At 33.7% G+C, this 576,376-nt stretch overlaps 3 protein-coding genes and 2 long non-coding RNA genes across 8 annotated transcripts; 3 read left to right on the top strand and 2 right to left on the bottom strand.

The window, feature by feature from the left end:
- The first annotated feature begins 90,174 nt into the window (after positions 1-90,174).
- Positions 90,175-108,315, top strand: LOC118202406 (U12-lycotoxin-Ls1d-like). 3 transcript variants are annotated; one of them, XM_035374585.2, is made up of 4 exons: positions 90,175-90,244; positions 95,396-95,479; positions 100,266-100,311; positions 108,079-108,315. In XM_035374585.2, the coding sequence occupies exons 2-4, from the start codon at positions 95,413-95,415 to the stop codon at positions 108,236-108,238; spliced, it is 273 nt and encodes a 90-aa protein (XP_035230476.1). In that variant the 5' UTR covers positions 90,175-90,244; positions 95,396-95,412; the 3' UTR covers positions 108,239-108,315. The 3 variants fall into 3 exon arrangements, with proteins under 3 accessions (XP_035230476.1, XP_035230494.1, XP_035230486.1); XM_035374603.2 differs by having other exon boundaries at positions 90,196-90,223; XM_035374595.2 differs by lacking the exon at positions 90,175-90,244 and adding an exon at positions 91,950-92,144.
- A 6,698-nt stretch (positions 108,316-115,013) lies between these two features.
- On the top strand, positions 115,014-275,611 carry LOC118187313 (uncharacterized). Of its 2 annotated transcripts, none has more exons than XR_015039510.1 (3): positions 115,014-115,051; positions 130,047-130,130; positions 275,154-275,611. It is a non-coding gene; the product is annotated as an uncharacterized LOC118187313 (long non-coding RNA). The 2 variants fall into 2 exon arrangements; XR_015039509.1 differs by lacking the exon at positions 275,154-275,611 and adding an exon at positions 179,027-179,425 and having other exon boundaries at positions 115,031-115,051.
- LOC118202425 (putative G protein-coupled receptor AH9.1) lies at positions 151,127-342,643 on the bottom strand. The gene is made up of 2 exons (XM_085810955.1): positions 342,480-342,643; positions 151,127-153,734 (listed from the first exon to the last, which is right to left on the bottom strand). The coding sequence occupies exon 2, from the start codon at positions 153,722-153,724 to the stop codon at positions 152,588-152,590; it is 1,137 nt and encodes a 378-aa protein (XP_085667081.1). The 5' UTR covers positions 153,725-153,734; positions 342,480-342,643; the 3' UTR covers positions 151,127-152,587.
- On the top strand, positions 214,634-220,393 carry LOC146998526 (uncharacterized). Its single transcript, XR_015039508.1, has 2 exons — positions 214,634-217,249; positions 220,252-220,393. It is a non-coding gene; the product is annotated as an uncharacterized LOC146998526 (long non-coding RNA).
- A 183,331-nt stretch (positions 342,644-525,974) lies between the features above and the next one.
- LOC118187306 (uncharacterized) lies at positions 525,975-559,429 on the bottom strand. Its single transcript, XM_085810952.1, has 2 exons — positions 559,183-559,429; positions 525,975-546,011 (listed from the first exon to the last, which is right to left on the bottom strand). Exon 2 carries the CDS (start codon positions 545,946-545,948, stop codon positions 542,598-542,600), a length of 3,351 nt encoding a protein of 1,116 aa, XP_085667078.1. The 5' UTR covers positions 545,949-546,011; positions 559,183-559,429; the 3' UTR covers positions 525,975-542,597.
- Between the last annotated feature and the right edge of the window lie 16,947 nt (positions 559,430-576,376).

Raw genomic sequence — 576,376 nt, 5'->3', positions numbered from 1 at the left:
ATAAAAATCCGTTCAGTGGTTGCTTTCCATTATTTGAAGTTCAGATTTTGAGCGTAATGTGCATTTGCCCCTCGCTCCCTATTTTAACTTCGCTAATATTTCTTTATGCTTGATCAGACAGCCTGGCTCAGTAAAAGTAGGCGGCCAGTGCAACTCTGATTAAAAATCTAGTTATAACCACATGCAGTGCTGATAAGCACCACGTGTTTCTGTGATTCCTATTTTCTTCTTTCTATGTATTTCTTTCTCCTGATGAGGAGGGACCTTTAGCTGCCCTCGAAATCGATTGAGTGTTTCATTATACCTACGCTAAATATAAGGTTGTTTTTTACGGTTTTGATCTTTTAAGTTGTTATACACATAAATGATACTTTACAAATCCATCAATAGTGAAATGCCTGTAGTTTCCTGCGATAAAGTTCATAATGGTACTGGAAATTATTTTACCGTTTCTGTGTCCCTAATCTTAATACTTGGAAAGCATCTTCATTTATGCATTTGTAGGAAATATACCGATTTCATTATCACCATCTCCAGAAAGTTTATGAAATAACGTAATTTGATTTCTTTCAAAAAGCAACTGCCGGATATTTTTTGAAATTCTGGTGTCTTATTACTCATACCTGCACCTGTAATAAACGCTGGTCGCCCATACCTTATAGTGGTTATGTCGCTGACTGCTAGAGCGAAGAGCATAAGTTCAAGCCCCGAAGAAGATATGGATATTTATTTGTAAGCAAATAGTATTTTTGCAGCAGGGGCGGGCAGTCAAAATTCGCGGCGGTGCGAAATGGTCCTCTTAAGGCTATGACGCTTCTTGAGGCTTAAGGCTTGAGGCCTCACGGCGATCCCCTTCAGTCCTTTGATGATAGAAGAGTGGTGACTTTCGAACATCCTCCAGAGTATTCTCAACCAAAATTGGTGGGGCAAGACTACACCTGTTCTACAAATGATGAAATTCTGGTGTTCCGAGCCATTTATACCTAATGTTCCTATGTTACATACGGGTGATTCAGAATTCATCATCAATATTTGGTTGGGAGGTAGGTAATAGGAAAAGAAGAGATTTCACATAGGAAAGTATGGGCGCAGACGAACACATGTTGGTGTAGAGGGCGCTATGTGTACACAACTTCCATCCATAAGCACAGATGTTTGACGTGTGTAGCCAGTCGTCATTCGACTAGGTGATGTTTCAGAAGTAACATGAACCGGTATACGTGGAATGAACTAGCAGGTATGCATGTAAATGCCAGGCATATTCCAGAAGGTCCGGTTGTCGATGCAACGCCGTTATGAGTCATGCAGTCTAGCACATGGTCAGCAGTTCGAGCACCTCTTGTAAGTCTGCAAAACCGATGCAAAGAAATGTTACATGTAAGATAATAAATGTTTTTTTCCTTACTATTTCCTTTTTATGTGTTCTTTCCATCATTGAATTCAGGGTATTCCAAAAATGACCTCTGTTCTGAGGTAAAGCTATGTTCTGAGGTAGTGACCGAAAAGTACTTCGAAAAAAGTTAGACAAGCCTAATGGCAAGAATAACTTAACTTGAACAGGAAGTGTTGAAGGAGATTGTGTCTTGGAAAGTCCATGGGCCTGGAAGTGAATAAGAAAGAAAGCAAAGAGCTTGTCATAGCACAATCCGAGGAAGAGACGACAAAAAGGTTGATGGGATTACAAACGCAGAAACAAATGGAATTTCTGCAGAGAATCCAGAAGCGTAGGAGGCTACCTCTTCAAGTGAGATAAAGGAAGTGTTGGCAATGTGGGAAAAAGTTTTGGGCTTTGTTTGAAAAGAAATACACTGGAAAGGTTGCAACTGGCCATGCAACGGAGTTGTTGAGTGACACTTGCTTAAGCCATTTCAGAAGCATTCTAAATGGGAGAAAGAAACAAAGCTAGGCAGGGCAGGTTTCTATTGAAACGCCTTGCTGATGAAAGTGACGAAAGCGTGGCAAAAAAATATAATTACTGGAAAAAGAAAGTAAAGTTAAGCAAAAATGAGGGGAAAGAAAATTTGATACATTTGGCATACGCTAATCTAATACGTATGTTTTTGTTTGTTTCTTTAAGGTATATTGTATTAAATTGTATATTGTATTAATATATTGTTTTATACTAAATATTCTTTAATGTACTCTATTGATACTGATTAAACAGGAGCTGGAATTTGTTAGCATTTATTGCACTTTCAATGCACGGAATTAAAGATTAAAATAGCCATGCAATACACAAACAGAAAAGCAATGAAGGCTTCTCAAGTGATTTACAGTGAGGAATCTGAAAAAGACTTTTACTTTCTTCTACAACATGAGCCGTGGCGTAAATATATGAACAGAGGATTATTTTGGTTAGTTTAAAGCCCGTGAGGAATATCTGATTCAAATGCGGGATGCTTTAATGAAAGAAGTTGTAAGCGAAATTCTTTCATATTCGCGTTACACAGGTGACGGAGGACGGGGACGCCTGGTGTTTAACAGAGGTAAACAGGCATATGTCCCGCGCCCTCCCCTATCTACCGGAGGTTTATTGAGATCTTAAAAGATTTATTACATTGCCATACAGGGGCAGATGAGAGATACATTGGCTATTTATATTGTATTACAGATTTAGGTTTGCAAGGTATACGTTACATAACATACTGGTTACACATTTAAGAAAAAAAAAAGAAAAGAAAAGAAAAAGAAAAAAAAATATTAACATAACACATACATGACATGACACATAAATACTATTAATAAAGAAGGTACATGCGCTTAGCAGAAGGAAGATACTGTATTTCCTTAGATGCAGAGGAGTACTTACATTCACTTAAGACCCTGAATTAGTGGGGTTGGCATAGGTCTTGCCCCAGGGCGGTTATCTGGCTGATTATTCTGCAGATGGTATTCACTGTGCCTTTGTTATTAACGATGAATCGTTTGAAGGCTATTTGGTTGTCTGCTGGCAAGTGGAGGTGATTATCCTCCGTGAGCGGGCATTCAAAGATGTAATGGTCTGGAGTTCCGAGCGACCCACAGACGCACAAGCCTGTATGAGAGATACCAAATCGCTCAAAATAGGTGGGAAAAGGCCCGTGCCCCGAGATGTAATTAGTGATGGGAGGTATGGAGTATTGGCGCTCCGTTTTCACTCTAGGCAGAAATAAATTGGTTCTGCGACCCGTATCACAGGTCTCCCATTCAGCTTGCCACTTCTGCAGACCTTTTTCCTTAAGAGTTCTCTTGAGATACGAGGGTGGCGCTGGAATAGTTACCATGTGTGCAGCTATGTTGCTTGCTGCCTCCTTTGCCAGTTGGTCAGCTGTCTCATTACCCTCGTTGTTAACGTGTGCCTTAGTCCATATTAAATTTACAGTTAGTTGAGGATGTGATTGTAGAATATTCTGGAGGTCCGCTACCAATGGGGAGGTGTGGTTATGGTTGACTAGGGCGAATAGCGTTGACATGCTATCTGTAAACAGCATTGCATCGGTGATCCCGCTGTCAATTGCATGCTGAATCGCAGTGGTAATGGCTATGACTTCAGCCTGGAATGTACTGTTTATTGGTTGAAGATGCCCCTTCCACTCGATTTCCTTGCATCCTCCGTGGTACAGGACGAAGGCACTACCTGTACCCTCGTCGAGCTTGGATCCATCTGTATAGTACTGCATTGGGTACCGTGGATCCTGTATTGTAATTTGCTCGTCACTTCTGCTGACGTGAATCCTTATATTTCTTCCCTTGTGCGCAGGGTGCGTCTCCAGGGTATTCTTTGGATGCTCATACTGAACTGGACTATAAGTGTTTCCGTAGAAGGTAGCTTCCTTCTTTAAATGGATAACAGTAGCGTAAGCAGCTTCAGTTTCTGCGCGTATGTGCAGTGGCATTAGACCAGATAATACCACTGCTGCACTAGTGGCCGTTGTTCTGTAGGCCTTACACAAGAGTAAGGCGTAAGGTCGTTGTATAATTCCCAGCTGTTTGACTTTTCTACCACTCATCGGATTGGCCCATATTGCTGAAGCGTAAAGGGCTATTTTCTCTGAGACTGTAAGATAAAGAATTTTCTGTATGTGGGGATTTTGACCCCAGTTTCGCCCCTGAAATAGGCGGGCTTTTCTTGCTATTTCGGAAGTTCGCTGTTTAATACTTTGGAGGTGGGGAATCCATGTTAATTTGTTGTCCCACAGAAGGCCAAGGTACTTTAAGGTGTTATTGATTTTAATGTTCCTCTGCATTAATTTGATGCATGGTTTGCGTCTCAGGTTGGCTCTTTGCTTCGGTATGATCAGGGCACAGGACTTTTCAGCAGATAGTTGAAGTTTAAGTTTGCCGCAGAGTTCTGCAAAGAGTGCACAAGACTCGGTGCCATTCTTCTCAAGCTCGTCGCGGGTTCTTCCTTGTACTAACAGTGCGGCATCGTCAGCGTAGGCGACGATGGACGTATGTCTTGGCCATGTGGCCTCCAGGATGGCGTTGAAAGTAATCGTCCAAAGAATCGGTCCCGCACACGAGCCTTGCGGACAGCCCCTTTCTTGGTGTTTAGTAGTAACTCCGTTGTTATGAGTTATTAGTAGACTTCTGTCCTGCAGGTAGTGGCAGAGGACGCTGTAGAGATTGATGGGGCAATGCGCTTTCCTGAGTGCCTGCTTGATTGCTGGCCACCAGAGTGTATCAAAGGCACTCTGGAGGTCCAGCGAGATGAAGGCGGTGTGCAGGTTGCCTGATCTATTCCTTTGTATTTCCTCCAAGATAGCGTGCAGAGCATGAGTGGTGGATTGTCCAACTCTAAAGCCGAATTGTCTATTACTGAGATAGCGGCTGCGATGAAGGTGAAATCTGAGTCTATTGACTATTAACTTCTCATATATCTTCCCTAGGGAGGATAGAAGGCATATTGGCCTGAAGGAGCGCGGATTTTCTGCATCTTTATTCTTTTTTAAGAAGAGGACGACTTGTCCCTCTTTAAAGACGCGAGGGAAAACTCGATGGTGCAAGAGCTGATTGAAGAATTTAGTAAAGAAGGATGGTCTTGCCTTGTAGGCTATTCTAAGGATGTTATAATCGATGCCATCGGGTCCCGCACATTATGAAAATTACGAAAGACTCAGGAAACTATCCAGTTTACTAGGCTTCGCACTCATGTCAAATTATCCGTGTTCAATGATTTTGGCGCTCTGCCTCTGATAGGTTCCGCAAATAAAATCCGCTTGTGGTCTTGCTTTTAAACATGTAAGCATTTAAATCAAGTAAGCGTTTATATATTTTTTCAAAACATATAATAACACTGATAAAATACATATAGCCTAAACTTGTAAAATGCATATAGCCTAAGTATGTTTATTTTACATATAGCCTAAATATGTAAAAATATAGTTAGGCCCCCCTACCGTACCGTGTGTTTTTACTATTTTCATTCTTCTGAATTCCCTTTACGATTTGTTGTAGTAGTAACACTCCTACTTATTTGCTGAAAGCTTCAACGTTGGATGACAAGGCGTACGTTTCGAAACTATGGTCTATGCAATATTTCCACTTTCCGCATACCATTATCTTTCGCTGTCAGGGCTAACTTGATAAAATAATCGTATTTATAAATGAAACGGAAATCTCCAGCCAACCGAGACAAAATAACCTTTAATCGTTCCAAAATCATAGTTTTTCCCCCGAAACGAGAGCAAACTAAGAAGTATTTCGACAGCCCATTTTTTCAATTCCAGAACAAAAAGATCTCATGTAAGCACCACATAACTTCCTTGCACGGAAAGTTATTAAGTTATGCAAAATTTTTGCCTCACGTCATTTAAACTTATTTTTTCGAATTTCATTAGAGATACATTTCTCATTCAATAAATTCAGTCCTCTCTTCGCAGCAAAGCGAAGATTCGCAGAAAGCAGCAAAACGAATTCCATAAAAGCTAAAAATATCTTCATTAAAATTTGTGAAAAACAGAAAAACCTAAAACGCCAAACACAGTTAAAAACAGTAAAAAAATAATTTGCGAAATTAAAATCATAGAAAGAACAAGAAATTCGACCAACGACAAGAATGACAAAATTTTGGTGCATACAAATTTATATTTTTGGTCCTACTGGGCAAAAAGACACTGGAGTTGGGGTACCAACACACTTAATTCGCTATACTACTGAGAGTTTCAAATACAAACAAATAGCCGCCATGTTAGGCCTAGTGCCACTCATACTTTTAAATTATTTATAATTCTACAACTATGCAGAACAACTAAAACCGTAACCGCAACCTAAGAATAACACAATTAAACCGCTTCAAAGCAGCGCATGTACAATTTACCAACGTATAAGAGAAAACCAGAGCTCACCGAGCCGGTAAGAGAGTGGGTATATATATATATATATACAGGGTGTCCCGTAAATGTTGCGACAAACTTCTGTGGGAGGTAGGGCACATCATAAGGATTAAGGAATTGCAGAGGAACTCATGCCCAGAAATATCATTGTACGCCGCCGGCGTACAATGATATTTCTGGGCATGAGTTCCTCTGCAATTCCTTAATCCTTATGATGGCGGGGTGCTGTACTTCCCAGAACTGTACTTCCCAAGAGAGTACTTTCCAGAACCATCATTGCAACAAGTGAGTATTGCCTCATTCGAGCGATAGTTACCATACGAAGTGTATTGAAACGCTGTACGAACCGGAAGCTTGCAGACATAATCTTAGTGTATGGAATAGGTGACGAACCACTGCACGCATTTATCGAGAACGCTTTTCCGACAGACATCAACCATATCACAGTTTGCTTCCACGTCTGCATCAAAATTTGTCCGTCCACGGGTCATTAAGAAGTGGACACATTTTGGACTGGATGTTCGTTGCCATTTGAACAGATCATTCCCGCATTGATGGATTGGGCATGGTGGACTATTTCCCTGGCCCCCACGCTCACCGGATTTATCGAGCCTTGATTTCTTGATTTCTTTTTGTAGGAAGCCATTAAAAGTGTTGTGCATCACGATCCTGTTCTGTCTGAAATGGATCTCGTGGCAAGATTCGCCTGCGCAGCTGCTACAATCAAAAAAACTCCCGGTGTGTTTGAACATGTTCGGCAATAAATGGTCGGTCGGTGTCAAGCATGTTTAAAGTCTGATGGTGTAAACTTCGAGCTTCTGTTGTAACACTCAGGCTGTCGTACACCATTTGTATTCATGTCCAATAAATGTTTCAAATTAATCACTTTTGTTTCTTTTCCCATCTTCTACCCCTGCTACCACTTACACCTGACATTTCCGGGCATGGGCTCCTATGCAAGTCTTAATCCTTATGATGTGCCCTATCTTCCCCAGAAGTTTGTCGCAAAATTTACGGGGCATCCTGTGTATATATATCGGTTGCACCAAACGTATATACATGTTTGATACTGCTGATTGCAACTAAACAGGGAGGTACACACCGATATGTTACAGGAGTCCCATATACAAAATTTAAACGTTCCACGACTAATCGTTTTTCAGGTGTGCAAAATACATACATATATCTCTACGTACATCACGAAAAAAATCCCTTCCGAACCCATTTTAAATCCATATTAAAATTCGTTTTGAAAAAAGATCCTTTATTCTGTCCGAATGTACAGATGACACGCAAATTGAATTGGTTCGAGGGTGGTCAAAATGGAATTTTTGTTAAAATATGATACCCGAAATTTTTTCGCGATTACAAAACTTCGTTTACTTCGTATAAGGAAGTAAAAAATAAGGTTTCACTGAGAAGAAAAAAATCGTTTAATAGCTCATTGCCTTAATTATTGTGTAGCCTTTTAAAGGATCAGTACCTGCTTTTGAAAATTATGTTATTCATTTGAAGATATGAAAGTTACACCTAAAACCGTAGGGGGAAGACATTAAAAATATAAATAGAAAAGCTCAAAATAAAGATGAAATTGCGGCGAAGGGATATCGCTATTGTTTTGGCATATGTTCTCTCTTAATTCTACCCAAAGCCTCCCTAGACTATCTTAAAGATTGGTTTTTTTTTTCTTTCTTTTTTTTATATTACTTTACCTCAGCAAAACGATGGTTTCTGCTTTTTTTTTTTTTAAACTGTGAAAGCCTTTTTCGTATCTTTAGCTGTCATTTATAATTTATTCGTAATTTAATTAAAAGTCATTGGGAACATTTGGCTATTAATTATTTCGCATTTTAATTTACGATTTGCGACTGGAAAGAGAAATAAAAGTAGTGTTCTGCTAGGGTATTCTTCGGATTATAAAAATTTTAGCGAGGGGTGAACTTTTGTGTTTGCCAGTAACCCAATGTTAACAAGATTTCTTTTCTTTCTATTTTTTCTCGAATGTGATGCTCATTAAGCATTGTTTTACAAGTTTTTTAATAACGGAAAAGGTGTTTGTTCTAAAATGCATGTTCATTAAGAAGTGATTCTGGATAAGGTATGCTCAGCTTTCTTAGTGAGATGATTTATGCAACCCTTTTTTTTATGTTTTACCAACTTTTTATTTTTTATTAAACATTACTTTCTTCATATTTGAGCCACATAAAATTTAAAAGCAAAATTAGTTTATTAAAAACAGAATATCTTTAGCATTCCCGATAGAAAATCAAGTTTTTTTTTGTAAATATTTTTATATGATTTCATTAAAATAAGAGATGGCGATGACATTTGGTGGCAACATTCTTTCATTTGAAAAGTGGTGTAGACAGAAGATTAGGATCAATACTAAAAGTATCTCTCGAGCTAAAAAAGGGCTACTAAAATACTCTCTCTTCCTTTATTTTTATATTAATAGAATCCGTATAACTATCAATAAGTTGTTCAGGCCTATCTCGTTTCCACAAAGTGCCCGACCTACTGCCAGTTCAGCCCAAGTTAGCCCAATTCTTCCTCGATAACATGTTTTATGGCGACAATCTGGATGAGGACCTGGAAATACATAGATCCGCTAGGCTTTAAATTCGAGAATTACTCTAATGTGCAAGATACTGAAGCTCCATCTTCCAAAGTAGAAGTTGACCGCATCATAAAGGCGCTAGCTTCTCGTAACGCACCATGCCCGAATGGAATATAAAATCAGGTGATTACAAAATCATCTTCCGAAAAATCCCAATCTTAATCTTAGCATTTTTGACCATATGCTTCCGTATCCGGGATTTCGCTTCTGAAACTAAAACGACCGAATTGGACTTTTTCTAAAGCCAGGAAAAGATTCCTTCCTACCTTCTTCATATAGACCAGTTAGTCACCTACCTGCTCTGGTTAAATTACTAGAGTGAGTTATACTTGGCAGACTTCGTGTACTTCATCGAGCCTCTTAAGGACATTTACAAGAATTGTTTCGAATTTAAAACGGGTTTATCCTCAGAGTGCGCATTGAGTCAGCTGTTAAATAAAATACAAAACAGAACAGAAAATAGGAGCACAGCAGTCATAGCCCTAGGCGTTACAGGAGCTTTCGACCTACTGTGGTGGTTCGAAAAGCGCATTCAAGACTGCCTTAATATCTTTGCCGACTGAGCGAGAGAGCATAAACGTAAACCCTCGTAACTTAAAACACAATGACTCATAAGTAGCTTAGCTCTCCTCTACCGTAGAAAAACCCTGTCTCAAACTTTTGGGCTCCTCCATTAAGTGTATAAAACAACTTAGGACCCAACTTATATTAGTGATTAGTGATAGATAATAGACGTTCCTGGCAACCTCGCATCTTCTTTCTGAAATTATGTCTTAACACACTGACCACTTCCATATGTTGCTCAACAACTTCGTTATGATGAAGTATCTGAAATCATTTGCTTAGAATATGGTAGAAAATAGTGGTGGAAAGAATGAATGCCACATATGGGAGACCAACATTTCTTCCACATGGGACTTGAATTACTCTCCTTACAGTGACATAAAATTTTTCTCATTTGAAAGGTTTATCGCACCACGTTTAAGGCAGACCTGCAAATTATCGCAAGCACGCTACCTCTAGACTTATTAGTTGAACGAGAGGCTGCAGTGGTTAACATAAGAAGACTATGAAGCACCATAAGTCTCTGGAGACAAATTCGTGTCCACACAGATTACGAGAATCCCAAAACTCACGTTTTCTACCACCAAGCTAAAAATTACCTCGTAGACTCTATTTACTTTAACAGAACAGTGGACACCAGTTTTGCAAATGATATTTCCACTGATGGTTCAAAAACGTTATGAGACACCGGAAGTGGATTCTCTATCCTTTCTGAAAGAGTAATAGAGTACGGAGTGGAAAAGACAGCTGATCTCTGAAAGCTCTGTCTTTCAGGCGGAGCTTATAACAATCAGAGCTTTTCCACATGAGGACTAATCTCACAGTGCACATTATACACACACACAGCCTCTAGCCATCTACACACACGCACAGCTTCATGCCTCACCGCAATAGCTGGAATTCGTTCTCGCAACCGTTAGAGCAACCGTTAACAGCATGAGAGACATTCTAATTTAAAGACATAATTCCCCTAACTGATTTGGGGCAAAGTGCCTTTGGATAATTGATTTGCATATGTTAAATAAAAAGATTGCTTAAAAAAAGAAAGAAAAAAAATTTACTAGTAATAAAGTATTATTTACTATTTGCAACTAAATAATAGAAGGTAATTCTGAATCAAGATAGAATTCGGCTTCGATTATCCAAACTGAATGGGAACAAGATGAGTTTAGATTTTGTTTAACCAAATGTCTATTTAAGAAAAAAATATATATTCTAGAGCGAGCATTATTTATTTATTTTAACTAAATAGAAGTTTAATACAGTTTCAATTATCCGAACTGAGTAGAAGCAACGTGGGTTCTGATGACTGGTTTTCAAAATTAACAAAATTGCTATTTCAAATATATCGTGTATTCTGGAATATCATGTATTTACTCCAACTAAACAAAAAATTATTTTCAATAAAAATACAGTGCAGCTTTGATTAACCAATATGAATGAAAATAATATGGATTCAGACAGTCAGTTTTCCTATTTAATAAATTGTGGTTTAAACGAAACCATATATTATGTAATATTAATTATTTATTTCATCTATCACGCTGCATATAGCTTTAATTTAAAATACAAAAATGTATTTTAAATTAAAGCTATAATTTAAAATACAAAAATGTATTTTAAATTAAAGCTATATGCAGCGTGAAGTTTCTGAATTGAATTAGAGAAAGCTGGGTTCAGGTTATGAATATTCATGTGTAATAACAAATGTCTGAAATAAATAATACATTCTGAAACATTATTTACTCGTTTGAACCTAACAGAAATTTATTTTGAACTATTACGTACTGCTTTATTTCGATTTTAAAATGCAATGAAACCTCGATTTATGTTTTTCACTGAAATGAAGGAAAAAAATCAGGAACACTATAACACGCTGTAAATAAAGAACTAAATTCCAAGTAAAAAGTATTTGCTACTTTCAGTAGGAATATATTACATTTAACTTTAGTTTCCTTGTTAGACTGGAGTGTTTTTGAATCTTGAATCATTTCAAGATTCATATAATTCGAAGATTCGAATATCACATTCCTGTTTAGTTATTTTTAAACTGACAAACTTCGTGCTGTTTTCGAAAACGATGTGTTCGATGCTAAGTCAGTGATAAAAACACGCCATTTAAATCTTAAATTTAAACCTCATGTATCTCTATCTTACCCAAGGCATTAATGGGATCTTCCTCCTAACACTAAATAACGTATTTCAGAAGCGTCTTTTTACTAGGGAATAAAGTCATAAAAAAAGAGAATTCAACACAATATATATCCCTCATTCGTATATCTCGTGGGGACATTTCAATTAAAGTTCTCTTTATAATCACAAAGGACTGATTTATATTTCTAATGGCTCTTTTGTATTCGTTCAACAAATTTGAGAACAGAATGAATGCTGTGGTAATTGAAATGAACAACTGGGTCGTCGTCATTGGAAAAATATTCGTTATACCTCGTGGTTATTTTAAAATGAATGAGAGACGGGAGATTGGATACAGGTTTTAATGTAATTAAGTTACCAAAATTAGATAAACTGAAATTAAATAGGGTGTTAAAAGGATTGCTAAAAGCCTGCTTAACGGAATTTGTAACAATGTTTCGAAGAAAACAAAAATTTAAATTATATATTTATTAAAAGTGAAAAGTTTTTCCTGGACGAAGGTTTAAATTTTACGTAGAAATTACAGGGATGTTTTATCTTTGCACGCAAAGCTTTTCAGATTAGGATAATTCTGCACTAGTTATCAGAATCAATTCCCTATGATTCGATATCAGATAATTTGAAATTTCAGGTAACTTAAGCAAGTCCGTAAATCCCATAAATCTCACAAAAATGCTCTGCTAATCTTAAACTTTAATATTGTTTATTAAAATATTACTATAAATTTGTTGAAATATTTGTATTTACTAGTCTTAAAGTGTTATTAGTCTTAAAATACGATTTTGTATAATCCTTTTGTGTAGTAATGCTTTGTTTCACTTTTATTCAAGTCTGTTGCCACTCGGAAATTGTAATATATTTATTTTTAGTCCAAAGGGGCTTTGTACTTGATGGACTATTGTTTTCGTTTTCCGATTTTGCGTTGAATCGCTATAAACGGCGAATCACTTTTCAAACTGTTGCCACCAAATGTTAAAGTCCTGCATTATATTTGAAGATATTATATAATGAAGAATCTGTATAAATGTATGTATATTTCTCGCATTGTAATAAAACAACGGTACGTATAGAGCTATCGAACTTTGAATGACGTAATCCTCCTACGAATATGGGCATGTGGAATACAAAATTTGAAATTTAGAATTTGTTTAATTATCGATTTCATATATTGTAAAACTTTAGCGAATTTTTGAGTAACAAACTCAACGATTTAAAAGCGAGCTATGGCAACACTCTACGGGGAGGGGGAGATCTTTTTATCTCCAGCGCGGAAATTCTAAAGATATACTGATTTTAAAATTATTTTGCGACATTGCTATTGAACTGAATTTTAAGATTTAAGTACAAAGAATATGATATTTACTGAATAAAGGTAGGACACAAAGCGTTACAAAAACGCCCCTTGGACGTAATTTAAAGTCTGAAACATTTCAGATTTTTTTTTTTCAAATTTTATGTTTATTACTGATTAACAATACTATCTAAAAGCTAGACATGCAGTTTTTAAGAATGTTCTTTTTTTTTTTTTTTTTTTTTTTTAAAAAAGAAGAGCTTTTTTTTTTTTTAAAGAAAAAAAAAAAGCTGATTGGTTCAAATAAAAACACATTTCATTCGTGATATATCTAATTAAAAACATTAAATATTTTTACAGAATTACTTTCTGTATTTTTTTCAAAATTTTCAAGAAGTGAAGAAGAATGCAGAATATACATAATGTTCCCAAGTTTGTATGAATAGGATAATGGAGCTGGTTTAAATTTAATTCAAAATAAAATTTTTAGCTGAAATAAATAAACATATTTTAGAAAATATCCTTTATTTGAAACAGCCATTTTGTTAAACATTAAATCAATTAACTGAATCCTCTTTGTTTCCATCCACTTGAAATAATCCAACCTTCTTCGTATTTTCTTTTATTTTCAGCTTTTCAAACAGCTTATTAAAATTGATGCAATTATTTATTTTTCATTTTTAGAATACATTCCAACATAACATCTAAATTTAATATTATGATCTCTAATTTTAGCTTGCAACCACCTTCATTTAAGAGGATATTTGGAAATCATTCTATGTCAGAATCTTCACTTACTTTGCGGCAGGCTCACAAATAAATCCTTCAAAGAAAGCGGAAAGAAGGGAAGGGGCATGACGGATCAACAATTTTTCAATTTCAAGTAAGAATTTGGGTTTATAAATCTCACGTGAATATCTTAATCAGTAACATGCTTTGATTTGGTAATGAAGTGCTGAGAAAACTGTTGAATTCTTTGCTGCAAATTTCCAACCGGGTGTTTTCATACCAAAGTGGTGCAAGTCATTTGGGATTAGAAAAATCACAAGCGGAGTCTTTGCGAACTTTTGGAAGTTATTTCACGTTATCACGTGTATCATCCACTCGCACTGAGAAGTATTACCACTGATTGCAAGAAACGCAAGGTGTTTACCTTCCGCGAGCTTCCCGCAAAATCGATAGTTGTCTATTCAGCAAAACATAAAGTTTCTTTATGCTTTGAATTTAATATGTTATTGCTCAATAAACTAAGTTGGATGTTTCATATTAAATGGGACAAAACGAAAGCAAACCTGTGAACGCTGTATTTATTTTATATGAATAAATAAAATTTATAGTGAAACTATAGTTATATTATACAAGTTTCTATAGATGTTTTATGTGTGCAACTCCGCTGACACGGCTAATATCTATGCGGTATTTCAAGTTCCTGCCACATTCGTGATAGAATATCCTTTGTTGATGATTTGAGTACTTCAGTTATCCGCTGCTTTAGTTGCTTGTAAGTCCTGGGAAAATGGAGGAATAAATATTTTACGTTCAACAAAATTTAAGAGGAAAAAATCATGAGGGGTTATATCTGGAGGATCTCAATGGCCGACAAATTAATGGCGTACCGTTTGACCCAGCACGACCAATCCAGCGATGTAGATACTAGGCTACATTTTTATGCCAGTGTAGGGAAGCACTGTCTGAATTATGGCAACGTGCGCCCAAGAGCAGCACCAACCTGAGACACCTATAAGTTTAACCTATGTTTTAACCTTACCTTAAACACCAGGTGTCTAAGGTAAGGTTAAACACCAGGTGTCCCCGTCCTCCGTCACCTGTCACCTGCCGAATGAAGCCGAAAACAGCTTCCTTCGACTGAAGGAACAATAACTCTGATCTCATATCTTGGTAAGCGCACCCGTTCACCAATTTTTCCACGAAATAAAAAGGACCAAAAACACAACTGTTGGAAATGCCACAGAAAACATTTATCATTGAAGAATCTTGCTCATGTTCCGTTACACCATGTGATTTTTCCAAGTCCCAAAATCGTAAACTACAGCGATTAACTTTGCCAGAAATTTGAAAAGTGGCTTCATCCGTAAACATGTCTCTTAGCGAAACCATTTACCTCTAGCTACAAGATCTTAACTTAGATATCATGCAAGGTGTCTAAATCTCAATATTTCAGCCTGGCGACTTTGCACAAGCGTGAAGTGTAATACAACAGGGAAAGGATGTCAAAAGCCTTTTTTACTTATCACCTATCTTTAACAGAAACACACGGATTTCGTGTGTACAGTATCACCGACTCCTTCCGGTGAGAAAACAATTTAACAATAAAATTCAAAAGCTAAGAGGTAGTGCTAGACTACACAATTTAATTTTATCTAACAGGCTGTCTAACCTTTTTGTTTCACCAGTTTAAATACTCTCGATCACCTACTTAATTTGCATCCTGGCAAGAAAATGCGAAAAAAACAGAGAGTTTAGAAAAAATACCAAAATTAAATAACTGGTTAGTGAACGGGAACCCTACACAATTTATCTCTCAAACAGATTTATCTCTCACAGAAAGTTTTATGCAACGGTTTATCGGGAGGTTTTAACGACTGCACTATCTTATAGGTGTATGGTCAGAATTGTAGAAGTTTCCGTAACACACGCCACACCGTTTGAGACACATTGAGTTCAGAACTCGCGGGAAGCGTTGATTTTGTAGAACTTAGTGAAAACGTTTCACAAAATTTTTCAGCCACTTCGGTTTTGGTTGCTGTTAGTCCTGGGCTGATTTTCTTTACAGACCCATATCCTGAAACTGTTTTAGCCACCTTTCGATGTTGTATTGATGCGGTGCTTCTTTACCAAATTTCGCGAGAAAATGTCTTTGAACGATGATAAACAATGAGGCTTTGAGGTATTTTGAAAGACAGTACGCTTTCCTTTACATGGGTGGCGCCATTTTGATTAACAGTGCCTTTAGCAGCGATTTCGTCACCGAAAGACTAGTAGCTGTTGCCAGATGTATAATTGTATAATTGTAGTTCAAGAATTAATTTGTTTCGGCTTGAAGAAACAGTTACAGAATTTGTACTATGCTATTCTTTTTGTCCCATTCAATATGAAACACCCTGTGTATTTAATACACATAATTTATGTAAATTAAAATACTTTTGAAGTTAGGCAAAAAAAAAAAAAAAATATCTTAGATTGGCGCGGATTTTAATTTTTTTAGGAGGAAACTTTTTTCCCTTCTGGAAACGTAGGATGAGCGACAACCATTTTTTGCATGGAACAAACTTTTTGCATGAAATCCCAAGGAACTCTAACAAAGGAGTTTAAAAGAAACCGTACCGTCATCTGTCGAGAAATATAGTCATGCAACGTTAAAAACCAAGATAATAATAGAATTTTGAAAAAGTTCAGAGAATATTGGGATTAACTAAAGATGTTATTTGAGTTTAATAATTCTCATTTATGAAAGAAAATTAATTCTTAAACCGTTATCACATCTAATATTGCTAGCCGGAACAGGCGTCGAAAGAAACATTTCTCAGAACTATTAAGAGGTGGGTGTCCATGGGTTATTTCAGATATATTGGTTTATTGCAGTTTATAAAGTTCACGAGCGGATCCATTTTGTTCATAATCACAGCATGTAAAAGTTCACTAAGTTTAAACTGTATGTGGACTTACACTTGACAGAGATCTAGGCCGTAGGAAGATAGTCGTTGCATAATTTTCTGAAACTTTGGATATTGATGTTTATCTTTAATTAAAAATCTTTGGAATGCTAGGTGGTCAGTTCTTGGGGATTTTATGTGAATAACCTCAGTTAAGGGGCATGATAAAACGTAGTGATCAGGAGTTCCCTGTTCCCTGTTGAATCAAAGGTAATGAATTTGACTTACCTAAGTAAAAGTAAGTTAGCCTAACGGCTACACAAATAGAGTAACGCGCAAATTGGCTGCGATCTAAAGTCGGCGTGACAAGCCTAATGGCGAGAATAACGCAGCACCGCAAATAATACTCTTAAGAAAATCAAATTAGTAACGTAGCCTTCAGCAGGGAGAACACGCTCTATTTCTACCTTTTAAAACCTTCCTTTAAATACTATCTCTTTTCTACCTCATTTATATACAATGCAAGCTAGAAATTTACATTCTGGCAGGAAAATTGGAAATGAGGAGCACAGGAAAGCGAATTAACACAAAATAACTGTTTAAAACCTAAACGAAGCCTTACAAGTGCCTAAACACACTTTCACTTCATACCACTTTTGAGTCGGAATCACTTTTCAAATTATTACCAGCTAACACTATCGTGGTTAGGTATTTAAAAAAATAAAATGATGAAGAACCTGTTCTTCGTATTGTCGGAAAACTAGGGCACCTAGAGACGTTTTATTTTTAATAAATGTAGTTCCCCACCTGAACATGGGCGATTAGAACACCGAATTCTGAATTTCGGGCTTTTTTTTTTTTTTTTTTTTTTGATTAATTTGAAGCGTCTCCATGTTATTGCCATTCAGCAAAATATAAGGTATTTGTCTTTCACTTTAATCCACAAATTCGGCTATTTGAACAAATGTGTTGCCACTGCCTCAAATAGAACACGTGTTATCTTCAAGCACGAGCCTATTGATATTCGGTAAAGCGATATTTAACTTTCAACTTAATCTTTCTGTTACTGAGTATAACAAATCAAAGGATGGAAAAGCAATAAACGTTATTATTAATTTTTTTAATTTGACTCATTTAAGGAAACATGCAGATAAATCATGAGATGTCTAATTAAAAATATTAAAAATTGTTACACATGTGGTATTTAAAAAGTTAATGTTAGTAGAATTAGAAATAAAATTCTTTCATTCCCCGTGCAGTGCAGCGCGTGACGAATATTAAAAGAAAGCTAAGACGGAAAATTAAAAATACAAAAGCGTGTGCATTTAACATTTAATAAATAACTATCTCTTTTTGATTTCAAGAAATTGCTAGAACAATCTCGGGCGTGATTTAAAAAGCTTATAAAAAGGAGGAAAACGTCTCAATTTGGGCTGTTGCTGTTTTATGAGTTTGTATAGAAAATTGCTCTTGTTGACTGTAGAGAATTTGGGGATTAGCTTTCTCTAGCTGTTTTGAATTAATTTCTGTTGAACGTTAAAAGATAACTACTGTGAGATATTGAAATACTGTACGAATATCTGAGGAAATTTAAGCATTTTGTTTTTATTTATTGTGATAATAATAAATTTTATTCATTTTTAATCGGTCTTGTGCATTCATTTCATAGCGAACCCGTAAGCAGGCAACAATATGTTTAAGAAATGACACTAGGTGAACTCATTAAAATCATTATATAAGTGTTTTTTTTTATGATAGCTGTTTAAGGTGGCTGGCCACTCGAGAGACAAGAAATACTATAGTGGACTTAATAAAGGCGTGTGGTGAGTCTTAATACTATAAAGTATTCTAAATATGTAGTATTTTTAAAAATTTTGTGATTTTACTGTTCAATTATACGCGGCATAATGGCGAAGAAAGCGATTCTTAATAATAAAGCTACAAAGACGAAAAAAAAATGCTTTAGCAGAAGTAAGTCGAAGAGCATACTTGTAACCTGCGAAGTTCAGCAAGAGCACAAGAGCATAAAAAAACCTTAAGAAATCCTCTGGTGTGAAGTTCAAATATAATTTTTTTTTCTTATTTTTAAAGAATTCGGGAACGAATTTTATCTCGATACGTAAGAAAATAATCTAGAAGTTAAACTTGTGGTTAAATCGAGCAACTTTGTATCTGACAGAAGTATTAGATGCGATGACGATAAAGATGTTATAATTATTTTTAACAGAGGAGTGTCTTTTATGATGGGAAAAAGAAAGTTTTTAATGGTATTATCATTGATCATAGCAGGAAATCCGCAGTAAACTTTAAATTATTTTAAATAACCGAGTTTCTGAGAAAGGTGTTCTCTCTTCCATTTGCATTAAAATGTATTTAATACAAAAAAAAAAAAAAAAAAAAATCTGAGAGGCTTCAGATTTTATAACGGGAATTTTTTTCATTTACAGGCACATTCACGTTTCGAGAGCATTTGGTCTAACGCCACGGTGGGCTAAAATTATTTAAAAGCGGAATATGTTTAGAACTTTCGTTAAACAGCCTCGCACGCTGGAGATAAAAATGTTTTATTAACACTGTTGTCACTGCTCGCTTTGAAGATGTTGAGTTTTTAAATCAATAATTCGGTAAAGTTTTACAAAATATGAAATAGACGATAAAACAACACCAATAAACACTAATAAAACGCTAATGTAGAATACTAATAAATTTTCACCAGGTTCTACCTTAAAAACCTTTACACTAGGTTATTGCAAAAGGCAAAATTGCTCTTGGAAACCATGAACATAACATAAAACTGTCTGCGAAAATACAAAATGGAAAGAAAAATGAAGAGGATGGTAATAGTCACAGCAGATGATGTCTTAGCATTTGAAAGTCGTTTTTATCTTGAATAAATGAACAGTTTAATTGTTTTACAGTTTAAACGTTATGCAGTTACACTTATAGTAACAGTTGCACAGCTATTTCTTACATAAATAACTAGACAAGGTGCACAGGCAGATCCGGTGATGTGTTTCCACTTGAAACATGTAACAGCTCCTGAGGAGAAGATAAACGATTAAATAGAGCTCAACGAAATTTTCTGTAACAGTGGCTAGTACAACAGATAAAAAGAATTCTCATTTAGCAAAGCAGTAATCACCGTGAGCAAGTTCAAAATTATAACTAATTAAAACAGAGGAAATCTCAAGTCAACTTTCTATTATAGCCTCTTATTTATACAATTGGCTCAACAGAAAAATAAAGAATAAGCAGCTGTTTCGTCTGAAAGACTTGCAGCTTTTTCTGCTCATTTAGCGGCTTTTAATTAAAAAAAAATTTTTTTTTTCTTTTTTTAATTTCCTTGGATACAAAATTTTCATATAATAGTGGTATAAATGTTACACACAAATTTTTACACTTTTTTTAAAGAATATTACACTGTTACAAAGATGTTACATTTTACAGAGATTTTTCTATAAAGTATAAAATTTTGTTATAGGTATAACATTGAAACTAAATAATGAATAATAAATTAATAAATAATAATAAAATAATATTACAAGAGTAAAACTATTATCATTAAGACTACAAGCCACTTTTGTGAGTGCTACTGTTAGAATATATATATATACTCGTATATTAATAGATAAAAGTTTTAAATAAAAATGAGAATTATACTGCTTTGAAAGTGTCGCTGTTTATAGTAAGATAGTTTATTAGAGTCTGAAGCTCCTGACGAAGAGATTTCTCCTGAGAATCTGCGGAAATCATTTACAGTCATTGTTTGTTGTAGAGCCGAAAATGTAGATCTTTTTGGTATTTGACACTGAAACAAATAGTAGTCTAATGTACCTGGTAAGCCACAAATGCAAGTGTCTGTGTTATGTTGGCCAAAACGAAATAAATAGGTCATAAAGGGTCCATGAGATGCTAGAATCGTCATTGCACTATTTGTAGAAACTAATTTACGTGAGGGAATGGACAGTGACCACATGAACACGTGTCCAATAGATAGCAAATGCACATCTTACTCACTTACTTACCACCAGCTGACTTGCTGTATCGCCTGTTATATGACTATCAGCATTTGTATTCAGTTATTCAATTAATGGAGCATTCTTTTGTCGCTAGGCCCAGCTAAAAATCTCTGTGGAATATTAAAGCTTGTAGCGGACTTTACTTCGGAAGTTTACTTCGGAAGATGGGTATTTGTGACCTTTGTTCATTAAAGAGATTCTATCAAGACGTTGAGTGTACTGAATGAGGATATTAGCAATGTTTTATGTATTGTGATTCTGAGTTTACAGAGAATGTTACTTTAGAAGTAAGTGGTATCTTGGATAGAAGAACTTATTCGGATGCATTATACTGAGCAATATCAACTGGATATATTAATGTACATCGTATGTGTCGTTCACATATTTTCAGAGTTCCTGTGTAATATTTGCTTGTCACATTCATAGTAGTCACTTGTGTTATTAACTTATCTACGGTTCACTTACAATTCACTTATATATAGTATACCTGATAACTGAAGGCGACGCTGAGAAATACAAATCAGTGTGTAGAGTTGAAAATTTATGTGTTTATTGAAAAGCATGTTCAGTTCACTTACACGCAGAGCACCATTTTATAACTTCTTGGCATTTTGTACCGTTTTCAAGGGCTTTTAAAATGCTTTTCCAAGAAATTTCTAATATAACGCTAAGTTGGCGAAAATCTGCCAACTGAAACAGGAAAGACGAAAAGGAGTATTACCCGTACCTCTGTTTCTGCTATAATTTGTACATCAGTAGACGCAGAACTGAATATTCGATAACTTATTTAATGAGATAAATGCATAATATAGTACAGCAAGTGGCAATGAATTCAAGATCAAATTCAAATAAATAAATACAAAATATACTAATTAAATAAATTAATACATAAAACCAAATGCATAACAATACAGCAATGCGCACAATCCTCAAACTACAAACAAATAAAAGCAAATACATATATATAAATAAATCCTGGCTACACCTATTTCCATATTATTGCAAAGGACTCATACCATTTAGGATCTAAAGGACTGCATTAAGCTAACTAAAGGCAAGAATACTGAGCGCGGATGGGAACGCAAATATAAATCCTAAAATTCTTTAGAATTCCGGAATTAATTGAGAAGAGGAGTTCCCGAAATGCAAGCCTCTTATAATATTTTGCACTTCTCGAGCAACGTTAATCAATGACATCGAATAATGATATAAAATACTAGGATTTTTCCTTTTTATTGATTATTTACATTCAACTGAAATTAACTCGCATAAAATAAAAAGCAACGATCCTTGCTCTTTCGACGCTCTTCTAGAATAAACTAATACTGTTCTCTCAAATAAAAGCTTTCTGAAAGGAAAAAGGAGGATTATAGACGAAAGAGTGTTTTGGACAAATTTTATCATGAAACTGTTCTTGTTTCATTTACGTAAATAAGAGATTGTCTATATAAATGATGTTTTGCATTTTCTGTCTAAGCTTATAGACAAAGAAATAATGCAGGTAGCCAGGAACATTTTGCATTGAAATGAAAAGAATTTTGAATGAGACAGATTTCGAATGAATAGTTTTGAGAAAATTAATTTCTAAAGCTAGTTTTCAGATAGAGAATCGGAATCTCAAGACAATAGATAGAATTAACTGACTTACCTCTACAGTCTTCAATGTATTTGAAAATGAGAATAGAAGCCTCTTAATTAATAAAAATGCATAAGAGACGGTTTCATTCAATTTTTCACAATTGCGATTAATTGTTTAGTAAGCAGTTTGGCAACAAAAACGTTTCATTTCTGATGAAAGACTAGAAAAGAATTTTTCCTAAACTTGAAAAGCATGTATTTTAAAAGGTATCTTTCGTATGCTGTATTTTTATGAAAAATACGTTAAATAACTCTTAAATTACTCAAGTGGAATAAAATACCCTCTAAAATTGAATTTTTAATTGCCGCAATTAATCGGGATGATTAATCATTAAAATGAAATCGCGAGATTTTTAAGAATAGTGGATTTGAAATAAAAATTACCAAAGAGAAACTGAAGCGAAATGAATGCAATTATTTATATCTTACATCAGTATTATTACTTCTCTTGTTTTCTGTAATTTTGTTCATGCCCCAACACAATTCGTATATTGGAGCCAGGGATTTTATTTTTAGCGTTGTACGGTGTAATGGAAAATAATATGATGACTTAAAAAAACAGTTATTGATTTAAACCTCTAACTATAAAATGTTTTATATATTTATACTTTTAATGTAAAAAATGTAAAAAAAAATCTGAAAGATTTTTGATTTTAACGGTTGCCCAAAAGGGTTTATTAAGGTATTTTACGCTATAGCTGAGACCGCAGTCTATCACTCCTGATCTGCAATCACTCCTGATAACCTTTCTTTTTACACTTTTTCTTTGTGTTTTTAACCGCCATGTACAATTCAGAAGCGAAAACACAAAAATTTTAAAAGCAATAGAGTAGCATTTGTTGAGAATTTCAGATGCAGTGTTAAACGTTGGCATAGTTTCCTTTTTTTTTTTTTTTTTTTTTCAGTCTTTTCTCAGTTCATCATATCAGTTTTCTTAGTACGATCGACCAGAAAATTTTTCTCATTTTATTATTAACTTTTTTTGTACATTATCACGTTTTGGGCACTTACGCCAAATAGAGTTAATTCAACAGAAAATCATAAAATATTTAAAAACGGTATATCTTTGAATTTGTAATAAACAGTTTCGCGTTCTGGATATAAAAATGTTTTATTCATTACGGTGTTGTCAATGTTCGCTTTCAAATCATTGAGTTTGTTAAACAAAACTTCGTTAAAGTTTTACAAAGTACGAAATTTTGAAAAAACTAAATTTTAATTGAGAAAAATAAAAACAAAATTAAAAAATAAATAAATCTGAAAACTTTCAATTTTCATATTACGCCCAATGGGACTTTTTTTAACGATTTGTGTGTTACCTTTATTAATTAAATATCATGTTCTTCGCACTTAAACCATAAAATTCAATTCAACAGTAATGAATAGGTGCTATAATAAACTAATTCTAAAATGAGCATATCTTTACAACAATTTCCGATACCCAGTCTCACGCGCTGGAGATATTTTTTTGGAGGGGGGTACAGTGTTGCCATTGTTTGCTTTGAAATCTCTGAGTTTGTTAATAAAAAATTCGTTAAAGTGTTACAAAATATGGAATGGATAATAAACCAAGTTCCAAACTCCAAATTAAGGCTTCCAGATGCCCATATTCGGTGGAGAATTATATTATTCAAAATTGGATGGCTCTAAGTACCGTCGTTTTACCACAATCCGAGAAACATAGATACATTCATACAGATTCTTCATTATTTAATTTCTTTAAATATAATGCAGGGCTCTAATATTTGGTGGCAACAATTTGAAAAGTGATACCCCGTTTCTAGTGATTCAACTCTTCTTGGATAACGCCCTTTCGGCTAATAATCATAAAAAAATATAACGTCATTTTAAGAAAATATTAAATATTAATAACTCTATGAATTAAATGTATTTTTATTACTTAAATTAGTCCGATTCAAAAGCAAGAAACGAAAATTCTTAAGAACTACAACTTTTGCTTTCAAATAGCTTATTTATTAACCCATATCTTATATTTTCCCGAATGGCAACAGACTCGAAAGAAAATCAAAACGAGGCATTTATAAGAATTCGACGCAAAATTCCATTTCGCGAGAAATTGGCCCTTCGATGCTAAAATAATAATAATAAAAAAAACGCCAAAATTCGGCATATAGAGTTAGGAATTTGGAAAACTATTATTTCGGATGTATTTGGTGGCATAAATATCAATGTACTGCGATGATAAAGTAAAATTTAGACAAAGACCTGTGAGAAAAGTTCTACATAAATGAAACATATTGTCTTGCTCAAAAGTATTAGGCACCCTATAATATAGAATTTATAAACAAAATTTGGGATAAATAAAACCAAATATTTTATTATTAAACACAAACAATTTTTTATTTACAGTTTTAACTCTTAATATTTCTATCCTTAACTAGTTACAGCAGCAAATCTTCTTTCCATACTAGCCGCTTGTTTACGCCATTGTTTCATATTTAAGCTATTCCAAATTTGCACAAGTGATTTAACGGTGATTTAAATGCTATTATATAGCGTCGTAGTCTTAGCTTTGAAAGGCCACTCTGATGTTCTATATTGTTAAGATTTGGGGACTGCGGCGGCCACGCTAAAACATCAATATTATTATGAAGAATCCAGTCCACTGAAGTCACTGGTATGTGACGTGTTGCACTGTCTTCAATCTGATACAATCCTTGTTTATATGACTGAATAAATTACAAAATGTTTCTGAATAATGAAAAAGCAATGACGTAAGTGTATTGCTGAATAATTTATTAAGCTATAGAGCCACATCAAGAATACTGATGCATTTTAGGCTATTTATGTGACCTTCGCAAATATACATTTTGCCTACATCACTGGCCCCATGCATCCCCAAGTGGTAATACTCTGTCTTCCATGTTTTACAGCGTAAGATACTTTCACTGTATCCTTCACTTTTCCTTCGTTTCGCATAGGATGCACTGGGTGTACCAAACATCTAAAATTCAAAGGGAATATACAGGATGGTCATTGAAAAATTTCCACAATACATAAAGCCCTAGCGCCCTTTCGCTGAACCAACCCGAAGTGGAATTTCAGATATTGTTATTTGAAGGTATGCGCTCGAGTTTGTTTTAATTGAAAACAGCACAGCTCTCGCGGTTACGGTTTCAATGAAAAAATTTCTATAATTTTGAATGGCAACACCCATTTTTTTCCGTCCTCAAATTGATAAGCGCATTGAAAAACCATAAATATTATTGGAGCGAAACATGTATGACGAAAATAGGAGGGACAAAAACTTTTATTCGAAAGTTATTAAGTTCGTATTATTATTGTTAGTGCTACGAGCAGTATAGCAAACCAACTTTTCATCAAGTTTGTATTTTTTTAACCTACTGCAAAAGATATTGAGTCAAAATTTGAGCAGTTTCATCTGACACTTCATTGAAATTTACAACTTAAATTTAACCCTCCAGAAGGAAATATCTTACGACAATCGGAACAAGTTTTACTTCACTTTTTTCATCTTTACTATTACATAATTAATGTTTTCCAAAGAACGCAAACACATTATGAGATATAAATGGCGAAATAACATTAGCAATAACTGACTCGATGTGGTTCTAGCAGATGAAAATTTTGGGTCCTGTAACTTTTTTCGAATTTAGATGTGCAGTCTGATGTTTTGAAACTGAGTTCGTGTCTTTCCCTCTATAATCAAAATGTAGTTTTCTTAGAAGCACATTACAAATAACTGTTATTTTTATTCCCATCTTTGGCTTTAAAAACACGCTTACAGCATTAACAGCACTCCTGTGCTTGGCTATTTCCACGTGGTATTAAATATCACCCTTTCCTTTAAGTGCAACAGAAAATTCTCTAGTACCTAGTGTGCATTTAAACACTGTATCATTTTTATTGTCATAACACAGTTTCAAACATTTGCATTCCTGTTGCAAGTTAACAGTAAACACAGTTTTTCCTTTGCCCGTTTCTAAATGATGAGACATAAAACGAATAGAGATAAATGATCAGAAACGTATAGAAGAGTTACACCACACACGAAAACAGCATAAACACATTATCCCTGTTGGATTGGCAAATGACTAAGAAAAATGTTGCGGTGGAAATCGACGTCAGCGATTGCCCCATAGTTGGTTGAGAGATGGATGGCCCGTAACAAAATGTTAGAAAACGCGATGTCGAACATATAGGTCTAAAATTTGAAAAAAAAAAAAAAAAAAAAAAAAAAAAAATCCTGGCCTGTCATAAAATTCTCCAACTCTGGATATTTTTGCAACCTTGGACTGCACTAAAATGCCAAGACTACCCAGGTTAATTCTGGACGTATGCTAAGCTTACCAATAACCAGTAACCTAGAGTATCACTCGTTTTTGTAACATACAGAAGTCAAGACTCTGCGAAGTATATATATAGAACTAAGCGGCTGATCGCTAGTTTCTAGTTAAGCAACTAGAAATGCATAAAGTGTAACGTAACGTATGCTGACGTAACAGCACTGTTTGCAAGATTAAAGCAATACCGTGGACAGGTATGCTGTCGTAGAATATCATCTAGTAAGGTGGCTTTCAACAGGCGGAACACGCTCTGAATAAAGCAGTCTTAAACTCTCAGCTAAAATTTGCATTCTGGCAGTAAAACGGAAAGGAAGAAGTGACAGTAAAGTTTCGGAATATAAAATAACTGGTTAATTAAAATAAATACCTTTCTAACCTTCATAAACTATTCTGCAAAGTAAGGTAAATTGCTAATTGTATTTTTTTTCGTTAATTAAATATGGATTACTACTCCTTTCCTCCTCCTCCATTAACCTCTTAAAATTAACCGCTTTTGAGACTTTACTGTGGACATCGCCCTCGGCATTAAACTGATTATTCGAAAGTTGACTGCATGATATAACATAATTTGGTATCCTTCCGTAATTAATTTGTTATAGATTTATGAATAACACTGAAGCTCTTTCTGTAATAGTTAATTTAGTTGATATCGTTTCTGCAGCAAGAGGCTAGAAGAATCCGTGTTAAACGCGGTGCTATACGAAATTGAAACAATTTAAGCGCAAGCTGAATTTCGGACCACCTGTTCTATAAACGCAAGTAAAAAATTCTAAGTAAAGCGAAAAAGCAAAAATTGCGAAAAGAAGATCGCGCAATCTAGAAATACCCAGGTGATTTAAAATGCATAAGAACACATTTAGTATGCATGAGCGGAAAGTTCAATATTCACATTACGTTCCCCCTCTACGTATTTTTTAGTCACTCTTTTCCTAAAATCATTCGATCTTTTCCTCTGGAAGATGTATCGGTGGTTTGAATCATAATAAAAAAATGATATCGAGACACTTTCAAAGCGCTGAAACGAAAAAAAAAAAAAAAAAAAAAAAAAAAAAAAAAAAAAAAAAAAAAACAGAAAAAAGTAAAGCAAAAACGTGGGAGCATATGCGTTATGAATTTTAACACAGTTTTGTAGAGGGACAGAGTACAGGTTGAAGACCAATCAGAGTAAAGCAAATTTGTGCAGATATTTTTGGTTTTTTCCCTTCTCTGCTAAATATGATTTTAAAGGCAGTAATATAAAAAAGAAATGCACTTAACATTAAAATGAAAAGAATAACTTATATCACACACGTTGTTGCTAAATGCGTTATAATATCGACGTTTGAATGTGAAAATTTGCATTTTTGACAAAATTCTGCAGATACTTAATTATCTTAACAGAACGTACGATTCTGAGCAAATTTTATTCCAGCACAAAGCATTCTCATTTTTGTCAAAACTCCACAAAATACTTTTTTTTTTGTTTTGTTTGCTTAAAATCCTGTTCTGGCAAAATAAACTCCATAGACAAGATCTTGGAAATTGACGGACGAAAAACGCAAGAATTCTAGATGTAGTCTTTGGAATATGTTACTACGTTAAGTCTGGTGCGTTCAGTCCCTTAACTTATCTTATAAGGTATTTATATCTTATAAGGTATTTATCTTATACGTATTTCTCCTGCCTTCTTAGCATGCCTTCGTAGTGTAGTGGTCAGCACGCTTGGCGCGTATTCGAAAGGCCCGTGGTTCGAGTCCCGGCGAAAGTGTCGCTCATTTATCATGTTTCCTTCTTCCAAATAACCTACTAGTCTCTACAATCTTCATATGCTTTCAAATTTATGGATTAATAAACCGAGCAATTTATAAACAACCACACACTTCCCAATTGAACATTTTTACAGTAGTTGAAAACTTATTTAATTACGAAAAATTAAAATATAATTTAAATTATAATTCAGACAATTCTCGATTAAGCGCCATTAACGCAAAATAAAAATATCGGTGAAATATGCAAGAAAGAGAAGGAAATGGTTTTTTGTAAGAACAGTCATAGCGAATGATGTCATAATATTTGAGAATTGCTTTTAATGCTTAACAGTATGTAAGTTAGTATACATTGTTAATATAACATTGGTCTGTGGAGTTTTATTTCATTTTCTACCACTTAATCTTATTTTTAGAAATAGCTTTTTCTTTACGCCCTCATTTTCCTACCCAAGCTTTGCTGCCAGATTCAGTTTTCAGTGTCATGCTTTATGCAAAGTAGGGTAGAAACTATTATTTAAGCTGAGGTCTGAGTTACTTCACACAGAGCGAGCTCTGCGGTTCGGCCACGCTGTTGCTATTAATTAACGATTGCTATTTTAATGCCTTGAATATTACTTGCTTGTTAATTTACGTCGGTGATATTAGCCAAACAGCCGACTACGCATTAAATCTCTCTGTGCAGCTTCCGCCGATTATTCAACTTGATTTAGTTTTACTTTAGTTTAGTGCTGGCTATTTGTACGCTAAAGCGGGGCCATCTGTGAATATATTTGAGTTAAAGTAAAAGGATATTTTAACCCTTCTTCTGTTGTTATTACAGACCCAACACAACTTACGGAATAGTCGCTTTACAGTTCTAGTAGATTCTAGTAGTCAAATAACCTTAATTTAGTTAGAATACTACAAGTCAAACACGAAGAACTTTGAAACTTCGCTCCACATAGAGAGAAAAAAAAAAAAAAAAAAAGAATTAATGTTTGGAAGGGCGAACTCTAACCATTGCTGAAAAATTCCCTAGATTTCAATCCTTGATTTGTTATTGATGCAATTTTAAGAGATCTTCAGACCATTTAAATTTTTAGTGCATTCCACAGGATGTTATTTCTTATAAAATTGTTTCACTCAGTATAATACAATTTACATGTTTTCTTACCTCGCTAATGCATAATTGAATTAATTCTTTTAAATAGATTAATGCTGAAAAATAACAGAAAATAAACGAACCACCAGTTTTCTTGAACTCTGGAAATTTACAAGAAGCCTCTTGTTTTAATTGTTACTGATCTCACGTGTCTGATAATAACCAAAAGAAGCGAAGAATTTATAATCGTGGCAACGAGTACAAGATTGCATCTATCGTTAGTAAGGTCCTTCGGTACCATACAGGTGTCTGTCCGACTTTATCACAGTTCCGCTCCAGTTTTGAAAGGAGAGCACCCGGGGGGGGGCGTATCCTAGAGTCAGTCCCTACTTTTCCATACCAACATCCTCTCGAGAGGACTTTCGGCTCATTGCATATTTCGAGTGTCCCCATGCACACAGGCACTATGCATTTTCAAATACCCATTTCTTCTGCGGGATTCGAACCCGGACCCTTCGGTACGGAAGTCACCTTCGCTAACCACTTTCCCGTTTTGGTGGCAACAAGAAGCCTGTTTTGATTCTTCCTGTTATCCGGCACCGCTGATACACCGCGAAAAGTCTGTTAGCGCCTTTCGGACAGGGTGTCTAGTTTTTTGAATCCGCGAAGGAACTTTGCTAGGTAAGAAAAGAAGTGTTGATGGGCTGAATAATTAATTTTGTTGATCCCCGCGTGCGTTCTGTTGTTTTTATGTGTATTCTATTTTCAGCATCAAAGATGACATTTAAAAAAAATTATCTCTTTTTTTTAGTACTTCTGAAAGAGGGGGAAAGACCCTACTGTCAGGGAGGAAAAGAAGAGGAAAATATTTTGCAGAAGAATCCGAAACAACTTCTAAGGTTTCGGTTTCCGAACATTTTGAAAAAATTAGGATTACGGGAGTTTTTTTTAGTCCAAAGGGACTTTGTCCCTGAGGGACTATTGTTTTCGTTTTGCCATTTTGCGTCGAATCGCTCTGAATGTCCATTTCAATTTTCAAACTGTTGCCACCAAATATTATCACCCTGTATTATATTTGAAGAAATTAAATAATGAAGAATCGTAAATGTATATATGTTTCTGGCATTCTGATAAAACAACGGTATCTAGTGCCATCCAATTTTATATGACGTAATCCTACTGCGAATAAGGGCATCTGGAAGCCCAAATTAGAAATTTGGAATTTGTTTTATTATCGATTTCATATTTTGTAACACTTTAACGAATTTTTCATTCACAAACTCAAGGATTTCAAAGCGAGCAATGGCAACGCTGTACAGAAAAACATTTTTATCTCCAGCGCGCAAAGACTGCGTATGGGAAATTTTAAAGATATGCACAATTTAAAATTATTTTGCGCTATTGCTCTTGAACTGAATTTTATGATTTAAGTGCGAAAAAAAACGCTCCTTTGTAAGTAATTTAAAATCTGAAACTCTTCAGATTCCCCCTCCCCCCGATTTATCGGTAAGTACTAAAGATAACCAACAAACACCCCTGTTTCTAAACTGATCTGGTTGGTAGCATTTCGGTTAAAACAGCGAGATATACAAACAGACTAGATGCTAGGTAAAGAATCCGACAAAGTATAACATTTAACAGGAAAAAATAACCGGATGTCATTCTTTGAAATAAAATTTCGAAGTAGATAGAGAATAACAAAGTTAGATCCCTTCATTATTCCTTTTCGTTTTGAGAAACTGGATTGTTTTGTTGCACAAAATTCATTAATGATCCAAGAAAATTTAACTACAATTTAAAAATTTCTGATTGTAGTCGAAAATTTCGAAAAATTTACCATTAAAAATTACAAAAAGGAGAAAATAATAATAATAATAATAATAATAATAATAATAAAAACTCAAGGTTTCAGACTTAAATTACGTCCAAAGGGGCGTTTTTTCAAAGGGCCGTTCGTTTAATGCGTTACCGTTATTTATTAAATATCATGTTCTTCGCATGTTCAAAATTCATTTCAAGAACAATATTGCAAAATAATTTTAAAATGAGCATATCTTTAGAATTTCTGATACACAGTCTCCAGCGCTGGAAATAATTTTTTTTTTCTGTACAACGTTGCCATCTCTCGCTTTGAAATCCTTGAGTTTGTTAATAAAAAATTCGTTAAAGTTTTACAAATCGATAATAAAACAAATTCCAAATTTCAGATTCGGTGTTCCAAATGCCCATATTTGCAGAAGGATTACGTTATTCAAAATTCGATGGCTCTAGGTACCGTTATTTTATCATGAGAAACATACATACATTTATGCAGATTCTTCATTATTTAATTTCTTCAAATATAATACAGGGTGATAATATTTGCTGGTAACGGTTTGAAAAGTGATACAGCCTTTTAAAGTTTTCAACGCAAAATGCCAAAACGAAATTAATAGTCCTTCAGGGAAAATTGCCCCTTTGGACTAATTAATTAACAAATATGTAAATATAAAAATTACAAACTTTAAGAGACTGCAATCTATAATCTTCCTATCCTGATTTTCAGCGACTTTACCTCTCAGGGGCTGGTCGAACCCCAAAGTGTTAAATTTTAACGTTTTATGTTTCTTCACATTACGATTCGAAAAATTTGAATGGCTTAAACTGCGCGAATATTAGAGTTTTCGAATCTCTGACATTTCGAAGATTCAAAGATTCGAATGTTCCATCCGTTTATCAAGTTTTAAGGTATGCGTGATTCGAATATTCTATTTCTGTCAACAACATTTGGTCTTCCATAGTTAGATTTTACTTTTATTAATTTAATAATTTTTTTAAAACTAAAAGTTGTTCAGTGGCAGTACAAGACCAAGTCATTATTTTATAAGGAATTACGCATTCCGCCTTGAGCTTTTCCGTAAGTAAATAGCGTACATCCGCCTGGCAAAATGGAAGATCTACTGTTGGAGTTCCAGCGACGGTGCAACTGGTTTTTACTTTACCTGCTCCAAAAAATTAATGGCCTCCAAGATTTTATTCTGAAATCAACTCTCAAACAACTCCAGGAAAAATGACTCATTAGTATTAAATAAAACTGTCTTCGGAAAATGCGAAAAGAAGAATACTTAGGATAATAACGGTGATAGCTGGGATGTCATAACAGCGTTTAAGAAGTTGTTTAACCATTAATCATAAAAAAAAAGTCAAGAATACAACCACTAATTTTCTGTGTCCCACTGATGCCTATCGAAATTCAAGAACAATAAAAATAAAATTGTCAGTTTTGTTTCGAAATATGTTCTTTTTGCTTTGAATATTGATTTTCGGGTCTAGCCTTTTTCGCCGTCTTCTTTAGCCGACTGTACAATCCGTTAGCAGCTGATTCCCCATGGACCACTTCGCCGTAAGTGGAAATAGAATACGTAATAAAAATTGATTATAATATATAACTACTTCGTTAGACATACGGGATGTAAAAAAATCACACACGCTTGGTTAGAAAACTATGTCACTATCAAATACAACGAAAATTTGTAGCTGAAGGGATTGCCGAATGATGGAATATTAAATTTTTCAAACACTGGTTTATATTGAAACTAGGCTTTAGTAGCAAATATTTTCTAGGAAATTTCTAGGAAATTTTCTAGCAAATATTTCCTAAAATCAATACACATTCTAAACAGTTTTAGTTTGTTTTTCCAACTGAATATTACAAGTATTGATTGAATATTTTAATTTATACACGAAAATAATGCATGACCATTTGTTTTTTGCATAAATCAACAATTCGCATTAACTGTTTGTAAAAATCAAGTAAAACGCTTAGCTTTATACATGTATAATTACAAAGTCCTCTTGCATTTCTGTGATATTAGCTTCTTTTTTTTTCTTTTTCATTCTCATATGATTTTTTAAACCTTTTTCATTGATTTATTTCTTTTTGTATTTTAGTAAACATTTCATCATTCAAACTATATCACTATTCACCTTTCTTTGTTGCATTTCTGTGATAATAGATTTTTTTTTCTTTTTTTACACTGTTAACCATTAGAATTGCAGCACCATGAAGGAAAGCAAATACAAAAAAGATATTTATTGTGCTTATGCAGTAGGGCATGAAGATAAAATGATTAAATTTGTAAGCATTTTGGAGTTTTACAGGGATGCGAAATTAGTAGAAACAGTTGCTAGTCGTGGCAGCTAAAACGGCCCTTATCCGGTTAAGCATGGAGTCGAACTGGGTTTGGATGACAGAAACGGGCAACTCATTCCATGCTGCTTTAAGTCTATACCCCACTTCATTGACCGTATTAACTGGAGAAAGGTAGCGGGCTAGTCTCTCAGCAACCCATAACTAGATGTTTTCAATGCGTGAAAGATCTAGAGACCGTGCAGGCCAGGGCACCAATTAAATACCTGTGTATCAAGGAAGGTCAGAACACGACGTGCAACTTGCGATCTTGCATTATCATGTTCAAAGATAATGTTTGGCCGGCCTTGAAGATAGGGCACAACCACTGGACGTAAGACGTCAGAAATGTAACAATCTGCGTTCAAATTACCGTCGATCCGAACTAGAGATGTGCGTGTCTTGTACACAATGGCTGCCCAAACCATCACACCAGGTGCAGGGCCCCTATGCCGATATCGAATGCAAGCAGGTGACGTGTGGTCTCCTTGCAGCCAGGCACGTATACGGGTATCAGAATACTGCACGCAAAACCGGGATTTGTATGAAAAGACGACATTGTGTTACTCCTGTATCCAGCTTTGTCGTTCGGAGCATCGGAGTCATCCTCTCTCTTTATGCTGCATTGTCAAGGGAAGCCGAAGTAATGGTCGCCATGCTGACAGTCCACGCTACTGTAAACGTCGACGCACCCTGCGAGCGAATAACTGGGTGTGCTTCAAACATGAACATTTCCAGACTAATAGTCCGTGATGTCGTTGTACGGTTTTGCAGGCCTGACCTCACAATACGTCTCTCCTTTCGGGCGTTAGTCATGGGAGGGCGTCGAGACCCCGCATGCCGTTCAGTATGACTCTCAGCAACCTACTGATTCCATATTCGCACGACAGTGGTTGGGTGTCGACCAGTGCGACGGGCGATATCATAGAACGATAGTCCAATAGAACGATAGCAACGATCCTGCCCCTTTCTAGTAAGAATTTCTTATTATTATTTGAAGTATAACACAATATTATGAGCAAACTCCGACCTTACAAAACACTTTCCGACTGAGAAATCTACTGCACAACTTTCCAAATAGTAATTGGTTCTAGGAAATATTTTAGTAATTCTAGAAGATGTGTTAAATAGAAAATTAAAAAATTTTATTTTAAAATTTCAGACAGCGGTACGCAATAGGTTGAAACAATTATTAAACAAAATAAATTTAATATGCATAGAATGGCAAACTATAATAAAAGCATGTAAAGAAAATATGTCTTGACGACGAATTGGCTGGACGATGAACTGGGTCAAAGGTGAAATAGGAAAATCGGCAACCTCAAAACGGCGGCGGTGAATAGTCCCATTCCCATGTAATCAACACATCCTAAAGACGAAATTGCTTATTTTTTAAAAGAGATACGTGCTTATTGTTACCATAATTTTTCTGTTATTTATAGTATGGATTATATCTCTTTCCTGTGCATTTTATTTACCCTTGAATTAACCGTGGATGTTACGTCGTGCCTAGTCTTACTCCATTTAATAGGAAATTGACTGTACTAATTCGTAAGGAAACTAACAAAATCTAAAGTGGACACCACATGACTTCCTTCTACGGCCTATTAAATTATATACATTTTTTCTTTTATTTCATTTAAATTTATTTCCTCGAATTATTCTAACTTAATCGATCCCTCGAGGAGAGTTGAAAATGGCATCAAAAACTGCAAATTTTGAAAATAAGTATCCCGGTCAGTTTTTCACGGTCAGCTTCACGTAAGTTAGCCAAACTTCTTATAGTTTAGTTTTGCTTTTATAACGAGCATAAAACTTTCCTAAATATGAGTAGAGGAACCGGGAGACTGCATGAAAAGATAGAACTCGTTATTTGTCCAAAATGAGATTTTTTAAAATTTGTCCTTGTCAAAATATGAATATTTTCAACATTTAAAATGCTTCTGCAAATGGAAGTTTATGACTACGAATAAAGGCCGGGTAAGGACTTTTAAGTCGCGTAAAACGTGGGGGAATATGTACATATACAGTGGTGCCTCACACAACGAACTTAATTCGTTCCAGGAGCAAGTTTGTTATGCAAAAAGTTCGTTATGTGAAACGCGTTTTCCCATAACAATACATGTTAACAAAATAATTCGTTCTGTAGCATAAAATATGCTAAGATGACATAAAAAAAGATAATTTTTTTGTTATTAGTCCAAAGGGATTTGAATCCCGAAGGACTATTAGTTTCGTTTTGGCATTTTGCGTCGGACTCATAAATGTCTGTTCACTTTTCAAACTGTTGCCACAAAATGTTAGAGTACTGCATTATATTTGAAGAAATTAAATAATGAAAAATCTGCATAAATGTATGTATATTTCTCGTATTGTGATAAAACAACGGTACATAGAGTCATCGAATTTTGAATAACGTAATCCTCCAACGAATATGAGCATGTGGAAGACCAAATTTGAAATTTGAAATTTGTTTTATGATCGATTTCCTATTTTTTAAAACTTTGACGAATTTTTGATTAACAAACTCAAGGATTTCAAAGCGAGCAATGGCAACGTTGTGCAGAAAAAACATTTTTATCTCCAGCGCGTGAGTCTCTGTATCGGAAATTCTAAAGATATGCTCGTTTTAAAACTATTTTGCGATATTGCTGTTGCACTGGATCTTATGGTTTAAGTGCGAGGAACATGATATTTAATAAAGAAAGGTAACACACAAAATGTTAAAAAACGCCCCTTTGGACGTAATTTAAAATCTGAAACATTTCAGATGTTTTTTTTTTAAATTTTTATTTAGATACATCTTAAAACATAATTTAAAAAAAAAAACACACATTTTTTTAAATTTTAAGACAGACTAAGTAGAATATACCGAATCTTGCACATCATCCATTTTCTGCTTTTTGGCCGATGGTTTCATGAAAACCCTGTCCAAAGTCGTTTGTGTTTCTCGTTTCTCCAACATCTGCCGGAAATAACGGACAAGAGTATCGGAGTAAAGATCGTTGATCTTGTTTGCTTCAGCTGAATCCGGATAGTGGGCATTGGTAAACTCCTGAACTGCTTTCCATTTGACCAGGATGTTCTTGATGTCAGCAGTTGGGATTGGTTGATTGTTTGATTGTTGCTCCTCGTTATTAGATGACGCTTCCCTTTGAGCATTGTCCTGTTGCTGGACCAGAAGTGCTTGGAGCTCGTCAGTTGTCAGCTCTTCTTCGTGTTCCTCAATAAGCTCCTCTACATCCTCTTCCTCTACCTCTAATTCCAACCTTTGGGCCACTGTGATGATGTCCTTCACTACTTCTGTGTCATCAACTACTGCTTCTTCCTGGGTCCACGAAGGCACAAGCATCTTCCAAGCAGAAATGAGGGTCCTTTGTGACACTTCTTCCCAGGCCTTCTGTATAAGTCGTATTGCCATAAGGACATCAAATTTCTCCTTCCAAAACTTTCGGACAGTCATATTGTCTCCACCAAACTCCACCACACCAGACGAAGTGTGTGAAACGAAGTTCATTGTATGAATCATGAAATGAAGTTCGTTGTGTGCAGCGTTCGCTGTGCGAGGCGTTCTTTATGCGAGGCACCACTGTATATTATGTATATACTTTGGTACTGCCGATTGTAATAAGAAAGGAGGTGTACAACGTCTACGGCTAATCGCTTTTCTGAGTTGTGCGAAATGCATACGTACATGCATGTAGACGTCATGAAAAAATCCATTTTACAATTCATTTTTTGAAAAGAGAAACCTTTATTCTATCCATATGTACAGACATCATGAAAAGAAAAAGCAGTCAAAAATGGGTATCTTCATTGAAATATGACACCCGAAATTTTTCACGTTTGCAATACAGTGGAACTTCAGTTATCCGAATGAATTGGGACCGGACCCTATTCGGATATTCAAAAATTCGGATAATTGGATTTTTCCCGAAGAAAGGGTCTACGTACACTCTTATGAATTACTGTATGTACTGCATGTTGAAAATGAGAGAAAGAAACTGTTTTTAAAGAAAAAGAGGTTTTAATTATTTAAAATGATAATGTAACACTTTTACGTACATGTTAGATAGCGTACTTACTGTACAGTACTTACAAGTGCTGAATATTGTTGCTTGCTGAACGTCTTGGTCAAAGTAAGCTGCTTGATGGATACCGTGCTTACATTTAAAATTTCTTAGCAAGCCGTTACATGATTTAAAGGATGACCATCCAAGCTTCTGAGCTAAGATCTTAGCTTTTTCACAAAGAATTGGACCCGAAGTTGGGTTTCCCATAAAATGTTGCTTCCAAAACCACTTGAAAATGACATCTTCTATATTTTGGTTTGTTGCTGCCTTTAGTTTTCTTGAAAAACTTCCATCTCCGTTTTCAAGCAGTAACACGAAGTTTAAAAGTGTAGATTTGCTCTTTTTAATGCCGAAATCGTTGATTGTCCAACACTACGTTTTCGTCTTAATTTTGTTTCTTAAATTCTGAAAGCAATTCGGATAATTGGAGTATTTCCTTTACTTCGTACAAGGAAGTAACAAATAAGCGTTTATCATTTCCAAATGTGCTCCAACTTTTCCTTACTCCTCAATCAGTGTGTACTTTAAATGACGGAAAAGTGGAATTCTGTTAAAACATTGTTAAACTTTATTTATTTAGTTACTTATATTTACTTTACAGTAATTCTCCGCCCCAACCAAAGAACGTACAAAATGTAGCAATGCAATTTTCATTGCTTCAGCCCACCGCATGAATTCAAAGGAAGAAGTGAGTGAAAGAATAAATAGCTTCAACCCCCCCTCCGGGAAAAAAAGGAGAGAGAGCTCTGTTCTCTCCAAAATGGGATAATTTTCAAGCTGTCTCTCCGGTTTTTGTTCCGGTAAACAAAGAAGAGTGAAACATTTGTTCTCCGCTATTGCCCCAATCGATCACCGACAGAGATACAATGTGTTCTTGGGAAAATAAATCGGCTTTATTTACTTCTTCTTTCCCGAGCATAGAGAGCCATAGACATATTTTGATCTGTTCTTATAAAGCTCCTGTATACGATGAATGACGCACCTATCAGAAACGAAATTTGTATTCTTTGCCTTCGTCCCCCCCCACTAATATCCCATTATGAAATTCCGAATGCACGTTTATGCTGTCTCCGTTTTATTCTATAATAGAAACTTGGGTACAGAATTTTATCAAAATAAGGCATGTTTGCCTAAGATTTAGAAATCTTAGTAATAATGTTTTAACGTAAAGCATATTAAAATGCAATAAAGCATGTGAAATGTACGTTTTAACATTATTACTAATTGCATTATCTTTAAAAAAGCAAAAATGACTTAAAAAATTTGCATATATATTCTTGCAAAACAATAAAATTAAAGCTGACATAATGCCTACATCATAGAACAAGGGCAATGTTCCATGGCTCCAGTGAGATCTGTAAAAGTCCCGGACAAAGCCCGAAAATATCCGAAATGAAAGATTGTACACAAAGGGCCGTGAATCTTTTTAGTTTGTTGGTGCCATCTATGTTCGGCACTTAGAAATATGTATTGTTTCTTTTGAAGTTGTTAATGAGAAATCTTTACAGACAGAAGGCACCAGGTTGATGTTCATTTCTATTCGGCCAGCGTCTACACACGATCTTGAGACCCGTAAAGGTATGGTTTGACGTTTCCAACGAATAAGCTAAAATTCACTTCAAGGTCAAACACTGAAATACTTTCCTAAGATATGCGGGAATTTTCCCAAGATTCACGTTGAAAAGATCAGTTCCGTGGAATCTCAACTGATCAGTTCGGTGGTCAAAGATCAGTTCCAAAGATCAGGAAAGTGTCAAAGATCTGTTTCGTGGAATCTCAACTGATCTTTGACAGCAAATGCTGTCAGTGCAATAGTTTGTATTCCCTATTTACGTATATACAATGCTTTGAAAGATCACAGTGCCTAGAGTTTAGCCGATTAGTCACCAAGCGTGAGTGCTAGAGAGCTACACGAATGTTTGAGCTCTAAAATCAAAAGTTTGAGCTCTAAAATCAACGGAAGCTGGAACCTGCGTATGCTAAAGATGAGATTCATAAATGCTCATGAGTTCGTTGTACCACACTAGTGTGCACGTGAGAAGGGTTTAAATGCGTAAACTTCCTTATTCAAGCTCCATAAAGAAGATCGGCATGACCATCGTGTACAAGTAAACTAAAAGTCTAAAGACTGCAGGAATTTTACGTTTAAATGATATAAATATTGTATTACTAGAGTAACCAATTAGAGCTCTTACTTCCGTGGAATCTCAACTGATTGTCTCCTCAGCGCGTGCCTAATTATTCATATCTAAAGCATTCGTCTCACCACGAAATGCTATCGCAATGCGAATATCCAATCCTACAGTTAGCACGTATTTTACGAAACTGATTATTAAATAATAATCACATTAATTACATTATTATACTAACATGTAAAATTTTTTAATTAATCTCTCTGTATATGTATATGCATATTTAGTACTACCGACTGCATATTTCCCCATATAGTATTATCATACATATTAACATATACAATGCCGCATATATGTATGTAAGAATTGGAGGCTCCCTTCAGCCTACCTGGACACGAGTGTCCCCATAGCTCAAAAGAAGGGGCCCCGTATCTCCACAAACGAGGGAAGCCAGTAACCCAGCCACCCCCAAACAACAAACAAAAATACTAAATTAAAAATAAGCACATCTAACACAAAATTACAGACCAACAAACAAACAAAAAGAATCCATAAACACAAATTCACAACATAGAACACCACAGATATCCATATAAATACAAAATTCAATTTTAACAGAAGATTCCTACCAGCGCCCTATTTTCATTGATAAACTTCATTAGAGCAATATAATATGATTTAAAAACTTTAAAATTAATGACACTTACATTAAAATCAGTAATATTAAAAATCTGTCCAATAGGGGCTGTTAAACTACAATCAACCACCAAATACCTAGCATCACCATCAACCTGACAACTATTACATAATTTATTTTCCTACAGATCAAATCGGTTGAAATAGAACAGAAACCTACCATGTCCAGTTAAAACCTGATTAACCTCAATATTGTTCATACATTTCATTTTATTTGTGATTTTAATTAGTTCCATAAATCCTTTGTTTTTAGGTAAAGAGAACCACTGTATTTTCCATTTGTTAACGTAAAAATTTTTCATTCTTCGAATAGCAATTCTCTTCGAACCTGTTACTTCAATATCCATTGCACTGACATTTGAGACCGCCTGCTTGACCAGGCTGTCGGCCCACTCATTACCAATAAAGCCTATATGGGCTTTAACCCAATATAGCTTAATATTTAAATATGAACTCAAAGTTTCTAAATGACTCTTAATTTCGACAATTAATGGATTGACAATGTATATATGTATGTATATTTAGTGCTGCCGATTTCATTAAAAAGGGAGTTGCACTACTAGATGTTATAGCAGACCCATATACAAAATTTCAACGTTCTACAGCTAATAGTTTCTGAGGTATGCGAAATATACACGTATGTATACTACGCAAGAAAAAAAATGGGTCTCCCGTTCTTCTGGGTCGATTGACGAAATCCAAATTGCCTTTTTCATGTCTCGAAAGCGCAACTTAGGATATATATATTAGATTTATATATAGCACTGTTTTAATAACATAGATATTTTGCTTATTATAGCTTAAAATAGCTTTTTTTAACATATAATTTTTTTAATATTTCGATTCTACGACTCATTATGCCTGGATATTAAATTTTGTAATTTTTGGTGAGAAATTTATAGAAAAATTTCAAAATTTATCTTGGCGCATTTTTTCCAGTTTGTGCCAAGAATAATTCACTTGACGAACTACTTAATTTAAAGCAACCTATTTTCCTTTCGCTTTTTTTTTTTTTTTTTTTTTTTGCATGTACAGGAGCGGGGAAAAATTCATCGTTCATACTCTTAAATAATTTTAACAAAATGCGCAAACCACATTTGGCATTATTCTCGCTTATAACAAATATACCAAATTTTAAAACGCACCAATATGTGAATTCACGTATATCTTAGGAATATTTGAATAAATGTTTTGTAGGTATGCTTAGAAATACATCTACTTCAAGATGATGGTAAAAATAATTCAAATTTTTTTTCGAAAAATTTATTTTAAAATAAATTATAAAAAATCGGTGAATTTTATTTGGATTTAACCTAAATTTCGATACAATAATTATATCTTTTTAAAAATAATAAAAAATAGATATTAATAAATATATACCAATGCCATTAACATGAAGGGGCTAAAATTTTCAGAGCGAATGTTTTAAAAACTAATTGTGCGAGTTTTACAAAACTTGGCAGTTATTGCGAAAGGTGGTTCTAATTCTAAATGAAGTGAAATACTTCAACAATCTACAAAAATAATCATTTTATTTACAAAGCAACTTTCGTTGCATCGAAGGTTCACTGCTAACTAACTACGTCGCAAACTAAAAACTAACATTCCTTTTCAGAAGCGAAGCACCCTCTAACGGCGATACATAAATCATTTGGGGGATTTTTCCACACTCCCCACCTGATAATTTCTGCAAAAATTATCACTATTTCAGCATACAAATAATAAAATATAAGAAAGCAACTTACATATCAAATACATTCAACTGATGTAAATATAAACTGCAAAAGGAAATTCTATAAAATAAACAAATATAGTTAACTGCATCAACTCAAATGTTACTCAATACGTAAATATTAATTCAAATTACAAACAGTAAATTATTAGTAATAACTAAACTAATTATCTAAAATTAATGTTAGTGAATATGAAATACAAGAAGTAAAATTAAAAGGTTACAAATTTAGTTCATTTTCAGTCTGATAGTTCAAGGGGGTAAATCAATTGTGCAGGTCTCTTAAAGTCCCCTTTTTTAGTTTTTACCGCACATGATCGTACAAGACCATCACGTCCTTTGAAGACTTGAATTACTCGACCTAAATCCCAGAGGAACTTAGATTTAGTTGTTCCTTCAAGTAAAACTATATCACCAATTTTAAGATTTTTCTTGGCTTCTGGTGTACCGAAGAAGTGAGCATTTCTTAACTCAAGGAGATACTGATTTTTCCATTTTTTCCAGAACTGTTTTATAAGTGTTGTCTGATATTCTTTTCGTTTTATTAGACTCTTTCTTGTTGGAGAGTTATTCAGGATCTCAGCAAAGTTGTATGGATATTCATCCTTATGTCCGATCAATAGAAAATCAGCCGGTGCAAGCGGTTCAGGTTCATGTAAATCGTTGTAAACGTAGGTCAAAGGACGTCTATTCACAATATTTTCAACCTCTGTCAACACAGTCATAAATTCTTCAAAATTCAATTGAGCTCTGCCTAATATCTTTTTCAACGGTTCCTTTATGGTTTTCATAAGGCGTTCATAAAAAGCTCCCCACCATGGAGCAAGCTCGACGATAAATTTCCAAGTCAAGCCTTCATTTGCTAGAAAATTTTGAAACTCTGTACCTTTAATTATGCTGTAAAAATACTGTAAATCTTTGGCAGCATATTTGAAAGTTTTCGCGTTATCTGAATAAAAGGTGCGACAGTTTCCTCTTCTCGAAATGAAACGTCTGAGAGCCAAAATGAATTTGTTTGCAGACATATTGGAAATGAGTTCTAGATGTAACGCTCGTGTAACAGCGCACGTAAACAATACGATGTATGATTTCTGAATGTCGTTTCCAGACCTGATGTAAACTGGACCTGTGAAATCCACGCCTGTAACATAGAAAGGTGGAGTTTCAACAATTCGATCTTTAGGTAACTGAGCTGTCATTTGTTTCGCTGGTTTTACTGCGTATTTCCGACAAATTAAACAGTTCCCTAAGACTTTTTTTACCAACTGACGGCCTTTAGGAATCCAAAATTTCTGTCTTAGTTTGGCTAAAGTTGCTGCAACTCCCGCATGCAGAACGTTATTATGTTCCCTTTTTACAATTAATTCAGTAAATTTGGTATCTTTAGGAAGAAGAACTGGATGCTTCTCGTCAACTGTATATTCGGTTTCTTCTAATCTTCCCTTAATTCGGAGAATTTTATTTTCATCAAGAAACGGTGCCAAGCTGAATATATCAGAGCTTGGAGAAATTGACTTGTTAGATTGAAGAGCCTTAATTTCAGGTGTGAAGAAATCCATATGAGATTTACGAACACAAAAAATTTCAGTGTCCTGAATTTCAGAAGCACTTAATGTTCCACTATTAGCAGGCAGTTTTCTTGCCTTAGCAACGAAACGTCTAACCCATGCCATAATTCTGAGATATTTCAGCACATTACTGAATTTTGTTATATCCAATAGTTGATCATCTCTTTTCACAACAACGTCATAAACAGATATCTTACTACGGAGTTCTAGTTGCTTATCGTTTCCCACGTCAAACTTCGGTTGAACTGGCCAGTCTATACGTTTGTTTTGCAACCATTCTGGTCCAAACCACCAAAGTGAACAATTTCTTAAATTAGCAACAGTAGTTCCTCGTGATACGAGGTCGGAGGGGTTATCTTTCCCACGGCAATAATGCCAATTATTGCTTTCAGTTAGTTTCTGAATTTCATAAACTCTGTTTTTGATGAAAGATTTAAATCTTTCGGGAGATCCCTGAATCCAAAAATACGTTATTTGAGAATCAGTCCAGTGGAAGGGGATTACTTCGTAATTAAAATATTTTGCTATTTTATCACTCAATCTAGCGGATAAAAGCGCACCCAAAAGCTCCAATCTAGGAAGTGTTAGGGATTTCAGAGGAGCAACTCTACTCTTGGAAGCAACAAAAACTGTTTGAAAAGTTCCATTGTTCAAAACTATTCTCAGATATACCACGCATCCATAAGCTTTTAAACTAGCATCAGAAAAGCTATGGAGTTCTATTTGTTTCACATCTGCATCTAATATTCCTTCTAAATAGTAGCGGGGAATTCTGAGGTGGTTCAGTTCTTCAATTTCTTCGTACCAGGCTTTCCATTTATAACTAAGATCAGGTGGAAGTTCATCGTCCCAATCAATTTTGGCAGACCAGATTTCCTGAATCAGACACTTTATTCTTATAGTGAAAGGGCCATAAAATCCGACAGGATCAAAAATACGGCCTGCGGTCTGCAATAGAAAACGTTTTGAGTTGATTGACGAGGAAATGAAATTTGTCAAGTGCTGAGTGTCAAAATAAAAATTATCATTATCCGTATCCCAATTAATTCCTAACACTTTGATCGGGACAACTTCAGGAGATTCTTGCATCGAAAATTCTTTGCGATGCCAAATATCTTTGAGTTCTTTGGAATTAGTATGCCACTTATGTAGTGACATGCTAGCTTCATTAAAAATGTTCACAATTTCTAAACTTGTTTTCAGGGCTTGTTCTAAATTTTGTTGACCACCAATAATGTCATCAACATACAGGCAGTTCTTTAAGAGTTCTACTGTTTCAGGATATATTTCTGAATATTTTTTAAGGTGATGCTTAATAGTAGCAGCTAGGAGAAAGGGACTAGATTTTACTCCAAACAAAACTCTTGTAAATCTAAAGATTTTCAAACTCTCATTGTTATCATTAGGATCATCTTTCCAAACGAATCGTGTAACGTCCCTGTCTTCTTCATTTAACTCTATCTGTAAGAATGCTTGTGTAATGTCCGCTGTAAAGGCTATCGAATTTTGTCTAAATTTTATCAATAAATCAAAAATATCAGGATATAGGTTCGGACCAGTGTATAAACAGTCATTTAGAGAGAGTGTTTTTGGTTTATGGGCTGAAGCATCATAAACTATTCTTAGTTTGCTAGTTGCTCTATCATTTCTGATGACTGCTCTATGAGGTAAATAAAATAGGGTCTTATCATTTTGATTGTCTTCTTGAACTGGTTCAATAATATGTTTTAACTCGTAATCCTTTAAAACCTCTGTGTATTGAACAAACAAAGAGTTATCAATTTTAAATTTGTTATTCAATTTATTAAATCTTTCAAGTGCTATATCCCTATTATCTTCCATTAAATGTTTTGAATTCGGTTTCCAAGGTAATTTTACTTGGTATCTGCAGTTCTTATACCTGATATCAGATTCGAAAGATTTCATAATTTCTAAATCAACAGTTTTGTCGTTTTGAGTATCACTTTCCAAACCCAAGTTTTCTAGCTTCCAAAACTGTTGTAACTGATCTGATATCAAGTTTTCATTTACAATTACTTTCATAGTTAATAATTCACTATGATCATTATTTACTTTACCCTGCAAACACCACCCAAATAAAGATTCTGTGGCTACTACATTTCTTGAAATTCTTTTAATTTTACCAGTAATTATAGAATAGTAGAAATCTACCCCTATGAGAATATCAATTTTGTCACTTTTTCTACAACAATCTGCTAATTGTAGATTTTGTAAAATTTTATTTTTCTTAGCAAAGTTAAAATCTGGAGGAGAGATAACAGTATTGGATATATTTTCGGTTTCAAGAAGCTCAATATATATATTAAGATTAGGATCGTTTACATTTTCTAGTTTTGCTCTAACAACATTAAAGGTTTTTTCTAACGCAGTTTTATCACCAAAGGAATAAACAGAAAGTGATTCTTTTCTAACAATCGGAAGTTCCATTTTAGTGGATGCATCTTTAGTTATGAAAGATCTCATTGAGCCATTATCAAAAAGAATTCTGACATTTTCAGATTTATCATTATTTCGGATCAATGCAGAAGCCGTTTATAATAATATTTTATTAGATCTATTTTCATCGGAATTATATGACGAAACAGCGGAAATAACGCTCGAATCCGACGTTTTCTTTTCAGGCTTTTCATTATCTTTTTTCTGATGGAATGAATAACAAATGGCTTTCGAGTGTTTATTAAAGCAGAAGGCACAGTTTATTTTTTGTTTACAATTTTGGATCCGGTGATACCGACCTAAACATAAAAAACACCGCGATTCACTTTTTAAGATGTCCTTTTTCTTTTCTACACTTAAAACTTCGCAATCCGCAGATTTATGATTTGTGTTCCCGCAGAACAGACACTGCGATTCGGATGACGCCGCTAATAACTCAACTGTAGACAGCTTGCTCGTTATGGCTGGAGAATGTTTATGTTTGAAGGGCAAATGCTTTTCCAATCGCGAATATTTTTCTCTAGAATTATAATTAACAGAAGCCGCGCGTTCTCTACTGAATACTTCGTTCCTCAAAAAGGCTAACAAACCTTTTAAATCCCAATTTTCGTCTTTAATTTTTCGGCTATAATCAAGAACGAATTCATTAGGAAGTAATTTCAAAATTAAAGGCGTTAAGAGATTTCCGTAGGTATCAGAGTCTATTTTTAATGCTTCAAGATTTCTTATCTGTACTTCGGCGTGATCTAAAAGTTTTCTTAATCCGTTTATATCATTAGGATTTCTAACAGGTGAAGTACTTAAGAGTTGTCCTAAATGCGAATTAATTAAGATGTTCTTTTGACCAAATCTGGAACGTAACAGTTCAAGAGCAGCTTCGTAATTATTTTCGATGAGAGTGAAACCAGAAATAGCTTTGGCGGCTGAGCCACCAAGAAAGCTTTTTAAGTAAATTAATTTTTCTATTTTTGATAAATTCGGATTTTTATCAATCGCATTTTCGAACTGACCTATGAATTCTAACCAATCCGAAAAAATTTAGAGATCGTTAATTTTGGAAGACGAGTGAATTTGTTACTTTCGTTTTGGGATTCTGTAACGGTTTCATTAGAAGTGTATCTATTTGCATTGTCCGAATTTTCCAACTTATTCAACTCTTTCAACTTTTTCTTTCCTCTAAACTGCCACACTTGTATTTTCTCTTCATATTCCAAAGCGGATGAGATTTCAAGTTCAAATTCGTCTTCTTCGACTTTTAATTCTCGTTCTATTTCAGCGTCTAAATTGCTCAAGGATTTTGATTTTTCGTTTAACTGGTCTAAAATTTCTTCTAATACATTTACATTTATACTACTATCATCTTTATTCAGTTCGGTTTCAATTTTCTTTAATATCTTGGACACTCCGGTCCTCAGTACCTTTCGTTTCGATTTCAGTTTAGCAATAAGATCTTCCATATTATATAAAAATAGAAAATACAGGCTTACCTTGGCTGTCTTCGCATAAAATGATATCCAAAATTAAAAAACACAAACTTCTAAATTGGCCAAAGGTTCCCGGCCGATGCACCATATTGCGAAAGGTGGTTCTAATTCTAAATGAAGTGAAATACTTCAACAATCTACAAAAATAATCATTTTATTTACAAAGCAACTTTCGTTGCATCGAAGGTTCACTGCTAACTAACTACGTCGCAAACTAAAAACTAACATTCCTTTTCAGAAGCGAAGCGCCCTCTAACGGCGATACATAAATCATTTGGGGGATTTTTCCACAGCAGTTTGGCATAATTTGAGTCGTAGAATTGAAATAGTGAAACAATTGTCATTTCATGAAAAGTCCGATTTTGCATCAAAATGTCTCTATTAGAACAATGCTATATGTAAATCTAATATTTATCCTAAGTCGCGCTTTCAAGACATGAAAAACACAAGTTGAATTTCGTCAATCGGTCCAGTAGAACGGGAGATATAGAACTGTGCCCCCTTTTTTTTTCACGGTGTACATAATTACACTCATATTGATATGATAAGCCGCCCAGACGGGAAAGGGGGCAGTGACTCTGACTGCCGTACTGAAATATTTGGGTTCGAATCCCGGAGAAGGCAGGGATGTAATTTGTCCGTCTCTTCATAGCAGGCGGAGGCAACAGTGGCCCATTTGTTAGGTGCCTCCATAATAAAGTGACCCCCGTTTTTGGCCTTAGTAGTGGCCAACGCCTATAAACGGCTAGAGTCTGCCATTGCTGGGGATATTTGTATTGTAATAGAATGAAATATTGTACAGAATTCAGTTAAAAGTACAAATGACCGTGTAGATAACTGCCATATGATGTTTATGTAATCATATCACGCTGATAAGCCATAACTACAGTATACGGATTTTCAATGACAATATCATGTCTCACCTATGTCTCAAAATCTTGTATGTATTGATTCTAGGTCTTTCATTCTTGGAATAAGTGAAAAAGGGTTTGTCCAATGTGATGTTCATGTAATCATAGCATTCTGATAAGGCAGTAGCTACAGCATAAGCATATTCAAGGGTAATAGCATGTCTCAAGACGAACAGGAAAAAAAGACAGGGATTCTAGGTTCTTGAACCCCGAAATTTATGCAAAATATGTTGTCTAATGTAATAATCATGTAATCATATCATTCTAATAAAGTGTAGCTATAGCACAAGTATTTTCAGTGACAAAACCATGCGCCATCTATGTCTCATGAGGAACACGAAGAAAAAAATATCGATCCGAATCTCTGATCCTTGAAATTTGTGCCAATTGTTTTGTTCAATGTAATGTTCATGGATGTTCAGTAACCCTCAGGTACCGTTGTGTGTCGTCCGCGTCATGCGGCAAAAACTCTAATGTCTGGCGAAAGCCAAGTTTCATAATGTAATGTTCATGTAATCACATCATTCTAATAAATCTGTAGCTACAACACAAGCATTTTCAATGACAATGCCATGCGTCATCTGTGTCTAAGAGGAAAACAAAGGAAAAAAAATATTGATCTTAGGTCTTTGATTCTTAAAATTTGTGCAAAATGGGTTTTCCGATTTAATGTTCATGTAATCATATTATTCTGATAAAGCAGTAGCTATAGCATAAGAATTTTCAATGACAATACCATGTCTCATCCATGCCTCAAGAGGAACAGGAAGGAAAAATATTGATCCCAAGTCTTTGATCTTTGAGGTTTCTGCAAAGGGGATTTTCCGATGTAATGTTCATGTAATCATATCATTCTCATAAAGCAGTGGCTAGAGTATAAGAATTTTCTACAGCACAATCACGACAATACCATGTCTCATCTTAGAAACATTTTTAGAGCTTGACAACAACAAATCACTTCGAACAAAGTTTTAGTGAAACAGAGACCACTGAAAGCGGAGTAATGTGATGCTAACACAATGAAAATATAGAAGATACCTCGGATATATAATTGTCTTATATTTTTACACCCGCATACTGTGCATACAAATGATATCATCTCCTCCCTTTCTCGTCTTCATCGCTTTCCACTTACGCTGTCTACTTTCTTTTGTGCGTGCACGGTAAAATTTAGTTAAGATTTTTTTTTTTTTTTTAGTCTATTTAAAGTTATGTTATCTTTATTTCATATTTTTGGCTTAAATTAAGTGATTTCAATTTTTTTGTTATGAACGTGTGCACAAAATACCCTAGTATAGTTTAAATAGGCTTTCATCCCTGATACAGGAACAGATTAATCCATATTGCGTTAATTCGTATGGAAAAAGTGGTTTTAGCTTAGGAATAATTCGGATGATGAATCGTGTTGAAGAATAAACTGCATTTATAAATTGAAGATTTAAAGTCATTTGCACTTAAGCAACGTCTCCGTTTCGTTATAAAATAAGCATTCAAGTATACCTAATTGCACAGGGTGTTCCAGAATAAATCCCTTAACCCTGTCAATGTATTCTGTAGCCGAAGGTAAGTAAAAAATTGTCCGTTGAACTTACAATGAGAAACGTACAGATTATGAGCTGCTAGGTATTAAACGATCCATGATAAGCAGCCGCGAAGTCTGAATACCAGCAGAGTGCTGCGGATCGTTTGTATGACATTTTCACTATGCTGTCATAAATTGTGGAAAATGAATCCGGGTGCCCAAAATATGCCAATGTTATTCACAAGATAGTTAATGATAAGAATTGTTTAAAATTTTAATCGAGATTTAAAATGTGTGTGAGGTCAGACACGTCCACTTTGAGCATAGACAAAAGCTTTAGCATTTTGCAGAGCTTCACAAATCTCGATGAAGCTCGGTATCATCTTTTGTTCATTTTTATCTTCCTTCATATTCTTTCTCCGTAACCTATTCCTGAGGTCTTTGGAAAGAAATAGGAATAAACTAATGGAACTCAGCATATTGCAACTTGAAGTGAAATACTATAAGAAAATTCTAATAATATATACGCGTACCTGAGGGTCACATACAAATCGTTGCCGCATTACTATGTTGCCAGATTTTTAATTCAAAAAGAAAACAACATGTAGCGAAGTGTTATAAAAATCATTTACCATTCTGATCGAACAACAAACTATTTGTTTTCAACCTTACAAAAAAAATATTTCCATCGTGAGAATCATCAACGTATATCTTCAAGTGAGGATCTTTTTCAGCGGTAGGATGTTTACGTTTCTCACTCGTTATTTAATTTAGTAGCGTAGTAACGCAAAGCTGTTACAAGTGCAGCTTAGGAACACATACATCGTTTAAGCTTTTACTGAATTTTCCATGCAATAAATGCTGGGCCAAGAATGTAATTTAAAAAGGTTAATGTGATAGATCGATGCTTTAAGGTACAATGAATGCGTAATTAAATAATTTTTATGCAGAAATTCCTTCAAGATAAGAAGGGGAGAACCATACATATAAGAAAGCGATCATCGCAGGAGAGCGTACAGGCTTTCATCCCCGATACAGGCTTTCTTCCCTGATACAGGCGTACAGGCTTTCATCCCCGATACAGGCTTTCTTCCCTGATACAGGCGTACAGGCTTTCATCCCTGTACAGTCCCTGTACAATGGATTGATAGCATATATAACTGATGTTAGCTTGATAAAACTTATTTTCCTAAAAGAAACACTTTACAGTTCTGGAATTTTTCACACAAAAATACTCATTCAAACTACTAAGTACGTTGAACATAAGGCAATTAAAATAAAAAAAAAACCCGAATACGTAAGCTCGTACAGTGATCTCTTAAGACTCTCAGTTTAACTCTGAATTAAACAAACAGAAAACTTCTGCTCTCTCTGGTTTTATGTAGATTTCACAGTCTGCCGAGAAATTTCCAATTCCTACAATTTCTTGAAACTGCTTGAAGGCATACACAGTTAGCAACAACCAGATACAATTACAGTTATATAGAATCGAACCGAAATGTCGCCAAATGGTAGCCAAGTTTGGCAACTTTGGACAATTTCTTGCCAAAATCGATGAGAAAAAGTAGTTTCCAAACCATTGCAGCTTGGCGATATCAAATCAGTTTGGCGAGATTTACCTCAATGTTAAATGGCCTTACCCGTGTAATCTTATTTTTCTGGCGATGCTTTGTTTTGCTGTTTTCTTTCATGTTACATTATACAAGAGATACATGCATGTACAGATACCACTTACGTATAAGTTTACTAAAATTATTTAAATATATCCAAAATTCGTAACAATATGTACATTCTTGAAAAACGTTTACAGTTGAAGGGGATATTCTAAAATTCGGAGATTTCTGTTTTTAGTATTATTAATTCGAACTAATGTTCACAAAGACTGCTAAATTATCGAAAGTTTTCAATAAAATCAAACTTTCAACGAGATTTACGAAAGAAGTATTAAGTTCATATTAAACTTAATAATTTTAAAAATATGACCATCGATCCTAGTGTCCATGTGTAATGTAATTAAAATTGTGTTCATCGATTTCGGAGATAAGCAACCAAATGTGAAAATACTCTTAATTTTTTAATACTAGTATATGTATGTTATTATAAAATGAAAAATCTGGGTATGAGTATGTGCATCTGTAACATTATGGAAATATGTTGTCAGATAAAGGCATCAAAGTTTGAGAAAGCATTGTCCTGAAGTGGACCTTAGTATACCTCAAATTCCTCATTTTCAGCTTCTATTTTTTTTTTTTTTTTTTTTTTTTTTTTTTTATTTATTTATTTATTTATTTTTTTTATTTTTTATTTTATACTTTGCGCGATTTTAAGGAATTTTAACCCCATTTTTAAATAATGAAGAATCTTGTATGCATATGTTTCTTTACATTGTGCAAAAACGGCAGACAAGGTCACCAAAATCTGAGTATTCATAGTCCTTCACGCAAGCATGAGCACTCCAGACTTTGAAATTTGTTTTTATTAAAACAAATATTATTAGCCCAAAGGGCGTTAGCACAGAAGGGCTATTAATTTCGTTTTGGCATTTGCCGTCGAAAACTTTAAAAGTCTGAATCTCTTTCCAAATCGTTGTCACCAAATATTATCGCTCTGTATTATATTTAAAGAAATAAAATAATGAAGAAGCTGCATAAATGTATGTAAGTTTCTTGCATTGTGATAAAACAACGGTACCTAGAGCCATCCAATTTTGAATAACATACGTTTCTACCCGAATATGGGCATCTGAAAGACCAAATTCGGAATTTGTTTTATTATTTATTTCATATTTTGTAAAACTTTAATAAATTTTTGATTAACAAACTCAAAATTTCAAACCGAGCAATGGCAACACTCTACGAAAAAAAAAACCCTCTTTATTTCTAGCGCACGAGACTGTGTATCGGAAATTCTAAAGACATGCTCATTTAAAAATTATTTTGCGATATCCCTCTTGAACTGAATTTCATGGTTTAAGTGCAAAGAACATAGTGAATAAAGGTAAGTGGTAACAGAAGTGTAATAGAGTGGTAGTATAGAAGGTAAGTGGGGCTGCCTAGAAGGAGCCTCTATAATAAAATGACTACCACTTCTGTCCTTAGTAGTGGTGGCGAAAGCCTTAAAATAGCTAGTGCCCGCCGTATATATATATATATATATATATATAAACTTAAAGCATCTAAAGTTAATCCGGAATCAAAGTAAGGCAAATGAAAATTTAATCGAACCTTTTTTCGGTTTTTGTACTCAAATGAACCAAAACATGTTTTCGAAACATATTAATTGACTTTTATGAAACTTTAATTCATTTTTCCCTGATTAGTTGTGAATTGGAGTTTCAGTAAAAGGGCATTAATTTTTATATTTTTTATAATTTTGTATATTTTTCATTTTCAGATTTTTATTTTTTGAGTTGGTTCTTCTTTTAACTTCTTATTTTAATTTTGATATGTTAAGACATTGCGTTAAACTTCTTAATACAAGATTGCAATTATTAATATTGTTGAGAAATTGTTTTACTTTGATTCCAATTTAATTTTAACTTCAAATGCTTTAAGTTTATTTTACTTCAATCCTGCAGCTATAGCTCAGGATGAGTTTAAAAATGCTTGTTTTTAATTTTTAGTCTATTATTATGTTTCTTTTTGTACATACACACATATATATATATATATAATATTCTGGGTATATTTGCGGTACATATTGCGTGTACTCATGTCAGCTCAAAATATCAACTGTTTCAGATTTTTAGTTTCTTCCTTCTCCCCCTCCCCCGGCTTTTATCGAAGAAATTGATGACAAGGGTGTAGAGACATTAGGTATATTTTTTTGAAGCAGGCAAGATGAAAAATTAGCAACACCTTCGGACGGGAATCGAACCGCAGACCTCTGGAATACGTGCAGACCACCACACTACGAAGGCATTCCAAAAAGGAAGAAGAAATACCTTATATACCCCCCTTTTTAAAGGGCGACTGGGTTCTTTTGAGGGGACTCAATCGCCAAATACGGGGTGTGGAGAATCATCATCCACCACCCTTTTAGTTAGGGCGCAACTTGTAGATACATTAGGTTATTTTTAGAAGCAGGCAAGATGAAAAATGAGCAACGCTTTCGCCGGGAATCGAACCTTGGACCTCTGGAATACGCGCCCAACGTGCAGACCACCACACCACGAACGCATGCCAAGAAGGCGAGAGAAATAACTTATAAGGGATACAATAGGTGCTCTGTTGGAATCATCATAACATTATTTCGGTAGCGTAATTTTTTTTTTTTTTTTTTTTTTTTTTTACTGTCTTGTTATGCATCCCCCGGGGGTTGACTCAGGAGAATTTCTGGAAGTATTGGCTAGGATCTGTACTTCAGCAGTCTCAACCACGGGGGTATATAATCACTCTTCACAAGACTAGAACCCGAATTTATTCTCAGGATAATTCAGGCTTGGCAGGGATCGTACTGGTGCTGTCGTGTCTGCGGCTTGGATGTAGCATTGTTACATCGCACTTCGTCGCTGGCGGGATGGCACTCAATTCCGTTTGGCAGTAGCCTTAGGTCGGAAGTTGTCCCGCTAGAAGTATTATCTTGTTATGCAATAAAATCTTTCTTAAACAGGATCAAGAAAGGATATTAATGGTAATATCATAAAATTTATAACAGAATCTATATACTAGTAAAATAAACGAATAATGAAGAACTCCAAACTTGGCTATTTGCTTAATATTTCTGGTTCCAAGCGACCCAAGGGATAAAAGCTGAGACAGGAAAGTAGTTTACAAACTATTAATACGGTGAAATAGTTTTAGGAAAAATGAACTCTACTTTGTTAATGTAGAGTTTCATTTGGGACCAAAAATGGCTTCTGATCTGTATGGAGGAAATGTTGGTTACCGAAACGGCAACAAATGAAGGAGGATGCAGAAAGGGTTTTCATTTAAATATCCAAACTCCAATTCATTCCAACTTCAAAAACGGTCTCCACAAGTCATCACTATCAAGTTCCTTCACAATAGCAGCTCACATCTTCACGCATGACTATTCAACAAACATCGAGTGCCTTTTCCCGGCTAATTTTGCAAAAAGAAAGTGTATGGTAATTCTTCTAAGGTTTCAGGAAAACATTAGTTTGCTGGAGCCTTTTAAATCCTTAAACAAACAATTTCTGCTCTCGAAGCTTAATTATGTTGGAGCGCCTAATCCTTTTTCGCATTATTTCCTAGCATTTTAATAATTAATTAAGGACATAACACCGGGATATGAACTTAAACTCACAGCTGCTACGATTCCTGAAAGATAATCCACAAAACAATTTTCAATAGTTCGGGCTTAATTAACATTGTACACTCGAGCAAATTTCCTTTACCCCCTTGAATATATTAATTCGTGGCTTATTTCTAGGTAGTGCTCGTGTATAGCGTGTAGGGAAATGCAAATGCATCAATCATTAAAAATGCAACAGAGGAATTGTTGATAATTAATAAAAGAGAAGTGCAGCTACTACTACTAGTATTTTAAAATTAGATGAAATTGAACCTTAGGTTGACGTTAATAAATAGAATGACACAATGAAAACAGAATTTCTAACCTTAGCTGTTGCATTTTTACTCCCTGGAAGTATTGTAATCACGAAAATTTCGGGTATCATATTTTAACGAAAATATCCATTTGAACGATGCTTTTGACTGACATCCATACGTACGAGCAGATCAAAACACTCTTTTCTCCCAAATAGACTGTAAAATGTATTCAGACATAGGAGGATTTTTTCGTGATGTCTGTATCTACGTATGTATGTATGTATCTCGTATAACTCAAAAATGATAGCATCGTAATAGCTGTATCGCTTACTTAGTCTTGCATAACTCAAAAACAATTAGCCGTAGAACGTTAAAATTTTGCATGCGGGGTTGTTGTAGTATCTAGTTGTGCACCTCCCTGCTTCATTGCAATCGGCAACGCCAAACATATATATATATATATGTAAGAAATATGGAAAATGCATAAATATAAATTGTAATTTAATTAACAATAGCCCTTTAATTAATTTTTTAAAACTAGTTTATTTTATCTCTCTGTTCTAAAAATAGTAGCCTTTATCTGCACTGCGTTATTTCAAGACTAGTCCATGTCATATGATTCTTATGTAACACTGGTGATATAAATGGAACTAAGTCTCAAACAACCAATAATAATTTTTCAGCAGTATTAGTTATCCAATCAAATGCATTGAGAATGGTGAATGGGAATGGAAAAAAATAAAGCGGTTTCTAACCTACGAAAAAGGACCACCAGCGGCCGAGCGGTAAAAGCCGCTGAACACTGGTAGTTCGGTCCGGGGTTCGAATCCCGGTGAACGGGTTGGCTGCATGGGCGTTTTCGTGGTTTTCCCCTATGTGTAACGTGGATACGAGCCAGTTTTCCTTATAAAGGACCACCACGGGGCGTCCCTCCCTCTCCGTGTAGTGCCTAAGGGCGGAGCATGTAATAAGTAAAAAAAACCTACGAAAAAGAAGTCTTGAACATTTCTAACAACAGGTGGACTGGCATTATTCCTTTGAAACACATTTTCAGGTATATTTCAAAGTAAGGTTACGATTTCACGCTCCATAAACTCAGTAATATAAGCGTTTGTTGATGAGTGTACTCTCAATTCTTAGTACATGAGATTGCTCATCATTGCGCCGCAGGCCATCACGATTGATGACTGTCCACTATGACTTCTCCATCGTATGCTCTCGGGTTATGCATAGTAGTTCAGGCAGCATTATGACTTCTAAGGAAATCTCTACCGCTAGCAGACATGATACAACACATTTAACTTTCTATTTCAGGCCTCCATTTATAGGGATAACAGAGGAAGATGCTTAGCCCATGCACGCGCTACCACTCTGAAATTCTACTTAGCTGCATATTATGTCATGCTTTGCATTTCCAATCAATTTCATTTATTCGGGTGACTCCTACAGCGTATAACAATTTTCACAAACAGGAGTTATTTGAGAGTTTTCTGTTTTTTCCGACATTGAATGATTTTCAACCCATTAAAAAAGATAGATTTAGATTTGACAGTTTTGAATAGAAATTTAGTTATTGGGGGATCCAAATATCCGGAATTCGAATTACTCGAATGAATCATTCTTTTGAGTTAAAGTATAATTAAATTTGCTATAAATCTATTTATCAATTTAAGATTATAAGATGAAGTTTTTTATACTATTTACTGGATAAGTAATATCTTTTCCCAAATAGCGAGGTCAACGCCGTCTTTAGGATTCGAATCCGGGCCCTCCGGTACGGCAGTCACAGTCAGTAACCACTTCCCACTTAGGTGGCGTAAGTACCACAGTAAAGTTTCCCGGGTTTGCGGGATCCGGACTTTAACCGAATAGTCTATAAAAGCCGCCCGGGTGTCCGGACCCTGCTCTTATCTATTCATATGTACAGTTTCGATGTATGATATTTTAATAAGAAAATTGTTAATTTTATTTTGAATTACTTTACTTCATTCTTAATCTAGCATTAAATATTACAAAATTTGTTGTGGAATTGATTTAAGTGGCGATGGTTACTCCTTTTACTACATAATATACTCCTTTTACTACATGGGTTATGGTAAACAATCATGAAAATTTTAATTGCAAATGTGTATATTAATGTTCTATATTCGAAAATCTTAATTTTCATGCTTGTTTAGAAACAACTAATTCTTAAGAAAGCAACTTATTTTTAAAATTAGAAGTTCTCGTATCCATTTTTCCACATAAAAAATAGGATTTCTAAAATTAAATACTTTTATTTGTGTTTATTTACTTAATGGCTTATTTCTTTAGTTTTTAATTGCTCTAACATTTTCTATGATAAGTAAATTAGAGCTTACTTATTAATTTGTGAACTCAAGTGTTTAGAATGGATGTAACAACTTATCAAGTAAAATGTATCAAGTAAAAAATAATGAAATTTCAAGAACTAAATATGAAATATTTCATGTTCATTCTCTGAAACAACGAGGTAGGAAATTTGCAAGAGAAAATAATAAAACGTTTCTTGACACTTTCCGGTGTTCATCTGCCAGTCTCAAAGACAGGTCTACAAATATAATTTTTTGTGAGTATGATTTCATATTGTTACGCATTTTGTATTTAGTCTGCTATTTTTAGTATAATTATAATTAAAACCATTTTATATCCCCATGAAATGCAGCACGAAACTTATTTTAAGACATAGCTATGTCAGAAAGATGAAAATACAGGAGCACGAGCATTTAACATTTAATAAATAGATATCTCGTAATTCTACATTTTTGCTTTCCAGAAATCTCGAGAAAACGTAAGTTACCAGAAGCTTCTCGAGATTGATTAAAAAGCTTTAAAAATCCGTAGAGAAACATCTCAGTTCAGCTTTTTACTAAGTTGTTGATACTGATTGTAGCGAATTCTCAGTGAGATCGGATTAGCTATCTCTGTGGTTTGGATTGCGTTCTATTTAACGTTTAAGTAGTTTAAAATATAACTACTTAAATTGTACGAATGTGATATTGTACGAATATCTTTGAGGAAAATCCTAGCGTTTTATTACATTTCTTGTGATGAAAATAAATTTTATTAATATTTTTATCGAACTTGTGCATTCAATCTATTACGAACCCGTACGCACGCAACACTTTTTGGTGTCAGACGTGGGATTTGAATGACAATAACAAGACCGATGGAGGAACAGTTAAGACAGCTTATTGCAGCCTTTGCTTCATTTAAAGAAGAGGTGGAGGCTGGTAAAGAATCTGTCAAAGAAGAGATGAAAGCGTTTTAAGAAAGATGGAAGCTGCTCAAGAAAATTTGGAAGCTGGTCAAATATCTGTTAAAATAGAGATGAAAGCTGTTCAGAAATCAGTTAAAGTAGAGATGAAAGCCATTCAAGCGGTTGAAAGAATCCGTTAGAGAGATGAAAGCCGTTCAAGGAAGACAAGAACAATTTGTTAAAGAAGAAATGGAAGGCGTTCGTTCAAGAAAAATTGAAGGAAGTCAAAATAAAATTAAAAAAAAAAGAAAGAAAGAAATTACCTGTGCATTAGAAAACAAATTTAAGGCTATGGAAGGCAGAGTAGACGCTGTTGAAAACAGAGTTGGTCTCATTAAAGAAAGAGTTTCTTCTGTGAAAAAAACAAATAGAAAGAAGAGTTTCTTCTGTGAAAAAACAAATAGAAAGAAGAGTTTCTGCCGTCCAACAACAAATCGAACAACAAATTTATGACAGGTTTCAGCAGTTGCGAAAGAAGTTGATACTTTACAGAAGTTCGTAGCGATGGCAGGCAGCAATTCTGATGGTTTCAAATTTTTACCCATACCTGCTCATCCCTCTCTAAAGCTATCCATGTATGATGGGAAGACCTCCTGGCAAGTATATAAGACACAATTTTCTATAGTGGCGGAAGCAAATGGATGAGATTTCCAAGCTAAGGCCTGTAATCTCGCCGCTTTTCTGATAGCAGACGCAGCGGACATTCTTCAGACGTTTCCCGAAATCAAAAGGCTAAATTTCAAAGCTCTGTCAGGCTTGTTGGAGTTGCGCTTTGGGGAGAATTTTTAAAAGACTATAGCAGGCTTAAATTAAAATTGCGTCAAGACAAGCCCAAGGAAACGCTTCAGGAACTTGCAACGGATGTAGAAAGGCTATCTCATCTCTCCTTTTCGGAATGCCCGACAAAAACAAGAGAAATCCTGTTTCTTCAATACTTCATCGACAGCCTCGGGGACACAAAAATACAGAAAGCTCTACGAATGGCTGATGTCAAGGATTTAAAAAGCGATCAGTTTACGGCATGAAATTCGAGGTAGCCCAACTCATAGAGACCGCCACCCAATCAGAGCTACTCAAATTCAGGAGCCGGTGGATCAAATCACTGTTCGCCTAGACCAGTGGTGGCGAACCTTTTTGGGTCCGAGTGCCCAAAACTTCTTTGATTAAATCTCCATCGGAGAGCAGTTTACCATGTTTTGTCAAGCACGGTGAAATTCGAAAGCTGGCCGTTGTTAGATGGTTTGTTTTAGAAAGATAATTGCAAAAACCAACTTTCTGGTAATTATATTTCCTCAATTTCTCTTCAATAAACTCCTTCCTTTCAGCTTCATCAAGTTCGGCAACAATCTCGTGGTTCATGTTAAAGGGCCGTCTGACATCAGATGTGCGACACACAACACTTTCCCTGCACAGAATGCATAAAGCTTTCCTATTGTGTTCAGTAACTCCAAATGATTCTATCCAGGTGTCTTGAAATGATCGTCTACTATCAATGTTTAATTCTGCCTTTTTTACTGGGGTCATTTACGAGAGTTCAAAACCTGGAGTATAGAAAATCTGTTTAACAATGAAAGTATCAAACCTCACCAGCAGTTTGCAATAAATTTGAATTCATTTAGTAAACATTAGCTGCTTCAACTTAAGCATATTTTTTGCCGTGCAATAGGTAATATGATTGACCCAAACAACTGAAATGTCATAAATTGGGTAAAAAATATGTATATAATTTCTACGATGATATATGAAAATCTTATATCTGGGGTTGGGCCCTATGCCAGTGGCATTATGCGATAAGTAAGTAAACGTTCAAGAACAGACTAAAACACTTATTTACATTCATGTCCATAAATTAAGGATAATGCAAAATCAGGCAAAGGAAGAGTTAGAAGCAAAACAAATTTGACTTATTTGTAAAGCTTATTTATTAAACAAAAGGTAAAGAGCAAAAAAAAGATGCTATATGTTTGATAATTATTAAAAAAATTAGCGATTTTTTCTCCATGGAGCAAATTACAAAAAAACCCTATTTACAAAAAACCAATATTACATGGTTGGTATGATTGTTAATACATTGTACGTCTCCCAGACGATGCAATACAGTCCGTACAACGCCTAGGCATGCTGACTATCAAATTATCGATCTGATCGTGGGGGATATTATACCACTCAAAAAGCAATGCTCTCCAAAGTTCCGTAGACATGTAGGAGGAGGTTGACGGGCTGCAACTCGTCGGCCAAGCATGTCCCACACGTGCTCTACTGGATTCAAGTCCGGTGAGAATGCTGGCCAGTTCATACGGGTGATATCATCCGATTAAAGGCATTCGCTTACGATGTTTGAACGGTGAGGACGGGCGTTGTCATCCATAAACACAAATTGTGCGCCCATGGCGCCATGAAACAAACGTACATGTTGTTCCAGAATGACGTCCCGATAGATTTGGCTTGTCATGGTTCCAATTTGAACATGCAGGTCAGTTCTGGAACCCAGAAAAATTCCACCCCAAATGAGCACCTCTGCACCACCGTAACGGCGTCGTTCAATGATGTCTTCTTGGTGGTAACGGGTACCTGGAGCTCTCCATATGAAAGTCCGGCGAGAATCAGACTGCAAGCTAAACCTGGAGTTGTCGGAAAACATCACACAAGTCCACTGTTGCGGTGTCCTCTCTACTCCAGGCTAACCACAGGCGACAGTGAGTTCCAGTAAGAGGAACGCATCTGACAGGTCTACGAGCATGTAGACCAATCTGCCCTAAGCATCTGTACACGATCTGCCTTGAAATTGTCGTACCAGTGGCTGAAGAGAGCTGACGAGACAGGTCTGAGGCTGTGCTCCGCCTGTTTCTTTTGGCAGTAACTGCCAAATAGCGGTCTTCATTCGGCGTTGTAACTCTGAGGCGACCTGTGCTGTAACGTCTACTCACATTACCATCATCTTGGAATCGTTGCCAAAGCCTGGTGATGACACTCTGGGCAATTCCAAGTTCGTCTGATACTTCTAGTTGGGTACGCCTACATTCCAAACGGCCGATAATTTTACCACGTAATAAATCACCCAAATGCGTCCTTTGTGTCATAACTATTCGGTTATTACACTGAAATGCTTATAAAGCGCCTGCGAACAATTTTACTTCTTTGCCTGTATTCCTTATATATCACTCTCTTACACTCTCGTCATTGTGACGTACCATCGGTGTCATCTGGATACTTCCTGAAATTTGCATATGATTCTTGAAGATGTGTGTAGTGATTTTACAGGTAATATATTTATTTTAGAGTTCGATTTCCGAGTGACTCCGAATTATCCTTAATTTATGGACATGAGTGTAAATAACATAGTATCATTTTATTGTGATTATTGATTAAGGAAGTAATACTGTAGTCGAGTGCCAGCTGATGAGGCTCTGCGAGCCGACTGTGGGACGCGTGCCATAGGTTCGGCATCACTGGCCTAGACGATTTAACCAGACAACTGAATGCCTTGAGACGAAATATTAGGGACAGGAAACCGACCCTAAATTGCTGGAACTGTGGTGCGGAAGGGCACATTCGAAGAAATTGCAGAACTCCCCAGGGTACGTAAATTAAGACTGCGCGTATCAAGAAGGAGGGAACTAGTTAGTGGCATCTCGCGGGGTGGAGCTTGTCAGATAATAAAAAGTCCCAGTTTAAGGCACTTAAGTTTTCTGCAGTGGGTGGCGGCAGTAATGGAGTTTTCCATCATGGGACATATCATTGCAGTTCCCTGCAATATGACAATCGATATAAGAGCCAGTGTTAGCATCATCCGAAATGATTTGGCTCAGTGATTGGATGGTAAACTTATCTGGACGCCGTCCTGCGTTACCCTCCAGAATGTGTCCCGCGAGAAGATCGACATCGACAAAAAATTAAACCTTCGCATCACGTTGGGAAGTACCGCCTACCACCACACGGCATATGTGGCAGATATTACAGATCCTTGCATACTCAGATTGGACTTTCTAAGGAAACATAATTTTACATTGGACTTACAAACAACGAATTGCATTCTGCCTCTGACGACATTCGCAATTAACGAAGAAGGAGTTAAATCTTTGCATCAAATCATAGCTTGAAATGATTTTACAGTACCAGAAAGAAGAGAAATTTTACTTTGGGTGTGTAGCCAAAAAGAGAAATTTTCGGCATGGTATATTGGAATATCCCGAAAACTCTAACACCGCGCGTGGAGTACCAGTTGCCTCTGCCACTCGTCGACTTATCGAAGATATCCCGATGAGAGTTGCCAATGTAATTGAGAAGGCGAGAGTTACTACGAGACAAGGAACTTAGCAGTTCAAGGTTTGCCGTTTGGACTGTGCAATGAGCCGGCAACATTCGAACGCCTCATGGAGACTGTTTTGAAAGGTTTTTCTCTGCGCTTTGGATTGTGTTCTATTTAACGTTTGAGTAGTTTAAAATATAACTACTGTGTGATATTGTACGAATATCATTGAGGAAAAACCTAGCGTTTTTTCACATTTCTTGTGATAAGAAAAAATTTTATTAATTTTTTTTTATCGGACTTGTGCATTCAATCTATTACGAACCCGTACACACGCAACAGTATATTACCTGAAAACAAAACACCCTTTAGGCGTGTTTAAAAAAGTTCATAGATAAGGTAAAGAAGTAAATAGAAGCATGAAAAATTCGGTTGTATAAGATATCCATACATTTAAAAAATTTGATGTGGACATCACATGACCTTCCTTGCACGGCCTATTAATTTATATACATTTTTTGCTGCTTTTCATTTAATCTTATTTCCTCCATCTACGCTAACTTAATTAACCGACCCTGAGGGCAAGTTAAAAATAACATAAAAAACGGAATATTTTGAAATTAAATATCCTGGACAATTTTTTTGTCACATGGGGTTAAATTTCATATACTTTTATTTTTTTGATAACGAGTATGAATCTTTCCCAAGTTTAAGTATAGGAACCGGGAGACCGCAGACGTCTTGTAGCTATACGTTTTCATAACGAGTGCAAAATCTTGCCAAATATGAGTATAAGAACCAAGAGAACGTTTTAAAAGTTAAATTTCGTTAATTCTCCAAAAGTATTATTATATTTCTTTTTAATTTGACTTTATGTCTAAACAGGAATATCTTCGTCATTTAAAACACTTCTGTTAGGGGAAGCATTTGTCAACGCTCATCATGGAAGGTATATATATATATATATATATATATATATATATGAGCTACTTTCTCTTAGAACATGTTCAAGAAAACAGTAAAAGTTTACAATTGGGTGCCCCCTGTTTTATGGCGATTCTTTTTTGACGCCAAGATCGGTGCCAGGGGGAGGCACAATTTCAAGGTGGCTGCTACACAAAACCAAAATAAGAAGTCAAAGAATTGCAAAAACTGTGTGTCCATGTACACATCGATCTGTTTTCATTTAAAAAAACATCCCAGAATTGCACAAACTAGGCATTGCACACTCCTTAAATTTGTCAATGTATACATCAATCTATTTTCATTAAAAAAAATTCAAGAAGCTAAAATAAAGTTAAAACTATCATGGTAACCAGAAATGAGGTTTCATCGCCAAAATTTAAAAAAAAGATAAAAAATTGGCGCTAATTGAAGGGGTACCCAATTCTACACTAGAGTCAAGAAAACACTTTACCCTTTTAAAAAATGTCGTGTTGCATGTTTTGTTATAAACAGGTACAAAACCCTTAAATCACACATTTACGTAGTTTCCAACTCTCATAATAGATGGCAGCACCAATCAGTAAAAAACATTTTAAATGGACGCAATCTAAAACGTATTTAACAATTAAGATTTTTTACACCTATCATTAATTATTCGTAAAGGCAAAAGAACAAATTATCTCGTTAGTTACACTTTATTTCTAATATGAAGAGTAATTAAAAATGATATATAGATACAGAAATAAGGAAACTTGTATTTTTATCACAATTGAGAAAAATCTCAAAAGCTGTTGCTTTCCCTGAATGAATTTTAGTTCGCAATATTTACAATTTAAACAGTCCCCCCTTTTATGAAACACATAAGTTTTTTTTTTTTTTTTTTTTTTAGCCTAAAAGGGCATGTCTAGAAACGGCGTATCACTTTAAATGTCTGAATCACTTCTCATATTCTTGCCACGAAATATTACCGCCCTGTAGTACTTTTAAAGAAATTAAGTAATAAAGAATATACATGAACATAGGTACGTTTCTTCTACTGAAAGGACGGAAAAAAGACGGTACCTAGGGCCATCAAATTTTGAATAGTGTAGTCTTCCACCCGAATATGGGCACCTGGAATCCCAAATTTTGAATTTCCAATTTTATGTCTCATATTTTGTAGAACTTTAATGGAATTTTAGCAAACTCAACGATTTGAAAGCGAGCATTGGCAACACTGCATGGATTTAAACATTAATATCTCCAGCACGCGAGACTGTGTATCGGAAATTCTAGATACTTAAAATATTATTAATAAAAATAGCATATCTAAAGATATGCTATTTTTAAATATTTTGCTATTCATTTTGAATTTTTAGTTGTGTAAGTGCCAAGAACATGACACTTAATTAAATTTAACATTAATAATAAAAAATACAAAAAAAAAATGTTGTGCTAGCCATCTTACTAAGAAAAGTGTACATTGATATGATAAACTAAGAAAATATCGAAAAAAGTAGAAAAATATATGCCAGCATTTAACACTTCATCGGGAATTCTAAACACATGGCGTTTTTACAATTTTTGTAATTTTGCTATTGAATTGCACCCGTAAAATTGCGAAGAAATTGATTCTTAATAATAAAGCTAAAAAATAAAAAGAAACGGGTTATCAGGAGTGAGTGTAACAGCGTACTAGTAGACTGCGAGCTCAGCGGGAGAGAAGAAAAACCGTAACAAACATTTTTAGGCGGTCGTTAACATCTGAGCCCTTTCAGATATCTATTAGCGAAAAAGGGGCTGTTAGTCTTGAAATGGGATTTTGCGTCGAATCACTAAAACCGTTGAATCAATTTTCAAATTCTTGCCACCAAACATTATTGCCGGGCATTATATTTAAAGAAAATAAATAATGAAAAATCTACATGAATGTATGTATGTTTTTCGCACCGTGGGAAAAAAAAAAAAAAAAAAAAAAAAAAAACCTTTTCCTATCGAATGCTATCGAATGTTGAATGACCCGAACCTCAACCCGAACATGGCTTGGAAGCTCAAATTTGGAATTTGTTTTATTGTCTATTTTGTAAAAAATTAACGAATTTTGGTTAACAAATTCAACGATTTAAAAGCGAGCAGTGGCAATACTGCACGGGTTTAAATAATCTCCAGCGCGTGAGACTGTCTATCGAAAATTAATAATGACATGCTGTCATTATTAATTCTAATGACATGCTGTTTTTAAATATCTGAGCATTTTGCTGTTGAATTGAATTTTATGTGGCGTACGTGTGAAAATCGTGATATATAATACCAAAGAAGGTTAACTTACAAATATTAATAAATACTTTTGCTAGCCATCTTAAGGGGTGTTGAAACCCAAAAATCTTCAAAAAATGGTGATTTGGGATTTTTGCATTTCCAAATTCTTTACACTTTTATCTTCCTAAAAATACCATACTTTAATCTGTATGAAAATTAGAACTGTAAAAAATCTTGTTTTAATTTGTCATCGAATGCTTTGATAAATGAGGATTTTTACATAAAAACGCATTTTTCTCCATACGTGATTTTTTTTATACTCGATGTACCTTTTCTCAGGAACTACTGCTCACAGGTATCTAAAATTTTTATTGCTTATTTATTAGGTTGTGAGCAGATACCTGTTTCCAAATACAGGGTGAAATGAGCTTTTCGTAAAAAACTAAGAGAAAAAAATGTCAATTTTTTTTAGTGTGTGAGAAAAGTGCTAAATTTTACTATGCCTAACAAAATATTCTGTAAGTTGCTATAAAATTCAAAATGTTTCAAAAGCTCATTTCATTATAATCAGATAGGTTATACTTTAATTACACAAAACATTTCAAGCGTGTATCGACAGCAGATTTTGAGAAAAGGTACATCGAAAATGGCCGATTTAACATTGTCGGAATAGGGGTTGCTGATGCTCCTTAATACGAAAACCGAACACTGGTATGATAAACTGAGAAAAGAGAGAAAAAATAAAAAAATATATGCCAACACTTATAACTGTTTCGGGGAATATAAGTTTTGTTAAATAAAATAGAGATTTCGTGATTCTACTGTTGAACTGTATGTGGAATAAATGTGAAGAAAATTATGCTTAATAATGAAGCTGAAAAGGCTAAACAAATGTGTTAGTATGAGTGAGTTTGAGTTTAACACTACACTACGCAGACTGCGAGCTCAGCGAGAGTGTAAAAAAAAACTTTAACAAAGCCTTTTGGGCCAGGTTAAAATCTGAAGGCACTCAGATTAATAATAAAAATCTTCAAAACTATATTTATCGGTTTTCTCTTTCCGCTGATAACCAAATAAACCAACAATTCTTTTCAGCATTAAACTCTTCTTCAGGTTGTTTTGCTAATGGAAACATTCACACTTTCCCCTGTTTCAGTCTGTTATTCTACTTTTCAAAATATACAGGGTAGCCATAAAAAAGCCTTCTCCGGTATATGAACCCCTAGCGGCCTATCCGCTGACATTGTTATTTGAAGGTATGCGCCCGAGATTGGGATGATTTAAAACAATAAAGAGCGCAAGGTTTTTGTTATAGCGAAAATTTCAAAATTTTCGGATGGCAACAGCCACTTTTTTCCTGCGCAATGGGGTTAGCACATTGAAAAACCATAAATAATGTTGCAACGATAGACGCATGACAAAAATTGCTGGAGTAAAACATTTGCAAAGAAAAATATTGTAAAGGAGCAATGATAATACAAGAGAGGAGAAGGAGGAACAATTTATTGGAATTACAAGTTCTCAGTGTATTGCAGACAATAACACATTGCATGCCGGAGATTATTGATAACAATGCCGAACGTAACATCGCAGGTGGAATCTGTATAACTATACATTTTACGACTTCTTTCACTTCTGACAACTGTCGTGGATTTGATGTAATCCCAGAACCAGAAATTCTTCGGAGTGAGGTCAGAAAATCGCAGTGGCCACGAAACAGCAAAGTTTCGGAAGATGACTTTATCTTGAAACTTTGTACATGTTCAAAACTTGTTAGTTCCAATGAAAGTCCCACCCTCCTCTGTTTTGTTGTTATTAGTCCTTTACTATGCTCTTTTTTGCAAATGTTTTAAGCCTGTAAGTTTCGTCATGCGTGTAGCGTTCCAACGCCAGCTATGGTTTCTTTCAATGTGCTGATCACATTGCTCAGAAAAAAAAGTGGGTGTTTCCGTTCGAAAATTTCGAACTGTGTTTCACTGCAACCATAAACATGAGAGCTCTATCGTTTTAAATCATCACAATCTCAAAAGCGCATACTTTCAAATAGTAATGTATGTAGTTTTATTTCGAGGGACTGAGTAGATTGGCCGCTAGGAGTTCATATATCAGAGAAGTTTTTATCACCACCCTGTACTTGTCCCTGTACTTGATCCCCTGCCCTTTTATGACCACCCTATACTTGACCCTCCTGTCTAATGTATGGCTTGCTCGATGAATTATATTTAAAAACTGGTGTATTAATAGCTGAAAGAAAACTTTTTCTGAGCTGAAATTAATGAACACTAATTTAAGGTCCTGCTTATGACTACAGTATGTTAACGTCATAAAAAATTACGCCTTACGCAAATCATCTATATTGATAACAGATTGTAAGTCAAATTGAAACATAAGGGCACCAATGAAGAATTTAAATTTCAAAGGGGAAAAAAGTCTAATTTGGCATATATTTTGAGCAAAATATATGCCCCATTTCAAGAGGGATGTGCCACGTGTTCCTCTTCAAGAGAAAAAAAGACTTCGATATTGATATCAATGTGGCAATTCACGTCAAAAACTGAATTTTGTGATGATTAAGCTTATTCATTTAATGAGATGTATATATTTTTGGAACTGGAAGCTTTTTACGTGCACAAAAAGTTATCCTCTTTGGTCGTAATCCAATTCTTTCGGAATTCTAATATTTTAGTTTTCCCATTTTATTGCTGTTATGCTCGACAGATGGTTCTAAGTTTGTTTTTATTTTGTCTTAATCATTGCTTTCGACATAAAAATTGATTGTCGGTCCTTTCACATCTATGAAAAATATTTTACGGCTAAAGAATAGTGATTTACCCCCCTTTGAGATGGATGGCAATTCATACACATTCTACGCCAGATTGAGGTAGCTTTAACTAAATAAAGGCATATAGTGGCTTAAGACATAAATTGAATTTATGCAGGGCACAAACTGTAATAATCTCACAGGGAACAGGGGTAGGTCCTCTAAAAACTACAAACTACATTTTCAAAAAGGTTTCCCGAACATTCTCGTAGTTTTATGGATCTCATACTTACACTGGAACTAACTTTAATATCTAACACACTCTCAAATACTATTTAATATAAGTACAATGCATATATAACTCATAATAGGATATACTATTTATTATATTTATAAATTATTTGTAAACTAATATTTATCTATCAAACGAAGATTTCAGCGGAAGCGTAGTTGGAGTGAATGGCTACTATCACGTACTTTTAAGATATCCTCATTTTAGGATGCAAGATATGTTTACACTATATTGTAAATGTTGTATAATTTATCTTGAAAATTAATCCATAAATACGGAATCACCTGGAACGCCAGGATTCTCGCGATTGCAACTTACAGAGACTCATACGTCTGAGTTTAGCCCAATTGTATCGCACAAATAAACGCAACTATACGCTTACAATTTGCTGGTGCTGCCATCTATAAGCAATTTTATCAACTAAACTGTTTTAGCTATAGGTTTATGTGTATTTCTATGCATAAGCAGAGAATTTTTAGCAAATATTTTGCTACTGAAGTTAGGAAATCGACTTAATTAAGGTTTTATCTGGAAGGTTTCGTGTTGGTTCATTTTTAGCAATAAAATCCTATTTCTCGGATGCATCCCCTTTAATTCAGAAATATGCAGTACTTTAGTTTCCTTTGGATCTTGATATTGATGCCTGCTTAGATAAATGCATTTATTATAAGACAAGAAAAAATTTAAACATGATAACGAAATACTGTTTATAATATTTATGAATTATTTTAAAACTTTTTTTAATGTATCAAACAGGGGTTTAAGCAGTAGCGTATTTATATAGAGACCAACCTTACCTAAATTTTAGAGGAGATGCTCTCGTTTTAAGACACAGGATGCATTTACAACACCTTAAAAATTAATTGATAATTAATAATATCAAGCGATTAATTAATTCATTAATTAGTTACTGGATTAAAGATTTGATTAATTAATTCTTGGAACAAGCGTTATCACGCAGTTACGATTTGGGATCCTATCAATACATCTCTAGATTTAGATCCTCCGTATCGCGTAGATAAGCCCGAATTGAAATTTCTTCACTAGTTTAGTACTGTATGTATGAAAAATATCATCAACCAAATTAATAACAACATTGTTGTGTTTCGAAGAAGATAAACCCAGTGGCTTCTAACACCTAAATAAATAAATAAATAAATAAAAAATAATTTTGTTTAGCAAGAAAAAAAAAAAAAAAAAAAAAAAAATTGAAATTTATTTTATAACGTTGCAAGGTCGAAAAGAATACTATTTACATACCGCTCAATAGAGAGTTAAGCATTCTTGCCAGTCCGCGCTGGTTAAATTTTGGTAAGATAGTAGGTGCGATTTGTCAACAGCCAACGTTCCTACACCTTATATTAATTTAATTTAATTTAAAGAAGTTAAATTAACATAAATTTTAACATTAAAGACTTACTTGCTGAAAATTATTCATACATTAATAAAATATGAATGTTTTATATTATTAAAGGTACATTACTATGGTTCTTTAAAAATAATAACTTTATAAGTCTCTTGGAAATTTTAATCTCACAATCCCATGCAGATCGCTTTGGAAAAGGTCTAACAAATCTACATACCTTTCTGATTTCATCACTTTGAAGTGAGACGAGTCTTCTATTGATTCAGTAACATCTTCATGCCCAACTATTTCCAGCAAATAAATTCTTTAAACTGTTCGTAACAGTGTTCCAATGTTCCGATGACGTTTTGACGCATAAAATTCTATCTTTATCGTCAAGTTCTTGGGGTGAATTCTATCACTCTAGTTAATGGTAAATATAAACTTTTTTATTATTACTCCTAATTAATACGATGTCTTCGAAATTTATCTCCTTCGAAGATAGTTTTCTTATCTCTATCCTTCAACTGGACTAAGTATTAGCTTACTATCTTCGTTGCAACTCTTCTGTGATATCCAGAGCTTCTACTAAGTCTAGATAAGGTATTCCAACTTCCTCAACATCATTCAGGGAGTCAAGGAAATCAGATTAGTTGAACTACGGAAATATCAGTTAAGTTTCGAAAGTGATGATTGCTTCACAGTCACAAAAAATTGTTCGAAGTTTTTCGAAGTACATCAACGCTTTTTAAGAACGTTTTTAATAGTTGTTTAAGAACACCTTCCATTCTGTCCCAGCACTGACGTTTTAGCAACTGTTTTGCCCCGCAGCAGGATTCTGACCATGTGGTATACGTCTGGAGGAAGTCAGTTGTTTTTATTTCTGTTACTCGATTACTGACAGGAACTATTCATCACGAAAAATCCAAGCAAGAATCGTTGTTTGGTCAGTAATCAAGGGAAGAAAGAAAGATTCTGTAGGTTTCGAGGTGAAAACTTCTGTTATTAATGTATGCAGATTGGTTTCAGTTATACTGCTAGCAGTTGTAATCTTCGTATGGTAATATTCTTCATGGGGATAATCCTCGATAAGGCTAGCAACTGTACTCCAGTCTTTGATTCATATCGTATGAATATCGTTACAGCATATGCTAGTTGACCAAAGGCACGGAAAGTTTGCAAATTTAATTTAACCTCACTGCTCCCATTAAGCATTCCAGGCACCTTTTTATTGGTTAACTATAGTAAGTCTTCCGTCCACTTCAAATATTCTTTCACATCATTATTCGCTTCATCATCCCAAGTTTTCTTTGTCTTCCAGGTATACTGCAGTAAAAGCTTAGGATATAACACTGCAAGGCAAGTAAATCCTATGAGATTAAACTATTAATAGCCAACGGGAATTTTTTCCTCAGTCACCACTTCATCTTCCGTAAATACTAGGTGTTCTGGTATTTACGGAATCTCTAGGTCTTCTCTACCACGTAAATGTCCTGAAACGTTTGATATGCTTATTTCAATAGAACTGTATTCATAACCTCTCAAACTGTGATCCTTTCATAATTTTGTTTGCTTTCGTATAAGGACATCAAGTTCTAGTTTCTCTTATATGTTAGTAATGCAATTATAAACATGAAAAATATATTTAAACTTTTCTACAATAAAAAATGATCAATTTTCGTCACCTTTTTCAATAAACTTTCTGTTTGTCAAGTGAGGATTAATAACTGCTCCTAAAAGGAATGCAATTACCTAAATTTCCTTCTATGGCAAACCACAGAAAGCGGGGGTGACCTTTCGTTTCCTTTAGACAAACCAGAAAAAAAATATTTTTCTTATGTCTGATATGACACCTGTCCTTCCACATCGAAATCTCATTAGTTGGCATGCATTCTATTAGGTTTACTACAGTTCCCAAACAATCCTTTAATGAAGGGGTTTTGGGAGACTTTGCTGATGCATTAAAAACTGATGTGATCTTAGTTGCACTATTTTCCTTCAAAACGGTTTCTTATTAGTCGATTATGGTAAAGCACACTAGGGCTATCTGCCTGTAATCATGAAGGATTTCCAAAGAGGAAATGGCTCGTATACACGTTACACGTGGGAAAACTATGAAAACGCGCATGCAGCCAGCCCGTCCGTCTGCAATCGAACCCAAGCCGGAAAAAAGAGTGTTCAGGGATTTTAGTTCTCGGCCGCTGGTTTGCCTTCTTTAAAATGTGACGATGAAAAATGAAATGTTCAAGTTGGATGCTTCTGGAATTATTTCAGTTAATACCATCTTTCAACCATTCTTTCATTACTTTCAATATTCTGAAAGTCAACCGTCTTTTTCCAGCCTTCGATGTGGAATCATGCCTTTTCAAAGCCAACTTGTAATTGTCGGATAAAGCCGAGTGAGCTTCCTTTCCATGTGAACTACATATCATCTATCGTATTTTACAGGTACGGTATCTTGAAAATGGTGCATTATATTTTGTCTAATCTCATCCTATGTCTCTGTACTTCAGGATTTGTAATACCTACAGCATTTGTATTCGATAAATCTGGAATGCTCGTTTCGGTAGCAAATATTGAAACTGCAGTCATGTTTGCAGTATGTCTTCATGCATGTTTGCAGTATGTTATTCTTATTTCAAAGAACTTTTACCTCTAATGTCCATTGCATTTAAACCTCCTTTTAGTCCTTTTCTTTCACCTGTAAAATCTTTTGCTGCCACATCTGATCTAGTTAACATTTTATTAAGAACATTTGCATATTCTCTTAAAGTTACAAGTTTCAAGTTTTTTAATCTAGGGTCCATAGTTAGTTCGAGGAATATCACCTCAATTGTTTCTTGATCTAAACCATCATTATTCCAAAGATATTTATCATCAAGACTACCTAAACAAATCTTATAAAATTTATATTTTGATTCATTTGTCACCATTCCTACCAATATTGTTGTGCAGTTTCTACTTTGATTGGTTTGTATTATAGTATATATAAGCCTGAAGACTGCGATCTAGAAACACTTTAATGCAGCAACCTTATGCTCAGTGTTATTACGTATCAGTGTTACAACCAGCGTTTGAAGAAAAACTTCAAGAGTAGAAAAAGAACTTGAATACAATGCATACGTCTTCCTTTACTGACTCGATGGCTGTAATTATCATTGGGGCTACCGGGACAGTGTTCCGGGGCCCCAAGTGAGGATGAAAGGATATTGATTTTCTTATAACGGAAATTGTATTTTGAAACACTGAAAAATTCGTTTACGGTATTTGTATTTTCATTTTTCATGTAGAATCGTTGATAGTAAATCAAGGCGCAGTTTCATCAACTTTTTTTTGAGGTATGCACAGCGTGCATCATGTACTTAATAGTTCTTGTGACTGTAGCTAAAAGTAAACGATCATTCTTAAAATCAAAATTATTAAAAAAAAAACTATTTGCGAAGCAGTATGAAACAGCAAAGGTCGCCATTTTAATTTTTCTCTTATTTCAGAATAATCGAGCCCAAAAATTTAACTTCATCAAAATAATTAATGTGTTTTCTTTCTTAACACTTAAACAAGAGAGACTTTTGATATCAAAGCATAAAAACAAAGTATATTGAATAATTTGCTAGTAAACATTTTACCTTAATTATACTGTATATGTTTATTATGCTCTGCGTGATGTAAATTACTTTCGGATATCGTAAACCTTTTCGCGTAATAGGGTTAAAGAGGAATAAAAAGCAAAATATAATAACATGCACCAAAAAGACGTTTATTGAAAATATTTCCGTTCGATTAAAATATATAAAGCTACTTTATTATCAATAAAATGATTAACCATGACTAGGAAAAAATTGGTTAAGTTGTCAATAAAGAGGAAAGGCCTGCATGTTGCTCAGAGGCTCTTAATTATCTAATTATCGCCTTGTTCGAGGGACTTGTTTTCAGAAAATGAATTATGTTTCACTTTATTGTTGCCATTATTACTTTTTCCCTATTGCTTTGGACACATTACCATAAAGTGCGTCTTTTAACATAATAAACACTTCATTGAAACTTTGGAGTTCTTTGCCTTATGTCCTATTTTCAGACAGCAACATCTTTTACCTAATGTAGTTTTCTTCTTTTGTGTCAGTGACATATTTTTAGCTTTGAAAGATTCATTATTTTTATGTTTACCATTACAAAATAAACATGCATGGCTCAAGTTCTTTAGCAACGAATAAATCAGTAGACCTAACAATTTCTTTATTTACTTTCGAATTCACCTTTACATTTTCCTTAAAATATTTATTCCCAATATTAAAACTTGTAACTACTATTGAAGTTCGTTGCTTAGATTCGACTTCATTTCTAATAAATTTTGTTAAATCATAAAATCAATCTTCCGGTGCTATGTCTCTGCTAGACTCACCACACTTCTTCTGCAATATAAAATCCGCCGAGCTGAAGCATAATAGCAATATAGGCTTCGGCCACTATATCTAAAACCTCTACTACTCTCAAATGTTAAATGAGATTCTAATGTGTGATATAAAGCTGAAGAATAAGAAGTAGAATTTATCATGGTATTTTTAATGATTAATTGCAGAAGTTCTCCGATATAAAATTCTACTAATTAATTATTTCATCAGGTTTAAATTTGAAGATTTCGAGTACTTTCGGGCAATTCTCCGCCATTCCAGGATAACTTATAAGGTATTTCTCCCACCTTGGTAACATGCCTTCGTGGTGTAATGGTCAGCACACTCGGCGTATATTCGAGAGGTCCGAGGTTCGAGTCCCGACGAGGGCATCGCATGTTTCTTCAATCTCCTGCTTTTGAAATAGCCTAATGTCTCTACAGTGGCGTTCGAACTACAAAAGGTGGTGGATGATGATTCTCCACCACTAGGATTTGGCAATTGGGTCCCCTAATGCCCAGTCGCCCTTTAAAAGGAAGGAGTGTATAAGGTATTTCTCCCGCCTTCTTAGCATGTCTTCGTGGTGTATTGGCCAGCAAACTATACGCGTATTCGAGATGTTCGCGGTTCTTGTCCCGGCGATGGCACTGCTCATTTTTCATCTCTCCTGCTTCCAAATGACCTAATGTCTCTACAACTGTCCACTACTTTAGGTTAAAATAACACACCGAAAAACCATCATTTGCATTTAGGCAGCTGATGAAAATGGTTCTATATTTAAACCACTGAAATTAGTAAATTAGCCTTGCAGAATTTACAAACACTATGTTGATTCTTGTTGTTTAACTGCTCCAATAATTGTCTCCTAGTTACACAGTACAAGAAGTAATTACTATTGATCGTATAAGATACTGAAATTTAAAAGTGAGATCAATCATATCTTTAAGAAGATATGATAGAGATTATCATATCTTCTTAAATAGTGCCGAAGGTGGTAATAATTCTCTAACGTTTCCATCAAATTTCTTTAACTCAACTCGTGACACTTTGAGAAATATTTCCACTATCAAAAGAATTAGTTACTCTGTTAACTTCTTACCTAAAATTATAAGGTATTTCTCCCGCCTTCCTAGCGTGCTTTCGCGGTGTAGTGGTTCTGCACACTAGGCCGGTATTCCAGAGGTCTGCGGTTCGATTCCCGGCGAAGGCATTCCTCATTTTTCATCTTGCCTGTGTCTAAAATATACCTAATGTCTCTTACAGTGACGCCCGAACTAAAAGGGTGTTGGATGATGATTCTCCTCACCCAAGATTTGGCGATTGGTTCCCTGAAATCCCCAGTCGTCGCCCTTTGAAAGGGGGAATATATGCGGTATTTCTCCCCCCTTTCTAGCGTGCGCTCGTGGTGTAGCGGTTCTGCACACTGGGCAGGTATTCCAGAGGTCCGCGGTTCTATTTCGGCGAAGGCGTTGCTAATTTTGTACCTTTCTTGCTTCAAAAAGTACCTAATGTCTCTACAAAATTACTAAATTCCTAAAATTATAACCTTTTGTGGGGCAACGTTTACAATCTTGATATAAATCCATATTAAAAAGCATTAAAAATATATCAGTGCTGAGTGTACGTTATGTAGAAAATAAAAGTAAAATAAATACTTTATATAACTTTTATAATATTATTATTCTTTATTACTTTTGTAGAATAACATATTTCCTCGATGTTATTGTTGGTCACACTAACAACATAACTTAAAAACGACATTTAAAGGTTCATTCGAATTTCGGTTTTGACGTGAGAAACTGTTAGAGATATTTGCATGGAATCCTAGGGTTCCGCAGAACACAGACTATTACTTTGTGCCAACCCATAGTCTGAAATGCAGATTTCAAGCCTCATGTTTTCGCAAAATATTTTTCAAAACAAAAAGTTTGCGTATTCGTAGTGTTAATGTGAAGCATACAATGTGAAATGTGATCCTGCGATTCATATACAAGGTAATGATTACTAAATACTTCACATAAAATGACATTTAGTTAAAATAAAATACGTCTTATATGTTACTTGTCACACGCAAACAAAAGCACATTTGCATACAACAAATGGTCTGTCAAAATTCTAAGAGACATTTTTGGCAGCACCAATAACAATCTTTTTTTTTATCCAGAAAATGACTCTAGTTTGAGAAATTATTCGTATGAGTAAGTCAAATTTGCATGACAAAATTTCTTTCCCTTATCCTTTAAGGCACTTTATGCAAATTATGCGCAGCAATAAATTCTGTAATAAAAGAAAAGCCAAGAGAAACATATGCCGCAGCCAACTTTATAGCGGTTTGTTATCTGATGTGCAACAAAGAATATCTAGCCTATCCAAAAAAAAAAAAAAAAAAAAAAAAAAAAAAAAAAAAAAAAAAAAACCAGAGCCTATTGAAGTGCGCTTGATAATTGAGTAAATGAGTATTTTCATCGTCTTGTGTAACCGTAGTGAACTTTCTAATGACGACGCTTTTTGAAGATGACCACCTCGGAGAGTGACCAGTAATTCTGTCTGAGATCATAAATAGCTATTGATATGGAATATTACTTTTCTAAGACACGAGGTACTCCACAGTAAACTAAAATCATGCAGTACATGATCATAGCTGATTGTTCTAGAGAGGATCAACTTCTGACTGACTGAGGGCGAATCAACCGGATTTTTGATTAACCCAGATCTATCAAAATATTTAAATTTGTTTATTGAGGAATGCAGGTTACAAAACATCAGCATAAAACAAAACAATCTTAAGAACAGTGATAGCAGATTCAAATCCAGGTGAATGGGCTGGTTGCACGAGTGGTTTCGTGCTTTCTTCCTTCTTGTAACACTAAGTACGAATAAGTTCCTCTTAAACTATCTTATAAGGTATTTCTCCCACTTTCCTAGCGTGCTTTCGTGGTGTAACGGTAGCACGCTGGGCCGGTATCCAGAGGTCCGTGGTTCGATTCCCGACGAAGACGTTTGCTATTTTTCATCTTTTCTGCCTTTAAAAATATCCTAATCACTCTACAATCCTCCAAGAAGACATCCCTTACTTTAGGAAGCTAGCGCTCTAATTTCCGTAATGTAATCTCCAGCAGATTTTAGCTGTTCTTGAATAATTCTTTTGTTATTTATAACGTGTTCCTTTTGTTTAGAAAACTGAGTTTATACATGTAAGCATATAAATTTATTCTCCAGACATATCAGCTTGGAAATATTAATATATGCATTTAATCTATTACTGCTTGTTAATATCTAAAGTATTACACTGCAGCACATAAATATTTCTTGAATTAATTACATTTGGCGTTGATTAGTAAGAACTCTCATCATAACGCTTTGGCTCTGTGCGTTATGCCTTTGTGACATTTGCTCGAGATATGCAGAGTTAGCTTTATGACTTACTATACAGCATGCTCATAATTATTCTTTATTTCCTCAAGTGGTCACAATATTTAGTTATTAAAGAATGTGTTCAGGCGATAAAAAGCAAGGAGATCAAGCAAATTAGACTTTCTGAAGGCGTTTCACATAAGTAAAAATATTTCAGTTCTAGTTAATCATACCAATTCTCATCCGTCTCTAGCCTCAATTTTTAAGACAATTATTTCATACTTGCTTTAATTTATCATTCATTTTTGGCGCCCGAAACTTGACTTCCTTCCTCTCATAGTTATCGCCTGAACACAAACTTGTCTTTCTCTGACATTCAGTTAAATTTTCGAAAACATTATCTACCTTAAAATTTACCACATCTTTCGGTTACAGTTGTTCCAAAATTTTCACTTTTACCAAATTCCTGCCTGCTCGAATTCACTAACGTGTGCCGTCTTCCAAATTCTACAGCTAATTCAAAAAGCACATAGTTTTGCCTATGGGAAATGCTCTAAGAAGTGCAGCTTTAAATAATATCAGATTACAGGTCACAGTGCGATTAAGCTCAGTTCCACCCGCAATTTTGATGGAAAGCAACCCAGGGGGACGGGTTCGACGGTCTTCCATTCCTCTACTCTTCAACCAAACTGTTAAACATAGAAAATGCCGTGGTTCCCAAAACAAATATTTATTACTGAGATATGCAGAGTAATACGCAGAGTTACATGCAAGCAGAATAATACTAAGTACAAGCAATAGCACAGATAAATAAGGACAGGCAGAATAATACTAAGCAGCGATAAGCGGTTACAGAGGTCATATATATAACTTCATAACAGATCATGGTTTAACAAATCATAAACAAGACACAATAAATAACCAATCAAAAGTAACATACAGAATGAGATTTAAGTTTCAGAATAACTCGGACCTGGCTGAAAGCTAATGAATGTTTCGGACGTGACAGAAAGCTATACTTCCTTTTAACCAGTAAGAATGCGATTACAAATATCTCAACACAAACCACACAAAAAGACTTTCGGCTCGCCGTATATTTAGAGTGCCACCATGCCGCATCGACACTATAAATTTACAAACATTCATGCCTTCTCCGGGATTCGAACCCGGGCCCTTCAGCACGGTAGTCAGCGACGCTAACCACTATACCCGGGCGACTGGTAAATCCTTAAAAGCTATAAGCGACTTATTGCTATGTTCAATATGAAACAGAAGCATAAGAAGTTCGTAAATGACTCTTCTTACGTTTATTTAATTTAAAACTAAGTAAGTTGAAGAGAAGTCATACCTGGTATAAGTTGAAGAGAAGCCAGCATTTATAACGTGAACTCGAGATACAATTTTAAATTCAAAACTAAATCTAAGTATTTATTAACCAAAGATTACGCAGAGATATTTAAGTTGGCTCTTAGGCTTAGACCGGCGTGAAAATAATATCGGGAATACTAAAGCAATGCCGATGACAAAAATGCTTATCTTAGAAATGAAAAACTATTAACGTAGTTTTCAGGAATAATACGCTCTGTCCAAACAATCTCAAACGCTCCCTTAATGAGAACTAATTTATATTCTGGCAGGAAAACGGACACAGAGAAGTGACAGTAGAGATTCAGAACATAAAATAACTGGTAAATTATCAGAAATAACCCTGAAACCACTTAAATGTAAAGCATATTCGAATATTTGTGAAACTAGATCATAAGATTTCTCTTTACCCTGTTTGCAAAATAGGTGGAATCCCCATTTAGCAAGTGGGTAGAATCGTAGTTTGCGTTAAGGCGAAAGCACAGATGATGTTTCATGTTTCTTTGCCTAAAATACCTAGTGGTGTCTACAGGGTTAGGTGCAAGACTGGCAAAAGAATACGCCAAGCACAAAATTTATTGTTAATACATCTTAAAAATTTTGCAATCATCCGCGGGTGAAATACACTGTTTAATATTCTTTACGAGATCTTTTTGCTATTACTTAAAGGCACGAAAACTTTTGCCTTTGCAAACTAATAAACTCAATTCCCAACTAACCGAGGTAACATCAGAAACCCAGCTTAAAGTTAATCCAAAATTACAATTAATCCAACAACAATTAAAACCGGCTGAGAAAAGAAGAAGAATCCATATCATAATTAACAGGAAAATACTGTTAGCAATTTACCTGCATTTTTAAGCTATATATTCTGGAGAAAGAAAGTCATTTGATTATGAGAATTAAACAAACATTTCAAAACCAAAAACAACACACTGTCAATAATGGAAGAATAAATATCATTAATAATAAGGGAGATTAAAGAACAATAATTACAAGAGAACTTAATGAATGTCCGAGTTTAAGCTTTCTCGAGAAAGTTGATTAGAATTTGTAAGGTATTTATCGATTTTAAGTAACCAGTTATCTTATATTCCGAAATCTATACTGTTACTTCTTCTTTTCCGTTTTCCCAACAAAATGCAAATTTTAGCTCGCCTGTATTTAAACGAGAGTTTGAGATTGTTTTAGTCAGAGCGTGTTTCAGCTGTTGAAGGCCACGTTATTAGTTGATATTCACGGCAGCAGTCCAGTCTACGGTGTTCGTTTAATCTTGCAAATAGTACTGCCACGCCGATGAAGATGTCCCAACTTGCTCTTTAAATATTTATGTATACCTTTGGCTAATGAAGACTTAGATTAAGTTTAAATTTGAATTCCTTATTTTTGAGTTTACGTCATAAATGTTGACTGGTTTTGCAAGCAAAAGGAGTGCCTTTTATTCAACTATTTGAGTTCTTGATAAAAGGGTCTTTTACACCATTCTTACGTTTCTGTTTGCGTTTTAAGCATCGAGATAAGTCGCTTAATTCTGCTCAGAGTACTTACTGTATGTTTCCAAAGAGAGTGAGAGTGTATAAGGTATTTCTCCCACTTCCCTAGCGTGCCTTCGTGGTGTAACGGTAGCACGCTGGGCCGGTATTTCAGAGGTCCGTGGTTCGATTCCCGGCGAAGGCGGTTGCATATTTTTCATCTCTCTGGCTTCCAAAAAATCCTAACGTCTCTACAAGTGTATCAATTTTCTGTACTCGAAGAGAGTTCTTTCAGACACCGTATGCTCTCTGTTATGTAGTACCTGAGTTGTGAGGTCACGGTATACTGGTAGTTTAGCTTGAGTTGGTAGTTAGTTTATTAGTTTAAGCCGAATGTGCTGACTGCATGTTTGGTTTTCATGTAACATGAATACGAGCCAGTTTGCCTTAAAATTTTCCCCACGAAGGAATCACTTCTTTGGCAAATAACCCTCACGTTATTTACCATAATAACATATTCTACTATTATTTATGTCTTAGATCATTATTTTTAATAAATACTAAATGATCGATGTATGGTGGGATTGCACAATGTACCATGACAGGTAAACTCTAAATCCTTCGGAAAGCTTCAGTTACTCATTTCCTCATCCTGCTTTTATAAACTCTTATAAAGCTCGTCATTTTTGTTTAATAGGTTAGTTAGTATGGGAAGGCATTACCAGTTGACCGGTGGTACATCGCTAGTGTCCCCCATACTTTTACCCCTCTTTTCTAACTCATTTTTCTTTTTCTTTCATACTTACTACAGAAAATTTTGTTTTAGGCTAATGGTCTGTGACAATAATGTTTTTATTACTCTTCGGTAAACAAACATAATATTTTTACTATACAAGAATTAATAAGCAATCTGTTAATCTATTCCGGATAATAGGATGTTGTTTATAACAAATTAAAAAAAGGTAATTAATCTACTGTACAATTAATTTTTAAGTCTCATACCATCAGTGACCCCAAGAGGTGTATGTCATTTTACATTTTAAATTATACAAAAATTTTGATTACGAATCCTTCTTTTTTCCACTGAGAAAACTACCTGCATTACATCTCTCATTTAAAATCCCGAGCAAAAACGATAACTATTCTCAACATTTATGGCCATTAGTTACATTTAGAAAAAGAAAACTTACCCTATAAAGCAAGCAAAGCAATTTATCGTGTCTCAACATTTGATTGACTTTCAACATTTTTAGAAAAGCCTTACCGGCTGTATCCTGAGAATATGGTACGGATTGTAATTAAAATTATTTTATTTTGATATATAAATACAGCCATCGTATATTCAGAAAACTTCTGAGCTCCTTCTTTACCAGAAACTATGCTTCAGCATTTTTATTTTTTAATTTAGAAAAGAGTCAACTCCCCATTAATCATCATAAAACCAGGGATCATGTTCTTAGTTAATGCAAAATCCGGAAGCAATTTGAAAAATACAGCAAAGTGTAAAGTCACTATATAATTTACAGAAACGGACTATTAACAATTCATTTTATACCTATTATTTTATTAGTCGAAAAAGGGCCTTAGTCCGGATAGACCATTAGTTTCGAAAAGGGATTTTAAACAGCGAATCACATTTCAAATTGTTGCCACCAAATACTATTACCTGCATTATCTATAAAGAAATTAAATAATAAAGAATCTGCATGTAATCTGTATGTATGTTTCTCACATTGTGAAAAAAATAACTTTATCCAGAGCCATTAAATTCTAACACCCGGAAATTCGAATTTTGAGATTCGAATTTAAATTTCGTTATTTTCTAAAACTTTACCGTATTTTTGACTCACAAACTTAACTATTTGAAAGTGAGCAGTGGCAACATTGCACGGAAAAAATATTTTCTTCTCCAGCTCACGAGATTGTCTGCCAAAAATTGTGAAGATATACTGTTTTTAAATATTTTGGGAATTGATATTCATGTGACGTAAGTGCGAAGTACGTAATATCTAATAAATAAAGTTAACATACAAAATGGTGATAATAAAAGGATAAAAACACACACAAAAAAAGTTTTGTAAGTCATCTTACTAAGATAAATGAACATTGATATGATAAACTTTAAAAAGATTGGGAAAAAAAAAAAAAAAAAAAAAGAGAGAGAAAAACTTACGCCAACACTTAACACTGCATCGAGAATTCTAAACGTATCTCCTATGCTGCTTTCAAACTCTTTGTAATTTTGCTGTTGAATCGTATATGACAAAGTGCGAAGGAAATGATGCTTAATAATCAGTCTAGCAGGAGTGTGTGCAACAGCAGACTGTAAGTTTTTTTTTTATTATTCTTGAGTGCTCCAATGTTAGGCACTACACGGAAAGGGAGGGATGCCCCGTGCAGGTCTTTTTAAGGGAAAGTGGCAAATATCCATATTATACATGGGGAAAATCACGAAAACGCCCATGCAAGCCAGCCCATTTGCCAGGACTCGAATTCCGGATCAAATTACCAGATTTCAGCGCCGCTGATGAGAAAATTCATTTGTATTTACAATCAGTTTGATCTGGAGAATACTTATCTCCATTCGGTTACCTAAATCGACATCCGAAACTGAGAGAACACGTAGTAAATAACGGAAGGTAACACTGCATTTAAACTAAATTTCTTAGTTTATCGCTTAAGTTTTGAATTTAAGCGATGACATGGATTATAAACTCGAGCAAAATATAAGTTAGAACTTTTTGATTTGTGATTTTTTATGATTGAGAAATTTGCGCGGAGCCGAAAATGATTGATTTATGTGATTAAGACAAAGCCTCGGCGGCTATCTACCTAAAGGAAGGGATACCTTCGTGTATGACTTTCTAAGGGAAACTGGGTCTTATACACCTTACACATGGAGAAAACCACGGAAACGCCCATGCAGCCAACCCGCTCGCGGGATTCGAACTTGCCCCGAACTACCAGTATTCAGCGACTTTGCCAATCGGAGAATGGTGAGCCGCGGAACCGACAAATTTGAAATGCTAATTCAGGCTTCATAAAAACAATCAGTCGACTTATCGCCCATTCTAATTCTTTTGTACAATAACACTATATCAGGAGGAGATATAAGATAAACCTTTTTATTACATCTTTAGACTGAAAATTTGCGCAGCTTATATAATAACAAAAGACTGCGCTGCTGCAAGTTTAACAAATGCAGTTAACCAAAATAAGTTAGACTCAATTTTAAGAATTATAAAACATCTAATTAAAGTACTGCGTATTTTCATAGAATGACGTTAATCATTTTATGAAAATACAGACTATTTTTAATTAGATAGATCCTGAATTAAACTCGCTTTTATATTTAAATACATCCGATTCAAAAGTAAGAACGAATGTTCTTAAGAAATGCATTTATTGCTTTCCAATAGCTTAGTTTGCATATCCGCAACAGACAGACTCAATTTAAAAGCTAAGTATCTTACATTTTGTCGAATGGCAACAGGCTCGAATGAAAAGTTGGAACGACGCATTTATAGTGATTCGTATTTCCCAAAAATCATATTTCGAGATCAATTGACCCTTTTGGGCTAGTAATTCTGCACTAAATAAATTTAACTATTAATTTAACTTTTCTACAGCAAGACTCAGTTTTCTTGGAGCTGAGTTTATCAGCTTCCAGTTAATCGGATTTGACTGTACTAATTGTGATTGAGTGCGTTTAGTAGCTGAGACGGGCAATATCGTGACGCATGATCACCGAGGGTAAAGTGGCAATCAGAAATTAAGGCAAAATTTTTCAAATTTAAGCTATGCTAGTTTTATAAATTTGGTGTACACTTTAAGCAAGATATTTTGAACAGTTCAGCTTGGTATAATTACACTAGGATTTTAAACGTGACAAAAATAATTACACAATGCTAATAATAATAATAATAACACACTTCAGCTGCTACATTTACACAGGTTCTAATTACTACAGTTGGAAAAGAAACTGTAGAAACATTACTTTACTGTACCGACGAAGCAGCTGGCCCACTTGGAAATAGGGCTTATCAGCATATTTAAGCTCTGCCAGTGATTCTAAGTTAGTTCTCACTCCCGGAGACATGTCTCCTAGAAGTTGTCTGTATAAGAAATTAGATTTACCCGCGGCTTCGGTCGCGTTGATGTCCTTAAATAACTTTCAACTCCCTGTAAATTTTAAAAATACACTCCGTTTAGGATTTCAGTAAATATTGCTCTTCTTCGATATCTATAGGCCGCGGATAATTTGTATTTAAGCCTGACCAAAGGGTTATTTTTAAAAATAAAGAATATTCGAGCGCCTTAAAAGGATAAAACAATAGGTGTTATCTCACACAGTAAAATGTAAAAAGTATAAAATATAAATGCAATTTTTCAAGCAACAATAACAGAAATATATAAAACGTATGTATAGGTCTTTAAAAAAATACGAAACAAAAGATTAAATATGTCACAAAAGTCGAAATGATGATAATAGTTTCAAGTAAGTTAATTAGAAATCTAGTTATTATTTCTTAAATGATTTTCCGCCCATAAATCCGTGAACTTTGACCTTTTCGCCAACCCAAGGTCGACCGGATATCAGCTACCTCCTTCCGTCGCTTTCGAATCGCAGCCTGTTAACAATAGCAAGCGGAGTATTATTTCATCTGCGATTAAGCTCGAAATAATTAAGCAACAAAATCTGTTACACCACCATTGTTTCTATCATTCAGAGTGCAACAAAAGTTTCTAAATTTCCAGAAATTTGGATAATTAGATCAAAATTTATAATTTTTATTACCAATTTATTGGACCCACAGGGAAGACCTAAGAAAAAAATCCCTAATGTCGCTACTGAGGCTCATTCAAATTAGCGTTTTCAGAGTTTTTAATTAATATTTCATTGGAATAAAGTCGTACAAAGATGAGAATGGTATCCATGGATTCCGACGAATTTTTGGTATCAGGGATTATTTGTCTCGAAATTCAACTAACCGCCGTTCCATAGATATTTGTGAAAGTATAAATTGGCGCGTAGCCAAATACCTTTAATAGGAAAAAACCCAACAAATAAGTGAATGTGGGGGAAACGTAGTTTTTAATTCATATCTCGGCTAAATTAAAGTCGTACGAAGACATTTTATAGCCTATAAAATGTTCTAATATATCAAAATATTTCTTGAAAATTTCATGATGATCGGTTAAGTAATTAAGGCGTGAAAGCGTAACAAACAAACAAACACACAAACTCACATTCGCATTTATAATAGCAGTAAGGATTGCAATGAAAAGTACAGTGGCTGGGGTGATGCTACCTATGCGGCTAAAAGCATTCTATTTTGATTGTTCAACCCGAAGCAAAAGTAGACAACGCTGTTCTTTTTGTTTAGAATGGAGCTGTCTTTTTCAAGCTTCCCGAAATTTTCTGTTCTTTACAGTTATATTATATACGCATCGTTACAGTTCTGTTGCAAACATATTGATGCACATCATATGCAAACAGGCGTACTTAGCAGTTAACTATTATACATGCGCAAACACTATATTACTGCAAAATTTATCCGACGTTTTACAATATAAATATTTTTTAAAAATATTATGCACTTATGGAATATTAGAACACTGGTGCACAATACAAATACATACGTATAACGATGCGAGATATTATAATACTAGTGCGATGCTATGTTGCAATGTTTTATTCTAGTACTAATGCACAGGTTTTAAAGGTCTATTGAACACATATTAATGCATTCTGTTTACCACGACGCATTTCTAGTGACCGAAAAGTCTGAAGTGCTAATTCAAGCCGTCTAAAGACAATCAGTCGACTTTTCGCCCATTCTAATTCTTTCGTATAATATGTAATCGCTTACTGCCAAAAGTTAACATGGAAATAAAGACGCACTGTGCTAGCCTAACACAGTTCTTGATAGGTCATGGACCATTCCCAGTATACCTGAACAGATTTAGACTTAGGAATACTCCTTTCTGCGAATTCGGAGAGGAAGGCGACACGAACCATTATTACTTCCACTGTGTACATACAAGAACCTGGCACTTGAAGAAACCAGCGGACTGTGCCTGGGCAATGTGGACTTCTGGGAGTATTCTTAATTGAGTGTAAAATGCTGATTTTTTTTTTTTTTTTTTTTGGTTTTGTAAGGTGTAAAATTTTTATTTCAAGACATTCGAATAAGCAGTTTAAAGCCCCGAGTCTAAAAGAAGCAGACTATAATTTAATCTCCATGTGCTATAGACGGATTATGGCCACCACGCCGAGTTGAGTTCTAATTCTCTTGAATAAAACTAAAGTAAACTTTTATTTACATTACGATTTGCGGCTACAACTAAAGTTTTACAAAACGTATTCAATACTCTTGTACGATCTTGTAATACAAAAAGCTGAAATATGCACACTACATAAATCGATTTCTCAGGTATAGAATCCATCTCAAAACTATTCACTACTCTAACATACATTAGTAAATGCCAGAAATGAAAGACAGATCTCATTTAAAATAAAAATGAAAATCTCATTTAAAATAAAATTATAAAAAATTATTATGCCTCTGTTAAAGTTGAGATCACCTCTAAGTACTTTTAGGTACCGTCAAAAATATAAAACTGTAATAGAATCAATTCAGTAAGTCAATAAAAATGTAAAAATAAATGTTACTTAAGTGGTGACACATCGTATTGCACATAAAATTATACATTTAATGTAGTATATGTTTTCTTAATGTCTGCATTGTAAGAACTCCCCTTCTAAAAAACAATCTGAGGAATTAAAGTAAGCAAGATCAAATATTCTGTATGATCTGATGAAATGAGACTTTCTTGCAAAATCAATGCCTTTCTCCTTTAAAAATATAAATAATTTTACGATTTTAAGATAATTAGACAAAGTTAATTTAACACAGACGTGCTTGTAGGCTTAACCATCACTAAAGAGGATACTGGCAATCAGGATTACATTGCAGTGTATTTTTCACATTATTCTCACAAAGCCAATGATAAAATTGTTTACATATTGCAAAAACTATTCTGATAATGGCAATAGATATTTAAAAGGAGCAGCAAAAGTCTGAAGTTTGTTGATTGATTTATTTTTTTTAAATATTTTTTTTCTAATGGCATATTGTAAACAATTACAAATGTAACCCAGTCCATTAATCTATACAGGGCCGTATGTGGTGGTCTCTTTATTATGGAAGCACTTAATAGGTGGGCCGCCATCGCCTTTCCTATGAAGGGATGGACAGTTACAAACATGCTTTCTCCGGGATTCGAACCCAGGCCCTTCAGCATCGCAGTCCGCTTCCCTGACCACTATACCGACTGAATGGCTTGTTGATTTATTTTGTACTGGCAGAAACGTGTGACATGCGTGACATCTCAGAAGATTCATAAAATATTGCGAAAATGATGGGGAAATAAAATTAGAAATTTACCCTGTTACTTGTAATTAAGCAAATTTTAGACTGGTTTATATAATTTACAGAAATCAAATAAAAACCGAGATATTTCCTATAACGACAAAATGATTAAAACATGGGCAAAAAAAAGAAAACAGTTTTGAACGAATACTTTCTTCTGAACGAAACATGGTCAGCCGCTACTAGAATTACCACGCTTGATGAACTTATTTGCCTTAAGCTATTATATGAAATGAGTAACAAGTTAGAGTCCCATAATTTAACTTTATTGCATTAATAGGGTCTAAAATCTGTTTCTCTCAAACTTCTGAAACGCCCGTGTATGCGAACTTCTGTTGTAATGAATTTCCTTCCCTCATACCAAGAAGAATGTTAGAATGTTAAGAATAACCTACTTAAGTGATTAATTACTTCTGTCTTGAAGATATTTGTGCGGTTTCACCCACTGTGTGCAGTTTTGCTTTAGGAGAGGACTGCAACTGAGAACATCAATACCCAGACGTTGACACTAAACAGAGGCACTAAACAGACGAGAAGCAAGATGTCTTCAAATGAGAGAACTAAACGAAAGAAGGATTGGCATGCCGTTTAACAACTCCTGAAAACGATGAGCCATGCAATAACGTGATAGGTAGAAGCATCAGGTAGAAAATTGACGCGGGCGTTCGGGCGACCTGCCGACGTCTGAATGCAGGAGTGATATGGGCAACTTCGGAGTGAAAGGTTAAAGAGAAACTAAATTTCGGTTTGTTATTATCTGTTAGAAATTTTAAACATCGATACTACTAGCTATAAATAAATTATACTAGAACTGCAACTTCTAATTTCTTTCTTCATTTCAGCCTAACAAATGACATTAGTAACAGTTTAAAGTCAAAGAATTTAGGGAAACCGTAGTCTCGGTCTGTTGTGATTTTTATACCTTGATCTAATCAGTCGCAAACTAAACATAGAAGAATGGCAACGTTTTATTCATTTCTTCGTCTCAAGTTAAGAAATGACTTTGGTAACAAGTTATAGAGCTTAGGAAAAAAAGGAAAAAGCGGACTTGGTTTACTATTATTTGCGTAATTTGTGAGGCTATTTGCAATTTTCTTCGTCAAAATTATCAAATGGCTTTGGTTGAAAGAAGTGAAAAAACGTGGTTCATTATTATTTGCTATGCATTCTGCATGTCATATATCGCATTTCATATTATAAGTGAAATTAAATTCACTTGCGACAGATGTTGAAAAATAACGAACTCAGAGAAAATTTTATGCTAATAGAACATATTCATCATATTTGATGATTAATATTCTTTTCGAAATATTTTTTAACAAATATGCCATCTGCTAGTTTGAGAAACATAAATGTCTTTATTATCATTTCAATAAATTTTCATATCTGCAATGACAGGTTTAATTTTTACAACGTATGTGTTCTCGTATATAAGTACCTACCCGCATGCACGCAGATATATTCTGAAGCCTTCAAAGTAAGTTTGATTCCATTTAAAGTAAGTATTTTTACTATTATTATAAGCACCAACATAGCTGTGCGATTAGTTAGTCCTGTTACTTTTGCTATGCAATTTGTCATTATTATTTCGATTACTTAACTTAAAATTTAATATTTTGATGAAATTAGTATTTAATTGCATAAAAGCAAGTAAATTTCTTTTCTCATACTACTATATTTATATGTTGCGTAGTCCTACTTTCATGAAAGATGATTTATTTGCCCCCTCAATGACAGTTTTACAATCTAAAATACTAGTTATGTGAAGGGCATTAGGTTTACTAAAGGAGAAAATGTGAAGAATCAGTTATGAATATGAATCTTTAAATGTTAGCTTAGCGTGCTAATACTTTATGCCATCACGAGAGAACGACGAGTAAATTTCAGAAAGTCACTAAATCCTCTCGCATTTAGACGGTGACTAGGAAAAGGCCCAGGACACATTCCATCAATTTCGGATTCTTGAGTATTCCATCAATGTTTTAGTTTGGGATATATGCTATTAGCCATTTCGAATCGGGAAACGTAAAACCGTCAATTGCTTTTTCGCTAGGTTTCAAATTACGAGACTTTTAAATGTTAGCTAGACACACTAACTACTTTTTCTACAATGGCATGCAGTTGGGAATCAAAAAACCCCTTAATGAAACATTAGCATTGACGGAAGCAGAATTTTATACCATTTTGTCTTCATTTTCATAATAAATAAATATTTAATTGTTACTGTCATTTTCGAAAACTCCATGGTTCATCAGCAAATGATATTCGTACAGGAGTGTACAACATTTTATGTACGTCATATGGTGTCAGCAGAAGTCAACAAAACGCTTACGTTTTTAGATTATATAAGCTGTAAATGTTACAATTATTTAGAGAGAACATGATAAAATTATAAGAAAATTTTCCAGTTCAACTAAATTAATTTTTAACATTTTTGGGGAAAATTTTCTACTATATTTTGAATGTATTCGAAAATAAAAATTCTTGAAAATTGAAAACGTGAGTGATTATTTGTTTGATATAGTGAGGTTTCCTTTAGTTTCATGTTTTTGCCCAGTAGTATATTTTTGTATATATTAATGGTTTAAAAGTTTTCGGTTTATTGATTTTTCTCATAAGAGTTTCTTGCTCCGCCTTTAAAAACTTGCTTTAGTGAAATATCTTAGTTTGCGTCTTATTATTTGTATATGAAATAACGGAAGATGAATAATTTAAAAATGAAATTTTAACATTTGCTTATTTGCAAATGTAGAAAAAGTTAGCTTTTGAAAATGCCGCAATTTTTTAATGTAAAGATGGCCACTAGTTATGCGAAAAAACATTGTAACCTGGAAAAGTTAACATGATGAGATACGAAAGGATTACCAAACACATTTTCTTGGCGATCGTTGATAGTGCGAAGATTCTAAAATAATATCTTAATAAATGACAGAACGCAAATGGTACGGATTTATTCGATATTTTAACAATATGTGAATGGTAACAATAAAAAATTATCCCAAAGATTTTGATCAACCCTTACATTTGAATCATAATAACCTTCAGGTACATTCTCTATATTTGATGATAGTAAGCATTGTGCATTTATTGAAGTCATTTCTACTTCCTCTTACGAGGTAGAGAAAGTATTTGTTTTATTATTTACGTGCTCCTTCCTTAGGTACTACACGGAAGGGAGGGATGTCTTCGTGAATGACTTTCTATGGGGAACTGGCTCGTATAAACGTTACAGACGAGGAAACCACGAAAACACCCATTCAGAGAGTCCATTCGCGGGAATCGAGTCTCTGACCGAACTACCAGTGTTCAGCGACTTAACCGCTCGGCCGCTGGTGGGCCTAGAGGAAATGCTGTAATGGCCCAAAACAATCCAGTATCCTATTTCAGGATATATATGGGTAAATATATCGACCCCTTTACCCGGCTTCAAAACCCGCACTCGGCTTTTATTTTTGCAATCACTGGTCTTAGTCACGGGCATTTTAACTACAGAAATGTTTTAAACTACGAAAATGTTCATGTTTTGGCAATGTCAAATTTAAAAAACAAAACGAAAAATGATGAAATCTAACTTTTAATGCGGTCTCCCGGCTCATATGCTAATATTTTAGAAAGTTTTATACTCATTATGAAAACAAAAATACTAGAAATGTGACGCTCTACGACGAAAATTGACCGGGATGTTTAATTTTAAAATTTGCTGTTTTTGATGTTATTTTCAACTTGCCTTGAGGGACTGTTTAACTAAGCTAGAATACTAATTCAGAAGTCAAACAACAAAAATCAGCGTTATATTTACCAAATTTTCACAGGACTAGTTTCGATGGTTTTACCGAACCACCATCTTCAGCTGCAAAACCGCGATGGTTTTACCGAACCACCATCTTCAGCTGCAAAACCGCGATGGTTTTACCGAACCACCATCTTCAGCTGCAAAACCGCAAAAATTTTTGCGGTTTTGCAGCTGAAGATGGTGGTTCGGTAAAACCATCGAAACTAGTCCTGTGAAAATTTGGTAAATATAACGCTGATTTTTGTTGTTTGACTTCTGAATTAGTATTTATTCGGCGTGTTATTGTGTCTTAATTAAGCTAGAATAATTCGAGAAAATGGGTTTAAATGAAGTGCACCAAAAGGTGTATATAATTTAATATACTGTATAAAGTTATCTGGTGTCCATATCAGATTCTTTTATATTCAAGTTACTACCTAAACTTCCATGATTTGTTTCTGTTTTTAAAGATTAGGATTTCAAATATTATTTTAAATTGAACAATTATTTTAGAGCAATAATGCATAGTACTGAGAAGTTGAACGCTACTGTAAAATGCGAGCAATCTTAAACATCTCATTTTAGAAAAAAAGATGTGCAAAATAAGGGCTAAACACGTAAAAAGTGTTATATGATATACATGATACATGATAGTTGTTCAATTCAGAATTTTCCACAATACAGATCATGAAATCTGAACAAGAAATGAGGTGTGGGGAATTTTAGAATAAATTGCTTTCCTTAATATTAACCTTGACAAATGTCTAAGGCTGATTTCAGATTAGTAGATATTGTAATAAGTGTAATAACAGTAATTTACAGGTCACTGGGTTATAAAACCACAAATCTGCCGTCAATCGAAAAAAAGACTAGAAATCGTTTTTCTAATATAATAAAGTTTAAAAAACAACTTTGAATTTAAATGCATCTTATTTTATTGTGTTCTAGAAATGTATTGAAAATTGGTTGTGAAAATTGTGCTCCCCTTTTTCATTACCTTGTAAAACAGTTTAAAGGTATTAACTGTTGTCTCTTTTTCTTTTTTCAAATCAGATATATTCAAATGTCTGGAGTTTAAATGTTAGTAGATACGTAAAATACAAATATATCTCTTTTACGGTAAGAAAATGATAAACGGCTATATTATTTGATTTATGAAGAAATGATTTTACTGCATTCATATGTCACCCATATGTCACAAAAATAACTATTTTAAGTCCTCTGAAAAGATAAGTACTGAAAATTCTTTTTCTAAGTTCCTTTTTTTTTTTCAGAAACTAATTTCCTTACAGTCTCTATTCCAGACAGATTAAAACTTTTTAAAAATGCAATTTGTCTTGGAAAACAAATCATTTTAAATGAACTGAATTTTAATTTCTTGGTTAACCTTTAATTGAGTAATGAGGCTAGCAATTTTCGGCAACATATTTATTTGAGGGGGGATCATAAAGGTAATAAACATGTAATATGATACATTGTTCAATAATTGAAAAAGAAATTATTCACAGTGTCCAAATGCTAATAAAAATCACCCAAATTAATTCATTTAAGAACTGAAAAATTGATTAATTTTTAGTTGGAATTGAAAATTAAACAAATTTATTGAGTTCTTAAATGAATTAATTGGCGAATTAATTAATTGACTGAAAATTAAACAAATTTATTTTCAACGAACTAAACTAAATTCTCAACCATGTTTTAGGATACCTTAGGTGATAGTAAAACCCTCAATACCGATATCAAGCACTAAATGGTCTTCTTAAAGTTAATGGTGTCTTACCGGAGGTCTTTTGTAAGGGAAACTGTTTGATATTCAGGAACATATGAAAACGCCAGTTCCTTTCTTCACTGAGTAACATTTACGTGTGTAATTACATTTATTAAATTAATGTTCTTTCCAAAACTTAATAAACACTGTTAAGAAAATGCATATTAACACTAATATAAGATTTCTGAATGTTTAAAGCTCATTAATTTTGTCCGTTATCGTAATTTATTGTAAGATATAACACGAATATCTCGTAATCTACCTTCGAGAGCTCTTTATGAAGGTTTGGTTTATTAGATTACGGCAAAGCACTAGAGACGGATGAGTTCGTGCCTTAAGGGAGGATGAGTTTCTGGAGAACGTTTTAAGGGAAACTGGCTCGTATACACGTTACACACGGAGAAAACCACAAAAACACCCATGCAGCCAGCCCGTTCACTGGATTCGAACCTCGGACCGAACTACCAGTGTTCAGCGACGTTACCGCTCGGCCGCTGGTGGGCTTTTATGAAGGAATACCTTCTTATGCTTTTTATCATAAATAATGAATCATTCAACCGAATTCGCCAGCCGAGCATAAAATCATTCAAAACTAGAAGTTTAATAGTTACGTTCATTAGCTTGCCAAGTTACAAAGCTACGCGTTTGAGAATTTTTACCCCCTCCCTTCCGTACAGATTCTGATACTGGATTAGGATGACACTACACAAAAGTATCTTATAAGGTATTTTCTTTTTCTTTCCAGCATGCCTTCGTGGTGTAACGGTAGCATATTCCAGAGGTTCAAGTTCGAGTTCTGGCGAGGGCATTTACCTTAAGATATTTTCTCGCTTCATGTTATAACGGTAACACACTCGGCGCGCATTCGAGAGGTCCAGCCTCGAATCCCCTTAAAAAAAACCGTGATGATTGTACAACCGTTAGCTAAACAAAAGTTTTTTTTACCACTATTTATATTTTCTAAGCATCATAAAGCATTTTGTTTTACATATTTGGCATGACGATCACTATATTCTACGCATAAAATAATGAAACATGATTTATGACTTTCAGAAGAATCAAATCGTTCTACTACTTTGATCTTAATGATATCATTTTTCTTCTTTCAGACTAGTGAAGAACCAAGATGAAATTCCTTATCGTTTTGTGCTTTTTAGCTGTGGCTTATGCAGCAAGCGTTGAAGAAAAAGAAGGTAACTGTTTTAAATTTTGTTAAAAATTAATTGACTTATGCAGTTCGTGTACCAAGTTTTAGAACTAAATTTTAAAAAAATCTGATGTGTACACCACATGACTTCCTTGCACGGAATATTAAATTATACGCATTTTTTCTTGCATTTTATTTAAACTTATTAGATTGAATTAAACCTACTTCGCCGACAGCGCATAAACCACAATAGAATAAATGCATTCTTTAAAATTCACTTTGTTTACCATAGCGACACTCTGGCACTAGGTTTACTTAGCAGTATTATATTTCATTCATATTATAACTCAGAATGCACAAAATGTATATCACTTAAAGAATTATCTAATCGTTGCCACATGTTCTATTCAAATACTATAATAAAGCTAGAACTATGTATAAAAGAAATTAAGCAAACAAAACAAAACAGTCTTATCTTTCACAGACGATTGAGTATTTCTCATTTAATTAATTCAGTTCTCACTTCGCGAGAAGGCAAAAATACATAAAAACTCAAAATATCTATATTAAAAATTACTAAGTAAATCTCAAACGCTTATTTCCTCGAAAAAATTCCAGAAAGAATTAAGCATGATTTAATTGGAAATAATAAATGAAGGCGTTATCTTTGTTGTTGCGAAGCTAAGTTTCTCTAGATTGGAAACAAATCCACTAGTCTCCTGTTTCAAATGTAAACATCAATGGCTGCCATTAAAAACAGGCTTAACGGCAATTAAACAACTTTAAAATTGCTGATAATTCTAAAATTATTGCACACAGATTTACTAAAGGCATAAAATCCTTAACCGGAAGATAAAAACGACATAATTCAATCATTTTTAAAGCAAAATGTATAATTTACAAACATATAAGAGTAAAGAAACTGAGATCACTGAGCCGGGTAATAGAGTGGATATATATATAAATATATTTATATAAGTTTGGTGCGGCCGATTGCAACCAAAATACGAGGTGCACATCTACATGTTATAGCAGTCCTATATACAAAATTTCAACTTTCTGAGGCTACTCGTTTTTGAGTTATGCGAGATACGTACGTACGCACGCACGTACGTACATACGTTCGTACAGACGCCACGAAAAATTCTCTTCAGAATTAATTTTAAAGCAGTTTTATAATTTTTTTGAAGGAAAAGACTATTTTATTCTGTCCTTACGTACAGATATGACGCAAAAACATCGTTAAATTGCATTCGATAGCGGTCAAAATGGATATTTTCGTTGAAATATGCTGCCTGAATCTTTTCGCGATTACAATACTTCCTTTTTACTTCGTAGAAGGAAGTAAAAAAGCTGAGATTTGTACAAGGAAATTTTATCATTGTTGAGCCTATTAACATGTGCTTCATTCACTGAACTTACGAATTCTTTCACAGAAGCACATTATATAAAGCAGGGTTTCTTAAACTTTTTTTCAGTCACGACCCTTTTTTATCACTGAGATTTTTTTTGCGACCCCTAGGCTCCACATTATTTACGGAAATTTAGTGAGACTTCATAAGTATTACGCAAATTCGACACACGTGTGAGTGAAACCATTAATTTTTTTCACTTGCACTGTAATATACTATTGCCGTTTTAGGTCATTAGCGTTAATGTATAATTTTAAGACATAAAACAATGTGAACATTTTAAATGAGTAACAGAAATGACAGCGTCACGTGCAAAGAAAGTAAAATGAATGTTTATATTATAAAAGGAATGCGTCGAAACGTTTCCGTTCTTTCTTTGTCTGTATTGTCTTATCTTTATCTATTTTCAGATACGTTGTGTAAAAATATTTGGTAATTGTAAAATTATTATATTATCCTTTTATTGTTGTACCATTTTCATTTAACTGTTAATTAATTGCATATCATCACATAATTCATTACAGTGTGATAGTTCTGTACTTCTGAGTTGTGTAATAAAAATTTGATGTTTATACTGAAAAACTAACGGAGGATTATTAGAAAGTGGGTACTACACTATCTGTCAGTGATTGCCACTGGCCGCTGTGGGCCTAATTTTATACTGCAGTATATATCTATATCTATATTCTAGGATCGGTGAGCTCAGTCAGTGTTCTTTAATTCTTATATATTGATAAATTGCGCATTGTTTGCTTTAAAAATGATTAAATTATGTTATTATTATCTTCCGGTTAAGGTTTTATGCCTTATTTAGTTAATTTTCATGCAATAGTTGTAGAATTATCATCAATTTAAAAGTTGTTTAAGTGCGGCTAAGCCTAATTTTTGTTTACCATAGCAGCCATATTTGTTTACATTTGAAACGTAGCAGAAGAGTATATTAAGTCAGTTTCTACACCTTGAATAATTTTTCGCCGTGTGGGACCAATAGTAAACTTTCAGTTTTGTGCACCGAAAAATCTGCCTTGTTACCTGCTGGCCGAATTCCTTTTTTTGGTAGAAACTCTAATTTTAATTTTAAAATTGTTTTTTTAATAGTTTTAACTGTGCTTGGTGTTTTATTTGCTTCTTTATTTTTCAGTTTTAATGAATATATTTTGAGGTTTTACGCATTTTTGCTTTACCGCGAAAAAAGAATGAATTAATTGAATGAGAAATCTATCTCTAATGGAATAAGTTTAAGTGAAATGCAGCAAAAAGTGCTTACATTTTAATATTCCGTAAAAGGAAGTCATATGGTGTCCGCAACAGATTTTTTACTGCTAGGTTTTTAACTTCCCCAGAATTAAAAAAATATATATATATTTATTACGCGCCCTAACTTTAGATACGAAGACGTTTGAAGGGAAACTGGTTCGTATCCACGTTTTAAACGCGGGGAAATATACGAAAATGTCCATACAGCCAACCAATTTCTTTTGCACTCGAACTTACTTAGTATAAAACACGATTCTGAATTAACCATAAACTTTCTAGCCAATATATGCTAAGTAGATAATTTTTTATCTCAGAATGGGCTTAGAGATCTTATACTGACAACTTATAAGGATGTACGAAGAGTTGATTTACATTTTTTTAAAATGATGATCATACACATGGCTTTTATATTTATAAAAATGAGGTAAAGTATTTAATGCTGCCAGGATCAAAACTGACAGTTAGATTTCTCTATAAAGGCAGTCTGCTTATAAGGTTAAACTTAATTTGACTTAAATACAAACACTACTCTATCCTTATAGACTGCTAGACGAATCATCCCTCGCGTCTTTGTTTTTCAATAACAAGCCACTAAGTAAATAGAGAATACAGTGTAAAAATAACTGAAGGATTTATTTAAACTTAAAGTTACAGTACTAAACGTATGAACAAAATTAGTTTTCGTTTCACAGCTATTACCTAAATTTATATCAAAACATTTGAATTTCGACGGGTATTGCTGTGGGAAAGTTAGAGAAATGACATAAACTTCCTTTACGAAAAACTTTAGTTTCCTTTAAAAGGTTGTTTTCTTCAAAAATAAGTTTATGTGCAAGGACGATATACTTATAATGACAAAAAATGTTTTAATTAATAATTAACTGAGGAATATACAGGATATAAGGAGAACTTATTGATGTTCTATAACCATTGCATTACTGAGAAATTCAGAAACATAAATACAAAAAGATAAACTCAGTTTTTACATTTATGCAAATATGTATGTTTAAAATTTAAATCTTATTATTAAATCGATATTAAAATATTCTAGTAGTTTTTTAAATAATTAATATTTAAATAATTTACATACAAGATGAAAGGAGAATCCATTATATTGGAGAAATAGCGAAAATATCGTTGAAAATAAATGAAGTAAATTGAAAAAGTCAAGCAAAATTGCATATTAATTAAGCATTTATAAATAATGAAAATGCAAGAAAATTCTGTTTGACTTTTATTATACACGATAAAGAACGTAGATAATTATTTACGTATTTGGCATTACAGAAAATAATGTTTTTTATAGAAATTTGTAAAGTGCTGTTCTCAGCGATATGATACAAAGCATTTAAAGTGTCATGAATATTATATTTTTGATACCGTATAAATCTTCTCATGTAATCAAAAAGACGTTTAATTAATTTTTATAAGGAAAATATTCACGTTATGGCATTTTATAATTTAAAATGTAGTATTTTATAAATTACGAAATCTAACTTAAATACTATTTATAAATCTAACTTAATACTACTTAACACGAAAGCCAACTTAAATACAATATATAATAAATTTACAATATAAATCTAATTACAGAAAAAATAAAGTAGATTTTGCAGATTAGATGACAATGTAATCTGAAGTATTTTCTGTTTATCAATTCTAATTGAACATGATAAAACATATAAGATTTATCGTCTTCAGAGGAGAGATGCCGTCATGAAAGATTTTCTAGAAGACACCAGCTTACATATCCCCTTTACACATGAAAGTAAACCTAACCAGTTTACCTTGCCAAGAACTCATATATCTTGCTAGATCTTGCTAGTCTTCCCAAGAACTCATATATCTTGCTAGGTCTTGTTAGTCTTCCCAGGAACTCATATATCTTGCTAGATCTTGCTTGTCTTCCCAAGAACTCGTATATCTTGCTAGATGATAGCACTAATGATCATGGACAAATAACATTTGTGATAACTCAGAAACTGTTGGAGAAGTAACATTATTAAAAATTATCAAACTCCTTTTCTCAGTTGCTCCTGTCTCAAATAAATTTCTAATACTTTTATAGTCATTTGGTATAATAGTACAGCTATTAATTTGAGTTTAATGGCATGTAGAATTTTATTGGAAATTCTTTGAATAGCACAATTTTATATCTTTCAGAAGCTGTAGCGAGAAGCATGGAAGAAGCCGCTCCAGAACAGGCTAGGTAAGTAGAACTATGATTCTTCTAAAATTCTAACAAAACGCAAGATTTTTGTGACAATTTGAGAAAAATAATTTTGTGCCGTTTAATAATAGACGAATGAAGAAGTTCAGTGTAAACATTAGCACAAATATGGAAAAAAAACTCAACTCAAAAATGTATTGCTGAACACGGTTTCTTTGGAGCTCAACTTAGTTCTATCAAAGCATCATTAATGTGGGATGAGGTTAGGATTAAAATAGAGGAAGGCAGTGGCATTTTAAAGGTATTTAATGATGAAAGAATAAACATGATTATGGTATGTACAGGGTGAAAGGAAGTAAGATAAAAAGTCTATTAATCATGAAACGGAATCACATCATCAATTAACATCGTCGAACGGCATAGTTCAGCTCCATCCATCGCCATGTCCATCGGAATGCAAGTCTGTCCATTTCCTCACACAGCTTGAAGAAGTATCTCTCTGCTGTAGCTGTTGCCAGATTTAGGAAAAGGCGGACGAGTTATAGGAGCGAATTACCACACGGCCATTCTGCCTGGAAGTTTCAGTTCAGGCTGGATTGGCATTTGGTGTCCAAGTTTGTATTTGCAGGCAGGTTTGCGACGTTTCTTATACTGTCGTATATGTGCTAGCTGTAAACGGAGGAGGTTCCGTTGAGCTTCAATGCATAATGCAACTTTTTCATCATCATGCTGTGTCAGCAATGTCATTGTCTTTGAAGTTCGTTTAAATTTTCTTCGTTTATACTTCCAGCCTTCCTTCTTGCGTTTCTTGGAGTGTGAAGTAGATAAAGTGTATGAAATTGTAATTTTTCTTCCAAATATTTCAGCATTCTTTTGTGCCTCAAAAGCTTCAACTGGAATGTCAGAGACAAGTAATTTCCTTCGATTATTTTCTGTTCTGTTTTCTGCACTTTTAGCAGGTATTTTCTCGGTTGCTTGATCAGCACATGCTTTTTCAAATTGATTCAGCTGATTTTTCACAGTTTCTTCAGTATTCTGCACGCTTGGATCATTATCGACATCATCATCATCATTAGCTTCATGACTGTCATCATCATCATCTTCGTTGTCATCAACATCATCTTCATTGACATTATCTTCATCAACAACAGCAACGTCATCTTGATCAACATCATTATCACCATCTTCATTAGCTTCAGGAGTGCCATCATCATCATCAGCACCATTAGCGTTATGATTGTCGTCGTCATCAATATCATGATCTTGATCCATGTCGTCGTCTGCGTCATCACCATCTTCATCAACATCATCGTCATGAGCACCATGATTGGTATCAGCATCATCTGTGTCATCGTGATCATCCAAATCCAAATTGTCATCATCTAAATCCAATTCTGAATCGTCATGTGCATCATTATTATCATTTTCCTTAACTGTTTTCTTCAACTGAATTTCATTATCTGTTATTTTCTGAAAATCTTCCATATCAGTGTTGACTTCGTGTGATTTGTGAAGAGTAATGATATGTTGAACTTCTTCGAGAATTTCCGATTGTGAGATGTGTGAAAGGTCAGGTGGAAATGTGTGATCATGAGTAACATTAGCAACATTAACAAAAATTTGATCATTATTATTGTTGCATAAATGAATACCATCTTTATCAAATGTAAATCGAGTTTGTTGCAAAAAGTCTACTCCAATAATGGTATCAAGAGGAATCATATAGTCTTTTACTCCATGGATTTTAGCAGGTAAAATAGTGTTTTGAATTTGAATGTAGTCCTGAAAGAATCCAATACTTTGAACTGTGTCTCGGCCAAGTCCTGAGAATGTAATTCTGGAAGGATGTAATGGTGGAGAACCAATTTTGCGGTATGTTTTCTCCGTAATAAGTGTTGCTTGTGAACCAGTGTCGTAGAGAGCAGTTAACCGAGTTCCTTTAAGTTGAATATCAACATGCATCGGATGTTTAGAAAAATTTTGAGTAGAAAGTGCATTTACAGTACTATCGGATGTAGAACAATTAGGAGCAGATTCCGTGGTAGAACTACCAGAACGTATAGGACAATTGGAATGAACGTGACCATAATTTTGGCAGCCATAACAGAATTTGCCATTAGATTTATTAGGATAAGTATTGCTTTTGTGGCCTTTCAAACCACAGGAATAACACAGTGGTTGAGTATCTGAGGCACGTTTAGCATGAATTTTAGCACCGGGAAAGGAATTTGTAAATTTCTTTGGGGTATTTTGCTTCGAATGTGTTGAATTGTTAAAGAGTTTTTAATAAATCTTCAGTTTTTCTTTAAATTCAGGATTGGAATTACAACCGTATAAAATTATTTTGTTGTTTGATGAATCAGGAATACCAGTGATAACATAATCAATCAAAGAAGAATCATCCATAGAACCTTTGTGTGCGAGGTCTCTCATAGCTAAAAAATATTCTTGTAAGGTTTCAGATGTTTCCATGTGACGAGATTCCATTATTTTATGTAATTGAAGGCTATTAATTTTTTCCGAAAATTCATCTAATAAATGGTGTTTTAATTGTTCCCAATTAGTAATTTTACGAATTGATCTTATTAATGTTAAAGCTGGACCTGTAAGACATTTTTTAACAAAAATTACTTGGTGTACAGGATTCGTGATCTCATAGAGATTAAAAATATCTTCTATGTCAGAAATAAAAGTTTCAACGCTGTAATTATCCCGAGAGGAAAAGGGTTTGATCAAATCAACAATGTCTTTTAAGCGAAAACATTGAAACGGAACAGTCTGTGTTTGTGAAAGCAATAAATTTCCGGGCGCGCTTTCAAGAGAGATTTTTGACTCCATTTGTTTACATAAAGATCCATCGGGAGTGTGATTAATGGCTGTTTGGGCGACGCTGCGCGTCGAGGGTGAACTTTGCACCAAAGCGTCGTCTTCAAGGTCGCTGTAGTTAGCGGAATCCGATTTTAATAATGAGACATCAGGTAGATTCGTAAGAATATTAATAGCACAGTTTTCAATATCGGTGGAAAATTCTCAATGCAGTACGCTACATATGGCAATTAAATCTGTGAGAGAAAATTCTTTGATGATTTTTTGTTTCGTATCTTCAAAGTTAAATGGTTTTGGAAAACCAGAAAAATTGCGTAACCTAGCACGATTCTGCCGATCACCATCTGAGCCAAAAAGTAAACGATGTAAAAGCTTGATGTGCTTGGTACTGGCGGTTTTTAATGACTGTGCAATGTTGGGATAATCGTTAAGTGTAGCCATTATTTATCAGTTTTGTTTTTACCAAATATGAAATTCCATAAAATATGTATGTTTCGATTTCATCAAATATTAATTTTCTGGTTTCAGAAATTAGTATACCAAAATATACTCTTAATTTTTCATATTCTTCAAAATAATATTAATTCTTCTTAGTATATTACACAATAACTATGATGGTAAAACGCTCAAAAATCATAAATGGAATTGTGAACATATGATTCAAACAAATAGTAAAATATATCGTCAAACAAATCGTCATATAAGACTACGTTAAGAATGGAAAATAGAATTTCAGTTTAAGATATGATATAAAAATTAATAACTTCAAATAATATTCTACAGTGCCTGGAAAATATAGGCATCACAAGAAATAAGAAATTTATGCATCAAATTCAAAAACGAAAGTAATTCTTCAAAGTAACTTTTTTAATACATCACAATTCTTTAAATAGTCAGTACTGTATTTCCATCAAAATCAAATACCTTTAGTTTATTCAATTAAACTTCATCAAAACTGTTTAATTAATTATCATCAACAACAAATTCGAAAACGGAAGTGTTAATTCTTCAAAGTAATAATCATTCAAAAATAAAATTAATTTTCATCAAAATCAAATGCCTTTCGCTTCTTCAAATAAACTTCATAAAAAGGCGTCATCAAATATTCATAATAACTTGAAAGAATATTACTTCCTCATTAGTATTATTTCATCAAATAAAATTAGCTCTACTTACGTGCTGATGAATCACAACTGGGATCTTGCGATATTAGTCCATAGGTTTCCAAAGTATTCCATCATGAAGAGCTATACTCGGAATGTTATATAGTAGTCTAGGGGGTTTAACCCGCGGGAAGGCGCGTGGGGTGTATCATACCCCAACCCTACATAAAAGTGGAATATTCCTAACTTGTGAGACTGAAATTCTGTGCTTTTTTCAGTAGCTGAGTTTCTAGTTGTGGTTGACTTTCAGAACCGCTTTTTCTTTGCCTGTGTGTTTCAGAAAAAGATTTATCGGTATTTTGTTGGAACTGGGGTATGACACACCCCACGCGCCTGTACGTGTAAGTGTTTTTCTGACTGAATATTTAGTTCAGAAATTTAATTCTAGAATGTAACAGTAAATATTTCTACTCGCAAGTGATTTTAAAGTACTTGACATTAAATTCTAAAAAATTTCTAACTGCATTATGGTAAAAAGAATGAGTCCCTATGAACTGGAGATGCAACGCATGCGAGATTTATTAGAAATATTTGAAATCGATGAAGATTGCATTTCGGAAACTGAAGATGAAACTAAGAATATTTTCTACAATGTTTTGGTTTCAAAAAAGATAAAACATTAATTCCTGATGTTCCTAAAAAAGGAAAAACTTCTTATGCTTTATATAACGATCATTATAACATTATAACATTATATAACGATCATACTATAGATGATACTATTGGAGAAAATAAAACGTTAGGAATTATAGGTTTTAATAATGTGACTAAAGGAGCAGTGGATATGGGGGATGAAATGTCAGCCAATTATTCAATTGCCAGAATAACGAGAAGGTGGCCAATGGTAATTTTCTTTCCTGCACTGAATGTTGCTGTAATAAATGCTTGAAATATATTACATTCAACTGCTAATCCACCTACAAGTAACAGAAGTCTGTTTTTGAAGGACTTAGCATTACAATTAATGAAAAAAAGTATTGAACAAAGATCAGAGATTAACACTTTTCCAAGAAATTGACGTACTGCATGCAAAACAAAAGCAGAAGTTTCGATGAAGAATTAAAACGAATACATGAAATTAGAAACAACTAAGTATGAAAAATGTGTTAAATTTTTTGCCCTCGCGCAAGGACAGAAGAACGTGAATGCAATGTTTAAAATGTGAAAACATTCTGTGCCAAGAATACATGAATGTATTTCGTTCAAAGTGTGAAGAAATAAAAAAGCATGGTGTATTAGAGATGCAATGAAACTTAGAGGCATGAAGTTTATTATTTTCATTTATCTTAATTTTAACTCTAAGATTATTTCGGAAATTAATTTTTTGAAACCCAATTATTATTCACTTATTTATAATACACGAGAACAACAACAACAACAACAACAACAACAAAAAAAAAAAAAAAAAAAAAAAAAACAGTTTTAAAACTAAATAATACTCTTTTTATTGTATTTTAAATATTGGGGTATGTGATACCCCACGCGCCCGTTCTAGGAACTTTTCTTGGTGCGCCTTCCGCCGGGTTAAAAAGTTGAAGAGAAGAACAGATTTTAGTTCAAGGAGTCGAAAGAGTTCGTGGGGCCGAGCCCCCATGTGGGATGAGGTTAGGATTAAAATAGAGGAAGGCAGTGGCATTTTAAAGGTATTTAATGATGAAAGAATAAACATGATTATGGTATGTACAGAGTGAAAGGAAGTAAGATAAAAATTCTATTAATCATGAAACGGAATCACATCATCAATTAACATCGTCGAACGGCATATTTCAGCTCCATCCATCGCCACGTCCATCGGAATGCAAGTCTGTCCATTTCCTCACACAGCTTGAAGAAGTATCTCTCTGCTGTAGCTGTTGCCAGATTTAGAAAAAGGCGGACGAGTTATAGGAGCGAATTACCACATTAATCATGTTGATCGTAATAGAAGTTGTAGCGGTTTATATGGAATTTGGAATGTTTGGTCGAGCGAAGAGGGGTGGGATTCAAAGCAAGTTTCCTGCGCACCTTCGGCAGGGAAAAAGTGGAACAAAGTCACAGTCTCTTGTACTTTTGTAGTTAGCTAGGACTCTAATATTTGCTAATCTGCTAGTCAAATTTCACTTCAACAAATGAAACTTCATCTTTTAGAACTAGAAGATTTTTGGATATTTAGTTTGTAACGTTGCATTGCTAATTTAACCATTTTTTATGATTTAGGTCTTTACTGTCACTTCTTTCCGTTTCTCTATCAGATTGAAAACCAAGTTAAGTACACTTAAGTTGAGGTTGTTGTATTGTAAGACAGCGTGTTTTAGCTCTCGAGGCCACGTTCCTAGATTTCGCTAACTCACATAAGATTGTAATTTTCGGCTTTTCATTATAATTGCCGACATTTAAATTGTTATCCCATAAGAAGGTTTGAGCCAACTTCGCGTTAAATCAAATGTGTAGCCGTTGGCTACTAGACTACTAGTTTTCAATCTTGAATTTGACTGTTGTTTAAGTTTCATCGCCACAAGTGGTGGTTGATTTGTAAGTACGAGTTGTGAATTTGTGTTCAAATCCTGATTTAATAAAATGTTCGATTTAAAGCTTTACTAAGACTTGTCCGTTAGACGCCGATAATTCGCTACCAGTTTGTTAGGAGTTTGGAATTAGTTTATGTTACCAATGAAAAGCCAAACTCTATAAGTTCATAGAATTGTTAAAATTAAGAACGGCTTTAGACCAGTTAAATTAAAAATTTTTGAATCAAACCAAGGGTACTAGAACAGGTATTAAAACAAGTAACCGCCGAATGAAGGTTTACGCCCTCTGTTCATGGCTTAAAAAAACTTCGCACCGTTTGATTCAACCTCATTCACCCATAGTTAAATTCCGTTAAATAAACGGCCTTTCGTTCTTAGAATATACTCTATGGGATTATGGGGGAGTGAGATAAATCCTTGGTGTGGAATTTGAGCTCTGTGCTCAATTTTCATGCTTGACAGTATACCAAATTAAATACACTCTGCTCAAAACAAAATTCAGTTCTTGTTAATTTAGGTATTTAATATGATTTTGTTTCTTGAAAATTACATGATGAGTTAAAAATATGGCTACACGTTTCTCTAAATCTAATGTATTACTGTGCATTGCAAACAGAAATGCTGCCTATTAGAACAATCGCAAGGTAATGAAAGTAAAGAGATATATTTTAAAGCAGCCTTATTGTCAAGAAATATGAGAATGTAGATAAAAAGACCAGTGCACAGATAATTCTGGTCGCAAGCAGATGATATTTTAGGGGGGGGGAAGTTGACATATTATAGTTATAAGGTATTTCTCCCTCCTTCTTGGCGTGCCTTCGTGGTGTAGTGGTTTGCACGCTCAACGAGTAATTGAGGGGTCCGCGGTTCCATTCTTGGTGAAGGCGTTGCTAATTTTTCATCTTTCTTGCTTTCAAAATTTACCTAATGTCTCTACATTGGCTCTCGAACTAAAAGGGTATTAGATGATGGTTCTCCACACCCAAGATTTAGCGATTGGGTCCCCTAAAAACCCCAGTAGCCCTTTAAAAGGGGGAGTATATAAGGTGTTTCTCCCACCTTCTTGGCGTTCCTTCGTGGTGTAGTGGTCTGCACGCTCAGCGCGTAATTGAGAAGTCCGCGGTTCGATTCCCGGCGAAGGCGTTGCTAATTTTTCATCTTGCCTGCTTTCAAACATTAGCTAATGTCTCTGTAGTAATAAATGTTTTCAGTTATCATTCTTCAAGTTTGCTTAAATTCAAAAATTTTGTAAACGCATTGTTGCATTTAAGATTAGCACACTAACCTGCCGTCTTTTGCAAAAATTTCAGAGACTGTGTTGGAACAAAGGAGATTTGTACCGAAGGCGATGACTGCAGCTGTTGTGGAGAATGGGACATGTGCGACTGCAACAATCCCAATGAACCGAACGTCTGCAGATGCAAGTACGCCATGATCTACACCAGAGTGAAGAAAATGGCGATGTGCTAGGACGGAGCTGTGAAGTTTATGTACACCCTTGCTGAATCAATAAATTGACCTCCTGGCATTTAAAATATTTCACTAAACCGCACATTCATAAACACTACTGCAGATTTCATCTAACATTCTTATACTGACGTAATTGAATTATTTTATGCTAGGAACAGACTATGAAAAAAATTATTTTTAAGTTACAGTGCTTTAGTTAAATGAACTAAGGAGGAAAAATAGCTTTAACTGAAAATAATATTCGTGATTACATATGATTTTTAATAAAGGCGATGCTTACAATCGCAGATTTTAAACCAAATTGTGAAAACTGAATTTGAACTGAGTGTAATCATTCTTATGTATCTTATCATGAAAAACCGAAAGAATGTCGACATTGAATGTCCTATGAATGTCAACACAGACCAAATACGTTGATTTATAATATACATTTGTAGACTCAATATTTGGTTACATTCTTATATATTCGGACTATCACCGTCGTATGTCGATAGACACAGATATGCTCTAGCGCAGGTGTCGAAACGAGGAAGTGAGAAGACAGATAGGGATGTGTTGTAAAAGCACGAGATGCTTGTGCAATTCAAAGTGCCATAACAGTTTAAGTTGCCGCATTATGTAAGATTATATAACATCAGTTACAAAATGAAATGAGTTCTCTTATTTGGGGTTACTTTCTTTTCTCATTCAGCATGTTTTGTTCGTTTTAATTTCAACAGTGTATTTACATCTGCTGTTACTTAAGCTTTCTTTGCTTTGACAAATGTCATAACATGTCTTAACAGTATGATTTAAAATTATAACAAAACATTTTTATTCAACATCCACCATCAAAGCAAGGTTATAGAGACATTAGGATTTTTTAAGTAGGAAACACGTCGAAAGTGAGGAATGCCCTCGTCAGGCTCGAGCCTGCACTTTTCGAATACTCGCCGAATGTGCTAACCGTTGCACCGCGAAGGCATACTTGAAAGAGGGATTAAATATATATACTTCCTAATTGAAAAGACGACTGGGGGGATTAGGGGACTCAGCCACCAAATCCTGGTGGTGAAGAATCATCATGCACCACCTTTTAGTTCGGGTGTCACTGTAGAGTCATTAGGATTTTTGAAGGAGGAGAGTAAAAAATCAGCTGTGCCCTCATCGGGACTCTAACCTGGATCTTTCGAATACGCGCCGAGTGTGTTATCCGTTATACAACGAAGGAATGCTTAAAAGAGGTAGAAAATACTTTAGAAGGTGAACGTCGCCATTTGGCGGTGTAAGTGGGAAATAAGTATATTTAGCAAACAATATTTCGGACGTACACCAAGCTACTATGTGAATATTGACATTCAGCGAAAAATGTTGACAGTTCTCCTGATTTCCGTCTTTCACAGTAACATAATCATTTTTGTAATTTTCCCTTCTATTGTTCCTCGAAATTCAATTAAGTAACAAATTACTTTTATTTTGCATTTAACTTAAAATGCATAACTTAAAAAATAGTTTATTGATATAATATTTCGTCTTTTTTTGCTCATTAGAACAAGGAGACATTAAAAATAAACAAAATCTTGGCTTATGAATTTAGAAAAATTAATCTTTCTAATCACAATGATTTCTACGTGCAAAGCGGTACCTTTCTTTCAACTAATCTTTCTAATTAGAATGATTTCTACGTACATGATATTCTCTTTCTTTTAGAGTCTTTCTGTGTGTCGGTAACGATAAAAGCCGGCATTCTATAGAATGCCTAGGCATTTTGTACAATGCCGAAAAATGGGCTGCAATGTATGAAGCATTTCCCACATTTCTTAGGCTTGTTACAGAATGCTAAATGACAAACTGCAAAGTAGGAAATACATGTTTCGAATATCGCGCGGCAAGGTCGTGAATTTTAATGCTCCCTTCAGGCTGAGAATTTTATATTTCGTTTACGGGTGTCAAAATACGCCCTGTTCGTACGTTAATTTGTTCAGCAAAAAGTTAATTCTATACTGTATTGCATGAAAATAGAAGTAGTCTCGGAGAAGGAAGGAGTTCGGAGTATTGAGATATCTCCGCGTTAGCTTTGCTCTTTAAATATTCTTTGCACCGTGTTGTGTTTAACGTTCTCAGTATTTGAAGTGTAATTATTGATTGTACTCTGTGATGCTGTCAACACCTGTAGGAGTATTTCTGTGAAAAGTTCCGGAACTCTAAAGTGTTTCTTTCGATGACATAAATTTTATAATCCTGTCATCGGACCTGTGCGCATTCAGTCTATCACGAACCTGTATTCACGCAACAATACTTAAGGGAATATTCGTAAGTATTGTCACTGAATCTTTCACTTTCTTTTCATTCTCAATCACAGAGTCTCCAGCAAAATAATTGGCATAGTCATTAAAATTTATTTAGAAGTTATTATTAGTTAGCCGACAAAAATTTACCTCCGATAAAAATGTATAAAATTTGAGGAAGGAAACAAAAAATTTCTCAAAAAATATTGGGAGCGGGATTATATATTAATACATAGGATGTTTATACATTTTTAGAATGATTTCGTTAAATAATTCAAAAACTTAAATGTTTTGAATAAAAATTTCTGGCAACAGCTTATTTTTTGAAGTGAGAAATATGCTATTAATTAAAAGTTTATTCTTCTCTTAAAAGGTCGCATGTTAACAAGGTGTGAATTGAAAGATAGTTTTTTTTTCTTTCCAAAGAGAAATATTACTATTCCACAATTCAAAAACGTTGTGAAATATATGGTATTAGTGCTAAAATAAGCAGCATTATTAATCGGCAACGGAAAAATCGTCAATCATTACTTCTAACTGGAGAGAAGACTCCAAACGAGTACCCGAAAAAATTACGTTTCTAATGTTTCTAAAGTTAAATAGTTCGTAACATCAGAAACTCCGCTGACACAGATATCAGTTGCAAACTCTTTAAATACATTTGTATCAATAATAATATAAAACAAAAGGCCAAGATTTGCAACTTAAAAAATTTTTAAAAAATTACGTTCAACAATTTTTTGTTGAGGCATGTGGCTCAGAACAATTTGTAGAACGCTGTGTGAAAGTTCCTTAGCAGGAAAGTGGAAATACATTGTGGCCCTTGCTGAAGCATGGGTTTACTTAAATGTTGCCACAAAAGAACGTAAATTTGTTCTCGAAAACGAAGTGAAGAAATGTACAAAGCTGGTTCTGCCAATGCAAAGAAGGTTTCAGTAAGGTATTTATGACTGTTGCAAGGAAATTAAAAATAAGAAGATAAGAAATGTTTAAATTAACTTAGCGTACTATCAAGAGAAAGTTTTACGTGCGATTTTTGCAGAATTCCATTTCTTTACCCCAATAAGTTTCAAAGAGTGAAACTTCATTAAGACAAAGCAACAAGTCATACCTCGAAAAATACCACTGCATTCCTTGAAAGAATAAAGACTGCAACAGATGTTGCATATATACATTTTCAACGTATTACTACGAAGTCTCCTGACATTTCATCTATGAACTACTGTGCCTTTTGTCTCTTGAAAAGAACTCTTTCTAAGCACAAACTCACCACGATTACTGTGTTTTGGAAAGAAATGAAAATCAGTATCCCTGGAAATTTAATAAAAAGCACTTATTTTATGGAAATCATTATGCAGAAAAAAAGCTATCAGATCAAACGTGCCAAAGTATTGAGACTAACCATATATTGCTAGAATGCCCTGACCGAAAGTCACAAGAAGTGAATGTTATTGAATATCCCTCTGTCGACTTTAATGTGGCATCATTTCGTTGAATACATAATAGGGTCAGTGAGGAAAGCTGCTGTTTCAAATAAATTTTTAATGACCAGATTATGATAGCTCGAAGGCTAGAAATGAGAATTTTCGAAAGAGTCGATTATTTGCGAGCTACCATTGCCATATTTGCGAACTGCCATAGTGTCTGTGATAAGTGGAAGAAAGACATATAGGTAGAAGTCTCTGAGAAGCTGACTTCCGTGATGAGATCAACAGATATTAACGTACTCTCCCGTATGATGAAGGCAAATATGTTATTGCCGGTGGCTCAGCCACAGATGAATACAATGCAAGTTCAAATACAAATGCAACTAATCACATAGTTCATCAAATTTTGTTGGATTAAGGACTCCACAGCAGACTTCCCTTCTGTTTTATGGCTACATTTCAGCGATGCACCTAAAAAGGGGTTTCAAAATGTATCTTATTGATCTCCGCCGTTGTTTAACTCCAGCGCAGTTTCAATGAGGAAGCTCACTTTGCTCGGCTAATAGTGCAGCTTATTGGCGGAGTCGCCAGCATGTAGGGCAGAGATCCGGATCTCTAAATTTATAATTTATAACCAAATTTACGTGAATGAAACTAATCATTCTGCTAGACGTTGTGATTAAGATAGACAAGATTTGTCAATAACGACACTTGCGTGTAGGGCAGAGATCCGGATATCTGCCCTACACGCTGGCGACTCCTTTCGTAAGATAAGAAACCTTTCATGAGATTCGACTAAATCTTACGAAAGGTTTTTTTTTGGGTGTACAGTACTTTAAATGAGCTTGTGCTGAGCAGACATAACAATGGGTATAAGATCTATAAGTGGGGACATTCTAATGGATCCATGAACATCTTGAAAGAACCATGCAACAATGGAAATATGTTGTTTGGTTAAATGAATCACGTCGATGATGGATTCAGTGTACTCCTTTTTCTGGCGAAAGTTTGGCAGACACATGTATACGAAAGGACAGGGGTAGATGTAATACTCTTCGGGAAACATTCTTGTGAAGATCTATAGGCCAATGGTTGTTGCAAAACACGCAATAAATGCTGAGAACTATGTGAATATCATTACGGACCAGTTATACCCTTTCATGGCTTTTGGTTTTTCTCCCCGAAGTGCCTTCCAGCAGAGCAGAGCTATTTATTGGAGCACTCCAGTGATTTATTGAATATACGGAATGTTTCCGGGTGATATACTATTATCCTAACTCTTCGAATATTGATTTTGTTGAGCATATCTGGGATATCAACTATTTCCTTTAATCAACAGCTCCTTTCATGGGACTTGCATGACCTCTAACTGTAGATTTAGCCCAGTCTTCTTCCGGATACATACCAAGAGACTTTAGAATTCACTAGCGACAAAGGCAGAAAAACATTATATTAAGCGGATGGTCAAATCATATTGTATTGGCAAATCGATCAGTAATTTTTGGAGAAGAATTCTTAGACTCCTAAAGTGTCGTCATTGTCAAATCTTGTCTATCTTAATCACAACGTCTGGCAGAATGATTAATATCATTCACGTAAACTTGGTTATAAATCATAAATTCTTCAAAAATTTTATCGAGGTAAAAAAAAGGGGCAAAATTTCGGGGGGGGGAGGGGCTCAAGAAGTTATAAAACATTTCATGGCCGAAGTGATTATCTTTAAAATAATATGTACTGGATTAAGCAATACATGATCTTCGTAAGACGACTGACTAATAAGTGATTATTAAGAATAACATTTTATATATAGAATTAGACAAAAACAAAATGCCACCAAGAGAATTGAATTCTAAAGATGCAAAATGTGGAACTTAATTTTTGAGAGGTTTTGGGTGTTAACATTTTTTACAAGGAAAGAAAATGCTACCTTTTTAATTCAATGTAAAAATGGATCTCGAGGCCACCCCTCATACGCATAAGATATATATAAATACAAGTAAAAAGCAATTCAAAACTAAATTTTTTGGACGCGGTTCATTTAAATTGAAAATAATAATTATTATTAGAGATTTAAGATTTTTTTTTGTTTATAATTTTTATGCTATAATTTAAAAAAAATTAAACTGGCTTGTATGGTTTAAAATTTACATATGTTTTTATTTTTTCATGTACTAGATTACTTACATTTGCATAGTTTGTTATTTGGCGTCGATATGCTCAAAATAATATTTTTATGCTTTTTAAATTTTGTTTATGTTCTTGATGCTATAATTTTACACTACTTGCTTTGGCTTGTAGGGGTTGGGCTGAGAAAGACACAGATTAGTTTTATTTTTTCCTGGCTAGAGAAATTAGGATATTTTGGAAGCAGGAGACATGAATAATGAGCAAAGCCTTCGCCGGAACTCGAACCACGGACCTCTCGAATACACCCCGAGTGTGCTGGCCATTACACCACGAAGGCATGCTAAGAAGGCGAGAGAAATACTTTATATACTCCCTCATTAAAAAACTTTAAAGGGTTTTTATATGTTGATCTAATCAGTCGCAAACTAAATAAATACAGAAGAATTTTTCATTCATTTTTTCATCTCAAGCTAAAAAATGACTTTGGTAACAAGTTGTAGTTCTAGAGCTTTAAAAAAAGGAAAACGGTCTTGGTTTACTTATTATTTTCTTAACTTGTGAGGCTAGTTGCAGACTTTCTTCGCGCCAAAATTATCAAATGGCTTTGGTTACAAAAAGCGCCAAAAGTGAAAAAAAATGGTTTATTATTATTTGTTATAAGTTCTGTGTGTCACATGTTGCATTTCATATACTAAGTAAAATTAAATTAACTTGCGACAGATTTTGAAAAATGAAGAACTCAGAAAAATGTATGCTTATACAACATATCCATCATATTTGAAGATTAATATTCTTTTCAAAATATTTTTTAACGAATATGCCATCTGCTGGACTGAGAAACACATATGTCTTAACGTTATTGTCATTTGAATAGTTTAATGTTTCTAATATGACAGGTAGAATTTTTACAACGTATTTCTTCGCGTATATAAATACCTACCTACATACATCCAGATATTTTCTGAGTTAGAGTAGGTTTGATTCCATTAAAAGTAAGTATTTTATTTCTATTATTATAAGCACTAAAATACTTGTACGATTAGTTAGTGCTGTTTACCTTCGTTGCGCAACGAGTTATTAATATTTCGATTAAATTTATTTAGTTGCATAAAAAAGAAATAATTTTTTCTCATACTATAATTGTACCTTTCCTGGTCCTACTGTCATAAAAGAGGATTTATTTCTACCCCCAATGAATCACTCTTGCAATCTAGAAGACTAGTTTTGTGAAGGCCATTAGGTTTATGAAAGCAGAAAATGTGAAGAATCAATAACGTTAGCTTGGCGTGCTTTTATACCTTCACGAGAGAAACGAGGAAATTTCAGAAGTCATTAGATCCTCCCGCGATTAGAGGGAGAGTGGAAAGAGACCCAAGACTCCTTCGATCAGATACAAATGGTTGAGTATTCCACCAATTTAATAGTTTGGCGATTATAGTATACACCATTAGCAATTTCAAAACAGAAAACATAAAAAAAAAAAAAAAAAAAACTATTGCTTTTTCCCTAGGTTTCAAACTATGGGCCTTTTAATTGTCATCTAGACATACTAACTACATATTCTACAACGGCATACAGTTAGCAATACGTAAAATGTTCACAATTTAATCCATTACATTTTCCCACCAAGTTAACAATTTTAACTGTAACATAAATTTATCCGATGTAGTAGTAAAAGCCACTATGCGATTACTTATTTTTTTAGCCTAAAAGGCGTTCGCCCTGAAGGATTATTAGTCCCGAAATGGTATTTTACTTCGAATCGCTATAAAAGGATTTATCACTTTTCAGATTGTTGCCGCAAATATTATCGTCCAGTATTATATTTAAAGATATAAGGTATGTCTCTCTCCTTTCTTGGCATGCCTTCGTGGCGTGGTGGTCTGTAAGCTGGACGCGTATTCCAGAGGTCCACGGTTCGATTCCAGGCCGAAGGTTTTGCTAATTTTTCATGACCTCTGCTTCCAATTAACCTAATGTCTCTACAAAGAAATTAAATAATAAAGAATCTGCATGGAAATATATATGTTTCTCGCACTTTTAAAAAGCAATGATACCTAGAGCCATCAAATTTTTGAATAACGTAGTCATCCATCCGAATATCAGCAACTGGAAGCCCGAATTGGGAATTTGTTTTATTGTCCGTTTCATATTTTGCAAAACTTTAAAGAATTTTTGATTAAAAACACTCAACAATTTCAAAGTGAGCAGTAGCAGCACCATAAGAAATAAAATATTTTTATCTCTTTGCTGTTTTTAAATATTTTTAATCCAAAGTAGCGTTAGCCCAAATGCTCTCGAAACGTGTATGTGCCTTTAAAGGAAAGAAAAGAAAACGCCCGTTTGGGCGTGATACAAAATCTGAAAGATTTAAGTTTTTTTTTGGGGGGGGGGGCTTTCTGTTTTTTAACTGTTATTTTAACTATTAATTTTCTTTTCTTTTATTTATTTATTTATTTTTTGAATCAACGTAGTTTTCGCAAAGAAGTTTATGGACAATTTTGCAAGCATTATTTCTATTATTATCGCAAAATCAGTAAGCATATTTCATCGTTACATCATAGTAGCAGCGATTTTGTTTTTAAAGATTAATTTTGTTACATAGTAAAAATCTGTTAACCAGACTTTGTTAATTTCCGAAAGTTAGACATTTTTAGTTTTGTTTTCAATCATTCTTTCCGCAGGCTAAATATTTAGATGGTTTTATATATTTTATATTCTAAAGAAGAAATTATATGAAGAATATGGCAAAATAGTAGTCTCTGAAATCTCTATTAGTGCCTCTGAAGTATCTGCCGTCACTGATGAATTATGGTAGTAGTCTTCTAATTATGTTTCGTGGAACTTCTTCGGCAAGTCAAAATCAAGATTCGTAAGAATTTTTAATATCACACACACACACACACACACAAAAAAAAAAAAAAAAAAAAAAAAAAAAAATAAAATAAAATAAAATTCTAAAATCTTCTTTTATTTCTACTGTTATTGCTATATGAAATAGCATGCAATAGGCGTGCTTTAAGAGCAAAAGTATATCGAAATAATTAAAAGTGGAATTAATTCTAATTTTTTTCTAACAATGCTTTAAAGCCTTAAAAATTTATTAGTTTCGCAAATCCTTCATATAAGAATAAAAAGACAAAAGTATAAAATAATTTTATTTGAGATTTTTTAATTAAAGAAAAATTTGAAATATGTGTGTTATTAAAAACAATTTTAAGAATACAGTTCGTAATAAACACGCGCACTCGTTAAGAAGATACACATGAAATATATACAGAGAAGACTGTAGAGTCATTGGGTTATTTTGAAGCAGAAGACATGAAAAAGTGAACAATACCCTCGCCGGGTCTCGAACCTGAACCTCTCGAATACTCGCCGAGTGTGCTACCATTACATCACGAAGGCATGCAGGAAGGAGGGGGAAAATACTTTATAAGAATAGCATGTTTTCGGAAACTTTCGAAGCCGTTTAATTGATATTTAAAGTGGAAATACTTATTATTTATATATTCGATCTAATAAAACTTTTGTGGATTGCAGTATTTTTCTATAATAAGACAATTTGCATATAATATTTAGGAGTATGCTCTCCATGCTCCGTAACTACTTTCATCAATCGTAGCTTGCGTTCAGAAAGAGAAAATTTCTAATACACTAAATTAGCAACAGTTCATACGTAAACCATTTCAATGTTTTCCAGGAATATATTAAAATGGTATACGTACAATATCCGCAGAAGTTTTCACTTTTCTTGTCAAGGAATATAGAAGTACCTTTCGAAGTATGACTGATGGCTTTACCATTGCGCAGTTTTATTCTTGAAAATATTTGGTTTGGTTTGGGTTAATGAGATTATGCGAAATCACAGTACGGGAAGGAATGCCTTCGTGCAGGTCTTTCTGAAGGAAACTGTTACACTACACGTTACACTACACGTTACGCGTGGGAAAAACCGCAGCCAGCCCGTTCGCGGGATTCGAACTTCAGACCGAACTACCAGTGTCTTGAAAATATTTGGAATGAAGAAATGAGATTCCTAGTAATAAATATTAGGCGTAATATCTTGGTTTTGATGGTTTTACCGAACCACCATCCTCAGCAGCAAAAGTGCAAATGAACGAGATAGGATATAATGATTAGATAAGATAAGAAAGCCTGGATAGAAAATAAGTTAGTGGCGCTATCTGTTAATGAAACCAGAACTAAAACATAATTTCTTTAAAGGCCAAAGGCAAAGATGGATTTAACGCTGATTTTTGTTGTTTGACTTCTGAATTAGTATATGTTAAGCGTTTTATTGTGTCTTAAATATTTAAGGGTTACAGTCATTTACGTAAATCCATGCTTCATCATGATATTCTCATATACCGCTTGCTTAAATGGTATTCACACAGGAATGCCCAATATTTTAGCCACACCTTGTCAGCAGAAATCAACGAAAAGCCTATTTTTGCAGCTTATAATAAATTGTAAATATTTACAATTATTTCAAGATAACATTATAAAATTAAAAGGAAATAATGCACTCAACTAAAGGAACTTTCATCATTTCTTGGGGAAATTTTCCTCTGTATTTGACTGTCTTCCAAATAAAGATTCTTGGAAATTGAAAAACTGAACGGTTTATATGATATTGTGAGGTTTTCATTAATTTCATATTTTTGATCAGTAGTATATTTTTGTATAGATTCATGTGTTTAAAGTAATAGGATTATTGATTATCATAACGAGTTTTCAGTTCCGTCTTTAAGAATTTACTTTAATTAAATATTTTGGTTTTTATAAATCGATTTTCTTTGGGAAATTAGTAAATTGGTATCTTTCGGAAATTTGATAAGATGTTAAAAATAATAATTACAGATGCGTATTATTTCTTCTCTGTGAATTAACTGAACATAAATAACTTGAATGAAATTTTAACTTTTGATTAAAGCAAAATGTCAAAATAATTAGCATTGCTTTTGAAAATAATGTAATTTTTTTAATGTGAAGATGACCATTGATTATGCAAAGAAAAGTTGTAACTTGGAAAAGTTAACCTAAAGAGATACCAAATGAGTACCAAACACAGCATAGTGCGAAGATTCTAAAAAAATCTTTTAATAAATGAGAAAAGGGAAATGGTATGGCTCTACTCAATTTTTTAACGATATGATAAATGGCAACAATAATTTTTTTTTTCTAAAGATTTCGACTAACCGTTACGTCTGAACTGTAGTAACTTCATTTATATTCTCTATATTTGATACTAATAAGATTTAAACATTTGTAGTCTTTTTACTTGTACATTACAGTCTTTTTTACTTCCTTACACGAGGTAAAGGAAGTACTTTATTTTTATAATTTAGGTGCTTCTACCTTAGGCACTGCACGGAAGAGACGGATGCCTTCGTGGAGAATTTTCTAAGGGAAACTGATTCGTACACGCCTTACACATGGGGAAAACCACGAAAACGCCCATGCAGCCAGCCCATTCGCGGGAAATGGATCGAACTACCCGTGTTCAGGGACTTTACCGCTCGGCCTCTGGTGGGCCTAGAGAAAGAACTGTAATTCCAAGAAAATTCTAGTATCATATTTCAAAGGCAATATCCATTTTGATCATTCCCCAATCGAGACGATTTTTTCGCTTGCCGTTGTCTGTACGTACGGACAAAGTAAAAACTCTTTTTCTTCAAAACGAATTGTAAAATGGATTTAAAATGGATTCAAAACAGAATTTTTTGTGACGTTGTAAGGATCTTAAGTTTTACTAACGTTTATTTTATTTTAAATCTTATTTACTACTATCACTTCTTATTTTCTACTTCCGGCCAGAATTAAAAGCGTTAAATTTATGCAAAATTTGTCTGGCGAACGCCAAGTACTTAAGTTGTGGCTTTTTGCCAAGCGACAGAGAGGAAGGAGTTAGACGAAGCAGGCCGCTTACCTTAGAAGTTTTACTCAGTTGCTGGTTGCCTTCCAGGCCAGAGGTTTAATCCTCTTGATAACTTTAAACGTATTGTAGTGTTCGCAGTTCTCTGTACTACATACGGCTTCCTGTTAATATAAGGCCAATCTTCCACGTTTATTATTTCAAAGTTAAGAGTTTAGTTTTATTTTTATATTTTTACGTTTAGACCACAAGTAGTGGGTCTTTGTATTCCGAAGTACGGAAGTTATTGTAAATAGAGAAAAATAAAGGGTTTTGTATACCCTTCTTGTGTATCCTGTCTACTTCCCACAGTTATTGAACATAGCTTTAGTAAGCTCTCTGTTCCGAGTCAGGTCCTTGCATGTTCCCGAAGAAAGTAAGACGGAACATTGAACCTGATAGTGGCGCCCGACGAAGAAGAATAACCATGACCGAGTTTCAAGAAGAACCTGTGCTGCCTGCAGAAGCGGCTCAGAATCCAGAAATGCCAGCTGCCGCCCTGGAAGGATTTGGTTACATCGTCCAGACCATGCGCGCTTCGATGAAACCAGAAGCAACATTTAATGGAAACTCACCAGTAACCAGTTTTTTGGAAAAATTGGATGACCACTTCATGCTCTACCCCGTGCACGAATTTCAAAAAGTTACCTTAGCTACCAGCGCTTTGAGGGGCCAAGCGCTTAATTGGTTCAAATGTATAGGCAGAAGTCTTTTGGGTCAAGCAGGAAGTCCCACCTATACTTACGAAAATTTCAAGACTGCCCTAGTAAAAGCCTTCCCTGTTGTAAGGGATCGTGCGAAATTAGAAACAGAACTTTTCAGTATATATCAGCAAAGAATCGAAAACCTCTCAAGCTTTATTTTAAGAAAAATTCACGTCTTCAAACTCCTGTATGGAAACCGTCCGGATCCTGAGATAATTCAAGTGATTTTGCCCAGGTTACTGCCCCAAGTGTAAGACTTTATTGAATTAAGAACACTGGAAAAGTTATTTGAGCTAGCAATCCAGTTTGAAAGTAGAAGAACGGCGGACATTGAAAGAAGACGCCAATATCAACAGCGAAACCAATTTGGTGCGCCAAGACTAAAGCAAACTCAAGCACACGGCTACGGAAGCAAAGCTAATCAGTGGGCAAGGAAACCCGAGCGTTCAAAAACAGCCGGCGAACGTCGACAGTTCAATAGCAATCCAGGAAAAAAGTCTCAAGGCCAGTGGAAAAAGAAGGAAAGCACGGAAATGAAAAATAATTTAAACTAAAACGGATTTCTGCTGACGGGAGGGTGCGGAAATCCGAAGGCCACGAAAACCCCTCTTCCTTCAAGTTAAATACAGTAATGGTGAAAAATTTGACTCTTCCGAAGATTGAAGTGTTGGTGAATAATATCCCAGCCACAGCACTCCTGGATACAGGCGCGCAGTGTTCCTGTGTGGCAGAAGATTTTTTTAGGAAGTATTTTCGGAAATACCGCATATATAATTCGGATAATACGACAGTGTTAGCGGCGCAAGGAGAAAAATGTAAGTGTATAGGTAAATTACCGCTGTATGTCCGTATCAAGGACGAACAAGTAAAGGTTATGTTTTTCATAGTAAAGAATCTGCAGGCACATATTATTTTAGGAATAGATTTTCTTTCAGAGGCACAAGCAACGCTGGATTTTAATGAAGCGTCCCTTAAGCTGACGATGAAACCAGTTCGTGGAGAAAAGGCTGAACCGCCGATGGTAAATCTTGACCACCTGCCTAATGACGAGCAACGAAGAATCCGACAAGTGGTAAGTGAATTTACTTCGTTATTTAGTGATATTCCAGGATTTACTCAGGTTACTAACCATAGTATTGACACCGGAGATTCAATGCCAGTTCGCCACAAAACATATTGGTATGATAAGAATAAGCAAAAAATTATAGAATGGCATATCACCGATATGCTACGTAAAAAGATCATAACGCCCATCTCAAGTAGTTATGCTAGCCCGTGGTTTTATGTAAGAAAAATTATGACTATCCTTTGACACATCCAAAAAGGTGGAGATTCGCAATTGACTACCGTAAATTAAACTCCATAACTAAATATCCGGTATATCCCTTACCTATTATTGAAGAAATTCTAAGGAACATAACATCCACCAAATATATGACGACTTTAGACTTAACGACTGGTTATTTTCAAATAGGGCTTAGGCCTGAGGACGTGCCTAAGACTGCTTTTATAACCAAGTCTGGCACTTATGCATTTTTGCGTATGCCGTTTGGCCTTTCAGGGGCACCGGCAACATTTCAGCGATGTATGGACATTGTGTTAAGGCCTGTTCTTGGAAACTCCACATTTATCTATTTAGACGATATCATTATTACTAGTGATAATCTCGACCAACATGTACAGGATTTAAGACAGGTGTTTTCTTTATTAAATGAGGCCGGTCTAAAAGTTAATGTCGAAAAGTGCAAATTTGCAGCCCCTGAATTAAAATACTTAGGTTACAAAATATCTCAGAAAGGAATCGAGACAAACGAATCAAAAATAATCGCTGTGCAAAAGTATCCGCCGCCAAATACGGCGAAGAAGCTCTCTTCTTTTCTAGGACTTTGTTCATATTATAGGTCCTTTATAAAAGACTTTGCAGCTATTGCTGAACCATTGTTAAAATTAAAAAGGAAAAAGGCAAGATTCTCGTCGACGGCCGAAGCCAATAGTGCTTTCGAAAAATTAAAACAAGCATTAACGCAAGGCCCTGTGTTGAAATTTCCTGAAAAGGATGAGAATTTAGAAATTTCAGCGGATGCTTCGGATTATGCGGTAGGAGCGGTACTTTCGCAAAATCAGCAGCCCGTGGCATTTTTTAGCCGAACTTTAAATCAAACACAAAGAAACTATTCCGCGACCGAGAGAGAGGCACTTGCAGTTCTGTTAGCAGTGCAAAAGTTCCGAGTCTATTTTGGAAAGGCGCCAATAACAGTGTACTCTGATCATGCGGCGGTAACTAGATTGTACTCAGGGAAAAACTTATCCCCAAGGTTAATAAGATGGGCACTCAAGCTACAAGAATATAATCTGGTAATCAAGCATACCCCCGGAAAGGAAAATATCGTAGCAGATGCCCTATCCAGAATTAAAATAGATGAAGAAGGTAATACCGTAAAGGTGGCAATGCTCACAGCATGTACAATAAATTCCCGAGAAACTGTAATAACCGAACTGGGTAAGGATCCTGAGTTTGGAAGCATTTATGAGTATTTAAAGGATCCTGAAAATTTTAGCCACCAAAATATTGTGGCGATACGAAATACGGCGGCCCATTACGAACTAATAGATGGTCTATTATTTTATACAAAAACTACGAATTCCAACAAGGAATTTCGACCTGTTATCCCAGCTAGTCTTAGATTAAATATCCTGCAGGAGCTCCATGACAGCCCTTTAGCTTCTCATGCTGGTATTCGAAAAACTATCCAACGCATACGCGAGGCAGTCTATTTTCCTGAACTGCAAAAGTTAACAAGGGCGTATGTCCAGTCCTGCCCAACATGTCAAGCAGTTAATTACATTAATTTCCGCCCGGCCGGGTTTCTAAATAGTATTAAATCCGAATTTCCAAATGAAATAATTGGCATCGATTTATTGGGCCCTTTCCCGAAAAGTCAGTTAAATAAAAGTCGCTATCTCCTTGTTATGGTTGATCATTTTAGTAAGTGGACCGAAATTGTTCCCTTAAAACGAGCCTCCGCGAAATTAGTTACTGATTCTATTTTAAATAAATATATTTAAAAATACGGGGTGCCCCTAAAAGTTATATCGGATAATGGTCCTCAATTTGTAAGTAATGTATTTGAAGACATGTGCAAAAAACTGGGCATACGTCATTTAAAAATGGTCCCGTATCGGCCGAAATCAAATATAGCGTAACGGGTCAATAGAAATATAGTGAAAATTATCCGTAGTTATGTTAAAAATTTTCATAAAAGCTGGGATAACTATGTCAATGAATTTGCTTTCGCCCTTAGTACCGCAAAACATGATACAACGGGCAAAACTCCTGCTGAGTTATTTTTAGGCAGAAAGATTATAACGCCGTTAGATAAATTATTTTATGTGCAACAAAGAGCCCCAGAATTTAAAATGGGTGATATAGAAAAACTAATTAAAGAAGCAAAAAAGAATACGGAAGTAGCACAGAGAAAACAAAAGCTGCATTACGACTTGAAACGACGGGGAGTAACTTATAAAGTAGGGAATGAAGTATTAAAAATTAAGCATTCACTTTCTTCAGCACCAGAAGATAAAACTGCCAGATTTTTTCCACGATTTGAAGGACCATATGTCATAGAAAAAATAACTCACGCTGTAGTAGTGTTAAAAGCCAGGAATGGGGAAACCTGCTCCGCAAACATCGATCAAATCAAACTCTACTATGATCGTAATAAAATGCAAATTTTCAAAGATCTTTTGCAGGATCCGGCACGGCAGACACCGCAGGCACAAGCTCCAGAGGTGGAACAACGACAAGTACAAGGGCAAGCCATTAAGAGGCAGGAGCAAGTGAAAAGAAAGTTTCCCCGCAGGAAAATTGAAGGTAACAAGAAAAAGAAGCCGTTCCACCGTCCAGAAAAGAGAGCTCACGAACACCCCCAGAATGAAGAAGGGAGAAGGACGACATATGCAAAGAGAGCCAGGAGAAATGACGGCAACTATAACCCGGCTCTAAAACGGAAGATCTACTCATCCGACAGGACTCTCCGCGGCAAATGTCGCCGAACTGCGGAAGGGCCACCAGCGGCGGAGGAAAAGTTACAAGGAAAATTTGAACGGCCAGCAACGAGGTCCAAGCAGGAACACGACAGAAGTTTCCCGGTTCCGACAAGACCAGCTGCCATCAAACGGCCAAGACCACAGGCAGAGGCGAAAAAGAAGGTATTCAAGGGTGACCGAACTGGAAAAAAAAGAAAGCTTCTAGAGGAAGGCACTGAAGGGCGAGCCCGCACACGAAGGAGGATAAATCAAACAAGAATCTACGCTACTTTCCAGGACTGGGCTCAGAAAAGAATGTCCGAATATCACAAAGATAAGTAAAATTTTATGTTACTTTGCAAACTTAAGTTAATCTTTCATTCTTACTGCAAGTGGCAGATTTCAAGAAGTTTTACCTCATGCGAGGTCTACCTTTATCGCCAAAAGGGCGAGAAATGAGTTGTTACCGATTTTGGTATTATGTTTTTCAATTACTCGCGCGTAAAACTAAAGTTGATGTATAATAGCGATGTGTAAATACTTATATATTGTAAAAGTTATTGTATAAATTTTATTTAAAACTTTCTGGCAAGAAAGAAGTTTTAGTCTGAAAGACTTTTTGAAATGTAGTATTTCAATGTAGAAAGAATTGGCACTTGCTTTGAAAAGAATAGAAGTTAACAATGTACTAATAATGTATGTTGTCAAATGCGTAAAATTAACGGCATGTTAATATGTTCTTATATACAATGTGAACTGTTATTTCAAATGTTAAGAAATACCGTGATATGGTAAAAGTGAAAGTAATGTTAAAAATTTGTTATTCGTGTGACTGTAAAAAGACCAAATCATGGTGAATATGTGTTAAAGGTTGAATGAATGTAGTTTGGCTCTCTGACGCTACACTTCAGAGTTAGCTACTTTCAGAATAGTACCTCAGGGTTTAGAGTTGAAGTTAGGGTGTGTTACGAGGTCTTGGTATGTTGAATTTTAACACGTTAGTGCTTTGATTGTAGGAGGAAGTGTTGAACACGTAGACATAAACACATTCTGTTTGGTGTTCTTTTACAACACATGTCAGAGAGCACGGGGAGAGATAATTAAAATAGTCATGAATGAAATAAGAATGTTAAGAGAAATATAATTATACATGTTACTTGCTATTTCATTGTGTAACATTTCATTAAACTAGTTTTCCTTCCAGATCTCTGGAAGGAACCAGATTTGAATAAAAGCTCCTGTTTAGATGCAGTACAGATGAAAAAATTGCGTGTCCTGGGAGCTGCTATTGTAAAAACAAATTTCTTTCTTTTAAATTTCTAGTTTCTAGCGGAAAATGTTTGTAAAAGATTGGCCTCGCGTTAGATTCTAGAGCTAAAAGTTTTCAACAAGGTCGTTTTAGACCTCAGTTTCAAACTAATTAACTCTGGCGGGAAGTATGTAAGGATCTTAAGTTTTACTAACGTTTATTTTATTTTAAATTTTATTTACTACTATCACTTCTTATTTTCTACTTCCGGCCAGAATTAAAAGCGTTAAATTATTTATGCAAAATTTGTTTGGCGAACGCCAAGTACTTAAGTTGTGGCTTTTTGCCAAGCGACAGAGAGGAAGGAGTTAGACGAAGCAGGCCGCTTACCTTAGAAGTTTTACTCAGTTGCTGGTTGCCTTCCAGGCCAGAGGTTTAATCCTCTTGATAACTTTAAACGTATTGTAGTGTTCGCAGGTCTCTGTACTACATACGGCTTCCTGTTAATATAAGGCCAATCTTCCACGTTTATTATTTCAAAGTTAAGAGTTTAGTTTTATTTTTATATTTTTACGTTTAGACCACAAGTAGTGGGTCTTTGTATTCCGAAGTACGGAAGTTATTGTAAATAGAGAAAAATAAAGGGTTTTGTATACCCTTCTTGTGTATCCTGTCTACTTCCCACAGTTATTGAACATAGCTTTAGTAAGCTCTCTGTTCCGAGTCAGGTCCTTGCATGTTCCCGAAGAAAGTAAGACGGAACATTGAATCTGATAACGTATGTATCTTGCATAAACGATTATCCATAGAATGTTGAAACTTTGCATATGGGAGTGTTGTAGGATACTTCATTTTATATGCTGTAGCATATTTCATCATGTATGTATTTTGTATATGGGACCTAGTTGTGTATCTCGCTGTTTTATTGCATACGTATATATATATATATTATTTACCAAACGTATATATATATATATACCCAACCCCTTACCCGGCTTAAAAGCCCTCGCTCTGCTTTTATTTTCGTAATCACTGGTCGTAATTACAGGCTTTCATTTATAGAAACTGTTCATGTTTTGGAAATGTCAAATTAAAATATAATGACCAATGATGAAATCTAACTTTTAATGCCGTCTCCGGGTTCATATGCTAATATTTTGGAAAGTTTTATACTCGTTATGAAAATATTAAAACTATAAGAAATTTGACGTCCGGCGACGAAAATTGGCGGAATATTTAATTTTAAAATTTGCAGTTTTAGATGTCATTTTCAACTTGTTTTGAGTGATCGTTTAATTAAGTTAGAATAATTCCAGGAAATAAGTTTAAATGAAGTGCAGCAAAAAATGTGTATAATTTAATACACCACACAAGGAAGTCATGTGGTGTCCAAATCACACTTTTTTTAATATTTAAATTACTAACTAGAATTTCAATATTTGTTCCAGTTTTCAAAACCTAGGTTTTTAACAATTATTTTAGAGGAATATTAGGTTTATTCTGCCTAAATTTCAGTGGTTTGTAACTGGATTAGATGCATACAACTGAGAAGATGAATGCTACTACAAAACGCGAGCAATCTCAAACATTATAATTCCAGAAACCAGATGTACATAATAAAGGCAAAAGGCATAAAAATGTCGCAAAATTTACGAATTTAAGAATCGTTTTAAAGGTATTCTTGAGTTTCTAATATATCATAGTTGCTCAATTCAGAATTTTCTGCAATACAAATCGTGAAATCTGAACAAGAAATGAGGTGTTGCAATTTTTAGAATAAATTGCTTGCATTAATATTAACCGTGACAAATATCTAAAGCAGATTTCAGATTAGTAGATATTGTAATAATAGTCATAACAGTAATTAAAATTGCAGATTACTGGGACATAAAATAACAAGTGTGCCGTCAATCGGAAAAGACTAGAAATCGTTTCTCTAATATAATAAAGTTTTGAAAAAAATCTCTGAATTGAAATTAATCTTATTTTACCGCGTCCTACGAATGTATTAATAGTTGGTAATGAAACTGTGGTTCATTTTTAACTACCTAGTAAAAAGATTAAAGATATAGACTGTTGTCTCTTTCTTTTTTCAAATCAGATATATTCAAAAGTCTGGAGTTTAAATGAAAGTAAGGTACGTAAAATATAAATATATCTCTAAGGTAAGAAAATGATAAACGACTATATTCTTTAATGATTTATGAAGAAATGGTTTTACTGTATTCACATGTCACCCATATGTCACAGTGGAGAAAGGCAAAACAGCTATTTTAAGGCTCCTGAATAGATAGTACTGACAATTCGTTCTCTAAGTTGCCTTTATCTGTGTCAGAAAACTAATTTTCCCCAATTCTCTATTCCAGCTAGATTAATACTTCTGGGAAAAGCAATATATCTCGGAAAACGAATCATTTTAAATGAACTAAAATTTAATTCCTTGGTTAATCCTAAATTGGAGTAAGTAAAATGAAGTTAGAGAGTTTCAGCGGTATATTTATTTGGGGAAATTATAAAAGCAGTAAACAATGTCATACGGTACATTGTTCAATACTTAAAAAGAAAATAAGTCACCATGTTTAAATAGCGATAAAAATCACCCAAATTAATTCATTTAAGAACTGAAAAATTGATTCATTTTCAGGTAAAATTGAAAATTAACCAAATTATCAAACAATTATGTGTTTTAGGGAATTACTTACATCATGGTAACGCCCTGAAGGATAGGAGAAACAAGCGCCAAAATGTCTCCTTAAGGTTAATGGTGCCTGAGTAGAGGACTTTTGTAACAGAAAGTGTTTGGTATTTAGGATAACATGAAAACGCTAGTTCTTTCATTCACTGAGTAATATTCATGTGTGTAATTACTGTTATTAATTTAATGCGCTCTCGGAAATTGCGCTCTACATAGCATTTAGAAATTACATATTAACACAAATATCAAGTTTCTGAATGCTAAAGCTCATTGACGTTGTCCGTTAGAATAATTTACTGTAAGATGTAACATGAATATAGGGTAATCTTCCTTTGAAATCTCTTTACGAAGGAATCTTTCCTTGTGCTTTTTCATTCAATACGATTTAATGAGTCAGCGGAGCAGATAAAATTATTAAAAACTAGAAGTTTAATCGTTAAGTACATTACCCTCCCAATTTATAAAACTAGCTGTATGAGAATTTATATAGCTCCCATCTCCCTCCGTTATAGACTTTGAAAGTGGATATTTAAGATTACACTACACAAAAGTACTTTCCATCATGCTTCCGTGGTATAACGGTAGCATATTCGGCACGCATTTGAGTTTGAAAAAAAATCTCTGGAAAAATCTCTCCAGAGAGGGCACTGCACACTTTGACATGTTTTGCTTCAAAACAAAATAGGAAACCTAATGACACTGAAGGTGGCGCCGAACCCAAACAGTTGGGGACGATTATTCGTCACCTCCAGGATTTGTCTTTTGGGTCCCCTAATTCCCAGTCACCCTTTGGAAGGGAGAGTATATAAGGTATTTTCTCTCTCTTTCAAGCATGTCGTTTTAGCCTAACGCTAGCACACTCGGCGCGTATTCGAGAGGTCCCGGTTCAAGTTCAGGAGAGGGTACTGCTCATGTTTCATGTCTCCTGCTTCAAAATAAACTAATGACTCTGCAGTGCCGCCTGATCTGACAGATGGTGGACAATAATTCGACACCACCAGGATTGCCATTTGGGTCCTCTAATCCCCAGTTGCCCTTCAGAAGGGGAAACATATTAGGTATTTTCTTCCTCCTTCCAGCATGCCTTTGTAGCGTAACCCTAGCACACTCAGCGCGTATTCGAGAGGTCCAGGTTCGAGTCCTGGTAAGGGCATTGCCCATTTTCTTTTCTTCAGCTTCAAAAATGCCTAATGACTACTACCTTCCACAAAAATGGGTTTTTTTTTTATCATTATTTATATTTTCTAAACACCACGAAGCATTCCCCCCCTACATATTTGACATGAAGGTCACTACATTCTACGTATAAAATAATAACGCCCGTTTTATAATTTTCAGAAGAATAAAAGTGTTCTTTCTATTTTGATCTCAATGAAATTTTTTTTATTCTTTTCAGACTTCTGAAGTACCAAGATGAAATTTGGTATCGTTTTGTGCTTTTTGGCTGTTGCTTATGCAGTAAGCATTGAAGAGAAAGAAGGTAACTATTTTAATTTTTTTAAATAATCATACGAAATTATTCCACATATACAGTGAATGTACAGAGTTTTAGAACTAAATTCACAAAAAACTGAGATTTGGAGAACGCAATTTTATCAATGCTGAGCCTTCTAACATGTGCTTCATTCACTGAACTTCTGAATTCTTTCACTGAAGCCGAGGTGTAAAACAATCAATCTCTCATTCCCTCGTTATGCTGAGTTACGAAATGCTATCGAAAGTTGCCGTGTAATTACTTCGTAACTAGCCTGTCTATATCCGATGTCTACAAAATACTTCATAGCGCTAAAGCTGACTATGTCTGGCATCCAAATGGCGTTTCAGAGTGACCAACACCGATTATATGCAACACTCACTAACTGTCTAACACTGGTTAGCACTGTTCCAGAAAATTCTTCAGAGTAGTTAGCACCGACTACATTCAACATTTTCCTAACTGTTTACAACTTCAAATCAGTTATCGCAAAAACATACGCAACAGCACATAATGAATTATGGAATTTAAACTGTTAAAATATAAGCACAGCTCTACAGCAGTACTTAAATGTAAACGTTGTAAACAATTTTGTAGTTCTAACTTTATTCTGATATTAAAGAATGATGCAAACAGACCATGTTTGCAAAAATTACTTGTAACGTGGGAACATCACGCTTCTTCATTATATATAATGTCCTGAATATGATGCCTGTACCCACTACAATAAATAACACCATAAAACATGCACCTGTACAACTATGTATATCATGTAATGCATTTTCCTTGAGCTAATTTAACGCTGAAAGGTTTAGGAGTGCCGTTGATGCCGCCGGTGGAGGAAGAACTTGTAGTGTTGGCTGGAGTTAAATTTCATCACGACTCGAGGACACCGGAATGTAATTGGTTTTCTAGTTAGTGTATATGGCTAATACTTACTTACTTAGGGTAAATATTAGATAGGCCTTTCACTTATACATAACATAAATGTTTAGAAGGCAAATTCCAAATATATTCGGCACTCATCAATCATATAATATTTCAGCATATAGCGAGTAATAACGGCGCAATGGCTCATTCATTAGTGGGGTACTATATCAAGTTCTATCCTTGCGAAAAGGCAATGAAATTTTGCAATGAAAAAATGTAGCCCTCATTCCAATCTTCCCAATAAGAAATGAAGAACACCATCATCAATATACAGTAATTTTATTACGTAGAGAAAAAAAGGCTAAATTCGAAAGATGATCGCTGAACTGTACTCAGGAGCTGGTTAACTTTGTATTTAATAACAAAGATTATCATCACAAAGATATTTACTTTATTATATATTTATTAATCTTTTTGTTGCTGTAGAGGAACGATCTGGCTCCAAAATATTTTAAATTCTCAATCACAAAGCTGTAAGATCTGTTACAGCAAGTACACAAAAGAAAAGAATACTCAATTCAAATTACGTAGGTCGAGAGTATAACGAGAGTATAACTAGCAGCGCCTCCTGTCGGCAGCTCTTAATCACTACTGAACATACTCCCGACCTTGAAACCTTACGGGTTTCAAAATATTATTACAATTAGTATACACTATTTTAAAGCACAATAACAAACAATTGTAAGCAATAGCAATACAATGGTTAAATTTTAAAGACACATTAAATCATAAATGCAATATAAACACTATAAAGAAACACATTACAATATACAATACATAAATCTAATTACAATTCACAGGAAGAACACAAATGTCTCTCACATTTCTTTTTAACATTTTGCCACCTGGTAATACTATGTTAATCACTCGAACTTTTTTATCTTTTCCAAAAATTATTTCTGCAATTCTACCTGTTAACCATTTTGTACTGGGCATATGCTCATCCTTGACTAACACAAGTGAACCCACCTTAACATTATCTTTAGCAAACATCCATTTACTACGTTGTTGAAGGTTATTTAAATAGTCTCTCTTCCATAACTTCCAAATTTGTTGACTATATTTCGTTATTTTTTGCCATTTTGAGAGCCTATTTTCTGGTATCTCAACAAGTTGGGGTTCAGCTATTGATGTTAAAGGCCTCCCTATGAGAAAATGCCCGGGGGACAAGGTTTCAAAATTATCAAACTCGTATGATAAGGGAGTAAGAAGTCTGGAATTTAATACGCTTTCAATTTCTAGAATTACAGTGAGAAATTCTTCAAGAAACAGATGAGCATTGCCAATAATTCGTTTCAAGTGAAACTTAAAAGATTTCACCCCGGCTTCCCAAAGACCGCCAAAGTTTGGTGATTTAGGAGGGATAAACCTCCACTCAATGTTTTCACTTAGCAGGTATTTAGTCAGTGTTTCATCTGGGTGTTTAACCAATTTATGCAATTTTCTTAGCTCAATGCTTGCACCCACATAATTCTTTGCATTGTCACTGAATAATTTCGCACATTTACCCCTGCGACTAAACAATCTTTTCAAACAAGCTATAAAGGCATCTGAAGTAAGATCAGAGACAAAATCTAAATGCATGGCTTTGGTGCTTAAGCATAAAAATATGCACACATAAACTTTGTTTAGTTTACCCTTACGCTGATTTTTAAATTTAATGTGGAATGGTCCACAAAAATCAGTTCCAACATTACTCAATGGGTAAGAAGGTGTTACTCGTTCTTTGGGCAGATCACCCATTATCTGAGTCTCAAACACAGGTTTGTTTTTAAAACAAATTATACATTGAAAAACAATTTTACGACAAACATTTCTGCCATTTAAGACCCAAAATTTACGTCGAACATGATACAATAATGCATTTGAACCAACATGCAAATATTTTAAATGATAATATCTCACAATTATTAAAGTTAATGGATGCTTATCTGGCAGAACAATTGGATTTTTCAATTGGAACAATTGGATAAATCTAAATACATAGCACATAAGATGAACAATAGTTAAATAATTATTACTCAAGGAAAGAATATCATCAACTATAGAACTATGATTTAAAACAGTGAAGGCAATAGGAGAATGATCATTAGAGTCATCAGTTTTCTTTAGTTCATCAGAAAAGTCATCTAATGAAATTAGAATGTCATTATTGTCTACCGGAACATCAGTCTTTTCTCTCAAAAATTGGGGTCCATGCCACCAAATGTCACTGTTCAATAAAATGTCAGCACTGACTCCCCTGCTGAGGAGATCAGCTGGATTTTGCTTCCCAGGGCAGTGTGCCCAGGCACTGGTATCAACTCTGTATTTCGTTAATTCTATTGGCAACAAATGATTTCCATCGTTTCGTAGATCCTTTAATCCAATAGAGAGTTATTTTTGAATCCGTCCAAAAGAACACTAAGGAGGGCTTTTTTAAATCCACTGTTTCCTTGACTTTACTCGCTAGTCGGGCGGCAAGCAAAGCACCGAGTAATTCTAGTCTCGGAAGAGTGATTTTCCTTAGTGGCGTCACTCGACTCTTGCTAACCAATAAATTCACTTCGATGTTATTATCCTTCACAACTCTTGCATAAATAGCAGCACCATAAGCCTTTTGGCTAGCGTCGCAGAAGCAGTGTAGTTCTAAGATATCGGTTGACTCTTGTAAATTGAGCACATTTCTAGGAACTCGTAACTCTGAAAGATCAGGAACTTCGGAGCACCACTGAAGCCATATTTTTTGTAGATCTACAGGTATTGCTTCATCCCAAGAAATTTTCTTCATCCATAAGACTTGTAGAATGAACTTTGCACGCATAGTAAACGGCGAAAGCAACCCAAGCGGATCAAAAATCCTTCCAATTGTACGTAGTAGGAATCGTTTGGTACTTTCGTTTTTAGACAGACTGTTCACTAGGCTCTGCTTTCCCAATATTAGACAATCTTCAGTAGGATTCCATGACAGTCCCAAAACTTTAATAGTGTTGACTTGTGGCTGTGTATCGAAACCTTCACGTGTCCAAAACTGCATCAATGTATTGTTATTCGTAGTCCATTTTCGTAGCACCATGCTAGCTTGGCTCATAATTGCTGTAGCTTGAGTGGAGATCTCAAAAGCATCCGACACATTATCAGCTCCAGAAATAAAATCATCCACATACAAACAGCGGTCTAAGCATTCTGTTGTAGTCGGGAATTCTTTAGAGTGCTTTCTCAGGTGAGTTTTCAAAGTAGCAGTCAAAAGGAATGGACTGCTCGTAACACCAAAAAGAACACGATTAAATCTATAAACTTGAATTTTACCATTTTCTTCCCAGAGAAAACGAACTGCATCTCTGTCCTTTTCGGCTAATAAAATTTGTAGGAAAGCTTTCTCTATGTCTGAAATAAAGGCGACTTTGTTTATGAAATTAACAAGAATGTCGAATATGTTCGAATTCAGGTTTGGCCCTGACCACAGGCAATCATTTAGACATAAATGCTTAAAGTTATGACTGGAACTTGCATCAAATACTATTCTCATTTTTGTAGTTGCACTTTCCTCTCTAAAAACTGGTTGATGTGGCAAATAGATCACAGGTTTATCAACAGGTTCTTTAGGACATCTAACTTTCTCTATAATATTCTTATTTTCATAGACTTTTAAAGTTTCAATATATTGCAAATGAAGATTTGGATCTTTTTGAAGTCTACGCATAAGTAAATTAAGTCGCTTTTTTGCAACGATGAAGTTCTTATTGAGCTCTCCCCAATCTCTTTTCCACGGTAATTGAACCTCATACCGGTTATCTTTAAAACGAACAGTTTTTTCAAATGTTTCTAAAGATTGATCTATCTCATTTTCAAAGGGATCATCTTTAATTCCTATAGACTCAAGTTGCCAAAATTTTTTAATTTCATTTTCTATACCACTATAATTATTAATTAATCCACAGTGAACTGCTCGCGTATTTTCAGTCTCTGAACCTAAAATGCTGCCAGTGGCTATAAAGCCAAAAACAGAATTTTGAAATCTTAGCTCTGAATTGGGCACTTCAACTTGACCGAATTTTAAGATCTGATAAAACACCTCCGCGCCTAATAATGCATCAATTTTTCCTCTTTTATAAAAGTTTGGATCAGCAAACTTAATGTTTTGAGGAAAATGTTCAGTCGGAACTTCTATATTATTTATTAGTATGGAGTCCGAGATTTTAGGCACGCACAAAAATTCTAAACTCATTTCAAAGTCAATACCGTTTGAAATAGAAGCACATACTTTAGAATTAATATTTATTCTCGTATTATTTAATCCAGAAACCGCAACAGATATTTTTTCTCTTTTAATGCCTAACGAATTAGCACATTCAACCGTTAAGAATGACGTCATCGAACCTACATCACACAAAGCGCGAACTGATTTTAATTCACCGTAGCAATCTCTTATTAAAATATTCGCAGTAGAAAGTAAAACATTTTTCGTCTGACGCATTCCGTTTACAGCTGTGCCGGCGAAATACCCTTATATGCGGTCAGGTCGTAAATTTAGAACCCCTTTTTTCACAGGGGGGCTGAAAAGTAGGGAGTAATCTTGCTCGGGGTCTTGGGGGTCGTTTAAACATCTAACTTCTCCACATTCAGTTTTATACAGAGGAAAATAGAAATTGAATTCTTCGAATGAATGCAGTTTTGTACAATGAAAATGTATTACTTAATGATAAACTGTAAGATAAATAACATCTTTTTTTAAAGCCATAGGTGTAGAAAGACAGATATTTGTTACACGAATGAATTTGTAGTAAATATTGAGTTTTTCATTTCGAATGCTATGTTCCATGTATGCGAAGTAGCTGAGTATGTGAGATAATAGTCATAACCGAATGGCTTTCAACCTTTTCACGGCTAAGGACTGTTTCTCAATTACATTGTGGTCGCTGCTTTTTGTTTAATTTTCTAATGACATATAACCAATAATTGTTTTTATTTGAGACTTATGAATAAAATAACGCAAACTAGACTGCCGAAAATTCTTAAGAAGGAAGTTAAATAATACTGAAAGATACATTATTGATGCACTTTTGTGTTTTATATGTAGTAGTATTAACTACTACTATAATCCTTAAATGAAATCCTTAAATTATATATATCTATGTATAGGTATATATAAATGGAACCATATATAGAACAAGGTATAAAATATCTTTATTATACAATGTTCATTACCATACGTATATTTACGTAATATCAATATAAATGGTTAGTTAGGTTTCGTACATATATAATTTATTTTTATATTTTGTATTTTTTGTATTAGATTCAGTATTGTATACGTATCTGAAGTTTAATTTGTTCTCTTTTTGGGTTACGACTTTAAGTGAGAAAGAATTGTTAGGGCCTTCATAGGAATTACATTATATACAATCAGTTAGGATCCTACTTTTCCTTTCTTTTAATCATTATATATATTGAAATATTACTTGATAAGTATACGTAAAATATAGCAGTTTTTAAGCTACTTATATCTATTGTTTGGTCTGGTTTCTTTGATTATAGCAAAGCATTAGACTGTTATTTGCCTAAGGGTAAGGGTGCCTCGTGGAGAACTTTCTAAGCAAAACTGACTCTTATGCACGTTACACGTAGGGAAAACCTCGAAAACGCCAATACAGCCATCCCCGTCGATCCGGATTCGAACCCCGGATCGACCTGCCAGGTTTTACAGCTCAGCCGCTAGTGAGCTACACACACACACATCCACATATATACATTAAATAGTATTTACATGTCGTTTATAAAGTATAATTGAGTGCAATTTAATCATAAAGAGAAAATATTCTACGGAATTACTTCACTTCGTAGACTTTCTGCTAAGCTTCACCATATTTCTGAAAGAGAATCTCAATGCTAGTTCCATTTCCAAGCTGTTTATGTACCTTATTTTTCATGCTTTGAATTATATTTAGAAAATTATTTCACTTGGTTATAGCTGAAAATGCAGTTTTTTTATTGAAGAATTTAAGGGTAAGAAGAGAGTTATGCCCTTTTCTAATTATTCTTGAAACATTTAAATTTTTTTTAAAAAAAAGCGCACATTAATACGGATCACTGAACTAAAGTGCTCGATACAGGACAGATTAATTAGCTACTAAATTTTGATTTTCATTGAGTAAAAATGAATTTATCTGCATTCTATAAGAAAGTAAATATTCAAAAAATGTTTTTTTTTTTTTCCTATTCTCGCAGTCATAATATTCTTCTTAAATATTCAGCTAATTCATATTCAAATATTCCAATCCATTAGAATTAATAATAAATCGATACAGTAAATAAATAATTAAAATCAATTAAATGATTTTAATTGCCATTTTCCCTCTGATAAACCCCTCTTCAGAGTTTAATAGCATCGATCAGCTTTTGTTGGGGTTCATTTTTCTTTATGGTATGCTTAAGTTATATATGTATGTATTATGCATTGCTCATACTCGTCAATTGCAGCTTTTAATATCTTTTGGAAAAAAATCAATATGAGAATCCAGAAAATGATTCTTAGTGACGCTAAAACTATTATTACTAGGCACTGTTATGCCACAGTGTTTAAAAAAAAATCCATCCCATTGTTTAAAGGTAGATTCTATGCTCATATCCTAGTCTAAAATTAAAAGCTGCGAGTCAAAATTAAGGGGGTTGCTCTTAGAAAGCCTCAATTAAAAGTAGTTATATGAAATGTTAATCAATACTTATAATCTTACGGATTAAACACTTATTCCCTATTTGATCACGTGTATGGCAAACAGATATTCGTCATTCATAAAGAAAAGAAAGGTGAATCAAAATTAGTTTTCAAGCCCTATCGCATACATTAGCAATACTTATTCTCGTAATAACAGATACGTATGTGTTATTCTCTTCGTAATTTTCAGTACATATATTTATATTTATAATTAAGAAATGAAAGCAGCGTCAAACAGCTGTGAAAATTATATTTTAAAATTATTATTTAGAAATGCGCTTATAATGGTTTTTATATTTACGAAAGATACTTCCCGTTTACTCAGGCTCACTGTATTCAAGTCGATAGGACCAATTGAATGGAAAGATCGATTAATTCATTCCCAAGTTTCAAATCGGATGAATGGACTCGCGAGTAAAATGGCACATTAAAATACGGTCACTGAACTACAGTGAGCTATGAAAATTTTAACAAAGGCTTCGTACTTTATCTTATGAAAACAAAATATCAGAATTTAATTAAATGTTTCACTTATTAGAAAAATAAAATATAAATATTTGTGAATAAAAAGAAATTATCTTTAAAAAAATAAAATTTAAATGAAAAAATAAAAGAATTACAAAATATTGCAGAAATTACATAAAATGGCGAATAAACTTATTCGGCACAAGCTCGCTAAATGTAAAACAGATTGTACAGTCAGAAAGCTCGCCTTGTCACACAAATGTACTGTTCATCGGGTTTAAAGGTTATTCAGACTAATGTGCGAAGTTTGTGAGTAACTTGTATTTTCCTTTGAATGTATAAACTAGCCAAAAAACACTTTAAAAAAAAAAATATATCTCCCCTTATGATCCCTGACACAGCCGTTTACTTTCCCCTTCCGTAATTAACGTCAGTCTCCTGCTCTTGACCGCATTTGCCACGCCACCGTGCCGGCGAAACTACTTTCTTTATTGGTAGAAGAAGAGTCATAAACAAATTTTTCAGCATTCGGATTGAGACTGACTGTCGTCTTCTCCCCCCCTACTTCCGGCTTTGAAATATGAGCACTTTCGGATTTATTTTGTTTTTCATTTTCGAAATGTAATAGCGTTGAATGCTTTCGTGAGCATTTTTGACACCGATAATTAGACGAACACGTTCGAACGGAATGGTTTTTCAAACAATTAAAACAAAGCTTATTTCTTTTCACGAATTCACACCTGCCATTGACAGAAAGATGTATAAATTCCGGACACTTATATAATGAATGGAATTCTTCACCACGGCATTTTATGCATTTCAAATTTATGTTTTTTGTATTAGAAGTGGATATCATACTCGTAAGTTTTTTAGGTGGAGAATTATTACTCGTTTTTACCTCCTTTATTTTACTATTTTGAAGCGTTCTCGCTTGGCTTTGTAAAAACGAAAGTAATTGTTCAATCGTACCAAATTCTTCCGAGTTTTTTAATTCCTTTTTCCACCAGTATCGAGTCGATTTATCAAACTTATCCACTATCAAATAGACAATCATTATTTCCGATAAGTTTTCTACTTTGTAGTTTAAAATATTTAAAGTTCGAATACATTCGTTCGTTACATCAATTAAATTTAGAATAGAACTAGATGTCTCGCTAATACTCGGCTGATTCAAAAGCTTTTTTATTATAGCATTTAAAAGCTCACGTTTATTCGAATACCTATCTTCTAAAAGTTTCCAAGCTATATCGAAATTTGTATCCGAAATAGAAATAGACTGTATTACTCTCAGAGCTTCGTCCTTACAACTAGCTTTTAAATATTGCAATCTCATTGCATTACTCGAAATAGATTTGTTTTCTATTACACTAGCTTTAAACATATCTTTAAACATTATCCAATTCTCTATTTTACCATTGAATGTTGGTACCGATAGCGTCGGTAACTTAACATCCGAAAACACATTTGAATTATTATTACTCGGCACAGGAGAAACAGAATGTTCAGAATTCATCTTATTTTTTACTACTGCTAATTTACGTTTAATCATCAATAGCAACTCATCAACAATATCATCTGTATCTTCTTTATCCTTAATAAAGTTATCCAATTCTTCGGGTTTACATGCTTCAAAAATTGAATCAAATACAGATTTGAGTTCGTTAGAAATTTCATTAGTTTTAGTTTCAAATAGCTGCAACGCAACTGAATCTGAAACATCTAATGACGAAACAACTTTATCTTTATGCCGCGTCAGTGAACTTTTTAACACTCTTTTTCTAGTTTTTAGAGCTTCCATATTTATTACAGTTATACTCTTCAAATTTAATAGAGATTAAAATGGGAGAGCTCACCTTCGATTCTCGACGGACCACTTGAACTGTACTCAGGAGCTGGTTAACTTTGTATTTAATAACAAAGATTATCATCACAAAGATATTTACTTTATTATATATTTATTAATCTTTTTGTTGCTGTAGAGGAACGATCTGGCTCCAAAATATTTTAAATTCTCAATCACAAAGCTGTAAGATCTGTTACAGCAAGTACACAAAAGAAAAGAATACTCAATTCAAATTACGTAGGTCGAGAGTATAACGCGCTAGCAGCGCCTCCTGTCGGCAGCTCTTAATCACTACTGAACAATCGCAAAGAAAGTAATAATAGTTCTTGGAACTTTTGCGTCCTGGGATTTGCATGAATAATTTCACAAGAACTTTCGAAAAATAATCCCGAGGATTTATATTAATATTTTTACTGGTGTTATTTTAGATCAAGATTACAATTATAATTGGACGCTATTTTCATACATTATCTTAGGCACACACATATATTTTCTTTATTAATTAGCATGTTTGTAAAAAAAAATAGATCTTTCATCAGCATCTAAATTTTATGTCAGCATTAACAGGTAAATGAAGGAGAGTTTATGTAACTCTTGCAAACGACATTTTCTCTTATTCCAGAAGTAAATCGAATCTTAGGGTAATTCGGAGTTCAATTTTTTAGTTTGGATTTTGGAATAAGATTACTCCGCAGAATATTTTTTCAAAACTTTCAACAGAGTGTTGCATAAAAGCTGCTGAAATGTAAAATATAATTTAGAGTAATAATTCAACGTAGTAACAATAATATTAAAAATAAAAGAAAAAATCCAATTTTGCGAATTTATTCGGCGTCTGAAAAAAATTCATCGGAATCGTAGAAGTTTGAAAAATCTAAAATTCCCGAAAATAATGATGGAAACTTGTACCAAGATAAAGTTAGTACTCAGTAACAGTTTTCTCTCTCTCTCTCTCTCTCTCTCTATATATATATATATATATATATAAAATAAACTTAATCATAGATTACAATACCATTACATAATTTTAATATGTGAATTAAAATCATAAATTCAAACTAAAATTTCCAACTTGGTATCTTTCCATATCTAATCTAGCATCTTTCCCTAACTATTGGTGCAGCATTATTAAGTGCCATAAACAGTCATCTTTGCAAGCAATTAAACAGTTACCAATTAAACAACAGATGACAATGCAATTCATTTGAAATTATTAACTAACTGAGGCAAACTACAATGTTAATATGAAATTAATTTGAAATGACAGTACAATGGACTTGACATCTTTTTAATTACTTAAATCAACGACTGATGATTCCTTAATGACTTATTAAATGATTGATTATTTAAATAACTAATAAAATTTAAATATTCAAAGCGTCTAAAATATTTGAAATGTTTCAAATTTAATTTCTTTTCTATAATAGCACTGTACTTCAGCAAATCCTTGATTAAAAACTACCTGAATAAATTTTAAAGCAGTGCCAAAACTATAAAGCAAACCTTAAATCTTCTAACGAAAACATATCGTTGCGTTCTACGGGTTCATGGATTTGGAGTGGAGTGATTGATTACAACACTTGATTAAGAATCAAAACGCAATTTATTCGTCAGTATTACACAGGACAGTTCCACAGACAGTCGTCGATAAACTACCATAAACACATTGAAACAATCAGTAACACAGCCTTCAGGCTACCAGGCTATAACGGTAAAGACAGCTTCACGGCAATGCACTAAAGTACAGCTCCCTATTCCGTCGATCTATCTTGAGCTAATCTCAGAACTCAAGACACTACTACTGAACTCAAACATACTCTCAATACTTCTCACTTTACACTACTCTGCGTACAGGCATAGTATATATAGCTTTTGGCCTACCTTCCAGAACATTCTCGAGGAAACCGCGAAGAATTCATTCTAGAATGTTCTCGGTCCGTTTATGGCATATGGCCAATTTTGTCTCAAATTGTCGCCAAATGGGAGATTTCGTGCCAAATCTGCCAACCTTGCCTTTCCTTGCCAATTTCTGGCAACCCCATCCCCCGACATTTCGTAACAATAATCTTTATAACGCCCCACTATCCTTTTATTGCTGTACCCTTTCATATTTAATTGTTAATTAATTGCATATCTTTACAGAATTAATTTCGGTGTCCTAGTTTTGTACTTCTGAATTGTGTATTCAAAATTTAATGTTTATTCTGAATAAATTGAGAATTGTTAGCAACTGAGTACTACATCTGGTGATCTAGCGGTGACGGCCTGATGTCTCCCTCATTCTATCTGTACCTATCACACACTACATAACGTAAAACAAAATATTCTAAGGAAAATACAAAAAGATTTTAAAAAAATGCATAGAATACCATAAGTGATAGCCAGTGATGTCATAGAATTTGGAAGTAGTTTTTATACACAACAGTGTGTAATTTAATTCTAGTTTAGTTTAGTTTATTATAGCAAAGCACACTAGGGTTATTTGTATAAGGGATGGATGCCTTCGTGGAAGAAATTACGAAAATGCCCTCGCAGCCAGCCACTCGCCTGGATTCGAACCTAGGTTGGAACTCCCAGTGTTCAGCGATTTAGCCTAATTCTAGAATATATATCTGTTGTACAATGGAGAGCAAACGTTTCTAGCTGACTTCTTTACGTGAGAACTCAATGATTTTGTTTACGTTCTCTCGTAAGTATTGCTCTTCAGTGTGTAGTCATTAGGTTTTTTGGAAGCTGGAGAGATGAAAAATTAGCAATCGCCTTCGTCAGAATATAACCACGGACCTCTGGAATACCTTCCCAGCGTGCTACCGTTACACCACGAAGGCACGCTAGGGAAGTGGGAGAAATACCTTATAAGTGCAGGTTAGCTTTCTATTGTTGTTGAAAATATGTTTTCGTTTTTGTTTTAAATACGGAGTTAATTTACAAAACCACATGAACTTACTTTCCAAATTAAACAGTATATAAACACGACATTTTGCAAGTAAATTCATATATTATTGTTTCCATTAATTATAATAAATATTACTCTTTTTCCTACTAGATTTTTAACTTTCCCAGGATTAAAGCTTTTTTATTTATTTATTTATTACGTGCCCATTCTTTAGGCACTAAGACTTTTTAACAGAAAGTGGTTTTTATCCACGTTAAACACGAGGAAAGATACGAAAACGCCCATGAAGCCAGCCAGTTCGTTGGAACCGAACTTTCCTAGTATTAAACATGAAAGTATTATGTTAACCATATGTGTCTTTCCTAGTTAATCAGGAGTTCACTGTATTTTTTATATATGTGTAACTTTCTAGCTAGTATACGCTAAGCAGATAATGTTTTATCGCAGAATAAGTTTAGGGATTCTACGGAGAGTTGGTTACCTTTTTTTTTAAAATGATAATCTTGTATACAGTCTTTTAGGTTTATAAAAATGAAGTAAAGAACTTCATGCTGAGAGTTTTGAAACTGAGAGTTAGTATACTCTATAAGGGTTACTTTTTTAAGGGATGGATGCCTTCGGGGAAGAAACTCTATAAGGATAGTTCCCTTATAGGGTTAAACTCTATTTGACTTAAATGCAAATACATTTTCGTTTAATTCGTTTTGACTGCTAGAGGAATTATCGTCGTGTCTTTGCTTTTCAATACCAGAACAGTAAGTAAATTAGGAGCACAGAGTAAAAACAACTGAAGGATTTGTTTGAACTTAAACTCGAAGTTGTAGAGCTTAATAAATGAGCAGAATTAATTTGCATTTTATAGTCATTGCTTAAGTTTATTCTGAGATATTTTGTATTTTGACAAGTGTTATTGGTTATGTTATGGAAAGGCTACGTAATAGTTACGGAACTGACATAAACCTGCTTTAAGAAAAAAGTTTAATTTAGTCTCTTTTAAGAAGATGTTTTAGCTGAGTTTCCTTTAAAAATACGTTTTTTTGCAAGAAAAGTATACTTATAATGAGAGAAAATGTTTTTAATGAATAATTTACTGAGGAATATACAGGCTATAAGGAGAACAATTATGTTCTACAATCATTGCATTACTAAATAATTCAGAGACATAAATACAAAAGGATAAACTTAGTATTACAGTTATGAAAATAGATTTAAAATTTAAGTCTTATTAAATCGATATTATAACCATTCTAGCAATTTTTTCATTGATTATTTAAATATTCTACATATCAGATGAAAGGAGATTCCATTACGTTTGAGAAATAGCCAAAATATTAGTGGAAATATATGAAACAGATAAAAAAATCAAGTCTATTACATATTAATGGAGCATTTACAGAAAATGAAAATGCAAAGAAATTTTGTTTGACTTTTATTGTATACGATAACAAACGTAGAGAATATTTACATATTTGGCATTACAGAACATAATGTTTTACAGAAAACTGTAAGGTGTTGTTTTCAGTGATATGATACAAAGCATTTACAATGTCTTGAATATTATATTTTTGATACCGTGTAAGCCTCATCCTATAAGCAAAAAGACATTTCTATAGTGTAATATAACTCTAATTAATAGAAAAAATAAAATAGAGTTTGCGGATTTGACATAGAATAAATAGTTATATTTTGAGATAATTTTGCCGCAAAGGATGTTTGCTAACAATTTCGAGAAAGTTTCGTGTTCAAGGATTGACATTAACATTAAAAGAACATTACAATAACGGCAAAGCCGTACTTAATGAGCATTATATTATGCAGTTTTACACTGTATCTTGCAATTATAAACGAGTCTGTGTTTGACAATGTAATATGTATTAGTTGCTTATTTACTTGATGGTAATTGAATAAGGTAAAGCACACAAGGACCATCTCCCTCAGAGGAGGAATGCCATTATGAAGTTTTCTCTGGAAGAAACCAGCTTACATATTCCTTTTACACATGAGAGTAAACGGAGCCTGTTTACCTTAGGAAGTCTTCCAAGGACTCCTATCCCTTGTTAGCTGATAGCCCTAATGATCTATGACATGAACAAATAACATTTGTGATAACTCATAAATTGTTGGTGAAGTAACAAAGGCATGTTTACTAATTTAAAAAAATGAACTGTTGATTAACGGACGCTGACCGCTTGCCTTCCGCAATTGCCACTTTTTCAGATCCCATATATCGCAGAATTTTACTCGATTTTATGGCAAAATAACAATTTGATTTTCTCACATTTTAGTGCTGCCATCTGTGAAGAATATCACGAACTAAATTATTTTATGAAATTGTGCATTACTTTATTTTGATTGGATTTGAAATTCTTTGCTTGCTTAGGTAATTGAATCTAATAAAAGAGAATTAAAATTCTAAACGTAACACATATATTACAAGTAAATATATTTAATTAAAAATTTAGTTGCCAATTTAGAATTTAAAGTATTAAATGAAGTGCAATTAGTAATATACTTAATGTGCTAAATATAGGCAAGGATAAAAAGAAAATGTGACAGATATATGCATTATATATATATATATATATATATATAGATAATGCATATTATAATTATATATATATATATATATATATAATTATATATATATAATTATATATATATATATGTTTGTGTGAATTATATATATGTATAGATATACTACAGATGGACTAGGTATTCGAGTAACTGGATAATCTAATTAAAGTTTTACCTACTGTTTAAATTCTTCAGCAGGTAATTTTTAGTGGATTCCAGTACAAAGTTTTAGAATTACGTTCGTACATATCTGAATATTGAAGAAAATAGCATTCTTATATTTTAACTTGAAAACGCAATTCTTAACCTACAGCTGCCTTCATTGTTTTCTAAAACTCATCTTTGGGAATATTGTGTGAGTCTCTGGTTTTCTAAATCTCTTCACTGCTATTAACATAACAACCACTAGCTGAGACTTCTCTTTAGGAAAGTGAAATTGGTCTTAAGGAACCAAATCTGGCGGATAAAGAGAGTGGTTGGGAATTGTGATACATTTCTTTAATAGAAACTGCTTGACGAGAACAAAATTGTTCATCCACTTCAAATCCAGTTCATCGATTTTGCACCTGCAACTACAAACATTTCAAGCAGCTAAGGCATAATTTCTAAGATCGGAATTAACTATTATTGCATTCTTGCGAGATAGTTATTTCTGGCAACTTAACACTTAGTTGGCCTTTAATAACCCGCGTTAATTCTTTCTTGTATATCAGATATTTTCAAGTTATGTGGACAATTTTTTAATATGTTGTTGGTTTCATCACAGTGTTGCTTTAGGGTGCACTACGGCGTTTGCAAAAGTTTTACCGAAGAACAAGGCTCACCAGCGGCCGAGCGGTAAAGTTGCTGAACACTAGTAGTTCCGTCTGAGGTTCGAAACCCACGAACGGGACTAGCTGCATGGGCGTTTTCGGTGTTTTCCCCATGTGTTGCGTGTGTATGAGCCAGTTTCCCTTAGAACGTCTTCCACGAAGACATCCCCCTTAGGTAGATAGCTCTCGAGGCTTTGTTCTAATCATATAATCCGAACCTTTACCACAAAGCGCTGTATTGGTATTAATAATACTCGTCTGATTCGAAAATGTGACACAACATCGATAATTGGCTGTTCCAAAGTATAATTTACACAGATGGGCTTTAATGCTTTACCCTTGCTTGACCAATCTCTTGAAACGTAAGTGTCGGTAGTACACACATCACAGCATGAGTCGTGTTTGCAACCAGTCTGAGCATTGGGAAAAGACTGGCAGCAATCGCACTGCAGAGTGCCACTGAGACTCCGCTGAGATTTGAGTTTAATGTATGCAAATATTGTAATATTGTAGGTGTATTAACTTAAAAATCTGTTTACATTTTTTAGATTTGTCGCATGTGACTAAATATGAAGATAGTTTCTTGCTCCCCCATTTCTCCATTTAGTGAGTTGTAAGTCATTTATAACACAGAAATCGGGTTTATTGAATTTATTCTGGATATCTGTAGTTTCATTATTTGATGGCAAGCTGTATATAGTTTCTTTCACTTTGCGATCTTCTGGGAGTAAAAGGGATTTTGTCGACGCCCAGAAGGCATAGGGGTTAGGGAAGCCTGACTGCGATACCGAAGGGCGTGGGTTCGAATCCCGGAGAAGGCATGGTTGTAACTGTCCGTCCCTTGATAGGAAGCGATGGTGGCCCACCTATTAAGTGGCTCCATAATAAAGAGACCACAACATCTGGCCTTGTATAGATTAATGGACTGGGTTACAGTGTAACTGTTCACAATCCGCCATTGGGGAAAAAATCTTTGACTTTTATCCTGAAATGCTTTGCATAAATCATCTTGACATCACAACGTGACAATTTTAAGTCTCTTAGCATTTTAAAGAAGTTTCTCCTGGTAACCGTTTCAGATGGAGACTGTAGAGACTAATTTTTTATGTACTAAAGCCATTTAATCAACTATTCAGTTAGAAAGAAGCAGGAAAACAAATCATCAGTTGTTGTGGTTTTGTCCATATATTTCATGGAAGAATGGTTGCCAGAGCGTCAAAAAAGATGGAATTCTAATTTCCATCCAAAATTTTGAGGGAGAGCACCCTGGGGGTGTGTGAGTTTCCCACACCTCTTCTCTACCACCAAACCACTCGAGATGATTTTCGGCTCTCCATATATTTAGAGTGTCTCCATGCCTCAAATGCACTAAACATTTACAAACATCCATGCTTTCTCAGAGATTCGAACCAGAGTCCTTCGGTACCGCAGTATACTTCCATAATCACTGTACTGACTCGGCGGCAACAGATCATCAGTGTTTGCCATTTCCTGCCCCGCATTAAGTATCATATTGTAAAACTCCACAGAAAACTAATTTTTCATTTTTATTTAAAATAGTGATTTTTTTGTGGGACATATACATCCCACCCTTCCAGGAAATGCTTAATTTTGATTTTCTATGAGAGTCACTATTTGGGATTTTGAAATCGCTCAGCGTCTTTGGGAGAGTTTCTGCAGCCTTGCGTGTGCAAAATGTCTGGTCGTCAGTTGAATATATTTTTGGAGATTTGATTCAGCTCATTTTTTATTATACAGCACTTCAGAAGTGTCTTGTTTCATCCTCCATGGAAATTAACTTACGCGCCTTAATGTTTCCTAGGTCAACTATGGGCAATTAGGTCAGCTATAGTTTTTCTAACTATCTCCTTGAGAATACAATAATACAAATAGCTTAAAAGCTCTAGAAATAATTGCAGGTAATCACAGGGACGGATGAAAAATCAGTACCGGACGACGAAAATTCAGTATCCCTCTAAAGATCTCATTCGATGATGCCCTTTCCGGAAATACTGATGGAAATTCGTTAAGGCCATGACTCAAACCTAGGCATTGACAGTGTCTAGGGAATCATAAAATCCAACAAAAAGTAAATCAAAGCTCGTTAACAAACGATACCAATTAACTCAAAATACACATGGCGCAGCAACAAGCATTTAGCTATCGTAGTCTATCTAACACACGAATGAAATTATAGCTCTGTAAATTTTAATTAACTGATAAAATTATAATTTACAGAACCCTAGGAAATCTACAGTTTTTCTATACTGGCATACTGGCGCAGATAGATTGGCATTTTGAAACTCTTCTTCGGGCATAACAAAAGGTATTTAGTTGTTCCGCATCTCACAAAAGGACCCCGTTACAAGATTCAACCGTTTGAGTGTCTCCACTCTGAGCAGGATTCTTCACGCTGAGTGAAGAGTCGATGATAAACCAATCGTCACACCCCCATTCCAGAGGACCGAAGTCTCTTACTCGCTAAGACACGACAGGTTACCTTTTTGGATTGCAGGAACCGAGCCTAAAATGCATTTTATTCTTCCAGAGTCGCGAGTGCCAGAGTGTCATACTATATTTGCAAACTTCGGGCATGTTTTTCAAAGCTCACTCCTCAATCTTCCCTTCTTTTTAAGCGAGGATGCAACCATGGAGATCGAAAGGTGTGTGCCGTGTTTTGCTGAAGCTATTGCGGCAAACACAGATCCAACCGCAAACGATGGAACTGTTAATGATATTGCTCCATTAAATTTCTCCAATTGAACAATTGAAAAGCTGGTGAATCGCACAGCTCATGAGTTAGAAGCCGGGAAAATTGGGAGTTTATTAAAAATATAATTATGTGTAAATTATCAAGAGCTAAATCAAGTGTTTTTTAAACCATAGCATCAATTAATGAATAATTTTAAGTTCTAACTAGAAAATGTAGTCGACGACTGATAAGATTTATTTAATAATGGAAAGGAGGGAAAAGAATGCGGATGAAAATGATGAGAAAGCTTGGATGATTATCATGACGTCAATGATGGTAACATGAAAATGTCTTTTTAAATTTAAAAATCAGCAATCTAGCAGTCAAAATCTGCATCATTAATGGAAGATGCATGATGTGCGGTTCCTGCATCACGGTCCGAGTCGCAATTTCGAACACATTTTTTGACGATGATCATTGTCTCTTTATGTTGTTTATTTCTTTATTTATGTTGCACTCTAAATAATAAACATGTTTTCTCACCTTGTCATTCCTATGTGATTTCCCATAGTCTAGGTGTAATTTATCTCTCTAGAAAGTTTGTCATCCTTTACCTTCCTCTCCATTGATATCCGACATAAATTCTCTTCCTTGCAAAACTCCAAACTCTAAAATTCAAATTTCATGGATCAAAGGACATAGTGACCATTTTGGAAATTATCAGACAGATGAATTAGCCAAAGAAGCAGCTATTAATCAAGATAGTACTGAAATCATCATTCTGCGGCCTGGCTCAAATTTAAGTACCAACTAAAACAACTTGCTTCAAAATCTTAGCAAGATTTGTGAAACAATGCTCCACAGGGAAGACGCACATATAACTTGATCCCCAATGTAAGCTTCACATTTCTATACTCGAATCCTTCATTAAATTACTATATAACATGACACAGACCTTTCCCCACATTTTCTACGCAAAAAATAAGGAGACCTCTGATATATGCCATATGGACATATACATCCTATGTGGGGAATAGGGAATTCCTGATCATTACACCTTCTCATGCACCTTAACTGAGGATATTCACATAAAATCCCCTCCCGAACTGATCTCCTGGCATTCCAAAGGTTTCTAATTAGAGATAAACATCAGTATATAAATTTTCAAAAAATTATTCAACGACCCTTTTCCTACGACCTAGATCTCTGTCAAGTGTAAATCCACAAACTGCATAATTTAGCTAACTTTTGCTGTGATTATGGACAAAATGACTCCACTCGTGAACTTTATTAACTGCAATAAACCTTCATATCTGAAATAACCCATGGACACCCACCTCTTAAGCATTAATATTAGAATTCATTACAGCATTGTGTTGCCAATTATAATTATCTCATTGTGTTTATCTGTTTACTAATTATGTTTATCTCCTATTTTTGTTGTACCAAAATAGATGTTCGATTTAATTTATGAATTTCAAATTGTATTCGGACTGTTTTGTAATCTACTTATGTCCTGCATCATTATTTTTAATAAATACTGAATGCGGTCGTACGGTGGGATTGCACGATGTACCATAATAGGCAAACTCTAGACCATTTGGAAAGCTTCAGTTTGTGTAAATTCTTATAAAAACTGCAATTCATCCCCTTTTTTCTTTTTTTTTTAAGAGTTAATATGGGAAGGCATTACCAATTGACCTATAGTACATTACTTTTCGTAACCTCCATACTTTTACCTGTGCCTGTACTGATACACCCTGTAGCCCGATCTCACGTTGTTTCATCTTTTGTTGTCTTTCACGTATTTAGAAGGAATGAAATCTTTCTTACTTTCAATATTAGAGAAGCATATTAACCCCAATATAAATAAGAGAATCAAGAGCTTTTGATAAGAGATTAATTTATCTCTGAAGTATCAATCATTTTACATTAATAGTTACCTGCAGATAGGAAAAAAAAAATATTTATTAGGTATTTTGGTCGAGTACCACGTGAACAAGAACAGTAACTGAAAGTATTTCTGATCTTTTTAAGATAATCGTATACATTTATTAATTCCAAAAATCATTGTCTGTTAATAAAAATGACTAACGAATAATTAAAAAATTTTATTCCATAAACACATACAAATATTTTGTAAAAATTTAAGATCTTTACAACCATCACAGAATTTAAAATGCTCTCTGGCAGAACTCTTGTTTCGACATAAAAACATAAAAAATCCTAAATTCGAATTTGTTCCATCTAATTCACTGGTGAAATACTCAGTTTAAGAATTACTAAGAAATAATCAAATTCAATACAAGCAATAAAATTAATTTCATAAATAGAGGGTCGATAATATCACAAAACACATCTAAGATGTAAGTTATTAAATATTGATGGCAGAAGAAAGCTTAAAAATGTCATAATCACAGATTGAACAATTTTGTGTATACAAAAGAACAAAATGAACTCATCAAAATGCTAGATTTTCTGAACATTTTGCGTGCTGATGCATTTCTGAAGCTCGAAGAAAATTTTGTTATTTAAATATGTATATATATAACAAAATATATCAAGTAAACTCTTATATAATCACAAAGATCTATTCCAGATGTTCATTAAGAAATCCGCTACATAGATGTTAAATATTTTCATCTAATTGACCAGTGCCTTTATCTAAAGTATGCACTTTCATAATTATAAACGGATTATACTTCATATAAATCGTGTATTTCCGCCACAATGTTTTACACACTCCACGCATTTTACTTCGGGACACAGTTAGCCGCCTTTCAAATGCCCATAAAAAGTAAGCGGAAGTAGCATTTATTATATTCACATCTGTTAGAGCATCACATAACTGTACGCTATCCTAAGAAATATACTGAAATGTATTTTCTTCTCTTCACAGGTAAGTCCTTTTGTAAGCTATCGTTCTTAAAAATTTGACACTAAGAATTTGTAATTGTTAAATCTAAACGTGATTAATTCTACTACCAGAATATCTTTTAAAGAAACTTCCAAATTAAAAAAATAACTCTGGATTTATAAATAGCAGCAATAAATGTCATGCTAAAATTGTATCCTTCATTTTAAGGAAAAAAAAAAAAAAAAAAAAAAAAAAAGTTAAGCGTCATGACTTGTTTAGATATACGAAATGGCAACATGCGAAACAAGCAAAACAAAGTATTAAACTTTAAATACTATTATATTATTTTATAAAGTCTTGAAGCGTCATCCGTTCGTTTAAAGATATTCATGATTTCCATGAGCAAAAAAACCTTTTCCTTCCAAAGTAAATTGATAGTTTTATTTTCATAGACGAAAAGAAAAAATCTGTGAATCTTTTTTCTAGCACATTACCTTCATTGCTCAATTATTCATAACTTTAAATCTTGATTCAATTATCGAGCCCTTATTATGCTCTCATTTCAATAAAGTTAAAACCCAAGTATCTCTAGTCAATTTGATATTACACTGTAGGTGTAACAAATGTATGTTACATCTTACTAAACCTAAAAACCATATGGCACAGCGTATGCTTGCTCAAATGGCTAGGATTTCCTTATTTAGTATTTATAGTTACTCTCCACTGACGGTTTACTGCTCGCAGAGCTTGCGTGAAGAGTAGGTTTTGTGCAAGTTGCTAGCGCCAAGAAAGTCCTTCGAATTTCAGAACTGCACATGCAATAGACGTAAAAGTTCATCGCGTAGTTTGATAGCTCTAAAACATTAGCAATGGCTCTGAATAACTGAAAGCCAAAGTTAAATTCTTTGTCGTCACTATTCAGTATAGTTAAAATGGCAGCTGGTGTCATGCTAATGAAAAAGAGTATCACAATACCAGCTAACAATATAATAAGTCTTTGTTCTTCTCTGTATTTTTTGTTACCATCCCTCTGCTGCTGACTGGAAGAATTGGCATTGGGCATATTCAGCATTTCTCTCCTTTTGCTGAGCGTTTTCCTAAAAGTTACTATGATGGTTGTATTCAAAACTGCTAACAGCACCACAGGGCCAAGTCGGACAATCACTTCTTTAACCATGAGATACACTTTAAAAACCGTATGCGATGCCACTGGCATGTATTCGCACGATATATATTCAGTTTTGTTGGTGAATGGCACTGCCACTGCCACAGGCTTCTTTTGAAAACAAACGGGTATGTACAAAATGAATGCAGATATATAAGCCGCTGCTATCGAGCGCTTGGCACGTTCAGTATTATGTACTTCTTTAAATCTTGTTGGCAAGCATACTGAAAAATATCTATCGATTGTTAAAGCTACAACCAAGAACACGCTGCTTGCCATGAAGGCATTCACAAGAGGCATTTCAATATGTGAATAGTATACAGCAGCCGTATACGTCCTGGGCTGCATGCCATGAAGTCTGAACATAGAACTCAAACTCACCACTAGAGACATGAGATCAGAAATGGCGAGCCATGTAAGGTAGACGAAGGTAACTCCTTTGAGATTAGGCCTGGTGAGAACGGCTAAATTGATAGAATTTCCTAGAATTCCAAGGGCTATGATGATGGAACTTACGATTCCATAAGCGATGAATTTTAACTTTTCCACACTTTCGTTAGTAGAGCTTTGAAGGGCAGCGGCAGATTCAGTGAGTAACGATATATTCCCCCAAAAAGTAGAGTTTGTTTCTGAATTTCCAAGATGGATGCCTGGAGTTGGACACTCTCCCATTACGTATTGTCTGAAACAAAGAAAGAAAACATTAACGGGAATGGAAAAAAATATATGCATCAAATGTATAACAACGCACATGTTTCTCAGAAGTAAATATTTCTGCCATAATATACATTCGTGTTTTAAATCAATAAAAGTTTGTATTTCTCTATAATATATTTTCTCTATTTTTTATTATGTTTAAAAATATTAAAGAACGTCTCATTTATTATAGTGAAATCCATTTTCAGACCTTTTATTCTAATATAATCTTAAAATGTTTCTTCCAGAAAATATACTCATATTAATAAACATTGCAATAACTTGAAAGATTCAAAAAACTCAAAAGTAGTGTATCTGCAACCCGTAATGATACAAAGAAAAGATTATTTTTGTATTAGCTTGCAAATTCACTGTATTTGGTAAAGCCATTATGTGTTGCAATAAGAGCTTATTTTCATTGTGGCATTGGATGGAATAAATTTTGAATGTGAGCTCAAGGAGTAACGTTCCATATCTTGAAACGCTATACACGTTGAAAACTTGTTGCGTTAAAGGTTTTTTTTTTGCCCCTAGCCTCTCGGGTTGTCATTGGTCCTTTACAATGCTTTTCTTTGCAAATGTTTTGAGCTGGAACTTTTCGTCATACGCGTGTCGTTCCAACGCAGTTTATAGCGCTGATCAAGTTGCGCACGAAAAAAAAATAGGTGTGGTCATTCGAAAATTTCGAAATTTTCCCTCCAACCATAAACGTGAAAGCAATTTTTGTTCTAGAGCAGTGGTGCACAAACGTTTTTCGACTGCGACCCCTTTTGTAGAGAGAAAATGGTACTTACGTATTAACGCAACCAGGCCAAAATTCGCATAAACCGCCAAATTTGGCGACCCTACTTACGGCAACCTTATGTTAATTTATTAAAGCGAGGTGTGCGTAGTTCGTATATTCGTTCGTTGCCCACATTGTGCCATTCGTAGATTTTTTTTTAATCCTATTAGATAAAAAAACTTCTAAAGAAGCTCGTAATGCTTTCTGAGGTATTGTTGTAAATTTCTTTAAATGTGCACTTTGAATTTTCAGATTTTCAGCTCGTCTTTGAAAAAAATCGGCATCTTTATTTTGAAGTTCTTTATGTTCAGTTTCCAGGTGCCTTTTTAATTTAGCTGGTTTCATGCTCTCATTTGCTAATTTTTCGTTGCAAATGACACATATTGGGCGTTCTTCATCATCAACAACACAAAATGTAAAACCATACTTAATAAATTCCTCATTATATTTTCTTATTTTTTTAGATCGGGCATTTAGTTCAGTATTTTGCGACTCCTCATCAGTATTTGTTCGTTTGTTAGCTGAAGATTTACCTGGTGTACATATTACCCATTTATTCATTATGAAGATAGGAGTTAAATTATTTAAACTAAAACAAATAATATATAAAATTTTCTTTTTTTTTTTTCGAGAAATTCTTAAATTAACAGAGATCTTTCTCTAATGATAGTACATACCTGATAACAAAGAGTAGTAAATCCCGATAAAAATATAAAAAATCATAATTACACAACGTCGCAAGATAAAACTCGAGGATAAACTAAAACAATTGCAGGCCAACTGCTACATGCTACAACTTCCTGCGAACACTTCACGTCTTCACTCTGACTATCAGATACACCGCGTACCTCGCCATCTGATTCGCTGATCACGGAAGCGAATTTTCCCCCTTTCCCTGCGGTTAACGCATGGAGGTAGGAAAGGGAGGAGGGGCCATTCCGCGCTAGAAGTGAAGCACTGCTTTGAAGCTTGGGTCACCAGACGGAGTGTTTTTTGTTTACATTCAGAAGCTCGCTTGACAAGATTCTGATAGTATTTCGACACACGACAGTTCCATAGAAATCGAAAAAGGGACACTCTCGCATGAAAGAAACATTCATAGTGTGATGGATAATAGCAATTTGTATAGTTTACTGAAATTTACGCAAAAATCACATCTTGGTTATTTTTCGATAACTAACAACAGCGATTTTGATTATGAATTTGTTTTATGAAATTCTAAGCTGTTGCACTACAAAAATGTAGATTTTAAGAAAATTGCTAAAAGAGATCTGCCAAAATTTATTTTCTAGAAGATTTGAAAAGTTTGAAACTTGATGGCTAAATGTAAATATAAAATTATGTATGTTAAAATATTTGTAATTAGGCACATAGGTCAGATTAAGTTTCTATTAAATAGAGTAACGCATGCAAGGGCTATCTGCCTAAAGAGAGAGATGCCATCGTGGAGGAATTTTGAAGAAAAACTGACCTTTGACTGGGTATTAAAAATAATACTTATAATTTTCATTCAAATTATATTCATATATATTTTTTATGTAAAACTTTCGGGTGTATGCTAAATTAGTGTAAATTACTTTACACGAAAAATATAGTGAATGCACAGAAATTAAAGATTTGCACATGCCGGAAATGATAAATAGGAAATATGTATGGGTATTTATGCATTTGCTTGCAAAAAGCATATATCTGCCTTTGACAAAATACTTAAATATTCATTAAATTATTTATAAATGTATTTGAAATGAAGAATTTATTCACTTATAAACAACTGTGAAAGTACTGTGAAGAAATCTAATGATTAAATGTATCTAATTTATAATGATTATAAATGTTATCTAAATATATAATAACCTTAATATTGAATTGTAAACATAAACTGAAATCCTGTTGACAAATACGTTATAAAACTATTTAAGCAAGAATTGTTCGTATTGGAAAGCAATCTGTTAAAAGGTATTGTAAAGCAAGTGCTATGAGATGCGCACTTAAGAACGTAATAAAGAGTTTTGGAATATGTATTGTTGAAATGAAGGGTAAAAAAAAATCTGATAAGTATAATTAAAAGAATTATTCCCTTTACATTTTATAACTCAGTTACAAGTTTTAAATAATACTTAAAAAAAAAAAAATAAAATAAAATAAAATAAAAAAAACTTATTTTATTCCCTTTCAGAAATGGTCAGAGAAAGTCAAATACTATTTAATACCTATTTAATTATTAGGAATTAGCGAAATACTTTAATTCTCTAATTTAAAATGAACCGAATAGAGCATTAATTATAAATTGACTTACATTTTTCGATTTAAAAGAAGCCAAAAAATCATGTAATATTTAAGAAAGTATTTTAGGAAGAAGCTCTATAAATAGAAAAGAAATAATGCATAATTTTAATATTAATAATACAATAAACTTTGATCTTAATTTTTGTACCTTAACCGAATAAAATAGAATTACCTTAATTTTTTTTTCCTAGTGTAATTAACGAAAACTTGTGAAAATATTTCATTCAAATTAAACCATTCTGAGAAAACTGTCCTGTGAAAAGTATAGCATTTAATTCCGTTCAGAATGATATGTTGTTTAAAAATATGTTGTTTTCACATACTTAGGACTCTGAAGTGTTGTAGAAAAAGAAAATATATACATTTATATGTATATTTGCGACGTAATTACAAAATATTTACACCCGAACGCGTCAAATCCCATACAACTCAATGGTAAATGACCCAATGTTTTGGTCACCACGTAGGGATCGCCGGTGCTTCAGAGCAGGGTACGGAGAAACTTGTTTAGGGCGACTCCATCTTACTTCCTACCTCCATGGGTTAACGTCTAGTCAAATAGGCGCTTTTCAGTAAAACTGGCGAAGTACCGCGAAGAGGGCGCTATCTACCGAAGTGAAAAACTTGCGTCTTCACACTTTACATACATTACGCATTACGGTCAAAGAAAGAGCGGACAGCATGAAATTGCAATTAAACAGTGAGTGACGGCGCTTCACTCTTTATATGTACACTGTATGGTATGCAACATGCAGGCATAATGCATTTCATAAAAATTTGGCGACCCCCCAAAAACTTCTGGCGACCCCTAGTTTGCGCACCACTGTTCTAGAGCACCGTAATCTGGAGCGTACACCTTCAAAAAACAAGATTACACCCGAAATTTCAGTTCGACTGGTTGAGCAAATAAGGCAGCTAGGATTTCATATATCGGTGAAGCTTTTTTATGACCATCTTGTATTTTAAATACTAAGGTATTTAAAATACAAGATAATACAGTATAATAGTGCGTCGCCTGCTTTAATAAATTTAAGAAATTCTGATGAAAAGGGGAAACTAAAGTGATCCTTCCACAAGAAATAAATATGCTGTTAATATAACGGATGTTAGAAGAAATAAATAATTGATTGAAAACATTTTTATCTCAAAAAGAACATAAAGCCAGCAAAAGAGACTGCTTTTCAATTTGCATATCGCTCAATATTTTTATATTGTGAAATATTTCACTCTCGAATTCTAACGTCAAGAAGAATGAGTGCATTTCGAAATGCGTCACTCTATTTAATTAATATATTTTTTACCCTTTCTGCTATTCTTTTAATTTGAGCTGTGTTTTCCTGTGCTCTTGTCAAATTTAGAGTCAAACAGCATTATTTAAATGAATATGGAGAAACATGTCTAGAATAATAAGACTGAATTCAGATGTTTCGAAATGGGTGGAAATTAGTTTGTAAGCTGTGTTGTTGTTCTTCAAGATTAGTACAGGAATATAAACCTGTACGAACCGCAAAAGTGACAAAGTTTCACCTGTTGGATACAGATTCACAGCTGGATCATTGTCATAAATAACCCATCTGCCCTATGGCAACGTTGGTCCAGTTTAATGAAAAATTATTGGTTGAAAAAAGGAGAAATAAAAAAAAATATCGGGGATTTTTTCTCATCCTTGAACCGCCAGCAACTGAGCGGTAAACTCGCTGAGCACTGATAGTTCGTTCTGGGCTGGATTCCAACCCCCGGGCTGGCTCCTTTAGCATTTTCACAGTTTCCGACATATGCTACATATATATGAGTCAATATCCTCTACGAAAGCATCCCTTTCCTTAGGCAGTTAGCACGCTAGGCTTTGTGTGCTTTTCCGTAATCAAACCAACCACTATCCTTTAGTTGTGCATTTTATGATGCATTGGAAAGAGACCTTGGTTCTAGCTGCCCAACACCCACAATAATGTTATGACCTTTTCTTACAAATATGCATTGGGCAAACACTTCGAAAAAAAAAACTCAGATATTTTTTATCTATGTAGAATGTAGATAATTATGTACTTCTCTCAGTTCTGTGACTGCATCACTCTGTTCTTCCTTGCAGCAAGCGGTAAACTCAAATCTCATTAAAAATGCAATTATGTTTTTAATGCAAGTAAATGTTATATGAATTTACATTTTATGATTAGGATTTGGCTTCGTTTAATTGAACATGGAAAAGTACGTGAGGGCTATCTGTCTAAAAGACGGATGCGTTCTTAGAGGATTTGCTTAGGAGACTAGTTACACGTGGAAAAAATCGCGAAACCGCCCATGCAGCCAGCAAGTTCGCCTGGAATTGAACTCAGATCTACCATAATTCAGCATCTTTTACCGTTCTGCCTCCGGTGAGTCTTTTGTGATTAGGAAAAACGCTGGTAAAACGACAAGTAAAATTTGCAAAGCAGACCCAGTTTTACCGTCGCGTGAAGAACTATCTCTGCAGAATCTCTAAAAATAAAATCATAGATTTCCCACGTTTACATTAATAAGTTTTCAGCTTATTCAAATATAGTTCTTTTCAGATTTACTCAGCAGAGATCTTTATTAAGGAGCATTACAAACGTCCATTATTCCCAACGCAGATCTTCAGTGAAAAAGAAGAAATCAGCGTTTTCCACAGAGTCTCGAAAATCCATTATGTGAGAAGCGAAAAGTTTCTAAGTCGTCGGCCTACGCAAGAAATGACCCAGTTAGCCACTACCAATGCAGAAATGGCTCTCGTTCTCTAGCCACATAAAGTTTCAGCCATCCATCATGCAATGAAGGAAATGTCTTCTCGATCTTAATTGCATAATATGTTCACGCAATGGAGAGACAAGCGCAACAAATGGAAAACCCTGGATTCATTAAATGATAGTCGGCTACATAATTTTACACAAGGCTTTAGGAAAAGATGGTTAATATTAATTATTTAAATACTATTGTACATTTTTCGTAAATATATTTTTTCGAATATTCGAATGTAGAATGACATTTTACGACTTACGGTTTTTTTAATTCGATTATTTTATCAACTGATTTCTGAATTGGAAGGGTAACTTGTAAGAATTAAAATAACCTCTTACTGGCTCTTGTCGAACATTTAGAAGTTTCTTTCAATCTTGGCCATATTCATTTCTGGAGCTGTAGAAGCAATTTTTTGGAAATTCCCCTTCCCCTTTAACAACGTCATATATGTTCATTTTTCTTATCATGCTGTTTTATTTTTCATATTTAATAAACCCATGGCTTTGCTCGTAATGTAGTGTTACTTATGACTGTGACCAGCATCTATCGACAACCCTTAATTTACACCGTATTTTGGAACAAAACCGGTGGTTTTCTTTGCTCTGGTGCTAACCTCTCTTTCAGCCAATTACTAGTTTCCCTGACTCTGGCTCATCACATGACCTGTCAGAGCAACACCAGCTTTTCTTAACAATTTTTGCTCCGCAAACCGGTCAAATTTACAAAAATATTTCGTGGACCGGTGGTTCCCTTCCCCACCGAAAAAAATTCACAAGGTATTAAAGAACTACTACAAAAGTTAATTGTAACATTCTTATCATCATTCTCCTACAATAAATGTAGCGATATGTAAATATTGTAATTACTGTATATAAGTAAATAAATCTTTGAGAAAATACAGAAAATTATAAAAGATAATCCCCAAAACAACGGACCAGTGACGGTCCGGTGGACAAGCGATTGAGAATACCTAATTTATCATACTGAAGCGCCACCTGTTAACCTCTTCGCGTCACTTTTTTCTTTGCTCAAGTGGCAATAGCTAATATAATCGGAATTCATAACAGCAATTGAATTTGGTTCAAAACCTTCGTTGTCATTTGCTTAACTTCTATTATCTTGTTAATAAAGTTAATTAAAGAAATTCTTTTTGTTTATTACAGTAATAATACACTTGCCATTACTCAACGGACTTAAAAGAATAAGTGATGTTTCTCCACTGAATACTAATATGTGTCGTTTAATACGAGTATTCGTTACTCGCAAATACAAGTTCGTGGCACAATGATAGGTCTCCTGATATTAATAAACGTAAATTAAGCAGATAACAACAGACACGCTGAGAAAGCTTGAGATAATGCGTTGCGCAGTATGCATGATGACATACACAGTTGCCAGATTTTAATATTTTTCTTTTGTAAACGACGGCAGATATATTGTAATGATGCTTCTGAATCTGGAAGATGCGGACCGGAGGCTGAGAATCTCTGGTCTACACCACAGGTTTTCCTCCTGATGAACGTTACTCGCTTGCTTCATCCTCATTAGACTGGTATATATTTCGTTCTTCACACGGAAGTGTTTATCACTCACTTTAGGCTACATATGTTCCTATTAATCTGAGAAATGACGAGAAAGGGTTTCGGCCAATGAAACCGTAACCGTGCATCGTGGCCTGCGACCACCTAACAGGACACATTAGTGTGTTAGAATTTACTTTACGAGAGATTTCACTGACCTGCGATACATTTCAAGTTTTAATGAGAATTTCATCTTTCATGTTTCCTCCTTGAGTTATTTTTAGCTGTTTACCTTACCTGTAGAAATTGTTATTTTTCTCAATAAAGTTTCAAGAAGTCTCTGTTCCTCTGACGTAGTTATTGAGGAAATCAGTATGAATCCATGAAGAAATTTTATTTACAGATATATGCTTCTAATATCTTTGCCTAAATATTGTAGATAATTTTACGCGAGTAGTTTCAACAATCAGTTGAAGGGTCTGTATCTATAAAAAAGCAAATTAATTAAATGAGCGTCTTGGAGAAAATTTCGAGCCAACTAAACATTCTTCATCCTCTCAAGGTAAAACAAATACAAATTTTTTCCTATTACTGAGTAGGAAAAATTCAGGCATGAACAGTTATAAACGCTATAAAGTATCATATAACTATTAAATTAAAAAACGTGATGTGGACGCCCCATGACTTCCTTGTACAGACTATTAAACTATACACAATTTTTGCTGCAATTTATTTAAACTTACTTTCTCGAATTTCATTAGAGATATATTTCTTATTCGATTAATTCAGTTATCACTTAGTGGCAAGGTAAAAATACATACAAACTCAATCTTCATTGAAAAATGCAAAATAAGGAAAAACCTAAAACACCAAATACAATTAAAAACAGTTAAAAATCAAGGTTTACAAATAAATTAGAGTTTCTAAGCAAAAACAAGCAATTCATTCAGCGGCAGGATGATAGAAGCTTTGGTGCACAAAACTGAAAGTTAACTTTCTTTCACACTGGACAAAGAGGCATTGATGTCGGTGCACCAAATGACTTAATTGACTGTTCTAGTAAGAGTTGGAAGTGTAAATAAATAGCGCTGCTTAACCTTTTAAATTGTTGATAATTCAACAATTATTACATGCACTTTAACTTAAGGAGTTAAAAACATAAGAACAACATAATTCAATCACTTTAAAATAAACAATGCACACTTTACCAACATGTAAAAATAAAAATATTCAACTCAGTGGTAACAGAGTGGCAATTTGTATGTATATATATATATACACTTTAAATAAAAATATAGGGGACTATGCAAGGTGAAAAATATGCAAATATAAAAATTATAATTTAAACTAGCAATAGCCATAATTTCCCTTCTGTATTCTGTTGAATATCTTAAAATTTAGTTATTGTATACCTTTTTAAAACTAACTTTGGCTCAACTTATGGGGCCGAACAAATTAACATAATCCAAACAAATCTAAATACATAACAATCAAAAGATCAATCGAATGAACAATCGTATATCATTTCGAACAATCAATCGTATAGTGGTATTGGGTTAGTACAAGGGCGCGTTGTGAAGCCCACTAGCGAAAAATCAATAACCCCAATTCAATAAAACTCCATATTTCTTAAAAGCCTCCGGGCTCAAACAAATGGAGGGACATGACAAACCACACAAGATTATACACAAAATTATACACAAGATAAATACACAAATACAATTAAATTTTAAACACACATTTATTAAATTCTAGAATATTATTATATTACTAAATAATGGATAACTGATCAGCAATCCTACCACATACATTTACTATGAAAAGTAACACATAATGTCGCACGCAATAGCTTACAAAAATTAAGATTAACATTATCAAATCTTACTGTATCATAAGAGTAACACTAGTATTTCTCACATTTCATCTTCTAACTTTAAGTATTTATTCTCTTTAAAAACACTGATAATTTCCACATCGATTAATTTAAGTAATTGCTCAAATTTCAACAAACATTAAAATGACGACTCTTGCTTGAGTATTAAGATAATTATTAAAGTAAAACAAATAAAAAAACAAATCACTCACGGGGTGAAGTCCATACCGCACACTCCCTTTACTCGGGAATATCTTTGTAAACTGATTAATAAGGTGATTTGACAGCTCCACAGATTGTCCAGCGTCCAAAGTTTACTCGAACACCACATTATTTCTGCTGTCCTTTATTCACAAAATCATCGTTAATGGAGATACAGATCTTGCGAATTTTAAAGATGTCTTGGTTGAAACACCACTGAAGCTGTCCTTACAATTAATAAATTCCAGAGCATGGAAGAATGGGAAAAATCGACGCAGCTGACACAGGCAGAATAAACAGCATCGCACACCTTAGACGGATCCAACACCAGTCTCTTTCATTTTGGAAGTCTCGAAACCCACCAAAAACGTAGAGCACCTTTGGAACAAAATCTAATTAGGAAGTCAAAGTCGGTAAAAACAGGAATACCGCATCAGGATCACCACGAGAATCTGCATTACAATTCTTGGAACAAGAGAATCGAAATTCTATGCTGAGTTCTACGCCTTATGTCAACGCAAATTCTCGCCAGCTATATGCCGAGAGAAAATCATATCCGCTGCTCGCTGGTTCACGCCGATAGCGATAGCAAGACCCGCGAGGGTCAAGCCCCCACTCTTTTCTCCTCTTACTGTTAGCTTGAAAATCTGAATAGGAATAATCTCTAGCCTGGTGCAAGCACCCAGGAAAACTCGGTTTCTCCGCCTCTGTGAGTTCATAGGCTTTCAAAAATCATAAAATTAAAATCACATCAATGCCGGAATTTTACGTTTTCTAAACTGAGAAAATGACACACCCATGACGAATCAAACACCAGAAATCTAACAATGCAGTCTAAAAACATCTGTACACACAACTGTCCAACAACAAGAAAAAAAAATGGACCCCCCAACTAACAAGCGGAACTAAGCTTTACGAGAATCCAATTAACTAAGCTTAGTTCAACCCCACTGTCTTGAAGTAAGCAAAACTGCAACGTTAACAAAGCGAAAACAAGACGATTTTTGTTTCACACGCCATGAGTAAAAGGCGACAAAACAACGCCCTACTGCCTCCACTGTTAGTAAAAAGGCCATAAACGAATAAGCCAGATGGCTCTTGTAACCGTTTCCTGTCGTTGTTACACAACGCTTTCAAGAACTACCAGTTAAATAAGGCTTTAACAATTTAAGAATACTTTTTTTTCCAGATTAAAATATACATGAATACAAATAAAAATATTATAATAATAACTTGAAACACATATTAATAATTAAAATTCGCGACATAACAATTCTAAAAATAGTAATAACTTTTCTAGACTACATCATTTCTAGATCAATCTATGTTACATGGCTTGCATAACACTGATGACGTAGCTAATTCAGAGCTCAAAATTTCGAGAACAAACTTTCCCTTAATAAGCAAACCGAAACCTTCTCTTAATGCGCTGCCGTATTGGATAATTTCGTACTTTTTTGCTTGAGCTCTTTTGCCGTTAAGATGCTACTTCACTGGTTCTTTTTATATCACAACAGTATCAAAATATAAATATTCTTGAATAAGATTAGAGTGTTAAGTAAATTGTGGCTGCAAAATGTCAACTGAAATAAAGCTGAATATTTAATCTTACTCGGTTGCAAGATTCCTGTTAATTATAGATCTACGTTTTACACCATCAACAACATATATATATACACATAAACACACAAGCATATTATATATATAATATATTTTATATATTTAGTTAGGTTTGGTGCAGCCCATTGCATCGAAAAAGAGAGGTGCACAACTACATGTTATAGCCGTCCCATACACAAAATTGCAATGTTCTACGGTTATTCGTTTTTGAGTTAAGAGATACGTACGCTCGTACGAAAGTGACGGAAAAAAAATCTCTTCTGAATTCCTTTTAAATCCATTTCATAACCCGTTTTGGAGAAATCCATACGTACAGACCTTTACTCTGCCCATACGTAGAGATGTCGTGAAAAAACATCGTTCAAATGGATTCGGGGTCGGTCAAAATGGATATTTTCGTAGAAATATGGTACCCGAAAGTTTTCGTAATTACAATACTTCCTCCGTTTTGTACAAGAAAGCAAAATGTATGTAAGTGAGGGTTTGATATTTTTTAGTGATTCTATGCTACGCATCTGCAGCCTGGGAATCAGCCTCTAAGGCAGAATTCCATAAACTTCAAGTAGTACGGAATATGATTTTGAGAAGAATTGTAAATGCACATTACCTCATTAAAAACAAACTGATCCATGACGACTTGAAAATCGACCCAGTACTGGACCACATTACTAAACGTAACAAGGGTTTCTTCAAAACTGGACTTGGCTGTGATGCTGGAAATTTTTCAGAAGCTCTTAATTACCAAATCATTCTCGAAGATAATTTGGTCAGACCATTTCCTATCCACACGCTTAGAGAACACAACTTCGTAGCCCAGCTTTAATTGCCAACGCTTTATTTTCTTGCTCGGCGTGACTTTTGTCTCTCGTCGCTTTTCAATAAACGGGCACACATGCTGCACAGGAGGCAATGGGTCTACCAACTTTTACCTCACTTTCTTCACCGTTCTCACCTGCTAGTCCATCAAAGTCATGTGCCCTCAGTCATGGGCTCAATTTTCTTATCTAGCTTATCGATGCCCCTTCTGGGGCCACATAAGCAATTTCATAATCAGTATGTTTTAGTCACAGCACATTTTGCTTGCTGAAGGCCATGTTTCTAGTCTTTATGCTACGATAAGCATCCATGTATACGGCATTGCTTTATTCTTGCAGATAATACTGTCACATTTAAATATCTTTTCCTAGCCGTTAGCTAATGAAGACTTAGATTTAGTTATAGTTTAAACTTCTTTTAGTTTACGCCATAAATGTTGACTGATTTATAAGTACCAAAATTGTTTTCTTCAGTTTATTGAGTTCTTAATAAACGAGTCTTGCATCTTTGACACGTCTCTGTTATACTTTCCAAGACTTAGCGATAAGTCGCTGATAGTCTTAATTAGTAGTCTTGACTTAGTCTATGTGACCATAACAAATGAGGTTCTATACAATTATTGTTAATTTTGCAAAGTTGTTATTATAATACTAAGTACTACATTAAATAAGCTCCAAGGAATCCGTCATAGTTTTGAAGACTGAAAGGCTATTTGGGTGATGGCTATGGGTTAGACAGTTCGTAACTGCAGGGACTGGAGAAGAGCCGTTATTTACATTTTTTCCCACTTTATCTCCTTGGTTTTCACTAGGTAACTCTTGAAAGGTAACAAGTCTGTGGCTTTCAAAATAATTTTAAGAAGCGCAGATAAAGGTATTTTTTAAATAACTTTTAATGCTGCGTTAATAAGCAGTTTAATATGAAAAGTAAGTGAAAGATTAAGATAAAATCACACGCCGAACAAGTATTATTTTATATAAGTCATTTTGTTGTTTGACTTATATACTTATATAAGTCAAACAACAAAAATTAGAGTTATATTTCCAAATTTTTACAGGACTAGTTTCGATGGTTTTACCGAACCATCATCTTCAGTGGGTGATGGTTCGGTAAAACCATTGAGACTAGTTCTGTGAAAATTTACAAATATAACGCTGATTTTCGTTGTTTGACTTCTAAAATAATAAGTGAAAGATCTTAGGTTTCGTCGATTGACAAACTTCCTATTTTGGAAAAACACGAAATTTGAAATTTCGTGCAGTGAAAAACGTTAACACCTAAGTTCAAATGTTAATAATTAAAAGCGGTGAAAAGGCCATGCATTGAATAAGATAGGAATGGAAGGTTAGACAGGTTGTTATGAATGTGATGGGTTTCAACAAAATCTACTTGAACAAACGAATAAAGTATTAGCTACTTACTCATTTACGAAGCAATGCTTTAAATTCCACATTAATTCAATAACAGTCATTGCCGTTTTTAAACAGTTCAAGAAATTTATTCCAATCTTTATTGAATAAGATGAACTATCAGAAAAAGGCGAAAAATGACCTAAAATTTACCTATTTTATATTGAAGTCACGTTTTCTGGTTACCTTGCAGAAAATAATGGTGGTCCTTTTAAACATTATCGATTTCGGTACACGTAACCTCTCAAGATAAATCTCGACCTTGATATCGATTTCTGAATGAAGTGACATTCCGAGCATCGTATGCTTTACCAAGCACATAATGTAATTAACAGTTATTAATTTAAAGATCATTTACACTCTGAATGACAAATTACGATCGGTAATCTTTATTTCAGCATTTTCGTCTGTTCAAATACGATGCAGGTCTGTCTGGAGACAGGAGTGCTTGTTTCAGGTCATTGCAATAAAGTGAATTTAGCAGTAAAATAAATCATCCGAATATGTTTTTGCGCATGTGTTTCCATTTAATTCAGCAGGGCAAAGTAAGTTCGAGCTGTCTGTTTAAGCCAATTTAGATTTATTAGATTACGACAAAACTCGCTAAAGCTGCCTTTCTAGAGAAAATTTGTCTTTTTTGGAGGACTTCCTATTGGGTGTTGTTTCATATTTATGCTATGTGGGAAGAAAACGATAAAATCGCCCCATGCAGCCTGTTTGCTAAGATTTGAACCTGAATCGAACAATCAGTGTTCAGCTGTCTTATCCTCTCAAAAGTTGTATGATATTTGTTTAAATGGTAACAGATCTTTGTAAGGAACTTTGTGGAAACAGACTGATATTCACAGAAGGCGTAGCGAAACAAAAACATACACTGAGCCAGTCCGTTCGTCTGCATTGGAGCTCGTATCAAAATACCAGTATTCAACAGCTTCATTCAGTCATCAACTGTAAACCAGTCTTGTGAAAGTTATGTTTACTCTCTGTAGGAGAAAAACTATAGTCTAGGGAGGAAATGAAGTTCTTATTTGTGTTATGAATTGACTGTCTGCCCAGGCGGCGATTTAAAAGAGTTTGGAGCTATAGGCGCAGGGTTTATTTCTAGGACTCCAATGCAATCATCAACATTTTATGAAGAAAGAAAGAAATAATATTTTCATATGAATAATGTTTAATAATGTTTTTTTACACACTTTTCGCGATTATAGTACTTCGCACAAGGAAGCAAAGCATAAAAACTTACTCAAGCTAATTGTAAAATAAGCAGAAGTAAACAGTAGATTACGTAACTAATTGTTGCTATGGAAACAAAAACAAAATTGCATGAGAGGAACTGGAAGCTTTATTAAAATTGCATGAGAGGAACTGGGAGCTTTATTAAGCCTATGAATATATTTTCACTTTACAATTCTAAGCATTTTTGATATAAGAAATATTGTTAGAATAATTTATCACATTTGTATAACATATCTGTAGTTTGAAGCGCTGATTTTTTTTCTTGCTGTTTTGACATACACAAGCAAGCTAAGCTAGTTAACATAAAATAAATTTGCTTAAAACTTTCATGCTTGGTGAATAGATAATTTTTCCCTCACTGTACTATATGACGATTTTATTTGAGTGGGAGATTATCTAAGGTTATGTGTAGCAGTTTGCGTTATAAAATATCAACATTGTATTTTTCTAAAATTTTATTAATCTAACAAAAGTTTCTAAGGAATTAATAAAACTTAAGATAATTTTAATTTTTAATTTCACAGAATTTTTTTTATTTACAGTTAAGAAATATTTTTAAGTTTTGAGGTAATCATAAATTAAAATTACACATAAGATTATGCTCGGTTTTTAAAAATTAACTTTGATCTTTTCTGCTATAAATGCGCCAAGTAATTTTCTCTAGAAAGATACATGTACTAAAATTTATATCAGTTACGTTAGCAATTTCAATAAGCAAAGAATGAAATTGAATGGCACAAATTAAAAAGTATTATTGAGAGTAATTTACTTTGAAAACAAAATTATTTCGAGAAATAGGAACAGCATGCATAATATAAAAGTGGCCGATAAACAATTTTTCTGTAGAAAACCGATCGGAGGATGTTGTCTTATAAAAGATAAAAACCTCCTCCGCTATCTTATTTGTATAAAAAATAATTAAAATTTTTATTTATCTAACAGGTATTAAAGGTTTCAAGCAACAAATTTAGCATTCAAATGATAACGACTGAAAATTTTTCATTAGGTCAAATAAAAAAATTAAGTAATTATTTCTTGTTTTTAATCTAAAAACAATAAAATCTGAACGCCTCCAGATTTTAAATTAGCCCAAAGGGATGTTTTCTTCACGGGTGATTCAAAACGGGATTTGAAAAGCGATACAAACGTTCGAAGTTATTCAATGCAAAATACCATTAGACATTGCAACATCTTTGCGTCGCTAAGCTAATACGACCAATACGATACCTATAAAAAATGTAAAGAAACCTCGCGCATGAAATATTCGTCCTTGAAGATGCACTCGATGTTAATGGAGCACTTTGAAATCGCCGAGTTTGTATGAATATAAAATACATAATAAACTCCGAATTCCAGCTTCCAGATGCCCATATTTGAGTGGAGGATTAGGTTATTCAAAATTTGATGTCTCTAGGTGCCTTTTTTTCCAACAGTGCGAGAAACGGTACTTTTCTATTTAGCCGGCGCAAATCTCGCCAAGCAGACTTTATTGGGGAAAACGCACAGTATACATATAAAAAAAAAGTCAACAAATTTTATTTCTAAGAAATTTTTACTTTAGAGGCATAAACATTTAAATATCGTTTAAAATTTTTCAAATGGGTCTTATTTTCTTTCTCCACATTCCGCGAGATAACTTTTCAGATGACATCATGCCGTTCTCATGTCGTTCCAGGCCACAACTGGTCTGTGACTGATTTACAGCCGACTCATTTTCACACGATTTAACTGAAGTTAATTCTTCGCTGGAACCTTAAAGAAATCTCACACACTTCAAAAAACTTAATTTCGTTGATTCAAACCATGTGCCTTTTCGGATACGTTTACTAACTCAAATGGAAAGATTGCAGCGCCACTGCATTTCGTCTGCGAAATAGAATTTCATTTCATAACTATTATCAAAAGTAATAATCTTTGGTGAAACGTTTTTCGCTTGAAAGTATTTCACATATTCTTCCTCTGTTCTGGGCAAATCCCAAATTTTCATTGGTTTTTCTTCCACTTTGAAGTATTAAGGAAAAGACGTGACTGATAAAAAAGGAGGGCGACCTGTTTTGAAAATGTGGTGGTAAAAGTTACCAGCCGAGATATACCATTTGGCATCGGTTATTATTTTTGGCGACTTTATTGCCTGCGCCGGCGAAATGCAAAAAGTACCCGAGAAATATACATATGTTCATGCAGATTATTTAATTTTTTTAAATATAATATAGGCTTGTAATATTTGGTGGCAACAATCTGAAAAGTAATTCAGACTTTTATAGTGAACCAACGCAAAAATGCGAAAACGAAATTAACAGCCCTTCTGGGTTAACCCCTTTAGGCTAATGATTATTCGTTTCTTGCTCTAAAACTCCTCTAGAAAAGCATGTTTAAATAAAAAAATGTTTCTTTTAAAATTCCTTCGCGAAATAAAATTCAAAAGAAAGGAAGCTCATTACCATGTGTAACAAATATTTATTAATCAAAGGAAGAGTGGTTTGTTTTCTGATCATTAAGTTACCCTCCCCTGCAGCTGTTTTTAAAAATATTTTCAGCCACCTTCACATGTAGTTCGAGGTTATTAAAGACATTATTTTATTTTTACGTTTGTTATAGACTTTGTTTTATTTTTAAATTACAATACTCAGAAATGAGGCAAAAAATATTGCTTTAAATTAATCAAGAAGTCGAGGTAATGTAATCCCAAATGGCCTCATTGTTAAAATCAACGAAACAACAAATGTTCTGCAAAAAGTATATTTCCAACAAAAAGCATTCAGTGATGGGTATTAGTGAAGGTACACTCTGCTTTTTCTCAAAACATGGGGAAATTGTAAACTTCATTATTTTTATCAAACACGTGTCATTTATAATAAAAATGATTTATGTCTGAAATATATAAAGATATCTACAAAATAATGAATTAAAATTAATCAACGTATAAAAATAAATAGAACATTTCAACCCATCAAAAATGAAGAGCAAAAGTAAAAGCACAGTGACGAAAATATCAGAGTAAAACGCAGTCAATAATTTTGAGAGGAATACTGTGAACTTGATAACAGTCCTGTCCTTATTTGGCTGGGAACTGACCAATGTTTACGTTATTTCAGAAGAGCCCACCAGCGGCCGAGAGGTAAAGTCGCTTAACACTGGTAGTTCGGTCCGAATCCCGCGAATGGGCTGGCTGAATGGGCGTTTTCGTAGTTTTCTGCTTGTGTAAGGTGTATACGAGTCAGGTTCCCTTTGAAAGTCCTCCACGAAAACATCCCTTCCCTTAAGCAGACAACCCTCGTGTGCTTTGCCGCTCTTAATAAACCAAACCATTTCATGAAAACATTTCGAAGTAATCATATAAACCAGACCGAACCAAATCAATTTCATCTGCGAGATATGGTCATATGGTCCACATTCGGTATCTGGTGTTTCCGTAATCTGGTCTCAAGTATCTAGTCTCAAGTTCTTCCATAAATGTGTTATGAAATTTAAGTCAGAGAACTGAGCTGGATAATTGAGAATGTGGGGCGTATCATTAAGCAAACAGACGGCCAGTATGTGTCATATGTTCGTGATCATTATCCTGTTGGAAGAAGAAGTTGTCGCACAAATGAAGCTTACGACAGCTTTATTCAAAATACTTTTAAGTATATTCAAAGTGATGACCGGTCGTCAAAATCATGGCTGGTCATTGTGCCATCAATGAGTTCTAAATTCCCGACATGCAGTCCCTCGAATCCTGGCAAACGGACAGGCCGCAGGGGTATTTTCGCTGCCTAACCTATGGAAAACGTGAATACGAGCCAGTTTCCTTTAGAAAGCTCTCCACGAAGGCCTTTTTTTCCCTTAGATAACCCTAGGGTGCTTTGATATAATCAAATAAAGGATATAACTTTGATATAATCATATAAATTCTTGTTATATCTTAAATAACGTAAGATATTAATTTAGTTGAAGGTGCTTACAATTCTTTGTATTTTGTTTATTATTTATAAAAACCGATACATCTTAGAAAAATCACACCGATTTTGCAACGCAGCACGTGCAAGAACTATTTCTTCAATAGTTCCTGCAACACAATGTCCGACGATAGAAAACCCTATGACTTTTGAAAATACCACTTCGTAAAAAAAAAACTGAAAAAAAAAAAAAAAAAAAAAAGGGGGGGGACGACTTTAGTATTAAAAGCGTGGCGCAGTAAATAGTTTGTCCTACCCAATACGGAATGACAGAAAAATCATTATAATGATGTCTAAAAGCTCAATTTATTTAAACTGTCGCTCTGTAACATAAGAAAAACTGGCTTCGACAGTCCAAGAGAAAATGACTTTGAACGAAAAAGAAGTCGATTTTAGGCGGTGAAACAAATGTGTATAAAATCTCTTTAACTTCTATTCTCTTTGAAAAGGAAAGAAATTTTAAATAAGCTTCAAAGCATGGACCATGGAGTGTGGATTCGTTTAACTAAATCTTTCACTTCTGGTCAAATTAAGTTATCTGGATACGGCAAAGTACACGACAGCTATCTGCGCAACGCCAAGGGGCTTCGAGGAGGACGTTTTGAGAAAAACTGGCTCGTGTTTGAGGTTACACATGCGGAAAACCATTCGGTCACCACACACGGTCACCATTCGGAATTCGTGGATTCAGAATTGAATGCGTGGATTCTGAATGGATCTATATATTGTTATTGAACGGTCACAAAGATTCGGTCTTTGGTAAAGGCCGTTTTCGTCGGGTATAAAAACCGTATTGTCAGGTATGGTTTTCGAATATTCGTTTGCTATTTTATGAGACAAAGTAAGCGGACGATTTCGAACACGTGGTTATAGAGATAGGAAACACGCCAATATACTGTAATGCAAAAATGAGATTAAATAGATTAACTGTAAATTTTAAATTGTTGTTGCTGACATTAATGACAGCTCACTTGTCTGACAGTAATATCACCCCAAGCCCATAAAATTCATCGTGTCAAGGAATACAAGATTGCGCCTGTCGTTGGCAACATCCTTGAGTAACATACAGGTGACAGTGCAACTTTTTTCAGTCCCCCCCCCAAAAAAAAAATGTTGACGGAGAGAACCCAGGAGGACGGGTCCGAGGGTCTCCCACCTAACCCTCTTCCCCTGCCATTAACCCAAGGTTCTTTAATATACTAAGGTTAGGCCAGGAACGGAAAAAGCGTGCCATTGGTTGCTGGTAGTGACGTCACCCGGGAGACAAGATGCATCGGCCGACGCGTCTGCTACATGATTTTGGTAATGGAAAAAATGTAAACTAAAGCAAAATGATCATTTTATATGTGGTAGATACACCGGAAATACCGGGTATATACTTTCCGATTAAGTATTTTGTTAAAGAAAATGTTTATTTTATGCACAGAATTCGTACGAATGCTGAAAATTATTGTAAACATTAAATTCTTTTCGTAAAGGAAAGCATTAGAAAATGAAAAACGATATTTAAGTTAATTAAGGGAAATAAATATTGTAAAACAAGGTATTTTTCAATATTTTTTCGTAGTATTGTTTGCACTAAATAAATCTTGTTGAAAAGAACACATGATGGCATAACTGCTAAGACCACGGTAAAAACATAATCAAAAAGTATTATTCTATTTATTTTCATTGCTCATGCACTTTAATACAAATGAACATTCCATGCAAAATATATGATCGTGTTTTTCAGTTTAAATTACATATCTCAACCAAAAATCTATATAAAAAGATTTGACTTAAATTCATATTTAAATAACATAAAATTCTACAAATTTCTTAATATCCGTCATTATACTTTTAAATAGTATACTTATCGCATTCTTTTTAAAGTCACTTCATACTGATTCACTTCAGATTTTAGCAGAATTGCATATATTTTCAGTATAATCTAAAAGTACTCTTATAATCCCTTACACTCCCAAGATTTCTATATAACATTTATCCTGACGTGATTATTTGCTATAGTAAATAATCTTCGATATTGGCATCCTATTCTTCCTTCCATACATTAAAAATGGAACAATTAAAATACATTTTCTTACACATATACGCACAATAATAATAATAATAAACATGCCCTACATCTTAGTTTCGGCCCACCAGCGGCCGAGCGGTAAAGTCGCTGAACACTGGTAGTTCGGTCCGAATCCCGCGAACGGGCTGGCTGCATGGGCGTTTTCGTGGTTTTCCTCATGCGTAACGTGTATACGAGCCAGTTTCCCTGAGAAAGTCCTCCACGAAGGCATCACACCTATTACGCAGATAGCCCTAGTGTGCTTTGCCATAATTAAATACACCACCACATCTTAATTTCAATTCAGTCTGTACACAAATTAAATATTTTTAATTACTAATGTATTTTTATCAGGTTGTTTCTTAAAAAACTTTTGTTATACTCGAAATATGTGTTCAATATTGAATTATTTTTCTTTCTCTTATAATTAAAAACAAGTTATATGGAATCAAAATTAAAACATATGCAGCAGTTAAATAACACTGAACAGAATATTTTACTTACTCTTTCGCTATTTGTATTCTAGCATTATACACAAATTTGTTTTCCTTCAGGTTCAAGCATGTGTAAGTTATATCAATTAAATTACACCACACATACCTGTATGCATCAGTTAAATAACACTGAAGGAAATATGTCACTCACTCATTCGATGTTTGCATCATAGTCTGGTCGAGAAATTGTTCTTTCCTCACGGTGAGGCATGTATCAGTTTACTTAGTTCGCAAAGCTTAACCCAGACGCTGCTTCAATACATAGAATTACGTTTGGGATGTAAAGAAAGTAATCAAAACATGTGAATGAAGTTGGATACGCGAATTTATTAACTAATCATTCAGGTACTCAGTTTTGTTAAACATGACACTGAATTTAAATATCTCACTACGATGCAAGTCTCATACACAAAATGAAGATTATGATAAAAAATGATTTAAAATGAGAAATTTTTTCAATTTAAAATAAAATAGCAGTAAAATGAAAAATAAATGTAAAATTACATCACAGTTATGTATGAAAACTACATAAATTCATTAAAAAATAGTTATTTTATCTGGTTGTAAAGAGTGTTTTCCGCCAAAAAACGTATTAACGTGTATAATTCTGACACAACGCTATAGCACAATTTGCCACTTCCGCCTAGGTATAATAGCAAATTAACAACACAAATCAAATCAAACTGTTGATGCAACGAAAGTAAACAAACGCCAAGTACTAACGCTGTCACCCACATGACGTCATGCGTATGTGGCATAACTTTCTCCCTGCACTGCGCATCGCTCTTGGGCCCCCCCCTGCCATTAACCTCTGGAGAAGGCTTTCAGCTCACCGAAGATTTAGAGTGAACAGACACTATGCATTTATAAACATCCATGCCTTCGATCCCGGGCCCTTCGGTATGGCAGTCAACATCGCTAACCGTTATCCTGGTTGGACGGCGTAAATTTTAAATAAAACTATCTATTACAAGGCTTAATTGACACAGGTCCCTTTTCTCCAACAGAGGAAGAATTTTTGAATTGACATAGTAAAAATATCAGTTAACGATTCCTGCTTTCATGAGATACGGGCCTACCAGCGGCCGAGTGATAAAGGCGCTGAACATTGGTAGTTCTGCCCGAATCACGCGAATGGGTGGACTTAGTCTCGGGTCTTAGCGGATGGCTGGCTGCATGTGTGTTTTTGCAGTTTTCCACAGTGAAATGAATACATGCAAGACTCCACCAAGAAGGCATCTCACTCCCTTAAAATTATAGCCAAATCTTCTTTACCATAATCTGGCAATCCAAATCTTGGTTGAGTCAGATTTCTTGGTAAAATTACGTATTTGATAGTTTTAGGAGTTTCAGCATTTTAGTCATTCGCTTGGTGAAAATACTCAAACTTTTAATACAAAGTTTTAATTTAAAATTATTAATTCCTTTGAAATTTTGGCACTGGAGTATATTATTCAATAAACGAAAAAACTTTCTCTCTGCCCCTCCCAGAAAGGCACGTATATACGTAGCTTCTTTTATCCGCAGAATAGGGAAAAAGGCAAAACAGGAGGCTGTGGTGAAAATGATAACATTCAGATTAAATTCGTTCAAGCTTAAAACGAAGAATAAATTTTTAGCGTAATCATTTCTTAAAGTTAAAGATATTTTAAGGGTTCCGGTACATTGCATGAAATATAAAAGCGTTCTGTGTTAGTTTAATTGAGAAAAGATTATGTACAATGCTTTAGTTCCGTGCTTACTTTAATTTGTAAGTAACTAACTCTTCTTCTGGCACAGTTGCTCGCAAGCAATATGCGTTTTCATTGGCTGTTGTAGGAGATTTGCCAGTTAATTGCCAATTAAAGGGCTGATGATGCAAGATATACGATTTGCAACAGTTACACAATTTCTATCATGTAACAAAATTTACCCTCTGCTTTGGATTTTTAATTTACCAATTCTAAACTCCTTTGGGAAGAAATTGAATCACTCATCAGACACAGAGTAGTTAACACCACTGATTAGTGGTAATTTGACCCTGGTTCAGATCCAGATTAACAAAGCGGCTTCATGAGAATTTCCATGATTTTTCGCTTCTTAAAATGAGTATAAGTCATTTTATTTTAGAAAATACTCAAGTTAGGCATCCTTTCCGTTAAAGAATAGCCTTAATGACTGTTTGGCCTTAAATATTTACCTAATATTAGAACTCAATTATACATCGTCAGTTTTATAGTAAAGCATATCTTCCTTACATAAACCTTCTTGCCAATAAAATCAGGAAATTATCATACTCTTGTTTGCCTGGAGCTTTCTAGGCAGGATCTTACTGACAATCTGCTGTTGGTTCTGAATTGCACAATGCCATGGACCTTATTTAGCTCTGCTAATCTTTGGGCATGAGGAACAACAAAACCAGGAAATCCAGTAGATTTCCTAATCTTACTATACACGAGCTATCTGCCAAGGCTGAAAGATATTTTCGTGGAGAACATTTTAACAAAAAATGGTTTATAATTAGAATACACATAGAGAAGTCTATAAATGCATCCCTGCAGATAGCACTTTCATTAGTATAAGTATTCAGGCTGAATACAGAAATAAGAGTTAGAACTAAGTTCTTAAACTAAAATTAAAACTAAAATTTGTAATAAATTTATTACGCTCATTATTATGCAGAATAAACTCACATTAATTCAGAAAATAATAAAAATTACCAGTTATGTTGAAATTAGAATTCAACACGGTACTTCAGGTAACAATTAAAATATAAAATTACAGTAGAAGCTACTATAAAATTACTATGATAAATAGATTCCTGATTTTGGGAGAATAATAATTAATGAGCTTTCCCCCTTGGTAAAGAAAAAATACATTGTCTTATTTTCATAAAGAAAGTTTCGTTTAATTGTAATAATATTGCCTTTTTAAGTAATAATATAGAAATAAAGACTTAAGTTATGCATTGCTACTTACTTAAATGTTTATTCTGTTACAAAAACATTCAAATTTAAAACTGCTGAAAATTAATCACTTCCTTTTTATAAAATTGAGAAAATATTTATTATTGGCAATGCACTAAAATCAAATCTTATGCAATTTATAATGAGTAAAATTAAATAATCTTACGAATTATTGCAACCCTTACTAAAACTCGCCAAAGTTTCAGAATGTACCAAACTAAATAACCACGTCCACAACAATTATTTGGGCAATCATGCGCATGACAAAAATTCGGTTTCCAACCTCGCCATTTTCGTATGCGTTCTTTTTGTCGTATCATGTCTATGTCTGTCTTATCACTTAGTAAGAGGAAATCGACCATTAACGGCCTTTACCAATATATTAAACTTACCAATATATTGACTTGAGGAATTAAATGCTTGAGGAATTGAGTAATTTGTATCCAATAATATGCAAGTACTTGTGCACATGCTGTGCTAGAACTCAGAGATTACTAGCGACGGAGGCTCCTGTGCCGCCGTCCGTAGAATAAGTAAACTTTGAACAAATGAGGCGTCGTGGGACGCCATCTATTAGTAGGGATGAAAAGCATTTTAGTTGGCTGGAGCTCTGGTTGCGCCATCTCTTGCAGGATGTATCGTAATGCATTTTTTAAATTTCATTAAAATTAGTCTTCTGATAAGCAATAATTGGAAAGTGAAATGATGAAAAACACAATTTGCTGTACATTGAAACGTTTCACAAGTGTAAAAACTATTTACATACAAAGTCTACCTGCTTTGGCAGGAACAAAGTCCATAGCGCATTGTAATTTGATTAGTAAATCTATAAAGAAAATGAAATCAAATTTTGGCTAAATAAGAAGAAAACGAAAGTATATACATTACCGCCGACTATTATGGTGAATAGTGCGGGGACTCTTGTGGCGTTGTTCAAATGTGAAATCATAATTTCCTAGTTTTTTGATGAAATTCTTAGAATGACTGTACATTAAAAAAGTTATGAGAAGCTTTTAGAATTTCAGAATCCGTGGCTTTAATTTTTAAGTCATTGTGAAGATTGCTGTTTTGTACGAACCAAGGAGCATTTGTAATTAATTATTCGGATGACCTTGTTTTGAATTCTTTGCATTTTTTCGCAATGAGTTCATGCAGTTGCAGGTCACGCTGGGGAAGCATACAGTAAAATCGGTCGGATAGCTTGTAGATAAATAACTCTTTTTGTAGCGAGATTAAGTTTAGAATTTCTCCCTATTTGTCGTATTTCAAGTTCTTCGGCTTTTATATAAAAATTACGGTTATATTTTTATCTCGATTTCATATTTTGTTCTTTTTGGTTTCATTAGATTACGGCAAAGCACTCGACGGCTACCTGCCTTAAGGAAGGGATGTAGCTCTTCGTGGAGGACTTTCTAAGGAAAACTGGCTCGTATACACGCTACACATGGGGAAAACCACGAAAAAGCCCATGCAGCCAGCCCATTCGCGGGATTCGAACCTCGGACCGAACTGCCAGTGTTCAGCGACGTAACCGCTTTGTTCTTGTAGGATTTTCTCATAAAGAAAGAGAGGAGAAAGTTTTGCAGGAATACATTATTTTGTAGCAAAATCGCTAAAGGAACAACGCTTCGAAATCATTTATAAAGAGATTGCTACGAAATTTCCACCACAACACAAACCAAAACCAGTTTGTAACTAGCTTCACCGATTCTCTTTTGAAATAAATATATAGTTGAAACGTAGAATATGTATGGAATAATAGGTATATATGTAATATATAAATTTTTACAATAAAGATAATTGTTCTTTTTGTGATTGCGCTAATAATACTTAATTTCCAAATTTTGGACTAAAATAGAAAACAAAAATGCTGTTAAGAGTAAAACAGAACATTTTCCCGAAATTATGATCTCATATAACACTGATTTTAACTGGCAGCAAAAATAGCACAGTTAGTGATTTTGAAATAATTAACACATTTGAGAATATTACTCCCAGTTTAGCATGAAACGGCTACGATTCTATATGGTAATTTTACAGTAATTTTATTACACAAATTGTAATTAATTGTAAGTAATATCGCATTCTATTGAGTTATATCTTCTTCTGCACAAAAAACAAGGAAATAAATGCAAAAACGTTATTAGAATTCAAACTGGATGATATTTAAAGAAAGTTTGTTTTATTCATTTTACGATAACTCACTTTTATTCAACTCCATTTATTATTTCTCCTTTACTGTTTAAAACACTGACGTTTTAGCTTTAATGAATAGCGCTTAAATCAGGTCTATACTGAAGTCTTTATGGAATGTCTATACGGAAGATGTATTATATAATCTTCTGTGGTTATGTTGAAAAATGAAGGAGTATTTAAATAGTCGTATTTGAAAGAGTATTTTAAGAGCTACAATTTAAATTATAATTTTCGAATATAATTTTAAAGTAAATAAACAATTATTCATAAAAATAGTTAAAAGTTTCATTTTAATGCATAAACGTTCAATATTTTCACTTTAAATGAAAAAAGTACAAAAAAAAATCTAGGGCTGATTTTTGTGTTCTCCGGAAACCTTGACAAAATCCTAGTTTCAGAAGGTTTTGCCCCTCTGTGGAGAACATAAAACCGTTACCTTAGGGGGGGGAATTATGCTCAATACCCTTTTGCTTACATACGCAGAAAACTGATCATTTCGAGATGTGGTTTACATGAGATGGTTTGGTTTATTTAATAAGGACGAAGAAGTCTTATCTGCCTAAGAGGAGGGAAGCTTTCGTGGAGTACTTCCTAAGGGAACTGACTCGTATACACTTTGAAAAAAAAACACGAAAACGCCCATGCAACTAACCAGTTTGCCAGGATTCGAACCTCGGGCCGAACTACCAATGTTTAGCGACTTTAGCGCTCGGTTTCCATGCGAAAGTTTATTGTGTTATCATTAGTCTGACAAGGAAAAGAGAGCCAAAAGTAATTATTTCGTTGCATACACTCTGTTGATTAAAGAAATGCATTTTATATAATTACTAACTGACAAAGATCTTAACTGAATCAACTTACCTAGATATAGCGCTAAAAGACAGTAGATAAATCACTTTAAGAAGCAATCCTCAGAAGAAATCCAGAGTTCTTCCACAAACGAAATTATCACCACAACCATTTTCAAGCAATTTCTGTTTTATGCCACAAAGTACTGAACACGTTTTCGTTGTTGTTGTTGTCAACATATATATAGAACACGATTTCAACAATTGGACTATGAGCAAATATATAGAACACGATTTCAACGATTGGACTATGAGCAAATTTTCGCACCGAGTACGGTGATGGGTCATAAATACATGTCTTGGCTTGAAATGAGGAAGTAGTAGACATGAATGAATTTATTGTGCGTTCTGCAGATGCCAAGATGGTATTTGGCGCAGGAGCTGAATTCTTTAACACAAAAAGAATGGTTTTCCTCAAGTTTCAAAATGCTAATGAATCAAAAACTCAAATTATTCCATTTCACACAAATTATGAAAGAAATGGAAGACAAATTTGTTTTTCAATATGTTTATTGATAAAAGCTAAATTTACAATAGTTTAGAAAGAAAATAAAAATAAGATTGCCCATCCGCAGATTATATTAAGAGTAAAAGTTATCACTATTTATATTGACATTATGAACAAGTTTAAATCATACCAGATTGCTTACTGCTGGGTTTTGGTCTATATTTTGATAATTTACCAAATATTTCTTTGTGTATGAAGACCTTAGTGTTTATAGATGGTAAGCTACAATCTTTTCCTTTATAGGCCAACACTTGCCTAACTATGTTCATATATATATATATATATATATATATATGTGTGTGTGTGTGTGTGTATGGAGCTATTCTAAAACATGTAGCATACTATAAAGGTGGGTAGAGAGGATGAGAATATAAGAGTTTTGTAATGGAATGTGTCCGCAGAAAGGATGCGTTCAGGGAATAGAGGCTCTGTTAAGAACAGTAGCTGGAAGCGATTTGACTGGCATTAAATCGCCATTTCCCATGCAGTTTCGAGCGCCGTGCATTGAGTTACATGATACTACGTGAAAATGAGCTCACTGATATGCACTTTATATTTCACGCGGCGGATAGAAACAGATCAACTGTTTAAAAGCTGAACAGGAAATTATTCACAACTACGCCAGTTACCTGGGGGTTACTTTTAATAGGTCAAACACCTCGTCCACTCACATAGCCAAAATGTGTAGAAAAGCATATGGAATAATGTTCAAACTTTTTCCACTGCTTAAAAACGATCAGCTGTCTATCAATTTGAAGAGAAGAATCTATATCACATCTATTAGGTCTATTATTACGTATGCGTGTCTCATCTGGACTGCTGTCAGCGAGAAAGACTACAAAAAACTTCAGATGTTGCAAAATAAAGCTCTTAGAATTATCACAGGCGCTCCGTTTTTTGTAAAAAACTTAAGCTTGCACTCAGATTTAAAAATAGATTCTATCAAAAATTTCACCACACGGATTAATGGAAGATTTTTATGAGCGAACTTTAACTCTTTCGCATCGAAGTCGCCCGTAACGCCCGTTCATTCAGGCAATGGCAAACAGCCCCAATGCCTCGTTTATTTTCTACCTAGTTCTTTCCCCTCCACGTTAGTGTATGGCTCATTGGTTTCGCGAGTTGTTAAAAGACATCTCAATCATTCTTTTGAAGCAAATAAAGGAGAAATACGGAAAGGTATTGACGTTCGCAGGTGCAATCCGGCCCTAAGGTGAAACTGCACACAATGGATGAAACCGCAGGGGAAAGGGAAAACTATTCCAAGACAAATTCGTAAACACGGGCGTTTTCGATGTTTGTTGAAAACAGGTTTGGTTGTCTCTCGAAGCGAAAGAGTTAAGAAATAACCCAGAAAATTTCGCAGAAATCTGGAAGTACGACATTCTAGAGGAAGATAAATTTTTTAGGCTCTACGCTGCTCATTTGCTGCGTATTGTACTGAACGATCAGAATGACTAATGAGAAAGTAGAATTCCATAGGGCTCCAGTTTGTTATTGTATCTTTGCAAATGTATGAATTCTGGGAGAACACTAACATAAACACCGACCGGTCTCCAAACCCCTACTCGGTCTTCAATTTTTAGAAGCAAAGCGATTCAATCTGTTCTCTCCCCGTCAGGTACTTATCTCTTTTGGAGAATATTCCTTACGATTATATCAATGTTTTATTGACAGAATTACATTGGTACAAAAACATGATTGGCCAAGAGGGAGAAAACAAAACAAGAACCTTATACAATGATATGACCTCTTCTAACAACAGTGGTTGTCATAATTCAACACCAGATTATCTAATTCGTGGAGTTAGAGTTCCCATTCTTCAAGATGAATCTTTTTCAGTTCGCCTAACGACAAGGATAGCAGGAGAACAAGTTCCTTCCGTCAGGCGAACTGAAACAGATGCAGCTTAAAGAATGGAAACACTAGGTTCGTGCAGTCAGGCGTCTCGCTAAAGTAGCCCACACATATTAAATGGGATTTAAATAAGGTGAGTAAGCTGGCCAATCCATACTTTGAATATCTTCATTCTTTAGGAGCTTCTCAACAATATGCGTTTCTGTGTAGCCGTGACTTGCCATCCATAAAATCAAAGTCGGAACGAATGGCACCTCGGAAAAGACGCATGTGGGGGAGGATAACTTCATAACGGTCATGATATCCGGTAAGTGAAAATCTGTCGAAAATGTACAGCTTCGTTTGTAATTTATCATAATGACTCCCCAAGCAAGCACACCAGGACCATCACAACGATCTCGTTTCCTAATGTTAGTGCATGAAAGCATATATCTACCTCTTTCCATATCAGCTGAAGTAGAATCGTTTTTCAGATTTAAACGACTCTCATCGGTAAAGAGGACGTGACTTTTATTGATGAGATGCCCAGCTTTTGCATTCTTATACACCCCTGTAAACGGTGCCGCCGATAAGCTGCTGCCTGTGGTATGCCGCGTTCAGGACAGCGCGAATAGACTACTTTCATAAACTCCTCTGGCCGAAATAAAGCAAGGCACCCATCGTTCGTTTGCCATGCGTAATGCTGAGCAGTGTTGCCCGATGTCTGGTTTCGATCACTTTCTCATATACAGGGCGATATATCGTTCAATATTCGCCATTGATTTCCTTGGCTGAGCACCACCATCCTTTTTTACAGGTATACCTATCATTTGGCAGGTTTTCTATGCTCGTGAAACGCCTTTTGCATGCCCTTATGTACCTCTGATGTCATCTTGCTGATATCTGCATATGTATTACTTTTCTACTGTGCTGGTGTTTCATTGTATCGATCAGAAAAGCCTTTTCAACAATTTCATCGTTGTATTTTGAAATATGAATTTGTTGCTTAAGTTTTGCATATTACTGATCTTCAGAGGACACACTACTACAAACGTGTCATTGCAAAATCTGCTTAGGTACTTTTCCTTTTTGCCGGCGCAAACGGTAAAGTCGCCAATAATGGTACAACTGATGCCAAACGGAATATCTTCTCTGGTAACATTTACGCCTCATTTTCAAAACAAGTCGCAGCCATTTCTTATCAGATTGATTGTCTTTCAATACTGGCATACAATTACATAGAATTTTTACAAGATATAGGTAAGTGCTATTCCCTAAGACCATTCGTGGTAATTAAGTCAATTATGATGCAATCAAACCGCTCACCCGCTGGCGAAAATATAGAAGAGGCAAAAATCAAGGATTAAATTCATCAGTTCTAATGAGAATATGCTAGCAAAGTAAAGCACTGCGGTTTTACATAATTTCTGAGTAAGCTATTCGTACGAATTGAAATAATTCTTACATTTAAACTTGTATTCCAAATTAAGGTTTAACTTGAAATTAATGCAGATAATTACTGAGAGAATTAGTAGTTTATGTGAGATGAGATCCCTTGGGGTCACGTGATACGAACCGGAGAATCAGGATGTTAAACCATGAAACTATAGTAAATTCTTTAATTAATGTCTTTTTACAAATTTATTTTGTCTTTATTCATTGGCTTTTTTCAAAATTTTAAACCATATTAAAATGTTTATGCCTTCAAAATGAAAAGTTCTTAAACCTAACATTTGTTAACATTTTTTATGTGTACTGTACGTTGTCGCCAACAAAGTCTGCTTGGCGAGATTTGCGCCGGTGAAACGGAAAAGTACCCCTGCTCATTTCAATCTTCCCTATCGGCTTAAAATTTAGAATCCCTTTCTATGTAACTGGTGAGTTACTATGGGTAAAAAAAGTATTTGCACACCTACATTTATGTTTGCAATTCATAAAAAGAAGCATTAAGAAATAAAAAAATGGGTATTGCGAAATCAGAATAAGTTTAATCATCCAAAACAAACAGAAAAATTACAATAATATAAATAACAATGCTTTTTTGTAACAAAATTAAAATATCTCGTATCAAAAAAGTATTTGCACACCTGCATGAATACAAAAGAAATAAAATATATAAGCAAATTTCAAATAGCTAATATTTAGTATGCATTCCTTTAGCATCTATTACTGCTTGTAATCTTGTTGGCATTGATTTAATTAAATTTTATGTAACATTAAGGTCAGTATTCGACCACTCTTCAATAAGGGCTTGTTTAAGGGCAGATTTACTTGAAATCTTCCTTTTTCTTATTTTTAAATCCAAAGAATTCCACAAATTGTCCAAAGGATTTAAGTCTGGTGATTGTGGTGGAGTGGCAAGTTTTTTGGGTACATTATAAAGCAACCACATACGTGTTATACCGGCAGTGTGCTTGAGATCATTGTCTTACTGAAAAGAGTATGAATTAGTGATACCCAATTTTATTTCACTTTGTGGCAAGTTATCTCGCAACACATCAATATAGGTTCGAGCTGTCATATTCCCATCAATGAAACACAAATTACCAACTCCTTTGCTAGCCATGCACCCCCAAATCATAACAGAACCTCCTCCATGTTTAACTGTAGGTAACACATTTTTGGTATGAAAAGCAGTACAAGGTATTCTCCAAACTAATTTCCTGCCATCTGAAGATATTGAACTTACTCTCGTTGGAGAATATGACATTTTTCCAGAAATCAGTTGGCTTATTGATATAGTCCTTAGCGAATTGAAGTCTCTTCAGTCTATTTCGTTCAGTTATGAGAGGTTTTTTCCTTGGAGATCTCCGATAAATGTGTGCATCGTGCAGGACATTTCGAACACTTTGGGCACAGATTTGAACTTCAGATGTTGAAGCGACATCATTGGCTAAAGTAATTGCACTAAAAAATGGATTTTTCGATGCGACTTTTCGCTTCATTCGCAGTGAAAGTTTCTTTGGGCGTCCAGAGCGCAAGTTCTTTGATGTAGATCCTCTTTCTTTATGACGTTTTATAACATACCGAACAGTAGAGAAGCAAAAATTTACTTTTTTACCTATTTCTCGATAACTTAGGCCATTTTCGAACGAAATGCAACGAAATCGGCTATTCAGATTTCTTAGGTGCCATTACAATTTGAAATCGATAATCAACTGATAACGTTTCGATAACACCTCCTTTTATAGTCGTCTTACTTTATTTACTGCTGGATGACTGTTAAATAATAGCATAAAAATGCAAATTTGGTAAAGTTGAGTTGAGTGTGCAAATACTTTTTTGACATAAGCTATTTTAATATTGTTGCAAAAAATGTTTTTTATTAATATTGTTGTATTTTTGTAATTAATTTAAATTAGTAAGCTTATTCTATTTTTTAAATGCCAATTTTTGTATTTCTTAATGCATTTTCTTATAAATTGTGAACAAAAATGTATGTGTGCAAATACTTTTTGTACCCACTGTATTTCAGTTAAAAAAAGAGCGAAGTCAAAACAGCTTTGCATACTTCATTAATACTATTATTGAATTTTATTGACAGAACTCACTTTGGAAACAACAGCAATGTTACAAGGGATAAAAAATGTATTAAATTAAGTGATGGCCAAAAGATAGCTTTGCCTCTGAAGTATAGGCACCTATATCGAAATTGATGTAATTTTGTACTAACTCTATATCAATCTAAGATTATTCTTTGGCTAATTTACTATTTTACATTAGAATGTTTTCTTCCAGGTATTAAGTCCTTAGAAGGTATTTATTTCGTTTTGTTTGAGTTTCACAGGCTGTCCTCAAAGGAAATCACCAAGCACAAATTGCGCACAAAAGCACAGAAATGGCAAAAATATTACAGAAAACTCAGTGGCGCAAAAGCTCTCACCCAGCCATGGCTTGCAGTGCCCTTATACCTGCTTTCTAAATCCTGGGCTCTGGGATACATAAGCATCTACCCTGAACAAGTGGTCATCTTGTCGCAGGACTAATCGGTGTTTAATCCCCAAGAGAACTTGGTACCCATTTTATCAACTCACTCAAGGGATGATCGGCTGAGTCAACCTTGCCCAGCTCGGGGATCGAACACCGGACCTGTAGTATTCATACACGAGGCGCCAGTCCCAACTCCACCGGGCACTTTATATTATGTTGTTATTGCTTTTGTTGTTTTTTGGACCATGTTACATGGAACAATGGTTGCCATAACCTACTCCGAAGAGAGGTTGGACTTCTATTTTTCACCCAGAGAAGAGCACCCCGGGAGGATCCGGGGGTCTCCTACTCCTTTCCTCACCCACCAATTTACACGAGAGGATTTTCGGCTCGCAGGATATTTAGAGGACCACTAGGTCTTTCCTAACCACTATACCATCTGGATGACTAACTTTTTATATATAATATATTTATTCATTGCATACAGTCACTCACATTACGTTTTGTATATATAGTTTCTGATTGCCTTCTTGCTTAGAAATTTTGAAATTGCTTTTAATGCGGCTTCAAAGAAGTTTTCTTGAAACATAGTTTTATATGATCGTGGCAAAGCGGACGAGGTTATCCGCCTAAGAGGAGAGATGCCTTCATGGAGGGCCTTTTTAACCCGTAACAGGGGAGGTGAAAAAGTTGAACATAGCAGGGGACGTGCGGTCTCAGAGACCGCGCATTATAATAAATTTTTAAAAATCGTCTAATTAAAATATCATCATGATAGTTCACTTAGATGTTCTTTGAACATTTTACTCTGAAAAGAAAATATGTTTTTACACTTTAAAGTGAAATTAAAGTTTTCCCAGAAAATTTCCCCATAGCCTCAAATTTTTTGATGAAAATCATATGCTGCACTAAATTCTATAAAACTAAAAATAAGAATGCATCTATTTTGAATTAACTATTTTATCTATATTAGTTAATATTCAAAGCAAATTTTAACATCAGAAAATTGTATGTAGCACAATACAGAAAAATTTTGACAGTACCTAAAATATCAGTATCTCACTGATTTTCTGATAGTAAACAATTTAGTTTTCGTCTTCTTTAGCATATTCATTGTATAACTTTTGCGTGGATTCCAAACAAACAGGGTCTTGGCAAGGTAAACATAAATATACTGTCTTTCTTTTCCTGCTTGGGGGGCACAGACGACATGTTTTCCTTGATTTTAATTTTACTTCTTTTGTGCACTGCTCCACATCCTTAGACTCAGCTTCTTTTCCTAAAATCCGCTTTATCGTCAGGCGCAATTCTCGATTTATTCTTGGATTTTTCCCTCTCGTGTGTAGTTGTGATTGGACTAATTCTCTCGCTAATTCTTTCGAAAACACCATTCTGGTCATAACAGGGTTTTGGTTATAACCTTGGTGCAAAATGTATGCGTTTATTGTACTCATGTCTACTAACCGGTAGAAAAGAGCCATAGGCCAACGCGTTGTTCTCCTACTACAGGAATGGACAGAACATTTTTCATCTAAAGCATCAACAGCACCTTTGGTTCTGTTATAAAAACCAATTATTTCAGGTTTCTGTGTTTCTGAGTCTGTTTCTATCGAATGATGCAACGATGACATCAAAACCACTGCTCGCCTTTTTTCGCAGAAATTTTCTTCGCAGTCATCTTCTTCACTAAAATCACTTCCAACTTCGTCTAGAATTTTTTTCAGTTCTTCTGCATAACCTGGATCAGAAGGATAAATGAATCTCCGCGGACCTAACTTCAGAGCCATGTGTTCACTACTGCGGAAAAATTGTAACACTGAGAGGGAGGTGAAGTCTCACAGACCGCTCTAGAAGAATTTCAACAGATACACTTGCCAAAGCATTCCGATAAAAAGGGGCCAGAAAGAAGGTCACGAAATGTGAAGCTAGGTGAAGAATCCATTCACTTGGACAAAGCATGCAATAGGGGTGATGGGAGGAATATGTGGCGCGGTCCGTCAGACCGCACGTCCCCTGTTACGGGTTAAAGTTAAATTGGCTCTTATCGACGTTACATTATACTTCACTTTATTTCCTTGACACTTGGTTATTAGCCGTAGCCATACATACAGCGTTAACAATCTATTGATGCCTATAGCGATGAAATATATTCTAGATCTCAGCTGATAGATGAAACAAGGTTTTCGAATTCCGTTGGATATTGTCGGAGAATTGCTTCCAAGCTCAAATCAAACTGTTATTCTTGACAGCTGTGTCTGAATTCTGTTAAATAAGAAGGAATATGACTTGGTTTTCTCGAACTAATTCCCGGTTCTTACCCTGATATTTTATCATGTGTTGTTCACTTTATATTTCCATTGTATATCTTCCGACACGCACAATATCTTTCCGGAAGAACTCGGGAGTTTTAGACAAATAACACGACTGAAAATAATAGATTGCTTCTACTGCCTTTGTTTGCAATCGCAGAACTCTAAAGGCAATAAAAATTAATACGAGACGGAAAAACGTCGGCTACAGTACTTTCCACAGAGAACGGGTTATTAATAAAAAAGGGAAAGAAAAGGAAGTAAGAAGGTCACAGTGCAGATATGTGCTTGTCCTAAGGGATCAGAAATTGACTTTAATATGAAAAAGAAGCCAACTCTATTCTCTCTTAACCCCCGCAATAACATTAAGAAGAAAAGAAAAGAAGTAAAAACTATAAAAAAAAAAAAAATATGCATCTATTAAAAAAAAAAAAGAAAAAAAAAAAGGACGACTTCTAGCAGGAATCAGATTTAAAAGTGGCATTTTTGAGCTATATCAGTGAGTGGCAGATAATACAACAAGTATCGATACACAAGTATCGATTTCTTTTCTCATCCACTGGCGTTGCATAAATTATGTTATGTACCACTCAATTAGATGCCGAACCCTTTGTCTGTGGACTTTTAAGAGAAATAAGAGGTAAGAAAACAAATTTTATCGATTTTTACCTTTTACAGAAGTGATCACGAATCCACCTAAATATCAATGATAATAGATTAGGTTAGGTTAATTAATTAAAGCATACCAACTCGAGAGCTATCTGCCTACGAGAAGGGATTCCTTTGCGGAGGACTGAGGGAAACTGGCTAGCATCCACGTTACGCCAGGAAAAACCACGAAAACTAATCATGTAGCCACCCTGTTCGCCGGGATTCGAACCCAGGTCGAACTGTCAGTGCTCAGCGACTTTACCGCTCGGCCGTTGTTGAGACTGCAAAAATGATGAAAATGATTTTCAGAACGAGAAAGAGCGTTCTGAAAATTGTTTCTCGGATTTTTGACTACCATTCTTAAAATATAATTCTTTATTTGTTTTTGGAAGAGCAGTTTTCCTCCTTTAAATGGCGTAAGTAATAGTTATAAAGGTACGAAATAATTATGGATTAGACGAGCTATGTAGCCTGCGCGAGGTGTTAAGAAGAATTGGTTTCTTAGTCGGCGACATGTTTTGATAGATAATCCCGAAAGGGCAATTTCCTTTCAAGTTGGGTGTTACAACATGAAGATGCCCTTAAATATGCTCGTTTCGTGAATATATCTTTTTCGGACTGGTTTGGTTTGGTTTAGTTGAGTATGGCAAAGAAAATGAGGGCTATCTGGTTAAGCGGAGGGATGCCTTCGTGAAAGACTTTCTAAAGCAAACTGGCTCCTATCTACCTAACTGATAAGAAAAACCATGAAAATGTCTATATAGCCAGCAATTTCGCTGGGATTTGAACTCTGGTTGAACTGCTAGTGTTCAGCAACTTTATCGTTCGGCCATTGATGAGTTCACCGCTTCAGAATATTAAGGTTTTTCTATAATCAAGCATATCATGCTTCCAGAGCAGTTTTCCCAGAACAGCCCGTAACAGGTCATGATTTGAGTTGAAAGGGACAGATTATCGGATGGTTGAAATGAAGCCGCTACTTACCTCATCAGTAAGTTTCAACTTACCTCATCTCGCTACTTACCTCATCAGTTACCTCATCAGTTCAAATCATTCATTTCAACCATGATCTGATTTCAATCATGATCTGATCTGATCTTTCAATCATGATCTGATTAAAATTCTGAATATACTATATTAAGAGACTTTGTCTATTTTTTCATATCATGTTAGTTTAAAAGTGACATTTTAAGTGCGTTATTGAATAACGAATTTTTCTTATCTAAAATAATGGAATTATTTACTACTGCTAAAGATTCATCAAACTTGTAAGACACAAAAACCTTTGCTCACGAAAATCTATCATTTTAAGTGAGATTTAACACTTAGCTGTTTTGAATTAAAACGAAACATTAGCATGTTAGTTACTAAAAGTACATTTCAGAGATGATATATATATATATATATATATATTAGATCTTAAGAAAACATTAAAAATAATACATGCTTTTCAGCGAAGATTGTCTTACATGGATAAGCGGTTTTACTCAACATTATATACTTACATATATAACACACAATTTCTATTTGTTATTTCATGATCAAAACGGTTGAGTGATCTCTTAATTAGATAATATATCACTTACTTAAATATGAATTTCGATAATGCCAGACCACATTTCGAAACATAGTTACTAAATTATTTCAGCAAAGCATTTGCATTATGTATATGATATATATTTCTACTAAAATCGTGAGTAATTTGGTCATGTTTAGAGTAGAACTACCTCGAAAAATTTCAGGTTTTAAATAGATTATATAGGTCCAATGAATTTGAAATGAAAGAACGAGTGTAGTTCGAAGACGACTAAAAGCTATTTGGCTCATTAGTTTTTATGGTTTCTAAAGCGTTTTTCCTAGAAATTATTGTTGATTTTTTGCTTATACAAGGAACCTTCTTTAGAATGGTTATTCAAGAATTGGATGATTTTGGTGCACTGAAGAGATGATGTTTAATAACGACATTTTATTTATGTACTTTCAGAAATACTGGTCACTTTATTGAGGTGATCGCCACGACAAGGTTTATTGTGCTTTCATTGCTCCGTTAAAGTGATATGCTGTTCGTCGGAGCGTGCATCGTTACATCACGATATAATACGATATCATAAATCATCGATAACAAATACAATACGATCGCACTAATCATCGAGATCATATGCAGGTTATCCAGGTCTTGTTTATGTAGAACATAGATAATTGTTTTCGAAAAAGATGGCTACACTAATAGTTATATAGTTTACATCCCAAGTCAAAATTGGCAAAGATAAATAAAATTGTCTTTTGATATAAACTCTTGAAATAGTGATACCTGGCCGCTTACCGGATTTTAGGGAGAATGATATAGACTCACCGTGAATGTAACGAAAGTGTTTGTGAAGTCGCAGTTAGAGTGCCAGCTCATTAACACATAGAGCAGCTCATTAACACAATGGGCTGGTCAGTTTTCTTAAGTTTTCAAGAATGCATTCTTAGGAGGCAAGTAATGGTTACTTACGCAAACTTCCTCTAGGTGCAGCTAGACAGACACACATGATCCATGGTGTGAGTAATATACTACAAGCTATACGACAGACTCTTTATCCAATCTACGAAAGCCACATTATACACCTGGCGCTGCTGTTTCTCATTTTATCTTTTGCTGTGTGGTGGTAAATTTGTAAAAAATATTGTAAGCATCATTTGCGTGTTCACTTCAACTAAGTGCACACAAGCGAATTCAATGAACCCAAGTTTTGATGACTATATGCAATAACTTGGATCTAATGTTACGAATGCAGCGTTCGATTGATTTGATTTAGTTTACTACGAAAAAGCATGCTAGGGCTATCTGCCTATGGAAAGAGGGGAGAACTTTTTAAGCAAACTGACTCGTATATACATTACACATTGGGAAAACGCTTATGCAGCCAGTCCGTTTACCGGGATTCGAATCCAGGTTGGAACTAACAGTGTTCAGCGATTTTATCGTTCTGCTGCTGGTGGGCTGCAACGACATTTATTCTTAATGTCTCAAAGGTTTGTGATTTATTCGCATACATCATTGATTTCAAATAATCAACAAAAAGTAATCTAAAATAGTTAAGTCACAAGGGGGGACAATTGACAGTTGCAATGCATGAAATTATCCTTTAACTAAACTTTTTTGCAATACGACGTTAGTGATGCGATATGTGGTATCATTTTTTTAGAACCAAATATTCTGTAAATTTGTGCACAAAATATTTGTCTGCAAGTCTCCAAATTTGGTCACAGAAAGTCGCTGTCCTCTCATTCTCAAAAGAAAAAAAAATCTGATGTGTACACCACATGACTTCCTTGTACGGAATATTAAATTATACGCATTTTATTTAAACTTATTAGATTGAATTAAACCTACTTCGCCGACAGCGCATAAACCACAATAGAATAAAGGCATTCTTTAAAATTCACTTTGTTTACCATAGCGACACTCTGGGGCTAGGTTTACTTAACAGTATTATATTTCATTCATATTATAACTCAGAATGCACAAAATGTATATCATTTAAAGAATTATCTAATCGTTGCCACATGTTCTATTCAAATACTATAATAAAGCTAGAACTATGTATAAAAGAAATTAATCAAATAAAACAAAAAAGAAACAGTTTTTCACAGACGATTGAGTATTTCTCATTTAATTAATTCAGTTCTCACTTCGCGAGAAGGCAAAAATACATAAAAACTCAAAATATCTATATTAAAAATTACGAAGTAAATCTCAAACGCTCATTTCTTCGAAAAAATTCCAGAAAGAATTAAGCATGATTTAATTGGCAATAATAAATGAATGCGTTATCTTTGTTGTTGCGAAGCTAAGTTTCTCTAGATTGGCAACAAATCCACTAGTTCCTGTTTCAAATGTAAACATCAATGGCCGCCATTAAAACAGGCTTAGCGGCAATTAAACAACTTTAAAATTGCTGATAATTCTAAAAATATTGCACACAGATTTACTAAAGGCATAAAATCCTTAACCAGAAGATAAAAACAATACAATTCAATCATTTTTAAAGAAAAAAATGTACAATTTACAAACATATAAGAGTAAAGAAACTGAGATCACTGAGCCGGGTAATAGTGTGGATATATATATAAATATATTTATATACGTTTGGTGCGGCCAATTGCAACCAAAATACGAGGTGTACATCTACATGTTATAGCAGTCGTATATACAAAATTTCAACGTTCTGAGGCTATTCGTTCTTGAGTTATGCGAGATACGTACGTACGCACGTACGTACATACGTTCGTACAGACGCCACGAAAAATTCTCTTCAGAATTAATTTTAAACAGTTTTATAATTTTTTTGAAGGAAAAGAGTATTTTATTCTGTCCTTACGTACAGATATCACGCAAAAACATCGTTAAATTGCATTTAATAGCGGTCAAAATGGATATTTTCGTTGAAATATGCTGCCTTAAACTTTTCGCGATTACAATACTTCCTTTTTACTTCGTACAAGGAAGTAAAAAAGTTCAATGTTGCCACGATGCTCTAAACCTCATCATACAGTGAGCGTTTCAGAATGCAAGGGCTTTTGTGCATGGAACGATTGTGGATTTTTTAGACATTAAAACGGAGTTTTTAAACATATACATTCAAGCAAAAATGAGCTGGATCTGAGAAGATAACTTTTTGCCCAAAACTTTGATCCATTTCAAGTTGCCCTTAATTAAAAGCAGTAAAATCACTGTGCTTGCGATGATCCAGTGGCTTTAATTCTTCGGTTAATCCTATCTTGCACGGGTGTACACACAGGTATTTTAGCAAAATAGAGCTGGTTGTTGTTCTTCTAAGACCAAATTCTTAAAAACGATAAGAAATCGATAAATTTGGAATCTGCAACATTGTCTATGACTGGAGCAATATTATCTGTCCATCTTACATTTCGACATCTTGTTGGTGTTTTTATATCTCGAAGAATAAAATTCCTTTCAAATATTTCAGCGATGTGCAAAGAAGGGCGATTATGTGAACCATAGTTTTCATGAAATGCACTTTGATTAGTTATAAAAGAATATGGTTTTTTTCCATAAAACATTTGGATAATAACTAAACATTCTTGAAGTGGGTAATTAACCATGATGAAATGCCATAGAAGATTAAACACAAATACAAATTTGTGATAGTGATAACATTTTAAACATGGTTGCCACTTCGCACTAAAGTTATAACTCTATTGTTGGAATACCCTTTAATACGAGAAAGATTTTGATGAAATTTGTAAAATTAAAGTACAGACTTTAAAGCACTTTAAAACATTTTTATCTAACAAGTATTTTTCATTCATTGGGTGGTAGTGGGCGATACTTTTGTGTCGCCAACTACCACCCAATGACTGAAATTAGTAGATAATTATTTTAAATGAAATTAATAGATAATTATTTATTAATAGATTATTGTTAATTATAATATTAATAGATTATTATTAATAATTATTATTAACTAATAAATGTATTAATATATAATTACATTTTTATGTAATTATCTATTAAACGAATATTTTGTAAACGTAATTCTGAATAAAAAGAAATTTATTACAATTTTTCTATGTACAAGGGAAATGATAATGCTGAGAGTTTAACTGTAGATACAATACGTACTCATAGCCTTTTCAGTAAGAAAATGCTCAAAACTGGGTGCATTAATTTTCTTTTGTTATTTTGTTAATTTTAATGTATCCAGTTTCTGCTGCAATTTATTCTTATTAAAATACTACTAATTACTGCTACTCTGAAATAATTTCTTCTCTGGCGTGTTATCAATGGATATTATAGTAATCTAACTATCTTTATTTTAGCTCTGAGGGGCTAATCTCGTTTGTTTTCATTACAAACGCTATTTGGAAATTCTTGTTTGGTGCAGTTTTGATTGTTCCCAGGGTATTCGTCATTTGCTTTTAGTTTCTCCCACATGAATTGTGCTTCTTCAGCCGTTTCTCTTTTCAATTTTTTCAGACAAGTCAGATGTAACTATTGAGCTGTACTATATTTTTTCTTTCCTTTTCAACCAGAATGTTGTTGCTATTGAAAATGCAATAGATATTACTTCTACAGAATAGTTCACACTCGCAGTGTGCTCAGGTGAAAAGCATTCAGTATAGCTCGATATCATTTACGAAAGCCAATTATTAAGCTATTTTTGATGTACACTATTACAACAATTTTTAGTTTTTCCTTCATTACAATTTTCTCAAGGAAGTTATGTGTGAGCGATTTGTTCACACGACAAACTATCCAGAGATACGCAGTCATTACATTGCCTTAGCATGTCCACTGTAATTTTAATGGCAAATCTACATAACATCGATAGTGCCTACAATCAACACATGATAAGATAGAATTTGTGTTGAGTCGCTGCAACGTAAAATCGATACAGCAAAATATCATCATGGTTTTACTATCGATACTAACTGACATACGAACAGCACGATAAGAAAACTAATGATAATGAGAAAATAAATGAGATGATTAATACTCATTTGTCACTTGTACACCTTACAGGCATGCGATCGACACTGTGCAGGATTAACATCGATACAATCTTACCAGTTATACCGAAGTAGGACAGACAAATGTGCAGAAGTGGGTACTTACGTATTAACGCAACCACCTTAGTAGAAGTCGCCAAATTTGTCAACCATGTGTATTACCGGCAACCCTGCTTAATAATCCTTCAGTCTAGCAACGCCGCTATTTTCCTGTGCATTCCTTTTTGTTGTGTTCCAAACTCCAACGGCTTGCGCAAACAAATCGTTATATTTTTTAAAAATATGAACTCGTGGAATTTGTAGCAGCGAGAAAAAACTGAGATTAAATTTCTGCAAGAATAAAAAATTTTTCTGAAAATTTTCTAAAGGAAACTGCAAGAAAATGTCTTTTCTTGATAGCAGCTGTTACCAACAAATGCACGAAGCCTAGTCGCCGAAATTCTGCGATTTTGCATTGAGCGAAAACAAATCGTTATGTACTTTGGAAGCAGAATAGCACAAAATTACAGAAAGAGTTAAAGATTTATTATGTAATTATTACTTAATAATTAAAATTTGTATTTGAAACTGCTAAAGTATGTTCCCTTTTCGTATGATGATAATATTTACCCGCTTACGATAAATATCGATGGTTTGGAAGTTCGTCTAAAAAAAGGCGCGAAAATCACGAACTTGAACTCGATAAGTAACTTTTAACTTTTCATTTGTAAAAAATAGGATTCCGTTAATGCATTCCTATTCGGTCTCCAGAAAGAGCACCGAACAGAATCGAAATGGTGCAAGACTAACATCGGCATGCAATATACACTGGCATAGCATATGCGAGATTTATATCAATAAGAGTATATAATTAAAAGAGAATTTGATTAAATTTTAGTTTGTTAGTGTTTGCTTAAGATCATAGTCAGTCTTTGATCCGACTCGTCGAAATTTTCCCAGTCTATCTTTCCCAGTACCGAACTTGTTCCACATTTCCTTGCAATCAAATCATTTTATGATTTTTTTTGAATGCTAGCCTTTTTATTCTGTAAAATACCCACAAACTGCTCCAAGGCGGTTGTGCTAATTCCTAAGTACCGAAAAAAGATAAAAATTTTACAGCAAAATTTGAAGGAACATTTTAAGGAGCTTTTACGAATTAGTGACTAATTAATTTTTACATTTTAACTGCAGTAAAAGACTCCAATTAGGCTACTCACAATAATTATTCAATACGTTAACATTATTATGAAGTTTATCTACAGATATTATCATCTGACTACTGCAAGACCCAAGATAACAGTAGGAGCATGAGTTTTGTTTTATGCGCATGGTTGCCATAAGTTTGCGACTTTTAAAAATCTGACGCATCCTATCCAGGTAGTTGCGATAATACCAAAGTACCACCAATTAGACATACGGAAATATAATTTTTATTTATAGATTTAAAATGTTATAAAATATAAAAAGAAATATAAAAAATTATGATGAAATAAAACACAAAGCAGGAAATAAATAAAAAAGTATACATAATAGCAAAGAACAGATTAAATCACAGTGCTGAAACAGGAAAGTGGTTAGTAACGCTTATTGACGTTACAGAAGGGCCCGAGAACCGAATCGACTCCAGAAGACCCCGGGGTCGAATCCCGGGAAAGACAAGGATATTTGTAAATGCATAGTGTCTGTGCAGCATGGAGCTACTTAAAATATACGGCAAGCAGAAAATCCTGTCGAGAGATTGGTGGTAGAGTTAAAGAGAGAGAAGACCCTCGAACCCGAGTTAAGCTTTTTCAAAAATGAGGCGGAACTGAGAGAAATGGGACTATCGCCTGCTATGTTGTTCAAAGTTTATGTCAATTAAGGATACAATCTTGTGCTACTGATTAGGGTTTGTTCTGATTAGGTCAAACAAGTGAGATAGTGGCAGCAGCAATAACAGTATTAAAATCAATAAATATTGAGAAATAAATGTAAATGTTAATTTTAGACTGCAATCACACATTTCGATGTGTTTGCTAATAAAGTTTAAAATTTTATTAGCAAACACATCGAAATGTGTGACTTCTAATACTTTTTAATTTTTTAAAAAGTATTCGAAGTCACACATTTCGATTTTAGTTTGTTAAAAAGTATTCAAAGACAAAATAATGTAAAAATTATGAACATTTAAAAAACTATTTATCAACATATAGGAACAAAAACCTAAGCTCATTAAGCCAGGAAATAGACTGGGAATATATATATATATATATATATATATAGAATGAAAAATCTAAATAAAGTAATTAAGAGTAAATTAATAAGCCCATAACTTGCGCTAAAGCTGCAAAGTAATAAACATATACTTTATCATTAAAATATATATGTTCATAAAGTATTGGTGCAGTCGATTGCAACGAAAAAGGGAGGTGCACAACCTGCATGTTATAGCACTCCCACATACAAACTTTCAGCATTCTACGGCTACTCGTTCTTAAGTTAGGTGAGCTATATGAATATATCTATACATACGTACGTGCTGACGTCAAGGGAAAAAATCTCTTCTGAATCTATTTTAAATGCATTTTACAATGCTTTTTTGGCAAAAATGGTTTTTTATTTTGTAAAGATGTCTCCTAAAAACATCGTTCAAATTGTTTGCAGAGCGGCTGAAATGGATATTTTCTCTGAAATATGATACATGAAATTTTTCGTGATTACAGTACTTCCTTTACTTCGTACAAGGAAATAAAAGCACATTTAGCCATTTGACAAATTTCTGGAAAAACATTCTGGCGAATTATAACTTCAGTGTATTTTTGCCTAGCAGGGCCAAAAGTAAACTTTAACTTTTGTGCACCAAAAAATGCTTCTACCTGTTGGCTGAATTGCTTTTTTTGTGAGTTAAAACTCTAATTTTAATTGAAAAACTGTTGTTGTAAAAATTGTTTTACAGCAAATTGTTTTACAACTGTATTTGTCGTTTTACGCTCTTCTGTATTTTATAATTTTTAATGAAGATACTATGAGTTTTTGAGTATTTGTCCCTTGCCGCGAAGTGAGAACTGAATGGGAAATATACCTCTAAAGAATTCGAGGAAATAATTTAAAAAGAAATACAGCAAAAATTGTGTAAAATGTTCGTACAAGGAAGTCATTTATAGTTCATATCAGATATTTTAAAATAATAATGATACATATTATTGCCAGTTCATTAAGCTTTTTTTGGGAGGGGGGTGGAAAAAAAACTGAAGATGATAAAGCTTCCGTTTGGAGACTTTTTCTTCTAAATGAAAAGATGATTTACTTTTTGAAACTTTCAAAGAAAACTTCTTGAAAAGATACTACTAGTGGAAAAATACTCTTTTCTGGAATGCCTGATTCAGCTTTTCTCCTTTAAAGTTAGGGCACTGACTTGTATTTTTGTCCATTTGGAAACAACAGAAGTTTTGATTAATTATTAGTTTACAAATGCATAACTAGCAAACTATGAATTACCAACAAATACTTTACTCATTAATTTAATTTTCTGCTTTTTATTTAGTAAATTTAGTTCTAAGTTCTGCTACACTTTAATAACCCGAAAACAATTAGAGGGCAATATGTTGAGTTACATTAGTAGAGTTTAATAAGGAGAAAATAAGAAATAAAACTCACAAAGTCATCGATCAGTAATGTATTTGGAAGTCAGAATCGTGTCGCCGAAAGTATGTTAATAAGCCATTAGTAATCTAAGTACTTTCTAGGTTTAGCCGAACTTCTAGTCAGGAAAATTATAAATAGAACTTTTTATTTTAGAAGAATATTTAATAAAATTTTAATTGTTCATGCAGAGAATAAATTATAAAGTTATGAACAAATCCGAAGTAGTAACTGTTATGCATGGTTAAATGGCAGTTCTATGTAGTACTAGAAAAAATTCCTCTTCATAAATTAAGACATCATTGGACAGGAAATAAAAATAATGTAGACTTCTTCAAAACGTGTATGTGTAAAAGTAAAGAGAAAAAATCTGATGTGTACACCACGACTTCCTTGTACTGAATATTAAATTATACGCATTTTTTTGGCATTTCGTTTAAACTTAGTGGATTTAATTAAATCTACTTGGCCGACAGCGCATAAACCACAATAGAATAAATGCATTCTTTAAAATTCACTTTATTTGTTTACCATAGCGACACTCTGGCCCTAGGTTCACTTAACAGTATTATATTTCGTTCACATTATAACTCAGAATGCACAAAATTTATATCATTTAAAGAATTATCTAATCGTTGCCACATGTTCTATTCAAATACTATAATAAAGCTAGAACAATGTATGAAAGAAATTAAGCAAACAAAACAAAAAAGAAACAGTTTTTCACAGACGATTGAGTATTCTCATTCAATTAATTCAGTTCTCACTTCGCGAGAAGGCAAAAATACATAAAAACTCAAAATATCTGCATTAAAAATTACTAATTATTAAAAATTAAATTATTAAAAATTAAGTAAATCTTAAAACAATTATTTCCTCGAAAAAATTCCAGAAAGGATTAAGCATGATTTAATTCGCTATAATAAATGAAGGCGTTATCTTTGTTGTTGCGAAGCTACGTTTCTCTAGATTGGCAACAAATCCACTACTCTGCTGTTTCAAATGTAAACAACAAATGGCCGCCATCAAAAAAATTATTAGGCTTAGCGGCACTTAAACAGCTTTAAAATTGTTGACAATTCTAAAAATATTGCATGCAGATTTACTAAAGGCACAAAAACCTTAACCGGAAGATAAGAACAACATAATTCAATCATTTATAAAGCAAAAAATGTACAATTTACAAACATATAAGAGTAAAGAAACTGAGATCACTGAGCCGGGTAACAGAGTGGATATATATATAAATATATTTATATACGTTTGGTGCGACCGATTGCAACCAAAATACGAGGTGCACATCTACATGTTATAGTAGTCCCATATACAAAATTTCAACGTTTTGAGGCTATTCGTTTTTGAGTTATGCGAGATACGTACGTACATACGTTCGTACAGACGCCACGAAAAATTATCTTCAAAATTCATTTTAAAGCAGTTTTATAATTTTTTTGAAGGAAAAGTGTCTTTTATTCTGTCCTTACGTACAGATATCACGCAAAAACATCGTTAAGGTGAATTCGAAAGCGGGAAAAATGGATATTTTCGTTGAAATATGCTGCCTGAAACTTTTCGCGATTCCTTTTTACTTCGTACAAGGAAGTAAAAAGAGCATGATCATGTGTAATACAAAATGAAGTTTATGCTTTAATCATATGTTGATTCTAATAGCTTGTTAGCTTTAATAATCGCTATCGTTTTTAAATACACGCATATCAGACTACAAAGGAAAAAGCGTATATATGCGACGAAATTAGATGTTTTTCAGATTTTTTCCCTCATCTATAGTAAAGAAAACAAAATATTAAAGTAATTACAAAATATTAAAGTAATTACAAAATATTAAGTAATTACAATTTATTAATATTAAGTAATTACAATTTTAATATTAAGTAATTACAATTTGTCGATAAGTACATTGATATTTAAAATCAGAAGCTATGTACTATAAGGTACGATCTATTTTTATGTAGCTTTTACAAAGTGCTATAGTTTAAATCTACTTACCGATGGCGATAAATATGCGGAAACTGTTGCATTTTTATCAAATTCCTTTTCTTTTCAGAATTCCATAATTTACTTAGACCCGTGAGAAATATTTTCTAGCATGTCTTAGAATAATTTACTTCTACCAACCAGCTGCGAGGATGACAATCGCTACTGAATGAGGCACTTTGTAGCTTCAATAAATTATTAACACTAAAAACTACCTTTAAAGAATCTTCGAAGAATTTTTCGCTCTCTTTATGTGCCGGAGGGAGAAAAGAAGGATAAAATTTGCGCAAATTGTAGTGTTATTCGTGCTTTTATAGGCTATAGTGTTTAGTATTTATGGAGCATTATGGACGCAAAATAACAAAGGAAAATTTGTGCAAAGATGAAGCAGAAAGTAAAATTGTTCGGCGGTTTATTTTTAGAATAGCTATGAAGAGAATACAGAAAGAGTGTACGCAGTTATGGGAGTTTCTTTTTAATCTAGAAATATTTCTTTTTTTTCCCCTTTCGATATTCCAAGTGCTGAAATTCTATTTATAAACCGAAGCTCACCGAATCGTGAAAAGCATTCCGAAAGTTTAGCTTCCACATTGGCAATGTTACTCCGCAAAAAAAGTTACTCTTTACTGTTATATCGAATATATTGAGTTTGTTCGGGGGGGGGAGGAAGCAAAGAGAATTAAATATATATGATAGAGGAATTTTCGAATTTAATTCAGTTCTGATGTAATTTTTGAATATTCTGTGTTCTATTCTGCATAATAATTTGTGACGTTTACTTTAATTTAATTTAACCAGTTATGTAATGTTAACTTTACTGTCAATTCTCTCTTTCCATTTCCCCGCCAGAATGTTAATTAGTCCACGTGTATCTAAGGAAAAGTTTGAGATGATTTAGACATAGCGTGTGTTACCTGGAGGCTAGGTGTACTGTCTTCTGTGCGTTAAAACTGCCGATAGTATTTTACGCTGAAATTACTCTGCGTCGTTTTTGTCTGCCATCTATTTAGATTTTTGTTTCCTTTACTACAGATGTGGGAAAGCTTTGCACTGAATTTCTTCTATTCTTGAGTTGCCGCCATAAATGCTGGCTGGTTTGTAAGCACCGGATGTGTCTTCTGTTCATCTTATATAATGTTAAAATGAATGATTTTTTACGCCCTTTCCAAGCTTCTATAGTATTTCTGAAGACACAGTGATAAAACACTTACAGTATTGTTGAGGATTAGCCACAAGTTACAATTAGTAAAAGACGATTCCATTCCTTACAAATTAAAAAAAAATGCATATAGAAAATAATTTCGTTTATATATGTGTATAGTCGCAGAAAAACTAACATAAAATGCGAAAACTGACAAAAAGTGTAAATGACTGAATTCTTTTGCAATTCTCTCAATTTATAATTTAGCAAATAATCACACAATAGTTTGGTGATTGTTTTTAAGTAAAATTAATACGAAGACATTTAATAAAGCTAAGTTTTTTTCAGTTTAAAAAGAAGATTTTTAAAAATAAAAAATTTCCTTTGTATTTTGCTGCAGAATTTTATCATTAAAACAGCATTTGGACTTTAGTTATGACTAAAAAAGAAATTTTTCGGGTTTTTGTATTCCGTTACATTACGTTATTTTGGTCTCATACGGCACCACAAAAGTTGTCATTTTCAGAAACATGAAATCTTCCACTTTGAAAAGAGATACTCTCCAAAGCTTTCCCATAGCCGACTTGACATAGGATCTTAAATTATCTTTCAACATGCAATCGTATTCATTTAAAATTGAAAAAAAATATTAATATGGACACGACATGACTTCCTTGTAAGGCCTATTAAAATCATACATATTTTTGGCTGTATTTCGTATAAACATATTTCCTCGAATTTCATTAGAGATATATTTCTCATTCAATTCATTTAGTTTTCACACCGCGGCAAGCAAAATTACATAAAAAACTTAAAAACACCTTCATTAAAAATTCAAAAATATGGAAAAACATAAAACACCAAATACAGTTAAAAAAACACTTTTACGATTAATTATAGAGTTTCTACGCAAAAAGAAGCAGTTCGGCCAACAGGCAAACTTTTCGGTACACAAAACAGAAAGTTTCCATTTGGTTCCAATCGGCAAAAAGACCCTGACGGTGCAGAAACTGACTTAATTCACTATTCTGCTAAGTTTAAAGTGGAAAAAAATGCCTGCTCCGTTAGGCTTAGTTGCACTTAAACAACTTTTAAACTTTTGATAATACTACAACTATTGCATACAGATTAATTAAAGGCATAAAAACCTTAACTGGAACAATATAATTCAATCACTTTTAAAGCATGAAAAACCTAAGTTCACCGAGTCAGGTAATTATGTGGGAAAAGATATATATCTGATAATAATTGTCTTCTGTAATTATTGTTCTTTTGGCGGAAGATGAAAACAATTCTCACGTTTAGTCATGGCCGGAAAAATTGCTGCGTAGATGACTGGGCATTATGGCGTAATGGATGATCGGATGAAATTTTAAAAGCACGACCAGCTTGATAGTTAAACATTATTTATTTTTGAATGACGAATTGATGGTTGTTGTACTACCAAGTGCTACAAAGCATTTAAGTTCGAAAGATAAATATATTGCGTTTTACTCAAAAGAAATACTTCTTTTATGTCGCGGAGGTTTATAATAAAATATGAAACAATTATGCCTTGCAGAGTGGCAGCACAAAGTTTTTAAATCGCTGAATTTATAAATTATAAATAATTACAAATTTATAAATTTGTGCGAAATTAAGTCCCTTAATTTCGCACAAAGTATGAAATAAATATATAAAAAAATCTGAAAGAGTTCAGATTTTAACAATCACACAAAAGGAATCGTTAAGGTATTTTACGCTCTCGTAGTTTAACAACCGTAGTTTATTACAGTCGTAATCGTGAGCTCGTAGTTTAACAGTCCGCTGTTGCACTCACTCCTGCTAAATTTAATATTGTTACGAAATGTACAGGCACGGTGAGATAGCTTTTCCGCAAAGCAGTTTTAGGATTGCCATAAAATGGCGAAAGAAGGCAGGGTTGCCATATTTGGCGAGAAATCGCCCATCTGGCGACATTTGGCTACAAAATTTTCAATATACCGTGGACGGATGGAGAATCTTCTGGAACGAATTCTTACCGGTTTAGGCCAGAATGTTCTTGAACACAAGCCGAAAGCAATATAAACCCTGCTGGTCCGCAGTCAGTTAGTGTCTCAGAGTGTGCCTCGTCGAGAGGGCGAGAGAGTGTGTGTGCCTCGTCTAGCGAGCTGGTAGTCAGTCATTGAGCGAGTGTTTGGAAGTCTAGCGCCGAGCTGGTCGTTGTGTGCATCGAGAGAGTCTTTTAGTGCATCGAGAAATAGTGCATCGTCGAGTTGTGTCTTAGATTGCGCTGAGTCGAGAGCTATACTCTTGAGTATCGTCGAGTGCATCGCGTGGAGAGTCTCGAGAGTACGTGGAGTTTCGAGAACGACCAAACAGAGTCGGAAGCTGTACTCTGATGCTTTGCAGTGAAGCTAACTCCACCGTTATTTCCTGACAGTGTGAAGGCTGTGTTGCTGATTGTTCCAGTGTGTTTATAGTAGATTTTCGAACACTGTAAAAAGTCTTATTGAAGCTGTCTTGATTAACATTGGCTGAATAAAGTGTGTTTCGATACTTCATCAAGTGTCGTTGTTATTCACTCCAAATCTACGAACCCCCGTACAAACGTGAGGAAAGAAAATAACGTAACAACTGGTGTCAGGAAGAGAAAAACGTAACAATATTAAGCATCATTTTTTTCGAATTTACGCCCTATACAATTCAATAGTAAAATTACAAAAAAATTTAAAAGCCGTACAGCAGCATGTGTTTAGAATTCCTAATGCAATATTAAAGTTTTGCATACGTTTCTACCTTTTTCTGTCTTTTCTCAGCTCAACATAATCAATATTCAGTTTTCTTAGTAAGACAGCTTACAAAACGTTTTTTTTTGCCTTCTTATTGTTAAAGTTTAATGTGTTACCTTTATTAATAAAATATCATGTTCTTCGCACTTACGCTATATAAAATTCAATTCAATAGCAAAATACGATATATTTAAAAAGAGCATATCTTTCAAATTTTGGGCGTACAATCTCGCGTTCTGGAGATAAAAATAATTTATTTTATACAGTGTTGCCACTACTCGCTGTCACTTTGTCAGACTTAGATCGTTGAATTTGTAATCAAAAATTTATTAAAGTTTTATGAAATATAAAATTCAAAATTCGGGCTTCCAGATGCACATATTCGGGTGGAGGACTACGATATTCAAAATTTAATGGCTCTAGATACTGCTGTTTTTTCACAATGCGAAAGAAATACATACACTCATACATGAAGATCCTTCATCGTTTAATTTCTTCAAAGCTAATACAGGGCTATAATACTTGGTGGCAAGAATTTGAAAAGTGACTCGCAATTTATATCCTGTGACACAAAATCTACTTTCGAAACTAATAGCTCTTTTGGGCTAACGCCCTTGTGGGCTAACAAAGAAAAGTCGAAATTAAAAATCTGGCTTCGAGCAGAGCCGTGCAAAGGTATTTTCTATTTTCCAGCCGAAAGACCTCTCGTGCGGTTTGGTGGAAGGGGAGAGGGGTTGGAGATCCTCGGAACCCAAAATTGGGGGCGGAACTGAGTTAAATCGGATTGCCACCTGTAAGGTGCTCAAGGCAGTTGCCAACGACAGGCTTAAACTTGAGCTCCTTGAAACGAGGAATTTCGTGGGCTTGGGCTGATGTTACTATCAGAAAAATGAGCATAAATAAGAACAACAATAACAACATTCAAATTAACTGCATCTCTATATTAATAGATTTAACTTTATAATCATAATATACACTGCGAAAATTAATACATGTAATAAATTGTACTGTTGAATGAAATAATTAAAGTGACATTTTTGATAAAGCTCAAATAGTACTAGAAAATGTTAAAAGTATTATATTAATATTCAAGCTTTTAGTAGTTTAATTTCTTTTCCTTGAACGAAGTCAAATCGGCAATAATTGTTTTAAATCTACTTGTTTATTTAATTTACAGCAGCGTGTACTGCCAGCTGTCCAAAATACTTATCGTAAAAATGAAAATACATATAAAGATTTTAATGGGGTAACCAGTTACCATCCCCACTGTAAATACTGCATAATAATAAAGATGAAGAACAGTACTTATTGCTTTTAGATGCCTCAGTTTCTTAATCAATATCAGACAGATTAAATTTCAAACAAATTTAATTATCTTCCGCTTTGTTCTATGGCAATATCCTGACAATGAAAGAGAAAAGCATTTTATTTCTGGGAATTGCAATTTCTTTTAAAGCGCTGCGTTTTCTTAATTAAATTCTCAACGACAAATATATTTCGCTTTGCCCAGTGGCATCACATTTCATTTCATTTCTTGAGTTTTCTGTTAAAATTTGAAGCATAAATATTTTACCTTTTGTGGAGAGACAGCACATTGCTTTTAAATCATTTGCTTCTTAATCAAAATTTCATTAAGCTGGGGGAAAAAAAAAAAAAAAAAAAAAAAAAAAAAACGAATTTGAAATTTAATGTGTACATTTTTGGGTGGAAGACTATGTGAGCTCGAAATGTAGTGGCTCAATACAAAACTGCTACCGTGTTTATACAGTACGAGGAAAAGACATATATATATATTAATGCATACAAATTCTTCATTATTGTGTTACAGGGATGGCCAAACTTTACTATAATAGGAGCCGCACGGTAGATTTCAAGAAGATTCAAGGGCCGCAAATCCAAATTTATATTAACATAATGAATGTTTGAAGTAAATTCATGAGAACTTCACATTTTATGCAATACCTCATCATCTCATAGTGTTTATTTGAGACGCTCATTTCGGCCTTCATTCGTGGCTTTTTATGAAGTGGGGGAAAGTTAAAATTGTCGCCCATCTGCCACAGATGATGGTAAAGCAAACCAAGAGGGAGAAAATGATCGTGAAGTGCCTATTCTAAATCAAAATCTAAGATAATCTACGCATTTAGGCCAACATTATTTCAGCGGTCATCGAAGCATCATTTGCCTTCTTTTTACAAGAATAAAACAGGATTTTGATGAATTATACAAAGCGCGTCTTTACAATTTTAGGATCAATTTTAGACGAAGTCGAAGAAAACGATATTTTTTTTTTATTGTAGCCTTTATAATAATTCTTCAACATTCCTCCTTAAAGGATGTGTAAATCTACGTAATGTTCAGCATAATGTTCATATAGCTGTCTGATTCTTTCGAAGAAGTGATCTTTCGAAATGCTTGTTTAAGAATTTGGCTACTATCTTCTGAATTACTTTAAATGACGTCTAAAATCAGATTTCAATTCAGGGAACAGAAAGTAGTACGTAGCTGCCAAGTATACAGATGGGGAACAAGGAGAGATGGTTGAGAATCATGACAGTATTCAATGCCAGAAACTGTTCGTTGGGAATGGAGCAATGCGATGGCATATTGTTGTGCTACAGAAAATAATTATTCAATTGAACCGTTTCCAGCCTATAGGGCTGAATTCAATTTAGAGGGCTGTCTATTACTCCATAAAACAAGGAGATTTACATGTTCCTCAAGATTAAATTCCTGGGGGAATTATCCTGGGAAATCCAATCACAAAATGTCACCAATTTTGTTCTTATTTAAAATTTCTGAAAACGAAATTTGATTTGTCATCTTCAAAATGTTTTCTATACCTTGTTACTGAAAGTTTATTACCTAAACGGTCAAAAATAAAAATAAATAAATAGATGAAAAGATAAAAAGTAAATGCACATTTATAAAAAAAAACGAAAAAATTAAAAGAACAGAATTTCCAGGTATATCAGGTAAGCATTTTGATAAGGCGAAGATTGGTATTAAATTCCGTAAGATACTGTCTTAGAATAGGACGAAATGTTGTCTTTACGCCAGCGCGCATTCCTTAAACCTCTAAATTTAAAACTGTGAAAAAAAGAAATTATTCTTTTTAACTAAATTGTATAACAAAATCCTTATAATTATTTTAAGTATACAACTTTGCAATGATTCGTGGATTTTATTTAGAATCAGAAATTTAAAATAAAAGAAACTGCCATGTTGTTGTATCTTCTTTTCTTTTTCTTGCCTATAGACTGTGGCTGCTTTTCAGTTACAGCAAAACTTTACGAAATAATAAAATTGATAAATTTAAAAGAGAGAAAAAGGTAAGCATGCATATTTTTTATTCTCCAGAATGTTTTTATAAATTGCAGTTCAATAATTGGTATTAATAACACAAAAAGCCGTCCATCCGGTATAGTGGTTAGCGTCGGTGACTGCCGTGCCGAAGGACCCGGATGCATATAAGCATTCTGTACCGCGCCACGCGCATAGGGAAAAATCCGTACTTGTGATTGGACATACTTTCCGATGACATCATTTTCTCTTAGCGTAAATGACGTTTAGTAACATGGTTTTTTTTTTTTTTTCGTTGAATAACGTGCATGACTCACACAGAAGCGTGAAAATTATCGTTTGTTTTCTTTGAAACGAAAACATTTAGCTGCAGCGTTCAGTAGATGGCTTACTCTTTCATGGAATAATAAAATTATAAAATCTTTCAAAGATGCTGTTAATATCAGAAGCATTCTTAAGCGCTTAAATTATATAAATAGCTGGGTTCATAAATTTAATGCAAAAACCAAAACACGAAGATCTCGATTCAACTGTAAAGGCGCTGTGTTCTAGTAAGTATATTATTATTATTATTATTATTGCAATTTTGTTGCATTCTGTTCCTTTCACATTCCAGAAAATATTTCCTTTGTAAATGTTATGTTATTTCCATGTTAATGTCCATGTCTTTCACATTTCTAATATGAAATGTGACATGCATAAGAAAAGAACCTCCCTTCTCTAACAAACACTATTTTTATGCAAAGATACAAAAGATGTTGTTACACGTTAAAAAAGGGGCACTATTCATAAAGTATTATTAATTTCAATTTAAAATACCTATTTGTATTTCTCTGTTCCAAATCTATATTAGTCTAACTTCAAAAATAAATTTTACTTCTTCAGACTGATTGCAAATATTGTGAATTTACTGTGTACTATTTTTTAGCTCCCAACATCGTTTTTGCTATTTCCAAAAACTGGCGTGTCTTATGCTTTAGGAAATTGCATCTGTAGAGAATGGATATATAATGAACATGAAAGAATGAATTAATAATCCCAACATCTTTAGTATGAAGGATTTTAAATTAAGAATACATTTAAAAAAATCTCTGCAATTAATACATATTTACGCAGCCAGCACATAAAGAAATAATACTTTTTCTTTCTAGGAAAAAAAATCGCTACATATTTTATATTTAATTCACCATAGTACAGAGTTGTAAGAACTGTAATCTCATAGCAGCAAAAACACAACGCAGGTAATAATCTTTTATTTACTCCTATCAAAATATAAACAAACTATATGGAGGTGTACCCTCGAGCCCAAGCAGTGTCAAGGCATTTCTAAGCGTAGAAGAAATGATGTCATCGGAAGCCAAATCCAATCACGAAGAGGGATTTTTCCTTTTGTGCGTGGCGCGGTATAGAATGCTTACATGCGGCCCGTATTCGAATCCGGGAGAAGGCATGGATGTTTGTAAATGTATAGTGTCGGTGCGGCAGGGCGGCACTCCAAATATGCGGTGAACCGAAAGTCCTCTCGTGTAGTTTGATGGAAGGGAAGAGGGGTGGGAGACCTTTGGACTCGTCGCTCCGAGGTGCTCTCTATCAAAATTGGGGGCGGAACTGAACTAAATCGCAGTGTCACCTGTATAGTGTTCAAGGCTGTTGCCAATGACAGGCGTAATCTTGCGCTCCTTGCCACGAGGAATTTCGTGGGCTTGGGCTGATGTTACTGTCACACAAGTGAAAATAAATAACAACAACAGTAACATAAAAAGGAAATAGTAATTTATGTTTGTTTCGCTCAAAAAAACCAGTCAGCCAATACACCGAAGAAAGCTTTTTGCAGAAATGAAATGTGCATTGAAAAATGCGAAATCACTTTTAATTGTATAGTGAAATTGCAATATGTGAAAGTGAAAAGTAAGATGTGAGAGAAACATGATTCTTAAAATGAGTTCGAATTTATGACCTTTCTAAATGCAGAAAAATTTGCTTTTTCGAAGTTTCCCGAAATTTTGTTAAAAAAATTTTACGTTAGTTTTGCAAATTATTTGAGTTGCTTGCTCATTATTTTGCCCTTTAATAGCGTTTTATTTTGCCTTTAATAGAAAATAAGCTTACACGTAAATTTACATCTTGCATAAACACCAGAAGTATTTGTAACATTAAGTATTAAACTTAGAAATGAATTCACTAATTTTTGCAAATATCAGCATTAGCTGTGTCAGAATCGATTTTTATCAGCACTAAAACAAATATTTGGCTAATTAACTGATTATACTTAATGAATAAAGCAAACAAGAGTGAATTATAATGCTAATTTGCTAATAAATTAAATGCTAATTTCTAATCATTAATATGATTTTAGAAAATATGATGTGAAGTAGTATGCCCTTTATGAAAATTCAGAATACGTAACCTGTTGATAAATGATTAGGTCCATAAGGCGCGGGAGTTTCGCCGCAATGTTTTCCGTAGTGTTTGCTCAGTTTTCGAATCTATAACAGCAGGTGTTCACTGGATCAAAAGAAACAATGAACTACATGAAAAGATTTGTCCCTAATCACAGGAAAATTTAGGAAATGCAAACTGAGATACTTTAGTAATAACCGTTTTCTATCATAATTGATAAATTTGCTTGAATGTACTTGTACTAAAAATTACGCCTAATCTTTGCAGACTCACCGTATAATTTCGAGATGCTCTAAACTCTAACAATTGTCACAATATGTGTAATAAAAGAAACAGTCTTCGCAACGTATGAGAATAACAAATACAAAAGCTTAACTTAAAATTCAAGTATCAAAACGTGAAATCCACAAGACAATGAGCATTTTGGCTCAGGCCCTCAATTATGCGAGCAATTTCGTTTAGAAGGGCTAAAGCCGATTCAAGAAATTCAGAAGCTAGGAAAAAGTAATAGGGAAATGGTCAGCGGTTGCTGTAAAAATATATCGGCATTCAGATCCGTACAGTATTTAGCGATGTTGGCTGACAAACTGATCGGCCCACATTCGAATCCTGGGAACCATAACATAGACCAACCGTACCACCATTTGGGCATATCGGTTGATTGTCCATGATGTGGGGCTACCTACTACCAGCTTCCCCAAGAGGGACCGACCCTGCCATTAATTTCGAAAATTCAGCTTTTACAATTTAGAAATTTTATATAAACAGGTTACAATTTGGAAAATTTACATAAACATATTACATATACACACAAAAATTAAAGTAAAGGCAGGAAAAGGAAGGACTATTTCATTGAATGAAAAAGGAAGGAATATTCATTTCCACCAGCTCAAGTAGGCTAACATATTACTTAAGAAACAGTGTAATGTACTTCTGTTATAGCCATTGCTTGTATACAGTGTTTAATGTATAATCTAGGCAGTACCCCCATAGCACAAAACATCCTCGGGATGTCCTATTTAAGTCGCAATATCCCGGGACATACTTAGGATGTCCTAAGGATGTTGATTCTCAGATGTCCTGAGGAGATCGTAATTTAACATCCTGAGGATGTCTTATTTAAGTCGCTATGTCCCGGGATATGACAGGATGTCCTGAAGATGTTGACTTTCAGATGTCCTGAGGAGTTCACCAATTTCACATCCTGAGGACATTCATTCTGCATTGTCCGGAGGACTTTTGAGGATATTTGTTCTCAAATTTACCAGTTTTAATTTTTTGACATTGCACATCTGAAACTTGCACATTATTTTATTTTTCATATGTATTTTACTAAGTTGTTTCTAAATGCTGTACATTAAAAATATTGATATGATTGATGATTTATTCTTGTTATTTTGTTATTAATTTTAACTGCTATTTTTTCTGACATTTTTAAAAATTTATTTAGTCATGGAAAAGATTTTTTTCAATGGATTAGCATTTTCTAGAATATTTGCAAAATTCTAAATAACATATATTTTTTTTTATAAAAAATGTATAAATTACATGTATAATAACTTACAGATTACAAATCCTACTACAAATATAGGTAAAATTAGATATAGATATATTTAATTACGGAAACGATTTTTTTTTTAAATTTGGGTATAGAGACATTAGGTATTTTTTTGGAAGCAGGAAACATGAAAAATTAGCAACTGCTTTCGCCGGGAATCGAAGAACGGACCTCTGGAATACCGGCCCAGTGTGCAGAACCACTACACCACGAAGACACGCTAGGTGTGGTGGTGGTGTATTTAATTATGGCAAAGCACACTAGGGCTATCTGCCTAAGGGGAGGGATGTCTTCGTGGAGAACTTTCTAAGGGAAACTGGCTCGTATACACGTTACACGTGGGGAAAACCACGAAAACACCCATGCAGCCAGCCCGTTCGCGCGATTCGAACCTCGGGTCGCACTACCAGGGTTCAGCGACTTTACCGCTCGGCCGCTGGTGGGCCGAAGACACGCTAGGAAAGCGGGAGAAATACCTTATATTACGTCTCTTTTTAAAGGCCGACTTTTTTTAAGGGGATCCGATCACTAAATCCTGGGTGTGGATATACCTCATCCAACACCTTTTTAGTTCGGACGCCACTGTAGAGACATTAGGATTTTTTTGGGAAGCCGTAGAGATGAAAAATTAGCAACCGCCTTCGCCGTGAATCGAACCACGGACCTCTGAAATACCAGCCCAGCGTGCAGAACTATTACACCACGAAGGCACGCTAGGAAAGCGGGAGAAATACCTCATAAGGAAAATTTTTTCCCTCTAAGTACAGGACAGAAAATGTTTTTCAATCGCGCGATCTGTTACTGATATTGAATTGCAGTCGTGCGATAATTTCGCAGTAAAGATACATCTCTGATGACTATCCAAGATTCTAGAAACTTTGGTCTTATATAGAGATGGTCGTCTTATAGAAATAATGCTTAATATCAATATTTATTTATAATCTCAGAACTATTGGTCACTTTCAGAAGTGGTCGTTTGAGAGGCGATATTCTATATATTTATTTACTGATACTCTCAGATTCCAAAATTTGTTTATATTCTCAGAAATATTGGACGGAAGGTGGTCGTCCCATACATGCAAAATTTTACATTTCATTAAAAATGAATTCGGCATTATTTAACTATTTCCCTATTAATTAATTAATTAGATAACTAAAAATTAGGAAATAGTACTGTTTATTACGGAATAATGTAAGAACTTCTACAGAACTATATTCTTTCGCGTCATTGCACATTGTATCCGGCAAACTACTAGTTCCTCGTATTCTTCCGCAAATCCGTAAACATCTGTCTGATTTGAAACGAAATCCAAAATGGCTGCGCAGTGAGGTTAACTTGTATGGATATTTTTTGTTGCATGAAAGGTAAGTTCAGTTGCAATACTTGTATGTTTACTTTTTTTGCTTTTCGAATTTATGTTATTTATGTCATTTTGACTGTTAAATGTTTCACAGCTTTATGAATTGTTACCATTCTGTCGTGAATTAGTGTATCTCATTGGCTGGCTGTCTTTTCAAATATCTAATTTGCCCTGCTATCCAAATGTTTATGACTGAATTTTTTTTAGTCTAGTTTATGCATTCAGTTTCAAAATAATATGTGTGATCAGATTGCTTATTATTTTATTGCAGCAATAAATTTATGTTAAATAGTTTGAACAATTGTATTAAAATAAGAGTTTGCATTGTTTTGTCCAAAATATGTATGGTTGAAACATTATCTTAATCTAGTTTGTAATTCAAGTTTTTTTGGGGGTATTGTTCTGTTATTGGGACCAGAATCGGAAATGTATGAACCTGTGTTCGTAAGTATGTGCATAGATGTGTATATGTAGACACACAAACATACAAATATACAAGCATACATAAATACAATTCTGAACCCGGTCCTGATAACAGAACAGTACCTTTTTTTAATCTTTTTTGAATATTTTATAAAAGGATTAAGCATTTTTCAAACTGCATATCATTTTAAGATTCGACTTGCAGGAAGACAAAATATGGTCATTCAATCAAATGCTTATGATTGCTTTTAACATTTTCTCATAAATATTGTTTGCATTTTTATTGTATTTTAGATACTTTAGTTATGTAAAGTGAACATGAGAATATTAGAAAAGCTGAAGAATATGAATAGCTACCATAATACATGTATTTTTTCATCGAGTCCATTGTTTTAGAAACCAATGCACCATTATTATATGCTGGCTTATTTTATAGTTATATGCAGTTTAATTTTATGTTCATGTTACTGTAGTATTGTCATTATAATAAAAGTATTGATAATTTTTGTTGAATCTTGCAAGTTGCCTAACATTCAGAATTATTACTACCGAATTTTACTGATAGGTTTTTTCGAGTTGACATAATCTGTCTGATAAATAAAATAAATTAGTGTTTAAATTATATGCATTTCTCTTAATGTTTCATTGAAAGTGAGATGGAAATATAAATGCTATCCAGAAAAGTGAATTCTTTTTGCCTGAAATAACAAACTGTACTAAATGATTAATGTTTATATCATTTTAGAAATGTCAATATTAAAGTTTCTCCCCCTTCTCTTCTTTGATTTTGAAATAATTTATAATAAAATAATATATGCATAAGTGTAATTAATGTAAAGTGTCATTCAATAATATAATTTATTTTTACTGATATTTTTATATTTCTTATCTGGGTTTTCTTTTGGTGTTTGAAGGAGGAAAAGACTGTAATGTTTTAATTAAAGAAATAATTAAAACATTACAGTCTTTTAAATAACACAGTTACAGTAATGTTTATTGAAGCAATCAGTACTGTGTGATTGCCAGTGATTGAATAATGTTAAAATGCATTGTTCATAAGGAAATTTGCTTATCTTTGTGTTATAGATTTTATTTTGACACAAGCTGAAATTTTAATTATTGGAAGCACTTTGAAAACCCGAATTATTTCCTGAATCATTAATCAGGCCAATATATAACATACAAATTTTCATACAAAATTACTTCTTTGAGCATATTATAAAGAGCTCATTTAATTTATTTATTTGTACAAATTTTAGACAAAAGTAGCATGTAACAGTTAAAGATTTATTAAGCCTACTTGTTACTTGTGGTAACAAAGAAGTGTGAAAGATATTGCCACATTAGCGAACATGACGATCATTGATGCTTAGTTTAGTAATTTAATAATATATTGAGAAATGCTGGGAACTTTCAGAAGTAGACGTTTCGGAAATGATGGGCTTGATAAGAAATTTACACGGTTTTATTATTTATTCTTTAGTTAAGAATGGATTTTAGATGTTCATGTGAAAGAATTCTGTTTAATTATATGTGAAAGAATTGTTAAAGTTTGGCATTTAAAAAATGAATTAATAATATGCAAATATCTTTTTATTATACATATATTACTATATATTTCTAATGTGCTATGTAAATGTCAGTGCTAAACAATTGAGATACTATTGTCAGGGCAATCTTTTCTTATACATGAAAAATTCTGATACTTTCTTATCATCTGCCCTCACAGCTTCAACTTATGCTAAAACAGCAAGAGTATGCACACGATAATAGCAAACTATGAATGTGCATACCACACACATGTATTTACATGCTTTATATTTAATCTTTATTTCTGAATAGTATTCCATTGGATGAAAAATATGTGAATATTGACCAATGTATATATTTTTGTGTGTGTGCATCCTAAAATTTCTTGTTTCTTATAAAGTGCTTTGAATTACTACTTGTAAACAGAGCAGTAGATATGAACCATAAACTAACCATTTTGCCAATTTTCACAGCTTTGCAGATAGTCAGAAAGCACCAAAATTTGTAATAATGTTAAGTTTAAATGATGTTCTATACTTTTGTGTTGATTTTTCTATTCTATTAATTCTATTACTGTGTTATCAAACTTTCTGCAGGAATTTCAACTGGTTAAGATGTTATTACCATGTGGAGAAGAATTTGGTTTTCAAGCTAGAAAAAATTGCAGCTGAAGGATTTTTGTAGAAGGTCAGTCAAACTGGTTTTAGTTAATTATAATTTAATTTTGGGTGAAGAATCCTCAAATTTATTTATCATAAGTGTCTAAAGGTCGTCTAAATTAAATTCTGCTTGTTTTTGAAATTTTTCATGACATTCATTCTTTGATTATTATTATTATTTTTTTAATTTACTAACTTATATCCAGGCACATAATGTTGCATTTAATGCCATACCTTAAATATTGTAAAATGTTAAAATAATACATTTCACTTAAAAATGTGGTTGTGACAGTAAATTTTCTGTTACATTTAATCATATCTATAAACATTGGTATACATCATTTTTCAATAATCTGTATATTATTTTGTGCATTTCTTTTACATCCAAGATCTGGCATATGACTTGCTTTTCAAACTGATAACATGGTGTAATAATGTAATCTAATGGTTAAAGTTTACTATGGAATGGGCCAAAATTAATAAATTATTCTTTGATAGAAATTTATTCATGTGTTCAGTGTGTCTCATCTCTTTAAATTGCTAAAGTAAATTTTATGTACTTGCATTTAGGAATTTTGACTGTATCAGAGTAATTTTGTTTCAGTTATTATAACATGCAAGGGAAAAAATTCATTCATAGCTCCGTATTTAAAATTAGTTAATTAAAGTCTTTAATAAAGAGGGACGTTTTGTTGTTTTTAATGTCGATAGAGTTTAATTCAAAAATATGCCACATTAAGGGTTACTTTTTAACCTAATTTAAAATTTTCATTACTTTAACATGCCCGATAATTGTTATTTTAACTCCGATATTGTAATAATATCAAAATTCCTTACTTTTGATAGGTAATCCAAATGTAAAACAAGAAAAGAAAAAATTAAAATCTAGAAGTATATTTATTTCATACCTCTAACAAATAAAAACAACACAAGCACTTTTTACTGTCTATCTGCATAGTGTGGCATGTCCCGTAAGACTGAGATTTGTATGGTCGAATCCATGTTTCAGTTAAAGGAAAATGCATGCACAGTCTTCTGATTTTCCCTTCGATTAAGGATTCTGTATATACTAGCATAAGAAATATATTAGTTAATGCAGTGTTATACATCGATATTTATAGACAATTATTGTGGCTATGTTTATTATAATTTTGTTCACTGTAATGGCTGAAGTGCCTAAACCATCATGCTGTGTAAACAAAACTCAAATCTTCATCTCTGCATACTGCTCCACTAGTGTTTAAACCACTGAAATGGTGATTATGGTAGAACATCTTTGGTAAAAATTTACTCTACTGTAACCCTTGGCGAATCGTTTGTTTTTTTTATATCAAGATCGTCACCTGAGAGGATTGGCACCAATTTCAAGGTGGCCGCTACACAAAACCAAAATAAGAAGTCAAAGACATACACAAACTCTGTGTCCATGTACACATCGACCTATTAAAACAGAGAACTGCACAAACTGGGCATTGTGCACTGCCTTAACTTTGTCCATGTACACATTGATCTATTTTCACTTTAAGAAAATCAAAAAGTTAAAAATATCATAGTTACCAGAAAAAACTCGCCACTGTCTTAACACACAGACTACCAAAAATACACAAACAGAGAGGAATAAGTTACCAAAAATACATATTTCCTAACATAAAAACATTAAATAACAAATCTTCTAACAAAAATTAACACACAGAGAGAAAAAAATTAATGAAACGTCATTTTTTTAACATACCTTTTTTTTCACATGCGTATGTTTAGGCTTCCCACCACCATCCTCCAGGTAAGCAATTCAATTAAATTTTTCGTCTCTTAGTCACCTCAGACATACTCAAACGATGGTACCCACACCAAAATAATAAATAGCATGTTCAAAATACAAGACCATACCACTTCCGTGCAACCAAACACAGCAATTGAAAAGAATGGTAAGAACCAAAAACCTGGGACCGTACAAAAGGTTTACCATTAAAAAAAGTAGCCCAAAACTAAATTTATCACAGCACGTTGGCAATATTTGCAGAAATAACTTTTTTTTATTGACAAAAAAAAAGTTTTTTTTTCCCCCAAAGGCTACTTTCGCCAACATTATCAACATTAGGGTTACCGAAAAACTTATTTGACGCAATGGGCTTCCACATTTCACAAACAACCAATACCACTTTGCGATTTTTTTTTCAGACAGAAACCAAGGTGTACCATACAGTAAAGATTAGCCACATCTTCATTTACTACTGCTACAAGTACTTCTTTGGTAAATTTCTGCGGTTAAATTCAAAAGTTTAAAATTGCATTAACATGATCAGATTCAGAGTCATAGCTAGGGTTTTCAGCGCTCAGGGACAACTGAAGATTTTGCGCCCCCTACTGCTTGCCAAGGATGGAAAACATTTAATTCTAAAATGTTCTAACATCAGTTTGACGCCCCTTGGATTCTGCACCCGGGGACAGATGCCCCCCTTGCCCCCCTCTAGCTATGCCCCTGATCAGATTTTATTTTCTGCACGTAGCTAACAATTACTTATGTGTTGTCAGATAAATGTTACCAGATGCAGTTAATTATTTTTTACTTGCCAATCTCATGAGACAAGTTTTTTTTTGCTCCTGCAAGACTTTACTTTGTGTTGCAAAATAAATTCATTCTGACTCTTTTTGGACTTGCCTACACATTAAATTTAAAATAGTTTTATGAATAGGTAAGATGTGATTATCATAATTTTGTTTCTCTCTTTATCTCGGCAACTTTATATGTTGATTCGGTATCCAGGTTACCTACCAGTGGCTGATTGATAAAACTGCTCATATGTTCAGCTGGTGGTTTGAGTTTATTTTCTGACATAAAAAATTTTAAAAGGCACCCCCATGTTTATTTTACTGTAATCGAAAAATCAAATAATTGCTACTCTGTTTATAGGTACTAAATGTTAAAATATTTTAAATGCTTCCTTTAATTTGCATTCTAATAGTCATTTGTTTAAATTTAATTATGAATTATATTCACATATAGTAATTGTGAGTGTTTTTTTATTTTAGGTGCTGTGAAAGGCAATGACAGAGATCCAATTTATCAAGAGTTCTTATATACATAAGAATACATGGATATAAGATTGTTTTTCATGAATTCAAATAAAATGTGATAAATTGGATTAATAAAAACTATTTTGAATTTTGAAAAGTGTTTTTCCTCTGTTAATCATAATATAGTGCCATAAATTTCTGAATGTGTTTATTTTTCATCCAAATAAATAGCTTTACAAAAATTTGTCATATTAATAGATATTGCATAATTTAGCATTATTATAAATATTTATTATAGCAGATTTAGCTGAACTACTTTTTTAGTCTCTTTGCAGATGAAGTCACAAAGGTTAAGTGGTTAGATATTTTTCTGTATTCCCCATTAAGTAATTTTATCTGGTAAATTATCATTACTTATATACTAAAGGTGGAAGAATAAGCTTTCCTTGAAGATACAAAAATTTGCAGATATTTCAAAAAATTGGTATACGTAAAAAAGTTCTTAAATTGCCACATATGCGAAACTGAAAATGTTATATATGAAATAGTTCAGAAATATAAATACTTTCACTATTTTTTAACTATAATTCACTGCATTTGTTATATATAATCACAGTTTAAGGTAGCAGTGCTTTTCTCACTGTGATTTCTCATGTATTTTGATTCATAAATACACGTACATAAATCCACGTATTTTGATTTCTCTTTTGAGACCGAATAAAAAATGAACTAAACATTCTCGTTGACATTGAGAGTTGAATAAAAGCTCACCTCAAAATAAAATGAATTAATAAATTTATGGAAAATTTTACATTGCATATATTGAGCAGAAAAAGTAAACTGAATATACTTAATAGAATTAATAATTGGTAGAGTTGATAGCAGAATAAAATGCCTTAATTGCATGGTAAACAGTAGATTTTTTGAAGTTTTTCTATGTTGCGTAAAATGCAGATTTAAATTTTTGATATTGATTATCATATAAATGGCAATCACTGTTTTATTTTGCTCTGAAATGAATGGTTAGTAATAAAATTCTGGATGAGACAACCTTTAACATGCGCTAGAATTTACAAAGTTTAATTTGGTGCTGATTTCAACGGGTAAATTTCATTTTACTGAATTTTGCATAAAATAATACAAATGAACCATTGCAAATTATTTTCAGAACTTTTGACTTCATATCGTCAGTCGTAAACTTGTTTCGCTTTTCATTCAAGTCTTGCCATTTGGCAAAATTTAACATATTTACTTTTAAAATCTAATATATTATTGACTAACAAGTCAAGCTATTTAAAAGCATTACACACAGTTCTTAACAATGCTTTTTTTAATTTTTAATCTGATTGATTTAAAATGCATTTAATTCATGATATATCGAATTGAAAACATTTTAATACTTCTACATAATTACATGATATATTTCTTCATTTTTCAAATATATAGAAGATATATAACTTTCTGGTGTCAGTATCTTATAAAATGTTTTGCTATTTCAACTGCCCCATCTGTATTGATAATCTATACATTCATAAGCTTTTAGCCTCTTTGAGTGACTGCTAAAATCTGAGGCCTTTCAGATTTTTTTTTTAAATTTTGTGAGCAGAAAGAATTTTAGAAGAGCTTCTTGAGTTACCTTTAGAATGATATAAAGAATTGTTAACATAATGTCAAATTTTTACAACTAAATATTAAATTTATAAAAAAGCCTGCAGCATTCTCATGTTACGAAAACATATTTATTTATTCTGAGGCTAGGAATTGATTTAGTTTTAAAATACAATTTTTTCCTTTTAACAATTTCCCAACAGTGTCATCAAAACACTATAAATTCCTTACATGTTTTAAAGAAAGATGATTCATTTATGTAAAGATTATTAAATGGGTAATTTTATTATTTACTTTTTAATACAAATTAACTGAAATTAGAAACTGATTTTGTAAAATAATTTAATTATGAATAATTCAATTTGGGGGCTATTGGATGTTTAAAAATGATCAAAAGATTTTTAATATCTTAAAAATAAAAGCAAAATTTTCAGTTTTAATATTTTGTATTAATAATTCATTTTAATTTCCTTGCTCAGTTTTAATATATTCACAAATTCAGATTTAAAAACAAAATAAGTTGTATAAATATTTTCAACATTTCTGATTTTTCCAAAGTAACCATAGGAGAACGATTTGAGACTATATGTGTAAAAAAAAGTAGGTTTTAGATCATCACACCTTCACATACTTTCACTGGAATTTTCCTCTGTATATATACTGGGATGTGACACTAAGCAGTTGAGAGTATGTATTTAAGAGGTTAAAGGGATATTGTAACTAGTGTTTCAAATCCTGATAACATCCCATACGCTGTCGGTGAGACGTAGATAGGATGTCCTAAGGATATACTGGGATGTGACATTAAGCGCTCAGGAGGATGAGTTTAGGAGGAAATTGGGATATTACAGGATGTCCTGAGGATGTAGTAAGTAGGACTTTAAATCCTAATAACATCCCATATGCTGTCGATGGGACATAGATAGGATGTTTTTAGGATATAATGGGATGTGCTTAGGAGGTTTGTGGGATATCCCGGGATGTCCTTAGGATGTAGTAAGTAGGAGTTCATATCCTAATAACATCCCGCACGCTGTCGATGGGACTTGGTTAGGATGTCCTGAGGATATCCCGGGATGTGACATTAAGCACTCAGGAGGAGGTGTTTAGGAGGTTCGCGGGATATTCCGGGATGTCCTGAGGATGTGCGCATATCCCGCGAGCAACATCCTTGGGATATCCCAAGGATGTTTTTGAGCTATGTGGGTAATGTAAATGCTGTACCTGCCCAAATCCGAATATGAAATGGGACAATTGATGCCACCGCCAACGGTGGCAGAGCTTGCGATGCAAAGAACAACAGTAGCATCTCGGCACCAGAACGGCACTGTGGGCCCCAGGAAGACTATGCTAATCTGCATAGATGTGTAAAGGAGCACATACTTAATAAGCGTAAATAAAAGGTGGCCCCTTATACTTACCTATTTAACTTAGATGTAAGGTATCTATGAGACATAAGACCATTTAAAATACTGTAAAAATGAAAGACTTTTTCAGTGGTTTGTTGGTAGGGAAAGAGGGTTGGAAAACCATCGGATTATATCCCCCCGGGATGCCGTCCATCAAAATTGGGCCAGAGCTACACTGTTGGTGAGATAGGACTACATCTGTGCAACCAATAGTATATTCTTATGTCCCGTTCCCTTTAAAATTCACTTTCTTGAACTCATACATTCACTAGTTCGCATCCTCATGAAACCAGATGGAAGTAGAAGTAACAGTAAAGACCAAAATGAAACGACACCTAGTTAAAACAATAGAAACCTAAATTGTGACTGTCATATTTTTGCCAAAATGAAAGAACTGCTTCTAGAGGTACGTTACAACAGTGGAAAAGATTCCCTGCTTTAGGATCTATAGAAGATTATTTTAGATCTATAGAAGTGGATAGGCTGACGGCGCACAGCATTTCTCCCTAATTTGGCAGAATTTGTTAAAAATGGGACGCGACTTCACTGAAGGACTGTTGAGTGATTGTACCTATGGTAGTAATCTTTTCAAAGCTATTAACATATTGCCTCCACGTTTTACCTAAAACTTGTAATTTTCGTAAATTTAAATACCCACAGCGATAACTCGGAATTAAAAGCAGTCTTTGTTAATATTAAAATACTATGAAAGGATTGTATTAATACTAACTGTTTAAAGAAGTTGGGAGTAAGTATAATTTATATTTCGATGCATTTACTACACTATTTCTTACGCAAGAATTTTAATATAAGAAAAATATTCTTATTTTTTTAGAAAACATTCTTTTTTCTAAAAAAAAATATTCTTATTTTTTTAGAAAACATTCTTTTTTCTGAGAAAGGTGACGCGAAGTATCTCCTCGAAACAATTTCTCGTGGCTCAGTTTATTAAATTTTCATATGTCGTGAAAGTTAAACGCTTGAAATGAATAATTCCCTTGTCAAAAACATCTAAGCATGCTTTACACGAACTGCATAAAAATGCCTTTTAAGATATGAATAATTGCTATTTAATTGCTCAAAACTGCGAAATTTTTAAGATTAACTGCGTTATCAACCGACTGGTAATTTATCTTACGTCTCAGAAATATTATCTAAGAGTATTTAAATTTTAAATTCTCCATCTTCCTAAAACTTTTCGAAAATTTTTTACTTCGGAGTTTTTATGTATTTTATCACTTAAATCAATACTTGTGAAAAATTAAAAGATTATTGGAACTTTCTCTGCATTAACTTAATGTTTTTACATAACTTAAATTAAAAAGAAGAAGTGATTATCACCGTTCTTTGTGCATTTTCTTCGAATGATCTTTTTTCCATATCTAAGTAGAACCAGCAGAGTAGCAAAATTGCATGATTCTGTTAGTTCGGCCTGGGTTCATATCTTGCCGAATGAGCTGGCTGTAAGAACGTTTTGGGGTTTTACTCTTGTGTAACATGAATACGAATCAGTGTCTCTTAAAAGGTGTTTAACGAAAGCATCGCTCACCTCAAGGCAGATAACCCTCAAAAGTTTACCAAATTATTATTATTTCATTTATTTATTTATTATTATTAATTTTAGCCCAGAAGCGCTATTAATTTCGTTTTGTCATTTTGCTTCGACTCACTATAAATGTCCGTATCACTTTTCAAACTGTTGCTGCCAAATATTATCACCCTGTTTTATATTTAAAGAAATTAAATAATAAAAAATCTGCATAAATGTATGTATGTTTCTCGCATTGTGATAAAAAATGGTACCTAGAGCCATCAAATTTTGAATAACGTAATTCTCCTATGAATATGGGCATCTGGAAGCCCAAATTTGGAATTTGTTTTATTATCGATTTCATATTTTTAAATCTTAAACGAAATTTTGATTAAAGAACTCAAGTATTTCAAAGCGAGAAATAGCAAAACTGTGCGTAAAAGGAAAAAAAAATTATCTCCAGCGCGCGAGACTGTGTATCGGAAATTCTAAAGATGTGCTCATTTAAAAATTATTTTTTGATATTGCTGTTGAACTGAATTTTATGGTTAATGTGCGTAAAACTTGATATTTAATAAATAAATATAACACACAAATCGTTAAAAAATCGCCCCTGTTGGGCGTAATGTAAAATTTGAAAGCGTTCAGATATTTTTTCTGTGTTTGTATGTGCGATCAGTTGGATTAAACTCTTCTCATTTTGTTTATTACACACATATAGTACACGTAAATAGTAAAGAGGTTTTCAGTCAAAGAGAATTCCGCGCTATGGACGATACTTCATAGCTTCACTGGAGGAATACGGTCAACTTGACTCCACCTGTATTGCGAAGAACACAGAAAATAGAAAACATAACAAAACATTTCATTCAAGAAAATATTAAGTAAACAAACGTCTTTTTAGTCATCCTTTTCATTTATAATAAGAAATATTACTTGACAAACTTTGTCTCCATCATTTTCGGCTGCTTATACAAAAAGAAATTGTAAAGTATGCTAATATTGATAGGGAGAGTGCAATCTTATGCCACAGCAATTAATGACAGAAAAACTTAAAGACTAATTGAACCTCTAGGGAAAGCATTCTTTTAGAGATTCTTTTGTGAGATACTGTGAGAAATTGTTCATTAGAGAAACATTTTGTTACGAATGAAGAACAAACAACTTTGTACTGTTATTGAAGAAAAAGGATTAGGAAGCGGGTATTTGAGTAAATGACATGTAATTATGTAAGACTAATAAACAACGCATTATGCAGCTGTAACATGAAGTGTATAAGAAACAAAGATATAATATATAAGAAACAAAGTTTCCTATTTCAAAGGGAATCGTTACAAGAAGTTTGGAAATTACATAAAATATGAAACCCGCTATTGATTTTCTCTAAAATAATTCAATAGCTCTTGCGTATATATTAACATCCATTCAAGAAGTTTTCACATAAGAAATATTATTTTAATACAGATAACGTTTAAGATTCCCTGTCCACCACTTACGCGTACTTGAAAAATTTGCTACAGATATTTAGAATAAGGTCAGGTTGAAGCTGATTGTGAAAAATGTGTGATCTTTCTTCAGTTTTCTTACAAATATAAGGACGAGGATAAAATTTCATTAGAAAGACGTTATTAGAAGATAATACTTACTTAGTAATAATAATAGAAAGAAATAAATTCAGCATGAAAATCCGAAATATCAGAAGAGATACCCCACCAATGGCTAAGGCTATAACATCTGACCATCGCTACCTCTTAAGTAGCTAGAGTCTTATGAACTTACCAGAGCTAATGAAGGCTTTTATAATATTCTCTATGTTGGTTCTTAAACTAATTTCATTGAGGAACTTAAACTACCAGGCAGCGCATATAACCTCAAGTGACTGCCGGGCGACTTTTCCTCCCGTACAATCTCTTAGCTGAAATGATCATAAATTAAAATCTCAGATAAAATTGGTTATTAAAATGTCTACTGGACGGTTACAGAAACTATAAGTTCAGCAGGACCAAAACTTCACTAACTTACGAGTAGACCAACAATTCACGTTGAAAGCAAGTTCAAATGAAATTGAATGCACTATATTAAGAAAGCCTGATTTACCATTAGCTTCTCGAAGAAGTCGCAATGAGCAGAAATTTTTGCCGATAACCAAATTAAAATTTGCAAGAACAAAAATTCTAAAGTAGAGTAACGGCCAGCCTAAACTGTCAAATACTCTCTGATAGTTTAAAACTATAGAATTATTTGCATTTCATATTAATTTGGTGGGTTGTTATTTTTTTAATGTAACTAAGCAACACGAAGACAATCTGCCTAAGCGATAGATGCTATCATGGAGAACTCCTAAATGAATCTGGCTCGTATTCACATTACACGAAGAGAAAACCACGAAAATCAATCATGAAAACAACCTATTTGCCTGGATTGGAATTTGAGTCGACCTAACAGCATTCAGTGGTTTTAAGCTCTCAGCCACTGATGAAGTCCGATTTGAGAAACAACTTTAGATTTTCAAATAGTGGAATGCTAGCAATTTTATGCTTTCGCCGGAATAAGCCAGCGTCACTCATTTAACAGTCTCATCATGGAGAACGTTGCACTAGCTGCACTTCAGGGAGGCGACAGATTTTATACTCTTTAGAATGAGGAAATTCAGTCTCAGTTTTGATGGAGAACAATTTAAGAACTCCTCTTTCTATACTAGCTAGCAAATGAAAAGGACTTTAGGCTCGCCATTGCTTAAACTGTCTCCATACTGTATACACACTGTACACTTACAACCCCCCAAGCCTTTTCCGGAAAACAAAGCCAAGCCCATTGAAACGGCAATCAGCAGAACTAATCACTGTATCTCTCAGAGAAATACTCGAGGAAAATATAAACTATAGAAAAGCCAAAACAATAAGATATCTGTTTAATTATAAAAAATTACAACGTCTGATAAAAGTCCTTGAAAACTGAATAAAATTATTCTTTCATAGAAAGCGACCAAACGTCCAGAATAGTGCGGCACAGTCTTGAAATTCATGAAATGTCCCCTTTTAGGACATATCGCTGAGAATTCCACGCATTTTATAAATAATCTTGAAATTTTAATTTATAAGAATTTTAGATTTTTTTATCTCCACATCTTACGATCACAAAGATGTTTTTGTGGGTGCTGTCTTATGAACATATAAATTTTCTCTGACGTAACCGAAGGCTATTATAGCATCGTTTTTTACATTCTTCATTATACTAGCATTCCATTAAAGTTAACTTCATATCCGTTATCTGTTAGCTTTGGGCATAATAAATTTCCAAAATAATAGCGGAACAAAAAGTAAATCTTTGACCGCAATCTGTAATTATATAATTTGATTATTTTGATACTTTACCAAACAATTACCGTTTTTTGGCTAAACATTACATTTCCATTAGCCAAAGTTATTCGATTAGGGTGAAGTTGCTATCAAAATTAATGAACAAGCCTTTATCATTACACTTGTCGAGTGTGACTCTAGGGATCGATATACCAATAACCATGTAAATTATTCTCACTTGTAAAATAATGATGATTAGAAACGCACTGCGCTGCATTAATACCACTTGATTTGCTGGCTGCATTGATTTGTTTCCTTTGATTACGTTTGATTTTCCATTTTGTGCACTTCCTTGATTTGTCCTAGATTTTTGCACAAGGACCAAAAAGCTGCTTTATCCTTGCCAGTTGAAATGTTACGCGTAATAAAGGGTGTTCCATAAGGAACGCAACTTTTTAAATGCCCTACATTTCTGTTCGTGTAAGCTGGCACCACTGAACGCTGCAAGGGTTTCATCTTTGGTTTTTGTGGTTAGTATCGGAGTGAACAAAAATTTCATCAAAAAAATAATGTTCAGTGATGAGGCGTAATTTATTTTGAACGGCTTCGTGAACGAACAGAATCAGAGAATTTGGAGCTCAAAAAACCTCTGGTAATTCTGGATAAGTCATTACATCCCCAATGCGTGACTGTGTGGTTCAGCATTTGAGCTGAAGGCGTATGAGCCAGTGATTGTTTGAAAATAGCACCAAAATTTCTGCAATTCTGTTTTTAAAGAAACCGTTCAACACGAAATGCGCTTTATGACTGAACTTTACTGTCTTGATGAAAATGTTATCCACTCCAAAACTAGTCATACAGACTGCAGATGAAAACCGTGCAACGTTCAGTGCTACCAACTTTCAAGAACAGAAATGAAGAGTATTTCAGAAGTTGCGTTCTTTATGGGACTCCTGCAAGAAGAAGCCACTTCTAAATCTTCATTCTCACTACCAGATTCTTTAGTTTCGTTTTAACGAATGTACAGTTTCGCTTTGACGAATATAACTAATTCTATAGGTAAATAACTAATTCTATACGTAAATTTGCTTTTAACCTTGTTTCTAAAGTTGTTATTAAGGTAGTATAATTTTCCGGTAAGCTACTTAAAATAAATACGAGTATAATCATCAAAATTCTGTTATTTTCTCATCTAGCGCTAGCAGTTGTTCAACAATAGCTCCCATTTTCGTTAGGTAATACTTCATATATTCTTTATTAATGCACTACAAGTTACACAGCTTTTCAAAAGATTTAACTTTTCGATGCATCCTTGCTGTCTCATCACGACAAATAAACTTTGCCAGGTTAATCGGATGTATTTATTAGCTCTGACATACGAAAATTATTTTTACACAGAATGTGGTACTTTGAGCAAAATGGATTTAAAACTGTAAGTGATTCACAAATGCCTTTACATTTTAATATAGTTCAATGCACAAATTCTTTAAATGGAATTCGTTCCCTGTATATTGGTTTTTGCATATTTCTTTGCTAAAAATAATATTAAATCTTTCCAAATACCGATTGCTACAGAAAACTACATGGAGTTCTTAGTTTTAACAAAAAATTATGATCTGATATGAAGGGTATTTTCAGTTTTGAAAAGAAAAATGACTTAACTCTGCTTATGAAAATAATCAAAGACTCAAGATAATTAAACTTATTTTCTGCAAAATTTCCTTTCCTCCTTTATTAAAATCACCAGAATTCCACGAAAAGCATGGCAACGGGTAGAAGCTAATGAAATGACGTGTTCGAAGCTGAATTAAATTTTAAGCGCCGGAAGAAGTGATGAAAGATCTGGCAGTCTAATTTAACAGACGTAATGTTAGAAAGCAGTTTTCTTTGTGTGATGGCTGATTTTGTTATAGCTTAAAACATGATGAAAGAAAGGCGGACGTATTACTTCCAAATGAGGAAACTAATTTATTTTCTCTCAGCATTGTAGGTTAAGCAAATAGATACGGAAATTAAATACTTCTGACAGGCAGCTTGAAAAATTTTATTTTAAATTAGAGGTGGACGATATCTAAATTTTTTTAAGTCTACGAATACTACAATATTCTCTGATTTTCCAAATCCTTATTATAAAATTAACAATAATCAAAAACTTCTTCAGCAGCAAAGCTTTTATAAAAAAATTGAAAGGTTTTAGATTTTAACATTAACCCAAAAAGATTTCAGGTTCTCGTTGAGCTCACTGTCATAAACACTAAATGTTTTTCCAGAGGCAGTGAAATATTCCCAAAATATTATGCCTCTATCCCCGTGATGTTAAATTTACTTTTCTGCAAATATAACATTGTTACAATATACAAAATTTTTCTTACCGTAGATTTGTAGCGTTCTGCTATGTTCACTTCAGATATGAAACTGATAATATATTTTGCTAAGCAATTGAAAATTTCAAAATGTAGATGATAATTCTGGTGACCTATTTCTATTTCAAATAAAAATAAATTGTAAAGAGAAGTATTTTCTACCAAAAGATTTCAACAAAGATTTGAAGTGTCCAAATTATTATGTGAAATGTCCAAATTATTATGTGAAGTGTCCGAAAATAAGTCTGAAACACTGTATGATTAAAAAATATAATGTAAAGAAAATTATTTGAAAGAATAAACGACGCACGTTTTCTTCCTCTCATGCACAATGAAGGGAAAAGTGAAATAGGTTACCATAAATTACGAATTTCGTCAAATGAATCCTTCTTGGCACAAACTAAAAAAAGTGAGCTATGATAATTTTTTTTTTTAATTTCTTCGTTACTTTCGCAGCAAACTTTATAGCAGTTGGTATTTAAATACAATCTGCTAGAATCGAAATATGGGAAACAAATTATTTGCAGTTTCAGAAAACGTTAAAATGTATATGGTAAAAGAATCCTGTATATAAATCTTACAGATATCCTAAGTCACATTTTCGAGACAGGATAAATGAAAGTTTAGTTTCATCAATTGGCCTAGCATAATTCTCTCTCTCTTTTTTAATCCTCAAGCCTTGAGGCTTTTCTTCTAAATATAATTTGACAAAAAATGTGGAAGCAACAGTTCAAATATTTTATATGTTCTAAATTTTTTTTTTAAATCTAAGTGTAGAGAAACAGATCATATTTATACATTATTATTAATTCATTTCACAAATTAATAAAAATTATTTTTAAAATTATTTTTAGACAAAGTATTTAACACTAAACACATTTTGGAAAGTCTCAAAAACCAGGAAGTCATTGGTTACATTTAGCTAAGGAAACAAGCATTCGGAATTGCATTTGATCCAGTCTATTATATATCCTTATTTCTTTCGGTTTTTATCAACTCATTTACATTAAATCTTCTTTCTGAGATTAATAGCTTGACGCTAATGTGATTTAGAATGCTTTAAAGAAAGTCTTGTCTTCAAATTCTACATTCCTGCTGAACTTCAATGAAAATATGTTCAATATTCTGAGTTAAAGTATTTAACGATTACATTTTAAAAAGAGATACGCATATATACAAATTAAAATTAAGCAAAAAGAGTTCCCTTAAATTTTCAATGAAACTCTATTGATTTTGAGTACATTCAGTCATAAATCAAAATTCTTCAATTGCCAAAAAATTTGCAAATATGTGAGAATCAATGTGTGAGGAAAATGTGAGGATATTAGCTTCCAAAATCAGTGGGCGTGCAAAATGAAAATAAGCGTAGCTCAGTAATGAAACGAGAAAAAACTGAGATATTTTAATTTTGAAAGCGACGCGAAGAACTGTATTGGAATTAATATCATTAATTAAAATGTGTGATAGGGTTAAAAAAATTTAACCAATTGCAAACTGTGAGAAATTTTCACGGAAGCAGTTGTAATAATAGTAACGTAAGAAAACGTTATTAGACAGTCTATCAGGACTTGTGTTCCTCTTAACTTGCTTTGGAAACATGAACTGTCCTGACTCGGAACAGGGAGCTTACTCAAGCTATGTTCAATAAATTGTGAAGTACACAATACACACAGGAAGGGTATACGAAACCCTTTATTTTTCTATCTTTACAGGTGTTTCCGGAACTTCGGAATACAGAGACCAACCACTTGTGGTCTGAACGTAAGAATATAAAACTACTAACTAAAACTCTAACTAAAACTAACTTTGAATTCGAATACAAGTGCCTAGCATTAAGATTGGCCTTTATTTAACAAAGTTCCGTAAGTAGTACGCCGAGCTGCTAAAACTACGATACGTTTGAAATTATCAAGAGGACTAAACCTCTGGCCTTGAAGGCAACCAGCAACCGAGTGAAAACTCGTAAAACTACTATGGCAAGCGGCTTAATAACTCCTTACTCTATCTTGCTTGGCAAAAAACCACAACTTAAGTACTTGGCGTTAGCAAGAAAAATTTGCATAAATAAGTTAAAGCGTTTAATTCTGGCCGGAAGTAGAAAATAAGAAGTGATAGTAAAGATTTAAAATAAAATAAACGTTAGTAAAACTTAGGATCCTTACATACTTCCCGCCAGAGTTAATTAGTTTGAAACTGAGGTCTAAAACGACCTTGTTGAAAACTTTTAGCTCTAAAATCTAACGCAAGGCCAATCTTTTACAAACATTTCACAGTAGAAATTATCTAATCTAGAAATTAAAAAGTTGTTTTTACATTATCAACTCCATGGACAAATAATTTTCATCTGTACTGCATCTATATACAGGAGTTTCTTAGTTGAATCTGGTTCCTTCCAGAGATCTGGAAGGAAAACTAGTTTAATGAAATGTTACACAATCAAATGGCAAGTAACATGAATACTTATATTTCTCTTTTAAAATTCTTATCTCATTCATGACGTTATTTAATTATCTCCCCGTGCTCTCTGACATGTGTTGTAAAGAAAAACACCAAACACGTGCGTGTCTATGTACAAGTGTTCAACACTACCGCCTGCAATCAAAACACTAACGTGTTAAAATTCAACATAACAAGACCTCAGAACACACCTTATATTCTTCTCTGAACCCTGAGGTACTATTCTGAAAAGTGGCTAACTCTGAAGTGTAGCGTCAGAGAGCCTAACTACATTCATTCAAACTTTAACACATATTCACATTAATTTGCTCTTTTTACAGTCATACGAATAAGTTAAAATTTTGGCATTACTCTAATATTTTCAATTTTAACATATCACAGTATTTCTTAACTTTTAAGATAACAGTTCACATTGTACATAAGGACATAGTATTAACATGCCGTTAATTTTACGCATTTTAAAACATACATTAGTAGTACATTGTTTGTTAACTTCTATTCTTTTCCAAGCAAGTGCCAATTCTTCTACATTGAAATACTAAGTCTTTCAGACTAAAACTTCTTTCTTGCCAGAATCTTTTAAATAATATTTTATACAATAATTTTTACAATTTTCTTAAGGTACCTTTCTCAAAGATTATCAATGCTTTTACAATATTCAAGTATTTACACATTCCTATTATACAATAATTTTAGTTTTACTCGCGAGTAATTGAAAAACATAATACCAAAATAGGTAACAACTCATTTCTCGCCTTTTTGGCGATAAAGGTAGGCCTCACATGAGGTAAAACTTCTTAAATTCTGCCACTTGCAGTAAGAATGAAAAATTAACTTAAAAGTTTTACTTATCTTTGTGATATTCAGACATCCTTTTTTCTGCCCAGTCCTGGAAAGTGGCGAAGACTACAGTCTGGTTGATCTTCCGTCTTGTGCGGGGTCGCCTTTCGGTTCCTTCCTCCGTGTACTTCCTTTTTCTTCCAGTTCGGCGGTCACCCTTAGAGACCTTCTTTTTAGCATCTGCTTGTGGTCTCGGCCATTTGATGGCAGCTGGTCTCGGCGGAACCGGGACAACTCTGTCTCATTGTTGCCTGGATCTCGTTGCTGGCTGTTCAAACTTTTCTTGCTTCCTTGCATCTGCGGCTGGTTTTTCTTCGTCAATTCGTCGACATTTGCTGCGTAGACTCCTATCCGATGGGTAGATCTTCCGTTTTGGAGCCGTGTTATGGTTGCTGCCATTTCTCCTGGCTCTCTTTGCATTAGTCAAACTTCTCCCTTCTTCATTCTGGGGGTGGTCGTGCCCTCTCTTTTCTGGTCGGTGAAACGGCTTCTTTTTCTTGTTACCTTCAGTTTTCCAACGGGGGAACTTTCTTTTCAATTGCTCCTGTCTACTCATGGCTTGCCCTTGTGATTGTCGTTGTTTCACCTCTGGAGATTGTGCCTGCCGTGCCGGATCCTGCAAAAGATCTTGAAATATTGGCATTTTATTACGATTATAAAATGGTTTTATCTGGTCAACGTTTACGGTGCAGGTTTCACCATTCCTGGCTCTTAACACCACTACAGCCTGAGTTACTTTTTCTATGACATATGGTCCTTCAAATCGTGGATAAAATGTGGCAGTTTTATCTTCTGGTGCTGAAGAAAGTGAATGCTTATTTTTTAACACTTCATACCCTACTTTATAAGTTACTCCCCGTCGTTTCATATCATAATACAGCTTCTGTTTTCTCTGTGCTACTTCAGTGTTCTTTTTTGCTTCTTTAATTCATTTTTCTATATCGCCCATTTTAAATTCTGGGGCTCTTTGTTGAACATAAAATAATTTATCTAACGGCGTTATAATCTTTCTGCCTAAAAAAAACTCAGCAGTAGTTTTGCCCGTCGTATCATGTTTTGCGGTACTAAGGGCGAAAGCTAATTCATTGACATAGTTATCCCAGCTTTTATGAAAATTTTTAACATAACTGCGGATAATTTTCACAGCGATTATATTTCTATTGACCCGTTCCGCTATATTTGATTGCGGCTGATACGGGACCATTTTTAAATGACGTATGCCCAGTTTTTGGCACATGTCTTCAAATATATTACTTACAAATTGAGGACCATTATCCGATATAACTTTTAGGGGCGCCCCGTATTTTTAAATATATTTATTTAAAATAGAATCAGTAACTAATTTCGCGGAGGCTCGTTTTAAGGGAACAATTTCGGTCCACTTACTAAAATGATCAACCATAACAAGGAGATACCGACTTTTATTTAACTGACTTTTCGGGAAAGGGCCCAATAAATCGATGCCAATTATTTCATTTGGAAATTTGATTTAATGCTATTTAGAAACCCAGCCGGGCGGAAATTAATATAATTAACTGCTTGATATGTTGGGCAGGACTGGACATACGCCCTTGTTAACTTTTGCAGCTCAGGAAAATAAACTGCTTCGCGTACGCGTTGGATGGTTTTTCGAATACCAGCATGAGAAGCTAAAGGGGAGTCGTGCAACTCCTGCAGTATATTTAATCTAAGACTAGCTGGGATAACAGGTCGAAATTCGTTGTTGGAATTCGTAGTTTTTGTATAAAATAATAGACCATCTATTAGTTCGTAATGGGCCGCCATATTTCTTATCGCCACAATATCTTGGTGGCTAAAATTTTCAGGATCTTTTAAATAATCATAAATATTTTTAAATTCCGGATCCTTACCCAGTTCGGTTATTACAGTTTCTCGGGAATGTATCGTACATGCTGTGAGCATTGCCACCTTTACAGTATTACCTTCTTCATCTATTTTTATTCTGGATAGGGCATCTGCTATGATATTTTCCTTTCCGGGGGTGTGCTCAATTACCAAATTATACTCTTGAGTGCCCATCTTATTAACCTTGGGGATAATTTTTTCCCTGAGTACAATCTAGTTACCGCCGCATGATCAGAATACACTGTTACTGGCGCCCTTCCAAAATAGACTCAGAACTTTTGCACTGCTAACAGAACTGGAAGTGCCTCTCTCTCAGTCGCGGAATAATTTCTTTGAGTTTCATTTAAAGTTCTACTAAAAAATGCTACGGGCTGCTGATTTTGCGAAAGTACAGCTCCTACCGCATAATCCGAAGCATCCGCTGAAATTTCTAAATTCTCGTCGTTCTCAGGAAATTTCAAAACAGGGGCTTGCGTTAAGGCTTGCTTTAATTTTTCAAAAGCACTATTGGCTTCGGCCGTCCACGAGAATCTTGCCTTTTTCCTTTTTAATTTTAACAATGGTTCAGCAATAGCTGAAAAATCTTTTATAAAGGACCTATAATATGAACAAAGTCATAGAAAAGAAGAGAGCCTCTTCGCCGTATTTGGCGGCGGATACTTTTGCACAGCGATTATTTTTGATTCGTTCGTCTCGATTCCTTTCTGAGATATTTTGTAACCTAAGTATTTTAATTCAGGGACTGCAAATTTGCACTTTTCGACATTAACTTTTAGACCGGCCTCATTTAATAATGAAAACACCTCTCTTAAATCCTGTACATGTTGGTGCAGATTATCACTAGTAATAATATCGTCTAAATAGATAAATGTGGTCTTTCCTAGAACAGGCCTTAGCACAATGTCCATACATCGCTGAAATGTTGCCGGTGCCCCTGAAAGGCCAAACGGCATATGCAAGAATGCATAAGTGCCAGACTTGGTTATAAAAGCAGTCTTAAGCACATCTTCTGGTTTAACACCTATTTGAAAATAACCAGTCCTTAAGTCTAACCTAGTCATGTATTTCGTAGAAGTTATGTTCCTTAAAATTTCTTCAATAATAGGTAACGGATATACCGAATATTTAGTCATGGAGTTTAATTTACGATAGTCAATTGCAAAACGCCACCTTTTCGGATGTGTTACTGGATAGTCATTATTTTTCTTACATAACACAACCGGGCTAGCATAACTACTTGAGATGGGCGTTATGATCTTTTTACGTAACATATCTCGAATGTGCCACTCTATAATTTTTTATTTATTCTTATCGTACCGATACGGCTTGAGGCGAACTGGCAGTGAATCTCCTGTGTCGATACTATGGTTACTAACTTGAGTAAATCCGGGAATATCACTAAATAACGAAGCAAATTGACTTACCACTTGGCGAATTTTTTGTTGCACTCCCGTAGGCAGGTGGTTGAGATTTAACGTGGGTGGTTCTCTATTTTCTTCCAGAACTGGTTTCATGGTCAGCCTAAGGGGCGCTTGGTTAAAATCCAGCGTTGCTTCTGCCAATGAAAGAAAATCTATCCCTAAAATGACATGTGCTTGTAAATTTTTTACGATAAAAAACATGATATTATCCGAATTTTATATTCTGTATCTACGGAAGTACTTCCTAAAAAAATCTTCTGCCACACAGGAACAGTGCGCGCCTGTATCCAGGAGTGCGGTGGCTGGGATATTGTTTACCAAAACTTCAATCTTTGGAAGAATCAAATTTTTCACAATAACTGTATATAACTTGAAGGAAGAGGGGTTTTCTTGGGCTTCGGATTTCCGCACCCTCCCGTCAGCAGAAATCCGTTTTAGTTTAAATCTTTCTTCCTTTCCATGCTTTCCATCTTTTTCCGATGGCCTTCAGACTTTTTTTCTGGCTTACTATTGAACCTTCAACGTTCGCCGGTTGTTTTTGGATACTCAAGTTTCCTTGCTCACTGATTCGACTTGCTTCCGTAGCCGTGTTCTTGCCTTTGCTGTGGTCTTGGCGCACCAAATTGGCTTCGTTGCTCATACTGGCGTCTTCTTTCAATGTCTGCCGCTCTTCTGCTTTCAAACTAGAATGCTAGCTCAAATAACTGTTCCAGTGTAGTCGGATTCCTTAATTCAATAAAGTCTTGTACTTGGGGAAGTAACCTAGGCAAAATTACATGGATAATCTCAGGATCCGGACGGCTTTCATACAAGAGTTTAAATACGAATTTTTCTTAAAATAAAGCTTGAGAGATTTTCAATTCGTTGCTGGTATATGCTGAAGAGTTCCGCTTCTAATTTTGAACGATTTCTTACGACAGGGAAGGAACTAACTAAGGCAGTCTTGAAATTTTCGTAAGTATAGGTGGGACTTCCCACTTGACCCAAGAGGTTTCTGCCTATACATTTGAACCAATTAAGTGCTTGGCCCCTCAAAGCGCTGGTAGCTAAGGTGACTTTCTGGAACTCATGGACTGGATACAGCATGAAGTGGTCATCCAAATTTTCCAAAAAACTTGTTACCGGTGAGTTTCCATTAAATGTTGCTTCTGGTTTCATCGATGCGCGCATTGTCTGGACGATGTACCCAAATCCTTCCAGGGCGGCAGCTGGCATTTCTGGATTCTGAGCCACTTCTGCAGGCACCACAGGTTCTTCTTGAAACTCGGCCATGGTTATTCTTCTTCGTCGGGCGCCACTATCAGGTCTTGTGTTCCTCTTGACTTGCTTTGGAAACATGAACTGTCTTGACTCGGAACAGAGAGCTTACTCGAGCTATGTTCAATAAATTGTGAAGTAGACAATACACACAGGAAGGGTATACGAAACCCTTTATTTTTCTATCTTTACAAGTATTTCCGGAACTTCGTGTGAGAACACAGAATTCTCACAGTGAACACGGTGACTGTATCGATTCTTAAATCGTTATCGCGCCCTGCCACGTGCATCGCAGTGGATAAAAACTGGAAGGACTGGTTTTGTCTCTCTCTTTCTGCCTGTCGTCGTGTTAACGAGTCTGTGGGCCTTCGGGCCACACACACACAGACACACAGCTCTCGCCATCGTCCACGGTACTCGATCTGATGTCCATTTTCAAGGATGGAGGAGCAAATATGTTCTTGTACGAAGAATATAAGAATTCAGGTAAACTTTACTGATTAGGCTGCGAGGTAAAAATTGTTCCTGTGCTATGACTCAACGTGTATAATCCTGACAATTGGATGTTTCGAAGTGACGACCATGTGCGCAAATTTCAAGCCTATCTAACAGAAATTTGATCTCTTCTATCACGAGTAATTACACTGCATACTAATTAAGCTTCTTGCAAGATGCTGATATGTAATGTGCCTGTGATGCATCAAGATTAGGAATTGCAATATACCGTAAAAAATGAACGCTATGACAGTCCCGTAGGACTAACGAGTAGCACCTGCCGAAGGGCATTCATGAATGTGTTTTTTTTTCTTATAACATATCGAATATAGGCTAATCAAGAAAAGTGTATTTTTGTGATTTATATAGGCTAATCAAGAAAAGTGTGTTTTTGTGATTTATCTAGGCTAATCAAGAAATGTGTGTTTTTGTGATTTAATAAATGTATATTTAAAAGGGAGATACTAATTCATGCATGCCTTATTGGGTAAGTCATTTGATTCTTATTATTAATAATCATGCAATGTACTAACCACTAAATTTTTAATTTAACTTTTACGCGGAATTAATTCGCATTTGATACTCTTAGTATAATTACTTTTATACGATCACGGCCAGCAACACCACATTTATGGTGCCGTAACCAGGATAATAATAATAAAGGCACCACTTTATGATTCCGCGACAAAAAAAAAAAAAAAAAAAAAAAATAAAGTTTTAACTGTTTGATTTCAGGTAGAGAACCATTTTATGCTTATGCCTAAAAATATAACTACACATGTGATTCCAGTATGAATACTATTGATAATTGCTTAAATATTTTGAATTTTGTGAATATGTCTGATATCAAATAGGTGAATATAAGTAATGATTGGATAAAATTTTAAATTTTGTGATTATCTGATATGAATTATTAAGAAAAAGTTGAAAATTGCATATGTAAAATAGAATTCCATATGACTATGTTTTCTGTTAATGTGAAGTAATTTAATGATAAAAAATAGATATGTGAAAATGGTAATATCAATTCAAAATTGGTCAGTATTTAAGAAAGTATTCCTGAATGTATATCATATTGTGTGGTAATGAGTATGTAATAACTTGTATCCATGTGAAAAATTTCGATAAGTTACAATAGTGTATTTATTAATGTACTATATATTAAGAGTAATAATAATAGTAATTTATAGTGGTACTAAAGGATAGTAAATTGATTCAGAATGGCTAAGAAAAATAATGTAATGAATATGAGTCTGGCTACTGCTCTGCCTACTTTTTCAGGGGAGCATGACGAAAATATAACATTTTTTTTAGATCAGTTATGCCAAATGGCAAATTTAGAGAACTGGAATGAGAACAGAAAAAGTTTGGTGTTAAAAATTCAATTGAGGGGTAAAGCATTAAAATTTGTAATTGATAATGAATCGTGTAAAGATATGTCATTTGATGATTTAAAAGAATTACTAAGTACAAAATTTGCAAAATCTCAGTAATTTGACACAATTCAAAACAGCTTTAACTCAATTAGACAGACATCAAATCAGTCAGTCGAGGACTTAGCGGAAAAAGTGAATACTTATGCCACAAAATATTTTGGGTGCTATCCTAGTTCGAGTGAAGTGGTACATAACCTCACTCAAAAAGCAATGCTTTCAAAATTCGTAGAAGCTCTCAGACCAGATTTAAGACTGGAGGTTAAAAAGCTAGGACCTGTTGATTTTGCTACTGCTGTTAAACAGGCAAAGAACATAGAAAAAGCATTGGAGGATTCTGGTAATAGCTCACAGACACATGAATTTTCACCTGAATTAAATACATTAATTATGCAACAAATGCAAAGTAATAGAGCTATTGAGGATTTGTCAAAAAAATTTAATGAAATTTTACCTAATGGTAGTGTAAACAATGTAACTAGACTAGAAAATAATGCTACACAAAGTAGTAATAATAGAGAATCTTGTCATATTTGCCAACAGAATCATTGGACTACAGAGTGTCCTTATTTTCCTTCAAACAATAATTTTCAATATTATAGACAGGCTAGAAACAACCACAGAAGAAATTTTTATAGGGGTAACTTTATCAATAGAAGGAATAGATATGCTTTCACGCGAGATAATAGACCACAGAACAGTAATAGAAATAGGCCACAATACAGAAGATACAATACTCGTAGAAATAATTTAAACTAATGAAGGGTACTTGCAGATCTCCCTGATACACAAAGTATTACTCAAGTGCCCAAAAAAAAAATTTGGGGGAAACAAGACAAAATTAAGAAAATAAGGAACTCAAATAGGCCAAGTACACATGAAAGATTCCGACACAAAATTAAAGAAAGTAATGAACAAAAATTGGTAGCTTCTTGCCAGACTAATAGTATCACAGAATTACCAGTAATAGAAATCAAATTTGGCGACTTTGTGGTAGAAGCATTACTCGATACAGGTGCAAATTTAAGCTTAATACAGCCAGACACCTTGCAGGTAATAAAAAATTATACAAAGATTCATTACTTAAGCAGATCTGTAAGAATACATACACTAAATAATGCTACTATCCCATATTTATCTGCTGTAAACTTAAAATTTCGTTTAGGAAGTAAATGGCTTGCCAACCAATTTTTTGTTACACAACATAATTGTAACACAAATTATCAAATGATTTTAGGGTATGATTTCATTAAAAAAAATAAGATACTTATAGATGCAGATAAAAGTCAGTTAATCATTGATAACACATATTTTGATCTTCTGGACAAAAAAAAATTGTACTAACATTAATGCAAAAAAGGTAGACAAGTATAGTAGACCAGAGGAGTCGGGTATTGTAAGAGTAGTATTGAATACCAGAATTGCGCCAAATACAGCAGAGATAGTAAAGTTAAGCATTCCAATTAATATGCAGAAAGAAAAGCAAAAAAAGAAAGAAAAGAAAGGGTGAAAAGATTGGTAAGGTATATAAAGTCGAAGAAAAAAAATTTGGAAAACCTAGAGAGCAACAAAATTTGCAGATTAACCATATAACTTTAAAAGAAATAAAAAATTAAGAAAGGAGGAACTAAGCCCAGATGATTTTGATTTAAGTCATTTAGAAGCAGAACAAAAAAATAAGATGATTGAAATGCTCATGAGAAATTCAGCTGTGTTTTCAAAATCTTACACCACTCTGGGTGAGACTGATGCTGTCGTGCCACAATTTAATTTGTTACATAACTTTCCAATTCAAACTAGACCATACACTATTCCTCGCATTGCTAAAAAATATGCCCAAGAGGAGATAGCCAAATTGTTAGAAGCAGGTATTATAGAGCCATCGACATCGAGTTACAGTTTTCCAGTAATTTTTGTCAAAAAGAAAGCACCACCTAATACTGATCCTAGCAAATTAAAATTTAGAATGGCAGTAGATTATAGATTGCTAAATTGCATAACTGAATCATATCAAATATGTCTACCTATGATTTCAGATATTTTGCATAATATAACAGGTAAAAGTTATTATTGTGTGCTAGATCTTAAGTCAGCATTTTTTCAAATAAAGTTAGATCAGAAAGATAAAGAAAAATTAGCCATTTGCACGGAACTTGGCAATTTTCAACCAACTCGGTTACCTTTTGGTGCAAAAAACTTCATCTGCTTATTTCCATACTCTAATATCAAAATGTTTAGGTGAATTGCAGGGTCCAAATTTACAATATTTTCTAGATGACATAATTGTTGCAGCTAACAGTATAAATGAACTAGTAATTATTTTAAAAAAGGTGTTTGACAAGTTAAAAAAATTTAATTTAACGCTAGACCCAGCCAAATTGCAGTTATGTAAACAAGAGATTACGTATTTAGGTTTTTCGGTTAATAAGAATGGTTTTGCTCCTTCAGAGGAAAATATTCAGAAAGTAGCCAAATTTCCTAGGCCAAGAAACGTGAAAGAGGTTCAAACATTCATAGGCATGGTAAATTATTTTCGACACTTAATTTTTAATTATGCAGAAATTGTCAAGCCAATAGTAAATTTAACAAGAAAAAATATACCATTCGTGTGGAACAAGAGATGCCAAAATGCATTAGATAAAATACAAGAATTAATTTTAGAAAAACCCACAATAAAAAACATAGAAAATGATAAACCTTTATATTTAGTAACCGATGCTTCTAGATCAGCCATTTGTGGCATATTAATGCAAAAAAATGATAATAAGTTTTTTCCCCAGTTCAATTTTACTCAAAAATTTTAACACCTGCTGAGGCTAGATATCCTTCAATTAGGAGAGAACTTTATGCAATCTTCAGATCAGTAAAGCAATTTCACGAACATCTGTATGGGAAAAAATTTATAATATTAACGGATGCTAAACCTCTGACTTTCCATATTAGTCTTGACAAACAGCCAGATATTGTAGCACGCTGGTTGTTATATTTACAGGAATTTCAATACACGATGGAACATATTCCGGGTTTAAAAAACCCAGCAGACTACTTGTCAAGAGTTTCAGAGCATGTAGTGGTAAACAATGTAAATATATTTAGGACCAATGATAATTTGTCTATTCAAAACATAATTAGTAAACAGCAAAGTGATCCAGACATAAAATCAATTTTAAAAAAATTACAGGATAACCACAAAGAAAGTGTAGAACAATATTTTATTGATAGTCATACAGATGTAGTAATGATAAAATTAAAACCTGTAAATATTAGAAAGAAAGACAGAAGTATCCAGAATAAAATTCTAATTCCTAAGGCATTAATTAAAGATGTATTACAGACAGTTCATGCGCCTCACTTTGGTATTCAAAAGACATATGAGTTTGTAAAGGTAAAGTATTATTGGAAAGGTATGTACAGCGATACGAAAAGTTTTGTAGAAAATTGTTCAGATTGCTTACAAAATAAGTCTAGACCTCACAACACTCTGCCACGTCTAATTCCTAAGAAAGATCTTGCTCCTGGAGAGATGATAGCTATAGACATAGTTGGTAAACTGCCAAGATCCATAGATAATAAGTTTTATGTACTCACTATCATTGATCATTATTCCAGATATTTGGAAACAGTTCTGTTAAACAACTGCACTTCTCAATCCATCATAAAATCTTTAAATGATTATTTTGCCAGATTTGGCATTCCAAAAATTTTGTTATCAGACAACGGTTCCTATTTTTGTTCCACAGAATTTAATCAATTTTTAAAATCGCTTAAAATAGAACACAGAAAAAGTTCAATTTATTATCCACAGTCCAATGGGTTGATTGAAAGAGTTCACAGGGTAATGAAAGAATCGATTGCAGCAATATCAAACAAAATATTTGAATGGCCACAAAAAGTACTGATGTTTAAACTGTATTATAATAATGCTAAACATTCTGTAACTCAATTTTCACCAGCAGAACTATTTTTTGGTAGAACATTAAATACTCCCATAGATAGCAATGATCCTCTTAAATTAGCAGAAGATTTCCAGGAATATTCCAAAAGACTAAAGGAACAACTGAATAGAGATAAGCAACAAGTAAAATTAAATGAGGATGAATACTTTAATTGTGCAAAAAAATACTTGAAAGGGAGAAAAATTCCAGAATTGAAATCAGGGGATAAAGTTTTTATGCAGGAATTTACTGATAGAAGGGTGTTACATCCAAAATACAAGGGGCCATATGAGATCATTAAAAAGCTACGAAATGATAATTATTTAATTCAATTAGAGAATAAAACCACTAAAGTTCACGTAAGTAAATTGTTTTTACAAAAGCCTTCAAGAATAGGTTCAACACAAAATGAGGATTAGGAGTGTAACACAAATGTAAATTGTAGATAAAAAAAAAAAAGTGTAAAGAAGTTGTGATTATGATAAGAATGTAGCAGGTGTACAAGCTAGATAATGAATGATGATCATGTGTGGTATGGGTCAATTTAGTGTAATAAAGCGCTAATTGCACGATTTTTGGTAGAGTTGGCTGGTCCAGATACCAGAAGAATTGAATTGTATTATGCAGGGTCTCATTGATTACTAGGTAGCAGATTAAAAAACAAAGAGTGTGGTGCTAATCTCCTTGTCTTACTGCTGAATCAAATTGAAGGTATGTAATTTAGTAGTGGATGTAATACAAATGTAGCTTGTAACAATGTCATGACACATTGGTATATGAAATATATATGTGAAATGAATATGATCAAATGGTAAAAGTAGCTAAGTAATGAAATAGTGCATGTGATTATAAAATGTAAAGAATGAGATAATGTAAACAAAGGTAAACAATGGTTAAGAGGAGTAACATCAAATTGATAATGCAATATCATTAGTAATTGATAAATTGATTTTATCACATGTGAGTTATAAATTATATATGTCAAAATTTCTTTTATGGAATCACATCTGTGGTGATATTTTAGGTAAGAGTAGACATGCATGAGTACGTAAAAGAATAATATGTGGCGTTCCGACAGATACTTCAACTTCTATTCATGAGATGGCGCCACGTGTAAAATCCAGTTCTTAATCGGAGCAGCAAAGCGACATCTTTACTCACTCAGACTTCTCGACACACAACTGTACGCGAAGGTAGCATGAACTGTGTTCCGAGCTCCGTGTTGATCTCTGCAATGTAATTTAAATTGTAATTTAGTATTTAATATATTTTTTTGTTATAGGAGATTGTCTACTCTTATTTTCTTTAATTATATCATGCATTAAGCACACACGACCACCAAAAGTTGTGACCTTTTGACTGAGCACGCTACTGACAATGGATTTTCAACGACCCTAAGCCACGTGCATCCAAGGCATTCTGAAGAACTGACTAAAAATAACAACGAATATGGACATTAAACGTATGCTACAACGTACCCCTTCAATTATTTCTAGAAGTATTGATATATATTGCTTGTGTTTTTTTTTTCAAAGTCGTGCATATCATCGCAAGGAGCTTCAGCAAATCATCAATGTGATCTGTTCCGTTCCGTTCCGCTGACTTCGCCAGTCGTGCAATAATTCTTCGATCATTCAACTTTTGTGACAAATGTAATACAATAGTGATTTTCGCTAAATGTGCTACATCAGTAATTTTTCTGCAACGTGCTACGGCAAAATTCTTCCCTCAGTGTTCGAAAGTAGTGAATTTCTTTCCCACGTGCTACAGGAGTGATTTCCTTTTTCCTTCGAAAGTGCCTTAGCAGTGTGAAGTGGTGATTTTGTGTGTGCGCAATACAAAATGAACGCATCATTTTTTTTCTCAAATAAGGGTTTCTTTTCAAATGCATTTCGGTAAAATATTATTTGTGTGTGTAATTGCTGACCCTGTCTTATTTGTGTGTGTATCGTTACGTAAATTTTTTCTGCATGGTTAAAATATTTATTGTTATCATGGTAAAATATCAATAGTGTATCCTCATGCTACAATATTTGTGCTGATAAGTGTTTATTATTTAAAGTGAAAATTATCTATCAGTATGCCCGACGATATTCCACCAGAGCCACAAATCACACGCGTTGCGGTGAAGCCACCGCCTTTCTGGAAAAATAATCCTTCATTGTGGTTCGCTCAGATCGAAGCACAATTTTCTATCGCTCGCATTAGTGAGGATTCTACAAAATTCAACCATGTAGTTGCAGCAATTGAGTCTGATATTCTGAATTCAGCGCATGACTTAATTCTCAAACCACCTGATTGTGATAAATACTCCAAACTGAAACAGCGGCTCATTGAAATCTATTCAGAAAGTGAATCTTCAAAAATACGTACTTTACTACAAGGACTTGAACTTGGAGATCAGCGACCTTCATACTTGCTGTCACGAATGCGTGATCTGGCAAGAAGCCATTTTAGTGACGACTTGTTGAAGTCACTATGGCTTTCGCGTCTCCCTAATAACATACAAATAATTCTTGCTGCTTCCAATGAAGATCTAACCCGTTTAGCAGCAATGGCTGACAAAATTAATGAACCTGTTACTCCAGCTTATGTCAGTGCTGCTAATGCTGCACCTTCCAGTTCATCCCTCGAACAACAAGTGGCTGAATTGACCAAAAAAGTATCTGAACTCTCTACAAGTCTTCATGCTTCACGGAGATACAATCGATCAAATCAGGGCCCACGTAATAAATTTCGTGCCCGAAGCAGGAGTCAATCTCGTCATAATACTCGAACGCAGTACAAAGAACCCACAAGTGGCATATGTTTTTATCATATGAATTTCGGCTCTCAAGCTCGCAAGTGTGCCCCTCCATGCACTTTTGTACAAGCGGGAAACTAAATGGGCGGTCTTCTGCTGGCCAACAGAATGTCCGCCACATCGACAGAATAGTACTGGCTGATCGTTCAACTCAGTTATGTTTTCTAGTAGATACTGGAGCTGACATATCAGTGCTCCCGAGAATTAAAACAAATGCTCACCAACTTAATAAACTTGTACTGTATGCAGCCAATGGTACCCAAATTGCAACCTATGGCACCAAACTATTGACACTTGATTTAAACTTGCGCCGGACTTTCAACTGGCCTTTTATTATTGCGGATGTAACTCAAGCAATTATTGGTGTCGACTTCTTGACACATTTCCACCTTCTAGTGGATGTCAAGAATAATTGCTTAATTGATGCTACAACTCAGCTGACATCACAGGGCCAAGCTTCTCACATATCGAATGTACCTACCAACATAAGTGTTTTATCGGGCAGCACACGGTTTCATCGGTTATTAGCAGAATTCCCTGACATTTTAAACCCATCCAAATCAGGGCAGCATACTCATCAGCCAGAAGTGTATCATCACATTGAAACACATGGCCCATCTGTATTTTCCAAGCCTCGTCGTCTTTCTCCAGAGATGCTAAAAGCTGCTCGCAAAGAATTTGAATTCATGCTAGCACAGGGAACCATTCGCCCATCTAATGTCCGCCATCTAAAAGTCCATGGGCCAGTCCACTTCACATGGTTAAAAGTCTAATGGTGACTGGCGGCCTTGTGGAGATTATCGTCGACTTAATGCCGTCACAGTCCCTGACAGATATCCAGTCCCACATATCCAAGACTGTACCCATCTTTTTCATGGAACAAACATATTTTCTACCCTCGATCTTGCCAGAGCATATCATCAGATCCCAGTGCATGCCGAAGATGTGCCCAAGACCGCAGTGACTACACCATTTGGTCTCTTTGAGTACTTATATATGCCATTTGGCCTTCGCAATGCTGGCCAAACATTTCAGCGTTTCATACACCAAGTACTGTCTGGCCTCGATTTCTGCATTCCATATTTTGATGATATCCTGGTTGCATCTACAGATGCGGAAGAACATTTTCAACATCTGCGTCAGATTTTCAATCGCCTTAAAGATCATGGATTAAAACTAAATCCATCCAAATGTGTACTTGGTCAACCCTCAGTTTCCTTTCTTGGATGTCTTATCACCCAGAACGGAGTTAAACCTTTACCGGAAAGAGTCAAAGCAATTAACGACCTACCTCAGCCCAAAACCATCTCTGAACTGAAGCGTTTTCTAGCAATGTTAAATTTCTACCGACGCTTTCTGCCAAATGCCGCAAAAACACAAGCCTGCCTACATGAGTTTCTGAAGAATAGCAAAAAAAAAAAAAAAAAAAGATCAACGAGCTGTCCCTTGGACTGAATCTGCATCTGCAGCATTCGTGCAAAGCAAACACGATCTGGCAAATGCAGCCACACTTTCTTATCACTCACCTAGTGATCAGCTCTCTATAATGGTAGATGCATCTGACACGGCCATAGGAGCAGTGCTTCAAGCCCATACCACTAAAGGACTTTCCCCAATGGCATTCTTTTCCAGGAAACTTACTACTGCAGAAAGGAAATACAGCACATATGACAGAGAGCTACTTGCTGTGTACTGTGCTGTTAAATACTTCCGGCACAACTTGGAAGGACACGATTTCATCAATTTCACCGATCATCGACCATTAACCTTCGCTTTTAGAAAAAACTCTGACTCATGTTCTCCTCGTCAGCTTCGACATCTGGATTTCATCGCCCAGTTTAGTACAGATATCAGATATGTCTCTGGTACTGATAATTGTGTCGCTGATGCCTTGTCTCGGGTAAACAATATCAACCTCACTACTCCAGATTTCTCTGAAATTGCAAAAGCTCAATTGCATGATGAGGAACTCAAGAACCTAATCTCAAATCCACAAACCTCCCTTCAGTTACAACCGCTGCACATTGATCCAACGCTTAAAATTTACTGTGACATAGAGAACAATAGAATACGTCCCTATATTCCTGTCAATTTTAGACGTGAAGTGTTTAATGCCTTGCACAATTTGGCACATCCTGGAATCCGTGCCACCAAAAAGCTGATCGCAGACAGATTTGTCTGGCCAGCAATGAATCAAGACATCACAGAATGGACTCGTTCATGTATTAGATGTCAACGGTGTAAAGTATCCCGTCACACTCACAGCCCCATTCAACAATTTAACCTTCCAGCAAGACGCTTTGATCATGTACACTTAGACTTGGTTGGCCCATTGCCTCCTTCAAATGGTTACACTTACCTCCTCACTTGTATTGATCGGTACACAAGATGGCCTGAAGCCATTCCTATTGAAAATATATCCGCTGAAACTGTAGCTCGAGCATTCATCTCCCAGTGGCTTTCAAGATTTGGCATGCCTACCACCATCACTACTGACCAAGGCCGACAATTTCAATGTCACTTGTTCGCATCCCTCACCTCTCTTCTTGGCATTCGCCATATTCGCACAACACCATACCATCCATCTGGAAATGGGATGGTGGAACGCTTTCACCGATCTCTCAAACAAGATCTGAAGTGCCACAGTAGCACACACTGGACAGAAGCCTTACCCCTAGTCTTCCTTGGTCTTCGCACAGCATTCAAAGAAGACATTAGTAGCACTTGTGCTGAAATGTTATATGGTGCAACCCTCCGTCTGCCAGGTGAATTCTTTCACCCAGAATCTACTCCAGTTATCGACTCTCCAACATTCCTTCAACGTTTACGTGAGACCATGAGCAATATCTCGCCAACCCCAGCATCTTCGCATAACCAGCCAAGCTATTTTGTACATCCTGCGCTTGAGACATCTTCGCACGTATTCGTGCGCAACGATGCAATTAAGCCAACTTTAACACCTTCATATGATGGTCCATTCAAAGTTGTCAAACGAACACCGAAACATTTCACCATCATCTGCAATGGTAAACAATCAGTGATTGGAATCGATCGTCTCAAACCAGCATTTCTAATGCAAGATCCAACAACTTCCTCATCAACATCACTCCCGGAAGAAAGCTTACATCCCGTTAAAGAGCAACCTAAAACTACCAGATCTGGAAGAAAGGTTAAATTTAACCCAAAGTACTTATAACGTACCGATGGTACTTGGGGGGGAGTACTGTGGCGTTCCGACAGATACTTCAACTTCTATTCATGAGATGGCGCCACGTGTAAAATCCAGTTCTTAATCGGAGCAGCAAAGCGACATCTTTACTCACTCAGACTTCTCGACACACAACTGTACGCGAAGGTAGCATGAACTGTGTTCCGAGCTCCGTGTTGATCTCTGCAATGTAATTTAAATTGTAATTTAGTATTTAATATATTTTTTTGTTATAGGAGATTGTCTACTCTTATTTTCTTTAATTATATCATGCATTAAGCACACACGACCACCAAAAATACTAATTTAAGAATGTAAAAAAATGCGTATCATAAAGTGTTTAAAGTGCTGTGTTTTTTTTCCCCAAGCAATGTGAAAAATTAATGTGAATTATGTGTGTATAGTGCATACGAGAGCTCAACTGTGTGCATGTAATGTGGAATGTTTATATAGTGCCAACGAAGTGATAAAGTGCAGTGCCTTTGCAAGTGATGTAAAGATTCATGTGAAATGTGTATGTAGTGCTGACGAAAGTTCAAGTATGTCCAGCAGAGAGGGATTGCATATGTCCAGTGATCGGACAAAAATTTTTTTCTTCGGCCGGATGGAATGTGAGAACACAGAATTCTCACAGTGAACACGGTGACTGTATCGATTCTTAAATCGTTATCGCGCCCTGCCACGTGCATCGCAGTGGATAAAAACTGGAAGGACTGGTTTTGTCTCTCTCTTTCTGCCTGTCGTCGTGTTAACGAGTCTGTGGGCCTTCGGGCCACACACACACAGACACACAGCTCTCGCCATCGTCCACGGTACTCGATCTGATGTCCATTTTCAAGGATGGAGGAGCAAATATGTTCTTGTACGAAGAATATAAGAATTCAGGTAAACTTTACTGATTAGGCTGCGAGGTAAAAATTGTTCCTGTGCTGTGACTCAACGTGTATAATCCTGACAATTGAATGTTTCGAAGTGACGACCATGTGCGCCAATTTCAAGCCTATCTAACAGAAATTTGATCTCTTCTATCACGAGTAATTACACTGCATACTAATTAAGTTTCTTGCAAGATGCTGATATGTAATGTGCCTGTGATGCATCAAGATTAGGAATTGCAATATACCGTAAAAAATGAACGCTATGACAGTGCCGTAGGACTAACGAGTAGCACATGCCGAAGGGCATTCATGAATGTGTTTTTTTTTCTTATAACATATCGAATATAGGCTAATCAAAAAAAGTGTATTTTTGTGATTTATATAGGCTAATCAAGAAAAGTGTGTTTTTGTGATTTATCTAGGCTAATCAAGAAATGTGTGTTTTTGTGATTTAATAAATGTATATTTAAAAGAGAGATACTGATTCATGCATGCCTTATTGGGTAAGTCATTTGATTCTTATTATTAATAATCATGCAATGTACTAACCACTAAATTTTTAGTTTAACTTTTACGCGGAATTAATTCGCATTTGATACTCTTAGTATAATTACTTTTATACGATCACGGCCAGCAAAACCACACTTCGGAATACAGAGACCAACCACTTGTGGTCTGAAAGTAAGAATATAAAACTACTAACTAAAACTAACTTTGAATTCGTATACAAGTGCCTAGCATTAAGATTGGCCTTTATTTAACAAAGGTCTGTAAGTAGTACGCCGAGCTGCTAAAACTACGATACGTTTGAAATTATCAAGAGGACTAAACCTCTGGCCGTGAAGGCAACCAGCAACCGAGTGAAAACTCGTAAAACTACTATGGCAAGCGGCTTGCTTCCAATAACTCCTTCCTCTATCTTGCTTGGCAAAAAACCACAACTTAAGTACTTGGCGTTAGCAAGACAAATTTGCATAAATAAGTTAAAGCGTTTAATTCTGGCCGGAAGTAGAAAATAAGAAGTGATAGTAAAGATTTAAAATAAAATAAACGTTAGTAAAACTTGTTATCCTTACAAGTCGAACAATGAATTTAACCGATAGGCTGGAAAACGACTATTTTATATTGAAGAGATACTTATCCAACGGTTTTTCAAGTTAGAGATGCCGCCCAACTTGAATAAAGGTTATCGAAGCTAACTGCCGTACCGAAGGTCCCGGGTTCGAATCCCGGAGAAGGCATGTATGTTTGCAAATGTATAATATTTGTGCGGCATAGGGGCACTCTAAATATGCGGCTAGAAGAAAGTCCTTTCGAGAGGCAGGGATTAAGGGAAGAGGGATGTTAAACCATGGACCTGTCCCTCCCAAGTATTTCACCTTCAGAATTGCGGCACAGATCTAATCAAAGTGGTACTGTCACATACATGAAACTGAAGGGTTTTTGCTAACGACATCCAACTCTTGCAAGATGAGTTTCGTGGGCTTGCTCTGATATCAGAGGCCTGATCTGATATGACTTTCGATCGGGTGGGATAAGTCACAAACGAACATATTAAAGATCGAAAGATTCGAATTTTCAAAGCTGGAAGTTTCACAAAACTTGGAGTGTTCGAGAATTTAAACATTTCATAACAATTCTGAAACAAAACTGAAAATTTAAAATTTGTTTTGCTGAATTTTTTTCTATTTCTCCTTTTCAAATGCCATGTTCGATTTAGATATGATGAGCATATCTTATTGCGATCAATATTTTATTTGACCACCTTTTGCACGGATAAAAGCTCTGATTCGTTTTGGCATGGAGTCTACATGCTTCTGGACTGTATTTTTATCCAGAAAATACCATGCATTGGCTCTGCAGCTTTTCAGATCTTGTAAATTAGATGGATGGTGCTGTCGGATGCGTCTTTACACTATATCCCACACATTTTCTATGGGGTTCAGATCCGGGCTAGGCGGTAGCCAGGGAAGGTGTTGGAAGTCAGACTGATGTTCCGCGGACCAATTTTGAACACTTCTGGCACGGTGTACTATAGTTGCATTAGCGTCGATAAAGTATCCGTCGCCATCAGTGTAAAAGTGCAACATTGCGGGTTGCACTTGATCTGACAGTATATCTTGGTATCTCATGACTGTTTGTTTACTCTCGAGGAACACCAGGGCACCACTTCTCAGCCAGCAGATCATGCTCCATATCATGATACTCCCACTAGACCCCTGCACAGTACGAGTAAGGCAAATGGCTTCATGGCTTCATGGGTGTTCTCGCCACATTTGACGCCTTCCATCAGAGCAAAATAAAGTGCAGCGTGATTCATCTGACCACATTACCCGTTTCCAATCCTCAGATGTCCAGTGTCTTCTTTCCAGCTTCAGGTCCGGATGGGCTTGATAACGGCATTCTCAGAACTATGCATAACACGCATCCGGCAATACTTTTCTCCTATTTACAGGCATGCTGGAGAATTCGCCGCTTTCCAGAAGGCACAAAAATAGCAGAAGTTGCCCTCTTCCTAAAGGGAAATAAAGATCCAAACGAGGCTGCTTCTTATAGGCCCATCTGCCTGCTCCCAGCCATGGGAAAAATCCTCGAAAGAATAATACTTCAAAGACTGAATTTTTACATTCATGCTAATAAACTCATAAATAATAGGCAATATGTCTTTATAGCAGGAAAGTCAGTGGATCACGCACTGAATCACCTACGGAACACGGTACTTAGAAACAAGCAGAATAAACTGCATACTGTTGTCATCAGTATAGACATTCAAGGTACCTTCGATTCGTTATGGTGGCATAATGTTTTAAAATGTCTCAAAGATATCAATTGTTCCAAAACTTTATTTGATTTGATCTACAGCTACCTGTGTGAATGACGAATTCAAGCTACAACGGACGGAGGCGTCCACATGCAAAAGGCGACGATCGTTCCTGCATATTTTCACATGGAGTGTCGTCGTATTTTTGCATAAAAAGAAGCAGGACTATGAGATTGCAATATATTTAGATGAAAATGTTCAGCTTAAAAATCCATCTGTCACGGTAACGTTCTAAAACATCTCAAGCAGATTATCAATAGGTGTTCGACTACAGAATGTGCATTACCAGCGGTGTGTCACCACGTGATGATATTTTATGTGTGTTAATGAATGTGAAAGTAAAAAAAAAAGATCTTGCAAGTGTACAACAAAGATGAGGGCACTCTACGAAATTAATATGAGAAAATTTCGACTGCATATATATGTGATGTAAGTGGATTTGATTTGTTAGCCTAACGCACAGTGTTCTGTATTCGTCTACTATTCCAATTTTAAGTTCCCACGTTTTGTGTTCTAAGTTATGATATTTTGATATTTTATGTGCTGTGTGATACCATAATATATTTAATCCAGAAAATTTGTTTTTGATAAAATAAATGTGAGATTAGAAAAGAAAATGTGTCTCCGCAAGTCTCATGCATGTAAGTTATTGGGTAAGTCAAATGTTTAATTATTCTTGATGCTAGGGTTTAATTCGCAATTACGATTACTAAGAATTCAAGCCAGTAAATATTGGGCACACAAGGATTTCTAGATAAATATTTGGATAGATTGTCATATCACATCGCCTCCTAGTAGTGCACACCACTACAGGTACATATTTTACTTTGTGATTGTACGCTTCTCCTTCTTATTAAAGCTGCTACCAGAGTTTAAAGTTACCAGACAATTTAAGATCTCCAAAACAATGTGACGACAGGTTTGCGACAAATATCGAGAGAGATATATTTCCAATGGTTCTCGGAAAGGCAGAAATCCTGGAGCAAATATATGTGACTTTCGATATGTGTTATTTCGGAGATGACTAAGTAATAGCATTTTTACATTTCAGGTAGAAATACCCTCTGAAGATATTCCAAGTATTCTTTAAACATAGGAAATTCAATGAAATATAATATAGCATTAAGCGTTCATGAGTATGTGCATCTTAATTAATTATAACAAAAAATGAGATCACAAAACGACTTTAGCATTAGTAAATTAACTAGTTGTAAGGGAGATGTATCGTTAGTGCATTTCCTTTTTTTGGGGTGTGTGGCTGGTGATCTTGCACAAGATTAGGTAATTTTATTGTAATGTAGCATAGCCCAGCACTTCCATTAAACAATGATTTTTTGGTAGAGATTTACTTTATATCGAGGGAGGTAAAGAGCATTAAAATGGATGCTCATAAGCTCTTTCACCAAAAACAGTCAAACAGTCAAGAGGCACTCTTGATAATTAATGTATTTAGGTCATGTTTTGTAATTTATATTAATTAACAAGTTATTTCTTATGTTATATATTTCCATAACTTCTACTTATCAGAGTTAAATGCAAGTTTAGTTTAAATAAAGAGTAAGAATCAAAATAAAATGACACTTTCTGCCAGAAGCACCGTAAATTCAAGATTGTGCTTGCCATAATGCTGTTGATTAATTCTTGTTCCCCTCGGGAAGCGTTTGGTTAGTCAGGATAATAGTTTCTAGTTTGTTATTTTACCTGTAAATCATTCAAATATTTTTGCATTATCGTACCTCATGAAGAGGATATTAAATTCCGTTGAGATTTTAGTTTCGTAACTTAAGATCGACGTACAAATAAATGCTTGAATTAATTTTATGATTGTTGTAATTACATTGTGCTCTGAATTCTATAAGTTAAATACAAGACAAAAACTGTTTCGTACTTTAGGAAAATCAAGTAATGTTTTGGATCAACTCTAAAGAAAATATAACTTCATAATTATTTAGATTAGTAACAATATAGTTATTTACTGTAACCATATAGGTATTTAGTAACTTTACAGTTTTTTAGTGTAAATTCATAGTGATTTAGTAACCTTGTAGTTTAAATATAACCTTATAGCTATTTAGTAACCTTATAGTTTAAATGTAACCGTATACTTATTTTAGCAACGTTATAGTTTAAACTTAAGCTTATAGTTATTTAATAACTTTATAGTTTAAATGTAACCTTATAGTTATATAATGACCTTATACTTTTAATGTAAGCTTATTTATTAATCACCACATACATGTATGTAACTTTATAGTTAATGAGTAATCGTATAGTTTAAATGTAACCTTTTAGTTAATTAGTGTAGCCGCCCACTTGGTATACCCTAACTGTTGTAACAACGGGTCCAGATTCGAATTACGGAGAAGGTATGGTTATAACAGCCTGTTTCTTCATAGCAGGTAACGGTGGCCACCTATTAGGTACTTCCATAACGAAATGGCTACCACTTTCGGACTCGTAGTGGCGCAAGGCTAATGGCTATAAAGTATAATGCTCTTAGAGAGTACAGTAATAGACTTTAAAAAGACTACTGAAGAACTATCTTCTAGCCTTGTGAAACAAAACGAAAGTCAGTAGAAGGGTGTATAAGACCCTTTTATTCGAACACAAAACTTAACAATTACCCAATTTGGGTTTACACAAGCAAAGCATTTCTGGCTTAACAGAAATACGTAACGATAAACAAATTCAAAATGTGGTGGATTAGCCTAACGGTTCACAGGATAATTTGACGCGCAGACAAGGCTCTGGTTTGTAGAAAACCGGCGAGACAAAGTCAGATGGCTAGAAGCACTTAATACCATTTAATCAAGTCTCTAATAATCATGGTCTGGAATAGGCACACAGGCTAGCTCTAAAACTAATTTCCGAAACTCTTGCTTAAATAGCACTCCTTTCTACTTTAATATGAATAAACGCTCGCTATCTCATTTACATTCTGGCACAAAAATCGTGGGTGAAAATAGAGTAATAGGAAAGTGCTAACTTAAAATGAACTATTAGTTAAAAATAAATATATAAACCTCACTTGGGTATTAAATAAAACGCCCGGCCATTAAAAAAGGTTAATTAGTTTAGTTTAAATGTAAACCTGTAGTTATTTAGTAACTACGCCTTTATTTGTAGACACATTAGGTTATTTAGAAGCAAGAGACATGAAAAATGAGCAGTGCCCTCTCCGGGACTCGAGCCACGGACCTCTCAAATACGCGTCGAGCGTGCTGATCACTACACCACGAAGGTATATTAAGAAGGCGGGAGAAATATCTTATAACCTTTGATTTTAAATGTAAGCTTTTAGTTATTTAGCAACCTCATAGTTTAAATGCAACTTAATAGTTATTTAATGTTTTAGGTTAAGTATAAATAAAATACAACCTTATAGTTTATATAAATTTATTCTAACAGTCCGCAAATTTTGACATTCTGTATTGAAAACTGAACGAAATGAGCAACAGTAGTTTCTGTAACCCGTTATAATTTTCCATTCTACAGGACTTTATTTGAAATTTTAAAAACTCTATAGTGGAAAACAGTTAATAAATAAATTGTATTCTTCTCGAGCCCTAATTGATCTCACTTTTCGCGAGCACTAATAGTGTTCTTGAGCGAGCACTAATGGAGTGGAAGGCGAAGGCACGATACAAAAGATCGACTGTGCGTAGAACAGATCGCCTCCCTGCCGGCACATGAATCGAGACAGCAGCTCAAAATCCAATTTATAAACTGAATCGGTATCGATTTTGCTCAGGTACAGTAAAAATAATAATTTAACAAATTCGCCTTCTCTTGATAATGCTCCATTTCTAATTAATCTTTATCTACGCTATACCAATGTTGATTGAGTAACAGTGTCGAGCTTAAAACTGTGACGAATCTATGAAAATAATAATCATATTATTCATTGCGAAATTATTTTCAAAATTTCTTTTTTTACATCTTGATGATAGGTCAGTGACAATTCTACGCTCAAAGTTTATTCAATGCAGTGTACACTGTGTTGATTTTATCCGATGCTGATAATAAGCAGCATCGATTCTAAAGTTTCAAAAATGTCAGTTCTATAAATTTAAGTCTGAAGAGAAGATATCAAAGTAATACTGATTTTACTTACAAGAACATCTTCTTTCGGATTGTTAACACTTTACAAAGAAAAGTTGAACCATTCTGTCAGAATTTAGTATTTACCGCTTGCAAAATGTAAAGAAAATCGATTGTTATTTTAGCGGGACAGCGAAGAGTTCTTAAGAGACCAGACTGTAAAAAAATCGCGACAGTTCATTGAAAAACTCTTCAATGTTATTCATGGAGGTGATACAATTCTAAAAAGGAAAGAAAAGGTAAATGGACTGGAAAGCCAAATTCTCGGGACATGTAAAAATATTTGAGTATATTACAGGAAGTTTTTGAGCTTTGGGGAGATAAACCTTAGGGATTGGTACGCTTTACCCTCCACGAAATGTACTTTATAAAATATGAAACGTGTGTTACATTTGAATAGATATCAGGTCTATGTACTTCAAAGTTCGAAGCATCTTTTAGAGAAGTTTCGACAAAAGTCTGAAATCTATTCCCCTATCATAAATATGAATGTGCGATGGTAACGCAGTGAAAAGGGCATTCAGTTTAAAATGTTTGATTCGTCAAAATATCAAGAAAATTATAATACGTATGTCTTTCAAAGGTGGAAATATCTTTAGAAGAATTTTCAGTCTGATTTGATAGTCTCGTTTTGCCAAACTATTGCAAATCTCTATAGAATAAATTTAGTTTTAATAAATTTAGCTGGGTGGTATTATAATTTTTGTAAGTAAATCATATAATCATGCAAATTATAAGCAAATATATTTTACTTCAGATGTATTTAAGACGGCAGCTCTTGCAAAAACATGTTTATTATATTTCAGAAAAAAACTATTTTCCTCTTTAAGCCTTGTTGGCCGTTGAATGGTATAAGGAATCTTAATCTAAATGACCATTTTCATAAAAAATTTCAACTATTTTTGCATTAAGAGTTTATGCAAATGCATATCTTGCACAAAAAAGGGACAGTTCTTTCTTTACCTCCAGTTCTATTGGGCCAACTGGCGAAATTTAACTGGAGTTTTTAATCTTTCGAAAGGGCAACTTATGATATATATATATGCTACTGCTCTAACATAGGTATTAGACAAAAAATTCGACTTTTTCTGAAATGACATACCAGCTTTTTCCATATTTCAATTCTAGCACTCACTTTGTGAGAAAATGCCAAGTATTATAAAAATCGCACGAATAGTTTTTAAAAAATTAGTTCTCAAAATTTTAGCTTTTCAGTGTTAATTGAATTTAGAATATATTTATCAATATATCTTTTTTATTAAACTTACTTTGTTCCTTCTTTCACAGTTGGAAATTTTGGTTCGGTACAAATAAAATTCGCAGATATTTTCTGATGCCTTTATTTTTAAAATTTACATTTTTCAGCAATTTTTATAAATTTTTCATAAAACGTTTTGTGTAATAACCTGTAAAATGTATGCCATTACCATAAAGTAGATGCATTTTTGGCATATTTGCAAAAAACTAGAGTTTTTTATTCGACATTTCCGAAGATATAAGTGAATTCATATATTGGAGCTATCTGAAATTTGGCATTTATTATAAGCAATAATAACGACAAATGTGGTTTACGAACTTTTCTAAATATTTAGTTCTCGAAAACTCGCCTTCGGGGTCTAAAGATAGCACGATTGGCGCATATTCGAGAAGTTCGAATTGCTCATTTTTCTTCTCTCCTGTTTCAAAATAACCTAACGAATCTACAAAATAAAACGCCTAGTAAGGGATATGAACTCCCTTAACTGCAGTGGTTCCGTTTGTCGATACTCAACATTAGATTAGATAATACTTCGTGGGATAAAAGTTTCCATTCTTCAAGCGGCATTTTGTTCAGTTGTCTGGTGTTCGCCGAAGGGTAACATAATACCGGCAGGCATCTCCCTAAAGAATCTCACACATGTTCAAAGGGATTCAGATCAGAGGAGCACTCTAGCCAATACATTCTGTGGATAACTTCACTTTTCAGGAGCTCTTCAATAGCTTTATTTCTGTGCAGTCGTGCATTGTCACCCACAAAATCAAAGTCGATATCAATGGCGCCTCAGGAAAGATGCGCGTTGGAGACTTCTGCAACTGAACTTCTGTAGAAAATGTTGAGATTTGTCAGCCCGTTCATCGTAATGCTTTTCCATACAAGCATGCCAGAACCACCCCAGCGATCTCTCTCCCTGATGTTAGTGGGAGGAAAGCGTGTCTCCACTTTTCTCTGGCACCTTTTTCTTTCGTTCACTCAACTAAGGCCGTCTGAAACGACTCTAATCGGCAAAGAGGATGTTAGTATAAGTAAAGAGGATAATAATCTAAGTAAAGAGGATGTTGATCCATTTATCAAGTGCCCAGTCTTTGTATTCTCTTCACCACCGAAAACGGGTTTGCCGATGTGTTGCTGTCAATATGCAACTTTCAGGATGGCGGGCGAATAGGCTACATTTATGAAATCTGTTCGTAGTACAGCAAGCGACATCTGTCGAGATCCGAGTGGCGCAGCTGCTTAGGAAGGCTGTCGAATTTCGATCTCTTTTCGCCTGCAGAGCGACATATCGGCCATCAGTCCCCGTTGGCTCCTTTGGCCAGTCACCATCACCTTTCTTACAGGTGCATTTTTCACACCATCTGTCCCATCATTCTTCTTGTAGTTGTACCTGGGATCTGGAATATTTTCCAAGCTCGTGAAACAACTTTAATCAGTTCCAAAATCTCGGGCGATACACTTCCAAAGTCTTGGTCTAAAGTCTTCCATACGTTTCTTCTCAAGCTTGCTTATCATCTAAGCCTGAGTAAAAGGCATCCTGATGTTTTCTTCTAGCCATACTGCCCGTAAAATCGCACATTTACTTGCAGAAGAATGCCTGGAAATGCCCTTTCCTTTCTTCGTTTTCAAGTTGCCTTGCACTGCACACGCTAACTCTTCACATATTGCCTTCCCTGAGCGTGCTCTCTGATATAATGATTCTGGTATTTGCATATGCATCCTCTTTCTACAGAGTTGGTTTTTTCTCATGCAGATCGCAAAAATCACTTGTTAACAATTTCATGAATGTGTTGTAGAATAATTTAGAATTCTTTCGATGTCAAGAAACTGAATAAACCGCAGTATTATTTTTGGGATTCGAACTCCGGACCTCTGGAATACACGTCAAGCGTGCTTCCAGTGACACCACGAAGGTACACGGAAAGCAAAAAGAAAATAATTTTTAGTATGTTGAAAAATAAATTTGTTGCTTAATTTTTGCACACTAGTGTATAACTTCTAATGCTGTTGTTCTAATGCATTGGACATACCTTTTTGTAATTCTCATAATGTTGAGAATTATAACACATTCTTTTAAAGATATATCAGTTCAAATTGCCTTTGCTGTCTAGTCTGTCATTCAAGTCCTAGGTTGTAGTATGGTGGATATTTTGTTTATCTTCCCTGGGATGACGCTGAAATCCCCATGCCGTGTCACCCCTGGGTGAAAAATCATCTTGGCGGTACTAAGCGCAGAGAAGATGCTAAGTAGAATTACTTAACTCCAGAAGCGTATTTCAAACGAAAACTTAAATTGTTACTGAACCAGCTATGGAGAATATGACAACATAAACCTTTTGCGTAATTATAATAAAACTGCATAAATTTTCATTCATATCAATTAACTATATTACTAAAATAAATTAATATTCAAAATAATTAAACAATGTGTTAATTGCTCTTATATCATTCCGTTAACTAATATTTTCGTAAATAATTGATGTTTCTTAAATTGATCTTATTTTTTGCTCACTGGCAGGTGAGAGGTGAAAGCAGGGTCCTGACATCGGGGCGGCTTTCGTGTATCGTCCGGATCCTGCAACTGTTCAGAAAAATAACATTGCCTAACAGGGGCTGATGTTGGATGGCCGAAAAGTGATGAAGGGCGAGATGGTGTAGGAAATAAAGTAACGATCTTATGCTACGAGCAGCTGCAACATTTGCCAAGGCGAGGAGACGATACACCAGATATTTTGAAACAACTCAGTAAAACAGGTTAATAACATCAGCTGAAAAAATGGGTACTACATTTAATTGAAATAATTTTCCAAAGTTTTATGGTCTTTGGCATTTTTTGTCAGCGTTTTGTTAATAATGGTAACATTCGCTTTATTACTTCAAAATAAAATAACATCACTACATCAAACGAATAATTATTTGAAAATAAAGAGAAAGGATGCAAAGAATGGCATTTTTTGTATTAGTTCATACGTAGCGTATTCGGAATACATTAACGATAAAGGCAAAAAATGCGTTTTCGATAAAGGATACTAGAAAACTACAATGAATATTTTACGAAAAATTATTCAATGCTTTGAATTAAGTAAATATTTTATACATACATGTAAATTCATTTAAAAAATGGAATAAAGTTTCCAGTTATAATCGGTTATCGAAAGATGTATCTTCGACCGATATATTCTACACATTTAATTTGAAGACGAAAATAAATCTGCTGCCCTTTTTTTCGGCCTAATATAAAAAAACCGAATTTATTATTTATTTCCCAAAACTGACATCTTTGCATTAGCTCTTTGATTCAATATTCATTTAATTTCGCTAAGAGCACTTTTATTAATAAATTAAAGAAACATATGATTCCTTCCAATGTATTTTGAAATATGGATTATTTTTTTTTTCAGATCTCAAAAAACAGTGAACGAGGTTTTTATTTTATTTTATTTTGTTTGTTTAAATGCTTTTTAAAAGAATGCTTAATGATAAAAATTTATGAAAAGTGCAAACATGTTAAATATTTATGCTGATTTAATTTTGTAAATCGAATAGGAAAATTGCAGTTTAAAAAATCTTTGACATAATGCTTTGAAGCTATTTACATATTCTCTGTAACTTTATTTTGCTTTATACAATATATATATATATATATATGATTTTAAAAACGTTTTATCGTTTTTATGAGTACTTTCTTTCTTGCTTCATCCCCTTTTTTTTCTTCTGTTACTTAAATGACTATTAAATTACAATATTTTTATGTGTACTGTTAAGTTAGATATAAGTATTTCTAATTACTGTTACGTATACCATTTTACTTAATCCACCTAAAGTGGTAAAATAATACACCTCAAAATTTACTGATTTTGATTAAAAGTAACAAGCTTCATCCATAGAGTTTCGTTATTCTTAGACAAAAAACATCATGCGCACAGCTTACACAGATAAAATTGATAAAAACATCATGCACACAGCTTACACAGATAAAATTGATACACAAAATGTGCACAATACTTACACGATAAAATTGTCACCTAGGCATTAGTAATGCCATCAGGTCCCTTATCAATCCCTTATTAGTTTGCTCGAAGACAAATCGTCTCGCGGAGAAGCATACTTACCTTATTTTTTTTTTTTATCTCAAAACTAAAAATGGAATAAAAATGTTTGCTGGTTTCCATCTTCTTTGGAGATATGTTAATTATTTTATTTAAATTAATTTGCATTATAATTCATTACTATATTTGCAGATATATATCATATTCATTCATATTTCATATTATATTCATTACTATATTACGTTCAACAGTTTGCTTCACAAAAGAAATGTTCATTTCCTACATTTTTATGACACTCATTATACGTCTTTTTTATTTTTGTATATTTTTACTTCCTTGTACCAAGTAAAGGAAATATTGTAATCGCGAAAAATTTCGGTCATCATATTTCGAAGAAAATATCCATTCTGACGGCCCTAGAATCGATTTTAAGGAATATTTGGGTGACATCTGAAGGCACATGCAGAATAAAGGGCTCTTTTGCAAAATGGATTTCAAAATAGATTTAAAATACATCCAGAAGGAATTTGTTTCATGACGTCTCTGCATACTTACATACTCTTTTATCTCTCATAACTCAAAAGCTCTGCATACTTACATACTGTTTTATCTCTCATAACTGAAAAGCGATTAGCCGTAGAACGTTAATACTTTGTATATGGAAGAGCTATAACATCTTCTTGCGTACTTCCCTTTCCTGTTGCAATCATCCGCACAAAATGTATATTGTGTGTATATCTATCTATCTATCTATCTGTTTGTCTACCTTACCCCTGTTTGGTGAACTCTGGTTTTTATTCTTATACGTATGTTGGTAAACTATCCATTTTTTTAAAAAAGAGATTTGGTTATGTTTTCCTTATGTTTCGATTAAGGGGACTTATACACCTTAAAACCCATAACATCTTCCAATATGTGACTGTTGCAAGAATTGGGATAACTTATTTATTTTATAAGCAATTACTTACATCTTTTTACAGCTGACTACATAATACAGCTGCTTTCTGAAATCGTATTCAGAAGTTTTGTGTTGCCACAAATATTTTTTATAATTTAATCCGCTTTATGACAAAATGTTTCGTCATGTTTTCACCTTGCGCGCACATTTTCATACAGTCTGTTGCATAATTTAATTCCATATTTAATATATAGCTTTTATAACATTTGGAAACTACTGTGAACCAAAAATTCTAAGAATTTCATGTTAAACTTTTATTTTATTTGGAGTTGAATTTAAAAAAAGTATTTTATTAAAAAAATGTGTAATGTTTTCGTGCATAAATTTTTTAATATTTAAATATTCATCAGATTTTTGGTTCTGTTAGAAAATAGTGCCCATATAAAGAATTCCATCAAATTTCAAGTTTATACTATTAGTCATTTTTATAACATCATGCGCGCAAGGCGGAAACATGACGAAGTATTTTGTCACAAAGCGGATTAAATTACAAAAATATTTGTGGCAACACAAACTTTCTGGTTACTATTTTCCAAAGCAGCTATATTACGTAGTTAGCTGTAAAAAGTTGGAAGTAATTCCTTTTAAAATAAATAAAATATCCCAATTCTTGCAACAGTCACATATTCGAAGATCATGAGGGGTTTAAGGTGTATGAGTCCCCTTAAGATTTTTATGTATCTAGTTAATCTGTATGGAATAGTTATAGAATTATCAACAATTCAAAAGTATAAGTGGTGCTAGGCCTAACGTGGAGGTTATTCGTTTATTATAGTTTGAGGTAGTTATTTGAAACTCTTTATGCACCAATTTCAGTGTCTTTCTGCCGAGTTGAATCGAAAGTTAACTTTCAGTTTTGTGCACCGAAAACTTTGTATTTCTGACCGTTGTCTGAATTGCTTGTCTTGGCAGAGAAATTCTTACTTTGATTTTAAAAATTGTTTTTCTCAACTGTTTTTAATTATATTTGTTGTTTTAGGATATTTTTTTCATTTTACAATTTGTAATAAAGATGTTATGAGTTTTTATGTATTTTTGGCTTGGCGCGTATTGAGAACTGAATTGATTATATGAGATACATATTTATAACGAAATTCAGGGAAATTGGTTTAAATGAAATGCAGCAAAATATATGTATATGTTAATAGGCTGTACAAGGAAGCCATGTGGTGTTCACATCGGGTATTTTCAGTTTGTTCAAGAATTGAATTATTTTAATAGTATTAATTGATAACAGATAAGGTCTTAAAATATCTCTCTTACTGTAATAGATTTTGTTTTCCCTTCGAATATTTTATTTCTTTTTGCTAGTTAACAAAGCTGTAGCGATTACGTACAGCTGTACGTTTTCGTAATGAACTGAATGACTCGTGCGTACGTTTTCGTAATGAACTGAATGACCACAGAACCGATGATAGCTCGATAAAATGTGTTTTACCGAAAGAAATTTTTGACAGCTCTGGAACCTTCTACAAAAAATACTCGTATATCTCTCCTCAGTGTCACAGAGCCCAATCAGTAATTACACTTCAAACTACTAAGAACGTTAAACACAAGACAATGCAAAAAGCATCTAAAGAGCGAAGCTCTAACGGAGATATCTCGCTACTCCAGAGTCGACTCTGAACTGAAAAACTGAAAGCCGATGTTCTCTTCCGGCTATATTGTTTCCTCTAAGCCACTGAAAATTCTCTAGTACCTTCCATTTATCGAAATAACTGGAAGGCATATACTGTTAAAGTTACATATAAGGATCGGGTACGGTTACATTTACATTTAGGAATCAATATCAGTTATTTATTTACAGTATCAATTACAGTACCAGTTATACAGGGAAACTGGACCTAAATGTCTTCAAATGGTAGTCAAATTTGGAGACTTTTGGTGATTTCTCGCCAAATTTCGCGAAACAAATTAGTTGTCAAAACCGTGGTCAGCTTGGCGATATCTCCCACATTAGCGAGATAGCCGCTTACTCAATGTTAAATAGGCTTGCCCCTGTAATCTTAATTTGCCGGCAGAGCTTCGTCTCTTCAGACCTTTTCCTGCTCCATTACACAAAAGATACTACAATTTCACTAAAATTATTTCCAAATATACGAAATTCTTAATACTTAGTTGTAACGGAGTATTTAAATAGGCCTAACAGCAACTAAATGGGTAAGATCAATAATCTAAATCTTTTCTGGATTCCACTCTCTAAATTGATATTATTTGACACATTGCATTATTTGAAAATAATTATAGTTTTTAATGCTACGTTTATACAACTAGCAGTTTTCTAAAAATGTTTGAAATGCATAAAAGGAATATATATTCAAAGAAAACATATTCAATTTCTAGAATGAACAAACTTCTCTTTGCGCTAGATAAGAATATATAATTATTTTGATCTTTATCTATCTTGTTTATTTACTCAAAGAAAATTATTTCATTTACTTGGCATCAGAAAATGAAACATTCGTTAAAGATTTCCATGAATATATTTAATCCAACCATTGTCTTCTGTTATTTTCATCTTTTGTAGACTTCCATTAAAAGTCTCATTTGTCAACTTACCTGTGACAAAGGGAATAATAAATATTCTTGAAATTATTTGCAATTGTTCCAAACTCTACGCTATTCTTGCTAACAGTTTAGTAAATGACAGTTACAAGTGCAATAAAATTGCTTCCAAGCTTTTGTGTTTGAGTATTGATTTGGTTTAGGACGAAATAATTGCAGAGATAAGCAAATTTCCAAAAGAGGGGGAAGCTGATACTGTATTTTCAGTGACTGAACAAAGACATTTGGTTCTAAAACTATGCTTTAAAATAAGTTCCAAATTCTGTTTTATTTTGAGTTGGTAAGGTTTATCCTAAGTTGTTAACAGTTATCGTTTTAGTTAAAGCTACTTTCCTATCGCTCCTAATTTCAGGTTAGACATTTCCTGCTAGAGTGTGTTTATAGAATCGCGGTTAAATGCAAATAAAGGAAGAGCACTACGCAGTAGCTGTAACGTTTCATTTCAGAATCCGACTTAGGTTCATTTCCGTGTTGCCTTGAAGATGTCAGAGTTTTCGTGGAGAAAATGTTTGGGTCAGACCTGAGGCTATCCGAGAGTGATGAGGAAAATTATGTTTCTTGGGATGAATCGGTGAAAGATGATTTTGCTGAGGTTGCAATCACGAATTAACAGATAGCTTCAAAAAGGAAAATGAGGAACTAGCATTTGGCAATAAAGATGAAGAAGAAACAACGCTCGAAAAACAAGCCCAGAGAAGATGAAAACATTAATTCGAAATATGAAGCTAAAAAGCAAAATGCTAAAAATGTTGAAAAATTGGATTTGAAATAACGGATCTAAAAACGAAAATGCTTAAAAAGTTTAAAAATTACGGAATATTTTTAGTCATGAAAAATTTATTATTTACCCCTGAAAAATTTCAACTCAATGGGAACGATAAAGTTCCATCTGTTCCTAAATCAAGCAAAACAAATACGGCATCTCACAATATTAAAAAACCATAGGACTGAGCCATAAAAGGGACTGCAGACATATTGGATCAGCTACGCAATAGTATGTCATGTATTAGAAAACTCGCTGAAGGCCTCTTTTTTTACGTTTTGCAGCATGATAAATATCAGTTTAATGAATGCACATGTTACATATGTGCATAATATAAAATTCAAAAAGGCATTATCAAAAAAAAAAAAAAAATGTTCGCACTAAAGCTAAGTGAAGATGTTCTTGCTCCATGGATGAAGAAGCGTTACAACGTACCGACTTCGCCTTGACCTACAAGAACAATTATAGGGGAAATGTTGAAATTTTGATTTGAACGCTGCACATCTTGAACAATCTGATATAGTGAAAAAAATGTATGCATTTTTCCAGTACAGTTTGAGTACAATGACTCCTAACTCTTGTCAAATATGTTCCAGAGTAATGCGCAGAGAACAACATGCTAGTATGTGTAAAGACTGCTTTGAGAATAAATATATGATACCTTCTTGCTAACCTAAAGTTACAGAGATCTGAAATCATCTGCAAGTAGTATTTTAATTTACTTTTAAAATAGGTTTTAAACACGATTACGCACAATTCGTCTCGGAGACGAATGGTTACCATTCCAAGAAGGTTTTAAAAGGGTAGCAATCTAGGGTTAAATATATGATACCAGAAATTATTCACAATTATACTTTTTTATCTCATATGAGTACAAGAAAGTAAATGTGGGGACCCTAATTTGTGCTTATTCACTGAAAACTCACTACCTAATTTTTGGACGGAAAACATTGCCTACCTTACCAATGTATATAGGTTGGCCGGAGGTAAATGAAGTACTGATGATTTCATTTTTACTTATTGTTTTCAATCTATAATTATTTTGAAAGATACTGTAAAGATTTCGTTTTCGATACATCATTAAATTTAAAGATTTTATTTTAGGCAAAATGTAAAACGTCATAATATGTAAGAAGATGAATTTTTAGTGAAAAATGCAAATACTTAAAATAATGCAACGACGATTGTATCTAAGCAAAACATTTAGTAGCCGAAGTTAACTTTTTAAATTTTAATTAATATTGAACTTATGTCAAAATATTTAATGTTAAATTAACAACTTAGCGGGTGAAAAGCAATAAAATAAAACAAAAACAAACAAAAAAAACTTTTATTGTGTGAATTCTCAATATTTTCGATGAGGAGAGTGAACTAAGTTAAAACATTTCAAAATTAAACTCTACTGTTTTATTTTCTTGTTTGGATATAGAAAATGTTTTACTACCTTTTGTTTCAATTTCATGCTGCTATCACGAAATGAAATTCATTTCTTTCTCTTGGAAAAGATGCTTCTTGCACAAATACAAAAAAAATGAAAGAAAGAAAATGACTTTTGTGAATTTCATCTCAGTATTTTTTCATTACCAGACAGATATTGAAACAGATATGAACCGCAGAATCTTTTAGTCTATGCCGGGTTTAATAAAATGGACACATATTTTTTTCAAGAGATTTTACGATATATTTATTCAGAAATAAGATGATATATATATATATGTATATATATATTGATTTACTCAGTACTCGATGGCCTGAAAAAATATTTATATTTTAAATTTGTAAAGTAAGAAAGTGATTAAATTAGTTTTGCCGTTTGAAGTTTTCTAAGACCGTAAGTATATTTACTTGAAATATTATTTTTTCTCTACACAGACTCGTGATATATAAAACAGTCTGCAAATTTCATATTCGTGATTCGAAAGAAAAGTGGTGGTTTACAGGATTGATTAAAAGAATGTATTGTTGCGTTTTTCTTCTGACACCAGTTGTTACGTTATTTTCTTCTTTCATGTTCGCGCGGGGTTCGTGTGGATTTGGAGTGAATAACGTCATCACTTGATGACGTATCGAAACACACTTTATTTACCAATATCAAGACGGTCCAATTGTCAAGACAGCCTCCAAAAAACTTTTACAGTCGTCGAAGATCCACTATAAACACGCTGGCACAAGCAGCGACACAGCCTTCACACTATCAGGCTATAACGGTCGAGACATCTTCACCGCAAAGGACCAGAGTAAAGCTCCTGAGACTGTTTGGTCGTTCTCGGAACTACACATACTCTCGAGACTCTCCACGCTTCGCGATGCACTCCACGACACACAAAGCACAGCTCCCGACTCTTTGGTTCAGTCGTTCCCGGAGTTTAACACACTCTCTCGACTATGCACTAATCGCGATACACTAACAGACTCTTTGATGCACTCGACGACCAACTCGGCGCTAGAATTCGAGACACTCGCTCAATGACTGACTATCAGCTCACTAGACAAGGCACACACTAACTGACTGCGGACTAGCAGGGTTTATATAGCTTTCGGCTTGTGTTCGAGAACATTCTGGGCTAAATCGGTAAAAATTCGTTCCAGAAGGTTTTCCATCCGTCCATGGTATATCGCCAATTTTGTCGCCAAATATCGCCAAATGGGCGATTTCTTGCCAAATGTGGCAACCCTGCCTTTTCTTGCCATTTTATGGCAATCCTAACCTTCTTTGCGGTGCGGGGAAGCTATCTCACCGCGCCTGTACATTTCGTAAGTGTAATGTTATCAAATCACCATTTACGCATTGATAGCCTCATAGAATTAAATCAGTAAAAATGCATCGAAAAAATACGTATTTTGCAAAAATCATTCTTTTTCTTTTTCATTTCCTGCAAAAATAAGATATCCTAGGAGTTTGATCTCCTTGTTTAGAAGAGTATTTAAAATGCATTACTTGCTTAATATTGGCCATTTTTTCGTTGTTTTCTACTTAAAATTACTCTGTTAAAGGGAGATGCAAATAATGAATGCATATGAAGCTGAAATTTATAGAAACGGGAAATAAGCTAGCACATTTAGCCACTGAAAAATTAAACTTAACTCTTCTGCAACTACATATGTACTTATTCTTAATTATTCCGAACTAGAAAATTATAAACCAATAAAAATGTATAGTTTCGCTTTTAATTATATTTAATAATAATAAGTAGTATGACATATAATAAGACGAATATGTAATAAGAAGTATATTAATGTATAACATATGCAATAATAAGTATATTAAATGTATTAATATATGTAATAATAAGTATAAGAATAAGCATATGCAATAAAATAAGGTTTAGTCTTAATTGCATTTTAAAATTATACATAAATGTAATTACGTTTAGATGCAAATAAAAAAAAAAGAAAATAAGGAAATTTTATTTTTAATTTCTAGGTTAACAATTGATCTAGAAAACATTTGATAGTATTTCATTTAATTTCTAGGGTAACAATTGAAAGTGGCCTTAATTTCTGATGCGGATCTATCATCGAATGTAAAATCCGTCTTTTTCCCAATTATACCACGAGGAATACGAAGTGCCTCTTAGAATTGATAGCATGTTAGAATTAAACATTTTTTTTTTCATTATTAATTATTTTGAAATAATAAACGTTTTCAGTCACTAAATTAAAGATGCTATTTTTGTTGATAAATCAATGTCCACTATTAAGAAATATTTTCTAGACCTGTTTTACAGTTTTATTTAATTATTTCATTTTATTAGAACCAAAGCCTTTTCTATGCCAGTGGATTCAAATTAAGGGTGTGTCTTAAAATCGACAGCGCTTTAGAATCATAGAAATGCGTATTAGAGCACTGAAGTGTGCAAATACTGTTGTAAACATAAAAAAAAAAAAAAAAAAAAAAAAAAAAAAAAAAAAAAAATTAAGAAAGTAATAATCACCATACTAATGAGTTATTTTCTGTAAATTCTTTATTAAAGAGGCGCTTAATTTCACTTGTCCGGCATCATTACAAGTTAAACAGGACTGATATTTTTATATGAGCAGAGAACCTGCTTGCGATTAAAACAAGAAATGAAATTTTTGAAAAATGTTTGTTACTTGACTCTAACGCGCTTTTTCGATGTGTGACTTAAATTAGTCCTTTTGTTGCACAGGTTTTAGCAGTAACTTAAAACTCTTTATTCCTGAAATAATTTCATTTTCTGTAACATAACATCATACGTCACCGGACCGACCAATGGCCAAGCTGCTTAAATTACTGAACTCCAGAGATTATGGCTTCAATTATGGTAATAAAGTCAGAAGGTTTCTTTTATATTAATATAAAGGCATAAACAGAGGTTAGTTTATAAAAGCTATAAGGTAAAACCAGGCTGAAAGAATGCAAATAATTAATTATGATAAAGCCATGAAGATCTCTGGGTATTCTGGGTATAATTCATGTGGAGTAATATTACTTGTCTTTCATATGCAGTTTTACGCCTGGACATCTGATAAATGATAGCAGTGTTAAGTGAGGATAAATTTTATTACATCATAAAACTATCTTATTTCGTTTGAGATTTAATATGATTAAAATTTATGTCTTCGATTTTATTTCATATCATATCAATGACCAACTTTTTTTGCATTTTATAGATTCATTTCCACACTCGGAGATTCACTTATAAAAGACTGCACATTGTATTTCATTTGTATATGTTTATGAATTTATAGCAAAATCTAAGAACTATATTTAACTGTGGAGTTTAGAAATAAGACATACATCTGAAATAAAAATACTTTAAAATGTAATAAAAATTAAGGAAAAAAAAAGGCTCGAATAGCGACAAGTGAATCCTTCTGAAACAAAATTAAATATTTCCGAAATTTGAATTTTACAGTGAACTTTTTCATTCTATCTTGGCAACGAAAGGAAAAATCAGCATTTTATTTATTTTTAAAATAATATTAAACAAGTATTTATTTATTTTTAAAATAAATAAGCAGTATTTTATTTATTTTTAAAATAAATAAAATACTGCTTTTTTTATCCATTTTTGCTTCGTTGCTTTTCCTAAAAAGTTCATTTTAATTATCCAAGCGAAAGATTTCCCTGCAGTCACATCATTTAGAAAGCAATGAAGATGAATACTTTGCATAAAGAGCAAAAAGTAATTTCCTAGAGTCATTAAAGTCTCCGAAAAATCTCGAATTTCACCCTGCTGTCCATTTCTTTTCCGGGCTTCAACCCAATTAATTTTGGGGGTAAAAGACGAGAACTGGAAATAACCGTATGCGTCCTGTTGAGATAAAAATTACATTTATTTTAACGAAACACGTTGGACTTCAATAAAAATATAACTGAAATATTTAACATTGCACCTTATTCTTTAAATCAAAATTTACATCTTAAAACGAATTAACTATCATTTCTGTTAGGTTTGGGTCTTTTAGATGCTCCTACCACAATTTGCATTTTATTATGCAGAAGGCTCTAGCAATTGTTAGTAGATTGCAGTAGTATATTATGTGCCATAAAATATTGATAACAGTTCCTCATGACTTACAGGCATATGGACATTGCACTCCCCCAGGTCGTGAAGAGTTAAACGTAAAATGACTGTGCTATTCCAGACGCCATGCAAATCAAACCGTGTTAGCTCGAGATGAATCCAGTTCGAAACTCAATTTAATTTTAAAACAAGAGTATTGGTTTCCATGTTTGTTTTTGGATCCTAAAATGGAATTCAAGAAGTAACGTTAAAATATCAGCAAAAATAGCATTACCATTCAAATGAAAAGAAAGGGAATTCTTATAAAGAATTAGAAAATGTATGCTGTTGCATTATTTTATGATTATTACAGCATATTCCGGAGTATAACGCGGATACGAAAACAACTTTGGATACAAGAAATGAGATCGAAATTTACGGCTATGACGGATATAAAAATAAAGAAGAGACGAACATACAAAAATTTGATTTCTAAGCGTATCTAGATGCTGTTACTAGCGATTCTGGCAATTTTATAGGACCCATTTTGCAACTCTGTCATCTAGGATAGGGCATTTCGTTACGCCTTTTCGCAAATCACATTCATTCTGTAGCTCATTAATTATTTTGATATCGTTTTTCTTCTACTCACGTATGTAACCGATGCCAAGCATCCCTGCTGCGACTCGATTTCCATTTCCTTTCGCAAACTGAACAACTTTGCATTTGAAATCAGCACTGTGGTTATTTCGTTTGGCAGGAGCCATACTTACTACTAAAAGGAATACTAGACAAATTGTATTTCAGCTCAATCAAATGCGATTTGCTGAAGCCTTCACGTCAAAATCACGGTTTCAAAGACTACAAAAAGAGAAAACAGCTGAGTCCTAATTTTGCGATTTCATTCGTGTCAGAAGGATACTTGCATACGAAATTATTTGCCACTTTCCTCGAAACCCTAGAATAACATCCTTGTGCACACCTCAATTGAATACAACCTACCCTCTTTGCAGAATTATTTATTCACTCAAGCATCTCCTCCATATACATACTGTTCCCCTTATCGCTTGTTAATTCAGTATACCATTGTTCGAAAACCTGAGAAAAATCTTCGAATGAACGACTTCGAAGGATAACAACCTCGCCCATGTATCTTTCAGGTTTTGTCGTAAAGCAAACAGCGCGCGTTATACAGTGAATATATCTAAAAATAAAAAAAATGTAGTTTGTAATTATAGTTTCGCGTAATAAGCCGGAATATACGGTATTAGCTTTTTTATATGATTCTGACAATAGGGCACTGGTGAGAGATAGAGATTATTCCTGCAGAGATTATACCTAACATATTCGTAGCGAATTGCGTGCCTGAAATTCACAGAATGTGCGAAAACGTAAGATGTAAATCCCGTAGCTTTAGAGAGGGGGATATATGAATCCTTATACACGAGTCCTTATACATGAATAAAGATAATGAGTCCTTTGTCTATCATAAACATAAGTAGTTATCACTATAGGGCTCTTTAGTTCAAGGACACTTTTCTTGCACTTTGGACATAATGTTAGACATAACCCATTTATCTTGAGAAAACAATCCGGGGAACAGTCATATGGACTTTATGTCAAAACTATAAGTAACGCTAAACTGCGTACTCTGGGATTCCTTCCACAATTCCCGAACTAGATACACTGAAGGAACTCCGAGAAGCAGTGACGTTGAAGCAGTGAGCTCTGCTGATTTAGCTTCCTCACAAAGTAGTTAGCCAGTTTTGAATTATGTTTTAGATTATAGAACCTATCCAGTTTCTACTCAGTTTTGAACTATCCAGTTTTGAATTCACTTTTATGTTATCCCCTTTTCAGTCCTGCGCAAATGTAAATAGAATGCTGATATCTAGCAATATATTATATATAAGTTTTTGAAAATATTTGTTTTATTTTTCATAATTTAGTTTTCATGTAGTTTTGTCTTGCGTAGTGTTTATATTTCTAACTCATTGTTACTATTTCTGTATTATTTTATCTTTCTGTTTTACGTTTTGCATGAAACTTTTATATTTCTTCAGTATACTCTAATTTTGCGTCTGTGGCCATTTCTTGTGTTTTTATGTGTTTATATCATGTTTCTTCGTTGCAGATCTTCTAATTTCAAGCCAGTTGTCATTTCAGTTGGAAAGATAGAACAGAAAATATGGCCAGAAACCCCTCAAGTATGCTTTTGTGAAAACTGTTGCAGCCCCATTTGTGAGATTTGGTAATTCCTTGCCAACTTGACGATATTTTAAAAACATTTCTGAAAAATTACTTTTCAAAACATTGGGGCCGATTTTTCTCCGAATTTCGATATATGCTTTCCATTGAAAAAATAAATAAGAGATTGCAGTTGCCATAAGTTAATTAGTTCAGTTTAGCATTTACGCTCTTGAGCGTCTTATTCAATGTTTACTGCTTCCAGCTTTGCTGTGCAAATAATTTTGATATGTGATATTCCTCACATGTTAAAGAGAACTCGTCTTGTCTCTGTTGTTTCTCTCCTTGTATTACTATTTGCCTTGCTCGTATAAGCTGATGTTTATCTAAATAAAGATTCAGATATCTCTGGCCTGTTTACTCAAAGTGATCTCCTTAAATCAACATGCGATAGAAATGCCTTTCGTCAATTATGTCAATAATGTAAACGTTAATCAAACAGTAAAAATAGAAAATTAATAATACTATGAAGTAAAAGGTGAATTTTTATCTTATGTTGGTACATAAAAATATTTCTGTTTCTCACATCTAGCGCAGAACTGCCTCACCAGTTGCCAGGTGATTAAAACCGTTTAGTGTTGGGAGTTTGACCTGTGTTTTATTCCAGACGAACGGGGAGCTGAATGGTCAGCTTTTGTTGTCCTCCCCCCCCCGTGTGACGTGAACAGAGCCAGTTACCCTTACAAAGCCCTCCACGAAAGCAGGCCTCTCCTCGACCTCCCTCCTGTGCTTTACCTTTATTCAGATAATTTAACCAAGAGCTAAGATTATCTTGTTGACTACAGAATTTACAACAGCATAGCATATTTATACAAACTACGTATTTTAAGAGCTTTAAACCGCGAGAAATGAAACCGGAATAATTATTACGAGCAAAAATATAACCGAAGTAATTTACCCGGCAACGCAAAAGGATGGCATTATAATGTATTCCCCCTTCCTTTCTGCATTCGTTCATGGTGTCACGGTAGCACATTCGGAACGTATTCGAGAGGTCTAGGTTCAAGTGCCTGCTAGTGCATTGCTCATTTTCATGTCTTCTATTTCAGAATAACATCAATGACTCTACAGTGGCGCCCGAACAAAAAGGTGGTGGACAATGATTCTTCACCACCAGGAGTTGGCGACTGTGTCCCCTAATCCCTAGTCTCCCTTTAAAAGGGGGAGTATATAAAGTATTTTTTCCATCATTTCTGCCTGCCTTTGTGGTGTAATGGTAGTACACTCGGTGCATATTGAGAGTTCCAAATTCGAGCCCCGGCGAGGGCATTTCTCATTTTTCATATCGGTTTGCTTCAAAATAACGTAATGACTCTACAGCATTTGTTATTTCCAGCATGATAACGCAGAATCGTGAATCTAGAAGTGTAATGATAAAATTGCCAGAAGGCTTTTATGTACAACATAGAGTGCAACGTAAAAACAGAGCAGTAATAAAGCTAAAATATTTGGAATTTGAAAGAATGATTTGCTGTTCGAAAAAGGTATTTCTCTTGAAAGATAAAAAATTCTGGTCGTTATCATCTCGAAATTTCTACAGGGCCAGGACTGAGAATAATCATACGTAACATGGAAAAATGAATACTGTATTAAGAAATGCAGATAAAAACATTCATTCCGATTTAGTATTCACCTACAAAAATTTTTTTCTAAATCGTTTATATTATATTCTTGCCAATTTTAAGAAAAGATTCTATCCTAAATAGAAATGAAGCGCTGTTGCTATCGTACTCAGCATTAAGACCTTTTGTTCACCTTCTGTTAAGGCAGGACGTTATGATAAAATTCTCTCGCAGAGTTTCCCGAATGAATACCTCTTTACTGTATAATACGATGATAAAATATTTGATTTTTAATTAGCTGTTTACTAAGCATAAGCAAAAGTGCAGCTCTCTATCAAAATTAGAAATATGTAAGAACTCAACGACTAAAATATCAGAGGAAAGCATGAGCTTGTGGTGATTGGTGGTTTTGGTTTCATGGGTTGGTTTTCAGAGTTCTAAATCGTGGACAACTGTACAATTAAACTGTGATATTTTTTAATGATCAATGAAAAGCTTATTAATAATTAATGACATTAAGAATAATGTCACCAACATAAATTGACAGTCATGTACTATTTATATGGAGGCAGTAAGGATATGATAGGTGGTTTTTCAAAAGTTAAACATAATTAATTGCCTTCATTATCTGAAACAGCGTTCTTATTAACAAAACAGTTTTCGCAATTGTCCTTTCTAGTACAGGATTTCAGAGCCTTCTATCTAGTATATTTTTCAAACTTAATCAGTCGGTTACGGCCGAAAACATCGCGGACGAAAACGTCGCAGTGAAAACAATGCAAGGAGAAAACCTCGTGATACAAAACATCATGGGAGAAAAGAAAGCAAAGAGAAAACATCGCAGTCCTAAAACATCGTGGTACAAAATATCGTCGTCGAAACTACAGCGGTTCAAAATCTTCGCAGTTTAAAAACATAGTCGTCGAAATTTTTGTGGTAAAAAATAAAGTACCTATAAAATCGTCACATAACGATAATATCGCACAAATGCGTTTTTCAGGTTTTAAAAGTTGTTAAATGCATATTCGCTTAAAGATTTGGAAGCGCAAGAAATGTTAACGGAACTTTAAGAATAAACGGAAACAAAACAAGACATAATTTTTGCCCCGTACAATATCAGATTAACAACATGAAAGAAAGTAATCTGATAATTAACTAAGCAATTTTTATAGAGGTAACCTCATGCAGTTATTTATCTTCCTTTTTCTAAACATTATAAGCTGTATTTTTCATGAAACGTTATGAGTAAAACTTTATAAAAAGGTTTAGTTTATTAATGACCTTTGTTAATTAACTATGTATATTGAAAATTCTACTCAATGCTATAAATTGCAATAATTTTCTACTCATTTACAATTTTTAAATGCTTAAGTTTCCTTGTTACGTTTTCAGCAAAAATTTATTAGTTCACTCAAAAATATGAAATATAAAAATAAAAATATCCAACTTTCCTTCTTGTGCTTCCAAATAATTATGCAAAAATGCATTTACAGCTTTTAAAACTTGAAAAACGCATGTGTGCGATGTTATCGCCATGCAACGATTTGTAGGTACTTTATTTTTTACCACGATATTTTCGACGACGATGTTTTTGAACCGCTTTAGTTTCGACGACGATGTTTTTGAACCGCTTTAGTTTCGACGACGATATTTTGTACCGCGATGCTTTAGAACTACGATGTTTTCTCTTTGCTTTCATTTCTCTCATGATGTTTTGTATCACGACGTTTTCTTCTTGCGTTGTGTTCTCCGGGACATTTCCGTTCGCGATGTTTTCGGCGGACACCAATCAGTCATTTCCTTTCACGTTTTTTGTAATGTTTCAAGTCCTCTAAAATCGTTGTTGATTGAACACTGTATAAGATTTGGTTTCGTTTATTTAATTATCTAAAACACTAGAGGGCTATCTGCCTAAGGAGATGGACACTTTCGTGGAGGACTTTTCAAGGGAAATTGCTCATATACACGTTACACATGGGGGGAAAACCACAAAAACACCCATTCAGCCTGCCCGTTCGCCATGATTCGAATCCCGGACCGAACTACGACTGTTCAGCGACTTTAACACTCGGACGCTAGTAGGCCGACGTTATGCGAGAAGCGACTAAGAACTGGTTAATGATCCATCTGAAATCGAGGGGTTTAGTGATAGACGTATCTGTAGATTGATGAGATTCTTGACACCTCTTGTTAAATTACGAAATTTGTAATCTCAAGTTGAGATTTGGGTGAAGTTATTACTATTGTTGCATTAGAGCATATCGTCTCCCACCTCTTAAAACGTTTCGACTGTTTAGCCCAGCTTTTACATTGCAACCAGAATAGAATACATACATAAAATTTCTAATCTTCATGCGGATCGCCATAAACTTCATATTCTGAGTAAAGAATTCTGAGTAAAGAAGTTAGAATAACGCAAAGAATAATAATAAAAGAATAATAAAATAATAAAAGAATGTTAGAATAATGCAAAATACATAAAACGAAATTTTAGTTTAATTCCGGTTGTCGATGAATTCACATTCAGTGCTTAATATTTTTTATATATTATGTAACAGAACGTAGTCCTTTCTCCAACTATATTTTTTACACAGTGAATTCCTTTACAAATCCCTTTTCCTAATATTCTTTTACAAATGTAAAAAAGGATATTCCCAAATATTTTCTGCTTCATACTTGACAACTAAAAGTGTTCCAAAGTAAACACCCAATTGAAAATGTTCATGCATAGCTGAAATATATGATGTGTTAAAGAAGTTGTATGATGAAGTTAATATGATGTGTTAAAGAAGTTGTATACAATAATTTATGTTAAAAATTTTTTAAAAATTTAACATTGAATTAATAGGAATTCTTGACACAAAAAAGGTATAAAGAGCAAACACTATGTCTCTAAATCAGAACTTTCAGACATAGTAATTAGAAAAGTTTTTTTTAAATAAAGCAAATAGTAGCAGAAACAAATCTAAAAAATATCAAATTATGACAAATCTTGTGCTCCAGAAAGTAAATGTAAAGGGAAGCATTACAAAAAATAATGTAAACTGAAGGTGATTATCATTACAAATATTGTAAACGATAGTTGGAATCTCTTGTAACGGTTTGTGTCCTTTTCTGAGGTTAGAAACGTTCGAAACACTTCTGCGCTCGCCGGGATTTAAACCATGAATTAAAACATTTGTTAGCTATACGCGCTAAACATTTACAATAAAATGTAAGCATGACAAGGCTATGGTGTAAAATTATGTTTGTGTTTACTTTTGCTGAATAAATGCATTGATTACTTTCGGGTTTTAACCGCTTCCCCGTCCTACCGAATTCGTTTGCTTTCAAAGATAAATTTCTATACCTGAAACTGAGCAGTATTTCTTCCCTGCTTTTACCAGTTGCCAAGATCATATATAAAAAACTGAATACTCATCTCCTTGCTCAAGAGAAAAATTTCTTTTGTGTTTCCTAGTTTCTTATCTGAAAATTAGCAAATACGATTCTCTAAAGCACGCGTTTAAATGAATAGTAGTTCCATTGCAGTACCAGCTGAAAGGGATCCGAAGTACATTCCCGATTTCCGTCTTTGTAAGTGAACTTACCTTTGTGCTATCTTGGCACAGGCCCACTGTCCAAATAACCCTCGCCTTTAACTGCGTTCTGAGATGTGGTGGAAAACACGAAGTAACGAGTGTCTTTTGGGATAACGATCCAGAACACATTTATCCCTGCCTGTTTATAACGTTGTAACGCTTGACGACAGTTTTTAAATCGGCGAGTTTTTAAAAACGTTGAAGTGGTCAATCATTTAGTTTTCATCTAGTCGTTGCTCGTGTAAAATTCCATCATGTTAGAAAAGCATTTCTAAATGCAAGGATTATTTTTGATACAGAGTGTGTAATTCAGGATTTAGAGTAACCATAAAAAGTATTCCAGCTTCTTACTAGAAGCAAAGCATAATTTTATCGATTCTTTGAGGAATCGGCGTAAACGTTATCAGCTTCGAGTAGAGATTACGCCTTAATTTGAATGAATAAATACATATTTAAGTCTTATTCGCTTAAAATCCATTCAGCTCGCTTGATAAATATTCACACTAATGAACGAAATTATTAAGTAGCGCGTAGATAAATATTTTGATAGATGAAGTCAGTTCTGAATCAATAATTTATGTTGAAGCTGGCTTTAATGTATATTTAAATGCTTCATTTAGGAGAAGATAACCAAACAGCTAAACTTTATGTATCTGTTGTCACAATTTAATGAATTCAATTTATAACTAAAATTATTGGCTCATATAATCTCATATGGCCCATATGGTCGAAAGCTGGTTGAGAAGGTTTGAAATTTTTTAATGATGAATATTCTTTTGGGCAAAGTATTTGGTGATCATGATTAAACTCATATAGAATGTGACTTACAATGAACATAATAGTGATTGCTAAAGAATTAATAGAACATAATAATGATTGCTGAAAGAATTAATAGAACATAACAGAGATTGCTGCTGTTGAATACAGCATAACCTGTTTGAATGCTATATAAAATTGTAATTATTACGACTATTTGGGCAGAGTAAAGCAACAGTATGACAAAGTGCGACGAAGAATTAATTCAAATCTTCCTTCAAATTCTTTCAAATCTAGAAGAATCAAATCTAGAATCATTCACTTCAAATCTAGAAAGAGTAACATGGTGGAAATAGTTTAAGTAGTTATATGCGTTATTTTATTTGTTATTATATTAAATATTATTATTTTTGATAATTATCAATTTTGCAGAAAACAAGCCTCGGTCTTTCAGAATCGACGACGAGGGTACTTAAACTGGGAACAACTGGGAACAGATATTACTTGTGGCAAAAGAATGGTAACATAACAAACAATTATATGCGCAACTGCATATGATCCAGAAATTTCCAGTAAATCTGAGATACAGGGTGACACACACACACACACACACACACACAAAAAAAAAAAAAAAAAAAAAAAAAAAAAAAAAAAACGGGAACTTTTTAACAATCTAATGAAACTAAGAGAAATGGAAGGAAAACATTTTATTCATAGTAATTGAAACCTTCAAATGTGCCATTTAAGAAATGGAATTTATCATTTTTTAAAAATAACAAAAATTACGTCCTTTAGATGGCGTGCTCCTGTACAAATGCATTCTTGAGATCTGCTGTTGAGATTCCTTATTGACTGCTGCAACATCTCATCTGGAATTTCATCATGAATTCTTTGTTTTAACTCATCCAGAGTTCTTGGTCGAGTAGTGCAAACTTTACTCTTGAGATATCCTTACAAGAAAATAGATCGTTACCGAATCTTGAGATCACCCAGTTACCAAACAATTCTCGCGCAGCTTCCATTGATAGTTGTAGAGTGGATGATGTCGCTCCATCCTTTGAAACCAGGTTTCTTGAACGTGTAGAAAATTGTTCAGTTCAGGTGTAACGAAAGATTGTAACATCTCCACGTAACGATTCGCATTGACAGTTGTGATCCCCTGTTCATTTGAAAAAAATAATGACTCATGACTTCATTAGGATTTTGTTTGATTTGTGAGTAATTAGAATTTGTGTCTGTTGCCCGTTCCACTGATCCGTGATTACTTGCTTGAGGTCACTGTCTCGCAGTACTGTCACCTGCTCATGGCTGCCACAATGCATTAGAAAAATTCCCGTCATTCTGTGCCACCTTGTATTAGAGTTAGAATATTGACACCAAATTCAGAGCACACAATCTGATATATTTGGGTTTGTATTTTGCTATTAAATTTCAATAAATATTTAACTGGAATTTAGACTAACTTTCTATCATTAAAAGAACCACTTATTCCTGTTTATATACCAGTAATATCATTTCAATACCCGGGCATGATTTAAACAAGCAGCCTTCGGATGAATAAAACTTGACAATACAGATAAAAGAAGACGAGAATGCGACGAAAAGAAGTGTCGATTAAATATATTTCTCATCAAATAGAAATTGTGTAAGAAAGAGTTCCATCGCATTGTAAGAACAAGGACGAAATTAAAGTGAAAAAAGTTGCGAAAAATGTGCATTTTGTAACCAAGGGAAATAACGTGTATACATTCTACGCAAAACATTCCTATATCGTAACGCTATATAACTATGGGATTCCTATATCGTAACGCTATATAACTATGGGAGTGGGACGTCTGCTGCGCAATCCCATATCCAACAGTGTCCGCTGAACTGTGTATTCCGAAACATTTGCACTTGGACTTGCATTGTATGGTGCTGTCAGCTGAGCCATTGTCTAGCGCCAATTTTGCTGTACCAAGGTTCCAGATCGTTCATGAGAACGTCCCGAAAAGTATAATACCGCAACCACCAGCCAGTGTATAACCTGTTGTACAGGGGGAAGCAGTTGTTAGCAACTGTATTCCTCTTATGCATGGTCCTGTCTCAATGTTCCCTGATCCACTGTAGGCGTAGCTGAGAATGACGCTTGGCCAACAGAGGCACACGAGTGAACGTCTGCTGCGCAGTCCCATATCCAACAGTGTCCGCTCAAGTGTGTTCCGAAACACTTGCACTTGGAACTGCATTGTATTGTGATGGATATCGTAATGTTAAGCATGCAGTAAAAGAAGTGGGTGGTGCTTTGAAGCAACTGTTCATTCTTTCGAATAATTGGAGAATAGAGTTTCTGAGTGCACATACATATTATAAATCAAAGTTTATACCCACTTTGAAGGATGCAAGTTTCTATCCTGCTTTGCCAGGAGTAAATGCAATAAGTAGAAAATTGAATTAAAATAGAAAAGACAATATATGCATTATTTACACTTATCACCATTTTTCATTATGGTCTGTCGTTTGTGGTCTCTTAAAACGTTGGTTCACCAAGTAGTAATAATTCCCGATGCTCTTTACAGTTTCATTATCATGTTTGTTACGCTGTTAGGATTCCTTGCCTTCTCCAGCAGCATTTAAATACCATTTCCATTTAATCACGTGCCCTCTACGTCATTCAGACGAGTTCATTGAAAAATGTGGTGATGATCATAACATTTTTGCTCGTCAGTGTATGTTTTATCAAAAGAGATTATCAATAGAGATGAAACAGGTAGGACAGCGAAACACATGGGGAAGTTATACATATTCTATACGTCTGAGAAGTTAAAATATGTAAAACTTTATTCTCTAAAAATATTTAATATTTTAATTTAGATATAGAGCATGAATGTAAGGCATTTTTGTTTAAATTATTGAGATTAAAAAGTAAAAAAATAATATTCTTACGAGCTGCATTTATCGCTTTTGAATAGATTTGTTTGTTAATCAATAACAGACAGATTCAGTTTGAAAAATAAATATCTTAACATTTTGCAAGAGGACAACAGAGTCGAATGAAATTTCAAACAACGCATTAAAATTGCGTTTTGAGACTAATAACTATTTTGGCCTAAAAAAAGGTTCGAAGACGACAACTTCATTGATCAGATAAACGGATTTAATTTAAACAGTTTGTGGAACTTAGCGTTTCCGTAAATGAGAATTTAAAACCCCTCTCATTCTGAATTAAAATATTTCTTTTAGGAATTTATATTTTCTAATTATTATACGTACCTGTCTTTACCATATTTTTATATCTCTCCTATAATTTTTAAAAAGGTAACTTAAATGTTATTGAGTAACTGTGTTCATAAAATACTTTTCCGCTTTAGTAATTTAATTTTAAGAATATGGTTTCTAATTAGGCTATTTAAAAGTTAAAATATCTTATAATTTAACTAAATTAACATTACATTATGATGTTGGGAGGCCCCAACTTGTCAGCAACAGTAGTAGTGACTGCTATGAACTGTAAAGTACACCAACTCGTAAGAAGGGTTTAATTCCCTTTAGAAATTACAGTTGCGTTCACTTGACGCTCACAAACTACGCCGACCCAGCGGTGTAACAAAAATAGAAAAGTACAACTAAAAATAAATGACAGGATGTATAAATAACGAAGTCACTACCTACGAGGCTCTATAATAGTGACTAACTTAACTGCGTTCTACGATACAGCTGAGATTCAGCAAACTTTCTGATTAAGAAGTTGAAAGATTCAACTAACTGCCGAAGTAGGCACACAGGCCGAAACGCGCGGTTCTTAAACTTTCTACCAAGCAACCTTCACGCTCGTGATTCAAGAAGCATACTTACAATCTCGTTTCCCTTCTATTTAAACTCAATTACTTCTTCTAAAATTTGAATACTCTGCGCGTTCTACTACGATTTACATACTCTGGCATTCGCAATTCTAGGGGAAAGTAAATTCTTGACAGGAAAGATAGCATAGCTTAAAATAAATGTTAGTTAAAATAAATATAAACCCTCCAACATAATCAAAGGTTTTTAAATGAAAGCTCTGCTCTATGTATCTGTATGTACAGCAGATCGTTCAAGCAAAATTTCTTAACAACCAGAAATTTCAAATTCAATTTCCTGAGTTATTTTGAAAAGGCAAAGTAACAGAATTGAAGAGAAACGTTCTCTCTTTTAAGTGGAAAGCAAATATAGTGAAAGTTTCACTTTAACTTAATCTAATAACGTTTCTTATCAGCCATGCATCGGACTAGACACATGTTCATTGGTAAATCATTCCTCGAGAAATGGTACTACTTGATTCCTTTCGCCCTTACATTTCAGTGATTTCTAAGATAAACGTAGACAGTTTCTATTGTAATTCCTTGCAAACATTACGCCAGAGGGGAAATGATCTAAGGAAAATGTCTTCTAGAGCGTTTATGACAGAAAGGTTATTCTGGGTTATTATTAATGCAATGCTGGTTGGTTACAATGCATTAGAACTACATCGCAATTGAAATGCGAGCATATATTTGTAAAATAATTTCTGAAAATAGTACGTGGTTTCAGTAGTCAGTCTTAATTCAAGAAAATAAATATTACTTATTTCTTATATAATAGGAAGGCGCGTTTCTTTATCTAGAAATCTTAGAAATTCATTTTCGATACTTCTTTAAATATTTGAATTTAATTTTCTACAAGCAAATATTTTCATAAAATATATGTTAAGATTTTTTACGCTGTGAATTGCATAATGTATCTACGTAGATATTCACTGAGAATTTTCAAACCGTAAATGACATTATTTTGAATATGTAAACAGTAACATTTTTTTTACATTACTTCCTTTTCATTAAACCTTCGTCCCCTTGTAGCTCTCTATGTTAAGAAAGATTTACATAATCGAAATTCGGTTTGGTTTGATTTATTTGATTATGGCAAAGCAGTCGAGAGCTATCTGCGTAAGAGGAAGGATGTCTTCGTAGAAGACTTTCTGACCGAAACCGGCTTGTATACACATTACACATGAAAACCACGAAAATGCCCATGCACCTTTCGCCGGGAGTCAAACACCGAACAGAATTACTAGTGCTCGGCAACTTTACCTCTAGACCTCTGGTGGGCCGCAATTCAAATTCGGCAATTTCTGTCCTACGAGAGAAAGGTTCCGTCGCATCAATGTTACCGTCGACTTCTTAAAAAGTCTATACAAAGTAATCGAGAGGAGGGGCGATTCCTAAATTTTTACGAATCCGAATCCTAAATGGTTCTCGAATCTTTCAGCAGAGGGGCGACAAAAAAGTGGATATTCATTTGACGACGATTTCCGATTTTCAGCAGCGCTTTGGTTCTTATTTTATTAAAAGATGTTGAGGGAGTTCGTGTTTTATTTGATGCGGACTGACAAAAATAATTTTCAAAGACATTAAAAAATACAAAATTTTTATTTCAATTTGGTTAAACCAAGATTTAGATATTTTCTCTCAGTTCCCTGAAAAAGGCTTTTTCCTTTAACCCTTTAACTGTCAAGTTATTTTGATGATTTGGGTACACAAATTGTCCAATTTTTTTATTGGAAAAACCAAATGTAGCCGAAATAAACATCTCCCGATATGTATTCGGGTATGACAATACGATGCACTCAAAAAAAAAAAAAAAAAAAAAAAAAAAAAAAAAAAAAAAAAAAATTACCCCGAGAAATACTCGGGCGTGACATTTTTGAACACCAGTGCTGTGCCCGAGATAACCTCGGGCATGACAGTTAAAAGGTTAAAACAATTTTTCTTTTTAGAGACTAATATTTGTTTTAGTAACTATTGAATTATTTTTAATAACTTTTGACTCCTGACGAGATTTTGAATCCTTTGGGGAAACTTTTTCGATAAGGCTTACCATACTGTTGTTCTGAGAAAATAATTACCTTCCAGAAATAACAAAGAAAATAACATTACTTAACAAGTTTCCTTGTCATGGTTTATGTATTTCTTATAGAGTATGACGGCTTATATGACAATGTATTTAAATATCATACCAACAGATTTCATGGACCTTTTGTCTTCCATACTCAAAAATGAAACAAATTATCTGGAAAAACTGTAAAAATAAAATATTTAGCAAACTGAAAATCTAAATTTTGCTGTATTATAAATAAAATCGTGAGTGCATAAACATATCTGCTTTCACATACAGAAGTGCGATCAGCATAGTTATCTATTATGATCCTGAAATTACATGTACGTCAGTATTTTATACGGTATTTTCTCCCTTCTTTCTGCATGCCTTCATGGTGTAACGGTAGCACACTCGGCGAGTATTCGAGAGGTCTAAGTTCGAGTCCCGGAGAGGATACTGCTCATTTTTCATGTATCCTGCTACAAAATAACCTAATGTCTCTTCACATTGTATTATAATCGTCAGAGAATCTCAGTATTTGCTATCATATGTACTAATGCCTGGACGGTTGGGTGAGCGTTGTGTGGAGGGCGCTTTTGGTCAGTTTGACTGTCCTCTGGATGGTCCGAGCGTTGGGCCTCGGCTTTTGGTGCTGGGCGCAAATGTGGCTCCTACACATTGGCTCTAGACAGTGGTGGGCACGGTGCAATACCGATTAACCATTATGGTAAAGGGACAGTGCCCGTGCTCCCCGTTACCTACCTACCTACACTGGCACCTGAAAAAAAAAAGATGGTGGATGATGATTCTTCACCACCAGGATTAGGTGACTGGGTCACCTAATTTCCAGTCGTCCTTTAAAAAGGGAGAGTATATAAGGTATTTTATTCCTCCTTTCTGCATGGATTCGAGATGTAACGCTAATACACTCGGCTCGTATTCGGGAAGTTCAGGTTCGAGTTCCCGCGAGGACATTGCTCATTTTTCATGTCTCTTGCTTCCAAAAAACCTAATAACTTTACAATCTTACGGATTCGAATTATGTGTTAAACGTTTTCTCTGTACCTTTAATATTCAGCAATAAACTTCACTCTGAAGTTTTGTTCAATGTTAATTTCCTTTAACAGCATTTGAATATTTTCTAAATTATTTAAAAAACAGAAAATTAGCCAAAAATCCAACAACCAGTTGTAAAGCTTTATTTTCAATAATCAGTTATTTATATAATAATTCTTTTCTGTTGTCTGTATTCTTCCGTCAGCCTTCACCAGAATGCAGATTAGAAAGAATTTGAATGAAATGTACGGCTGGGATTTAATGAGTTTGAATTGGCAACGCTTGAGCCTTGTTTACGCAAGGAAATCGATAGAGTGATTTATTGATCTGTTAAGAGCTGGTGCCAAAGAAGTGTGATTCAGCTACTACCAGGCTAAATATTTTCTAGTACGTAACCATAAAAATATCAAAATCCTTGCTTTGTTTGGAATCCTTACTTTGAAGGAAAAATTTTAAGTGCAGCAAAAAATGTGCATAATTTAATAGCAAGGAAAGTCACACAGTACAAGGAAGTCATACAGGACATTCCGTACAAGGAAGTCAAACAGTGTCCACATTAGAATGTTTTTAGTATTATTATGGAATTTTTGTAGTATTATTCTTGTACGGATACAGTCCCTCAACATAACATAATTTTTTAAATGAAATTCTTGATGCTCCTAGCTGCAATGAAGTATTTTATGTTAAAGCGGATAATTTCCGTTTATGACATTTAAATCACGATTACTGGGTTAGTTTTCTTTTTCATATTTTAATAAATTTCGTCATAAGTGTATAGCTTTCTTTATCATACTTTTATAGGTTATAAATGTTCTTCTAATAGAAAAGTAGGTTTGTTACTAAATTTCCTTCTTATGTTCGAGATAGATTAATAACCAAAACAAAAGGGGGAAAAGAGATTAGGGCAAAAAATGAAGAAAATTAATCATGCTTAAAAATTAATAAATTTTTAATATGTAAAATACAAACACAGAAAATAAATATAAATTTAGTAAGAAAATTTCTCTGCGCCACATCATTTATAAAATTTTCATCCAATTGCAACTTTACTTCGGTGACATTCACGATACGTTTTTTTCGTCAACTGAACTTTCTAAATTGCGAAAGCTGTCCTAGAGTTTCGGCAAGTGAACTCTTATAAATAATAAAAGGTGTACCAGTCACAGAGCGGTAAAGTCGCTGAACACTGGTAATTCGATATGTATTCTATTTCAGTCGAACAGGCTTTCTGCATGGGCATTTTCTTCTGTCATAACAGTACTGTTCTCCTGTGTAACTTGGATGAGAGTCAATTTCCCGTAGAAAGTCTTTCACAAATTTATCCCTTCCCTTAGGCAGATAGCCCTAATGTTCTTTGTTGAAATCAAATAAACCGAAAAACTATAACTAATGAAAACACATTTTGAGATGCAAAATTATACAAGAAATAACTTAAGATTGGAGTGGATTTTTCAAATAAATATCTGTCGAATTTAACTGCTAACTTCCAAGAACTGATAACAAAAATTTGCTTTCTAAATTAATAGAATTTTAGGTACGTTTCTGTTAATAGGGAAATCATTTGGTAGAGAACGTAAATGTTAATATGAGATATAACTAGAGATAGTAATAGCAACTTAAAAGATACATACAACTTCATGAAAAGATATGCTATTTTATTAAATACAAAATTCTGCCAAAATGAGCTAGTTCAACATCAAAAGCGTAATTGGACCGAATAATCATCGAAAAGCTGTGCACCATGATTGTTCATTTACCTCAAACTACCATCTCCGGATGTCGAGAGTTTTTTTTTTTTTTTTTTATTATTTTTTAATGCCGGACACTAGCCATTTCTAGCCAGGCTTTCCCCATTACAAAGGTCAGAAGTTGAGGTCATTATATTATGGAGGCACCTAATAGGCGGCCAATATGTTACCTCCTATTGAACACACAGACAATTTACGTCTATACATTGTCCAGAATTCGAAACCGGACTCTCCGGTATTGCAGTCGGCTCTCCTAACCACTATACCGTTTGGGCTGCCGAGAGTTGTTATTGCATAGGTAATTAATACTTGGAACAACAGATTTTCAGTTCAAATCACGCTAGTTAAGCGCAATGTAATACCTTCAAAATGTATACCAACTTACTGTATATGATTATTTTATTCTGTTTTTAACGAATTGTATCCCGTTTATATATATCAATTCATGTTATATCGGTCGACTCTGGCTTTCCGGACAAAACAGTCATCAGATGTTACCAAAATTTACCTAAACATGATATTTTATAAATAATTCTGTCTTTTACAATGAGAAATGTTATTCTCACTAATAAGTATGGAACATTTGTTACATTGCAAAAAGAATTCTGATCACCAGGCCCGGAATTACGTATAAGCTACACAAGCTATAGCTATAGCTTACCCAAAAAAATTAAAATATAGTATAAAAAGTATTAAAATATACTACAACGGACTTATAAAGGGCTTCATATCTCAAATAGCTTAGGGCATTATCAAGTCTAAATCTGGCTCTGCTGATCATTTCAATTTTAATGCTTAATTTCTCTTAGAGATCAGTTGCATAAGAATTTCTCTTAAAGAATACAAAATATTGTCCGCATGATGTCAAAACCGGAACGTGAATGAAATTAACACTAAAGTAATTGCATTAATCTCATATTATAAAACATATATGGACAAATTTTTAAAGCGAAAGAAAGGTTGTACTTTCGGCAAGAAAGTACAGAAAGTACAAATAATCCGTAAAAAAGAGCAACATCCCTGCTTTTAACATCACAAGCACATAAAGTGCACATATTCTGCGCGTATAATAAATGTTACCCCTCAGAGACAATAACGTTGTTTCAACTTGAAACATCCGTGGAGACTATCAAAATACAGCAGGAAGTTTTATTGCCGCTGTAATCATCAAAGTTGCAGAAGCGTTTATTTGGAAGAAATAAAATAGGTGAAAGGGGTATATGTGTTGTGCATATGTTCACTGAGTGGGGAAATGAAAAAGGGTCACTGCTGGCACGTTGCATCTATAAACTTTACGAAACATAAATTCATAAATATGTAAATATCGTTACTTTTCTAATAAACTATGTTCGTTTTGAAATTGTCACATCCTCAATACTTTGTTAGTGTAAGAGTCTACCTTATTTGATTTCTTTCTTAAAATGGAACCGTAGGTCTACTAATAACTTTGAGAACTAGTAGAAAATTGCTCTGCTCCTCTTCGTCCAGCAAAGACTACGCAAGGTATGAACAGCTGATGAGCTCTAGTTGCAAAATTCGTTTTTAGTGTAATGTATAATTACACTAAAAACAAAGCACTTATAGAAATAACTGAATATCTGAACAATTTTTGTGTGCTTTTCTAATCAGCTAGGGGTGCAAGGTAATTAGTGTATATGTGTCTAAATTTCTTTCTGGTAAGTCGAGCTATCCTTCACTTTGGTCTCGAACCATACCGATCTAAGCGAAAGGCTTAGTTGGGGGGGGGAGAACTTTAATAAAAAATTTTTACAGGCGGGAGAACTCTCCAGCTAAAATATTTCTCATCTTTGCGCTTAACCTTATAACTTAAAATTCTGATCAATTAACATATAAAATTACAATCTCCTACGTTCTGTATTCTTTCAGATGAGCAAAAGAGAAGGTGTACATTATCTCCCTCAAATTTTTATGCTTTTGTCAGCCTTGTAAAATATTAAAATAATATTTCTATAAAGGAATAAATTCATAAATTGAGGCTTAAATTAAATTATATTTATCAGCAGGGCATGTTAAAAATGCCTTAAAACTTTGGAGCAAAATTCAGGAACACGACAGTGAGACAGAAAATAATTTCTTCCATGTCCTGAATTTGCTGTATTTCGAGCGATATCTAAGCGTTCTGTGCCCGAGATTCGTTTCTGCTAATTAAGATAGCGGAAAAATTTGCTGTTTGTGTGAAAATGTCACGTTTGTGAAACTTACCAGCCCAAGGGATGCATCTGTGGAGCTCTTGCTTGTGCTTATGAAATTCTCTGTCTCTTTCTCATTCTGAAACTGCTCATCATTAAGAAATCAGCTCTTAAAGAGTGAATTAATTGTCAAGTATTGAAAGAACATTGATCATCAGAACTAAAAATTAGTATAAATCTTTAATATTATGGGTGGAAAATATTTTTTTACACATTCTAATGGTAACATAACAAAAGTTGCAGAATACCACTCTATCATCTTCTAAAGATATTTTCCTAAGTCTTTCGTAACAAAATACAAAAATGTATTTTTAGAATGCGTTTTGTGGGATATCTAGAAGTTGATATATCCTTAAATTTTAATTATTTTATTCCAACTTAGTTCTTGCACACAGCTGAAAAGAGTCTCTTTCCTATATTATATTCTGCACTATTTATAGCAACTGAAAGCTGACTAGCTGCTCAGTGGCTAAAACCACGAAATCTAAAAGTTCATGCCAGATTCATCGTCGTTGGTAATGGTTGCTGGTGTGCATCGTACTGGTCTAGTGACCGATCATCTCATATTGATAGTGGGGGAATCTAGTGGATATTCACATATTCTCCGCATTTAAGGCCGACAGAATAGCTGTGGGGTGCGATAGGACAATGGTGTGCAAAAATTAAGGACGAATTGGAAAAATTAGCATATCAGCTGAATGAAGAGGCAGAGCGGACAGAAAGACCAATCAGGAGATTAAGTAAGGTAATGTACGGTAGCACATGCGCAGATATGCAGGTAGACGTAATGGAGTGTCTGAGTAGTATAAAGCATGTTGTCGGTGTAAGATCAGTATTTCTGGCAAAGAGATTGCACGCCGTATAGCAGTTAAAATCACACCGAGTTGCTGCCTCAGCGAGAAATGGCGAATAATCAATCTGTTAGACGGCATCTGGATGCTTTTACCCGAGGTCGAATCATTGGGAAGTTGGAGGAAGGCCGCAGTGTGACAAGTGTGGCTGCAGAGTTCGGAATTGCTCACAGCATCGTTTCACGACTTTGGAGACAATTTCAAACTACAGGAACAGCTATCCGGGGGTTTAGTAGAGGTCGTCCACGAGGAACCACACCCGCAGATGACCGGTATATTGCTTTACAGGCCAGAAGAAACAGGCGGCAGACAGCGGGAGAAATCGCTAGACACACGACACAGGCGACGGGACGACCGATATCGCGTTTTACCGTGGCCAGAAGACTGCACGGTGGTGGTCTGTTTGCACGACGCCCTGTACGGTGTGTACCTCTAACGTCTGCCCATCGGAGAAGGCGTTCTATGTGGTGCCGGGAACACCGGAATTGGAGAGACAATGAATGTGGACGAGTACTCTTTACAGATGAGAGCAGATTCAGTCTGAGTAGCGATTCTCATCGCATACTCATCTGGAGAGAGCGGAGAAGAAGAAATCATCCCTCGAACATCATTGAAAGGGAAAGGTATGGAGGTGGCGGTGTTGTCGTTTGGGGAGGCATCATGCTTGATAGTCGTACAGACCTTCACATCTTCGACGCAAGTTCAGTCAACGGGACCCGTTATTGTAACGAGATTCTTCTTCCATATGTGCGTCTTTTTAGAGCCGCTATGGGTCCGCAGTTCCTTATCATGGAAGACAATGCACCATGTCATCGCACAGTAGCTGCCGAACAGCTCTTAGAGAGTGAGGATATTGAATGTATGGATTGTCCGGCACGATCTCCGGATCTCAATCCCATCGAGCATGTATGGGATTTTCTAGGCAGACGCTTGGCAGCTCATTCCTTACCACCAGTAAGGATTCCGGAGCTTCGATTGCCGCTGCAAGACGAATGGGCAGCAATGCCTCAACAACTCATTGACACCCTCATTCTCAGCATGGGCAGACGCTGTGAAACCTGCCTAGCAGTCAGGGGAGATCATATCCCTATTAAAGACCGGATGTTTCTTGCTGGATACCCATCACAGGGATGTTTCGGCCTTCAGTCGCATTGCGCTTCATGCTACCTTTTCAATAAAGCTTCTTTTTATCCCTCTGATTTCTCTTTTAGTAAGTGTTGCATACATTATTCATGTCCTTACGTATTGAAGATCTTACGGTATTAAATGTGTTGATTTGGAAAGTTTTTGTACAAAGTTATATTGAAAAAACCGTATCGTCCTTAATTTTTGCACACCAGGGGGATATCAACTTTTCATCTCTGAAACCGCAATCTAGCTCTTCGGTGCTCGTCCCTGTCCATCGTTTAACACATTTTGTTACCACAAACCTTCTGGATATTTTAATTCACAGCATGGAAACTAACTGTAAAGTTCGCATTTAGATCAGGGGGGACGACACACATCATTATTTCTAATAAAGATTGTGGATATGCCTTCACGTTGTTAACTACAAAATCATTCCAGTTGCGTGAAATTTTATAGCTGTTCTCTTGATTTTTCCGCCAAGGTGTTTCAGAGTGCCCACATGCTGCAAAGACACTATACATTTACAATACCTATGCCTTCTCCGTGATTCGAACACAAGCCCTTCGGTACCATAGTAGGCTCCCCTAACCACTATACTCTCTGAGTGGCGACTGAGATCTTATAAATAGTTTATTTGTTACTACTACTTGAGTAAGCAGACTTACTATTTATAATAGTTTTGCATTTGATCTGGTAATTTTGATAAATTTTTAATTTTCTAATACTTTTATCAACTGGACTAGTACTTAAGACACAATAACACGCCGAACAAATACTAATTCAGAAGTCAAACAACAAAAATCAGCGTTATATTTTCAAAATTTTCGCAGGACTAGTTTCGATGGTTTTACCGAACCATCATCCTCAGCTGCAAAACCACAAATGAACGAGATAGGAAATAATGATTAGATAAGATAAGAAAGCTTTCTTATCTTATCTGTTGTTATTTTGTTGTTTGACTTCTGAATTGGACTAGTACTCTTTTTCTTAACATGAATAGACATATGACTTTTTTATGACTATGATAATTTTAATAGAATGAAGTACAAGATATATTGAACAAGTTAGTCTGTTTTAACTGCACTCTAAATCTCTTAAATAATGTTTTCTCTTCTTTGCAATAATAAAAATTCTGATGCGTGCAGTATATAACTTCAGGAATTACCATGTGTTATATAGCTACAGATATTAAATGTAATTTTTTGTTGATCGTTTGTAAGCAAAATCTAATTTGGGGTTCCAACAAATAGGCAGCTCTGTAATACGAAATTCTGGATTATATTTTATTAGGTAGAATTACCTATAGGTAAAAATTGCTTTATATAAACTTATATCAAGTAATTAAGTGTTTGTCCCTTTATTTCTTTTTATTAAAAACTGCATTTTATTAAGCAGTTGAGTAACATATCATTTGATTGTTTTTTTATTATAATTGCGTATATATCATAATATATATATATTATAATTTTATTATAATTTATAATAATTAATTATTGTTATTTTTATTATAATATTATTTTTTATTGTAATTTAATTGGTTTTTTTATTATAATTTAACAAATTATAAGCTAATTGCTTGTAATATGTTTAAAATAAATACTTTGAAAAGAATACCTAATTTAATTTTCTTCTGTGCCATTGGTATAGTATCAATTATTTGAATTTATTTTGATATGATCATATATACCCGCTACATTTAAGTATCAGAAAACAATCCTCCTTAGTTTTCGGAAGTGCACATAAATAGTAAAATTAATCCTGTTTCCGTGTTTTCTGTCTCTGCAGTTCCCAAAATGCGTCCTCTTTCCGCGAAATCGAAGAGTTTACTACCCCTTCACATAACCATCTCCTATGAGGATGACATGATTAGTTATTAAGAAATGCTTGGCTGTTTATTTGTGAATAAGAGAGTTTGCCTCGATATTGTTAGCTGAAGAAGGTCTGACTTTAGTCTCCTTTTTGAAATCATTAGTTTCGTTGTATTTGACATTTTTAAGACATTATATGTCAGTAAATCCTCATCAGTACGTTCAACAAGCATTACATGCTCCAAGATTGGCATTTGCTGCGCATTTTTCGGTTTCCACATCATAATACGATTCTTTCACCAAGCTCATAATGCTCACCGGTATGTTGAACCGGTATCATGAACTCACACAAGATGATAGAGATAATGACTAATATCTCTATATCATCAAGATACAAGATATCACAAAAGATAATGGCTTTAGAGATGTTTTCAACAAGATGAAGCAACAGCACATACCCCGCTTTCAAACTTGTCACTAGTTCGGTGAGTGAACAATCAGAAGAGACAGTATAATCTTCTAGCCCCCACAATCGCTTAATCGCTCGTGATTTTCATCTGTGGGCAACTTAAAGGATTAGGTGCATTTAACAATCCCTACGCACCGGAAGAACTACCAGCAGAACATTAAAGGCGCTTGTTGTAGTCCCTCAGAAAAGTTGCTACGCGTGTTCCTCAGTTTGATAAATCAAATACAGCACAGAACTGGAGTCAGAAGTGGCTTTTTCCAGCATTTCCTGTAAATGCGAGTTCTCCAGTTCATAAACAAGTATAACTTTAGTTTCAGAATTATACACATTTTTCGAACCAGTTTCATTTTGCCCTTACCCAGTGGATGTTATTTCTGCTCTTTTTGCTTACTTATAAACGAAAGCAAACTGAAAAGAAAAATGTTCAGTCGAAAAAAGCAAATTTATGAAAGCTTCTTTTTCACGATATAAAATAATTTGCATAAGAATGTTGGCACCTTTATGCCGGGGCATTAAGGTTGCTGGCGTCATGATAGAGCTTTATGCAGGAGCCTTTATGACTGTGTCTGGTCACCTTTACAAATCCGTCAAAACCCGTCACTGATTTAGATAGTTGAAACCTTTGTGTAATGCTGAGAGTAATGAATCATTATAAAAATGTTTTTAGAGATTCGAATGTAAAAGTTTTAGAAAGAATGTTATTAATTAAATGCTCTTTTTAGAACAGCGATAACATTAATCGAGAAATGGTTACACTTTTCTACTCATGTCTTTATTTATAAATTAGTTTTAGAATTTAGAAATATCAGAAACAGTCTTTGAAGTCCACTAGCAACAGCTGAAGCAAGTTTTCTACGAAGTATAAATTTTTTTGCTTATGTGTCACGAAGGATGTTGGTCGTATTAAGAAGGAGAGTTTTAAAATAGTGTAAACTAGGAGTTCTCAAACTTTTTAAATTTTGTACCATATAAATATGAAACAAAAATATATGTACCACCATAAAAGCATTTCGCCATTAAAAATCAATGCATCCTAATTGGAGTGTATATAATCTAAGAGTAAAACCCTTTAAATTTATATTCTTAAATTTAATTCGTAAATTAAACTTTTACATTACAATAAAATATAAATAAGTATACCATGAGCATACTGGAGTGTCGCTACGATTCTTGGAAACTGCAACGTCGAGAAATTGTTCGAAGCTCTTGAAAATGTCGTCATTTCAACTAGAGTCGTAAAAATAAAAAATATATGTGTTTCTGAGTAATAAAGATTAAAACAAAATATAAAAAAGGAGCACAATTTTACATTTATTTTGAACGCTCATTTAACTTTTTTTCTGTAAAAATTGTACCACTAAAAGTATTGTAATATACCACCAGTGGAGCATTTAGCACAGTTCAAGAATCGGTGGTGTAAATGTAAGTAAAATATTTAGACATTTTGCGCTAAGTAAATCATTCAGTCACTTCGAAATGTTTTTTAAAATTGTATTTCTGTTATAATGTAAATCAAAAATTACACATGTTTTAGTTCATGCCACCATTTTATGTAGTCAATGAAATATGCTCATCTGTTATTTATACATTTAACATTAACTTAGCAGCAATCAACAACAGATTTCACAGTAAATCTTTTGTACCTATATTTAAACTTAAATAAACTATAATTCTGACACAATAGATGCCCAAGCATTAAATAAAAGAGAATAATGTCTTCACAACTTCCTGCAATGTCTGGGAATAAATCTTTTCTCCTCTCCCCCCCAACAAAAAAAAAAAAAGCATGTCAACTGTGAGAAGAAAAACGGAAAAGGGATGAAAGCCAGAGAATTTTATGTGACTAACTACCATTCTACCGCTTATTTTCATTACTTGTTCCTTGGTATTTTTGTTATCGCAAATATCTTATTAGAAGAATTCGAAGAAGTTGACGTTCCAGACCTTTACTGGAGTTATTAACAAGTTGATACCTTTATTGGTGACGTCTTTACTATGAAGATATCTATTGGCGTTATTAACAAGTTGATAGGAAAGGGTTACAGCAGCGGCAGTCTCTAGACGTTTAAATATAGTTTTGGCAGAAGCTATTTGCTATTTGTAAAACTTAATCAAGGATGAGGCCTTCAGTCAAAAGTTAATCATTTATCTAAATCTTTAAAGTTAATTTTTCAGAGTGTCATACTGTTATATTACACATAAGTTACGAAGTTCAAGGTACAAAAATCTTTGAAGTGGGAAAATAAGTTAATTTCAAAATTCAAGCACATTAAAATTTACTGTCTTGTGGCTTAAATCCTGGAGGTGCTACTGCTTGAAATTGTTTTGCGCAGTCTCCATGAAATACAATTAGGACGGTCAGACATAAAGACACAAATTATGATTTTCGAAATACAATAGCAAATATAATAAAAATACAGTTAAAAACACTTTCTTAACTATGCTTACGCAAGAATACATTATGAGGCTAAAGCTGTACAAATGGAGATCTCATTACAGTACTACATGGAGATAAAATCAATAAATAAGAAGCAGATATCATAATATTCACTAAACACTGAATAAAGATACCAATCAAATACACTAACAAAAAGTACTCAAGATAAACATATGAGTTAAAAATAATTACATACTAATATTAAAAAGTAAAGATAAGTGTTACAATGATGCTTCGAAACACTTCTGCTCACCAGTGGCACAGCAGTAGTTCTGAAGTAAAACACTGGTAGTTCAGTCCAGGTTCAAATCTCGGCGAACGGGCTAGCTTGCATGGACGTTTTTGTGGTTTTCCCCCGTGTGTAACATGTATACGAAAGTTTCCTTTGCACTTCTCCCCTGAATCAGAAAGCCTCGAGTGCTTTGCCATAATCAAATAAACCAAAGCAGTTGAACCACTTCGGAATATAGCAAGATGAAAAAAATCAGAAATAAGTAACAATATTTTTACTCATGAAACAATTTTGTGATAGTTCTCTAGCTCAAATGAGTCCTGAGTCTATTAGTTTTAGTGATTTGAATTTAACAAAGTTTAGCAGAAATCTGTGAAATTAAGTACGTATAATAATAATAATAATAAAGAAAATCTTAAATGTTTCACATTTTAAATTACATCAATAATTTTAAAATAAGCATATCTGTAGAATTTCCGATACAGAGACTCACGCGTTGGAGATAAAAATGTTTTTCTGTAGAACGTTGCCATAGCTCGCTTTGAAATCCTTGAGTTTGTTAATCAAAAATTCGTTAAAGTCTTACAAAACAGGAAATCGATAATAAAACAAATTTCAAATTTGGTCTTCCACATGCACATATTCGTAGGAGAATTGCTCCATTCAAAATTCGATGGCTCTATGTACCGTTGTTTTATCACAATTCGAGAAATATACATACATTTGTGCAGATGTTTCATTATTTAATTTCTTTAAATATAACACAGGACGATAACACTTTGTGGCAACATTTTGAAAAGTGATTCGCCGTTTATAGTGAATCGACGCAAAATCACAAAACGAAAACAATAGTCCTTCAGGAACAAAGCTCCTTTGGACTACTAATAATAAAAAATCTGAAAGGTTTCAGATTTTAAATTACGTCCAAAGTGGCGTTTTTTTAACGTTTTGTGTGTTACCTTTATTTATTAAATGTCATGTTCTTTTCACTTAAACCATGAAATTCAGTTCAACAGCTATGTCGCAAAATAATTTTAAAATGGGCAAGCATATCTTTAGAATTTCCTATACACAGATCCGCGCGCTGGAGATAAAAAGGTTTCCCCCCCCCCCCGCGTTATAGTGTTGCCATTTCTCGCTTTTAAATTGTTGAGTTTGTTAATAAAAAATTCGCTAAAGTTTTGCAAAATATGAAATCGATAATAAAAAAATTCCAAATTTCAAATTTGAGCTTTCAGATGCTCATATTCGCAGCAGGATTACGTCATTCAAAATTGGATAGCTCTAGGTACCGTTGATTTATCACAATGTGAGAAACATTCATACATTTATGCAGATTCTTCATTATTTATTTTCTTCAAATATAATACAGTGTTAGAACCCAGCCTCAGTTCTTATTTTTCTTTTCATAGTTTATCACTGTAAGAGTGGCAACCATCTGATCTTTGTTGTAGTTCTACGGATTATGAAAATAAATATGACGCTGTAGAATTTTATATGTAAAGTTATTTTATTTAAGTTTATTAGGAGAAAGGAGAACGGTTAGTTCTTGCAAATCTCGAACAATTTGGGTGACGACGGAAGTGATCGCGGAACAGCTTTAGTATAGCCCACCTTCAAAGTTTGGCGAATTTGGTTTGGCGCCAAAGCACATGAAATACGTTGTTTTGAAAAATGGTTGCCATCCAGATTTTCGATGAAACTCCGTGTTTCAAAAAATGGTAGCCATCTTGATTTCACCAGAAATCGTGGATAATAGAAATAAGTTTACGACTATTATACACGATTTTAAGAGAAAGAAATATTAAGAAATGATTAATAAAAATGATTAAGGTTAAAAGGATGTAATTTTAAAAACAATACCGGAAACCTTTATCTATTTCACCTTTAATAAATAATTTGGTGTGACGTCACAATGTATTCTCCATGCTACACGTAATTTGTATTTTCTCTTTAAAAAAAATAATGAATTGTTTATTATTGTAAATTAACATCAAATTCTTTAAATTTACATTTCTGAGCTTAGGTGTAACTAAAAATAAGTATAATAAATTGTTTATATTTAAAATTATCATGATACAGTAAGCGAATTCTACCAGTTATTACAACGATAAAGAACGTCGCAGTCTCTCATACTTGTATTTCATACAGCTTCCATTATTTTCAAAGATTTTTAAGCTTTAGCATTTATACAAATAAAAAAAGTTTTTTTTTTAATTAATACTCTGGAACATATCAATTTTATCATATTTACAAATTAACGTTTTGCTACGTAACAAAATAATCCCTTATATACCAGTAAGTAGACAATTTTCATTATTTTCTAAAAATTTTAAACTTCACATTAATGAAAAACAGGTTCTTAAATTTCTAAATAACATTATATTCTCTATAGGCAGGCATACTAGAATTCTACACATAAATAAACAAAAAATTTAATTTCTCGCAATGAAAGAAAATATTATAAGAAAATAAATACTACAAATTAGGAACACTAAGCAATGCTTCACATACACACACACATACAGTGTCTCACAAAAGTTATGGGACACTTGTGCTTTACAAAAGCAAACTGTAGTAAAATAAATTTAAAAAAACATGTAAAAAATTTTTGTGGGTGTGTTTCATATTTAAATTTAGTAACAATTACTACATAACATACATTTTCTCAAAATATCAATTAATATTTTTATTAATTGATATTTTGAGACAATTGTTTAGAACGGAGCAAATAATGGCTCACATAAGTGATGGGACACTTACTTTTCCATCAAATATTTATCCAAAAATTTTACTTTATAAAAGGTTTTAATAATTTATTTGATTTCCTTTTACTCTTAAAACATGATTTAATCTTCTTTGAATGGATTCGACTAATTTTTTTGCGATTTCTGGAGTGATTTTACCCCATTCTTCTTGAAGCACCGATTTTAATTGGTGTTTTGAAGAAATGGTGTGTTTGCGAAATTCTTCCCTTGGTTTTCTCCACACCAAGATTCTACCGTCAGAATCAAATATATTAAATTTACTCTCATCAGCAAATATAACTTAATTCCAGTAATCAGAATTCTTATTTATGTTGGATTTTGCGAAAGCCAGCCTGAGGTTTCTATTCTTTTCACTCACGAAGAATTTTTTCCTGGCTGCTCTACCGTGATATCCAGCAGATCAAATTACTCTTCCAATAGTCTCAGGATTAACAATTACTCCATATAATGCTTGTAAATCAGCAGCAACTTTGGAAGCACTCATTCTTGGATTTTTTTTAATATTTCGAACGATAATTCGCTTTAGTCCATTGGATAGCTTTGATGGTCGGCCAGGTCTTCTTTATCCTGAATCATATGATTCTTTTTATATCGTTTAATGATATTAAAAACTGCTGAATGACTCAGGTTAACGGTTTCAGCAGTTTCTCTAATAGAATTTCCACGTTCAATATGCAAATTAATAACTAATTTTCGAATTTCAGGCAAAGTTTCTTTTCGTTTAGCATTCATGGCTGCACAGAGATAAAAAATACAAAAATTCCAAAACAAACTGGAGAGAAATACTGCAGACGATTGCGATAAATTATTGCCAATTGCTTTTGAGTAAAAATGAAAACCCCCCAAAATATTTTTATTGCTTACTTCAGACGATTTTTGTTGCATAGTACGTAGTAGTATCTAATGGTGTCCCATCACTTATGTGAACCATTTTTTGCTCTATTCTAAACAATTGTATTTTTATTAAATTAATATTTTGAGAAAATGTATGTGATGTAATAATTGTTACTAAATTTAAGTATGAAACACACCCACAAAAATTTTTACATGTTTTTTTAATTAATTTTATTACAGTTTCCTTTTGTAAAGTACAAGTGTCCCATCACTTTTGTGAGACACTGTATTATCAAAGAACTCATATTATCAAGTGAGATTACGATTGCAAACACTACATATTATAATAATGAGGTAAACGTTACTTATAGGGTCAAAGTTTACAGTTTTGCTACTGTTGAGTAGATCGTCGGGCTATCGATATATATCGTAAGTCGGAAAGCATTATAAACATATCAAAACCAAAAAATTAAAAATACAATTTAAATGAAAAATGATGTCTTAAATATAATTCACAATTAAAATAACAATACAAATTTAAAATACACAAACGATATGTTAAACATTGCATATAAAATACGTTACATTACAGCTCGTCATCACACATTATCTCGTTTTCCTTTGTACACAACGATCCGTATTCGCCCGAAAAACATCAAAGCTCGGTATCCATGTACACATCTATATATTTCCACCTTAAAAATATCAGAGAATTGCAGAACCTCGGCATTGTGCACTACATTGGCTCTGCCCATGTACACATCGATCTATTTTGACTTAGAAAACATCCTACAATTGCACAAACTAGGCGCCGCGCACAACCTCGGCATTGCCCACTACATTGGCTTTTCCCATGTACACATCAATCTATTTTAACTTTAAAAAAAATCCTAGAATTGCACAAACTAGGCACCGCGCACAACCTCGGCATTGCGCACTACATTGGCTTTGCCCATTTACACATCGATCTATTTTCACTTAAGACATCCTAGAATTGCACAAACTAGGCACCGCGCACAACCTCGGCATTGCGCACTACATTGGCTCTGCCCATGTACACATCGATCTATTTTCACTTAAAAAACATCCTAGAACTGCACAAACTAGGCACCGAGCATAACCTCGGCATTGCGCACTACATTGGCTCTGCCCATGTACACATCGATCTATTTCCACTTAAAAAACATCCTAGAATTGCACAAACTAGGCATCGGGCACAACCTCGGCATTACGCACTATATTGGCTCTGTCCATGTAAACATCGATCTATTTTCACTTAAAAAAACATCCTAGAATTGCACAAACTAAGCACCGCGCACAACCTCGGCATTGCGCACTGCATTGGCTTTGCCCATGTATATAGCGATCTCTTTTTACTTAAAAACCGGAAATTGAATAAACTCTGCATTGCTCATATACTAAGAAATCTGCTTTCACTTAAAACAAATCGGAGAATTGCAGAAATTCGCGCATAAGCAACTCCATTGATTCGCGTTGGAAAAAAAAAAAAAAAAAAGTTTCTAGAAAAATTGAGCTTACTACAGGCGAATCAAGATCCTAGCCTAATTGATTTCTCAGCCGTACATTTCTTGCAAATACTACCATTCGATGACTTTTTCTGACTATCTAACCAGCATGGTATCTTACATTTTTCACAGAAAACGTTATTCTTCAATAATCGACAATCCATCAAAAATCCTCTAAAAAGTTCATACTCTATTGTTAATTCATACATAAAATATCTGTTTCCAAAATTTTACATTTGTTTGAAAACTCCCACCTTAAATTTTCCTTTATAATCTCTTGATATTTAATTACAACATCACTAACAGCAGTTTTAGAGCAAGCAATAACTAAACGCAAAAATATCACCTCAAGTAGCCAAAAATATATATACAAAATAGTATTCACGGTATTTGAGCGTTAAACAATCGCCAATAACAGTGTTTCGAATTGTGTATTTAGATATTAATTTTAGTAGAATTCTAATTTAAAATGTTGTATTTCCTCCTGCAACGCAGCGTGAGACAAATTTTAAGAGAAATCTGTACCGGAAAAGTAAGAATACAGGGCACGTGCATTAAACTTTGAGTAAACGGATATGTCGGTAATTTGTATTGAAATTGAATAAATGTAACTGACTACTAAATTAGCTGTAACCGTAATTCCATCCTCTTGTTTACATTTCGTTTGGCGTATAGTATGGGTTACCAGATCATATCATTTATCGCCGCTCTTGGCGATATTTTTTTTGTTTAAAATTCCAGGTGGGCTATACTAAAGCTGTGCCGTGATCGCTAATACAAGTCAAGGTAATTTTGTTGGTTTTATCGAATTTAATTCTATTTGACTTTATTAAATTTATTTTTATTGAAATGGAATCGTTAATTGAGAAATGAAAACCTGTCAGAGCGTCTTTTACGAGAACAATTAATGCAATTTTGCAAGAATTAGAAAAGGAAATTCCTGGTGCAAAATCTGTAAAAACGAAACTTGTTACTTTAGAACGTTTGTCTGTTGAACTTAATGCATTTGATACTCAAACATTAAATTCGGAATTTTCTTTAAATGATCAGTTTGAAAATGAATGGGCAAAAATTGAAGAATACAAAGAAAAGTTAGATTTAATACGAGTAGAAACGGAATTATTCTTCATTCGCCAAACGATACTATCCATAGGCAGTGTTCCGCCGAATTCGAACAAACGGAAACTGAAATTACCTAAAATTGAGTTAAAACAACTCGGTGGCGAAATTAAAGATAGGTTACCGTTTTGGGGGCAATTTCGGCGAATACATGAAGATAAAGAAATTCAAAACGAGGATAAGATGCATTATCTCGTTCAAGCGACCGTACCCGGTACGAGACCACGGGATATTGTAAACAGCTTCCCTGCAACTGCCGAAAATTATGAAAAAGTTATACAAAGCTTAAAAAATAGGTTTGGCAGGTAAGAAGTTTTGGTAGAATTCTATATTCGGGAATTATTAGGTTTGATTATTAAAAATGTCACTGATCAAAAGGGAAAATACAGTATATCAGAATTGTATGACAAGTTAGAGTCGTATTTGCGTTCGTTGGAGTCAATAGGAATGACAAGCGATAAATACGCTGCAATGCTGTTTCCGCTCGTGGAATCTTGCATTCCAGAGGAAATTTTACGAGTTTGGATTAGAAATTATGCATCAATAATTACAGCAGAAAATTCTCACTCTGATAAATTGAAACAATTATTATTGTTTTTAAAGAATGAAGTGTAAGGAGAGCAGAGAATTTCTTTGGCAAAAGCTGGATTTAAATTAATTGATTAGGGTGCAAAGAGAGAAAGTAGAAAAGATAAAAGGTACCAGAGTGAACATTTCGTGCCTACAGCAAATGATTTATTCTCAGGCCAAAATAAAGCAACGAATTATAGTGAGAAGAATTCTTGCATATTTTGTGAAAAATTTCATGAAAGTCGAGATTGTTTTGTTGCTCCGAAGATGCCTCTGAGTCAAAAGAATGATGAAATTAAGAAAAAGAAGGGATGCTTCTTCTGCCTCAAAATTGGGCACAGGGCCAAGCAATGTAAGACAAATGTACGATGCATGATATTCTCGAAAAGACATTGGGTGTCATGTGTCCGGATTTGCCCACCAATCAAAAGAGCAATGATGTTGAAAAGAATAAAGAAGAGGAAACACAAAATGTATCACTTGCGAGCACTAATTTCCTAGATGAAGTGTTTCTTCAAACACTATTAATTAATATAGACGCAAACAAAAAGCAGAAGACAGTAAGGGAACTTATCGATACAGGATCGCAACGTTCATACATATTAAAGAAGACTGCTGTAGACATAGGGTGCCACGCGATTGGATCTGAATCTTTAATCCATGCACTTTTTGGATGAGTAACAACAAAGAGAGAAATTCACAAACGCTATGAAGTGAACGTTAGGAAGCCTAAGAGGTGATTTTTCTAGACGACTAATCTTGTTGGAAGAGTCGAAGATTTGTGGACCAGTAGTCAGTTTACAACCTGGACCATGGATAGAAGAACTAAGACAGAAGAATATCCATGCATCTGATGTAGGAAAAAGGGATTTGAAAATAGAAGTTCTTATTGGAGCTGACATCGTAGGTGTTCTGTTAACCGGAAGAATTCAGAAATTAGAAAATGGGCTGACTGCTGTGGAATCACTACTTGGATGGACAATCATGGGAAAGATAAAAGATAACGTTTCAGAAAGAAACTCCTTGTCCATGTCTTCAACCATAACGTCGATGTTGACTCACAGCAGTGAGATAGAAAGCTTGTGGAAGCTAGAAGCACTGGGAATTACAGATGCCAAAGAAAGTAAAACTGACTCAGAGTTAGAACAAGCAGTGTGGGATCACTTTCACAAGACTCTGAAGAGGGTGGATGATCGCTATGAAGTCAGTTCACCTTGGATCAACGATAAAGAAGTTTTACCAAGTAACAGAGAAGTTGCTGAAAAACGATTGATCTCCACGACAAAGAAGCTTATGTTGAAAGATAAATTTGAAACATACAATGCAGTGTTCGAAGAATGGCTCGAATCTGGAGTAATAGAAGAAGAAGGAACGAGTTGACAGTCATTATCTTCCCCACAGACCGGTCTTCAAAGATAACTGTACAACAACAGTAAGGCCTGTATTTGACGCTTCGTGCAAGCAAAAAGATTTCTTGTCACTTAATGACTGTTTAGCAAAAGGTCAAAATTTAATTGAATTAATACCTAGATTGTTTCTTGAATTTAGGCAAGGAAAAATATGGATTATCTCAGATATTAAAAGAACTTTTCTTCAAATATCTGTTAAAAGATCTGATCGTGATTTCCTAAGATTCCTATGGTGGAAAAACTCGGAACAAAAGGAAATAAGAAAATTTCGCCATTGCAGAGTAGTCTTTGGACTAAAATGTAGTCCGTTTCTTTTAGGAGCAGTGATAAACTCTCATTTAGACCACTGTGAACCGTCTTTGAAGGAAGTGGCTACAAAATTGAAAAATTCCTTCTTTGACAACTGTGTCACTTCAGTGAATTCGAATGAAGAAGCAGAATACTTTATTGCAAAATCAACTCAGTTAATGGCAAGTGCTAACTTTGACTTAAGAGGGTGGGAGCAAACAGAACTAAACAGTGGAAAATCTACAATGAACGAACCATTGAAAGTACTTGGTCTTCTGTGGGATAAATATGAAGATTCTTTGTTTTGTGACATCCCTAATATCAACTTGACTGATCTCTCAGTGACAAGACGAAACGTACTATCAGTTGTACAGAGAGTTTTTGACCCAATAGGTTTCACATGCCCTTTTACTCTCCTTCCAAAGTTATACTTGCAAAAGAGCTGGGAAACTAAATTGAGCTGGGATGCAGAGCTACCTGAAGATATAAAAAGAAAATTCTTGAAGTGGGTCAAAGAATTATCCTTGTTATCCTCTGTGAAGATTCCCAGACTACTTTCATTGACAGAAGGACAATCTTTTAGTTTGCATACGTTTGCCGATGCTTCACAGGGATCTTATGCAAGTGCAGTATATTTGAGAAGTCAAAATAAAGAAGTCAAAGTGACCCTAGTGCAAGCCAAAGCACGAGTGGCTCCCTTGAAAAAAATAAGTATACCCCGACTTGAATTGCTTGCTTGTTTTATTGGGGTGCGATTAGCATCATTTATCAAGAAGAACCTTAAGGTCGAAATTTCAAAGGAATATTACTGGACCGATTCGTCAACAGCACTGTTCTGGATAAAGAACGTAGAAGCTTGGAGCACTTTTGTGAATAACAGAGTTTCAGAAATTAGAATCCTATCCGATCGTGAAAATTGACATCATGTACCAGGTGCGGAAAACCCAGCCGATATGCTATCATGAGGATGCTCTGTGAAGAAACTCATTGAATCAAGATGGTGGGAGGGCCCACCTTGTTTGGCACTGCCGGAAGAAGAATGGCCTCGTTCTATCCCAATCGATAATAAAGAAGAGGTTAATACTGAAAAACGTTAAGCAGTTATAGTTTCGTTAAGCAATGTTAGCGATATGTCTTCACAATTCTTTGGCTATTTTTCAAAGTATAAGAAAATACTTAGAATGATTGGGTGGATACACAGATTCATAGGAAATACCCGAAAGAGGAAAGAGAATCAGGAGAGTTAAAAGTTTATGAATTGATAAGGGCTGAGAAATCTATCTTGAAGATTATTCAACATGATTATTTTTCATCTGATGATATTAAGAAGTCAATAAGTGTGTTCAAAGATGACGAAGGCATTTTACGTGTCAGGTCTAGGTTGACTGAAAGGAAAGACCATGAAAATTTTATTTATCCGATGTTACTTCCGAAGAATCATAAGATTGTGGAGAAATTGATAATTGATAAACATTTATCTATGTCTCATGCAGGAATTCACGTACTGATGTCAACACTTAGAGAGACGTTTTGGATCCTGAAAAGTAGAGCTACGATTCGAAAAGCTTTATATGCATGTGTCAGGTGCAGGAGACATGGAGGTAAACGACTACAGACTGTGCCTGCTACTCTACCAGAAAACAGAGTTAGAGAGGCTCGTGTTTTCGAGATTGTCGGCGTTGATTTAGCTGGCCCATTAATTTTGAAGGATAAAAGAAAAGCTTGGATTTTACTTTTCACATGTGCTGTTTTCAGGGCTGTCCATTTGGAACTGATTTTGTCCCTTTCAACTCAAGGATTTTTACTTGGTCTTAGAAGATTTATTGCTCGTAGAGGAAGGCCATCGATAATTTATAGTGATAAGGGAAGCAATTTTGTCGGATCCAATACTCTCTTGAGATCGATTAATTGGAATACCATTGAGATAGAAGCCGCCACAAACAAGATCGACTGGAAGTTCAGTCCCCCCGCAGCACCATGGCGCGGTGGCTTTTGGGAACGACTTGTTCAAATGATTAAGAAGCTTTTGCGTCGAGTCCTAGGCCAGTCATGTCTGAATTATGAAGAATTGATGAGTGTGCTGTGCGACTGCGAAGCAACTGTGAATGCCAGACCACTCACTTATGTGTCAGAGGACTCTGATGATCTCATCCCTTTGACACCGTCCTTGTGTTTAGGTGAAATTCTAGTCTTTGGAGTTCCTGACTTGGATCATCTTGATAAAGTTGATTTCAACAAGAGACTGAGACATTTACAGAATTTACGAGAGCTCTTGAGAAAGAGATTTAGAAATGAATATCTCGGCCTGCTAGTGCAACGTCCATCTACAGTGCCGATTTCTCAACAGATAAAAATCGGGGATATAGTTCTTATCGAATGTGATGACAAACGCAAGGTGTTGTGGCCTCTAGCAAAAGTAATTGAACTATATCCCGGAAAAGACGGCAACATTCGTGTCTAAACGATGTCTGGAGAATTAGTTCGACCAATCCAGAGAGTATTCCCTCTCGAAATACCTTCATCTTTGGAGTCAGATGAGGCAAATGAAACTGAGACGCAGGGTGAAGACAGTTTAGTCTCAAAATTACCAAAGAATAATTCAGCTGCAGATTTATCAAAGGACATTAAGACTGTCGTGACTAGAAGTGGACGACAAATTAAAATTTCGTCTAGATTTCTAACTTGAACACTACTTGAGTTATTTTAGAGTAGAAATTTAAGAACTTAATTTTTTCTTTTGTTTATTATTTAGCCTTAATATTTGTGTGGACAGTATTTTTTATTATGTTTTCTTTTAATTGATTAAGTATATGTCATCAATCAAAAGGTGGGAGTATTTGTTAGAACCCAGCCTCAGTTGTTATTTTTCTTTTCATAGTTTATCACTGTAAGAGTGGCAACCATCTGATCTTTGTTGTAGTTTGTTGTAGTTCTACGGATTATGAAAATAAATATGACGCTGTAGAATTTTATATGTAAAGTTATTTTATTTTAAGTTTATTAGGAGAAAGGAGAACAGTTAGTTGTTGCAAATCTCGAACATACAGGACCATATTACTTGAAAGCAATGATTTGAAAAGTGATACGCCTTTATAGGGTTCCGACGCAAAATCGCAAAACGAAAACAATAGTCCTTTAGAAACAAAAGCCCCTTTTGACTAATAAAATCAGCAGTTCATAACTCAGCGTGCGTTGTGCCCCGAAATGATCACTAGCTCGCTATTTAAGCATAGAAATTCACTTTTCAAAAATAGAATGAAGCATTATTATATGATCCTAAATCTATTATTTTTCGACTGGATTGCAGGTGGAGACTTTTGTATACTTTTCTGAAAAATATTTCACGTACTCTGTACGTTTACACAGTGCTAATTTATTTCGTAGCAAGTTCTCTCTCTAATTATGACATATGATCCTCAGCCGGTTTCTTGACATGAAACGGAGCCGTACTGAGATAATAGAAGAGATAGTGATCCGGTCACCTACCTCTGCACAATTGCAGATCTCGTTTCCTGTCTTCTTGAAAAGTTTCAGACAGTTTAGAAGCCAGTCATGTCCCCTGAGAAATTGTGTTATGACTCCATCTGTGGTTTTTGAGAGCAGCTCCTCCTTAGATAAAACGCAGGCGTACTGCTGTCCTATTACGCTTGCCAGGTATCCAATAAAGTTTTCAAGGTGTAAGTGAATGTCTCAAGAGAACTGAAACACGCTTTTCAAAACTCACGCTTAGAAACGTACATCTATGAATTTTGCATTTGGAGGCAGTCGTGTCACTTTAGTAATTACTGCCTCTCGCTTTGCCGTCAACACTAAGGGAGGTACCCCGGTCAGAAATTTTTAGATAAGAGACGGGAAATTTAATCGGGTTAGACTAGATATTACGGTCCAGTTGCCAAATGAAGTGAAATCACGCCAAATCTGGTAACCTTTTGGCTTTTAAATAAAAATCAATGCTTTCCGATCATTTATTGCTCATTTACTGCTTATTGCAATTTCTTAAATTTCGTGATAAAACGCTTTACTCCATTTTGCTACTGTCTTAAAAATGGTATATGATATTATGAAAACTTTTAATATTGTTGATCCTATAAAATACATAGTTATTAACTTTCAAATACTTTAGGTAAAGTGCAGAATCGGCCACTTACTTGTTTGGTGTTTGCAAGAGTAAGAAGAATTGGATTTCTGTCAATTTTCTTTGACTTTTTAAGTGAAAATAGATCGATGTGTACATGGATAAAGCCAAGGGAGTGCGCAATGCCATTTTTGTGCGATTCTGGGATATTTTTTTTAAGTGAAAATCGGTCGATGTATACATAGATACCGAGTACATGCAATTCTTAAAAACGCACCAAGCAGTGGGTGATTCTGCACGTTCTCCCTTTTTCGTTGTTTTCTTGAAATCCTGTTTTAGATATTTTTGCATATTTACAGGTTGTTTAGATATTTTTGCATATTTACAGGTTGTTTAGATATTTTTGCATGTTTACATGATCTATTTTTTTGTATGTTTACAGAATTAATTCAAATTCGCAACCATCTAATATGGCGATATGATGAGTTAGCGATTGTCTAAAATTCTGAAAACAACCGATTTGGCGAATTGGCAATTTTTTGAAAACGTGCCAAACTGGACCGTAATATCCAATTTTACTTTTAATCGGAATGGGTCTGAAACATATATGTCCCGCACGTTCACTTCTTTAAATGTGTCTTAAAAAATTCGGTAAATTATGGAAATTTAAAATTTACTCTTTAATATGGAGCAGGAAGTGTAAGATCCTATTGATTTATTTTTCTGATTCTTTCTGTAAAAATAGCTGAATAAATGGCAATGGCCCTAATGCAGAAAACATTGGTTCCTATAACTCACGGGAAAAGGTTATTCTGTGCGTATCATTGATTGCTTCCTTGGCTAGTTCATTCCCTGTTTCTTTGTCATAAATGCCATCGTGAATTGGTACCCATGCTAGATTAGGCCTGTTGGTTGTTGGAATATTGAAAAGCTGCCACTTACTATGTTGGACCCTCCTCGACGGCTATGACCTTTGATTATCGCTAGACTCCAGGCAGAGTCACTAAAAATCCAGACCATTTTATATGGCATTGAAGAACTTGGTCTGGTGGCTGCTTTAATAGCCATTAATTCGTCTGTGAAAGACATAACTGCTACCTTTCAACCTCCTTTGCCACTTCCTTACAATGCTGTTATTTTCTATTCCACAAAGCGCACTTCCAGTTCTCTTATTTTTCTTTGAAGCATCGGTATTAATGTTGACTGCACCAGTTTTTAGGTATCAATGTAAGTGAAATATGCTTGTTTAGGGCAAGAGCAGCCGATTTCCGCAAGAGAGTTGCACATGCTTTTTAAAACTCCTGCTTATGAAACGTATGTCACTCAGGTTTCACTTTGATGCAGTTGTACCACTTTGGCAATTCTTGCTTCTCGCTCTACCAAGGAAGGTACCCCTGCAAGAGCTTGTAGTGCGGAGGTGGGTAAGGGCCTATACCTTTTCACATGAACAGTAGCTGGAAATACTGCATCCTCTGAAGTCTTTGCTTCATGCTGGTGGTTAGATTCTCTGCCCAAATGACTGGCGCATAGCAAACTATGTTGTCAGTAATAACTTTGTAGTAAATTTCAGGTAATGAAAAGGAGCTCCAAACTGGGTGCAGTGGTTCTCTGCATTGAAATAGTGAGAGCACCAGCTTTCTATTTAATATGCAGCATCAAGAAAGGCTTATAATCAAAGCTCACTAAATATTTTAGTTCCTCGACATTTTGTACAGTCTCAGAAGACGTAGCGAAGAATTCCTTTTCAATACCGATTTTTAGCTTATCATAAGAATTTTAGTTTTAATAGCAGATATCCTTAGTTAAGAAAAAGCCCACTTTGTGAATATGTCCAGGGCGCGTTGCGTCCGTTCTTTTAAATCTGTTCTACCTGCCGTTACCAATAGCAAGTCATCTGCAAAAGCTGTAAGCTTTGTCTGTTCCAGTACTTAAAGGCTGTGCGTATTTTAAAGTATTTAAAGGCTGTTTCTGAGTTTGCTATGAGATTCCATAGAGTTGGAGACCAATAAGAACAGATTTCTTTTTATATTATTTGTAATTTTTTTAAATTATATTTTTTTAATTGCAGTTGCATTCTTTATGAAAATTTTCCACCGGGAGGTGATACTTTTCCTCCTTCATCATAGTGGTGTCAAAACAATAGGGACACAGCAAAAGATAGTCACAGCTCTGTCCCCGTGATTCACTAAAGAACACATCTTTGTCACGCGGTAGGCTGCATTTGGCCAGCCTGGATTGCAGAATTAAGATAGACAAATTCAAATAATACTTATAATAATATTATTGCTTACAAAGTTAATTTTCAATATAATAGTCATAAGCATTCATCTTAAAAGATGTGTAGAAATAATTTTCTCTGGTTAATACCAAACCTTCAGGCAAATCTTTTCTTGCAGAATTCTTTTCACTTTACCATTAAATAATCATTTGTTACATAAAATTAAAGTGCGATAGTGTAGCAAATGTATGTGACTTGAAAATACTTACTGACCATCATTAAAGTAGAATACCACACTTCATATGATGAATACAAAAATCTACATTAACTAATTATCCCTTTTTGTTGCAGTATCTAGTATACACTTTAGGAGACTGTTTGTTAATAAACTAACAAACTTCTTATCAGTGGCGATCATACAGAGGGCCTACACTTGTATAGACATTAGGTGTTTTTTGGAAGCAGGCAAGATAAAAAATATGCAGCGACTTCGCCGGGAATCGAACCACGGATCTCCGGAATACGCGCCAAGCGTGAAGACCACCACACCACGAAGGCATGCCAAGAAGGCGAGAGAAATACCTTATATACTCCCCCTTTTAAATAGGGATTGGGGTTTTTAGCGGACAAAATCGCCAAATTCTGGGTAAGGAGACTCATCATCCAATACCCTTTTAATTCGGGCGCCACTGTAGAGACATTAAGGATTTTTTTGGAAGCAGAAAAGATCAAAAATATGCAACGACTTTGCCGGGAATCGAACCACGGACGTCTGGAATACGCACCCAGCGTGCAGACCACCACACGACGAAGGCATGCCAAGAAGATGGGAGAAATACCTTATACACTGAACGGGTTATTTTTTTCTCCTACAAATGTCACTTGTGGCAGCAAGACTGCAGGATTAGTTGAGCAGGCAGCTAAAGCAATAAGTAAACTATAAATTTCAACGGCACTGCAAAAGTTTCATGTTCAAATGCAAGCAATGTATGGCAAAATGGCAAGAATACTGGCTATTAGAATCAACAGAATGTCAAGCTTATTATCGTGTTCTAAAGATAGACACTGAATTACAGAACACCTGCACTACAGTAGCATAATTTTGAGCACAATATGTTCCCTTCGTGGTTTGTTTACATCTTTTAGATTTTAAAAATAGTATTTATAAATAAGCTGAAAATATTTTACAGCTCATAATTTCTTGAAACGATACTACACAGAACATTTTCACATGCAAAAAAAGCATTTTTCCAAATATGCTGGGTTGAAAAATAATATTTTAAAACACATTGTAGAGTCATTAGGTTTTCTTGAAGCAGCAAACTTGAAAAATGAGCAGTACCCTCGCGAAGACTCGAGACTAGACATCTCGAATACGTGCCGAGTGTACTATCGTTTCATCACGAAGGCATGCTGAAAGGAAGAAAAAAATACCTTAAGTACCCCCTTTTAAAGGGTGATTGGGGATTAGGGGACTCAAAAGCCAAATCCTGGTGATAACGAATTACTGTCCACCACCTTTTATTTCAGGCCCCTCTGTAGATTCATTAGGTTTTCTTGAAGCAGGAGACGCGAGAAATGCGAGAATGTGCAATATAAATAAATATGAACTCTTACGCAACGATTTTAAAATTTATATAGGACTTCGCGAAAATGTAATCATATGTTTATTGTAAACTTTTGTGACCTCCTCGCATACGAAACTTGTGTGCTGCGAATTAGTAGAAATCTCTTTGATAACTGCATCGAATGAATGCGAAGAAATCAATAGTTTATTAAAATCAGTCACAGTTTGCAAAACAAGAAAAACAACTACATATAGCTCGAAGAATTCTGAATTTTCAATTAGGACATGCTGCTAAAAACCAAATAGTTAAGCCATTTTGTTAATGAGTAGATGCTAGCTAGCATTAACTGTATTCAAAAGCTTGCTAGAGTATTTGCGTATTCGTATTGTTCAAGACTACTTAATTTACTCAGTAATGACGTATACACAACAAAAATTTTAAATTCACAAATTTTAAAGCTTCTATTGGAAATATTTTCAGCTAAGGTTTATACGCAGTTTATATCGAATTGTTGTAATTCAGTTTTGTTTGGTTCATACTAATTACATACATTATGTATAATCAGTTAATTACAAATACATTCATTATGTATAATCAGTTAATTAACTACAGATTCGTCTCAGTTCCAATTTAGTTAATTTAAGCTATCTGAATACGGCAAAGCGCATTAGGGCTATTTGCTTGTAGTGCTGATGTAAAATGACCGTTAGACTTGATGCTGACACTGGCAAAATAAATAAATCAGCCCTTAACTTACAAATGCTGCTATTGTTTATACAGCATATAAATTTACGTACAATTTTATTTTCTAGCCAAGAGGGAAATAATGAGTCACGAGACTCAGGAGAAAATAAAAAGTAATATGGCAATAGAAATCCCAAGACTTTAACACAATTTCAGGAAAATTAAACTTACAAGAAAGAAATTTCTTTGCATTCAGAAAGCTCGTAAATTGAATTTAGAATCAGAGTTCTGAAATATTGCAATCTCACAATACAGTTAACTGTTTCAATATTTTTAAACGCACATTCCATTTGGGGAAAATTTAGTTTTTCCCTTGCGTATAGGCCGACTGCGCTTTTTTATTGAAACAAAGTCAGATATCACTGTTTCTTTTTTATGGCATTCATATTAAATTTTGAAATGCAATTTATAAGATCATTTTAAACATTAAGAAATATCCGAAGTAAATTGTGTTTACTTTTTCTTCTCTTATTTAAATTTATAAATTTTACATAACTTTACGGATTTGTGAAACCGGCTAACAGATCGAAGCCTCTAGCTGACAAATATTGTCTTTTAAGTAATATCTGTAATTTATTAATGGATTAAAAAATTTATTGATTTCGCTAATGCACTTTTATAACGTTTCACTTATATTTTCATTTGCTTATTTAACTCAGCATCTACCCTTTTCAGCATCTACCCGAAAAACTACATTAATTAAACTATATTAACCTAAAATTATTCTAACAATAGGAATACTGAAATTCTATAGAAGGATACTAGGAATAATGAAAACATTAATGAAATAACAATAGATAAAACAATAAAGTATAAAAAATATAAAAGTGTTAATAAAGTAGGTCTAAGTAATAATAACTAAATAAATAAATCATCATAAAAATAAGAAAAATATTAATAAATTTAAAAAGTAAAATCTTTAAGAGAAAAATAAAACAAATTAATTGTGAATAAATTAATCCTCTGAGCGGCCCTGGTTTTTGGATCTGTCATGAAGACCTGTATTGAAAGAGCTTTTATTAGCTAAATATGTATGTTTACCTATTTTAGTCACTATTTTTATAAACTTATATTCATCAAAATGGCATTTATATTATTAATGAAAGTAAGAAAAAATTATCTTAAATTACAAGCTAATATATAACAAGTGACAAAAACTCTCATGGCCGGATAAAGCCGGTAATGGCTCTGAGAGGGTTTTAATAGGAACGAATATAATATTTAGGATACAAGGAAGGAATACGTTTTGATGAATGTTCTTCGCATCAAAATCAAAATTGAAGTGATTTTGACCATTTTTCCCATAAATACTTCTCTTTTTGATAAGATAACACGAAGGATTTTTCTTTCTAACCTGCTCAACTTTTGTAATTTTTCTCCTGCTCGTCAGATTGAGACATTCATTCAACATTTAGTATAAATTTTACTAACTACTAAATGAAATGCTGCAAATTTATTTTCATTTATCGATACAACTTTTGTTTTACAAATTTTTTTTATTTATCGATAAAACTTTTTTTTTACAATTTTTTTTATTTATCGATAAAAATATGTAAAATGCACTAAATAAATAAAAAATAAAATAAAAGTAATATTTAACAATAATATATAAAAATCAAAGTATAATCAAATGAGCATAAAATATTGACATAAATTTACAGTTATCGACTTAAATTTAAAATGGAGAAATGTAACGATTAAAATATGATCAAAACTGACCGTGGGTGATCTTTAAATAGCATTTTATCTTGCAAATATATTTCAGATTCAATTATCTTTTGTGCTCCCTCACGGTATCAATAAATGTGGATGAAAGCTCTGACATCTATCAAAAGAATAAATGACAGGCAGGACAGTAATGCTGATTACCACCAAACAACATTCATCTGGAAGAATAATTACTTGCTGGGACATGTAATAGAGTGGTGCTTGTCCTCTAAATAAGGGTTATGTTCCTGATCAAAAAGCGCGACATAATTACAATGAATAATTATCCCGAGTCAAGTTTCCTAAGGAATCTATTATCATTAATCCCTTATCAAAGTAGGACTGACTTTAACATTTTTTTCTAGTTCATAGGACAATTCTTCAGGTATGCGAATATTAAAGTGTCATCATTAATGATACATTACTGCCTAATAATGACTGTATTATTGCTTAGCAATAGTATATAAGCTTCTTATTTTCTTTTAGCCAATATTGTTACGGACTTTGTACATATGTAAATAATTTTAGTGAAATTATATGCGAAATTGTCGTACTTTTTCTATAATGTAACATGAAATGCTTGAAAGAAACAAATCTCTGCAGAAACAATGAGATTACAGGGGCACGTGTAATTAATATTAAGTAAATGGCTCTCTTGGTAAATTTGCGAGATATCGCCAAGCTGGCGATGGTTATGGCGACTATGTTTTGTAGCCAAATTTGGCAAGAAATCGCCAAGACATTTCTGTCTGGTTTCTGCATAACTGATTCATACTGTACTTGAATAACTGTAATCCTTGTATGTACTGTAACCATATCCGGCCCTTAAATGTAACTTTAAAAGTATATGCCTTCCAGTAATTTCGAGAAATGGAAGGAGGAAGAGATTTCTCGGCGGCGAGGTGAAAACTATATAAGACCGGGAGAGCATCTGGTCTCAGTTATTAGTTCAGAGTTGAATTCGGAGTATTGAGATACCCTTGAGAGCTTCGCCTTTCAGATGCGCTTTGCATTGTGTTGTGTTTAACATTCTTAGTAGTTTGAAGTGTAATTACTGATTATGCTTTTTCAAAATAAGAAGTACTTTTGTGGAAATTTCCAGGAATGTAAAGTGTTAATTTTTGGTAAAAATTAATTTTATCCAGCTGTCCTTGGTTTTCCGTGCATTTAATCCATTACCAAATCGTAGCCACACAACAATGTGCATCTTTAAGTACCGCCACACAAAATATCGGAAGCAACGGAATCCAGCTATAAAGTGGCAAAAGCATTTCAGAAATAAGAATTCCAAAATAAAAAAAAAATATTTTGGAATCAAGAAAGTATATATATTTTATCTAGAATAAATCATGCGCGTATCTTACACTGGTGTTTAACGTTACCAAACGTTGGAACATATGCTCGTGCTTTAAGCAATTACAGCATGTGTCCATGAGTTGTCTCCTTGTCTAAGTCGAGAGAGGAGGCCAAAGCCAGCCCCCGACCTGATTGCTCCACTAACTTTGTAAGGCAAACCAGATCTTAAATTGCGCCGGAATCCACTGGAGCCCGGCTCCGGTAATTCTCAGGTTCGCTGCCCAACCGGTATAGTGGTTAGCGTCGCTGAGTGCAATGCCGAAGGGCCCGGGTTCGAATTCCGGAGAAGGCATGGATGTTTGTAAATGTATAAGTGTCCGTGCGGAGTGTGGACACTCTAAATATGCGGCGAGCTAAAAGTCCTCTCGTGTGGTTTGGTGGAAGGGGAGAAGAGTGTGAGACCCTCGTACCCGTCCAACTGGAGTGTTCTCCATCAAAATTGGGGGCGGAGCTTAGCTAAATCTCACTGTCACCTGAATGGTGATCAAGGCTGTTGCCAACGGCAGGGGTAATCTAGCGCTCCTTGCCGCGAGGAATTTCGTGGGCTTGGGCTGATTACGTCACACAAGTGAGCATAAGCAACAACTTCTTACAGTCTGAGGCAAATCATAATTCTAGTGGAGCCCACTCGAGCGAATGAAAGGATTCCGGCACTTCTTTCATTTAAGTGAAACCCAGTTTCAGCCGACAAATTTTGTTTTAAAAACAAATGCATTTTAAAAATCTATTATAACTTCCCAATGTATGCCTATCTTTATTATGCGGAAGAACACTTTGACGGAGGTTAAAGCTCTTAAGGAAAGAAAAGCGGTATTATGCACGCTAAAGATTTAGTTTCCAGGTAGTGCGATGAATTTATGAGAACGTATAAAGTATTTTCTTCACGAAAGCGCTAAAGATGATTACCTTAGTCATGCACGTCTAACGCTACAGACCTCTCTCTACTGAGCTCTTACAGACTTGGTAGTCGAGACTGCCGAGCTCTTACAGACTTTTGAATAACGTAATCTTTCACCGAATATGGTAACCCTAATTTGGAATCTGTTTTATTATCGATTTTATATTTTGTAACGAATTTTTGATTAACACATTCAAGGATTTTAAAGCGAGCAATGGCAACGTTGTACAGAAAAATCATTTTTATCTCCAGCGCGCGAGACTGTGTATCCGAAATTCTAAAGATATGCTCATTTAAAAATTCTTTTGCGATATTGCTGTTGAACTGAATTTTATGGTTTAAGTGCGAAGAAAATGGTTATTTAATAAATAAACGAAATATACCAAACGTTAAAAAAACGCCCCTTTGTACGTAATCTGAAACCTTTCAGATTTTTTTATTTTTATTTTTATATTGAATTTTAATTTAATTGTTTAATTATTTTAATTATTAGTTATTTTATTAATTTATTTCTTCCCTTCTTCCTGGCATCATTCGATAGATCTCCTGCACTTCTTATTTTAGAAATTAAGCCCTGATGCAAACTAATACAAGTGTGCATCTATGCATCTATTGTTATAGTGGATATGCGTATATATAACGCATAACTACCAACGATTAGCCTAAGCTGAGAACACTAATATGCTGCAACGTATGAGCATGAGCCGAAGAATATAGGGCTGTCATTTCCAGCAGCTTTTATTTAGAAATTAAATAATGAAATATGGATCCTATTGAAATAAAAAGACTGCTCAGTAAAGGAAGCTTAGGGAAAAAACATTTCAGCCCTAGAATTTTATGTAAAAATGAAACAGTATACATATTAACCATTTGATAACGAACAAGAATATATCCTGTTCTAGATCTATTTTTAATTCTTTTAAGTTGTAATATTAAAGAAATATTCTATCTTTCTTCCTTTTAAGTGATCTCAAGGTTCCTATACTCATATTTGGGAAAGTTTCATACTCGTTATGAAAATACCTGACGACTTCCTTGTACGGCCTGTTATACACATCTTTTGGTGCACTTCATTTATACTTATTTTCTCTAACTTCGTTACAGATAAACTTCTGATTCAACCAATTCAACTCTCACTTCTCGACAAGGCCTTAATATACATAAAAACTAAAAATTAAAAATTATTATTAAATTCAATAAAATTGTAAAATACAGAATTAATAAATTTAATTAAAATTGTAAAATACAGAATTAAGAAAATTAATTAAAATTGTAAAATACAGAAAAACCTGAAGCACCACAGTTAGAAAGTTAAAAAGTTTTACAATTAAAATTAAGAGTTTCTATGCAAAAGCAAGTAATTCGGCCAGCTGGTAGAAAACCAAAGTTTTCGATACACAAAATTGAAAGTTAACTTTTGGTCCCACTGGGTAAAAAGACACTGAAATTGGTGCACCAGCTGACTTAATACACTATTCCACTAAGAGTTTCAAATGTAAACAAATAGCCGCTTCGTTAAGCCTAGCGCCACATAAACTTTAAATTGTTGATATTTTTACAAATACTGCATGCATATTAAATAAAGGCATAAAAACCTTAAACTGAACGTAAGAAAAACATAATTCCCTCACGTTTAAAGCAAAAAAGGCACAATTTACCGCCATATAAAAATTTTAAAAAATAAAATAAAAAAATAAAAAAAGAGAACTCATTGAGCCAGGTAAAAGGGTGGGTATACGTTTGGTGCTGTCGACTGCAAAAAAAGGCAGGTACACAACTAAATATTATAGCAATCCCATATAGGAAATTTCAACGTTCTGCAGCTAATCGTTTTTGAGTTATGAAAAATGCGCACATTCGTACTTACGTACCTACCTTATACGAACCTTATAACGAAAAATATCCCATCTGAATCCATTTTAACCCGTTATGAAAAAAAAAAAAAAAAAAAAAAATAGTTCTGTCCGTAGATACACTTATCACGCAAAAAACTCGTTCAGATGGATTAGAGAGCATACTGTCGTTGAAATATGACACTCGAAAATTTTCCCTCTTTCGATACTTCCTTCCTTTCGTATAAAGAAGTAAAAAACTTTCCATTTACTTTGTAATTTATCTTCATTCACGGTATAAACTTAGCAAGAACTACTTTTGCTATAACGTTCAAATTACTTTTATATAATTAACGAGCTTGAAAAATTACTTTTTCCTCCATTTAAATGATGTATTATTGAATATGAAAGAATGCTATATCTTTTAAGACAATTAAAATCTAACACTGCGCACATTAAAAACAACTATTCTTTATGTAACCTTTTTTGCTAAACTAATTAACATAGCGTTTCACGCAAGAACATTTTTAACTATTACAAATGACACGCTTTCTACTAGGTAAATAAATAGAACAATTACGTTATTAATTATAGATGCATATGTTTGATTACTTTAATATTCAAATAAACTCTCCTGGCTGCAATCTTTTTATGATCATTGAATGTAGAAAGAAAGAATACCGGTTTCAAAAACCATATGCATGTGTTCATTCCCACACCCTTAACGTAAAACGCATTATCTGTAGCATCGAAAATGTTTAATATTTATTTTCTTTGAATACTTTTAATAAAACATTTCTGATTAGAGTGAGTGAGTGAGAGTGAGGTTATTGGCGCAAGACCAAAGATGATTATAACGCACCAAACACGAGGTGGGATGATTAAAAGTGATGAAATTAAAATACAATAAATAAAAACAGGTGGACAAATGTACCAAATCCAGAGGAGGAAGTCATATAAAAACAAGGTAAAAGCACACATTAAAATCCAAGACACAATCTTCAAAATAAATTACATTAGGTAATAAAAGCCAGTTTGTTTTAAATAATAAAATAAACTACAATTGACCTCTCTTTCGATTAAACGGTCAAGAGGTAAGTCACAGATATTAAAATATTTCTGATGAAGCCTATTAAAACATGGACACTCAATTAAAATATAACGGACTGATAGGTAAAGGTAAAGGTAAAAGTATGGGGGACACCAGCGATGTACCATAGGTGAACTGGTAATGCCTTCCCATACTAACTCTTAAAAAAAGGGGGGAAGGGAATTGCAAGTTTTATAAGAATTTACATAGACTGAAGCTTTCCAAAAGGTCTAGAGTTTGCCTATTATGGTACATCGTGCAAACCCACAGACGCCCTGCATACAGTATTTAATTAAAATAATGATGTAGGTCATAAGTGTGCTAGCAAGCCGGCATCTATCATCAGACTATCGCTTCAAGAATCGTCATCGTTTCGTCCAAGCCCTTGGTGGCAGTTGTTGGACCGGTTTTTTTCCTCTTCGCTGCTGGGAGTTCAAGGGTGAAGGACGGGCTTCGGCCTGTCTCTTCACTGACTGTCTCTTCACCTACAACCACGTGTGACGATGCACGTTTAACTTTCCTGAAAAGTCCGATAACTGTAGTTTCTTTATTGAATATATTCATTCTATATGCAGTTGCTGAAAATTCATCCTGGGTGGAATGATGTTTTAAAACAAGAATTTTAAACGATCTCATTGTGCAATTTAAGACTCATCCATTGTCTATCGCCACGTGGTGACTGCTCCAAATTAATTCACTGGTAGAAGCTTCAAAATCAAAAGAAATTTCAAGATGAGTATACTCCTGGTCTACATATATCTTCGATTCCCATTTAATTTGTGATTTATTGAAAGTGATGCAAATGGATAGTGCTCTGTAGTGTATCGATAAACGAATGGACGCTCTGTATTTATAGTAGGACTATAGTTATGATCTGATATTTAATTTTCTTGTTTATTTGTGTGAGCTCAGCAATAAAATTTTTTGATAGGAAAGATAAATAGTAGATGAATAACTTGTATTTTCTTCTTCAACTATCACGAAGTCTGGGGTAAGTACTTTATTTTGCTATCCTCTGTGGGTCACATATTTTATCCCTGTCATTCGGGTTATTGCGGAAACAACGTGATGTACTCTTAATCACTGTCATAAGTTCATCGCTGATAAAATTGATATTCAAAATTTTGGTTATCACTTATACACCTGAATAATTATATTAAATGTTTCTCCTAGCTTACAGAAATTAACACATTTTCATTACATAAGAAATTAAAATATATAAGTATTTTTACTACTACAAATATTCTCACCACATATTGCTCTTCTTAATAATATTTTCACTACATATGGTGCCGTGACAAAAGAAATAACAAAATCATTTAGTTCAGGTTGAGAATTCAAATAAAATGTGTGACCTATAGTATATTTGCTACACATATGATTTATATTGTTGAAAATTTATGATAAATGATAAGTAATATGCCATGAAAGAGTAATTCTATTTTGGATAATTCAAAATTTCAATTTCATATGTATTGTTATATATATGTGCATATTTAAAGAACGTTTTAAGATATTTGAATCAAAAGCTGATTTCAGTAATTTCATTGGATTGTGGTATGTAATGATAAAATAATGTTCAGCAGTATTAGAATCCAGAAGTCTTAATGATCAATGTACTTATATTGCATCACTAATATGATATATACATGGTTAAAGTTACAGGAGATCCTAATTAATTACTAGATAAAAAAAAATTACCTTAACTTTGCTATCTACTCTTATATGCATGTTTGGTAAATGTATATGTAAATTATCAGAGAGAGTGCTAAGTGTTTGTGTAAAATAATGTAGATCTCAATAACATTAAAATAGAAATAGCAGATTGTAAGGTAATGCAACATAAGTAACTATATTTCTTCATCCATGTCAAAGCTTAAAGGTAGATCTAACATTGGTATGGCAACTTCCCTAGCTTCTGCTCTGCCCACATTTAGTGGCAACTTATCTGAAAATGTAAATTTCTTTCTTGATCAAATAAATAGTGTTGCTAAATTAGAAAAATGGTCAGATGAAAAGAAAATAATCATTCTGAAAATAAACTGTAGGGATAAAGCTCTAGATTTCCTAATTAATGATCCAAGAGTGGCTAAGGAAAATAAATTTGAAAATTTAGAAAAATTATTAAAGAATAAATTTGCACGAGTTGAATCCTTTCAGGACATTCTACAGCAATTCTCAAACATTTCTCAAAAGTGTAACCAATCTGTTAGGGAATTAGCTGACGAGATTACTACAACAGCGACAAAATACATAAATGAAGATTCGGTTGAGGATTCTAGTTTACATAAATTAAAAGAGAAAATGAAGCTCACTAAATTTCTTGAGGCCCTCAGAACAGACATTAGGATTGAAGTTAAGAAATTAGTCCATCTTCCTTTGATAAGGCTGTAGAATTGGCAAGTAATATAGAAAATGCATTGAATGATGAGAAAACATATTTGAACAGTATAAATGTTGAGCAAAATTTAGAGATTAATAATCTTCTCAAAGAAAGACTTGAACAGAATAAAATTATTCAGGAGCTAACAGATAAAGTAAATCAACTTTCTCAAAATAAGCCTATAAACACATCTTATACAAGAATAAATCACAATGCTTCTACATCTCAAAATTCTAGCAACTTTAATAGTGTATCTTGTCATATATGTAGCAAAAGACACTTAACAACAGATTGTTGGTATTTTCCTAGGCAAGACCAGCATAATTTAGAAACAACACATTCAGGGGACACAGACAATTTCGAAACACTTGGCGGAGGAACTATCATCCTTACAGAAATAATAGTCAATACAAAAAAGGTCAGAATAAGCATTTAAACTAGCTAAGGATTCTTGCCAGATATATTACAACAAAAATTTTAGACCCCTTGCAGGAATCCGCAGAGACTGGGGTTATAAAGAACACCTGTATAGACATCATAATCCAAAAAAGATCCAAAGTAACAGCAATAATGTCCAACACAAGTTTGCAAAAAATAAAAGATGTAATAATAGAAACTCAACCAAATTGTTGATGTCTTGTAACTCAGAAAATTCTAATTATCTGCCAATAATCAAACTTAAAATTGGTTCTCAGACTTATGAAGCTCTTCTTGATACTGGTGCAAATTTATCTTTAGTCCAACCAGATGTTATTGAGGAAATGAAACAATTCACTAAAGTTGAATTTGTTTCTCGGATGGTAAGAATAAAAACTATTGAAGATTCATGCATCCCTTACATGTCTGCAGTTAATTTAAAATTCAAAATTCAAAGTAAACGGTTTACTAATTTATTTTATGTCACCCAAAACAATTGGAATTCTACTTATCAGATAATCCTAGGTTATGACTTCATTCAAAGTAACAAAATTCTGTTAGATTCCATAAATAAGAAACTCATAGTAGATAATACTCATTTGGACTTTGAAGAAAATTATCCCAATAAAAAATTAAGCAACTCAATTAATGTAAGAAAAAAAATTGTAATTTAAATTCATTAAGAATGGTTTCTAATATAACTGTCCAGCCAGGTCAATCTCAAATCATTTCTTTAGCTGTTCCTGAAGCTTTAAAACAATTTAAAGAAATTTTGCTTTCTCCAAAGCCATCACAAAATAAGTTCCATATCAATGAATCTTTACATATAGTTGATTGTCACAACCACATTCAAACTATTGTTGAAAACAACACCAATGAGAAATTAATTTTTAGGAAGAATTCTGTTATTGGAACTGCTGTGCCATTTCACTTTGAGGATATTGTTAGTCCCAAAAATCATGAGACTTTACAAATCAACACACTAAATCTGCAAGAAGTAATTAAACTTAGAAAAGAGGAACTAAATGTATCAGACTTTAAAACTAGATCATTTAAATGAACAAGCAAAAAATGAAATGATAGAATTGCTAATGAATAACTATGCTGTGTTTTCAAAATCATATAATACTTTAGGATCTATTGATAAAGTTGTACCAGAATTTAAACTTCTTCACAATTTCCCAATTCAAACTAGACCTTACCCTATTCCTAAAATTGCAAAACAGTATGCTCAACAGGAAATTTCAAAATTATTAGAAGCAGGCATAATAGAACCCTCTTCTTCAAGTTATAGTTTTCCTGTAATATTTGTTAGGAAAAAGAATTTACCTGGTGAACATAAAAATGCACCAAAATTTCGTATGGTTGTAGATTATCGTCTATTAAACTGTATCACAGAATCATACAAAATTTGTTTACCAAAAATTTCTGAGATTTTGCATAACATTGCTGGTAGGAAATTGTATTGTGTACTATATTTGAAGTCAGCCTTTTTCCAGATCAATTTGCAGGACTCTGACAAAGAAAAGTTGGCATTTTGCACCGAACTGGGTAATTTTCATCCTTGTAGACTTCCCTTTGGAGCTCGCAATAGCACTTCTTATTTCCATACATTAATTTCAAAATGTTTAAATGACATTAAAGGTAGTAATGTTCAATTTTTTCTAGACGACATTATTATTGCAGCTGATAGTATGAGTGAGTTAAAAGTAATTCTTCAAAAAGTGTTTAACAGATTAAAATCATTTAATTTAACTCTAGATCCAGCTAAAGTGCAGCTCTGTAAATCTGAAATAACTTATTTGGGTTTCAATATTTCACAAGCAGGTTTTTCTCCTTCTGAAGAAAATATTTCAAAGGTTACGAGATTTCCTATTCCAAAGGATGTAAAACAAGTTCAGGCTTTTCTTGGCATGATGAACTATTTTAGACACTTGATCCATAATTTTGCTGAGATCACTCAGCCAATAGTACACTTAACTAAAAGACATGTTCCCTTTGTTTGGAATCAAGATTGCCAAGATGCTTTTGATAAATTACAATCAATAATGTTGGACAAACCAACTATAAGGAACATTGATGATAATCATGAGATATTTTTGATCACTGATGCTTCTAAAGTAGCTATGTGTGCTATTCTGTTACAAAAGATTGATGATAAATTCTTTCCTGTAGAATTTTATTCGAAACTTCTCACTCCTGCTGAGACTAGATACCCATCGATCAGGAGTGAGCTTTATGCTATTTTTTCTTCTGTCAAGCATTTTTATGAACATTTATATGGCAAAAAATTTACTATTTTAACGGTTACAGTCGAAAACATCGCGGCAAAAACATCGCGGACGAAAACGTCGCGGAGAAAACAACGCAAGGCAAAAACGTCGTGCTACAAAACATCGTGGGAGAAAACATCGCAAAGAGAAAACATCGCAGTCCTAAAACATCGTGGTACAAAACATCATCGACGAAAATAAAGCGGTTCAAAAACTTCGCAGTTTAAAAACATCGTCGTCGAAAATGTCATGGTAAAAAATAAAGTATCTACAAATCGTCGCATGACGATAACATCGCAGATATGCTTTTTTCAGACATGCTTTTCGCAGACATTCTTTAATAACTGTAAATTTATATTCCCATAATGTTTGTGAGCGCAAGATGGAAAGAAGGATAATTTTTACTTTCACATTTTTTTTTTATTAACTAATAAATTTTTGCTGAGAAAATAAGAAGGAAACTTAAGCATAGAAAATTAATGCAACTTATAGCACTTAATGGAATTTTAAACCGACATAGTTAACTAACAAAGGCCATTAATAAATAATTTTTGTAATGCTTTTACTGGTAATTTTTCATGAAAAGTATAAGCTATAAGTTGCATTTAATTATCTATGCTTAAGTTTCCTTCTTACTTTTTCAGCAAAAATTTATTAGTTATTTAAAAAATTGTGAAAGTAAAAATTATCCTTCTTTACATCTTGCGCTCACAAATCATTATGGGAATATCTATTTCCAATTATTAAAACCTGAAAAAAAATGTCTGCGATGTTATCGTCATGCGATGATTTGTAGATACTTCATTTTTTACCACGATATTTTCAACGACGATGTTTTAAACTGCGAAGTTTTTGAACCGCTTTATTTTCGACGACGATGTTTTGTACCACGATGTTTTAGAACTGCGATGTTTTCTCTTTGTTATGTTTTCTCCCACGATGTTTTGTAGCACGACGTTTTCTCCTTGCGTTGTTTTCTCCGCGACGTTTTCGTCTGCGATGTTTTTGCCGCGATGTTATCGGCGGACACCATTTTAACTGATACTAGACCACTCACTTTTCATATGCAGCTGGATAAGCAGCCTGACATTGTTGCCAGATGGTTGTTGTATTTACAAGATTTTGATTACTCTCTAAAACATATACCTGGTTTTTCCAATCCTGCAGATTTTCTTTCTAGAGTTCCTGAAGCATCTCATAGTGTAAACAATATCAACTTATTTCATTCAGATAATACTCAGTTAAGCATCCAAAATATAGTTAATCACCAAAGAAATGACAAAAATATTAAGGATATCTTAAGCCAAATTAACAATAATAAAGCTGATATTTGTGGAAAATATTTTATTGATAAAAAAAATGGTGTAGTAATGATAAAATTAAGACCTAGAGCGCATCATTTAAAGACAAGGCATTTAGAAAATAAAATTCTACTTCCAAATTCTTTAGTAAAACCTTGTTTAGAGATTGCTCATGCTCCGCATTTTGGTACTAGTAAAACTTATGAATTCATTAAGAAAAAGTATTTCTGGAAGGGCATGTTTTTAGATACAAAAAACTTTTGTGAAAAATGTCAACAGTGTTTGGAGAATAAACCAAGGTTATGTAAAACAATTACAAGCAATATAAAAAAATCTGATTTAGCACCTGGAGAAATGTTAGCAATTGACATTGTGGGTAAATTGCCCAGATCACATGATGGCAAATTTTTCATTCTAACTATTATTGATCATTATTCAAGATATTTAGAAGCTATTCCTCTGTCAAATATTACATCTGCTACAATAATAAGGTGTATGAATCTTTATTTTTCAAAATTTGGTATTCCAAAAGTAATTTTATCTGATAATGCTTCAAATTTTTGTTCAGCTGAATTTGAAAAATTTCTAAAAGATCTCAATATTGAACACCGAAAAAGCTCCATTTATTATCCACAGTCTAATGGAATCATAGAAAGAGTTCATCGAACTATGAAAGAAAGCATAGCTTCTTTATCCAATAAGGTAATCGAATGGTCAGATAGATTAGCTTTTTTCAAACTATATTATAACAATTCTAAACACATAGTGACAGGTTTTACTCCCGCACAGTTATTTTTTGGGCGAGAACTCAATACACCTCTAGATATAAATAATGAACCGGCAACGGTAGATAATCCTTCACAATACTTGTTACGTCAGAGAGAACACATTAAAGCAACTAGAGAATTAGTGAAACAAAACGAAGAAAAATATTTTCAGTCTCAAAATAAAGTTGTTAAAGGCAGAGAACCACCAAAATTTAATATTGGAGATAAGGTATTTTTAAAGGCTTTACAACCACCTCATGCTTTTCAGCCAAAATTCAATGGACCTTTCAAAATAATAAAAATTTTTCGAAATAAAAACTACTTAATTCAAAACATCGAAGACCACAAAACAAAAAAAATTCATTGTAGCAAATTATTTAAAAGAGTTGATCCAAGGTTCAATTTGATTAATTAAGAACATTTATTTCATCGAGCTTGTTTTTCTTGTTCACTAAGTTAGAAAAATAAATAAATAGAAAACATACACACATTTGTAAGTGTTAGGAATTTAGTGGATTTATTTCCAATAAAAGATTTTTTTTTTTTTGAGATTTCATGATTAGTTTGGGTGTCGGTTAATCACCTTCACTCGTACGTTTGGTTGGCTGCAGGCTGGTCCGGGTTGACTAATGTCATGGAATTTACAAAAAAAAAAGTATGCTGTACACTTAATGATCATTACAAGTAACGAGCTAGACATGAAAATTGTGCTACTAAAACAAGTTTGAGTAGTAATATATATATATATATATATATATATATATATATATATATATATACATATATAACAATAATAAAAAGAGGAAGAAAAAAATTAATGTGTTCAAAAAAAAATAATGAAATTGTAGAGTAATTGGTCTAGATGAACTTAGTAATTTCAAGGGCAAATTGATGTCATCCAGAAGAATTTATAGAATCTGTATAATTAGAAACTTGTCAGAAAAATGATCATTAATGCAGAGTTGTGTTTAACAGTGAAAATGTATGAATGTAAAAATAGGTATTAGCTTACAATTTCCATTTACAAAGAGAAAATTGTAACTTGACTACAGATTATAATGAAAGTGTATGCTGTAACTATATGAGTAACTTGTATGATATGTATTAGTTATTAATTTTTTTGATTGTACTGCATATGTGTAGCACTTATCCCAGACAGTGAAATTATGATAAAATAATTTTTGACTATTTTTCATTTGATTTAACTATTATACCAGATAATACTTGTAATGAGTGTTGTGCGTAAGTAAATTTATCGTGCAATGAACTGTGTTTCGGTGAAATTTATCATGCAGTGCTCAGCGTCAGTGAAGTGCATTTATCATGCAGTGTTCATGCGGTGATCTGTGCTTTTTCTTTGGCCGGAGGGAATGTGCTAGCAAGCCGGCATCTATCATCAGACTATCGCTTCAAGAATCGTCATCGTTTCGTCCAAGCCCTTGGTGGCAGTTGTTGGACCGGTGTTTTTCCTCTTCGCTGCTGGGAGTTCAAGGGTGAAGGACGGGCTTCGGCCTGTCTCTTCACTGACTGTCTCTTCACCTACAACCACGTGTGACGATGCACGTTTAACTTTCCTGAAAAGTCCGATAACTGTAGTTTCTTTATTGAATATATTCATTCTATATGCAGTTGCTGAAAATTCATCCTGGGTGGAATGATGTTTTAAAACAAGAATTTTAAACGATCTCATTGTGCAATTTAAGACTCATCCATTGTCTATCGCCACGTGGTGACTGCTCCAAATTAATTCACTGGTAGAAGCTTCAAAATCAAAAGAAATTTCAAGATGAGTATACTCCTGGTCTACATATATCTTCGATTCCCATTTAATTTGTGATTTATTGAAAGTGATGCAAATGGATAGTGCTCTGTAGTGTATCGATAAACGAATGGACGCTCTGTATTTATAGTAGGACTATAGTTATGATCTGATATTTAATTTTCTTGTTTATTTGTGTGAGCTCAGCAATAAAATTTTTTGATAGGAAAGATAAATAGTAGATGAATAACTTGTATTTTCTTCTTTAACTATCACGAAGTCTGGGGTAAGTACTTTATTTTGCTATCCTCTGTGGGTCACATATTTTATCCCTGTCATTCGGGTTATTGCGGAAACAACGTGATGTACTCTTAATCACTGTCATAAGTTCATCGCTGATAAAATTGATATTCAAAATTTTGGTTATCACTTATACACCTGAATAATTATATTAAATGTTTCTCATAGCTTACAGAAATTAACACATTTTCATTACATAAGAAATTAAAATATATAAGTATTTTTACTAGTACAAATATTCTCACCACATATAGCTCTTCTTAATATTATTTTTACTACAATAAGTAGATTACAAAATAGTCGGAATATAATTTGAGATTCACAAGATAAATTGAACATCTGATTTGGTGCAACAAAAATAGAAGATAAACATAATTAATAAACAGATAAACATAATGAGATAATTATAATTAGTACTGGCAACACAATGTTAAAATGAATTGTAATAATAATGCTAAAGAGGTGGGTGTCCATGGGTTATTTCAGATATATTGGTTTATTGCAGTTTATAAAGTTCACGAGGGGAGCCATTTTATCCATAATCACAGCATGTAAAAGTTTACTAAGCAGTATGTGGACTTACACTTGACAGAGATCTAAGGCCGTAGGAAGAGAGTCGTTGCATACTTTTCTGAAACTTTGGATACTGATGTTTATCTTTAATTAAAAACCTTTGGAATGCCAGGAAATCAGTTCTTGGGGATTTTATGTGAATATTCTCAGTTAAGGGGCATGAGAAAGTGTAATGATTAGGAGTTCCCTGTTCCCCACATATACAGATATCAGAATTTGCCAAATTTCTTGCGTAGAAATATGTGGGGAAGGGTCCATGTCCTGTTATAAAGTAACTTAGTCAAGGATTCGAGTACAGAGATGCGAAGCTTACATTGGGGATCAAGTTATATGTGCGTCTTCCCTGTGGAGCATCGTTTCACAAATCTTGCCCAGATTTTGAAGCAAGTTGTTTTAGTTGGTACTTGAAATTTAAGGGAGGCCACGTAATGATGATTTCAGTACCATCTTGATTAATAGCTGCTTCTTTGGCTAGTTTATCTGCCTGATCATTACCGAAATGGCCACTATGTACTTTAATCCATGAAATACTGATGGACTGATAGACAAACAGTACAATTCAAACAAACAGGCTCATTTTCAGCCTTCAAAAGGTAGTTATGTGTCACTCTAGTGTGACCAATTCTAAGGCGAGTCAAAAGAACTTCCTCCTTACGATTTCCAGCAAAATTCCAATGCTTAATTCTAGAATTTACATTTCTCAACCGTTGTGAACTGAACGTCTCAAATTTGCTGCCATTTTTTTCGGATCCTTCCCTTGATGACACAGCAGATGTCTCTAAAAGGGATGAGTCGATTGGACAGTTCAACAGCAGATTTTGCTGCGATATCTGCAAGCTAATTTCCCTTTATTACCGCATGTCCTGAAACCCAGCAGTACAGGACTTCATATCCTAGAATCGTTAAGTTTATATGAATCTTGAGAACATACACTACCACAGGATTCTGAGTGTTGGGAAAAGCTTCCAACGATTTAAGAGCACTATATGAGTCTGTATAAACTATGAACTTTTTGTGGCAGAACTTTGAGATGTACAAAAGACCATTTCTGATTAGTAGTAGGAATCTAAAATGTTACGATATTTTTTCATTTAAAAAGACTTTGAAGTCTCCTTAAAAGTAGGAGATAAAAATATATTTTAACTTGGCAGACGATTTAATCAACTTTTGAAGAAGCAGATGAAAAATTATTTTTCTATCTCTATCTTAGCAGCACCAAAATTCCAAAATTAACAAATATTTCTTCCGTGGGCTTGAAAAAGATTTTGAAGCATATACATACAAGGTGGTCATAAGACACCTCCTTCATATACGAACCCTTAGCAGTCCCTTCGAGTCCCGGGGAAGGCACTGCACATTTTTCACATTTCCTGCTTAAAATAACCTAATATCTGTACAGATATACTGTCAAAATTGCGTAGAGCTCTTACTGTTACACTTTACAGCGAAAATTTCGAAATTTAAGAAATCCAACACTCATTTTTTTCCTGCACAAATTGATCAGCGCATTGAAAAACTATCAATGGCGTAGAATATTTAAATTTGGTAGCGCGTGAAGAAATGCAAATTCTACCTTGAGGAGAAAAAGTTTAAATACCAAGTTTTAAAAGGAAATTTAAGGAGTTTAGGCTATTGCCGTCACCTCTGTGTAGCGTGAGCTTCTATCTTCGCAGTTATTGGTAGTTTACGTGACATAACAGCCTTTTACTTTGCTGCCACTAGTTTCAATGCGATTTTAAGTAACAGGAGTTTTATGAGCCCTGTAGCTTAGTTTCTACTTCTCGGGAATATCTTCGAATTTTTACTTGAGTTCTTGTGATTTGGGTTACCGCCAAGTAAGGCGTAGCGTGTTAACGTTAAGAAGCAAGTGGATCCTACAACTGGAATCACAAGTTTTTAAACTACGTAACGTTTCAAGATAAAGTCATTTCCCATTAAATGGCTGTTTTGTGTCGAACGCGTTCTGCCGACCTCATTCTGATGGATTTCTGATTCAGAAATGGATTCAGAAGGGATTATACCAATCCTCTTACTCGGTTCGTTAAGCTCTGTGTTTTTATTCTTGATTTAATCATGTTATCTTATATTCCGATTAAATTTTGCTTATGCCGTTATTTAATCTACATGCAATATCTGAAGAACATCAAAAATTTAAATGTATAAGTGGTTGTAGGTCTAACGTGGCGGCTATTTGTTTACGTTTGGAATTCTTAGTAGTGACTTAAGTCAGTTGATGCACCAAGTTCAGTGTCTTGTGAACCAGTCGAACCCAGTGGAGCAAAAGCTGGACAAATAATTGCTCAATAGGACCAAAAGTTAACTTTGAATTTTTGTCCAACGAAAAGTCTGCCCGTTGGTTGAATTGTTTGTTTTTGCGCATAAACTCTAATTTCAATTGCAAAAATTGTTTTCTTTAACTATATTTGATGTTTTCGGCTTCTCTACATTTTACAATTTTTATGAAGATGTTTTGAGTTTTATACATTTTTGCCTTGCCGCGAAAGGAGAACTGAATTGATTGAATGAGAAAAACATCTCTAATAAAATTCGAGGAAATGAGTTTAAATGAAGTGTACTAAAAATGTGCATAATTTATAAGCCGTACAAGGCTGTTACGTGGTATACACATCAATGTTTTTTATTATAGTGTTATTTCGCTATAGACCAAATGAATAGAATTCGCCAAATGAATAGAAGTGCTGACGTGTGGTAGTTCGAACCGGATTCAAATCCAAGAAAAGTGTTCCTGCATTAAAGTTTCTGCAGTCATCCCAAATTAAACGTGAATACGAGTTAATTTGCCTTAGAAAATTCTCCTCATTGGCAGTTAGCCTCATTGGCCAAAGTTAGTGCTTAGAATATTTTATACACAGAATTTTTTGGAGGGCTTTGCTATAATACAATTCAGTTCCTCGTTATAACAAGAATATGATATAATCATTAAACTCAAGTTATGCTTGTAGTGAAGGATTTCCTAGCATAAAATTCACCAATGGTTGCGTTGCTACACCTGCTAAACACTGGCATCTCTATGTCCGTCTTAATTCTTGGTGGTTGAACGAGTCGATAGGATGAAATTTTTCTAATGTGTAAAGCAAGTACGGAGTAGTTTCTCTTAATTAAAAATTCTAGAAAGCATCGGGAAATTCAATTATTTATGTATCGTAAGAAAATATTATGCTCTGTGCATCCATTTTTAAAAAAAGAACTTCCGAAACAATTTTTATGTACTTTAATCAATAAATTATATACGCTACCCAACAACAGAAGAAGTGCAAACTTGATAATTAATTGGCTTCATACGATTTTCTCTACTTATAATAGCACACAAATATTAATCAGTCAATTTTCGAGAATACGCTGCAGCATTATTTAAAGTAGAAGTAGAAATTTATATTTTTGCTCATCATGAAATTTTTCCTTGGAAATGTTGTTTCGAGGATACGGCGTCATTATAGTCAGCCTTTTATGCATATTATTACTCTATTATTGATTTCATTTATTTATTTATTTAATGTTCCTTAACATGCTAAACAGAATTATTAGCATTAAAAAAAAGAAATATTCTACATTTCGTGCCATTTATTCCAGTTTCCTGTTAAACAGCAGAGTTTCAATAAAATAAGAAATTTTTAAGGACTGACTGGCGTTAAAATTTATCTTCAATGAAATCTAGTGTTTCGTTTATGGTTTATAATTTACTAGCCTAGATAACGTTTCTATCACTGGAACAATTCTTCATAAAATACTTTCCTAAAAATTAATTTTTTCATCAATTTGCGCATATTGCGTCGATTAGGTTTTTATTTTTTTTAAATCCTTTAATTTTCAAATTTAGTATACAAAACTTACTAAATTCTAAAACGTCATGTATTTAAAATTGTTTTAATCATTATATCTGGTTATTCCAAATTAATTATACCATTCAAATAATTTAAACGCTCCATTAAAAATTTGCTCAGTGTTGTTTTCTGAATATATAAGCCATGTTCTTTGTGTTTTTTCGGAAATTGTTAATTTTCGAGTTAACAATGTTCGTTTCATTTAGATTTATGAAATTTTTTACATCGTGATTTTGGTCGACTTTATGAAACGCAAAATAATCCGCTCTTGTTGGTTGGATCCCATGAACCTCAGAGAATCGATGGGTGCATGTGTCCCTATTGAACGTCTTGCAGGATGTCATCGGCCCCCAAGCCACTAACACCCGTGAAAGTAGACATGTTGCCCTCTTGACTTTGTGGGATCGTACAGCCACATTACTTACTCCTAGTCAGAAACTTTGCCCGTATGCAGGACGAAATATGTCCGCATGGGCACTGCAATGACATCTGCAGTAGCACGAGTATTAGCATGGCGCCGATTATTACGGCTTCCATTTACGCTGCAGCAGAAACTGACATGCCTGCTGTGGTTTGAAGAACGACGACGCTGGACACAGTAGTGACACTCCGTCATCTTTCTGCCAACTCTTGGTTCTGCATACAATATCCAGCGAATGTATCTTTCTGTGGAAACACCGAGGAGAAAGAACGTTGCCAGCTTGCATTCTTCATCGTCATACAGGTCCAGAACCTGGGGTGCTGATACGCAGTGTCATTGGGTACACATTCCAATCAGCTCTTATTCGCATAGTCAGTAATATTACATTTCGGACAGGTTAAGCTCCAGGTTCTCCAGATTTCTCACTCGCTTCTAATTCTTAAAAAGTGGCACGTCACTAACGCCAGCTGCTTTAACTGATGAACTCTGGATTAGAGTTTAAGCCACATGGAAGGAAATAAGCTTCATCTAAGCTCAGCTGGAAACAATGCACAACCGAATTATAGCCCTGGCTGCTTCCAAATGTGGCAGCAATTGAATTTTGAACATTATATATTCCAAACTGAATTTTACATACTGTGTACGCTGTGTTTGCCCCTGTGTATTCTGCCTTTAGTAGATAGGCGCTGTAGTAGATAGATGGCGCCCCGAGAAAAATATTAAAAAAATAACTTAAGGTTTAGAACTCTCTTGATACTTCGACTTTGAAGAATTATGGATATCTGAACCTTGAAGTTTGAAATATTTGCTATGATTTTTATGGCCGCTGCTAGATGCGTAAATTATATAAATATGTTGTATTTAGTTTAAAAAATTGTTTTTTGTACTGTTCAAATAATTATCTTTGGATTATAATCTACACTGATGATTATTTCCAGCATTTGAGTGTTCGATGAATTTTGGAAACGATACTAATGCTCTTCCAACTGAATTATGAATTCTCTTGAGTCATGACATCATCATTACACTGTGTATACATCATTACGCTGTGTTCAGTGTATACATCATTACACTGAATTTTGCACGATCTGTAGTCCAAACCACCTGAGAATTCAATCATGTCTGCCTTCTATTAATATGTACATTAAAAAAGTTTTTATTATTTGCTTTCCTAACTGGTGTAGTAGTTTTGTTCAACAGTGTGTATAAACCAAATGTAAGTTTAAGCGCTTCGTTCGCATTTACGAAATTATGCAGAAATTCGCATTGTCACTTCTTCATCATATTATAAGAAACAATTTTAAATAATTGCCAAAAACCGAGTATTATTATATCATCTTTGACAAAAACTATTTGTCTCCTAAAGGAGAGGATCTCGTATCCGATCGCCATAGAAAGCTGATCGCCGTAGAAAGCCGATCGCCGAATCCGTCTCGTATCCGATCGCCATAGAGTTTTATTCAAAATTTATGCTTAACTTTATAAGGTATTTCTCCTACCTTCTTAGCATGCTTCTGCGATGTAATGATCCGCACACTCGGCGCGTATTCAAGAAGTTCAAGGTTAGAGTCCAGGCGAGAGTATTGCTCATGTTTCACTTCCTCTGCTTCAAAAATAACCTAATGTCTCTGCAACTTGAGTTGCTTAACACAGGCTGTTATTCTGCGTAATTTTAAATGCTTTCTTATTGCTTAGTTTTAACAGCATTATTTTTCATCGAAACAATTAATTTTAGAATCCAGTCATGTCAGTCAGATTCTTCCTTCATTCGTAATTTGGCAAAAACAGAAAAACCTTTTTCAGACTGAGATTGCATTTCCTATTTAAAATTACTGTCTCCGTACTGAAGACTGAGTTTATTTGGATATAGAAAGTACAAACATTAATTAATGCTATATGGATTTTACAGAGATCAAAGCAGTGAGGGAGAATGCAATCTTTCAATTTATGAATGAGTATACGCATATACTAAGCAGCAAATTATTTCACAAATTTCAAGAGTTACGAAAATAAAGGTACTGAAAGGTTTAATTAATACGAAACGAATACATCTTTAGCTTGACTAACATTTATCGTGAGAAATCATTAACAAAACTCCTAATAAGCATAAAAGCAGGGCATTTATAAAAGTTTAGATTTCAATATACATACCTAATGATTATTGATAGCATTCATATGTATCATATCTGAACCTTCTTTTCCTAAGCTATTACCTTCTTACGAACTGCTTACGCAGTTGTCCTGGATTTGAGAACTGAGAAAAGAATAGCAAGAGAGCTTTTTCATTGAAAGGGAATTAAAGCTGAATTTTTCAAAAACCTGTGATTGGAGACAAAACTCTCAACAAATTATTATTGGATATAAATTTGTCATTGGAAATAATACTACTTTTATTACAATCCTGAGACATCCCGACTTAGTTTGATTTGGTGATCTAATTGTGGCTAAACACAGCTATATGTCTAAGGGCAGGGATGCCGTCGTGAAGAACTTTTCATGAAAAATTGGTTTGTTCCCACATTGCACGTGGCAAAACCACAAAAACGCCAGTGGAGCCAGACATTTCTGACAGAATTGAAAAAAGGTCGAACTACTAGTGTTCAATGATTTTACCTCTCGGCCGCGTGTATGCCCAGGGATAACACGGCAATCATCTGCTTGGGCTGAATAAGGTTCATCACAGTCAAAGAATCTGCGGATTCATAACTACAGCAAAGATCCCGTTGAGCTTTTTTATTTGAAAGGAATGACTCGGAAGAAATTTGCTCCTAAGGAACTGACTTTAAAGTGTTATAAATTGTATAATCTTATTGTATCTTATAAAGGATACAGATTATAAGGTCAGAAAAATTAAGTGCCTTAGGCCCTAAAAACCTTAGTCGAATAATGAGTTTCCTTTGCATTACAAATTATGGCATCGTATAATGGAATTATGTCATGGCATAATTTGCGCTATCACATAATTCCATTTTCATTTAGAAACTCCTAGCAACGACAAGTCTAACCGGTCTCAACCAACATCCGTATTCACCAGACTTGGGACGTGTAGATTATTTTCCTTAAGTCTTCCCTCATTCATCATTTTAATAGCATTGAAGTTACTTGCTATAACATAATCCGAGATTAAACTATGTAACAAATGATGTAACCTGGAAAGTAATGAAGCAGTTGTATGAAATCACTAAGAGTTGTATAAACTCAAGTATTATTAAAAGCTAAGAAATAAGACCTTTTCTTCCCTTCAGACTTTCGATTTTCTGCGATTTTAATCCTAAACCGTGTAAATCGTATAAACATCCATTGCGTACCCTAAAAGTCACGTGATTAAAAAATACATTTTAATAATTTTGGGAATTATTTCAATAAATATGAAAATTCAACTCCTTATTTATTATTTGAAGCGTTTAAGTAAAATATTTTTATGCGCCGCAAATGCAAAAATCATTGTCTTCTCTTTCGTATCTTACAGAGTGGATATTAATGAACTGCAAAGAGGCTATTTTCTAGAAAAAACGCTACATAAATCTGTAAAAATATACAAGGAATATACATCTAAGAAATTTAATGAGTTAATTCATTTAAATTTTTATACCTTAACAGACTTTTTCATTCCAGATTTGAAGTTTTAGTTACTGTAATTAAAAAAGCACAGTTAAAAATATTAATGGAACTTTAAAAGAATGTTTGGACGTTTATTAAATGAGCAATGCTTTAAGACTAAAGCATTAAAGTACCTACAAGCACCTTTAAACTATAACGTTTACGAATTAATTTCTTCGATTCGGTTATTTTCTTAATGTAGGTGTTTCATAAATTTCCTACAGTAATTTAATTTAAAGGTACTTCTAGAGACAGATGAGAACAGAGTATAATACTGAGAAATGAATTTTCAATAAACTACCAAAACCATCATACAGGTTTAGTCTTAAATTAGTTTAACAAAGATAACAAAAACAATTACACAAACTTTGATAAATTAATTAACTTGTGCTACATTAAAGTAGATCTTAAATTCATCTGGAACCTGAGTCTGGTACTTCTTAGACTTTAAGTGAAAGATTCCGGACGAAGCACGTCGGAAACCCAGAAAAAGATAAGTTCCTGCACATTCTTGTGTAACTGAAGCGCAATATAGGACGAAAATTATTTTACTAATGCACCATTTCTTTTAGTAGTTAGTAAGGCTGTCACTAATGCTGGTTACTGAACGTATGCCTTCTGACGGCTACTAAATGTATGTTATCAGAAGAGTAAAATATGTCAGAAAACCGGAATCCCTGAAAAAGAAAATACCCCATTTAGAAATGGAATCTCACCAGCGAAAGAAATACTTATGGATGTGCCCTCCCTCCATTCGATCAAGAAGGTTCTAAATAAATTAGAAGCCAAAATGAGGAAGAAAATTTATCTGACCGCGGCTAATACTGTCCAAAAGCTGTTTTCACTTTTTTGAAATAAATTCAGTCCCTTTTCAGATGCTTTTTTTATGTAATTTCACTAAAGATATGCATTAGTTGGATGTAATGTATTATTCCTCATGATTAGATTAATTTATAAATATTTGTATTTATTATTTTACATGTTATTTAATTCTAAGTGCTATTTATCTATTGTTTTATTTATTTTTTCTTCGTTAATAATGACCTTCTTTTGGGCTTGTGCATTTCTAGATTTAGAAATTAAACCCTGATGTAAGATAAATCTTATACAATTTCAATCCTAATTTTATAAAGAAAACTATTATGAATGTATAAAATGTTTAATTTAATTATTTTTACTTTTATTTTATTAGTCCAAAGGGGCTTTGTCCCTGAAGGACTATTGTTTTCGTCTTGCGATTTTGCGTTGGTTCACTATAAATGTCCGTTTCACTTTTCAAACTGTTGCCACCAAATGTTAGAGTCCTGCATTATATTTGAAGAAATTAAATGCTGAAAAATCTGCATAAATGTATTTATATTTCTCGCATTGTGATAAAAAACGGTACATGGAGCCATCGGATTTTGAATAACGTAATCTTCCTATGAATATGGGCATGTGGAAGACCAAATTTGAAATTTCGAATTTGTTTTATGATCGATTTCCTATAATGTAAAACTTTAACGAATTTTTGATTAACAAACTCAAGGATTTCAAAGCAAACAATGGCAACGTTGTAAAGAAAAATATTTTTATCTCCAGCATGCGAGTCTCTGCATCGGAAATTCTAAAGATATGCTAACTGTTGCTGTTGAACTGAATTTTTATGGTTTAAGTGTGAAGAACGTGATATTTGTAAATAAATGTAACACACAAAATGTTAAAAAAAAGGCTTCTTTAGACGTAATTTAAAATCTGAAACTTTTCAGATTTTTTTAAAAAATATTTTTAGTTATTTAAATTTTTTTCTCACGTTTTAAAGTTGGTCGTTTTAACAAGATCCATAAAATGAGATTCATATAAAAATACTTAAGAATAACTACTCACCAAACTTAAGAATTCAGATGAATAACTACACTTTTATGCTTGAATGCTTAGGGAAGACTACTTTGTACACTATCGACAATGACTACCATTAAATACCGTGGCAAGATTTCCTCGCTTGACGTATACCCGGGGAGAATTCCACCGGTATATCCGCAAGTGTCGGATCTTTGGCGGTAACTGGAAAGGATCAAATCAGCATCCTTCGTTCCTGAGCCTCCATGGCGCATGCGCAAGAGCAATTTAGGGGCAGAGAACAGCTAAGTGGTCTATCACAACCGACTGCTGGAATGCTGTTTAATTTTCCAATGCTGTTCAGGAATTTCGCATGGTAAATTGGCCCTTTGTAGATTAAGCAAAGTGTTATTCTTTGCAAGTATTCTAGACAGATAACTGTATGTGCCAAAGACATGCAGAGTTATTTGAGCCAGTTGATTACTAAAGTTTATCATACTCGAATTTTTTTAAAATCGTAAATTCAATTGTAATTTTACTTCTCTAACTAAGCAGAAAATGTAGTAATACAAACAGAATCCGCAGCTTGGGTAATCCTTTTCTTTTAGACCCGCAAATTAATCTACAGCTTGGGTCAAAAAAATATACGTCTAAAAAATTGAGTTTGTTTCATTCTGGAATTGTAGAGAAACTATTATAGCCCATAGCCCACAGCGTAAAATAAAAGCATTTACAGGAAACAGTAAAAAGAAAGCAATAATACGTGGGATTACAGCATTAATTCTAGAAGATGTTGCTAGGTTTGAGAGTTGTTTTAGTAGCAGTACATAACGCAATCTTACGTCATCCGGCATATATAAACACTGTATAAAAAGAGCAAAATATTTTAACTGATTTTAATATAGAAGTCTGAATTCAATGACATTGTACAAATTCTCATATAGAATCTGTTCTTTAATGTCAGTTCAAAGTTAGCTGCCGCCCAACTGGGATAGTGGTTAACGACGCTGATTGCTGTGCCGAAAGGCCCTGGTTCGAATCCCGGAGAAGGCATGGATGTTTGTAAATGTATAGTCTACTTGCGGTATGGGGGCACTGTAAGTATGCGCCGAGCAGAAATTCCTCTCGAGAGGTTGATGTTAGGGGAAAAGGGATGGGATACCCTAGGACCCGTACACCGGGGTGCTCTCCATCAAGATTGGGGGCGGAACGGAACGAAGTCGTAATGTCACCTGTATGGTGCCCAGGACTCTTCGCAACGACAGACAAAATCTTCCACTCGTTGCCAAGATAAATTTCGCGGGCTTGTTATGATGTTACTGTCAGACAAGTGAGATACGTCAAATCAACAAAAACAAAACTTAACTTCCTTTTCCTTATCTTCAGAGAGGAATAAATACTTTCTGACAATAAAACGCGATTATAGAAACTTTTTTCTTCTTTTGCTCCAAATTCATTTGAATTCCTTTTTGAGAATTTTCATTTGAAAAATCTCCCGTTGTTAGTTAATCTCCCAAGTATAGTTAACATATGTGTTCCAAGTTCAGTTACATATAAACAAGAATAGCGTGTTAGCCAAAAATTATTTTTTATTGCCGAAATAAAATTCAAATACTCGGATCCCATGAATCTAGCAGAATCTAAATTCCATAATACGAATATTAACGGCCTTTTTTTGTTCATTCTAAACCTTCACATCTTAATCAAAGAAACCGTTAAGTTTCCTATAAACAAATTTTGGTAAGCTTAATTTCACCGTCGTAAAATAGAAGCGTTATTAAAAATGAAAATATCTTTAGAGCAATTTCAGCAGTCTGAATCAGCAATGTCATTTAATGGTAATGTTTAGTGCCACATTTTTAATTTTTGGAGAATATTCAAATAACATTTATTTGTATTAACTATCGAAGCCCTCCTTTGAAAAAATTAATATTTTTTAATTGATAAATTTTATTATATGTTATATTATTTAATTGGAATATTTTTATTCAATTTTCATTAAAAAAATATAACCTTTTTGTAATTGAATAAGTATAATTATGTATCAATTATTTAAATTATTCTATTATAATTAAAATTTTTGGTTATTCATTAAAGAAAAGTTTCTTCTATTATTTTTATGTCAAAGTTTAGAGAACTGAAGAATTTCAAGCGATTCGAGAATTCACTTATGGAAATGAACATCAGAATTAAAAAATTTTAATTATATGCAGCAATACCTTGTATAGTCCACTAATAATACTAATAACACGGTCTGTTTGAATCCGGACTAATGGATGAACTAAATGCATACAAAAAGGTAATTAATTACAAAAACATTTTGTTTCCTTTTTTTCAATGAATAAAATGAAATTGATACATTAAGATATCATTATTACAAATAATTTTTAAAAAGCATGTTTTTCGTAATTAATTTTTTATTTACTAAATATTGCAATATTAGATGTCTGCATATTTTTCTTTGACCTTTCCTTTCATATATTTCTTAGTAGAAACAAACTGCACTATTTATCGTTTTGCGCGGGATCAACTTCCATAGTATGCTCTGAAAATATTCTAGACATTCCAGCAATTTAGCTGTTAGTTTCTGAGGAGACACTTGAAACTGTCGTCGATAATTGTCTTCCCATTTTTGATAAGTATGTTTTTCGCGTATGTTAATAAGTGTTTCTTTATGTAACGCATTACTGTTAGATTTGATGTACTTACTTCCGTTGACGGAAACAAGATTGCTGTCCTGTTTCCTCTATATTATTAATGACTTCAGCGAAACGAGTTTCAAACCCACTGAAATCATTTTCATAAGTACACATATATGCAATTAAAACCCCATAAAATGCTGACATAAGTATCGCATCACAAACTTTGAAGCCGCATTAGGAAAAAACGGCGCGGTAAGGGGTATACTTATATAAAGAGAGAAAAAGACCGAACACTTACTGTACTAAAAAATAATGTGTTCTAATTTTTTTAATTTGTTTTCGTTTTTCTGAATTAAAATTTAGTTTGTTTTGAAATATTGAAACCGAGCTATAAGGACCGAAGCCGGATTAGGAGAGGCGTCGCTGTACTTCCTTTTTCAAATTTCATTTGTATCATATAATTATAGTTTTATTTTTAAATAAGATTTTCCTTTCAGATTTCAAATTTTGCTTTAATTGAAATTTTTGAAAAAAAAAAGAAAATAAATTTTGGCTCTACTTTCATATGCGCCCTAATATCAACAAATGTGACGATATGTGTTCTGCGCTGCGTTTTGGCGCGATTGCGTGTTGTATGACAACCCTGTTGAAAAAGTCTTTTGCTGGAGTAGTTTAATTGCTCGTTGCTTCGTGTCGTGCGTGTTTTGAAATGGCCTATGTTGAAATGAGAGACGTGGCGGCAAGATTTCAGTCGTGTATTTTAAATTGTGTGCAAAGGAAGTTTAGTATTAAAAGGTACGATGTTGAAATTGTTAACGAATCTGCTCTGCGCCTGAGAAGATAGGGGGAAAAGATAAAGTGGTGGAAGTTAATGAATCGAAGTTCGGCAAAAGGAAATATCATCGTGGCCACCCTATTGAGGGGCAGTGGGTAATTGGAGGTGCGGTAAGAGGATCTGGGAGATTATTTTTAGTGGATGTGCATGATAGAAGTAGGGAAACGCTAATATAGTGCATTAAAGAGTGGATTGAGCCTGGTACAACTATTTTTTCGGATGGATGGAAATCTTACAAGGATTTAGGAAAAGAAGGTTTTGAACATTTATTTGTGGACCATAGTATGAATTTTTTGGATAGTGTCTCTTGCTGTAATATAAATAGGATAGTGATTACGTGGCGGCATGTTAAAGGCGGTATGAAATTGATATTTCTGCTTTCGAAAAAGCATTCATTCATGATAAGTGCATTTTATTTTATTCTTGTTCTTATTTTGTAGAATGTTATGTTCATTGTTTTTAGTACGAATTTCTGTCGTTATTGTTGTTTTTTAATTGTTTGAAATTTATTTTAGCTATTTTAGTTTATTTTGTTGATATTAGTACTTAGCGCCTAGATTGTGCAATTCGTAGATGTTTTTTAAAGTTGAAACAGAACACTGTGTACATGGTATTCTTTGAAATTTATTGCTGTTATGTTAATTTATTAAAGCGAGGTGTGCATAGGTGGCAGATTCTTTCGTAGCCTAGATTGTGCAATTCGTAGATTTTTTTTAAAGTTTAAACAGGATGCTGTGTACATGGTATTCTTTGAAGTTTATTGTTGTTATGTTAATTTATTAAAGCGAAGTGTGTGTAGTTCGTAGATTCGTTCCTTGCCTAAATTGTGCAAATCGTAGATGTTTTTTTAAGTTACAACATATCGCTGTGTACATGGATTCTTGCCAAATATTTTTGGTTAGAAACTTTACGTTTTTGCTATCTAAACTTTTTGTTTTTGTTTCGGACTTTTAACTTAAATTGTATGTTCAAAACGTGGTTTTTGCATGTGCGAAAATCGCGTTTTTGGATACATTTTAGGCTTAAAGTTTGAAATGTAGACAAAAAATTTAGATAGTAATATAGCAGCGTGGAGTTTCTCGCCAAAAATGTTTGGCGAAAAATTTGGCGACCTGAGGGCGCATATAAGAGTAGTTCTTAAATTTTTCTCTTATTATTATTCTTATATGAAAGATTACAGAAAACATTTAAGTCTTGCATTCGGATTTGAAAATAATTAGTATTAATCCTACTGCCATTTTTTTCCTTTTTAGTGCATTTACTAACATTATAATTTAATAAGTCTCACATACTGTTACGCGCTACAGGTTCTTAGAGTTCTATTTAATGTATGAGCCAGAATAATAGGAAAATATTGACACTTTATGTTAAAGAAAAATAAGTAAAGAAAACAACTAAAAATACTCAAGGAGAAAAACAAAGGCAAATTCTCCTTAAAATGCAAAAAATATTACCGGTCAGCAAAATCATATATCATAAAGTGCAATTACAGCCACCTGATTCTGAATTCAATCGATGAACTCACTAACTACTGAACAGCACAGCTGTATTTATAAACTGTCCGGCGTTTCTCGAAGTTTCTCTAGAAATCGCTTCTAGGTCTTCGAGAATTTCCAAAATGTCACCAAGCTGAAGACAAACAGCTAAATGTCGCCATCTTGGAGATATTAATTTTAAACAAACCGGGTAAGAGTATTTCTGCCTATATCAATTGTAAAATTTTGCAGATATACACATCTTACAGAAATGCAAATTTTACAGAATTGCAAAAATCTGCAACATTATGCACGATATGTTTCAGAATAAAATAACTGATAATAATTATAAATTTAATTGAATTTGTGTTATAGCTAGAAATGAAATAAAGGACTACAATTAAACAAAAATACAGAATAAAATTATCTTATAAAATACTCCAAATAGGCTATCCAATAAATGAAGAAAATTCATTACACCATAAAAATACATAAAAACGGAAACACAATGAAATAAAATAAAATATTTACAGAAGTATTATTAGCGTTACTTAAAAAAATTCATGAATTTATTAAGTTATGAGCAACAATGTAATGTTTTATAGTCTTCGATCAATAAAATAAAAGTCACTATTGAGTTATATATATCAAAGCTCTGAAAAAGAAATATTACTCTACTAAAATTCAGCTTTTATTATCCTGGGAGGAAACCCTAATTCCCGATGTGGCTTACAATTCCGAGGAAGCGTGTATGAAGAAATAGCGAAAGAAGAAAACAAGAATACTGTTGTTTTTCAAACACCTCGAAGATCATTTTACCTTTTTTTATTTATGCATTTCAGTGTTGGCAATATTCTTAAATGCTGAAATTTATTAAGTTCACTTACAAATTTAATCAAAAATAATTCAATGTTATTCTAATTTAAATAAAAAGTATTATACCATAAGCCCATTCAGTCTTATTTGTATATAATCGGATTAATAACTTTGATGACCGAAATTTAGTTAAATATTTCATATTAGAAAAATAAATATTAAAATGGTGTGTTGTAGAGCTCTTCATTGCAAAAATTTCCATATGTTGGAAACATTTAATGCCAATTAATCAACAAATTAAAAATTTTTTTTTCTTTCTTTAATTTTTTTTTCTCCTTCATTCAAACTGAAATTCCTTTCTTCATATTTTTGCGTGCGTACGGGTTTATAATTAATTGAATGCCCACTGAACCGATGATAATTCCATAAGATTTATTTTCAGAAAAGAATCACTTTACAGGTCTGGAACATTTCACAGAAACGCTCGTACATCTCTTCTCAGTATCACAGAGCACAATGTTCAAACTACTAAAAACGTTAAACACAACATAATGCAAACCGAATCTACAAGGCGAAGCTCGCTCGGAGATCTCAATACTCTGCTTAGCTCTGAACTAAAAACTGGGAACTGATGCTCTCTCCGGTCTCATACCGTTTTTCCCGGCCGCCGAGAAATCTCTAGTACCTTCAATTTCTCGAATTACTGGAAAAAATATAGATTAAAGTTACATATAAGGATCGATAGAGTTACACTTACATATAAGGATCAATTACAGTTACAGGTGCTAGACCAGAATGTCGTAAAATAGTCTCCACATTTGACGACTTTTGGCGATTTCTCGCCAAATTTGGCAACAAAAATTAGTTTTTAAAACCACTGCCAGCTTAGCGACGTCTCGCAATTTACACAGATAACTATTAACGTCGATATTAAATAGACGTGATCCTGTAATCTTACTTTTCCGACAGATCTTTACCATCTTCAGCCTTTTCATATTAAATTATACAAAAGATACTGTATTTTAACTAAAATTATTTACATATATACAAAATTCGTAAAAATATGAGCCCACCAGCGGCCGAGCGGTAAAGACGCTGAACACTGGTAGTTCTGTCCGAGGTTCGAATCCCGCGAACGGGCTGGCTGCATGGGCGTTTTTGTGGTTTTCCCCTTGTAGAACGTGTATACGAGCCAGTTTCCCTTAGAAAGTCCTCCACGAAGGCATTCCGCCCTTTAGGCAGATAGCCCTCGTGTACTTTGCCATAATTAGTAAATAATCCAATCCAATCCGTAAAAATATGAACAGAATAACAATACTTTTGTTAGGTTTAGAATAATAAAATGATTTTTGAAATAAAATATTATCGCTGCATGTTCTTAATTCTATATTCAGATGACTCAGTATCGTTTAAATTTTAAAAAAAGTGCACTTTATTTCCTCTACCGAGAACAATTTTACTTCCAAATATAACAAAATCGTCAGCTTAAGGTTTCGATCATACTAAGCGGTTTAAAGACTTCAAAACATGTTTATAGGAATTAATAGTTTATGGGATTGTAAAACGAGTTTATATAATTGTAAAAGTAAAGTTACATTGCATGCAATGATTTATATGTTAAGTGATCATGTAACTTTAAAATATAAAAATATGCTAAAAACATAATACATTTTAAAGCTCAACAACTTAACATTTAACTGATTTATAATCATGAATTGCTGGTATATTTATTTCGATATTCTTAATATTATATTTGTTACTTTTGCTTTATGTTCCATCCATTAAAATATTTGAAATAAAATACATTTTCGACATCGACATAAAATTGTAATATGCACTTGCTCTCCGTGTTATGGATAAACAAATCAGAATTTTTAGATGAACCTTTTTTCAAACTTTAAAAATTACGTATAATTAAAATGACGTACTCTATAAATAATACACCATATTTTTAAAAAAAAAAACTAAATATTTTTCATTTTAGAGACACCAAAATCGTCTGTTTTTTAACATAGATTAAGCACAATTTCTGAAGATTTTCTGAAAGAAGCATTACAATTTGTCATTTTATACCCATAGGGTTTACACAAATGGTCAAAATTAAAATTTCTTTTCAATTCTGATCACTGATTTGAGAGAAATCATGCGGTTAAGAAAGAAAAGTACAGTTATGAGAAACCATAATTTAAAGATATAAGTTCCTTCCAATCCTGTAATTCTATTTTTTTTCTTACAAAACATAAATTTTATTTATAAATTAAAATTTGTAAATATGCGTTATTATACATTTAACCAGAATTGTTTACACAAGCGTCATAATTTTAACTGAGGTAAGGAAACGAGAAAGTACACATTTTCATAGGCGTTGAAATTTAATTTTCTGCAAGAATTTTTAGCCTCAGAAAATAATAATTTTCCTTTTTATGTAGGTATAGTAGTTCATGTTAAAACTTCTTAAAATTCAAATGAACTAGTTCAGAGAAATCATACACGCAAATATTAAAATTGCATTTTTATGAAATCTTAATTAAATAATTGAAAATTGAACTTCCTTGAAGTCTTGCAAGCATAGTATTTTCTCAAATTTAATAAGTATGTAAACAGACAGGTAATACGTTAGCGTTTGTAACATGTTTAACAGCATATTTGTATAAAATTGCATACAGAATAACTACACTTACAGCTTTTGAATTAAGTACGAGAATTCAAATTTTCCCTTCATGTCAAATGTTTTTATTTCGCTTCATGTCAAAAGTTTTAAATGGAAAAATATCTAAGCTGCGAAGCATTTTAGTGAAAACGGGAAACGTTAAATTAAGAATTTGGCTTTGGTATTTAAATATTAAATAAAATTTTGCGAAATAAATTTGAAAAAAAGTGAAATACAATTCTTTTAAAATGAACATAAAAATGTGATCTTTCTAAAATGCCACAACAGAGTATACTTATTCGTTATTCTGAAACTTTCCTGCAGCAGCTTCCCCCCCCCCCGCCTTTTACATTCTGAAGAAAATTGTTTTATTTAATATTGACTTTGATATCTCTTGTCAACAACCGACAATTTTCAACCAGAAAAATAAGAAAAACGATAATACACTGAAATGCGATATATACCGGTAGTCGTGGTTCAAAACGATAATCAAGCCAAACAGCTTGTTCAGTTATCTTATCTAGAAAAAAACAATATAAAATGGAAGTTCATTGCTGTCTTCTCTGTTAAGCAACAAAATTAAAAATAATGTTATGGTACTAGACTTTCTAGAGCAGAAAATTCTAATAAAAACCTTCAAGCTGTCATCGTTGGCTGAAATGTTAATGCGAACGAACTCCCTGAAGTTTAGAATTATTTTAAACCATACCTTTGGTTTTAAAGCACATTTTTAAATGGGATTTGTTTTAAAAGGTTTTAAGAAATCGAATTTTAATATAAAGCATAAAATCATTTGACGTTTTTATCTGTTTAAAGCTATTTTACCCTTTAAAGCTCCAACACGTCAGCGAACTGCAACCAAGTCTTTCCTTATTTTATTAAATTCCATTTGTTTATATATTTCTTTAATCTGTAATACTATTTGCTTGCACGTCTTCGTGGTTTCGAGTTCTTTCATCCCGCAACTAAGAATGCCGTTTCTTTAGTTATTTCATTTATTCTTTAAAGGCACTCTTATTTTTTTTTCTGGGTGACCTTCAGTTATTTTTCTTTATTTCATAATTTCTTATAATTCATTACATGTATTTTAATAATATCTAAGACTTTCATCATTTATACTGTGTAGTTGAAACTAAAAAACAAAATATAAAATAAGATTAAGGAAAGGTTTTGTACAATAAGCTTCAATTTAAAAAAGATAATTAATGCACTAAAAAGAGAAAAAATCATTTATCATTTGTTTGCTGGGAGGAACAGATTAAAGACGTTTATTTACAGAATTCATTTCCAAATGTATATCGCGAAAAATAAAAGCGTGGGGCGTCTAAATAACGAAATCTATTAATTTAATTACACTCATATTGACAAGTCTTATCTTATATCATCAAGCTTATCCGCTGGCTATATATTTGTAGCTATGGTTTGCTTTTTTCCTCTTCACATGCAAAGAAATGCCGGGATATATATATATATATATATATATATATATATATATGTGTGTGTGTGTGTGTGTGTGTGTGTAAGATATAGCTAAAATTAACTAATCTTAGATTAGCTGTACTTATGCATCATACTTAATATAAATACTCTTGGCACAACAGCGACGTCCTTCCTTTCCCTATTTTCTACTATGCTAACATATTTGCGCTGCTTTGCTTCTCAGACCAAGATGTCTATGTCTTACTTTTAAAATCCATGTACATAAAATTTATCGTATTTAATTATGACTGAATAAATTTCTGACAAACTTATTAGATATGTGCGAAAATAAAGATGGTGATTCTTCAATTATGTTAACTACGTCAACGAGCCTTCACCCTCAGCCATTATCGAAAGCTGTTAAAAGTTCCAATGTTTTCTTCTACGATTAAATTATGACATATATATGTTATGTTTGTTGTTATATATATATATATTCGAGATTATAAGATATATAAATATGCGCATATAAGATCCATTCAGATAACAAAATATATAAAAAAGAATGAACAGAAGAGAAATACTCCAAAATAATACATAAAATTAGAAATGCAACAACCTTGTGTTTGGAGGGGAAAGCTACGATTGAATTTATACCTAAAAGCAGTAAAGCGAAACAGATGCACCATCTTTCGACAGAAATAGCGAAAGATAGAAAAACTAAGTTAACGGTGTTTTTTCGCCTGTCTCTCAAGGTGCATTATTTGGGAAGGAAAAAATGTTTAGTATCTTATATATTATATGTCATATATTATATCTTATATATTATATGTCATATAGTACAGTCTAGATAGTTGATAAAAAAACAAAATTCAACATTTAATTTTTGGACTTCCTCTACTTCTAAACTCCTGTAAATTTATCGATTCTGTGACAATGATTAATTTTCTAATTAAACTTTGAATAAAAACATTTAATGGTTTAGAGAATATTAAATATTCCAGAATTTTAGTTTTGTCTGCTGAACCTGTGTAAATATGTCACAGTTAACTTCAGATCAATTTTGAACAGCTAGAGAAAACTGGTAAAAGAGAAAGGACTCTCAGTTCAGTTCATAAACCTTTAAGAAAATTTTCTTATTGCTGTAAATAACTAATACGCACTCTTGTGTTTACTTTTTTCCAATAATGAAAAGAGGATAAAGTGCTCCGAAATTCAAAATATTGCATTTTACAAAAATGAAGGGAAAAAACACTTCAAAGTGAACGATCAAAAATTCCGAGGTAATTAATTTTCCTGATCTCCAAGTTTCTGACATCCAATAATTATTCTGCCTTATTTATTAATTACAAAGGATATCACCAGACTAATAGATTAAGAAACCTTGGAAAAATCTAATGTTTAAGTCAACGAAAATTAATTGGTTTAGCAGAGCTAATTTATATTCATACATTTTTATTTAGCTATATGATATTTAATTCTTCAATCAGAGTTTTTTTTTCGAAAACTCATAAGAAAAGTTTACGGTATTTTTCAAATAAAGCTGCCAGCTTTATTACCTGTAGAAAAGCCGAGTTCTTCTATATTTACGATAAAAGGAAAAAACCATTTAATTTTAAGAAACAAACAAAATAAATGAATAAAATCTGAAAGAGTTCAAGATTTAACAATTGCGCCAGATGATCTGTTAAAGCGTTTTACACTCTCACTCATCTCAAAGTCTGCTGTTGCACTCACTGCTATTACATCTATTTTTGTCTTTTTAGCTTTTCTATTACGCATGCTTTTCTTTGCACTTAGTATGTCACATAAAACTCAGCAGCACAATATACAAAAATTTTAAAAGCAGCATAGAGGCATACGTTAAAGTTCCCGATGCAATGTTGAGGGTTGCCATATATTTTTCAGTCTTTTCTCAAATCATCATATCAGTGTGCAGGTTTCTTCATAAAACAGATTAAAAACTCTCTAACTCTATTTATTAAATATCACGTTCTTCGCACTTACGCCACACAAAATTCAATTCAACAGCAAAATCACAACATTATTAAAAACAGCATATCTTTAGAATTCCCAATAAACAGTCTTACGCACTGAAGATGAAATGTTTTATTCCGTACCGTATTGCAACTGCTCGCTTCCAAATATTTGAATTTGTTAATCAAACATTCATTAAAGATTTACAAAATGCTATTACAAATTCTGTACACACATATATATATATATTAAAATTATATATATATATAATTTTAATGAAGATATGTTTAAAATTGCGGTATCTTTTACGTAATGTAACATGAAAACTCTGAAGAGATCGGGGCTCTGCCAAAAGATAAGGTTACAGGAGCAAGTCTATTTAACATTAAGGTAAATAGACTTTCTTGCTAAATTTGCGAGAAGTCGCCAGGCTGGTCTTTCAAAGACTACTTTTGTCACCAAATTTGGCGAAAAATTTCCAAATGTCGCCATTAAATATTAAAATGACATATTTGAGCGTTGTTAGAAACAGTAATTTAAAACTAAAACATCTAAATAAATATTTTTTATGAAAAAACTATGTCGTCATATTTGAGCACTGATCATGCGTAAATATCAACAGCAATATTTGTATACGATCTCCAAACGCTCATTTATTACGATTACCTTGACTAATTTTATCTGTAGGATAAGCGATTTTTATTTTTTGACTAACACAATTACAATTTTTTTCTTTCCTAACTGGCATTTTTTTCCTACAAAACAGTCTTAAAAATATAAACATTGGTGTATTCTTTTCGAAAAGACATCAAATTAACAAAAATTCGTAAGTATTTTGAAGATTTATTTTCTCAAAGCTTATTTCATTTGATTCAATCCTTAAATTGGAGCAACGTGTCCACGACTAATTATTCAAAGTTTTTTTAATATACTGTTTTTTAAAAATAACCTATTTGGAGAGAAAAAGAGTAACCATTTTTAAAAAAAAATAAGTTTCAAAATTAGTCAGCAAATTTTTGAAAAGGGATACATAATATTTTGAAAAATACAACAAATAATTTTGTAGCCAATTACTTTCATATATGATACTAGAAACATGTTTCATTACTTACAAAAGAGCCCACCAGCGGCCGAGCGGTAAAGTCGCTGAACACTGGTAGTTCGGTCCGAGGTTCGAATCCCGCGAACGGGCTGGCTGCATGGGCGTTTTCGTGGTTTTCCCCATGTGTAACGTGTATACGAGCCAGTTTCCCTTAGAAAGTCCTCCACGAAAGGCATCCCTCCCCTTAGGCAGATAGCCCTAGTGTGCTTTGCCATAATTAAATACACATACACCACACATTACTTACAAAAATGCTGAAAATGCTCATAAAAATTATAAGTTTAATCTAATATATTAATATTAGAATATATTAATAATATCGTTTTATTAATTATACTAAAAGTAAAGACTAAATATATTTTATTTGCACACCTTATTTAAAGTAAGTTGAAGCTTTAAATTACTATGAAGAGTATTTATTGCTTTTGAATAGCTCAGTTGGTTTAAGAATTACAGTTTGGTTAAATTCAAAGGAAAATTTAAAATACCTTATTTTTGCTTTTGAAAACTGACGATGTCTGAGGCAGCATAAAACATAAATTAAAGGTCTTGTGTTTCGTATAATGGCAACTTTTGCGGGAAGTGGATAGATGATACGCTGAGCATAGCGTAATGTAACGCAACGTAACGTAATGGTTCAGATATTAAGAAAGACTCCGCTAAGGATATTTCTAACATCAAAATTGATTTGTGAGAATAATTTTTGTACGTTTTTCAGCCTACATCTTTGAGACTTTTAAATTTTATGATTTTTAACAGATATTTTTATGTTAATCTGGCTGTTCATTCTCTCTAATTTCTAAACATTCCTCGCTATACTTACTTTACAGTTTTCATACGTTGGGAAAATGGATTAAATCCACCTCTAGCTAAAATAGAAGATATTATATTTTCCGAATCAGAATCAAAGGTCTTCTAAATTTTAGAAGCTTAAAAAACTCAAAATCTGTTTTTGACGCACGTTCCAGATACCAGTTTGAGTAAATGGGTCGGTGACTTCGGTTGGTAGTTTTAGGAAGATATGTGTGTGAAAATTGCTTTAATGAGCTTTACAACATGAATGTAAATGCCGCGAAATGTACTTACCACTGTTATGATCATAAATGTGTCCGCTAACTTATGCAAATTCAAATTAACAGTAGCTATAAAGTCAATGACCAAGATTTATGTGACTTGTTCTAAATGCCAGTACTCTAACCGAACACCCTGCTACATAATATAAAGAGACTTTTAAGCAATCATATTGCCAGACTGTCAAAATTCTATTTCATAATTTAATCAAAGTATCTTATAAATTATTTAAAGTTCTTATTTCATTTCCATTGCGCTCTCCTAGATTTGTCACAGTACACAAATGAAGATAAATATTTGCTATAATTATCTTTAAGCAGAGTTTCATTTTCATTTCATCGGTTTCAGTACAAGGAAGTAGTTTTCTTTCAATAGCCAAGTGGTTTGGTTTGGTTTGGTTTATTTCATTATCGAAAAGCACTCGACGGGGATGCGTTCTGTCTAAGGGAAGGAATGCCTTTGGAGAGAATTCTCTAAGCGACTCTGGCTCGTATACAAAAGAGAAACAACAAAAACACCCATGCAGTCATCCTGTTCACGCGATTCAAACCTTGGACCGAACTACCAGTATTAGGCGATTTTGCCGCTAGAGCCGCTGGTGGGGCAAAGTAATCAAATGTGTACGATAACCAAATGTTAGTAGTTCCACCTTTCATATCTCTACGAATAGGCTGACTGCACGAGGTTTCCGCCCTGTTTGTGGCAAATATGAACCAGTTTCTGTTACACTGTTGCCCACCAGCGCCTCGAATCCCAGCGAACAGGCTGGTTGCACGGATGTTTTCGTGGCTTCCCCAATGTGTAACGTACATACGAATCAGTTTCCTTACATGGGTGTTTTCGTGGTTTTCCCCATGTGTAACGTGTATACGAGCCAGTTTTCCTTAGAAAGTCCTCCAAAAAGGCATCCCTCCCCTAGTGTGCTAGAGATAGCCCTAGTGTGCTTTGCCGTATTCTCAATTCTTCTCAATAAACCCTATCCCTTTAGGCAGATAGCGTTCGCGTGCTCTGCCGTTAATCAAATAAAACAAACCAAACTTTTACATTTTCTTCTTTTCTGGTCACTAGAGCAGTTAGTTTTCTCTTTAGCCTTCGTTCAAGGAAGTTTTGTTAGCACTATGTTTAATAGTTTTGAGTTGTAGACATTTATTTAATTTTATTTTATAGATTATAATTTCTAATTGTGGATGTAATATTAGTTTACTTTTTTTTTTGAATTTTTAATTATTTTTCAGATGGATTGGAGAGGGCTGACCATTTCTGAAGCACTGAAAGTGCTACACGAATTGCCTCTATATAGTGAATCTGATACGGATCCCGGTACATGTGCAAAACATGCAATGTTGGGTTGTGTTTTTTAAAGGTAGTGTCACTTTCTTCGAAAAGTACCACCATGGAAAAAATTAGACGAAAGTGTAAATATGAAATGTAAATAATGTAACTATCATATACTGAAATTGCGTTTTTTCATTAATACGTATGCAATCACCATATAACCAAGAAGAGCTTTTTTAGGGAGTGTAGAGTAACAGGCCACCTAGTGGCACATCCTGGGTAATGCTAAATCTGCTACGGTATTCAGGATCTAGTGTTTTTTAATCGCAGGCAAAATCTCTCACTCTTTTACTCACTTCCCAACAATGCTCGTTTCATCACTCTTTTCGAAGGTCTGTTCATTCAGTGTGCCCGCTTCGGGCCCATCCACAGAATTAAAACGATAAGTGCTAACCTGTATACTCTTCCAGGCCTAATTATGCTGCCTACCTTTTTTTTAGTTGAAATTGCAATTTTAAAAAGTAGCCTGCAGAAAAGGGCTAATGGATATGGCACTAACGCCTAACTCCTTAGCAAGCTCTCCAGTGGTCGCATACTGTTCTTCTTCCACAAGTTCTCTCAGGTGGGCTTCATCAACATTAGTAAACCGGCTAGATGTCTCTGCTTCTTGAATGTCATAGTCCTTTAAAGTTTGGGTGCCAAACCTTCACAGTGCCATATGATACAACATTAGCACCTAAAGCTGTATATATTATTTGGTGACATTCTGTAGCTGGGTTTTTGCAACAGATTTAGAAACAAATGATGGTTCTGATCTGGTAGCGTGATAGTTCTGTGTCAGACTCCTTGTACGTAATGATAACGATATTTGTTTATAAATTTCACAACATAGTATTCTAAAGCAAGTCTCTTTCTTTGAAATGCCAAAAGCCTTTTGACAACATGTGATTAACCACGCCAATGCGAACTGTTTACGCAGACAAAATTTGCGGTGCGGAAAACTTTCGTTAAATCCCGATATATAAATATACACACTGTTAGCCATTAAAATTGCATCACTAGAAAGAAATAACCTGAAAAACTTAAAAAAACGCATGAAAGGAAAAAGTTGGAATACGAAAATGATTAGTATTTCAGCGCATTATCAATAGGTTGCTGAGGGTCCTACTGAACGGCATGCAGAATCTCAACGACCTCCCATGACTAACGCCCGAGAGTACAGATATATTGTGAGGTCAACTTTTCAAAGCCGTAAAACCACATCACGGACCTTTAGGCAGAAAATGGGCATGTTTGCAGTATGCCTCGTACAGTGCGTCGACGTTTGCAGCAGCATGGACTATCAGCACGGCGACTATTACTTCGTCTTTTTTTGACAATACAGCATAAAGAGACACGGCGACTGTGGTGGGCCGAACGACAAAGCTGGTACAGGAGTGGCAAAATGTCATCTTTACAGACGAGTCCCAGTTCTGCGTGCAATATTCTGATGGTCGTATCCGTATCTGGAGGCTCCGATGAGACCGCACGTCACCTGCTTGCATTCGATATCGGCATATAGGCCCTGCAACTGTTGTGATGGTTTGGGCAGCCATTGGGTACACGACACGCACATCTCTGGTTCGGACTGACGGTAATTTACACGCAGAGAGCTACATTTCTGACATCTTATGTCCAGTGATTGTGCTGTATCTTTGCGAGCCCCAAACGCCATGTTCCAACAAGATAACGCGAGACCACATGTTGCACGTCTTGTTCTGGCCTTCCTCGATACACAGGATATTTGACTGTTTCCCTGACCTGCACGGTCTCCAGATCTGTCACCCACTGAAAACATCTGGTCATGAGTTGCTGAGAGACTGGCCCGCCACTCCTCTCTAGCTAATACGGTTGATGAACTCTGGTATAGACGTGAAGCAGCATGGAATGAGTTACTTGTTTCTGTCATCCAAGCCCAGTTCTACTCCAAGCCTAACCGAATAAGGGCCGTTTATCTGTCAGAGATGGCAGCTGTTTCTAACAATTTCGCCCCATATAAACCGCTTACAAATTTCCCCCATATAAACCCCCCAAACTGCTTACAAATTTAATCATTTTGTCTTCATGGTATACTGTTTACGTACAGTAAATCTCATTTTTGTATTTGCTTTCTTTCCTGATGCTGCAGTTTTAATGGCCGTGTGTCCACCCGCTTACTCGGTACCCGTCTTAAAACTCCTTGCCCGGCTATTATTTTGGTAACGGTGTTTGGTCGTAGTCCTATGCTTCTACTTATAGAAGTGTTTTAAATAATGGAAGTATTTATGTTGTGATACGCTCAGACGGTATAGTAGTTAACGGAGCCCAGTGCTGTACCGAAGTGCCCAGAGTTTGAATCTCGGAGAAAGCAATGATTGTTGTAAGCGCATAATGTCTTTGGCATGGGAGCACTCTAAATATATAGCGAGCCGAAAGTCCCCTCGTGTCGTTTGATGGTAGGCAGAGTGGTGGGAGACCCAAAGACTACCCCTTCCCCAGGGTAATCTCCCTCAAAAAAGTAAAATCTCAACTTCCTTGAGGCTCTGGCACTCCATTATTCCAATTACATGGAAAAGTCAACAACAACAATCATGTTTCGGGAATGCCAAACTAAAAATAAATTATATTTCGATAAATAACGAAATATAACTTTTAATACGATATCCGTGTTCCTGTTCTTATATTTGGGAAAATTTTACACACGTTATGACAAAATAAAATTCAATATGTTTGACACCTGTACGACAAAACCGACTGAGGCATTTAATTTCATATTCAACTGGGTTTGAAGGAACGGTTAATTAAGTTAGAATAATTCGAGGAAATAAGTTTAAATGAAGAGCAGCATAAAATCTGTCTAATTTAATAGGCCGTGACAGGAAGTTATATGGTAGTCACATGAGAGTCTTAAAAAATATTACACAGAAAGCATAACTCGGTCAAACTATAATCTTGTAACCTAAAATCTAATTTTTATAACGTAGAAGGAAAATATAGATGGAAATGAGCCTAGAAAATTTCAGAAAACGTTATGAAAGTTTAATTTTCATATTTTATTAGCATTTGTTTAATTCTTATGTAAGCATTCAATTAATTCCACGAATATCTTTTTGGCTACAGTTTTGATGAAGTTGTTTTTTAAATTCCCAAGTTTCGTCGTTCCAGTTTTTGCAGTCAGGATCAAAGATAAAGAACATAAAAATACCGATATTGCCGGACATCAAAATAAATAGTTCGTCTTTCTTTGACTCGAAGCTTAGGAAGATATATTAATAACGTCATTACGTGAAACTCTTTTTGATTTGTTAATGCAGCAGAGTGAATTTTATTGTAAAGTCAGGGAAACATAAATTAGCTTTTTCACAGAAATGTGTTTGAGTAATAGGTTTTATGAAATTACTAGCTGGGGTACCCGGCTTCGTTCAGGGACTTGATACGAGATTGTGTGTGTGGAAGTTCGAATAAAAGGATAAGCTTTAAAATATAAGAGGTAAAATTGTTTTATTGAAAAAAACATATTCTAACTATTTACGATACTTGTTTATAAACAGAATTTTTCATTTTGTTATCCCGGGTATTACATGTACAAATTTTTAGAATTTCCTACTTGAGAGCAAGCTGCGTATAGCTGACTATGAGAAAAGCAGGAGTCTTTGAAGTTGATACCACAATGTTTTAAAGTATGTTCTTGCGCTTTGTTAATTTCAAAACTATAGGCTCATTTGATTGGAAATTGCAGTCTTTTAAATTGGAATGACAGTTCGGTAGATATCTGTGGTATTCTAAGAATAAATGCTGTGTGTCCTTTGTCCTTTCCGGTCATAAGTTCGGATTCGATGATGTTATTCGGCAGCTGTTTAACAACCATACCATTACATAGTTTTGGTGAGTTGCGATTTCTGAGTAGATCCAATTTTCACTCGAGTGTAATAGCATTCCTGGCGCTTGCAAAGAGTTTAAAAATTCTGAAGGGAAGTTAACACTTTCTTCAACGTTTACCATCGTGTCAATCGATTTGTATATTCTCTTTTCACCGGGAATTCGATTTTGAATATTAAAGTTGATATCCTTGATAGTATTAATTTTATTTGCCAAAACTGTACTTTGAAATTACAACTCCGGTTTGATATAATTGTAAACAATGTTTTGATAAATTTGGTTGGTGAGTTCGTTCGGGTTATGTGACGGCTGAATTCCGTTTACAGTGAACCAACGCAAAGTGACAAAACGAAATTAATACCCCTTCTGGACAAATTGTCTATTTGGGCTAAAGGGGCAGCTGCACTGCATATAAATTAATCCATTTTTTAAGTCATGCACTGTTTTAGCTTGAAAGAGAAGTTAGCTATATCATGAAATACTGAATGGCATTATCTGTCAGAACTAATGGCTTAAAATGCTACAAAAATAAAACTTTCAAACTTCAGCTACATCGTGCCTGATCTCGCAAAGAGCAGATTTGCAAAAGTTAATAAAAATTTATAAGTTTAGCAATTTACACCACATTTTTTACACAGTCTCAGATTTCCTTCAAATCTCCAGTTGGACTAAATCTCCAGTTGGGCTAAAAGAACAGAACCTTTATGCACTGTTTGGTGAGTTTCTGAACCAAACCCTTTTGACACCTGATTTCACCTCCGGAAAGGCACGCACTAGCCCGCCGGTCACCGAACGGTAAAACCACGTAAATCTGGTAGTTCAGTCCGGGATTCAAGTTCGGGGGGGGGCAACTGGTTGGCCGCATGTGCGTTTTCGTGCTTTCTTCATGTGTAACATAGACACAAGCTAATTTCCCTTAAAAGGTCCTACACAGAGCATCCCTCCCTTTCCGTATAGTGCTTAGTGAATGAGCACGTAATAAATAATAAAAACGAAAGGCACGTATCAATGGCCAAGTGTATTACACATGAAACCCTGCATGTGTAGCAAACCCTGTCATGGAGAGAATAATAAAAATGACTAGCTTATTTTTTTAAACAAAATTAAAAATTACCTTTATAATACAAATACTTCTGTAAAAAACCAAAATTAACTAGAACTAAAATTTTTGATGTCTTCGTTATCTTAGAGCGTTTGCTATATTTTGGGTGCAATCTGAATTTAGTCCTACACTTTGAAAGGTTCTTATAATGCATGTCTAGAAGGATGAATTTATGTAAAATTTTCTCAAGGGAACTAACACATATACGCAACGCAAGCTGCACAAATGCTCATGCAGCTAGTGCTTTCGTCAGGATTCGAACTCGTTTAAAGTACCAGTGTTTAGTGTTTCTATTCGCTTTGCCACTGGTGTGGCCAAACGAATGAACACAACGGCAAATTAACTATTATCAGCTACATTATTAACCACTTTTGCGTATTCTTATTGTGTATTGCTTGAGATTGCATACTCTTGAGTGAACGTGATAAAATAAATAAAAATAAAAGAACAGAACCTTTATGCCTTTAATTAAATTCAGATTAAGACTTTTTAGTTTAATTCCTTTCATGGAAAACAATAGAATGGTGATTTCAATAGTATTGGTTGATAATTCCACTGAAACGTTATTCGTTGTAGTTAATCTTTTTAAGTAGTTTGGTGTGAAGGAACACCTTTTTACGTTCAAATTTTCTTTAAATAATAGTAACAGCTTCTTTATTAGTACTTAGGTTTAGAAAGCCTGCCTACTATGATTTTATAACCCTATTATAGGAAATGGAAAGTTAGTGTTTTTTTCCCAACTCATAAATCACCAAAGCAATGCAAACAGAACTCTAGAAGATTAATGCCATTTCGGCTGTGTCAACGGCTACGAATATATGTCGCCTTAACATGTTTTGGCTGGAAAATATATGAATCCGAAGTGGGTCACAAATCACATTTGCATTCTTCTGAGTAGTTGTAGACAACTTGGGGAAAAGCTGTTTAAACTCAGATTTAGACTGAAATATTATCACAGACCTTCGAACGTTTTCTAGTGAAACCGAATCCTTAAAATATAGTAAGAATAAAGTTTAGATGAATTTTAATTGAAATTAAAATGTTTACTATCTGCCTAGTTGTATTTATTATTGAAGAAATATTTACTTAAAATTAAAGTACTGAAAGATGAATCTGCATTTTAAAAAAGAATACAGGGAAAATATATGTCTTGCAGGAACATTTCCAAGTTGCTTTCAAAAATAGATTTTATAAATAATTAACGATTCTCCCTTAATTTCAAGTGAACTTCTTTCGGATCTTCTGGTGAATCAGATTTCCAGAATTTGAATTTATGTAATTTGTTAATTAATTAAAGCAAAGTTTTCCCTCGCTATCACTATAATTTGGATCGAAGTATCTTCAAAGTTAAAAAGCACATATACAGAATTAATTTTGTTTTATCCATGAGTTTAAAATTACCAGAAAGAATCATAAAAAGTTGCAACTTGGTTGTTCTCAAATGGATACCCTGTGACGATATGTGTGTCTCATTAAAGAAGTTCCTATTCTCTTAGGAATGAACTCCAGTATCCACCATGGGTCCGGTGGAAGTGATCAAGAAAGACTCGTTAAGGACAACCTCCTTTGGCGGTGTATCCGTTTTCTCAACTTGTAGGAGAAAAGAAACGAAGCTTTTGTCTGATAATTACCAAGAGATTAAGATACGTTCGAGCTTCCGGAAAGCTGTTATTTTTTCTCTTCTGTAATAATGTTGTAATGTTACTTCTTTTAATTAATCAAGAAAGCTTATGTTCAGTTTTTAATTAAATCTAAAAAAATACAAATTACCTGTCTTAGTGTTCCATCTCGAAAGTTCAGCGACGCTACAGCCCATCAATAGAAAAGCGTATAAGATTCGTGAACAATGGATGTTCGATTCTGGTTGATATATCAACGAACAAGCTGGCTGCATAAGGCAACATTAATAATTTTCTTATATGCAATGTGAATGTGAAAGAGATTTCCTTGGAAAGTTTTCCATGAAGAATAACCAACCTGTACACAGGTTGGTCTACATAATCTAATAAATAAATTCAGCCTGTTTTAGGCTTTTATGTAATAGTGATAGCGATGGGTTAAATCTGTGGAAATAATAACTTTTATTAGCACAAAAAGGATTATTAGTCTCGAAATAGAATTTTGTGTTTTATCACTACAAACGGTTTACCACTTTTCAATATGTTGACATAAATTATTATCGCTATGTATTCTTTTTAAGGAATTTAAATACTGAAGAATTTGCATGTATGCTTGTATGTTCCTCACATTGTGGAAAACGGTGGTGCTCAGAGCCATCAAATTTTGAATAATATAGTCCTCCACCAGAACATGTGTACCTGAAAGCCTGGATTTCAAATTTCAAATTTTATATTTTGTAAAATTTTAAATAATGTATGGAGCTAAGCACTTATGAAGTTCTCATTTTGTTTTTCTTTCAGTAAAAGGATCTTCGTTTAGAAAATATAGCTTCACATGGTTGGCTAACTGAAGGGAAATTATACTTTGTTTTTATTTATTTTTATTTTTTTACATAAATTCAAATTTTTAAATTTGGGTATTAGACAGCACTCTCCATTACCCCGCCAATAACATCTATTAATATTCTTTTTGAAAAACTAAAAAAGGGTGTGGTTGCCTCTTGTGTAATTCCATTGTCAACTTCAAACCATGTACAGCAAACGCATATTTGGATTGTTGCGTTCTTGTGGTAACACTTTTGATGTGTACAAAATCGCTGCAACTACGTTTGTTATCGGCTCGTATTGCACTTTTCTGCATTTTGAATCTCAAGCTGCTGTATTTACGAAGAAATGAAGAACAACCATTATATTTAGCTATGTTATATATTTCTAAAACTTCACTAGTATTCTATCGACCCTTCTAACGCAACAAAGCTGTAAATGAAAGAAGGTACAGGAGAAAAAGGGACTGCCGACAAAGTGTTTAGAATATAAACTGTGAATTAGTTTGAGAGAATCATGTGTCTTCTTATCTAGCACAGATAGTTGCAGAGGATAACATTCTGTTTGATATGACTTTTGTTTGCAACTGTTCACGTATTCCCACCAGGAATCAAACATATTAATTAATTGATCTGCTGTCGTCGAAAATATACTTCATTTTACAAAAGACGCCAATAGAAAGTTGGCAGTGTGTTCTGTGGTACAATCCCAAGCAAATGGGATGGTTTTCGTGGTTTCCCCTAATGTGTAAGTTGGATATGAGCCAGTTTCCCTTAGAGGCCTCCAAAAAATGGTCTATTCCCTTATACAGATAGCCTTAGCGTGCTAAGCAAATATACCGAACTCGAGTTAATACTCAAATACTATTGCTCTCTGCTTTATCTCTTTTTTCGTACTTTACCGCTTAAATTTTGTCCCGACGATGATTTATTTATTGGTAGTTCTGCTGCATTTAATCGGTTATGGAAACTTCATTATCCTTGTGTCAGATCTGATTACAACGAAACAGAAATATCATGTTAAGTAGATTTCTTCCCAAATCCAAACTGCATAAGAAAGAAACAATGCTGTATGAGTGCCACGCTATAAAAGATTTTTTTTTTTTTTCCTGAAAAAAATAAGCAACCACGTTTGAGAGAAATCCTAATTTAGAAGTGCCATTTTATGAAATGATTTTCTCCAGTTTTATCATTCGATTTCGGTATATTTGCTTCGTGGTGTAATATTACACCATTACACCACGAAGCCATGCAGAAAGGAAGGAGAAAATATCTTATAATTGTAAGAGTGTAGTATTATAAAAGTGTTTCCCCAGATTCCTGTGTGCCAAATGCCGTGTCCTAGGGATGATATTACGTTCTGTACGAGTTCATCGATTTGGAGTCATTAACGGTGACATTTGATGAAGTATCAGACACAATTTATTTAGCCAATACTACTGAGAACAGTTCCAAAATCCCATTTACAGTCGTCGAAAAACTACTATAAGCATGCTGAAACAATCTGCAACACAGCCTTCAGACTATCAGGCTATAACAAAGAAGACAACTTCACGGCAAAGCACCAGACTACAGCTCCCGACACATCTCGCTCGTTCTCGGAACTCTACATACTCTCGAGACTCTAGTGTTTAGGCTATAACGGTGAAGACAGCTTTATGGCAAAGCACCAGAGTGCAGCTCCTTACACTTTTCGATCATTCTCAGAACTAAACGTACTCTCGAGATTTTTCATGCTACAACTCGCTATACTTTAGACGACAAACTCGACAGTAGACCGATGATCAGCTCGCTAGACGAGGCACAGACTGACTGACTGCGCGTTCAAGCCAGGGTTTAAGTAGCTTTTGGATTGCCTTCGAGAATATTCTGGTCCAAACCGGAAAGAATTCGTTCTAGAAGGTTCTCCATCCGTCTATGGCATATCGCAAATTTTGTCGCTAAATGTCGCCAAAAGGGGGATTTCGCTCCAAATATGGCAATTTTAAAGCTATTTTAATCATGCCTTTTCTTGCCATTTTCTGGCAACCCTAAATCCGCCTTGCAGGGAAGCTATCTTACCGTGGCAGGACATTTCATAACAATAATTTTCTCAACAATAATTACTCGTGAGAGCCCCCTATTATTGACGGACATTCTCCGCATTTCCAGCCATGGAACGAAACCATATTAGAGTGTCATATTGATTTACCACAATTTTCGAATCATATTAGAAGGAAACCGTATTCTGGGACTGCTAAGTTATAAAAAGATTCGCCCATTTTCGAAATATGTTAGAATGAAACCATTCTGTCTAAATGCCAATATTATAGTAACATTTTCCCAGTTTTTTGCCCTATTTTAGCGCTAAAATATTACGGCCAGTATTTTCAAGAAAACAATGGGGTTAATATTTGTTGATAATGTAGCATCACAGAAGGCTAATATTTAAAATTTCCCTGATCCTGGGGCAAGTTCTTTTAACGATAAGCAGATCAAATAAGATTGAAGACTTTTCACTTTTCATACTGTTACGAATTTGGCATTTAAATAATTAACGTTAGTTGAATTGTAAATTAAATGGTTTTATTTCCCGCGCAGTGCAGTGCGTGACGAATATTAAAAGAAAGCTAAGCCGGAAAATTGAAAATACAAGAGCGCGTGCATGTAACATTTAATAAATATCTCTTTTTGATTTCGAGAAAGTGCTAGAAAATTCTCTCGCTAGATTTTAAAATCTTATAAAAGGAGGAAAACCTCTCAGTTCGGGATCATTTCAGTTAGTATTATGTGTCATTAAAATACTAATCGCAGAGTGTCATTAAAGTCACCTACTGGGAGTTCTAAACGTACGCTGTTGTCAAAATTTTTTGTGTCTATAAATAAGTCATTGATTTGCAAAACCGAAAAACAAAAATGTCCTTTTATAGGACACCACTCGATAGTTCTGCTGAAGAGGACTACCGAAGCGAGCGTTCGTCCAAAACCAACAAGACCTATTCATTGAAGAAAGAGGATTTCATCCTTATGGCCAAAGAAAAGAAAAGTAAAGCGAAAAAGGCGAAAACTATGTCAGATACGGAAAGCGAACAACCAAGTAAGAAGAAAGATGTTAAACCTGGTAAGGAAAAAAGAGACATTCAAACGCCGAATGGAGAAGCTACTGATGAACAGACACCAGAAGATTTATCAATGGGAAATGATGAGGACATCCCAAAATTCAAGTCATGTTCTGAAAAAGAAATCCGGGGCCAGATTCCGAAATTTGGATTTGACGTAATTTGCAATTACTTTCATAAAAGAACTAAGGGTGAGATGGATGTAGAGACATTCACGAAAAAATTTTATCCAGGGCAGATAACTGAAAGAGGAACAGACAGCAGGGAACAAGAATGGATTTCTCCTAAGAAAACAGCGAAAGTATCAGAAAACGAAGCTCCAATGGAAGTTACAACGGAAAATAGATTTGAGCAGCTAAGTAGAAGGCATGGAAGAAGAAGGAGGAGCCGAAAAAGAGGAAACTCCACCCCCAATAGTTTTCCAGCAAAGCGAAGTGGATTGGCCTAAAATTCATGAAATCCTTATCAATACCTGCAGTGAAGAATTCGAAGCCAATATGAAAATGAAACTACTATATGTTAATTTACAGTAGACGATTACAGAAAAGCAACTCTGGTTTTTCAGAAAAGAAATATACCATTTCATACTTTCCAGTTACTCAGCGAAAAACCTATTAAGGTTGTTCTTAAGGGCCTCCCATCGACGATGAAGGAAGAAATAATCCAGGCAGATCTGGAGAGAAGGAAATTCCCGATAAGTAAAGTCAAGCAGTTTTCCAGACGAAGAGAAGACGCTATCGAGAAGCTTCCGATTTTCCTGTTGGAGCTGAAGAAAACGAAGGAAGGACGTGCAATTCATGGACCCAACAATATGTTAAATGTTAATGTCAAGATCGAGAAGTTTGCCCCGAAAAAACGCGTAATTCAATGCTATAGATGTCAAGAATATGGACATTCGCAACATCTTTGCTCAAATCCTGAGCGATGCTGCAAGTGTGGACAGCACCATAGAAGTAAAGAATGTCCTCTAAAGCCAGAAGAAAAACCTAAGTGCATCTTCTGCTCACTACCGCATGTAAGTTCATACAGGGGTTGCCCCGTGTACAAGAAGCGATATGAAGCAAAGGAGCAGCAGGCGAAGCCAGCAGCTAAGATCCCTACGCCTGCAGATTTTCCGAAATTCATCGAAACAGAGGAAGACAGCAGTAAAACCCAGATGAAACCTCTCTACAGTGATAAAGAAAAAAATTGGAAAACCCACCCACAGAGTACAACGATATCATAAACTGGATCCAAGATCCTAAAATCAAAAAATTTCTGAACAGTATGGTTGAGCGCGTTGAGAAGATCCGCCCTGCAAAAACCACGGCTGAGGAGTTTACTGCCGGGTTCAAAGCAGCCATGACACTGATGAGATTTGCTGAAAGTGAAGAGTAATCACCAGCTTAGAAGCATTTGAGGGAATTTCACTATGTTTACGATTTCTTTTCACTTTTTCAACACACAAGTTCCCCTGTTTACAGCAGCAGAGCTCGGGGTCAGTACTTGGGTGGGTGATCACCCACGTGACCTTCACTAGTTGAAGAAAGATGATACGTCGAGGCCAGTCACGTCGAGTCATAAGCTTGTACGGCTGCCCAGGTGCTTGAACCCTCCTTCTCCAAAGTCTACTTGACCAACTCACGTGCATTAGCACATGTTCCTGCTTCACTCTTGTCGGTGCGGTGTAAATCACCTTAATTTTTAATTCTTCCCAACGCCTTAGGGCATATCTCCAACAGAGACGGTTAAAGTAGCAGAGGCTACTAAATGCCGCCTAACCCTTCACTCGATTTCGATTTCGATTTCAGTTCGGAATAGTTACTTAGTTTATTGTTGTTTTCAGAGTTTGTTTAGAAAGCTGCTCTTGTTGCGAATTAGCGGATTAGCTTTCTCTAGCCGTTTTGAGTTAAGTTCTCTTGAACGTTTGAGTAGTTAAATGATAACTACTGTGAGGTACTGTAATACTGCACGAATATTTTAGGAAATTTAAGCATATTTGTTATGATAATAATAAATTTTTGTTCATTTTTCATCGGACTTGTGCATCGTAACGAACCCGTACGCTCGCAACAATACAAAGGTTTCCATAAGAGTTATTTCTGGTTATTTCATTCTCGTCAGTCTTATAAAAAATTAACAAGTTTGTATCCATTTCAATCAAAATTGTACTAAATTTATCTCTCCATTTAGCCCATGTAATGAAAAAAGCGAACTTCACATTATTGGTACTTTCTGCGAGTGGCACTCGTCGGATGATTCCTATGTTTTCTTTCATCGATTGTGTACCTTCTTTTTCACTGCTGATCACCGTGCTTATTAGAGCATCTAGTAATAAGGGACAATATACGTGTGCTGCTGATTTACTTTTAGACTTATAGAATGCATTCGAAATTGGAAAGAAAAGTAATGTAAAAAGTGCAATAATAAAGAGCCCTTCTGTTTTAATGCTTTAAACTGTCTAAGATGTTTAAAATGTCTAAGAATCTAATTATCAAGAACAAATAGGTCAACAATCAACAATCTATCCGATAAAGGGAAAATCCAAATAATTTGTTTTCCTTTCAGTAATTTATATGAGTGTTTACTGTAAGAGAACAGGACAGAACAATTTTACTTCCTTGTTTGAAGTGAACAAAGTATTGTAATCGTGAAGAATTTCGGATATCATATTTTAACGAAAATGTCCATTTTGACTGCACTCGAATCCATTTAAACGATGTTTTTGAGTGAGATTTGTACATGCAGACTGATTAAAGGAACCTTTTTTCCAAAACAGATTGTGAAATGGATTTAAAATGGATTCAAAAGGAAAACATTTTGGTGACGTCTGTATGTACATACGCATGTATATTTCTCGTATAACTCAAACGAGTAGCCATAGAATAAAATTTTGTGTATGGGACTGCTGTAGCGTGTAGTTGTGCACCTCCCTTTTTTGTTGCAATCGGCCTAACTAGACGTATATATATATATATACTGCCCCTTTGTTACCTGGCTCGGCTAAGCCAGTATGTTTATTCTTATGTGTTGGTAAATTGTGCATTTTTGGCTTTCCGGTTAAGATTTTTATGCTTTTAGTGAATCTGCATGCAATAGTTGAAGAATTATCAACAGTTTAAAAGGTTATATGACGCTAAGCTTAACGAGGTCGCCAGTTGTTTACATTTGAAACTCTTAGTGGAATAGTCATTAAAGTTTGTTGGCGTCCCAACTTCAGCGTCTTTTTGCCCAATGTGACCAAACGTTAACTTTCAATTTTGTGCACTGAAAATTTTGTCTTTCTGTCCGCTGGTGGAATTGCTTGTTTTTGCATGGAAACTATAATCCTAATATTTTTTTACTTGTTTTTAAGTGTATCTGGTGCTTTAAGTTTTTCCGCATTTTATCATTTTTAATGAAGACTGAGATTTTTTATCTATATTTGCCTTACTGCGAAGTGAGAATGAATTAATTGAGAAATATATCTCTAAAAAATTTCAAGGGAATAAGTTTAAAGGAAACACAGCAAAAAATATGTATAATTTAACAGCCCATTACAAGATCCACATCAGATACTTATTTTTGGTCATCCTTTTATTTTGATTTTCGATTTTGGTTATCCTTTTATTTGAGCTGATTTGAGCAAAATAATCACTTTTTATTTTGCTCAAACTTTATCTATTCAAACAAATATCGTCACTGTGCGAAGCATAGGATCTTTAATTTTATTTTCAACGCAGGATCGCCCGGAGTCTCTTTTCATAGTTTTAACATCAAGCGAAATATGAACATTTTAATTTATCTTTCAAATTAAATCAGTCTGCAATTTCTTAGAAAACTGATTAATTTAAAATAAGATTAAATTAATAAAATTATAAATCACTTCTTAATAATTTAAATCTTCTTTTTGTTAAAATAACTTATTTAATCGATATAAATTTTAAAATATTTGCGAAGAATTATCATATTCCCTCGTGCGTTCTCTCATAGCTTGTGGTAGCGCGCATTCAAATAGCAATTAGAAAGTCTTTGGTTTGAAGTATGGTTACAGTACGGTTGATTTTCCATAATTTTTGCTTCTAAAACCTATTAGTTCGTCTGTGTGCTCTATTGACTAATGAAAATCTGTTAGTCAATTCTTTCAAGCTAAAATGCAGTCTATGATAATTCGTCACTTGGATTTTGTCAACTAGTTGTCATGTTCTCATGCCTGTCTGTAAATGAGCCAGAATATAATAGGGAATTTTCGTATTTCAGCATGTGTGCTGTAGTGATAATGGCTATCCAACTAACAAGTGAAAATTTCATGGTTTCGCTGAAGTGAGAACGTAGAGTTGATTTCATAAGAGCTCTTCTCCAAACTCTTAACAGTTGACTATAACTATAGAAAAAAAAAAAATCTTCGTTTTGGTGATTAGTATTTACGTGTTGGCATGCTTTATTAAATTTGCACATTGCGTAAAAAAAAAAAAAAAAAAAAAAAAAAAAAAAAAAAAACCAGTTCTCCCATTCTGCTGGACCGGTTGACGAAATTCAAATTGCATTTTCATGTCTCAAAAGCGTGACTTAAGATATATATTACATTTATATATAGCATTGTTCTAACGTAGGTATTTTACGCAAAATAGACTTTACTGAAATAACGTACCAATGTTTTTCCATATTTTGATTCTACGGCTCAAATTATGCCATATATTAAATTTTGTAAAATTTGGTGCAAAATTTACGAAGAAATTCAAAAGTTTATTCTGGTGCAATTTTTTCAGTTTGCGCCAAGAATAATTCACTTGGTCTTTACATATGGCAACCTATTTTCCCTTCCCTTCTATTATGCAGGAGCGGGAAAAAAGTCACATCATTCCTCCTTTCAAATAATTTTAACAAAGTGCACCGCTTTAGGCAAATATGCCAAATTTCTAAACTCGCCAATATATAAATTTCAAAACTCGCCAATATATAAATTCATGTATAGCTTCGGAAATTTTGAATTAAAAACTGTAAAGTTTTGCAGGTAGGCTTAGAAATACATCTACTTTAAGATGGTGGTAAAAATTTTATAAATTATATTTCAAAATGATTTTCGAAAAATTCATAAAAATTATTTTAAAATACAAATTTTAAAAGTAAATCATAAAAAATGGGTGAATTTTATTCGGAATGAATTTAAATTTTGAAATGTGAAAGGAAGAATTAAGTAAGTTTAATAAAAAAAGAGATATTAATAAATATATGCCAAACTCAATTAACAGTGAGGAGCTTAAATTTTATTCGAAAATATGTTAGTGCATATTTTCAATATACTAACAATAATAATATAATAATATAATGCAATACTAACAGATTTAATTTTTTGGTTTACAAACTCGTGCGGTTTTTAAAAAACTGGGAAATTTGCATAATTTGAGTCGTAGAATCAAAATATGGAGAAAAATTGGCATGTCATTTCAAAAAAAGACCGACTTTCTGTCAAAATGCCTAAATTAGAACAATGCTTTATATAAATATAATAATTATCTTCAGTTGCGCTTTCGAGGCATGAAAAACGCAATTTGAATTTCGTCAATCGGACCAGTAGAATGAGAGATATTGGGAACTGTCCTTTTTTTTCTTTTTCTCTTTCTTCTTTCCCCCCCCCCGCATTGTACCTGTTTTATAAAGATGTTGACTACATTTAATTATTGCGAATTTTGCATGTGAATGTATGAAGCGTTATTGAGGTTATTAAAGTAACATAAGCATTTTTCTAACTCATCTTTCTGATATACATAATCAGATAAACATGCACCTTTCTGAAATGTTTCTAAATCACATGCTTAAGCCTCCATAAATTATTTGCCTAATTTTAAGAAACTCTGTAACAGGAAATACAGACAATTTCCTATTTTCCGGGGTAATTTCGGGGACGACGTCTATGGTTAATTAAGAATCACATTTTATCCTGGGTCAGTCAAAAAAATAGGCAAAAGTAAAAATACACATTATAATTAACGGATAAAAATATTGCTAATAATGTGTCTGCACTTTCACGTAGCTTAATCTAGAACATATATATATATATATATATATATGTTAATTAAAACAATATTCAAAGCAAACTGAAGATGTGAATAATGTAGAATAAACATAATTAGAAAAGAAGAAAATAAGTGAGTTCAAATTTGCGTAAAGCTGAACAGAATCATTTGTTTGTTTTTGGCAGCTTATACCTGCATCCATCTTTTGTTTTACTTCATGTGTTTTCCTTCCCTTTTCACTCCCTTGAACAAAGTAAAGTATTGTAGTGGCGAAAAATTTCGGGTATCATATTTCAACAGAAATATCCATTTTGACAGTTCCCGAATTCACTTGGATGATCTTGTTTTTGCTTGACAGCTAAACGAACTGTCAGAATAAAGGATTGCTTTTTCTAAAACGGATTGTAAAATGAATTTAAAAGAAATTCAGAAGGGATTTTTTCGTAACGTTTGTGTTGTTCGTTTGTTTCTTTAAGAAGGCGTTTCGTGACTTATATATATATATATATAAGTTACCGGGAATATATATATAAGTTAACGGGAATGAACTCTTGTATTCTCTAGCAGTGGTGCGCAAACTAGGGGTGGTGACCCCTGTGGGGGTCGCCAGAAGTTTTTTTGGGGTCGCCAAATTTTTATGAAATGCATTATGCCTGCATGCTGCATACCATACAGTGTACATATAAAGAATGAAGCGCCGTCACTGACTGTTTAATTGCTATTTCATGCTGTCCGCTCTTTCTTTGACCGTAATGCGTAATGTATGTAAAGTGTGAAGACGCAAGTTTTTCACTTCGGTAGATAGCGCCCTCTTCGTGGTAATTCGCCAGTTTTACTGAAAAGCGGCTATTTGACTAGACGTTAACCGCAGGGAAAGGGGAAAATTTCGCTTCCGTGATCAGCCAATCAGATGACGAGGTACGCGGTGTATCTGATAGTCAGAGTGAAGACGTGAAGTGAGCAGTTGGCCTGCAATTGTTTTAGTTTATCCTCGAGTTTTATCATGTGACGTTGTGTAATTATGGTTTTTTATATATTTATCGGGCTTTGCTGCTTTTTTTATCAGGTATGTATTATCATTAGAGAAATATCTCTGTTAATTTTATTGAATTTCTCGAAAAAAAATTATAAAATGTTATATATTATTTGTTTTAGTTTAAATAATTTAACACCTACCTTCATGATGGATAAATGGGTAATACGTACACCAGGTACATCTTCAGCTAACAAACGAACAAATACTGATGAGGAGTCGCAAAATACTGAACTAAATGCTCGATCTAAAAAAATAAGAAAATACAGTGAGGAATTTATTAAGTAGGGTTTTACATTTTGTGTTGTTGATGATGAAGAACGCCCAATATGTTGTATCATTTGCAACGAAAAATTAGCAAATGAGGGCATGAAACCAGCTAAATTAAAAAGGCACCTGGAAACTAAACATAAAGAACTTCAAAATAAACATGCCGATTTTTTTCAAAGACGAGCTGAAAATCTGAAAATTCAAAGTGCACATTTAAAGAAATTTACAACAATACCTCAGAAAGCATTACAAGCTTCTTTAGAAGTTTCTTATCTAATAGGAGAAACAATGAAACCCCATACAATAGGAGAATCCCTTATCCTTCCTGCAGCAACTAAGATGACATCAATTATGCATGGCGATAAATATGGAAATGAACTAAAAACAATACCATTATCAAGAGATACCATGTCTCGGCGGATTTCCGAAATGTCACGAAATATCGAGTGAGAAGTCATAAAACGCATACAAAATTCATCTGTATTTGCTTTACAACTGGACGAGACTACCGATATTACTAAAATGTCACAATACGTTAGGTTTATTTTTAATGAAGATATAACAGAAATGTTTTTATGTTGCAAAAGTTTGGAAGGAAAAACAACTGGAGAAAAAATATTCGAAATAATAAATGAATATTTTGAAACAAAGTCCCTTACCTGGGCAAACTGTGTTGCGGTTTGTACTGATGGTGCTGCAGCATGAACAGGTTCGAATAAAGCGCTCAGAGGGTTAGTTCAGAAGATGACGTCTCATATGGTACTTAATTACTGTATGATTCATCGGCAAGTTCTTGTTGCAAAAGATATGGATGAAGAGTTGCACAACCAACATATTACAAGAGCCTGTTAGTTCAATTAACGACATTAAATGAAACAGCCACAACAGCCGTCTCTTTTCAATACTTTGCAATGAGATGGGCTCAATGAATGAGAGATTGCTGTTACACACCGAAGTCAGATGGCTTTCACGTGAGAAAATACTACGACGGATATTTGATTTGAGAAATGAAGTGTACATGTTTTTAATCGAAAAGAAACATAGATTGGCAAGTTATTATATCAATGAAGTTTGGCTAGGCAAGCTGAGCTATTTAGTTGATATTTTCGAAAAACTTAACGACTTAAATTTGAGCTTGCAGGGTGAGAATGCAACTATCATAACTTCAGGCAGTAAAATTCAAGCTTTTAAGAATAAGCTTAGTCTCTGGCAAACTGAACTGAATAAAAACTACACCGACATGTTCCCTTGCTTTAACGATTTTATCAAGGAAAATAATATAGATATATTTACATTTAAAAACATCATTTCCAATCACGTTGAAAAGTTAAAGGAAAATTTTTCGAGAAGATTCGAGGATTTTCCTGAAAACGATCTTGGTTGGATTCGTGATCCATTTTCCTTTGACATGCAGTTCAACTCTTCAAATTAGTGAGAAAGAGCAATTGATAGATCTAAATAGTGGTTATACTCTTCGAAATCAATTTAAGACTGAGCCTTCCCAAAAAGTTTGGCTATCCGTGAAAAAACAATATCCCGTTTTATGCAAGAATGCTATCAGAGTATTAATACAATTTGCATCAACGTATTTATGTGAAACTGGATTTAGCAAACTAGTTTCAATAAAAACTAAATACCGCTCGCGTTTAAACCCTGATGATATGCGAATTGCAATTAGCAACATACATCCAAACATCGGCGAGATAATTAGAAACTTGCAGCCACATACATCTCATTAAAGGGCAATTTACTGATTTTTGTGTTATACAAAAACTATTTTCTTAAAATTATAAATAAAATTAATATGAGTAAGATATGATGATGTTTTTATTCGATGAAGTGAAAGAAATGCGCGAAATATGCGTCGTATTTGTGAACATTTATCTCTAGGGGTCGCCAAAAATTTTCTCTCTACAAAAGGGCTCGCAGTCGAAAAAAGTTTGCGCACCACTGTTCTATAGAATACTTAGGCGTTTTATAGAATGCTGGAAACTGGCAAGCAAGATATGAAACGATTAAACATTTACACATCTCCGAAGCATTGTACAGAATGCCAAATAACAAACCGGCAAAGTATGCAATACATCTCCATATAATAATAATGGAAAGTATATAATAAATCGTGCAATATATTGGCAGTTGGTAATGAATGTGATAAAAGATGATTACCGACTTGGAACTTCCAAAGAAAAATTTAGTAAATCTTCTTTGGAATCTTAAACCCCTTTGGAAATTTTGAAACTCCTTTGGAAAATTCTTATATACTAAATCATAATTCATTCTATTTTCTAAGATCTTGCTTAGAATTGAAGATATTCCTAACAATGAAATTAATTTCTCTGTGGCTAGTTGCAACTGCTCAGTCAAATGGAAGTAATCAAAGATTCCTCAAGTGTATGTGTAAAACAAAGGACCGAATCATGAAATGGCTTTGTTTCAAAAAAGTAGTGAAGTTAATTAAAAATGCCATTCAAGCCTACCATGCTGCAAAAACAGTTTAATTTTATTTTCTTACTTTTTACATAAAAATGTGATTTCTATAATAAAGCATAAATTTGTTTCGTACAAGATTTATGTTTCTTTACGTATTTCGAAGAAAATTTTTTGATGGCCCGCTTTCATTATTTATTTAAAACAGCATCTATCTTTTGAAGAATGAATGTTTTTTAAACAATAGTCTTATAGTGGCCTTTTTTCATACTTTGTCTAAAGATCATCTGTCATTTTATAGAAGTACTGTATGCAATGCCTAGGTATACAATAATTCTCATATTTTATACTTTATCTAAAAACACCAGGCATTCTATAAATTGCCTGAATGTTCTTCTGAATGCCGGCGTTTCATACTTTGTCGGTAATATATATATATATATATATATATATATATAATTGTTATTACTGCTTTGCTTGATAAATTATATATATATATATATGTAAGAGGGTGGGGCGGTAAGAGATATATACACACTCACCCTCTTACCTGCTTGGTGAGCTGTGTTTTTTAGTCTTATATGTTGATAAATTTTCTTATATTCCGGTTCAGTTTTCTATGCCTTTAGTTAGTCTGCATGCAATACTTGTAGAATTATCAACAATTTAAAAGTATAAGGGCAGCTAAGCCTAACTTGGCGCGAATTTGTTTACATTTGAAACTCTTAATTGTATAGTCAATTAAGTCAGTTGGTAAACCAATATCAGTTTAGCTCTGCCCAGTGGGCACAAAAAATTTCGTCATTTTGCCCGTTGGCCGAATCGACAGTTTCCTTTTCTTTAGACCGATTTGCTTGAAAAACATACTTAACTTTTGTAGGAAGGACGCTTTTATTGTGTAGCCTGGTTAATCGGGAGTTCGCTGCACATTACCAATAACAAATTTTAAAGAAATAAAGTCTGTAATTAATTACCTCTTTCAAGGAACCTGCATAATATTTCTTGTCACTGTGGTCTATGTTACATTAAAAAGACTATCGCAGCTTTAACATTTTAGGCTAAAGATCTCAAATTCTAGTTTAAGAAAGAAGAAACTAATAAATTATTCATCGGTAATAATTCTTACTGCCTACTTCATATTAACATTTCACTAAAATTATCTAAAAATCATCTGCAGCTAGTGATCTAGGTTTCAGAGAAATAATCCCTAATAGTCGAATTTAATTAAATTACATTAGTGAAATTTGTTGTAGTTATCTTTGCAGTTCAGTGTTTGATGCTTTTTCTTTTTCTTTTTTTTTTTTTCAGTTTATTAAGCATTTACTTTCTATTTTGTTCAATAAATGGGGCTAAATTGTTGTTCCCCTTTTTTATTAATTTCTTGCACATCTGTCTATTTAAGCGTCGAATTTCTGGAAAATGCAGAAGAGTAATTTTGTTGCTTGTGTAAGAGAGATTCGTACTTGATTCTTGCAAATTTTTAGGTCCTTTCTATAGAATTAACAGCAATGTAACGTTGAATTTTGTTTCCTTCCGAAGTAAAACATTTTCTGTTGCTTTCTTCTCGAATATACCATGTAGTAGAATTAAATTTACTTCAAATTAAGTTTTTACTATTCCCCTCTCCTGAGAAAGAGTTTTTTTATTTTATTTTATTTTATTTTTCTACATGGAAGTTGCTATTTTTTCTTTTGAGTATCTCTGTGTCAAGCAAAAGGAATGATTTCTTTTGTTCTTGTTCCAAATTATTTTCTGAATTTTGCAGCTGAAAGCAAGACTTTCAACTTTCTTAAAGAGCAGTTTATCTAAGCATTTAAGATAATGTGGTCAACTGTGACTAGAATTTACCGTAATAATGTCTTAATATCTTGTGCTAATGCGCTGAATATAAAATATTTAGGTAATATAACGTAACCGCCATTCTAATAAAGTGATACTGATGAAATATATCTCTAAATATTTCATAGTCTGTTGTTGAACGGGATATTACTCCGGCAAGAATGTTAAGCAGTACCAGAAGTATGTAAAGCAAATGGCCCATATTAACTGTATAATGTTCTTATTTGTATTGCATACAATTACTGTATCTTTTGTCATTTTTATGATGATATTACATATAAGGAGGAACAAAACAACAAATCATAAATAACTGCATTCATGCATGTTATTAGCACTGAAAAAGGAATGCATGGTAAACCTTTCCTTATAGGCAATACCAAAATTAAGTAAAATAAAATAAATAGAAAATAAATTAAGACTAACAAATTTTATATTCAAAGCGATTAAGCTTACTTCAATTTTAAATGATTTTTTGTTTGTGAAATTTTAAAAAGGAAAAATTACGTATTTTCTAATGAAACATTATGGAATTTGAAATGCAAAAATATACTGAAAAACAATATTTAATAATAAAAAGCTAATTTTATCGCATTGCAGTTGAAGGATAGAAAAACATTTTCTTCATTTACTCTAGTATTTATACCTTTATTGCTTACTCTTTACTTAATATCTGCGAGTGAAATGCATAATTTAGAAAATCGACCTGATTTTTTCATGATATTTGTCTAAGTTATGCTTTTCATAGTATGCCCTTCGTAACTCACCTGTAATCATTAAAAAATAAATAAAACCGATGAGAAGGAAAATCTATAAATTATTAGCAACATGTGACGTCTTTGATGTAACTTTCCAAAATTAAGAGTACATATTTTTATAAATGTTATAAAATTCCCCAGTTCCCTTCAAAGTAACATTTTGTTGCTTCTTTGATAGCTGTATTGAAATTTGTACTTTCTGATTAGCTTGTCATAAAATCTATGAAGACGATTTACATTAAAGCATCCCGCAGGGAAAAATTAATACAGCTGAAAATTATTTTAGACAAAAAGAAATTTATTGTGAAGAATTGTGGTAGATATTCTGAAGAAATAAAATCTCGAATAGTGGAAGTAATAGATTTTGCTGAACTTAAAACTGGTATCTAAAATTTACGAAAAGTTTGCACTGAAGGTTTTGCTGTGAAATGTTCTAGTAAGAACGCTATTGGTATACTGAATGAAGATATAAAAGTGAATCCATCATTGAAAGATGATTTTCAGATCGAATTTCCTGTGAAGAAAAAACGAAAGAGGACACTGCCTGGGTCTATGACTTCAACTTCATGAGGACAACAGGCCTGCTATTATGCTTAAGCTGGAATTGCATGTTCTTTGGAGGAGAAAATCTATTATCTGTGCCCCATGGCCAAGGCCGGTTGGGCTGGACAAGAGACATAATTCAAACAATTGTTGCTCAGTTACATGGGCATATAAAGCCTTCAGTTACATGGGCATATAAAGCCTTCAAGGAAATACATTAGTATCCTGTGTTGCTACAAATAAACTTTATATCATAAGTTTAACTCTTTGCGGCATGGTGTGCCCGGTATGGGTAAAATTTCCACAAAAAAACGCACAGAAAAACTGAATGAAAAAGGGTTTAGAGGTTACTATAGGTTACTCTGAGCCTTCTTTATTTATAGTAGATGTCAGCTCAGTACAAACCAGTCCATATATTTTAGCCATGTTTAGTTTTTTAAGACCCTAATTTTTCAAAGAAATCTTTCAGATTTTTTTAGGATATAAAAGCAATTGTTTGAAAAGAAATTTCTATGTTATTTCTTTGGCTGTACGCTAATCTCCTTATTCTATATTAGTTTGAAATTTTTACCTTGAAATCGTGCCTAAAATCGAACGGCGAACCCGAGGTGTGCCAAAACACTAGGACAACTGAGAGACTGTATTTATCGTTTCTCCGCATCTCATCGGTCAGTTCATTGACAACAGAAAGTGGATCCACATCTGTGTTACATTTCCTGTTTTTCTCTTTCTTTTTCTCTCTTTCTCTGTCTCCCCCTTTTTTTTGAGCGGACATTTGATTATTAACTAACAAAATGTTGGGGTGATTTTCGAAAGGTCAAGGGTAATTTTATCAGTTAGCTGTTTGGTTTTTCACTAGAGAAGTTCTCTCTTTCTCTTTCGATTTCATTCAAAGTTTTACTAGCACTACGTTTAGTAGTTTTGAATTTAAGACGTTTATTTAATTTTATTTTAAAGTTTATAATTTCTAATTGAATATATAATATCAGTTCATTTTTTCAAATTTTTAATTATTTTCCAACGGATCGAACAGGGCTGAACATTTCTGAAGCACTGAAAGTGCTACACGAATTGCTTCAGATAGTGAATCTGATACGAATCCCGGTACATGTGGAAAACATACAATATTGGGTTGTGCTTTTTTAAAGTGGGTGTCACCTTCTTCGAAAAGTACCACCACGAAAAAATAGACTAAAGTGTAAATATGAAATGTAAATAGTGTAAATATCGTATACAAGTTACGTTTTTTTTTCTTTCATACGCATGTAATCATTATATAACCACAAAAGACCCTTTTAGGGAAGTGTAGAGTAGCAGGTCTCCCCGTGACACACCCTAGGTAATGCTAAATCTGCTACGGTATTCAGAATCTAGTGTTTTTTAATTGTAGGCAAAATCTCTTACTCTTTTACGCGCTTCCCAGCAATGCTCTTTTCAGCACTCTTTTTCGGAGCTCTACTCAATCAGTGTGTCCCCACACCCACAGAATCAAAACGATAAGTGCTATCTTCACAAAATTTTACTTGTGTACTCCTCTAGGCTTACCTTTTTTTTTTTTTTAATCGAAATTCCAACTTTAAAAGGTGGCGTGCCGGAGAGGATTATAAGTTTCGCTGAATAAATTGTAGGGTTATTTACATCAATTTCAAAGAACCACATACTTTGTCAGATATTATAGGGACTTTTTATGGAATATGCGCAAATATCAAAATTTGCAAAATCACGTTTAGGTAATGTGAAGAAAATACGCACGTTACAAATTAAACATAATGTGAGACTGAGCAATGAACTTTACAATACACAGTTCTGAGTTAGCAGTAATATACTGTGAGAAAGGCTTAAATACTGACAACATTAGCGTTAATATATGAAATTACCTTTAGAGTTTTTTTTTTTTTTTTTTTTTTTAGACTTTTTTCCACTATTCGAGCTTTCCAAGTATGAAGATTACTTTCAGATGGTTGGGAGAGATGTATGTCCTGTGTCAGGATACATTCATCTAAGTAATATATCAAATTGCCTACTTTACCACAGGTCCGAATCTTTAATGCTAAGCTTATGTAGATATGCCAGTGTAGGACAGTATTCAGTATACCGTTGGATCAGCAAGCAGCTCTCTGATTTTAGGGCTGATGAGACTAGTAGTGTTGGTGTGTATTTAATTATGGCAAAGCACAAGTGGGCTATCTGCCTAAGGGAAGGGATGCCTTCGTGGAGGACTTTCTAAGGGGAACTGACTCGTATACACGTTACACATGGGGAAAACCACGAAAACGCCCATGCAGCCAGCCCGTTCGTGGGATTCGGACCTCGGACCGAACTACCAGTGTTCATCGACTTTACCGCTCGGCCGCTGGTGGGCGATGAGACTAGTGGAAAATAGCCATGGTTGATGCGTTCTGTTGTCTCTGTATCTCATTGCGATTATATTTCAAGTTGCTGTGCCTTCTGCTATATCACTCATAAAGGCCTATATATCGTGCAGAATAGGTTTTTCTTGATGGTACTATCTTCTCATAGTCAGTGTTCAGGTATCATCCTGCGATGACGTCTACTCTTAATTTGAAGGCATTTGCTGCTATGCCCCGTTTTTGCGCTATCAGATATAGCCGTTTGAGGCGTGCAAGGTATTGCATCTTTTGGCGCAATCCTGTATGCTGTGGTGATTAAGAGGGATCTATCCGCCTTTGCAGGCTAAGCATTGTTCTGTTCTTATGTGCGTTTAAACGTCGTACACCAAGCTGATGCTCCATGGCAGCCTGTTGGCATTATTAGGGTGTGGTACCACACTTTTAATGCTGAGGAGATGCTCCAGGTGTTTTTTGTCATCCTTAGAAAACTGTTGCACTTCTGAGAAGTTTTACCTTTTAGGTATTCTATATTCGTAATCCAAATGAATTTATCATCTAAAATAATACCAAGCAGTTTAATGATTTGCTTATTTTCACTGAATAGATTTTTATTTTGAAAACTAGTGGCCTGATTAGGGTTTTGGGATTTCCAGTTATTATGACAAAATGTTTTTCGTGTTGGAGTGTAAGCTAAAGCTCAGAACACCAGTTGACTAGATTTTATTTGTTCTGGCCTCTAATCGTTTTCTGGTACTTACGCCCTACTATTACCAATATGTCGTTTACATATGCTTGTGTATATATATTATGTTTGAGCCTTCAGTAAATTAAGCACTCCATCGAATATGGCGTTCCACAAGATCCGACAAAGGCATGATCTTTGTGGTCAGCCTTTGTTTCATAGAGGCGTCTACATGCATTAAGATTTTTCTTACGAATGAGTAGCTCCTCTGTCTTCTTGATGGAATGATTTATAATTGTAGCTTTTTCCAATTTTTAATCTGCATAGCAGCTTGCTATTATGCTTTCTATAACAGCTTCTGGGGCTTTATTATGAGAGGCTGGGCTATGACTGGTAGCTATCTGTAAGTGAGACTGTAAGTCATCTGCTTCTCTAAGGGGTTAGTGAAGCTTTGACTGTCCCCGTATTTAGTCTTAAATTGACGTTTATGATAGTTAACTGTACTGTGACTGATTGTGAAGGAAAGCTATTTGTGGTCACTTGTTGAATCTGAATCGAAAACGTCCCAACCGTTCCCATAATTCGGCAGGCCTGTAGAAATGATCATAACATCTGGCAAGCCTTTTGTTCGTTATGCTTCGAATGTTAGCGAGAACGGTCTTCAATTGAGAAAATGTACACTATTAACAGAAGTGAAGTGAATAAGTTCTGAACTAATAATATCTTCAATGGGCTCCTCCATATTGGGCTTTTGGCTTTTGCGCCTCCTCCTATTATACTCTTTCATCCATACCTTATTTTTGGACGCTGTAAGGTAAGAAGTGCTTCTTCCATATCATACATAGGTGGGAAAAATAAAGGCGAATTTTGTAGATCGATTTTGGCCTCCTACAGCTAATGCTACTGAATAAAAAGAGAAATTAAGAAGAAGCGGAACATGTGTTCAAGCGTAAATTATCCCAGCTTTGCCGTTGCCGGTGAAGAATGACCAGACCTAAAAGGGATCTAAAAAGCCTCTTTGGGTATCCATGGACAGAGTGAGAACATCTGCAATTTCATTTCCGCATAAATTTCATTACCATTATTGTGGCCTCTCTGAGATTAACTTGGAAGACTTATATTCAGAAACCTCTTTGATGAGCTTCTGTTGTTGCATATTCTTCCTGAGCAGTTCTTTTAGTGAATCGCTGCATGTTGGACAGATTCTCTCATAAGCCTCGTGATCGACGCTGTGGGTTACTCCTTTCTGGAGTTCCGTACATTTTTCTGGTTGTATGTGATTATATCTACCAGCCAGTTCTTCTTGCTTTCCCACTGTCTCAGGGATGTTCGCGGAAAAACTTGCGCTTTTCGAGATTTGGAGAGGGCGATAAAAGCTTCCTTCAGATTCTCTGCTACTGATGTTGATGGGGCGTTGAAAACAATCAGCCTGGACTTCTTAAGTTAGAGAATTCACTGATGTATATAAGAATGAAGAGATGGTGTGTCTTTCAGAGCATGTTGAAGAATAACTGCATCTTCTTTCTTTTCACAGCTGATCAGGAGTTCTTTAGAGCCGCTCTGATGTCATTAGCTCTTCCTGAGTCTACCCCAGTTTATTTGGAATGTTATAAGGTATTTCTCCTTCCCCCCCTTCTTGGTGTGGTGGTCTGCATGCTGGGCGCGTATTTCAGAGGTTCGTAGTTCCATTTCAGGCGAGGGCGTGCTAATTTGTCATCTTTCTTGCTTTCAAAAAATCCTAATGTCTCTACAGTGGCGCCTGAACTAAAAGGGTGGTCGATGATGACTCTCCACACCCATGATTTGGGCGATTGGGTCCCCTAAAAACCCCAGTCACCCTTTTAAAAGGAGGAATGTATAAGGTATTTCTTCCGCCTTCTTGGCATTTCTTCGAGGTATGGTGGTCTGCAGTCTGGGCGCATATTCCAGAGGTCCACGGTTCGATTCCCGGCGAAGGCGGTTGCTCATTTTTCATCTTTCTTGCTTCCAAATTAAATAATGTCTCTACAGTATTACCAAAGATTGTACTTCATAATATAGATCTTGAGATGAAATCAGATCAGATTATAGATGCTCTAATTCGGGGACATAAGACCTTCAAAGATCTGTTATTTCCAATAAAAGCAAAACATGGTAGATTGCATTGGGAGGCTGGAATTCAATCTGAAAAGTTTAAGTTTGTGTTGCGGCCGGGAAAGTAAACTTAAGACAGACTCAAGTGACTGTAAAAAAATACTTTAGTGTCAAGGGGCTGAACATTTTCAGTCAAGATGTGACAAACAGCAAATATGTGTTCGTTGCTCTGGATTGGAGCATAACTATGATAATTGCTTTAAAGATTCAGAATATATTAAAAGTTAAAATATGAAGTATGAGTTGAAACTTGAAGTAAATCATTCCAGTTTTGATTCAAAATGTGTAAGTTTAAAGCGTCGGTTAGAACTTTTTAGTTCGTAGAACTGATTATCATTGATAAAATATTTAATGAAGAAATTCAAGGTGTTTATGAGCTAAAGCAGACTTTGTGGTAAACTTAATTAACGTTTGTAGTTTCAAATAGATAAAATAAGCTCATTTGCCATACCAGATAAATGAAAAGTAAATGGTAAATTAATTAGAAATAAGTACTTAAATTAACTGAGTTTTATCGAAAAGTGAGACTAATGTTTAATGAAGCAGGATTATGTGAAAGAGATGTTCTAAACAAGTTTTTTTATATGTTATGTCTATGTGTTAGTTATGTCACGGTATGCAAATGTATTATATTATGTTATATTTGATTGCTATGTATAAGTATAATTTTTTGTATGTACAAGTTGTACATTTTGTTTATTGTTTATTTATTAGTAAAGATATTTTTACTGGCCCCAGGGAGTTAAATAAGAATAATCCCAATAAACTCAGCATATGCCAACTAGGCCAGGGGGATTGGAAAGCCAGTCTTACATTAAAAGCATAATAAAATGATTTAAACTAATATCCATCCTTTTGAAAGTCTCTGCATAATCATTAATTTTCAAGTTAGCCAGATGAATACATTTATCTCTACAGTACATAAGCAAATACGAGAATAAATACCTCTATTCTTCATCACACGTTAAATTTATGAATGAGAAAAATTAAAAATTCAGTAGGTATTTAAATCTAAGCTGCATAACTAGCAGACATAGCCAAATATATAAATCTTCTCACGAAATACCAGAATACTTTAAAATCAAATTTGATTAACAATACAACATATTACAAAATTTATTCACATTCTTTTTGCGATAATAGCATCGTTAAGTCTAGTAACTAATTTAACTATCAATTAAACACTGATATTCCCTCCTTTATGTTTCCAAGACAGAGCTGATGGCGTGGGAGTTTTGTGCTCCTCTACACGTTTGACATGAATGTGACCCAATTTCCTTTCGGAAGTTCACCAGGAAGGTATATATATCTTCTAAGACAGATAGCTCCTGCATATAATTTGACACTGTAGGGAAATTAGGTATTTTTTGAAAGAAGTGAAAAAGGAGCAATACCTCCGCCGGGACTCGAACTACGGACCTCTCGAATTCGCGTCGAGCGTGCTGACCACTACACCACGAAGGCATGCTAAGAAGGCGGGAGAAATACCTTATATACTCCCCCTTTTTTAATGGTCGATTGGGGTTTTAGGGGGCCCAATCGCTAAATCCTGGTGGTGACAAATCATCATTCACCACCTTTTTTAGTTCAGTGGCCACTGTAGAGACGTTAAGTTTTTTTAAAGTAGTAGAGATGACAAATGAGCAATGCCCACACCGGGACTCGAACTACTGACCTCTTGAATACGCGTCAAGCGTGCTGACCACTACACTACGAAGGCATGCTAAAGGCGGGCGAAATACCTTTTAACACAATCAATCAATCAATTAAAGTGTACTTTTTGGAGTTACAAATCAAGGCTGACATCCAAGTCCCGCAAACTAATTTAGACTCTTAAAATTCAATGTCTTATTTTGGTGAATTGTTAGTAATTAAGATTGCTGAATGAGATTGCTGAACTGGTGTTTCGAACTACTTTTAAATCTAGACCAACCGCCTTATTGGAAGTCATTAGGTTTTCTAATACTGGAGACGTGAAAAAGGAGTAATACCCTAGCCAAGATTAGAAATTCTCGAATACGCGTCGAATATCCTCCCAATTACAACACGAAGGCATGCGGGAAAAAATGCTTTATATACTGTTCCTCTTAAAGGGCGACTGCGGATTAGGGGACCCAATCGCCAAATCCTGGTGGTCACAAATTATCGTCCACCACCTTTTACTTCGGGCGCCACTGTAAAGTCATTGGGTTATTTTGAAATAGGAGATGTGAAAAATGCACAGTGCCCTCACCGGGACTCGAACCGTGACTCTCGAATATGTGTCGAGTATGCTTCTAATTACACACTACGAAGGCAAGCGGAAAGGAGGGAGAAAATACCTTATAAAGGGTTTCATTTTATTCACCCTGTGTAACGCGAATACGAGCCAGCTTTCATTACAAAGTCCTACACGGCAAATAGAACTCTTGTACATTGCCTTAAAAAACTAATATTTTTTATAGATTACAAAATTCAAGTCTTTTTGTTAAACAGGCATACAAGCTATTATTACAAAGTGCAAAAATATTGGTGTCTTTGCAGCCTTCCGTGAAAATCGAATGAGTGTCCTTTTTGTAATTTTAAAACAACGTTTTCTGTTTCTAGAGAGCCCTACAGATCGTTTTGTATAACTAAAATACTTAATAAACAGGAAGTGGCCAAAATGTTTAAATGAAATAAATTTCAGCCTATTGTGGCTGTAACTTATTTAATTTAAAAATTTTCCTAATAATTTTAAGAAAGACTTTTTAATTAAGTAACTTTAAGTTAAGTAAATTTCAGTAATAGTTCAAGTTTTTTATTTAAGTAATTTTTTTAATAAGTTGTGACAATTTGATATCACTTCGAACTTGGTCACAAGCTTGTTCCCTCTAGAGGGTTATGCAGAATTTTAGAAGAGCGTATGAATTTAAGCAGTTAACTGGAACCGGTAGTCAATGGGTCCGTTTGTCAGTAGCATGCAGTTGTCTGATGTCTGTTCCCGCCTGTGCTGCAGTCTACGGCAGCTAAATCTGGTCATAAGACACATATTCATACGCTGAATGATTTTGCACGTCAAGGTAATACGTAAAAAGATTACAACGAGATAGTAATAGATCATAAGAATGGAACCACTGGAAGCTGTAGTTTGTTTATTCATGCTAGAGTAAGTAACTAATTCCTGTCCAAATAAAAGTTCCTGTCCAAATACATAAGGTAAAGATTTTATGACAAGTTTGATAAAAGGTAATAATATGTGGTTCCTCGTATCTTTGAAGAGTGAATTTTAGTTTAGTCAAGAAGATTGTTATCTTTATATTTTTGTTTGTAATGCTGAAGAAGAGACTCATTAAAGTTTTTAATGTTAAATGCTTCTAAATCTTTGTCTGCATGCAATTATCCCTTTTATCTCCATAATTCGGGAAAGGAAGTTAGTGACATTTTGATATTAGATTCCCTAGATCTAGCTATATTGATCACAATAACCAAAATACCTGAAAGCAATTCCATATCAAAAAAGTGCCATAAAGTAATTTCAAGAACGTATTAAATTTGTCTTGTAATTTTAAGATAAAATTACTAGACAAAGCGCACAATTTAAATAAACAAATAAATAAAAATGAATTCATAACCCTCAAGAATAAGTAAAAGCCAAATTATAAGGAAATTAAAGCAATATTACAAAAATATAAAGCAATATGTAAAAAAGCTTTTCTTTCATAAACTATATAATAAAGACATATAAAATACATAATAATTTTAAATTAATATTTTATTAAAAACATATCTTGAGCGAATTCTATTAAACATATTTTTCCCATTAATTTTTCAACTTAAATTATAAACGCGTCTTTACATTTGGAAGGTGTGTGTACAACCCGAGGTTGAGAAACGGTATAAATCAGGAAACTTGTTATTACATGTTTAGAGAAACGTTTATTATAACAATACGAAGCATCCCCTTTCGCTTAACAAAGCATTCTTCTATTCATAAATAATGCATTAAGAACATTTTCTCTCATAGATTCCTTTAGTATCTTGCCTTTTCCCATCCTCAAAGTAATGGAATAGAAGGCAGCCTATCTAGTTCCTATCAATCGCCAGGAGAATGAAAACTCCTCGAGAAGGGTTCCTTTATTCTTTCTTTCTTTCTTTTTTATTGGTCACTCGGGTCCCGATCAATACCGGAATATCGTATTTCAGTTACGGAAGGTTCATGTTTAACGTTCCGAAATGACATCGATGCCCCGTCTTGGGCTAAATCTTCTTGGTCATTGAAGTATCAAAGAATTGAATTATTTGATTTTATACGTGTCAACTCAATGACCAAAGAAGAAGTTGAATTTGTTTTTTTTAATACCGATTCAGGAATAGCAGTTTTGGTATCATTTGAACTAAAGTTATAAAACTTAATACAGTTATGAGATTTATTTTCAACACAGCAATATCTTGTTCCAGAGATAATAGCTCTCCTATCTTGTTACAGAGATAATGGCCTATTAGTTTCGGCAGGCCATCTACAGTCCATTAATGAAACGTCAGTTTTAAAGAAATTTTCGTTTCCAATTTTCTGAATTTAATTGTCATTATAGTCATATAATGAAAAATAATGGGTCTATGAAAGCGATATATACTAGTTTGTCATATGCAGGGTGATTATAAAGAAGGTTACAGAAAAACTTGCATTTATTTTTTTTAACATTTTAAGAAGAATGAATAAAAGTGTCTGATACAGTAATTTCTGAACTTTCGAATGTGAACGTTGAATGCCCAAAGCAGCCTATGTGAATGATTTTGCACGTCAAGGTAATTCGTAAAAAGTCCGCAGCGAGATAGTAACATCGAAGCCTAAATATGCTTTGAGTTGACTGTAATTTCTTTTTCTTTCATGTAATTTTTCATATTAATTTTATAACCGTCTGATGTTTGTGGCAGCAGAGGTCAAGATTATGTAAAGTAACTGTTAACTGATGCTTTATTGCGGCTCGAATGTTTTTACAAATATTATTTCTTTGATACATCCGTTACTGTGTTGCGTATGCGAAATTACAATAATTTCTAACAGAATATGGCTTTACTTGGGAGACCTGCTGTTCCTTTGATTCTCAAACGGTGGTTTGCGACCCACATGGGGCCTATTTTGCTGGGTCACCGGTTATTAGTTTTATAAATCAAAAATCACATTTGGAAATTTAAAAACAGTTGATAAAATGTAAGCAAATTTACTTACTCTTGGGAACAAGCGACATATTGAAAACAATCAATGGACGGTTGGTGCATGCATCTCTCCATAGGCGGGACGAAATCTATTTTGGGTCAAGATAGTCGGGTAGTCCGCAGTGTTTGCGACACACCGTTGCGTATGTTCGTAAAGGTACTCGCTCTATCCACCCCCATGGAGATAGAAAGGCAGAAAAGAAACAAATTCATGACATGACGGTTAAGTTGTTATTGTTGTTGTCTTGTCCATATTACGTGGAACAATGTCCTACTCCAAAAGGAGTTTGGAATTCTATTTTCCGCCCCCAATTTTGAGGGAGAGCACTCTGAGGGGGATGCCGTTGTCTCCGACCACTTTCCCCTTCGGTCAATCCATACGAGAGAACTTTCGGTTCGCCGCGGATTTAGAGTGCCGCCATGCCGCACCGACACTGTATATTGATAAACATCCATGTCTTCTCCGGGATGCGTAATGGCAAACCGCACATTATTGAGTTGATCAATGTTAACGAATGCGTATTTCTTGTGCTTCCATTTCATTTCTTTTTGGTTTATTTTGTTCATAAACATTGCATTTAATATCAGTTATTTGACTTCATTTCAGTAATTTAAACTGAATTTATTCCTTAATTTGTGAAAGTATATACGAATGGAACGTATCCCAAGTAGCACATGACGTAGCAAAGATGTTGCAAACTGGTCGTTGTAACGTCTTTTTTACGTCATATGCTACTTGGGATGGTAAATACGCAATTGCTTTTATTCCTCAGAAGTATAATCAATAAACATTCAGCTAAAATATCTTGTAACATTTCCTCTTTTATAATCCTTATTAAACGAAAGTTTGCGTAGTTTACAATCGATATTTACACTGTACGTAATGAACTTACAACCTAACAAATTTTAAAACCCCGAACTGTTTACACCCAGATAACACAATATCAACCATATATCGTATTCATCTTCTTTTAAAAATTGCGCTAAATTCTATTCTGGGTATGCGCAGTAAGCAAAATTCGTTTAACATTGATCAACTCAATGTGCGGTTTGCGATTACGCCTCCGGGATTCAAACTCGGGCCTTCGGTACTGTAGTACGCTCCCCTGACCACTATACCGTTTTGGCGACTCCCGTTTAAATGACTTTTTAATACCACTCCTTGAAACGTAAGGATCAGTAAGTGGTGTCTTCAAACTAAAAGATTCCCATTACTTCCAGCAGTTGTTTGTTATCTAAAGTCATGTGCATCTGTATCGAGTTTCATTCATATTTCTGATTAGTGAGCAAAATCTATAATGCCATTTATCTGGTGAAATATTAAGGTATGGGTTTTTCATGAATATCGAATTTCATAGTAAACAGGGCACAGAATTTCTGGTCCCTGAATTCAACGGAAATAATGGATGCAGTTTACAATTTCCCTCTCTAGCAATTTTACAGGGACAGAAGTTACTAAATCTTCTATTTCTCTGCTCTGTGTAAATTTTAATCTTATTAACATTAGTTTCTAAGATGTTCTTCATAAAAAATGTATTTAATTTATTCTCAAGTACCTTTGAGTATCTCGGGTATCTTAATAAATTTATAGTACTTGCTTTACATTTCAAACAGCATTGCACACAGCTTATATAAAACGAAAATAATTTATTTTAATATTAATATGCATAGAAAAGTAATAAATAAAATTAAAAGCAATTATATAATGTGTTGTCTTATTTTCTTAATTGTAATGCTAACTTAGCTACTATATATATATATTCAAAATAAAGTAATTAAAAGTAAATTAAAAAGCCTATGACTTGCGCTAAAGCTGCTTTTTCATTATAAATTATTATGAATTATATATATATGTGTGTGTGTGCGATATTTTTTATTTAATATTAACTATTTATTTTGTTTAATTTTTACATTTAGCTCTTTTATTCTTGTATTTATTTTCTTTTGAACATTTGTTGCATTATTTTGATTATTCTAAGTTGCCAAAAGCAAGATCTAAGAAAAGTAAAAAGAGGTCATTTTACGGTAATCGCTATACAATTGGCACTCGAACGTTTTGTGATAATGAAACAACTGCGAGCTCATCCAAATTAAACACTGTACAGATGCTATGACTGCAAACAATGTTCAAAATGTAAAAGGAAATAGAATTATTTGACATTGCAACATTAGCTTTTATCTTTTCTATTCTCTGTCGTCCAGCGTGTTTCGAAACTTTCTTGCAATTAGTAGAAGATTCAAAATTTGGGCTTTGCTCAAACTTTAGCTTGAAATGCAAATATAGATTTACAGAAGCATTTTCTTCAACTCCCAAGAACGTAAATAAAAATATTTTAAATTCTTTCTTGGTGCTTGAATTAGGACTTATTGGAAAAAATTACACATCTGGATAAAAAGTTGTTGTTCAGTTTGAACTTGCCACTCATATCAAAAACAACATTTAGGAGCCTGAAAGCAAATTGTTAGAGGCTGTAAAATATGCATCTGATCAGAAAATAAAAGAAGCTGCCAAAGAAATTAGAACTTTAAAGAAAAGTACAGCTTGTGGTGTTTCTGTGGATGGTACCAGGCAGCGTCGTGGCCATGCATCACTGAATGGTTGTATGAAGGATATCTTGGATTGTTTCCTGTGTTTGAATACTTAGGTATATCAATTGAGCAAGAAATGTTAAAATTTATTTTGGAATTGATAACGAAAGAGTAAAGAATTCAAAACGTCATCATCACTCCTTTCGAAAATAGTTAAAACAATTATTAAAAGCAAAATAGGAAATCAAATTACTTAAGTATGAAGATAAAAAGGGTTTGATGTACAAATGTGGAGAATTTTGCACAACAGAACAGTTTTTCTGCTAATGTGAAATCTTTAAACGCGTTTTTTGGAAAACAGATATTTTTTAGTATTTCTATAAGAAATGTAGTTAAAATGTTTCAAAGATATTTCACTAGAGTGTTTTCTATATTATTTATAAGGTTTTAAGCTAAAATGTAAGATATATCTAATAATTGGTTTGTTTATAAGCATTTCAATATAAAACAATAAGAAATATTTCATAAAAAACTGTTTTCTATTGCAATTTCACATATTTTAGTAAATTTTAGAAATATAATAAAACTTTAAGCTAATAACGCAGATAATGTTGTAGTAGAATACAGTATAAGTGAAATTAAAGTATATACAGTGGCAAAAAATATATGATATCTAACGTAAGTATTAAATTTTCTGAATTTGCATAAAATTGCATCTATTTAAAAAATTTACGAAAATGTTCCTAAAAATTACTTATTTCCATGATTTGATATCACATTTTGACTAAATAAATAAACCAATATTCTACGTTTTTTAAAAAACGTGCTCCGAACGTAGGCAAATACCTTAAATATATCATCTTTTGACTAAAGGGCGCATATGAGACATAAGCCTCTATTTTTTACTGCAACTCTAATTACATATGTGGCTTTTCACCTGGATATGCTAGAATATGTCATAGCTGTTATTTCACTGACTGTGAGTACGTATATTTTTCTGCTGAAAATATATTGCCAGTTGAGCATTTAGTTAGTTAATTTTGACGCAGCACATTAGGGCAACCTACCTTAATGGTGCAATTCTTTAGTAAAAATCTGTCTAAGGGGATGTAGATTTGTGTTTACTCTTTACATAACAGAAACAATACAAACCATTTGCAATTAATCAGATATATAAAGGTATACTAGCATATCGCTGAGAAAACGTCATGGTACAAAACATCGTGGGAGAAAACATCGCAGTTCTACAACATCGTGGTCGAAAATAAAGCGGTTAAAAAACTTTGCAGTTTAAAAACATCGTCTTAAAAATTTCGAGATAAAAAATAAAGTACCTACAAATCATCGCGTGACGATAACATCGCACACATGCGTCTTCAGGTTTTCAAAGTTGTATATGCATGTTCGTATAGAAATCACAGAGCGAAAGAGGGATTCGTTTACTTCTATATTTCATATATTTGAACGAATTAATAAATTTTTGCTGAAAAAAAGAAGAAAGAAACTTAAGCATTTAAGAATCGAAAATGAGTAGAAAATTAATGCAACTTAAATAGCTTAACATAAATTTAAATTTACACAGTTAATTAACAAAGGTCATTAATAAAGTCAGCTTTTTTCATACAGTTTAACTGATAATTATCATGAAACATACAGTCTAAAAATGCTTAGAAAAAGGAAGATAAATAATTGCATGAGGTTACCTCTGTAAAAATTGCTTAGTTAATGATCAAATTATTTTCTTTCACATTTGTTGATCTGATAATGTTTTAATGAAAGTTACATATTGTCTTGTTTCCGCTTATTCTTAAAGTGTAGTTAACATTTTTATGTATAGCGTGCAATCAAATTTTCGGATATCGATTCGTTAGTTATGACGAAAGTGATTAAAATAATATGTCATTATGCGATTTGAAAAACGCATGTATGGGATGTTATGTAATGTTTTGCAGGTACTTTATTTTTTACCACGATATTTTCGACGACGATGTTTTTAAGCTGCGAAGTTTTTGAACCGCTTTACTTCCGACCACGATATTTTAGAACTGCGATGTTTTCTCCCACGATGTTTTGTACCATGACGTTTTCTTCGCGACGTTTTCGCCCGCCATGTTTTCGTCCGCGATGTTTTCGGCTGTAACCGTCTAATTCGTTTGTCACAAGTGTATTCTATTTTTAAAAGGGAGAGAAATACCTTATATATACGGGACTTGAACCTCAGTCCTCTCGAATACGCATCGAGAGAGTTGACCATTACACCACGAAGGCATGCTAAGAAGGCGGAAGAAATACCTTATATTTTAATGATTGAGATCAGCGATGTTCTCTCCAGGATTCGACAACACACATTTTATTCACACTGTAAAATCGAAAAATCATAAATGGAGCTGGAACTGTGACTGTAGATTGACAAACATTGGCGCAAGAACACTGATACAGAAAACATGCGGAAACAGTAAATGAGTGAAGGAACGCACATAAGATGATACATCGCGTCAGTGAGATTGTGCGTCTGGCGGAGAAAATCATACATATCAGTCATACAACAAAAGGTTACAAAATTTCTTGATATATCTAGATCATGTCTGGGTGACGTCTAGAAAACATATTAGTGGTTCACTTTACATTAGCTTCCAATATGCTTTAAGATGATGGCGTCACGTGTCTAACATAGTTGAAAGTGCCGCTCGTAGTCTCCGCCATCTAGCATCGAATCGAGGACTTTTCGCCTGGCAAGAATTTCGAGACTGATCGACTAAACTTGATGCCATCACAAGTTTTAATACGTTATGTGATTTCTGTAATCAAGCCTTTACAGCACTTGTAGCACTCACGCCATGTATTCTTACACGGAAAGATCAGTATTCTCGTTGGCAACTGTAATTTTTGCAACTGAATTGAGGGAGAGAAGCCAGTGACTTAAGCACTAAGGATCTATGATTATTAGACTTATGATTTTTTTTAATGCAATGGCATTTGAAAAATAAAGAAAACTGGAATAATGATGTTTTGTTCTGGTTTACTTAATTATGCAAAGCACTCAAGGGCCATCTGCCTAAGAAGATGAATGCCTTCCTGGAGGATTTTCTAAAGAAAATTGGCTGATATATCCGTTACACATGAGGAAACCACAAAAGCCAGCCCGTTCTCTAGGAATCGAGCAAGGGTCGGAATAACCAGTGTTCAACGACTTTAACCTCTCCACCGCTGGTGGGCCACTGGAATAATGATATTTATGAGAAAAAATAAGTATTGCTCTAATTCGCTACTCAAATAGGAATTCATGAACTACTAGCATTATTGACTGTTACTTTAAACGGGCATTTTAAAAGGAGAATATTAAAGCCACTTGTTGGAAAATGTTTCATTCAGTACCATTGTTTGGGTTTTTACTTTGACATGTAAATTTAATGTCGAGGAAATATATTAGAGATTACTGTTGAGTATGGAGAATCTTGATTCGCTTGCCTAATTAATAAAATTCTGATCTTGTGTCTCCGCTACCAGCATTCAGAAACTCAAATTAATTAATAATTCAGTATTCGTTCTTCTATAGGTTTCGCTAAATTACTTACATTTCCATTGACTCTTGATTTCTCCAATAAAGAGACAAAGCACTAAAATATGTCTCATTACGACATTTATAGCTCAGTAAAGAAATCACGTGTTAAAGATTGTTTTATATGTTTGTTAAGGAAAGAAACACAAATCATTATCTCTCGGATAGATTCCGAACGCAACGGAAGAAAATATTGGGACATCATTAAACTTCGTTATCTAATATTCTTTAATACTAAAAGACTTCCTTCGCATCGCTCAAATCCAGGAAATAGCTTCTGAAGAACTTAGTTTTGTCTATTTTAGACCCTATTCTTGTCTATTTAGGCCATATTTGGCTCTGAGATTATTTTATTGCTAAGTGAAGAATTTGTTGTAAAGTTTTATTACCCGTAGTTTGTAAATATTTAGAGACTTAGGAAAGGAGTGATGATTAAAAGGAATCGGTTGGTCGTTTAGTTACTTGGTCTAAAACCTTTTGAAAGTTATATTTTGCTCGACATACGGTTCTTTAAAGTCATAAAGAGAAATAAGAAATATTGATGGCTGGCAATCTCTAAGTGCGTAACTCCCATATGAGCAATGAAACCCGAATCCAAATCTTTCACCATTTATTGGAAGATTCAACAAGGTAATAGCTTTGAAGAAGAATATTCTATTCTAAAGAGCGCTTCTAGTCCAAGAACGAAATAGTAATATGTTTTATCTTTTAACATTCTAATTCTCCAGATGATCGTTTACAGAAAAATGTCTAGAATATTATATGCATGTATGTGTATAGAAATAACAAAACTTAAAAATTATAAATTAGAAGAATATATATATATCAGATTTTTCGTCTTAGAGAGCTGATATTAAATTTTGACATATATTTGTATTCTCAGAAATACTGGTTATTTCACACATGGTAGCCTTATAAAGGTGGCCGATTTAATGGTTCATTTTACTTTAATTATGAATATTTGTATATAAAATATTAAGAAGCATATTATATATAAGCAGCTCGGTTTTATTTTACTAAGCAACTTATAAATTTATTTTTGGTATGTTTCCAGAGTACAGCAAATTTTATGCTTTATTCTAAAAATAGTATAAGAGTTATTCAATCAAAAGTAGTTTAAGATGTACGGTGTCGTCATCTGTCACCTGTGTTTTGTATATTATCAGTACAAGCATAAAGTAACCAACGCGTATTTCTGCATTGTGTAATGTGTTTGCTTTCAAGCCTGTTGTATCAAAAACTGTCTTATATAGCGACGTTTAATATATAATCAAGTTACGTTGTATACAATCAATTACATTATTCAAAATCTATGTTGAATTACTAAAAGCGAAGGAATATATGTAGCATAACATGTAATAAATGTATTATAATATATAATAATATGTAGCATAATAGGTATGCAATAAATTTATTATAATATGCAATAAAATGTAGCGGAGAATATATAATGTAATATTATGTTCAGCATAACGTGTAGTAATGAGTTTTGTAAATATGCCTTAAGTACAGTGAAATGATCAGTGCAATGCATATTATAAAATGCATAATGTAACATGCGATGTAACGAGGAGAATGTTTAATTACAGTGATATTTTTGGTATGTTTTCAGAGCACAGCAAAATTTCCGCAATAATGAGCTTTTAGAATAATGTTATTCCATCGAAAGTAGGATGTAATGTATTCTGTGTTCAGATCTGTTTCCTGTATTTTGTATATTCTACTTCAGGGTTTCTTAAATGTTTTTCATTCGCGACCCCTTTTTATCAATGAGTTTTTTCGCGACCCCCAGGGCCCCATAATATTTACGAAAATTTTGTGGGACCCCATCGCAAATCCGACACTGTCAATTTTTTCACTTGTTCTGTAATATACTATTGCAGTTTTAGGTCATAAAATTTAATTTCTAATTTTAAGACATAGAACAACGTGAAAATTTTAAATAAGTAACAGACGAAATAACAGCGTCACCTGCAAAGCAAGTAAAATTAACGTTTCTGTTATAAAAAGAATACGTCGAAACTTTTTTCTTTTTACTTTGTCTGTATTGTCTTATCTATATCTATTTTCAGATACATTGTGTAAAAATATTTGATAATTGTAAAATTATTATAATAAGCCAAAGAAACATCAAAACTGCTAAATTTTTTGGCGACCCCCTGCTGCAGGTTCCGAGACACACAGTTTAAGAAACGCTGCTTTAGACAATTGCGGGATCCGGACAATACCCGATTAGTCTATGCAAGCCGCTGGGGTATCGGGACCTGCTCATACCGTGTCGCCTATACTAAATAACGTATTGCTTTAATCTGAGACATAAATTACATAAAAACAAATATTTTTAAGAAATATATTATAACAGCCGCTGTTAATTAAGACACAATAAAACGCCGAATAAATACTAATTCAGAAGTCAAACAACAAAAATCAGCGTTATATTTACAAAATTTTCACAGGACTAGTTTCGATGGTTTTACCGAACCACCGTCCTCAGCTGCAAAACCGCAAATAAACAAGATAGGAAATAATGATTAGATAAGATAAGATAAGAAAGCCTGGACAAGAATAAGCAAGTGGCGCCATCTGTTGGTGAAACCAGAACTAAAACATAATTTTAAAGAAAATTAAAGAAATTATGTTTTAGTTCTGGTTTCACCAACAAATGGCTTCACTTGCTTATTCTTGTCCAGGCTTTCTTATCTTATCTAATCATTATTTCCTATCTTGTTCATTTGCGGTTTTGCAGCTGAGGACGGTGGTTCGGTAAAACCATCGAAACTAGTCCTGTGAAAATTTTGTAAATATAACGCTGATTTTTGTTGTTTGACTTCTGAATTAGCCGTTGTCAGTTTATTACTATTATGAAACACTGAGATTATTAGTGATGATAATAAGATCAGTTTATAATAATACGTAATCGTAACATCGATATATATTTTTTAAAAATATTACGCCTAAAAATGGCAATGGCTCTCAAAACTGGAAATTTTAGAAGACACATTAGACTTACAAAATAACAACGCGGCGCGATAAATGTATGCAGACAAGCTCTTGTATATTCTAACTTCATAATGCACAAGATTTAAAATACATGTAACATCAAAATAAGGAAATAATTAAATAACCTTACACGCCGTATTTACTCACACATTTTCACCCTCATGTACTCCCCAACCCTTTATTTTTTTCAGCATATGATTTGGAAATTTCTGATAATCGGTGGCAACGCACAAGATTTGAACGGATAACAGAGTACATTATGTAAAAGTAAAAAAGAAATAGTTTTGTAAACATTAACTGAAATTAACGTTATTGAAATATAGACCAAAGTAATATTAATACATCATTTCTTCTGTGCAACTTAATATGACATATTGTTCCTTGAACTCTTCCTGTCAGAACTGGTATACACCAAATAATTTTCCTTTTCTGATTTTACAAGTATTTAAATTGCAGCAAAAACGGGAAAATAACGTGAGTAGAAAGAATACGTTACTTCATTAAAGGAGAAGGGTTCTAGAGCCTTTTTTGTGCTTTGACTAAGTTATAACTAATGTAATTCAAACCCATTTCAGCAATCAATTTTATTATGTAAAGAGTATCTTCCGATATATTTTAAATCATGAACAGTTTTATGCTATTAAGTACTGAAAATGTATACTCATTCGCAGCACATTTGATGTGAAACGTTTACCTTATGCTGAAGCTTACATTATCGACAGTTATAGGCTACTATTAATACTGGAAATGTATATTCATTTAGTACGTTTCACAAGTTACTTGCAAGTTATAAAGGAAGTTCACTATTTACTACAACTGTTTCAAACTGTTACTGCACTTCGGTCTCCAAGGTTTCCAAGCCTTTGTAAACGGATTGAGATAAATCGGAATGTCTGCGAAACTTTGAGCTGTCATCCATATTCACTGGACATTTCTCCTTCTGATTAGCATTTCGTTCCGACTCGAGATAATGATATGCGGTTCGAGGACAAGAGTTTCGTAATCCTGAATCGTTAGAAATAGCGTTTTGAAGCATTTTCCTTTCTAACAGGACAATGAGTTAATGCATTATATAAATGTGCAAATTCATTCCGTGTACGAATAACCTTAAGGAGCCTGCTGAAGGACGTTTGCGTAACATATTTAAGATAATATTGCAACTATTTTAAATTTAAAAAAAAAAAACTGTTGCAGAAGTATTTATTTATTCAACTTTATTGACTTAAAAATTAAATACTAGAATAAAAATTATATTCTTGTAAACATATATTTTATAATTTATAGTAATCATAAGTACAATCAACTCCAGATTACCGAGAATAATACCGAGAAGAGTGTCCACGGTTAATTCAAAAATTATCATTAATGTTGTTGTCGAAGCCTCTTCATATAGTGCCATGGGCGAAGATGCCCTGGTAATCTGCAAAATATTATCATCGTAGAGATTCGGTGTCTTGAAAAAGAACCCCAATTTTTACCAATTCAAGCAAGAATGGCCGACAATAAAAAATGTATGTAGTTGTCAGTTCTGTGTCCGGGCAGTGATTACAGTTTCTGTAGGTTTTCCTTTCCTCTCTGTCAATTTTTAATTCTCTGTCATGAGCCAGTTATGATCCTGATTATGGTTTCACTTATATGTCGATCTCGATGGATGCAATGGAGCTGGTGCTTTATTGAAATTCAATGTTCCTTGAATCTGTATTCAGCCATGGCATCTGGATCCGAGAGGATGACATTTACGTTATTATTTTTGTTGAGAATTTTAACATCTTTTGCCAGGTTATCTGCGTTCTCATTACCTGTGAGATTCATGCGCTGGCAAATGATTAATCTGAGGGCAATTAAAAAAACAGGTAAACAGTTAAAAAAACAGGTAAGAAGAGATAAAATAACAGTTAACCTATCAGGGTCAATGTTCCTTCTTACCTTCTTCGGGAACATACAAGGACCTGACTCGGAACAGAGAGCTTACTAAAGCTATGTTCACTAATTGTGGTAAGTAGACAGGATACACATGAAGGGTATACAAAACCCTTTATTTTTCTCTATATACAATAACTTCCCTACTTCGGAATACACTGACCCGCTACTTGGGGTCTAACGTAAAAGTATAAAAATAAAACTAAACTCTAATTTAACTTTAGAATAATAAATGTGGAAGATTGGCCTTATATTAACAGGAAGCGTATGTAGTACAGAGACTGTGAACACTACAATACGTTTAAATTTATCAAGAGGATTAAAACCTCTGGCCTGGAAGGCAACAAGCAACTGCGTAACTTCTAAGGTAAGCGGCCTGCTTCGAACTCACTGCTTCCTCTCTCTCGCTTGGCAAAAGGCCACAACTTAAATACTTGGCGTTCGCCAGACAACTTTGCATAAAAACCTTAACGCTTATAATTCTGGCCGGAAGTAGAAAATAAGAAGTGATAGTAAAGATTCAAAATAAAAATAAACGTTAGTAAAACTTAAGATCCTTACAAACCTTATTACAATTGATAAAAAATACCGTTAAATTAGCTTATTATGGATAATATATACATTTTTGATTGTATAAGTTTAATCTGTATCCAGAACAAAAAGATCACATTATAAATAATGGAAGATTAAATATTATCAGAAATGAATATTAACCTATGTCTTTTTTTTTTTTTTTTTTTTTTTTTTTTTTTTTTTTTTAAATTTTACCTATTTTTATTTTACGCTAATAATTTTTGTGAAGGTTCTATTTTTACTGTTCCGCGAAAACCAAATTTAATTTCCATTTTTAGCTAGGGCTGATTGATCGTCAATCGCTGCGAGTTATCATACGACCCTGCGGCGGACCTTAAACGAGGACACGTTTGTACTAATGACCCATAGCCTCAGTACTGCACATTTAAGGAGTACAAAATTTTGAGTAAATCGGCAGCGGTTTTCTGGTTTCTGTTTCGTTTCTTATCACATCAGGGTTAATCTTCCATAATCGGAGTGAGCGCTAAACTTGGCGAGAGTTTTTAATTTGGCGCGATTTTGTGGGTTCCGGCTGTATGTTTTCCTGCGGCAAATCTAGAGCTTTATTTCGGTGCTTATAATGAGTACGAGTTTATTGTAGCCAGAAGATTCTTCTTTTCAATTTATTTTTGAAATACTGCGCTTGTTTTTAAAAGTTTTACTGTTTAATATTTGCAGGAGGTTAAGCTGCCGTTAGCTGATGTTAAGAGTTTTTAGTTGGACTTCAGATGACGTGATGTTTATAATTTATGAATGTTTTCATTTAATTTTATTAGTTAATGTTTTCCAGGTCAGTTAATTATTTTTTATACTATTTGGTTTTGAGGGCCGTAAAAAATCCCCAAACTATTGATGGCAGAGCTGCCAAAAATAATTGCGGCAACCTTAACACAAGAAAGGAAGTATAATAGTAACTAACTATTTAAGATTGATGTTTTAATTTAGATGAAAAGTTAATTTCCTATAACACTTTTTTATGATTATAATTTATATAAAAAATGCTAAAAATGACTGAATCGAAGTATAAGAGTAAATAACTATTTCAGATCATTATTATAATTTATATAAAAATTGCTAAACATAACTGAATGGATGCCTGCATCACTATTTCGCTACCGAGTTTAATAATTTCATCTAAAGCATAATTTCATCTCGTTGGTTGTTCAAACATAATTTTCTATAATGAATGATGCCTTTTCTATGAAAAACTTCTCGGAAAAGTGTAGAATTGCCCACTTATATGTTTGCCGCTTCTTACAAGGGTAAAAACAATTGGATTTTTGTGAATTTTCTTTTACTTTTTAAGTGAAAATACGTCGATGTGTACATAGATAAAGTCAAGGGCGTGCGCAGTGCCATTTTTGTGCAACTCTGGTATTTTTTTTTTTTTTTTTTTTTTTTTTTAAGTGAAAATAGGTCGATGTGTACGCATGGATCCTAGTATGTGTAATTCTTAAAAACGCGTCAAGCAGTGGGTGATTCTGCACTTTACCCAAAATTCTATTGCAGACTTTTCTTCAAGGGCAGTTCCCAAATTGTTAAATCCATAGGATATCAAAAAAGGAGTTAAAAATTAAACTAGTATTTAAATGGCGTCTTAAGAAATATAGAACTATATAAACTTCTATAAACTTACGCAATCTGAAATCAGCGCGTACGCTAGATTAGGCGCGCTGTTAAATGCCTCAATGCGCGCGTTTGCTAGATTTGGCGCTTTTGCGCATACATTTTCGCTGCAATTTTTTTACGGTCCTCAAAACGGAATAGTACCTTATTTTTTTTTAGTTTTGTTTCTTGCATGTGGCAATCGAAATACGTGGAATATTTAAAATTTTGAACGAAATTTGTTTAGTGTGTTGAATTCCACGACGATAGTAACTTGTATATTTTAGTGAGTTTATGATGCATCCGTTGTTAGTAAATTTGAATATATTTCCTAGGTTGGACAATTTTGGAGTTCGAAGAAAGTGTTATACAATTTGTTATTTTATTATTCATTATATTATTTTATCATGAATTACATAGATAGGACTGTGTTTTTACTCGCAAAGCTGATGGACTTTGTTTTACTCATCTACTATTTTATCATCTCATTTTACTATTCTGTTGATATAAAATAACGGCGTTTCACTACTGTAAAACTTAAAAGTTGCTATTCTATACGTTTAAAGATCACATCTTAGGGCTCTCATTGCCGCCAAAAAAATTGGCCAAATTTTGAAGGTCAAAATAGTTTGGCGCCAACTTATCCCGCTTATGGAAGATTAGCCCGCATCACGGCTCAATAAACAATTTACTAGCGAGCAGAATGAATTATTTGGAAGCAGAAAGGTACTAAGAATCTTTTGTAAGATGCAGATGTTAAACACTGTCGTATTAACTATTTTTTTTTACTTCATTCGTGGGGATATTTCTATTTTAAATCAGTTGTTTTTCATAGATGAAACACGATTTCATCAAAACGGATATGTCTGAAATCAAAATTTCCCAGTGTTTTAAAAACCCTATATCTTTTTATCGAGTGTCATATACAACTTGCGAAAACTCTTTTCTGTTTTACCATGTCAAGACGATGAATCGCCTTTATTCATAAAAGCATCAACAGACTTAAACGCAAAGATATGGTCTAGCAGCTCATTGCCTTAGTATATAGAAATTAATATCACCCATGGATACAGCAAAATAGTGCGAAATGTCATGCAACAGATTGAGCGCGAAAGATGCTGGAGGATTTTTGGTTATGGAATCATATTTAAAAACTGCGACTACCGAGATCTCCAACTTTTATTACCTTAGACTACATTTTGCTGAGCCGCTTAAAATAAACTGTGTTTACAAACAATACATGCACTTACAAAAAACTGATAATGAGAAACACTGTTGTCATCCAGTGTATATGCAGGGAAAACTACAGACGTTTAGGTGAAACGTGTAAACAAATGGGCTGCAAGCAAGTCTCCTAAGCATACACATTATTATCTTTATGAAACACACACTTTTAAATCACATGCTATATGTATAGAGAGGTCCACCCCAGTGGCCAAACGGTAAACTCCCTAAACACTAGTAGTGCTGTCCGAGGTTCGAATCCCGCGAACGAGCTGGCTGCATTGGCGTTTTTGTGGTTTTCCCTATGTCTAACGTGTTAATACGAGCCAGTTTTCTTTAGGAAGTCCTCCACGAAGGCATCCCTCCCTTCCGTGTAATGCCTTATAGCGGAACATGTAAATAATAATAATAATATGTAAAGAGAGAGAGCTCGAGGGCCATATATATGTAAAGAGAATGCTGGTCTGTCAAGCTAACGGGTTTCCTATTCCAATATATCCTCCAAGAAAATTATTGGTGTATACGAAACGAAGAATAATAGAAAATATGGCTTCATTTTATATGATTACGGAAAAGCAAGCTAGGTCTATCTGCCTAAGGAGTGGAATGCCTTTGTGGATGACTTTCTAATGGAAATTGGCTGTATACATGTTACACATGTGGGAAACTCGTATCGTATAACATATTACACATGGGAAAATCCACGAAAACGCAGATGTAACTAGTCCGTTCAGTTAAAATTGGATCCAGGCAGAAACTACCGCTTGGACTCGTGTAAGTCAGAAAATATGGAATGTTTAAACATGTTGGTCAGTTAAAGAAAACTGATTTGAATTCTAGTTACCCATGCGAATTTCACTGGAGCCTCCGTTAGCTGAGATGATTTTACTGAGCTGTTTGAGAGTAGAATAAGCTCAAAAAATACTTCAACTCTCAATTACTATTAACTATTATCGAATTTCCAGCTACTCTAATCACTTTAGGTAAAAGTTAATTTTCATAGTTTTGTAATAGTAATTAGAAGCGAAATAGTAAAAGGAGAGTAGGAAGAATAAAATCAAAGTATAAAGCTAGCCTGTTAGTTAAAACTTAAGACGCCTGGCATGTACATATAAAAAGTTTAGATTTACTAATGTTGTTCTTTCTTATCTTTCTGGTCTTGGGTCAGAATCATAACAGATCCACAAATTCTGAAGTAAGTAAGATAGCGTAGCGCATATCGTAGGCCAAAGGTAACTTACACTACGATTTTGACCAGCTCCATATCAATTTTCATGGAGTACACCGCGGGAGTGGAATCCACGCGTTCTTCTATCGAGCTTCCTTCTACCAGCAACCTCTCAAGGAAACTTTCGCTTCGAGACATTTTAGGTGCCTTCACGTTACCAAATTACTGTACATTTACACACATCCATATTTTCTCCAGAATCCTCAAAAATACTCCAACCAGTACCGCTGTTTGGAGATATGAAGATATGGCTGCCAAGTCCGAAGACATAGCAGCTGCTCCCGAGGATACGGCACTGGTACTGCTAATTGCGATATCGTTTGCTTTCTGCAAACTGCGATCAAATTTTTATTTCAAACAAAAATTTTAAAATACCTTCTTATTTGACATTCTTATTTTAGGCGAGATATTCACAGTATTAAGGCAAAATATAAACGTAGATTCATGTTTTCTAATAGTATCGGTTTGTCATTAAATTACAGATGTATTCATTCAGTCAAAAAAATATTTCTATTAATGCGCATTTAGAACACACGTGCCAGGGGGAAAACCCTAAAATTCAGCTTTTTCCTTTTCGAGCCGTAATATTTTCTTTTGATAATCAAGTTTTCTGCCTCTTGGGTCTTCTCGCCCTTGAAGATCTAATTCTTATCCAACTCTTTCCATTACCAAGAGGCGAGATCTCCCGACGAGTGATGCTACTTCAGTTCTTTCAACAAAGTATTTCAGAGAAAATCAGGTTAAAAAGGAAAAAAATAAGCTTGACCGCCTGTTTTCCCTTTCCGATAATGGAAGTTGTGGTATTTTGGCAATAAAATGTTGTTCAGTTTTCTTCACCTCCTACCCGGAGTGGATTTGTTTTTTCATATTTTTCGGTATATCGTGTTTATAAAGTCCTATTATAGTTTCTTATTACAGCATGAGTCAGCATATTTAGTTGAGCTGGAAATGTTTCAGATGAACATTTTAAGCCTGAAAGATTGTATAATATAAATGAATCGAGTACCTGATATCGCATATAGAATCAATTGTAAACTGACGATAAAATCATGTAAAAAATGTGTAGCTTTAAACTAGAGCTTCAACGAATCCTATGTTTCTCGAATGCAAACGCGAATGATCTAAGGTATCGAATCTTTTAAATTCACCTGAAGAATAGAAAAATGGAAAAACGAGGGGGGTGTTACTTTATTTTAAATGTTTTCAAGTAAGTCTGCAAAGTTAAGTTTAGATTGTGTATATTCTAACGCTAATTCTTTCCTATAACTTACACCTTTCTACCAGCTTCGGCCGACTCCGACTTTTAGATATTAAAATTAGAGGTTTAAAAAATAGCAAAAGAATGTGTAATTTAGAGAAAGAAAGATAAAATACCAGCAGCAGACTATATTATCAGTCGTCTATTTGTTTGAAAATCTCATTTAGGTGAGTGATTTCTTGTATTTGCTAGTGCTTATGGCCAAATGTCCCATGCGACTAGAATTGAGTTTTTCAGACATTAGAGGTATTTGCTGTGTTTTACATTATGTAAGTATCTAAACTTGAACTGCGCCGGAGCTCACTTCCTGTCTTCAAGCTCCTGTCTTCCAAATTTTAATAAACTGTAATCTAGCTGGCGGACATCGGATCCCTAAATAAGAGAGCTCTGGAACTGCTTTTATGTAACTGAACCACAATTTGACCAGAAAGATCTCTTATATCGAGGAATATGTAAGCCTTAAACTTTGATTCTAACTTCTGATTGCATACCATTCTTTCCTTGGAGACAAACCCTTTGCCGGAGGTCGAAACGTTTACGGAAGTAAAAATGTCAAAGAAATATCCTTCAGGAATTGCAATGAATATATGTAAGCGGGTAAAATTTTCATTTTATAAAATTGTAGAGACATTAGGTATTTTTTGAAAGCAAGAGAGATGAAAAATGAGCACTGCTCTCTCTGGGACTCGAACCCCGACCTCTCGAATACGCGTCGAACATGCTGACCACTACACCACGAAGGCATGCTAAGAAGGCGGAAGAAATACCTTATATACTCCCCCTTTTAAAGGGCGATTGGGGTAAGGGATCCGGTCGTCAAATCCTGGGCGTGAAGAATCATCATTCACCATCTTTGTAGTTCGGTCGCCACTGTAGAATCATTAGGTATTTTTTGAAAGCAAGAGAGATGAAAAATTAGCAATTCCCTCGCCAGGACTCGAACCATAGACCTCTCGAATACGAGTCGAGTGTGCTACCGTTACACCATGAAGGCATGCTATAAAGGCGGGAGAAATACCTTATTAAGCCATAGAAGTAATGATTCTGACCATGCTCTTTAAACATCCCATGGAAAATTATACATCTTTTGTAATGATGTAACCAAATACTGGAGACGAAAATTTTCTTTTGTGCATAGCTTTACGTTTATTCTAAGCTTTACAGAGTAACCTTGGGATTCGGGGGGGGGGAATTTTTCTTTCGTCACATTCTGCTTGATGGCTAGAATTACATCAACAGGAGATCGTGATCTAATAGTGTTTGACTCTCTCTTTGTTTTCATGCATATGCCCGTTTCCGTTAAATTTTCCTTCCATACTGTCGTGCTCTTTCTGTTGTAGCATTGCATTTATCTCGTTTTTGATGTTTTAAACATTTTACCTTTTTCCTTATTTCACTAGAAAAAGAATGGTTTTTATTTCTGTCATATCTTGAAATAGTATATCATACTACATATTCAGAGCTTAAATTCGGCCACAGCCCATCTGAGCTTTTTCTTAGTTATGAAATGAAATTATAATTCCAGCTAGCGTAGAGTGTTTTATTTTGTAAGGCAAAAATTAAAATGTAAACTTTTTGCAGACTTGCCTTACTCTCTAAGTCTCAGTGACGTAAAAGATATACATGCTAAATTTCAAGATGATTGGATAATATTTACAGGTTGCACACTTTCACCAGTTTTGTAAAAGTAGATTTTTTTAAGTTAATTACTTTTATTCTGAAAACTAGAAATCGCAAACTTAAAATAATATTAAATTTAGACACTAAGATTAATAGGTAGTATGATAGGCAAAATATGTGTTGAAATAATGAACTCTGAAAGACCGAATCGACTTTTTAATCAACTTTGCAAACCCTTCTTTTGTTCGCTTGATGAAAATTTTTCTGGGATGCTCGGCTACCCTCAATAAGTTGTTTTTCCCTGAACGATTATTTAACTTTTTATCAGAGCAACTGCTCTTCCTGCGGTATCACTGAATTGGAGTGGAAACTATCAGTTAAGCCAGTTGTACCACAGTTACGACTTTTCAGCTTTATTGCTTAACTGATGGAACCATCTACCATCTGCTACGTTTATTAATAAATTTTGAAAAATATACATGAATAATAAGTATATAAAGTTGTAATGTAGTAATTACGCGGTATCACTGACCACCTTAAGAGCGTTGACATACCTTCTTAGAGAATCATTACAATATTCTATCACGTTATGGATCCCAAAAGAATAAAAGAATGCCTTTGTTTATCCTTTTTCTTTGTGGGTTTGGTTTCTAAATTTTAATCATATCTTTCTTGTCGGCGTTCGTCCAAAAAAGCAACGAATTCTATGTGTATTTCTGAGAAATATCAAAGCTGTCTCTCAGCAACTGGGGGAGCACATTTCTGAGTCTTATCGGGGTTTAAGTGCTCAGAAACTTTAGCATATCCAAATCCTTCTCTGGAGACCATCGACTTACAATTGCTTCGTGCCAAAAGCGAACGTATATGAGGCTGACAAAATGTGCAATCTGTTTCATTCCTTTCTAGCCTCGTTGGGGAATATTCAATTATTTAGTGAAGAGGCCAATTTTAAATGCATATACTGCGTTTGCCATCCACCTTGTTCCCTCCACCCTGGGATCCTGAAAGTGAAGTCGTTTTGAAACCAGTCTCTTAGTTACCGGAATGAGAGTTATAATAAATCTTTGTAGTCTTCTCTTTGAGGGCTTCCGCCTTTTGGACGTTTTGGATGTAGTTAATCATTTCACTCGTGGTTCTTCTGGAAACCCTTGAACGGGACCTCATCCAGCATTGTTGTATATGATTTCTTATCAAAGGAAGACGACAGATTTTGGAACTTCCGAAAACTTTGGATGGCAGGACCTCTTGATGATATAACGTAACACTCCTCAAACATTGCTTTCAGAATTAGTTCATGGGTGTGATGAAGACAAACCAACCACGTTCGTCCAAATTCCTTTCATTAATCATTCACATATTAGATGCTTTAGTACATTAATACAAAGCACTTCAATATTGGAAATTTCGCTAGTTTAAAAATAAAAGTGTTTAGTGTGTGCAATCTCTAAGTAATAACCAATCTTCTTCAAATTTGGCATCTATATCTTTTATATCACTGAGACTCGGGGCTTAAGCTAAGTGACTTGAAAATCACATCTTTGGAAAAATTAAATACCCTAAGCTAAAGTAGATGAAGTCTGGTATTTTATTTTGTTTTTTAATTTCTTGTCATTATTATAATAAGTTATTAAATTTTTAATTATTTATTTACATTTTATTAAATGTTATTAGTTATTTTGATTATCAATTATTTTATACTAAACTATTTTATTTATTAACTTCTGTTTCTTTTTCCTGAGTGATCCGGCGTATCTAATTTTAGGGATCAAGCCCTGTTAAACATTTACATTTCTAAGATTACTCTTAATTGAAGGCGTGTGCTCGAGATTGTGACAATTTAAAATAAGAGAGCTATCACGGTTGCGGCTACATCGAAAAACATTTTGAAATTTTCGAATGGCAACACCCACTTTTCTCCTACTCAAACTAATCAATGCACTTAAAACCGTAAATGAAGTTGGAACGATACACGTATGGCGAAAATTGTCAGCGTAAAACATTTGCAAAGATGCGCATTGTAAAAACTAATGACAACACAGGAGAGGGAAAGGAGAAAACTTTCATTGATATTACAAGTTTTCAACGTGTACAACTTTTCAAGATAGGGACATCTGTGACTTTACATTTGGTGGCCAAAGAGATCCCTCGACCTTACTCAGATGGATTTTTGGATCTGGGGTTATCTGAAATCTAAAGTGTGCCAACCAAATACACAAGATTTCTCAGAATTGAAAGATGCCATTAAACGTGAAATTATACAGATTCCTCCTGCTGTTTTACGTTCATTAATGTTGTCAACAATCTCGCGCATGCTAAGCATTATCGTCTGCGAAAGTAGCCACTTTGAAAACCAATAGAAGATTCCCTCCTCTCGTCTCTTGTGTTGTCATTGGTCTTCTTTTTTTGCAAATGTTTTACGCCTCAGGTTTCATCATACATGCATTTTTCCAATGCCATTTATACTTCAGTGCACTGATAAATTTGCGCAGGGAAACATTGTGTATTAACATTCAAAAATTTCCACATTTTTTCACTTTAACTGTAACCTTGAAAGCCCTGTTCTTATAAACCACCACAATTTCGGACGTATATTTTCAAATAACAGCATCTGAAATTTAATTTTGTTTGGCTGAGCGGACGGGCCTCAGGAATGTTTATGCTTCTGCGTCTTTATCAATAATTAGCGTTACGAATTTTACTTTATTCCCTTGAGGTAATTGTTTTCAAGTAGATAATGTATTCCTCCTTTAATTATACGCTTCTTCATTTCTACTATATGAGAACTACAAGGACTAAGTATTCTGCTAGTTTTCAATTAAAATTTATTACTTTTGTTGTGCTGTGATGTGAGTGGAGCTGAAGATGATATTTAATTGGTGGATGACAGCAATATTATTGATGAAATAGTGGATTTCACTCGGAACATGGCTCAAGCAAACATTCTGGATAACTGCTAGAAAATTCTCAGACAGATACCGATGTTAGTTAATTAGATTAATTAAAATTAAATAAAATTAAAAAATACTTTCATTCATTTAATCTCTAATATCATTTGTGTAATAATGAGTTTAAATAATAATATATGTTGCTCATATAAGAGCTTAGGCTTATTTTGTGTTAATAAACATTTTAAACTCGTATACGAGCCAAATCTCTAAGACCAATAGTAAAATATTTATGATATATTCTTAACTTATATACGTTAATTATACGATCATTATTTTTTACAAAATTGTCTGCAGGCTAAAAGAGCATTGTGCAACAATATTTCTACAAATGTTATTTCCGTTTCGGTAACCTCTCACGAGATAAAAATGCGATTCAAGCAGCGTACACTCTTACCAGTCTCCACTATTGATCCGCTTAGCAAATAAAGTCCTTAGCTTGCAAAACAGCGGAAATAACAACAATGGTAACAAAATACAGTTGCAAAAACTTTCAATATTTTTTCCTTCTAACAAGAAGATTATTGTGAAGTTTTGGAGAAAATGTTTCCGTGTTTCGCTTTCTTAAACATTTCCTTTCAGCGAGAAGCTTCATTAGAACTTTTCCAAGTCCTCAGAAAGGATTGGGCTCCTATCTGCGGTGAATATATTTATTATTCATGACCATTTCGAAGAACAATAACAGGGGACATAGAAAAGGTTTTAAGGTTTAGCGATATCAAAATGAATAAGAAAATTAGATTTTTTGGACAAAAAGTATGCGTGAACAAAACTTCTCATATTGTATTGAGTTAAATGGAAAAATATCCTAATTCAGTAACTGCATTCGGAAAAGGTATTACGCATTTTACCGTTAAACGCAAAAAAAGAATAACTCCTAAACACAATTTTTAAATCTCTAAAGGCCAAGTATTCGAAAATAATTCTTTTTGTAAGTTCATGAAGTAACGGTTTACGGCTCATAAAAATGCAGAATGCTTCAAAACCCTTATTGAGCTTGAACTATTACTGACTTTGAATACAGTATGTTGGGATGCTCGGTAACCTGCAAACAAAATCTCTGCTGCTGATGCTTTTTCGAAATGCACTTTTTAAACCATGTTTTGTGAAATATCATGCCGAATACTTTTTTATTATTCGTTAAGGGCTTTCTCTAATCAAAATGGTTCATTTCGTGAAAAAGCTTTAAGAATCCTAAGTTCCACTTTAGAGTTTAGTTGTTTGTTTGTTTGTGGTTTATCCCACTCGATCAACAGACAAGCCCATGAAATTCATCGTAGCAACATATCAATATTGTGCGAGCCTTGAGCACCATATAGGTGATATCACAACTTTTCTCAGTTATGTTCCTAGTTTTGATGGAGAGCACCCCAGAAGGACGGGTCCGAGGGTCTCCCACCCTTCTATCCCTAATACCAATCTCTCGGGAGGACCTTTCGGCTCGCCACATATTTAGAGTGTTCCCATGACACATAGACACTATACACTTAACATCCCTACCTTCTCCGGAATTCGAACCCGGGCCCTTCCGTAAAGCAATCGCTAACCACTATCCCAGTTGGGCGGCAGAATTTAGTTGGGATCACCAGACATTTTATCAAAATCGCCCGATGAAAAGGAAATTATAAGACTGAACTAATTTACATTCTAATTACATACTAATTACATTACTAATTACATTGCACGTTGATGCCTATAATAAAGTATATATTAAGTTAACACTTGCTTTACATGCTTAGTATTGCAAGTATATAAATACCAAGTTATAGTAATACTAACAGATGGAGCACATTAATCTCCCCAAGTGTATATTTTTTATTTCAAAAAAGGTTTATGGCATCAGCAGTGAGAGTGACCAGAAATTCCATGATATGTATTTAGTCTGCAGTTTTTATATATTACACTTAATAATCATTAGTTTGAAATATAGCACATTTTATTTTTTAACTTCTGAAAGTTTCCTCCATGTTGAAAATGCGTTGCTTGCAACTGAAGCCACCACTTTTAATAAGAAAATGGAGTAACTTTTCCTAAGTAATTAACAGGAGTAAGGGTTTAATTTTTGACAGTTTGACAATTTATGGAAATTATTAATGATATTTTATACCTTTCCCCTTATTCTGAGTCAAATATTAAATACTGTAAATATCAGATTTGATATTTTAAAATCTGTTATAGATGGGCACATGTAAAATTAATAAATTGAAATAAATTGTTACTTGCTGATTGACTGCTCTCCGCTTTCAACATTGTAACTGCTCTGGTTTAGAGTATGACATTTTATAAATATAAATACTGGCTACACAGATTTTTTTTCGCTTAAATATATATAAGAGGCTTCTTTTTTGTTATTTGGGAATATAATAAAATTTATAAGACTTAGAGATAACCAAATAAAAATTTCTCACCAATCAAAAAGTCACCAGTGAGTTGCAAAAGTTTCGCATAATAATCAAAAAGAACCAATAAATTACATTTATTCAATTCCATTACTTATTACGGTGATACAGATACCGAACCCAAATATCGCCAAATAGTCGCCAGGTTTGACGAATTTGGCGACAAAAATTAGTCTCCGAAACCGCTGCCAGTTTGGCGATATCTCGCCAAATTACCAAGATACCTATTTACTTAAAGGACTTAACCCTGTATTCGTACTTTCCGGCATAGCTTCTCTATAAAGATTTTTCATGTTACATAATACAAAAGAAATATAACAATTTTACTAATAATTTCACTAAAATTATCTATCTAAATACAAAATTCGTAACAATTTGAAAAGACATAAACACAGTCCTCCTCTGTTAGAAATAACGGAAACTGATTGCTTAGGAATCAATCTAAAATTTTAATATTTAGTGAAAGTTGTCTCTTAATATACATAACTTATGTTATAATGTATCTGTAAGAAAATAACAAAATGTTCTTTGGCTGATTGCTATTAAGAATAATTTAGCTTGTTTATTCCCTTTTTTTAATCTATTCTAAAATTTCTTATTACTTGAGAAAGAAATATTTCTCGTAAAGGTCTATATTCATCGAACGATTTCGAATGTACGCTGTATTTTCCTTGGAGTACATGCTCTGTCATCGATTTTAGTAATCACGAAGATTTATGCCGGGAAGCTTTTGAAAAAATAGCAAACTGTCGAAGAATACTTTCGTTGAAGAGTTTTGTATGCTAAATATGTATTCTGTGTCACAGGAAGATTTTTCTTTCTTCAAAGTTTGAAGTCTGTCGATTTTGAATGGAAATGCTGAAAACAGTTTTTGAAGCCATTTGAGTCAATAACGCACGCTCAACTTGCGTATGAAAATTTCTCCTCACAGCATTCGTAATATAGAATATTTCTCAGCATCTGACAACACTAGATCCTCGCAAAGTATTACGTGAAAGCAAAGTTATAGTAAAAAAACCTTGCTTTTAACTAATAAAAAATGGGTTTACAGCTGCTCGTAGCAATCCAGAATGTTCTGATTCAGATTTTATCATCGTTTTTCCTTGATGAAAGCAGTCATCAAATAGTCATGAATATTTTCCTATTTCGTGTGTTTAATGTATTCAATATTTTCATTATGCGTCAGTGAAACTGATGAAAATTTCGTCTCCGTGTGGTATGTTCATAATGAGCTTTGTTGCATTTATTGAGCAAAATTCTGAAATGCAAACAAAACATCATGGATCGATGCTGAATTACTTCTTCTTATACAAGAATTCAAAGAATGATTTTTTTTTTCTTTTATGCTATGCATTCAGGCATAAGTACCTTTTATAACGAAAACGTATTAAAAATTCAGAATTGATGTAATTGTAAATGGAATATATATTTATGGTAATTTTTATTTGAATATTTCGTTTTCGTACTAATTCACCAGCTTTTAAAACTAGGCAAAAAAAAAAAAAAAAAAAAAAAAAAAAAAAAAAAACGCAGGTTGGCACACACTTTGAATAAAATTCTATCTACTTCTAGAGCAATCAGACATTAATGCTTTTCTTCAGAAGTAAAAATAATATTTGCAAATGTGGGAGAAGTAGCACCTGTTTTATATGAAAAACAATGGACGGGGCAAAGAGAATACAATGCAACTTGTGGAAGAAATAAAAATGAAGTAGCATAAATTAATACGTTAGAATTTTTCAAAGCTCTGGGAAGAACTGGGTTGAAATTAATGTCACATGAAAAACCTTTCTGTATAATTTTTGCAGAACCTTGTAGAGTCATTAGAATTTTTGAAGCAGGAAACATGAAACGACCCTATATCAGAAAGGCTAAAGATATGTTGTTTTTAAATATTTTATCCCAAAAGGATATTAGTCCAAATTCTCTCGAAAGGTTTGTAAATGAAACAAACGCCCTTATGGGCGTAATATAAAACCTGAAGGCTTTCAGATTTTTTTTGTCTGAACTTATAAGCTTATTTGACCTGAAATATTTTTTAAAACTATTTTTTTGTGTGTGTCTAGAAACCTAATTTCTAGAGGACAAACAATTCTTTTCTTTCAAATGTATCGAAAACAAAGCAATTATGATACGATCCGTTTGTACCTTCCCTAAAGATAGGTTGCTGCATATAGCATTTGGAATATCATCAATTAATTGTATTTTAATTTGTATCAGTTAACTGTATTGCTAAAAGTAAAATGAAGACTTAGTTTATTAGGAATTGTACTTATTGCTTTTACAAAACTCAGCTTTTTAGGCAACGCAGTTAGAGTTTAAAGGTTAGGTTACGTTATTTAATTACAACAAAGTCTCGAGAGCTATCTGCCTAAGGAGAGGGATGCCTTCGTGGAGGACTTTCTAAGGGAAACTGGCTCGTATTCTCTTTAGACATGGGAAAAACCACGAAAGCACCCATGCAGCCAGCCCGTTCGCGGGATTCGAACCTCGTTAGAGTTTAAAATAATAAAGTTTTGAATAAAGTAGAATAGTCAAATGGAATTTATTAGAGCGTAGAAAAACAAATTGAAGATCTTACATATCCTGCAATAGCGAAATTTGGAAAGGTTGCACGAGTATTAAATGATATCATAGTGTAGCATAACGTAACGTATCTAACCGGCCAGAAAATTTAATCAATATTTAAGATCTGTCTCTTCTTTTCCACATAAACTAAACCAGATCCTAGGATGAACGTGGCGAATTCTCGCACAGGCTTAAATGATAATACCTGTCACAGAAAAAAGGTGAAAAATAACCTTTTATTAATTCAAATCAGAACAGAAAGGCTCGAACTTCGTGCTTTACAGTAACACCGACTAGTTGCGGTGGAACTTAAACGTAGAATATAAATCAATTCAAATCTAAAATAGAATAGTGCAGGATTAGCACCTTAAGTTACATCTAACTTAGGTTGACTCAACAAAAACTTAACAGGTGTGACGATAATCTGAAATAGCCAAGGGGCGTACTAGCGTAACAGAGAGATAGCGACGAAACGTATGCTAGCTAGCGAAAACACGTTCTGAATGAACTCAGACATTCACCCGTTTAAATACTGACTTCATTTAACTTTAAATTTACATCCTGGCGAGAAAATGCAAGGGGAAATTGAGGAGTTCAGGAAAGGTACCAAACTTAAAATAATTTGTTATGCAAAAGAAGGGAAACAGTACATCATATGCGTTTTAAAAATGAAACTTTTATTCATTTGAATAGTTAAGTATTCAGATGTTCCAGCACTCATCATTTTATGACGCTCAACCATTTACACAAAGGTGTTTAAACATTTTAGAACCATGTTCGGTCGTTTATGGATGTTTAAAATGTAAATAGTATTTTTTATGTGTAATCTGACAACATTTTTTCTGGACAATAAATTTGCATCGTGATTTACGTGATATTTGTGACTTTTTGCTAAATTTTCAGGGGTACGGTTTTTCATTTCGCTTCCATTACTTTCCACAGCCCATCAGTCGTTGTGGGTTTGCGCTTTAAAAGAACTCTTTCCAAAAGTTCATTGGTTAAACGTCAGGAGTACAACAGTCCATACTTTAAACACGATGGGACTCTGCAGGAATACGTAGGAAAGGTATAAATATGCAATAGTATCAGTCTTCATTTTTCCAAAGAATTTAGTGGTACAAATTTAAAAGAAGTAGACTATGTTTGTCATTTTAAGCAATCAGCTGCTGCCAGAAATTTTATTCCAAAACATTTGCTTTCTTTACGATCTCTATCAAATTCGTCCTTAAAAAGGTAAACACTCTCTGTATGAGACACTTTGCACTGTGTATATAAGCCGAATTTATAGGTTCTTCAAAAACTCGCGCTACATATATATTTGCTTAAAGAGCGGACTATTAGTTAGACTTGTTTGACCTGTTAGACAAGCTTCCTTTCAACGTCAACTCACATTCAAAAATAGGTGTGAGAGCATTGCAGAAAGAACGGGCTATTGTGCTTGCTTATGGTTTCTCTTTCTTGATTCTCCCAGCCTTCCGACATACGCACCATTAGGCTATTGGGCAATATTAGGGACAAGTTGACTTCGGTTGTCAATTGTGGTAACTAGTCTCAAGCAATCACAGGATGTTTTTTCATTTAAGTTGCATTCTGACTTTAATTGCGTTCATTTTATTGTTTTAAACTAAAAGTGATACATTTTGCTGCACAATGCTGAGGAGAATTACAAAAATTGCTAGTAAATTCGGCGCCTTAGGTAAGAACGCGGAAGTCGTATCATCTCTCAAGTTGTGACGTGATGCGAAATGCCCACCTTCGGTAAAGATAGCTTTCCCGCAAAGCGGGGTTCGGTTTGCCAGAAAGAGGCAGGAAAGGGCAGGGTTTCCAGATTTTGCGCAAAATCGCCCATTTGGCGAAAAAATTGGTGATATGCTATAGACGGAACGAGAACATTCTAGAACGAAGTCTTACTGGTTTTTTTCGAGAATGTTCTCGAAGATAGGTTAAAGCTATATATCCCTGCCTTGTATGCAGAGACAGGAGTATCTTTAATCAGTAGTGCAACGTGTTTTGAGTTAAGAGATTAGCTTGAGAGCGATCGACCGACACGGGAACTGTACTTTAGCGCTTTGCCGTCGAGCTGTCTTCACTGTTATAGCCTGAAAGCTGTGTTGCTGATTGTTTCAGCGTGTTTTTCGACGACTATAAAGGTCTCTTTCGAGCTTAAAAAAGTATCTTTGTGATCATTGTTGTAATTAATTGTACAAAAAGCTAATTAAGAAAAAGGAAGTTTTATTATCATTGTCCAATTTTAAACGTAGTACAACTTAAGCTATAGGTGATGTGACTTTGAATATTGGTTCTCAAAGTCGTATTAAGTTCGAGCCCACCAGCAGCCGAGCAGTAAATCGGCTGAACACTGGTTATTCGGTCCGGCCAATGGGGTGGCTGTATGCGCGTTTTAGTGTTTTCCTTATGTGTAACGTGTATACAAGCCGGTTTCCCTTAGAAAGTCCTCCACAAAGGCAAACCTTCCCTTAGGCATATAGCCCTAACGTGCTTTGCCGTAAAACCAAACCATATTAAGTTCATGTTCATGAATTTTATTAATTTTATTCAAGTGACTGGGTGTAATCTGATTGTACTAAATATGAGCAACAACAACACAAAATATTACCACATACATTTTTTTCATATGTTCTACGGTTTATACCTATTTTTTTCTTAGGGGTTGCGACTTATGCAACCGTACCCCATATATGTATTAAAAATTAATATGTATTAAAATTAACAAAATTAAACCTCCTCTTTTTCAACTATTTAGTATCATTTTGGTTATCTAATTACTTGTAAATTATTCTCCGATGTAAACAGATCCGCAAACTTCACTAGCAAATTATTTGCTAACATTTCTTGTCTTATACCAAGAAATATGCGATGAGCATCTGAAGCTATAAATCTAAATAAACATAACTATTCTAGAAAGGTATTTGCTTAAATTAGTTTAAAAAAGGCCATATTGCTTAAAATAAACTTGACTTAGAATGCATTGCTAGGGTAGCATTATTGAAACCTCGACAAATAAAAGAGGTATTATATCCGTTAAGTTTTATGCTTCTATAAAATCCTAAGCTGTCGTTAAATAAATAAAAGCGGCTTGACTTATCTCTGCTTTTGACACCTGCCATCGTTAATAATATATTTTCAATTAAGAACATCAGACCACATCCTTTAAAACAATACTTATTGCAGTAACTATTTTGTTGGAGTATTAATAATAGTTTTTATGGGGTACTGAGTTTTTTATTTGAATTTTGAGCTTTGTCGATTAATTTATTTCTACTTTTTATGAGCATTAAAATGAATGACAGCTTATATTGAATGGCGGATATGTCAAATATTTTAGTCTAAACTTCATTAAGAACTTTGTCTTTTTTAAGCTTATTAATAAATTAATTTTTTTTAATTTAAAGCTTCTTCTTTTTTCTCTCAAAGGCGGGCCCAATCAATCCATAGACGTTGGCCACTATTAAGGCCAGAAGTGGTTATCATGCAGAAGTGGTTATTATGTAGAAGTGTTTATTATCCAGAACTGGTTATTATTTTTATTATGCAGGCACCTAATAGATGGGCCACCTTTTCCTCCAATGAAAGGATGGGCAGTTACAACGATGCCTTCTCCGGAATTCAATCCCGGGCCCTTTGGTATCACATTCGGTTCCCCTAACCACTACACCACCTGGGCGGCATCGAAAGCTGCTTTTTCTGTCGGCATATCTTCTGAGGAATCATGCTATATTTCTTCCGAATTTTGTCTGAAATAACAGCATTGATCAATTGACCCAAAATTCGGAATTTTGTGCTCAATGTATTTATTTCCATTTCTTCCCTCCTAATATGTACTTGAAACGTCCTCCAAGACTGCATACCTTTACTCCCGCAGATAGGCGTCGTGTACTTTTACGAGGTCAGTGCATATATGTGATTTTTGCAATCGATCTATGTTTTCGGAGAAAGAGTTTTTGCGTCTCTTTATCTTCTCCAAGCATACATCAGAGATGAAAGCTTTTTAAACTCTTATACGAGTACAGAGCTTTAGAAATATGTTACTTAACAAATCCTTGAATAATAGAATCCGTAGGATATAAGCAAGTGTTTTTTTTTTTTTTTTTCGTGGTGGCAGAATGTTCATATGCATAATATTTATTCACTAATATGTAGGGATTTATATTTATTTTAATTAATAATTTAAATTTTAGTTCAGACTTTCCTATAAGCCTTCGTTTCCCTAATTGTCAGTGCCAGAATAGTTAAATTTGGTAGGGCGCGTGACGTGAATGCAAATTCTACTTTTGAGGAGGAAAGTTTAAATATCGACGTTTTAGAAGGGAAGTTAGAGAAAGTTGGGGTCGAGCAGCCATCTCTGCCGGAGGTACATTTGCTGATTGCTGGTTCAAGTGGCTTAAATGCATTTATCTGCTGCCACTAGTTATAGAGGGTGTCGAAGTTCGGTATCTCGCTGAGCCCTTTAGATTAGTTTAGCACTTGTTAAACATTTCAACTTTTGAATTTCAATTACCTGCTTTTCAGTTACCGCCCAAGTAGAGGCGAAGTTTGTTAGTGTCGAGTTGGCCCAGTGTCAATTTTAAAGAATTAATAAAGGGTTTGAACACTTCTTCTGTGTAGTTTCCTGCTACTCCTGTATCCAAATAGAAGTTAAACCGCCTGGACACTAGAAATTGGTAAAAGATTACACTTTTAAGATATAGCGTTAATTTCGCAAAATGCAAATTGAGTTTAAATAATTAGCGAATTGGTAATTAATAGGGGAAAAGAGATTTGTGGTAACTCGCTAACACACTGTTTATCTCTGAGACGTGTGTTTATGTATCGATCAGAGTTTTGGTGAGTGAAGTTTGTATTTATTCACGCTGATTCTAGAAGCCACGATAGCTGCAGCCAGGGAAGTGAGCCTGTGAAAGTTACCTTCTCTTAACTGTATACATTTAAATATTTGAATTTCTGACACCCCTCTAAAAGCAGAGGCTAATTTTTATTAAATTTTAGCTACAGTATAAGACGTAGCTTTTTAATAAACATTTTAGGTATGTACTCTGTTAAGCTCGACCTTACAATATGTGAAGAAGATTTAAGGTTATTTCATATAGAGTTCAATATTTAATTATTATTTTTTAATAGAATTATAGCATAACACAGAAACACAAAATTATTTTGATATATAAAGCATTCTGCAGGAAAATTACATAATTTGTAGCTTAAAATATATTTTATTAACAATACTAACAGTATAACGGGAATACAGCCGAATCTGAATAGTTTACAAAACATATTATACTCCTCAAGACCTATAAACTCGATTTCTGTTTACAAGATATGAAATTATACACAAATGAGCGTGAATTATGGGAATAAATATTATGCAACTACATTGTGAATATTTTACGCCATTATCCATGTATATTTCGTTGGTAAAGCCAACCTCTTACATGGAGCATCGTCAAATACAGTTTTCAGTTCTTTGAAAATATTCTCCATTTTCAGCTTGGCAATTTCATTGTCTATTTTTACTTCTTGAGCATACATTTGAACTATGAAAGTATAAAGACGTCTTAAATAAAGCTTATAAATTAAGTTTTTAGGGTACTGCTATTAATACTGTTGTGTGCGTGCGGGTTCGTAATGAATTGAATGCATATGGAAGCAATGATAGCTCGATAAAACTTATTTTACCAAAGCAAACAATTTACAGTTCTGGAAAAGGCATCGAACAGGTCTTCTCAGTATCGCAGATCGCAATTAGTTGTTGCACTTCAAATTATTAAGAACGTTAACGACAACGCAATGCAAAGCGCATCTAAAAGATGAAGTTTTCAGAGAAATCTCCGTTTTCCGAAATCAGCATTGAATTAACAACTGACAAACTGGTGTTCTCTCCGGTCTTTTAAAAATCACAAAAATAGCGATGATAACTCGTTCAAAAACAGGCCCATCGGTGTAAAATTTGACTACGTTGTCAAATAAGAATTGCTTGTAGTATGCAAATTAGTGGCGCTGCAATCGGAATACGTCATCTACAAGGAGCATAAACCTGCATGTTAGAGGGCCAGCCTGCTAATTCCGTTGTGATACTAAGATAAGAAATCTGGGATAGTCAATTCATAACAATTGTTTCCTGAGATCATTTGCCCAAAGAACTGCGAAGCAGAGCTATCGGGAGACTAGACGCAGGACAAAATCAGACAGAAGTGGCCGGATGGCTAAATCTGAGTCTTTCTGTGGTTTCATTGACTTTGGTAACAATTTTTAACCACAGATTCGGCATCCAAGAGGTTCAGTCAAGGACGGCTAACCGCTACGACGAAGGCCAATGACCGATATTTGTTGTCTTGCGCACGAAGGAATGGAACTGCAACTACGGCTCAACTCAGATCCTCCTCCTTGCTGCAGCCACCAGAAAGTTGGTGTCAACGTCAACCGTATGTAGAAGGCTTAACGAAAGAGACGAAGCAGCCAGTCATTTGCATGTCGCTCACGTCACGTCATAGAAGAGAATATTTGAGATGACCTCGGCTGATCAATGGAGGGATGTTTTCTTTGCGGATGAATCCAGGTTTAACCTCAAAAGCAATAAACAGGCGTTATTTGATTTGGAAAAAACCTGGAATCCGTTATCATCCATCAAACATCCGTGAAAGAGATGCATATGGATGAGGCAGTGTTTTTAATTGAGGTAGTATTTCTTTGGGTGGACGCCACAGATCTCCGTATCTTTCATTGTGTATCCACGAATGCTCAGGCCTATAGAGAGGGCATCCTTGATGCTCATGTGCGCCTTTATACCATAGCAATATGTGGTAATTTTCTGTTACTGGACAGCAATGCTAGACCGCACAGGCTCTGATTGTGGATAATTATCTTCAGCAGCAAACAATTCAGCGCATGGAGTGACCGGCTCAAAGACGAGAACTTCAAGCCTATTCAGTATGTTTGGGATGCTTTAGGAAGACGCATAGCCACTCTCTGTCTTCCTCATCAAACCTTTGCCACGTCGTTTGCAACTGCTTTGTAAGAGCAAGGCTGTCACGTCTAATGGAACTGATAGGCCGCGTATTGACAGCACCACACATCCCGGTATGTGCTCTATTGATTCTAGGGGGTACTATTTGTGCTATATTGATTCTAAGCTTAAAAGTAACTTTCTTATAATAAATTGCTGCACCCAATTTGTCCATTTTATGCACATGCTGATTTCTATAACATCGTAATTTTCTAGTAATTTCTTTTCATGTTATTTTATACTTTACTACGTGTTTTATACTGTGGGTCAGTTTCACTAAATTCTACATGTAACGTTTTGAGTAATCGTCATTTTTGTGATTTATTCTTAATTAATAACAACCAATATATATATGAATATAATGAAACTTCATCAAAACGATTATCTACTATCTTCTGTGGACGTGATTATCTTAAAGAAAGTGACCTACCAGTGGCCGAGAAGATGATAAATCTGTGAGGCATTTTCAGGGTTTTATCCACGTATAAAGTAAATGTAAGCTAATTTTCCTTGCAAAATACTCCACAAATGCTTTTTTGCTTTTAGTCTTGCGTCTTCTGAGCTTTAATCAATTAACCTTTAGTTGTTGTGACTTATCCTCCTCCTCTTAGTATAGTCCAAAGTAGGTCCACAAATTCCTCAGAGCTAGCACGGAAGGGAGAAGGATGCATTTGGATTTACAACGGCATCACGTGGGTGACAGTATGGGTTTATCCCTGCCACAATTTTGATGAAGGAGATTGACCTAAGAGTTAACCAGATTGACCTAAGAGAGACCCCAGAGGATTGACCTAAGAATATCTGATTCTTCTTCTTCCGCTAACACAAACCACTCAAAAGGACTTTCGATTCGACAATATTTTAATTTTTTTCCATGCTGTAAGGATACTATACATTCATGCTTTGTCTAGGATACAAACCTGAAACCAAAGCCACAATATTCGTGTCAATTAAGGTAATCCCTGGCATGCGCTCCACGAAGGCATCCTTTTTCTTGAGTAGATAAATTGTATGTATTTTGCTTTAAAGAATTAATCTGCTTTACAGAATACAACTGCCAGTAATGTTTAATACCACTTTTGTTTTTAAGATCCGTTTTTTGCTTTCATATGTGGTCTCCAGTATAGTTCACTATACTGTGTATTATAACGATTCGAAATGAAAACTAAATGAATAAAGCAAAAATTATTCATTTTATTTTCTATTGATCACATACAGGTTTTCTTCCCTAAATCTTATTAATAATTAAAATGAAAAAAAGAATTCACTGAGAAATGGAAAGACACGCTTCAAAAATTTTAATATTTTCAAACTATAAATTAATTTAATTAATCTCCGTAATTACTGGAATTTTCATTTAAAATCCGTCATTACAGTATGTTCTTATGATGGTGGCAAACTTGTTAAAACAGGAATTGAAAGTATTTTAATTTATCTTTCCTTATTAAGCAATGCTTTCAGTTTTTTTCAATAAATTACATACCAGTCTTGCAAGCTAATTAATTTTTCTCATTATCTTGTTTGATCATTATCCCAAAATATCTTTGTCAACTCATCACTTCCTGCCCTGAAGCATTCTTTAATTTAATTCGGCAAATTGATTTTTTGCATTGCGCGATTCGCGCCCCCTAGCTTAATAACTTATACTTGAAAGGTATAAAAATTAAAGTTACTCCCGTAATTAGTGAATAAAAGATAAGTTATAAAAATGCTGAGCTTATTCACAATGGCGATTTTGTTAAAACTTCAAATAATTAGAAATTTTAGTGCGAAAATTAGTCTTTTAAAGTCAAGTTGTTGTTGTTGTGACTTATCTCACCTGTCTGTCAGTAATATCAGAACAAGCTCACGAAATTCATCGTGGCAAGGAGTACAACAGTGCGTTGTACTCCTTGCCACGATCGTTGGCAAGACAGTGACAGTACGACTTCGCTCAGCTCCGCCCGCCAATTTTTATGGAGAAAAACCTGGAGGGGACGGATCGGAGGAGTCTCCCACCTCTCTTTTCCTACCACAAATCTCTCGGATCTTTTCATATTTAGAGTGCCCCCATGCCGCACAGACACTATACATTTACAAACATCCATGCATACGCCGAGATTCGACCCGGGGACCTTTGGTACTGCAGTCAGAGTCGCTCACCACTATTCCGATTGGGCAGTTTTTATGATCATTAATGAGTATGTAATGATAATTTTCAATTAGACTTAATCCAAACACTACTTTAACTTTCTTAGACTTCAAGAAAGCATCATCCTGTTTTTACCCTTCATTACCAAAAGTACTTACAAACAATGCAAGAACAATTAAAAGATATATTTGCTGATAAGCTAGAAATTACGACTTTGAGTCAATGTGGGATTTTAGGAAAGATGGAAAATTAGTTGCAATCTTATCGGGATTCTAGTTGCTGACTGGATGTGGATCCATTTACCCCACGAAAGCAATCACGGAATAGTGCTATAATTCTTTATGGCGGCTCCCACTTAAGGAGCAATCGGAAAAAAGTGCAAGATCCGTTTGTCCAAATCTAAGTGGTAATAAATTATCCGCTACCACGGTTCCTTTTCGGTGCCTCTGTAAAAATAGCGTGTTTCGCAGCAAGGAATATCAGAAAAAACTGTACGCTTGCAGGTATTCGAGCCATGGATCTTCTAGTTGCTAGCTAGAAGTGTCATCCCTTATACAAAGAAAGCGCGTACTAGGAAAAGCAATAATGCCTTGTAAATAAACAGAATAATAACCGCATAATTTTAGTATAAAGGGTTACCGACGTACAATTCCGTATCAAAGTTTGCTTTCTCAATAGGTACACATGAAACTTTAGGGAAATAATTTGCTGGAATGTACCGTAGTTAATATAATAATGTAATTAATATAATTTCAAAAAGAAATTTTCGTTTCAACAATTATTAATTCAATATTGCGAATCTTATTACGTGCAAAACAATTTTAAACAATTTCAGAATGAACAGTGTTAGCTTGTTTGTAGGGGTTTATATTTATTTTAAACGACCAATTTTATTTAATTTGTTATTCTTTGCTCTAAGTCTTCATTTCCCTAATTGTCAGTCTCAGAATATTCAAATTAGGTAGCGCGCGTGAAGAAATGCAAATTCCACCTCGAAGAAAGAGTTTAAAAACCGAGGTTCAGTAGGAAAGAGGGGAAGAGTTAGACTTTTGCCATCACCTCTGTTGCTTACGCGTTTGCTCCGAGAATTATTGCTGGTTCACGTTGCTAATTGCATTTACTTACTGCCACTAATTTTCGACAAGGGTTTAAGAAACAGGAATTATTCTGAGCCCTGTAATTTAGTTCGACGACTTGTACATATCTTAAATCTTTATTTAGTTTTTTGCTTTCAGTTGCCGGCCAATCATAGTCGAGTTTGTTAGCATCGAGCTGACCGCATTGTAAAGTTTAAAAAGTTCATACTTATAATCCTTCATCTGCGCAGTTACTATTATAGTTCTCATACAAGAATTATCCAAGTGGACTCTACAAGTTATTAAAATAAGAAACAAAAATCTGATGTGTACACCGCATGACTTCCTTGTACGGAATATTAGATTATACGCACTTTTTCTTGCGTTTCATTTAAACTTATTGGATTGAATTAAATCTACTTCGTCAATAATGCATAAACTACAATAGAATAAATGCACTCTTTAAAATTCACTATATTTATTTACCATAACGACACTCTGGCACTAGATTCACTTAACAGCTTTATGTTTCGTTCATATTATAAATTAATGCACAAAATTTATATCATTTAATCGTTGCTACATGTTCTATTCAAATACTATAATAAATCTAGAACGATGTATAAAAGAAATTAAGCAAACGAAGCAAAAAAGAAACCGTTTTTAACAGAAAATTCAGTATTTTTCATTCAATTAATTGAGTTCTCACTTCGCGACAATGCAAAAATACAAAAAAAAAAAAAAAAAAAAAAAAAAACCTCAAAATATCTGTTTTAAAAATTACGAAGTAAGCCTTAAATACTTATTTCCTCGAAAAAATTCTAGAAAGGATTAAGCATGATTTAAATTGGCAATAATAAATGAAGGCGTTATTTTTGTTCTTGCAAAGCTTAGTCTCTCCAGATTGGTAACAAATCTACTATTCTGCTGTTTCAAATGTAAACAAATATGTCCGCCATGTTATTTTAAAATCGCACTTAAACCTCCTTTAAATTGTTGATAATTCTACAAATATTGCTTGCAGATTTCCTAAAGGCATACAATCCTTAACCGAAAGATAAGAACAACATAATTCAATCATTTTAAAGTAAAAATGCACAATTTACAAACATATAAGAGTTAAGAAACTGAGATCACTGAGCTGGGTAACAAAGTAGATATATACAGTGGTGGCCAAAATTGTGGACACTTTTGGAAATTTTTATGTTTTTGAACTTTGTATGCTTATAGAAAATTGGACGTTTCGCAAAATGCAAACTTGTATATATCATTTTAAAGAGAATTTATTACTGAATTCAATACAAAACACAAAATTCAATTATTTGCATTACAAAAAAGTTATATGTACTTTAATATAAATAAAAAAACACAGTTATGAAGTGGTTTGTAATGTCTAGCTTTCCTGGCCAATCACTGTTCTTTTTCTGAGAACCAATCAAATGTTAGTAACTGCCAGTAGAACCTGACATCATGTTTACACTTGAAACAATTCATTATTTTGCTTTGGTCTGTAGAAGGAGGAACTGTTTCTTATACACTGAAATTACAAGTAGGAATTTTTTGTAAAAGTTCTTAATATTTAGTCAAGAAGCAATAACATCAAATAAAAGAGTAGATTGAACACCTAGAAAGAGATGTAATATTACTGTGTTACTAGAAAGTGGTCTTTCCTTTGCTGAAATTGCAAGACAGGTGGGTGGTTCAGTAACTACATCTGGAGTCGGAAAGTTTTGTTTACGATATCAGGCGCCAAATTCAATAAAAAACAAAGAAGGAAAAGGCCGAAAAAGGTGTACCACATCTATTGATGACAGAAGAATAAAAAGACTATGTCTCCAAGGTAGAAAAATGTCATCAGCGGCCATCAGAAGTGATCTGAATGATGCTGGTGTTTCTGTCAGTTCAAGAACAATCAGGAGAAGATTAATGGATGTTGGACTGAGAGGTAGAATTCCGCGAAAAAAGCCTTATCTTAATTTTCAGCAACGAAAAAAAGACTACAGTGGGCAAAGGAACACATTAATTGGACAGATGATCAGTGCTCACAAGTTATATGGAGTGATGAAACTAAGATATCATTATTCGGTAGTGATGGACGAAAATATGTAAGACGTAGAATAGGAAAAGAGCTACATCCTGACTGCATTCAAGCAACTGTGAAGAACCCAGTTAGTGTTATGATTTGGTCATGCATGTCAGCAGATGGTATTGGTCGCCTTCATGTCATCGATAGGACACTGAATGCCAGAAATTACATTGACGCTATTCTAGAACCAAAACTTCTACCTTCTATCAGAGGTCTCTTTCCCAACAATGCTTCGTTTATTTTTCAGCAGGATTCTGCGCCTTGCCACACGGCCAAAATATCGAAAGAGTGGTTTCGTGCAAAGAGCATTAAATTGTAGTCATGGCCAGGAAACAAACAGTCCTGACCTCAATCCTATCGAAAATTTGTGGCACCGTTTGAAAACTCTTGTCCGAATGAGGCGCCCATCAAATAAAAGGGAACTAATTGAGGATATAATTGTTTCCTGGCATCATGTAATAACGAAAGAAGAGCTTAAAACTCTTGTCAGCTCAATGAAACGTCGATGTGAAGCTGTAATAAAAAATAAAGTGTACCCTACTAAGTACTGATAACTCACTGCAATCATCACTATCTAATGTATATCGATAACTATTATTGTTTAACTTTCTTTTTTTTTTGTATTGCAAATAATTGAATTTTGTGTTTTGTATTGAATTCAGCAATAAATGCTCTTTAAAATGATATATACAAGTTTGCATTTTGTGAAACGTAACGTTTTCTATAAGCATACAAAGTTCAAAAACATAAAAATATCCAAAAGTGTCCACAATTTTGGCCACCACTGTATATATAAATATATTTATATACGTTTTGCGCGGCTGATTGCAACCAAAATACGAGGTGCACATCTACATGTTATAGCAGTCCTATATACAAAATTTCAACGTTCTGAGGCTACTCGTTTTTGAATTATGCGAGATACGTACGTACGTACGCACGTACGTACATATGTTCGTACAGACGCCACGAAAAATTATCTTCAGAATTCATTTTAAAGCAGTTTTACAATTTTTTTGGAGGAAAGAGTCTTTCATACTGTTCTTACGTACAGATGTCACGCAAAAACATCGTTAAATTGCATTCGATAGCGGTATGCATTTTGACATAATTCGGACTGCCTGAAACTTTTCGCGATTACAATACTTCCTTTTTACTTCGTAGAAGGAAGTAAAAATCACACAATGATTTTGCTGCTTTTCTGTCAAGCTGATGCTAGCTGAAGAGCAAAATGTCTTTCAGACAATACAAACTAACCTATCAGGGCTGTAGAAAAAATATACTGAATTGATTATGCATTTGAAATTTAATGAAATGTATAACGAATATCCATAATTGTAGCTTTCATTGGAAAAAGGAGACATATTTGATATTTATTTCTCATGAAGCGAATTCCATATTTGGAGATTTAAATCTAATTTTCATTTCGTGCAATGACCCCGACATTTGATTTTAGTGCGATTCGAATTATATTTATGCAGAAAGCCTGAAGTTTTGGTCGTCAATCCTTCTTGGCTACCAACCGAAAACATTTATTTCTTGATGCTATTAGTATTTCTTTATTAATGTTCAAAGAATGTAAACAATATTTTTGGACATATTTAAAGTAATTTAGAGGTTTTAGTATATAACGCTTTTTATACCTAAATTTCAACACGCAGTTGCCATTCGAAATGTGTGCAAGACAAAATTTAGGTTTTGAAAACCTTCCTGTTTTTACAAACGTTTCTATTGGAGTAAAATAAAATCGATATGTTTTTAGCTATGCACATTTTGTAACGCATATATTTTCTGCGCCTATATCAACGATTCTTAAAATTTTATTTCCGAATTCTTCAAGTTGTTTTCATGCAGGAGGAAAACATTTTGCCCTTGCAAAATATATTTTCTGCTTTATCTCGAAAAATATATCCAACGCCAAGAAAGCAAGAAACAAATTTAGCGTGTAAACTGTCTCCTGAGCATTTTTCTCACCTGTCAAATTATTCTAGTCTGAAAAGTTAAATTAAATATTTCAGCTCGACATCTGCGTACGACTTGTTTATTGAGATATACGTTAGAAATTGCGATTACTATCTTCAATTTTTAGCGTCGCAGATTTTTCTTCATACTATATGTGACAATGGATTTTCTAAGAAAACAATTTTAAATGAAATCCTGCAGAAGAAAATTTAATTATTTTAAATAATTTTGCTCAAAAACTGCGAATTCAAAATTATATTTTGCACTGTGAAATTATCAATAGGTTTACCTTACAGAAACGGAAATTACAGATTAAACACTTATTTTATAGTTAATTTGTTTTCTCTTCTTTTCGTACATAGAAAACTACAGACAAATTTAGGCATGTAGTCAGAAACTCAATTCTTGCGTAAATAATAAATCGAACTACTTAAAATTGTAAGAATTTATTTCTCCACAGACTGTTGAATTCACAGTTCCGTATTTTTTCCCTCGCAGTAGATTTTAATTTTATTTTTTTCCCAGTTTTGAAAAACAAAACACGTTGATTGACTAATTAAAGCAATATATGCCTTGTAGAAGGAATCAAGTTAAATCGTAGAAAGAATCCAGAGAAAAGCATTCTAAAGTTAAGTCTAAATTTAAGTTATTCTAAAATCTAAGTATTTTTAAATCTAAGTTATTGATTCACATCTAGTCTAAATCTAAGTAATTCTAAATCTAAGTTATTGATTCGCATTGTCGATACTCATGCGAAAATCTGTAAAAATTGCGTGCAGCTACTCGGTGCGGTCCAGAAGCTAGATTCGGAACAAAACGCAAGAGCTTTACCAGTGTCTCCTATATGGTCTACAAAGAGAAGAAGTTTGTGGCCAAAATTTCTCAATCCAGGGACAAAAATGTGAAGATAAGTAATCACATTTTTCACTCCGAATTCCATTTCGACTATGGCAGCGGACGTTGGCTAGAAAGACTATAAAAGACCGGTTTTGAAGTTCCTTCTTTAGTGTTACGCTCACAGGCGTCAATGAAGGTTTGCAAGACATTTCTGGTAAATTTTTGTCTCACGCCAATTCGGCGCTTCAATTTTCAATAGCAAGCCGCTTACTTATTTTCATATTAGTGAACAAGTTTGATATTCATTCATCAAGATAATTTTTCCTCGTCGTATATACTGCTAGGATGAAGAAGATTTCGTAAATTCATAATTTAATCCAGTAGCTAATCCATTACGCCATTTTTGCTTCGAGCCGTCAGATCGACAAAGCAGCACGTTTTGTTAAAAAAAATAGCTAGATAATTTTCTTTCCTAAATGTTCTGAATAAATACGTATTTCACAGGTAAAGATATTGCGCGTTTTTTTTTGGGGGGGGGAGTACTCTACATGGGTAAATCAACATTTATCTTTTATCCAAATTTAGGTTATTAAGGTACACAAGAATAAAATTTGAATATGATCTTCTATTCGGGTTATTGTTGGTTTCAATGCAAACATAGTAAAAACAAAATTTAAGCTATCTATCTCTATATAATTCACTAACAAAAAGCTTAAAAGGAAAATAATACGATTATGACGATAGTTAATTGTTTACCTTTAATATGAGAAAGAATATTGCGAAATATGCAGCGAACAACATAATAAGCCTAACCATATATTTGCTCTCCATTTAAAAAGAAAAGAAAACCACTAATGGCGAAGTGCCTAAAGTCGAAAAATTCAGTTATAGTGGGATAATTTATAAAAATTTCAGAAAAAAACCGAGTGTTTAGAATAATGGGGGAATTTTTGTTTACCGCAAATTTCGGTGGCAAGTTCAAGCTGCTTTCTTTCGGCTTAAAACCAATTCATTCGAGAAAATAAGGAAGAAATGATGAAATGATTCGAGAAAATAATGGAAAAAGAATGAAGAAAGAGAGAAGGACTAGGGTTTTGTTAATTTATTTCGCAAATTCTTTCTAAAAAGATTTCGAAAGCAAAGCATTTATTTGGCAGATAATCCAAATTCTCCTCAATTATTTTCCACTTCATTTCATGCTCATTACTTCATTATGAAGTTCACGTAGCCTGCAGTCTTGATGACAAAAACATTTTTTTCTGAACAGTTGTACCAATTACATTAGAACCGTCATTCTGTGTTAGGCACTAGCAATTTCCAATATATTCCAATATGCCATCAGTGCTGCTAGAATGACTCTTAGGATTAGAATTTTAGTAATACAACATATGTCTCAGTTTCCCTTAGAAATTCTTAACAAAATCCAGCCATATCGTATCTCAAATTTTGTGTGATGAAATGACTAAACAGACCGGTATTGTTGCTTTATGAGTCCCGCTTTAAATGTTACAGCATTTTTAAGCAAGGCGGATACTATTCAAAAAGACAAAAACCTTTGGAAATGTACCTTGGTATAAATGAAAATCAGTTTAATGCAATATGAAAATAAGTTTTAATTGCGTGAAAAATATCTTTCTTGAAGATAAGGACTCTTCCATTCCTGGAGAACCGTCACGCAAGTAGGATTTTAATTTGTCACTCTGTTTAGCAATGCAGATGAAGTTTCTCTTTGCAAATAAAATAGCAATGCTTGGGATAATGGTGCCCATACTTTTATTAAGTTCTTTTTTTTTACAAATTAAAACCAATTTCCATAATCATGCGGGAACCGTTATGCCGGGACATGCTTATGAAAGTTATCGTTTTCAAAGGTCATTACTTGCATAAATATGCCACTGCTTTTCTGATGGGACACCAATAAAAAAGACTTCCTAACTGACCGTAGATTTTCAGCTATGCCATCTGTGAATTCTCTCACTGGCACGTGCTCGGCAATTGCATAAAAGTAGTTTAGAATTATATTGATGTTTTTTGAGATATCTGGAAATCCACGCATTTTATTTTAAGAAGTTATACCAGAGTTTTAGAACCGTAGATTGGGTTTACCATTGAAATAATGCCCAGAATGTTTTTCGAATACGTTTAGCGTTTAGGGAAATAAAATTGGTTATGCAAATTGTTAACTACTGTTTCATTCATTGAATAGTGTATCATGTATAAAAGAACGTAAAGATTTCACAATGATTGCTGTATGGGGACCTATCATAATTAGAAATTGTGCGAAAATGAAATGTTTGTGAAGTACAGAAACGAGATTAGTAAAAGAATCGTTTATCTATGCCATCATATTGTCTTTTTTCACTTTGCCAGTAACACAGAATGATCTCTATAGCATATTATTTTATGAAACTTTATAAAAAATAATTACATACTTTTGGAGCTGGAAACGTAATAAAACGTCCTTGTCGGAATTCAAGACAAGGATCTTCCACTTGCCAGCCTGGAATGCTAAACCACTATTACCACAAGAAGACATGTTGCAGAATATGATAATTAAACAAAACATGAAAGAATTTAAGTCGTAAGTATTGGTGGACGAAGCTTCAACAGGTACCAGTAACGTGGGTAGGTGCCCAAGCAGGCCACAAAGCTTCAACGGGTAGCTGAACACACTTGGAAGGTATTCAAACAGTTGAAGAAACTGTGAATAGCACAGTTTACAAGTCATTAATTAGTTCAATGAATGTAATCCTTCCCGCCTCATATCTTTAAGCCACCCTTAGCACTGAGCTCTCTAAACATCGGCAGAAAAATTGGAACATTGGCCATTGCAGGCAGAAGACTGTGTCCTAATGTGGATCAGAACTTAATTAGCGGCTGTCCACAATTTACCCAATACCTTAACAGGGTATGCCCCATTTATATTTCCTATTGCCTCGTTTTGACCTCAAATTAATTACCTTTGCATTTTACGATAGCGTCGATGACTCTGATCACTACTTGGTTTGCTGCCCGTATACCAAAAAATATCATTTGAAAAGATCTAACAACAAGCATAGTTCAGGAACACCAGAACAAAAATAAATATGCGCTTAGTCACATAAAACATTATACTGCCATTGCTAAGAGTATAGCTAACAGCTTGGAATAATTCCCTTCTACTACTCTTACCTTCATCCCCCCCCCAAAAAAAAACATAAAGAGCACTTGGCGGCCATGTTACATTTGTATATTTTTTCCTTTGTACATAATTTTAAGAATTTTGAGGATATATAATAATGTATAGCTTTGATATATGATTTCTCTCTCTAAATATACTTCCCATGCTAATATTGTAAAAATACATCTTTGCATTAAGCTAACATATTGATGTATATGTGAATTTATACCTCTCTTCTAACTGTAGTCATATGGAAATATTTATGTAAATATAACAATGTCTACATTTTATCTCTATATATTCAGCTACAATCTATGTCTTGTAATAGTTTCAGTATCCTTATAATAGTGTATCGGTGCATATTGTATTAACTGTTTTGTATTCTTCCGTGCATGCAAATAATGTTATGCACAGAACTGAATTGTCTGAATATATATTGCACGTGCTCGCTTCCTGTTAGATCTCTAACCAAATGCGTGTATCTACAGATTATCCTCTGTAGATACACGCATTTGGTTTGCATCGCAAGGAGATGTCCTGCATATATCTCAAGAGCCTAAAGTTATAAAACATTTCTGATAACTAGGATTTTAGCCGAAAAGCTAACTAAGCCCAGTGGATGGTTGCAAACAAAAGAATGTCTGCGGGACAGTTCGTATTGAAACTGAAAATATTAAACTATTTTGGATAAAAGTTAGAAGTAAAACAGAAGCTTCATAGAAATGATGCTCCATGCTACAAAAATTTCAGAAAATCAGTTGCTTGCTTTTTTTTTAGGTATCACAAATAATACTGTTTTATCATGCATCAGCATAATGTTATGCATCAGCAGTGATAGTTCAAAAGCTGCACCGTATATTCAAGGCAACAAAGCAGAATTCTACTTGATGTATATAATTGTAATTAAGAATTTATGCAATGAAATTTCTAAATAAAGATATTAATAAAAAGTAATTTCAGATATTTTCCTGATGATTCCATTTTCTGTGTTTAGTAAGTAATGTACTGTTTAGCATTTCTAAGCAAATTTTAACAGCCCAAGAATCTGGCCCCTTTTAAGTATGAAATATAGAGAGAAAGGAGTATTTTAAACAACAATAATGCTATAAGTGTTTCTTCTCCCCCCTTTCGGCATGAATTTGTGGTGTACCTGGAAGCCCACTAGACGCATATTCAGGAGCTCCGCAGTTCACATCCCGGAAAAGGTCATTGCGGGTTTGTTCCGTTTCCTGACCTGCCTCTACAATGTCATTAACTTTTTATTTAAGTAAAATAATTTTTGCTGAAAAACTTCATAAAATCCCCCCACTTGCTCAAAAGCATCGAAACATCTCCAAATTAATGATAATTTTTTACAACTTAATTACCATTGCATGAGTTGTAACACCGATAAACATTTTATGAATTTCAAAGAGTTTTACTAAATTTAAATACTTCATTTCACCCATATTTAAATTGTTTTTATGGAATTAAATTAAGGCACTACTAATGCATTATGAAATAAGTTTAGGATATGAAATAAGTTTGAAGCAAACATCAAATTTCAAATTTTTATGCTTTTAAAAATTTTAAACACAGTACAACAAGCAATATTTGAATATAAAACAAAGGATACTAAGTTTTTTTACAAACATTCGATAGAGTTCTGCCATTTGCACGCATAATGACAATGCGATGTAAAGTTTCATCCTTAATACACTCTAGTATGTCTTCGGTAACTGTTCCTAAAGAGCAATAATGAATATTTTTGGAATTCGTTTAGGTTTTTGCGTCACAAACACTTAATCTTCCACATACTCTTAAAGGAAAAAATCTCAGGGAATATTCTCTGGAGACCAGGGCCTGATCACCCCCTAGGCGCACAAATCCCACGCCTAGGTCCCAACTTTTAAAAGCCTCCAAACCAACTTATAACTCTGTTTTTCTTTGCTTTAAAAAGAAAAGTAAGAATTGGGTCCAAATAAGAAATGTTGCTTCTAGACTATCTGAACCTTGTTTTGGAGGCAAGACCAAGATAGCATCTTAAGCAGGGCTTAGTATTGAAATTACCTGTTCCATTATGTTCGAAAATCATACTTCAAACAATATTAGTTGATGCAAACCAGTTGATCATGCACCATTCATGCGCTACTTCATTAAGCAGCCTTCTCTACTCAGAAAACGAAAACTCATAATGGAAAAACTGCAGGCTTTGGGACAGGACCTGTCACCTAGTGCACTACAGATTCCTGTCCAGTTTTCAGTACTTAATGCCTTATTCCTGAGTGTCTCGTTGTATGGTACTACTGCTCGTATGCGGCATGTTAGTGTGCTATTTAGTATGTGTATGATGGAGTGAATACATGAACATTCTAAAGTAACTAACCTATCCACAGCTACTATATATGTAAAATGCACCAGGGTAACTTATGTGTGTTTATTTATTTATGTATATATGTATGTATCATTGTAGAACTGGCCTTTAACCAAGAGTAAAATGTTTAATTATTAATGTGGAATGTTTATGTACGTGCAACAACGTGCGCATGTGCAAAAAATATATTATTGTGATAATTTATTCCGAGTGTTTAAACCTAGGTGCACATAAAATGCACCACGTTAATGTTTAATTATTAATGTGTAATATTTATGTAACAGCTGCAGTGTGTGCAGCAGCATACAATTGTTGTATTGTAATTTACAATTGTAAAATGTTTAAATATCAGTTTAAAATGCTCAAATTTCTAGATACAGCATCAACAAAAGTTTCTATTAAGCTCCTGACGCAGCTCTTCTGGGGCGCCAAAGAATTATCGCGTTGTAAGTTGCGGATTCCGGATGATATCCAAATTAGTCCTAGTAAGCCACCCGGATGTCCGGATTCACTCCCACCTGTCACCTGCAAACAATAATACTCAAAATCATCCTCCTGTTTACAGGCCATTTTACACTTTTTTAAGAATAACTTTTTAAACGACGAATAAGCGCCCTCTTGTTAATATACTAAAACTCCCATTATATCCAAATTCTCGTGATATATATTTTCCCATGATATTCATATAACATTTACCATTCTATTTAATTATTATTATTTTTAAACTATGCCAATTTCAAATTTGATGATTTTCTCTCAGATACCCTATATTTCGTTGGATTACTTTTAATCTTTCTTTTCGTTGGATTACTTTTACTTTGGAAGAAAAGAGAAGCTGTTACCGTACTTTTAAGTTCTCCTACCATGTAATAGCTTCTTTTTCTTGTTGCCGTATAAAATGAAATGCTCAATATATTTCTCTGTAAGCAAGTTGAGGCAAAACACTAAGCTAGAACTGAGGTCTCCTTTCACAAAATTGCCTTTCCGGTTAGAGTTCTTTGTTGACGATCTCTTGCTTTTTCGTATGTTGGTTTATTCTAAACCATTACCATTCAAAAGAAAAAGAGTTTGTTAAGATTAGATTTGGAAAAATGACCCATTCACTGCACCATTAAATAAAAATCTCCCTTTCCCCAAGACCATTGTTTGGTTTCCGACTAAATTTTCTTTTTCCTCCTTGCCAGAGGTATTTCGAACCATTTTCATTCATTTCTGCTGAAAAGACGAAAGGAGATTATATTTGCTGTTTCACATAATATATTAAAATATTAGCAATGTGCTTGTTTTAAATGAAAAGTAGAAATCTGAATGAATGTTAGATCAGTTAAATATAGGTAATATTAGAAAAATAATTTTGTGAAAATATTTTTATGAAAGAAATAATATCGTAATAATTCAGAACGTGAAAAGTCGTGCATTTTATGCTAAACAAATCCGTTAAACATAGAAGAATATTAAAATATATAAATACACTCAATTTTTCATTCATTTTCAACCCCGAGGTGAACATAATGAATGAAATTTAACATTTTATGTCTTGTTCCTTGGGTGCAGTCTGAAATAGTATTTTGCGTATTTTGAAGGTACGCAAATTTGAAAAAATACTGAAGAAATATAAAATAAATTACTTGTACTTTTTATACTTAGTAATCATAAAAAATTCTTAAATCTGGAAACAAATTAAAAATTTAATTTATTACATTCATTTTATCTTTATAAATATATCTTATGCAAACTTTGATGTATTGTATTATTGTGTATATGCTAGTATATGTTCACTCTTCTTCATTATGCTAGATTGCAGCTGTAGTTCTAAATTTTAACTATTTATCCACTTAATTCTGATGTTAGTTGGATGCTAATGGTGGCGCGATTTGTTAAAGGGGTGAAACACTGTTAGTTCAAGTAAAACTTCTATGCCCGACTACCGAACGAAATGGCTTCTGGAGCTTTGGGGAAAATGCATAGGTCTGTGAAGTATATCTTCAATAAGCACTGAAGTACTTTTTGCCGCCCTCTGCTTCATTCTTAATACCTTATTAGACCTACGGTTGCATTATATACTACGGAATTTACTATTGACTTTCTATTTGCAAATAATTAGGTATTAAAATGCAGCCTATCATTTACTGTTTCGAATGAGTTACACTCGCTTAAAAATTGTCTACTGGCTTATCTCACCCTCTAGGTAAAGAGCAAGTATACCAGATATAATCTGCCTGATAGAAGTAAAATATAACCTTAAGCAAGTTTAAGTATTATATACCTGAAGCTATATTGCATGTTATATATTCGAATCTTGAGTCATGGTGTCAATAACGTAACGCCATACATCTTTATTGGTATTATAAGGTACTTCTACCGCCTTCTCAGCACGCCTTCGTGGTGTAGTGGTCTGCACGCTGAGCGCGTATTCCAGATGTTCGCGGATCGATTCCTGGCGAAGGCGTTGCTCATTTTTCATCACTCCTGCTTTCAAAAAATACCTAATGTATCTACAGTATATTACACTCATGTCCATAAATTAAGGATAATGCAAAATCAGGCAAAGGAAGAGTTAGAAGCAAAACAAATTTAACTTACTTGTAAAGCTTATTTATTAAACAAAAGGTAAAGAGCAAAAAAAGAAGCTATATGTTTGATATTATTAAAAAAATTAGCGATTTTTTCTCCCTGGAGAAAATTACAAAAAAACCTATTTACAAAAAACCAATATTACAAGGTTGGTATGATTGTTAATACATTGTATGTCTCCCAGACGATGCAATACCGTCCGTACAACGCCTAGGCATGCTGAGTATCAAATTATCGATCTGATCTTGGGGGATATTACACCACTCAAAAATCAATGCTCTCCAAAGTTCCGGTAGACATGTAGGAGAAGGTTGACGGGCTGCAACTCGTCGGCCAGGCATGTCCCACACGTGCTCTACTGGATTCAATTCCGGTGAGAATGCTGGCCAGTCCATACGGGTGATATCATCCGATTAAAAGCATTCGCTTACGATGTTTGCACGGTGCGGACGGGCGTTGTCATCCATAAACACAAATTGTGCGCCCATGGCGCCATGAAACAAACGTACATGTTGTTCCAGAATGACGTCCCGATAGATTTGGCTTGTCATGGTTCCAATTTGAACATGCAGGTCAGTTCTGGAACCCAGAATAATTCCACCCCAAACGATCACTCCTGCACCACCGTAACGATGTCGTTCAATGATGTTTTCTTGGTGGTAACGGGTACCTGGAGCTCTCCATATGAAAGTCCGGAATCAGACTGCAAGCTAAACCTGGACTCGTCTAAAAACATCACACAAGCCCACTGTTGCGGTGTCCACAATGCATGCTCTCTACTCCAGGCTAACCACAGGCGACAGTGAGTTGCAGCGAGTGGAAACAATCTGACAGGTCTACGAGCATATAGATCAATCTGCCCTAAGCGTCTGTACACGGTCTGCCTTGAAATTGTCGTACCAGTGGCTGAAGAGAGCTGACGAGACAGGTCGTGCTCCGCCTGTTTCTTTTGGCAGTAACTGCCAAATACCGGTCCTCATTCGGCGTTGTAATTCTGGGGCGACCTGTCTACTCACATTACCATCATCTTGGAATCGTTGTTAAAGCCTGGAGATGACACTCTGGGCAATTCTAAGTTCGTCTGATACTTCCAGTTGGGTACGCCCACATTCAAGACGGCCGATAATTCTACCACGTAAAAAATCATCGAAATGCATCCTTTGTGTCATAACTATTCGGTTATTGCACTGAAATGCTTATAAAGTGCCTGCGAACAATTTTACTTCTTTGCCTGTATTCCTTATATATGACTCTCTTACACTCTCGTCGTTGTGACGTACCATCGGTATCATCTGGTTATTTCCTGAAATTTGCATATGATTCTTAAAGATGTGTGTAGTGATTTTACAGGTGATATATTTATTTTAGAGTTCGATTTCCGCGTGACTCCGAATTATCCTTAATTTATGGACATGAGTGTAGAATGAAGAAGAAAGCTAAAGGTAGGGCAGAGAGGTTATGGAATACGCGTTAACGATACTACCAAATAGTTGAAATCGCTACATGTAATAAATAATCTTCATTTGTTACCAGTTTATAATGCTTCTCAGTTACCTTGCACTTCTGTTGCATAATAGTTTCTGTTGTATTAAAATAAGTAGTCCCATGCAGCTTCAAAAGCATGCATGAGGATGCAAAAATTTGGGCTGGTGAAGCTTCTTAAAATTAACGTTTCCTGTAAATTTGTAATTTTTTTATTTCTGTGTTCCTTTTATATCATTGTAAGCATTTCTGTTGCACTACCAGCTATTTTTAACCATTTGCCTAGCCATCTTGAATACTTCCCATGAAGCTTTTTGCAGCCTCAATATCAGACGCTTTATCATTACTGCAACTAGAACGAACAACTGCCATTTAATTGTGAACAATTATTTTCATTTGTGCTAATGTTTCATTCAAATGATTTAAAATTGTCCAAATTATGTAAATTAACTTTGTATTGTCAATCAAAAATCTGCTTTACTGCTGGTCTTGATTCGATATTGTCTCTTAAATGCATTATCTTGTTGCTTTAAGTAGTTAATTTCGGTTTCCCTCTAATTGCTTCTAAAATGTAATTTCTCACACTTAGACAGACAGCTTAATAACATTTCTTACATGTAGCTCATCTATCCGTTATTCCTAAGCTCTCTAAAATTTTCATATCTTTTACAAGCTTCTATTCAATATTACAATCTAAACTGTGAATATATTTTTCTATAAATAACAATAGTATTGGAGGCTGCCATATTTTATAGTAGTTAAATCACATTTAATTAATTAATTAATTTCGACTGCAAGATTATTTTTTCTTATTTATATTAATTTCAATTTCAGGTTGCATTTGCAATGTAATTTCATTTGTAAAAATTCCTGGAAAAGTCATAAGAGCCTTTCTGATTATTCAGTTTTTCAGCAAACTTGCAAGCTTCAAGTTTACAGTTTTCATTGTCAGTATCCTAAAATTATCAAAATTTTTCTAACTGGGTCCTCAAAAATCCATCAAAAGGAGAATTTTGTTCTCAGGCTTCAGAAATTAATAATTCTGGAATTGAACTGTTGAAATTTAAATGCGATGTCGAAACGATCTTGCCACATAATGTTCAAGACGAATTCCAGATAATCTCAGCCACGCTGAAGGACGAAGCGCTTGATATACCAGAATGTCCAATGAATATTCCGAACTGCAGTCATGATCTAGTTCCTAAACTCTCTCAGAAATCATCAGAAAATGCGCAAGCGAATCATTTCAACTCGATTTGTCTTTGAGATAAAAAAAGCTTAAGCTTTCTTCAGTATTAATTTATCTAAGAACAAAAGATGTACCTAAGAATTTGGCAGAAAACTTCGAAATTTCTCCAGTCCGCAATAAAGATGTTAAATTCAACCCAACAGTTACACTTTACGAAAGATATTTTTCTCTGTAACTTCTGAAGAAATCGATGCAACTTCTGAAGTCGCCATAACTTATTTTGCTGTAACTTATTTATATCCTTGTAATTTAAATCGCTGTAACTTCTGAAGATATCGCCAAGATCTTGAAATTTGTTGATAATTAAAAAAAAAAAACAAAGAATTTATTTACTTATAAAATTCCCAAGAAATGCTGTTCGAAATGGATTACTGTTTTTTTTAGTGATAATAGTCCTTCGAAGGACTCTATTTTAAGTATTTCAATTGTTAATTGTTGACTTAAAACTATTATTTAAAATGAATCTTTGCATCAAATTGTTCCTCGAATTCAAACCTCCAACATTTAACAACTGGTTTTCGTCGCAAAATTTTCATACAGATAGCGAACGCACGCTAGTAAAGAATTCCTTGGGAATTGTAGATATTTCACATATCAAGACTGTATTCACACAAATCAAAGCTGCAGATATCGTTACTGCTGCCCATATTGCACTCACGATGACTCAATCAAGGAATGCATTGCTGAAATTCTTACTTGTCTACAAAAGTTTTACTTGTTACTAAATATAAATTTAAATGAGTCTTCCTTTACTTCCCACAAGGAGGTAAAAAGCACCTGGGCACAGTTCGAGAGTGGCACCTGGAGATCTAACGGCTACAAGCTAATGTCTCTTGAGGTAAAATTGATGAACCTGAGTAAAAATAAAAGTAAATTTGTAATGATGTTTTCTCATTACATATCTTCGAAACGCACTTCAGTCATTTCAACAAAAACCACGCAAATAATTCAGTGCTAACTAAACTATTTATTGGTGACGAATTAGGTGCATCAAGTGTAAACTAGCTATTGTTTGATTTCTTCAGCTTTAGCAAACAAGCACATTTTGTATCAATTTGATAATAACCCGCCGCTGTGTACGAATAGTAATTCCCTTTATTACAGCGTTGTGCACTGAAATAATAATTTGCCATCTGGCTTTTTACAAATCTAATCTTGTGAAAAGCGGATTCCATATCGATTACTAAAATGTCAGCAGATCTCTTATTTATCACTTATGACTCTTAAGTTTAAGGCTGTTCTCCTTCATGTTATTCCTCACACTGATAACAAATAAACACAAAGTCTATCAAAATAATAATCGCTCATTAGATCTATTTAAAATTGTCATATTCTGTATTATAGCTGCGTGAATCTCCTTTTGTATAGTAAATAAGTTTTGGTACTTTTGGTTTATAATATAAAAACAAGAATTGCATATATACTAATCTTATATTACGAATGAGTATTCTGGCTATCACAGCAACCACATCAACTTCTACTGCGTTCGCCACAGTAACAGCGTCACTTGATAAAGTTGAACTGCGGAGTTGCGACGAAACTGCAGTCGCGAGACAAAATAATAAACAGTTTATATGCTTCTTGGTCGATACACTTAAATGGGACTTTTGGCGAATTTACTGAAAACAACGAAATGAAATCATAGGATTAAACTTAACCTTAAAAATGCTTTTTTTAGAAAGGTATTATGAAAACGGTATTTGTCTGACGTTCGAAAGCTGTTTAATTGCTAGCGTATGCAATTAATGTTTTCGGATGACGTGATATTGGTTCAAAACGGAGATCATTACTTTCTTTTAATACGATTAAATTTTTTTCGACTCTTAAGAGAAGGCTCAATAATAACGTGTGCTACATTTTAAATAATTAACATCAAAGTATCTAAAACATGACTCTGGAAAGTTTTAGAAAAATTTCGTTAACGTTAATAGGAATTTATCTGCATATAAAGTAATCTAAAATTTATTATTTTGCACGCAGCAGCTTAATAAAAGAGAAATATATACTACAAGCTAAGAAAAAAGCAATAATTAACCTATTACTCTTATGCTCTCCCATAAAATAATTTTCATAAATAAATACCCTTTCAAAATCAAAAAGCGTGAGTTAATAACACCAGTAAAGAAAGAGCTGCAAGCACAAGGGTCCATAATTATATATGTTACGTTTATTCCAATGTTAACATATCTGCTACTGAGAACTTAACTCTCTCTTTCCTTCTTATTGAGTCAACGGATGGTGCATCGGTAACACTTGGTGCAGTGTAAGCGCAATCACTGAGTCATATGCCATGTGTTCTCTAACTCACTCAAATAAACCTCGGATAACATTATAAAATTAGGATTGTAGTTTTTATTTTACAACTCTGGTACTTCTTTCAACACTGACGCCACAATGGCGGTAACACAATCTCGTTTTTCTCTTTTTGCACAGCACTGCCCTCTGGAGGCATTTTCTACTTTTCGCAGTTCATAAACCAGTGAGATAAGACTGAACATTCTCTCGCCCACTGAAATTGCAAATTTCAGTATGAGAATATCACAACAAATTTTGCAAAAGAATAATAATAAAATACAATAAAAAACACATACTACAATAAAACTGTATAACAACCTAAATGAAAATAAGTATAACACAATGAATACAACACAATTACAGTAATGCTATACAGTCTAACTGTTGATTTGGCAAAATACATATGTGATGACTACTACTTTCAAGAAATTCCTTTCCATTCAACTCTTACCTTTCTGTTCTTGGCTGGAAATATCTCAGAAATTCTAGCAACCAACTATTTGGTTGGAAGAAGATTCTCATCCGTTATAAGAACAACAGTTCCAACATAACCATTATTTTTATCAAATTGCCACCTTGATCTTTGATGTAAATTATTAAAATAATCTTGTCGCCACAGCTTCCAAATTGTTTTTAACATAATTAGTTTTTTTTTTTCCCCAGAAAACGTTTGTTTTCGGGGATACCTGTTAAATTAGGCTCACGTATAGAGTTTATTTCTCTATACCTGATTCTAATTTAGCAAGATCAAAACGTGTCCGGATTGCAAAATTCTACAGTCGTTAGGATCGGAAAAGACAAACAAATATGGCAACATAAACCTTATTAAATACACATTTACGTTGATTTTTGCATTTCATAAGAAAGGGTTTGCAAAAAACGATGCATCATTATCATTAAAGGCAAAATCTTCATTAACATGCTCAAATGGCAGATTTCCCACTAATTGAGCGGAAGTCGAAGGATTTGCCTTGAAACAAATAGTTGCTAGATTTCTTGCATTAATAATGAATCTGAAAACTAAACTTAAAACATGTAAAATATGCATAAAATCATTATTTAAATCAAAAATATGATTTAAAATGTTAAAGCCTTTTGTTATACTAAAATGTTTCAAAGAATCAATATTATCAGTCTTTTTTTAGTTCATTAAAACACTCATTCTCTGTGACACTAAGTTCTGGAGGTTCAGGAATAATTTCCTTGGGGAAAAAGCAGTTTCAGTCCGCCAAGTTGGATTATTTATAAAAAAAATTAATACTTTCACCACGGAAAAGTAAATCGGCTGGGTTATCGTTGTCAGGACAATGAGTCTTTGTTGTCAAACCTTGTATTTCCTTTACACGGTCTGATACAAATTATTTCCACTTTTTACTTGGCCTTTGAATTCAATATAAAGTGACCTTCGAATCACTCAAAAAAAAAAAAAAAAAAAAAAAAAAAAAAAAGCATCATCATACGTATTTCTTTTTGTTGATAACTGGTTTCAATTTACTAGTTAACCTTCCCGCACCTCAACCTAATAAGCTCAAGTCTTTAAAGGAGCCACTCTGGATTTTGAAGGTACAATATTGCTTAAGATTTTGTTCTGAACTTCAAAACTGCTCCGTAAGCCTTAGTACTAGCACCCGAAAATGTATGAATTTCTAATTCTGCATCTTGATCAATAATAGAACCAAGCATATAACTGGGAACCCTTAAACTTTCAAGTTGGCAAACAAGTTGGGAAACATCTTTACACGGTCGCATCTACTTCTCGATTATATGAGGAGCGACCTTGATTCTAAGAAAGTTCAGGCATTTGGAAACGGATAGTAAAAGGCGTCACGAGACCTAACGTGTCGAAGATTCTCCCAGAAGCCATTATTAGAAACCGTTTGGTGTTTCTTTCCTGTTGGAGAAATTCTAGCAAACTATTAATTTCTAAGGTAATCACTACATGGATTCCACAAAAGACCATGAACTCTGTGTTCTTGTCAGCCTTTAAATCTTCTAGATATAATTACTTAAATTCCGAACCTTTCTACTCCTTTATTAACTCATCGGAAGTCGAAATCTACTTTCTTAAGGGAATTCCAGCATCTCTCATTATTTTCTCAGCAGTTTTAGAAATTTTAAAGACAGATGGAATATTGTGACTACTGGTAATAAGGTCATCTACATAAATCAGGCGTTAAGCTATATGTTTTTAACGATTACCGCTAATAAAACGAGACTTGCATTGAGACCAAAAATTATCCCTTTGAATTTATGAACGCATAAATTATTTATATGCTCAGTGAAACTAAATCTCACTGCGTCTCTGTTTCTTTCATGTAAATAAATTTGCAAAACAGGCCTTCTCTATATCTTTCAAAAAGGTAATCTTGTTCAAGCGAAAGAATGTCAATAAATGAAATATATTTGGATTTAAACTAGCTCCTTGATATAAACAGTCATTTAAAGATAATGTCTTGGTGCATGCGAACTTCCATTAAAAACAATCCTTACCTTAATAGTTATGTACTGTCTTACAACTGCATGGTAAGGTAATATAAAGGTTGGTTCACTACTTTAACTGGGCTCATCACTTTCTTAATAAATCTCTTACTCAAATAACTATTCGAGAAAGAACAATATTCTAAATACAGGGAATTATTCCATTTCATTCTCTTAATAAGATCTGAAAGTCGATTTGAAAGTCATAATTGCCTCTAAATTCCTCTCAGTTTTTCTTCCAAGGTAAACCAACCTCATACCGTCCGTACTTTAATATATACTGCTTCATTGAACATCTCCAAGACCTTATACTCTTTATTTCCTAATTGTGTCTTTAATACCAAGGTATTCTTACTCCTATAATTTGGTTAACAGGTTATTTAATTCTTCGAAATTGTTTTCTAATCCACAATGATAACTCTCCTGTTTATTGAAATTCATAGACCCGCTTACTACCCAACTAAACACCGTTTCTTGTAACACGATCGATTCATCCTGTAAATTTATTTGATTTGGTTTGAGTAGCAAATAAAAAACATCAGCTTCCAGTAGAACATCGATCTTAGTCGGTCTATAAAAATTTGGGTCAGCGTAGCAAATATTTATTGGGAAAAAAATTTCTTAACATACAATTGTTTCAGTTGTTTCGAAAGAGTATTCAAAGTCTCCATTCGAATTTTGCACTGATGTTACTAGATTGCAATTAACAGTTGGAATCGAGTTATTCAGTTCTAGAAGCATTTATTGCTTGTTTGTTTATTGGCAACATATCCGCGATTTCCTTTCGAATCGAACGGAACGTCAAGAATTGCCGAAATATTTATTTCTTTCCTTTTCCCATTCGAACTTGAATTATAGCAGTAGATAAAAATGTGTAAGTTTTTCGACCTTGGAAAGGGAATCTTAGCTCTGGCGCCGAAAAGAATTTATGTTCACATTCATAGTTCGTTCCGACAAATGATTGATTTACAGAGGGAGTCGTATTGTTATTATAAATTTCGAACCTAATCGCGTTCGGATGTAATTCTTTTGAAATATTTATTTTCCTAGCATTATTCGGTGAGAAAGATGTTTAACGAGAATGTACGCAATAGGATGTTTTTCCAAATCCTCGTTCGAACCATATTTTAGTTGAAGGATCTAATTTTTGTAACAAAACATACGCAAACATTTTATCTGCAAACCCATCAATTCTATGTTCTAAAATTTCTAACGATTTGTACATTCCAAAGTAACGTCAACTAAAGTCAGTAAAGCACTAGCAGATTCCCTGTGAATAAGATGGGACTGATATAAATCTCTTAATGTGGGGCAAAAACCTTTCTATATGATTTGAAAATCTTTTTTTTTTTTTTCCATCAGCGACCAAGAAACTTCATAACTTTGATCTGAAATTGGGATTGATTTTAAGACTCGGATTTTAAGACTCTTTAAGACCCTGATAATAAATATTGAAGCCTTTGGTCTTTCTGATAAATTATCTTTGTTACGCACAGTAGCTATAAATAAGTCATTAAAAGTTATCCATTCATAATCATTGCGGTAAATGTAGGTAAACTTAATTTCCGGAGCTCTACATCCGGGGATTTCAGCACAATTATCAACACTTTACCTAGTTCATTCTCGGTACTTTTCAGATATTTTTTTTACATTTAATTTATCTAAGAATGTTTTTAATCTTACTTCCATTTCTTTTTCAGACGAATCTCCATGTCTTCTGAATCCGATTCTGCTTCACTAATATCCGCTTTTATAGGTAATTTAAAGTAATTCTTTTGTAATTCAGCTATACATCCTTTCACGGTGTACACAGTTTCTAATCTGACTTCTAATTCAGTTATCATATCTTCATTTATCGGTTCAACCATCAGTTCTATAAAAGTTTCTAAACGGGTGACTTTACCCTTTGGGTGGCTTTTTCACGCTTTAGCGAATTAATTTTTTCTTCCAATATTACGAACACAAGTTACACAACACAAACGTTTCGGAAAAGTGTACAGTTTTGATTTTCACGCATTCACTATTAAATGTTGCTAATTCATTTTTAATTCTCGCTCTGTCGGGCCGTGAAGGTTTAATATAACTCAATAAAACTCGAAACACATTATAAAATTAGATCTGTAGCTTTTATTTCAGAACTCTGGTCCTTTTTTCAACACTCATTCCACAAAGGCGAGAACACATTCTCGGTTTTTGTTCTTTTTTTTGCACAGCATTGCTCTTGGAGACATTTTCTACTTTTCTTTGTTCATAAACTAAAGAAGTAAAATTTAAAGATCTTTGTAAACTCTTTATACTTTACACTGACGTCAATGTTTATTACTACATCTGTTTACTTGTTTGTAATCTACATATTCTTTCATATTTTTTGAACTGTTAAGTATTTTTTTAATTTATTGAATGCATTTTCTGCAATACGTTTGATGCGCGTTTTAAACTAGTCGAATTTGTAGCAACTTATGGGATTTTTAAGTGTTTATTTCGCGTATTTTATTGTAAAACTCTTGATTCGGAATCCCTCGATATTCGTGTTAATTGTAAACACAACTCAATCAAGGAACAAAGATGTGAACAAAAATATTTTTATTATCTCCAACTTGACTATATTCTACAAGTTTCCAGAAACTGCCTTTTGATAACTTCAGGACCAGTTTTTCTAGAAGCTTCCAAAAACGCTTATCCTCTCACTTGACGAAAGATATAACATCGAATTGTCAGTTAGTCAGAATCTGCTACACTTTTTCTAGAGGGCTTCTCATTCAATGATTACTGCTTGAGGTTTTGTGACAGATTTTGGTCATATGCGATATTCCTCTCGTGTCAAGGAGAATTTGCCTTATCTCTAGTTCTCTCCTTAGACTATAGTTATTTATCTTATTGTATGAGCTCTTATTTACTTCAATGCAATTTCCTTTTCTTCCTGTTCTAATGAGTCTACGGAGTTTTCAGTAACTCTATAATGCATAAAAATATAGAATAAGTACATATTATTTATTCAAATTCCTTACTGCGATAAATACATAAATAGGTAATTAGATATTTTTTAACTATTTGTTGACTATTATGCTGCAAGTAAAATAAATTATTTTATATACATAAAGTTATTTTATAAAGTATTTTCTCCCTCCTTTCCGCACGCCTAAGGGGTGTAATTGGACACATACTCGACCCGTATTCGAGAGGTCTGGGGTTCGAGCCCCGGCAAGGGCATTGCACATGTTTCCCGTCTCCTGAGCGGTAGAAGTAAGTTCCAGAACACTGATAGTTCGGTTTGAGTTTCGAATCCTGCGAAAGGGCTGGCTGCATGGGCGTTTTCGATTTGATTTTCTCCATGTGTAACGTATTAATACGAGCCAGTTTCCCTTAGGAAGTCCTCCACGAAGGCATCCCTTCCTCCCGTGTAGCGTCCCGTGTTCCTTAGGGTGGAACACATAAATAATAATAAACCTTTTTAAGAGAAAAACAAGATATTTAGTTTAACATTCTCAGTTACTGCAAATACAGTTGTTTATGCTTTATTAAACCTTAATTAAATCAAAATAATAAAACTTTATCAAAACATAATAATAAACATGGTGGAAGTGCCTATGAATATAACTGAAATGATGAAATGCTGTATAAATTAAACTATGTTGAGGTAGCTACCACTTAGAACAGACATATCTGACAGCCAGCTCATTTGAATGACGCATGAAGGGAGATAATTAAGTCCTTGTATTAACTTATTTTCTAGCAGGAAATGAATTTTAATGAATATGTTGAGAACTTTCTCCACATACCAATTTGAGTTAGTACAATACTAGTGGAAGGTCTTAAAATAGAGAGGTACCTGAATGACTTAAAATATGTAGTAGATTAAAAACAAAAATTTAAAATGATTTTTGTAGAAAGAATTCATGCTGATACCGAAAGCCTTTGGTTATACATGGTGTCTCAAATTAATGTTTATATTCTTTGAACGTTAATAGAAGAAATGTTAATAGCAGCAAACTTTATTGGTGTCGCATATATTAAAGTTTAGGAGGCTCAAAATGATTTCCTTTGGAAGCCATACATCGTCTGCAACGTTGTTAAACAAGTAGACAAATAATGGATATAATTCCAAATGGAAGGGAAGAGCGGTTGTTTGCAGTCGCATATCTTATATCTTCCACTGCACGTGGCTCTTTCTTCCTCAAACTTGTCACGTAATCTCGTAACTGCTACACGTGACTCCGCAGAGTTTCGAATTTGATCTCCATCTTCTTTACACTTTGAGCACATTTTCAGTTTTCCCGTAATTTATTTAAAATTTATTTACGTTACTTTGGAAAGAAAGAGGTTCTAAACCCTGCTCAAATGCACAACCATTCTTGCTACAAATAACCGCAACAGAACGCTTATATATATTCCCATTTTTCAAATGAAAAATATTTATTCAGGTTATCGTTAATAGTTCTTTAGTAATAAGTAGTTTAATAGTTTCGTGAGTAACCGTTAGTAATTACTAAAAAGTCTACATAATACCCTTACGTAGTACGCAAAGAAAACGGTCATCTACTGTTTCCGGAGAAAAGTACGATTTAAAGTTTTACAGCTAAAGACATAAACATCACTCATCGATGTACAGCGTGTATGCAAATTAATGGAAGAAATTTATAAAGGATTAGTATTAATTATTACTTCTCTAAATTATTATTAATTATTACTAATCTACTTCGGATTTTAAACACATTTGGACATATAGTGAAGAGAACAAGGAAATGCGGTACATTTTTCTGAAAGTTCAGCTGAAAATTATTTTGATGAAGGAATGAAATAAAATCAAAAATTCATACTCGAAACAAAAATACTATCTGAATTCTAATTAATGCACATCGTGTGTTTTTAGCAACAAGACATCTAAGTATTAAATGCTCTCTTAGCTGAGTATATTTGTTGAGTATTAAATACGTGTCAAAAATACTAAGAATTAAAAAGCATCAGCGTAATGTGCTTAAATGTACATGTAAATCTGTACGAAAACCTAATTATAAATTAATTTTTGCTTCCATACAGTCTTTCAGGCGACTTATCACCCCATTTTTATAAAACTCAGAAGGAAATTTAAAAAACAAAACTTTTCATTAAAACCTTAAACTTAACAATGCTCGCTTACAAAACACAGCTGGTGTTTACAAAATCAATCTTCGTTACTTGCTAGATTTAAGTTAACATAAAATGTTAAAGCCGAATGCAAAGTAATTTACACTCGAACTCTTATAAAGATGTCTCAGCAAACTTTGGCTCAGGGTTCTAAATAGCGAGCCACAAGGCTGCCGAAAGCCTAATGCCGATCTAATTAGTTCCAAGAGCTCAGTAAGAAATATCATGAAGGTCAGCTGTCACTGCCAAAAGCTCACTCTTTAACTTCAGGAATTCTAATTTTATATTGTTGCGAATTTTATACTTAGATAAATACATTTAACATTGCGTAAATGGGTATCTCGGTATTTCGGTGAGATATCGCCTAATGACAACGGTTTTGGGGGATCATTTGGGAACGTTTTGGTTCGTTCCCTGTATCACCGTAATATGTGTTGAAATTGAATAAATGTAACTGACCACTATGTTAGCTGTAACTGCAATTTTACCCTCGTATTGCTTTCCAGTAATTTCGAGAAGCAGAAAGTACTAGAAATATCTCGGCAAACCGATTGAAATCTTCTCTCAGTTGCTTAGTTATTGTTGTTGCAAGATGTTACTTCCGCGTGAAGAGGTAATTCGAATTAGCTTGCCCTTTAGATGCGTTTTGAATTGCGTTGTGTTTAACGTTATTGGTAGTTTAAGTGTAACTCCTGAGTATACTGTGTGATATTGTGAACATTTTTACGAATACTTCTGTGGAAAATTCCAGATCTCTGAAAGATTTCTTTTGATAAAAAAATAAATTTCATTAATCTATAATCGAACCTGTGTGCATTCAGTTTATTACGAACCCGTACGCACGCAACAATACGCTTGTTCACTAATTTTCAGCCTGCTCGGAGCCGACGAAAATAGAATTGATAGTAAAAATAAAATAGTAAGACATTGGAATAATTAACGTAAAACCTTATAATTTAGTAGGATTTTAGTTTCTAAAGTTCAACAGAACCTTCATCTTCAGATGCAGAGATATGGCGACAAAGAAATTGTATTTAAACTTTGAAATTATAGTCCGACAAATTTAGGTATGCTACATCGGTTCTTGTAGCTAATTATTTGTTGTTTTATGTGTTTCTTTTGTTATATTAAAAATTTATAAGTGTATTAAAATTAAGTGACCGAACACTAATGTGAATCATTTCCATTCTTTTTAAATAATTGATTTTATTTTAAAAATACTTACAAAGCGCAGGTATTTAAACGGATGAAGGAAGAAGAATTCTAAAAGAAAAAGGAAAAAAAAACTCATGTCCGGAAAAAATTGGGAGAAACTGTACGTTTTGTCATTTACTAAGCAAAGAAGTTAATATGAAATACGTTAATAGAAATAGTCTTAAATAATCACAATTTATTAGAAATTAATACGTATTAGCTTGAAAACGCCGAGGATAATGAAACAATTTTGATCTCAAAAATGATTAATAATTACAACTTTAGCTTTAATTTTGTTCAAACATTCTTTGCTTTTTATATTAATAAGTAAATGAAATTAAACTATTATATCAAAAGGAATTCATTGTCAGTATCCTAAGAGTAAAAAAAAAAAGTTATGTTTCTACGGAAAAGATAGAGTATTTCATATATTCAATTTAACTGAAATCCTTTTGGACATATTCAATTTAATTGGAATTATTTTTGTTATTGGTTTTGAACTAGTACTTGAAGAATTTGAAGTAGTACTATCTTCTCTGATGATTTTAATGAAATTTCTTAATTAAATCATCCACAACAAATTTTCCCAATAATTTGCATTAATTACACACAACAAGCTCTCTTAGATTATAGCCAAAGCTCATTAGTTAGCGCAAAATAACGTAAAACCACCTCCATAAGCAAATGTGTATAAGCATTCCCCATCCTCTCTTTTAGGAGAGTAAAATCTGCCATTTATCCAATGTTCCGTTTAAGCACGCTTCAGGATGAAAATATTTAATTAATTTTCTGCGTTACTTTGTGTTTATGCAACTCATTAACAGTTTTTACACCGAGAAGATGATAATGAAATGTATTAATCCTTAAAAGTGAATTTACTGAAGGATTGCACAAGCACTTAAACGAAATTAGCTAAAGAAATTATCACTCATTGACAAGCAACTGGCTCCTATGATAATCATTTCTGCAATGGCAACATTTATTTTACTCGACATTCAAGCAAAAATAAATGTTGAACATTCCATTTGCCTTCCATCTTCTTTCATTTTCATTTTCCTAAACCATTAATTTTTATCCTTTTGCTTCCGTTAAGTATCTGATTACGTTTTAGGGAAATGTTAATGAGGTCAAGTTTATTTGCAACGTCCATTTTTAGTGCGCCGGCTATGCAATGTTTAGCGTTTTATATGTACGTATAATACATGTAAATGCCTAAATATTTTATAAAGTATTTCTCCCTCTTTCCTAGCGTGCCTTCGTGGTGTAGTGGTTCTGTACGCTAGACCGGTATTTCAGTTCGATTCCCGGCGAAGGCGGTTGCTAATTTTTCATCTTGCCTGCTTCCAAAAAATACCTAATGTCTCTACAATTTTACTCAAAATATGTTTAAGGTAGATGAAATATATTTATATATTTGAAGTAAGATATGCAGAACTTTTTCAGAAAATTTATTTCTGAAAAATATAAACAGCATTAAACAGTCTGGAAAGGGTTCAGATTTTAACGATCGCTCAAAAAGATTTATTAAGATTTCTCACGCTCTCGCTAAGCTCGCAGTCTACCAGTATGCTGTTGCAGTCATTCGTTTCAAATCATTTCTTTTTTCACTTTTTTCTTCATTATTAATCATCATTGTCTTCACACTTACGCCGTATACAATTCAAGAGCAAAATTTTTAAAAGCAGAATATCAGCATATCTTTAGAATTCTCAAAGCAGTATTAAGTGTTAGCATAAAAAAATTTTAATATTTGTTCAGTCTTTTCTCAATTTATCATATCAATGTCCAGTTTTCTTAGTAAGATGTCTTACAAAACATTTTTTATCCCAAAACGTACGTTAGTCCCGACTGAGATACTAGTCCCGAAATGGTATTTTGCGTTGAATCACTATAAACGGCAAATCATTTTCAAATTTATGCTACCAAATACTATCGCCCTGCATATAATGGAGAATCTGCATGAATATATGCATGTTTCTCGCAATGTGAAAAAACAATGGTACCTAGAGCTATCAAACTTTGAATAACGTAATCCTCCACGCGAACATTGGCACTTGGAAACCCGAATTTTGAATTTCGATTTTGTACTATTATCTTTTTCATATGTTGTAAACTTTTTAACGAATTTTCCATTAACAAACTCAACTGTTTCAAAACGAGCAATGGCAGCACTGTACGGGGGGAAAATATTTTTTTTTTATCTCCAGCGTGCGAGACTGTTTATCGGAAATTTTAAATATATGCTGTTTTTAAATGTTTTGTAATTTTGTTGTTGACGAATTTTATATAGTGCAAACGCTAAGAATGTGATATTTAACAAATAAAGTAAACACACAAAACGCTAATAGTAAAAATCCCCCCCTCAAAAAAAATTGTAAAGCCATCTTAGTAAGGAAACTGAACATTGATATGATGAACTGAGAAAAGACTGCAAAAAACAGAAACAAGATATTTGAAGAAGAAAAAATATTTCATGTACCACGGATATCTAACTCATTTTATTCGAAAAGAAAATTATTTTTTTATTAAATTTCTATTGTGTTTTCAACGCTGAGAAAACATGTACCTTTGAATGTTTAATCAGATTATAAAGCAGTTCTAAATTAATCTCATTACTTCTATTTCTTTAAATGTTTTACATTTGCGAAAGAGTGGATCGCATTTTATCCTTTTGATCTAAATGTTTCGTCATCAAATATACATTTGGTAATGGACCAAAAATATGTGCGTAACATAAAAAATACATTATAAACATTTAAAGATAATATGTATCTGGATTTCGAATTCATAACTGCATTTGATCTAAAAGGGTGCACTTTTCTTCCATTGAATTCAAAATTCGAAATCTTAAGTATAAAACAAATTAATACTCTATCTAATGTAGAAATGAAGTTGATAAATATAGCAGGATTTTTTTTTTCAAATTCTAAGCATATATTTAAAGAAATGTTAACTTTAAAACTATGTGAACAGCATTTTTAAACACACTGCCTTAACATACTCAATTTTAGGATTAACTTTATAGACATAATTAACTATTTATAGAAACAGGAAAGGTGAAAATGCACAATGCTTTAGCCGGGACTCGAACTGCGGACCTCCCGATGCTAGCCGGACGTGCTTTCCATTTACACTCCGAGACAAGCTGTGAGGAAGGAGAAAAATCTTTACATTCTTCTCCACTTAATGGGCTATTCGAAAAGTCGGGACCAAGTTGCCGACTTTGAAGGTGACGAATTGTCATTCACTACATTCTAGTTCCAGCGGGACTTGTAGAGTCATTTAGAACTTTTTGAAGGCAAGAAATCCTCAATGAGCATTGTCCAGAAGACCTTATGATTCTAGCTGGATATGCTTTCTTATTAACATATGAAGGTAAGCAATAAGGAGGAAGAAATTCTTTACATTTTTCCCCACTTAAAATGCCACTGGGGAAGCCAGGACCCAGTCGCCAAATCTAGTATTAATGAATTATCATCCATTATGTTTTGGTTCAGATGCCTCTCGTGTAGAGTCGTCGCAATTTTTTGGAGCCAGAAAACCGAAGAAATCGACAATGCCCTTGCCGGGATCAAACTACAGATCTGACGATCCGTGCTGTCATATTACACTGTAAATGCATGAGGTAAGAAGGGATAAAAGCCTTACAATTTAATTTCAGTTTTCAGCAAAATATCTACTAAAACAAAAACCTCCGATTTCATCTTATAATATATCTACTTATCAGTCTTCAGATTATGTATAATTTTTGATAGCAAATAATATATATTTGCTATCAAAAATAAAACCTTTTCATTTAACAAAGTGTCAAAAGGAAAATTTAGTGATCTTCAAAACAGTAAATGCCATCATTCTTTGATTCCACTTCCTATTATTCGAACAAGAATTTTATGTAAAGAGACTCCAAAGTTTTTTTTTTTTTTTAATACACCATTATTTGATTTAGAAGCATTTTTATACCGAGAAGTTAAAAATTCTATAAAAGGATTAGACACAATCTTAATTTGGCTTTGATCATTCTTTAAAAACTAAATAAGTGCAAGATAGTTACAAAGGAAACGTGTTTTTAAATACGATATTTATAGCAAACAGCACAACCATTTTCATCCGAATATGCGTTTTCTCTGAAGCAAAACAAAACGATCTGATCGGTGTTACCATATTCATCTGTGTCTCAAAAGGTCGTTTGTCAAAAATAGCATGCTGGTCTGTCTTACCATGACACAGAAGTTTACATAGGAACTTGAGTCCGAAAATGCGAAGGGCGACCGCTCGGCCAATGCTCGTAGGCTTATAGAAGAATGGGAAGTGTGATCATTTTACACAAGGAAGAGAAGAAGGAGAGAGATGAATCGGTTTACTAATTCAGTTCTTTTTATGGATATTTTGTGTGACATTTTGTGGAAAGAGTGTTGTAAGATCTGAGGGGTGAAGTTCCGGCAGCTACACGCCGAAACATCTGGTTTCAGCATGATGGAGCGCCTGCACATTTTAGCAGCACTGTGCGGAAATATCTCGATAGGACATAAACTGATCGCTGTATTTGCAGAGGCGGACCAGTCGCATGGCCACCGCGATCTCCCGACCTGACTTGCATTTCTACCTGTAGGGCTACATGAAGTCGATGATATACGAGATGACAAGAACATCGGTCATAGATCTCGTCGCCAGGATGATCGAAGCGGCGGCACATGCCCATTTTGAATGGGTTCGTGAATCCATGCGTCGACATTATGACATTGTGGCAAAGGGAAGGAATTTTGAACTTCTTCTGTGATTTAACCATGTTCTTTATTAAAAGTCATATTAACCCTCTTTCAACATCCTGTCTAACCCTGTACGCTTGCGAATATTGCCTCTAGCGATAGCCGTTCGTATTTTCAGACACAAATTCCTATGTAAATCTCGTCTGTCATGGTATGACAAGCAGGTATGTTAAGTTTAACAACGACTTTTTGAGACACCCTGTATAAGCGAACATTCTATCTTAGTACGATTGAAATCTTAATTGAATATACTCGTATATTTTTAAAACTTTATTTAAAACTTCAGCCCATACTTAAATTATATATATATAAAAGAATTTAAAAAAAAAAAAACTAAAGCTTAAATCATTGCTTTAAAACTTTACATTAACTACGTTCATAGCGACATTCAAGTCATTGGTAATGTGTAAAATACATTTTATTAGTAAACCTTTAGCATATCTGTCTATACTTACAGTTTTTAAAGAGCAACATATTAATTTAAACAAGTATTTTAAATTGAATATATTAAGCATATTAGGATTAATAATTCAAATATACAGCCAGTTGTCGATGAACCGTTGGAGAACTGATTGAATAGAGAATTAACCAGGCTCTATTTAGTAAATAAAAAATTAAGTTTATCTGCTGTATAAACTATTCAGCCTAAAAGAAAACTGCCCGTGAAAATTGAAAAAAAAAAAAAAAAAAGGGGGGGGAAGAATGTGTACTAGAGCAGCAGAGATGATACATGATGTCATAGCCTCATATAACTTGGCCATTTTTTTATTTCTAGTGATGTTTATTTTTCGATTATTTACATTCTTTTTATTTTAAATATTGATTTAATTTACATATCCAAAGGAGCCTATTCTTCAGATTTCTCTGCTTGACAACACTGGTAAATTGTTAATAATATTTCTTCTTTTAATTATTACTTGATTAATTCTTCTTTCAAGCAAATTAACTTTGTTTTTAGTGGCCACTATAGAAACGAACCTACTAGGATGATATCATAAGGAATTAAATAACTGAAATATTGTTAAATCCAAGTAATTTGCTTTTCCTAAATGGAAATCGTACTCATGAAAGAAAGATGAGAAAAATTTCAGTCTAATCCTTATCTCAGTCTAGTTATCTTAATCTTAGTCTCGTTGGCGTAGGTCCTTTTACTGTTTCGAAAAGATGGGGCCTGAGCAATCAGTTATTCATTAAATGATAAAACTTTCCAATTCAATGTATTTTGAGTTTTTATTTAGAATCAAGTATATTTAATTTGGCATGAAATTATGTGTTCAAGTGCTATTCACCACCAAGCAAGTTTTCATTTCCTACTCTTTTATATGTGTAAATAAAACTTTGTATTCTAATGTAGAGGAAATGCTACGTAATGCTAAATATTTTAGCTGTCTCGATGATTTGACTCGAAATTCCAACTTCGTTTATATTCGATTTATTTTCACTTCACAAACACACAGAGATTAATGAGACTATTTGCATGTATGGTTTAACACAATGATCAAATGATCCGTACATCTAAATAATACTTTCAGTACTTTTTATAAGGTAAATTATACACTGCGTAGCTTAGAACGGCAAAAGATTTTCTCAATCACAACATTCCAAAACAAAAATTGGGTTGCCAGATTCACAGATGAAATAGACTGCAAAACAAATGATTAAATAATAGCAAACGGGAATTGCTAAACTTAACAGACGTCGCAAACACTCGTAATTCAGTCTTAATCTAGAAAAGTAAATACTCTTTTTCTGTTTGCAAGGTCTTATTCAGATTATACAATTCACGTATTTAATCTTCATTACAGTTATTAAATATTATTTTCTGTTACATGCGTAGCAAAACATTTCTCTGTTGTTTAAGATGAGATCCATCAACGTCATTATTACTTGGAAATGAGAATTTTTTTCCCTACGTTAGAAGCATCAATCAATAACTGAAAATGCTGTACAAAGCAGTGGAAAATTCTAGATACGAATTTTTTATAGAACGCATTTGCACACTCTGAATACTCATTCGTTATCTCTTATTCTTAAAATATATGAATCATTTACAATAAAATAAACAGTATATTGTTCTGTATCTCAAGATTTACATAAATTTTTTTTAATTAATGTAATGTTACATTAAATTTCGTAATTTAATGCAATCTTAGGAAGTTTTGCAGGTTCTAAAGTCCAATCTACTGCTGAAATGGACTTTAAATTCCAAGCAAAATTTTCAAGTGAAGGTAATAAACTGAATTTATAGGCCACTTTTAAGCGATGAGTTATAAGTGCATATAAGGCTATTATGCAAGAGTTTTCGATTACATTTAATTAAAGTTTGAGTTCAGTTACAAGTAGCTCGAAAATGGACAGAAAGAATGGTTTTTCTTCCAAAATTCAATTCCGAACGCTGTAAAAAGCTGGCTGGATTAGAGTTTCGTATTTTCCTCCAGCGTAATTTCATAATTTCAAAAACGAATTCGTAGTCTTCAAACGTTCTTCTACCAAAGGTGCGTAATTGCTCGTTCATTTTATTGTAGCAAACCGCTTGAGGATATCAGTTTAAGAAGACCGATGCCTCCGTGTGATAAGTGATAAGTGACGGTGGACGTGGGCACTGTCCCTTTGCCGTAAAGATTAATCAGTACAGCACCACGTCCACCCTTATCTAAAGTTGGCTAGAGATTGCATATAGGTACATATAGAACATAATAATTATTCCTGTAATTACGCAAATGAACTTGGGAGAGCTTTCATGCAGGGCTAGTACATATGCACTACATGTGTGCAGAAGGCGGTTGCAACTAAATTACTTCAGTGCACGTATAAATAGTGCTGTGCATATACATATTTACATAATTATGACATTGCATGTCTTATATAGACACTATGCGATACGGCATTGACATTATATATGAGGTATGAGATAATAGTGGTATTACATTACCATTATTGACATTACATTTACGAATTACATTATGCAGATTCAAATCTGTAAATACATTGTCAGGAGCAACATTGCATATAGAACACATTTATAACACTATATTTGCTCTTGCTTTTATGTGATTGAGCTTCAGGATGGCGTACAGGCAGACCTGATATATAGACATTATAGGTGCTCAAGGCAGAGGTCCTGCTGTACCTGTGAGACTTTTGTACAGGCACATAGATACTTATTTATGACAGTGTTTGCATATAATGCGGTACTGTAAGTATTTTCTATATTATGTTACGTAATTCGATACAACATTACATATGACTTTACATTACTATTCAGAAATGACGTTACACTTGCGTTACGTGGTATTACATTTACAGTTTGTGCAGCGTTCGGATTCAGCAGTGTTTTTATTATGTCCAACGTGAAATTAGATTTTGATACATATTGAGCAATATAATTGCTCTGGAAGTTATGCAAATGAGGTTAGGATGTCTGACATGGCGGGGCATGTGAGTATACATTTCTACTGTTCATAGGAGCATCTTACTATGTCACTGCGGTATGCGCAGACTGTACTGTACATATGCTTTTGCAGACATATTCTAAGATATTGTCCTTTGACTGTTCAGTACATCCGATGCGACATTTACATTTAAATACACGTATTTAAAGCAGTTAGGTTGTACAGCCACTTATAGGGATGGGCATTGGGTAGCATTACACTTGCAATTCAGGTCTAAGCAGAGCCTGAAGTCAGCTGGGTACTTTCTTTGTCTGACACGTCATCCATATTAATATTCACTGTTAAATTAGTGGAGATGTTCTCGCATACTTGCTGATGTGCATGAACTATTTTATGTAATGGTTTTTAAGTTATTTACATTGCTTGAATTTTGATTAGTACTGCTGAGATGTTGCGGTACGCTTCGGATAAACAGTACATGTACACATACGCGGTATACTTTGCCTTGCGTATACGTGGTATATGTGGCCTTGCACTAATTATTCGACTGCGCAAAGGTCAGTTCCGTGTCTGGCAAGTAAATTCATAATTTTAATGATCTGTCGACAAAGGTGCTTCTGCTTAATCATGAATTTACAGAAGGCCTGCGTATTGACAGTTGGAATACGTATGTGCAGTTCGCTGGTAAGTGGGCAGGTTGTGACATAATGCTCCGGAGTACCCAGGTGGCCACAACTGCACTGATCTGTGTCAGTCACGCCATGCCTGGCAAAGTACTCCGGGAAAGGCCCATGATGCCTCCGTGTGGGATGTTCTAAAAGGAGCTGATTGGTATTCACGTTATACATGATGAAAACCATAAACGTGCCCGCCCATCCAGTCAGCTTGTTCGGCGGAATTCAAATTTTGATGGAACTACTAGTTTTCAGCCATATTATGAGCTCAGTCACAGGTAGGTCCGTAAAGGTATCTTACTCCAGTACGTTGATAGCCCTAGTTCGTTTCGAGATACCTAAAAACCAGTCAGTTATCATGCTGACGATGAGAAATAAACGGGTTTTAAAGACAATTCAGAGATAAATTTCTATAAAACAAATCAATGAATCTAAATTCAATTTTCATAGATAAATTTCTAATTTTATATTGCAGCAAGATAAGAGAATTTTCCATTTGAAATAACTATTGCTATTTGCATCAATTCAGTAAGTCAAATCTGTTCAATCTGAAATGCAATTACATTTATCCTTCTTACACGTGATATTTACAATTCTAAAGACAGCTTGTATAACAACCATCATTTACCAAAATTAAAAAATAATGGGAAAAATTATTTTTTTATGTGTCAGCATGCTGACTATGAGAAATAAAAGGGTTTTAAAGACAATTAACATAAATAAATTCCTTATTTTGCATTGCAACAAGATAAGAAAAACTATTCCATGAAAAATAAATATTGCTATTTACGCCAATTCGGTAAGTCCAATCTGAAACGCGATTACATTTACCCTTCTTACCGTGATGTTTACAATTTAAAGATATCTTGTATAACAACCATGGTATGAAAATTTCCCTAAACTGTCGCTAAGCTCGCAGTCTACCAGTCTGCTATTACATTCAAAATCTTGCTGACCCATTTCTTTTTGTTTTTTTAGCTTTATTATGATGCATCATTTTCTCCGCTTTTACGCCATATACTGTTAAACAGCAAAGTTACAAAAATATTAAAAATAGATTGTGTTTAAAGTTCCTAATGCAGTGTTAAGTGTTCGCATACATTTTGCAGTCTTTTCTCCGTTTATGATATCAATATACAGTTTTCTTAATAAGATGGCTTTTAACTTTTTTTGTCTTTTTATTATTAACGTTTTATGTGTTGAGTTTATTAATTAAATATCACGTTCTTCGACTTACCGCACATGCAACGCAATTCAACAGCTAAATCACAAAATATTTTTTTAAAAAAAGAAAATATGTTTTTAGAATTTCCAATAGACAGTCTTGCACGCTAGAGATAAAAATCTTTTATTTCCTACAACTTTGCCATTGGTTGCTTTCAAATCGTTCAGTTTATTAATAAAAAATTCATTAAGTTTTACAAAACAGGACATAGGAAATTCGAAATTCAAAATTCGTGCTTCCAGCTGCACAAGTTTGGGTGGAAGACTACGTTATTCAAAATTTGATGTCTGTAGGTACCGTCGTTTTTTCACAATGCGAAGAACATATATACATGCGAGCAGATTCTTCGCATTATTTAACTTCTTTAAAAACAATACGGAGCGATAGCATTTGGTGGCAACAATATGAAATGTGATACAGCCATTTATAAAGGATGAAGTAAAATCCCGTTTCGAGAGAGAGCTCATTCGAGCCTAATGCCCTTTTGGGCAACAAAGTAGCCTTTTTTCTGTTAATTAATTTTAAATTTGTTTCTACACTGTTTCTTCTTAATTAGTTGCAGCAAGTCAAGAAAATTTTATATGGGTATGCCCTGTATTCATTAATGTAACCAAATATCATTCCAACGAAAATTAGAAGTTAACAGCAGATTTCTTAACTTCAGGTCTCGTGCTGATCAAATTATTCGTCAGCTTTATGAGGGAGATAACAAATGCGGGATAAAAACCAGAAATCTTTTAAGGATTTTAGCTATCATATTTTATCACTCTTTACTTAGAATCTTTTAATCCTGTTCAAGATTTTAGGTTATTTTTAAGATCGTCTGCCTAGAAACGTTGCAACTTTTATTCGCTCTCTACACAGTTAAGTATTTTTGAATTTTATGACAGCTTTCGATAGACTTTACGAGCATTTTGAAGTTTAATATTTAGTAAGGATTTGATGGCAGCAGTAAAATACTATCTTTTTAATGCATATCCAGCTTAAAATCAAAGTTTTTTTGCTTTTAAAGTAATCGACAGGAAATGAAACTTCTGAAGATAAGCGAATATTGTTTGCATAAAATCACTAATAGTTGAACCACAATACTTTTAAAGCAAAAAAAAAAAAAAAAAAAAAAAAAAAAAAAAAAAAATTCTTAAAGTAGATACTTTGTGGGTTCTGCAGTTGATTTAAACTCGTCAACATGGTAAAATGGTTTAGATAAAATGCTGTGAAACTTTCCTAAAACGAACACCAGGACTTGAGTTAATTTTATTTAATGGCGCCTAAAAAAAGAGCTCTTAATTCAGTACCAATGTTTATATGTCCTCAGGGAAATATGGATCTCTGAGATAAGATCGTTTTTAGGAGATGGCTAGTTCGTGAAGGTTCACAGCGGTTACAAAGCTGCTCTCACAATTTCAGCTGTCTCGCAACATTTGAAATCAGATGTTATAAAAACTAACTTTCACTTTTTGCGATGAATCCACAACTACAAGTTAAAGTATTTCCTTTTTGTTTTACTTTTCCTTTACATAAATGCATACATGTAACAATTCCGGAAACATAGAAGAGGACTCAGCTTGCAGTCGTCGCGGCTGAGAGTGAAGGCTTACTGATGAAGATAACAAAACATCAACTTGGCGAATTTCCAGTCCTTATTTCCACGCATAGAAAATCATCTCCATAGATGTTTATCCAATTATAATGAAATCTAATACATTTCTATGATTCAGTCCTAAATTGCCATGTACATTGATTCTTAAAATTAAGACGCAGACAGTTTCGACGGGGAAGTAAAGCGAGGAGCTATTAGCAAGGTATAAGCGAGCAAATATTTATACCAAGTTTTTGATTTACAAGTACAGCTAACGTATGATTGGTTAGTTAGTGTGTTAGATTTCCACATCAAAGTTCCCAGATCAATCCATATTATAGTAGAAGTATTTTCGTCAACAAAAATTTTATTTGAACATTTACTTTGTGAAAAAAACTGGAGCGTTTACTTTGTGGAACTATTTTCATTAAGAACTCTACAAAATTTTCATTTGACATTTTAACAACTTGATGACTCTAAAAATGTACAATTGTTTTAAAAGACTATTGTGTTTCAAATTATTATTGAATTCAAAATTTTACGACTTTCAGTGAAATATCAAATTGAGTCAAAATACTCACAATATTTTTTTTGTTTAAAAGTTCATATTATGCTTTGTATTTTCAAAAAATTATATAATTCATAGTTTGCTGCTCTATTGTTTTTTCTTCCACCCTGCTCACCTACCTTTTCTTGAAGCGGGGGGGGGATATGTAAGATATAACAAAATACGATGGCTGCTTTAAAAAATAATTGGCGACATCAAAATTAGCATTCTAAATTTGGTGCTCTCCCCCATAAATTCATCTGTTGTCCCAAATTCGAGATCATTCCAGATTACATACCACTGCTTGAAAAAGGTTACTAAAACTAATATTGACCAATCAGAGCTTAGAATACTCTCTGCACCTACGAAGAATAAATACTAAATCACGAGCCCTTCCTTTTTTTCCTCCTGACTTCTGCCACGCAAACAGCCGCTTATGCTTCCCTGCCTGAAATGACGTCGTAGCTTTTTATCTGTGTATATAAAAATTATGTGTATTCAACTATGATCGGAAAATAATATGTCTGCTAAAGAAATAATTTTTGATGTGCCAAAAATTAAAGATAGTGATTCGCCGAATTGGCCGAAATCAACGTCATATTCTTGCCTTATCCACCCAGCCATGTCTGCAGCCAGAAGTTAAAAGTATCGGATTCATGACTGCACACTTAGTATAGTGCATATATATATATATATATATATATATATATAATAATTTATTTCCTAAACCGTATTGATTAATTGATTATATTATCTCCTAAGTTTAATTAAAGTAGAATTATTTTAAAAGTGTGCATCCATACTGGTAAGTTATATTTTGAAAGATGTTTTGAAGTAATTTGAAAGCAAAAAGGCGGTATAAGTTGGATGACTGTCAGTTGAAAGATTTGTATATAGTGTAATTACTCAATTGTATATATTGTAAAAAGCTAATTGTCTTCAGACATATACTGTTACTATACTGTTACTAAAAAAATGGGCCTATTTCCTGCCTTTAGACTGTCTACTAGCTCTTGGATAGCGAAAATGCCTTTTTCCTTTCTTAAATTCTTAATCATTGCGACACGACAATTAGCCAGAAATTAATTAATTTCCATTCACTAGTATTTTTAAAAAAATCTTAACAGACGGTCTCTCTCAGATAAGAACTCCACAAAATACATCCCTCAAGAATTCCAAGTCCCACCCACTACCATAAATTTCTTCACCCAAGTCTTGCCGACTGATATAATTCAAAGCCCCTACTGCCGCTAAGAATTTTCGGACACCCTACACTTCTGAGTCAGACACGAAGAGAACACACTGCCAACTCCCCCACTAGAAAGAATGTAAGTTACTTAATACCTTTCTGGCCTTTATATCTTCATGTACATTCACTGATCTTATTTATATTATTTTCTATTTTATTTTTATATTATTTTTATATTATTTTTATGTTCTCTTTGATTTGTTTTTGCAAAGTTTGCATTATTTATCTTTTTTATAATCTTCTATGTTTATTTCAACTTTACTTTGATTTCGATTTCATAATGACAATTTCCAATGTTTAATTTCTACAAATAATATAGTACTCAAATACATAAAGATGATAGTGTCGGGGACGATTACTCGAGTTTTACAAGATTCCTCTACAGTAATTGATTTTTACTCCAAATTGAATTGACTAAAATGCTTCATGAGAATCAGTTCTTTGAGTAACAACTATTCGCGGAAATATTTGGCCTGACTAGAATTGCCGGTTTGGCTTTAATTTATAACTCGAGTAAAGACGAAACACTTTCATATTTACGTATTTCTATCAATTATTGATCATTGAACGGGAGTTGGTTTGTTCCCCTTGAAAAGTCAACTAATTTCCGATCAATGACAATAATTACATGTTTTAATTTTTACTTTTACAATTGTAATATTATTCTTCGTGATGATTTAACTCCAGTCCCCGTTAAAACATTATTAACATTTTGCTTTCAAATTACTTCAAAACATCTTTCAAAATATAACTTACCAGTATGGATGCACACTTTTAAAATAATTCTACTTTAATTAAACTTAGGAGATAATATAATCAATTAATCAATACGGTTTAGGAAATAAATTATTATTAACTAACTTTGCAGCAATTGCGCAAGTAATAATAACTTGTATTCGCACTAAATGGATTTAAGTTCATACAACATTATATATATATATATATATATATATATATATACATATTCTTGAAATCAGATGAATTGAATCTCAATTTGGTAATTCCTTTCTAGGAGAACATATGATAAACCTTCATATAGAAGGAACATGCATTTTCAATTGAGTTCCAACTTTTCCTTTTTGATTTACATATATATATATATATATATATATATATATATATACTAGGAAGCCCGGCGGCCATACGAAATGACCACTGTTCTAGATATTATAAATTGTAATTAAAATGATTTGTGCAAAGGTGTCTGCTAATTTAAACTGAATTACCCAGGGCAGGCAGTGAGGACGTCCCTGTGTTTACTGCCCCACGGGGTATCCCCCTTCTACTTGCTTAATTGCTTAAAGTAGAGTACAATGAAGGAAACCACTGGCGGTACAGTTCTTAAGAGCCCACCCCTAGCTCAATCGATAAAAGTGATTTAAATAATGAAAAGTTAATTCATATGTCAAAGATCTCTTCGTACACAAAATTTCTTTTGTAGATCTTTCCATCATTTTTAAACTCACCTTGCAGAGGACCATCCAATATTTTTAGCTTTACGTCCGTTCTTTCACGAACTCTTGAACAGGCAACATAAAGTTGACCGTGTCCAAATGCAGGCTCAGGTAAAATAATGCCAACACGCTTAAGCGTTTGGCCCTGAGACTTATGGATGGTCATAGCAAAGGCAAGTTTTACAGGAAATTGTCTACGTCTCAATTGAAACGGTAACCCTGTGCGGTGGTAACTTCACCACATTGGCTAGTACAGTTATGCAAGCAACCAATAAACTATCGGATACAAACAGACACTTAAGCCGGATATATATATGGGGTGAAGTAATATCATTTCCTCTGAAACGGCTGGCTCCCGGGCTTAGCGAAGCACACTGTTGGATTCCGCAGGTCCGTGGCACGCCAGTTTGACCATTCGCGTCCTCTTGGGACTTTGATTAACCGAGAATATTAATTAAAAACTAATTTTCCCTACGTGTTCTCTACATTTTCCACTTTCTTTCTTGGGTTTTCCCTATTAGAGGGATTTGGCTACGTGCGAAATTCTTTTTTCTCGAGTATCTACGGGACGGTGCCTAGTTGAAATTCGAGACGCCTATCCTCGGATTCCAAAAAATTCTCCGAATCTATCGATACCGTTCTCATCTTTGTACGAGTTTAATCGGTTGAGATATTAATTAAAAACTGCGGAAACGTTAATTTCCGCGCTGATTTTTCCGAGTGGCAACAATAAACTATCGGCGACACACACTTTAACCGCTTATATATTTGAAGATATAAATCAAAATCTCGATACATATATATAATCGAGAAACAGCTTCGTAGGTGATTGGAATTAGTGTAGTGAATGACCGGATGGAATTTTGGAAGAAACCTGACAATCTTTGTAAATAAACGTCATTTTTTTTTTTTTTTTTTTTTTGATGACGAATTTCTTAGCACATATCTTCTTAATTGGTAGAACTTTAAGTGCGCTAAACGCGCCCCACAAATTTAGATGCGCAATTACATCTTAACTAAAGGAGAATACCTACCAGAGGCTTATCAACACGTTGTCAGCGACAAAAGAGAATGCAGTCCTGTTTATAAGCTCCGAACGCTTTGCTTTAATCTGGAGCAGCGATTAAGCAATAGTCTAACCCAATGGGATTCCTGCAGGGAAATAAATTGCAAATGCCTTGAGGGGTGTATATATAAGAGAGAGGGAGAATATATCCCTTGAAGGGAAATATATTGGTGCGTGTGTACGTGTTCGTAATAAATTGAATGCACAAGTCCGATCAAAAGTGAATAGAATTTATTCTTATCACAACAAATAAAACAAAATGCTTTAATTCCCTTAGAGATATTCGTACAATATCGCAGAATCTCACAGTAGTTATCTTTTAAACTAAACTCATGTCCATAAATTAAGGATAATTCGGAGTCACGCGGAAATCGAACTCTAAATTAAATATGTCACCTGTAAAATCACTACACACATCTTCAAGAATCATATGCAAATTTCAGGAAGTAACCCGATGACACCGATGGTACGTCACAATGACGAGATTGTAAGAGAGTGATATATAAGGAATACAGGCAAAGAAGTAAAATTGTTCGCAGGCTCTTTATAAGCATTACACTGCAATAACCGAATAGTTACGACACAAAGACGCATTTGGATGATTTTTTACGTAGTAGAATTATCGGCCGTCTCGAATGTGCGCGTATCCACCTGGAAGTATCAGACGAACTTGGAATTGCCCAGAGTGTCATCTCCAGACTTTGGCAACGATTCCAAGATGATGGTAATGTGAATAGACGTTACAGCACAGGTCGCCCCAGGGTTACAACGCCGAATGAGGACCGGTATTTGGCAGTTACTGCCAAAAGAAACAGGCGGAGCACAGCCTCAGACCTGTCTCGTCAGCTCTCTTCATCCACTGGTACGACAATTTCAAGGGAGACAGTGTACAGACAGAGATTGGTCTATATGCTCGTAGACCTGTCAGATGCTTTCCACTCGCTGCAACTCACTGTCGCCTGTGGTTAGCCTGGAGTAGAGAGCATGCATTGTGAACACCGCAACAGTGGGCTTGTGTGATGTTTTTAGACGAGTCCAGGTTTAGCTTGCAGTCTGATTCCGGACTTTCATATGGAGAGCTCCAGGTACCCGTTACCACCAAGAAAACATCATTGAAAGACACCGTTACGGTGGTGCAGGAGTGCTCGTTTCGGGTGGAATTATTCTGGTAATCGAATGCCTTTAATCGGATGATATCACTCGTATGGACTGGCCAGCCTTCTCAACGGACATCAATCCAGTAGAGCGCGTGTGGGACATGCTTGGCCGACGAGTTGCAGCCCGTCAACCTCCTCCTACATGTCTACCGGAACTTCGGAAAGCATTGCTTTTTGAGTGGTGTAATATCCCCTAAGATCAGATTGATAATTTGATACTCAGCATCTTTAGGCGTTGTACGGACTGTATTGCATCGCCTGGGAGACATACAATGTATTAGCAATCATACCAACCATGTAATATTGGTTTTTTTGTAAATAGGATTTTTTTTGTAATTTGCTCCAGGGAGAAAAAATCGCTATTTTTTTTTAATAATATCAAACATATAGCATTTTTTTGGCTCTTTACCTTTTATTTAATATATAAGCTTTACAAATAAGTTAAATTTGTTTTGCTTCTAACTCTTCCTTTGCCTGATTTTCCATTATCCTTAATTTATGGACATGAGTGTATTAAAACGTCCAACAGAATTGAATTAAAAACAGAGAAAGCTAATACGATTTCACCGCAAATTCGCTACAGTAAACAAGAATTTTTCTAAACAACTCGTAAAACAACTGAATTGAGATGTTTTCCTCCAGCTTTTATAAACTTTCTAAATGCAAGAGAATATTCTGATATTTTCTCGATTTTCCCAGAAAGCAAAAGAGTACAATTACGCGATACCCGTTTATTAAATGTGCGTGCTCCTGTATTTTTAATTTTTCGGCATAGCTTTCTCTTCAGATAAGTTTCGTGCTGCATTGCACGGGAATATAAAATAATTTTAATAACAATTCTGTTAAAAATAGCAAATTAAACGAATACAAAATCCGTAACAATATATATGTATATAGATATGTAAAATATTAAAAAATACGATGGCTTTGCTCTACGCGAACACGCAACCTTTAATTAATTTTCTGCAATTTATGATCTTCCCGATAGACCAGTACCTTCTAGAATTTGCTAGCCTATTACGTCACCGCTACTATAAATACTGAGTACGCGCCATTTTTCAATCAGATTGCTTCCTAATCTCGCTGCTACAAGGCTCTGCGCTGCCCTGTCCATCTTTTCTTCCTTTGTTAAAATTAGTTATGACGCATAAAATTTAAATTCATACTTAATTAAAACCACTATGGATATGTAATTTAAAGAGTGCTATCTAAAAGGAAAATAATCTGCTAATTGGAGTAAATAAAAATGGGCAATTAAAAGCTAAATCAATTTGTGTCGTCTTTGAATATCCTCCTTGCCACTCTGCGAAAAGCCATGCCTGAACTTTGATGCCGGGCTTCACGACTGCCAACATATCATATATATATATATATATATATATAAGATATAAAAATTCTTTTAAATATACATACAAGGTATGCAGATTCTTTAAAATATTCCAATCGGAAGTTAAAATAAAAGTGCGGAAGTTAAAATAAAGTTGCGAAAGTTTATTTTAACATGTCCTCTTTTAATTATAAGAAAACTAGTTTTTTTAAGTATAAGAAATTATAAGAAAGCGAAAGATCAAATTTAGGATAATATCTGTCTTCTGAAGAGGAGAAAAACAAGACGTGAATTTGTAACAGAAGCACTTTCAGGGATTGAATGGCTTCTTCGACTGTCACTAAATAAAAGAAAAATATCACAGAGACAATCGAATTTTCGTTAATAGCAAATAGAAAAAGAACATCATTGTTTAGCTACTAAGAAGACAACAAATTTTATTGTTTATACAAGTAGCTAAACGCGGATGCCCTTTATATGATGGAAACGAAAAAAATAACGAAGAAAAGAAAGTAAGCTACCTTTCTCTGGGAATAGAAAATGGAATCAGTTCAAGATTGGATCTGTTTATTGATGAGTGGAAAAAGTAGGTTAGACTTTAAGCATTCATTAGTGCAGAATACCGACTGCACTAAATATGGATTTAAAAGTTCGAGTGATCCTTTAAAATCTACCGGTAATCCAACAAAGGCTGATAACTTACCACATCATAACACTTCTTTCCACTTTTTCAGTCTAAAAACACAAAGATTGTAAGTCTTCCTTGCCATCTGTTGTGCTGTAATCACTGATGCTTTCTGGAACTGCCGGTATTCTCTTCTTCCTTAGCGGCTGAGCTCCAGTGCTGCTGCCAGTGTTATGACTAAGAAGCCAAATTCGACAAAAACCATTCAGAGAATAACAGTTTGGTAAAAATACCGGTATATCCTCTACAAATCCCTGGGCAGAATTTATGATTTGAGAGGGTACAGTAGCATCATATAACATTATATTTTCTGAGAATACCATAGCTTCAAAAATAAATAACTTATGCTGACCCACTTGCGTTTACCTGACTTATATTGCTCTGTTGCGCGTAAACCACGCACCTCAATTTTTCCGATTAAAATTATCAAAAATACTTGCCTGTTGTATTCATGAACATACGGTATTATAAATTTGATTGATCCTGCCATCTAGTTCACTTTTGAAACTAGATCTGACAATACCCTTCCCTTCTTTGATATTCTTACAATTCGCAATGAATCTGATTTCAGTACAAGTGTTTACCGTAAGCACTTTTCTGTTTGTTTACTGGATGACATGCTAAGTCATGTCACCCGGCTAAGCAAAAAATAGCTTTTTTTTCTGTTCTGTATATCGCACTTTTAAACTTGTTCCTCAGAACCATAGCTTGCTAACGAACTCAATTATTTGAGATCAATTGTCAATGGCCAAGTTCATTATTCTCCCATGGTCTTTGATAAAGGTCTTTAAAAAATTTCAATTTTTCATCAAAGACGCTTCGCTGCTAGAAAAAACATTAATAACCTTTAATAACTTCCGTTTCTCTCTTCTGTTAGTTATAAAATTGCACAAATTCTCCAAAAATTCAATTTTCAATTAATTTTCTCGTTTATTAATAAAATTCACGGTTTGTTTCTTAAAGATTGCATTTCTGAGATTAGTTCTCGGGGAATTTATGATATATCGTGTCACTGTGGTTTGAGATATATCTTTTAAACTAAAAGTGCGTTGAAGGTCGGTATCAAAGAACATGAATCTTACGTCCGAAAACACTATTAACAAGTCTTCCATAGCTAATCATAGTTGAGAATTTAATCGTAATTTTGACTTGTGTCTGCAAATATTGTCCCAAAATCTTTTTCCAGTGCCGAATCAGATTTTCTTAAAACTTTTCACATTCGCAGAGATTTAGCTTCTTTATTTAATGTCCAATCCAGTCCTTCCCAATGCTTTTAGAATTCTATTAACTTAATTTTTCAATTATCGTTACTAATTTTGCCGACAGATGGCGTTACCTTCCTGTTAGCTTTACTGTAATAGAGTATAAATGGGACTGTTACGCCGGCTGCTACCCAGTATTGTAAATTTTTTTGCTTCTGATGAGCAGAGGTGTGTTTGCCCTCGAAACCGATTGAGTATTTTTGTCTAAATCTACGCCAAACACAAATTTGATTCTCTTACTAATTTTAAACTTAGCAATAGCTTTTTGCTTCGCTGTGGCTAAGCTTGATTTGATAGTCAGAAATCTACACCATTGCGTAACCGTTAATTATAAATTAATCAAAATACTAGTTTAGATGTATTAGAATAAAACTGAAAGTGCAAACAGAAAGTTTTAATTAGTTAATTTTAGAGAAATTCTATGAAACTGTGCAAACTTTCTTAATTTAAATGAAGGAAAACAATCTTGCGTTTGGCGTAGACTTTAGTAAAAACTCTATTGATTTCGAGAACAAACAAGTACAGGTCACTCTTCATCAGCAGCAAAGAAATCTGCTTAAATGCGAATTGCATATGCTTATGTAGTCTTGCGGCTTTTATAAGCTTTGTTGTTTTAATCCCTAGGGAACATCACAGTAAAACTATCAATTAAATCCCAGCCTGGAAACGGATTAAGGTAGGAAAGAGTGCCCCTTGACCAAAGAAATCTCTTTGATACTTTGATACAGATGTATTTATACAGGGGTTCTACTGCATTCGCAGTACTTCCCCTGTAAACATGAAGTAAGTAATGGGCATGGTGATGAAAAGTACCTGGATGAATCCCATGGAGGGAGCAGTGAGTGGAAGGTTTGGTTTGGTTTATTAGATTACGGCAAAGCACTCGAGGGCTCTCTGCCTTAAGGGAGGGATGCCTTCGTTGAGGACTTTTTAAGGGAAACTGGCTCGTATACACGTTACACATGGAAAAAAACCACGAAAACGCCCATGCAGCCAGCCCGTTCGCGGGATTCGAACCTCGGACCGAACTACCAGTGTTCAGCGACGTAGTTCGGCCGCTGGTGGGCCAGTGAGTGGAAGGAAAAGAAAAGAAGAAAAATAGCGAGCAATCAGATGTGTCGCCCTCTGGTGGCGGTGATGGAAGTTAGAAGAAGGTCCAAATCCTGGATGTGGAGAAGCCTCGATCAGGAGGCAGCGCTGGTAGATAGAAGCAAGGCACTTTGAAATGTTCAGGCTGGCCACGTGGGTAGTCACCCTTTCGGAAAATGACCCTAGTCGATACTGCTTGAGTTTCAGTAACTTTCAGCTTTGAAAAAACTTCGGATCTTCTGCAGTATGGGCTTCGTATTATCCAAAACACGAGGTAAGGTGATTAGGAGTGCAAATTCAAAATATTGATGGTTTGGGCAGTGAAAGGCCTATTGTAATAGTCATCCTCTATGATTTCGTAATTTAAAATATTTGAAAAGTCCGCTATGCTATTTTGATTTCTTTTCTGTAGAAATTTTCATTGAGCTTGTTGATGTAAGTTTTCACATATTCAACTTTTAAGTCGCGGTGCAAGTTTTTATTTCTGATGTAATGCGGAGCTCCTGTGATAGTCCTGAGGAACTTGTTTTGGATAACTTGTAACTTTTTAATGTCGTTCGGTTTGGCATTTGCCCAGACTGGAGATGCATAAGTAAAAATAGGTCTTATGATCGCCGTGTAAATTCTCTTCTTCCTGTTTAGGCTAAGACCTGAGGATTCAGCTAGGAGGTGAAAAAGCTTGCACATAATTCCGAAGATTTTCCCCCTTGTTTATGTATGTTGACCTGGTGAAAGTTCGATTAAATGTGATGCCAAGATATTTAGCTTGGATTACAAGAGGGATTGCTTTGATTGTTTTTCCAAATAAAGTCACTTTAGCGGAGATGTTATCCAGTTTCTTGTAGCGCCCGAATGAGTAGAATTTGGGATTTGTCTGCATTTATGTTCACTCTCCATTTCTTGCACCATTCTTCCACCTGTTGCATTTTATTTTGTAGTTGTGCAATAGCGTTGTTAGGCTTTCTAGACTTTTGTATAAGCGCGGTGTCATCGACGTAACAGGCCAGTTGAAAGTTGTAATCTTCAGGGAAGGTTGGAAAATCATGAACATAAATAATATAGATAATAGGTCCTAAAATGCTACCCTGGGCGACCCCTCCCAGGATAGGATATGGATTAGTATAATAATCACTTTGTCTGACTGAGAAGGTACGATTTTAGAGGAATTACTTCAGGATGAGGACGAGTTCTCTTGGGATATTCAGTTGTAGGAGCTTATAGATGAGGCCTTCATGCCAGACGCGGTCAAAAGCTTTGGCCACGTCTAGCATGCGGAAAGCAATACTAAGTTTATTTCTGAGAGCCGATCCTATAAATTCTGAGATACGAACCAGTTGATGGGGGTAGAAAGTCCTTTCATGAACCCATGTTGTTCTTTCGGGATGAAGTCGAGGTGATTTTGCAGTCTGTTATAAATAATTCGCTCAAAAATCTTTCCCAGCGTAGACAAGAGACTTATGGGTCGGTAGCTAGTAAGTTTATCAGGTGATTTCTTGGGTTTAGGAATTAGGAAGATCGAAGCGTGTTTCCAAACATTCGGTAAATAAGAGTTCGTGAGGCAGGCGTTGTAAATGGATGTTAACTTGCAGATGGCACCGTGCTTAAGGAGTTTATTTGAAATTTAATCTGCTCCAGGAGCTTTTCTATTACTTGAATGCTTGATAATATTTTTAACTTCACCTAGGGTAGTGAGTTTAATAGCGTTATGTTTCAATGGCGCGTTGAGCCAGTTCGTGACGTGGTCAGTAATGGCGGCAATGGTGGTTTGGTCTGCAGGGAAGTCGTTGGGTGTGAATTGCTGGAGTCAGGTAAAAAAATCTTAGATACTTATGTGTGTTATACTGGGTTTCTACTCCACTGTGGCAGTACTTCCTAGTAGCATGAGAGATGTGTCGAAGGAGCCTGGCAGTGAGGGTAAATCAAGTGGATCCTGTAGCAGGAAGCCGTGAGAAGATGCTAAAGAGGTAGAGAGAGGGGCAATGCGAAGATTCTGCATGTGTCGCCATCTGGTGGCGATGGAAGTGGTGACAGAGTCAGAGTTATCTGCAAGTGATGAAAAAATTATTTGTGTTGAATTAATGCAGTTAATAAGATTTTTTAAATGACATAAAAAAATTTTATTTTCACGTAGGTCTCTTTAATGCGTGCGCAAGGAAGTTGTGATAATTTCACAAAACATTTTACGTCTGGGTCTCGAACAGCGGATCTTCTACACTGTAGCTGCGTGCTTTACCGCAGGGTTGTTTTCTGTTCGTAAAATATGTGGGAAATGGAAGTCCTTTTGTGTGTGAAAGGGTGATTTCTTGTGAATAAGAGTGTGGTTAGATGTTTGCGTTGATCATATTAATGATGTGTGCGGCGTGTGGTCTATTGTAGTAATCTTCTTCAAGTATTTCGTAAGCAAGGTATTCGAAAAGTTAGCATGGGTGTTTGTCATAGCTTTTCTAAAGAAATTTGCATTTAGCCTGTTAATAAAATCCAGGGGCGTAGCTAGAGTGGGGCATCTGTCCCCGGGCGCAGAATCCAAGGGGCGCCAAACTGATGTTACAACATTTTAGAATTAAATGTTTTCCATCCTTGGCAAGCAGTAGGGGGCGCGAAATCTTCAGTTGTCTCTGGGCGCTGAAAACCCTAGCTACTATGATAAAATCCTGTATGTATTCAATGGTGAGATCATGGCGTAGGTTTTTGTTCCTTATGAAGAAGGGTGCTCCAGTAATTAGTCGGAGAAATTTATTTTGTACTATTTGTAGTTTTTCGATCTCTGAATTTTTGGCATTCGCCCATACATGGGAAGCATATGTAAGCATCGGCCGAATTATTGAAATGAAGATTTTCTTTTTTCATGAGAGTGTGAGTCCGGAAGAGTTTGATAGGAGACAGTAAAGTTTTCTGATGATACCTAAAGTTTTTCTCTTGATTTCATTTATGTGATTCGACCAGGTGAAGGTTCTATTGAATATAATACCAAGGTATTTTGCTTTTTTACGATGGGGATTTGTTGGCCGAAGAGGGAAACTGAGTTGGTGATTCTGTCTTTATGTTTGTACTTTCGTATCAGTAAAATTTCAGATTTTTCTGGGTTTATGTTAATTCTCCAATTGGTGCACCATGCTTCAACTGTAGACATCTTTTCTTGAAGTTTGAGGATGACCTGGTTAGGGCGGCGGGATTTTTGAATTAGAGCTGTGTCGTCAGCATAGCAGGCAAGGAGGAAGTTGTGATCTGTTTCGAACTTAGGGAAATCATGTGCGTAAATTAGATAAAGACCAGGACCAAGGATACTGCCTTGTGCGATGCCTCCTTGGATGGGGTGGGAGTTTGAGGTGTATTCGCCTTGCTTGACCGAGAAGGTTCTGTGATCTAGGAAGGACTTTAGGATTAGAATTAGCTCTCGGGGAATTTGCTGTTGTATAAGTTTGTAAATAAGCTCCTCTTGCCAAACGCGGTCAAAAGCGTTGGCCACGTCTAGAATGAGGAAGGCAACACTGAGTTTGTTTTTGATAGCAGAGCCAATAAATTCAGTGATTCTGATCAACTGGTGAACTGTAGAGAGTCCTCTTCGGAAACCGTACTGTTCATTCGGTAGAAATCCCAGATACAGTTGGAGTCTTTTCAGGATAATTTTTTCTAAGATCTTCCCAAGTGAAGAGAGCAAACTAATTGGCCTGTAGCTTGTGAGTTTGTCGGGTGGTTTTTTTCGGTTTTTGTAGAACAGAAATGCTAGCGTGTTTCCAGATGACTGGGAAATACGAGTGTGTTAGGCAAGCGTTGTAAATGCCTGCGAGTTTGCATAACACGTTGTTAGGGAGGTTTTTGAGAAGCTTGTTAGAAATTTGATCTTTCCCTGGAGCTTTTCTGGCTTTGGAATGTTTAATAATGTCCTTAATTTCATGGGGGCTTATCAGTTTGATATGGTTTGGAGGAGGGGGTGAGTTTATCCAGCTGTCGTTGTGGGCAGTAATGGCTGCCACTAGGGTAGGGTCTGTAGGCGTGTCGTTTGGAGTAAATTGTTCTGTCAGGTGACTGGCAAAAGCATCCGCATTTTCCTGGTTGGTGTATACAAAACCATGTTGTGTCTGGATTGGTGGGGAGGGCCGGAAGGATGTTTTAAGATTTCTGATGAAGTTCCAAAAGGAGCTGTCTTCCAAGTTAAGGTTTTCAATTTTTAAATTCCATTTTTCGGTTCTATACTTCTGAATTTCATAACTGATTTTTCTAGCGAGGCGGTTAATTTCTGTTTTAATTGAGGTGTCCCATGTGCGGTTGAAGAGTTTGCGGAGTCGGTTGCGTTGGATAATGATATTACGGATGCTCTGAGGAAGGGTACCGTAATTACAGGAAGTAATCCTTTCTGAAGAAATCTAGATACTTAGATCCTTAATTTGTATGATACTGGGCTTCTACTGCACTGAGGCAGTACTTCCCAGTAGCATGATAGAGATCCCGAGGAAACCTGGCAGTAATGGTAAATCAAGTAGATCCTGAAGCAGGAAATCTTGAGAGGATGCTAGGGAGAGAGAAGAGTGAAGAAATCTATAACGACCACGGCTGTATTTATACCCAAAAGGTGTAAAGCAAACGCGAAGATAGCGCCATCTGTCGTTAGAAATAGTAACGAAAATTCTAAACTTAAGTTAATAGAATTTTAAAAGTTTTAAGAGGAACTGGGTTGGAATTAAAGTCGTTAACTAAATAAGATAAATCATCGGGAATGTGAAATGCTTCAAAAAAATCCTATTCACTAAAGAAAGACGCTTTTTGAATAATTTTTGCAGACCTTAAGTCATGATTGCGATTAAATCTCCAACTATTATTAGCTGTCAAAAATATGTTAATTTCGCCTTTTAGAACATAAAATCGTGCTCCTTGATGAGAAATTTTAACGCTGTTTTGGTTTGGGCAACATATATAAGACCACATTGAAAGATATACTATGAATTCCCCAAGAATTAAAATCAAAAATGAAATCTTTAAGAATTGAACCATGGGTAATTTTAGATGACGCTACCTTCTCGTTCGCATTACTCCATTTGTGCATAAATAGTATTTATGACTTTATCTTTAACTTTGGCATATTTCTCTTCTGCCTTGAAAGAAAAGTTGCTTTACGTTTTATAATATGAAATTTATAATATGAGAACTTTTAACGTTTTCAAAGAGAAAAAAATTGTTTATTAATGTTTTAATAGAAACTAATAAGATACCTTTGACTAGCTAGAGCGATAAGGCCGAGCATAAAAGTCTCAAAATTCAAATTCAGTTTTTGTTCTAGAATTTCGATGGATTTTTTTCCTCCTTCAAAGAAAAGGACAGAAGAAAGCTTAAGAACTGCCTTAGGCTTTCAGGTAGAAACCAAATTGTGGAACTTACACTTCTCAAAATACAAGGTCTAAGAAAATAAAAGAATTTCTTGCAGCAGATTGGATTGTCTTGGATCAATTTCAAGATTTTTATCAGAAAAGCGTAGATACGGCGACATAAAAGGTATTCAAGGCGAATAATAAAACTATTATTTCTGAGAGAACGGTAAGTATGGAAAAAATTATAACAAATAAAGGAAACAGTTACTAAACATTAGCGAAAAATTAGTCTATATCCCAAATGGGCTTTAATTTATTTATATTTTTATTTGTGGGAAAGGAATAATTTCAAAAGAATTCCTAATGACACAATTTCCACATTATTTCACGTCAGTTCAAACTGTGAAATACTGCTTATATTGTTGCGTTTCACGGGTACGTGGTTTTGGAGTAATTGACGATAACACTTGATGAAGAATCAAAACACAATGTATCGGCCAGTATTACACAGGAGAGCTCCAAAGACACGATTACAGTCGTCTAAAAACTACGGTAAACACGCTGAAATAATCAGCAACGCAGCTTTCAGGCTATAACGGTGGAGACAGTTTCTTGGGCAAAGCACTAAAATACAGCTCTGATTCGGTCGATCGCTCTCAAGCTAATCTCTGAACTTAATTAAGCCACTACTCTCTCCAAGGACAGGCAGGGTATGTATAACTTTAACCTACCTTCGGGAATCTTCCCGAGAAAACCGTTAAAAATGCATTCTAGAATGTTCTCGCTCCGTCTATGGCATATCGCCAATTTTGCCACTAAATATCTCCAAAAGGGCGATTTTGCGCTAAATTTGACAACCCTGCCTTTCCTGCCACTTTCTGGCAATCTTAACACCGCTTTGCGAGGAAGCTATCTCGCCGCACAACTGCTGGGCATTTCGCAGCAATTTGTTTTTTATTTATAAATTCATATTTCCTCTTTCCCATTTATATACATTCCCACTTCATTTCTGAACTAATTCATTTCTAGTTATGTTAATAATAAAATATCTCATGTATTACGAAACAGAACTTCAGTTATACACAAATCCTCCTTTCTGACTTTTTATTGGTATTTCTTTCTCAGCTCAAACGTTTTCTCCGAAAGTCAGTTCTTTCTTTCAACACCTTTGGATTTTGTACTTTGGGATACGAGGAGGAGGGGAAAAAAAAACATGGAATTTTCAGACTGGATAGGTTTAGAAAGAAAAACCGACTTGCATTCATGCTTTTCTGTAACTTTATGAGTATGCAGAAGAAAAGATAAAGGTCTTGGCGCACAATGCGTGCGCAAGCTTTCAGATATCATTCATTAACTAAAGAAAAAGCTGTCGCCGAAATTTACAGATAACATTAATTAGTCAAATCAATCTAATGCAGCAGAGGTGGTTTAATTGAATCTTGTATATATTTAATAATATCTCTTTTTTTATTAAATTTATTTTATTTTTCCTTTCACATTTTGAAATTCAGGTTCATTCCAAATAAAATTCTCCCATTTTTTATGATTTATTTTTAAAACTTGTATATTTAAATAATTTTTATAAATTTTTCAAAAATCTTTTTTATTTTGATCTATAAAATTTTTCCTATCATCTTAAAGTAGATGTATTTCCAAGCATACCTGCAAAAAATTACAATTTTTTATTCAAAATTCCCGAAGATATATGTTAATTTATATATTGGTGCGTTTTGAAATTTAGCATATTTGTTGAAAGCGAAAAAACATAACCATAAGGATCCCTAAAGATCCTTCACCTTCGGACTTGTCAAAAATAAAAACTGCGATCAAATCTTCACAAATCATTTCAAGCAACTTAAAACATTCGCTTATCCCATCTGTTGCGAATTGTGCCAGATTATATGCTCTTCCCAAAATTCATAAAAGTGGTGTTTCTTTCCGCCCTATTCTATCAAATTTAGGTACTGCCTCGTATCCATTAGCTAAATATTTAGTTTCTAGATTTTCAACTCTATTAGACAATAACATTTACACCATAAAAAATTCAATAGAGTTTGTAAAAAAGGTTAAAAACATTTCTCCTCGTAATTTACTCATGGTTTCTTTTGATGTAAAATCATTATTCACCAATGTCCCAGTGGAGGGTGCATTAAGATGTCTAGAAACCAGACTTCGCGAATTTCATTTCTCTTGCATCGAAATTGATGAGCTAATTTCTCTCACTCAACTCTGTTTGAAACAAACACATTTTGTTTTCCAAAATAAATATTACAAGCAATTTCCTTATTCTCCCATCAATAAAATTCCAAGTTCCATACTCAAGGACCACATTCCGGATATGATTTCCCGGGGTATTTATAGGATTCCATGCCAGTGTGGTTTAATTTACATTGGCCAAACTAAGAAAGCCTTAAAATTTCGCGTCAAGGAACATGAGGCATATGTTAGAAAAAAGGAAACACAGAAGTCTTCTGTTGCTCAACATTGTTGGTCCGAAAATCCCACTTTCAATTTTTCTGCTGCTGAATTATTCAAAAAACATCTTTCATTGGAGAACTGGATTTTTTAGAGACATTTCACATTCAAAAAAATCTTTCTGTTCTAGTTAACGATCCTTATTTCAATCCATCTTTGCCTTCGGCCTTTAAAGAAATTATGTTTTAGTTGTGGTTGCATCAACAGATAGCGCCACTTGCTTATTCTTGTCCAGGCTTTCTTATCTTATCTAATCATTATTTCCTATCTTGTTCATTTGCGGTTTTGCAGCTGAGGATGGTGATTCGGTAAAACCATCGAAACTAGTCCTGTGAAAATTTTGAAAACATAACGCTGATTTTTGCTGTTTGACTTCTGAATTAGTATTTATTCGGCGTGTTATTGTGTCTTAATTACACTAAGGCTATCTTCGTAAGGGAAGAGATGTCTTCTGGATAGATTTTCTAACGTGAATTGGTTTGAATTCAGGTTATACACCAGGAAATCTCATTAAAGCATTCATGCAAATATTCCGTTATCAAGATTTGAATGTGGGTCGAATTATCAGTGTTTAGCTGGATGTAAATATCTGTCACATATAAATTAAAAGCAAGTAGCGTGTTGTAACTTGGGGAAATATCTACTATTCATAATTTGGAACAAAATACAGTTCACTCTTTTGAGTGGACTAACTCTGTATGACGACCATTTCTGAAAGTGATCATATTTCTATTAATATTGTAGAGTCATTAAGTTATTTTTTATGTGGGGAAACGTGAAAAATGAGCAATACCTTCGCCGGAATTCGAACCTGGACCTCTCGAATAGCGCCGAGTGTGCTATCGTTACACCACGAAGGCATGCAGAAAATAGGAAGAAAATACCCTGTTTTATAAGACGACTAGGAATTAGGGGATCCTATCTTCAAATCCTGCGGTGAAGAATGATCACCCACAACCTTTTTAGTTCGAGCGTCACTGTAGAACATCAGGTTATTTTGAAGCAATAATACATGAAAAACGAGCAATGTCCTCGACGGGACTCAAGCCTGTACCTCTCGAATACGCGCCGAGTGTGCTACCGTTACACCCCGAAGACAGAAGAAAAAGAGGGAGAAAATACCATATAATACAAAAAAAAATCTATATTAAATAGTCTCTCTTCAGCACAATCACCTCTATGGAAGACCAAAATCAGCCAGAACAGTGCTTGGTCGTCTTACAGAGGTTTCATTACATCTTCATCTTCATTATTAAATATGTACATTTTAATCAATCCGTTCTTTACGAAGACTTTGTTTCAGGCATTAAATATTTATCTTAAAAATTTAAGAAAATATAGACTATGATAATTTATATTCCGTTTAAAGAGCGTTCTGCGTTCGTGTCATCATTCCAAATATACTAATAAGCTACATTTTTAAGTCGCTTTCGTATAATTCTGGCTGAACTTCAGATTTTGACGATAATGTTGATATTCGTATAATTGATAATTATAACGAACCTTCTCCTAAATTTCCACCGAGAATCTGGCAGTGCATTTAAGGAAGTTTATAGAAACATGTTTCAGACTATCTAATTTAACAAAGTCTAACCATGCATTTGCAGACGAGGAAGTAATTTTAGAAGATACTTGGAAATTTTCATTTATTAGTATTTTGAAAACATGGAATTTGGCATTTGGAGCATTCGTTTTAAACTACGTGCGAGAAATTTAAAACATCTAAATGCTTAATAGACGCAATTTATTTATTGCAATGGTACAGCGGTGAAGTTTTAGCAAACGTTAAATATTTTATATAAAGAATTTTGGCGTAAATATCAGACCTGATTATTCTCCTAGCCATGCAAAATATGATACTTGAGGGCATATTATATTAGGCTGAACGTAATTTCTCGAGACAAGAACGGAAAATTGGAATCGTACAAAATCTGGCTTAATCTGAATTTCTCTTTTGATTCCTTACTAGTCATAACAGATAATACTCTTTCAACAGATGTCGAATTTCCGATATTTTAAGAAAGAATACATCTACAATACTATAAAAATATAGACGTCTTCTGCTCATTTAAGAAGCGTTCTACACTTATTTCTGCTTATTTCTTTTAAAAAATGAATGTTCTGCTAATTTCCACACATTCAATTCCCTCAAAATGTTTAAAATTTTTTTAATATTCCAAATCTTAGTACTAACCGGATAATTTGAACAATCCTTCATACTGATGTAAGATTACGAGATATGAACAGTAATTTGTGATTTTTAAGAAAAGTATATTTTAATTTTTATTTAAAAGAGGAAAAAATTGCCATTTTTATCAAAACGACGAGATGGTCGGAGAATGTTGTGAAAACTGTTCTGTCCCATTCAAAATGTTGTATGGTTCTATAAGCGCTGATACTAATCGTTATTGGTGAAGTAACAGATACGTGAAATGAAAAGAAACTTATAAACTGAAAACTAATCATATTCAACACATTGTTCATAGGCGATGGCTCCTATCTTAATTTGCTTCAGTATGAAACCGACATGCACTTAGTAAAATATTCTTCTTGCTTTATTGAAATAAATACATAACTTTTCACACCTTCGCACAAAATCCTAAAATATATTTGTATTATTAATATGATAGAGTCAGATACAAATTTAATAATCAGTAACTTTTTAAAACAATGGTGGCCAAATTGAGCAATCTTACCTATATCTGGTTGAAACTATGATTTTCTTTCATTAATAAATACTGAAGTATTTATTGCAATAAATTCTTTCTCTAATATGTACTGCAATTTTCTGCTTAAGTATATGGAATCGTCATTTCCGCTTCCGAAGTCGAATCTGACACGAGCTACCAGATTTGAATGTTGTAGCCACTCTGTATATGGCCAAATTGATATCAATAATGAAGAGCATAAAATTGCAAAAGCCCGTTTCCGGCTAGTGAGAGTTGCATCCAAACGGTAGGTCGGAGTAAAAGAATAAAAATTTTAGGAAATATCAACTTCTAAAGATTCTACAAATTGTATTGTAAAAGAGGTGTTTTTTTTTTTTTTTTTTTTTTTTTTTAGTCCAAAGGGATTTGAATCCCGAAGGACTATTAGTTTCGTTTTGGCATTTTGCGTCGGACTTATAAATGTCGGTTCACTTTTCAAACTGTTGCCACAAAATGTTAGAGTCCTGCATTATATTTGAAGAAATTAAATAATGAAAAATCTGCATAAATGTATGTATATTTCTCGTATTGTGATAAAACAACGGTACATAGAGTCATCGAATTTTGAATAACGTAATCCTCCAACGAATATGAGCATGTGGAAGACCAAATTTGAAATTTGAAATTTGTTTTATGATCGATTTCCTATTTTTTAAAACTTTGACGAATTTTTGATTAACAATCTCAAGGATTTCAAAGCGAGCAATGGCAACGTTGTGCAGAAAAAACATTTTTATCTCCAGCGCGTGAGTCTCTGTATCGGAAATTCTAAAGATATGCTCGTTTTAAAACTATTTTGCGATATTGCTGTTGCACTGGATCTTATGGTTTAAGTGCGAGGAACATGATATTTAATAAAGAAAGGTAACACACAAAATGTTAAAAAACGCCCCTTTGGACGTAATTTAAAATCTGAAACATTTCAGATTTTTTTTTTTTTTTCTGAGAAATAATTAGGAATCGTTAACTGTTTAACCATTTACAAGTAAAATTTGCAAACGGAGTATTTTACCCTTTTGCACTGCGCAGTTTTTGCTAACGTGAAGCACTCATTTTTCACTAACTCTTAGTAGTTCTCCATGGTTTCAAAAAAAAAAAAAAAAAAAAAAAAAAAATGAATTTGATAAAATAGGCTTTGAGATTACAATAACATCGGGGACGTAAGAATCTTCAATAAATATATATGTAATTTGATTCTGGCCTTCTATAAGTAAAGCTTTCAAATTACAGGCTACTGTTTAGTTTAAAAATAATCAATAAATCATGTAAGAAAAAATGATACTATATTACAAAACTTGAACATGAAAAAATTGTCAAAACTACATATGTCAAACCTTATTACTCTTGATGGAGGGAAAACTGGAAAGAAATATTTTGAGCGGTGCATGCAATGTTTATCTCAATATGAAATTTCGTTTGAAACACGTGTTTGGAATTAAACTCTTATACGGTATTTTCTCCCTCTTTTCTGCATGCCTTTGTGGTGTAACGGTAGCACACTCGGCGAGTATTCAAGAGGTCCAGGTCCGAGACCCGGTGAGGGCATTGCTAATTTTTCACTTCTCCTGCATAAAAAAACCTGATTTCTCTACAATTGCGCTAGAACTAAAAGGTAGTGGATGATGATTCTTCACCACTAGGGTTTAAAGAGTAAGTTCCCTAATCCCCAGTCGTCCTTTAAAAAGAGTATTATTTTCTCCCTTCTTCTAGCATGCTTTCGTGGTGTAACGGTTAGCACGCTCGGCCCGTATTCGAGAGGTCCAGGTTCGAGTTCTGGAGAAGGCATTGCACATTTTTCCCATCACCTGGATTAAAAATAGCCTAATTACTCTACAGTCTCTCTGATCTAAAAGGAAACTTTACACGTTTCCATTTAAAACATGAACATATTAAGCTACAAGATATTTTCTCCCTCCTTTCCACATGCCTTCGCGCTGTAACTGGAAGCACACTGGACGCATATTCGGGGGGGGGGAGTTAGAATCCGGAACGGCATTGCACATTTTGCATGTCTCCATAAACCTCACTGATATTTCTGTCTATAAGGTTGTTAACAATTTAAGTTTCGGGTACTTTAATTAAAATTGCCACGTGACAAAAACTGCCTTAGACTCATGGTTGTTATAGTCATTTCTAAAACTGCATCTACTATTCTACAACAGATCGTTCAAAAGTCATTTAAGCTTGCAATTTTCCTGAAGCGCCACTTGCAACGTTAGCTGAAATTAACGTTTAATTAAAGCTCCAGCAGTAAGCGAATGCTTAAAACAGCTGAATACTGGTAATCTGACCTGTGCTCGAGCCCAAGCGAACGGGGGCTGCATGGTTTGTTTTCGTGGTTTTTAAGATGTGTAACAGAGCTTGCCTTAAAATGTCCTCCACTAAGGCATCCCTTCCCTTAAGCAGTCTTCGTGGGTTTTGCCATATTCAAATAACCTACCCTAGCATCCTTGATTACTTAGAAGATTTCGTTTCTAATGAAAGCAATTAGTTTTGGCTACTGCTGTTTATGAATATAATACTATCGTCAAATTCCAGTCAAATTCCATCTGCTACTAATATCTACGGAAATGATAAGTAATCATGAATAATTTTTTTGCAATTTTTATTCAGGCTGAACACTGTTTACCCATCATTTTTCCTGAATTGACAGAGTTATCTCTTTTGTTTCGGTGATCTACATCGAATATCATTTGTTCTCTGCAAAGCAAAGATACATATTTATAAGTGGTTAAATTTCTTTTATTTCACGTTCACTGCAAACGTAATTTGCTAGCAAGGTAACAGATCATAAGATATTTATGAATTGTTATTCCGAAAAGCCTAGATGCAGTGTGTCGCAATATGCCTTTTGTTTGTTTTTCATTTAGTAAGCATACGTACTACGTATATCTCCCTGCCTACATCTTTAATGATGCAGTAACAATAGAACTTCCTTTCGCATTTCGATTGCTTCCGTTGATGCTTCAAGGAAAAACAGCGGCATTGCCTCTGAGAGATTAAGATTTATTAAAAACGCAGAATATGTGCATCTTAAATGCGCGTGCTGTCAGAAATAATGTGATTATTCTCCGTTACGGTTCATTTATTCTTGTTTTGTGAAAAGGTTCTTTTTCCCACTAAAATTCTCAAGATATTGTCATTGCATATTTTATCACCTGGGGAGATTAGTACAATTTGTATTTTTGCTTTAAAGCAGTTTCCATTTTCATCGAAATTTTGTTGTCGTGTGGGACATTTAATTGTCCCTAAGGGGAAAAATATGCAAACATAAAGTGAAACTTGTGTAGAGTCTCACCCTTTCTGGTAACATATGTTAAGTCAAGACTCTAAGTAGAACTCTAAGTGACTTATCGCTATATCTAGTTAAACAAACATAAAAACTGTAAAAAAGACCCTTTTATTAAGAAATTAAATAGCTGAACTTAACAGAAGGCATTCCTAATGCTTACAAAACCAGCCAGAAGTTATGACGTTAACTCAAATGTAGAATTTTAAATTAAAACTAAATCTAAGTTTCCGACGGCTACATAGAAATATTAAATGCGCAAGTTAGCTTTAACCTACACCCGCGTGACAGCACTATTTGCATGATTATAGCAACGCCGTAGACGAGAATGCTATCGTAGAATTTCAACGAGTAATGTGGCCTTCAACAGGCAGAACACGCTATCACTAAAGCAATCTCAGGCGCTCAGTTTAGATTCAGAACATAAAATAACTGGACATAAATTAAATAAAATACCTTGCACTTTAATAAAATACAAATCACAAAATATTTTTATACAAAAAGCTTTTACTTAAAATGTAGATGATAATTAATGCATTAAAAGGATTAAATACTTTATTTTTCATATGTTTTAACGGTAATAATAGATAAAATAATTTTATTTACAGAATTCATCTTGTGGTCGAGGTTCGTGATTTTGAGCTTAAATTATAGTTCTCAGTAAAAATTGTCCTCAATTTTCAAAATCTATTTTTTGACGGTTTTGAATTTTAAATCGGTCTCTAATGAGTTTATAAACCAAGGAGCATGGGCTACTTCTCAGAGGGCTTTGTTTTGAAGAATTTGAATTATGTAGAGATTTATTTTCACTGCGTGCTTCCATATGGGAAAGGCGTGTGGCAATCTAATGTTCGACTGCGTGCACAGCCAATCCACGTCATGTGGTTTATGTAAAAACTGCTAGCGCGGCAATGAACTCGCTCACTTCGTCCTTAGCTGCAGCATGGGATGTTTGAATTTTAGTTTAGTGGTTTTGTTATTCGTTCTGTTATTTCAGTTGTGTTTAAAGTTATGGTGTGTGTGAATAAAAGTTATGTTTAAAGAAACGGAGTCATGTCAATTCAAGGATATACACCAAGTACATAACCAGCACACCACCATAAAATGGTGACCCGGGGTCTACGACCATAAAATGGCGATCCGGCCACTAGCATAAAGATTATACTGATTGTTCGTTCAAGAGCTTGGTTCCAGAACTTTTGTGTTTTTCCCTTGAGCCACAGACATGGAGGAAACAGCAGGAGTCAAGATTCCAATTTACAATCCAATTGACCCGGCATTGTTGTTTGCTATGTGTGAAGCAACTTTTGCTTTAGCAGCACCCAAGCCTATCATGGATCCAAAGACAAAATTTAACTACTGCGTCGCTCATTTTCCGCCGGAATTTGCTGCATTGGTTAGAGATATCATTATCCGGGAACGTACAGATGCTTCTTACGAAGACCTCAAAGCTGCTATTATGGAACACTGTGGAGAAAGCAGTACGAGTGAAATACGGAAATTACTCACCGGCGAGCAACTTGGAGATAGAAAAGCCATCAGAACTTCTACAAGTAACGACTAGACGGGCTGCAAAATACAGTGTGCCTGACTCTTTGTTACTGGAATTATTCATGCACCAGATGCCGCCAAATGTTCAGTCTATTCTAGCGTCGGTTGAGCCGCTCGATTCATCGAAAGCTTCCGGTATCGCTGATAGAATATTGGAAGTTACACCCGCTTAGGTAAGGGAAGTTTCTTCTCGTGTACCTCTCAATGTCTTTGAGAATCCTAAATTGGATTCCCTATTGGAGGAAGTGTGCAAATTGCGTAGCGAGGTTTTGTCTCTACGACGATCACGCAGTATTTCCGAAAATCGCTATAACAGGAAGCGAAGCCCTTCAGCTAAAGCTGCTTCGAACTGTTCCTATTGTTGGTATCATCATAAATATAGTGACAAAGCTAAAAAGTGTGTTCCACCATGTATATTCCAGGGAAATGAACCAGGGAAAGTGTAATGGCGACATGCGCTTTACACTCTGAGTCTCGTGCCTTTTCATTAGAGACAGGAAATCGAATAGAATATTTTTGTGCGACACTGGCTCAGACGTCAATCTTTTTTCAGCAACCAGACAGAAAGCGCGTCAATCACCTATTATGACGTTTTCTGCAGCAAATGGTACTCCTATTCCAGTTTATGGACAGAAAGCGTTAAGTATTGACCTTGGACTTCGTCGTAATTTTAATTTTACTTTTTATGTGTGTAAAGTGTCAACAAATATTATTGGATCTGATTTCTTGCATTATTTTGATTTATTACCTGATTTAAGGAACAAAAACCTTGTTGATTTAAAAACACATTTAAAAATTAACTGCAGTGTAATTAACACACATTTATATTCTGTTAAAACAATTACAAATTGTATTTATGATAAATTACTGTCTAACTATCCTTCACTGTCAAAGCTTCCTGATCTCAATGAGACTGTTAAGCATAATACTATGCATTTCATTGAAACCATTGATCCTCCTGTTTCATGTAAGCCAAGGAGATTAGCTCCAGATAGATTAAAAATTGCTAAGCATGAAATTCAGAAAATGATCAATTTAGGTCACATGCGATCCTCCAAAAGTAATTACTCCTCTAATCTTCACATGGTGTCAAAAAAGGGCACAAAGGAATTGAGACCTGTGGAAGATTTTCGGAGGTTAAACGCTCAGACAGTGAAGGATAAGTATCCTATTCCCAATATTTGCGATTTTGCAGTGGAGTTACACGGAACAAATGTATTTTCTTGATTAGATTTGGTTAAAGCATATCACCAAATTCCAATTAATCCCTCTGGTATCCATAAAACGGCTATTGCCACTCCTTTTGGACTTTTTGAGAGCACAAGAATGAAATTTGGGTTATGCAATGCAACTGCAACCTTTCAACACTTTATTGATGAAGTAACTCGCGAGTTGCCAGGAGTATTTGCTTTTGTCGACGATATATTGATAGCGTCAAAAGACGAAAATGAACATTTGATACACTTAAAAGCCTTTTTTGAAAGATTAAGTAATTATGGGTTAAGACTTAATGTAGCTAAATGCAGTTTTGGTTTAACTTCTTTGGAATTTTTGGGTTTTCATATATCTGAACAGGGTTTAAAACCTTTACCCGAGAGAGTAGAAGCTATTCAGACATTTCCTAAACCAAACACATTAACTCAGTTAAGGAAATTTCTTGGCATATTTAATTTTTATAGACGTTTTGTCCCAAGAGCTTCACATGTTTTAGCTCCCTTGAATAGGTTACTGGAAGGCCGCATTAATAAAAGGAAACCTTCACAACCAAGCAAAACAAAAGAATATCCTCTCGAATGGGACGACGAAGCCGAGAAAGCATTCGAAAATGCAAAAAAGGCAATTGCTGAGGCAACCCTTCTGAAACACCTAATTCCTGGTGCGACTTTGAAACTTTGTACTGATGCATCGGACGTTGTGGTTGGTAGCTCATTAATGCAACTGCATAATTCAGTTTGGATGCATAACCCCATTGCATGCATAACCCATTGCGTTTCTATCCGTTAAACTCAACAAAAGTCAAAGGAAATAGTCAACTTATGATCGAGAACTATTGGCAATTTATTTGTCTATTAGGAAGTTTCGGCACATGCTTGAAGGCAGGGTCTTTACAATCTACACTGACCAAAAGCCCTTAATGTATGTTTTTAAGTAGAAGCCCGAAAAGTGTTCTCCACGACAACTTCGTTATCTTGATTTTATTGGCCAATTTTCCACTGACATATGATACATCAAAGGTCGTGACAATATCGTTGCTGATGCCTTATCTAGGGTAGAAATAGATACAGTATCTAATAATCAATACATTGATTATAAAAAGTTATCCGAAGCACAAATTCAGGACTCAAAATTACTTATCTCAATCTTCACCAGTTTTTAAACTTGAGAAACATTATTTTCCCTTAGAAGATGTTACTCTTTACTGTAATATGGACACAGGTATATCTCGACCGTTCATACCTGAATCTTTTCGCTCTAAAATATTTCAGAAGATTCACTGTCTTTCTCATGCAGGTATTTCAACTTCAACAAAATTAATTACTAAGCGCTATTTTTGGCCTAATATGAAGAAATTTATTAAAACTGCAGTTCAATCATGTCTACAGTGCCAACGTTCTAAATTCATAGGCATACGAAATCAACGTTGGGTACCTTTTCCTTGCCTGATACAAGATTTGCACATATCCATATTGATTTCATAGGTCCTCTTCCACCGTCTGAAGGTAACCGTTATTGCATGACAATTATTGACAGGTTTACCAAATGGCCAGAAGTCACCTATTGTCGACATGTCAGCTTAGACTACTTGCAAAGTGTTAGTGCATAACTAGATAGCAAGATTTGGCTGCTCGGTATCAATAACAACTGATCAAGGCCGAAATTTTGAATCTCACCTATTTAAGGATTTAATGAAAATTTTGGGTACACATCGCATTAGAAGTACTGCTTATCATCCTCAGTCCAATGGACTGATTGAGAGATTTCATAGGCAATTTAAAAGTTCAATAATGGCTCATAACAACCCAAAATGAACTGAAATTCTGCCTATTGTTCTGTTGGGTATTAGATCTGCCATTAAGAAAGATATAAATGCTACTTGCGCTGAACTTGTCTACGGTACTACACTTAGATTACCGTCAGATATGCTGAATGCTACAAGTATTGTATCGCCTACTGAATCTTATGTGTCACAACTTCGATCAGTAATGCATTTAGTTAGACCTATTCCAACCTCTAGGCATATTCAATCACCAATTTATGTACATCCAGCACTTCAAACCTGTTCTCATGTATTTTTGCGTATCGATTCTGTTAAACCACCTTTAACTCTACCTTACACTGGTCCTCATACCGTGGTTAAACGAATGGATACAAATTTTATTATTGAGGTAAATAACAAAAAGATTACAGTTACAATCGATCGTTTGAAACCAGCATATATGTTATCAGAATGCATAAATTCACCTGTAATTCCTCATTTTACGCAAGAAGTCTGCGAAGACTCAAAAATTGTTTCAAAACAAGTACTTACCCGAAGTGGACGCCGTGTTCATTTTCCTAAAAAACTAATTACTGTAATATGATTAAAGTTTTCTCTTGTGGTTAGCTGCAAATGTTACAATGTATAGATACTTGGAATATTTTTTTTTTTTTTTTTTTTTTTTTTTTTGCATACGTATTGAGAGTTATATAAAATGCTTATTAACTTTTCATTATTTCTGTTTAACTAAGTTATGCATTGTATGGGTATATATTCCAATCAGAATTGTAAATGTATTATTACTATTCATATATTTGTATCTCTTTTTGTAGGTACAATTTTAAAGTATAACTGTTATTTGAATGTGCCTATCTTAAATTGGAAATTTACAGCCAACCCCTTTTCTGTCGTGACTGTGTCACTGGGGGGGGGGATACTCTATGGCAATCTAATGTTCGACTGTGTGCGCAGCCAATCCACGTCATGTGGTTTATGTAAAAACTGCTAGCTCGGCAGTGAACTCGCTCACTTCGCCCTTAGCTGCAACATAGGATGTTTGAATTTTAGTTTAGTGGTTTTGTTATTCGTTCTGTTATTTCAGTTGTGTTTAAAGTTATGGTGTGTGTGAATAAAAGTTATGTTTAAAGAAACGGAGTCATGTCAATTCAAGGATATACACCAAGCACATAACCAACACGCCATCATAGGTGTAATGAAAATCTGGGTGGGTTATTGTTTTGGAGGTCTTTAAAATAGCAATCTTTCTCTTCTTAATAACAGGCTATTATATTCTAGATCTTATTAAGAAGAGAAAGACTGCTATGTTTTCCGAGAAGGGGCCTATGGGAATAAGAAATTTATTTTTGAGTTTGGTAAAATGGAGTCCATATTTAAGTTTGCTGTAAGATGGCTAGGTACGTGATTTCTTGTTTCCAGTTTATTTCTTCAAATAACGTGGAAGTAGATGGTAAACTGAGTGAATGACCATTGTGAAACAGAAATGAATTTCGTTTGTTAACATTAACTGAAATTCTCCAATTTGTAAGCAATGCTTCTAGCAAATCAAGATAATACTGAAATTGACTGTAAATATTTTCGAAACTTTTGGTATGTGACAGAACAGCTGAATCATCAAAGATTGGTAATTTAATTATCCATATTAACTAAAATGTACACTGTTAGTGTATATTAGTGTTAGTGTATATGCTGTAGTATAATAAAGGACCTAGAATTGAGCCTTGATATACACATGCTTTAATTGGCCTCTGCAAAGAATACGAATTCCCAATTCGGTCGCTGAATGATCTGTTGCGGAGAAAATAAGTGGTAATACGAATTTAATTACCTGGGAAATTAAGTCTGATTTATTTATAAATAAAGCCACAATGCCATACGCATTCTAACACTTTTGCGTCATTAAGAAACACCGCACCTGTAGGTAATTTGTGTCAAAGCTTTCAGTAATAGTACTGAAGACACGAAGGTGTTGTGTAGCGTTATATTTTGCCATATCCAAATTGTGCGTGTAGTAGGAAGAAAGGAAGGTGGAATAGCGGATTCAATGTAGAGAAATATTGCTTCTACAATTTTAGAAAGAGATATAAGTAAATTGGTCGACAGTTTTAAAGAAAATTGCTATTTTGATTAATTAGAAGAAAAGAACTTATAATTCCTCATTTCTAACAACTAGTCAAGTGAGACAGTTTGAGAACGGCGTTACTAATTTTTGCAATAAAAGATGAATTCATGGCATATTTTTTTAAAGCTAGATTTTTTGTATTATCCTGCTTACTTATTGCACAAATATTTAGTTTCCTTATAATGTTCTCTTTAGATGGTGAAACATAAATGTTTGTCGGTGAAGGGGTTGCAGATTTAATAAAAACATGGCAAACAGAACTTTCTTCTAGAAAGCCGACTACTCCACGTGGAGCTCTCCTTATATTTCATTTGTGAAAAGGATCATATGCACATAAAATGTTACAATTTTCTACTACTCAGAAAATAGATACGAAGGGGATTACTTACCTCTCTCTTCCTTCTTTATTATCCAAAATTAACTATGCATGGCAATTGTAGACAATTGCCTTTTATCTTTCACATTATACCACCAAACCTAATCTCATCTTTTCAATACAGAACCAAAACGTCTTCTGTATTACCCCAAGGCCCCAATCTGTCCGTCTCTTTATAATAAACACAAATATTTTGCTACCTATGGCCGTCTAGCGCCGGCTATGAGGGAAAAGGCTGAGTCGAACGTTCAAACGTAACATCCTCTCACTGATTTAGTGCCAAAAAATCAATTATAAAAGAATGAGGTAGACTCAACTTATCGTTGCATGATACAATTACTTACAACATACGGAAGAGAAAAGCTAGGCATCCCATACTACCTAGATGAGATTATGCAAATTGAAAGGAAATGAATAGCAACAACAATATATGAAAAAAATCAAAAATTTTCAAAAGAGTCTAGAGCCTAATGCTTCAATCTTTCTGAATAAATTTAGCTTGTGCATAGTCTTCATTAGTCGTTCAAATCAGGACTACCTTTCAGGAATGGCTTGCACACGGATCCTCTTCCAAAATCTCTAATGGATACTATTTCTCTAAAGGACGCACCACACAGTTCCGGTTTTCGCTTATATTTGGGCTAATTATTTAATTGGGCAAATTATTTATTGTTATAATTTATTTGGCTAATTTCCCCTTTCTACTTGGGAAAATCGTTTCCGTTCTGGCCAAAGTCCAGTGTTGATGTTTGACGTTATCTTAGCCAACCAGTATCTTGGCCATCACCGATTTTTAGACATCGACTCATCTCCCCGATTCTCTTAAGTAGTTGGTCCAAGTATTCTTTCTGGTAAAACGAGTTCAGACTTCCTTACGCTACTTTTGACAATTCATGAGTCATCGCTGAAGTTTTTCCCGATCATTTGTGTCAAGTTCCTGTATTACTAAGTCTGGTCTGGAATATCTTGTAAAAACATGGGCGGTGTAAGCAGCACGAAAGCACGTTAGTTATTTGAAAAATACTTAATATGTCTGCTATTTATTTGGCCTCCACGTCGCATAAAACAATCGACAATTTTTTGTACTTCACAGAAGAATTTTCTAATACTCGTAACAGAAGTGATTTGGCAAACTCTACAAGTCACTCCCACCAACCACCCCACCAGGCAGCAACTGAAGAGTGACCTTCAAGTCAGAAGTTTGGCACCTGCAGTAGAAAAATGGATTGTATGCCAATTAAAAAAGTTACGACGCACTTTCTCCCGAAAAATTGGTGCCGTTTTCTATGTAGATCGTAACTACAGTTAAACATTTTCAACTAGGATGGTACCCCTGTCATTGAGCTATACATACGCGTGATTTCCTTGAGAAACATTCCCAGATCGTTGGATTGGTACCATATCATTGGACTGATTTTCTCGGATATTACATCACTTGACTTCGTTTTGTGGGGAAGCCTGAAAAACTGAGATTAGGCTTCAGAAATTCGTGGCATCGTGACTTAAAATATCGAATCAGCACAGCAGCATTTGCAATTAACGCTTAATAACGCCAGGAAGAAAATCGAGTACAGACTTGACATTGTACGAACAACTCATGATGCTCATGCTGAAGTGTATTATTATAAAATTCTTTGAAGTACTAAATAAAACTCAGTCAATCTTTTTTTCTATCTCTTATTCTGTGTTATTTAAAATATATGTTTATGCGGCGAATAAAAGTCCCTATATTTCAACTTCAAACGCTCTGAACAGCATTTATCTCATCAGGTCCAAGCTCGACATGGAATGAGAAATTGAGAAAATTTAGCAAAACAAATTTCAAATAGTTAGTATAGGCTGAAAACTGTTTCGGAACGTTCCATTTCTCGAATCCCGCGAATTTTGTAGAAGATCTGAGATTTGGAAACTCGAATCTTTCGAAACCTAATTTGGAAAACTGCTAGGAAAAAAATAATCTTAGATTAACTTAAATTTTGAATAAAACTCATCGATTTCCAGAGGAATCAGATACAAGTCCTCTCTTCAACTTAGAACAGTATTTTCTCACTTATCGATAAAATTTGTTGTTCGACTTTCAAAATTGCATTCTCTGATTTGAAAATTGCTTTCTCTGATTTCAAAATTGCATTCTATCTCGGTATGATTTGATGTGCAATAGAGAAACTGAAATAGCGCTAAAACACGAATTTTATGTTCGAATGGAGAAATGAAAAACTCTCAGATAGCTAGTCGTAATCAATCGTTTAACTATAATTGTGTGTTTGGTTCTACGAAAATTTCCAACAATTTTAATTGGTTTAAATTTTTGAAGTCTTTAACATTTACGAAAATTTACATTCTTTATAACTACATTAGTTCATAGTATAATTTATAACTACATAGTTAACTACATTAGTTCTAATGTAGTTCTTTCCTTCATTCTCGAAATTCAAATGTCTTAGCATTTCCTCATTTCATTACTGTTGTTTTCGACAGACGGCGCTTCCTTTATTTTTGCTTTGCAAATCCATTGATATTGGAAATGTATAACTAATCCTAACACATTTGCAAATATTTTTGCTGAAGAAGCTTGATCTATGACCAGCTACCCTCAAAATCGACAGAGTTTCATTCAAAATTTAAGGCAGCTTTTTTGCTAAATTTTAATTAATACCGTGTCTGTTTTCGAACTATAACCGTTTAAAGATTGTAACTCAAAATTTTAAAAATATTTTTATTGACCTCCAGTAGACTTGCTCATTAAGAAAAAAGAATGCAAAATTTGAAGATCTTCTCTAAAGCACTTTTAATCACACTAACATAAAACAGTTAATCTCAAAGAATTTTTAATATATCAGGCAGTATAATTGACAAAAAGAAGCTATAGTAGGCTAGACCATAAGTGATCCCAAGCACTTGTTTCCTTCGTAGAGACATTAGGTTATTTCGAAGCAGGAGACATGAAAAATGAGCAATGCCCTCGCTGGGACTCGATCCACAGACTTCTCGAATGCACATCGAGTGTGCTTACCACTAGACCACGAAGGCAGGCTAAGAAAGTAGGAGAAATACCTTATATACTTTCCTTTTATATTGCAACTGGGGATTAGGAGAACCAATCGCTAAATCCTGGTGATGGAGAATCATCATCCACCATTTTTTTAGTTCAGGCGCCACTCTAGAAACATTGGGTTAATTCTTAAAAGCAAGAGAGATGAAAAATGAGCAATGCCCTCCCCGGAAATCGAGCCACGAACCTCTCGAATACGTGTCGAGCGTGCTAACCACTATTCCAAGAAGGCATGTTAACAAGGCAGGAGAAATACCTTATATCTTAATTAAAATTCTCCAATGAGCTTTCTTCATTTTGATATTGCCTCTAAAAATGCTGAGTGTTATATGCTTTAAAAACAACTCAAAAATTAATTTGACTTTTGTCTACAAAGAATTTATATTAACCCTTGAAATACTGCCTACCCCTCTACAATAACTTTTATTTTAAAAGATTCTAGGAAATAAATATTCGAACTGTTATTCAATATGTTTTTGTCAAATTATGTTGCGAAAAGGAGTTTCAAGGTTTTAGTTTTAATTCCTTAACTACATTGTTTCTGTATCTTTCTTAAAAAATACGGTCAAATTTTTATAAACTGCATTCATAAATAAGTTTCTTATTAAACGCTGATTTTAAAATTTGCTTTTCTTAACACTCCTCTTGCTGGGTAATTTTTCAATCATTATTAATTTCGTGTGAATGATTCGAAAGATCAGAGATTATTATAGGATTTGCATTCGGATTTAGATTCAAAAAAGTTTAGAGTTCATCCGCCTGTAATTTGAGATCATATATTGCAAGATGCGCATCAGAAATATTTATTTTTGAAAAATAGTAATTCACAATTTCCTAGGGAGCAAAACTTTTCTTTAGAGTTTACTCACTTATTTATTATTTAAGTATAGTAAAGAAAGATTTGAAAGACCTGTGTATTAAGTTATATTAAAATTTAAATAAATTTCTGCGTCAATACTAAATCCATTTACTTTTAATTCGAAACACTACATTCTGGGTAAACGTAATTATTAAATGCCACAACTAATAAACACGTCTGATCAACCTGTTAATGTTTATTCATCATGATAAGATTGCAAAAACGTATCGCATTCCTCCCGTAACTAATGTCGTAGTTAAGTGGTTAGCACGTCCGGCTAGCAGATAGAAGATCAGTGGTTTAAATTCCTGCGATGATATAGCTGATGTCCTATGCTTTCTCGGTTCCAAAAATCTAAGTCTCTTCGACAACATTTTAAATACTTCTAAAATAGTTTTCACTGCTTGGTGATCATTTGGCATACATTTATATTGCAAAATGCATAATACACTGATGGAAAATGAAATCCCAACACACAGAAGAAATTAATTTAGAGGAATGAAATGTAAGCAAAGCGTTTGTCTAGTTAATATAGTCATTTTATTAATGCTTCAAAGTCATAGTTTAAAGTATAGGCGAGAAGAGATATTTCAAATGTGAAATGGTGGTACATTTAATAACCGCCGTAGTCGCCAAGACGTTGAACGCAAGCATGCAAACACACATACCTTGTATCGTAAAAGTACTATATGTCATTTTGTGGGATGGAGTTTCATGAGTGTCGCAATTAGTCAGTCAAATCAGCAACGGTCCGTCCTGGTTTCGGATGAGGCAGCATTTTTCGTCCATTCATATCCTATAAGGGCTCAATGGGAGAAAAACTGAGTTAACACGCAGGCCAAGGCAACGTGTGAACACTCGGTAAAGCATGATTGGTGATAGTAGCGGTATGAGAATGAGCGTTATGCTGTTGGAAAAAACCCTTGAAATAATGTTCATGAATGGAAGACAACCGGTGCAATCACTGGTTTGAGGACAAATTTGCTTCCAAGGTGTGTAGGATAACGACGAAAGTGTTCCTGCTGTCATAGGAAATTACTCAAGTGCAGGTCCACTGTGTCTACGCTGCTGACAGCTTAGTTCCAAGCCTTTGCCTGGCCTTCTTCGAACCAACATACGGTTCAACACTAGCACTAAGATAGAAACGGCCTTCATTTCAAAGCACAACAGATATCCATTCCGCCCTCCAGTAAAAGCCCTAGCTTGACACTACCGATGTCGCGGGTCGCGTTTGTTTGGAGTTCGTGATATGGCCGTTACAAGGCGTCTGGTTTGAGAGCTGTCCTTCAAGTAATCGATTTGTTACATATCGCTGCCTCACTCTGGTGCCAACAAAAGCTCGAATGTTCTGCTGCAGATGCAATGCAGTACGCCGCAGACATGCGGCAAACACGCCGGTCTTTCCCTCCAGTGATTGCACTTATGCGGCCAGACTCCGACCATCTTGGGACATTATTTTCCTGCATTTTGTTGTTAAATTGTGTATGTTTATGTATTTTATTTTATTTTTATTTATATATAGTATTTTTCTCAGAGGTATTTAAAAGTGTTCACAATATCATGCAATATAATTAGCAGTTATCCTTCAAACCACTAAAACGTTAAATAGATCGCAATACACAGTGCAGAGAAAGCTAATCCGATCAACAATAACAATAGCAGCCAACTGAACAACAGGCTGAGATGAGATGTTCTCTGTCTGGCTTTTTATAGCTTTGGTCCCGAGAGATTGATTCTAGTATTTTCTTTGCTTCCCGAAATTTTTGGAAACCAACAGAGTAGAATTACGGTTACAGCTAACATAATAGTCAATTACATTTATTCAAATTAAATATAAATTACAGACACAAACTTTTATTCAATGTTAAATGCACGTGCTCTTGTATTTTGACTTTTCCGGCATAGTTTTCTCTTAAAACTCGTCTAGCACTGCATTGTACGGGAAAATAAAACAATTTTAATTATAATTCTATTAACATGAGCTATCTAAATACAAAATTCGTAACAATATATATATATATATTATACTATGCTTATATATATTATTATGTTGTAAGTCCTATTATGCATGTTATTATTGAGATGTGTTATCTTGCATTTTGGCGTCATAGTTGATTATTCATCTTTGGGTACCGGCGGCAGGTAGCGCTTCTAACTCCATATAATGATTAGTACATTTGTGAGGTTTCGTAATACTTGCTGCATTTCTGAACTCAAAAGGCATATTTATTACAATTACGAGAAGCTCTTTACATATATATGTAATTCATGGATAGCATAGGATAATTATGGTAGTGAAGCGTAGTCCTCGTGACCTGAGGAAACTGCTAGCGAGGGTCTCTCTAGTTGAGAGTTCAAGAGCATTCTGGAGCATTGTTCTGATGGGAAAATCTTCAGACTGAATTAGACACGCCTCCTTAATTTTTCAGCAGTATTTTACATTCTCTGATTGGTTATATCTAGAACGATATCAGAGGAAAAACAAGATCATTGGTTCGTCAGCCGTCCTGAAATCGAAAGTCTTTGACGACAGACAGAGTGCAGAACGCTAAAATCTCTTGACACTGGCTGTGAAGTTATGTCTCTTGCACTGTCAACTGGATAGAATTATTGCGTCTGCGATGTCAGAACCATGTCGTGTGACACATCGTAAAAGCTTGGAAACCGTGACTTGCGGGGACCGCACACACGATTTTCTCATCTCTGTGTGGTCCGCGGCACATTGATTAGAATTATTATAAAATATATACAACAAAATTTGAGACCACAACAATAGATGAATTTTTCAGAATATAGACTAACATTATTATTTAACTATAATTATGAGCTATGCCAAAAATGATTTAAAATACAATAGTCGAATATTATTAACTCTATCTTATTGACTCTACTATCCATTCTACCCTATGACAATAACTACTGAAATACTATTGATTGAAGTATTAAACTACTATTGGCCATATTAAACACTCTACTCTAATTGACTACTAGTACTGTCATTAACTGCTACAAAACTATTACTATTGACAATTGCTGCAGACAACTACCTATTAATGACTACCAAAATGACAATAGATTTTTGAGTTAATAACGACTGTGATGGCAACGAATATGAAATTTTCACCTATGGATTATTATTTGTCAGGACGTATTATCTTATGTAAAGCACATTAAATGCAAAGTTGAACTTGCGATTCTATGTATACTAGTGAATATATTTTTTTCTGATTACGTTATGCAACCAGTCTGTCTCTGCTACTAGTCTGCGCCATTCGTGATGGTATGTTTCTCTGAGAATGAATGGCATTATTCCCTTTGGTTTCTACATCAACTCGGAAACCATTCTCAAAAGCGGTCAGTACCTTCCCCTAAATACTGCTGTCAAACCACATGCAGGTAAATAAAGCATACGAAGTTTACGCAAACCTGATTGCTTGTCCATAGGCGCTCCTTCCAAAATTTCATTTAGCTAGCACACCTCTTTTTGGGTGTTGAAATTTCATTTTCCATTAGCGTATGTCGTAACAACGCGGTAAATGGAACGAATGCAAAACGAGTCTGGGTCTTACTTTGTGTAACACATAACAAACTCGTCTGACCAGCTCAATATTTTTTTAGAATGTGTCAAGCTTGCAGTTTTCATATGCTTTACCGAGAGATCTGGGTCTGAGATGTATGCTTCTTCGATAGCTATTTGCTCAAGCATCTCTATATGCTCATCAGTTGCTATAAACGCATCTCAAGGCTCATTACTGAGATTAACAGCTACCTGGCGTCAGCACAATCAACTCGCAAATCTATTTATCTTGCAAAATCGACTCTGTCATTTACATAAGTAATTTTGCAATTCCGTGGTATACCTTTTTTTTTTTTTTTTTTTCTTTTTTTTTTTCTCTTATAAACGAATGGACAAATTTTTCTTCCAAGTACCGTTCAATGCTTTTAGGGAAATTTCATTCCAAGATTTTCCTGATATTTTTCTGACATTTTTCTGCTTACACCGCTTTATGTTCAAAAAACTATTTTTGTGGCAGTTTCTTTATTCCTAAAAATTCTTTTCCAAACTTGTTAATAATAAACTCTTCCTTTATGTTTTATTTATTATGTACTAAACTGCAAATTAAAATCATTTTCTGAAGTTCTCAGACTGTTATCCCCTTCTTAGGATTCCTAGATCATACGGTTCAACGGTGATCTCACATTCTAAAATATAAAAAAGTTACTGCTTTTTACTTCTAGATACATTTTGTCAGCGACTTGCTGATATAATGTACATAAACATTATAAATAATGTTATTATACAATGTCTGAGATGACGGTACGGATCTTTTGCATCTAATATCAAGTATTGCCACTGGCCCTTACTGTGGTATATGGCATTTACACTCATGTCCATAAATTAAAGATAATGCAAAATCAGGCAAAGGAAGAGTTAAAAGCAAAACAAATTTGACTTATTTGTAAAGCTTATTTATTAAACAAAAGGTAAAGAGCAAAAAAAGATGCTATATGTTTGATATTATTAAAAAAATTAGCGATTTTTTCTCCCTGGAGCAAATTACTAAAAGCACCTATTTACAAAAAACGAATATTACATGGTTGGTATGATTGTTAATACATTGTATGTCTCCCAGACAATGCAATACAGTTCGTACAACGCTAAGGCATGCTGAGTATCAAATTATCGATCTGATCTTGGGAGATATTACACCACTCAAAAAGCAATGCTCTCCGAAGTTCCGGTAGACATGTAGGAGGAGGTTGACGGGCTGTGCAACTCGTCGGCCAAGCATGTCCCACACGTGCTCTACTGGATTGATGTCCGTTGAGAAGGCTGGCCAGTCCATACGAGTGATATCATCCGATTAAAGGCATTCGATTACGATGTTTGCACGGTGAGGAGGGCGTTGTCATCTATAAACACAAATTGTGCGCCCATGGCGCCATGAAACAAACGTACATGTTGTTCCAGAATGACGTCCCGATAGATTTGGCTTGTCATGGTTCCAATTTGAACATGCAGGTCAGTTCTGGAACCCAGAATAATTCCACCCCAAACGAGCACTCCTGCACCACCGTAACGATGTCGTTCAATGATGTTTTCTTGGTGGTAACGGGTACCTGGAGCTCTCCATATGAAAGTCCGGAATCAGACTGCAAGCTAAACCTGGACTCGTCTAAAAACATCACACAAGCCCACTGTTGCGGTGTTCACAATGCATGCTCTCTACTCCAGGCTAACCACAGGCGACAGTGAGTTGCAGCGAGTGGAAAGCATCTGACAGGTCTACGAGCATATAGATCAATCTGCCCTAAGCGTCTGTACACGGTCTGCCTTGAAATTGTCGTACCAGTGGCTGAAGAGAGCTGACGAGATAGGTCTGAGGCTGTGCTCCGCCTGTTTCTTTTGGCAGTAACTGCCAAATACCGGTCCTCATTCGGCGTTGTAACTCTGGGCGACCTGTGCTGTAACGTCTACTCACATTACCATCATCTTGGAATCGTTGCCAAAGCCTGAAGATGACACTCTGGGCAATTCCAAGTTCGTCTGATACTTCCAGTTGGGTACGCCCACATTCCAGACGGCTGATAATGCTACCTCGTAAAAAATCATCCATATGCGTCCTTTGTGTCATAACTATTCGGTTATTGCACTGAAATTCTTATAAAGAGCCTGCGAACAATTTTACTTCTTTGCCTGTATTCCTTATATACAATCTCGTCATTGTGACGTACCATCGGTGTCATCGGGTTACTTCCTGAAATTTGCATATGATTCTTGAAGATGTGTGTAGTGATTTTACAGGTGATATATTTATTTTAGAGTTCTATTTCCGCGTGACTCCGAATTATCCTTAATTTATTGACATGAGTGTACTTTCCAGCATTCTTTTAGCCGTTCAAACATTAGAATGCCCCTTTTCAGGCGAAAAAAGTCTCGCGAGTAGCTTTTCGTGCTTCTAATTTAAATATAATGAAATGAAAAATAAATCTTCTCCAGATTCTGATGAATTACGACCACGTGATATTGCTCCACCACCGGGGGCTTGTCACAAAGGCGCTCATTTGCAGCTAATTAATTGCAGCGTTAAAGTAATTTAATTAATTTCAGATCCTTTGTTAGCTGAAGATCATCGGTTGAATAGCATTGATGATTTTTAACCAACTATGGTGCGGAGGTACAGTTAAACGGGCCAAAGTTTCTTGCATTAAAAGTTAACAGTGAACGCAGCATATATAAACTCGCACGTGCAGTGTTGATGGAAACGAAAATTGTGATACCTAATATTTATTTGAACTTGTTGATGCATTTGAATAGTGATTGTACATATAATACACGTATTTATTTATAACATCTGTAACGAAATTCATATCTCTGTATTTGTATGAGCGATGCCGCATCAGCATTTGAACTAGTTTATTCACTTTTAAAAGTGTATACACATGTATTTATGTATAATTTATACTGTCTGCAACATAAAGTGTGTGTCTATATATTTGTATGAGTGCCTGCATCAACATATTTATTTGAACTAGTTAATGTGTTTTAATATTGACTGTATATATGCATGTAATTCTCTACATCTATAAGAGAATTTGGTGTCGGTATATTTGTATTAGCGATGCCTGCATCAACATGTTTTGGGCTAGTTTATGTACATTCAAAGTGTATATATATATATGTACATATATACGAGAGCTGTCTCAAAAGTTTCCGATCTCAATATGTAGATGGCAACTGAAATCAACCGAAGTGGGGAAACTTGTTTGGACACCACTTCATATCTACCAATCAAAATTTCAGCTATTTTAAACGTAAATTTTTTGTTTAACAATTACTTTTGTGAGTTGATGTAACCGTTTTTGCAAAAATGGAAAAAATCGAGTATTGCGCTGTCTTTGGATACTGTTTTCGAAAGGTAATACGCCTAAAGAAGAGTTGGACACAGCGTACGGGGACTCTGCACCCTTATTTACTGCTGTGAAATTTTGAGCGGCTGAATTTAAACGTGGCCGTACTAGCCTGGGTGACGATGAACTTTCAGGACAGCCAAAAACTGAAAACACTGACGAAAATATCGCTAAAATCCACCAAATGGTGCTGGACGACCGTAGAATCAAGGTTAGAGAGATAGCAGAGGCTATCCAAAGAACTTATTTGCCACATATTGAACCAACATTTAACAATGCGCAAGCTGACTGTATGGTGGGTGTCGAGTTTGCTCATTTTCAGAAACGTTTCCAAATGAACATTTGCAGCGTTTTGTTGGCGCAGTAAATCGGATTTTTTCAATTATTAATCACTGTAGATGAAACCTGGATTCACCATTACAGAATAAAAACAAAACAGAAACAAAAAGAAACTAAAAACAATAAACTGCAATGGGAGAATCGGCTCCAAAAACGGCAAAATCTGTTTCTTCTGCTGGGAAAGTGATAGCAACAGTTTTCTGGGACAACCATGAGATTGTCTTAACAGATTATCTTGAAAAGGGAAAAACCATCTATGAAACGTTAGTTGACAAGCTGAAGACAGAAATTGGGAAGAAACGGCCACATTTGCAAAAGAAAAAAACTTTGTTTCACCAAGACAATGCTCCCTCTCTCACCTCAGCGGTTGCAATGGCGAAATTCCATGATTCACATTTTTAACTGCTTGATCACTCGCCCTATTCGCCAGACCTGGCACCAAGTGGACTTTTATTCTTCAAACTAAAAGAATCATTTGGAGGACAAAGAATTCCATCAAATGAGGAGACTTTGCAAAGAAAGATTCCACGTATTATTTGGGGGGGGGTTAAAAGGATGGAAGCATGGCTCGAAGAAATGTATAGACTTAGAAGGAGACTATGTCGAAAAATAAAGGTAATTTGTAGAAAAAATTTCTTTTTTCTTTGTTAGGTCGGACACTTTTCAGACAGCCTACGTATTTAAATACGAATGAGAAGCACAAATTAAACTGAGTACTCGCATATTTGCATTAGGAGTGTTTGCCTCAACATATTTATTCGAATCAGTTAATGTACAGAATGATCCAAAATAATTCAGCGCATTTCACATTTGAATTGTGTGCCACAAGTAGACCTCATGTGAAAATTATTTGATGTTTGAAATTTTGTTCTGTAAAACTGTTTTAAATTGTCTTTCTAAGAAAACAACTAACATTTATGCATCTCATCTTATTCCTTTTTTTCCAAACATGAAATGCGCTCAATAATTTTGGACCACCCTTTTTTTTTAATTGCGTTTGTGTATAAACGCGTAATTATTTATAATACCTGTAACAGTATTTAATGGCTTTGCATTTGTATTAGTAATGCCCGCGTCAACATATTTAGTGCTAATTTATGTACTTTTAAAACAGTAGGCGTATACACATATTTTTATCTACAAATTTATAATGTCTGTGACAGAAATTCGGCAACATGAAGAATTCCTCATTTGAATGTTTGATCGGTTTGAACACAGAAATACTGCTTCATAGCCAGCAGATTGCTGCCATTCTTCTACCAAAATATTATTCCCTTTACAATTTAACTTTGCAAAGACAGGCTTTGAGGAACATAAAATAAGGAGATAAGAAATAATTATAGTCGTCGACTTACGGACTTAAACAGGCCGACAAGCAACTTTCCTAAGCAGACCGGCTGTCCTGTCGGCAGATATAAGAAAAGAAAGTTGCAGAATATTAGCTTTTTAACGTTTCCATTAATATTTCTAGTAATTTAAATGTTTCTATTTGTGTACAAATAATTTGTAACTGAAGTTATTACTTCAAGCTGATTCCTTCAAAGTTGCATTACTTGTTTTTTAAACTACCGTATATTCCGGCGTATAAAGCGCAATCTTCTATACAAAACATGAGATCGAAATTTATGGATGAGCGCTATACGCCGGATATAAAAATGATAGATTTCAAAATAACGAAAAGATGAGCATACAATAATTAGATTTCTACATGTACTTAAATCCTGCTTATTTAAAAGAAATGATATATCTTATGAACTTTTATCGGATTACATGAAAGTCTGCCATATTGGTCTTCCGTTATATCTTCAGGCATTTTTAGTAGGGTTTAGTATTTCTATGGGGCATCAGTAATTTTGTTTCATCTTCACCATCACTGTTACTTTGATGCATAAATATAAATAATCATCTTCAAAAATGAACTCAATAGCAAGATCAATGAAATTCATTACTGAAAGAACTTTATTTAGATCATCTTTATTACCGTCAAACAGGGTAAAATTATCATAAACGTAGTGGAACCATACCGGGAAGTTTAAAGTTTCAAATAATTTTGATCCATAATAATGCATATAGATATCAGCAAGGATGGACTTCCCATGGCCAATCCCTTAGTTTGCTTGTAATACTTATTTTTGAAAAAAAAAAAAAAAAAAAAAAATGTGCTTGCTTCAAACAGAGTAAGGAAAATCAATATCGATGCACCAGAAATGAAATTCACCACGTCTGGTTTTCAGATATTTTAATGCACATTCCAGTGGAACATTTTTACTCTGTTTGAGGGTAATAAAGATGATTTAAATAAAGTTCCTTCAATAATTAATTCCACTGATCTTGCTATTCAGTTCACTTTTAAGACATCCAGTTCTCTTCCGTTCCTCGATATTTTGGTCACGTAACATATCCAAATTCAGTGCTACTGTTTACAGTAAACCTTCATCGGTTTGCCTCCCACTACACTTCAAATCATATCATTCCACTAAACAGAAGTTTAGTCGAATCAGCTTCATTTTATTCCTTTGTTTTCCGTGCACAAGTTTACTCCTACAAATTGGCTCTTGATCAAAAACTAAATTACTTAAACGTAGTTGCTACTGGCAGGAGCTTTTCACCCAACATTATTAGCAAAGTGGTTAAAAAAATTCTCATCTCAACACATCAAAAAGCCCCCTTTCAAATAGTAATCAAATAGTAATCAGGTAAAAATGTATAATATTTTAAATAGAGTGAACATTGCAAACGTTGTGTAAGACAAGAACCCAGTTTTGGGGTGTCCATTGTAAATCTAACTATTAAGTGAAAAAACTAAGTAAAGTTTTAGACATCAAAACATTTATTAAGAAAGTAAATCTAATATTTGGAATTACATAACTGCAGATGGCAGGACTGAAATTTAGTGCAGAATAGATTTACAAAAAAATAGCATACCGTTTTACTTATATAATTTGAATAAGCCATTGGGGAGTAGGCTATTTCCCAATTTCAAAGACATACCGAAAGTACCCCAGTAGGATACGCTTTCTGTAAAATACATCACATTAATGATATATTAATGTGATGTATTTGTCTTTATAGAGTGAACTATAAAGACCAGCTGACATCTGGGACACAATAATACAAGATTTCGTGCAATTAGTTTCCATATTAATCCATTATCGCAGTTAAAATAAACAGAAGTAACATTTACTATGATAAAATTTAAAAACAGGCCGGCAGCGGAATGAATTAAATCAGAACAAGATTTATGTTGAGAGATGTTCTCTATTCACATAATAACTCATGAAATTAGCTGGTTCATCACTACAAATCAGAATTAACATCAGAAATTTTCAAACCTTGAAGTGTCATTTAACAAATATTCCCTCTATTGTTGGTAAAATAATAATAATAATAATAATAAAAAGAAAAAAGAAAATAAATCTGAAAACTTTCATTTCAAGATTTTACATTACACTCAAAGGGCGTTTTTTTACTGTTTTGTGTGTTACCTTTATTTATTAAATATCATGTTCTTCGCACTTAAACCATAAAATTCAATTCAACATCAATATCGCAAAATAATGTAAAAAGAGCGTAACTTTAGAATTTCCGATACACAGTCTCGCTGGAGATACAAATGTATTTTTTTTTTTTTTTTTTTTTTTCCGTATAGTGTTGCCATTGCTCGCTTTGAAATCGTCCAGTTTGTTAATCAAAAATTCATTAAAGTGTTACAAAATATGAAATCTATAATAAAACAAATTCCAAATTTGGGCTTCCAGATGACCGTATTCGGTGGAGGATTACGTTATTCAAATTTTGGTGGCTCTAAGTTCCGTTGTTTTTATCACACTGCAAGAAATATACATGCATTTATGCAGATCCTTCATTATTTAATTTTTTTAAATATAACACAAAATTTATCATAGAATTTCATGGGAACAAGAAATTAAATGAATCTCTTCACAAAATTCACACACAGTTTTATATCACAAATAATAAAAGCCTGGTTGCCTAAATAACGAAATTGAAGAATATTGTCAAAAGTTTAAGCTACATATTACCTTAACATCTATGGATTTCTTTTAATAAAGATATATATTATCTTTAAAAATTTATCACGGGTGCTCTGAGCTTATCCATGACATAAAATTGTAGATGAATCTTATAAACAGAATTATTTAATACTTTGTTCACGTTAAAATATATATGTATAGCAAACTCTTTTTCTCTATTTTATTTATCAATTATTTTATGAGATTTAAATAAGAACTTATTTTATATAAACGATTATAAGATTTTGTATAAAAACGACAAATGACTCACTCATCGAGGTTTTCATAACGAACACTACTAAGTTGACCTATTAAACATATGGCGCCATCTGGAGAACTCTAGTAAAGTTAATTATGCATCAATCACAAGTTTTAAGCAGAAATGTCACAGAACACAAAGAGAAGCTCTTCTGAAATTCACGGGCTAAGTAATGCTATATATAGAAGTGATAACATAATAAGTACATTGTAGAGAGTAAATTCTTGATATGCAATTGAATTATCTTGATTCACATTTGAAATGAAATTATCTGCAAACGAGACTTAACTCTTTCCGTAAATGATCACATTATAAATGAACAATTCAGATAAAAACTCTTTGAATAACTTGACGCAGAAAAAAAAGCGCTGAATTTATGATAAAATAAAATCATAGTCAAATATTTTTTACTTTAAGAGAAAATATTCACTAGTCCAAATGTAAAATTTGAATTGAAAAATAAACAGACTATTGCACCCACAAAGTCCTTTCCATCCGCAAGATGAAAAACAAAACATAAGTCCGAAGCAAAGAGATGTAGATAGGAAGCAATTTTACATGTCAGAGAAAAAAATGACTTCGTACTTTTTTTTATAGGAATTTGAAAAGAAAGGCAAAAAAGGGTGAGACGTCCCCTCTCCAAAATAATAATAATAATAATAATAATAATAATAATAATAATAATAATAATAATAATAATAATAATAATAATAATAATAATAATAATAATAATAATAAATAAAATAACACAAAACAAAACAATAGTCCCTCAGGGACAAAACCCTTTCGGACTAAAAATCTGAAAGGTTTCAGATTTTAAATTACGTCCAAAGGGGCGTTTTTTAAACATTTTATGTGTTACCTTTATTTATTAAATATCATGTTCTTCGCACTTAAAGCGTAAAATTCAGTTCAAGAGCAATATCGCAAAATAATTTTAAATGGAGCATATCTTTAGAATTTCCGATTCACAGTCTCCCGCGCTGGAGATAAAAATGTTTTCTCTGTACAACGTTGCCATCGCTCTCTTTGAAATACTTGAATTTGTTAATCAAAAACTCATAAATACTTTACAGAATATGAAATAGATAATAAAAAATTTTCAAATTTGGGCTTCCAGATGCCCATATTCGCAGTAGGATTACGTCATTCAACACTGGATGGCTCTAGGTACCGTTGTTTTATAACATTGCGAGAAACATACATACGTTTATGCAGATTCTTCATTATTTAATTTCTTCAAATATAATGCAGGGTGATAATATTTGGTGGCAACAGTTTGAAAAGTGAAACGGACATTCCCAGTGATTCGACCCAAAATCGCTAAACGAAAACAATAGAGTCTCAAGGACAAAGCTCCTTTGGACTAATAAAAGCCCATGTTAAATGCTGTTTAAAAAAGTACGCAATTTAATTTGAGGAAAGAAGATAGAAGTAGAATGTCTCCTGTGAATTAATATGCCCATGTGTACAATGAATAGTGTGCAATCTACGAGTACTCAAAATGTAATGTCTCCGTAGAGTGTCTTGTCAGTATGTGATATATTGAATGATGTGCTGAAGATACAGACTTATTATGAAGAAAAATGTAGGAAAATGTGGTATGGGCTGTTCTGTTTCAAAAGTTTGCGCACTTGTGAGCATTTGCTACTTATCAGAAGGGAAAGCGAAGAAAAAAAAAAAAAAAAACCTCTTATCAAGCGCACACACACACACACACACAAAAAAAAAAAAAAAAAAAAAAAAAAAAAAAAAAAAAGTGTTTGAGTTAGTTAAAGGTTCGAGGCCAAAAATGAAATAAAAAGAAATAATATATCTATATATATATTATTTCTTTTATTTCATTTTTAAATTATATATATATATATATATATAATTTAAAATTAAGTAGTAAGAACAAACGAAAAAAGACCTATAGTTTTTGGTAACTTTTTAGCGTGCGTACTAAAATTTATCTTCTATATATATATATATTGGTTGGCTGAAAAGTTGACTCGAAAAGTCAACTTTTCAACCAACCAATTAGTTTTCCGATCAATGACAGTGATTACATGCTTTTAATTTTTCCTTTTACAATTGAAATTTTATTCTTCATGATGATTTAACTCCAGTCCCCGTTAAAACATTATTAACATTTTGCTTTCAAATTACTTCAAAACATCTTTCATAATATAACTTACCAGTATGGATTCACTCTTTTAAAATATTTCTACTTTAATTAAAGTTAGGAGATAATATAATCAATTAATCAATATTGCTTAGGAAATAAATTATATATATATATATATATATATATAAGATTAATTATAGTAGAATGATCTGAAAAGAGTGAATCCATACTTAGTAAGTTCTATTTCGAAAGATGTTTTTAAGTAACTTGAATGTAAATTGTTAAAAATGTTTAACGGGGACTGGAATTAAATCATGAATAACATTTTTAAAAGGAATAAATATTATAAATATATATATATATATATTATAATAAAAGCACAAGGAAACGCCGGAGCAGTATCGATGCGTACTTAGATCCATATTGAAGAAGAATTTTGATTGCGCAGTATGCTAATAATGCTAACTTGGTAATATTTAAAGAACTTGAAATAAAATTCACAAGTGACAATGTCCTAAGTGACAATATCCCTGAATGCTATAAGTGTAAAGATAAACAAGAATGTATTGATAATTTGAAGAACAAAATAATATCCTTAGAAAATTGTAATAAAATATTGAAAAAAAAAATAAAATTTAAAATGTTTGCTCAGCGACAAAGAAGGTGAACGACATCTAGAAAGAAATTTGTATCGGAAATTCAAAAATTAAAATCTCAAACAGCGAAATTTAGGAAAAAACAGCACGGATCGGAGAATTTGAAAAAAAAAAAAAAAACACGTCTAAAGCATATTTTTACAAAGACGCAGATTAACGCATTGCTAGAAAAGAAGGAAAAAATCAGGTGGACTAGTGAAGATATTTCACGTTGCATTGTCATAAGAGATCTGTCATCTAAAAGCTACGATTTTTGGAAAAAAAAAATGGGAATTCCTTTACCTAGCACTAACATATTAAGGAGACGGTGCGTTAAATTTTCATGTAGTCCAGGAATTCAGAGTGATGTTTTTGCTGTAATGAAGGAACGATTCGAATATTTGAATTCTGCAGAAAAAATTTGCGTTCTCAATTTCGACGAAATGCATATAGATTCTAAACTCTGCTATGGCTTTAAACTGGACCAAATTCTCGGTTCTTTTCAAAAAGTGCAGTTTATTTTAATCAGAGGTCTCATTTCGCAGTGGAAACAACCAATATTTTTTTTTTATTTTAACGCTCAAATGAAGAAAGAACTTTTTTTTTTCATTCATAAGATTCAATCATCTGGAGTAGAAGTGAAAACAATAGTGTCTGATTTAGGAGGATCTAGTACTTTGTGGAAAGAGTTACAGATTTCGATTAAAAGTTCTGTTTCCAAATCCAGTATTGCAAATGAAAAAAAAAAAAAAAAAAAAAAAAAAAAAAAAAAAAAAAAGGGGGGGGTTGCAGATTTAGCGCACTGCTTAAAATTACTGAGAAACTACTTTTTAAATAAAGGATTTGTTTTAGAAGATGTTACTGTTTTAAATGCTGATATTATTAAAGAGGTTTTAAATAGAGATTCAGGAGAAATTAAATTGTGTCACAAACTAAAACCAAATTATTTAATGGTCAAGGGAAACGAGAGACAAAAAGTCGTTCCAGCGAAAACATTATTTTCAAGAACTACCGCAAAAGGTATACTCCACCTCACAGGAAATCAAAAAGCATCTGACTTTTTTGTATTAATCGACATTTTTTTTTTTTTTTTTTTTTTTTTTTTTTTTTTTTTTTTTTTAATGTTATGAATAGTACCAAGCCATACCCTCCTTCAAATAAAATACTTACAGCAGCATTTGGATTAAATGGACATCATGAAAAACAAATTCAAGTTTTGGAAGTAATGAAGAAAGTTATTGGTGGATTAAGAGGTCAACACACTGCCTTTCCAAAAAAGAATAATAATTTCAATAAATTCTCTTTTTGGCCTACACCAGGATTTGAAATCATTGTTATGATGCTAAATATATTTTAACCTCTAGATTAACTAAGGATGCACTTGAAAAGTCTGTTTAGTCAGATTCGAGGACTTGGTAGGTTTAATGACCATCCATCACCTAGTGACGTTATACGCCGCTTAAAGCAATTAATACTCGCAAATAAGCTGCCAAATTTATCTTCAAATGTGTGCATAACTAAAGAAAACAGAAATATTGATTCATATTTAACATCAGAAATGCTTGAAATGGCTTTGAAAACTGAGGAGGAAGGTACGATTACATACTATTGATGATTTGAATTTAGATATCATAGAGGAATCTTTTCCTATGGCTTGGGAATTAGAATTGAATTCCGCTAGACAATTTTCGACCGCCGAAAAAGAAGCATTAACATACAGTGAGTCCCAAAATTGAGGGTACACTTAATGCTAACTTAATTTGTAGGCTATTAAGAATAGAAATTATTATGCAAGTTTTCCTAGTTTTGTCCCATTAAAAAATATACATTTTTCTTCTTACTACACAAAAAATAAGTTATAAAACTCCATTAAAAAATATTATATTACTTAAACGAAAATCTTCAACTTCTGAAAGTCACAAAATTGAGAGTATACTTCTTAAATGACTGTGTAAAACTACCAGTAAAAAAACAACCTTTTAGTATACAAAAATACAACCTTTTAGTATCCAAATATTTCAAATTTGAACTTACTACCTTTCTGTGTGACAAATATTATGGAGAATAGGAAAGAAACGACGATTGAGGAAAGAAAACTGGACATTAATCTGTCTAATCAATGCAAATCTTTGAGAAAAATAGGAGAAATACTTGGATGAAGTGTAAATTGTATTAGAAAAATCATTCAAAAATTTAGAAAGGATGGTACGCTGGAAAACCAAGCAGGGAGAGGCAAGAAGAAAATTCTCAGTTCAGCAGCAGAGAGGAGAATTGTACACAAGGTAAGGATTGATCCTACAATAAGTGCCCCAAAAATTGTCGCAAGTACTTCGGAAACTGTGGGTAAATCTGTTTCTGCAGAAACAGTGCGCAGAATCCTCAGAAGGGCTGGTTATAATGGCAGAAAAGCTCTCAAAAAGCCCCTCATTAGTAAAATAAATAGAGCTAAGAGATTAAAATTTGCTAAAGAGCACATTCTAAAGCCTAAAGTGTTCTAGAATGAAGTTATTTTCAACGATGAGAGTAAATTTAATGTTTTTTGGCACTGACGGTCATCGTATGCTATGGCGCAAGAAAAATTCAGCTTTAGATCCAAGAAACATAATTCCAACTGTGAAGCATGGAGGTGGGTCAGTAATGGTTTTGGGCTGTATGGCATCATCGGGAGTTGGAAAGCTAGTGTTTATTGATGGAATAATGGATAAAATGGGTTATCTTAATATAATGAAAAATAATTTGAAGGACAGTGCTACTCAATTGGGACTAGGATCAAAATTTACATTTTAACAGGATAATGATCTAAAGCATACAGCAAATACTGTCAAAGAATGGCTGCTGTATCACTGCCGAAATCAGCTGAACACACCCCCTCAATCTCCTGATTTGAACGTGATCGAAAATTGGTGGTCCCACCTTGAAAAAGAGATCCGAAAACATCAGATCACAAGCAAAGAACATTTGAAGCATGTACTAAAAGTGGAGTGGGAAAACATTTCACCCGAAATTACGAAAAATCTTGTCGATTCGATGTCCCGGCGGCTGGAAGCTGTCATCAAAGCCAGTGGGTATGCTACAGAATATCAATGTGTTGTTTGTTTTTTATAATTTATGTAATAAAATAATTACATGTACCCTCAATTTTGGGAGCTCAGATTTTTGACGATTTCTGTTGAACATTTTGTTTCTGTATTTTATGCATTTTTTTTTATGTCTATTCATGAATAAATATTAAGATTAGGTACCTTTCTATATCCTCGTCTAAAGGTTTTGGTGACTGTCTTTATCTGACAGTTTTTGTTTTCATTCTAAACATGAATTCTGTCGTAGAATGGAGTGTACCCTCAATTTTGGAACTCACTGTATGTTGCAGGTTATATTGCCTACCGTGTGCGAGACAAAAACGATCATTGGGAACAATATCTAAAAATAGTGCTGATGAACCAATATTTTTAAATCAGAATGGATGAAATTATTATCCTTAGGAGGTTTGACTACACCTTCCCATTCATGGATGAATACAGTTTACGAGTTCGAAAACATATTTTGTGCAGTTCATAGTACAACTTACTATAAAGGGAAGCATGTAATTGGCTCCTTAATTAATAAACTGGAGATACATTATCCTGATGTTAACAGAGAAGCAATTAGTTTATTTTGCAGAGTGCGAACTTTTATTAGAATACGTTTCTTAAATAGAAATGCATATGTTTTTTCCCAAAGAAAAGCAACACAAAAGGTAAAAAGTGGATTGCTTCGAATGTGGCAGCCAATAAATAATATTTCAACAACTTGTAGTTGCATTGTGACTGTACAAGTAAACATATATAATATGTTTTGATTTGAAACATTTCTAGATGACATTTTAGAAGTTAATAGCGTAAAGCATATTTCAAATGAGAACTAATTTTGTTAAGTTATTGTTAAAGTTATTTTTATTGTATCCTTTGTTATCATTGATTCGATTTTCTGCTAGCTTAGCATTTTAGATAAAATATAATAATATAACATTAAAGTAATTGGCATAAGAAGACCTGCCTCCTTAACCCCCACTTTTGAAAATTTAAATAATTTTTTTAGGTACTGTGAGTAAAGTTGTTTTGTCTAAATTAAGATAACCTTACATGTATTTATTTAAATATAATATTAATGTAAACCTAAGTTACAAAATTATTAAAAAAAATATAGTATGTTATTCTATTGAATCGGGAGAAAAATATACCAATGTAAAATTTACAGTTAGGCTGAAACTCAAACTTAGATTAGCAGAAATTTTGAAAACTATGTCAATTTAAGTTTGTTTTTTGATTAATTTTAAATAGCTGTTATTATAGTTTTCTTAGAAGCAGTAGTAGAGTTCTCTTAGTTAACACGCAGATAAAGAAATGATTATAAATAAACAGGCTTAAAGAAAAAAAAACCCTGCAAATTAAAAAAAAGGAACTTTATGCTAAGAGTAGCGTATTTTATCTGTTATTTTAAAATTGAGTAAGTATTATTAAATTTTTTAATGTTCAGTGTAAAACGCATACTGCAGTAACATTGTTTCTTCTAAATTATATAACTGTCTTCCACACACAGCTCATTTTAAGCGCTGGTTCTTAATATTTAAAACGCTAATTTCTATGTTGTCAATTGCATCTCCGATTTTAGTGTCATCATGGCTACGTCATCACTCCTCACTGCCTGTTTCAGGGTGAAAAGCTCTATGAGCTAGCCCTTCTCTTTTAAGTCCTGTGATTAACGTTACTACTAATATCAGCGTGTAAACTTCCACCATGTGTAAAGCTGAGACTACCTCGTGGGCTGATGAAGGCGTTTCCTCAGATTCTACAATGTGTACCCAATCTCTGGATTTTCCCTGTGCCAAGTGCGGATTTAACTTCTGTTTTTAAATATATGAACTCTACGGGAGAGGTTGCGAATTAAGAATTCTTCAAGAGCAAAAGCCTTAAATCTCGCAAAAGCCAGATCTTATTTAAGCCTCAAAAATAAGTTTGAATCATTAGCTTTAAATAAAAATATGCCTAATAATGCAGAAATGATTTATTATGCTCATGCAAATAATGCAGATAGTGTAAATAATGCTGATTTGAATGTTAATAGTTGTAATGGGAATAATGTAAATGATTTCAACGCAGAATAATAACAGCAATGTTAATGTGAATCAAACTCACATGAAAATAAAGCAGCATCACACCCCTGTGGTATCGAGACAGTTCATAGCCCTATCATGGTTTTACATGGATAAAAATACTAATTTCTATGATTTCTTAAAGCATTTAGCTAAGTGATTCCTTGGCCGCCCTAGAGATGGATTTTTAAAGATACTCCCGGACAGTCCTGATGATCATCGTGCACTAGGTGCGTTTTTCTAAAACAATTCTATGTAACATTACGTAATCAACAAAAAGCATGCAAGGCCAGTTAAAATATTGACCAGAGGGTTTCCCTCGAACGCTAATAAAGAGGAAATATTTACGGCTCCATAACAGCGTGACTACCAGGTTAGCAAAGATGTGCAATTCACAAACAACCGCACGAAATCACCAATGCTCTCATTGCTGGTGTAAATACTGCAGTCCCGATCGAGCCAATCGAAAATAAAAAAATGTAGCAGAAAACAAAGTGCCGCAATATTTCAGTCGCCAAAAATGCAACACTCATCTACTAACTGTTACGTTGCGGCAGGTTGTGTCAAGTGCGCTGGACTGTACAGTAGTCTTGAACGTCCACATAAAAGACAAGACACCTAAATGCAGCAAAACTGAAAATGAGGAGAAAATTAATGTAACTCGTAGCAGCTACTAGAATTTTAAACTTATATATTTTAAACTTCTAAACTAAGTTAAACTTACTTTTAAACTTATATATAGATTACTTTAATATATATACAAGTTTATATATTATTATAAACTTACATATACATTAAAGACCATTATTTAATTAATCTCTTTTATAAAGTTGTACTCGTAGTTATATTAAATATACTTTAAAAAGATTAGAAAGAGAAGATGAGTAATGGCATGAGATTAGAAATTTTTAATTAGTTAGTTCAGTTTAATTAAAATTCTTTAATTAATTATTTCGGTTCCAGGTTTTGAATATTTAAATTTTCTTCTTTCTTAGCAAAAATTATTAATTAATTCAAAAATATGAAATATAGTGCTAAAATATTTTAAATTATAAATACATATCCAAGAAAAAAAAGGAATGTTTCGAATTTTGCAAAGGTAAGAACTTAAAATTCCAGTTACAAATAAATGTTAAAAGAAACTTCACCAAGTCAAAGGACACATGACGCTTCTCTGTGAAGTCGTATGAACACACAGGGACGGGATGATATTAAATGAATGCATTAGACGCATGAATATATAAGCATTAGCTGTTAAAATGCACTGACGATGCTGCCATAATTCTTAAATAGTAGTAAAATCATTCAAATGCTCATTATAATTAAATATTAATAAAATTATTAATGCTGATGAATCTTAAAAAGGTGAAAAAACAACGTGCGTTGTCTTTCTCAAGGACATATCGCGGAACGCTCTGCAGAATTTTTTGTAAGAAACATTTATCTGGACAAAAATGGAAAAAATCTTGTCATAATACATAAACCTTGGGTTTATTTAAAAGACTAGAATAAAAAAATATCTATTATTATCATCAAAGAGTAGAAAAAGAATCTTAAAACATGCGGCTCAAAGAATCTAAAGGATTTATGATTGTTACTGGTTTTCCATATAACGGCAAATTAAAAATAAAGAGAATGAAGAAAAATGTTAAGATCAACTCCACACATTATCAGGAACATACCTGATACCCGATTTTCAAATCCGAAATAGTACAAAGTCCGAAATCTGAACTCGTCGGGACTTCGGCGATTCCGGATTTTTCGGGATATTAGATAAATTTAAACCTGGTAAGATGGCATGCAGAAATTATACATTTAAAAATACGAAATCGTAATTTATGAAATAAAGAACAATTATGATATAAAGGGTATCAAAATTTACAAAAAAAAGCTTAATATTTATTTGTTTACTTTATTAAAAATTTTTCGCTTTGTAGATCCTTTGGCAGCTCCAGAATTGGAAACTCTTTTCGACATAATCAAAAGTTCAAGCTTAGTTTTTATAAAATTGCCTTAATAATAACAGTCTGCAAAAAATAATAAGCTGGACCAAACTAGATTAGGGAGCAGCGCAGACCGCTACATTAACTGAAATGCCTTAGAATCAATACAGATAATTTTAGCCTAGTTTATTAGCGTCCGTTATACATTACTGGCTGTGTATCACTAGATTGGCTACGAACTCCAGGTTGTTTCGTTAAATTTTGTCTTGCTCCTATTGCGTACTGAATTAAGCTTGAATTGTATTAGTTATTTACTATACCTACGTTTTTTTTTTTTTTTTTTTTTTTTGCACATGCTTAAAACTAATCTGAGTCCTCAATACATAAACTCCCACATACACTTAACGCTTTATCTAGAGCCGGCGCTAAATACCGCCTGGTGCAGTCTCTATGATTCCTAAATTCTGCTACAAAGCGCCTTCCTAAATTTTCACCGCACCTAAACCTTGCATTCCAGTGCTTTCCCTAAATCATAAAAAAACTTATCATCCCTTAAATTTGCCGCTCGGTGCTTCCCCAAATTCCAAACATTCGTCTTCTCTAAATTCTGCCGTCAGGTGCAACATATTTTGCTGCCGCTTCTGGGTTTATGATGAATAACATATCAGTTATTCTGAATTAAAATAGCACTAAATGTAATCTTTTAGCCTATGAGTTTCGTCAACAAAATCTGTTTTTAGCATATGAGAAATTTTTGTTGAATTTTTCCTCGTCAACATTTCTTAAGAGCAAAATCTATAAACATCGCCTAGCATTATGTTAGCATAAAAGGTTGCCACACTCTTTTTATTCAATTACTAATATAAAAAGAAGTTTAGACATCACTGCATGAGTTATTGCTGAAGCTGTCATGTACTGATATACGTACGATGATGAAAGCAAAATATAATAAATAATGACTCGCCAGGTATATAAAATAGGTGAATGTTTCGGTTTTGAGATGCATACCAAGCAGATACGCAGCTACGGAACCAAATTATTAATCTCACAAATTTATGCTTACATGATTGTTTCTCCATAACGAGGTACTTTATGTAGTGCCTACGTTAAATTAAGAATCGGAATTTTTAAGTGAAAATCTCCGCTTTTTTTTTTATGGAAAGAAAAATCAAATGCGCATGCGTTAAGCATACAAAAAAGAAAAAAAAAAAAAGCTTTTGAGATCCGGATTTTAAATCATTCCGGATAATGGACGTTCGGACTTCGTACTGTACCTCCTCTTTAGCCAAAGTGCCATCAATCAGAACTGCACGAGGACAAACCAAGCAGCCACATGCCCAATTCCACGGTTAATTTCCTAAAAAAAAAAAAAAAAAAAAAAAAAAAGGGGGGGAATAAGAAACGGGTGTCAAGCCTCTACCCTTGACTCTTATTTCTACTAAATATTCTGATGTAACATCACCCATGGGTTTTTGCGCAAGTTTTAAAAGACGAATAGCTCGAACTCATTTCACTCGAACCAGGGTTCAATATGCAGGGTGATTTTAATGAAATCTTCACTATGACACCAACAGCTTGCATTTGGTTTTATACACTGTTCAAATCAAATATATTCTTTTGGGTTGGATGTAAAAAAATAATACTTAAAACTGCCAGCCTGCTACTTAATAATACTTTGAGTTGACAGAAGTAGCCCTTCAATGCAAAAAACTACCTAGTCTTACTTGGACATAACATTAAACATTAGCATTAAAAATACAATGAACAGAATGGTAAAACCACAAGATTGCTAATAGTAGTAAACCATATTCTGAACTTTAGCTGCATCAATCACCAATTTTCCTATGAAAGAGTAAATCATGCCCAAGAAAGATTAAATTCATATGTTCAAGTTTGTAAAAGAGTGTGAATACAAATCTTTTTTAAACTATTGCAATTTGTTTTTCACAAGATACAGGTGAACATAGCATCTCAGAAACTAAATCTCAAATTCAATTCCAAATATGAAATTAAAACCATTATTACCTTTTAATGAAAAAATTATATCTTATAGGACAACACACTCTAAACATTTCAAAGGTATAATATACAGTCAAAAGTCGTTAATCCGGACTCGTCGGGACTTCGGCGATTCCGGATTATCGATTTTTCCGGATTATAGATCATCAGTTAAAATCTGGTAAGATGGCATGCAGAAATTACAAAATTAAAAATATGAAACCGTAATTTATGAAATAAAGAACAATTATGATCTAAAGGGTATCAAAATTTACAAAAAGCTTAATATTTATTTGTTTACTTTATTAAACATTTCCTTCAATGTAAGTTGCTTCGTTTCATGTGATAATACTTTCTCTTTAATTCTATTAAACAGACATAATTTCTTGTTTAGTTACTAAGTTCCGCTGTTCAAGTCCTATAATTGCTGTGTTGAGAATACAGACTAATTTGTCAATCGAAATGTTTTCGTTTTCAATAACCTCTGGGTCACTTTCTTCACTATCGGAAGCGAATTATAATGACGAGGAACTTGATTTAAATCATATCAAAGACGGAGTATATCGAGATGAAATACTACACTTAGTACGGAATTATAAACCAAATAAAATAAAAACATCTGCTCTGAAAATAAGGATAGTGCTGACAGATCAACTTCCAATCCGCAGAGTGAAATTGATAAACAGATTTCGGATTTCAAAACATACTTTCGCTTTGTAGATACAAATTACATATTAGTAAATATATATCGGAAATTCTATTTGACATAATCTAATAATGACGTTTCTGCCCCCCACCCTCTGCCGCAGAGCAGCGTGAAATTGATAAACAGATTTCGTATTTCAAAACATACTTTCGATTTGTAGTAAATATATATCGGAAATTCTATTTGACATAATCGAAAGTTCAAGCTTACTTTTATAAAATTGCTCTAACAGTCTGCAAAAAATAATAAGCCGTATCCAATTCGAAGATTAAGGAACAACGCAATCTGCAACATTAACTGAATTAGATAACTTTAGCTTAGCGTATAACTCCGTTACACATTAAACGCGCATGCGCACAAACATATCCGCAGCTGTAAGGGTCTTATGCGCTCTCGTAAACGCCTATGCGCATGCGTAAACGCGACGCATGCGCAGAAAGTTTGTAGCTTTGAGGTCCGGATTATGGGTGTCCGAATTAACGACTTTTGACTGTACTACAACATTGCTTACACTTATAAATTGTGTTTTTCCTTTAAAAGTATGCATCCTGAATAAATATTTAATAAAGAATGTCATTTTATTTCATTTTTGTATTGAAATAACAAATACATTTCTTACATTTAGAAATTTTTTACTAAAAACAAAATGAACTGATGAAAAAGTACATTTTCATGCTAGAGATACCAAACTGGCATAGACACCTTTCCAGAAAAACCTGTTTTGTGCATGTTCTCCTATAATGAAAAAGACCCCAAAAATTTCATATAAAATTATTAATGTTTGTTAGAATGTGTGCTTGGAAATATGTGTACGCAACTTCAAAATGAAAGAACTGACAAAAAATTGAAGTGGACTTTATTTGAAATACGATGATTCATTAAACATTAGTGTATAGTATACAAGATTCTATATAACTGAAATACTCATAATTATTAGTACTCAACACAGAAAATAATGTACTTCTGAGGCATGCAGTATCCAGTACCTGATATGAAATACAAAAATCTGTACACTTCTTAACATGGATAATACCCGTTATGCTCTAGAAGGCTGCTTACAAAAAACCTAGTTTGATTTTTGTTTTATACTCGTCATTTCGCCATTACAACATGACACATGGCTCGGTTTTTAGGTTCATTCATCATTCATTTTTATTTATTTATTCATGAAAAGGATGGTCCCTTACAAGTTGAACACTTAAAGGTACACTGCAAAAACGTGATCACAAAGCCCTGAGATTGGTTTGCAACTGCACACAGACTTTAAGCTGAGAACAACAGTTCTCCATACTGAGTTTATTTATACACACATTCACTAACTACATGAAAGATAGCAAGCCAAATAAATGCTCCACTCACAAAGCTATAACAGCCGTCTCAGGAAACAATGACCTGTAAAAATATTAGGTCTATGCGTAAAATGGAGTTTGACATGTCTCTTCTGAAATGCCTTTTAGGTGCTGGTGTTTTTTGATTTAAAAACAAATTGTGTAACCAAATTTTATTGGGAGAAATTTTGTGGCTGATCGGAATGTGAAATCTGTGCTGTTATAGCCTCATGGTGAACATTAAAACACAAATCATTAAAGCAAGTTGTTGTGCCATCTAAAGTAGCAAACATGCCAAATACAGGCTGAGGTAAATTTTCAAAGTGATAAAAATAAATATAACAACACAATGTGCGCTACACTGAAAATGTGATAATGAGGGAAAAGGAGGAAAAGAATAGAAATGGCAGATTATACTGTTCTACAATAACAAAATATACATTTGTAACACTAATACATTACACTGAATAACAGATAATGGACAGCAAGTGCATAAAAACTTCCCAAATGCCTAAAAATAAAGAGTTCTGATAAATTTGGATAGCTAGGCTAAATGAAATATGATGAAAAATTTTCTACACTGGGTTCAAAACAGAATTGCAAGAACAATTTAAATATATAACATGGACATTTCTTATAACAATGTTTTATTTTTGATTTTTGAAATAATTCATTGCATGTAATACTGATCAGATCAGGTGGCAATATAAATTTTTTGGACCAATTTGTAGAAAATGTAAATTTAAAAAGGAAATATATAATTACATTAAATGGCTTGCCGCCCAGACAGTATAGTGGTTAGGGCAGCCAACTGCGATACCAAAGGGCCCAGATTCGAAACCCGGAGAAGGCCTGGATGTAAATTGTCTGTCCCCTTATAGGAGAAAGTGTTGGTTGCCTATTAGGTGCCTCCAACAAAATGGCCACCACTCATGGCCAATGCTGAAAAAAAGCAAGTGCCTGCCATTTGATTTAAAAAATAAAACATTAAATAGCTTTGATGTCAATACTGAAAATAAGATTTCAAAAGTAATTCTCAGACAAAGAAAGTTTGTCACCCCCTCTTTTTTTTTTTTTTTTTTTTTTTTTTTTGAAGGAAAGAATGCACCTTCAAAAATACTTAACTGAAGAGTGAGGTGACATATTGCACATTGAAAACAAAGTTATGAAACAGTATGTCTACACTTGAATTTTAACACACACCTACAGCTTGCATTTACATAGCAAGACATTAAAGGAGAAATAGTTCTTAAAAAAATTATTATACATTAAATTTTAAAATAATGTTTAGAAACTCACTCACATTCTAATAAAGCATGTTATTTTCAACTAAGCTTCACAATCACTGATATATCAAATAATGGAAGTTACACCTCTAGTAACAAAAGTGAATTTATATACTGCTAGTTATATTTATTACACATGAAATAGTTACATACATACTTTTTTTAAAAACTTATATGCCACTAAATTTTTTATTTAACTCTTAATAATTCTGATTTGAATTTAACTACAGTCAGAACAAGTGTGTATATACACCATACTAAATTTTAATGAAAAATCATTGCAAAGTGTATTTTCAGAGAGTTTTAACAATGTAGTTCACCAACAATTCTATTTTGAACCCTATACTATATGAATCTATTATGCAGGATAAAATTATTGCACTAATGGTACTAATATGCATAGTATATAAAAATATGCAAGCCACTTTTAAAAAGTTTTCCGCCTTCCCATGAAATGCACAAATACTACAAAACATTTTCAGCAGAGAGAATCAGAAATTACTTATGATGCTTTAACATTCTCAGCAAGACAGGGACAAATATTTTTGATTTCAGTTTTTTTTTTACAAGATTACAACAAAAGAAATCACTAATGGATACAATGACTCACAACAAACAAGTCAGTTAGATCAGCAACAAAGGTGCATCCAAAATCAATATAAAAACAAAAACATTCTAAATTTGTACTTGTTACATATATTGTTATTCAAAGTTTAAGGGCATTACCATTTATTCAACAATTATAGGAAATATAACTTTGTAATTAGCAAAATTACATAATTATAAGCTGGTGGACCTATGCAAATAATTTACATGGAAATTTTTTGGCTTGACAAGTCTCTTGTTATGTGATAAGTATCTTGTTATATAAACCATTAAGCTCCTTTTCAGATGATTTTTTAAATGCAAATCTAAATTATTTTGTTTCAATATAAATAGCTAAAAGGAATTTGACAATTTGTTGGACTGTTATGTATGCTATGATATCATCATCCAACACTCTGTAAATCATATTTGTGTTCAAGTTAAAAAAGTATTTTTACCTTGAAAATATAGTACTCAAGATCATCCATCATTTCAAGTTTATTAAAAAAAAAAAAAAAAAAAAAAACTGCTTTTTAATTGCCACAATACTTTAAATGGTATTTTGGCACTGTTTTTTAATTCAGAGGGTTAATACATCAGCCGTGAATAAATGATTATTTGGTACTGAAGTACATAACAGGTGATATTAGAAACTTCTTTTCATAATTATATAGTGCTGCAAAAGTCATTATGATTATAAAAAAACATAAATTAGAGGTAATTAAACTAAGCTAATATAATAAAAAATTATATTTTTAAACCTTTCAATTTCTTATGTAATTCACGTATTTAATTTGAAAGATAAACTGATAACTTTTCTAGTTGAATAAGACAATATGAATGTTGATTAAAAATTCCCCCACAATTAATGTTTAAATCTTAATTATTAAATACTAAGATTTTAAGTAATGTAACTAATATTTATAAGTAACCAATAAAAATATCTTTCTGAAGGTATCATTTTTACTGAGTTTTGTTGCTTAAACAGAAAGAAAAATGCAGTTACACAAGAAAAATGCTAATGATATTTTTCTACATCTTAACATTTATTTCTAACCCTCTGAGTGCTACAATAACTTTTATCCAGTTAAAATATTTATTTGCCATTTTGAAAATTAACTTTTTCATCAAAATATTTACTTTCTTTAAAAATACATTAGCATGATCCATATGCTGACAAAATAACAACTTAAGTGTTATTGTGCAAATCACAGAAATGAGGTAATACTGTAAATACCAGTCTAATTAAGTGGCACTGATCAATGCTGTTCTTAAACAGTTAATAATCCCTTTAATGCTACTGCAGTAGATTTTGTAAGTGGCAATGTAAGCAATCTTATTTTTTTATCAAATGAATTAATTTCTGAAACATAAATGGCAACAATAAAAAACATAAGAAGTCCATAAGTTCATAGTTACTTCATGCTTTCCAGGAATGACATGGAATAACACTTTTAAGATGTTAAAAGAATTACATCTACAAAAGCAAATGTTTTGCCTAAGCCTTTTTCTAGCAGTTATTAAGCTAATAAATTATATACATTTTTAATAACCTACAAGAAAAAGGTATGAAAAATAACAATTAGAATATCTAAAAACAACATTATCAATGCCAGAAGCCCAGGGCAAAACCTGTTACCAGAGTCTAATGCAAGTCAAATTGATGAAATTTAATTGTTATTAATTCAATGAATAAATACATATAATTTTTATTGATGGGTCCCTGTTACTAATTTTATATTCTTAAAAACTACATACAATTTTACATGTATACAGTATTATAGCAGGATTTGGAGGCTCTCTTGAAAGAGAAGGCCTCAGGCACATACCTTTTGCTTCTACAGAAATAAAACCCTGAATATATAGTATTTTGGATCCACCTTTGGGCATCATACAACTCATTTATTATATAAGTTAAATGATATTATATTTTACATGCAGTGAGAGTGCGACAGACAAGAAATACACATATTAAGACTAAAACTGACCCCTTTTTTTGATTTAGCATGGATGCAACAAGACAAATATCATTTGCAACCACATATCTTTGATAACTGACACTTCAAAAAATCTTTGCTTTTAAACTGTACACAAAGCTAGATTGTCACCCGTGCATATAATTAAAGCTACAACAACAACCACATCACATGCATGATTTTGATTTTCCTTATAGTCAATAAAAGATTCAAATTTTGATTACTTATACAATAGTAAATAGCATTTTCTTTTTTTGATATACATGAAAAGTGATAATTGTAAAATACATTTCTAGAAATTTATAACTTGGAAATAAAATTAAATTTTTCATAAAAATGAGATAAAATAAAGCTGGTTACATAACCAAATCAATTCTGATGATTAACACAAAACTAATTAAATCTTCATTGCAATTACAATGATTTCTCAACATATAATCCTCACAAAACAGTAACATCTTTTTGATTTGCAACACTTCAATGCGTCATAACAAATAATGAACAAAATTTATAGCATATTAAGCAAAATTAAATACTATGCTAATAAGCACAGATGTACACCCGTCATTAATCACAAAAGGTCTATAACAATAAAAATGACAAAAAGTACAATAACTGCAGTTTAAACAGCTGACATAAAAAGTCATATAAAGAAATAAATACCAGTTTTTAAGAATAGCTAAAACTGCAGTAAATTTAATAATAATAATAATAATAATAATAATAATAATAATGAGGTCTTTGTATTTTACTTCTGCATCAATTTATTTTATACAAAATGCAAACAAATTTAATAACAGTAATTAATAAAGTGCATGTGCACACCAAAATAAGATTTGCAAAAAATTTTAACAGAATATATATTTAAAAAAAAATCATTTTTAATATAACTACAGTTGCTAATTACCAATTCATGCTTTTGCTATATTAAATGAGAATAATAAAATACAAACATTCATCATCATCACTTTTGATTAAAGCTGAAATATATAATGACTTGATAAACCCATAACACAAATATACTTCATAAGAACTTGGAACAAATAATTTTTAGTTCCTACAGTTTTCACACTGGTTCACAAAAATCTTAATTTATCCATATGACTTTTGTGTTACTTTTGTACTTTTTAGAAACACATACTGTACACTAGGTAAGGAGCTGTCAGCTGTTGGAACACTAAGGACAGCTTAATAAAGACGTTCACAATTTACCATACAGTACATATCCAATGCTCACCTGGAATACTACATTACAAATCAACATAGTAAAAATACTTTCTTGTAAATAAAGATAATTGGTTTATAAGACACAGCAAGCTGTACATAAAAGAATGCAAGAATTTTATGTACATAAAAATGCATACTGGCTTCAAGGAAGAAAAACATTAATATTTATACTATACTTTGATTATTTGCATATACAAGAAAAAAAAAAAAAAAAAAAAAAAAAAAAGATGTTTGCCTAGAATCTAGTTAAATATTGCCAACAAGCAATACTTAATACCCATAATACATAATGCAGGTACATTTACAATTAACTACATTTTGCATAGACAACGCAGTTTTGCCTTATAACATTTAAATCATAAAGATTGAAAACTTGACACTGATAAAGAAATATGCAACTAGAATCAAATCACTTGCATCTCATGGCAAGTAAAATAGTTTTCAACAATATGCCTCATGACAAACATTCGTAACTGCTAAGATACGTAAACTTAAAATAATACATGCAATTTTAGGTGAAAGGCTCCAATTTACTTGAAATTGTTTCTCTTTATAATTATTTTGTTCAATAACTGCTTTACAAGCAACAAAGCCATTTCAACTTCGAGCATCTTCAAATGCTCATCTTCTCTTTTGTCATAATAACCTTTTTTTTTTTATCTGGAATGGATGAACTGGACAACATAATTAAGCAACAATTTAATTATTTACCCTTTTGCTCCTAAAAATATTAATGGCCTACAAAAGAATACTTTATTACATATTTTAAATTTAAAATTATATATATCAAAACAAAAAAAATTAAACTGTAAATACATTATTCAAAATTACAATACAGCAAAGCTAAATACTATAAAATATTTCATAGATGTTTAAATTGCATAGTTTGATGGAAAATATTTGATATATATATATATATATATATATATATATATATATATAAATGGAAACATAAATAAAACTTATGTAGAATTACAATGCAAGATATTAAGAAGTGTATTAACATGAAATATGTCCATACAAAGAAATTTAATATTATGTCTATTTTCTTGCATACACAATCATCATTTAGCCAATATTTTATCAAAATTAACTGATTTATAACATCTATGAACAAATACACCAGACAACACACAGTTAAAATTAGTTGGCAATGAACAGTCAGGTACCTATTTAAATTAGGAAGCAATTGAAGAGGTAGCACTGAAGAAAGTATTGTTGCATACAACAGCAATTATGAAATTTCTAAAAAAAGAGTGCTTTTAAAAATTGACTTAGCAATTCACATAAACATATCAAAAATAGTTTTTGATCCTTTTCATAAAAAAAGAATTCAATTTCATAAATATTTTTCATTTTTTTAAGTTGCATGACTAATTTTTGGAAACACAAGTAATTAAAAAATCTTGGCAAACTCATTAACAAAACAGCGAATTGTTTCATACCTTCATAAAACTAACAATCTTTAAACAAAAGTCAAATTTTAAAAGTTTCTAGGCTTTTAAAACAAATGTAATAATTCTACATCAACAGCTTACATATATAAACAGATGCAGAAACATTTAACAAATTCAAAATGCACAAAATAATTAAGAAATTATATAGCAGTAATTTTGAATTTTTTTTTTTTTTTTTGTTATTCTTACTTTAAAAAAAAAATCAAGAAAGCAACATACTACACTTATGAAATTCCTGAGATAAAAGTTAATGATTTACATACATGAAAGTAGGGGAATAAAAAACAAAAAATAACGAAACACTTGGGGGGGGACAGAGAAACTTGAGTAGTATGAACTACTTTCTTAAATAAACAGAGTCAAGGAATATGATACAGGACTTTAATATTTAAATAAGTTTCTATATTTCTGAAAAAAATCTCATTAATGATTACTTTCAGAAATTCAGTAGGAAATAATAATAATAAAAAAAAAAAATTGGGGAAAATTAAAAAAAAAAATTTAAAGACATTTTAAGACTTTTTAAATTTTAAATTTTACTTTAAAAAATTTTAAAACATTTCAGTTTTACTTAATTACTTTATAATTATTTGCAATTTTTAACAATTTTTTTTTCCACTTAACATTATTTGCAATATTTACACAATTTTGCAACAGTACACACATTTTACATTACAAACAGTTTACATTTATTAATTCACAATAACCACTTAACTCTACTTTACTTCAATTAGTACTCTTTTTATGATTTTTCCAAAGCAAATTTGCATCTCTTGATTGGCTCAGCTACTTAACTCCCTACCATAAATAGTTGAACAGTTAAAATTAAAACTTGAATTACATACTTTTAGGATATTTAATTTTTTCTAGATTTATATTTAAATATGTTAATATTAAAGTTTGCAAAAATTTTTTAACAAAACAAAGATAGCAGCTTGGCACTCAACTTTACTTACATAAGCGCCATCTATATAATTTGAAGAACACACTTACATCACTTTGGAAATACTTTTGCAGACCCCAATGCTAATATAGTAGGTAAGTTAGAATTAAAACTTACTATTTACTTGCTTTAAGTATTTTTTAAATATTTTTTATGTAGTATTTAAGTATTTTCTAAATATGAAATTATATTTTTAAGTATATATTTGTTTTTTTAAATTATGAATTGGTTCTTTTTGTTTCTTATTGGTTTATATAAATTATGTCTAGTTCCTTTTTATTGATATGCATATTCGTGTTGGGGAGGTTTCTGTAGACAAGGGTTTCTAAAATGCATTGGTTTCTAAATTAAATTTTTTAGAAAAATTAAATTTTTTAAAAAAAGTTTAATTTAATACTTGACTTTACATTGCTTATTTCTCAAAAAACTTCATTGGTATTTTCCTTTTAGAACTTTAATTTTTAATTGCTAATTTCTAAAGGTATCACTTTATTGGTATTTCTTTTTGGACATTCTTCACTCTTTACTTTTGGTTTTGACTTTTACCCTTGCCTGCATGAATGACGAAACACGAATTGAATGATTGGAGAGTTATGTTTGGAGGCAACTTCCCCTTCATAAGTCTGTCTCCTGCCTGCTCAACAGTCATTCACTTATGCATTTAAAAAAAAATTTTTTTTAGATTAATTTTAATTTGCTAAATTGGTGAATTTATTTTCATGGTTTGGTTTTGCACTTGATTAACTTATGCTATCTGAATTTAAATGATATTGTAGATTAGTTCGAAAATTAAATCTTTTATATGTTTGCACATTTTTTAATTATTTTAACTTTAAATTTGCTTTTTTACGTATATACATGTTTGTTAAAATTTAAATTTGTTTAAAAGTAAATAATCCTACATGTATTCACATTCATAAATACTGAAAATCACAATGCATCTCAACAAACTTTAGAATTAAAAAAGAAACCTTTTCAAGGCAAAATATTTCTTAACATATATTGAGGTAGCTGTAGACACAAACATGATACTGAGGTTTTAAAATTTCTGACAAATAGAATTTATCTCCATAGCAAATCAAGACATATATATATATATAAAGAGAGAGAAAAAGAAAGACTAACTCATTTCATTTTTAAACAGCAGTACTATATCATTATGTATCAGCATGTGCTCAATAAGATTATCTAATGCATAGTTAGTAACTAATGCTTTCTTTGAATGATTCATAATTATGAATAAATATACTCATTTTTAATTTGATCTGTGATATATTCTGATTAAATTTTAAATAAGCTAAAGAAAGTAGGGGGAAAAAACTTTACATAATTGATGCTATGAAATATAATACCCTCATGATATGCAAATTTATGGATAATCTAGCAAACAAATTATGCATTCTAGTTTCTAAACAAAGGATCTCTTATAGTGCACTGTTTCTAAAATCATACACTTTTGAAAACATTACATTTTTAAATTATTCCCACTGTCCTACTTGACATGGTGATAGAAATGTTGACATAGGGCAGGCCAAGTTCAAATACTACAGGATAGTATTTGGATCTGAGCCAACATGGATGCTTGTAAATGTATAAAATCTTTCTAGTATGGGGGCACTTATAATACTGTCAAATTGACAGTTCCATCAAAGTTTCATAGTATGGAAAAAAGAGTAGGAGACCTTTGGATCCATCTCCCAGGATATTCTCCATCAAACTAGGATGGAGCCGAGCAAACTTGTATCATAACCCAAAAGGTGTACTCGAGGCTTTGCAAAAACAACAACTACAACTCTCCCTCTTGGCCACGAAGAATTCGTAGACCTGATTAATATTTAGATCAGGCAGATTAGTCAAAAGGATTCCTCATCTTTACCTCATTATTATACAAATGACAAAGAGAAATGGGCAACTTTGAAGTGCAATAACAAATGACATGGCACATTATCACTGCAACTACCTAATAGCAACATAAAAAGACTATTACTCATACTGTTAGGGTATCTATAAATCCCTTAATGCCAATTATCTTAAAGCAAACCATACCCAGAGAAAGGCAACATAAGCTGGCACACATGATCTCCAAGTCTGTTGATATGAAATTTCTTACAAGGGCATTTAACAAGCACAGTTCACTAAGATTGTCCACATGATGTGGAAATTCTTAAGACTCAATCCAGGATTCATAATTATGTTTGAAGATGTGGCCTGGAGCCTGGGATTCTTAAACGAGTGACAAAGCTGAAGAAAAGAAATTATTAATTTATACAAGAGCAGAAAAATTTTATAATATTTTTACTGGGAAATAGATATTTTAAGATAAAATTGGCAATTTATGATATCTTAGCAAATATTTTTATTAATTCATCTTCACAACATTTACATTTTCGTTATAGATCTAATGAAAAGCAAATTCTACTTTTCCATATTCATAATACTTTGTTGATCGGATTCTTTACTTTTATTTCATCATGTCAATTTTTCATTTGTCTCATTAACTTAAAATACTTCAAAGTTAAAAACTATCTTACTGTAATTGTCTGCTATCCCAATAGACTATGTATAATTAATTACATAATTAAACCATTGCAATTCTCATTTTATAGAAAATATTAGAAATGTTTTACTCAACAGAACAAATTTACATTTACACAAATTTTAAAATGTTCATTGTACCTATAAAAATGAAAAGCAAAATTTAAGACTAAATCAATTAGGACTACATATTATTTTAATCTTGAAAATAAATAGTAACCATCTAAGTAACACAGCATTTTGGATCTGCTTATGAAGAACAGTAGTCAAACAACATTTATTACTTAATTTATATATTGCATAGTTTAGACTCTGTTTTCATAAATTTCCATGCATTAAGATGACATTTGCATCATTAACGAAAAGAAAATGTATTAAATTATAAACTAATTGGTACCAAATAACAAAAATCTCATAAGTTGATATAATGTCTCTACAACTCAGGAAATTAATTTCTACAGGACTTAAAAGTTTAACAATAAAAATACCGACAATGCAAATTTGAATTACATTAACTATAAATTTGTAAAAATATACTTTAATATTACTTAAAATTAAAAATATGATGGAAATTTATAGTATTTTGTACATAGCCAATTTATTGAACATTTAGAGTAAATAATGCGGGCAGAAAAAAAGCATAATGTATTGCTAAAATGATGTAGTATGTCACTTTCTTTTCTTATAAACTAAATCTATTGTACAGGAATTTAAACAGTTAAGCCATTCATATCAGCACATCTCAAGCAATTGCTTTAAGATATATGTATCCATACACATTAAAAATGAATAATTTTTAGCTAATTAATAGCAAAATCTTACTAACATTTCAGTGAAATTACATACATTTTGTAATTAATTACTCTTTTCTACATGGAAAGAGCTCAACACATTATAGAAACATTTTTTACATAAAAATTATGCCTATAAGACAGGTATGCTGCATATGGGAAGCCTAAGAATTTGGAGATTTATAATCAGAGCCACTGTTTATATACAGTGCTTTACGTATGCTGCATGTAATCACAGAAAAAAGTCAGTAAGTTGCTAATAAAAAGTTACAGGTTAAGAGTATACAAATCCATATTTCAGTCACTGAGTCTGTCAGTAAAAATCTATGAAAATTATTAACATAATCTTGATTCTAAATATAGCATGACATTCCTGAGAAACCCAGTAAACATAAGATAGTTAATAGCAATTATGTTAACTAGAGATTTTTGGCATATGACAATGTTGCATTTTATCATAATACATTGTTAAATATATAAATTGTCTGAATACAAATTACAGTTAATAACTTATTTTAAAAGCAGGAAAAATATCTCTCGATTATTCACTCAGATTTCCCACTGAAATTCAGCTTTTAATTTCCCAGATCAAATAATGAATTTGGCTTCAAATTCAGTATAAGCAACTTAAAAACTTTATACATTTGCCACAAAATAATCCAATAATTAAAAACATTATAAAAATTTAATTTACCTTACTTATCACAATAAAGAAAATGAAAGGAATATACTTAAATTGTTAAAAAAATTACATAAAAGTTTTTAAAAAACATCAATTCTGGGAGGAAAACTATTTATTTTGCAAAAAAATGTTTATAATAGCAAATCAATAAATATTGTTATGTACCAAAACTCAGGAGCTTAAGATTATTAGAAATTGGGGAAATAATTAATATAGTTATTTATTCTAATGTGCATCTACACGGTGTAATGACTTCTTACCTACACATTTATTTTTGAGAAGCAATTACACTTCTAGAAAGAAAAATAACAGAATAAGTACACCTCTAAATGAAAAGAAAAAAAAAAAAAAAAAAAAAAAAAAGAAGTCACTAATAGGTGGAAAAGTGACTTATGGGTTGATAAAACTGTATCAGACATGAGGTTAAAATATTTTCCGTCAGAAAATCAAAGATTATAGGAGTTCTCCATTGCCTTTGTTTTCAGAAGTGGTAATTTTTGTTTAATTTGTACTATCAAAAATAAGAAGTTTTTATTACTTGAAAGAATTGAACTACACTTTTTTCTTTTTTTAATGTCTCTGACTTTTGGGGAAATGGTTTCTATTTACCCTGACTTTGCCTAGTCATTTTTTACTTCCCTGAATTTTCGGGAGTGTAGGAACCCTCTAATAACAACAGCAACCTAATGTTTAAATCTGGCATTATTACACTAAAATTCCATGTTTTAAAAAGGAAATTTACATAGTTAAAATAATAAAAGTGGCAAGTATTTTAATGTGCATATACACCTCATTTTTACCTACTAGTATAAACTACCATTATATTAAGATATTTATTGGTAAGTTAAAACAGGTATTCTTAAACACATTATTTTAAGCCACATTTTAAATAATTCCAATGATGGGACTTGGTGCAAAGTTTACATTACCTTAGATTTTTTTTTAATGAAATTTGTATACATGAAAAAATAAGTAAAAATAAAAAATTTATAAAATCAATATTCATATTGTACAGCATTCACCATATTGGAGTTATCATGAGGCTATGACTATTTGATGACAAATTTACAAACTAAAATCTATTTAAAGTTTTCCTAAAAAAATATTTGAATGATGCATAAAATTGCAAATAAAAGCAAAATGTATACATATAAATAGAAAATTCATTTTCAAAATGGTTTTGATTATTGTCTCATTAAATATTAAAAAAAAACGAAAAATCTTATAAGGTTAAATTGCAATACTACATACCAATAACCATAATTAAACTATAATTAGAGGTAGAATAAAATAATTTGTACATCAGTAGTTAGGACATTAGATCATTACAAGGAATAACACTGATATTGCTTATGGCTTTCATAACTTGAATTAAATAAAACTTTTAAAATGCATAAATTTATATTTCCCAGCCATAAAATACCAAGAACTAAAAAGTATCTTAAATATTTAACAACAAACATATTTTACACAGTTCTCCCCCTTCAGATTAATACAAACGATAGAGAAGTATACAGAAAACTTAAATTAGACAAAAAAGTACAAAATTTTGATAAACTTTCACTTAAGTAATCAACAGTAAATACTAAAAATGTTTTGAGGTATATATATATATATAATGGCCAACTAGTTAGGAATCCAGAAAAGTTAGTTTGAATGTACTTTTCATTTGTGGCCATATTAAACTGTGTATTCTGAGGTTAAAAAGAATGCATGATTTACAATGCACATGATACAATTACATGCTCAAGTATAATTTAAAGCAAAATGATAAAAACTAATACAATCAGAACCAGTTCAAGATCACAAAAATTATAAAGAAAAACAGTATCATACATATATATATACTCACTGCTTGTAAGAACTGAAGCTATTCAAATGAACATACCTTTCGTAAAAAAAAAAAAAAAAAAAAAAAAAAAAAAAAAAAAAAAAGTTTTCCTCTGAACAAAGTGTGAGTGAATAAACCTGTAACAGTTTGAATTTTATCACCTTGATTAAAATTATAAACATAAAAAAAAATTTTTAAAAATGCAGAACACAAATTTGTCCTGTAGCTGTTTAATTTCATCCAAGTCTCAGCAGCTGGCTACACTTGACGCTTTGAAAACAGTTCCTATATTTGAGGGTTTGTAAATAGTTCCTGAGATGTATCTGTTTCCATATGGTGGTGTGGTGTATTTAATTATGGCAAAGCACACTAGGGCTATCTGCCTAAGGGGAGGACTTTCTAAGGGAAACTGGCTCGTATACACGTTACACATGGGGAAAACCACGAAAACACCCATGCAGCCAGCCCGTTCGCGGGATTCGAACCTCGGACCGAACTACCAGTGTTCAGCGACTTTACCGCTCGGCCGCTGGTGGGCCCTGTTTCCATATGGAAATCTCACTATAGAATTTCAAGTGTGTAATGTTTTTGTAGCATGGGGTCACTATTTTTCAACTAAATGTTCTGTTGACACATCGGTGGTAGGAGAAGACTCTTGGTCCCATCCCTTAGAGGATTCTTGGTCAAAATTGGGACAAAGGTGCATGAACTCACTACCCCCCATAAGGTGTCCAATGCTTAAGCCAATATAAAGCATGACCCTTGCTTCTTGGAAACAATGAAATTAATGGACCTGATCTAGCTGTAGGCTCAGATAAGGAGAATCAGAAACAACAATATCAATTCAATTTGATTTTTCAAAACAAAATTTCATTCTAGGATTTACTACCAACTGAATGATAATTATAAATACTAAACTGACATTTCCACCTCAAGTGCAATTTACAGTTTCTATGGAAAAGAAAAAAACTGATTTCTTAGCTTAAATTTACCCATTGATATCAACATTAGTATTCCAAAGACCTATTTATTGGAAGTCCTTTCATTATAAGAGGCTTTTAGCTAAGTGGAATGAGGCATATATTTCATCTTATAATGGTGAGGTCACCAAAAGTTCTTTCCTTCTATTTACCATAGACTGCATTCTAAGTCTTTCCTCTCTATAATTTTAAAGTTTCTCAGTTTTTATCTGGTCATGGTAAATTTTCGTTACCTGTTTCATTTCAATCTAAGATTAAACCATTCAAAAAGAGTACCTCAAGGTGTGGAACATTTGATTTTCTCATGCCCTACATTTGATGGCCCTAGATTATGCTTGCAGAACGATTTGAAAATGTTTGGAGTGACTTGGCTAGTGAACTTACCTGTTTTCGTGAAATCCAGACTGCTGTTCTCTGCTTTTATTTGTTTTATTTATGCATGCAACTTTTAAAGTTTTAGTTAACTTACTTCTGTAAGCCCTATGTTGTACATCTGTGGTGCACGGGGAGATTGCATGTTTTCAAATAAAAAAAATTCAATTCTCAGCAGAATGACCACATAACATTTTAAGTGTTTTTGCATATGCAACATTATGATAATAAACTAGTTACTTTTGTGAAGTCCTTCATGATAGCATCCTTCTTAAAACAAATAGCCACTGCTTACCTAATTAACCATTATCTTATCTATACAAGCCAAATACTTTGGAAGAGGAATTTTTATGCAGATTGTTTTAAAAGATCGTGTAACACTGTTAAGCTATAAAGAAACTAAACAGCACAATATAAAATTCCCGAGTTTTTTTTTTTTTCCTTCCACATAATAAAATGCTACTGAATAACCTTAAATGCTCAACAGCCTGAGAAACAGTTAACCAATATAATTAAAAAAATTTATATTCTTAATATGCAGAATAGTAATGATCAACTTAATTTTATTTTAAAAGTATAGCCCAAAACGAGTTAAAATTTTTAATGCAATACAAAAATAGATCAGTGATAATAAATTCATTAAAAACTTAGGCATATAATGATAACTTTGGACCTTGAAATAGTTCTGATAACACCAGGTAAAGAAAACGTATGCAGTGACTTTAGTAGTGCACAGAAACAAAGGAGTCAAGGAGTTGCATGTTTTTGCAGTAAGCTAAAAACACAGCCTCTATTTCTTCTTAATTTTTATAAAATCCTAAATAAAATTAAGAAGCTTAATATATTTATGCCAATAGCTTAGAGCTAAAACATACATTATTACATAATACATGTAAATGTACTCCTGATATAATTAATAATATTTACATACTTTTATGAAATTGTTTTGCACAATCTGAAAAAATGAAATTATCGTCAGTCAAATAATGAAAACAGATCAGTATTAATATAACACATTCGACCACATTTTTTTAAAATCAAAAATGCAAATGATATTTCAAATGATGATGACAATGAATATTTGGGCCAAATATATGATTCCGAGGTATATAAATGTATGACATATATGAATAATACAATCTGTAAAATGATAAAAGATAACATCACTAAACTTTCTTTGTCATTTATACCAAAATTTGGCCAAATAGGAATCAATATTTAGGTACTAATAACAGGCTAAATATTCGGCAAGATGTCTAACAGGTAATTACAATACATTGGCCTAAATCTATAATTAACCAGTATTAAATCATATTACATATACATTGAAATAAGACAGCAGCTCTTGCTCTATCACACATGAAAACAAACATAATTACCATAACATAAACAAACACAAAAATTTAAAACACCATGAGATGGCAATATTCAAATGCCAGAATGAGGAGAAATAAAACTTTGCATCTTTTTTAAGCCGGAGTTAAAGTAAACGCAACAGTAAGCGGCTCAGATACTTTTTGACTTACAGGAAGATAAACTAACGATGGAACAAATATGTCTTGCTTTGTTATTCCTTCCGGTTTTGGTTCTGAAAGATGAAAAGGCTGCATAATCACATCAGAGTTCTTAGGCAAAATGTATGGCACAGGCAATGGTGCTGAAGTTTCATGGAAATTGGAATTCATATGACATGACTTTTTTTCCGCTTCTACCCCACCATGGAGCGAATTAGAACAATTTTCTATGCCTCCAGAACCCGTGCCTTCGTTCTCTGAATTTTTTTTACAACCAACATTGCTCAGATAACTTTTTTTGGATGGGTGCTGTTGGTCACATGGATTTGAAAGGCTTTTTTTACTTTTATGCATAACTTGAATATGATGAAGACATTTGATTTTGGTTCGAAATGTTTTGTCACACTTACTGCATCGAAATCTTTTGAACTTGCGAGGGTGCAACTTATTTTTGTTATTTGGATCAAATGCATTGTTCCCTGAGACATTAAATCCAAAGCCTAGTTCATGTACACCATTCTCAAAGTTTGGAAGCTTTTTTCCAACTGGTAGAGAAGTTCCATGGGTCAAATGATGAGTGTGATATTCACTTTGATGATACGTCATATTACATATAATGCACAACACTATTTTAAATTCTGAACTACTGATGTGAGAGGTATTTGAACTATCTATATTTACATAAGAACAACAAGAACATGGCAAGATTCCAGATTTAAGGGCATCTTTCGACTCCTCAGCTGATTGAGAATACGAGCTAATAGCCATATTGGGAGAAGACTTAGATTCATTACATTTCACATGTTTATTTACTAAATGTACTTGCAGCAATAGCTTACTTAAGAACTCTTGGCCACAAATATCGCAAGAGAACATATTATTACTACCACGCTTCATTGAATCTTCCTGAGAACTAACATGATCATTTTGACTATTAAATTTGACTCCTTGAGAATAATTTCCAGACAGCCTTTCTGATTTTTTTTCAGCAATTCCTATCACATTAGGCATTGGAGATTCAATCACGGCCAACTTGGAGGAATCTTCAATAATTCCATGAACATTTTGTTTGTGAATCTTTAAAAAATACTTACTGCATAAAAATTTGTGACAAATGTCACAATATACACCACCTGAAAGCGCTGACCATTTTTCTTGCTGGATTTTATCAACATCAATTCCATGCATTTTCATCATATGCGTTTTCATAAAATATTTATTACATAATTCCTTATTGCAAATCTGGCAAAAACTGCTGTTACTACTTTTCTGTTTCCCAGCAGAAAAATACGTTAAGTCTCCATTTTCAATACTATCGGCTAAAGCTTCTAAACCTGGTGATATTATGCCATGACTTTTCAATTTATGTGACAAGAATGTAAGGCGATCTGGAAACTGTTCTGAGCAGGCTTCACACTGTAGACTGTTCTCTTGAGAATGACCAGTTTCCTCAGATACTGAAGTTCCGAGAAAACCATGTTCAGTCTCCATATGGATCATGTAATTACTTTTATCTTTCAGTTTTGCAAAACACAAGCCACAAACAAATGACCCAGAATCGCTGGAACTATTGCTATTTTCAATTTCTTGCATAGCAGAACATTTTTCAACAACATGAGATAAATCTTTTTCAAAATTTTGTCCATTTTTTTTACTTATAGTATCTGACATTCTAGAAGTTTCATCTTCTTCCTTTAGAGAAGCACTATGAATCTCTAACATATGTTTTTGAAATGATTCAGCACTTGTAAAATTCTTCATGCATGGTGCACACATTTGACCTTTGAAGTTATCTTTGAGTTCATCAGTATCATCAGTAGGGCTTGACTTTTCCCCACTTTCTATTTTACCCACTTCAGAAAATTCAGGAAATTCTGTACCTGGTATTTTAATTGGTCCATGCTTGTTCTGCTTGTGAGAATCGAGGTAGCATTTGTCGCAGAACTCTATATTGCAAAGTTCACATAAAAACTTTTCATTCTTTTTTTCTTTCTGGTTGAGACTGACATTTAAGACATTCTTATGAGAAGCTGTGTGAGGACTAGAACCATTTACAAGAGATGCATTGCAACTTAAAGAATTTTTTATATTTTCTAGACTAACATTAATTTTAGACTCCTCTTCTTTGGTTGTAGGTCCGGAAGAATTTTCCATGGACTTAGACTCCTGACTTACTGACCGAACTAAAGGTAAAGGTGATGATATTACAGGCACGTGGATACTACTTGGAATACTAGATGTATCTTGGTTTTCTTGAATTCCATGAATGTTTTGGCGATGCTTTTTAAGGAAATATTTGTTGCAGAAGTATTTCTGGCATATATTGCAGTATGAATCAGCAGACCCAAACGTAGCACCATTTTCGCACATTTGGCTTATGGCCTGCTGGGTAGCCTGAGGATTCATGTGCATACTTTTGTATGAGACTCTGTAACTGTAACCACCAGTATTATTATCAGAAGTACAAATGCCATGTTTATTTGCTTTATGAGTTTTGAGGAAATATTTATTGCAAAATTCCTTTTCACACAATTCACAATATGCTTCTGGATTGAACACACGGACACCACTGGACGTTATGAAACTGCGATGGGAGATTGGGAGACTCACACTTCCTTGTTGCACAGGAGACGGGAATTCATTAAATGGGTACAAGTTGGAAAGTTTTGTTGCATCGTTGGCAATATCTACTGGATTAATGGGAAGAAGGGGAGGCATCTGTGGATATGAAATATGCATAGCATTTTTTAATTCATTAGCAGAAATGACTTCTTCGCTAGATTCCGGAGAACTTATGTCTGTAAGCGATTGCAAGGATGATTCTTTGCTTTTATTACCTGGTTTGTTCACCTTTACAACTTCTTGGATTTTACTGTTGTATAAGGCATTGGTGACACGAGAAAGGGCTCCTTTTTCAAGAACTTTGGGGGAAGCTGAGTCAGGAGTCTTGCATTTATCCCCCACATGGTTTTGATTCAACACACCTTCTTCAAATGTATATGAAACTGGTTGATTTGCCTCATTTTCAGTCTGTTCAACAAAATCATATGTGGATAATTCAAACTTTGGAGAGGTAGCATTTTGGATTTTTAAAGGGTTACTCTGTTTACGCCGTTTCTTAGCCTTTGGTTCATTGCTGGTGGTAAGTGAAGAGAAAGAGGTAATTGATGACTGATCATTTGGTACTGTACTGTTTTGCAACACACTTGCATCACCATCAGTCGATAAATCACTTTGCATGCTTGGAGAAAGAGACACTAATTTCTGTTCAACAGCCTCAGTGCATGTTTCACCTTCAACACTCATGTTTCATTCACAAGGTCTCTTCGGATTCAGAATTAAGCATGGTAGTTATTACATCAGTATTACCTGAAAAAACATTTAATGGTTATTAGATATAAAATTAAAATCAGAATTAAAAAATTATACACTACTGATGTTAAAAAAGAGCTTGAGTAAAATCTGTAAAAACAAAGGTACGCTGTATAAAGTTAAAGATCCGGACTTGTCAGGACTTAAGCAATTCCAGATTTGGGATTATTACACATATTAGATCACCAGCTTAAATCTACTAAGCTAACATGTAGAAATTATTAAATTAAAAACATGAAATAATGAAACATTTATGACCATAAGGCAAGCAAAACTTGGAAAAAAAAAAAAAAACTCAACATTTATTTGTTTGTTTTATTAAACATTTCTTTCAGTGTAAGTTGTGTTAATTTTTGTGCTAATACTTCCTCGTTAATTCTATAGAAAGACATAATTTCTCGCTCATGCACTAACACTTTTTCTTTGATTCAATAGACAGACATAATTTCTTGCTCATGTGCCAATACTTTCTTTTTAATTCTATAAGCACACATAATTTCTTGCTCCATTCCATTGTCCAAGTCCTGTAATTGCCACTTGAAGAATTCACATTAAATTGTCAATATAAATTCTTGGAGAGGTTACCCAGAATTCAATTTCTTCACTTTCGGTAGCGATATTTTCAGGATTTTGATCCATGCTACATATTTTGCCTTTCTTTAATTAACTGGTGACTTTGGCACTGTCATTGCAATGAAAATCTTCTGTTACATCATCTTTATTTTTTACTACTTCTCCACACTTTTTCGAAAATTCCACCTTTTATTTGTGATATCTGAAAGCACTCAAATTCGCAGCTAGCATCATCAAGCTAAGCTTAGCTAACATCGGCTACACACTACTAGCAACGTATGAGGAAAGAGATGTTGGTCCACTAACTTTTGTCTTGCTTTTATCACACACTACAAAGTTAAGCTTGAATCATACTAATTTAGTTATTTATTGTGATTATGCCTATTTCCAGTGTATGCTTTAGGCTTCTATGAGTCCCAAATAAATGGAAGTCACACATATGCTTAAAGGCCAGCACTAAATTATTTGTGGCTCAGTACAGTCTGTGCAGGTTCCTAAATCCTAAAAATTTTGCATCAAATTCCCTTGAATCCAAAAACAGATCAACCTCATTTTAGATATCCTGTGCAGAATGGAAGACAGCACCAGTAAGATGAAGCTGAAGGTATGAAAAAAGGTAGAAGTCCGAAGGAGCAATGTTGGGGCTATATGGTGGGTGTGGCAAAAGATCCCATTCGAGTCCATACAGAGTCCAGCCAGTGAATGCAGACACATGCTGGTCTTCACATTATCTTGATGGAACATTACCTTTTTGTGCCGGAACTCAGTTTGACATTTTTCCTTGACAGCAGTATCAACCTGGACTTGCATCTCACTGTAAACCTTACTGTAAAAGATTTTACAATTTTCCAGATACTCCTTTGGGAACAATACCATGGCCATCCCACCAGATACAAAGCATGATCTTTTTGTTAGTCAAATTGCACTTTGCAATGCTGCCAAAGGGCTCACCAGGCACTGACCAACTTCCTTTTTGGCCTGTGTTGTTGAAATAAATCAACTTTTCCTCAAAAGTGATGATACGGTCCAGAATTTTGTTACGGTGTTGATATTCCAGCAGATCAGTACAGACCTGAGCATGTCTGTCCTCATCTGCTTCAGTCAGCTCATGTAGCAGCCAACAATTGAACATGTACATCACGTTTATGTGATGCAGAGTGCGATTAACGGACATGCCACTAATGTCTAACTCCTTAGCAAGCTCTTGAGTGGTTTTCTTACACAAGTTCTCGCAGGCAAGCCTCATCAACATCAGTAGGCCGGCCAGAGCACTCTGCTTCTTGAATGTCATAGTGCTTGTTTTTAAACTTTCGGTACTACACTTTCAGAGTGTCATATGATACAGCATTAGTACCTAAAGCTATACACATGATTTGGTGACATTCTGTAGCTGACTTTTTGCAACAGAACTAGAAGTAAATGATGGTTTTAATTTGGCAGCATGACATTTCCACTTCAGATACCTTAATGATATTTTTTTACAAATTTCACAACAGATTGTTCTAATGCATGTCTCTTTCTTTCAAATAGGAAAAATCGTTTCACAAAATATGATTAAACATGCCAGCACAGACTGCTTGCGCAGACAATATTTGTGGTGGTAAAAAACTTTTGTTAAAACCCGATTATTGACATAAAAAGGTTACCATGCTCTTTGGTATTCAATAAACAATATTTTTTAATAAATTGCTGACATCCTCATGAGTCATTTTTCAAGCTGCTGTGTGGATAACTTCGTGGGGATGAAAGCAAAAAGTTATAAGTAATTTCAATGTAGAATATTTTAGTTTGAGATACATGTCAAGAAAAAAGGCCATCGAGCCAAATTATTGATCATACAGATTTATGCTAATAAATTATTACTTCTTCAATGCGGATATATTTTTATTTAACAAATTCCAAAGTTAAATTTAGAATTTGGACTTTTCACATGTTTTATTATGAAAAAATATCAAATGCATATGCATAAAGCATACAAAGAAAATTGTTACTAATATGAAGGCCCAAATTTTAGATCATTATGGATAGGATATTGGACATCTGGATTTTAGACTTTGTACTGTACATATTTTAACAGATACCTGCTGACATAAATTTAATCAAATGATGACGGAAATATACACTGTGTCCAAATTGTCAGAGATGCTCCTCATCCATACCAGTCCATCTTTAGCTTTGATTACACCTAATATTCTTCTGGGCATGTCGGCTGATAATCTTGAGGAATTTTCCCCATGCTGATATACTGGCAGCTCTTAGAACAGTGAGACTAAACCCGTACAACCTATGGTGAAACTTTAGTGCCCCACCCACTTATAGCTGCACCTGAAAGTAACCATCTGCATTAAGGACCATTAACCCATAAATGAATGACTGTGAGTGGCAATGATACCAAAGTCAGCTTTGTTGTTGAGATTTATTTCCATACATTCTCATACCTGCCAACCTCTAAAGATAAAAATTCAGAAGATTTCTCCCCCAAATTCAGAAGATTTCTCCAAAATTCAGAAGAACATTTGATATTAAAAAAATAACAATTTATACTAATAGAAAAAAGAAAATTGTACTTATATTAGTAAATCTCAATTAAGTAGTAACTAAAAAATTTATTAGGAAACATAAAACAAGAACTTAATGTTACACAAAAAAGTTATTGCAATGAATTTAGAGTGCATTTTTTGCCCTTAGCCAAAAATTCTTTGGAAAATTTCCGGTCATAACAATTAGTTTCCTCATAACATTTAGCAATTAAAATGTTTTCTAGAGTTTTTGGTGAATTTGAAGATCAAAACATAGTTTTGTTTTTCTTCACAACACTGAAGACTCTCTCGCACTCAGCATTACTGTGTGGAATTACGGGAATAGCACATAAAACTCTTGCTAGTCTATCACATTTTGGTGTTACATCAGCTCTTTTTATTCTTTTTAAGGTACTAACGAGGACATCAAGTCTATCTTCTCCAGAACTGGCAAAGTCTTCAAACTGTGCAGCAGAAAATTGGTTCTGTAGTTCATCTAAAGCATTATCATGGCATTCATTTTCTTTAATTGTTAACAAAAATGGAAATTTATCAATAAAAAAACGAATCTTTTCAAAAGATGAATTTTCAATTTGTTTCAAATTTGCCACTTCAGCATTTAAAAGCTTTGTCTGCTGCCAAATTAATTAAGTGGCATGGGCATCCAATAACAGTTAATTCATTTTGTTCTTTTTTGAGGAAAGAGGCTACACCCTTTTTGTCACCCACCATGACATGAGCATTATCTGCACCAAATGAAATGCAGTTTGATATTGGGATGTTAAGTTGTTTCAACTCATTAATTACCAAGGAGGCAATATTTTCCCCCGTAGTGTCTCCATTTAACAATGGAAGACGCAAAAGATGAGTTTTCATTTCATCAGAAACATCACAGAAATATGTGACAACGATGGGGTAAAGCTTCCAATCGCTGTCGTTGCTGCCATCGATTGACACCGAAAATGCTGAATTCTGGAGTGCAGCTATCGTTTTACTTTGTGCATCGCAAGCAATTTCGTTCACAATAGAAGATGTTTTCGTGCGAGCACAAGCATATTTCTGAGGAATCTTGGAGTCGGGAAACATCCGACTGAAAAGTTGGGTGCTACTTTGGTAGACGGTTGCACGGATTTTGGCGATTTTTCTTTTGCCGAGTAATACAACTTATGGTAAACCCATTGCTGGATAAGTTATTTATAGTAACCGATACTTTGTTGTCATTTTATTAAAAAAATAATGTGTTTTATTATGCATAACTTCCGTGTTTTAAATATTATTTATGGCTTCTAAATATTAAAAATCAATTTAATTTTACATTTTTATTTGAAATAAAAATTTTGTTGTTTATAATATTTTATATAATTTTATGTTGTGGATGATGTAATCAATGACGTCACCTTACAAAAGTAATTGGTTTTATTAATATCTATAAATTTAATCTTTTGTTTTAAACATTATTTATGGCTGTTAAATATTAAAATACAATTTAATTTTGCATTTGTCTTAAAAATGATTTTATTATGAAGGATTGTTTAAATAATTTTAATTCTATGCGTGATGTAATCAGCTCCTCGATTGGTTACTGAATATTGTGCATTACCACGCCATTTTAAAATTTTATTATTCATCTCTTCGAATTCCTCAGATTTCAAAGCGAATGGATGTCTCTGTTTCGAAGATAAATGTTGTTATTGGTAATTACCAAGAATTATTGGTATCGGCATAAAAAAATTGCCATTTGAGACCTTATTTTGGCCAACCTGGATTTCTTAATCAAAGATTTATTTATTGTTACAAGGGTCAGAGGAAAATTATTAAAAATTTTTGGAAGAAACCTCGCTAATTGCTTCTTCAATGAAGTGCGAGATATGTGGATAACAGATGAAGATGGTTAAAAGAGCCGATTCAATTATGATTTCGATTTTTTTTGTGGTACTTATCAATAAATAAGAGATTAAATTACTCAAAAAAATGTAAGTACATACTTTTCTTTTATTTTATAATTGTATACTTCAATTTGTGTTAAAAAATTAATACACTATTTTCAAAAATATCTGAGATAATTATTGTCACACATGTTTTAATGTTAATTATATTTTATACAGCGTATTTTGGTCTAATCCTAGTATCCGGTGCACACGGGATTTGGCTACTTTATGATAAGCAGCAAAAAAGGGACATACACGATTTATTTTTTGTTTTAATTTTAGAGCGGTTGTGAGTGGATTATAGAACACGATGATGTAATAATACAAAAACACTATTTCTATACATTACATTAATCAGTACAAAACGCATTTTGGTTTAATCCTAGTATCCGGTGCATACGGGATTTGGCGACTTTATGATGAGCAGTAAAAACGAAACATATACAATGAGTAGTAAACGGGTCATTCAAAGAATGTATATAGTTATACATAGTTATATAGTATGTATGTAGTGATAGTATATAGTGTATAGTATATACACAGACGTTCTTTGGGTCATTTTTGGTGTTGGCGATAATTTTCAAAATCATGCCAAGGCTGCACCGTATACTAGGATTTTACCCGTATTTTAAAGTATTTGAATTTAATAATATTCCAATTCTTTTAAATTTTGGTAGGATGGTTTTAATTCGATATTCAATTTCAGTAATATTTTAATCTAATTAAACGTTGGCACAATGTTTTTATAGCGGTGTTTTTATTCTCTTTTTTGCTATATGAAAGTAATAATAGCTTTACTTTAGTACTTTATACTCATAGTAAATGTATTTATTTACACTTGCCTGCCATCTTACAAAAACGACATTTTCAACAAAAAATTAATCCATTACTTTTAACGATATTTATTTTATTTTAAGTTTCGAATACTTTACTATGCGTAAAAACAGCGTTTTTCAAGATGGCTGACGATTGTAAAAATCGCGCCAACGTAAATCGCCAAAAATCCGTGCAACCGTCTACCAAAGTAGCACAGTTGACCGGCGTGATTGGCAGCGCTTAGCGGCACATTGTGTTCGATGAGGAATGCAGTAAACAAACACTCTGCCAAAATGACATCGGCATCCGAATTCGTAGCCGAAGCATTAACTACATGCTTTTTAGACTTAACGTGCTTCACAATGTCGCTTTTTTCACCATGACTTATTATGAAGTCACACACGCACACGTTGCAAAATGCATAGTTATTTCCTTTGAAGGATTCTTTAATTGTTGGAAATTGTAGGCTGGCCGAAAATATTGAGAATACGGTTTTTTTGAACTCATTTCGTAACAACGACGTATTAAGAAAATTCGTAGCGCGTGCAAACAAAACAAAACAAAAACAAAACAAAAAAACAGAATGCGACAATCCACGCTCGCTCAGTCCGAGCTGAGTAATTCCCTTGCTGCTGAAGCGAACGCGAAAAAAACAATCTGGCGCCCACAAAAAAAAAAAAAAAAAAAAAAAAAAAAAAAAAAAAAAAAAGAGAGGGAGAAACAAGTTCAGCGCATTGGATTGGCTGGTTAAGCGGCGAGTTGCGAGAAACCGCAGGTTACTGGATTTGAAGTAGTCGGTAGTTGGCGGTAAAACACGATACAATTGGCAAAAATCGCTGAAATGGCGAAAAATTCTAAAATTTAAACAAAAATCGCTGAAAACACTTGAAAAAGGAAAAAAATCGTAAAAAATGGATTACGATCGTAAAATCGTAAAGACAAACGCATTTTCGTAAAAATTACGAAAAATTCGTAAAAGTTGGCAGGTATGCATTCTCCAAACCATAATTCAAAAACCACCAGCTTGAAAAACTGTCATAGGCAAGAGATCCATAAACTCATTCTGTTCGTGCCATGTTCTCATCCTGTCACCTGCATGATAATACAGGAAATGATATTTGTTGGATAAGCAATTTTTTTCAAGTTGTCAGGAGTTCAGTTTATTGCTATATAGCAAACATAATTTCCTATTTGTCAGCATGGACAACCTTATGATTTCTGGCTATGAAAACCTTTCCACTGTAAAGCCCATTGTGTTGTGCATTCAGATATGTTTTGTAGTACCAGATATTACTGAGCTGATATCAGAGCTGTAATCTGTCCTGTTTTACTCTTTTGCTGCTAGAGATGGTTGTTTGTGCCAGTCGTGTTTTATCTCGTTTGCACATCAGAATTTTTTGACAAAACTGTGCTTATTACCTGGAGTACCCCCCCTCAACTGCCACTCTCTAAATACCCAAGATACTGCTACACAGAAACATTAGCTATTTCAGACATATTGGAACCAAGTCTTTTTACAACAGCGATCGTATCTCATGCAAAATCAGTTAAATCTTTCATCTACCCACATTCACACTAACAGTGAATATTTCTTCTCATGATCAGCCTTCTTTACATATGTAATTTCTGCCAGATTGATCCACGTTACAAAACTGGGCAGGGGCACATTCTGAATTTCCCCAAAGGACACATTGCTTAGCACCAAATGTTTAAAAAAATATATTAATGCAAAGGAGTAATGTTGAAATTTTTATAAAATTTTAAAATCAGTTAAGACTGATCTTTTAAAATTAATTAAACATTTAAGAGTGCAATTTCTTTGAATTTTATCAAATACAAATATAGGATCAATACTGCCTAAATTTTATTAAAATAAAATTTGGAGAAAATCAAACTTGAAAAAAATTATTCTTCATTTAGAAACCTCATGAATTCAAACTTATTATAAGAACTAAACCCTTTGCACTTCTGCTTGGATATATTATAATTTTGCAATACACTAGCTTTATTTCACGTCTTGCAATGAAAATTCTATTCTTTTACAAAAATTTTGTTTTTCTATTGCATACTAGCTGATAAAGCTTTGTGACTGAAATAAACTGAGAAACAACTATTTTGTTTCTATGGTACTCACAACTTTTGGATTCTATATAATTTTGGACTTAATACAATTTTGAACAAAACGAAATATTTACACACAAGTTTGCTTACTTTTTCTTATTTAGAATTAGCAATGTCATGTAATTTTACCTGTTTGTGCTAACAGCAGACAGACTGAAACTTCTAAACTTTTGCTTTTCAAAGAAGTTTTTATAATTCATCTCTCGATTTAAAATACCATTTCTGCTCCTTTACAAAACTCGCAAGTATTTTATTTCAAAATATTTGTTTGCACAAAATTACTTGCATTTTTCATTTTTATAAAATGTAAAACATTTAATTAGAATCTGACATTTTATGCTTAAAAAGTACAGTCTTCACCACTGCATGTAACTCCAAAGCAATTCATACAATTTATTTTTAACAGCTTTTGAGAAATCAGTACTTTTGCGCATTTAACCCTCCACAAACATCTCAATTTTCATGTTTTTCAAGTTCTGAAATATGGGATTTTTTTAAAATATTTTATCCATCTACCTTTTTTTTACTATTCACATGTTTATCAACAGTTTTTAAATAATGCAAGACTTTCAGTTGCTTTTTGCAGTTTTACAATTATATATAACAGAGTACACAAGATTTCAGCAGGCATAATTTGCAAATTAAAAATGCACAATACTTTTATTTTTAGATGAAACTAATTTTTAACAAATACGTAGCAAACATTTTTACAGAAATTTTATAATAAAGGAAAAAATATAAAATTTGAAAAAAAAAAAAAAAATTAGTCTTGCTGTATATTTAAAGACACATATATCAAAAAGAGAAATATTTAAAATAGCAAAGAGTTGTAATTTATAAATATTACAAATTGTTTATATTGATCTTAGAAACAAAGTTAGCACTGTTATCTTTACTCACTTGTTATGCAATGTTTTTTTTTTGGGGGGGGCATGTAATAAACTTTGAGGCATGGCTCCAAATATAATCTAAGTTGACACTCTTCATACCAAATGGAGATCTCTTTAAGTATTTTCTTTCTATCTTTCTTGGAGCAATACACGCACACTGTTTCCTGTGTTCCTTTTTTATAGGATTTGGTGGTATATGGCTGATAAAATGCTTTTCTACAAGGTGAATCATCACCGGAATGCTTTGAACACCAAACTCGAAACTGTTATGCAAATTCTCTACGATGAAATAGACTTTGTAGAGGCATCTAGCATCGCAATAATGAACACTAAGACAATTTTACCCTGCACAGAGAAAGTTTTGTAGTGAAATCAAGGGACAAAATTCTTTGCCTACAATTTTCATGTGAGCCACACAAGAAGTGTTAATTTTGGAAACAGTGCAAATCATGATCAGAACAGTAAAAGCCCAACTATATGGCAATCAACTAATCACAAAGCTCAAGTAACTAGAAAATTTTAGAACTTAAAAAATCCTGTACCCCTCAAAGTCATTGTAAAGCATTTACAGAACAGTGTGATTTCACATCAATAACAGATACATGTGACATCCTAAGACAATCATCATCATATGTTTGCCTTGAGGTTATGTGTTATTCAAATATCATAAAATGGAAAACAACAGAAGCATTTCTAAGAAAAAGTAACTCGCCTCATTGATTTTCGTCACTGAAAGAAGACAGCAGTATGGCCTCTGTTAGAGGGAGCTGATATATCCCATCATTTTTAAGCTAAACAACAACTCCACACCTCCAGTAAATCTTGGAACAGAATGTACCTTTCTGTGACTTTGTTTTCTGACCACACCTCCACTTAATGCATTACCTCAAAAGTTAATATTAAGAAAACTAAACTGTTATATAATGTTAATTTAGATGTGGGAAATTTAACTTTTTTATTAAGAATGCAACTTGATTTTTTTCAAAAATCGAATTCACATTCTCAAAGCGACTATGACATTAAAATCTTGTTATACCTACTGTTACTTCTTAACCAAGTCTACTTACATAAATTGTACAGAACATTTGTAAGAGATAATTAAAATTGTTTTAACATTTCAAACTCATCATTCAGATCCTTTCTTTGAGTTCATTTATAAATTTGAAAAATTGAATGAAATCAAATTACTAACTTTCATTATGTTTAATTATTAAAAGCTCTTCTGCTAAGTTTGAAAAAATGTCAATGGAAAACCTTTGTGTAACATTCATATAAAATTAATTTAACATTTTTTACTGATACACATTATACACCGAGACAGCATATCATCTTTTGCTTATGGTATAAATTTTAGATTCGTCTTTTGATATTTAAGTTGATAGCAAATAAGATGACATTTTTATAATTATAAATCAGAAATATCTGCTTTCAGTCATTTGGCTTTAATACTGCGAGTTGCACTTGAAAGTGCAAATAATGATATAGTTAATATAATAAAGTCCAAATGATGATAGAGTTGATTCTAATAAAGTGCAACTGATGATATAGTGCATCAGTTGCACTTGAAAGTGCAACTGATGATAGAAGTTAACACTCAGCTATCCAGAACTTATCCTGCATTTGTATTTCCCAAGCATTCTGGATAGTAAAAATCTTTTATTATACTGATAATATTTAATTATACCAAAAATTGAAAAACCATTTCAAAATCCTGGCAATATTTAAAATCTGCATACGAAGATTAAATAAATTGAGAAATGATCCAGAGAACCTGATAAATAACTATGTTCTGCAATAACGCATCCGTAATTTTCATGTGCTTACTTAACGAGCATCTTAAAAGAAATTATAACCTATCCCTGAACAACAATATTACATAAGCTATACACATAATAATTTAGATGTTGTGATGTAAGACAAACAGTATTTGGCACATTAAGATGTACTAACGATTGTGGGCAGTTGAACATATATCCTTGACAAAACATTCTTAAAACATACATACATGCACAACTAAGAACATACATGCACAACTAAGCTGGTGCAAGACATGCAATTGTTCTTTTTCAATTAAATTTGTGCTTACTCATATCTTCATCACAATTTATTTTTTACGTAATAAAGTTAAGAGGAGATACATTAGCAGAACAACAAACAAATGAAAGAAATGCATATTGAAGACTGGTTAATTAAAATTTTGGTTTGCACATTTTACTACCGTGTAAGATTTTTTTTTCCTCTTGCGTAAGTACATATGTCATGGGCATTATATAAGATTTCCATGGAAGGAATAAATTTTGAAATGATTCAGTTCAGAGACATCTATTATATGCATGTTACTATACTACAGAAAGGAGAAATAACCTTATTAAAAAAGCAATGTAAGGGGCTATTACAAATTAAAGATAGAGGTTTATTCAATACTGTTTTACATATCTCAGCAAGACAACTAACAAAAAAATTGGCAATGAATCATACCCAGTAATTGAAAAAAACAATGATAATAACAGCTACAGTAAAAAATGTACCATATAAGAAAAAAAAAATCCACTACAATTTAAAAATCAGAGACCATAGCAACAGACAATGGCTACAAAAGCAGAAATTAAAATATTTCATTTTGTATGCAAAAACTTTCAGTTAGAAGAAACACAAACATCTAACTTGAAATAACTTCAGAAGGGAATTTATAAATCAATTTATTAATATTTTTAATGAATGGGAGAAATACAAATTGTGAATATTAATTTAACCAATTTTGTTTCAATCAGTATTACATACAAAACTGTTCTTGAAAAGGAATCATAATGTTTATGTCTAAAAGATATCTCAAGTTTCATGCAGGCATAGTAGCAAACTTTAACACACGCATAAAGAGAAATAAATGATGCTTTATTATTTCCTATTTATATAATTTTATGATGTAAAAATAAAATTTTTCCTACATGGCCATTTAATAATTCATAATTTAAATACTAATAAATATTTATCACTTAGTAATCATAAATCTATTACTTGTAATAATTAATCTAATTAATTACAATATAGATCTTTTCCATTATAGAACAGCTTACCTCAAACAACAGACAAAGAAAATGACATCCTTTGAAAACTTTTTACTGACTATACTTATTTTAAGAATAAAAAATTGTGATTTTTATTATAAGAGATAAGAACATATTAAATTTAATGGTGGCCAACAAACAATATTGACGCTTGTATCTTTCTATAGAAAATTATTCAGAATGTATTATCCTATAACAAAGAAGATGCACACATTTTAATTCTATTAAAATAACAACAAATACAACTTTAATTTAAATGTATAGTGATCAAAATTAGTTCTTAATTACATACTTAGTCGGGTGACAAATTATATACACCAAGAACTGATTTGACCATTCCTTTTTGAACCATAAAATATAACAATACAGTCAAAGTCGTTAATTCGGACACCCATAATCCGGAATGATCTATAATCTGGACCTCAAAGCTACAAACTTTCTGCGCATGCATCGGGTGCCGCGGTGCGCAATGAATTGGAAGTTGATCTGTCAGCACTATCCTTATCTTCAGGGCAGATGTTTTTATTTTATTTGGCTTATAATTCTTTACTAAATGTAGTATTTCATCTCGATGCACTCCGTCTTTGATATGATTTCAATCAAATTCCTCGTCATTATAATTCGCTTCAGATAGTGAAGAAAGTGAAATAGAGGTTATTGAAAACAAAAAAATTTCGATTGACAAATTAGTCGGTATCTTCGACACAGCAATTATAGGACTTGAACAGCGGAACTTTGCAACTGAACAAGAAACTGTGTCTGTTTATAGAATTAAAGAGAAAGTATTATCACATAAAACAAAGCAACTTAAACAACTTACATTGAAAGAAATGTTTAATAAAGTAAACAAATAAATATTAAGCTTTTTTTTTTTTTTTTGTAAATTTTGTACCCTTTAGATCATAATTGTTCTTTATTTCATAAATTACGGTTTCATATTTTTAATTTTACAATTTCTGCATGCCATCTTACCAAATTTAAACTGATGATCTATAATCCGGAATCGCCGAAGTCCCGACGAGTCCAGATTAACGACTTTTGACTGTATTTGCATTACAGATAAATTAATCAGAGAGCCAGATACTAACACACATTCCTCATAAAAATTCAATAGCAAATACAATACAGTAAAAAAAAGCCAGTTAGCTCAATAAGAGCCAGGACTCGGAAACCTATGCCACTTCAGTTCCGAAAATAAAGTATAATATATAAAAATAAATTACAAAACATAAATATATTTTTTATTTATCCTATACCTGTCTTCGGCATCTCTACCTTAGTCCACGAGCAGCCCAATAAAATGATGAGAGTAAAAAATATGGGTAAAAATTAGCTTCCACAGAATTCTCTGTCAAAACATATATATGAAATGAACACCTGAAGAATACATTAAAAAAAATGAAAATAGTAATAACATTTTTGTTTGATTACATTGTTGCAGTAACAAACATGCAATTTTAAACTTTATTTTAAGAAGTAATCGAAAGGTGTGGCATCACAATCCATAATTCACAATTTAAAACAAAGGGGCTTCGCTATTTTGTCTGCATTTGGTTCCACAGGATGTTTATAAAGTCCCAGACCCATTTTAATGTTTAATAGCTCATAAAATAATAAAGATATAAACAAATTATGGCATTTATTGATGGAATAACTTTTCCTTTTCAGGTTTGAATATCTTTACTTTTGTAAATATCTTCTGTGCGTGTGATTAATTTCAGATAATTTCATTTTCCAGTCTAAATATCTGTACTTTTCTAAATATCGTATGTTTATTAATTGCATTTTTCTCTCTTTTAATCTGCGCTAACGTACACATATGGGGATCTATGTGGTGTGGACTAATGGACAACCGAGTCATTGGGCCTTTCTTTTTTACGGAAAAGACGGTCTTATCAGTCGTATACTTAGACATGTTGGAAAACTTCGTATTCCCACAACTAGAAGAGCTTCAGCCACATATCTTTCTGCAACAAGATGGTGCACCACCTCATTGGGATACCATCGTTCGTTGTTTTTTGAATGACCATTTTACAGAAAGATGGATTGGGCGAAGAGGTCCAATTCCTTGGCCACCCAGATCACCTGATATAATGCCGCTGGACATTCTTCTTTGGGGATTTGTAAAGGACAACGTTTACAGGAGGAGAGTGTTGAACATTGGTGACCTAAAAGCCAGAATTACAACCACAATAGCCTCTGTGGATGCCGACATGCTTGCTTATACCTGGCGTGAAATTGAATAACTACTTGATATTCCCCGTGCGATGAAGGGGGTAAACGTGGAAGTTCATTGACAAGGGTCATGAAACTTTTTGAGTCTATCTAACCATTTATGTTATTAATTTTAAACTATCTTCATTATTTTATGAGTTTTTAAACATCGAAATGGGTCCGGGACTTTATAAACACCCTGTATTTTCACATATGAAATTTATTTACGTAACGAACAGAAGCAACTCAGCTACCAAAAATTCAGATGTGTGTATTCATCTTATGATAACTAACTACAAGCCAGATTTGACAAAATAGATATCACAAGTTCAGCATCAGAGGTGCCATTGATATTGAAAATAAGAATAAAGTTCATTCAGTTACATTTGTTTTATAACAATTAAAATTACAATTTTATTATTTTATTATTAACAATATTTAACTAAAATTATATTTATTTAATTATTATATTATTTTAGTCATAATAATAAAAAATACAATTTTTAGTTATTAAGTCTAAAAAGTACCGTAATTATTTTCTCAATAACATTTATTTTATTCACCCAGAAAAACTGTTCTAAAATGAAAATACCACTAATCCAAAACATCATCTTAATACATGCATTTTCATTGATTTTGACCCACAGCCAGAAAAAGTTGCCAATGCTTGAATTCACTTGAAGCATGTTAAATCTACAAAAATATCAAATTTTATAAGAAAGATTTTCAAATAACATAAAATACTTCTGTTTTACTTTGTGTTCAAAAGCTTTTGTCTATCTTTAGTAGCAAGATTTGGTTTCTGTTAATTTCCAGTCTATGCTGGTCAAAATAATAATAAATTTTTTCACTTAACTTTGGCTGTGATACTTCTAGATAAGAAATTAAAGTAAAAGTTGTTCAACAACCTTTCATGGTTACTTTGGTAATCTGATATGTTAGGTAAACCAACAGCTTAAGCATCAGCTTTGTAATTAGATATATAGGTAGCCCTCCTACAACACGGCATCCTGTAACACGGTTTCGCTATAACACGAATCACAAATTACGAGAACCCTCCTACAACACGGCATCCTATAACATGGCTTTGCTCTAACACGATAAGAAAATTGCCCAAGCAATCCCAAGGAATTTAACGAATTCCGCACGAAGTTTTTCCATATTGAGCAAAGCACCAACATAGTTTACTTTGAAGACGGTGGCCGAAATATAGGCCAGATATGCAGGGTCTCGAAAAAATGCCTCTGACCCATATATCTGTCAAAAAATTCTGCCCCCCCTCAAAGTGCGGGGATAGTCACTGTCCGACAACCTTCCCTGCAACTCGTGACCTTCGTGCCTTCGCCCTAGTCTGTTATCTGAAAATTAACAAATGTGACACCCTAAAGGAAAGGTTTCAAAAGAGAAGTAATTTCACATTGAAATAGCAATTGAAGGGGTGGAAGTAACATTCTTATTTCCCGTCTTTTTAAGTAAAATTTTCCAAACTTTTCAGTCTTTTAAAGGTTAACAAATAAGAATCCTTGTTTTGTAAGTCCTGACAGTTTTTTTCCAAGATCCGATTCCCCTAAGAAAAAAAAAATCCTCATGGAGACGAGCCACATGGTTGGAGACCGACCATTAAATTTTTAACCGGTAACAAGGAAAAATCGTTTCCTTCCATGACCATCAAAGTATAGCACGGTAGAAAAAATACCCAGTCACAAAGGACCACAGTCCCCAGATAACAATGAAGGAACCTCACTATTGTTGATAATGAATGACATGAGGTCACAATAAGAGCTCCAGAACGCACAACCAGAATGTTCAGCTTCCAAGATTCAAATCCTCTTCTACGTGGCCTGAAAACAAAAGTTTCTCACATCGCTGCTTGTAAGGGTGCGTGTAGACACGGTGTGTTAAAGAACAACTTTTTTGCATTAAGATATTAAGTTTCAGTCTCAAAATATGTCCAATAAAGATAAAAAGACAATATTTAAGAGAAAATTTATTTCTTTAGAAGTAAAGATATAAATCTTGGATCATCTTTTAAAAGGAGAAAAGGCATCTCATATAGGAAAAACTCTTAATATGAAAAAAGCAACAGTCCTCACTATTGAGAAAAATGGAAAAGAAATACGCAGCGCAGTTGCTGCAGGATCTTCAACATCCGCAAAGCGTGCAGCTCACCCCTCCCGGGCGCCAATAATTGAGTAGATGGAAAAGGCATTCAGCATTCGGATTGATGATAGCTGTCAAAAAAGAATTATGTTGGATGGTAATACCATTACACAAAAAGCAATCAAAATTTACAAGCACCTTAAAGAACATGGTGAATGTTCTGTCAACCCAGATTTTGAGGCAAGTGAAGGTTGGTTCGAAAATTTAAAAAAGCATTTTGCCTTTCTTAGCATGAGAATTCAAGGAGAATCTGCATTGCTGATTATGAAGCTGCTAGAACGTTTCCTGAAAAAATTCAAAATGTTAGAGAAGAGCAGGGATACACAGCAGATCAAATTTTTAATGCCGACAAAACTGGGCTGTGGTGGGGAACTTCTTTATGTTTCATCAAAAAGAAAGAATTACTGGTTTTTAAGCCAAATCACTATAATGACAGTATAAACTATACTAATTCAATAATAAAGAGTGATGGAACTAAACAAAGCATTTCAAAATAGATTACTCACATGATAAAAAATGCATACATGGATTAAAGAATATCACACAGGGAAGTATACTGAAATTTTTACAAAGATTCTAACAAAACACAGACAGCATTTACCATACATAACAGTAAAGATCATATGATAAACTAATTTTTGCCATAATGGAAGTAATCAAATGAATAATAACAAAATTACTTAAGTATCTGAATAAATAAAATAAGTATATATAAGCAAATTGTATGCTAGATGCTATACAATCGGGATGCATTAAAACAACAAACAATACAAAAGCAAAAAAAAAAATTATAATTCCTGGATCTGAAAAAGAAAACAAATAAAAAGCTATGTCAGTACAAATGACAGTTAAATTTTCTCACTTTAGAGAAAGAAAAAAAAATCTGATGTGTACACCACATGACTTCCTTGTACGGAATATTAAATTATACGCATTTTTTATTGCATTTCATTTAAACTTATTGGATTGAATTAAATCTACTTCGCCAACAGCGCATAAACCACAATAGAATAAATGCATTCTTTAAAATTCACTCTAGTATTTGTTTACCATAGCGACACTATGACGCTAGATTCACTTAACAGTATTATATTTCGTTCATATTATAACTCATAATGCACAAAATTTATATCATTTAAAGAATAGAATTATCTAATTGTTGCCACATGTTCTATTCAAATAATATAATAAGGCTAGAATGATGTATAAAAGAAATTAAGCAAACAAAACAAAAAAGCAACAGTTTTTCACAGACGATTGAGTATTTCTCATTCAATTAATTCAGTTCTCACTTCGCGAGAAGGCAAAAATACATAAAAACTCAAAACATCTATATTAAAAATTACGAAGTAAATCTTAAACACATATTTCCTCGAAAAAATTCCGGAAAGGATTAAGCATGATTTAATTGGCAATAATAAATGAAGGTGTTATCTTTGTACTTGCAAAGCTAAGTTTCTCTAGATTGGCAACAAATCCTCTAGTCTGCGTTTCAAATGTAAACAATCAGTGGCCGCCAAAAAAAAAAAAAAAAAGGCTTAGCGGCACTTAAACAACTTTAAAATTGTTGATAATTCTAAAAATATTGCACACAGATATACTAAAGGCATAAAAACCTTAACCGGAAGATAAAAACAACATAATTCAACCATTTTTAAAGCAAAAAATGTACAATTTACAAACATATAAGAGTAAAGAAACTGAGATCACTGAGCCGGATAACAGGGTGGATATATATAAATATATTTATATACGTTTGGTACGGCCGATTGCAACCAAAATACGAGGTGCACATCTACATGTTATAGCAGTCCTATATACAAAATTTCAACGTTCTGAGGCTACTCGTTTTTGAGTTATGCGAGATACGTACATACGTACGTTCGTACAGACGCCACGAAAATTTCTCTTCAGAATTCATTTTAAAGCAGTTTTATAATTTTTCTGGAGGAAACGAGTCTTTTATTCTACGCAAAAACATCATTAAATTGCATTCGATAGCGGTCAAAATGGGTATTTTCGTTGAAATATGCTGCCTGAAACTTTTCGCGATTACAATACTTCCTTTTTACTTCGTACAAGGAAGTACAAAGGAAGGGCAAGACAAAACATTACTAGTAGTTATGAAACCTATTCTGAGAGGGTGACTCAAGTGAAGAGAAAAATTATAAAGAAATAGCAATGCCACTAATACTCATATTGTTGTAATGACTAATATTCATATTGTTACCCAAAAGTATCACAAAACAAGGCTCTTGGAAACTATTTTCTAACAGCCACAAGAAACAAGAATCAAATACTATTTATAGATGAGAGACCATCACGAACACTGCTATATAATGAATAGTTCAAAAACTGACAGTGTATTTAGAATAATATAATATTTAATTTCTCTTTAACAGATTCTACACACATTTTGAAATATAGCCGATGTATTATGAATGTTGAATGTATTGCATCTATTATTTGCATTTATTAAATTATTTTTATTATTTATGAGTTTTAACAACTTTCTATAAACGTATATTCTTTATCAGCAATACGTGTATTTTACTACTGTTACATCATTAACACCAGCGATACTATAAGTCTTCAGTTGAACATAACTTAATGTTTTTATATAATTATTAAGATTTTCTAAGTGGCAACATGATGTAATGTTTTTGCATAGTTATTAAGATTCGCTGTGTGGCAACAAATATCGAGTTCAAAAAGTTGTTACTTGGACTGTTCCATGATAAGCATTGTATAAGCCTTACTTCTTAAAAAGCTTGTTACACTATTTAAATTATGAAACGCTCTGGTTGTTTCCTTTCAATTTTGTTTAAGTCTGGATCCTGACTTTTTTGTCTGCATCACTTTTAATTCATTTCATGTTTCAAATAAAAAGATATTGTCACCAAATGTTTTTTCAATGCATTATTTCTAAAACATATAATAAACATAAAAAAGTGTATGGCAACGTAAATAAAAGGAGGCTACCACCAAATGCTGCAGCCATATAGTACAGCAAATATCAAAAAAAACAAACATTCAACACTCTACCTGGAATTCTAAAGCCATTCTGTTTTTAAATATTTTGTTATGGAATTTTATGTTGTACAAGTGCAAAGAAAACAATATTTATTAATAAAGATAAAAAGACAGAAAAGTTATGGTGGTCATTGTGTTAAGAAAATTGAATACTGATATGATGAACTGAGAAGACTGAAAAAAAAATAGAAAAATGTATTGTAACACTTGACACTCTATCCAGAATTCTAAAAAAATGTTGCTTTTAAAAATGTTCACTCTTAAATTTTACCTAGCCCTAACAGGAATGAGTCCAAGAGCAGATTAGTAAACTGCAAACTCAGTTAAAGCATAACCTTAAGAAAGCCTCTGGTAGATATTAAAAACAGAATCCTTTCAGATTTTTCCTTTCTTAAAAAAAAACTGTATCTTATTATTTTCAATTTTATTTATTTTTTATTAATACTTATTGTATGTTATACTTACTTATTTATTGAACTGTTTAACTGTATACTTACACCATTTTATATTAAATTATTTTATTACTTTTCAATTAATTAATATTATCAATGTATTTTTATTATTGCTGCATTACATATTATTCGAAAAGTACAGATGGTACTATTATTTTCCTTCTTCACTTGGTATAATTTGGTAATATGCTTTAAAAAAATTATTGGAGTTCGGATGAAATGTGTTACACGTATCGTACTTGCTTGATTTTCTGCAGTCAGACCTTCACTTGCTTTGCTCTATTCAAAATTTCTTTCACAGTATAACATTCAATCAGTGGCGTAACTAGAACTCTTGGGCCCCTATGCAAAAAATTCACCCAAAAATTTGCAGTACTCAGAAGAAAGGAGGGGAAAGCAAACATCTGAAACTTTTAGATTTTAACGGCCACCCAAAAAGTTTTGCAAAGTTTTTTTACTCTCTCTCTCTCTGAGTACGCAGTCTACTAGCCTGCTGACGTACTCATTTCGGTGCTACTTTGGTAGACGGTTGCACGGATTTTGGCGATTGTTTTTCGGCGAGCAATACGACTTATGGTAAACCCATTGCTAGACAAATTGTTTATGGTAACCGATACTTTGTTGTCATTTTATTTAAAAAATAATGCTTTTAATTATGCATAAATTCCGTGTTTTAAATATTATTTATGACTTCAAAATAATAAAAATGAATTTAATTTTGCATTTTTATTTGAAATAAAAATTTTATTGTTTATGATATTTTATGGAATTTTATGTTGTGAATGATGTGACGAATAATGTCACATTATTTTAAAAGTAATTGATTTTAATATCTATAAATTTAATCTAATATTTTAAACATTACTTATGGCTGTTAAATATTAAAATACAATTTAATTTTGCAATTTTTTAAATATGATTTTATTATGAATGATTATCTAAATAATTTTAATTCTATGCGTGATGTAATCAGCTCCCTGATTGGTTACTGAATATTGTGCATTACCACGCCATTTTAAAATTTTATTATTCATCTCTTCGAATTCCTCAGATTTCAAAGCGAATGGATGTCTCTGTTTCGAAGATAAATGTTGTTATTGGTAATTACCAAGAATTATTGGTATCGGCATAAAAAAATTGCCATTTGAGACCTTATTTTGGCCAACCTGGATTTCTTAATCAAAGATTTATTTATTGTTACAAGGGTCAGAGGAAAATTATTAAAAATTTTTGGAAGAAACCTTGCTAATTGCTTCTTTAATGAAGTGCGAGAGATGGGAATAACAAATGAAGATCTTTTTTTTTTCTGGTACTTATCAATATACTTAAGGTAAAATGCTTAAAAAAAATGTAAGTACATATTTTTCTTTTACTTTATTATTGTATACTTCAATTTTTATTAAAAAACTAATACACTTTTTTCAAAAATTCCTGAGATATTTATTGCCACATATGTTTTAATGTTAAATAATTATATCCTATAAAAACTTATTTTAAAGGACTTGAATTTAAGTAATTGAAAAATTTAATTCTTTTAAACGTTGGTTAATGTTTTTAATTGAATATTCAATTTAAGTAATATTTTATTCCAATTAAATGTTGGTGCAATGTTTTTATAGCAGTGTTTTTATTCTATTATATGAAAGTAATAATTTAACCTTACTTTAGCACTTTATACTCTTAGTAAATGTATTTATTTACATTTACCAGCCATCTTAAAAAACAATATTTTCAACAAAAAATTAATCCATTATATTTAAAATATTTTTTTTTTTTTAAGTTTCGAATACTTTACTATGCGTGAAAAACGTAAAAACAGCATTTTTCAAGATGGCTGACGACTGTAAAAACCGCATCAAGAATTGCGGCAACGTAAATCACCAAAAATCCGTGCAACCGTCTACCAAAGTAGCACCCTCATTTCTGTCAGTTGGATTTTTTTGTTTTGTTGTTGTTGTCTGTTTTAGCTTTATTTTTAAGCATCGATTTCTTCACACGTACACCATATACAGCTCAACATCAAAACCACAAAATTTTTAAAAGCTGAATAGCAGCATATATTTTCCCGTTGCAGTGTTAAGTGTTGCCATACAGTTTTATACATTTCAGTTTTTCTCCCATTTCATTATATCAATATTCAGTTTTAGTAAGATTATTAACGATTTCCTTTGTGTGTGTTATAATTATTTTATTTCATTTTTATGTGTTAAGTTTATTTACTGACTATCACGTTCATATATACATATATTTATGAAACAAGTAGGGGGCCCTTAAAATCTTAAAAGAAAACTGATTCTATTATATATATATGTGCTTCCTTTTAAACATATAAATGTAGTTCAACAGGACATTCAAGGGCCCCCTAAGCCTTCGGGCCCTTATGCGACGGCATTCCTTGCATACCCTTACTTACGCCACTGCATTCAATTTAGATGGATGCAGTAAATCCGCACCTTGTCCAGCTTCTCACTGATAAAGCTAGATTCTTTTGTGAATGAGGAATTACAAATCTCATTCAAAGAAAGCAAAAAGTTATCAAACAAAATGGGCAATGTACTATTGATTGATCATTGTTTTTTTACATAAATAACCTTACCTTTAAAGAAAATAGAAAAATGCATCATGACTTTCACAGACAACCCAATACATATTTTACATAATTTGGGTATTTCAGCTGGTCACTGGCTTTTGATGTCATCTGAATTATTAAAATCATTCAAAGCTATGGAGGACACATTTTAAGTCAACAAGTCTGTCTTGGTGGAAAAGGTGAAGTGATTAATTACATACCAAAATCACCTTGCATTATAATAGCACTTCACAGCTATCCTAGCTCAAATATCACAATATTATCTGGCTAAAAAAAATTCAGGGTCATCTCAGCAACCTTAAATTCCAGCTCATTACTTAAAATTTTTAGATTACATTAACATTTGTTACAATGTTACAAATGTTACAATGTAACAATGTTACTTAAAAATTTTAGAATTAATGTTGTTAAATGTGCTGTCACGATTTTTTTCATGGTCCCCCACTTCCATACCATACCATTAAATATCTTGATTCGTACAAATATCTTGATGCTATCCTTGATTCAAAACTAATTTGGCATCTTCAAACTGAGTCTGTTTTAAAAGATATGATCAGATGCCAGGTATTTCCAGCTCAAAAGAGGCAACTGTCAATTTAAAACAAAGCGCTTCTCTACACTTCAATAATCAGACCTATATTTATCTATACATGTACTATATGGAGTACCATATCATGAAATTCCAAGCCTCTCAAAATAAAAACTTTACGTTTAGTCCTTAAAGCTCTTACTATTAAACTGGCTATTGTTCTAATTAAATGATTTAGTCAAGACTTATTAATCAAAATTGAACAGAATTGTTCATTTCAAAATTTACCAGCTCACAATCCTGCAATCAGTAAAATGACCAAAATCTAACATTGGCTGGGAGTATGACACCTTTCCATCAGCCAAAAGCCCTCTTGTCTCAGTTCCACTACAGACATCAACAAGGAATACCACTTGTGATGTTCCTTCTTCCTCATCACACACACACACACACACACACACACACACAAAAAAAAAAAAAAAAAAAAAAACAGAGATGTTGAAATAAGATAAACTTCTTCACAATTCATCAACTAATAAGGCTTTCACCCATTTATTGTCAATCTGCTGCCATTCAAAATCACATCAAATCCCACATATTAAGGTTTGTCTCAGATATTTTTCTTTGTTTATACCTCAACATTGCTGAATTCTCATTTTATGACCCCACAACCTAGCAGCCTATTTGCTTTCATCTTTAAAATATTTATGTTTAAAAAATGAAAATCATACAAATAAACAAGATAAAATATATGAAAATCATAAAAATAAAATTAAGCAAGAATAAATTAAAATTTTAAAAGCTTCTTTCTTTCCTCAAGTCATGCTGACTTCTAAATTTTCCTTATCATCTATAAATATATTTTTTGTGATGTGGAGGTAGCTGGTTCTTAACCAAACGTACTCCAAATAATAACTAATTGGTTATTAATCAAAAAATTAAAATAATGAATCCTGGGTACCCACAATCCATCTTTAAAGTTTTTTCTTTTTTTTTTATGACAAGTCATGCCAGCCTTTTTTTCTTTCCTCAATTTTCTTTTTTTGCACTGAGCAGACACAGGATGATCCCTAACAGATGCTGCTTTTCTCATTTCATGTCATATGCCGCTTTCCTCATTTCATTTGAAAAATCTTTTACCGATTTTTCAATTAAGAATAATTTAAAACTAATAATTAATTGCTGTTTAGGAAGCCAAAATAAATCAGACATCACATTAAAAGAATTTACAGTGTTATCTAACAAAAACCACCTTAGCTGAAGAAATTAATAATTTCTATGAACAAAAGTTGAGTGAAAATCTATGTTCATCCAAAATCTACATATTTACTCATGTATTTACTCGTGTCTAAAACAAGGGGATTCCTAGGATTAGTTATTCTAATACGAAGAATTAAAAAGGCCGACCTCATAATGTATTTCTCAACATTCATTTTTTCATTCATCCAAAACACCAAATTTTATTGATTGGCAAACAAATTAAAAGGCAAAAGAAGCCATCTATTAGCTTTCAATAAGAATGAAATTATTCTCAGAACAGTTGGGAGTATTCAAAGCAGGAGAGTCAAACTGCAGGCATTGCAACTGAGTCTCTATCATCCTCTTCCAGTGATGAATTTCGAGAAATAGTTGGATAATATTGAAAAGGTTAAAGCAAAGCGAGTGAAAATAAAAAACCAAGAGCCTTTAGATATAAAAATGAAAAAAAAAAAAAAAAAAAAAAAAACAAGATTTCTACACAACCTTGGAAGAAGCTGGTTTTCTCTTTGCAATCTCAAACTCAGTTCATTCATATGTTTTGTCAAATTGACACAGAATGCTAACTTAAACAGTCATTCACTACTTTATAATTCAGTAACAGGGCGATGCTTTTCATTCAGAAAAATTTCGATCAATGCTCAAAGTTCAAAAAAGCGTTAAAGGGTTTTTCTGCAACTAAGCCAGCATATGGCAGTGTGATTTGATAAGTCATTTTCTCCAATCTCTTCAATAAACTCACAGAATTGTCAATGTTCAACCCAGTTGATTTGAAGAAACTGGCAATTCATAGGACTGGTTTTAAAACTTCCAAACATTTCCCAGCACAAGGACTGTTGACGAATGATACAATGTAAGACTAATGGTTTTGAATTACCATCATTTCCTACAGCCTTTGACACAAGAGCAACCATGTCTTTATTTTTTACCACACATGTTTTTGCCTCAGTTGTAATAGATTTCAAGTTTTTCCATCAAAGTTTCTTTTCCTCAATGGCACTTTCAACTAACTCTCTTAAAAATATCTTCTCCAGTAGTCGTGCACTGAGTACTATTAATACAAAGAAATTCTTACACTTCATAGCTTTTATCACTCCCCGAATAAAAATTCAACACCTGAGCAGTATCTGACATATCCGTTGACTCATCCAAGGCCACAGAAAACCACTCAAAACGTCAATTTTTGTCAGACAGTTGAGATGATATATTTTCTGCAATGTCTTCTATCCTCCGATCCACAGTGTTTGCTGACAAACTGACGGTTTTGAACAAATTTACAACAAATTTACCTATTTGTGGCACATTTCTTTAGCTACTGCAAATACACATTCTTTGACCATTTCTCCATTGGTAAATGGTATTCCACATCTTGCAATTTTAAGAACCGTACGAAAGCTGGCATGAGTTGCAACCTCTTGTTCAATACTGACTTTCGTAAATAAATATTACTGCGATTGCAAGCCGCACTTCAATTCAAATTTTTCTCTCCGCAAACTTCCTGTACATTTTGAGTAATTTTGAAAATCTTTCATATCATTATGATGTTTAATGTTATATTCTTAGAGAATGGCTATGGTTTCACTGCAAATCAAAGCAGAGCCTTATTACTGGACTGAATCACAAAATATTGAAAGTTCCATTAATCTTTGAACGTTCTGCACTCTGTGCGTCTTTTTCATATTAATAAATCACACACAAAAACAAGTAAAATCAAAATTATGTTACATATGGGTGGTTTGAAGATGTCTTTTAAATGGGGTTATGCGCTACTTTATTTCACAACAGACAGTTTCACTTCATTCGCCCTCCCTAGAATGTTAATGTTATATTGCACTTTCGAAAGAACTAGTAGAGCTGTCTGTTAGCAGTCAGCATATAGAGGATAAGACCTATCTCGTCTTTTGACCACCAGATGTCCTGAAAATTAAAATGGTTTTGGACCTTGGAACTTACTCCCGTCGCTTTATTAATAATAATTAATTTATTATTAAATAATAACATATTTAAAAAAACACCGCTTTCAGGTTTATTTAATTAATATCTCAGCTAATTCAAATTGTAGAACTTCAAGAACGTCAGCATTTAAATTTAATGTAATATAACAACTTTTACTCAATGGTAATAAAAGAATTAACGTGCTCGAGTAAGCAGTATGGCCCTAAGGCTGGAAAGTTTGAAGACCCCTGGTTTAGAGTACATTTATAAGTGTTTAGAGTCCGCACGCGATAGTTGGTAGTGTAATACTTTATGACTCATAAACGAAGAACATCTAGAGCTGTACCTAGTAGAATTCATGCTCAAGCATAATGTCAGCAGTTATGAGATGTTTGGTGCATAACTAGCAGTTTTTGAACTATGAAAACCAGAAAGTGTCTATTTTAAATTTCACATTGTTGCTTATTTAAATAAAATACTTAGAAAACTTTATTAAATAATATAATAAATGCAAATTTACATTAATTGCTTCTGTATCTACATATTAAACAAACAATGCTGGGTAAATTTTGAATGAATCTGGATGAATTGCGAACCTGCATTGGTCACATTTCAATCATTTTGTTTTTGCAACCATTTACAAATTGAATTTACTTTACCCTGAACTGTGCCAACACCATTTTCTTTTGACAAGACTGCTATAAAAAGAAAATATTTATTCCTCAGTATCATTCATACCATAGAATAATTATATATTTTTGGCCAAGAACATCATGAAAAAATAACAGTTTCTTCTAGTGAGAATAACATATAGGATATGTGCCAACTTCAACCATCAAGGATCTACTTATTATAGAATCCATGTAATCTATGGAAATTACATGGATATCCTATTTCCAAAATTACAAAGTTCACTGCTGAAGAGCGACATCCAAATAAATTTCAGATGGACAGAGAGGGTGACCTATTTAATATTAATGCAATGCAGTATATCAGGACCAATCTAACCAGAAGGCAGGCTAATTTAGAAATACTCAAACCACTTAATAACAACATTAAAAATGGACCTTCCAAACATAAATGCAGATGTTCACAGGAAGACCAAGGAAGAAAGACATTAAATAGAAAAAATTAAATTATGAACATACAAAATACACATAAATATTCTTCATATCTAACTAATTAAAAAAGCCCAGTTATTTCCAACATTGGTGTGTTTTTAATATTGTCTGAATATTTCTACAATATTCTGCAATTTTGGAGCAGCCTTAAAAAATGGATTAAAATTATTTCCATATTAACCTTTAAAAAACAGTATCTTGCATAATGAACACTCTTACAATATGGATCATATCTGTTATGCAGGGTACCATTATAATAAAAATTAAATACTTCTAGAGCATACTTTTTAAGAACTAACTGTATTTTTGAAATTGTAATTACATCTAAATAACTGTTAATTAAAAAAAAAAAAAGTCATTCTAGGATTCTGTCAAGTGTAAGAAATACTACCAATATGTTATCTAAATATCTCTTTTTAGCGATATTTACATAAAAAACATGCACATTAAAATTTAGGAAATATGGCAAGTTTCTTTGTTGAAAATTAAATACTTTATGAAATTCTGACAGAGCCTATACAACAATCAACTGTCAACATCAACTCGTGCAGCGTAGCATAAGTTAACAGCAATTGCGAATATAAGATGCTGTTTTGTTTCATTATCACATAAAGAACATTTTATGTTAATTAAATGAATTTTATTACTTGCATTTAATTTTAAATGTCATTTCTTTAACAAATTACTGTCAATTAAAAAAGATTTACAAAACTGCTCACATTTGCTTTTAAACATATTTAATACCATATTTTTTCATATTTACATTTAAAAAAGCTCATTAATCATTAAAAATAGTATAACTGCTTATTATATGCTAAAAATAATTTATTTAAGTTAAGCACTAAATAATAGTTTTCTGCTTTATATTCACAGAAAAACTGTATATTACTTTCATAATAATTTGAAAATATAATTTTAATTTAAAAAAAAAAAACTTTCACCTCACAAAAAGTGCACTTTTTAAACGGCAATATAAATAATTTTTGCAAAAGTATTTTTAAAAGATGATACAAAAGTAAACATAAAATATAATCAGATCATTTCTGATAATTTTATATCAAAATCAAACGAATTTTTCAAACACAGCATGAAAATTAATTTCAGCAATGCACATACAAGACCATATTTGTTTCAAATCTTCTAAGATCAAACTTAACTTGCATAGAATTCATACATATATGTATATATATATTATAAATATCGATAAAAGTTATCATTAATGTCACTTAATTTTTTAATTAAAAAAAGTTTCGATTTGATACGATGTGTTTTAATGAATAAACAACAGTAGTGATAATAATAATAATTTAAAAAAAAAAACACAATATTTTAAGAAACAAAAAAATTTTGATTTCAAATTCCTTTTCTTATATGAATTTTACATGAATTACAGAACACATATGAAATTAAAGTCGAATTCTCATTCATTTTTTCTGTTTATCCGAAAGAAATTTAATAACACAGTTCATTAATAGGAAAAGTAAACTGAGATAATTTACCTATGAAAGATTTAAAGGTAAAAATTAAAAATTGCGTAAATAAAAGATGATTTAAAAAAACAGAGAGAAACAAATATCAGCCAAACTAAACAACATACAATGAAGTTTTTAGACACTCATTGTTTAACACGAGGTACTAAAAAATAAAATTTTGAAATTATGAATAATAATAATAAACAAATGTATTTTTATTACTTCAAAGTCCTCTCCAAAAATAATATCAAATTAAGAAGTAAGTTGCTTAAGACGAAAATCATCGACAAACTTTTTAATTTCAAATTATATTCCATCATAAAAAAGATAGGCAATTAGCATAAATTATTCAACAGTTAGCTCATTTTAAAGTTATACATTTGTTTAAATTTTATATGGTGCCTTAAAGACATAAAATTAATCCGAAAAATAACATTATAATACCCATGAATTATCATATAAATTACATATTATTTGTTACAAAAAAAAAAAAAAAAAAAGATGGCCATTGCAATTCACCATCAATCGGAATTTCTTTTATTAGTGACTAGGCGTAACACTGGGATTTTAAATTATATTTTAAAAAATGAATCAGTTTTATAAGTTCTTACAATACGGTAAATATAATGGAATATAACTTTTCAGAATTGCAATATAACTACAAATAGAATTTATTATAGGCATAGTTTAATAGACAATGGAGAAACTTGCCTTTAAATTTTGATAGCCGAAAACAAACATTTCCATCTCAAGCTCAGCAGAGCACGCCATCTTTCCGCCAGGTTCGAGCGCGTTATTGCCAAATTTTAATAGAAATATGAAACTTAAAAATTAAATGATATTAATAAATTCACTGATTCAGAAAAGTAAATAAAATGTACTTTTTCAGTTAAAATATTATTCAGTCGGACTATTAGAAAAATATTAGTTAATTTATATAAACCTGAGCTTCATATAATCTATATAAAGTTTAAACCTGCAATAATGTTTTCAGAAGTTCTTTAATTTTCTTGTTTCTCTATTAACTATGAATGTTAAGTGTCTAACTAATATGAAATAGAAAATACATAATTTAAAATCACATTAAAATAGGTATGTAATTAATGTGCATAAGAAACTCTTCATTTACTTGATGAAAATATCTACTCTTAAAAATCAATAGATGCAAAAATATTAAGAATCTAATTTTTTCATCACAACAAGCGCTTGGATTACATATGTTTCTTCGAACAATTCATTTTAATCGAAGAAATCAGAAACTTCTCTATGTATCATTAGGAAAGACACACATTCTTTAAAATTAAATAAATATGCTATGATAAAATGCAACTTTTCTTCCATGTTAGATGATATAACCTGTAAAATGTTTAAAATCTGACAAATTAAAGTAATTAATGTGTCATAAATATTTAAACTACTAAACACTAAAAAAAAATAGGATAACAATAAAGCATATTCTCTCATATTAACCCGATGGTACAGACGGTTTTAAACAGGATAATATGGTTTTATTGACATTTCCTGGATGTTCTATAGTTTCGATAAGTGCGTCGATTTAAATCATGGAAGTTATAACTATGCTAGTTTACTGGTCAGTCATAAATAGATGTTAATAACTTGTAAAAATAACTTAAATATTACTACTGATATCAGAGTTGAATTAACTATTAAGCAAACAAGCACGCGC

The sequence above is a fragment of the Stegodyphus dumicola genome, chromosome 2, assembly GCF_044657685.1.
Source record: "Stegodyphus dumicola isolate Sdum_Otavi_A_Nest chromosome 2, ASM4465768v1".
Lineage (NCBI taxonomy): Eukaryota > Metazoa > Arthropoda > Arachnida > Araneae > Eresidae > Stegodyphus > Stegodyphus dumicola.
This window is presented reverse-complemented; position numbering and strand designations above follow the sequence as displayed.

What these genes read in the sequence shown, in the direction of transcription:
- LOC118202406 (XM_035374585.2), top strand. Translation starts at nt 95,413, where the DNA reads ATGAAATTCCTTATCGTTTTGTGCTTTTTAGCTGTGGCTTATGCAGCA. An exon ending in AAGCGTTGAAGAAAAAGAAG is followed by an intron (nt 95,480 to 100,265) that starts GTAACTGTTTTA and finishes TATATCTTTCAG; the next exon opens with AAGCTGTAGCGAGAAGCATG. An exon ending in GCCGCTCCAGAACAGGCTAG is followed by an intron (nt 100,312 to 108,078) that starts GTAAGTAGAACT and finishes CAAAAATTTCAG; the next exon opens with AGACTGTGTTGGAACAAAGG.
- LOC118202425 (XM_085810955.1), bottom strand. Translation starts at nt 153,724, where the DNA reads ATGGGAGAGTGTCCAACTCCAGGCATCCATCTTGGAAATTCAGAAACA.
- LOC118187306 (XM_085810952.1), bottom strand. Translation starts at nt 545,948, where the DNA reads ATGAGTGTTGAAGGTGAAACATGCACTGAGGCTGTTGAACAGAAATTA.